General features: G+C 40.7%; 2 protein-coding genes and 1 long non-coding RNA gene across 15 annotated transcripts; 1 reads left to right on the top strand and 2 right to left on the bottom strand.

Annotated features, from left to right (window-relative positions):
• Nucleotides 1–35,253: 35,253 nt before the first annotated feature.
• LOC128140592 (uncharacterized) lies at nt 35,254–58,771 on the bottom strand. Its single transcript, XR_008234787.1, has 2 exons — nt 57,835–58,771; nt 35,254–35,473 (listed from the first exon to the last, which is right to left on the bottom strand). It is a non-coding gene; the product is annotated as an uncharacterized LOC128140592 (long non-coding RNA).
• A 70,854-nt stretch (nt 58,772–129,625) lies between these two features.
• Nucleotides 129,626–466,269, top strand: ARID1B (AT-rich interaction domain 1B). Of its 7 annotated transcripts, XM_052784648.1 has the most exons (22): nt 129,626–131,164; nt 162,156–162,350; nt 211,603–211,749; nt 232,609–232,719; nt 316,182–316,223; nt 363,871–364,114; nt 380,278–380,367; nt 396,514–396,693; nt 403,062–403,389; nt 421,463–421,608; nt 429,165–429,274; nt 430,022–430,180; nt 436,161–436,370; nt 439,805–440,009; nt 449,580–449,718; nt 451,069–451,241; nt 452,887–453,037; nt 454,056–454,172; nt 455,709–455,805; nt 459,089–459,878; nt 460,742–460,872; nt 463,160–466,269. In XM_052784648.1, the coding sequence occupies exons 1-22, from the start codon at nt 129,626–129,628 to the stop codon at nt 464,870–464,872; spliced, it is 7,017 nt and encodes a 2,338-aa protein (XP_052640608.1). In that variant the 3' UTR covers nt 464,873–466,269. The 7 variants fall into 7 exon arrangements, with proteins under 7 accessions (XP_052640608.1, XP_052640609.1, XP_052640610.1 ...); XM_052784649.1 differs by lacking the exon at nt 316,182–316,223 and having other exon boundaries at nt 421,463–421,614; XM_052784650.1 differs by lacking the exon at nt 380,278–380,367 and having other exon boundaries at nt 421,463–421,614.
• A 58,765-nt stretch (nt 466,270–525,034) lies between these two features.
• TMEM242 (transmembrane protein 242) lies at nt 525,035–555,510 on the bottom strand. 7 transcript variants are annotated; one of them, XR_008234786.1, is made up of 6 exons: nt 555,026–555,186; nt 546,564–546,664; nt 541,177–541,314; nt 539,892–539,961; nt 538,161–538,228; nt 526,410–526,491 (listed from the first exon to the last, which is right to left on the bottom strand). XR_008234786.1 is itself a non-coding variant. In XM_052784644.1 (5 exons), exons 1-4 carry the CDS (start codon nt 555,153–555,155, stop codon nt 539,925–539,927), a joined length of 417 nt encoding a protein of 138 aa, XP_052640604.1. In that variant the 5' UTR covers nt 555,156–555,186; the 3' UTR covers nt 525,035–526,491; nt 539,892–539,924. The 7 variants fall into 7 exon arrangements, 6 of the variants coding, with proteins under 6 accessions (XP_052640604.1, XP_052640602.1, XP_052640606.1 ...); XM_052784644.1 differs by lacking the exon at nt 538,161–538,228 and having other exon boundaries at nt 525,035–526,491; nt 541,166–541,314; XM_052784642.1 differs by lacking the exon at nt 538,161–538,228 and having other exon boundaries at nt 525,035–526,491.
• Nucleotides 555,511–576,716: the final 21,206 nt, after the last annotated feature.

Raw genomic sequence — 576,716 nt, 5'->3', positions numbered from 1 at the left:
GGTACCCCTGATTGAATTCTTGGCCCAAAATCACTTCCATGAGCATTTTGGGGAGAAATTATGCTCACAAACACATCTAAAACAACACAATCTCTCTCATTCATGTGCCCATCTCCTTCTGGTCTATTCTCCCAGTTTCCAATGAGGCTCTTTCTTCCTCATTTTGTTCAATAGAGAATGACCTATGTAGCCAACAATAAAATCAGATGGAAATGAAACTTATTGTTAATGATGTGGAGACCAAATTATTATTTAACTTTTAAATATGAACAATACTTGGCTCCAAATCTCATTTAATCTTCATGGATATCAATTATATTTTGTCATTTCTAGACCTGTGAAAATTTCATTTCTCCAAATGAGCTCAATAACTAACCCTCAGCCACTTTAAAAAAAAAAAACAACCCTTCTATTCTCAGATTTTTTCAATATAGATTATGAAAACATTAGTTCAATGGGATTTATATGGCCTATTTGACATTCTTTTCTCTTTAGTTGGATTTGAGATATTATTCAAAGCTGGGGCTCTTTCCAGATGCTAAAATATTTGTTCTCTGAATAAATCACCATATGTGTGAAAAGATCAGACATGGGTACATCTTTTATATAGTAACTGTTCGTTTACAATGCTATCAGTCTTGCATTATATTATTATTATTTTTGTCACAGTGTGCATTTCATTGCTGTGGATGTCACTGCAGTGTTTCAACGCAAAGAGATCTCTAGGAAAAGAATGCAAACATTTCTAAATCTTGTACATTCACCACCAAACACTTGGGAATGGGAATAGTGGAGAACAGTGAGCAGATCAGAGTCTTTGGGAGGGAGCTTACCTCTTGGAGGAGGTGCTCCATAGAAGGCTCTTTATCAGCCAGGCCCCATTTGCAAGGTGCATGGAAGAACAGCCTGCTTTAGGTGTCCATATTCCTGCTTAAAGGCTGGCACAAACTCTTGCAATGGTGGTAGACAAGACAACCTACAGCGTAAGGATTATACTCTACCCTGATGCAGCCTCTGGCATCAACAGAAAGACCTGCAGCCCTAATAGACCCAGGGCAGGTCTTAGTTGCCACCAACCCACCCTACCTTGCTCTGAGCAGTAAAAGAAATAGCCATCAGATGCCACGCAATAGCACTAGCCTCTGCAGTCTTGGTCCTTGCCGGTTCCTGGCCCTGGGTTTGCCTCCAGACGTTTGACTGGGATTGACTTCCCAGTGCAGCTGTAGAGCTGAATTCCCAGGCCTGAGTCCTGACACACACAGCCTGTTTTTAGGACTTTGCAGTGGCCCCAGCTGGTGCAGAGAGGTGATGACTGTTTTTTTCCATCCATGGTCTGAATGAGCAGCTCTGAGTGAATAGCCTGTGCAGCAGCTGTGCAGCCTGGGCCATCTCACAGGATGGGTTTTAATTTCCCCAGTCCCTCTTCATTCCACCCTCTTGGGTTTTATGTGGGTGGAGTTTTATTTCAGCCTACATGTCTAAATCTGTTGCCCAAGACATAGGTGCAACCTGAGCTCCTTCCTGTATTACGTGTTCAAATAGCTGACCGCAAACACAATAGGTTTTGCGGTGTTAAGGGCCACCTGTTGAAAGTGTTCAAAGGCACCCCATCCATTTGCATTCCCCACCGCCTGTTTTCCTGTCCGTGACTCAAGCATCTCTCTCTGAGCCACTCGCCCAGTGTGTCGGGCTGCAATCATTGCAGCACTGAACCAATTCAACATCTTGAAAAGCTAATTAACTTCATAAAAAATTCATATAGGCATGCAAATACTGTGGCCCAGATAAATAATTAACTGAACTCTTCCACACCAGCGCCAGCATGCTCCAAGGCTGCCCCCTCTTGCCAGGCCTGCTCAACAATTATTCAAGACATGGGATGTGGACCGCATTTGATGATTCTCTTCAAGGTGTAAACCTATGCGGCAGCTTAATAAACAACATACATTGCACAGTCAACATTGATTTACACATCTTCTGAAGAGATGATGCATGAAATGATCAGAAAAGTCAATAATGCAAGCAAAATGTATGGGCTTGAGATAAGTAACAGAAAACAAAATCAATGCCTTCCAGCTATTATCATCATGAAGTAGAGTTCATAATAGATAACATTAAGTTTGAACAAGTTACATCATTCCAATACCTGCAATCAGCTGTCACTTCTGACAATAATTGCCAGAATGGTATTCATATACGTATATGCTAGCTCTACCTCTGGTGCTAAATGCATTTAGCTGAACAATCAGGGCAAACAATCTGACGAGCCAGATATTTTATTATTCTGACATTAAGAAAAGGAGACTGCGGAGCCCATTAATCATGACCTGTATTGCTGTGTACATACAAATATTGCACTGAAGAAAGCCAAAAAGCTTGCTACAGACATACTGAAATAAGTACAGGAGGAAGATCTGAAGCAGTTGATGGGAATCACCCTATCACTAGCTCTGAGGGATAAAATTCAGCAGAAGGAGGCAGCTGACACTATCAGAGCACCTGAGCAACAACAACTCAGTCACACAGCACAGGCAACGAACAATACACCTCAACTTTGTATCTGGAGCTTTACATGGGACTTATCATATGGCTTTACATCAAGGATTTCTGATAGCCCCAGGATGCAATCAATAAGAAAGCAACATAAGAGAAAGCTCTGACCACTAAGGGCTTGTCAACTCACAGGGAAGCTATTGTGAACCACCACAGGAGGGTGTGAATTCAGAGTACAATGGCTCTGGCCATTTTGGAAGCAGATAGTCCAACACGGAGTAAAGTAAACTCGCACAAGGCAGTCAGAGGCTGGAAGACATTTCTATATAGAGAGCTAGAGTTTAACATCTATATCACAACAGCTCTCAAATCTACCTTGGAAAATATTTCTCACAGTTTTTCAGTAGCAGTTTGTGTAACCTATGCCACCAAGTAAAACCAGGAGGAGTTGCCTTTGCCATGCAGGAGAGGCTGCTAAACACAGTTTGGGCTATTTGTGGAAGCAATTGCCTCGTCTGCTGCACAGAGGGCTGTAATGACAAACAGACCCCCTTCCCTCCAACCAGGAGGATGATTTTGGTTTCAGCTATTCACAATCCAGCTTCAACCAATGGATAATTATTCAATGGCCATAAAAAAAACACTGGCAGTCTCAATCCAGCTCCTAACAGAGCTGTAAAATGCTCACAAAAACCACAACAAACAGTGATTGTGCCCTTTTGTGAGCAGCAAAGACACAGAGGGAGATGCGTTCCTCCTCCTTCCTACAAGGCAGGAGCAAAGGTAGAGCCTCGCCAGGAGGTGGTGGTGTGGGGAGTCTGTATCACCGTAACTGTATCTATATTTCTTTTCCTAGCATTGGGGAAAGAAAGGGAGAATAAAGATGTTGAGATGAAGGGAGCTCTGGGGCGACTGTGCCCTGAGTTGCAGTGAACGCAGTGTGTTGATGAATGATCACCCCAACAAATTCATTTTCTAATGGTTTTGATTTGACCCGCAGATGATGGTTTCAGCTGAGTTCTGTTTTGATTTTTCAGGGACCCATTCATCTCCCAAAACTAGAATCCAAGCTCATAAAGCACAAACCCACAGAAGCTAAAACCAATCAGTAGCTTCCCTGAATCCCTGCAAAGCCAAACCATTCAGTGCCACACTGCTCTGCCAATAATAGTAACAAGTAACACTACGCTCAGACTGTAATTTTTCATATCCAGTGTGCTGTTGTCATATGATTTACTGTGCTAGCACTGAGAGCCATTGCCCAAGCCCTGTCTCTGCACTCCTCCTGATTTACTTAAATCTTTTTACTTTTATCAGCCACAGGAAATGGGGACACTTACATGTAACAACTGACAATTTGAACAGAAAATACGGAGAAAAGCTGTGTAAAGCAAGTGGCTGAGATTATAGCTGTTGACTTCTAATATTATTTGACAGATGAGACTGCTGCAATTATCCTCTGCTCATGGGTTCCATTACTGGAACAAGAAACGCACAAAATAAGGGCAATTTCCCAAACAATATATAGGGCCACTTAACTTTGTCAAGAGCCATTTCTGCAAGTGAAGTCCTCCCTGGTTAAAGATACAAGGATAATGTGCTGGCAACTTCGCATGAGCATTTAGTGCATTCCACGTTAACTGCCTTTTCAGTTGTTCTTTTCCTGCTCTGTTTGAACCAAATAGGATATTATTTCTAAAGATATTTGTTTAAATAACATTGTACTTACTGCTGTTCCCTCTTCCAGGAGCCTTTTTTTTTCTTTAAAGAAGGCATTTCAGAAAGTTTGCGGCTCACAGGATCACTCTGGATTTTTGCCGTCCTGCATCCCCTACAAGATCCTGTCCCCATGCACCCTCCATCTCCCTGCACTGGGAGGGAAGGCACCAGCCCCCCACAAAGCTTCCCGCTTCCTCCTTCTCCCTCCCTCTCTTTGGATGCTCTGCTCCAGAGAGTTGCCCTGAGTCCCCCACTCCACCCTGCAGCCCCCACTGACCCCCTGCCCCGCCCAAACCTGCTGCCAACGTCCCCCTTTCCTCCGCTGGGCCCTGGACCCAGCTGGCACAGCTGGTGATGGGGAACACCCTGCAGCCGACATGGCCAAGCAGTTCCTCAGGAGCAAAACATTGTCATTTGGGGAAGGGGAATCTCTCATACAGGCCACTCTGTATGCCCAAAAGCGAGCAAATAGTACCCAATACACACATGTTGGTGCATAAGCAGATCTCAGAAGAAGGGTGCGGGTTCAAGGTTTCCCTAAAGTAATACACGGCAAAGACAATCGTGCTCTGAAGACTTCCTGTGCCAAATCTGGCCACTGTATCTAATAACTGGAGTGTGAAAGCAGGAACATTAGTCCTGCTTTAAGTTCAAACCTCCACACAACCTTAGCAACAGAGTCACTACTGACGTCTCCGTAACATATTTTTAAGGTTGCCCCATCGCTTTGACTTGTGGAGCTATTTATAGATCAAAAGGAGCTTCTTTCTCCAGGAAGAAAAAAAAAGCAATGAATTTTCTGAAAGCAAAGGTGAAAAAAAATGAGAATGAAAAAAAGAGGGAAAAACCTGTGGCAGAGGCAGTAGTTATTAATTCTTCCCTCCAATGTGATCTGTGCTGAACCATAGTGGGAGTGGATATTTTTCAGCAGCTTTTCCCAACCTCTCACACACACTCCAGTATCTTCTCTCAGATGCGCCTGGGACCTGGTGCTGCAGATCCAGGTGCAAGAAACCTCACAGGACATCACTTCACAACCACTTCAGGCTAAGCTCAAGTTCCTGATCCAGCTCAGCTGGTGCTGATCCCCGTCCTTGGAGGATGAAGGAGTTCATCAATTTGGGGAAGATTTTTTTTTTGTTTTGTCCTATTCAATGTAATTCTGAAAACTCTCATCCAGGAAACAGGCCTGGCTTTTCCTGAAGTATTACACTTGGTTTCTGCACTACTTTGTGGCAGTGAGTTCCATGGCTCAGCCAAGAGCAGAGTCACAGATGATGTGAGGAAAAACAGACCTTGACCACAGGCAGTAGTACACAGTTTCTCTCCATGTCCAACAGCGTGACCACTGAGGGAAGAGATCTGGTGAGGGGAAAAATGCCACCACCTTCCGAGCCCACCCTGGAGGAAGGGTCAGACCCCCCTTCCCCAGAACATATCCCTTGGCCTTCACCAAGACACTGCACCTGAAAGCATCTTTCAGGCTGTACATGTAAAATGCCCTCAGATGTCTGGGAGTAGGGTTACAGTAACTTTTGACACATTTCCATGAGATTTCCATTTCCGAGATTTATGTCAATATTACAGAAGAGAAAATGAATCCCAGAAGTCAATGGGAGAGAGAAGACAAGATGAGAGCATTCAAATGCCAAACTCACAGACCCCAGTATCCTCCAGATCATACCATTTTGCTGTTGTTAAAATTACTAACTCACAGCATCCAGAATGCAAAGACCAAAATACACGCTATTTATGAGGTTTTTGCCTTTTGCTTTCCTCCCTTCACTACACCATTACATTTTTCCAAGGGGCGAGGTGGCTCTTTCCTGGGAAGTGACCTTTGCTGGAGGGCAGGCAGATGGCAGCAGCCACAGACAAGCCCAGTTCTCCTCCTTGACCATGTGTCACTCAAAAGCCTTGAAGATCTCTGTACTGGAGACCCCAGGTCTCCTCCTGAATCTGGGTCACTGGCAGCACAAAGTCCTGCTGAAGGCACCCACGTGTGACGCAGACCCGCCAAGGACCATTCCTCATCCCAGCGACACAGGGATGGCCAAATCTGCACTGCATAATTACAACAATTTGGGCTTCAGGGTTTTTTTTATTATTATTTCCTGTTCAGCCCCTGCAGTCTTGGTCTCTTTAGCAAGGTTCTCCTCACAAAGGCAATCCCTGTACCAGAAAGCCTCAGATTTGCCCTCAGCTCTTCCATAGGCATTGATTAGGTGACTTTTTTCTTTTCCCCTTTTAAAAAAAAATCAAAAAAGGGACATGATTTAAAACTAAAATAGAACGAAGCACATTGTACAAAGGATTATTTCAAGTAATTCTCCTTGAAAGTGTAACAAAGGAATGTTTCCTGGGGATTAAATGGACTGTCAGGTAATCAGAAAAGTTGTTTTAGGTTTTCCTCAAGAAGAAAAGAAACATTTTGGATGGATTTTGTTTCTGGTGCTTTGTGACACTTTACAGCTTATTCCCTCATGTCACACCAGTTTATTTCATTATTCATAAACATGCTGAATGCCAAAATGATCTCAGAATCTATGTGGCTCTTACACGCTCAACCACTAAGCCCTTTTCTCCCCATCCCATTGCAAACGCAAGGACCCAGCCCTCTTGCTATCGATCCTTCCACGCGGATCCTTTTTTTAACCATTGCTCATCGTGCTACCCTGCTTTTTGTGGGGGTGGGACTCCTGGTATTTTACACACTGTGCAGGTCTGAGCCTTGAAGGAGAAATCACATTCACGAGAGACTGAATTTGTCCCTGCGGTTGAAGTGCAGAGAGCCAGCACCCAAGGAACCTTGCACGCATGCTGGTGCAGTCCTTATTCCTCTGCGAGGTACCTGGGGTGCTAACACCAAAGCCCACCCCCACCACCAGTCCCAGGATGCCTCCCAGGCCAGGTCTGGGCCCTCTCACCACATTTCTACCTTACTTGCTGCTGCAGGGGACAGGCTGCCCTTTCTCAGGGCCGAGGCACAAGCACCCATTTCCAGCACGGTAGGTCTCCCACCAGACAGCTGCGTGCTCCTGCCTGATCTGCTACAAAATTCATAGGGATGCTTTAAAATGGCCCAGGTCTTTCCTCCAGGCCCAGCACCAAAAGTCCCTAGAAGCAGCCACTCAGCTGTTCCAGCCCACATCCATACCTGCAAGCTCAGCCGTCTTCTCGCGCCCTTCCCAAAGCCTTCGAGGGACCAGGTGAGACAACCTGGGGCACAGACGTCCCCCACATCCACCACCCCACATCCAGCTCCACATCGATTTTACACCAAGTGGAAAGAGTCCCACCGCCTCTGCTTGCCCAGAGGCACCCAGCAGCGAAGGCGAGCACAGCAGCTGCAGCAGAGCCAGGCAGCCTGGACCGAAGGGAGGAGGTGTCAGAGATGCTCACCACCTCTGCAGGGAGGGATCCCCACCAGCTGGGGCATCCAGCCCCAGTTGCTACATTGGCCTGCAGCATCGACATCCTTTTGGACTACTCGGTGCTACCGGGTACCCAAGCAGCAAAAGACACCCACGCCCATCTGCGCCCAAGCAGGCAGTTTCTGCTGCCGCAGTCAATCTTTGCTGTTGAAAAGGGTTGGGAAATGGGGGTTTAGAAAACACTATGCCTGTGCCTGGAATGGGGGCAGGGATGGCCACCAGCACCGTGCTGGCTTTCCATGCAGCAGCACTGCCAGGCGTGACAAATCACAGCCTTGTTTTGTGGTGCCAACCCAGGAGTCGAGTATTGGTCCCTACGCCACAAACAGCCTCCACTTCCCGTAGGCTCACAGGACGTGGCTCTCCACATCATGCATTATGCTGAGCCTGCCCCAGTCTGGAACAATTGGTCCTTCACATGTGTCTTAATTTTATCTCTAAGTAAGAGAGAGGAAGATTTGATGCTGCTAATGGCCCTGGAAAATGATGATTTTTTTTTTTTAACTTTTTTAATCTGAGAACAGGGCTTTCTTTTCCATGAACTGCTTCTTTCCAAAAGAATTTTGATTCCAATTATTCAGACACCTGCTGGTGTCCCAGCAGCCCCCCTGGCAGCAGCGAACCCTCTTGGGCTGAGCAGCCGAAGGAAACAAAGCCCAGAACAATGTTTTACAGGAGAAACAGTACACACACCACAAAGCCAGAGAGCAGAGCAGCAAATGTGTTATTAGTCTGACATCACAAGGGTCTGCTTGTTTGTTTGCTTTCCGCTTTTATATCCCAATGCTCTCTCTTGCCGTGCCACATGTTGAATTTTTCTTGATTAAGTTGAGACTTTTATTATGCAGTGTCCCCAGAAGAATTACAGAGGGGAAGGAGAAAACCCAACTGCATATGGCAAAGGCAGTCAGATAGATACTGAATTCTTCCAGCTTGAAATGACAGGCAGTACAAATAAAGCTCTTTTGTACCTGCTTTAAGATGTAGCATGTACCAGCCCATCTCAGCGAATATACCATATCAGCAAATATATAATAGCCGAAAGCAGGATCAGAGATGCACAGCGAGGGAAATTTTAAAGCTGCCAGTGCAAGTTTCTTCAGATGCAATGTTTGTACAGTACCAAGCACCATGAGATGTCAATTCTGGCTGTGTATTAATAATAATAATAATTTCTTTATTTTTAATTATTGTTGTTGTTGTTATTATTATATTATGACAGCACCTCATAGGTCTCTCCAATTCTGTAACTTTAAAAATAATAGAGGCCACTGAAATCGTCCATGCTCCCCTCAGCTCCGTGCGCAATGAATGGGATCAACCCTCCTGGCCAGATCATTTGGGCTACATCTTTCAGCCTCATTTCCCTCCTCCAGTGAGGGCTGGGTTTTGTAAGAGAGAGACCAGCCTTGAGACGGCATCAAAGCCACTATGGTAGGATTTCCTCACTTGCAAATAGGCTTTAAGCAGACCTGTAAACTCTGTTGAAGTTTGCTTTATGGTGCCAGAGCAGCACATAACAGCTCTAGCATCTGGCCTCAGGGGCTCAATCAGTTCTGTATGAATACTCATATGATGCAGTTATCATCAGCAAAGCTCATAGCTAAGCGCCTTGCTACCAAGTCTCATGGCTTTGATTTAAGGAGCTCCCAGTAATCTGGGACACTACAATTAACATATTTAATAGAGCGACTAATGGGAAAGAAAGAACGGGGAAACCTGCATACTGCAGCTTATGCTGATGCTAGGGTGGGAAAGGAACAAAACCCAGAAGTTTTAAACTACAAAAAGGGCACAGGGAAACTGGTTAGTTTCTCCCTTTTGTTCTGCACAATGTCAGGAAAAAAAAGAATCACAGAAACTAATTAATAGTCAGTAATCTCAGACAGATTGATTTATCTTTTCAAAGGTAACATACAAGATTTAAACATTCACCTTGGGACACCTTGACAAGCCTGCTCATCAAAAGGCACGTGATCTGCACTTTCTGGACACCAAATCCTTCCAAAATGTCTCACATATAGTGGCACACAAAGGATACAGACATTTTAAATACATACCTCTGTTCCCTACCTGCAGGAGATCACAAACTCTGCAGCCTCGTTATTAAAAGAGTTAGGCAACAACTAAGGGTTCAATAAAGGCATCTGTAGTTGTTCCAGATAAGGAAATGGTAATGAAATGAATCTAGTTTATAAACAGGATATAAAGAAAAGTAGAAACAATCCACTAGTTATGAACAGACAACCTTATTGTAATTATGATAAATCAAACACAGCTCTTCCGGTCAGTTGGGGACGTACTGCACTGATTTCGCTTGGAAACCCAGACCAGCTTCAGCTGGCTTGGAGAAGCAGCCAACAGTTCATCTGATCAATGGCCAGGTAATAATAAAATATTACATACCATAATGCCGAGTTGCAGTATTACGGTGCTGTAACAATTGCCAGACAAAAACTCTAGCAAGATAGCCGTATGACTAAATACATATTTATCTTTTACAGTGTCTTTTACATGGTTGTTTAATTATCTCCAAACCAAGTATTCTAAACCCAAGAAATAGTTTTAAATGGTATTCAAATGGGTACCTAAATAACCTTAATTCTGCCTTGGTTTTACTGTATGCAGTATACCATGTAGCACATTCATTGCGTATGGTTATTATAGCCAGTAAACATAAAATTATGACAAAGTCACTGTAGCAGTTATGGTGCCAGATTAGATAAAATTACTCTTTGGGAAAGGTCTTCCAGCTTTCCAATATCATGTCTTCAGTTTATCCCCCACTGGAGAGTGAAGGCAAGCTGTCCTTAGAGAAAAGGTTAAGCCATGTTCAAATGACAAAGAGAAGCAGGGGTCGTTTTTGCTTAAAGCACTCTGGAGTTTTATTCCTTCTAGAAACAATAGAGGAGGGAAGTGATGTTGAGAGATGGCAAGTCTTTAAGGAATTTCCTCCAGCAGAACATGATTTTTCAGTGTTGGCAAGACACTATATTTGGCAAATAATGACACAAAATGGAAGATGATCATATTTCTTTAACAATGTAACCTACAGACAAGAGGGTTTTTTCCATCATTAAAATAGGTCCAACATTAGGTGCTTACAGAATCTGTTTATAATCAAGCCAGTTAATGGATTTACTTGTAAACTTGGACAATACATGAACTATTTAAAGGGTAAGGGTAGCATTCATCTGAGCTCACTTTAGCCATGTAAGAGTTAGGCACGTCGGTCAACTGGGCATCTGGACTCCCTCACGGAGGACAGAAAGAGCAGCTCAGCAGTAGGGAGCTGCTTTATTGGATGGGATAGGGGTCTCAGTCTCCAGACATGACCAATGTCCATATGCACACCTGTTTTTTAGCAACATTAGATGAATCCCATCCCTATTAATTAAGAGTGGATTATGATGTTTCCAATCCTTTGGCAGCAGCGTTGGTTAAGTTTTCATCCCTGCCCCCACCACCCCCACTCACCCCTGCCACCTCCCATCCCCAAGAAGGGTTGGTTACCCCTGTCCTTTGCACCAGCTCAGCTAACACAGAGAAATAAAATGATCTAGTTCCAAAGCAGCACTTTTATCCTATTATCCACCTATTTTTCTATGGAATTCCTGCTATAATTTATTTTTTCCTTAGCCATCTCATTGTCACCAGTCCTGGACACACCAGCAGTGGAACAGGCATGGCAGCAGAGGCAGCAGCCCCTTTTGTGGGGGCAGAGAGGGGTGGGAGAGGGTATTTTGCATCCACTGGTGAAGGATCCATAACATGGCTACGTGCAATACTCTACGCCACCTAGATTACAGAGCCACAGCATTGTCTTCACAGTGAGAGTAATTTGATCGGCCTCCTTCTTCAGTGCCTCCTTATCCCTCATCTTCAAGTACAAAATGCCTAAGAGAGGCAGCGCACAAAGACGCCTTGTCCAATCGGCCATCAATGAGACAAGCTGCCACAGTCCTCCGAGCTCCCCTGCACCATTCCTGTCTTCCCACTGCTCTTCATCACTTTTACAAGGCATACCATCTTCGGGCATCTCCCTCCATCCTCTATCAGATCGTCCCTAAAAGCCTAGGGGCCAGGACATGCACCTTCTTTAGCATTTCTGCATTGCTGCCTTGCTCTATCGCACACTTGGATTTGTGCTGTCCTCCAGGCCAGAGAAGCAGGCCTGCCACCAGTCCTTGCCTGGATGAGACAGTTCTCCTGTCAGCTGTGTGTGGTCTTGTCCCAGAAAATTTTTATCCTAAAAATTTAGTAGAAGAGAAAAATACCTCCTTGATACCCCACTGTTAACTTCAATAGAGTGACTCCAGGGATGAGCTGAATACACTGGAAGGGGAAAAACTTAAGCAAAGTAGAAAATAAATAAATAATTTCTCTACAGATATTTAGACACACACATACACATACAGTGAGATTTTACAACTTAATTTGCTTGTGAATGGCACTGAACTGATTCAGTGTAGTTGCTACAGTACAAGTCTCCCCTAAACAGTAACTCAGCACACAGAGAATTACGTTCATTCGTGCATCAACATTTTTGAGTTAAGATACTTCTTTTTTTCCTAAAATTGTTGATTAGGCCCCTTTCAAACTCAGTATCCACTGTCTGCGCCTTACATGAATCATGTTCAGCACAGGGCATTGCTGACGCTCTGTCACAAACAACCTAGGAAAAAAAGATCGGCATTTCAGTTTATTTTTCCTGCATCTTGTTAAAAAACGTACTAGGAATTTTGAAGAAACCTAATGCATAAATACATATTTTGTCTGATTCAATAACATATACAATTCAAATGACACCGCATTAGAAAACCGAGGGGCGGCTGTTATTCATCAACACTTTAAATATGAGCAATTTATTTCTTTACCTTGACATTATTCAGAGGGCCAAATCAGAAAATGATGTAACATCACTTAACCGCCTGCCCCACCTTCCCCCCAACAAGCAACCGGAAAGCTACTGACCGCTCTAACACAAAATGCTATTTCTCTAATCTTATCAACCATCACCTCTTCTGAGCAGTGAGGACAATAACAGATTGGTATTAGCAAACTCAGCCCTTCTCAGGCAGTTGGAGGCTTGCATATCTTAACTGATGTGCCTAATTAGATACAGCAGTGATTCAGTCTTCAGCTGCGGTTCTGTAGTTTTGCTTCCAGTGTGCATCAGTGTGCTTTGCATCACCCTGTGACTGAGGTGTTTACTCTTCATCACAATTGCTGTTATCTGTCAGAAGTGATACCAGACTGGTTTCCAAAGAATACCACTCCTTCGCTTATTTATTTGGAAGTACTTTCACCGGAAAGTGCAAGTTATCTTTGACTGAATGTTATTCTGGTGAAAGATAGTAGCCTGGAAATCTTGGTGTCTTCCAGCCCTGGACAGAAAAGCCTGCTGAGCTTTCCAGGGGTGTCAGGGAGGAGAGCTTTGGCATGTTATTCAGCCTCCATGCCCGCTCACTCTGCTTAGTGATGGGGAAAGCTCCATCACAATGGTCGTAGGCTTGTGAATTCTTACCTGCCATGAACTGGATGAGATCTTTTTTTTTTTTTTTAGGTGAAATGACTTCCAGTAGCTAGCAGTGTGAACTAGAGATGAACTGCTGCTCTGGAGGGGAAAAGGTCTGTATGTCATTAACCTCATCACCCTCTGTTGACATAACAGTAAGCAAAGAAACATATCCCAAAGAACAAAAAGACTCGATGCTCAGTGTTTTCTCAGGCTTTATCCTTAGTAGATTAGAACAGCAAGACTATTCTCCACCATGCTTCAAAAGTGTGAAAGCCATGGTAGATAACACATTATACTTCCAGATTTAAAATTACAACAGTCCATAGCTAAGAATCCAGGAGCCACATCTTCAGCTGGGTTAAAAAAGCACAGCTCTGCTGAAGTCAGAAGATGACACCTACTTATATCAGCAAAGGATATTGCTCCTCAATATCAAACCTTATTATCACTTCCACTTACCTGCCAACTGCTACATTTAGTGCTCTGTTTTCCGTTGCAACAGTAGACCCTTAAGGGAAGCTAGAAAATGCAACTCTTCATCAGTGATGTTTTCAACTCTAATAGGAGATGTACAAGGCCCTGAACTCAGCTCTTTGTGAATAAAAAGGCTTTAATTCATGTTTAAGGAAACAATTAGAGATCATCCAGAGCATATAAATTAATCTGATTTTCCTTTTCCTCTAGCAAGGCTATTATATATCTCTTTTCTTTTTCTTCCAGGTTGGCTTCTATTTTCTCTCAGGTGCAACTACAGTTTCCTAAGGCAATGAACTGAAAAAGAATCAGCAACACCTGGAGTTATCTGCACTTCTGCCAAATAAAATGAACATGTCTGAAGAAGGCAGTTTCTCAGAATGAAAAGGGAAGTGATGACTAATAAGGAAATGCAATTTACCAAAAATATCTTATTTACCCTTTTCTTAAATATATTGGCCTTGTAAGTCTCCTCCACCACCTAAAAGTCCTACTTGGATTATGCAGCAGTAAGATTTGTCCAGAAAGAACAATGTTTGGCAGTTTTGTTAGCTGTTTGGAGGTGAATGCAAGTTTACAGATCACTTGATAGTATCTGATAAACTGTAGACTTCCCATCTGAGTTAACTTCCCTCAATTCCTTTTTCATCAATAGAAAGAAACAAGCAAGGTAGGATTCATCACACTTTTAGGCAGACATCTAAAATAGCTCAGCTGAACTGCACCTTAAATGCAGCAGTTGCTCTCCTTTGACTGAAAAGGAAGCTGAGGACAACTAGCTCAGCCATGACATCTACATCTGTAGATGTCTAATGTTAAACGAGACAAGGGTCACCCCCCAAAGCTGTCTTGCAGAATCGTCCCCCCTTGCATTTCTCCCTATCTTAGCTCCTCCTTATTGTCACTGTCACCTTCCTGGAAAGGAGGGGACCATCATCCATGGACAAGAGAGGCTACTGTCTTCCTCTTTAGGAACTTTTCTTTGGGGTTCTTAATGAAGAGGTGATATGAGCATAAGCATTTACCTGTTACTTAGGCATATTCAGCTTAACTTTTTGTCCCTACTTCCAAGCCCTTACTCTTAGTCCTCTTTCCCATCTTGTTTCTTCTTGTCCCACCTTAAATCCCATTCTCTAGGAGCCCTCCTTATTCAAGTCCCCCCCAAAAAATCATTCCTACCCGGTTGGCTACATTAATCCTGACTTAATGTGCTCATAGCTCTGCCAAACAGTTACTGGAACCATTCAAGTGTGCACCTTCCTTAAACAGCAATTATGGGATCTTATCATGTACAAGTTGTCCTGTCCCGAGTTTCACTTATCACAGTGAATATGGGCTAGACTCATCCCTCCTAACTGTAAGTACTTGGATGAGACACCTAGGTGAGGTGGGTAGTCACTTGCATCAACAAAGCAACAGGCTCCACCTGAGGAGCTCTCAGATCTTGCACACTTTTAAGTGCCCCATGAAGATCCCCATTTCTTTCACTAGTTACATAAAAGGAGGCCTAAGTGGCAATATTCCTTATTTTGGGTTATCCATTAAGTGACAAAAGATAGGCAGGGTGAACCTGAGCTTGTATCTTTTCCTTTTATAGGAATACCTCTTAACATTTTTTTAATACTTGGAAAAAAGAAATACAAACAACTACAGAGGCACAGAATTTTTAGTTGTTTCAGGGCAATATATCTTCTCTGAAGCCTATTCTCACCCTAAGTTTGGTGATTCTTCAGCTGCTATTAATGTTAAGGGGAGTGCCGCATCCGACAAAATTAGGCCTGTTGACACTACTGATCAACCTCACCAATCATCAATGCAAAGAAGGAAAAAATGTAACAATGGGAAGGAAAAGGGCAATAAAGCCAAGCTTTATACCTTTACTAAAAGCCTCTAATATCATCCCTCTATTACTACAAAAGCCAAGGGATGTTGCAAATCTGGATATACTCTCTGGAGTGCAATTTGCTTTTCTTTGTTGCTGCTCATTCTGCTTGAAAGTAATCAAACCACAGCACTCTCCTCTCTTGGCCTTCAATACAAACAGGAAAGTGAGACAGTCCGGCATGAAACCACGAGCAGTGCCTTGAGCTGCCCCTCTCCTGCTAGCTACAGGGGCATGGGTGCTAAGAGCAGGGAAGGTCATCCCCAAAGGCAGAAGGGGTTCGGAGTGAGGTGGCAGGTCTTGGGGAGCAAGCCAAGGTCACCCTTTGGCAGCACCTCCCTAGGTGAGCAATAGAGCACATGTCAGTAACTGCCCCATCCCGGAGCAAATCTCTAGTCAGAATGAAGACAATTTTCCCCTTCAATTTTTTGTCATTTGAGGAATGCATAAGGAAATCACATGATCTGTTTAGCCTAATTCGCATAAACTTAGAGAAGCATGCGGCTTGAATTTTATAGCCTTTTCTTATCATTACTATTTTTCCTTCAAACCTCTGCATTTTTGGGGGCTCACGGAACAACAGCAAGGCCTGTCCTGCAGCTAATTTGAGGCCTGCCGATTCCCTGTGACTGCAAACAAAATCTGTAGCTTATTGGATAAAGTGTCTTCTTTGTATTTCAAAAATAGTCAGAACAAATCCAATTAAAAATGTTTCTTTTCTTTCAAATATTATATTGTTCTGAGCATTTCTGTGAAAGCAGGGAACCCTGGATTACATTCCTCTCCAGGGGATCCTAAATGTTTATACAAATCACAGTAGGCAGCATTGCAACACTTCCAACTTTTGCCACATGCACTTTGTCTAAACTCGAACTTGGTCAGAAATCTGTCAGACTGCAAACTGTAAAAAAGAGAAATGAAAGGAAACTGTCTTATTTTTGTTCCTTTTGAGGATGTAATTCTATTAACAGTTCTGTACGTCTTTTCCCCATCAATTTAATTACAGATTAATTAATTCTTAGCAGTTTTCTAAAGCCCAGCAAAATATCATCTGACCCAAAACATTTCACAGCAGGGAAAAAAGCCAAGTTAGATAAAGAGAAAATCCATCCTTTGGAAAAAATGGTGTTTAGATGAACAGGCAAGAGTAGAAAAAGATCAGCTCTCCCTTTCCCTCAGCAAACACATGTCGCTGCACGTCTCACTCATTAGATTTCACTTCTTTCAATTCCTGTGCATCATGCCCCAGACTGATCTTAACTACAAACTGGTGATACTATATCCAAGCACATTTTATGCTTTTCCTTGCTCAAAGATATCAGTGTCAAAGTGGTTGAGATACAGCCATGGCCATGGCTTTGCCATTGGCATCATGCCACAGTCACAGACCTCTTTTCAAACAGGCACACAAAGTCTGAATGTGCTTGGAGCTGCAACTCAGATAATGTAGCTTGTCTCTGAGGCAACTTGGTGAGAAATAGAGGGGTCTACATTAGAAACAAGCAAGCTCTGGCAAAGATTACATTTATTGTTGCCTGAGATAACCCTGGGAAAGGGTTGAGTTTGCACCCTTTTCTGTGAGCTTGTGTGTTGCTTCTACCAGGCAGGTTGGGACTGCCATCTGCTTACATTTATATTTTTATAGGGCCTTTTATCACAGGGTTCCCAAAGCACTTTACACACTTACACCTTGATTCTCTGTTGTAACAGGAGGTGAGTTTAAATTAAAATAATGTGCAGGTCGTAATGTAGGAATTGGGCTTTAGAGCCTCCTTTTTCACCTCTCAAGTGGGGTTGTTACAAAGCAGGTACAAAAAGCCAGAGCCAGGCATTTCAAGCCACAGTATGAAAATGAGGATATTTCTGAGAATGGAGAAAACGGAAGGACTTAGAAAAAAGGAAGCCATGTTTTGCATGCATAGCTGGTAAATCTCACAATGTAAAAGAGAAGCACATCTACGCTTTTGGACATTGATGTGCAGGGGGGTAACACGCTGCTTGCCATGAAGAAAAGGAAGCATGGCTCAAACAAGCACCTATTTCCTTGTCCTTACATACAGTTATTGGTGGATGATTACTTTATATAAGAGGGAAGCCCGAAGAAAGGAGAAGTCTCCTTATAGCTAAGAGCTGCCCCATTTCAGTGGGGGGGGAGCTGCAGTTCTCAGCTGTTGCAGAAGGTCATGGTGACAGGCCAGGAAAGGCACAAGATGTGACATGTCTGTCCTGCACACACAGCGGGGCGTGCGTGACATTGCCGTGCTGTCTTCCCAGGGAAGGGGAGAGAAGCTGAAGCAGCGTAGGAAGCCAAATGTGGGAAGCGCAGGAGCGGAGGACAGGAGTTCATCTTTGCAAGTACTTCCACAGGGTTAGCAAGTTAATTACCCGCACAGCACGGGCCCAACCACTGTGCCATGAAGCTTTTTTTATGAAATCTGCTTATTTCTGGACCCACTGATGCTAGTCCGACTGCCGCTAGCCAGGCCAAGCAGAGAGCATAGAGCTCCTCTGGGCACAGGTGAACACCCACATGGCTGACACTTGCAGCTGAGCCAGTCACCCTGGGATCCTTTACAGGTAATGCAGAGAAATGTTTTCCTTAGGGAAACACTTGCTCTCTTCCTGGAACTGATGGAAAATAGGACAAATTATTTGCACCCATCAAGTGCCTGTTTCACTCCACTCTGAAGTCAGGAGAAAGGACATTTCTCAGGCCCTTCACCCTGCAGAATAGGCCAGTGAGTCCTCTCTAGCAGACCAATTCCAAAAAGAAGCATTTTTTTCAACACAAAGACTTAAAAATAAAAAAATTTAAAACCCTGTGAAAATTAGAGCCGATCACATACAACTGGGTCTTCAAGATACACAGTCATGTGTATGCTCACTGCTAAGAAGCATAAGTAATCAGTTTACACCATGGCACACCAATTCAACTTCCCAGATCAAAGCACCTGATCTAGAGGGAAAGGCTGAGAAGCTAAAAAAGGGCTGGGAATAAGAGGTGAGAAGGCATGGGGCAAAGGACCAGGAGTGGCAAGGAGAGCAGTAGAAAAATAGTATCAGAGACTGAAAGAAAAAAAGCAGGAGCTGCAACGCTGGAGACCTGGTTCATTCCCGACCCCTTCCCTTTCCACTCTGAGTTAAATCTTTTCCCCATCCTCCCTGACCTTCACTTCTGCTCTTCCGTGGCTCACTTCATGCACCCATTGCAGCTCAGCTCACTCCTTCACCTGCACAGACTCATCACCACCCACAGAAAAATCCTCCAAACGTCAACCTGGGGTGCGTTCTGGAGCGAAGGGGGGGCCTGAAATAGCTCCCGCTGACACCCTGCTATTGCAGATAAATAACTTGGCACTCACTGGAGCCGGGACTGGAGTCCAAGTCCTCTGGCAGTTTTATGAAACTCTATCTGTTCCTTGCCTCTGCTTTTCAAAAAGTGCAGAAAATGAAATGGCTCGTTTCAGGGCAAATGACACAATGGTGCTAAACGGCATGATGTGTTTGTTTGTTTCATCCCAGGAGGGGAGGAGGAGGGAAGGAATGTATATTTGAGCTGATCCAAACCATTTTTGTTGTCGTTGTTTCTGCTAAACTAAAAAAAAAAAAAACCCACACAAAACCACCAATGGTTCGAACTGCCCTACACAAAAGAATTTTGAGAGGGAGAGAGACGAGACCCCATTTCTCTCTCAACACTTGTTTGACCCTCTGACACCGCAGCCTGGGAGGAACTCACTTACGAAACCCAGCATTCAGAAACAAATTTTAAAAAATAGCCCAAGCTGCCCTGCATTCAGGAGAAAAGCTGTTTATTTACTTTGCCTTCTCTTGCAGTGCCTGTGTGCTTGTGTCAGAGCGTGCTCTGAATTGCCCACTGACCTACATTCCCTGGGATGCGGAGCCATGCCTCTGTGCTCCAGGGCTCACTGGCTCCCCTCGCCCCAGCCCTGCGCTCCCTTTCCAGCGTTGCACCAGCTCTACCAGCAACGCTATGCATAAGTGGATAATGTCTCGGGCCACCGAAGCATGCTTTTAAATGGATAGCCAGCCAAGTGTATATTAATTAAACTTAAAAGTTCTATTTATTGCCAAACACAGGGGGATTACGCAGACAACAAGTGGCGGAAAGTACTCCAAAATGTTATCACCCCTTTAATTACTCTGCTATAGTTAGCCCAGCGAGCTGATGTATAATCAACACTGCTGTACGCGCTGTTTACAGCAAGCACTCAGGAGAAGCAAACTTCTTTCCTCACAGCCTCTCTGAGCAGCTGCGACATTTGGAGGTGCAGGAGGAACACAGAAGGCACCAAAGCACCCTTTTATTTATCTCCTCCCTGCAAGGCTGCTCGCCCCCAGCGCCCCGCCATGCTCACCAGCCCCGGGGGCCCCGCCGCCGGCCCATGCCACCCCCAGCAGCGCTTTCAGTCCATCACACCAAAGCTCCCATAGCGCCCAATGTGTAGTGAAATAACAGAGCTGCCATCGTGGAAGTTAATTACCATGGCACCACGCTTTGCTGCTGGCAGTTTTCAGAGCTGGGCATCTTAGGAGTTTGAATTTATTTTATGCTTTGGTGTTCTGCGTGCTTACAGCCCATGCATTTCACAGGCAAGCTGAGCAGTCAAGCGAAGAAGCCAGGCAGACCTGGACCCCCAAGAGGCTGATCCTGTTCCCCTGAGTCTGTCACCGAGACCAACCCCTTGATTTTGGCAAGATCCGCACTAGATCCAGCAATGTGATGACACTCGGTTCCTCTTAGGGCAGCTTGCAAGCCCTCACCAAAAGTGTATCTACTTTATTAAAAATGAAGATGAAAAAATCAGCAAAATATGGTAAAAATTTAATAGCTCAGTTTGAAATAGCCCTGCTCTCACTCACACATACAACACACAGAGTTAATAGCACTGACCTCTGTGCACCTCTGTTTCCCTATCTCCCAGCAGCGCTTTACAAGCAGTAGCATATTGCTGTCTCCTGCTACTCAACTTGGCTGCCTTCAGCACTGGCAGCTCATTTTCCTTCCCTGAATGCTCAGACCCCCAGTTCATTTCCAGGTGTTTTCACTGCAATAGTATGAAGAAGGGGACACATGCACCCATTAGCAAGCCAGCAAAAAGAAAACTTTTCATCCTCTTGCATTTTCATAGCTGATAGCAATCCAAACAGCAACATGCATTTTCCACATGACCCTGGGCCTATATTTCAAGAGTCATACCCACTCCCAAGTATACAAATTTCCCAATCTCGACAACCTGAACAATACGAGGAACTGCAGGTAAATGAAGTCACGGTAAGCATGGGAAACAGCTGAGTAAATTACATTACAGCACCACAAAGTCTGCCACCACTACCGCCCTTCTTACAAGCAGCCTGAGGCATGTTACACATTTAGTACCTCCACACTCATATATTTAGCAGCTCTTTGGACAGCACTCATGTTCAACCTTCACTAAAACAGCCCAACTCTGCCTTCCAGGACCTCAGAGTCTCCCTCACAAGGCCCAGCAAGCCACTCTTCTGCAGGGCAGAGTAAGGTGGGGGTATAAATGCCCCCAGCTTCACGCTTCCAGCTTCTTTGTAAGCAAGATAAGGTCTCTCTGACTGGCTACAAACATCACCTGGGTGATCACCTGCAAGCCTAGAGCTGCCAGAGCAGAGAGTACTTTGACCATTATTTCTCATCAGCAATACCACCTGTCATACTCTACCTCCAAAGGCTCTGATGCTCAGACGGAGACCAGGATGTCTAAGGACTTCAGGGTGATTCCAGAAAGTGGGGATTCAGCAGCTTTCCCATTCCACAAATAGAATAACACCAAAGCCTTTTGAAGCAAAGCTGGTCAGAAATTTTCTGACGAAAAAATACCAATTCATTCCTTCCCAAACGGTTGCTACTTTCCCAAACTCAGCCAACACCTCAGCTCTGGGGGAACCTCACTCCAGTTTTCAGAGCTGAGCCTCGGGACTTGGGATGCCATTTCAGCACTCAGGGTCTCCTTTCCCACAGAGCTGCCCTGGAGCCAGGGGTCTCGGAGCGGCTCAGGGGCAAGGCTGCATTCCACTGTCCTCTCTGTTCTACTGAGCTGCAGTAGAGCCTGCGGAGCTGCTGGGAATTTCTTCAGTCTGTCTTTGGTTTGCTTGCTTTAATACATACACGTTTCAAAACAATGGCATCTCTTTCAAACGGAAATCCCAATTTTTAGCCAGCTTTACACTCAGTGTCTATATTGACAATCTCTGGGCCAAAAGGTAAAATTTGTAAGCTTCCAAATTACTTTCAGACATATTAAAAATGCCCTAAGATGAATAGCTGGCAGATCAGCAAACTGAACAACCCCAAATTACACTGAAGTCCATGTGTATGCATGCATGTGCATGTACCACCTCACAAACTGACAGCAAATGTTCCCTGCCATAGGACCAGCATTGCATAAGTGGTATTAACATGCACAATTACTTTGTGTCTGCATCTGGCACAGCTTTTGCTGGACAGATGACTCATATTCATTCTGCTCTTAATTGCTGAGTCTTTTGAAGCAAATTCTTACGCTGTTCTTTCTTTCTGTAATGGGTAAAAGATTAATTTATTTGTATATGGCGGTATGTCTTCACATATCCCACTGCCAGGTGTTGCTACGAACCAGGTGGCAGTCCATCCTGTTCTGAATCTTGACTGTGTTTCACAGGTTTGCTAGGACTGTCATGAAGGCACTTTGAGATGCAGGAAGAAAGGCAGTTTGCCTTTTCCTTAGAGACCAGCAAACACAAGTGCTGCCCAAAGAGTTGCTATATACGTGAGCGGTGATGTACTAAATGTACTCACTTGTCTCAGGGTTGTCTGCAAAGAGAGTGGTGGTAATGGTGGATGTTATCAGCCTCAGGGTGTGAAGATGCAGATAGCCCCAGAAGACCTTCTTCAGACATTTAGAAAGAGATTTTGCTCACCGGGCACTGAGCCTGGCCAATATGCCAAAGACACCAGAAGGACTCTTTATGCCCCATGCAAGTCTTCTCCCAGGCACAGTCCCGGGACCTGCAGACCCCCACAGCTGAGCCCAGCCCTTCTGTGCATCGCTGTGGACTTACTCAGGCATATGGACATGCCCTTTAGGTCTGCAGCCCTCCTCCTTCCCCAGCAATCACTGCTCCTGCTGGCGTGTGGTTCCTTCACAACCCATTCCCTGCTTTTTGTGTCATCTTCCGCGCTGCTGCATCAGCTGTGGCACAGCAGCCAGCTCCTTGCAGAGCCACCCCCAGACTCTGGATGTCCCCCCTGTTCCTCAGGCCATTACAGAGCTGTCACCAACTGGACACTAAGTAGGGCAACATGTGAGTCACACGGTCCCCAGCGGTGATCCAGCAGTTCCTGTGTGAGTGGTGGGCACTCTACAATCCAAATACAAAAAAGTCTGGTATAAATATAACACACAGTAATGCTGTCACTGATTTGCAGGTAAAATAGCAAAAGCACAGCTCCACTTGTTTTGTAAGATTGAGGGGTGGCTTGAGATATGAATGAGTAGCTGTTTTATTTCTGGCTTCACCCCTAGGACCAATGCTCCCTGATATTGATATTTAAAGAAGTGCTTTCTTCAGCTACAATCCAGGGTGTGTGGTGTGGTGGGTTTTTTTTCCTATGCTGGCTTCAAACAAGCTGTGGGTGTCTGGGTGGGTGGGTTGAGTGACATATTAGTGAGGAAGCTTCCTCCCCTTTCAGAGCTACATGGAGAAGTCAGAAAGGCATCATTTGAAAAAGTGACAGGCAGATCATGTCGGACTATTGCTGACGAAAAAGGGTTTAAATCCATCAAGAATCTTCAATTTGGAACTGCACTGCTACAGAGAGCGGGGTGAAGTGAACTTCACTAACCTCTATAAATATTATCTGTCTTTTAATTTCAGATTTGCTCCTTGAAAAGCCTTTCAAAATGCACACTCCCTCCTTTCAGCTCCTGGCATCCAATCAAACTAGCTATCTGACAACAAGGAGCAGAGGAAGTCTGTCCTTCGTCTCCATTTAGAAGTGAAAGATTCCCCCTTTCCTCCCGCCCACCCCCCCACCCTGGCTCTGAAGGTCTTCCAATTATCTCCTTTACCTGCCGTATTAAAAAGTAAAGTATATGAGTTCCCAGAGATACAGAGACTGAGGACAAGCCACTGTGGCAAAGCCATGACATTAGAACAGATGGAAAACTTCTCAGGAACAAAATGTGCACAAAAAAATGGGTTCTGGCTTTGAAGTGTATATTCACGGTGGGTGCTTTCATGTCTTTTGAAAAGCCCTAGCTCAAATCTGACCTACTTAGGCAACATTCTTATTTATGTCTCCGACTAAGGAGCTGTATATTTAGCAAATGAGAGGAAATCATCCCCCTGTCATGTTTATAGATTGGAGCAAACTTTGCTGTTTAATTCTTCAACAGATTTGTCTCCATAAAAGTGGATGTAATTTAAACACTGTTAAAAAAATCAATAAATTCCAGAAACTTAGGATAAATGGAATCATAATTTCAAATATATATATAGATATTATATATGTACAGACATACATACAGAGAAAGAAAGAAAGAACATTTATTCAGTAGACTACAGTGAAACCATATTTATTTAACTGGTTCAAGAGTAATGGGTAAGGCTGAGCAAAGGTGGAGAGCAAATCGTAAGACTTTGCCATTTTAATTGATGCTAAATGCTAACAATATTCTGTAAGATACCGAGGAACAGAGAAAATCTTAACTCTTCATAGACTAGGTAGGCTTATCTGGACTAAAATGAAAAGAAATCTAAATGAAATTAAAAGATTCTTAAGTTCAAGAAATTGAAGCTGAAAGGCACCTCAGGAGGTCATCTAGTCCGTCTCCGTCTCCCAAAGGCAAGATGAATTAGACCCACGTTATTCTGGACTGATATCTGTCTAACCTCCAGGGGTGGACATTTGGTAAGCTTCCAAGCAGCCTATTTCCTCTTTTTGCAATTATGACTAGTAAAGGATCTTGCTGGCATCTAAGCTATGTCTCTCACCAGAGTTAAAGCCCGTTACCCCTTGTCCCAGTAGACAAAGAGGACAGATTATTTCTTTCTGCTTTTCAGTCACCTTTCAAGACTTATGTTCCTTCTCTCTTTTTTAGTTTAGGCAACCCCAATTTGTTCAATCTTCTCTCATGGATCATGTTTCGAGTTGATCACAAGCATGTCACCCTATTGAGTCACATTTCACGTGTAACCTCTTCTAAGATGATCCACCCCAAGACCCAGATCCTTCTCTTCGAGACAGCTGCTTAGCCAGTCATCTCCTACCCTTGCATTAATGCCATTGAGTGTTCCCACCTCAACAGAGGAGAGCCTTGCAGCCGTCCGCACCCCAGTCTGTCCAGGCCACTCCTCCGACTTCTCCAGGTTACTTTGCATTCTGAACCTGTTCTCCACCCGGCTGGCAGCCCGTCCCAGCTTGCAAACCAAACAAGAACCCTCTGCTTTCCACCATCCCACCCATTAATGAAAACACGGCATCACACTCTGGCGCAGCACAGATCTCGGAGCACTCGGCTCAAAATCCCCTCACAGTTTCAGTTAATCATTGGTAACTGCTCTCTGACTACAGCTTGCCAGCCAGCTGTGCGTTGACCTAAGATAATAGTTTCTTCTCATCCTGGTTTCTCCAGGTTGCTTATGACAATGTCTTGTAAAACAGTATCGAAAACCTTATTAAAATCAGGACACAGGACACTCACTGCTTTTCTCCTACCCACAAGGTCTGTTGCATTGTCTCAGAAGGAAAAGAGATTGGTTTTAGATTATTTGCTCCTGACAAATCCGCGCTGGCTGTTCTGCTCATGTCCTCGTTTTCTTCGAGGTGGTTACGATTGATTGTTTGATTGTTTGTGCCACGTATTGGCAGGTAGCTGACTTGACTATAAATTCCTGGATTCGGCTTTTTCTCCTTGTTATGGATAGAGACTATCTCTGCCCTTTTTCCATCCTCCAGAACCTCTCCTGTCCTCCACGACTTCTGGGGATAAACACTAAACTTTCTGGCATTGTTTCAGCCAGTTCTTTGTCTCTCTCTACCCTGGGTTGAATTTCATAAGACCCCATGAATTCAGAAACATTTAGTTTATCTCAGTATTTTCTAATTTAATTTTTCTCTACTGTAGCCTGACCTACTATCCTGTAGTCACTGGCTGTATTAAGCCTCCAGTCATAGTTGAGCTTATTAATGAACACTGATTGAGAAGCTGGTAACACTATTTATTTCAGATAACACTATTTATTTTGGAGGAATGATCTAGTCTTTCACAGCCTTTTTAGGCTAAACATTTCAGAAGTTCTCAGGTTGTTTCTCAGCTACCTGATGCTCAAAGGCCCCCTTAATCTCCTAAAGGGAAAGGGCTGCTTGGCATCTTACAAAACCAAGCCCGCAGTTGAGGTTCATACTTCGCCAGAAATGCGGTATTTCAAGACAACTGTGATTCTTCCTGATCAAAGCTGTTCTGAAAATACCACAAGAATAGTTACCTTGTTGCTGTTCCAGCTGAATGTAGAAGGGCCACAGTGTGCAGAAATGGAAGTCCATCTTCAAAAACCCTGCAAAACCCACGTTTTCAGTGAGAGCTCCAAACCCTTCTTCTGCAACCCAACAATCTGGCCTACCTTAAACTCTGCTTAACTCTCCCACCTCACCCTCCCAAGTCATAACATCATATTTATACTTGTCTCTTTAATACCTGTTTAGAGAACACCTACAAATCCACTGATGAAATTTAAAAACCCAAAAGATACACTCTCCCTTAAAATGGATTAAAACAGTGTCAGCCCCCTTGAAGTTAATGAATGAATACTATTCCTTAGAGCTGTTTTTATTCCTTCTGATATCCTAAATGATGCTGAAGCAGAAAGGGTGAAGTAACTGAAATCCAGATATGTTAGTTTCTGCTCCATTAGGAAAAGGAAAAATCAATTTGGCAAAACATAAAAGAAGAAAATCAATAGGAAAAGAAATTTTATTTTCAGCTGAGGACTAAGAATATATTACAAACAATGGTGAGTGAAAATTATTCATTGATTTGTATAACACCTTTTACAAGCCCAAAAAGTGCTCCAAAGAATTATAGATTATTTAAATCTAAGGATCACTTACCACCAAAATGCACCTATCTCTGGGGTGGAATGCAGCTGCTATGAAATTGCACTAGCAAACACTACGCCTCAGCTTTAGGGCACAAATGCTTTATCTGAAGATGCAACAAGGGAAGTTGAAAATGCAGAATGGAATTAACCAGGCTGGAATATGACTACACTGCAACTATATCGATTTCAGTTTAAGCTTAAACTCATGGAAGATAGTTCCATCAGCCCATTAAACAAACTTTGGCTCACAAAGTCCCTAAAATGCTCTTTGTCAGAAGCTGGGATAATATGCCAGAGGATGGGTCATTTTGTGTTTGCCCTATTCCTTCTGTTCTTTCCCTGGTCACTCAGAAACCTGATGACACCAGGCTAGGTGGACCTTTGGTCTGACCTAGCATAGCTGTTCGTAAGTCCTGAGCTAATATGCTGGGCTGTGAGCTACAGCGGCGCTGAAGCTAGCACACCCTTGCATCTGTTGACTCAACAGCAGGGCAGCCATCTCTGGCAGAAGGGCAGGTGGTGCAGCCGACAAGGCAGTCTTTTGTATTCTCCGGCATGAATCACCATACTCATCCGGAGGCTCACTAAATCCTCAATGTTAAGCACACATTAAGTTGTTTCAGGATATGGGCCACATTTATAGCACTGTCATTAGTAGCAAGGGCTCGCACTGCATAAAATTACACAAAGTACCTTTTGTACCTCAAGATGTACTTAGCAAGCAAACTCCTAGGGGCAGGGAATGTACAATCTTCTGTTTCTCTAAAGCACCTTATTCAATTACAGCAATATAAAAATGATTTATAACAATCTATTAAAAATACAACTCAAATGACTTATCACTCCTGGGGTCCTGGGAATATACTGTAGGATTTGCCATTTAATTGTAAATCAAATCCAGTGGCCAGTACCTCACGTTTTAGAGAAAGATGAAAACTAGCGATAGACCTCACCAATTGCAAGTGCAGCATGTCTTGGGTGATACAGTCTTGGGTAATCACCCAAGACGTGACTTGGGGGAAGAGGAAATGTAGAAGAAAGTGGCAGACATTTCTGCTCCCTGCAGTCTGTAACCCAGCCAGTTCTTCCACTGATCAGGAAGCTTCCACCACTCCAGGGGCTGCTGCAGGGCAGGTGGGCAGGCACACTGAAAACACTTGCCATCACTGCCATCTCCCAGGGTGTTTCTTTCTCCCTCAGCTTGCCCTAGAAAGGCTTCTTGGGAAGATTAAAGTCCAAAATAGCAGCAAGACAGAGTAAACAGCTTGCCAAAAAGGCCACAAGATGGGCTGGAAAGAAATCCACAGAGCATCTTGCACATGTAGTCCTGAGCAACCTGCATTGCAAGGACAACCCAGAGCCCTGGGGGACAGCTGAGGCTATGTGTGGGGTAGAAGCACAGCACCTGCTTCATCCTCTCCAGTTCAACAACCCAAGTCTACCTGTCCCTGTGCTGAGAAAGGCCAAGGAAATGTAATAAGAAAATCTCAAATTAGAAACCTGGCCCCTCTCTTCTCATCTTTAGAACAGCCAAGAGCTAGTACAGAAGTCTGCATCAGCATCAAAATCAAAACAGACATCATGTGCATCAGAGGCATGCTCCGTATCTGATAAAGATACTCCTAATTCGTACCATCAGCAGACAGGGATGGAAACTATTTGCACCCTGGAACTGCCTGTTGTTGATAAAGCACGTCGATAAAGCTGTATTCATAGGAACGCCCAGGCCAGGAACTGACCTATTTGGCCAACAAATTCTTTCCTTTGCTTTTCCTGACAGTCATATCTAGCAGCTCTTCTTGTAGGCTGATAAAGCTGTACCTTGAAAACAATGCCAGAGCAGATAAGGGAGGTTTACTCCTTCCTACAAAGCCACTGGGAGCTATCACAGAGCACAAGGTAGAAATCCACAATGCACAGCTAATCAGAGATGCCCTCACTAGCTAAGACTAGCCAAGAACACAATACTTAAAAAAAAAGTATTTTTAATTTTACTGTAATATTGAATAGAATTGATAGATATTTCTGCACACATAAAATGGCAGAGGCCTGTAGGAATACTAAATTCCTCTTTGTTTTCACACTTTCAGTCTACCGACCCTCAGCTTCATCTCTTGTTTCTGTCTTCCACTGCTCCTTCCCCCAGTTAATGAGCTTTGTCCCCATGGTTGGGACAACTTTTAAATTCTCCCTTCTCAAGGAAGATTCAAAGATAAAGGCAACTCCTAGCATAAAATATGTTTCTTGCGCAACAAAATGGGCAATGCATTGCTTCCTATGGGTGTCCTTGCCCAGTTCCCTAGGGATTAGCACACCACCAGTGGCAGGTGATGCTCCTCCCACACTCTGCTTTCCCCATAGGATTCCTGTGTAGATCCTCTAGCACCTAATACTGGCTTACACTGTACCTTCTCTTCAGTGAGGGCACACTCTCTTCTAAATAGCTGCCTTTTTTCAGAGAGCTTTGTCTCTTGAGACAACCTGCTCTTTGGTTATATTTGGCTGAAGCTGGCCAACTGCTCCAGAAGTCACTGAGAGGACAGCTACACACCTCACCTCACACACAGTGCAACACAGAAAAACAAACAGTGAATCCAGAATCTTCTGGTCTCTCACTCCCTATGAATCTCATGTTCAGCTTCGTTACAACCTCCTTCTGACAGGAATTGCCTTTATCTGTATTTTGTAAAGCTTTGAGCATATTGCCAGCACTTTAATAATAAAATATCATAGAGAACCATATATCTGAATATTATTATGCAGAAAATATGTGCATGTTCACACAGACAGCAGTGTATAAAAATATTGAATATGTAATTTAAGGCTGTATTTGTGTTTAAGTATGTAGGTCAAACATAGGGCAAAGTCTTTTCTATTACACACAAAACCTACAACTACACTGGACCGAAAGAAAGCACATAAACTCCTTTAATTCTGGATGCTAAAAGGTGCAAGTTCTAACTAGCGTTTGGATGGGTGATTTCCCCAGGGAACCCCAGGTGTCCTGGGCATGTGCCAAGCAGTTATTGCTGAGCACCGGGGTTGGGGTTCACCTCACCTAACCTTACCCATCTGTCTCTCTGTGGAGACACAGGCACCTCCAGAGGGTGATACCTGGGAGGATGGAATGAATCACCCTGCCCGAGTCTCACCACTGACTACAGAGGCGGCCCAGACTACTTGCTCAGATAACCGTGTAATTTCTGAATAACTACGGTTAGGTGAGATGAATGCCAAACTTGGTGAATATTAGCCCACAAAAACCAAGTGAGTGGGAAGACTTCACATCACGGCTGGATGGGAATAAGAAAGAGCAAACCATAAAGCCCAAGTTTTCAGCTTCTATGCAGAAGCAAGAACTGGTTTATAATACCCGGAAACTTCTGCAACTGCATGAAGGGGTCTTCATAAGAACCAAATAAATATGGCTAAGGCAACTAACATTAGCATTTTAAATACATTTGCTGACAATGAAAGTCTGGAGTATTCTCCATATAGCTCTCAGCTACTGGAAAATGGTGATTATTGCCAGAAAATAGCAGAAGAGCAATTTCTACTTCAGTACTGATTTGGGTAACTCCCTTTTAGCCACCACAAAAATCAGAATGAAGACCTAGCAGGTAAAAAACAAACAAATCCACACAACCTGAGCTGGACTCTGCAGCAGAAGGCTCTAATTGCTCTACCTCCCCCACATTTCAGGCACAAAGAGTAACACACACGACACACTGAGCAGTGGGTTTAAAAATTGCTAGTCATCCACTCATTTCTGCAGTTGAATTTGTTGGCTTTAGAGTAATTCTATTGGTTTACGAAGTTCTACTTCCCATTAGTGCTATTGACCATGAGATATTGTTAGCAGGGTTTTTGTGTGCTTTTTTTTTTTTTTACCTTCACTGGCTGGAACACAGCTTATCCCCATGTCCATTAAATATACATTTGAACAGCATTTCCACCTGCACTTTGTCACCTTGGGTTCTCAAGGGGTGTACCTCCACTTGGCTCTGAGCTCAAGGGCGCCCTTGATATCAGCTTGAGAGTGCCAACAGGCATGCTAATGCCCATTTGAAATAACTTTTCCTTTGCCTCAGATGTTTCCATGCTCTCAACGAATAAAAAGTCTCTGCTTCACTCCGTCTGCAGTGCTGTAGGACGACCTCACCTCATTCTGTCAGTAAGCTACAGTTGCTTTCAGGCACCTCCTAGACTTTGCTTCCCTTCCTGGAGCATGTCATCCCCCCCTACTTTAAGATCCAAGTTAGCAAAAGGCTGTGCGTGTATGATCTAAGCTTACCTTCTTGTAGGCACTCACCCCGCTGCTGTTAATACTGTATTTCTTTTCAAAATGTCCAAGTTCCTAGAAAATTAGAAGCACCCTGTAATTACAACCTGCCTCTGAACAAGAAAGAATGTAAACTGCAAAGAGGGAACAAAAAGCTGAATTTTCTGCAAATGAAACTTTGGCAGTAAAGATAATTTGTTCCTCTGCTGTCAGTAAGAGGTGTCTATATGGGTCACTGAAGAGGTTTTTCACTGGGAGTAAGTTAAATTCAGCATCTACCATCTTGTCCTGTGGGTGAAGCACGCTATCTCAAATACGCAATACAACCCAAACTGGGTGTCATCTTTTTTAAACTTTCTTTTTTTATGAATCACTTCCAAGTCTTGGGGGTAGGACATCACGACAGACAGTTCCTCAACAAAGAACTGACATGAGAACAAAAGCTATTCCTGAAGAGTTCCCAAAATAAAAGTGTGACAGATGAGTGAGGAAAAGTTGCATGGGTGTTTCTTCAAACAAGAACATGGTCAGAAAAGAGGTATCAGAAAATGTAGATTCATTAAAACCAAAATGCCTCACAAAATTGTCAGTTTTGCAGAAACGTTTTTTAGGGAAAAAAACACAAGAAGGCTCCAACACTCTGAATATGTCAGGTTTGGGCACCTTCAGAGCTAACAGTGTCAGTGTTTCATCTTAAAATGACTTCTTATTTTAAATATACTTGTATATTTTACATCCTAATACTGCATTGCATAGCAAAACCAGCACAGTTGAGTCAGAGTCAATCCTTCCTAGAACCCTCCTCCATCAGGAGGAATTTCAAAATTGGGACTTTCATTCTAAATTGAATCCAAGGTAAATTTCAAAATCTTGAAATCCTTTGGAAAACAGAATTTCCATTCCTTGCCCAGCACAGCTTTAAACCTCAGCCCTCTGTCAACAGCTAAGTCAAGCTTTGGGAGATGCTAGTGTCCTTCTGAAAAACGGTTCCTGCTCGGCTTCCCTTTTCAATGGCATCTGGTGAAGGCTACCTTGCCGTAAATCTAGACAAAAGCTGCCAAGCAGTTGTCCTGAAAAACTACAAATAGTTAAGTACTTGGCCATATTCTGGACCCTGGGCAATATCTTTCCATATAATTATTTCTGCTGTTGTCATTAGCTCTGGCACTCTCACTATTTATTACCGTAGGTATTTCGAGACTCATAAAAATGTGATCTTACTCAGGGCTTAAGCAACACATGAAATAAATCAGCAGCACTGAACATTGGCTGACACTGGATGAAACCTGGCTGGGAACAGCTGGATTGCTCTCTTGACTAAATATTTACAAAAGCCATGATTATATCACTGAGTGACACCGTGTGAATATAACAATTTATCAATCATCATGTTTAACTCAAATCCCTGCAGGAGGGGATGGCATTCTTACTTAACAATAAGTGTCTCCTGTATGCTAATTAAGTGAGTTACTTTGCAACTAAGGTTACTTCAGGGATATGTGGGCTTTTTAACTACCCATTTCCTAAGCACCGCTATTACTTCAGAGGCACAGAAAACCCAGAGTTCAGCTGGGCTGTCACTTGCACCGGTACCCATCCAGCAACACCACTGGAATTACTTGGGGCTCATGCTGGAGTGGGGACGAGCACAAACCAGTGCACAGAGTTTATTTTGTTCTTCACGCTCCCCCCGCTGTTCCCCTGCCCACTGCAGGGTGCCCATGGGCGGCGAGTACCGCAGCAGCTAGCCTGCCGTGTCCCCCCCCCAGCCACCGTGGGACCTGCTTCCCGCCAGCCCCAGCCAGTTTGGTCTCCTGCCCTTGCACGTCCTCTCCTGAGTAGCTGTTGGTGCTCGTGGAGCTGGCTGGCAGCCGCACGTCCAAGCTGAAACGCCCATGTCCCTAGGAAAGGCTTCCTGAATTTTCTCACCCTGCGCTCACCGGGTCGGGCACAGCTGAGTGTTCACCTGCCCTGAAACTGCCTGAAGTTTCACCTCGTTCCACGGGGCTCTACACCACCAAACCCAACCTCGCTGATAGCATCCACGTGAGTCTGCCTGAACAGAGCGTGCAGGACAACCTGCCTCCCTGCCAGCAGTGAATCACACTGTTTCCATCACAGCTGGTCAGCACTGACTGGGTAATCTTAAACCTGTACCTCCCGAAAAGGTCACTGGCTGCCGAATACAAGCCTACCTGCTGCAAGGAGAGAAGGGCTGGGACGTGAAGAGGCAAGCTTTGCCAAACTGTGGCATTGCCAAGGAACGAAAGGATCGGGTTCATACAGATTGGAGCAGCAAGCGGACCTGATCAGGGCATCGGGAGGAGAAGGTTTCCTTGCAGATAAAGCCAGCACATGTCACACTGATAGGAAATGCGTATTTGGGCACCAGAAACCACTACCACATGGCAGGAGCTTTTTATAAAATCTTCCACCTTCTGCTTCATGCCAGATTAACTCTCTTGCACCAGCAATGGCGTGAGCAGTTCAGCTACCTTCCTGTCTCCTTCAGATTACAGGGTTTAGCGCAATGCAAGAGAAAACACAAATCTTCCCTCTGCCAGTAGCACAGCACAGACATTTTAAAAAGTTTTTCTTCAAAATGTCACGCAGGTACATGGATAGTGCAGCAAGTTTGTGTGGATCCCGGGCTAACATTCAAAATGAACAAGTGGCATCCATGGCTTACCTCTGGAAACTACTTTTAAACCTCGTCTTTCTTTCCAGGAATCATTGTTCAAAAAGAAGAAAAAGTTTGGAGTGATGAAGTCTCTGCTCCCTTGAGAGCTTGAGAAGAAAGTTTCCCTCATACAGATCTTAGAGGTAGATTTTTCTTCCCATTTTGTACATGTTGAGAGTCTGCATAATAATTGCATTTTAGCCTTTGGAGCCCATCTGCCACCAAAGGGGAAATTTCACCTTCTTCTTTCTACCTACAGAGAGGTTTATAAATCTGTAAGCACACAGACATGGGAGCGCAGGACTTGGTCGCTCTTCCAGGAGCCCTTAATGGCTCAGACGATCACAGCGAGGGCTCTTTTCAGAAACACAGGGAGGGGGGAGAGAAGTTACGATAAATTTAGTTTTCTTTTGAAGTTAATAACCTCCTACAAAGGCTTTTGGTAAAACACAGGCACCTTAACATTTTTTTTTCCTTTCAAACAATTTTTTCTTCTATTTTTTCCTCAGATGGTAAAATCTGAGGAAACCTGTCTCTTCAGAAGTAACTGCTTTGTGTGAATGACATCAGCAGACCACGAGGTTACCACTGGTAAGTTGGCACCCTGAGGGGGATGAAATGAAATCTCTTATCAGCCTACTTGCTCCTCTTCTTTTCTACATTTGGTGCCTTTTGTAATATGCAAAGCAAAGGAAATGTTTTGCTCTCCTTGATTCCCCCCCCCCCTTTTTTTTTTCCTCTGGAGAAGGAACAATACATTTGACTGGTTTCTCCAAAGTCTCAGCTGCTGCTTCAGGTCTGTTTGGTACCTCATTCAGAGGTGAATGATTTAGACCCTCTCCTCTTTCTGCCTCACATCAGACCTTCTCTCACCCACCACTGGGTTCTCCAGACACTTGTTTCAGGCAGTCTGAAAACCCAAGGAAGCTTGGGTCCAAGGTCTTCCCAGGGGAACAAGACCTCAATAAATGCGGTTGATGTTAGCTTTTACAAACTCCTCCCACCACAGCAAAGGCACTGCTGTCTTGACTTCAAAACCATGGCAGATACAACCTCTTACCAGTTTCCCAGTGTGGATATCCTGTTGTAACTCACCTCCTTCAGGCCTCTCTCAGGTCAGAAAGTTTCAGAGGCAGAGACTGTTGGTGTGGAAGGGAGATGACAAGGAGGATACAATAGGTGAATGTATGGGAAAGTGGCTACAGCACAAGGAGACTCCCTTCCCTGTATATGGGATTTCCAATAGGTGGAGTCAGTATGGCTATTACCTACAAAAACAGGGGACTAACCTGAAAGGTGAAAGCTCCAAGGGAAGATGGCAAGAGGGAGGGACTAGGGTTTGTTGTAGGAGAACATCTGAAATGATGAACATGAACATACCGCAACTCACTTTGCCATGGAGGCATCTCGTTTACCAGCCATTAGCCCCAGGAAAGGAAATGGGAGGTAGGGACTTTCTGCATATGTTTTTAATAAGTCCTATGCACCCAGTAAATACATATTCTCCTGCCTCAATGCACCCAGCAAAGTCAAACAGCTTGTGAAAAGCAACAACCAGGAAGGGCTAAACAGCAATAAACATGAGAGTCCCTGGGATAAAAAAAAAAAAGACGTCTTTGCTGGAGACTGGCTGTCTGCATGCTAAAAACAGTTTAATCTTTCCTAAGCTAAGCTTAGGAACAAAAATGCTAAATCACTGCACGATCCTGAGTCTGGAGTACAGCAGGGAAGACTGGATGTCATCAGGAGGATTGCTCATATACTGTCACATGCAGCTCCTCAGCAGGTGAGGGAATATGTGGAAGCAGGGAGAGAATGCTACCCCGAGGTGAGGTGGAGGAGAACTTCCAAAAACCTGCAAGGGAAGATTAAAGGTTAAGAAGTGAAACTATACACACAGACCTCTAGTGCTTTTACAAACAACATGCTTTTATAAACTGTGTAAAAAAAAATGTGTATTTTCCTTTTTGAATAAAATAATAAGAACAATGCATATTTTCTTTCTGAAGAAGCTATTTCTGAGTCGCTACACCCAGTTGACACCGCTCAACACTTGCAGAGCAGAAGATGCCTGTATCCCCATGCATACTCCGAGAATACCCGGCAGTTCCCCCCAGGGAGAGGCACAGGAAGCCAGGCCTGGTTTAGGAGCCGTCAGCTGGCGAAGGACAAGAAAAGGTGTCAGCCACCTTGTAAGTGTGACAAGGGGAGGAAAGTGGGCCGAGAGGCAACCGGGTGACTTCAGCACATGACAGAGACATGATAGAAAGGCATGAGGGATGAGATAGTGAAGACTGTTTTTTGAAGGCTGACACAATTTAAAACAGAGTAAGTTTGGTCAAATGTTTATTATAGTCTCTCCAGGAACCTCCACTGTTCCTGTTTACTAATTTTAAGGGGATGGTATCTGCAGCTTCCAGTCAGAACCAAGGCTCCCCTGACACATGCATGACAAGAGGATGGGGCCCTGCCATGCATAGCATATAGAGAAGGAAGATAAATAGCGCACCAAGAATAGAGCAGCAGGATAAAACTCTCTACATGAGTTTTGGAGACTTTGAAAGTCCAAATTTGCTTTTGCAGGAAATTATTCTGTTCTAAAAACTTGCCTTCATTCCAAACAAAGCCAAATACCAAATTTGAAATTTCCCAAGCCAAAAAAAAAAACACTATAGTGTTGGTTACAAATATAACAACAAACTAAGAACATCTCAAATTGCATTCTGAAAAGTGTAAGTTTCGATTAATCCATGCATCCTGGCTCACCTGAGCAGTTCTATACACTATACACATACACACATCTGTAGTTTTTAAAAATATAAATAGACTTCCCCACCTGTCTCTCTGTTTTGTTGCAGCTGCGTCCTCTTTATGTTTCCCCAAGAAATCATGTTTTGACCAAGAAAAATACTCCCCCCCCGCAGGCAGCCTGCCTTGAGGCTGTAAAGAAACCCATGGACGCAACAGGAATGAAGCCAACAGCGTTCCAGAGACACTTTGGAGAGGGACATAGGACATACTCCTAAAACTTGGAATGTGCAACACTCACAAGTGCAGAATGTCAGCCTGCCCCTGGCAGGTTTTACCACTTCTGATGGCAACACGAAGGAGGACATGAAGGTGTGGGACTGATCTCCCCTAGCTGTCTGGAAGCCCAGGCAGCTAGAAGAGAGTCATGCAGGTTCTCTTTATACTCAGCGGAGAGCAAGCGATCCCTCCAGAGAGGGATTCATCCCTTCCTAAGACAGATAGCTAAGGCAGACGGGATGAATCACCCTCTGAAGGGGCTCTCTCTCCACAGAGAGAGTCCCCCCACCGCTGTAGAGGAGCCTCAGACCACGAGCCTGAATTTGATGCCTGTTACAAGCCAGTTGAGACGAATCCCTCCCGAAGTGACTCTTTCAAAGCAGTGTCAGTGTCATCTAAGAATGACCCAGCTCAGTCCTCTACTCCACCATGTGCTGTATCTTTCTGTCTCATTAGTTTATATCAGCCAGCAGAGAATGGGTTAGTTTACAGCTCTGGGAAGTGCAGTGCCTCTCTTAAAAAACTGCCGGTGCCAAAATTGCACCCCATTTTTGCAAGATTAATTATTAAGCTTTTTATTCTGGTTACTATATCATCAAGAAGTCATTTTCTGCCCCAAAACACTTCTCCACTGTTTAAACCTACAAGACAGCTTCCTTGTTTTAACTCCAAAGTTGTGCCCAACCTGCTGAGGTTTGAGTGTTAGTTTCACCATTTATTACTATATATCAAGCACTGGCAAATCTTTGTGGTAAGAAGTAAAATCACTCCCATTTTTCTCCTGTCGTTCCCTGTAAGTCTGTCACACATTAGGCTGGCAAAGGAACCAGGGTTACTATATTTCTTTACAGAGGTATGAGCTGCTAGGAATACATTAAATAACCCAACTTAATTTTACAAGTGCTGGTTGTATTCTTTGATATTTTCCACTTCAGGGACCATCTGGTTTCCTCAAGCCCAGTAAAGTAATTTCTTTTAATCTTCATGAATGCCAAAGGATTAAAAGATGAATTCAGAGATTTAGAGGCAGGTAACTGTAGTGGATACAGCACCAGAAAGCCTGTCTTCCACCGTGAGCCCTGCCAGTGAGCTGCTCTGTGGCCTTGAACAAATTACTTCACCTCTCTTGTACTTCTGTTTTCTTGTCAATATTTTTGTCTGCTTAAGTGTGTGGTTTCTGGGGCAACTCCTGTGGGTTTCTACAGTGCCTGCCAGTATAGGGTCCCAGCATCAAGCAGAGTGACACCGTAGTACAAAAATAAGGACAGAAAATTTGGGAAGTACAGAGATTTGAAAGGAAACTTCTGCAATATTTTTTTTAAACCTCTGATGCTACTGGGGTCTTCAGATCTCCAGGCTCTGAAGGTGTAGCAGTTTTTTAAAGGAGTAAGTGCCTGTCATAGATCATAACGGGGAAAAATGTAGTCATCTATGTTTTTATGACGGGCCTCTATTCTGCTTGGATTGGTTATGTTTAATAAATACCTGTGGAGCAGGTAATTTTAATAAATAAAAAAAGAGAGAAAGGGAGAAAGTGTCAGCATGAGGCTGGGTATGGAGTTATTGAGAACAGGAGTGTAAACATGTTGAGGAAATCCCCAGTGATCCAAAAGGGAATGCAAGTAGCTTTGCAAGCAGCAGAAGCAAGGTGGAATAATTGTACAGGGGTCTTAGCTTTGCAGAAAGATTTTCATTTTTCAAACTGTAAATCAAACCAAATTAAATCAAACCTACATTTCTATAGCACCTTTCATACTGGCCTCTCAAGGCACTTCACACAGAAGGCAAAGCCACTCAAGTGTTTATGAAGGCAGCAGGTCAGAAGAGCGTGCCTTGAGCACAGCAAGGTGTGAAGGCTGGAAGGGAGGCAGCACCAGCAGATGGCACGGGCTGAGGGGTGCCTGCGCTCACGGGGCCAGGCTCGGTGCTCCCACGCGGAGGGGAAAGCCAGGCGACACCAGGCGCAACGGGGCCACAGTGCGCAGACCGGCACATGAGGCGCAAGGCGCTCCTAAGCCATGCCACGTGTTCTCAGGGCCTTGTAAAAGACAAACTTGAGCAAGATGACAACAGAAGAGTTGGTTAACTGCTCCACAAGGACCAACACAGAGAGAGAGGAGAGGCATTTCATGCCTCCACCGTTCCTTATCTACAGGGTACAGCACTGGTGCAAGAAAAGGATGCCCTAAAATTGCACCAGCGTACGCAGCCTGGTGACTGCAGCCAGCAGCTCCTGGGCAGCAACCAGGTCTTGGGGCACAGGCTGCCCACCCGTACAGCCCACTTACCAGAAGCAGGAAACTCCCTGGCCCTTCCCTGGCATTGCCGCGGGAAAGGCAGCAGGCTGACGTGTCCCCTCAGCCGTATTCAGACACCAGGCCACCCACTGGACCAGGCAGGATGGAAACTCGTGTACAGCACCACCAGGGCCGTGACACCTTCAGCTGCCATGAAATAGCTCTCTTTGCACCAAGATAGGGAACAAAAAAGCTCTTGGGTGCAAAAGCTGCAAAACCACTGAAATCCTTTCACCAGTGACTCTAGGCAGGCTCACCTTTCTAAGGTAAATTTCATCTCTGCTAATCCTATTGGTTAATATTGAAATCAAACACAATACGGTATTTGATATGACAGTCTCCTTCTTATGAAGTCAGCTGCAGCATTTTTTATTTGCATATGATTTAATTACATTTTCATTCCAGGTCTTCCATTTTGTGTATTGTGGGCAAAAGCACATGAATTCTGTATGACTGCAATGCTGGGAGAGATTATAAAACTTAGAATAATGCTGCAATGTTAAGAAATAAGGAAAAGAAGTATTGCTGGTTTAGGAATGAGGCTTCAGGATGATGGGTAAACTGAATAAACAGCACAGTCCCATTACTGAAAGATACAGAGCAACATTTCAGCTGCCCATATAATTTTTAAGATAGCCACAGCCTTTTTCTGTAAGATACTATACCTTGTTTACAGGCTTGATCTAACCCAATACTTGAGGAGAAAAAGTTCAAAAAGAGCAGAACAGCAGGTCCCCTCAATTCCAGGCAACATGCAACTATGGCATTGCTGGACTTACTCTCTATGTTTCCAAGAGGTGGGCTGCGGGAATGGGGATATATCTCTGCCCTGCGTTCTCCAACATGCCTGTTTGCTCTGTAATGCTGCTGCTCCCAGATTAACAAGGCGCGTTGGAAATCATAAAGATGTTCCGCATAGTCAGAATGGAAAATACAATGTTCGTAATAAAAGGAAACAGCCGAGCAAACAGTTGGATTCTGTGCATCAGTGACCATTATTTGTGGTGGCTGGTTGTGAAAAGCATTAAGGCCTCTCAGGGCCAAACACTTGCTTATTAGCTGAAGGCACACACACAACATTCAAGTGCAAAGTAATATCCCAAGCCACTTGTAAATAGTAGCACATAATGTAGAATAACTTCACTCTTTGTCACACCATTTGTAGGCAAGTGGGAGCTTGATGGAACAGCTGCAAGAAAACCGTGGCAAGGAGAAGCCCCTAGGTTTTTTGCACATGTGGGGAAGGCTTTGTGCAGACTTGGGATACAAAATAGATTCCCAGACCCAGTCACTCATATCCTCAAATCCTGACATGAAGAGTTACTACTCAACTACATTTTTCTTTTAAAAAAAGGTCTGAACTTGTTTCATGACATACATGTTCCTCGTTTGTCTGCCACATTAGAAACTGTTAAGGGAGGGCAAACACTGCATTCTTATATATTCAGTTGATACAGTGGAATGGGCAATGGGAAACATTTCTGGTCTTCTAAGTGCAGAAGATTTTTTCTTGTTTCTGCATTTTGTTCCTAGCTGAGTTCATGATTTCACACCATTTACTGCCTTAGTTTACCCATCAGTAGGCTGGGTATAATCATAGCGCTCCTTCTTCATTCAGAATTCATGTTTTCACAGTGAGGTGAGACAAACAGAAGGTCCTTTATGAATGTAAAATATTGATTTTTTTTTTCCCCAGTTTGCACAAGGTCTAGAAAATTATATGGTAGCTAACATGCTCCTTGAACACAGCATAAACTTCCTTCTTTTCCTCTTTAGAAAGACAGAGATTTGCAGACAAAACCAATTCAAACAGGGCTGCCTGCCTATGAAGAATGGGGATGAAAAGCCAATTTTGGTTATTTTAGCATTAAAATGTTTCAGTCATGACAATCCTTGACTTACTGGTCATCGGTCAGCACCTGTTGGATGGCATGGCACAATTAAGATTTCTGTCTTTCTAAAATTTACAGGGAATACAGTGTCCCAGTTCCTTCATGATCACAAGGAATATTTGTCTCTATTATCCTAGGTAATAAGAAGGTAAGCTCATAATATGAATTCCCAAGTATTTATCCTTGAAAACAACTTTTTATTCATGCCAGAGCTTAAAATTATTTGAAGTCAGTGTTCCACTGTGCAAAGCCTTCAGTGTTAATGTTTCACTAGTGCTAGGTGCATTTCCTCCAATGTTGAAATTGTGAATACATGGAAACGGAAAAGCAGGCAACAGTTTTCTCTGGATTAGCCATTTCTATAATGCACATGAAGGCTTTAAAAAGTTCAAAAAGTTTAAAAATTTGGAAAACTGCTGCTTCCTCTGAGGAGAAGGAAAGAACTGATTAAGACATAAATATGGAACAATTCCAATTAATGATGTAGTTAAAAGATGTGAATAGCAGATTTGTAAGTGGTAAGTGGTTTTCTTCTTTGAAAGAAAACTCAGTCTCTTGTATTTTTTCAAGATCACATCAGTTTGTCTTGCCATTTTGAACACTTCACATTCCTTTTCTGGAGCTATAATTTTAGACTTCTATAGAGACAATATCAAGAAACTCCTCTTTTCATGCACACAGGCATTTCAACTGAGATATATTCACCAAGCAGATAAGTGGTAAACATAGGCAAGGCAGCACAGCCCTTTAATGCAAACATACACACACACACACAATGTTTCAATACAAAAGGTAAAGGAAATACTGACTTTACACACAGTTCATGCTCATTAACATTTGTGAGCTCTTTTTGCACGGTAACTGGAGGTAGGATCATAGCAAAGGGAGACATAACTAGTCTAGGCACTAAGAGAAGTGACTTTCCAACAGCATGAGGGGGTTATGCAAGCCCATCAAGGTCCTTATATGCATATTTGCATGGTTGAAGCCCATTCTCAAGGAGGCTTCACAGCTCTTGCTACCCAAACCAGCCAGAGAAATACTATAAATGTTTCAGATAAAGGCAGATAAAATCTCACATGTGTGGACAACAAGATCAGCAAGCTATGTACTTGTGCTTCATGAATAAACCACTGTAAATAATAAACTGACCTGTACTATGTAATTATCTCAACCTCTTTTTCCATGCAGTGATTTTGCCAGATGAAAGCAAATCAGAGGAACTGGATTTTCCCATAGATGCTTCAGTCTCATAACGAGGAATGATTAGTCCCATCTTTCTCTTTCCCTGCTTCTCACACCCCAGGACAGCTCTGTTTTTTACTCTAATGTTGGCAGAGGGGTGTGAGTAGTTGTTGTAATTCAATCATCAAGCTTTAGGACTGCTTCCCAAGGCTAAATGGAAGCCAAATCTCAAAGCTGCATGTGTCCTATGGCCTACTGGGATCTAAATACAACTAATTTCTTCTGGCTGAACTGTAATAACGAAGATTGTGAGTGCTCAGTGATAAAACTGGGGAGACCGTATTTAAGGCAATGGAAGTTATACCATGTGCAAAATCCTATTCCCCAGACCAAGATGGAAATGCTGTTGTTGAATGTCGCAAGGATAAGACAGAAGAAGAGTATAATTTATGCATTATAATTGAAATCAAGGAAGCATTTCCTGCTAATGCTGTCATGCCTGCTTTGCAAGACTAACCCTAATGACCAACAATTGTACTTTTTAATACAATTTCCGAAACAAGTGGTGGCTAGGGAATAGTCCCATTGGAACACACACCACACTTGCCTCCCCTACATTTCTTCATGTACAATTCACAGATGACTGCTTTGCAAGACTGTGGATGCACGACTTTTACTCTGGAAGAGTGAAGAGTCCCATAAAAGCATTTACTAACAGACTCTCTGGCAGGAAAATCCACCTCTGCAGCTCCAAGCCACGCTAAATTTTTTTAATCACCTAATGAAGAGTGTTTGCCTTTCACTGTGGGGAACGGACAGGCAGGTTTGGAAAAAAATAAGAACCAATCCAAATCATTGTCCACAAATGTGGCTGAAGTAAGCAGCCTGTGTCCTTCTAGTTTAAATAGGAAGCAGAGAAAAATTAATTATTTCTTTGTATTTCTGACCCAGCAAAAAGCCATAATAAGAAATACTCTAAGAAAACCATGCTGTCAAGATTTTCAGATCAAGGTTTACAGCTGCTTTTGCTCAAGGCTGAAGATGTTCAGGTGGCATATTTTCTTTGAGGATAATCACATGAAGTGCCAAAAACCATCACTATTTGCTGAAGGGATAAGAATGGTCACTTCTTACAAGTACTAGGCAGGGTAGCTTTAAGGAATTGGCTTATTCAGCTATAACCTGTACAAATCCTTAAATACCACAAAAATGAAGCAAAAATTCATGGAGAACAGGCTGAGACTTCCCATTCACCTTTCTAACACTTTTCAGCACACTACCAACACGACATTTTACCTACTGGCTGATGTTGGCTGCATTTGCCTGTGCTCAGACAAGCTCTCCTCTCCAGTACTAGGGCCAGTCTAAGGAGGTACATTTAGGCACAAAGACTACCATTGGTAAGATCCACATCCTCACATTTTCTTCCTTCTTATCATTTCAGCTTAGGCCTTTCTTGTTTCTCCAGCATAACTACTTATAGCAAGAATATTAGCAAATGATGTAGCAGTGATAAAAGCCATTGGTCATTAAAAAGAGGAGGCATCCTGGGTTTAAGCACTAATAAGAGGGCATTAGCACTATAATTACTGCCACATTAGGCCACATTAGTGCCACATCCGTATCTGTGCCAGCCAACTCTCAGAAACCCAAATCTTTTTTGTTAATTGTTTTTCATGATGCTTTTGTCTCTCATGTCTCTCCGACTGCAAGCCTGGCTAGTCGGGCTCTCCCCTCGCTCCAAGATCTTATATGGAGAAGTGTGTTGGCTCCCAGCAAAGAGAATGCACTGAACACACATGCACACACACAAAATCCTAAATCTTCCCTTGTTCTTATCTGCCTGAAAAACACACATGAAAGATTCATGGATACCTCCATACTAGTGTTGACATATCATAGAAAGCAATAAGACAGCTAAGAGAAATTAGCTTTTATGTAGCTGTGTCTGCCAAGACTAAAATCTTTTCTACCTCCAGTCACTAAGGGTCTTCCTAGAGTAAAATCCTTTTTGGATCCTAAACTAGAATGCTTTTGATTTTATTCAGTCTAGTATAAGATCCGCCTTGCTCCTGAATGTAAAGATACAGGATCAATAATTTCATCATAGCAATAATTTCTACTCTGTGTCAGATAGGAATTGTTGACAGATGATGCTCCATCTGTCACAGTATTTTACAGTAACAAGCCAAAACACAGCATAAAAAATATTGTAAACTGTACTGTTAGGAACCATTGCAACAGAGCATCCTGGGTTTTTTGTAAATAAAAGTTATTAGAATGAAAAGCCCCAGTTCAAAGCTTGGATCCTGAGACAGGTATAGCTATTTAGCATCTTTACACAAAGGGTTTGAAATCTAATAGTGCAAGGCACTATTTAAAGTAGATTTACATGGACAGACAACCACACGCCTGCTTTCCTCACACTTGGAACTGGGCAGTGGAAGCTAGATCCTATCCAGAAGCTGTGCTACCACCCTTGCACGGTGTCAAGCCCCAGCCACCACTCTAGTTATGTATTCATATTCCCCTGGATTAATGTTTAAATAGAGCAGTCACGTAATGGTCTCTGTCTACTTATTGCAGCATGCACAGGGCCACACGTGTTCAATGGGGTTAAGCCAACAAGTATGGGGGGGTAGGGATGACAGATGGTATGGAAACAGAGTAAACTTTGGGAGGGCCAGAGATGTGTGATCCCTGCTGGCACCCGCTAGCACTGCTAGCGAGGAGATCCTACAATTCTCACCTTATCCCTTTCTCCTCCTTTTTTTTTTTCTGGTGATAGCCAGAACAGATTCAGCATCTGGTTCTTCTGCAAGGGTACGCTCTTTAAAATGTATGCCTCTGTCTAACCTGAAAGTGTGGCCCATCCTTTAATTTCAGTCTCATTCAAGTTTCTAACCCCCACATGCTTCCCCTTCCTTCCCAGAACATCAGAAGGTTGAAGGCAGGAAAGATGGATGATCCTGCCCTTGAACCGGCACTCATTTTCCAAGTCAGCTTTCTATCACAGGCTCCCTGCTAAAGCTGTTTCCCACTAAAACACATAGACGTGGACAGAAACAAAACAAAGCGCCTGATGCAGTAGAACATACTGGAACATAATGCACAAATCAATGATCATTTCAAATTTAAAACTTCATGCAAGTCACACAAACCAGAACCACTCAGCTTTGCACAGTCCTCGATGCAGTGCTCTGTACAAAAAGAAAAAGAGCAAGACAGAAAGGGAAAAAAAACCCTACATAGAAAAATAAAAAATGACACCAAACTTGATTTATTTTCTGTATTTGCCGGTATATTCTGGGCTTAATTCGTCTTGTATCACAGCTGTTTTCCTCCTTTCCACCAAGCCCAGTCCAATGGCACAGCTTCCTCAATGTTTTCTCTGTGTTTGCTGGGTGAGCAAAGCCTTTTCATTTCACACATCATTTACAGCTCGCTGCTGTGATTTCAGAAAGTCAGTGGGCTTTTACCAAGCTAACAAGTGAGATAAACATTTTGTGTGTCTGCTAATTCTAAAAGTTCTGCAGATTTTCTGACAGTAGGTACCCTGAGCAGTCAGGGAAATTCAGTGGTTTCAATTCAATTTGCACCACATGGCAAACAAGTTTGCCCAGAAGTGAGTAAATAAATCAGGAAGAAAGGGAGGTAAATAAAGAACAGACTGTTTAAAGTCATATCCTATTCCTATAATGCAAGCCTAATTCCTCTCAACTTTCAATGTCTTTTACGTGCCTCACTAAATTTATTCACTCACTCCTGATTTGAACCAATAGATGAAAGGTAAAAATTTCTTTCTGTCTTTACTGACAGTGAGCCAAACCTAGACATCTTCTCCTGGTGTACGGGAATGACTGTTCACTCAGGGACAAATATTGGATAATGCATCCAGCTGCCCAGTGTGTCCAAGTCGAGCTTGTATTTTCAAGATCAGTAGACATGAAAGACACAAGAAACTGGATATCTAATCTGTACATATAGGATTTTATCTGGTACTCACCAAACTTAATGGAAGACTATTTATTTTAAAGGTGCAGAACCAGAGCCCTATATGAGTATATGTAAATTGGGCAACTATTTGTGCAAATAACAATATGATGTTACAAAGGTAAATTACAGATGCAAGTTAGGTGTGGTTTTTATATATGTACAGCTGTATGTCCAAAGCTTTTTAAAGTGTGGTTCTGTTCGAACAAAGAGAAACAGAAAATGCAAAACTAAACAGAAAAAGTGTGAATCTTTCCGGAGAGATTTTTTTCATGTGAGAAGACCCGAGTCCATTCTTCTGTGCAGCCAGAGATATGATCACTTACCGTCAATATACCACCTTATATTAAAACAACAACAACAAAAAAGGCATTAAAAAAAAAAGATGTAAAAATTTTGCTGCCTGGTTTGTTGTGGGTTTTTTGGTTTTGGGGTTTGGGTTTTTTTTTTTTCACATCACTAGTAGCACCCTCCTATGCACAGTGAGCTTTGGCACTGCAAAATTCTGGATTCTTAGAATGTCATCACCATCAAACCTCAAGATCAAAATTATTAAATGAAAGAATTACCTGTCTTATTTATTAACAAAAGGAGAAGAAAGGGAATGGTGAAGCATTTCAACCTCCAGGCCAGCAACAAGCAAGCAAAGGGCCTGATTCTGCTACTTTCATTTAACTGCATTTAATAGCATAATAAGGCATGATCATAGCTAGCAGAATTGGCAATAAAATGGCTATTCAAATTTAATCGGTATGGGAGAATAAGGACTAAAAAAAGGATGAGGGAAAAAATGGACGGATGCCTTCTATCTGGCATCGCAGTCCAGAGAGACTGGAAAGTGATGATTGTCTCATGTTCCTTATTTCACACAGCAATATGTTGTAAAGGGGATGGAACCAGTCACATATGTTCTGGGCCTGGCTGGGATGCGTCTGTTTTTTACGAGCATGAAAAGAATGTTTCTCCACATTAATAAGGACTTCAGGAAATACACAGCTACATCTTCCAAACCAAAGAAGAGAAAGCCAGAGTGAAGATGCAACCTTCTGAAGCAAAGTTATGCTTAAGGCAAAACCTCAAGAAATTGGAAGTGAGAGGCCCCCCAATAAACTTTAGCCTCGCATCCCCTTTGCCTTGGCAGTGCTCAGAGAAATACCCATATTGCTGAGGGAAATCTCTTGTATATACACCCCCAGGAAACTAAAGATCTAATTTAGGAAAATATTAAAAATCTCAGACCTTACATGTATGCCCAAATTTAAGCATGTGCTTAAATGTGTTCCTGAAAGATGCTCTAGTTGTGTAACTAACTCATTTATTTCAGCTATCATCAACCCTGAATAGCTAAAAATTGAACCATCAGCATTTTAGTTATATCACATCAGAGATAATTTTTAAGTTTGTCTTTTGAAGGATGCTGACTGCTGTATCTAAAACATCCAAGGTCTTTTCCTTTTGGAAAGAGGAAATGTAGCAGATCAGGCAGAAATGCACAGGGGTCTCTGAATATTTTTGCTACACATTGCTGTGCAAAACCAATTATTTCATAAATTTAAAAAAAAAATGCAAAGCAGGATATTTCAAACAGGAAACAACATAAGTAGCACTGGTTTTGAGAGAAATAATCATGTTATTATGGAATACTAATCCAAGTAAGCTTCTTTATATTCCAAAATATTGTTTTATACATGGCATTTTGTATTCCTTTTGGTGTGTCTTTTAAAAGGGACGCAGTATTTAGGAATTGAACTATTAGACCTCAGCAAGGCTGTTATCTCAGGAAGAGAAGGACTCATTGCAAGTACCTGAGAAAGACAACAAAACAGTGAAGTGAAAAATGCCTCCAGTGCCAAAGATATTTTTAAGATATCATTGAACAATGTTAGCAAAATTAACACTTGTAAGAAAGCAGAAAAGGAGCGACAAGCAGAGCTCAGGCAAATGCTAATTGGGGAGTTTTTCAAATTCCTGTTCAGAGAGGAAAAACAGTCTCCTGGGTAGAGCTCCCCCGGGATTTGGGAGGCAGGAGCTCTCTCCCCAGCCATCACCCCCTGCATCCCCAGGTGACCCTTTGCATTTAAAGCCAAGATGTTCCCTGATCTGCAGAACATGAGCCATGAACTTTGTGGAGCACTTTGAGATCTGCCATTGCAAAATTCTGTGTCAGGAAAAGGAATTCCAAAATCTGCAATTAGTTGTACACAAGGGTGTCGCATAAAACTGATCAGACATTTCTACCACCAGATTTTCTTTTGAAATCTGTTTAAAATTTAAGTGCGTAATAGTAAGACGCCTGAGCCTTGTCTCCCTTACAGCCTGGAACCAGCAGGAAGACCTTGTGGTGAATTATTGCCTCTGATTTTTCATTTTAGTGTATACCAAATTCCCCACATTTCAGTTGTTCTGAAGGCAAATATAATAATATTTTAAAATTGAAATTTATATGAAGCTTTTTCTCTCCAAATACTTCTCCGGGTATTCACAAGTCGCACCTCATTACACCTTCAGGAGGAAAATAACTGCAATGCCCATTAAAGAGGGCTGCACAAATATAAGAGAAGTCACTTGCCCATATTCCCCCAAATGGTGGCCAAGGCAAAAATGGCTTCCAAATCCCTGAAATTTCCAGTGAAACTATTTGCACAGTGGTACATGAAAAAGCTCTGTGTCTTAGGAAAAAAAAAGTCATTGTGGGTAAATTTGGGATTGCAGCTGTTAATAGAAGGTAAAAATAAATTACACAGGCCTTAATTTACACCATGCAGCTGCAGCTCACATCAGTGGAAGCCATCCACATACCTCGAGGACAGACTGATGCAAAACATCACACCTTCAAAAGCAGAGGAGCTGTTACTGGGCTTCTGGTATCCCAGCTGGGCACTTGTGAAAATGTTACCCATAACAACAATTCTGCTGATGTAATCCCTTCATGCCTTTTTTTTTTTTTTTAACGTGGGCACTTCAAACTTCAAGCAAAATGTACAGGTTAATTTTCCTTCCTTTTACTGGGATCTATGTTGGATAATTTCTGAGAGTTCATAGCAGGGCAGAGAGAGAGAAATGATAACTTTAAATTGCAGAAGAAACACTACATTTTATGTCTTAATGCGAATGTGGCCTAAATGGTGATACTTAGCTTTAGTGGAAAAGGTATTTTAAAGCTTGCCTACAAAAATACTCTGTCCCCTTTCCCTATGGTAGTCTCCTTCTCCCTCACATCTTTCCAGCTGCACTGAAGTTATGCATATTAGAACAAAGGTACCACACATTTCTGGATTGAAAATTAATGTGGTCCCTTTCTTACATGTTAATTGCCAGGAATGGGATCAGAAAGAAATACTGAGGTGAAGTCTAGATATAAGAGTGCTAACAATAAATATTCCTCAGGTCTTTTGGCCTCAGACATAAGATTAAATGTCCCTATAACTCTTGGCCTAATATCTCAGCCAAACCGATAGCTCTGACATAGGTTTACAGGCTTCTTTTTTAGTTTCTACTCTTTTTCACCACTCCTTAGACTTTGGGACTCTAAAATGGCCTTTGTTCCTGCTAGCAACATTCTCCCATCATCCAGATTAAGGATTCATGCACTTCCTTTACTGTAATGTGACTTTTTGTATCCACTATAACGTTCTGACAATCATGTACAGTTGCTGTAAAGGAGAAGAGATATTTTCCAATGTCTCTGTTCAATTATTAGTGTATCTGTAATGAACTATTCTGGTTTAATTGCAGAATTTGTCTCTGTTGTACTATGGACAAAATAAAACACAACAGAACATTAGTTTAAATAGCAAAACTGATGTTCACAGCAATATAAAAAAATATTCCAAAGCTGAGGGTGCTTTTCCAATTTGGTCCATCTGATGCGGTGATTCTTTTGAGAAGACCATTAGACTCATACACCTGATGCACAGAGGGCTTAACAAAAGAACAAACATGAACACTCACACATTCGAAAAAGGGTGGCGCACCTCTGAATTGCCACACAGCAAGTAACTCCACATCACAGGAAAATGTTTGAGGCAGAGTATTAGATGTTCAGCCATGGATGGATCAATCTTTATATCAAGTGATTTGGCAAAATCAAAAGAGGTATCTATCTGGGAGGTGGTACAATTTACATTTAGGGCAGCAGCATGGAGAGGCTAAAACTGCTGTATTCTCTTTGACTGCAGTGTACTCATCTTTCACCTTGAAGTGAAAAAGGCATCATTTATGCTTCCTTTTTTTTTTTTTTTCCTCAAATGCAGTTGCCACATTTGGGGACTAAATTTATTGTGAGTGACTTCAGCCTGATTTTTCAACACTGGTTGATTCAAGTCTCCCATGCCTTCAACAGTAGCTGTAGAGGAGCAAGTTTTGACTTTTACAGGACACAGGGTTGTGTACTTTTGTGTTGTGTACACTTTTACAGGGTTGGGCATACAATGCCAGTGGCAAATCCCATATTGCCCCATGTTGCTGATGTGCTTGGTAGGTAGTCTGGACAATATTCTACTTTCAATACACACACACACACATGCACACACACACTCACTTTCTGGTCCCCTCCAAATAACAAAACATTACGATTAAAGAATATACTAAACTGAGCAGAGAGAAAGGCTTTCGAAAACACTGCCTTAACTCTTCAGTGCACCTTTTGTTTGTAAAATGGCCATAATCATTGCATGATATTATCTAATTTTACCTAATGCCTCTCTCTACAATATCCTGTAAGACCCAGGGATGACAGGGCCTATAAAACTATATTGTTACCCATTTTTCCTATTAATGGAGCGCCACTTCTGTTTGTTTCCCGTCAGGAACCCTGCTGTACAATGTCATATATAATGCATTTCTATAGCATGCTGCTGAGCAGCTCTCTTCCACTGTCTCAGTCTCACTTTGGAAGGAACAACTTGCCAAGAACCGCTAAGACCTCCATACAAACAACCAGAAATTAAGGCTCCGCAGGGGAGCACATCGCTGCCTTACAGCAAGGAAATAAGAAGCGGGGCTATAGCCACCCGTGAACCGATCATCTTTTATCTGAGTTTAGTCAGCTATCCTCACAGCAGCTTTCCTACTTTTCCTATTCTTTAATTTCCATCCAGTAAAAGGGCTCCCACGGCTGAGGTGCAAGGACCTTGACACTCACATCCTGTTAGCACTGTATCACAAACCTTCAGAAGCACCACTGAGCATCTTGTTCTCCCACCACCACCAAAGCAGTAATGGTGTCACTCTTACATGCACCACCAGCTAAGGTTAAGTGTTATATCTGTTTAATATCTCACGTACTTTCTATCCAGGACTCTCCTCTGGTGTCGGGGGATGAACTAACTACTCACTTGTGTCTCCAATGTGTGTAAATTAGCATTTACATGATATAATTCCCCACCTGAACACACATTAAAGAGATACTTATTTCAAAGCCACTCTTACAGGACATTTATTGATTCATACCACACAAAGTCATCACCTCTCAGGGCAAGGGGATTTGATTTACACATGACCCTACGGCGCACAGGGAGAGGTCAAGCTGCCATGAGCTATGATCCTGCCCGAAATGTCCACGGATCTGGAGGAATGGTGCTAGCTGCTTCCTCTGAGCCCTGTGCCCACAGCTTGCTGCCAGGGAGGAGTGCAGTCAAGGTCACAGCAACACAGCCCTTTCAGGGCAATCCTTGCCATTGCCTTGAGGGAAATGTCTCTCTGCTCCTCCATCTAAGCAGTCTACCCCTTTCTGTGAGACACGAGTTTCCTGAACTTTGCTTTTCCAACTCAGCAACACAAGTTGCTGTACAGGTCAGTCATCACATGTCCCCCTTCAAGGAGAGAGTTTTAACAGTCCTCTCCTGACATCTTCTTTAATAAGCAGCCTGACAGGTTATGTGGCTTCCAGTCGTTTTATTGCTACGAGCTGGGTAAAAGCTAGTGGAAGATGGTGGGCGTAACATTTCATCCTTTCATTCAGAATAAATTCAGAGAAGCCATTAAGGTTCTTTATGAAGCCAGATGTTTGAAACAATAATGATCTCCACCCCAAACATAACTACATGCCATCTCCCAAAACAAAGACACATGTGGACAGAGAGGTTTCACAGGCAATTATGTTGTGAGGGATTGTGCGTGACAGAAACAGCAAGACCAGAAAAGCTGAGGAGGAAGACAAAAAAAGACCCTGTCTCTATTCTGACAAAACAGGAAAGAATAAGCAGCTGGATGAGCAGGGGCTGGGGCAGAGAGACCTGACCCTGTGTGTAAAGAGATTATCTCCTGCCTGATCCCCTGCGGGTTCAAGGGAGCAGTTCCTCGTGCATTCTTTGTCATAATACAAGATTTCATCAAGATCACCTGATTGCCTTATCTATCTCTTCTCCTAACAAAAGAGCGGCAGTACCCTGAACTTTGGCTAACTTCTCAGGTCAGATATGCATAACATCAAACCTAAAGGATTTTTAGTATATGTGCTCACACACACCATCTAATGAGTGAATTAAACTCAGATTGTATTTTGGGGGTTGGGGTTTTTTTAACCACTACACAAGCTGTGCAGACTTCACTGTCTCCCCAGCCCTGCACACACAGTTCAGAGGAAAAACCACCCAGCCCTGGAGGACACTGTAGTCCAAGATGGAAACTTGCTCAGTGTTTGGTGATCCTGGTAAATTTGCAGTCACAGTAACATTTTGCATTTTTCTCCACAAAAACAGTACGCACTTAATGGCTGCTCAGGTATAATAATGACTGTATTCCCTAGCCAGTAATAAGCAAAGGGTTAGTATTAATTTAACAGATATTCATGACAGCCACATACAAGATTTTAAGGGGAAAATGTGGAGGAAAGGGGAGAAAGGGGAATGGCCATTCTGCAAACATATACTGTATACTCTTCATAAATTAGTTGCTCTTATTTGCAGTACTTTTTTTAGCTGTTGGATGGATCCACTGCAATTCAAAGCCATCATATGACTGGTTTTATTCTGCCTCTTCTCACAGCTCAAAAGAGTGCAGTCTTAAGAAAGCAGTGCTTTGGACCACTTGTACTGATAACAGAAGAGAGAGCATGTCCCAGCTTTTGAGTGAACCACATACAACAACCACTGACAACCCTTCCCTCTATCTCACTGTGCTAGAGCAGCCAGCTTGCAAAACACTGTTCCTCTTCTTCGGCTGCCCCAAAGCATCACATATTTCCCAGCCCCTCTCCTACACCAGTCCTTCCTCCCCATATTAGCCATCACGCTCTGCCTCTCCACATCTCCTCCACTTTCTCCAAACAGCTCTTGCAAAGAGACAGAAGACTTTGCTCTTCTCCATTGGTTGTGAAAGCAGTGTCCACCATCTCAGACTCCACCCAGGAATAAACCTATAACCCTTTGTCGTCTTCCTCAGCCCTTAACTAAAGCTTCCCCTTCCCAAACACTGTTCCCTCCTGTGCCCTGCAGTTGTGTGTGCGCATCTCCCCACTCCGCTCGCTGGCTCCCTTCCGCGGCTTCCCCAGCTGCAGCGGGTTAAAAAGGAAGTATAAGATTTTGTCTGCAATTGATTTTAATTCTTTCCCTCGTGCTGCCCCTGCAGGCAATAGTTTGCCAGCCCAGCTGTGGCACTGAGCTCAATCAGTTCTCCCTCACGCACAGCCTTCCCTCAACAAGCTGTGACTGATCAGAGAGGGACAAATGCACACATACATTCATATTCATTTCTTTGCACGCTTTGGAGTTTTCTTACAGTATGACGCCTATCAGAAGAAAACATCTGCTTTGTTTGGTTTTTAAGGTAATCGTTTCCTCCGCAGCCCTGGAAATGCAAACACCTCGGTGCTTGGCCTACTGTGGGAGAGAGTGCCAGAGAGGGGCTCTGAACTGAAAGTGAAACGGATGAGAGCAGCTGAAGTGTTCAAGCAAAATGAAAATACAGAAAGCTTAAGAAAACAAAAAAATGATGTTAGTGGGGGAGCTGATGGATTCTTGAATACTTCTTCTGTTATAGGGCCCTAATGTGTTGCTTTAAGGAGCTGAATGGGAGGAAGAAATGTGAAATTTTCCTTTCCACCTCCAACCATCCAGGAGAGTCATGATGATATATGATGAATTTGGCTAGGGCTGGTGTCTCAGCCGCCTTCTCTCCCAGTGCATAACATTCCCCAAGTCCTCTCATGTTTCAAGTCACCTAACTCACCTAATTCACCCACCACAGTGCTAGACCATACCTGGTAAAACATCTAGCATGGCTTTTGGCCTGCAAGATCAACCGCAGTCACTCTCTGTTTACAATCGGAGCCTCTCATTTTGTGACCCCCACCCCATGCCAAATGTTCTGACTTGAAGATCCTTTCATCCTCTAGTAGCTGCATGCAAGGCCGAGCATCAGGAAGCAGGCTACAAGTTATGCGCTATAACTCAAAGGAGTGAGATATAGGGAACACAACAAAAAAGTCAGTGGTATTTAGCATACCTGATACATGAGATTTTACAGTGATATTTGATGTGATAACAGCTAGGTCTTCTCCACATAAGGGTTTCAGTAACAGTGAAACTGTACCAAGACCAGAAAAATGTAAGCCATAGGATAAACACACCTGCCATCTTGCAATAAAAAATGAAGTCTTGATTACATGAGCATTACCCATGACAGAAGGAAATGGAGGCTAATACAAGGTGAGAACTGCATGAATGAAATTCTGCTCTGTCCCAGAGTGAGTGTAAGTGCACAGCCATGGAGGACTTGTCAGTTGGGGACTAACCTGCAAGAGAGCAAAAACCAGGAAAGGTGCTCAGGAAACAGGTCCTGCAGTCCTCTGTGAAGCCAGGACTACAAGGACTGAACAGCAAGTCAAAGCCTGCACAACAAAACCATGTGAGAGCAGCTGAAGGATGCCATCAAAAAACTCTGGACAGATGCACAGATGTCCAGAATCCCCTACATATTCTGAAAACTGATGCACATAGCAAAAGAAAGTCAAGTGCCTGGTGATGCTGAAGAGAGGCAGCCAGAAAAGTGAGTGGAATAGCATAGAACTTCCTTTTTACAAATTGGACCGGTGGAGTGGTGCTGAACCTGCTTTGTAAAAAATGTAATCTCTGTAACCAGGTGGGGTAATGCTCTAACAAAAGCCTGTGTTCTGTAGGAACTGATGATGCTACCAGAAAATGCTGGTATGACAATCCACTATGTCCGAGGCCAGTCCAAGACTTGGTCTTATGGAAGCAAATCAAGGACATGGTTTTAGTATGGCCCTTATATTGACATCTAGCTTTACAAGTTGTTAAATGTTCTTATTTATTGTTGAAATAAGGAGAGATCATAGGAGTTCATGGTGCTCAGTGTGTGGCACAATAGGGTGTATACATTCTTTCAGTGCAAACGGTGATGTCTCCAAATAATAAATATGAACAAGTAAATAATTTTGCTACTTCATCTATTGATCTCATTTTAGAAAGGGGATCTCACGGAAGGATCCTGCTGGACACTCACCGATCACCATTATTAATGTGATGTACCTTATTCAGCAATTTGTCCAAACACTCTCAAGAACCTTAAGAGCTTTAAAAAAGGAAACAGACTTTAAGCCTTGTTATGTAGCAACTATAGTCATTTTGCTTTATTCCTTAGATCTTACTATTTGAGAGAGAAAAAATAAGAGACACTTTGGGGGAGGGACAGCAGAAATAACAATTTGCAAATCTTCTTGCTGAAATGAATTTAAATCACAAATGCTGACATTTTAGTGAAACTACACTTTTCCAGTAGAGGGAATGTAGAAAAAAGGAGGGCTGACCCTTCCTGTCTTGGATGATAAATATTAAATCTACTTGAACTCTAGTAATTTACATAAGTTGAAGCAACAAACAGAAAAGGGCTGGCTGAACCTAAAAGAACTGGAACATTTCTCAGTGCTCTGGGAGCCCTTTCTCATTTCAGTGTGGCTCAGCGTCCTTGGCTATATTTTCTAGCTTTCAGAAGATGAAATACTGAAGCTGTTCAGCATTTTGCTACGGTTGCAGAAGAACATGGGAAGAAGGCAAGTGAAATTACAGGAGCAGAGATGCCTTCTGTTATTATGCTTAAGTTCTACTGTCATTCACTCCAATTTCAAAGAGCAGCATTTGTAGCTAAAAGGAAAACTCACTCCAGCACTTAAACCCAATTAGAAATAAACAGAAAAATATTTGGGGGGAAATACACAATCTTTATCGGAGAAGCAATTGCCAGCCTTAACTGCAAATGGGGAAGACTGATAGGTGACCCCTCAAATAAATGGCCATAAACCTTTCAGCTGCTGGGAACAGTAATGACTGCCTGAATATGAATTAACTCTATTGCATGAAACTGAATTTCATGCCTGAGAATGAAAAGAGAATGTATGCTTAGTGTGTTTACCAATGAAGAAACTTCTCTAGCTATGAAGAACCACACAGCAAGATTATAATTATTAAAGCAGAGGACCCAGTAAGATGTGGAACAGTTGTCATTCCCACAGCAGTAATTTACCAGAGGGCACTCAAGAGCGTGAGTGTGTCCCTCAGCATTGGTCTCTGAAATAGGACACACAACATCCTGACATCTTCTGCTGAATGGTTCACAGGCAATTGGAGCATGGGGATGTATGTGTGCAAGGGAGGTAGCCGCTATGGGAGTATCAGCTTGGTATTCCTCAACTGTGGACTGGAAGGACTGGAATAGCAGTAGGTGGCTGGCAGGGTGAAGGAGTAAGTGGTTACCCCGTCCCTAGGCGAACTCTTCATTATCATTCTACATTCACAGTGTGCCATACAGCTCCTGCCTGCTACAAACACCAATCTTATTTATGACACATCATACAGCCCCTGCAGTAAGTGAGGTACTCTTGCCCTCAGTGTTTCATGAAAAACTGCCTTGCGCTGCATTAGCATGCAAAATGAATGAGGCGGGAGCCCAGCTCCAACACCTCCCCAAAATAATATGCGACAATCTAATTAAACTTTATTGTAACTATACAAGCGAGGAAACAGAATTAAGGCTGGGTAGGCAAGCTCAATTTTGTCATTTCCTTAGCCTTTGAGTGTTTGCAATTTGATAGTCTTGTCATGTAGGGTTTTTAATAGAATTTTGTGCATTTTTAGAAAATAAATTAAACTGTGAACTTCTACATGGTTCAGTTTCTGCTGGGCCAGCACACTAGACCAAGGCAAAAACTTGTGCAACCAACTGGGCAAATTCACTGCTTCCTTCCACGCTGGCTTTTCTATTTTAACTGTCTAGTGGAGGAGCTCACCTTTCTTCCTCAGTGCCTTATTGGTTAAAGAGAGAGAGATTTCCTAAGCTAGAAATGAGAGCATGGTACCAGTGTAGTTTGGTACCTAGAGAGCAGAGTCTGCATACACAGAAAACATGCTGTGACCACCAGCCAGTAACTATCAATTGCACCAGAAGAGCTGAGAGATACCTCAGAACCAAGCACCAATCCATCCCCACATCCATGTGAACTGTTAAAATTACGCAGTTGGAAGTGTCATTTTTTAAGAAATCTTTGTTCTTGTACCTATCTCAGCTTACACTTTCCAATTAAAAAATTGCTTCTGGGCTTGATATCAAATGCTTAAAATTGCAGCCAGAAACATAAGCAACTCAAAATAACCCCCTTAGAATGAAAACTCTTATACATCCTTCATAGTGGAGTACTCTGCCAATAAGATGCCTAAAAAGAGGGAGAGAAGCTCAGGGTGGGAGGGAAGGGAAGGGGAATTAGACCGAAAAGGAATGAAAGGGAATCCCACAGGGATCCAGCAGAAAAGCTCCAGACATTCTGGCGGTTCTAAGAGTTTGTTCCAGGTGGCAAAATAGACACTCACTCGAGGGGGGACTTTTGATGAAAAAGCACTGGGGACTTCAGGGCACGGGGCTTAGGAGACCTGCAGTAACTCTCTGAATCTCTGCTGTATTGTCTGCCACGGCATACGATTAGCTTCCTGTGCTGTAGTGCATTGTAAAGCACTTTATAAAGCAATGAATTACACAGCTGAAGTGGAGTAACCACATGCAAGCCAATACGACAACCATTATGCTCTCAGCAGCATCCCCCACGCAGCCACGAACATTTGCATTAGTGCCAATTAATCTGAGGTGGTACAAACTCAGCGAGGCATAGGATTCGTTCTTTGGTGTGAAGGAGGAAGGGAGGGGAGAAAAATATCCTTTTGTCTTCAGAGAGGAAACATCTGTAGGAGTTTTCAAGGGCTTCGGTGACTTTGTTTAGCGTGGCGCGGGGGAGCGTGCTACCGAGTACTTTGATCTCGCCAGCAGGTGACACTGCAGCAAGTGGGAGCAGCTACACCAAGTCTGAAGCGTTCCAGGGACAAGTCGCACATGTCTTTTACGCCTGTGACTCACAGTTGCCGAGAAGTGGGAACATGCAGCGCGGGCTCGTCTTTTGGTTTCAGCTTCTCGTTGTGTACTAATGTCTTCCTTTTCCCCTCGCTGCCCCCCGCCGCTGCTTTCAAACACCAGGGCGAAGCGCAGAGTCAGGAAGGGCGCCGAGCCCTTTAACCCTGCTGCACATGGAAACGCATATGACTAAAGCGACGCCAGGGAAAACCGTCCAAACAGCCCTACCCTCTCGCTGAAGTCAGCAGGAAAGCCATATCCTTTAACGTCAGTGCCTAATACCAAGAGGAGCCTACCAAGCACTAAACAGGGGGTTGCGCTTTTCCAGCTCCACGTTTCAACCAGCCATTCTGCACGAGAAAATTATGATGGCCTTTGTGAAACACGGGTTCTCCTGTGATGTGTTTTTTTTTAATCCTACGGTTAATACAAAAGAAAGCAGATTAAACACTTGAGAATTAGTAACATTTTCCTCTCTCATCTCTCTGTTGTGGCTGGAACTACCAGGAGGACTGACCCTACGTAACCCTGGGCTCTGGGACCTGTGTCACTAGGGGCTCGGGACGATCAACCTACTTCTCTGTGAAGCTCCAGTAACACTAAAAAAAAAATCTTCCTGCAGCTGGACATCCTATGCACAAAAATTCACAAGTGCTAACTTCCTGAGCAAGGCTTGCTCTGCAGATCCTGGTGAGGTCCACGGCTACTGTATACTGCTAAGGGCAGAACAAAGGGGCTCTTATTTTTTCAGTCAGTAGGCCCTCAGGTGCAAAGGGGATATAGGCAGAGCTGCCAAGTTTCGTTCAGCTCCCTGTGTGATATATTGATTTTGTAAATGGGTTAATGAACTGATTTACCACTTTCTAGACAATTTGCATGAAGCCTTCAGTTGTATTTCCCAGTCAAGACATCCTGCTCCAAACAGCAACAAGGATTTGTTCCCAAATCCTTGCTGCTGCGCATATGGGAAGCAAGAGTCCTTCTGAGAGAGTCTAAACGCTATTTGCAAGAGATGATGGGAGGCTGCAGGGCACTGGCAGGCGTAGGCGGGTACCCACATAGGGTTTAATGCCAGAAGCATTTGTAACAGCTTGCACTGTCAGTCCTGCCAATGCACGGCTGCTCTACTCCAGGTGTGTTTAGTACAGAGTGGGCACCTGGTGCTGGTACCTGGCACAGTGTGGCCAAAGTGAATACCCGTTGTCTTTTTGAAGCTCATGTGAATGTGTTAAAAACCAGTTGGAACATGTCAGCCCGTGACAGAGGTGCCAAAACCAGGGTGCTGGGCAAGAAGCATGGTCACATGCAGTCCCAAATGGCTCCACAAACGGCTGACAGCAACACAAGAATTCAAGGCTCAAAAAGTGTTTCTGAAGTGCTTCTACTTAAGCCAGTAAACCAAGGGATATGAATAGCCCTTCAATAACATTTTACACACATCTTTAGAAATTTCTTTATTTTTACTACTATCTGAAATAGAATGCTGTAGAGCATCAAAAGGATGCTCTCTTTGGAGAGCCAGAAGCAGTTTTAAATCTAATCACTTAAACAGAATACATTTGCAGCACTACACCCCCTCCTGTGTCCACTGCAAGCGCCCACGGTTTTATAATCACACCTTCCCATCGGTGTTGAGTCACACAGACAGGGCAAAATGACAAGGATGAAGAAACTCAAAGCTGACTTTGCAATGAAAGCAAACACCTAGCATAAACCAGTCGAGAACCCACATTTTTTCATCAGTTTCTTTGACTGGAAGCCCTTGGAGACATTATCTGTGATGACAATAGGTAAAAAGCCACATGTTGCCCCAAGCGTGACTCTTCTACCGAAGATGTTCCCTCATTGACTATGAGATACAGTGACGGACTTCAGACTGTTTAGCTTCCACAGTGCAGATGTTCCTTGCAATTTCTCATACATACACTGAAGTAGACAGGTGAGGTTATATATGCCAAAGATGTTACTTTATGTACATTAAACTATCAGTATTACAAAACTGCAGTGGAGATTGACTACCTTTCAAGGCCCAGAAAGAGAAAGAAAGGGGCAAACAGCAAAAGGGCCAAGCATTTTTTCTCTTCATCATTCCCACTTCCTATGTGAAAGACTCACTGGCAAAATTTGCTCCTAAATTGTGGTTTTTTGGAACAACACTCTCTAGTCACATAAGCAACACTTTATTTTTCCAAGTGCAGTTATTTAGTTTCTTCACATTTGAATTTTCATGTCACTTCTCTTCCTCTCTGTAGTTTTTGCTTTTTTAAACAGTGTGAACACGTTCTGTAATTATTGCTGACAGCCCAATGTTTAATGGTGTTGAGTGTCTTTTATGGCACAGTCAGACATTCGTTTGGGAGACAGCTGTCTCTGCTTAAAAAGTTGCTGCCCCTTAACTATTTATCGGTGCCCCCACGACTCAGACGTGGCAACTGTCCGTACCTGCCCCCACGACTCAGACGTGGCAACTCTCCGTACCTGCAAACGGTTGAAGCAAAGCCTGTTTCCCTCCACGTTGCAACAGCCTGGAAGAGCCCACGGATTCGGTTACTGCACCTCGGCAGAGGGGAGCAGGAACAAATAGCTGATCAAGCAGTAACTTGTTAAACCACCACAGCTGTTTCTCAAGCAAACATCCGATCGTGCCCTCAGAGGCAGCGCAGCGCATGCGGCGCTGGAAGGGAAGAGGTTCCCGAAGCCAGGAGATGCTGTGGGAACCGTCCCGCATTCCTCCCCTGCCCCAGCTGAAAGCCAACCGCTGCGCTGTGACCGCGGCTGCTCTGCACGCTCGCCCGCTCTGTCTCCGAGCCTCCTCCCAGCCTTCTGTCTTTTTTCCCTGCAAGCGCCAGAAGTACCATTGCGTACTTCAAGTGCAGCTGAACTTTTCTAGCCACTTTTATCTGCCGTTTCGCAGGCACACAGTCGATATGGCACGCTTCCCAGCTGTTTTCATAGAAGACTGGCCCGGGCAAGCACGGCTTTAGATAGCCTGGGTGTGACTGATTACCTGGTACACAAGTCAGGCGGTGATTTGATTGGCGCCAGTCCCAGGTAATGTGAAGTAACACAAACCTCATCTATCACCATGCAGTACTTACCAGGTGAACCTTCATGAAGAAAACCTGCCAGACCTGATAATACAGTATTACCCCCAATAATTACGCGATTTAATACAAGTGCCGATTACCCACCAGGGAAGGGGAGGGGCGAGGGCAATTGCAGCCATCTGTGTTTGCCTGAATGTTCCCATAAAAACGTTCTCAGCATACAGCATGCTCGTAAGCAGCAGTCTTGAAAGGGCGTCGGGAAACTATTCTATGGGGCAGTGCTGTGCCACTCCGTGTATTGTCAAACTACACTGCTGACACTGCCAAATTGTTTTGAGTATCTTGAGATTCTTGAACTATAGCAAAAGAGGAGATGTGGAGTGTGCGAGAGAAACAGTCTCTTCCTTTGCTGAACAGAAAAACCTAATCCCTTGCCGCAGTCTTTTATATTGCAACAAAAGCAACTAATACATTTTTGTGTTATCTGTTCCCTTGCTCTGCACTTCAGTGAAGTTAGTTTAGAGCAATTAGTGACTTTCCTGCACTGTCTGAAAGAGTAGGCACTTTCTAGTCCTCTTTCAGCTTACTTACCAGAATTATTTTTTTAATTAATTCCTCCATTGTATCAGCACAGTAGAAGACGGGCCTAATACTATCACCATTTGTAAGTCAGCATATTATTTTATACAATTTATACAATGCCCTAAGAAATGAAAGCATACCTGCTGACAGTATCCTATGCAAATGCTTTGCAGGATTTTCCTGTACCATTGAGGCCAAAAAGGACCACTGTGACCATCTTATCCAGTCTCACCTACCATACAGGTGTGGCTTGAGTAGAGCAAGTCTTGACCTAAACAGCTCTATTGACAGAGAACCACCGCATCCACTACCCTCCCTTAACATTGAAAAGGCGTTTCTTCCACGCAACCTGCAGGAGTAGAGGGAGTTCAGGAGCTATGTTTTCTACCCTGGAAGTGCTTTGTGCAAGATAGTCATTCTTGTGGTGATACAACAGACGAATACATCATGGCAACAGATTCCCCACTTCCCTCCACCTCCCATCACACTTGCCTCCAGCCTTGATCTGGGAAGTGTTAAATCCAAAAGTATTATAATGGGTTTCTTTGACACAACACTGATAAAAGTTTCATAGCGAAGGCAATATTCAGCTTTTAAGAAATTGCTCCTAAAATACAGAGGTGTAAAATTATGCTAGTTTCTTCTCATCTGGCTTTGAATCATCCCAGAGGGTTGTGTGGTGGAGATGGCATTTTGCTTTTAAATCTGCAGGATTTTTCCATTAAGTTCTATATAAGTTTTTCATCAGTTTGCTATAGCTAGAACCAAACTGCACAGCTTTCTTCCTTCTGAAGCAGGAAATGAATACTTTCATTTAATAAAATTGCCAAAGGAGATGCTAGGAAGTCCTCTTAAATATGGTAAAATGCCCTAATAACATATACATTTATAACTGATGTTCCATTGTGAAAATTAAGATTTGGAAACAAGGTCATTTTAGAAATAAAATCCAGCAAGTAGAACTCTGCAAGGAATAATCTTGAAAACCCCAACACCATGAAGTGCTCAGGGCAGGGACCCCATGCTTCTGCCGTAACAATTCTGTAGGTAGCATGTGGTGTATATTAGTACCACTCTCAGCTGTGCCTGGGCATTTAGGAGTATTATCACAATAAAAATCACCAGCACCATCACAGACCTTTCTAAAAGCCATGGGTTTCACAAAGGAAAAGCTAAAAAGCTCCACGGGTATTCAGTTTATTCAGCAGAACAGCTGATAACTGATCCTGCAGTCCTTATTCAGGAAAGAATCTAATTCCTAAGGGGAATTCAAGTGAGCTCCATTAGCTCAAATGCTCTTCACCAAATAACCAGTAGCCCCAGAAGACTGGAGACAGATAAAAATGTTTCTTCCTAAACCTAGTTGCAAAATGGAGCTGGCGGAAAATTTTCAAATGGAATTTCTACGAGGGCTTAAAATCAAAGGTATTTTTGTCTGAGTAGGACAGCAAAATCAGATCTCTAACAAGGCAAAGAGGCATAGCAACTTTGAAAGTATTATTATTATCTTTGTCTAAAAATCTCAGTATTGTTCAAGCCATTCCGCTTCCGCTATACGGGACTGCAGTTTCAGAAATTGCGTTTTGCTGGTCTTGGTGCCTGGTCCAGAAACTAAATACCATGCCAGAAACAATTAAGTTATAGACGTTTCTTACTGTGTTATATACAATATATTTCTGCAGTGTATGGAAAGATGACAGCAACAGTGTTGCAGGGCATTTAGGTTCATCAGTATGGTCGGCAAGCCAGCAAAAGGAGGCTAGAGTTCAAACCTGAAGATCTTGTGGTTAAAGCAGCACGCTTCCTGCTTTGCTGCTGTATCCACTCCTGCAATTCCCAGTCATGCAAGCACGCTGCTAATTTCACTGGCACTGACCAAATGGGCAAAGAGCGGTCTTTCCCAAAAAGTTGCAGGATTTAGCCAGAAAGCTGTTCTTCAGAGATTAAATGAACTATTTCTTTTTTTCCCAGTGCATCATCTTCAAAGTGCAAATTAGTAGCAAATAGTCATGTAGGCCAGTCAGAGATGGGAAAAATTCTCCAGACCTTACAAGGGTGTCAAGTGCAGTTCACAGAGAGCAAAATTAATGCCACTAGAGACAGCCAAAGTTCACCTATGAGCAATTCTCTGATGGGTGATTGCTTCTTCCATTTTGCTTTTACAAGCTTTAAGGTGCATAGGTAAAATAAGATCACAGAGTGACTGAGATGTTTTCATAAGCGTGGACAAAGAAAGCAATTTTAAATCTTTTCTGAGGTGTGTATAATTACAAGTGCATTTCAGATGTTGTTAATATGCTTAGGTGCTTAGGGAAAGCAATCTTATATGAAAGATAACCTTTTAATAGATCACTTTATTACAGCAGCACTCAGCTTCACCGCTATATTCAGGGTTGAGTTAGCCTCCCATGTTTTCTACAGGTTTATAACTAAGCTGTAAAAAAATCATTTGAATTGAATATTCATGCCAGCTCATAAAATTTCTATACTAATTGGCAAAAATACAAAACTGTTTAATCTTTTACAGATACAAATACTTACTAAGGAATTATAGAAGCTTTTTTATTTTTCTTTTTTGTTTCTTTTTTGGCAGTCACCTAACTTCATAACCATTTCTCTGTAAGAAATATATCTGGCAAATGATTAGCATGTATTGATTAGTTATTACACAGGAGAACTGTTATTGCAGAGATTTTTTTTTTTTTTTAAACTTAATCAAAGCTTGCATTAGACAACAGATTGCAAAAGCTCCAAAGGAACCATTAATAAAAGCTTTTTTAAAAAATTAAGTGAATTTAGTGCTTATGAAAGCAACTGATCAGTGGAGTTGGCCACAGCCAGTGATGCACAGACTTCCTATAAGGCTTTGCCAATACATTATGGTCCTGGACTAAGACTTTCTTACTATTTCAGTCATGAATCCTCTCTGAGCAGGCACTGCTGTTTGCCACAGACTTCATGGCATGTTCGTGATGTAGGACAAACCGTTTCTAGAATTACACTCCTAGCCTGGGAACCAACCCTGCTTACCTTAACAGTGCAGTAGTCCTACATGATGCCAGCAGACCAACTCACGTGATCTCAGTTTGGCTCTTAACTTTTAGCTATGACTTCAGCTATAGCTTGAAGCCAGTTTCAGGACAGTTTGGCAAGCATGCAGTACATCATGTGGATTTTCAGTGGTGCAGCTACAATACTTGATAATTCAGTTCTGCAGAAACACCCTGCTCACCTCCCTCTCCGCAGCAGTCTGTTTAAAATCAGTTCGGCTGCTGGCGCAGGTAAAGTAAGCAGGATTTCCTTCTCAAGTTCTCTACTTTCTGATGACACGGCTTGTCTTCTGTACTATGTGAGGGAAACAAAACCCTTAGGACTCTTATTGGAGCTCTTTAAAGCGTTTTAGGTTTTTACTTTCTCTTTTCTATTTGCATTGTGCATCAAGTATTTAAAAAAATAAGTCCCTGCTGATGATCTCCATTTCTGCACCTTTGTTTTGAAGACTTTAGTGAAGACCACCAAAATACTACCACTTAAACACTGGCTCCTGAACATACACATGCTTCCCCTGAGATAATATCTTAGGTTTCCATAAAAACAGCAGCATTACCTGCCTACACTCAAGTAAATTAAGGATGGTCATCTGCTTAATGGCAATAGTGCAGGGTGGGATAGATCTTGACCCCTTTGTTGCATGCATATGTTCTGCGTGTTCTGCATGGTCTCTTTTTCTTTTCCCCACTTCTAAGGTAAGGATGAGAGTAATGTTTCTCCACCTTCCAGAGCCATCGCCATGACTGATGCTGTAAAACACCATTGTGTGATGCACAGACACAACTACAGATACCAGGTAAGTATATAAGCACTTCACATAGACATTTTCTCCTAGTACCTTTTCAGCCAAGAACAAATAAGGCAGGTACAGCCCCTTGGGGCTTGTCTTTTTGGCTCCTTGCAAGTGTCCAAAAGAATCACTGCTGAGTAACTTCTTGGCTTCTTTACCTCAAGAAAAATATGCTTACATGTGTCAATACACAGACCTACCATACAGGAGGTCACACTAAGGCTTTTAACATGTATCATTAGTAGCATCGTAAAGTTTTCGTATGACTCGTGTAATATGTTAAATGGTACTCCAAAGGATCCAATACGTTCCACCAATACAAATTCACTTTTTACACAAAGGTTTGGCATGATTAATGATCTGTTATGGTCTATTGATTAAATATTACCTGTTACAGAATTGCTTAAATACATATTTACAAGATAAACTGGAACAGCTCACAGTCATTACGGTCTTTGTGGTAATTAATAGGAATGTTATGTAAATACACATTTAAGTGATTTATATAATAGGGCTCCAAATAAGCTGTTATAATCTATCATGCTGTAATGAATTAGCTCCTTTACTGTAGGTAGGTATCTGACCTCTACTGGAGTATGAAAGACCTGCTTATATGTCTCACTGCTCTTGCCTAGCTTCAACAGAAAACCATGCCTGAAAAAGCTGCTACTGGAGAACAAAGAGAGCAAAACCAAGTGTGTTAGATATGGCGGTAGTAGTAAAACAGGTCCTAAAAAGCTCTGTAGTCAGCTTGGCTAAGGAATGAATAAACACCACTTTGCCTCACCTGCACCAGCAACAGGCCCAGGAAGGCTGCAGGAAAGATTAAGCCCACAGGCAAAGAGCATGCTGCTTATGGAGAGGCTGCGTCTCCCTTAAGTGCCTTCCCTCCCCTACCCCAGAGCACAGCAGTCACATGGGAGCAGAGACACAAGAATGAACTTGACCTAAATCTTCTGAGGAGTGTGAGGACCATCAAACTGGACTGGACGTGGGAACTGACCTGGACCTAGGAACACGAGAGAAGCAAGTTGCTAGTACTCCATGGGGCATAGCTATGCTGCGGTCCCGACGCTCATAATGCCGAAGCATGGGGTAGTCTGCACCATTCTCCCTTAGCTAGTGCCTAATCCAGATACAAGTATCTTGCACAGTACTTCTCAGGAAGGGTAGGGGAGAAACCATTTTTGGACAGGGACTAAATACAGGGATTTTCAGTCCCCCCCAAAAAAAAGGAATTTGAGGAAATCATTAGACATCACAGAATAGCAGCTGGAATTAATTTTTAACTATAGGACTTGCCCTCAATTTGTGATTGTTACAGCTAATTGTCATTCTCTAGATTTTCAGTATGCCAGCAAAATATTAAGTTACTACTTCTAGTTTTGGAGTGTCTTCTTCACTTCAGTTTGGGAACAGTCTAACATGCAATGAGATGACTAAACCAGGCTCTCAGTTACACTCATGGCTTCTTAGGACCATCTTTTTCTTTGTTTTGTTCACAAAAGGAATAAAATAATTATCGATTCTAAGATTTCATATTATTAGTTTTAACACTTTCCCCTTCAAAATGTTCCCCCAACACATACTCCAGACAAAGCAGTCAAGCTTCCTCTGACCTCACAAAGTGTAGACAAAGACTCAATTCAGCTATTATTTACCTTGATGAGGCTATCTTTCATATGTTATTCGACTTACTGGGCAGCGACTGGAACAAAATCATGAACATGATTTCCTGATGGAAATTGGACTTGGAGGGTCATTAGACATTCTATGCAGCTACAGGTCTCACAGGCACAAGGAATGAAGCATAAGCATGTTTTGGCATAGCAGAGACACTGCCTCACCCCCAAGATAGTGAACCGAGGCAGTTCACCTGCACGATAATCTGGAAGAAGACCCTGAGAAGGCCCACGCGTCTTTGGGTGTGCGATGGAGCCCTGGTGCCCTTTCTGCCTAATGAGAAGAACGGAAAGATGAGTGGACATATGACTACATGCATCCACCAGCCACTGCCCACGCTGTGCTGTGAATGCAGGAGCGCAGAAGATGCCTGCTCTTGTCTTAGAGCTCCAGATGCAGCTCTTGGAGCAGCTCTGACAGAGATGAGGGTGGTCCTCCACACTGCCACTTCTGAACTCATCTGAGCTAACCCTGGTGGGGGCAGGTTTGAGCCCTCAGCTAGTAGGCAGGCACTAATGAAATCCATTAAACTGTCAACATTTAGGGAACACTGTTTTACAAAACCACTTAAACATACCACGCAACAGACAGCTGAATTAGGCCTGTCTGCCTGTGTGGAGTCAGAAAGAGCCATGTTACTCTTCAGGGGATTGAAAACTACTTTGCAGAGCAGAGCCCTGATTTTTTCATTTTATTTTTAGCAATTATTCAAATGTACCTAAAATGGACAAGTGTATTTTTACTTCTTTCATGGTAAAAAAAAAATAAAAATCCTGCTATCAAAGACAACCACCACCTTCCAAAAAGAAACAAAAACCCAAGACACTGGTACCAAATGGACTTTGAAGAGGTGATTTGAAAGCAGGGGGAGAGACACCAGCAAATAGGGTGAATGGCTGCGTGCCACTGGAGGTACACGGCAGGGTGTTTTAAGATGCATGGAACGAGGTCAGAGCCTATCGCAGGTAAAAGACCACAATGTAGCCAGCCGGTGTGCAGTGGAAGCGAACTCAGAAAAAAAATTAGGATCCCAGGCCCCCCAGGCCACCGGCAGCTGCTGTGCATGTGTGTGTATGTGCCACAGACTGACAGAAATGACAAACCGAGTCGTCGGAAAGAGGCCAGAGCAGCCCGAGTCACTCTGTAAGAAGCCCCGCGGGGTGAGCGGTGGTGAGCCACCAGCATGGGCTGCTGAAGGAGCAATCCAGCCACCTCCTGCTTTGCTGGAGGTGAGGGACTGCGCCTTGACCAGTAGGTCACTTTCAGTAGGAGATTTTCGAGGTGTGGGAAATGAGTTTGAGCATAAAGGAAAAAAAATGTGAAAAGAGTGGTCACCGTCTTTCCTGTTTCTGCCCAGCAATGACTGGATATATCAGATCCACTGTCTGAATATGTTAAGGGAAGTTGGTTTCCCAAAGGCTGTCTCTCTTGTGGTCCATCTTCTACTGGAAAAGATATGGGGTGCTTTTAAGGAGCTTCCGACAACTCCAGGAACATTTTGGAAAATATGCTGTATTTAGATAGATCTTTTTTTCTTGTGTTGTCCTGTTTCTGTCACTTCTCATTCATATAAACCTATATACCAATGGAAGATGTTTGGTTTTCTCCTGTATGGTTAATCTCATTACTGCTTATTCCTTGACCTGGAGCCATAGTTTCCCACCCTCCCCAAACTGGACTAGGGGAGTTTCATTTTCCTGAAAGGTTTTGGATTTGAATTGATACAGACAGAGGTGACTATTTAGACAAAGAACAGATATGATATAGAAAACACAAGGCAAACATCAGTGGAGTCATCATCCCCAAATAAATCTGTGTCCTGAGTAAGGATGACAAGGAAACATGCTCTCCTGTGATCAGGAACACTTGGTTTTCTGCAGTGAAGTTTTCAGGAGAGTGGCCATTTTGTGACACATACACATACACAAATGCGCTGACCATTACACATTGGCTTTAGGCTCCACACAAGAATGACAGCCATCAACTAGCAACAGCTGGTGGCCCAAGAGAAAGAAAGGTTTTATAGTCATTGCCAGTCTCAAAAAGCATTCAGTCTTACAAACCATAACTTCTGTGACATCGCTGTCATCTCCCCAGCAATGAATAGTGATGTCACAAGACAAGCATTAAAACTGCAGATGATACAAAATAAACAGTCAAAGCAGGTAAACGTCGAAAAAAACACACAACCAATTTTCATGCAAATTTCCCTAGTTATAACAAATGAAGGAAGGGGGAAAGCCAAAAAATAAATGATACATCTGCACAATTGGTTCTAAATAGAATGTTTTTCAAAGCTCACCAAGAGACATCACTGACTCTTTAACGTTTGCTTTCCCACTAATTTGTATCCTGTCAATTTACAAGCTATTTCAAACACCACCTTTATTTAATAAAAATGCAAAGCACAATGGGGGATTTATGTAAACAAGGTTGGCAAAATATCTTTGTAGGACATTCTGGAAGGAGTCAGGAAATGAATGAATTAATGAATGGACATTTTAATAGTTCAGTGTAACTGAGATATAGTCTAACCGAAACACTAGGCCTGACACTTTATTACCATATAAATATCCACAGAAGTGGACTTTGACAGAGTAAAACAGTCTCAAATCAACTCTCTGGTGGGAAGCCACATGCCTCCTAGACCTTTAAAAAAATTTGTTACAATGGCACTACTAATTATTATTATTCAACAGTAGCATCATAAACAAAATACTTTTCACTCAAAAATCATTAAGCATTTAACAGAAAGTATGGATCGTTATTCTTAGGGTATGAGTGGAAGATTACAGTCTAGGTTTTGAAAAGCATCTACTAATTTAAAATATCTTAGCCAAGTTAACGTTTAAAGCTAAAATGACCTAACTGGTCACAAGGCTTCTTGGAGTACAATAGAGAAAGAAGGAAAATTGGATTTTCTCCATGATGGATGAGTCTAGGAAAGCCCCATGGGAATTATTGCCTAGTGTTTTTCAAAAGATTTGCTTTTTGATTTCATGATGGTGGACAAAGGAAGGCTATTCAAAGAACCTGCTTCCGTTCTCTGCCTGGTTAAGCTGTCCACAAAACTACAGTGCCCCATTATTTGGGTCCCCAAACCAAGATTCTTGTGCTGGATTGAAGTCAGCCCCAGCTGACTTCAGTCAGCAGCCATTTCAACCAAAGAATCCCTTCTACAAATATATCACGGCCACACATGATGTTCTGGAGATATAAAATTGACAAAGGAACAATACTTTTATGTTACAGAGGTCAAAGGTACATTAAAAGTACATGAATGGGTGTATTATAGGCAATTTCAAGTGGTATTTAAAAAAAAAAAAACTTGTCGGACACGGTAGCAACTGATCAGTCATTTATAGAAATAGTTATTAGTCATTTACTAGCCCTTTAGTAACTTCATATGTGTAGAGTCCTAATATAAGCTGTAGTTTATGCAGCTTCAAATTTCAAAAAATGAACATCATAAATTCTGTTCCCAGCTCCGTATTTAATAAGCAAAAGGTCTCGTTTTCCAGATTGCTGAGTAGTCTGTAATTCTCTTCACTTCACTGGGAGCTGTTGTAGACTCAGCATTTTCCAACGCAGGCTAATTATTTAGTTGCCCAAACATGATACAAGAAAACTAACTCACAGCTAACTACTACAGAAGTAACTGTCTTGCACAAAAGTGGTTAAATCCTGGTTCTTCACAGGAGAAGGGAAACAAGAATCCCAGATCTCCAAGGGCAATGGGTATGTTCTAGGGTATTATCAAGACACAGGAGCTGGGTCAGCAAATAAATCAGCTGTTTTTATTGAGCTCTGTGTTGCCATAGCCAGACTAGTCCTTGCACCTGAACTAACTGAAAGCCACTTCAGGTGTCTCCATTCTGTTGCTGCCTGCCACCTCAGCAAACTCAGTGAGGGTGAGCTAGCACCCTGAAGGGCTGCTCTTCTCAAAGGGAACAGAAATGGGAGGCGACTTTACTCCCTCCCACATCAGCCACTGCTGCACAGGGAGTACATGACTTGACTTAACTGTTTAAAGACCACAGGGGATATTCTCGGTTTGCTCACCCCATCACACCTGTAAGCTGCCTTTCTCCTTCACAGAAAAAATACTTTCATATATAACCTCTATTACGCGTTTGTATGTCACTGATATTAGAAGGAAGAACTTGGCTCCTAAGCAGGAAAGAAGGCATTTCCAAGGGAGACTTTCCATAGCAAAATTATTGAAAGCCATGAAAGGACTGAAGAGGCCAAGTCTTAGTGGCCTTCAGGTTACTCTGAGACAGAGTCTCAAAAGAGCTCAAATCTCAGACACCAAAATAAAAGACAGGTTTCCAATAAAGCTCAGTATGCTGAGCCGATTTTAAAAATTCCTCATTTAATCCAGTGCTTGAATCAGAGTCCAGCTCGTTCTGAGAGATGATACCTATCAATCAAAGAATTCAGCATGTTAACTGCTTTGGATGATCTTCCAGGAACCTAGTTTCCTTCCCTTGTGCTACCATTTCTTCTGGCTTTAATGACAGACGGGTCATTTCTGGAGGAAGGAAATTCCTCAAAAGAATGGAAAGACTTTTTTTCCACCAAAATGTAGTCCCATCCATAAAGGTAGAAGATATCCCAAGCTGTGTCGCACATGGACCATCTGCCCAAACAGCACTGAAAAAAAATCCAGAACATGTTTAGTGGATGAGGGACACCCACTCTGCATTTGGGGAAAGAGAGACAGGGAGAGTTGAGACTGAATTAAACAAATGATCACATTATATTGCTTTACCTTACACCTAAAGTGTATGTTGCCTAAAAAATTCTGAAAATTCTCGCTGAAGCATACACAGAGTCAGTTTTAAAGTGCCCTTTAAAGTGGAAGCCGTCCTTAATGATCTTAAGGAAAACTAAGTACAGCAAAGTTCCAGATACTTTTCACAGACACAGGTATTTTGTTTCCTCATTTAGTGTCTATTTTAGCACTGAGAGGGCTGATTAAAGTGAGAAACTGTACAATTCCAGCAACAACTTCCATGATATCCAGTTTCCTGTCAGTATCTGAAAGAGCATTGGAGCACTTAGTCTGGACTGTTACTCTCTCACATGCTATCTCAGAAGACACAAAAGGAGTGCATAGAACAGAGTAGCTCAAATAACTGAGATTTTAGATATCTGTCAAAGTGGAGTACAGCTGACTTGAGACTGCTCAGGAGTATGGACAGCTGGCAAACAACATGTCAGGCTTTTAATATAGATACCCAGAAGAAGAGGGAGCCAGAACCACACAAGTCAAGTTCCACCAGCATTTACCTGTTTGCCTGTAAATGCATGAACCCTGCCACTACCACTGAACTGGGCCTCAGTGCCATCCTTGATTATAGTCAAGACCAACCCATAACCAACCATCATCTACAACATAAACATACATTCTTCTATAGGCATTGGTTCCCAAGCAAACATTAATTTATTCTGCATTCTGTCTGGCTTTGTCTGACTTTTATTTTTATTAAAGCTAACTGTGGTAGCTTTACCACAGTTTAGCTAATGGTTAACCAGACAGATGAAATCTCACTAACTGTTGTTGGACCGGCTCACTGAGACATGAGCAACTTCAGTGAAAGTACTGAGCCTTGAAGAAGACAGAGAAATGCCTTTCTGCCTAACTCTGATGATGGGGAGCCTCCCTTCCATGCTTTCCTGCCGCTAGACCCATGCTTGCTTTGTAAAGTTGACCAGTGATGACTGAGTATTAATAGGAAATCTCAGAAATCAGTTCATGTGTGTCCAAAGCCATGATGTAAACTTAGCTCTTCGTATAGGAAAAACTAGCAGCAAGCTCCATATTCAGACCCAGACAACTGGATTAGCTAGGTGCATTAAGCAAACAAGTACTAACCCAGTCTTAGTGTAATTATGCCTTCATCTGTTTTTCCCTTTTTTAGCTATCTGAAGTTATGCTTTTTTCTTTCTCTTTGTGAGAGGGAGCTACTCCAAGAAGGTTTGAAGCCTGATTCATCACCACTCTCCTGGCTTCAGTGGGGTCACGCCAGTGTAAAACTGGAGTAAATAAGTAGGAAGTCAGATTTTTGGATACTTGACTGCTTCCAAAAATTTTGGCTGTTTGGAGAAGACTGCCCATGAATGACTAGTGTAGGATTGCCATGATAAAGCTTTTTCATTACTATAACTTCATATACAGTACAAGCCCATTCTGTATTACATTTCATACCTGACACAACCCATAAAAACAAACTTTGTGAAGAATCCCTCTGGAATCTGAACCACAATTAAAACTGTAACTACCATGTGAAGATAACTAGGCCTGAATCCCAATCCATTAAAAAGAAATTTCAGAAATGTGTCTTGGGTTGGTCAAGCAAGTGGAAGAGAAAGGAAAAACAAGAAACCCTCAAAGGCAGACTAGCTCTGTAGCAATGAATAAAAGAGGATGGAGCTCAGCTCATCCTCAGTCACTAACCCAGGGTTTGAATAAAGGAGAAAGATGCCACATGGAAAAACAGGATATCAACTGACTGTTCTAGTTCCTCTGCCCTAACTGTATGTCCTAATGTGGTCACTCTCTACCCACACACTTCACTTTGAGCTACGTCATACAAAAGCGTTTTAATAGATGCTTAGAGAGAATCATTCTCCAGGAGATGTGCACAGTATGACCTTGGATAGGTCACTTGGTCCATAAGACTCAGCTTTCCACCCAGAAAATTGGGATAAGAGTATAATTTCCTTCAACTGATGAGTGGGTTTTTAGCTGCAAGCACTTTTGGGGCAGAAACCATTGCTTTGTAACATCCTAGCAAAATGGGGGCTCTACCAGCTACTGCCATACAAATGTCCATAGATATGAGTTTGAAAGAACTCATTTATGTTTGTGGTGACAGAACTGTCTGAACAGATAACTTGAGATGAATGTCCTTTGTGTCCATAGCTATCAATTTGCAAAACCAAGTCTAAATGATCCCACCTGTTCAAAACCAAACTCACTACTTTTGTTAGCCCGAGTTTTTTGTATCCTCACTGCCCTACAGGGTTCCAAATAAATTTTAGACCATTTTTTACTTAATTTGACTTTCAGTCTTTTTTTTTTTCCCTTAATGTACTTCACCAGTTTCCCATTGCTATTGCTGCTACGCAACCATTCACAACAAACTTGGGTGTCAAGAGAGCTGTTGGGCTTTACTTGTTGGGTTGCAGTGTCCCTTGGGCTTTGACAGAGCAAAATGTGCGTGCAGCCCTCAGAGTGATACCAAATGGGGACCTTGGCACTAAGGTTTTGACAAGTTACCTACTCTTGCTCAAGGCCTGCTATCTCTGTAAGTACACAGCACTGGAACTATGGAGGCTGTCACTTTCTTCCCCTGGGGAATCACCTGTACAATCAGAAGGAACATTTGCCATTACTGTTACTGTACCTACCAGAGTGTTGACACCCACCATATAACTCCAGAGGAAAAGAGAAAGAAAGAAAAAAGGAAAAAAAAAAAGGAGAAGGGAAGAAATCCCACTCTATGGACAACACAAAAGCTTGATGTTGGAACCTCAGAACCCAGGAACTGCTGAGCCATTAATTTCTCTGAAACGTCTCTGCCTTACAAAAAAACCCCATACTCCATACATATATAAAGTAAAATATTCCCTGCAAGCTTCCTAAAGGAAAGTTTCTTTTTTACTATGCCTCAACATGGTTTCTTTTGTAAAACCTACATTATAGCCTGAATTAAAAAAAAATTTAAAAAGAGAGAATGGCTTCGTTAGTTCAAAAAATACACAAGTTGTTGTCAGCAGCAGAAAAAAATGTTTGCATTCTTGACCTTTACAGAGGTAAGACAAAAACCAACTACTTTTTTATACTAATGGCATTCTGTGCCTGTCCTTTGTATATTTTCTTTTAAACTTGCCATTTTGCTGTTGCAGCTGGGCTTGTCAGTTTTCAGCATTAATGGGTTGTGATATGGTGTCAGGGGAAGTCAACAATCAATGTTGGAAAAAAGGGCTATCACTGCTGACACAGCCAAGGATGGAAACACAATGGCCTTCGTTTGGAGAGAAACAGAAGAAAAATCCTGAGTTACATCTTGCTTTGAAGATTAGTAGAGATTTAGCCCTCACTGACCAAGCTATCACTTTCACCCCTTCCTGCCACACCCTATCCTCCCATTGGCCTCTAACATTACTCCACATCTCACCCAAAAGATAGGTTTTCAGTTTAACGAAAAAAGCAAAACGTTTTATAACAAACATTTCAAAGGACCATGGTTCACATTTTTGTTTACAGCTGTTACAGTTATTAGCTTTTAAAAAGATGAGGGAAAAAAAAAAAAAGACTGGTCTGCACAGTGTATGCCTATGGAGCAGCATGGCAGAAAAAACATTTTGGATGCCTTTTCCACTGCCTCAGCATGAATCAGAGCAGTGCTGAGCCCCTCAGCTCCAGCTGAACTCAACACAAGCAATGGACACTCAGCAGCTGTTAAATCAGATGAACGGACAGAATTATGAAAGATAGACAGTGTTCAAAGGCATTCAACAAGAGTAATATCAGTATTATTTATTTCCTTAGCTTCATGTCAGAAAACCTGACTAGCTCTAAGGCTCTCAGAGTCCTAGAGAGACAGCGAGAGAGTATGATTATTTTAGTTTCCAGATGGGCAAACTGTGACAAGTACATTCTTTAAGATCACACCAGGATCTTACACACACAGACAAGAAATCAGCAGTCATCAGCATAAATATGTTACCAGACTTCATAGCTTCCTCCCCTCAAAACTGTCACTGTCCAGTGTCATTATGGATCTTTTAATATTAGTGGATAAAAGGCCAATCACAGATTTTCCTCTTCTTTTAATGAAAGAGACCGAGATTGATTTCAGAAAATTCAACATCTCCAAAGTAAACAGGACTAACTGAATCTTGCCTCTTCCAGGCCAAGAAATTAGCTTCTCAAAGATATTTAGCTATGCCTGACTCCACAGATAGCTCCAGAATATCTCTTCCAAATATAATTCCTTTTTCTAGCAAGTCATGGCCCTAAATGTGGACTCACATTTACTCTTCTCTTAATTCAAAATATAATTCTGGAATCACAGCCTAACCACCAAAAGCCGGTTGCACAGAGGGGTTTCTTTGGGGATGAGGACACTGCAGGGCCATAGCAAACAAAGCAAAATGAGGGGAAAGAATGGCTAAGAACAGAAACAGAAGGGAAACCAGCAGCAGTGAGACACCTGGGATGACAGTGGAAGGAATCAGGAGAAACCTCAGGAGATGCTGAGGTTTTTAGGGTGACTTGTCCCTATGGGAGGCATTTTTTTCTGCGGCTACTTTCTCCATCATTCATCAGACAAAAAGTAGAGCCGGGGAAGAAACAAAAAGGAACACATTTTTCATAGTGTTTCTCCTCATTCCTGCCTCTTGCACCTCCCTCCCGTCCACAACCCTTGCTGCCAAAACCTGCCTGACCATTAAATGTTGTTTGCAGGCAATCACAAGGTGCTAAATTCACAATGGCATTACTAAGCCATGCAGCTCTTAGAACATTCCTACTACAGCAGAGTTTTGACACCAGTCCTTAAATAACAGCAAAAAGCTGCTTCTCCAAAACACTTGTTGGCAACACATGTTTGTTTTGGCCAGCTGCTCCAGTGAAATACAGAGCAGCACCTGGGAACACGGCTACCACAGGAGATCCTACAGGATACAGTAGGCACTGAAAGCACCTCAAGAGTAATCGTGAAGGCCTTGTCTCTCCCTGGGCGTTACATTGCACCAGGAGAGCGGGGGCTTAAGGACCTGACCCCAAGCCCACTGAAGTGAATGAGTCTCTTCCCACTCCAGTGGGCTTTCAGTTGTGCTCCTTGAAGGAGAGGTGAAGAGAAAGTGACTTTAGAGGCAGTTTCAAGAACATGCTGTACTGTGTGATTTTTCATCATAAAAATACAGAAAATAAAAAAGAACTGATTCACATTCACAGAGTTTATTTTATCTACATAATGGAGACACAGCCAGTCTCTGACGTTCAAAGCTAGACGAAGTCTGCAGAGAAAAGAGGAGCGCATCATCATAAAACAAAGTGCTTAACAGATAACCAAAGTAAATAGGGGCAATAAGAGTAGTGTTTGCAAACATGAGCCTGAGAGAAGCAACAAAGCTTCACCCATCAGGATACAAGGGAAGGAAAATTATGACAACTTTAAAGTGCATAAATAAAAAAAAATATGAAGACTAGAGCCAGTTTTACATTCCAGGTTAATCAGCCAAAAGCAGCCATTTCTCTCGCCCTATCACTGTCTTACTTCATTATTGCTATCTATGGAAACACAGGGAAGGAGCATCAATCCCACCTGTGCTATGAAGGAAAAGGAGAAAAGGCCATGGAGCTAAATCCTATAAAACACTTTAAAAACTCAAATGCATCTCTTACAAAAATCTAATTGAAATTGACTTGAAGCTGAGTCCTGTGACCTGGATGGAAAAGGTGGTCGAAGGACTGTAAGCAGCAGGTAATGATGGGAGGTGATGTATTGAGCTGGTTTGCTGCAGGGGTATGGTTTTGGTCTGTTCTTATTTAATATCTCAATTAATGATCTGGAAAAGGAGGTAAATAGCACATTAATGAAATTCACAAATTACAATAAACCAGGAGGCTTGCAAACGTCAGAGAGAATAGCAATAATATAAATGGAAACTAACAAGTTTAGATACGTAGGCAGGCAATAAAATGAGATTCAACTTGGAAAAAATGTAGACTAATACACTGAGGAAAAATAATCAGAAACATGGATACTCCATGAGAAAGCAAAACCTGGAAAGCATCTGTGCAGAAAGATATATACAGGTGACAGTGAACAACAAATTGAATACAAGTTCTCAAGGAGTTATATCAGTTTAAAAGACCGATGCAATTTTGGGCTGCGTATGCAGGGGAATAATGTCAGAAGAGGAAAATTATTGTTTATGCATCTTGGAAGACTTTTGCTGAATACTGCATCCACTTCTAGACACCTCCATAGCAGAAGGATGCCAGCATACTGGAAAGGACTTCAGAGAAGAGCAACAAAACTGATTAGACAAGGAAGGGGATTGATTTATTAATCTAGGTGACAAGGGCAGAACAACAACTGTCTAGAAATATATGAAAGATGAACAGAGGGAATGGAGAGGAATTTCTTGGATGCTAACGTGCAGTGGTACAGCTGAATGTAATGGGATGAAACTAAGGAAGAACAAAATTTGGACAAAGTATCAGATAGTTTCTCAGAAATCGCGTGATTCAGTCTAGCAGGTAATTTTCAAATGGAGACTGAAAAGTCCCATCAAACAAAGCATTTGAAACTTGAGAGGGTGAAGCATTCAAAAGCACTCAAAAGCAAACTGTAGTGAACAATTGTGCAGCTGCAAGAAGTTGAGCTACCTGTCCTAAGAGGTAATTTCCGTGTTTAAACTCCCTGATTCTGTGACTGTCCCAATACATAGCCCCATTAGTGGGTTTGCTCTACTACTGGGTTCCCACATACAGTGGTATTTTTCAAGGGAATGCGTATCACATATGCTTCAGTCCTTGTCCGAAGTCTAATTGTAGAGTAAAAGCTAACTGACTGCATACAATGACTATTTGAAGTACTCAGAGACAAGCAGATGCGTGACCTGCTTTCATACAAAAAATATTTTTTTTCAGCAGACATGGGTTTTTAGTGACGTGATCCTTCAGTGTAAAGTTATTTTGTATATTCGAAGGAAAATGCGATTAAGTTATTTATTTGCTTATTCATGCCTACCGCCTTTTCCTTTTCACATTTTCTGTACTTCAACATCTTTATTCATTCTCATGTAACACACTGGAACTTGCCTAGTTAGAGTAGAGGTCTATTCATAGTGAAAAAGGAAGCTTTTAATGCTGAAGTGCATTGTAATGCTCCAAGACTCTGGTGTTAAAAGTAACAGGGGAAACAAAGATTGAAAGTAGTAAGTTAAGAAATACATAGATATCATTTTCCTTTCACAGAAAAATGTGACTTTATCAATACAGTGATCTCTGTGTGTGTATTTACATGTACATAATTTACCAAGTTTCCCATTTTTATGCCACCCAGGGGCATAAAAGGGACATAAAAAGGGGACTCCCTTTTATGAATGTCTACCTTGGTTTTTACAAAAACTGTTCCCACGGTCTTCCAAGGTGAACAAAGAGGTGAAAGGTTTTCAAAGTTTTCCTGTCCTTCTCACTTCCCCTAGGGGTGGTGGGAGAGCTGAGGAAGAAGGAAAGCTTATTGAGAAGAAAGCTCCTCTTTTTACTGTAATAAAAGGTGGCAATCTTATCATGTATAGATGCTCAAATGATGTATAGACAAAGGATGTTTGCAGTGAAGATTGCCATAGGCAAAACAGCAGATCTAATCAAAAGCTCTACACGCATGGATGTAGCCAGCCGGTGGGAAAGGAAAGCACTCGCAGCACAGAATCTGGAATTGCTCTTCTGTTTCTCCACAGCTTCCCCACCAGAGCACAGGAGAAACCAGGAGCCTTGGTATTTCAGACAGAGAGGTGCCTAGCCATCGCACTAACTCTATGACTGTGTCACAGAAAGCTATTAACATAATAGCAGTTTTACTTCTTTTGTTTTGCATGGAAGCACATGCTGCTAGCTACCTCCTATCAACAAAGCCAGTAGAATGAGGTGCTGTTTGTATGGAAAGTGCTGTAAAAATAGTTCTATTGTACAAAATAAATTACAGCCCAAACAAATATGTAAAAAAATATAATTAACCTTTAGAACACTGGCATTTTCAAAACTGTCAGACAGATGAATGTATCTATGTCCTCAGGCTCTCAAAGATTACTGAAAGTCAGGACACAAACCAAGAGAAGTAAAGCACTCAGCTAAGGCTACTGCAGAGTTCCTCCTTCGCCCCACTGTGAGTAATGTGCTAACCTAGGTGTCCCAGAATAGTCAGAGGTATTACACAATCTGCGTGCTCCATGATCTGAGAACAATGACTGAGAACAATGAAGCACAGCTAAATGTGTTAAGGTACTGTGGCAGACGCACCTCGGTATTTTTTCTATTAATTTTTGTTAATTTGCCTGGGGGAGGAGGGTGTTTTTATCTAGCAACACAGGCATTTTAAACTGTTCTCCTTTCTGGAACTGTCAAAGAAAAGACAGTCTGTAAGTCAACACATGAGTTTTTTGTTTGGTGGTTGCTTTTTTTTTCTGTATGCCTCTGTCTTATGCCCTTGCCTGCCTTCTCTATTTAGACTGTAAATTCCTTGGGTGACAGGACACAGTACCACAGTTTACGCGGTGCCAAGCACAGTGGGATCCAGTTTTTACAGGGCCATGAAGCAACGAGTAAATAATAATAATAATAATAACTTACCACACATCACTGTTGCAGAACCCTGCAGAAACCAAGGGCCAGAGACTCCAAGGGGGTAAACTAGCAGGAAGAAACCTGCACTGCACTCCTCTGCCTGATAGGTGATAGTATTTGATTGCAGACACCTCTCCTCCTCCCAGTGACCTCATTCCGAACATGTAACATAAAATGCATCCCTGGGCACAGACAGCAAAACTAACCCACCAGATCTACCTCGGCTCAACACGGCAGTAACTCCCATTCCTCCAGCCCTTCCAGCCCCTCCAGGTGTCAGCATGAAGAGCTGTGCTCTCTGCCCGATGCGAGACAGGCAACAGGATGTTTAATGGTCTACACTGCCGTCCAAGCCAGACACATGAGCTGAAACTCTGTCTCTCCACATGCAACTTGGATATCTGGCAAGTCTCAGTGAGACACGTTTTCCTCTTGGCCTCCCTTCCTTATTTCTAGGCCCAGTGTTCATATTCAAGGCAGCAGAAGAAGGCGGGGGACAGGGGGGGCACACCAAACAAAGGGCTGTAGCCTGCAGAGGCCCAACAAGACTGGAGGGAAACGAGGATCCATTCGCAGAAAATATAAAACCTGAGGAAATTTGCTTGTCTGCAGCATAAAAACATATTTGGAAGGGGTGACGGGGACTGACTAGCACTCAGTATCACTTCATCTGAGGCAGAGAAGGGACATCAGGCAGGGGGCTGGGAAGCAGCAACCAGCTGCCCCATATGGTCAGCTCTTGGTAGGCAATTTGATTTTCATTTTCTCTGCTGATTGTGCTCATCCCTGTGGTATCTGGATGGGAAAACAATGGTGGAGATAATAGAACAGGATTGCCCAGGGCATTTTTAAGGGCTTGAGAGCCATTCATTCATAGATCAAATCTAGGCCAGGATGGAAGCAGGTAATCTGCTGACTGTTTGTTGGCTTATATGAAATGTTCCAGTGGTATTTCACAAGTATCCACATAAAAAATGAATAATTCACAACTTTCTTAGCATTCTCAGCAGATAGCTCAGCCTCCGCAGCCTCTCAGGACTCCACAGCCTCTTAGTACTAATGACTTAGTTCTACAAATAAATTTAAGCACACAAGTCTATGCAGGTTCTGGGTGTAATTGTGGTCTATCCCCAAAATGGTTTGAGGCAGTGAAGAGTAAGGTAAGGTGTGGGAAAGATCCCGTGATTGTACCTGTTCTGAGAATAAAAGAAGCCCTTCATTCTCCTAGGCTATTAATCTGGTACCTTCCATGAGCACAAACCTAGAAGAGCTAATTTAGATACTTGACCTTCCGTTGTCTTCCATGTGTTTGCAGGATAATAAGTGACAACGGCAGCTCACTAGATCCCATAGTCTGTTGCATTTTGTCTTGCAGAAACAAGAGAATTTATTATTGTTGTCATCATTTTAAAATAAATGAATTACATCTAATAGGAGAAGAAATCCTCGTACTATTATGAAATAGTCTTCCTTAAGTTGTCATGTTATCTAACACTGCCTTTCCACCACTGTTCTCCAAAGACCACCAAAATAAAGATTAACTAATATATGGCTGAACACTTAGATAACAATCCAATTAAAAAAAATTCAGCCACTAAAGCAGGATTGGTAGACCCTTTTGGTGTCTCCTGCCAGATGCGAAGGGACATTATGCAAACTCATTGGTACCACCCACATATCTGTCAATGCCAAAGCTGGCTCTGGTACCTACGGTTCACCATCATTCCTCTAGAGAAAAAGTGATCTTACAATGACCAGATCTCACAGTGGAGTAAATAAATGCTTAATTAAAATGGAGGGAAATTATGACGAGTATTTGCTGGAACACCCAAAGATGTGCCCCAAAACATTTTTGTTTAAATAAACATTGGCCAAAAACTATAAAGATAGAAAAAGTGTTTCCCATTTCTTATTCAGGATGGAAATCATCATTGCTACTGCAATTCACCTATTGATAAGGATGTTCAAACACTACATGGTGAGACAACATGGCCTACATTTACCTAGGAGTCGGGAGACCTCTGTGGCCTTAAACAAACCATCCATGCTGTCTTTCTTCCCACTCTGTCTCCCCGTTTGAAAAGCTGTCTGATAACGAGTATCTGCATGAAGCTGGTACCATGGGTACAACAAAAGAAATAGTAACTCAACAAGAACCTTGAACTTATAGGAAGGTTTCCCATTTGGATAAAAACATGACCGCCGTGGGCCAGCAATGCCCTCTATGACAACAGTCAGTGTATACTCCTGCCAGGAATGTTCAGCCTTCCGGGTGGTGGCTTTTCTCCCTACTCTTCAACTGCAATCCCCATTTGTGCGTGTGTGTGTACACGAGCACAAGAATGGAAGAGAGGCCAGATTGTATTGTAATGTGCAGGGCGGGTGATTCAAGTCTTTGTGTAGGAAGTTGACTCACCTCCTTCTGAGGAAAAAAAATCTGCAACACAAATGTAATTCCCTCTTTTTCACATAAAGTCAGGCAATGTATACAGAACCTTCCAGCTTGGTATTTCCTAAACAGTGAAAACGTGCTTAGAAAGTTTAGCTGTAAAAACCTGTGACTGCAACAAAACAGGTTTGCCCCTCCGTGTCGGGTATCACAAATCCCTGTGGCTCGGCAGCAGGCAGGAAAAGGGGGGGAGGGGGTGCGACTGTTTTGAGCTTGTTTAATAATGCACTAGTAAACAGCTCGGGCACAGAAAGGCAGTGCGGTAAGAATCCGAGTTATCCTTTGGAGCCTACTGCTTTAAATTTGCGCGCTGTAGCTTGAAGCATTGCACAAACTCTTGGTCTGCTGACTGCCTCCCCGGAACACAAACACACGGGTGATTGGGAAAGCTGTTTTTCAGCTTGCCCTCCCTCGTTTCTGCCGGGCTGCTTTCGGTGTTTATTTATTTTTAAACAAGTCGTGTACATGGGGGGAAAAAAAAAAACCCACACAACCAAAAAACCACATAGCATTTTTAATCAACACCTATTTCCTTCCAGGACCCTATGATCCTCTATTGATTCCCATTAAAATGCTTTTCTTTTTCTTTGCCCCCTCTGCTGATCGAATTTCAGATCAGCCAGGATATGCAACTAACCTTCCGGCACAACTGAACCCAACTGACTCAGAGAGATCAAAAGGCTTGATGCCTTCATTAAAATTTAGCACAGCCCAAGCAGGATCTTTAATGCAAGATCTCCCTTTGCATTGCAATTAATGTGGGGGAGAGGAATTCTTATGTATTTTTATTTTTTGCAAATGCTCTTGCTTTTGATTTTCAAGGGGGGGGGGGGAAGAGAAGTGGTGGGAGGGAATGAGAACAAAAGAGGGATCTTTTTACCCAAGGATGACGTCAGTTTGATTTTACTGACAACTACTGATGCACGTGGAGCAATCGCTGGCAGATTCCCCCACCCCCTGCCTCCTGGCACTTCTCAGGGAAACAATATACCTCAGCAGCCCACAGCGCTTCCCTTTGCGAGCGGCGGGGCTCAAGACGGGACTCCGCCAACTCCGGGTCCCTTCGCCAGGGGCCGGAGCCGCCCGCTCCCCCCCGCCCCGCCGCCCCGGCCGCTGGCAGGGCGGGCCGCCAGCACCGGGGGGAGGGGGGCGGAACAGCCCACAGGCACCGAGCGGGGAGAAGGCTCCAACCCAGGAATGTTGTTCGTTACCGCTGCCTCCGAGGGGACGCGGGCAGAGAAAATAGTCCCCGGCTTCCGCGGGGTGCTCCTGCCCCCCCTCAGACCGCCGGAGGGACGGGGAACGCGAATGGGAAGGGGGGGGCCGGGGGGGCTCCGCGCGGCCGCGGCGGGGCGGGGCGGCGACCCTTGGGCCCCCGCCCGCGCGCCCACCGGGCGGCCCGCCTCCCGCCGCCGCGCTGCGGCCTGCCGCGGGGAGAGCGGCTCCACCGGCGGGGGGCCCGGCTGCGCGCAAAACCCGGCCTGGAGCTGCCCGGCGCACGGAGCGCCGCGCGGCGCCGGGACGCGCCGCTCCGGGCTCCCCCTCCGGCTTCCTCGGCGGCGTGAGGGGAGGGCGCCCGTTGCAGGGGAGAACGAGCCTCCGCCGGTGAAAAGCCGGCGCGTACCCTCCCACGGCCGGATCGCAACTTCAGAAGTCGCGGCTTAGTCGGGGCTGAGGCCTCTCCCGCGGAGCCCCTCATGGCGGGGCTCCCCGCTCCCTCACCGGCAGGCCTTCGCCTGTCTTCAGCACCCCTAAATGAGAAATGCTTTGTAGGTTCAGAGCCGGTTGGCGAGAAGGTTCAAGAAAGAGCAGAGGAATCTCTTACTGCATGCTGCCTAAAGGATCTGAGCAGGCCGCCCGTGGCTTGGGGGTGCTGGGTACCAAGGGCCGTGGCCCCCTGTTACACAGCCCACTTCCAGTATTACCCCACAGACCTTCGCTCGGGAGCAGGGGCCGAGGCAGTGCCTGCCCTTTCAAGCCTTGAACTCCCTTCCAAAAATGCACGCAAGTGTTCTCCTAAATGCCGTGAAACTCGCCCGAGCCTGCGAAGGCTGGGATCCTGCACAAACCGGCCTGTCGGTTCAACAGAGCTGAGTAGACCCGCATATGTTTTGCTTGCGTGACTTCATGTGCACCAGCCAAAAGCTGTCCATCTGATAGTCACCGCTATCGCTCGCCGTTACCTTTTCTGGGATTTCAGTGAAACGAGAAAGATTTTTTGTACGGATGTTACCCCTCCCTCAGCCATCTTCTTGCCTGTGCAATATGTTTCTGCCCTTACATATTAAATTTCATCCACTAATTGACAAGTACACATCTTACTTGGAGTTCTGCCCATTTTTGACATTGAGCATGTGGCTGTTTTTCAACAAGGTGTAGCTGTGGTTTACGCCGGTCTGCAATTTTTACTCATTTCATAAATGTACTTTTCAGAATACGGTGTTGTCAGCTCTCATGATTTTTTTGTGATGCTGACGTTCTCTCGTAGAAATTCTGTAAAGCTTCAGTTCCACAAGTCAAGTAAGAATTTTGGCTTTCATCTGAAAGGAAGAAAGTCTGTTTCTGGTCCTCTTATTTGCAGCAGAAACTTACGTTGTGTGCTTTAGCAGCTCTGGAACCAAAAGGAAAAGAAACATAAATGTATTATTATGACCATCATTGGTATTGTTTTATTTTAGCTCTCTTGATACTTGTGTCCCTGATTCTTTATAGCCTGGCAATACTTAATATGAGACAGGGATAAGTAGACTTGTGCAGCTTACACAAGCCCTAGTTTCTCTGCTTGGATGTCTCCAATATATTTTAAGGTGAGACAAATAAGCATTATTACTTACTGCTTACACTATATTTACACTTACAGCTGTGACACACACACAGAGTCATGGTGTTTTTCTCTGCAAAATCAAGGTGTGTATCTATTCTTGTGTTGCTTTGAGGGAGTGTAGTTATGGTAGCTGAGTATATGATTCTGTCTGGGTGATTACTTTTCTGTAAAAATAAGTCATTTATGATTTTTTACAGGTTAGTATCACAGAAGAATGCTGTGTTGTACTAGGAGAGAGGCCATTTTCTCTAGCTGTTTGTAGTATGCCGTAGCTTTTCAGTTTGCCATGGGAGAGAGCTTCAGGAGTTTTTCAGCCCCTTTTTTTCTCAGATATTTCCATGCAGAATCTACAAGTGGAAAAGATGATTGTTTACAGAGGTTTCCTTTGTCTTATCTTAGTTCTCCATCATCAACAGATAGCCTGTTATATCTTTCCATACCTATTAAGCAAATTTTCCCTTACTGTTTTTACCATGAGAACATTCATGTGTCTCTTAACAGTTTTGACTCCTCACCTTGTCACGGGCAGGCTAACAGTCCCCATCTACACACACTCATACGCATACTCTTCACCTTTCAGAAGATACTTGCCACGTGGTTTGAGAGGAGTGGCCATCCTTTCTCAGGGGGTCACAGTTTGGGGCAGCCATCCATTGACCGCCTGAATCTCTCTGTAGTTATATTCGTGTTTCCCACTCCCTTGTGCCCCCTTGTTTGGCTGGTTGCAACATCCACCTTAACACAGGCTCCAAGTTTTACGGCAGAACCAGAGGAAGGGGTAAGTTCGCTCCATTGCAACCATGGCAACACTTTCCAAAGGTGCAACCTACAGTCCTTGTGAGTCTTCCAGTTTTCCATGGCAGCCTTGTTTCTCAGAGGCTACGTCTACCCCAGGAATAAGCACACTGCAAAACACCCAAGTTGCTATTCAGTAAAATGCATGCTTACTGTGTACAAAACCAGCTGAGCTTTAAACAAGAGTGGACAGCTACATATAATGCTGTGAACTTCATTGAAGAATTGAGCAAAAGGGAGAGGTGAAGAGCGTTCATTTAGCTTCTGTTTCAGAAAGGGCCTGTCCTATTAAATCAGCCAAATTTTTAAAAAGCCAAAATCTCAGTTGTGTTCTCACTTATTGTTAAAGCAATGCAGAAAAAAAATACTCTTCAGTCTTTATGCTGCCTATTTCCTGAAGATATGTGATTCCTCTGAGGCCTCGCACTTGGACACCTGTGGACCTAGGGAGTTTAGGGGCAAACATTTTGGTTTGCTGTCCTGCTGTAGCAAGCCAAATTCTCAAATTTAGGGAGCTCCCAAATTTTGAGAATGTTCAGGTGTGACTTGAAAGTTGTCTTTGTATGCTTTAATTAGGGCTTATTATGTCATGCGTTCATATGAGAAATGTCAAGATTTGAAATAGTGCACACAGAAGGGTGGGACTAAAACATCATGAGCCAAAAATTACTTTGTGGAAGAGAGAGATGGAGAAGGAAAACAAACTTTTTATGGAACCTTATAGCCTATAATATTAAAGTCAATAGAAGAGCTCCCACTGCCTGCAGTGGCAGTGGATGTGGGGGCACTGATACCTGCAGTCAATGTGTAGCCTGAAATAATACTGGATTCAGCAGGAGCATGTTTTTTACAATGCCTGTGTAGATATTAACTTCCCAAATTCGAGATCTTGACCCATATTTCTGTTTTGAGTTTCTTCTGAGCTGAGCAATGGAAAGACACTAGACAGCCTGTCTTTCCTCTAATATGCATCATGCCTGGCTCGTGCAGCAGCACCATGCCACAGGTTTGTTCTGCAGGTACTACTGAGGTTTATCTGTCTTCAACCAAAGTTGTTTCTACTGGAATATTTCTTAATGGAAACACTTCTATCACGGTTAAGTCAGTAACAAGTTATTTGACCCAGAGCCTAAATTTTGAGCTAAACGTAGCAGGAACCCTTTAAACGTACTTTATCTCACTTGTTTGCAGCCCTTCAATGGGAGAGATTTCTTTTTCTCTCACTCAGAACTTGTAGATCCCCAGTTTGTTCGAGAGCAGGAGGTATCTTTCCAGCTGGAGAAGACAATGCCATTGCTGTCAAATTGACTGGGAGGACAGTTGTTCGTGTGCTCACACTGATTGTATGTGGGATGTCTCATTATACTGGGGGCAGTTTTGTTTGTTATTTTAAATTATAAAGGGGCTTAGTTTTCTTACTGTGTCCAGATACAACTCATTTGTCAATGTGATGCATTTTATTATCCTCATCAGCTCATTTTCTTTTCCTGAGAGGGAAAAAAGCTGAATCTTGTTTTACTTTATAAAAGCCAGGACTCTTTCTAATTAGCAGAACTTCTGTTTAGCCAGTGCTGTGAAAGGTGTCCTTTCCACTGTACATGTATGTGCTGAAGAACACATCTGGTACTCCAGTACTTTTTTCAGTAGCACCTTTTTGTCTAAGATGAAAAGGATCCACCCATAAGTCCTGGACCGACAGACATGCTCCTGAAGGAGAAATTACCCTTTCAAAGATATCCCCAGGAGCTGTATCCAACCACAGCATACTGTAGATGTTACATTTTTTTTACGCTGCAGCTTTGCCAATATTTGAATACAAGACATAATTCAGTGGGAGCATAAATAACTTCCATTCAGAGAGATGGATGCTGCGGTAGCAGGCCAAATGGCAAGCCTTGTCAGTGCCTGCATTTTCACTTTATCGACGACACAGCATAATATGATGCTCCTTATTTAAATCCTCCATGCAGATGCCATACTGGGTTGATTGACAAGCAATTGGATTTGATAATATGTATAACACTGTAGCATCCATTGATTCTTGGGGTAGTGTGGATGTGCATGTAGTGATCATGGGGTTATGATTCTCAGCGGTGGGAGATGAGTAAGTCTGTGGGTCACAATGTAAATTTAAGATGCCGAGGGGTGAACATTAACTTACATGCCAGTTTAGATTGTTATAATAATTCTTTATAGGGATGAAGCATGATTGGCTGTAAAAGAGTTGTCCTTGTACCTGAATTGTTTTAGAGCAGCAGAGCTTTATGCTGAGTTAACAGCATGCTGTTAAGAATCAGTACCAATGTAAACACAGAGAATGATGGCTTTATGTTGGCCGTTATGTCATGCAGTATTTCACAGTTGTTGAAATCATTTCATTTTCAACCAGGTTGCTTTGGCTTTGTCAGTCTATCAGCAAAGACTGAGAGAAGTGTAGCACTGAAAATGAAATGAAACTCCCAACTCTCCAGATAGGTAAGTGATGGCACTTCTTTTGAGCTGGAATTCTGTAACAGCGCTTACTAATTCCAGCTAATATAATACAAAGTCATCTGCTGTTTCACTTTTTTCTCTGAAGTTCATAGTTATATTGCTAAGCTTTTATATGAACTTATGCCACTCTTAAGTCAGAGGGAGCAAGGAAGGGAGGGAAATAAACTAAGGAAAAGAAAACAGGACACAGAGAAAGACTATAGTGAGATGAGAATTAGGAAGGAGAAATAGGAGACATTAGAAGAGCAAAAGATTAAGGCAGAAAGGGAACAGTGTATCATAGGAGAGGCAAGAACAAAACCAAAGGAAATGTTACAAGTGTAAAATAAAATAGGGGAAATTAATACAGAAGGTGGAAAAAAATAAGAAACATCTTTCATTTCTTGCAGGAATATTTTAGGCTCATCGGTAGCAATCCTAGTTGCTGCAAGTCACTGTGTTTGGCTCATACCTCAGAAATACACCTCTATATAATGAGTTTCCCACTTTCATTTTGGCACCTGGCTTGCTCTTGTATAGGACTAGGCCTCCAGAGGTCACTGAGGAGAATTGGTTTCTAATAAAGCTCCTCCATACCAGAGTTCAAAAGCTCTCCCACAATGTAGTGCACAATGAAAACTGACACCACCAAATGGCTTTAGTTTCCCTCTTCTCTTTTTTTTTCTTGATGTTATGCACTTTTTTTGGCATCTGCATATCTGACTTCAATTTTTCTGCTGAATATTGAGCATATGGCATGAAGAATTAAGCTATAACCAAATATATGTGTATATATATCAAAAACTACAGCGACATAGCTTTTTGTAAGGTGTTTTTTTCTAATTGTGTGAGAATAAGCAGATGTGAGACGCTTCCTCTATTATGAACATTTATATGAGCTGTGTGGTCAGAGGTGCTTAGCAGCGAATTTGGCTCAGGGCAAGGGAACAACAGCAGTAATGTGAGGGGTGATTTACTCCTGTTAACACTTTTCAGAATTGGCAATAAAATCAGTTCAGTGCTCTTAAGATGGGAAGGGCTGGATTTTAAGCAAAATATGGAAGCTATATTAACAACCTGAAAAGCGGTCAAGTGAAAAACTGTTTATCATTAATACTTTAAAAAATCCATATATGTATTTCCAACAAGTGAATGATAATGAGGGGGCTGCTCCCTTTTCCTAGAAATGATTAAGTTTTCTTTGCCTTTCTAGTTTGGCTGCTTTTAGGCTATTGCTTATGTAAAACAGAACACCTCCTAAGCCGTCATTTACTAAACAGAATCTCTAGCTTCTGAGCTCACACTACACAAGGAGGTCAATTGTATTCTGTGTGAGGAGCTTTAAACGTGAGCGTAATGGAAGGGGGATACTCACTGAAACAAAGACACACCTCCAGAAACAACAAAGACAGTAAGTTTGAGCTACTTAAATTTGAATTTTCATAGTTGAAAAGTAGAATTCAAACATGGAAAACAAATCAACTTTCATTAGCCCCACAGGTATTTATTTTAGCAATTTGTATTTTGCTCTTCTCCTTTCTTAGCAAACCAGTGTGGCAGAGTTTGTTGCACAGGGGAGGACAGTTCTGCTCTGAAATGACGGAATGCTTTTCTGAGACATCAGCTTCCAAAGGTGACAATCTGGGGGCACAGCAGGAATGCTGACTGCTCGGTCCTGAGTGCTCTTAAACAAGAGGGGATTCTCATAGCTGTGAGCTGTCAGTGATGAAGTCATGACCACATCCAGCTGTGCTATCAATAAGATAGGTTGCTCAGCTGCATGGCTGTACCTCTGACGTGAGCACATAGGCTGCATGGCATAGGTCTTAAGGGGTATCCAGTCTTTCAGGCACACTGGTAAATTTGTGCTTTGTTCCAAGGTGTGAGAATCTCATCTTCAGTCTGCAGAGCAACTCCATGCAAAAAGCAGCTGGTTTATTAGATGGTAGTATCCATCCACTGATATGTCATAAAGTAGGCAAATGCTGAAGTGTCTGTATACTGTATGTGGACAGAAGCAGTCTTCTGTCATAGCCATTAGCTGAGAGGAGGAACCAGCTCAGTCCCAGAAAATATAGACAAAAGTGTAAGTGCCATTCTTGCTCCTATAGGCACAGATAACTCATCTTGTCTGTCATATTAGAGCTGCTGAGAATAGCTACAGGCAAAGTGTTGCAATACAGGAATGACTCCAAGGAGTTACTGCAGTGGAGTTTGACCGACGCTGATACATTAGAGTTAGAAGTGCAAGGCCAAATGAGAGAAAATCCATGGACAGTAGCATATGAGACTGGACATAGTGTTAAACTGTTGGACATGGCTATTTGAATTATGGTAAATTATTCCCTGTGATCTGCATGTGGACATGGGGTTAGGACAGGAATCCCCAAGAATAAGTAGAGGTAGAGATAAAAAGGGCACAAATGGGGCAGTTCGCTTTCAGTCCTGTGCTTTGGGCGTTGGCGAAGATCCCAACTCATTCCAGCCTAATACATACAGGGTCATCACCAAACCCATGCACCAAGCACATTGAATTGCTGTGTGTTTATCCGACTGCGAGATGTGCGGAGCTCTGCCTACTGATTGAGGGCACAGGGACAGCAATAACTTGCTCTGGAGAACTTGTAAGAGCTTCCCTCTGTTTATAAGTGGTAAGAGTCATGTCACATACTCTGAGGCTACCCACCGGGCATTTGCCTGGCAGCCGTGTAGAATGTTGTAGTACTGTATGTCACAGCAGAGGACTACCTCCTTCAAGAAGGAGTGTCTTTTATGAATTTAGGCGTTGGGATGTGCGAGAAACATGCTTGGCTTAGTCAGGACAACTGGGCAGAGCAAAAGGAAAATCAGTAACTTTTTGCAGAAATTATGAGGTAATTGCCTTTTCTCTCTGGAACCAAGCATGGAAGTCCCTGGCAGACAGCAATACCTGAGAAAGCTTTATAGTGAAAAAGCATTCATATGTCTTCCTAAAAACAAAACAGCTGAAAAAAAGGATCAGCAAAAGATGCTTCTTCTAAGGAACTCTTCATACAAATTTGCTCTAGAATTAGACACTCAGAAGGCACCTAACATGGTTGTCCAGAACCCATCTAAGAGAGGGACAGGGGGCTGCCTGTTCTGTCCGTGGCAGAGGAGGGAATTGGGGCGCTCTCATGGTTTACTTGCAAACATCCAAAAGAGAGCCCTCCTTGTACTCTGTGGGGCTAGAGGCCCAGTTAGTTAGAGAATAAACGCAGTCAGTATTTTGAGTGGTGCTGTGTCACACAGAATATATTCTCCCTAGAGAGCTATGCCTGGTACCTGCATTGTTTTCCTCATTCATCATGCACCAGGCGTGCATTAGTGACAGCACCATAGGAAATTGTATTCTTCATGCTAAATTGCGTATATCTACCTGTCAGAAGCCCACATGTTGTCCCAATAAGGGCCAAAGCTTAAGTGCCTCTTAGTAGTCTGGTACAGAAGCGCACATTACACAACTACCCTCTGTGTTCAAACGAGCCAATACCTCGGATAGTAGCTGTTGCAAACCAGGATGGCAGCTGTCTGCGGATATAATCACCACTGAAGACATACTGCCAGGGCTTCTGTGTCCTGGTTGCACAGCTAAGGGCAGAGCACTCAAATATTTCTAAAGCTAGATATGCAAATGCCTCTGGAATGAAGCCTTTTACAGTTCTGCTCTCATTAACCTGATTTGCATATGTAAATGACCTCTTGCCACATGATAATGAGGTCTGCTCATGCAGAGATGTTCAGCATATAAGGAGAGGGTTTTCAGTGACAATTGGAGCATTTTGGCCAAAGCAGCTGATACAGGGACCAGACCAAGAAAGAGATAGAGGCAGGATCCAGGGACAACAGGACAAGGAAGCAGAAGGAAGCAAAAGAAAATCAAATACTGCAGATGCCTCTTCCAAATGCCAAGGGCATCTGCAGTTCTAGTGCCTTGTTGGAGCAATTTCATAGAGGAGCCTGTGAAATGAGAGCAGCTGGAGGACACTGACAATTGGGAAGTGACCTGTGGCATGGAGCTACCTGGAAGATAGCAGATATCTGGCTATCCAGGAATAACAAGTGCATGGTCTAGCATTCACTGGCTGGTTTAAAGCAGCCTTTTCCAGCTACTCCTGTGAACACCATCAGAGAGAATGGAGAGCTGGACACATGGCGGTGGGTCAGTCCTTCTTCAAGAGCAGTCTCCACTCTAACCATTTCTCTGTGAATACCTCCTTGCCACTGGCATACTCATCCAGAGGTGACATTTCTGACCACAATATGCTGCTTAGCTTCTCATCAGGGATATTTCATACCTATGCCTTGCTTAGTGTGTGTGGAGGCAAGACAAAATCCTTCCTAGGGTGCCCTCCTTGGATACCGTTCCACTTTTAGAAAAGAAATGACTGCTCATCTCCTGAGATACCTGTTTTCCTACTTTCCATGTTTAACTCTTGGTTCCCGATCCTGCTACAAAACACTCAGCTGCTGAGGATTTGCTGACTCAGACCTCTCCAAAACCTACCTGATCAAGCACCATTCTTTTCCAGTTCAGAAAAAAAGGAGTGATCAGTTCCACTCAGACTCACCCAGTTCTCTCAGGTAGGAATACAGCTTCAAAGGAGGAAACGGCTGTGGAGGCCAGGTCTTCTCAAAGCCAGCTAGGAGCCAGCATGGCTGGCAGTGAATATCTTCTATTGCCAACAACAACAACAAAAAAATTGTGGGCTAACTCAGGATTTGCCTGCATAAAAGCTCTTGTATGTCCAGTCAGTTGACTGATAGTTTGTATTGGTACTTTGGAAGTAGGATGTGGTTGGTCTCTTTTTGTCACTGGAAAAATAATAGTAGGCAGAATCAAATATCCAGGGCCCTGTTCATAGCTGGTAAGCAACCAAACTGAGGTTAAAAAAAAATGTAGTAGGGATGCACATCACAGTCAATAAACAAAAAGTTGTGTTCCTATCTTTGTGAGCTAGCCAAAGTTAGCTAAATTAAGTTAAAATAACAGCGAAGGCAAAGCAACTTGGATTTTGGATTAATCTAGGAAGTTGAATTCAAGCCTACAGAGGAAATTAGTTCATCTCATGACTACTTTTGGTTCACTCCCACTCGTACCGAAGGGAAGATAATGCATATGGCAGACAGAGAAACCTGACACACTTGTATTTCATTACCTGTCCACTGCTGACAGAAACATATGCAGTGTGACTACAAGTAATGGTTAACTTCAAAGCACTAAAAACTGATTGTTGAACATGCCCCATCCTTTCTGCACATCAGTAGGCAGTTCCTGGAGCAGCCACTGGCCCAAGCCCAACTCATCTGTGTTCCACCCCTCACAATGTGGTCATTACATGGAGAAACAATGGTGTAATCCCTCTCCATCTTGTCCACCAGCTTAAACCTGAGATTCAATCTTATTGTATTCGCACAGTCAGTACTGCATTTCCCAGTCAGTAAAATCATCCAGACTCATGACTGTCCCTTCCTAAAAAGCCTTCAGGTCTGGACCCTAATTTTCTAAGGTTGCATCCCAAAGCCATCTCAACGCTTAGTGCTCAGCTTTAACAAAAGCAACAGTCTTGCATATCTATGCTAATATTAATTTGTTTGGTGGCTGTAAGGAAAGAGTAATGTGCAGTCCCTACAAATGAGTAGTGTCTGAAGAGCATAGTCTGGGCCTGGTGGCTTATTCATATAAATAAATCAGAAGGATCTGGCAGAGCACACAGGGTCCTTTGAGTGTTTCTGTATAGCCTGTCTGAGCAGCAAGCCCTTAACCACACACTCAAACAACCTCTGGGAGCACTCAGTCAATTTGGGCAACTAACAACCTGTCCTAAAACTGAGCCTTCAAGCATTTGCCATTCAGAAAAGGCTGTCAGCCAACTAAGCCAAAAGCTCATGGAAATTCTCTGACTTATAAGGTGCCATCTTTAGAACACCTTTTGTTTAACTCTATTTTTAGTTGTTTAGTAGGCAGGGGTTTTTTTTTTCCTTGTTTGTAGGGACTTTAATCAGACAAGAGTTTTATGAGGCTATTCTGAGAGAAGGCATTTAATTAATTCCAGACCTTTTCTTCCTCCCTCTTTTGTTCAGCTTAGGTATACCATCTACATACCTGTCTATAACAACTGAGGTAAAAATCCTATGAGACTTCTAAGAAGCTTGGTTCATCTTTCATTAGATCACAGCAGAACTGAACCATATCCTCTCATTGTTAGACATTTTTTGAACTAGGCTTTTCCCAGTCTCACTGGGGTATGTATGTGAGCTGGAAAGCTTCACAATGCATTAAGATTTCATGAGGGCCTAATTCTGTTCTCTCTTACACCTCCCTGAATCTTCAGTGCACAGCGCTTCTGCTTCAGCATCACGTAACTCGGAATACTGTAAGGCTGTGAGTAGCCAAGCTCCACTGAATGGACCATCTAAAAATCAGCGTTCTAGCCACGCAATTTGTGTTTTTTATCTTGAACAGACAAAAGTTTAGTGTCATTACTTCATTCCCATTAGATAAGTGTTCTGGAGACAGGAAAGACATTTTGGCTTATAGTAAAAACTTTTCTTCCAAATGTGCTCTTCTCTTTGTTTTAGCAAAAAAACACAAAGGCAATTTGAGAGATCTTATTTTGTATTAAGTGGTCAATGTCTCTTCATTATTTTGGCAGGGCTGGGTTGCATCTGGTGCTTCTGTATGAAGTCATGCAAGAAGGCACAGAATTCTTCCATTCTTTGTCTGTCCTATGTCAGGAAATAATTGCAGACTTTGCTTTCATGGGAGGTACTAGCTCAGAACAGGACCTGGACATCTTGTAGACCTGGCATCAGCAGGGACTTTTGCTCAACATACCATTATTAGAAGCGTACACAAGACAAAAAATTATGTCATAGAATCAGTTCCCTGCCCCCACAAAGACCTGTGGGCACCTCAGTTTCTCCTATTCCTGTCTGTAGCATACAATTTAGTCACCAGAAGAATAAGTGCTGTGGTTTTAAGTAAAGCAGCTGATGAGAAACTGAGTAGATGGAGGAGTTTTAATTAAGTAATTAGACAAATAAGAGGGGAGAGGATTACATGATACAAAATGATGAATAGAATAGAAAAAATAGGTCAGGAATTTCTGTTCTCCCTATATCGTGACGCAAGAACAAAATGACATGCAATGAAGTTCAGAGGTGAAAAATTCAAAGCTAATGAGGGAATGGTGTCATATAACTGGTAATTATCTAGTGGAAGCCTTTCACTCCTGGAAGTCCCTGATGCCAAGAACTTATCAAGTTCAGCATTGAGACTAAACTATCCAGAATTATCATAGTTAGAGACAATAACAGCTTCACACAGCAAATCAAACCTTGCTTCTGGTTTTAACCCAGTCTTAACTGTGAAGGTGTACTCCTTCAGCTTTAACACCTTCCTTTGAGCTATCTGGTAATGGCCATCATCTGAGATAGATAGGTCATTGGAGCAGAGAGATCTGAGTCAGCGTGGTGATGCTTGTGCTCTTATGTCCATAGAAAAGTCTCCTTTGTATTTGGTCCGGGGTGCGGGACAAAGTCCCGTCCCAAGGACATTTACAGCCTAGGCTTGCTCTAAGAGCTACAGCCCCCTACAAATGAACATGGCAATGAACACAGTTTCTCTGCAGCCATAGGAGATATCGGGCTGGAGGAGGATTCACCCCCTGCAACAAATATCAGCATTCTCAGTGAGATTTTCAGAGGCATCCATGTTACCTGTCTTGGAAAATGGGCCATCTGTCTGCTGATCTTTAAGCCCCTGGCATCCTTCTCATGTCACCAGGAGCTCAAAGATCTGAGGCCTCATTATTGCTGCTGTTCCATCAGAGCAGATTTGCTGCAAATGCACATTTTTTCTGTACCTTACATATTATTCCAGACTTTCAAAGCCAACTCTCTCAAGCTGACCCATGTGTATTATGGTGCATTTAAATCTGATGTAAATCATAAATTTGCTGAGGACAAGCTGCTTTATATTTTCAATAAACTTTTGGTTCATGTTTTTTAAGTGTGCTTTAGAGTTTTACACACTTTCATCAAAACCAGATGATTTGATTATTTTCTGTATTCACAGTACACCATTGCTTTGCCTGCATGTTTACAGCAGCTATTAAAACAGATGAAAGTCATCATGTGCTTCAGAAGGATCAGGGTAATCACATCCACCAGTGAAACACATTAATTTTCAGCCCATTCCAGCAAGAGACGCAAGAAGAAAATCATCAAGGATCAAAACTATTGGATACAGTTGTATTACCTGGAGCACAGGAATGGAGGTCTCTTAGAGCCTGGTGGTATTCCTTGTGACTGAGGTGATGGCAGAGGCTGACTTCTTGTCATATTTGAACAAGAGCTACCTGATGAAACTGACAGCACCAATGTCAGTTCAACTGGCACTTAAATCCAGAGTTATTTCTATGTTCCTAAATAAATATATTTTCTTTCATCCTGGAGAGAACCTTCCAGGCTCTGCAACTCTGGGATTTACTTAAATGCACCTTCCTGACATGGGATGCTGAAATGCAGTTACACAGTAAAGTAATCTGCATTCTGTATTAATATAAAAACATATAGATCTAGCTTAATTGAGGATAATGCTAAAAAAAGCTTGAAGGAAAACAACTCAAGATAAACCACATCTTATTAAAATACATAAGTGTTGTTAAAAGACAATGCCAGACAGGGAAACAAACAGCAACACAAGATTAGAAGGACTGCAGCAATTTAAAGAGAGACTCTCGCAAGAATGGCAACTATTGGAGCTCTTCAACCTGATACAGGCATCCACAGGCACGTCTAAAGATGTTAGTTTAGCCTGCAGGGAGTCAGGCCCTGGTCTTACAGTGAAACAAATGTATGCACTGACTTCTTGGTACTTCAGCAACCAGTTATCTTCATTAAGTTTGTTCCTCCTGTGAAGCAAAAATAACAACTTTGGTTACTGTCTTCTGCAATATCACAGACTTTCACAGGAAAGAGCCATAGTTTACAAACTGAGTTGGGAAGGTATCCTGGCTAAGCACAACCGTACACATGGTGCGTCCCTGAATCCCACCTGGAAGATGCTAAATCCATGAGATCAGATTTTTTTGTGCAGCATCATTATAGAGACCAGATTTCAACCACTGCATATGCCAACTAGTTTTGCTCTCCACAGTGACTTTTTTTCCAAACTCTTTGACCACACATGCAGTTTGCGTAAGATGGTTTCCGGCAATTCATTTCATTTGCAAAGTTAAATATAACTTCATCACTGTAAAGTGATATCCTAAGTAAAATCCAGCCTGCTCTAGGAAAAAAGTAAAAGAAACCTGCTCTAGAAGAATAATCTGTGCTTTCTGAGAGGTTATGGCAACAAACAGGCAACAGAGTGGTAAACAGAGTGCGATGACCATCTTCTATAACTCTAAGGTGAATTTCTGCCTTTCTGTATCTTCCTGAGTACATATTTGGTGATAACAGCTCTGTAAAATATTTGTGATGTCTTTGCTTTGGGCATCACTGATATTACGCACATAGACAACCATCTGTACCTTTTATTTCACAAAAGGCTCAAAAAAGGTAGTGCCTCTGTTGTGAGCTGCATTATTGGTGAACAGAAGACTTCTCCAGCATTTCCATTTATGATTTCTAGTCCACATAGGATTCATTCATGCTTCCAATATACCTTGGGACTATGCCTAGCCCCAGAAGTTACTCCAGCTGATCAAAATATAGTTTCACAAAACAGTTGCTTATCTCTGTTTCTGTCAAGGAATAGGAAGCAATTAGCTCAGTTAAGTGATATGGAAAAGGCACTCTGACCTTCAGATTGTGGGACTTCGACGATGTCTTGGAAAAAGGATGCTTGGCAATGAGAAAAATGTATATGCATCTCAAAAAAATGTATTAACAATAAATTGAAAGACTTCACTAAAACATCCTTTTACAGTAGCTTTCTGTTGCTCTCTGCCAGTACAAAAATACAAATGCTTGTGCGCAAACAGGGGAAGGGAGAAATCACACTGCAATTTGGGGAGTTCAATTACTCATTCCAGTACATTGCATTCACAATTTTATCATGAAGTAATACAATTTTGTAGAATTTAATTCCTCACCAGTGTTTCAATGTCTTCAAATGAGATTCATCTACAAGAATGTATTTCTAGTTTCTAGGCATGTTTCAGGTAGATTTTGGAGTGAAGTAAAAAGGTGAAAATGTATTTTCTCTTGTTGACATGTAAGTGCAAAATCAGCTTTTCTCTCAAGCACTACAGAAAATCATGAACAACTCCAAATCTCATCGATGGCTATGGGCTGTCCATTTCAAGAAAAGCTGAAAAGAGGGAGATAGAAATGAGTGGGAGATAAATGTTTTATGTTGGTTTGGGTTTTATTTTATTGCTAGAAACTGCTGTCTCTTTACATTTTCTTCCCTGAAAAAGAGGTTGCGCTCAGTGGCTAAATCTGTTGTCTCAAGGGAGCACGCATTGCTACTGCAGCAGCAGAGGTGGAGGCAGCCCAAGCCCAGAGTCAGTCTCAGCCAGTATCAGCCTTTTTCGTAATATCAAGAACTCAGTTCCAACTTCTTCTTGTTTTATTGCTATCTTATAACAAGGAGAAGGGAAAAAATAAATGAAGTTACAAGAACTGAATGTTAAGGTATGATTAAGCATATAAAGCCAAGACAGAAAGAATTAATTACTTATTTAAAGATTTGCTCAGCTGTATGCAGCAGTGTTCATGCTAACTTCTTACACTATTTTAACCTTCTTTGCTCTGATTCCAGGTCTGTAGCTTTGGAGTTTCCATAGTATTTTGTTTTTCATTAGGTTGTGGTGACAACACCCATTTTTTCCTAGCACAGAAACTTCTATCAGTCTCAGTCCTTTAGTTTTGCCCTGTTGTCTTTTTCTTCTGCTCACCTTTCCTACCACTGTAGAAGCTTGGCAGGGCACTGGGTAGGTGATTTAGAGACAGCTCTGGGTTCTTCCATACTTCCTTTATTAAATGGAGCAAGATATTTAATTAGTTCATCATAACTGGCCTAGATGCAGCCTTCATCATTAGGTTTGTCAGCTGTCCACATATGGAGGGGTAGTCTAGTAGTATTGCTTCCAGGGTCTACAAGCCCACAGGCCATGTCCTATTATTCAGAGGCCTTATGTCTCTGTGCTGGTTCCCCTCTCTCGGTTCCCTTGGAGCTAGAATGTAAAGGCATCCACATTTTCCTCTGAACTTCCCTCAGAGGGGTATTTCCCAGTTGAGAAGAGCCCAAGAAACATAATATAGCCAGAGCTATATTATCTCCATGGAGCTCAAATACACAGAAGAAGACGGAAATCTGAAAAGTGCAGAGTCTGAGCAGGCACCCCAAAATGCAAAAGAAAACGTTAAGGTGAGTTGCAGAGACAGACTCTCCTGGAAACAGGCATGAAGTCAAATAATATAAGGAACTGGTAAGTGAATACAGCCCACCTCCCAGTCCGTAAGCATTTCATTTAGCTACAAATGCTGTGGCACCCAAGCAGAATATTATATGATACAAATAAAAGCCTAGCCTTTGTCCAGTAATGAACAAATGTTATCATTAGCTTAGTGTCATGTGTGCTTAGTGACACACAGTACACATGCATGAACACAGTCCCAGATCTGGAGACCTAAAAGTCTAGTAAAGTTTCAGACTTTTGGTTTAGACATTTCTGTGAGTGAGTTTAATTGAGAAGTCTTTCAGTCTTGTCTTTTTTTTTTTTTTTTTTTGGTGCTGGAGAATTATCTTGCATTTCATATTCTTATTGTGTTTTAGTAGTCAAACTTCCATTACTGGGTAGAACATTTAATTGGGAGAGTGGCTGAAGTGACAATACAGAATCTGGATTAAAAAAAAATTCCCACTAAGGACAGTGGGTAGAATGGGTGGGCAGGTCTAACAAACACTGACAGTCAGAACTCTGTATGCTGTCTCTTCTACCATTTATATTCATCACTCTCATAAAATGAGTCTAGCTAGCTGTGATGATAGTTGGGCAGCCCATCCCACAAGTATAGAAGTCACAGCTATTTAACAAGTGCATTTTCCAAGAGTCAGCACAGGGCTTGCATGGGTAAAGTGCAATCTATGTCACACATTCCTGCTAATGACCTAAAGGACTATGCTCTCACAGCAGAAGAAGGGAAAATTAATCTTCACCACAATTGTTCCATTTCTCAAACTTCTTTTCAGCAAAGATATAAATTGTGCCAAATATCTATCAGTTTTATGATGACAAGACCATCAAACTTGTTTCATTAAACACCCTCCCCCCTCTTACAACTGTCTAAACAAGATTTTTCCATTTAGTACCCTATCAATCCAGAGTTATGATTATTCAGTAACTGAGGGGATCTCTTGTATTTAAATATTAATGTTTGTGTAGTTATTAAAGTATTTGATGATTTGTCCAGGGGCACTGTAAAATTAAATATAGCATGTCATTTATGGTAATACAGAGGAGAATAATAAAAAATCTTTTTCATTCTGGTTTTCTGTCTGGCTCTGCATGTTACTTTTACTGCTTATTTGATGGTTTGGGGTATTGTGTGTTTTTAAACCTTTTTAAATGTAGGATTTCAGAGCATATTGTTAGGAGCATATAAAAGATTATCTCCCAAGTTATGACTTTGTGTTGCTGTGTATGAACTGCTGTCTGACAGTTATACTGCTAAAGGGGAAGGCAGTTTTCCAAAAAATACTTATCGTGGATTGGGTGTAGCAGTACAGTAAGCTCATAAATATTTTGGGAAGCTCACTTTGGTCCACACTGTATTTGCTTTCAGAAATCACCTCAGCCTACCGGCGCAGAAACGTTTATATGTAATTAGGCTTTTCAAGTTATATATATTTAAAGAACAGTATTTAGGCACTCCACTGTGACTCCCTCATGCTATAAAGAACAAAAGAGAGAGAGAGCAGGAGGGAGAGAGGCAGAGTAGCTTATTTGAGGCAAACACTTGACTGGCATTTGTATGTGTACAGGTGTGTAACTTCTTCATGGATAGGTTTTTGAGGTGGGATAATGGAAAAAAAGTGCCTAAGTTTGGCCCATTCTGCTAGGAAACATCTTTCTGCCCGTTTAAAAACAATAGTAGATAAAAATTACTTTCATAAGGTCACTCAGAGACAGAGCCAGGAATAGAAAGCAGGTCATATAAATCCAAGTCAGAGCACTTTCTATGAGACCAGAGTGGTATTTCCTGCTGAAAAAAATAAAATGAGTTAAAATCTTGAATGACCGCTTTTACTGCACAACAGAGGGGGTTTGACTGAGGTCTCCTTCAGCTTTTTCGTATAGGTCAGTGTAAAAAGATTCTGTGGCCAATGATGGACAGCTGTCACAGGATGCATCTCTTCTTGGTAAAAAGGTGTAGCAATCTAATATATTTAAAAAAAAATATGCCTGGCAGCCTGAATGAATATAATTACAGCAGAAGCACTTGCTATATTTAAGGTTGATTTATTATTTTCATTCTAAGCCTATTTTTAAAGCTAATCATAACTTTCTGTGTATATATGTATGTATGTGTGTAATGTGGCAAAATTACAGTAAAACAGCTTTGTTTATAAACTGCAAGCATGCAAAAGTCAGGACATTCACTTAGTGTTCTCAGTGCATCAATAATTCACCTGTCTTCTTAATACTCAGTACAGAGAACTGCTGTACTTCATGTTAACTGTGATGGTAAGATATTGAGTGCATTTTTTTTTCACTGGCTTAACTGGAAACACTTCACAGGAGGTTTGGGATCCTCATTATGTAACAGCAATTTAGCAAATTTTAATTAAGGATGTAGATGCATGTGAGACATCCGGATTATGGTTCCAATCCAAAGCCCACTGCAGGCAATGGAAAGACTCCCATCAAGTACATGAATTGCTTGATCAAAACCCAAATGCTTACACTGGAAATAACACACAAATTAGGGTTACTGGCTTTTTCAAAGGATAGATTAATCTGCACAGACCTCAGTGCTACCACAAAGAGGCTGCTTCCCATTTGAAATGGACTCATATATGTTTACATTACACCTTGGTATGCAATGTGGATATGCACAACTACCATGCCCAGGCTGTCTGAAGGGGCTGGAATGGCAATATGGCAAAGTATCTGTAGCCTCAGGAGTGGTGTGTGGAGAGCGCTTTACCATGAACAGTGAAGAATGGAGACCACATCGATCAGAGATGAATGTGGTATGTAAATCTTCACTCCTTCTCTGCGTTTCAACTGGGTCTTAAGGCACATATGCAAACACAGTGAGTGTTTTAGCTGAACACCAAGCAAGAGTGCAAGCCGCTTGTGCACAGGACTAAAACAGCTGCAAAGCACAGAACTGGGGTCCATGTCATGGAGGCCACAGAATGTCAGTGTTAGAAAGTTACAGGTTAGAATCTCCCGCAGAACAGCCAAGAAACACAGGGCTTTCATCGAAGAGTTTGAAAAACAGATTCTCTTACAGCCTTAGAACTGCAACAGCTTCTACCAAACAGCTCTATCAAAACACACCTGTCATCTTCTGTCTTGGCACTTCACTCCTGCCATCTCACTTCACTGTCACCGCATGCCTATCTATACCTTGCATTTCACTTCAGACCTAAATTCACTTCAGTTTCTCTCTTCAGGGCTTATCCCTGTCTCATCCATCATGATTTCATATGGTAAATGAGAATCTTTAGCTCTCAACTCATTTTCAACGAAGGTGAAATGCTTTTCATTCCATTATCTTATGAAGGTATTTTCCCCATGCCTCTACATCCACATGCGAAGAGGACCTTAAAAAAGTGTGCCTAGTCACTTTGTCATCCTCCTTCAAATCATTCTCTTACTCTCACTGTTGCAATGACTAAAAAATTATCTAAGAATGGTTGAACAGCTGGTGTGCTATGACCACCACTTCTTATAGTAATTGTAATCCTCTCACTGTAACCTCGTGATGTCTCTGTCTCTTTTTTGTATCCATCTGTTGTCTCACTGTATACTTGTGCTGCAAAATATCTGGGATAGGAACCAGCCTTTTTCATTCACACATTCAAATGAGCTTAGTGCCGTGCAGCCCAGTGTCCCCACCACCATTACTGCTGGGTTCCCTGAATGTTACCTCAAGCACAACTAAATGATAATGATAATTTTTTGAGAAAATGGATTAGAAGAGAATTGTACACACATAAGTGATATATCTACTCTGTTTTCATATAAGAAATGACTGATTTTAGGTGCATTTATGTCAGTGTATGATACTGAAGATATATAGAGATACAGGTCATATATCAGACCTCAGTGCATTGTTAAAAAGTTACTGGAAATTGGTGCACTGCGCACCATTATATACCTCTAATATAATTCTCCACCTCACAAGGATGTTGCAAGGATTAGTTAACAAACTAGTATTTATAAAGTGCTTTGGAGATTAAAAGAGCTATCTAAATGTGCATTTTTATTGTTATTATTAATAAACCATATTTATTCAAACTTGTCAGAATCACTAAATAGGCAAAATCTATGCTTTTTTTTTTTAATGTAACAATGGATTTCTCTGCATGCCAAGAAGGACTGTGTGATGTTTTATTTGGCAAAAATGTTTCTCCAGTAGTATGTCCCCCTCCTCCTGCTACTTACATGCATAAGAAATGGTCGGTAGGTGTTACTCAAACTTGACATCTTTCTCTTTGTAGCCTCTAGAAATATCACCATGACCAAAGGTTACCAAAGAAGTACTGTCTTCTCTGTTGTAATTAGAGCTGTACTAATCCCAAGTTGTGATTCAACAGGTACAGAACAGATTTGTTGTTTCAAGAACTAGGAATGGACAGGCAAAGAGTCATCATTCCACAGCCCATGCAGAGCAGTCATGAACAGCCTGCCTCTACAAGGTAACTCTCTCTGCAGTAATTTCAAGTTTAACCATGGGGGAATGACGGCATTGCAGCATGCATCATTCTCAGCGGAGGGTAGGTGATATAAAGTTAAACAGTACAATAAAACCAAAGCAAAACAATTTATAGCAAAGCATGTCCCATCTCCAGAAGGAATTGCCCCCTTTTGAGCCCTTTCCAGCTTCTGCCTCCTGCACTCTCTGCTGCCATGGTCCTGCAGCTTGACTCCCAGGAGGGTAACAGCAGGGCTCAGATGGATGTGTCCCAAAAGGGCAGTGACCCGTATGAGCTGCCCCTCTGCCTCTTCCATTCTGAAATCTGGTGTACAGGCGCGGGGAAGTTCTGTGTGAAGGACATGCTTTTCCTCATCAGCTGCATTTAAGCTCTAAACCTGGTACCCAGTTAAGTATCCTTGGTATTTCTGAAAAAGTACATTTGATCATGGTATGTTACTATGTAGCTGGGTAGCAGTTGGCATTCTGAGACCTAAGTTGTCTAGACTAAAGCTCAGTGATGAAAAAAGCTAATGGAAATAAAATATATTGATTAAAATGACATGGTTTGCCCTACCACCATATTATCATGACAGGAGCACTGTAGTAATTTCCATTCACAGACAGGACACACACATATACAGAGCCATATAGGAAGTTACAACACACATATTGGGTAGGAAGAAATGAGTTGATCAAACCAAATGTTGGAGTGAGGACAGATCAAATGATGCCACATGGAAAATTATGGTTTGGAATGAAAAAGTGGTCCATTTAACAGTACATAAAGTCTCTGTAATATGCATAAAATCAGCAACTAGCAGATGTTTTCTGACACAGTGCATCTGCATGAAGCTGAGGCGTATTCAGTTCCACTGTAGTAGCAATACACAGAGCAGATATAATGGCAGACCCTCCAGACAGATGAAGGCAGCCCTGCCCTTATTTAATAATAACAATAAATAATAACTTGTATTAATTAGCAATCAGGAATTTAATGATGGACTCAGATGCAATTGTGGAAGTCGTCATACAGAGGATGAAAGGAAAACCTATCATCCATTGGTAAAAGATAAGATGAGGAAAGAAATTTCATGACAGCTCCCTGTTTGATAAGATCTTGTTGAAAGTATCACCTTGGGGTTACAACTCTCCATTCACATTTTGTGGCCAAAGGCAACTTCTTTTAAATCTTGGGAAAATTTCTTCAGCCATTTTAAGTCTGCAGAAATGCAAATGAAAATATTTGTTCTTCTTTTAAAAATAATATTGCGCATATTATTTCATAGATGTGGCTGAGTTTTGGGAAAGTACCTGTCCTGAGTGTGACGGTTGATTTAAAAACTGATAGATCAAGGACATTTTTCTTTCCTGAGGTTACTTGTTAGCTGGGACCTAGAGGAGGAAAATACAGTATGGTCCTGTCTCAGCCTTCTCTGGTATCTTAAATAGCCATTCGTGCTTATCCATGACACAACATAGGCCACTCACAGTAGGCAGTGCAGGTCTTCACAATTTAATCTTTGTTCTTCAGTATTTTACCATAAGAAGTAATACTTAATGACTGAGAGACTTAAAATGTCAGAATTAATGCTTAACTGGTCATGATTACAATAACTGATAAAAATAAGGAAGTTCTTAATACTTTGAATTATTATTTCAGATCATCTGCATACTCAGGCAGAGGCTAACGTACCAGCGTGGTGGAGATTATCTTAGAGTCCTCCAGCACTTGTAACAAATTAATTTATTTCAAATCAACATGTGAAGTCTGAAGCCAATTGAACAAAGCACTGCAGTAACAGCCTGACTTGACCTGTTGAGAAGCACCCAGTCTTGGGCACAATGATATTGTGTCTTGGACACAATGATATTGTGTCTTGGACATGGTATGGCCATGTGTTTGTGGCTTCCAAGGATTGTATGCGTCAGGGAAGGAGACTTTAAAAGCTTCTGTCATGCAAAACACAGTTCTTGCACTACAGACTAGAGATCATGTATCTTCTGAAGCCACTATGTTTAAGGATTTTTAAGATTCTCAGCTATTTTTGTGGGACAGCTCAGAGAGAGTTAGGAATCTCTTCAGCCTGCACTAACATGACTTCTCAAATCACCTCTCTGAAACAACTGTCTGCAACAAGAGTGAGAGGTGTCAGTACAGAAAGCAGAAAGCTGAATATGGAAATATCTCCCTTTTGAAAACACTGGAACAGTCACAGATCTTCTTCCCATGAGACCACTTTTTGTCCAATAGACACAACAGCAATATAATACGATAAATAAACAAATGCAATGCTAAGTGTAAGATGTAAATGTGAAAAAAAAAAAGATGAAAAAGATGTACCTCTGTGCATAGTTGTTAAAGTACATTAGGTATCATGGAGGTAAGTTCGATATAGTTGCCTTAACAGATACCATGGATTAAGTTTTACCTGACAGTTTCAGAGCAACAAAGAGAGAGAAGCTTTTTATGGGGGACGCACACCCCAGAAAAGGTTGTCAGAGCTAACAGTGAAAAATGAGTATATGTAGAAAGCTCAGTTAAACTGAGCTTCCTACTAACTTGTTTCGGACAACAATCTCTCACTTCTCCAGCAGTGTCTGCAGTATTGCCACTGTTGCACTGGCTGCCAATTGCCAAGGACTTTGTTAATAGAAAATGGAATATTTTTTTTTACTCAGGACTCTTTATTCTTATTGAGTGTTATTTACCGTAGTGTTATTGAGAAGGTCTCATTGTCACCTGATCATATCTTTTCACAACCGATGAGATTACTGTCAGGGAGAAAGCTGCTCATTCCAAGCAACATTTGGTAATAAATTGATTACTGGCTGAATGCTGATACTTTACAAAAAGAGCAATCAATTAAATGTCTGCCATTGCTCAAAGAGTCTTACATTAGAAAGGCACGCAAAATAATCACTAAATGATTGCACATGGCGACTGGGCTGGACTGTGTGAAATCAACTTAGACACACACAGGAGTATAAAGTGTTTTTCACACACTTTGAAAGCCACAGTCTAAAAAGCAATGATTGTAGATGACCATGTATAATAACTGGATTGTGAAGAAGTATCTTGCTCAATCTCATTTTAAGCACGGCATACTCAGTACTGTTTACACTCACAGAGTAATAGTTATTTTTAACAATCACTGATGAGCTGAAACATCCCACCCCCCTATTTCACATTTAGTATTCCTTTTCGGCTCTATTGTTCCACTGCCTTCACAAATTCAGGAGGCCCCTGGGAGATGTCTTCCTTGTCCTGCGACCATGCCTGCGGGACCTGCTGCTGCTCCTTCCCTGGCACAAATTCCACTGTCATTAAGGAACATACACATGGAAATGCACCAGGATATGAACTCCACATCAAGAGAAATAAAGACGGTGTGAAAGATCTCTTTTCTTGCCCCTGCCTCCCTGTCTAAGCCATTGAGACCTCTGCTAATACAGTGCCTTCGCTCCTGGATCACAAAACAGTCTGTGAGACTGTCTGCCACCCCCCAGATCAGGAAGCTACAAGAAAGGTTCCCTGGTGAACATCCCAGGCATGGATCCAACTGCTGTATCAGGGCGGAAGAGGAAAGACCCATCTCTATCTGCTGCTGTGAGGATTCACCTGTTTGCACTTTTCTTCCCTTACTGGAAGAAAGACTGCAGAAAAATTCCTTCACCCTTCTTTTTTCTCCCTCTTTTACTCTGGAACTAGGTTGAGAACGTGGGTCTGGCTGGTGCAAGATGAGGCCTCCCAGTCCTCTCTAGCTCCGCAAGCATAAATTATCCAGGAGCAGTGGTCATCTGCTGCCAGAAGAGGTGACTGCTGAATGAGCCAGATTCACAATTGCTGCTCTGGCCACGGAACAGGTTCCATTCTGCATTCTTATTTTCAATTTATTACAGTTAATGTCCTTCCTTTTTTTTCCCATAATGAAAAATTAAGGATGTTTAGTTTTCTAAAAAGTGTCGTTGCCCAGTACTTGTGAGAAATGAAGCACTCCTCCCTAGAAATGGCAAAATCCATGCTGAGATGAGCTCTGGTTCATCATTGTCCAATGTTTAATTCTCCAATTTTAATACAACAGTGTAATTACCTTGAATTATTTTTTTACATTTTTGGGGAAAATTAGCTGGCTAACAGCAAGTCAGCTGAACAGGGGAAGTTACAGAAGGTCAGAGGGCTCACCAGTAAAAGGAGTAATGCAGAGTGCTTGTGGAGTGATGTGCAGGAGAGGCGGGGGGAGCACCTGTGGACTGTAGTGGTAATGGCTGCGGGAGAGGCAGGAAACTGAGGGAGGAAAGCTGAGAAGTTAGTTGCAGGGTTAGCAGGAGAGGATGGATTTGAACAGTCATTGAGTTGAAATGAGCACTCAAATACTAGGATGGGTCCTAGTAAAGCGTTTGAAGATAGAGAGTACATTCAATTTGTATACACAGCTGTTCCTAACATGCCTCTGAAAAGAGGCAAGAGCAGGGTCAAAAGGTTGATGCGGCTTTTCATAGAGTATAACTGTTTATTTTAGGCCCAGTTTCCAGAAGTGATTTAACACTCCATTTAAGTGCTAGTTTTTCAACTGTAAATGGAGACACACCATTCTCCAGGAAAAGCAAAATATCAACAAGCAAGGAACTCTAGCACAAGCTCTGATTAGCAAGAACAACCAGGAAGGCAAGGACAATGAGTCTAGTTTAAAGTTACCTGTAAAGACAGTTATGACAGAGCTGTACACATTCACAGTGAAGACAGAAGTAGAGATGAAGAACGAGGGCTAGTCCAAGAGGTATACTTGGAGAAATCTGGAATAATCTTTAAATGAGTGATGTATTATTGATCGTGAGTTCTGAGAGCACAACTGCAACTGTAATAGTAATTGTAATAGTATAGTTCCTTTCTTCCAAGCTTTTTTCTTCCAAATGTCCATATTATATATTATCCTGATATACTGGTAGAAACAGGGCATAAAGAGGCCAAGTGATTAATCTGGTATCATGTATGCCACTGATGGACCCAGACTTTGATCCCTGTACACAGGACTCCCAGTGTCCTCTTCTGTCTGTTTAGCTATACTGCCGCAACATGGCAAGAGGCACTGTCTCACAACCCACTGAATATATGCCACGAGAAGCTGTATACTTAAAATTCTGCGAATTTTTAGTTTCTTCCGTCTAGAAGAAAAGATACGCAGCAAGACTTTACTTCTGCTAGTTAAGGATTTCTTAAAAGTACCTGCCCTGGATCCAGGAAGTGCTGAAGCGGTAGGTGGTACTTTTCTCAGAAGGAGCTGAAAGTGCTACACAAGTCTCAGTGGCTCCAGCTGAAGCACAGTGATACAAAAACCATGTGGCACTTCCAGCTACTTGATGACAGATATTCTCTTGTGTTTGGTCATACACTTAAAATACATTTATTCTTAGGATTATGTCACTGAGCATGAGCTGCTTTCAGGCATTAGATCATACACCTGGTCCTTCCTCAAATGCTGTTTTAACCATTTGCTGAAAGCACCAGTTGAAAGGATGATTTGACTAAGTGACTAATTTGACTGAATGCCTATAACACAAACTATTTTTAAGCCATTTAAAGACCTTCGTCTGATAGACTTGGGCAAAAGCTGCATAAATTGTGGGTCAGCACAAAGCAGCAATTCACAGATGGGCCTCTGTAAAAAAAAAAAAATCACACTATTTTTGGAGGCATTTGCTCCTGTAAAGAGTCAAACTAGTACTATATTCTTTCCTTGCTCTCATGGATAAAAAAGGCAACATCTTCAAAAGTAAACACATAAAAAAAAAATAGGTAAGAAGAGGAGGTTTTCAAAGGCACAAATGGGATTTAGGTGCCTAAGTGGCCTTTATCGGGAATTTAATACTTGCATTCTCTGCTTTTTAACCACTATGCAAATAACACACACAGGCATCTGGATAAAAAGTTTGAGTGGTTCTAAGTAACAGCATTTCCTATGTACTCACTCATTACTGCTTTCTTTCACCCGAAATAAATGTCACCCCATTTTTAACTTAGGGTAGTCATATTCTGCTCTGCAAGGGGATATAAAATGCTATCAGTTCAGCATCTGCACTGATTTACACAGATGTTAATATCCAACAGCCAGTTGCCATTGACTCTCTTTGGTTTACATAACTGCAGGAGATACAGAGTAACAAAGAATCAGGCACTTGGTTTAAAAACAGGCACTCCATTTCTGGCAGCAGGCAGGATAGCAAGGCGGCCTTTAATTTGAGCCCTTGAGTGTATCCATGCAACATAAAGTACAAGCCTGAGAGGAACATGCTGATAGTTCTGCATTATGCCTAACAGCATGGAGATGCAACAACAAGGAAAATCAAAGTACATGCTCATTTTATTAGAGAACCTTCCCATTACAGCCAAATGAGGGTGCCATTTTGGGTAAGTTGGTCCAGCGTGCCCTTTCTGGACGGCCAGTTTCCATAGCAAGTGAGAAACTTCACTGCTTATATTGTGTATTATTTATACCATGGTTGTGCACAAAGGAATTCAGAATGGTTTTACATGCTTATATATGTAGTAATATCAAGTGACTGAAATGCAGAAATTCATTGTATCACAGAAAGATCAGAGAGTAAAATTTAAAAAGTGCCTATGTTTAGGGGCTAGACTGATGGATTTAGACAATATGGATTGTGAATTGATTGCAGAAAATTTCTATAAATTTATTAATGTCATCTACAGAAATAAACTTCCTTGCCCAAACTGTGCAGAGAAGAATAAACAGATGTATTTAGCTGAGAGTGATATTTATTCTTTTTGAGTTGTCCTACGTATTCAAAAGGTAGGGGATGTATCTTATATACCAGAAAAGCAGCTCTGGGGCAATTGCAGCTCTGTTTTTGTTCCATTGAATGCAAGCTACAGGGAGCCTTTATTTTTCTATTATTTCTCATTTTCAGAAACAATCTAGATTGAAAACAGTAGATTTTGTTCTTTGTGCAAGGGAAACATAGTAAAATCCAGGGCTAAGCAGACAGCTTAAAGAGCAGTGTTAGTTTCTGAAGTGACTGTTCCTCCCAAGCAAGAGACAGGAGAGAAAAAATTAGGTCTTGACAACACAATAAGTAGATTTCTAAAAGGTTTTTCCTTCCAGCTCAAATATTTTATGGAACTGGAGAAACATCAGGCTCCACTTGTAAAGAGAATAAAATAAGAGGATAATGGATACAACAGTAAGAAAGATTACTTTGAGACAGTGTCAGAAGAAAGACTTGAAACAAGGAGAAGCATCCCAGGTTAACCCATCCATTATTTTCAAGATTCCAGAAGCCCCCGGGTTAGGCAGTTACCCTGTACCGACAGTAAGTAGCAATATTAATTTACCAGTTTTATTGTTCACTCAAACCATTAATCACTACAAACAGCCCTCAAAAATATGGGGGATATAGAGAAACAGGAAAGGACAGAGATTGTCTCAATATACAAATGACTGCTTGTTGTTTACCTGGCACCCCAGGTCCTTGTTGTATCAGCTGCCTCAGAGAGTAAGTGGGCTTAGATTCTTGATGCAGTTGTACAAATTAGATTTTCGTTTGGTACTGTTTCCAGCTGAAAGCCTTTTCTTCGTTCTAGTGGTAGGAGACTTTCTTCCTATTAAATGCTTCAATGGTGGATTTAAATATTTAGAGGATCCACATTACAGGAGAACTGTCTGAAAGCATCACAAAGAAACCATTAGTTAAATCCATTAAGGATCTACTTAAGTGGAATTCCCTGCTGTTATCTACACGATAGCCACATAAAAAGACACTGCACAAACAAAATATTGGGGAAAATATTCCTCCTCACATACTGTATCTGTGAAAAATCCAGTCTTACTGCAGGATCCATTTTTTATTGTCTCAAGATTTCAGCTGGGAATTGATATTCTTTCAGCTGAATTAGAGTAGGGGGAACAATATGGCTCGGTTTCAGTTATGCTTTTGCCCCTCTCCTTTTCAAGTACACTCAGTTCAGACAAAACCTTTTGTTAGAGCAGAAGGTACGGGAACCCTCTTTGTTTTGGACACGGCATAAACCATCAAAGCTGTATTCACTGTGCAAGACACATCAGGAATATACAGAGTCTTTGTGTTGTCTATTTTTAAATGCATGTAAGTGGTAGCAGTATGGATAAGATGTTCTTTCCTCCAACTCCTAAAGAAAGGCACTTGAGCCATTTGAATTGTAAAACTTACACCATCTTTCAGGTTGCTCTTGTTTTTACAAAGGAGAAAAAGCTTGAACTCCATGCACTTGTTTTTCCATTCTCTACAATCATGGGTTTGATACACACCCAAGAAGGCAGTTATAGTCCTCAGAATCTTTCTGTTCTTCATCAGTTATGTAACTTTTCCTGTTTTTGAATGCTCAGGAATCTCTGATGTGATTTAGGCTTCTGGATAAGATGAAGGCACTACAGACAGTACATACAATGCATAAACATCCATATTGGTTGTAATATTTATATCCCTAATCTATCTGTAAATCAGCATATAGTGTCTCTGATCATTGATTTTCTCTCTGGCCCCCATTTTGAGTACATTTTATAAAACCCAGGAGAGAAAGCCCTGTTCTCTAGTCAGAGTAGTATAGAGCTCTTCTATAGATGTAGGAAATTTCTTTCTAAGACATAAACCAAAATATTTCTTTTCTATTGGAAAGTGAGATACTCAGAAGTCTTGGTTCATCCATACATGTAGATGTACCTACAGAGGACCACATAAAACCAGTAAGCCCACTTTTTGTTCCCAATTAGACTATATCTGAGAGTTCCAATATAAAAGAAAAAAAACACTTCGCAAATCTGTTACTTTAGGGGTCAGCAGCCTACAGGAGGGAAGGAACAGCACATGGGCATTTTATGAATGGCACAAAGCAAGGACAGAAGTGTGAGCCCTGGTGATTTGAGACAAGTGTCCATGACAGGCAGTGGCTCCCGGCTTCAGAAGTCTGGACACTGGAGGGGCTGTTGTGTCATGTCCTGTGAGGGAAGATACTATCATCAGGTAGCCAGGAGCCTCACGCCACTGTGAGCAGCAGCGTGTTCTAACATGCATGACACTCCTATGCACACACAGAACTACTACACTAGGATACAGTCCAGTGTCAAGTAGTATTGCAAACCCCAGGAATTACAAAATCAGAAGTCAGACCCCTTCCCCAGTCCAATATTATCCTAATTATGGGACTGAAAAGCAAACAATGGCTTTCTGGGTCTTCTGGCATTCCAGCCATTGAGGGGTATACTTCAGTAGCATTTCTAACCTTGTCACTACACACATGGAAACTTACTTTTTTTTTTTTTTAATTTAATATATTTAATTTAATATATTTAATTTCTCAAAAGACTGCAGAACACTGGGTTGCTATGAAAGCAGCACCTGTCAAGACTGGCATTGTAACTTTACAACTAACTTCATACAACACTGTCAACGTGGGACAACACTGCTCTGTGGAGCACTGGTATCATGACCTCTTCCTTGCCTGCTCCCAAGACCTGCATCAGGAAACAAACAACGCCCAGCAAATGGGAAATGGAGCAAAGATACACCACAGCCCTTCCAGATCTAGGGAGAAAATGGTTGCATTTTCACAGGGACGCACAATATTCTGAGAACACTTATAGATTAGTAAGGGTCTTGCATTCAAGGTATGATAAAACCAATACTCTTGTTTAATCCCTCTAATGATTTTCCATTGGTATTAGTAACCCTTTGAAAATTTCACTTCTGTGCTCTTTGTACCCAAATAAAAATTTTAAGTCTTTTGCTGTATTCTCCATTTATACTTCTTCAGAGTAACTGTGTGATTTATACTAACTCCTACTCCTACAAGTGTTTCTCTACAGACAATAGGTTTGCCAAGTCCCATGATGTGGAACTGAAATGGGCTATCTTTTAGAAAAACACTTACTTCTGAGTAGAACAAGAGGTGCATGCACAGGTACAGGGGAAAACGTTGCCCCCAAAACATCAACCCTGGAAGCCAGTGTTACCAGATCAGCCGGTGGCATAAGGCACTACACATCCCAGCAGATCTGGCTGCACCAGGCTGCCTGGCAGCGGCAGATGATCTGGCATAACACACTCCAAACATGAAAAGAAGGTAAACATCTAACACCCATGAAATGCTTTAGCTCTTATCTAGTCTGATTACAGTAGGACTGGCATGTGTCAGGAGAGAATGAATGAGGGACGGGGACAAGGGGGAGGAGCCGGTGGGGAGGCCCCTCCTAGCCCTTCCCACAGCCTGTGGTGCGCGACATGGCTGCCGCTCCCGGCAGGCACCGCGGCCCGTACCTCCGCGGGGCACGGGGCGCCACCAGGCCCGTCAGGCGGGCGGCCACAAGATGGCGCTCGGCAGAGCAGAGCCGCGCCGCGGCCGCGGCCGCCTGCCCCCTCAGGTCCTGTAGCTGGCACGGCAGTTGTTTCGATTAATTTGTTGTTTTTATAAAGTGTTCTGGGCAGTTGTATTGCGCTGGATCGAATGAATTTAAAGATGCATGCTTATTTACTTAGGATATAACTTAGGATTCCGTATAAATACTTCTTCACATATTAAGTGTATTATGACAATCTGGGATCTATGTTGTCCACACTCCCAAAATCTTTGTGTTAAAATGACATTTTTTGTGGAGCAAATTTGCAACACATGAGCCTAAGTGATACTTGAATTCACTGTTTCGGCCATGGTGGCTTTTTAATCTCCCTCTCGTATGCCAGCAAAAGCAAACACAGCTCTAGGCGAGCGGCCGTTTCACCTCTAAAAGAGACTCCTGCGAATGCCCCAGAACCTGTTCCCAGCCCCGGTGCCTTGGCGAGGGGCTGCGTAGTGCTTGCTCTCCAAGCCAGAGGCTGCCTGCCCAAGGAGTCGCCCGGTGCAGCCCTGCCAGGCATCTCCCGCTTTCATGCCAAAGCTTCGGCCCTGCCTGAGGCACACTGGAGTTCACGCTGGGCCCTTGAACAACCTCTGGCTCAGGGTGGGCTGTTGGTGCACACCTTGCCCCGCTCTCATCTGTGCTGGCCGAGCCGAGCTGAGCCAAGCCAAGCGGCATCTCCCTTCCCTGGGCTGGGTGAAGAAGGTCAGTGGCAGGCAGCAGCACCAAACACAACCAGCTGCAGGCCTCCATCACCACCACGGCTGGCTCCACACCAGCCTCTCCATGGGAGCGAATTAGGATATGTGCTGCTCCTGCCTCCACTGGCAGCTGAGCCCTTCTCCTTGTCTGTGTGGGCCCAAATCCCCTGGAAAGGGCAAGCAAGAACATGCAGTGACTGAAGTGAAGAGAGCGATTCACCGTTCCCCAGGCTCCTGTTCCTGGCTGTGTTCATCTCCTCGGGGTGCTCATGTGGTTTTGAACACCTCATGGAGAGGAACAGGCCACTTCAGTCTTCTCCGACCCTCCCATGTGCCACTGCCGTCCTTTCCAAGGCGCGAAGTGCAACCTTGGAGCAGAGGTTGTAATCTTTTTTCCATTCCTCTGCTTCTCCCAGCCTCTAGCTGTGCCTGCCCTGAGGTGTGCCTGCACCCCTCCCAGCTCCCTCATCTTCCCGCCTCACTGCCAGTCCTCCATGTTTTCCCAGGGGAGGAGTGAAAGGAAGCACCACACAGTCCTGTGTGGGATGTCTGCGCGCGCGTGTGAGACTAGCAGCTGCTGCAGCGGGGGTCAGAGCAAACGGGAGTGGTGGTGGGATGGGTGAAGGAAGAGTCAGAGCTGCGATGCTGGAAACGAGAACAAAAGCCCTGTGGTGGGTGAGCGCTGTGAACAGCACTGCAAGGCATGAATGGCACAACAGTGCAAGAGGGAGAGAGACAAGAAGCAGTTGGAGCAGCCAGGGCACTTTGCTTCCCCCAAACCCTCACCCCTAGCTCCCCACACGCACTCACTTGAAAACGCAATCCCAACAATGGTTTCCACAATCACCTCCAAATTGTTTCTGAATGCCCTGAGGTTCAGCCTATGAGTCCTGTTCCTCAGTGAGGAGAATGGCTGAGGTGTGAGTGGTACAGATGCACTGAAAGCTCTACCATGCAGCCAGTCGCCATTTTGACCAGAAGAAGCATTACTAAAGCTGCAGAAGCAGTGAAGGAGAAAAGCTGCACCAGAGTACTGGAAGGCTTCAAGAAGTTTATTGGGGGGGGGGGGGAAGTTTGGACATGGAACACTGCAAAACTTTATTAAGGTGGAGTAAAGGTTGATTAGTGGTCATGCCCTTCCAAAATATGCAGCACCTAGACATGAACTGTGAAAAGCAAGAATTGCACTATTGAGCACCAGCTCAGTGGAGACTGCATCTGCCAGGCTGATGCTAAAGCCGTGCACACCCATGTCCTAGGAACTCCCTGGAAATGGAGACCGTGAGCACTGCTGAATAAAGAGTAACACCCACACTTTGCAAGGCTTGAGAGTAGGTCACACAGTCTGATCAGGGCTGGCCCATCTGGCCTATACTTACAGACCAAAGTAGTGATATTCCCTCCTCGTTCCCTGCTCCTGGATGGAGTGCTAACTGTTATCACCCTTCACCCTTTCCCCTAGGGTCCTTTTCTGAGAGCTAGTTTACACCACAAAGAATTTTCCAGTATAGCTGTAATTACTAAAACCATGGGGTCAGCGCAATTTATTCCAGTGTCATTTTTGCCAGTATTGTTAAACCTTTGCTTCAAATGACAGAAACTGTTTTAGAAAAAGAAATTTTTCATTACTCACTGTTTATTCCACCTTAGTTCAGCCTGATCTTTTCACACTCCTCCCTGACAAAACTATTAGGCCAACACGTTTAGCCTGGACTTCTCCTGAAACTCTCCCTGCACTCTCCCCTTATTAAATGCTGTCATACGTGGTACCACAAAGCTGACAGTTGCCAGGGCCAGTTGCATGCCCTTTCTCCAGCAGCACCAACAAAATTGATTGGTTTAGGAATCATTCAGGGGAGTGCTTTGCTGTGAATACTAAAATCCTAAGCAGTTTAGTGTGGATGTATCTGTACTAACAAAATAGTATTTTCTGCTAGTAGAATAAAACCGTCTCCCACCACTGGCATAAAATATTATTAGTAAAAATACAGTTTTACTGGTTCAACTGCGTCTCTACCTGAGGCTTCTGTTGACACAGCTATGCCTGTCATGGCTGGCATCTCTTTACAGCTATGCTAGTAGATGTCAGTCGTGTAAATGTGATCTTGGTCTCTCAGAACACACGTTCACCTCTTTTCAGCTCACAGTGACAACTCCATCCCACAACTGCATTCAGTACAGTTACTCTTAAGACAGTAAATGCAAATGAAGATGCAAATACATGCTGTAATTCAAATCAGTGAAACAACATCCTATTCTGCTGTTCCTTCCTTACAGCTACTTAATGCAGATTCATAAAATTTAAGGTCAGAAGATACCTTTAGGTCATACAACCTGAAGTATAACACAGGTCAAGCAATTTTATGTAATTAACCCTCATGATTCACAGATGAGCAAGCACCTTCTAGAACCCATTTTTAAGTCAAAGATACCAAGTGAAGTCACCATTTTCCTTACTAGCTTATAACTTTTGCCTCACATTACTGAATCCAGAGCCATAATAAGATGTTTTGACCCCTGTGACGCCCTCTTCTGTGCGAGTACCTCTCCTTGGAGTTCTTCCTCTCTCTGATCCTTTCCTTGATCATTCTTTGACTCGTTCTAGCTGCATTCTTCAAGGTAACACTGTAATCCGTTTTCCAGCAGCAGACCTGCCATCACCCTTCCAGCACAGCATAAACCATCAGGTTGATGCACTAAGACGTATCCCCCCCCACCTTCTGGTGTCCTCTGCCGGGAGTGGGAGAACACCCTTGTGACAGAATCGTGCTCAGTGGGTACTGTCAGCTCTGTAAGCAGGGTTGAAATACCATCAGCTGGGTGGTGTATTTTTTTATTTTATATTTTCTGGTGGCCAAGTGTTTATACTGCACTGATCTCCATGCTCTGCAAAGGTAAAAAGCATGCCTGGGCAATAACAACTCTGCATTTGTTAGGTCTGGGGATATTTCACATATAGAAATCTTAGTAAGTTTATTCCAAAATACAGAGAGTAAGGGTTTTGACTGATGTATAGTTGTAGGTACAAAGGTACACTTCTTATTAAATTCATATTATTAAAGTCCTTACAAGAGAATCAGCCAAGCAGAAGATGACAAGCTTAAAAGAGATACCATTGTGATTACAGAAAGACAAGAAAAACAAACAAAATTCCTCCTTGCTTTCATTCTTTCTATCCCATAAAGTGTTTAGGAGTAGCTGGGTTTAACTATTCCTACCTGCACTGAAGTAATCAATAAAGGAACACCTTGTATAGAGAAGTGTGCATTTTCTGCAGTTATAGCTAAACAGAACAGATTTGAACAAATTCCTAAGGATCCACTTTCATTATTAAAGAAGAGTCTGAATTTTTAGCTCTGCAAATAACCAGCTGAATAGCCTGTAACTCGATTTTTATTAACATCCAGTTGTCTGTCACATACCTCAAAGTCCAAGTGTCCCTATGTATAGTGTTCCTGAGTACTTGACATCAGACAGCTGGCAATTTTCTCAATATGATGTATAACAAGTGACTTTATTGGGGTAATTTAGGACAGACCCTGTAGAACATGTAAAAGAGTTCTTGGCTGGGAGCTGTTTCTCCAAATCTATCTGAGAAATGGCTTGCAATCTTACTCATCTTCACAGGTGTTTGATGCCATTGATTTACAATTTTATATTGCAATTCTAACAGGTTAGCTGAAATAGAGCATACACGTATGAAGGACATTATTGAGTCCAATATCTCCAGCTCAAGAGAATGAGATAGTTCCCTTTCCCATTTAATCATAAATGTTTCTTTAGTGGGCAATAAAGAAAAAGCAATGGCTTTATACAATCACCCCACAATGTTCTGAGATTCATTGCTAAGGAATAAGATTTGCTCAGATAAAAAGGATTCTCTAATACAAGTAGATTTAGCATCAGACTGAATAAAGGAACTCCTGAACTGGAAGTAAAGAAGCAAAAAGGGAAGTCTAGCATGTTCCACCTTTGTTGTATTTCTAAGTGAAACATTAATTTGGTTTTACTGAAGGGTTGAGATAAATATTCCAAATAATTTAAATCAGTTGTTTCTGCAGTCTTTCGAGAAAATAGGAGCAAAATACACAATATACTTATGAAAAGAGGCAGATTACTTTTAAAGCTGGTATGGACATCACCCCAGGAACAGAGAACTTGGGTTCAGGTCTGGTCCATAAAAACTGCAGTTTTCACACCTGCCAACTCATGATCCCTCTATTTTCAAAACCTACCTAGAAAGTCAGTTCCCCTTAGCTGAGTAATGAGCTGGATTTATACATCTGTAACAGAACCCACCATACTCAAGAGGCTTGCATACTGCTTTTAATGATTCCCTTTCCTGCCCAAGTAAAGTTAGTAATAAGTCTTTTTAAACAGGATGAAGCAATGAATGGGGTGAAGTTCACAATAGTAAACTTCAAAACAGACATAAAATAGAGACCACCTAATTAATTTATACTGAACCAACCTAATTAATCAGCAGTGCTCTTCAAATACATGACTCCATTGAGCTGTGCAAATAAGATCCCTGTATAAAAATGATATGTATTGAAATTAAATTGGCAAAGTGTTTAGTACTGGCCTCACTTTGCTCCTGCTGAACTTTAATTCTCCTGTCACAAGGTACTTTGAAAATTCCCATTCAGTGGGACCAGCCCTTCAGTGAAGAGCAACAAGGACAAGATGATTTTGTTGATTTTACATTTCGTGGCCTTTCCTAGAAAGAGTGCAGTCCCTGATTTCTAGCTGGTGAGAATCACCATGGATAGCGGTTCCCAAATTAGGCTCGTTTCTTCTTGGACATATGCATAGTAAGTTTACACCCAGCACAGAATGGTGTGGCAATTTAAATTTAAATGTGGTTAAATGAAAACCACATTTGTCCAATCCTCTGGATGAGAAGACAACAGCTGTAACACAGCAAAAAGATATGCACACATTTCATTTTTTTATGAAGTCTGCTGAAAAGACAAAATCAAGATTAGAAAAATCTTAATAGTATTTGTATATTACTTTTTAAAAAAGAGGAAGAACCTGGTATTTTTCTGTTCACTTACAATTTTCCTAAAATCCACCAAGAGAGATTAAATATTAGGGATGGTCTGTTTGGAATGAAAAACAAATAGCAAAAAATTAATTAGTGTACAAAGCAAGCCTATTGTCAGTCCCTGAGTCTTTGCTGCCTCTGACTATAGCATCTGGATTTGTTAATGCAGATGACTCACATTGTTAAGTCTTTGTTAAATAACTAGATGATATTTTGGATTAATAAAATGGTTGTTCTAATTTTAATAACATTTCTTTTTAAATTTAAGCAAGAAGAAACAGATGTTTTAAACAGACCAATCCTCACCACATGGTAGCCGCTCAAGTCTGTCACTGAGTTTCATGGCTTAAGAGGAGCAAGGACTATATGAATTAGTAAGCGTTTCCAGGATCAGGCCCTAGACTAGTAATATACTGAGATTTTTTTAGAGCTGTATATCTTGAAGTAGTTTCTATCCAGGATATAAAAAAACCCTTCTCTTAGGTTAGTTTAGCTCTTAGCTTAGCTGAAGCAGGGAGCCAGCCATGGGGGATGCTTTTCTTGAGAAATACTTTGCCCTTGTAACGAGGATTTGATTGTGGCTTTGACAATCAGACATGTCGTGGCAGAGAGGATGTGAAAGTGAAGCACCCAAATGGCAGTTGGTGGGGACCTCCTGTTTGCTGAGGACAGGAGCAAGCTCAACACGTCCGTGGGGACCGTGTGTGTAACCGACAGCTACTGCACCCCTCAGGAGCGCAGCCTTCTCCTGTGCCAGCTACCTGGGAACAAAGCCATGGCTGCCCCTTCTCCAGATGGTGTATGGAGCATCTTCATCCAAGTTAACCTCTCCCTGAAAATCTAGAGATTGCAGGCATTTCAGCTGCCTCCTCACACACTTAGGCAAGAATCGCTAGCTCACTTTTGCAGCTTAGAGGCTCCGTTGAGCCACTCTATAAGCAAAGAGGATGGACCAGCAGTCGTAATACAAGCCTGGGACCCTGGAGACATACATACAGTTCAGCATATGCTTCACAAGTGTACATCCCCACGATGCAGTAATAGTAAAATGAATAAAAAATGGTAAACCCTATACCCTGGAGCTTTTACTACCCTAGGCCAGACATCAAAAAAAAAAAATGGATGAACTGTCTTCACTGACATGTAACTGTCTCTACATCACCATGACCAAAATCTAGGGCCTAAATGGATGGTCTCGCTCAGTACATAAGAAGTTGTACTTATTGAAGAGGTTACTGCCACCTACCAGTTGTTTATTGCCCCTCTGCTGGAGTCCGCTCTCTCCTCAGATCTGTTGGGTCACTTTATCCTAATCTTATTTAGGCAAATGGGTCTGAGCTAATGCAGATAGTTTCAATAGTAAGTCTGGTAACCTGGCTCATTTAATCTGAAAAGGGTTGGGGAACACACATACAAGCAACTGTACCAGCAGATGTTAGGAGCATTAATACCTGGCAGGGGTGATGCCGACAAAAAATGGAGATGATAACTTTTTTCACTGGCTCAGCTGGGCTTTGGACGTGAGCACCTGTTTATCATCTTAGGACATACATTTCTTTTGGCAGTAGTGCTGGCTAAACAGGTCATACTCATCTCCCCCTGCCTCCAAACCTCCTCTCTGGTCAAACAGTAAGAAGTGGGTAACAGCCTCGTGTGCTCTGCCCCTTCTCTTCCCCCTTCCTGTTATGCCAGCACTACTGGTCGGGCCGTTGGGTGAGTCAGTGCAAGGATCTGGATAAAAATATGTTTTCTTTCTCCCCCCCCCTTGGGTTACTGGCATACCATGCAGCTGCGCAGACCATTGCATCAGCACCCCCAAGGTCCACGCCAGGTGGTTATGGCAGTCACCTGGAGCTGCTGGAGCTGGCACTGCAGCTGAAAAGAAATGTTCATGCAGCCACGGCATTCCTTCCTTGTGCCTCATTTCCTTGACAGTGAAGTGGGAGTAACTGGACTTTTAAGTGTACAGGATTCCTTAAAGGATAAATACATCAAAGCAACAGCTCTCAGACTAGGAAGTTGACCCCTTGGGAAAGCACAGCATGTACCAGGTTGGGATGGAGAAGGGTCAGGAAAATTTCATCTGGCCTCTCCCACCTCTCTCCTCCCTCATCCTCTTCCAGCTTTTGCAGTTCCTCCCTCTCTTCCCTGAGAGCATTCACTCTGTGTCCCCTACCCAGAGGGACCGAAGGACATTGGCACTGGGGTGAACTTTGTTGGAACTTGGAAGGTAGGATTCATTTGGAGAGAAAGCAACAGTATGAGCGATACTTAGGAGTAATGCAGTATGACTATACCTTAGGAGGCTAAAGCAGCTGCAAGAATTTGGGCTTACCCAGAGAGCGAACGTGCATGTACGTGTAAAAGGGTGGGGAATGAAGATAAGGTGGGGGAAGGAGGGAATTACAAACTATTACAGCAAAGGAGAAAGGTGGGGCTCTGGCTAAAAGATTCAGAGCTGCTGTATTAGAGATTGTGAATGGTCAAATACTACAGAAATGGGTCAGAAATAGAGTGCATCAGGCAAAATCGTAATTTTGTCACCCTTGCAAATATTCAGAATTGCATATACATTGTAGTCATAGAAAAGAAATTCAGTTTGCAAAGGAAAAATATTGTGCCACCTCCTATTAAAATCCATGCATTTCTGGCTGTACATAAAAATATTCTACAGGCAAATTACTTTTCTTGGCGAAGACATGGAGGCCACAATAATCTGTTCCTAGAAACAGCAGTTGATAAATACTGCAGGCTACAGGTAATATTTGCATTGTGATATATAAAATGTGTAACTATACTGTGGAAAAAGTTTAGGAAAGAAAGCTAGGGCTTTTTTTCTCTTGGAAGATCCAGCGTGTTTACAGCTGAAGTACTGATCTCATTTATTTTATGAGTGTGAAAGCCGTGTATTGTCAGTTTAACTGTTTCTTCGATGTATCAGTCAACCCTGCATGCTACAACTGACGATAGAAAGGACCTCCAACCAACGTGTAGCTAACAGCAAATATTTCTTTTGGTTTCCCATGTGTCCCTTGCACACCAGCAAAGAAAAGACTTGTAAAAGGCAGGAGAATGGGAAAGAAACATTGGCAGAGAACTCTGTGATTACTGTTGTACTGAACCTCATTTAAGTTTTCTAATTTATAAATGAACAGGACCATAAATTTTTAATTCAAAGGAAGGCTGGCCTTTTCCTGAATTTCTCAAAAATGCAATGATGTTCTCAAACAACGACATAGAATCCAGAAATATTAGTGTAATTCATTTTAAAGGCTCAGATTTCACCAGTGGGTAAACCCAGAAATCAACAACCCCTACTATTACTGCCAAGTGGAAGATATTGTTTTGATTTAGAAAATTGGTTGGGCTGCTATCTCACCAAAGTACAGACTCAAGGGCTGTTTTTCCTAGAGGCCTCAGTCCACAGAAGCACTTAATCAGGGCTTAACTTTAAGGAAGTGAGTGATCTTATTGACTTCAATGGATGATTCGCATTTGTAAAATTGAGGTATTCAAACATTCTATTCAAGTGGTCTAAATCCAGCAAGGAAAAAATTGCTAATGTTGCATTTCCATAATAAAATCATGTATGACATTCTTGAGATGGAGATGGTGATGTTTTGAAGTCCTTTTGTTTACACATTGCCAGAAGAAATTGATTAAATTGCCCAGGATTAGTGGCTGCTAAAGAATGGATTTTAATTAAATGGTAGAATGTGTTGCTCTCTACATGTTTTAGGCCACAGCCTGGTGGCATAAACCGTGTTTTTTCGAAGTTCATTATGACCAGCTAAAATAAAATTATTACACTTACCTACAGGCTTTACACCTGACAGATTCTGGCTTATCAGCTGGATATCTACTGCAACAGTTTACATATTACATTTGTGACTGAAATGTAAATATTATGTAATAAAGAAAACACTACTATGTTATATTTATATGGTGACCGCATAAGGGTTCTTTTAAAAGCAAAATCCCATTACTATCGCTCCAAATACCACGCTAAAGCATAAAGCTAAAGCTCTGAGCTGGCTGCTTACTTTTCTGTGATCTGATTTATGCCTTATTGAAATCAATTAAAAGATTTGCACTGACTTCAGAATGATTTCGATTGGATGTTTAACTAGTAAAACAAGTGATAATTTAATAAAAGCCCACATACTTCTCTCTTTTTTCCTCATTAAATCTAATGCCAATCTAAAAGAAGGAAATTGAGAATTACAGTGAATTTGACAACTGTTTCATCGAACTGCACAGTGGATTTAAACATAAAGCAGAACAAGAACCCCAAAAAAAGGGGGTTTTTTGTACACAAGGATTTTTCAGACTCTTGTGGATACCCAAGTCAGATGCAACAGGCTCTTGAACCTCTGACTGGATTTTTACTTCACAAAAAAATTTAAAGATTTCTCCCAATACCTGTAAAATAACACCTCGGAGCTATTACAATATTGGTTTGCTTTCTGTCTCTCTCTTTAGTGTTACTCTTTGTGTGATTTAAAAGCTACTGCTCTGACCAAACGGAAGGATGGCTGCCTTACTGCTGGGAAAGGCACCTCACTTCCATGGGATCGAGCTACAGATGAGTGGCCTAGGGGGTCTGTACGGACATCGTAGCCAATGGAATAAACAAATTACTAACAGTAAGTTTAGAAAATTATGTTGTTTGTCCTGGAAAGGGATCCCAGAGCACCAGAGTTTATAATTTATCCAAAAAAAATCAAGAGAAAGAAACCATGCTTGGACAACATTGGTTTATAGAAAATAATTAAATTGAAGAAACAATGCAAATGGAAGTAAAGTTGACACTGCGCACATGCGATATCAAATATCAATGCAATCATTTTGCAGCAGATAATATGCATGGCAATTAGAGCCTTTTTACATTATATTATAATAAATTCATAATTCATGCATACAATGAGAGCTTTTGGAAAGGAGCGTTTGAATTTAACAAACACTACCACTCATCATCTGAGCAAAGATGGCAAAAGGAATTTCAACATTATTTGCGATCTAAAAAATTGAACCATCGTTGTTGCTTTGTGTTGTGCTTCCCTTGCACAGACTGCAGTGCCTTCTGTCTGCTTTAGGGTGTGGCATCTGCCATTGGGGAGGAAAAACTGGCATGTGTTGCCTTTTATAGCAGACTGATTTCATTGTGCTGAGGGCCTCTATTTTATAGCCTCTTAGTTCCAATCTTGTACCCGAGTTGCTGAAACAAATGGGAGGGAAAGGAGTTAGTATAAACTCTTCAGTTTAAAGCCTCATCCTTTTTTTCTTTCCCAGGGAAAACATTTCAAAGTAAATCTGTGTTAAACTTTGCGGGTTATTTTCCTGATCAGGAGGAGTTGCGGGGCATGTCAGGAAGTATTGCGATCTGCAGCCGAGGCGCTATCAGTACATCTTATCAGATTTTCGACATACATATTTTTGCTTAAATATAAGTGTCTTAAAGTATAAATACATAATTGATTTTATATTTTATTTTAGAGTACACATGTAAATAAATACACACAAGGAGACATCTATATTTATATTTGCATATGAAAGACTTCGAAAAATCAACTTATGTGGTTTAATGTGTATAATTAGTGTGCATTTGAATATAGAAAAGAAGAAAATCCAGGAGAAAATGTCAAAAAGGCTCACTAACAAAGATGTAGTATTCTCTTGGCAAAAGCTGATGAATGATTTGGCATGAATTCATCTTACAGTTCTGTTATTCTCTCTCCTACAAAGATGATATACCCCTTTCTAGCAGTTTGCATAGAATTGCAATTTGTTGTTGTTACCGGCTGTAATGACCCTTGGGTATGCACCTGATTCCCCCCACTAGAATTACTCACCATTTTTTTTCCCACTCTATGTTTTCCTACTAGCCATATAACATTTTTGCACTTGCAAAGAGTACCAAAAAAAAAAAAAAAGAGAGAGAGAGAAAAAGAGAAAAATACAATTGTAACAGAAGTATTAGCAAGGTGTACTTGACGAGCACGGAGACTTTGAAAACTAGCTCCATAATGGAAATCAGAATATTTCTGACTTTTCAGACAGAACTAAAATTAATAGACACTGGAATCACACTGTTCATGCATTTATCAATAATCTTTGCATGTAATTCAACATTATAGCATGAAGCTTCTGCTCTTTAATGTTTTCACAGTGGATTCAAAAAAGCCTACCTACTCATGACAGCATCTTTCTTGATGTGCTGCGTTTTGTCTCTACCATTATTATGGAATCTCCTATTTATCCATTTTGAAATTTGAAAACGTGCTTACCTTTAACAGAGTGCGTATTCATTTAAGACAGTGTGGTTTAGACCCTTACTATATTGAAAACGTTGACTAATATCCCAGTTTGCTATATTCATGGCCAAGTATTTGATCTCCCAAATGCTTTTATTAGTTGAACGTAGTGTGTGACTATTACCTTTTCTTATACTAGGGTATCATTTGTATTAAGCTAGTTACAAAAAAACCTTGAAACCGTTCTGAAAGATGGTTCAAAAATGTAGGTCATCGCCGGCAGCTTTCCATTTGGAGCAAGAGTTATTCAGATTACATATTTTGGGTTTTGTGTTACTATGTTTTCACGAGTGTCTTGTGTGTAGTGGAAATTACATTGTTTGGGGAAAAAATTACGAGACCGAAAATGCCTCACTCTCTGTGATCAAGTCCTGTTGATCTGTAAATAAGTACACAGAACATACTGAAAACAGCCCTATATATAAAAGCATCATCAGTGCAAATGACCAATGTGGACAACTGCAAAGATGCTACAGCTGCAGAATTTTAGGTTAAATTTTATAACCTCCTGCATGCACAATATAAATCTTCGGGGGGGGAGGGGAAAAAAAAAAGAAGTAGTCTTGTTTTTCCGTGACATAGCAAACGTTTCCCTGCCCTCGGACTACAACCAGACGCCTTTTGAGCACGACACGCGGGGCTGGGGGGCAGCGCGCGGTCCCCCACAGTTTGACCGATCCATCTGCTCCACCACATCTGGACACGGGGCACCGCGCTTGCGGCTGCCCCCTCGCCTCCCTCCTGGGCAGCGCCGCCGGCGGCACCCCCGGCCCCGCAGGGCCGGGGCCAGCCCCGGACAACCCGCCGCCCGCCCCCCCCCCCCCGCGGCGTTAGGCGGCCCGGGGCGCCCGCCTCGACCCTTCTCCTCGGAGCAACCCTCCCCCCCCCCCGGCCCCGCCTGAGTTCGGCGCCTGGCCGCCTCCCCCGCGGAGCCCGGAGGGTGCCTCGCGCCGGCCGCGACCCTCGGCGCGCGCAACGAGCGGGACCCGACTCCGAGCAGGGGCACCCGAGGGGGCCGCCCCCCCCCCCCCCCAGCCCGCCGCGCTGCTGCCAGCGGCGGGGAGCGGGAGCCGGGGCCGCGTGGAGTCCAGTCCGCGTTTTGCGAGTGCGCGGGAGCGATCGGGGCGGAGGGGGCGATGGCTGCCGGCGCTGGCTCGCTCGTTCGCTCATGCCATGCTGGGCCAGCGCGGCTCCGGCAGACGTGTGTTTACCCATATCCGGGTTAGAAAGGAAAGGAGGAAAAAAAAAAAAGTTTCATTTAAACCTGAACAAAAAAACTTTCAACATGAAATCACACAGCAGGAACAGGCACAGACCGTAAGGCGTTCTTACCATTTCTAATCTCAATCACGGACTCGGGGAGGGAAATTTCTGTAATTTGGTGCGTGCGGAGCGGTCCGCAGGGGATACTCCGGACTCAGTCAAGTCCCTTCCCCGGCCGCTTCAATTTCTGCCCCTCTCCCTCCCCCCACCGCTGCTCGCCCCCCTTTTTTGAGGGTGGGGGTCGATTTTTTTTCAGTTTTTGGTTTTTTGGTTTTTTTGGTAGTTACTATTATCAGCACTAATTTCTCCGGACTCGCAATGTTGCGATGATCATGGCCGCGCAAGTCGCAGCGGCTCCGGCGGGTGCGAACAACAGCAAGGGCAAAGCCCCGAGCCTGCCGGGCGGCCTGGGCCCGGAGCGGGGCGCGGGGGGGGCCGGGGCCGCCGCCGCGGGGGCTCCCGGGCCGGGCCCCGCGCTGGGGGTCGGAGAGGGGAGTCCGGCCGGCGGCAGTAGCAGCAGCAGCGTGAATAATGTAGATCACCATCTCCTCCACCACCACAGCGAGCCGCTGAACATGGCCAATAACGCGGCTCCCGCCGCTGCCGCCGGTAGCAACAACAACGCCAGCGGCGGCGGCGGCTCCTCCTCGGAGCCGGCTCTGAAGGAAGGTGGAAGCTCCTCGGCGTTATCTTCATCTTCTTCTTCTTCTTCCTCCTCCTCCTCCTCCTCCTCCAACCCGGGCTCGGCCATGGAGACGGGGCTGCTCCCCAACCACAAGCTGAAGAGCGTCGGAGGCGATCACCCCGCCGCGCCGCCCCACCACCACCATGCCCACCACCCGCATCACCATGCCCACCACCACCATGCCCACCACCCGCACCACCACCACCATGCACTACAGCAGCAGCTAAATCAATTCCCGCCGCCGCCGCCGCCGCAGCAGCCGCCGCCTCAGCACCATCCCGTGCAGAATAACAACAGCAGCCTCGGCGGCGGCGGCGGCAGCGGCAGCAACAACAACGGCGGTGGCGGTGGCGGCGCTGCTCAGCCCAGTGCAGACATGGAGCAGCAGCAACATGGAGGAAAAGACAGTGTTTTGGGCGCTCAGGCCGAGCCCCCCCAGCAGCCGCAGCAAATGCTGAATAAAGGCGCCGACGAGGAGGAGATGCCCGGCAAGATGGGCGAGCCCATCGGCGGCCGCTACGATCACCCCGGCTTGGGACCCCTGGGCGGACAGCAGCAGCCCCAGCAGCCGCCCCCGAGCGCTGGGAGCGGCGGCGGCGGCCTCGGCGGCGGCGGCGGGAGCGGGGGAGGCGGCGGCGGCCCCTCCGCGGTGGGTGTCTCGGAGTTCAATAGCTATTATGGCAACGCTGCCCCTACCCCTGCCAGCAGCGCTACGGCGAGCCGCGCCGGGCCTTGCTTTGATCAACATGGCGGACAACAAAGCCCCGGGATGGGGATAATGCACCCCACGGCGGCCCCCAACAGCATGGACCCCCTGCAAAACTCCCACGAAGGTTACCCCAACAGCCAGTACAACCACTACCCGGGCTACGGCCGCGGCCCCGGCGGCGGCGGCGGCGCGGGCGGCGGCGGCGGCGCGGGAGCCGTGGCGGCGGCGGCGGCGGCGGCCGCCGGGGCAGGCGGCGGCGGCTACGGGGGCTCCGCGGCGGGCTACGGGGTGCTGAGCTCGCCGCGGCAGCCGGGCGGCGGCATGATGATGGGCCCCGGCGGTGGGGCCGGCCTCGGCAAGGCTGCTGCCGGCGCGGCGGCGGCGGCCGGCGGCTTCGCGCGGTTCTCCGGCCAGAACCAGCACCCGTCCGGGGCCACCCCTACCTTGAACCAGCTGCTCACGTCCCCCAGCCCCATGATGCGGAGCTACGGCAGCAGCTACCCCGACTACAGCAGCCCCAGCGCCCCGCCGCCACCGCAGCCCCAGCCCCAGGCAGCGGCGGCCGCCCCGGGAAGCCAGCAGGCAGCAGCGGGCATGGGCATGGGCAAGGACTTGGGCGCCCAGTACGGAGCGGCAAACCCGGCCTGGGCAGCGGCACAACAAAGGAATCACCCGGCGATGAGCCCTGGGAACAGCGGGCAGGCCATCAGCAGGACCCAGGTAACCCCCCGCGCTCGATTCATGACGGCTCCCCGCCTCCGTGCCACTCGTGTCGGGGTCTTAGTTTCTTGATAATTCACTTTTTTTCTCTGCCCCCCCCCCCCTTTTTTTCCCCCTTTTTCTTTCTTTTTTTTTTTTTTTTCCCTCCGGGCCAGTTCTGCTCCTCGCTGCCTCCGTAGCGAGGGTGAGCAGCGCACAATGCGCGGCCCCGCTGGGGCTGGAGGCATCGGAGCGCGGCTTTCGCTGCCGAAATTAGGTTGTTCTCAGACCCAATTAATATTTTTTTTCCCCTCCACTTTGAAACAGCGACGGAGAGACGCAGGGCCCGGAGGACAGGCAGCTTGGGACGGGGGCGGGGGGGTGGATTTTGTAACCGGAGTGTCGGCCCCGGGGTTCTCCCGGGGGATAACGTCCATTATCTTTCACGGGGCTGGTTTTTTTTTTTTTTCTCTTCCTTTCTCTTTTTAACCTGTTAATTTTTTTTGGAGCAGAACCGAGTTGCGCCGTTGCACGCTCTTAGCAAATTAGTTTGTCACTGATGGAGTTACCGCAGTGGGGTCCGCGGAGCGCGGCCGGGCTCCTTGTTCTGTGGGAAGAGCGCGCGTGTGTCCGCGTGCGTGTGTGCGCGCGTGTGCCCGCGCCTCAGTCCGCGCGGCGCGGGCCGGGGCGCGTGGGGCGCCTCGGTCCGGTGACCTTAAGGGGGACTTGCCCATCCGCAGAAGCGCGCGTGGCTGCGCGCGCGCATAGCTACGTTTCTCTCCCCAAACACACGCGGAAATCCAAAACGGGGAGGGGGGGGAAACAAAAACCGGAAAAAAAAAAGAACGAAAAGAAGTCCATGGTGTCATCAAAGGGGCGCGGGCACCGTTCGGGCCGCCGCCCCCACCCGCACCCCCCTGCCCCAGCCCGGTAACTCCGCCGATCGATCGATCGATCGATCGATAGATGGGCGCGATGGTCGCGGGGCGGCGGGCCGTGGCGCGGCGCCTTTCCGGGGCGGGCGCGGCGGTGCGGTGCCGGGCGGTGCGGTGCGGGGAGCCGCCGGGCGGCCGGTCCCGAGGAGCGGCCGGGTCTCCTCCGCCAGGTTCGGAATTTGAATTGTGGAGGTAAACTGGCTGCAACCGTCTCCAGACAGCTGCCTCCGAGTTGACATCTAATCTGCCATCTGATTGGCTCCCCGCTCGCCATTGGGCACCTCGCGCCGCTGATGTAAATAGAAGTGCTGAGCGGCGCAGTCACAGAAACCCCCGCCACAAATAACACCCGGCAGTCGCGCCGGCGGGGCGAGGTGGCGCAGGCAGGCAGGCAGGCAGGCAGGCAGGCAGGCGGGCGGGCGCACACGCACGCACGGCCCCTGCATCGGCACTAGCCCTGCCGGCCACCGGCGCGGGGGGAAAGCCAGGGGCATCTCCCCCCCCCCCCCCCCCCCCTTCAGCTTGGTTACATGGCGCCGTTTTTCTGGGCATCGATTTATTTAACTTTTTTTAGATTTTTTAATTCTGTTAGCTAATTGGAGGCGGTGGGGAAGCATCTTGTAATAACAGTGCTTGGACGAGGATTCGGGATTGCAAGTCGCGCTAGTGACTCTAAAAACATTTTGTAACGTTGCAGCTTATGGATATTATGCAAGGGATTACATTTTTGTTTAAAAAAGATTTAATACAAATACTAACTTCTTTACATTTCTATTAGCTTGATACCTAACCTATGCATGCCTCTTAAAAGAATCTTGTTTGCATGTAGCTGCTGCAGACGAGAAAACGCCGTGTATGGTACAAAGAAGGGAAAAAGGAGCCGCTCTGTCAGAGGTTGCATTTGTTTCATCTCTGCAACGAATCCAGATATTCGGGGGGAAAATGTGCTTTTGCGTTTGAATTGTGGTTAGAATACTTCAAGAAGCATCGGGAGTTGTTGATCTCATTTTTCTGCACAAGTGTGAGATTAGGCTTGAATTCTCAGTAGGAAAGTGAATTGCGTTAAATGGGGTAGTGCATTAGAATTTTATGGGTTTCTTTTCCCTCCAACAAGATCTTTCTATTAAGAACTGTTAAATCTTTTAATAGCTTTTAACAATGAGGACTGGCAAGAACAAATGCAGGTGTATGCTTTTGGGGTCCTCAAACGGCTGGATCTTTCCATAAAGTAATGAACAGAACGTGGAGAAAACATCGCCTAATATTGTGAACGGTGTATTAATCCTGAGAAAATGATAATAGAAACCCTGGATGGGCTGGCTGTGTGTGTCTGCTTCCAACAGACCACTCATATCATGTTTTTTTCAGTTTTTATTCCATTTCCTCTCTATTTCTTCCAGGGAAATAAGATTTTTTTTGTGAGTGTTAATTTTTACCTTTTTTCATTTGCACTGGTAAAAGGGTCACTGGAAGCCATAAGGTAACGAGGCCTCATATGCGTAACCTTTCATAATTAATTTAAAAATATTTGCATTGTCTGCTTGCTTTTAAACACAGGTAGTTCAGAATTCGTGGCTTTAAAAGCCAGGAGAATCATTGACAGATAGATGTAGTACATGTTAGTTCAGAGTGCTGTTTCTTCACAGCAGAAATTGTTTAAAGTATTTTATTTTTATTGGAGGAGTGAGAGTAAATTCATCATGTCCTCAGTATGACCCTTAGAAATACTTCCTTATATTTATGGGTTTACGTCCTCTCTCACAGATTTCTTTTTTTTTTGTACTGTAAGAATTAGGATGCAACTTAGAAAGAGTAGTCTGGCAAGGGCACAATTTCTTTGCTTTTTTTATTATTTTTTTTTCCTCAAAATAATTGTCATAAAGGCAAGTCATCAGTGTTCTTTATATTACGATTTTTCCATCTAACCAGTAAGTAATTGAGATAAGAAATTTTCTTAGATTTTAAATTAATATTTTTTAATGTATAAAATAGGTTGTGTCAAATACAAAATACCGTTAGCTTACAGAACACAATTTTTTCTACATTGTTTTTTATTTTTAATTCCCATGTGTCAATCTCCATGTATGTTATATCATTAAGTAGAAAAATTGCTTTTTGAAAGAGAAAAATGGAATATTCAGTCCAGCATTTGAACAGAAGGCTTCTCTTTATTTTCTTTAATAATAATCTGTGTGTATACTCTATATACACACATTAGAATATACTCACTTGTCATGTGTCTTTGCAAAGCAGATGATGATTGGCCCCTGCGCTTATAAGAAACTATTGTGCTGCGAACAGAGAAGAAGGACCGTCAGTAGGCTACAACATCTGAGATACTTGTTCAGGAAATTCTTGCATCAGCATGGGTAATTTTTGTAATATGCAGAACTGTGGCGTCCCACTCTGAACTAACTTCTGTGTTTGTCCAGCCTGTTAAATTATTTAAGAAAATTTTGCTTCCATTTCATTTAATCACCTTACCTAGTTGTAAGATGAGATATAAGCTTGAAAAAGAGGCCTCTTGTTTCTGAAGAAACACACGTTTTCAAAGCAGGTGGATGTTGCTCATGCAGATACATTGATTTGATTGTGGAGGAGTTGTGTGATGCTAGTACAGTACCTTGTCATCCAGTTATTTTGATTATTGATTAATTCCTTGGCAGCATACAGATATTTAAGAGTCCTGAGGCTTCTTTTATTCTTTACTTCTGATTTGCACTGCAGTAGCTTAACACATTAGCTGGCCTCTGTGTGTGTGCTTTATATACATCTCTCTCCTTTGTGCACATGTGTAAGATTTACATACACCTACACACAAATAGAGAACCTGGGTCTTTTCACGAGTACCTGTATAGCAAAAGGTATACAGCTAGTGTTAGAAAAAAATCTGTTGAGCTGCTCTGAGTTTGTGTGTGTATCAGTTGTTTGTTTTGCAGTGGAGAAACTCGGAATATCCCTGATTCTGCAGCTCTTTTTATGCCAAATAGATTGCCCGTATTGGGAGTTCTGGCTAAGCCAGGGCTGCAGAATCATGTCCTGTGCCTGAAGGCCTTTAAACAGCTGTTAGTGTGGTGAATAGATTCTTGATGTCTCAATGGGAGAATAAAATATATTTTTCCCTGTGCATTTTCGAATAAACAGTTTAGTATTCACATAGCTTCTATTTAGAAGTAGAAAATAGCAATATTCTCAGTTAGTAGTATCTATATATATATTACGACCATATATTTGACACTTTGTGGTTTGGTGTTCAGTTATTGGTTTCTGTAGTAGCGCTTATGCCTACGCGTTGAACAGCAGGACCCTGTGTACGAGATACAATAAAGAAAGAGAGATGCAAACCTGTCCACTGTATTACTGCCTCCATCATGTAAGGATTCTACAACTAAGCAGTCGATTACGGTTGTCTTGGCATTCTGATCTGAATCTGTGGGGATGAAAACTAAGGCATTTAATCTGTTGCTAAATTTTCTAGTTACGTATGTAACATAAAATTTTTGAAATTACTAAGCACGGTCTCTTAGGTGATGCTGTTTCATTCTGAAATAACATCTTAGTTAAAACTAGATGAAATTCATGCAATGAAAACAAGTTTGAGTAGCTACTGATAGATCTTTCTGTTTCTTACTTTTGCGCCTCAAATATTTTGTCATAGGTATTTTGACATTCTCATTGTTAATGTGAGAATGGCAGTAGTTTATTTATCCTTATTCCTTAAGATTTTACCTGTGTCCTAACTAGTTACATTTCAGTACTTTCTCAAAATATGCCATTTATCGGGAGGCTTTGAAGATTCTCTGTGGATATGTAAAGTAGTATTGCCACACTCGCTGTGCATGCATGCTCAAGGCTGCAGAATTTCAGTAGCATGTGTTTGTGGTAGGCTAACTCGCTAGAATATATTTTAGAATTGTGATTATTAAGGTACTTGGGAAAAAAACTTTTTTCTTTCAATTTTGGGGCTATTTACATAGTGCTAAATACATGTTTTGGTAGGATTGAATGAGGACTTTAATTAAAATTAAATTAAAAGTATACCTTAGTGGTTTTCAAATTTGTTTTGAAAACTAGGAATAGGAAAGTGGTACTAAGCAGTGTTGTTTTTGTATTGCTTGGTGCTGGGAGAAGCAAATAAATGTAATACATGAAAATCTTGTGTAGCCAATCGTATTAGAGTAAAATTTATTTTAAAGAAGCCTTACCTGTTAATAAAGTTAAATATTATTTTTTAGTAAACCTGAAAGGTTTCTGTACATCCGATGTATGTTTTGCTATTCAGATCCTAAGGTTACCTTTTGAATTTTTTCTGTTATCCAGTCATACCTATTCACGCTCAGTTTTACACACAAATGCTAATGTGCCGGCACAGTGCTGCCATGTTTGTGTTGCAGGTGGGCCGGAGGATTTCTCTTGTTGTACTTCCAGTTCTGAGAGTGTGGCATCCAGTGGTCCACCAGGAACATGTCTGCTCCGGAAGGGCCAAACCCATCAAGGGTGGTGTTCCACTGCACTCAAGGAATTTTCAGGGATGAATGTATCCCAAGATATCTATGTAATTTGTGAACAGTGCATTTTAGGGAGGGTAGATGGCTAATTTGTACAGGATTACTTTTAACTACCTTTATTTTCTCAGTAGCAGTGTTCCAAGTACGTTTGATCTTTACGCTGTCTTTCTAGTGTGCCTTGCACTGGAGTAAGAGATGATTCTTCCTGTTGTACTGGGTGGGGAGACTGAGGCACGTAACATACACCTTCCTTCAGGCAGGCACACCTTGGCACAACTGAAAACAGAGGTCTCAGAAATAAATTGGGCCTTGGTGCTATAAACTTTAGCGTTTGAATAAATCCAGTCTTAACTGTGAACACATTCTGTTGCGGGAGAATGTAAGCTTTGCAGGCATCTATTCAGACAACTGAGAAGACGAATGATGGAACGAAATGAGGGATTTGTCTGCTGTGTCAGTATAGTTACCTTAAACTAAAGGCACCGTCATCTAAAATTCAAGTATTCCTTGCACTGTTTTATCATTATGTACTCAATGTCATCTATATAAAGTCACTGGATTTCTCATAGAAATTAAACTCTGAGGAAAATTGAGTTGAACAAGTGCCCAGGAGCTTAGCTGGTATTGCAGAACTTGCCATCTGATGAATATGATGTACAGAGCACAAGTATGTGCTGGGGGGGGTGCAGGGGTGCATGCACAGGCTTCCTTACTACTAAGTCAGGTTGTTTTATCTGGCAGATAAATTGTCTTCATTTCTAAAGTGAACAAATTTGATGCAGAAATCACAGCTGTTGTGTCTTGTTTAAAGATTGCTTTTCATATGGGAATTGTTCTTACTGCAAATAAAAAGTACCTTTTACCAAACTTTGTATTCCCTGTATAGGATGCTTACTTCATCTGAAGGCACCTGCAACTATTTAGAAAATTGCGTAACCTAAGATCATTATCCTGATGCTATTATCAAAATGTTTAATTTATGTTTATTAAAACCAATGTGAAATCTGTGTAAAAGTTTTCAGTGGGCATGATTTGAAAGGGTATTGATATATCATGCGTTTATATTCCACATATAGTGGAAATGTTAATCTCCTTATAAACTACCAAACCAAGTCATGAGACGGCTGAATTTCCGAATGGTTAGTGGCCAGTTTGTGGATATAAAACAGAGTTTGATGGTTCTGTAGTGTGTGTTAAGAATTGCTTTCAGTACAGAGCTATCAGTGTTTGATCTACTTGCATATTACTTCTCGCATTTGAGTCATGGTGGGTTTAGTAACTATGTCAGAAGGACTGAGCATGTGTAGAAGTATGTAATCTATTTATTAGTTTCCTTTCTCAGATTTCAAGAACTCTTAGTTAATCTTTTGCACCTGAACTTGCCCAATTGCCAAATGGTGTTCTGCATTTAAGAATTCACTGTTGTGCTCTGTTTGTCCCTCTGTGTTGTAGCCTTCTCAGACTTGAAAAGGTACTGAATTTAGGTTTGCAATCTGATAATTGTTTATGAAGTCATCCATCTGAGCAATAGACCCTCTGACACTTCCCTCTGTAGGGCTGTCACTGACCTCCCCCTGTCACCCCCATCAGTCTCTTTCTGACTATTGGGGGGTGGGTAAGGAATTTTCTGCTAATCCTTTTTCTGCCCCCCCCCCCCCCCCCCGAAATCAGATGTACATGGGATTTTTATTTGTTACTTATTTTCTTTAGTGTGTTTGCTAAAAAATAATAATCATGAGAATGGGAAAAACTCTTAATGTATAAGCCCCCCCCCCCTTTTTTTTTTAGGGGGTAGTGTTAGTTGTGTTACTAATAGGGTCTTGTAAGCTTCTGCTTTAAACTTACACACAGGATGTTTTTTTCCTTGAGAGACTTGTTTGGTATTTATTTTAGGTATCTACTTACTAAAAAAATAAATCTTTGGTAGCAAGGGTTTCTGTTGGATGTTAGTAAATTTTTTCACCTGTGTTAGTTACAAAATGGTTTTGATTCCACTAAGTTAACTGAATCAATTTATTTGCCCTTTAAAGACCATGTGGCCGGGTCCACTGTGAAGTTCTATTGTTTTAGCTATATAGTTAGGTTCAGGGAATTAATTGCATCCTTGACTGATAGCACTTGTGGCAAACCCCTTTGTATTTAGCTTACCACTGGGGTGGTAGTGTGTCTGCACTGGCAAAATAACAGCTTTTATAAGTAGCCTCTCCTGAGGGGTTTACAGGTATGGCTGTTGAGATAGATGTAACTTGCTGAGTTTTTCACAAGGTAGATAATTCCACAACGTGTTTTGGTCATGTTTTAAAAGCATGAAGTGATCTGTGTTGCATAGGAAAGAGAGGGCTGTCTTGCTATAGCACAGTCCCTGGTACAGCTGGCTTTCACAGAAGGACCTGAAGTTTGAGCATGGTTGTTTTTTGTTTGAGTAAAGAAAGAAAATTGGCTCAGAAAATCCCAAAAGGAGAGATCCTGTTTTAAAACATAATTGTAGTCACATGTGCCGTTCCCATTGTGGACATGTCTTAATTCACAGATTGACTGAAGTAGAATAGTGCCTTCTTTACGCAGGCAGTGAATTCAGCCATGGTAAGTAACTTATGTGACTTCAGGAAAACGGTATTAGTAGAAGATTGGTGCAGGAATTCTGGATAGCTGACTGCATGATCTAAAGGTAGCTGGTTTCACTGTTGGATACCTCGGTTTCCCTATGTTAAAATAAGGATAATGGTTGTCTTATTCAATTATCTGAGTTTGATGTGTGGTTTTAATTACAGTGTCATGCAGAATGAATAGGCAGCCTAAATACTTGCTATGTGTGAAGGTATCCGGTCTGCACTGTACCTTCTTCTCTGTTTGTTTGGATGAGATCTGAGACTAGGCATTCCCAACATTGATCATGTTACTTGGTTAGTTTGTCAGACTTACTTGTTTGTAAGCAAGATACTGAAACATCAGCTCTGAAAGTTTCGTTTGAAAGCACAAGGGCAGGATTTGTAGTTCTTAAATTTTATTCTTTTAAAGTTAAAAATAAAGATAAGGAGGTTTGTTTTGACAGCATCAAAGGAATATGCTGGTTTATTTGCAGCCTTTGATTTGGGTGGAATGTATGGAGTTCTGTATTTTTTTGTGTAGCAATTTATGTTGTGAATATTTTGGATATTCTGTTTATATGAAGTAGTATTGATGTTTTACTTTCAGGCATGATTTATGGGAAATAATTGTGCTTTTGTGCTTCTTATTTTTATTTTTTTTTAATTTCAGTGTTTCTTAGTTGCTTGAAATTCCCAAGTCAAGAAAAATGAGCATGTTCTTTAGAGCTGTTGTAGTTTTAAGATATTTACAGATGGCCATAGATAGAGGCTATTTAAAGAAATATTTCTGGAAAATTATGGGTGGGTGCCTTTGAGGCTGCTTTAGTTACGTACCAGCAATAGCAAAATAATTTTACTTGGCAGTTTTACTTATATGTGAAAGTCCTTCCTTCCTACAAACAGAAAGGTGGGTTTGTGCGAGGCAGGTTAACTTCACGGTGCCCTGCATTTAGTGGTCATGAAAAGCGCCAGAAATATATCGATAGCCGTTAGCTGGTTGTATTCCGTTTTCTGTAATTTGTTTCAAACTGAAGTTTTGCTTGATGGAGGAATTTCCAGCCTGCAGAAACGCTGACTGGCGGTCAAGTTTCCCCAGGGAGGAGAGGAGAGCGGGCTGGGTTCTGGGGCCGACTACAAACGTGGTATTTGTAGCGTCTGTAGAAGTTTCACACATGAAGCAAACTAGTTAGCTTGTATAGCATCACATGATCAAAATATTTTTCCCCTTGCCGCTGCCAGAAGCTATCTATTGCTTTTCAACAATCTCGCTCGTCGGGCAGCAGGCCAGGGTGTGCGAGGCGGCCCCTTACGTGAGCTGCTCCATTCTTCACCTCCCCGGCTGGAGTGCCCTGACCTTCACATATGGAGATTAGCCGTGTGCTCCCGCGATTGAAACTTGCTGCCTCAGGAAGAAAGGGCGGTTGTTTTTTGGTTTGGGTTTTTTGTTTTGGTTTTTTTTTTTCTCCTTTTTCTTCCTCGGGGAATTTGACAGCCATTCATCCCTGACCTGGGCAGAGGTAATGCAAGGAAAGGGGATTCACATGGCGTGGGGGCAGATAACGCCGGTGTGTGCGGGCAGCGCCGGTGCCTCACCTGCCCGAGGGAGGGAGCGGGGGGGGGGGGGCCGGCCCGGCCCGGCCCCGGCCGTGAGCTGCACGAGCGGAGAGGGAGAAGTTTGGGGAATGTTTTGTTTATTTAGAACGACGGTTCTTGGCTGCCTGTCACTTAGCTGCCTTTCGAAGAAGGTTTTCCCGTAATGATGTTATGCACGGTATTTCTAGCGGTTTTCTGTAAGTGACGCTTTTTTGCATTTAAAATTGTATTTTTGCTAGTAAAGAGATATTGTATTTGTTTGTCTTGTACGTTATATTTTGGTTTACAATGTATATTTTTTCTTTTAAATCCTGAAGCCAACCTGTGTCACCTGTGATAGTCCCCCCAACCGGGCACAAAACCGGTTTTGATGCTAACAAACTGTAGGAGCTACTACGTCAGTGACATTTTTGAGATTTTTAACTTTCTGTAGAATACTCTTTTTGTTGTTGAACATGTGGTATGCAAATACAGGGGAAAATAGTGCTACAAAGTATTTTGTTGTGGTTTTTTTTAAGTATTAAAAACACATTTTGCTTTTCTAATAAACCCCATAACCAGACCTTTTAATGTTTTGATATAAATAGCAATTACACTGAAATCCAACCACAACGAAAAAAACCCATTTAAAATCATTCAGAAGAAAAGTTCCCAACTTAATTGAGCTCTTCCTTTAAAGAGGAGGGGCTGATTGGGCAGCATCTGAAGCAAACTGTCTTATGTTTTAGAGTAGTCTTCTTGAAGTGCTCAATGTGTTGGCATAGTTGCCAACATTTAAAAATAAAGAAAAAGATTTTTCCAAGAATTAGCTAGGGACCTGAGGGCTACCACAGCCTAAGCTGTAGAGAGTTTTATGTGAATGCTGGTGACAATTGGAATGTTTTCTGGATGAATTGAGACCCTCAAAAAGTTTTAGATTCAGGTACATGGGTTGGTTGTCTCATATATTGGGATAGCATTTAGGGATGTGCTTGTTCACGAGGAACTTGCCAAATACAGTGCTTTGTGAATAAGCAGTGGAGAGGGATTGCCTGCCCCAGGAAGACTTTGCATAGCCCCCCCTTCCTCCTTTTAGTTCTTCATGGCTCATTTTAATAATAATGGTAATAATAATGATACCACCACACTTTGTTCTTGGGAGAAAGGTTGGGGGGGGGCTGAGTGAGCTGTTACTTTGCTAGAGTGTGGTTGGCAGTATGGTGGATGTGTTCCTCTACTTTTTCTGGGTATACTAACACTATTATGTGTCAGCTGTGTTGTGCGATATGGTTGCTCAAGGCTTTTCCTCTGCATTTTCTCCTGCAGGGAGTGAGAGATCTATTTGTGGATTATTTGGTTCTGTCTCACTTCTTTCCTTCCCAAAGTTATACTACTTTCTTTTATCCAAACATTGTCATATTTTTTTTCTCCTTTGTCTTGTGATGCTTCTTTTTCCTTCTTTAAATGTTATCTCCAAATTCCTATCTTTCTTGCTTTCCGAATCATTGGAGTGATGGAAAAGCCATCCTTATTGTCTTCTGCCATTTTACAGTTGCGAGAGAGTGAGTAGTGTGACCATATATCCAGAGGGAGAGTAGCTTTTGAGTGACCCTGGTACTCATACCTCCCTCTGACTTACATTTGCACCTCTCTGTCCTCCAAGGAATCTGTGCACAAAAGTTGTTGGGGAGAGAGTGACAGCAGGGAAAGTGCCTTTGCTAGCCAGCATCCTCTGTAGGCTCTTCTAGTGACCGGAGGTCAAGTTGCATTAAAAAAAAAAAAAAAAAAAGCCACCAAAACACCAACCAAGCAAGCCCCCAAATCCTGGCAAGACTTAGTGCTGGTTTTTTTTAGGTTCCTCTAATGCTGACCCTCTAAGTAATAGCTGTCTTAGAGAAGAGAGGGAAACAGACAAAGGAGACAAAACCAAGCTGGAATGTAAATATTGACGTGCACAGTTTCTTTACTTTTTACCAGGCATGGCAGCTGTAATTAAAAATTGCTCTTTCTATATTTGCTTAAAAGATATTTGAGACTATGTCAGCATGAAAATTGAAGTGTGGTATTGCTGTGTGTGTGGAAAGTGTAGAAAAGACAGGAACTGAGGAGAAGAAACACTCTGAGTGTAATTGTCTATGTTAAGTAGTAAGTGTGATGTGCTAGATGCAGTCTACACAATTTTGTAGTACCTGATAATTCATTTCGTAGATTTCTCTTCCTTTGAATTCTTCTCAGAAGATTGGGGGTGTGGAGAGAAGCAAGCTGCCAACGACGGTTGTTTGTTTTTCTACCGTGTCATATTTTCTTTGGGGGGTTGTAGCTTGTTACGATGGTGAATGAAGCCTGCTAAAAAGTTAGTTAAGGTTCCATTGTCCTAGGAAAATACCTTAGAAATTCAAAGAACAAAGGCCAATTTCTTCTTGCATGGTAGTCTCCAAATTCTATCCCTTTGCTTCTAAGGAGACCTAGATGTTTATCTGCAACAATCTTGTTCCTTAAAAAAAGTCTCAGATTTGCCTGTGATAGTTACTTGTCTTTTAGCTTTGAAAAAGCTGAGTCTGACTTACCCCATTTGTTCCTTCTCTCTACTGCTTTTTAACATTCAGTTTAAATTTTTTCTTTGCTTTGGCTTGATGCCTTCCTTGAAGAGATGGAGGAAGAAAGTAGGTGCGTTTTGTTAAAGGCTGCAGCTAATTACGGCATCATAACAGAAGGTTCAAATAATTATGGTTTCTGATGACATTTTTACTTTCTTGAAGTCCTTGAACTCGTGTATGGTTGTCTTCCTTGAGCAAGTTGTCTCAGCCAGGGTGCAAGGAATAGGTAGAAATGTAGTTTTTTCTCACCAGAAGTGGGGTTATATATCTTATCGTAGACCAAAGGAGGCAATGAACATGACTTTTTTTTTTTTTGTTCTTATTTTTTTGTCCCAGACATTTATCTGATACTGAGTATTCAGTAGCATGTTTTGTCTGTCATTTTTAGATTAATGCTTGGGAATAAGCAGGGTATATTTTTTTAAATCAAGGTCCTTCTTTAGACGTTCATCAGAAGATCCAAGTGGGTGTTCCTCAAAAAGGCAGCTTTTTATTCGTCTTGGCTTTTGAGGATCAGGGGCTGAAACAAAGAGCAAGTTAGCAGGAGAAAGGTTGTAACACCTAAGTGTATAGGAAAATATGTGTTGAGCTAAATGGGCATGTGCCTTTTCTGTAGATACCAAGCCAGAATTTCTTTGGGGAAAACTGAAGAAAACTTGAAAACCTAATTTGTTTATCTCTGCATTTTTCCATAGCCTTTTGTTACACTCCTTGGGCACTCTTTTATTGAGTTCTGTGTTGCTAAAAGGTCTTGCACCAAAGTGTGAGTCTAATGGTCATCTGAAGCTGATCTAAGACTTCACTTCTGCTGAAAAGACCAGTCCCACCCTTTTATCAGCTCCCTGCTGCTTCCCTTGTGTCATAACCTGAGTCGCATCAGCTCGCTGATTTGTCTGAAAACTAGTCCAGCCAAACCTGTGAATGGTTAGCTTTCAGCCAGATCATTGAGCTGATCTGACTTGCAGCACAATCTTTCCAGCACAGAGGTAAGGCAAGGGAGAGTGTGGTGAGTTCAGCTGAGGGTGGGGGTCAGGGTGGGACAGCCCCTTTTGGTGGTGGTACAGGCTTGTATCAGCTTAAACTCATCATGAGACTGCATCTTGAGTATAAAATTACTCTGTAAGTGATGACAGATATTTCTCAGTGTTTCTCTGGAGCATTGTTATCCCCCTCTTAAAAAGGAAAGAAGCCGAGGCAGAGGGTAAAAATGGTTTTTTTTGTTGTTTTGGTTTGGTTTTTTTTTTTGCCAAGATGATAATTATACAGAATGCACTGATTGCAGTGGCCAAATAAACCTTCAGTATCTTTGAAATACTAGATTTCAAGGGTGGGACTCATCTAGCCGTATGTATTGTAGGCATTTATACCTGATCTTTTCATCTTCGTGGGCCACTTCGTGGGCTTTTCATCTCTTCGGTGTAAAGAAATAGTAATTTCTTGGTGTGAATCATCTCATCCTAAAGTAGGCATGTAATGCAGGTCTAATGAATCATGGAATCATGCTCCTAAAGTTACATGTTTTTCCCCTTGCTCTAAAGAAGGTCTAAGCTGATAAGCTCAGGTGTTGATGTCGAAGGACAGGTGAAATTAATTCCTTCCACTATTTATAGTGTTTTCAGATCATACAGGCAAATGACTCCAGACTTCTGTTGGAGTTCCGGAGTGACCTTCCTCTTGTTATCTTGCTAACCCATTAGAACTAATGGTTTTAATACCCATTTCCTGTTAAGATTGATACATTTCTTTTTTGTTGTCCTTTTTTATAACACCTATTCAGAGTTTTTCCTGCTGTTGCTTTTCTTTTGATATGTTAAATTTTTGCCTGTAAGAACTGTCAGTGTTTCTTTTCAAGCATGTTTGCAGACACGAGGCATACTGGCAAATTTGAAAATATCAGGATGAATTTCCAGATCAGTTGACCTTAACGCTTAGGTACGCAATTTCCATACAGAGATGCAAGCTTTTGATTTGGAAATAGGGCAGCAGTTTTGTCGTGTAGATGCTGCTTCACAGTCCGTTGAAAACTCTTTGCCCGTTGATGGCACTTCAGCTGCGGCTAAGTGGGCACCTCTGGCAAGGAGCTGCCACTATGGTTCTCCTCCACGCCCAGCGCTGGTGTTCCCAGTGGCTTGGCAGCCCTCCCGCCGGTTGCTCCAGGGGGTCTGTCCGTGGGGTGTCACACAGGGCAGCAAACCTGATGAGCACTTTGGCAGGACTGAGGGGCTGCGCTGGGCATGGGGAGGAAGAAAGGGGCAGCCCAGTTGAGGGATCTCTGCCACCAAGGGAGCTGGTGTCTGTGGGAGCAAACAAGGCGTGTTCGGAGGGCTGCGGGTGTATTCCAAAACCAAAGTGACGAAACCCGATGTAATGCTGAGGGATTAAATTGTTCAAAAGTACAAAAGAAAACACAGGGATGCCTGTCCTGCAAAGAGCTCATTCTGGCAATGCAATTTTTTACAAAACGGTTAAGAGGAAACAACACATTTTGCAAAAGAGATTTACCGACATGTCCTGCAAAATGGTTAACGTAGTCCTTAATTACCTCTAGGGTCACTTAACCTTTCTTAGTAGAGTGTTTAAAATGCCCAAACTGAGGTATTATTGCTATTAATAATTTTGCTGACATCTTTGTGGCAGGGTGTCAGTGCTTTCCACTTTTTGGAGGCTGGCGTAACCGGTATTTCTGTTTGCTCCCTTTTTAAGGGATCTTTCTCACAAACAGTGACAATTTATTTGGCTTAAGCTTGGGTTTCTGAGCTCGGTATCCTCTGAAAAGTTCCTTGTTTTCAAAAGATTCTGAAGAGTCTTCTGTAGTTTTATAGTTTGTATATTTTTTTATGGTTCTCTTTTATAGTTTGAAGTTCAACTAGTGGCATGGTTTTTAGATGTACTTTTTTCCTCCCAGTTTGTATGAGGGGAGGAGGAGGACGCATGGCTTCCTCAAGGTTGAGTGAAATGTTTTAACTTCTATAGCAAATGAGGTGAGAATGAAATTGTCAGAAGGATAGAGACTAAATTATTGAAGCACTTGACTGTTTAAAGTAGCTGGGGATGTACTATAAAAGGTGTGAGTCTAACAGTCAAATGTGTAAACAGCACCTTATTCCTTCCTTGTACCTGATTTCTCACCACTTGCTTTATATGATGAGAGCCTAAATCAGTGTGGGAGATACTGCAGCCGTTCTCAAAGTGTTAGTTTATGATGCCTCCACCAGAAGAATAATCTATTACCATATAGGATAGCAGAGAGAAAAGCATTTTCAAGGAAGATTAATTGAAGTAATTCATCACTTTAAAATGAAGAAGGTTCATCAAACAAAAATAAAAGCTAAGTATTTTATGTGCCTCTATTGGAATTTGATAACCATTTGTTTTGCTAGAAAATATATGTGGACTGGGCACCTACTGCTTGTCTACACAAGGAAATTTAATGGTACAACTATGTGCTATAATTATATGCTATAATTATACTAATATAACTCCCTATGGAGACACTCTTATACCAGAATAAGAGTTTTCATGGTTTATCTTATTCTGCTTCCAAAGCATGTGAGCTTAAGTGGGAAAGGGTACTCTTATACTGGAGTAAGTTTCCACACTGAGCTAGTTATATTGGTATAATTATGCATTTTTTTCCTTCAGTGTAGACAAGTCCCTAGTGCCTTTTCAGCTTTGAACTTTAGTTAAGAATTTCTTGGTTGTGCTAAGTGTCTAAGCATTTTCATAGTATATTTTTATAATGGGACTTGGGTATTTAAACCAATTACTTAGGCCAATTAACAGCTTCCTGGGTTGTGGATAACAATAGGATATAAAAAGGGATCAAAATTTATGTTCCTAGCTGCTTGGATATATCTGCTTCCCCCCCCATGTGGTTTTACAAGTACGCAGTGTACAACGCAACAGGTGGAATAGTCTGTGGCTGTCTAATGAATTCTGTGTTGGACACTTTTTGTCTCCTGTTTCTCATTATTTCTCTAGTTCTCTTGTGCTATGGCTCTAATTGCATGCATCTCTATGGATCACAGAAAGAAGCTTCCTTGATGAAGTTGAAAAAAACATTTCCAAAAATGTTAATTGTTTGGAGAAATGCTGAAATTTATTGATCTTCACACAAGACAGTTAGGACCATAATTGACTTGCTAGGCACAAGTTGTACAAGGAGCAACTCAGATTGGATGCAGAGGGAGGGGAGGGTGCAGGTGCTCTTCTGGTATGTGATGCAGTCAGAGGAAGAGTGATGTTGTGTAGAAGATATGTTTGGTAGGGGTGATCTCTCTTGACTGATTCGGTCAGAAGTGGGTACCTAGAGAGGTATTTACATGGATGGTGCTTTGAAGTTGGCCACCTCCTCTGGTTCTCTTCTGCCCCTATCTCCTTTGCTGCTTAGAATACAGCGCGTCTCATCCTTACCTTCACACCTCCCCCAAAACAGGAATATATAAACATTTCTTTACTGTATTTTAGCAATTTCTGCAAATATCAACATAAATTCCCTAGAAACAGTTTTTAAGTATCTTTTTTACTTCTTATGAAAAGACTGGTTTGAAAACATACCTTTTTTTTGGTCCTCCTAATTTTCTTTTATCAATATTTCTAGTACATTTGTAGTGTTATAATGTCCATGTTGTCTCATTGTGCTAGAAATTGAGGATTATGACTTCAAATGAAAAGCAGATTGCAGAAACAGGAGACGTCTTAAAATAAAATAGAGATGATGTAATAACCTCCAAATCATAGAAGAACAAGGCTGGAAGGGACATTAGGAGGTCATTTAATCTATCCCTCTGCTCTGACACAGGATAAGACAGACCTAAACTATTCATGACAGATGTTGCTCTGTCCTGTAGTAGTAACAGACTGAGCAAAAAGAAATTATACATACGCTTCCCCCCGCCCCCAGCTTTGTGCAAGCTGAACTTGGCATAGAATTGGTGTGAGAGGATATGTGGATTCATACAGGATTATTTTGAGTATCTGAGTTGTTTCTGGTTTTTGGAAACTTAGTGGTTTCTGTCAAAATAGTCTAATGATGTTTGTGTAATTTTGAGTGTAATGGCCATTTCTGATTTTATCTGGTAGTCTTGTTTTTCAGGTGTATTTCTCCTGAAATGATTCTTTTATTGTTAGTTTTGTAACCAGTGTCTCGTCTTCTTGGGTATTGAGCAGTTTAGTTTAAAAAAGTGTAGCATTTCCTTTTCATACTTGACAGTATTTCTGGTGTATTATCAGTTTCAGTTTTCCCTTTTTTTTTTTCCCAATTTCTTTTTGTGTGAAAGAGCTGAGCAAAAAAACTAGGGGTAGGAGTGTAAAGGGAGAAGGGGAAGAATGTATTCAAGAAATCATAGTACTTGGCAGAAGAGCTGGGTTTAGTGAAATGCTGGGTTAGATGTGAAGTGAATAATGTGGCTTTAAGAAAACATCTTTTTTCGTTGAAGAATAAATAGAATGTACGTTTCAGAATTTTACACGTGATATCTGCAGCTCTTTAATCCTAAATTGAAGTTTGCAAATGAGTGTCAGATGAATAACATCTCTCTAAATTGAACAATACCTAAAATTGGAATTGCAGATACCCTGTTGCTAAAACGAGTCTTTGGGCTTGTTTGGCCTTTTAGTTATATATCAGCTGAGAAACATCTGTCTTTGCTGCTAAATGACCTCTTCTGACTAGGCCAAGTGATTTTGACAAAATGAACTGTCTTCAGCCCTCATCAGCTGCTGGAAGAGGCTGCTGTAAGTTGCCGCCTTGGAGAACGGAGAAAGATTAGATGTAAATATACTCAAATTGCTTTTGCCCTCAGAAATGGCTTACTCAGATGTACAGGAAAGATTCCCCATACCTGTACTGTTTCAGTGTTTATGAAGGCAGTCATTTCCTTTTCTTTCTTCCCATTTTCTGATTGTTAATTGTGTTCTAGATTGGTAATTTTAGGAAGTTGGGAATACTGTATTTTGGGTTGTGCCCAAAGGGGGCTCATTAATCCTGAATATCCTCTCTAACAAATAAAGGAGTTTTTCGAAGTGCTTTTAGGAAAGCTATGTTGGTGTCTTCACATGATGGCTGATGTGGGCTCTCTAAAGGACTGGGAAGTAAGAGGTGGGCATAGGAGTGGAAAGGATCCAAGAGTTTTCCAAGGCAGTCAGAATTTGAAAATAATGGTTTCTCCTTCTGAGAGGGGAGGAAATTCTGTGAATATGGCACAGTCAGGTTTCCTGTTAAATGATGTTTTTTGGATGAGAAATACTGAAGTGGATCAGCTTTCCTGCTTTCATATTTTTCAGACCAGATATGTCTCACATGTTGATTTTTAATTTAATTTTAAGTGGTGTGATATTAAAAGAAAATGATGTTCATATATTGAAAACACATGCCTTCTTTGTGTAGAAACTGTGAGTTCTGGAGAGTAGCTATACTAAACCCATGCACTTAATTCTGAATGTCCGGGATAATTTGTTGCAGAGGTATTCCTACCCATGATTAATCCTACTTCCCTATTTCTGCACCTATCCATGTGCATGTTGTATGCATGTGTTTCTTTGTGCTGAGATGCTCTAGGATGTTTCATAGTCTGCCAGTATTTATGAAAGAATTTGTCCCTTTTGTTGTGATTGCAAAAACAGCAGTGAAGACTTAGCATCTTTTGCCAGTTTTGAGTGAGAATTATGTGAAGGCACTAGGGTTAAACCCGAATTTGATCTGGTTTAAACCCAGGTCAAAATTTTTTCCTGAGTAAGCCATAGGGATCTTTGTATTAATATCCAGATATGTTTTTGGAGGTCTGTCCTATAGAGTTCTTTGGGAGTCATTCCCAAATCTCTGCAAATTTTTAAGTTTGTTTAAAACCTGTGGGTATTAGAGCTGATAATATTCTTAAATCAGTGGAGCTTTTAACTTTTTTTGCTACCATTATTTATTTTGCTTACAAGATAAGTTTGTATAAATACATATATATTGATCTAAAGAGCAGGGTTTTTTTCTTGCAGAAATTAATGTTTAAGGCTGAACAGATCCCTTAATACTTTGAGTTTTTGACTTGCTATGTGTGTCTTTTAGTATGGCTGCTCCATGCTAAGTACACTAATAGTTCTGGAATTACCCTGTTGCAGGGTGTTCTTGCCACCACCACCTCTAAAGGGAAATTTACATCTGCTGTAATATTTGTCCTTTTAATTCTAAAATCCAGATGAAGCATAATCCCAGGAGTGTTGTTTTGCTGTTGCAATGTAATCTTTTTCAGGTGATACATGATTTAGTTGGAAACAAATTAGCAGCTATGCATGCCTAAAGAAAGCAATTTAATAAACAAGATTTTTGTAAGACCTAATCAGAATTGTAAAATAATACTTGGGAATCAGTTACATTATACAAAAGAGCTGTTGTGAATGTAGGCATGTGTGTGAATTCATGGTTTCCAATCACATTGTTCTCTCAAGTAATACAAGGGCTTTGACCTTCAGTCTACTGTTTCTTCTAATTTATTACTTAATTATTAAAAATTTTCAATCAGTAATGAAAATTTCCACTCATATCTGTAGTTTGTTCTGGTGATTGGTTTTAATTTTTATTTTAACTACTGAAAAAAGCTATTTTCTAATGCTTTAAATCACCTGCTGCTGGTGAATTTTTGTTTTGCTCCTTCTCAGAAAGTTGGTTCCATGCTCCTGACAGTGTCTGTGTTGATGAGGAAGATCATTATAAATGCAAAATAATCACAGGCAGGTACTCACTAAAATTCTGTTGCTCCAGGTCCGCAATATGGGTTTCTAGCCCCAGATTCATTATCTCTATCTAGTTGACCCTTGGACTGAGCTGACACTGCTGGTATGTCTCTAACTGGGACAGTGGATCTTTATGGTGTTCAACCAACATGTTAAAGAGACCGGTATGGAACAATGGTAAAAAAAGATGAACCAATTACTTTCCAGGTAACTATTAATATTTTGCACTATTTACAACCAAGTTTTTTCAGCCTCTACAGGAAACAGTTTTAACGTAGAAAATATGTTACAAGAGAAGCAGTTTCTTGGCAGTTAAGAAGTGACAGGGCTTCTGTTAGAGCTGAGTTTGCCTTCCAATTATCCTGATCCTAAATATATCCTTTAGGAATTTTGCATATATTGGCTCTAGCTAGGGGCTTTCCCCTGTTTTCTTATTTAAGACCATTTCTTACCTAATTTAAAAAAAAAAAAAAAAGTTAGGGTTGGAAAGAGAAAATGCTAGATTAATGAGTAAGCTACCTGCTATGAGGCTAGAAACCAACAAATACAGAAAGTCAGTGCTTTACACTTCATTCTGACGTCCCAGTCTGCTATCACTTGGTGTGAGTAGGGTGAGTGATATTTCTCATTTTTCTGAGCTTCTTTTCTTCCTAGTGTGGCAGAGGAATACAACTCTTAAAACCCTTTGCCAACTGTTTCTCTGTGTGGCCAGAACTTTCTGAACTTCCCTTAGTTGTAATCTCACATTATGGCTATGAAAAAGGAAGACAACTAACTGCTTTTGTTTGCCTGGTGGAGTTTTCCTTTCTGTTATACTTTTATATCTCTTTATCCTGGTATCATATCTATTTTGTAAGTGGTTTTTGGTTTGTTTTTTTTCCTGATTTTATTCATCATGAACTCAGAGACCTGCAAAAAGAGAAGAAAAGTCTTCGTACCAAAGCAACTTCTGCTGTGTGCCTGGAAGAGAGTGGCAGGGCACTTTGCAGAAAGGAGTGGAAGGTAATCTTTGACAGAAGTCAGGGATGAGAGTAAGAGCAGGGGGGTGGGAAGGGAAGAGGGGCTGTGTTCTCTAGAGTTTTTGCTAGATTCTAGTGTTATCTGGACTCTAATTTATTCTGGAATTGCATTCTGGTGAGGTCCATTACAAATGCCAGCAGTAGGTATAATATAGTTTTTGAAGAGTTGTCATTTGCTCTTCTTGTAATAGTGTAATCTCAGAACATGGCCTAGAAATTTTAAATATGTTTCATTCAGGAGTACTTGATGAAATTGAGCGCATAATGTTGAATTTGAGAAGTTGAGGGGCTTATTTTTGGACTTATCTTAGAAATAGGTCATTTTCTCGAAGGCATTAATACTGTTCCAAGTGATCTAGCAGAAACTTAAGGTGTTTGTTTTTTTTTTAAAAGAAGATGTTTCCAGACACCTTTTTCCTTTTGAAGATAAGTTTCTGAAAGTTTAGAGTACCTTGTTACAGCCTACGATGCAATGTCTCCTTTTTAAAACCTTCTAGATTTCTTTTCCTTCCTAAGCCTACTCGTTTCTGACTCCTAGTCCTGTTTCTTGTTGATAATAACTGGCATCAGTCTCCCCAAAGTCTTCATGTCGTCTTCCTTGTTAAGAGTGCATATAATACTTCTTACTATGAGAGTGAAAACCCAGTCACAGAAAGGTGAAGTGTTGTGCTCATGTTTGCCTAGCAGGTCAGCTGCTGAGCCAGGAATAGAAGCCCTGTCTTATGACTCAGTGCCCTAACCGCTGGCCTGTGCCACCTCTCTGAAGCACTGGTCTTTTCCAAGAATGTAGTAGTGGTGGGGTATAGAAGTATCTACAGCAAGTATAGGAGCTTTGCTTCCAACTTCGGCAGGGCTGCGAGGCTTATACATAGCTTAAAACACTGGGCGAGAAAAAAAGCTTTCTAAAGGAGCTCCTAGATAAGTTCTGTAAAGTTATGGTTTGCTTTGCTCTGTTTAAAAACAACAAAAAAATCTAGTTGAAAATAGCTTTCCAGAAGGTTGTGGATGTGGAAAAAAAGTTATACATGTTTGAAAGTCAAACTCCACTCTACAAATAACCTTAAGAGCGGCCTGTGATTAAATCTTTTGTATATTCAACAACAAACTCATTTTATGCAACCACAACTATGATAAAATTGAATTAAATGAACCTGCCTCTAAGAAAAGAGACTGAATAGCTGAGTAGCGCATTATTCAATGAATGGAAAACGGGGAGGCTGGCTGAAACGGCTGGGAAATGGTTTTAGCATTCTACCGGACTAAAGAGCAATTCTGTGAAATCACTGTATTTGTTTCCCCCCTACCTCCCCGCCCTCAATTTTTAAATAGCAGTGCTCTTCATACTGTCAGAATTCAGTGTTGTGACACCCCTACTCAAAAGTTATGACAGCAGTGTAATGACAGCTACTGCCTCTTGAGAATCAATCAGGCAATTAATTTTGTAAATGAAATGCTGATTATACAAAGCTTCACATGAGAGGCCCAGTGATTAAAATCAATTTAACAAATTGTTTCAGGTGGGACTTGATTAATAATTTGCCATAAATGCTGAGGATATATGACCAGCATACCTTTTTGTGTGTGTGTGTTAATATAGAACTATATATAACGCTTGGAGTGGAAAAAATCTGCAGCTAACTGTACGTACTTCTGGCTTGTGACCTAGATGTGATTGGTTATACCTTTTTGTGGGTACACTTCTCCCCAGTGTCCATAATGTCACTTTCTCAGCTAGTGCTCTCTCCAGCAATTAAATACATCTAACTTTTTTAACTTTATTTTTACTGATAAAGCCAAGTAACTAAGAAAGTGTATTCAGATCTACTTGAATATTTATTAGGTTTAGGAAGATTTTTCTTCAAAATTTGAAGTGGGTGTGGGATTTCTCCCCCCCCCCCCCCCCTTCTTTCCCCTCCTTCTGTCACTTACTAGTTTTCAGGACTTTCTGTATTTTCCCCTCCTACTCCAGTACTTCTCTGCAGGGAGACTTCCTGCAGAGCTCCCCTCGTTCCATTCGAGGCTGCTCTCTGCTCCTTGCCTGACGGACACTATTTTTAGTACATCCTTTTCTGTCCATCTAACCCTGTGTTTGTGTAAGAGCTGTACAAAGTAGGTAAGGGAATTTTTTTCGAGTTCCAGATGGCAGCCATGCACAGTGAGTGAAGGTGTTTACTTGTCTAGGAAACTGAGAACCTCATTGCCAGACAAAATAGAAGTAACTGGTATTCTGGGTGGGGCTTTTCTTTTTCTAACTTACAGATTTCTGGGTTTATGAATGGAATTTCTCTTCCTTGTTGAGCCATAGTGTTGGCTACCGAGGAGGCCTTAGGGCTGTGAGACATCCTCTGGTGAATGTCGCCTGAGAACTTTAAGATACTATTTTCCCTTGCTATCTGCCTTGCTCTCCTGCCGTGCGTTACTATTTCGGTAGCAGAAATGGCAGACTGAGAACTCTGCCCATGTCTTGCATACTCCAGTGCCAAAGCTGTTGTATTGGTGCAAAACAACCCTACACGGACAGTTTTAAGTTCAGGTGCTGGACTGTGGAGGGAAGTAGCTAAAGCATGGTCATGATCTGGCAGCAAGTAGGAAAAGCAGCTGGAATCAATGACATGTTGTATGGTCGCAGATAGGTTTGCTAGAAGACATCTGTAAGAACCCCTACATTCTGCTGCACTAGTAATTACTGCTAACTTGCTGGGGAGCACTTTTGCTAGGAGAGTAGAGAGCTTCTGCATGCCTGAAGAAAGGTGGTCTCCTCTGTATGGAGCATCCAAGTTGGAGAAAACAAATTTAAAGACAGGAAGATAATTTCCAAGTACTCCTGGAAGAAGTTTGGAATTAGGAAAGTGGGTTACAGAAGAAGGCCGAGTGCTCAAGTCTGATGAGGACAGATGACACGCCTTCAGTTGACTTCAGAGCAATCAGGTTATTATCTGTATGTCTGTGGTTGGCAATGACAAAGGCAACTTGAAGGGCAGCAGTTCTGAGCTGTATAGCCCTGTGAACTTGTCAGAAACATAGGATTGTTTTGGCCATCAGGTGTGATAAATGTGTATAATTGCTTTGTGATGTTGTCTTAACCTTTGCATGCACTCGTAGTGGCAACTGAAGAGGTTGGTTGTGTATACTTCATTAAAAACAGGTTTCTTTTTTTTTTTTGCTATGTTTGTTGTGATTTGTTCTTTCAGTAGTCATTTAGGTTTATCTATCTACAAAATAATAACTAGAGAATGGCTGACTTACTGACCTTCCCATTTTCAGGTTGTGTTAAAAAGGACCCAGAAGAAAGCTGGAAAACAGGCATACATAGTCCTTCTCCCCCCCCCCCCCACCCCACAGAGACATTTGCTTGTATAATTATTTGTGAATGTTCTACTGGAGTAGTAGTTGATTTTTGGTGGGGCATAGCTTTGATTTTTCTCTTTCCCGTTTTTAATTACTTACTTTCTGGTTTGGGTGGGAAATTACCTTTCTGATGTCTCCCTGCAGCTGGAATCAGACAGTATGTGGTGCCTTTAAGACGAGGAAAATTGCTATTTTTGTTAAATCTCTGCTAGTATATGCTTCTTCATTCACTGGATTTTCCTTCAGCATAGGCTTATGTTGAACTTGTTTTGTTTTTGCTTATTCCTTGTTGTGTTTGTGCAACTGACTTTTTTAATTTAAATTTTAGTAAAGTACAGACAGTAGACTTCCTATTTAAATTAAAAAAGGAAGCATATTTGCCGGTCACCTCTCAGATTTTAATATTAATGTGGGTCAGAATTTAGTGCTGTACATCAATGCTTTTTTAATAGTTGTGTGCGTCTTTCTTAAATGGATATCTAAAACATATGTAACAAGAGTTGTGTTTTGATACTTATGCTTTTGTCGTGTAAAAACATTGGCTGAGGAGTCCTTGTACATGTTAGTACAAATGATGGCATTATCTAGGAATGGATTATCTTTTCCCCAGTTGCGTCCTCATGCCAGCTGTGTCATTGTATTGTAGCGAATACTTGTGATTATCTCTAGCGATAAATTTGTAACTTGGTGCCTGACCTAGAGCTGAAAGCTCCATGCCCATCTTTCTTGGAATGTCGGTAACTGATTGTCAGCTGTCTTTATTATGAGGTTTCAAGGCTTTGGTATTAATAAGCAGAAGCTTTGGCTGCAGATCAATGAATAAACAAAGAGTTATTGTATTCAGTAGCTTTAGGAGTTTGAGGGCAAGCCTGCTTGAGAGTGTTGAGTTCATGTTGTTTTGTTACAGGCACAAATGATGTAGCATTAGTTGTTGGGATGCGCCATGGCTTATAGTCCCTTTAAATTGTAGCATTTGCTGTTGTCAGCCAAACCAATGCTTCTTTCAGTTTTTTTGTTTAAACAGACAAAAAAAGCACACTTTCATTTGAAGAGTAGTTATATCTCATGTGAATACTCTTGTCTTGTAGTGAATTGCTCTGTCTGCCTTGTATAAGAGCTCTACCGTCACATCTGAATCCCACTGTGACCTTTGTAAAGTGTCTCCCACTCCTCCCTGCCTCGAGACTTCAGTGGTGGGGTTCTTTGTGGCATCTTGAAATGGATAAGTTATATTTTGGGACTGTGACCAGTGTTGTTCATATTCATAAATGTCTTTCAAATAAAGGTTTTGGTGTTAGAAATGAAACATTAATTGATAACTTGTTACATATGCATTATGTATACTATTACCACGAATGTCCCAAAAGGAAGAGCCGATACATCTTGGTCAGACTGCTGCTCAAGTTATTCCGGTGTACACCCTGCCTCAGATCTGAGCAGAGATAAGTTATCTGGGAAAACACTGGTTAAATGATGAGAGAAGATGGTAGTGTTTTTTTCTCTCACTTTAGAAAAGGTAAAATTGAATCTCCAGGTACTTCAGGGTGAGGTGATTTATTTGATTGTTTTGGCTAGGAGGAGAGCAGAAGTGGTGGTGATACTGAGTTTACAAGTGGGTATAGAATATTAATTTTTCCACTTCTGCTTGTAGCAGAAATACCGAGCTATGTGTTCTTTTACACAAAACATTGAAAAAAGCAGCAGGTAACAGAAGAAGGCTGTCAGTTACTACTTGTAGGCAGTATAGGCTTTTCTGTGTCCTATCTTAATGGTTGGACTGTCAATCTAAAGACTGGGAATGAAACCTTGGCCCTATTGAAATCATTAGCAAACCTTCTGTTCGGTGTTTTAATGCACTCACAAGGCACATAATAGGCAAGGACTCTGAAGAAATGCTCTGTTCTTGCAAAGCCTGATAGTACATGTGGAAATGAATCTGATACTGACACAAGATAGGCCCTGTAATGAAGGCGTTATAAATTATAATATTACTGTGGACTGAAGCAAAGAACAAGACTGAGGTATTTTGAGGAACTGCAGATCTATGCAAAGTTTAAATGAAATGCAGCAAGTTGAAGAGGAGGTGCAGAATCAGAAGCAAAAGGCGGAATCCATTCAGGCTTGCTTGGCAGAATATGGCAGTAAAAAATAGCATTAGCAAACGCGAGCTAAATTGGTAAAAAGGTAATACGTATATTGGGAGTAAAACAGCACTAGAGAAAAATTGGACCCTTCGTAAAGGAAGGGAAGGGAAACAAATGAATATTGATGACTGCAGTGATGCTAAAATAAAATTTAAAAAGTAATTAAAACTTTGCAATACAGAATGTAGTAGAATTAAGTTAAGGCATAGAAGATGTGAAAATATACACATCATCCATTCATAGTCATACATGCCTACTGGGTTTTAGAAGAATGTGCTGCAGTTAAAGCAATGCTGTCATTTTCAGTAAAAGTTAGAGAGCAAGTGTGGAGGGGTTGGTTGTTGAACCCTACAAGAAGGAGAGTTTGATACTTGTCAAAATCATCCTGTCACCCAAAACTTGTCTTTGAAAACTGTTGTAACCAATGTTAAAGAAAGTATTTGAACTTAATAAATGTTAAAGGAGCCTTCAGATAAGATAATAATACGTATTTCTCAACTAACAACTCCTTCTAAATAACTCTTCAAAATGTCATGGATGAAGGAAACTCTTGCTATAAAAATGAAATTGCAGTTTAAAAGAATGCTAAAGCTGAAAACTGTACATGTGTTAAAGTTGGAAAAAGTTATAATTAAACTTTTACTTCTACTGTATGGGACATGGTATTTGATGAGCAGCCGTTTTTTCTTTCTGTTCAGTGTATGGCTCCAGGTCTTTCTCACCGTATGCTGTTCTGAAGACAAAATTTGTTCTTTTGTTAGAGAGTTTTCGATGGTATTGATCATGGTCATATTAAATTCTAAAATCACCTCTCTGGTGAGGAGGTGGGGTTTTTTTGTTTGGGTTTTTTTTGAATTTTTACAGATGGGAAACTGAGGCATTGCTGTAGGAAGTTTGGGTGACCTGTTTATGATAGCTGTAGGTTAAATTTTCTGAAACATACTGCTTCTGAAAACACCTTCAAAGCACATCTCTCATCAAATTCAAAAGTAGTTGCAGTTGTAGATATGCAGCATTTCCTGCAATTTAAATCCCATGATTTCAAGTCAGGAAGTGAGGGATGCATTAAATTGGTAAATTTTGGAAATTTTTTGTTTTAGTGAAAAACTGGCAGATGCAGGGGTTGACTCCAGTTCCACCTGAGCAGCATACAGCTACCTTAATGGTAATACCATCTTCTGTTTCGTTCACTACCCATGTGGTAAGTGGAGCATTTGGTCCTACAGCACACAACAGCCCCATCACTGCACTGCTGTCGACTGATCCCTAGAGCAGGCCCATTCACTGCCTGTGAGGACAAAAGTGTGACCATGTATTTAAAGACTGGTAAGAGTCATATCTGTGAAGGAGACCCATAATGTTGCAAGGGCAAACTTAATTCCAACAGCTCTTAACTTCTGCAATAGTAATGTTTCTTAAACCTGGGGAAGAGCTAGGTATTTGGTGTTGGTTTGCCTTGCAGAAATATGTTGACAGCCACTGAGTCACTGGTAGATGTCTTTACCTTTAGCTGCGCTGCACAGACAGTTGGGATCTAATCTGAAGGGAGTCAGGAATAGCAGTGGTGAGTTGCCACCCTCTATAGGGACTGGCCAGTGCATGGGATGAGATATGCTTCCTCACTGGGTCTGTCTTCTCCAACCCTAAAGATAATCAGAGGACTCTACTGTTTGTTCTTTCCCCTGGATCTTGGAGGGAAGAGGGAACAGGCGGTGCTGACATCTAGGGTGGGTCCCTCTGGGTTGTCCCAGTAATTTGCCTAGGGATATTTACTGCTCTCTCAGGCTAGCCCTCTCGTATTCAGTATCTCCAGTCCTTGATCCTGAGGCCTGACTGGCAGTGTCCACAGGTATTTCTGAGTGTGCCCAGGTCCCTCGTTACCCATACCCCATGACCACAGCCCCCTCAGTTTCAGCAGTGTGTGGGTCACGTACCACTCCCGGTGACTAGAGTTCTGTCTCCACAGCTTTTTTAAACCCATTGTCCCTCTTTCTTTGTCTGGGAAATTCGAGGCTGCCTCCATACACCTTGTGACTCCTCTGGTGAAGTGCCACTCGTGCGCTCCCATTTCTTCCTCGCGTGCTCCTTGTGGTCTGGTGACGTTCGGGTGCTCTCTGTCGACAGGGGCACACACCTCGCCTTTCCCGAACATCTAATGTCACCCTGGCAAATTAAAATTCTCTGCCCCAAAGCGTGGTATTCAAGAGGTATTTTTAAGTGTTTTATGTAAGAACATAAACGATGTATTTTTCTGTGACCTCATTCTAAGACATAGCTGAACTGTTTCTGCTGAATTTTCCAGAGAATTTCAGCCTCAGGCATACATATGGCCTGGAAAATTTCAACCTAAATGGTTGAAGTTTGGCAAAGTTTATATGCACCTGAAAGTAGTATTAATAATGGAAAGTGTCAGGCTGTTTTAACTGTCTAGCTATCTGCATTGTTTATAATTATATTTAAGTATTGGATGCGGAACAGAAAATGTTATGCTCAGAATTAATAAAAATTGAGTTTGAGTAAAGGTTGTTATTGGAGTTGAGACCTGGAAATAATACCCTGAAGCAGAAGACAGTGGCGATGAACAGTGCTGTTAGGCTTCATGAGAATCTTGTGAAGGAAACTCAAGATTTGCTTTGAACAAGGATTTATATTTGAGAAGATGAATATGACAGGTGATGCACAGAATGAACATTAAAACACAGAAATAAACATAGATAAAATATCTTGGTCTGTAGGAGGAAATTTAAGTTGTTCCCTGGGACCCTATGAGAAGGAATCTCTAGTTCATCTGCTGAACCTTTGTGTTGTTTTTAGTTAAGTGTGGTAAGAGTGCATGATGGCCTAAAAAAAAAACAAAACCATTAAAAATATGAGATTGTTGTTATGGGTCAGGTGGCCTGAAGTGGTTGGGGAACCACTGATTTTGAAAAGTATGAAATATAAATAGTAAACTACCCAGGGACATTTAGTGGTGAAAAATAGAAACTTCTAATCTGGCCACAAAGAAGCCAAATAATAAAGGGAAAATTGCTGAGTAATACTCACCCAAAATTAGAAGTGAATGTGCAGTTGGCTGTGGTGGCAAAAAAGGGCAGTCGTCTTCTGAAGTGAATGGAGGTGTCGTGTGAGGAGGAGGAGGCGGCTATCATTTCCACCTCATCAGGTGTAGTGTGTCCACATTTGGAATACTTTATTTGGCTTGGGTGACATTCCTGGCAAATTGGTATTGGTAAGGGTGGGGAGAGCCAGTGAAAAAAGTGAGAAGTTTTGAGTTTTTTTACTTGCAGGAAGGAAAGAGTAAGAACAACATAGGATAGTTCATTAAGCATTGACTGCTTTGGAGGGTACATAGTTTGTGTGTATAAGGGGAAAAAAAGCCACAGTATGTTAATATTACAAACAGCAATAATGAGAAGAAACAGGAATGGGAGGGGGGGAAATGTAATTTATTGTCATACTATTACTTCAGAATATAATAGCCAGAAAGGACTTGTAGAAGCTGTGTTACGGAGGAGGCTTTAAAATGAAACTGGTCAACAGTACACTGTAGGAAAACATGTACAAAATGTGCTACAGGAAGGAATCCTGCTCCTGGCGGTGGGGTGGGCTGGCTGAATTAATAGGTCTTTTTCCTTGCGGGGGGGGTGTGGGGTGGGGCTAAGTCCCTTGCATGAAGACAAGTTTGTGATAGGCTTTTTAAAAGCTTTTTTTTCCCCCCTTTCTTCCATGAATATAACTGGCACTCGGGAATTAAAAAATGGATGTCGTATTAACAATACAGTGCTGCACTTGACAAAGTATGATATTTTTTCTGGTTCAGTTAGTCCTCAGTAATAAAACATGAGAGTAATACCACACAATGGTTGACACCTGTCCTGAAACTGTTACAGTGCTTGGTAAGTGCTGCCAAAAAGTCTAAAAATAAAACTTCCCTCCCTTGCCTCCCCTCCCCCTCCATCAGTGATTGCAGTTTGGATTTTCTGAGGTCTATTAAGGAGGCAAATAAACTTTCACGTAAAATGTGAGTTATGACTTGCCTTTTGATCTGGAAACTTATTAATGCACACAATAGCAATATGAAAGCGCTGAAATATAGCTTTGTGTGCATTGCACTTTTTGGAAAATTTCTTTCCACTTTCCCTTTTTTCAAGGTAAGAAAATAGATGTTTCGTCAAGTGGCTTGTCCACTACTTGTGCCTCTCTTGATAGACACAGTTTTATTTATGTTTAAACATTAAAGTCAGTGATGCTAATCAGTTTACAACAGTATACTTAATTATTTCTTAAGCTGAAATTTATTGGGCAGTTTTTTTCCTTTTTCTATAGGTAGGAGACAACCTGAAGTTTGTGTGCAAATTTTTTTTTTTTTTTAAATGCAGTGGAAGTCCCAAACTCACCATTCAAAAACTCATCTAATTGATATGAGAACCAGAGTATGGTACTTGCCCCGTTTGTATGTCAAGTCAGTATTTGATGTATAAAGCATTGAGAAAACACGTGTATAGTTTGCCTGTGGTAAGCGTGACTATTCTGACCTTTTTCCTTCCGTATCTTAAAGTATTTCTTTCTTTAACAACAGGGCAGTCCAATGGATCCAATGGTCATGAAGAGACCTCAGTTGTACGGCATGGGCAATAACCCTCACTCTCAGACGCAGCAGAGCAGCCCCTACCCGGGGCAGTCCTACGGCCCTCCTGGCCCCCAGCGCTATCCCGTGGGAATGCAGGGCCGAGCCCCGGCAGCCATGGGAGGAATGCAGTATCCACAGCAACAGGTTTGTGGAGGATTTTTCTGTGTTGCTTTGGTTTCCCTTCTCTTCCCTTCTGACACTGTGGTAATACAGAGGGTGCAAGGAAAAAAAAAAAAACAACCAAAACCATCAGAAATCGTTATTTCTCATGCAGAAGGAGGGTGAAGGACTGTTTTAAAAGTAAATATATTTTGTTGGCAGCGTGAATGTTTTCTGAAACCCCATACAGTCAGAAAAGAGTTTAGTTTGTTGCTGGTATCTTTTTGGAGAGAGAAGTATGTCAAAAGCCATTGGTTTTCTTTTTTTTTCCAGTTGACATCATTTAGACTTGTATATTTTTTTGGTTGCTTTGTTGTTTTGTTTTGTTTTTTTAAATTCTCTCTTTCTCTGGCTTAGATACCTTTAAATGTAGGATGAAAACCTAGAGCTGACATCAGTGCAGCAAGACTAGTGTTGTCCAGTGCGTACACAAGTATTACGTATTTATATCAGCTGTTTGTTTTTGTGGTGGTTTGTTGTTTTTTCTTCCCCCCTCTCTCCTTTTGGTAGGAGCCTGTAGCTTTTTCTATTTTTTTTTTTCCCTTTACCAACTCTTTAAAGTCAGGATTTTTTTTTTTTTTTTTTTATATCAGAGGACACAGAAATGTAAGAATCTCCTTTTATCTATTTGGATTTCACTGTTGATGGTGGCCTCTTCTGCCTTTTTTCCTACCGTTTTAAAGAAGGTCAATTCCAACCTTCATACCATATACTAAGGAAGATACAGTGGTTTTCTAGAGGAGGTGGATAAACCAAGGTTATTGAGAAGTTGTGTTTTACTAATTTGTTTGGTTTGGTTTTTTTTTAATTAGGAATGTGAGTATAGGCAATGGGAGCTCTATACTTTGTTGTGAGCACAACAGAGTAATAACTTGATCATTAATAGGAAAGAACATTTGTTTTGTGCACCTGACCAGTTGCAGATTAGCTTTCTTTTAATGTAATTTATTGTTAAAAACGACAATAAAAGAAAATTTTGGACTACTTGGCAGATGGGTGCCTGGCTAATTCTTGTTACCACCCATCCACCAGGACAGGATATTAATCAGGTGGTTAATTAAATAATAGTTTCAAATATAGTAGTTGGGTAAATAGTACCATTATCAACAGTCTTCATTTTTATTCTTTTCTGTTGTTAAATAGATGCTTACTTGTAAGGAAGAGACTGTTCAGTTTGGAAATATCAAACAATGTATTTGGTTGCTACATTCAGACAGCAAAGCATTTTGTCAGTCGTAAAAGGAGGAGAAATTGAAAAAAGGAGGCTTTATTTTTCTCTGTGTGGCTGTAGCCAAAATGAAGTTATTAAAACATATTTTTAATTTTAAAATGAGTTATTTTGTGTTATGTGGAGATGAGTGTTGAATTTTCACTTCATTTGCTAATTGCTTGATAATTGTAAATTACCCGTCAGCAGGCAGTGACCTGGCACAGTGATTGGCTGCTGGCCCTATCTGTCTTCTCACAGCATTAATATAATTGGCTGAGCAGCAGCACAGTTCTGAGCACTAATGCTCTTTGGGGAAAAAGTGAGAGGATAATTATGACATTGAATTTTTATTGAACGGACATCACCACCTAGGCATGATTTTGTTTTGGACAGCCTCCAAAGCTTCGTGTGTTTGGTTTGTGAACCTCTAATGATCTGAATCCAGTTCTTTTCATATTGCTCATATATTACCACCTTTCTACAAAGGATTAAAATGCAGGAATGCAGGTTTGTAAATTGAATTGCCAACTTACCAGCTGAGTGGTAAGTTGTCTTTGGCACAGGATGCCACAGTTTGATTCCTGGCTGGATTTTTACTCCTGTGACATGAATATTAAATAAGGAGAGCCTAGCTATGCTTGTTAAAATTGGCTGTGTAGCATGTACCTACTTCTAGATATAATATATACAAAATAAATAATATTGCTAGAAGTTTCAGAAGATGAATCTCAGCACTTTCTGGAAATTGGAGTCCTTTACAGTGTCACATTGAATTTTATCAAAAGCGCAAGGCACTTCCGAAAACTTGATTGGTTAAAAAATACTGGGGCTTAAACACATACAGAGCTCAGATTTAAGTATTGTGCAGAGAGAGCATTGGGTAGGTGGATTATGAGGGTGGAAGTGCCACACTGTAGGAAGAGTGGGAAACATCAATGGGAGAGTTTGTTCTTATTTGAAGTTATAGTCTGCTGTTGCCCAAAGATAGCCGAAGGTGTCAGTTCTGTTTCCTTGGATGAAATGAGCAGGCTTTTTGTTAGACTGTTAAGATTTTTGAATTTTGAAGAAGACCTTGAAATGTTAAGTCTGGCTCTTTGTCAGCAAGTGTTGTGGCTTGAGGTTAGAACTATGGGACTTGACAGATTTTAACTTGCAGGCTCTGCTGCAGGATGCTGCAAATGAAGAAATAAAGATGAAAAACAACACCCTAAAGATCCAGCTAAAATTAATGGAAATGGTAGAAATGAAGATAATTGCCTAGATGTAGGTAGCTGGTCTATGTCATATTGCAGCAGAGAGTAGTGTGTTCCAGCCTGCAGCCCAGAGGTGGAAGAGCTTGCTTGTGGGAAGGGAGGCCTCTGGCATAAGCAGTGAAAGATTAAAGAGGATAAAAAAGATGGAATGTTATCAGGTGCAGTCATTCTACGTATCTGCAGCATGGGTGTCAAGCCTAGCCTGCTAACCTGTTGAAAAAGTGATATCTACGTAATGCTGCAGATATTCTCTTACAACTGCTGTTTGGTCTAGGCATGCGTGATACCAAACAAGCAGGTGCAAATAAACCCCCAAATTTTCTTAACATTCTGTGTGGAAATCACAGAATGTTGAAGAGAGTACGGAAAGTATGGGCTATGTTCTGTGACATGGCTGCAAAGGATGCTGTGAAGAGAGAAACCAGACCTCCTAAGCATTTGAACTTAGAACTCATCTCTCGTGTTACAATGATGAGCCCCAGAACAAAACACTAAGCCTTATGTAAGGGGCAAAATTTGAAATGCAGACAATCTTTTTGTGTTACACACTAATATAACTAAAGATAAAGGGATTGAGATATATAGCAGGCATGTAGGAAAGAAAGGTAAAACTGTGATGAAGCTAATGGTGATCTGAGGTTTTCTCTTTCTTCTCCAACGCTTGACAACAGAGATCCAGATTTATCGTGTGAAGAGTTGCGACAAAATGCTAAGCAATTTGAAGAATGCTGCAGCGTTTTGTCAAATTTTAAGGGCACGTCCAGTTAACTCAGTGTGCGTTAAACATATAAAGCATTTGGACTGATTTGGGTAAATTTGTCTTAATGGGTTAGGAGATTAAAAATCAAATTATTCTGCACCTGTATAAAAGGGGCAGTATAAGAAAGGAAGGTGTTACTAAAAGACTCATATACTTAATTTATAGGGTTGCAGACTTGACAGTTTATGTCCCTTTTGTCAGTAGGCATAAATATGTATGGTGAATGAATTACAAAGAGATTTTTATGTTGTCAGGAAACTTTTGGGGTTTTGTCTCTTTCCTGTCCTCTTTCAGTGGGAGGGGAGGGGAACGAGGCAAGGGAAAGCTGGGAGCAAGATGACCTGTGTGTATGTTGTCAGCTTTCAACATGATTGAAACAAAAGTTGCAACAAGGCCAGTGTTTGCATCCCAAGGTTTTAAAATGCTGGTCTTGCATGTAAATCTTAATACTGCTATCTCATCATCTCATGTACTCTCTTTCCTGGTTTGCACAGGATGAATGTAATTTTAGAGTTATTAACACTCCTTACCCAGGACTTCAGGGAGATCGCAGTATGTATGTAAAAACAGAAAGCAGAAGAACGTACTTTCAGGTTTAACTTCCAGTTTCTAATCTCTTAGATATTTCTTGGAATTACAAAGTGATGATGTCAAAATTGAAAATCCTAACATCCAGGGATACTTAGCACCTGCAAACTTCAGGCTTGATTTTGCATTACATTTCACTATAGTGTGACTAATAAGATCTGATTATAAAGACAATAATTTCTTTTTCATTTAACTTCTTCCCCCCCACCACCCCTTTTGGACCTCAAGCAAACAAGTGATGATGCCCTAATCAGTTTCTGGCTTTGATTCAATTGCCCTGTCAAAGTGTTTCTGTGCTTTAGTGCTGTGTGCTGTAGGAAAGCCTTCTGCTACTTTGTAAAAATATTTTTGCTAAAACTAGAAATACCTCAGAGTACCTATTAAAAGAAGGTGGGTTTTTGTGGTTTGTTTTTTTTTTTCCTGCCATGGTGTTGCTTTTTCATGTTAATAGCATGTAATGCTTTAGTTTGTGCTGAATTCCATTAAGCTTGAAAATCAGCTCCTTGAAATACCCATGTATACCCTAATAACCCAGGTTTTGGAAGTTTTCAGCAAAGTCTGAAGGCTTGGATTTATGAATATGTTTGAAAGAATTGAATGGTGTGATGTGCCTGTTTAATCAGATGATCATTGCCTAATTGATTTTTTTAGGATGCATTAAAATTCCTTGTGTACTTGATGGACTGGAACAACAACTTACTGTGTAAATAGGATTGTGTTGCTATAATGCACAGTAAATTCTTTATGAAAGATAGGTGCGTGGATATGTACAATAGCTGTTCCTAATAGCTGTTTAAAATGGAGTTTTTCAGTACTTATTTCGTTTCAGTACTGAGCATGCAGTTGTCTTAATGTCTTGAGCCTGCTTGCAGCAAGTCAGTTATGAGGCTTGAGCCTCAGTCTATCCTTTCTGCCTTTTTTGCTGTAGAAATATTATAAGATGAAAGGGTGCTAATCATTTGTCCCTTTAACATTTTTTACATTCTTGATTTGCAAATCAAAAAATAAATATTCACAGAAACTTTTTTCCCTTATTTTAACGTACAGATTATTTTGAGGCTCAACGAAAATATGCTGTGTGGTTTGGTTTTTGGTTTTTTTTTTGTTTGTTTTTTTTTTTTTGAGTCTTATGTGGCAGGTTTCAACTTGGAGTAACTTTTTTTTAAAGGGGCAGAGAAGTTGTAAAACCTCTGGGAATGTGCAGCAAAGATTTATTGTAATGGAAACTGCAAGTCAACCAGAACTATAGCAGCACCAATGTGATTACCTCATTTAGGAAAGGGTTTACAATGCTCGTATTGGGTAATGTCCCGGATTGGAAATGTCAAATTTACGCCAAGGAAATCAATTGGCTGTTGGCTTGGCAAGTAGAGTTTTAAAGCTAGCAAACACCAATGTGTTTACTACTGGGTGGCTGGTTTTGTGTGTGTGTTACCTTCTGAAATCATTTTAATTCTAGAAGATTGAAGTATGCCAAGAAAGTGAGGCTTACTGTCATGTTTTGCTCTGAACCATTAACTTAAAATGTGGTGCATTCATACAGCGAATACTAGTTGAGTGATACGTTTGTTGTCTTCTGTGTGTATAATTGCCCTCACCAGCTAGAGAATATTGAATAGACTGCAGGTTTTTGTGGTCTTAAGCAGCTTTTAGCACAGTTGATGTTGGTATTGGTTAAGGGAGCAGACACAGAAAATAAGCAGCGTTTTCATTTCTTAGCTTATTTATTTTGCAAGAACAGAGAATGAATCAATATGATTGAATCTCAAAAACAACCAGCAGAGGACAAAACATCGAGATGTGTTGCTTTTTCAAAAAGATTGATAGACACACTTCATATGCACACATAAAAAGGGATTGTGAAGCTTTGATCAGCGTGTGCTTCAGAAGTATGTTTTTCCAGATTTTTGTTTGATTTACCTTGCGTTTTTTTTGGGGGGGGGGTATTTTTCTTTTGTTTGGAGAGTGTGTGTGTGTGTTTTATTTTGGGGTTTTGTTTGTTTTGTTTATTGTTTTGCTTTTTTCCCTGGGCATTTATTTGGACCTCTCACTAGTATATTATGGACCTTCTTAGTAATTCCTGGAAAGCAGAAAGGTTGAAACTCTTAAAGATGAATCTTTTCCCAGTTTCCTCTTCTATTAAAAACATGTAAATACTTTGAATTAAAATAATTCCACAGCAAAATTTTATTTGAATGATTTATCTGCCACCCTGTTGAACTGCTGTAAACTTCCAGCAAAAAAAAGGTCAATAAAGTAAGTAGAAGAAATACTTCCTGGAGAGTGTAAAGTTTGAATCCTTCCTCTTATGAATCAGAAAAAGGGATGAGAAGTCACAGCTATTTGTCTTCCTTGTAAGGTCATCTTTAAGAATGGATCTTTTGATAGCCAAGTGTTAATAATTGCAAAAAAAGTTGCTGCTCTTTGTCATGTAAAGAAATGGAATTTTTAAACTTCAGATTTGGGAAAAATGCTAAATACTGTGCTTGTGCAGACTGTAGGAGAATGTTTAGCGTGGTTCTTTCTTTTGGGTATACTAAGCCTCATTGACTAAATTGAAAAAAAGGCTGCTACTTTAGTTCATGGCAGGATAAGGCTTTATGTTGTATTGTCTCCTTTAGAATTATCCCTTCTATTGAGTGTAATTCACTCTATAGAGGGAGGTGAGCACAGATTACAGATAATCAAAGAATCAAATTTGACATAAGTTTGGCGTCTTTATGGTAGCTTAGCTCTTCATCTTAATGCTGGTCATCTGAGATTGTTTACTGAAGAAAATCCCCAAAGTAGCAGAATTGCATTATTATGGTAAATAGAAACATTTCAGTAGCTTCTATCATTTCTTTGAAACTGTGCGGAAAAAATGTAGGTTGAAAAGGAAAAAGAGCTGATCCTTCAGCTGGTGAGAGAAAGCTTGGAAATGAGACAGGGTCGACATTTTTATCTGTTCAATTACCATGTACTGATGTTCAGTAAATGCTAATTTTTACATCCATCCTGGAGTAAATGGCAGTCTACATTTGTATAGAAAGTGCGTAAGAATCATCAACATACTATGCCAAATAAAATGTATCTTTGTTACTGCTAAATGATTGTACTTCAGTTGGAATATTTAATAGCTGTAATCACATTTGTTATTCTGCTTGGGAAGTGGGGGCATGAGAGGAAAACATGCAAACCCTATGTGTTGGTGTTCTGAAAAAGGTTGCTGTTAGGGAAGCAGCAGTTACCTTGTTGAGAACTTGGTTTGCTAGCAGGTTTAGCTGTCAGTCTGTACTGGAGTTAGGCAGGAAATAGATTTGGGTGATCAGAAGTGGAGAACAGAGGGCTGTTTGCTTCACTAAGAAGATACAAAATCATTTACTTACAAACAGCTCATTTTACATGGCAGCAGGAGACATGAGTTTATTTACATTTGAAGTAAAATAAGCATTTTGCTTTAAGAAAAGGCTGCTGCATTACTCTATTCAACAGCTGCCACATGATGACTGTGCCAGGAGGGTTTTAAAGTATAGGTAAGAAATAATTAACTGTTACTCCTAATATTATAGTCAGTTTTCTGTTAAACAGTAGTTTTCTGTTAATAATATTCATCAAAGAATAATTGACACTTCAAAATACTGAAGTGACATCCAGACCCATCATGCACATGCACGTTAAGATTTTTGTAACCATACTTTCTGTAATGTCCCTGGGGGCCAACTTGGCATTTTTTTGGAAGTCTTGGTATACCAAGTTTCTCAGAAGATACTGTCAATTGTCTGTAAATTTGGACTTATTCAGAGGAAGCAAGGGAGGAAATTGAGTTTGCTTTTTTTAAAAAAGGGAGTGTGTTTCCCACAGCTGAAAATAGGGCTGAAGATAAGGAGGTGAAACCTGCCTGAAATCAGTGGGAAATTTGCTGTGACTTTAGTGGAGCTACAATTTCACTTGGGGGCCATGTTGTTGAGGTTGGGTGACTTTAGTTGACAGCAGCATAGGCAGAATCAGCCCTCTAAGTCAATTGAAGGGAATCTCAGAATGAGACAGGTCAGTACACTTAAGTTTGGTGACACTGGGACAGTCAGGTAGCTTTCTTCTTGGAACAATAGTCCTTTCAAGAAATATCTGATGTTTCAGTAGCTCAAGATTAGACTCCTGTTGCTACCAGCAGCTCTTTGGTTTTTTTTAAAACTAAGATTTGTGTTAGATTTAGTTTCAGCAAAACTTGAGTAAAAATTAGCTTTACAGTAGCATACTAAGTACTGCAAAAAATCAAAAGCATTTTCCACACCTTTTTATGAAGTCAGTGTTAAATGACATGGGTCCCATGCAGTATAATAAAATCTTGCTCAGCGACCTGCTTCAGTTTTGTATGTTTTATCACCTAAAACATTGAGACTTTGTGGGAGCAGATGAGTTATAAAATCTTTAAAAAACACCCAAATCTTCAATATGTTTAAGACTATTAACATTCTTTATAGGTCATTTTTTCTAAAACTTATGTTTGTTTATATATTGCATTGCTCCTTATAACTATACTAACTGGGCGCATATAAAGATCCTAATGTAAATACTTGAAGCGTTTGGTGTTTTGTTGTTTTTCAAGGTGGATGAAAGAAAGATTTAAGAACTTAAGGAATAACTTAAAACTACAGCTCATTTAATTTTTGTAGGCTTTTATTCTTCTGCTACCTTGTGTGACCCTGTTTTTGGGTGCTTCTCTGGTACTTGTACTTCTTATTCATTTCTTTGCCTAAAATTAGAACAAATGTGTCAAATGCTTGTATCCTTGCTGATAAGTATTTGATCTCTGAATCTTACAATGTCTTTTGGGGGTGGGGAAGAGGAGGAAGGAGAAAATCAGTGTCTGTTTTTTTTCTTTGTACACTCCATCCTTTTCCTCCTCTTCTGAACACTGTTTCTTAGGAATGCTTTTGTATTTGTGTGTTAAGAACAAGACACGTAACAGGTAATAAACAATTTATTGACTGGACAATATTAGAAAGCATATTTGAATCTTGCATTCAACTGCACCTTTCGAAAGTGAGTGGATTTGTCTTTGGTATATACTTCAAAGGGACAAGTTACACTTGCTGTTAGTTTGTTTCACAGAACAGTGATGAAGGGATTTCTGCATATTTCTTGGCAAACTGTAATACAACTTGTCGTTTGAGAAAAGAGTCCAATCAAAATAAACAAGGTTTATATAGCCACTTAGGGAAGATGTTGTTTTAATTATAGAAGTAACGTTAGTTATCTTGAGTCTATGTACATATGTGTGTTTCGCAGGCCATGTTGGCAAATACATGTTTTACAGGACAGGTTAGCGCAACCCCCTTGTTCTTTTCACAGGATTGTCTCTCTCAGTCCGAACTGTTTCGTGCTGTCCATGTGGTGCTCAGTAAAAACAAATATGTACGAGTTGGTGCAAAGAGCAGATAGAGCCTGTGTATGGAGGAAGCAGGCAGGGCTGCTCAGCACGGACCTCTGCTTGGAGCTCCTCCTGCCCCTTCTGAGTAACTCCACTGCTCACCTCTGCTGTCCCTCCTAACTCTCCCAGCTGGCAGTGCTGAAAAATTGGCATGTGCTTTGCTTTGACTCTTCCGCCATACTGGAGGACAGATGCAAATTGACTGGTTTGTGTTTTTTTCATTGGTTTCATTTTATTGCCGGTTGGCAAAGCTGAAGAAAATCGGAGGCCAAGATATCCCCCTGCAGATTTGGGAAGTGTGTACTTAATAGATTTATGGCCCTTTTACATTTGGAGAGTTGTTCTAGGGAAGAAACTATTATTTCTGAAATGAACCTTCAGTTCTGCAGAAAATGATACTTTAGACCTTGCGTTCACCAAGGAAAAAATTGTACCTGATGTTGGAGAGCAGGCAGGTGGGTTTTCAGTCCTCCAAGGTGATGCTGTGAGAAATCCCATGTATCCTTCTCAAATTGAAGATTGTTTTATGACCTGAGTGAATCTGTAGTCTTGAAGCAAGTAGTGAAGAGTAGATCAGTAGATGCCAAGACTGTGTAGGTACTTTGCCTTTCTTTTTTTATTTCATACATTACAAGAAAAATAATGTTTTCTAATATTGCTTTAGGCCTGTAACGCAGGGGTTACAAGAGGAGCATAACCACAAAAAGTAATTGAAGAATATCCAGGAAAAGATCAGATATACTTTGGGTGTAGGCTTTTCTTTCTTCTTTCTCTCTCGTGTTCTGTCATCCCATTTTTGTCTTTCACATGTAGAACTGACTAAAAATATGTTCCTATTCTTGGTGTGCATTAAGATCCTGTATAGCAGAATAAAAACCTGACTAAATATCAGAACCCTGTGTACGTGTGAGTTGCTGAGTTGCTGTGTTTTTACTGGAATTGCTTTAGACTCGCTTGCAGGAACTCTGAAACTTGTGCTTTCTGTAAAGCTGGCTTAAAAAAAAAAAGAAAAGATTTTTTTAGCCCAGAGGATAAAATTAGTTATTGTAATGAAACCTGGTTGTAAGGCAGTTGTTTATAAGAGTGTGGAAAGATGGACGCTGCGTGTAGTGTTCTGCTTAGTGGAGAAAACATGTTTTTACTTGAAAAGTATTTTTTATACATGGACCCGATCGTATGTATTCCACTTCCAGCCGTAAGCAGGAATGACTGTGTCCTGAATCCTTTCAGGTAATAAATTTAAGTGTCCTCAAGATTTTTATAAATATTTGCTGAAAGGAAGGACCACACACTTTGGCACTTGTTTATCCTGTAGTAATGAAATGCTGCAAAAGATAGCTTTTTTTTATTGCATTGTGTTTTTGTTGGGTACTTCTTACTGTCTCAGAGATGCAAAATTTCACAGATTATTTGGCATTTTCAGTATCATCTCTGAAAAAGGGGGCTGCAAAGTCTTAAATAATAGAGTTTGGTAAAAAGGCGTGGAAAGGAGCCTGGGACTAGTAGAGGAGCAGTATCAGCAGTGCTAGCACTGATTGTACAAGGAATGATCATGTACTTCCTGCATGTCAATAGAAATGCAGGAGAGCACCTTTCTTGACACAGGGGTTGCTGAAACATCAGTGCTGTCTCTTTTTTGTAATACCCCTGTGGATGTTTTTGCACAAAGTGGTATCTGTCAGAGCTTGAAATATTCTTGCACAGTTCCCTTTGAACAGGTAGCACAGGACAAGTTCTAGCACATAGCTGCTTGACATGGGGCCGCCTACCGTGGGGAAGGAATGCCTTGCTTACATACATCTGAGCTGATGAGCTAAGAACTTTGCCAGTCATTTTGCCAATTACATACTGGGCTGTAAATAATTACTGAACTTCCATTTTGAATCACAGCTTTTTTCTTATTGTTTCTTTTTTTCTTTTTTTTTCTCCCCCATTGAAGGGAGACAATAGCAGTGGGAAATACTGAGGATGCTATAACAGTTTGTGATTAGCCTGGAGATATTTTTACAGTGAATCTAACATAAATCTGCACCTTTTTATTGCTACGCTGTCTTTGGTTTTGGAATGCAATATTTGCTCTTCTTGTATTGCTTTCAGTAGTACTGTTCGTCTAGTAATGCATGTGGTGTGGAGTATGTCATATTACAATTGAAAACAAATATTGTGAATGGCTTACCTAAAGGATGCAATAAGAATACTAAGACTTAATATATTCCTTAAAGAGATGCCTTTTCTTTGTTATTTTCATATACTTGGCAAGAGATTTTAGCTGATATTTGAACAGTGGTTGAAAAAAGCGTAGTCTTGTTTTCACGCACTTGCTGGAGTTCTTTATCTACGCTGTTAACATCTTGTTTTGGAAGTGGAGATATTCAGACACTGGAATGTGATATGCTGTGAAAATCCCAATTGTGCTGAAAAAGGCAGAATGAATTGGGCGATAGGGCCCCTTGAAAGGATGTGAATTCACTTTTGTCCCATAATTTTTCCTGCGGTTGAAGGCAGTGTAAGTGCTTATTGGAGCAAGCAACATACAACATTATATTTGTGTGCAGATGCCTTGAGGGATTTTTCTTGTCTTTTTTTCCTTAGGATTCCCTGTCTTGGGGCAACTTTCTCTGTTTAGCTGCAGGTGAAATGAGCCTTGCAAATATATTTGTCAGCTGAGGCAGAGGTGTACATCTTTGCCCTTATTGCTACGTTAATATTGCTAGTTAAACTATTTGCTTATGGAAAAATAAGTGAATAATGGAAGCCTGAAACCTTGTTCTGGATAGAGGTGCTATGGATGCTTGGTCAGTCTTCTGTTTGTCCTCCCTTCTGGGTGGGGAAACTGTATTGCTGGGGGGCTCCCTTTGAAACCCTCTTTGTGTTCAGGAAGGCCACCACTAGCCGTTAGCTCTGCTGTTGGTTCACATGATATTTAGTGAAATTTGCCTAAGGTTGTGCTATTGATGTCAATTTTGCTCTTGCGGTTGCAGTTTCCAACTGGAGGCACAGGAGGCTTCCCATTCAGTGGGGAGCGCTGCCTTCACACGCAGTGGGAGAGGCTACCAGCCCTTCCTGTGGCGACCTGTCCCTTCGTGGTGTTAGAGGAAAACTGCAGTGGTTATGAGCTGATCTGTCTCAAAGGTCTCCTGTCTGCTTGTGAGACAGTAGAGGTAAACATAGTGACAGTAGGGCTGTGGAAAAATATCGACCTGTATTACAAAAAGTACATCTTGATGCAGCAGTCATTTGGATGGAGGTATGTTTTGATAACTGTTGAGAAAAAGAGTTACCATGTGAAAATAAGTGTGCACATGCAAATCTTAAAAATAATGTTGATGATCATTCTCCTGAATGAAGCTGGTGACGGTATGTGACTGACCACTGCGGTTTAGTGTCTTTGCCTGGACTTGACTCCTTGTCATACCTTCGGATACCCTGCACTACCACTAATTTAGAATATGATACTTCTTGAAACCATACTGCACATTGAAGCAGTGTCTTCTTTTTTTCTGATATAGAACAAAATGACAGACTATCTCAGAAATTTCAAAGTAGCAGAAATAAGTGGAGTAAATCCATGCTGTGGGATTGGAGGACTTTGGAGCTGTGATGCTTGAATTGCTCCACTGGCCAGAAAATACATCTTGACAGGCTTTTTCTGACCTAAAGAAAGGAAGGTATGGCTCATACTCTTGAGGCTGCTGAGACTCCCAGAAAATGATGACCAAGGGACATTTCCAAGTCTCAGAACTTTCCATGAGATAGAAGAAAACCCACCTTTTCCATTTAGTGCAAGAAACCCAGCACCCCCCTCTTCCCCTTCCCCTGTACCCCAGCCACGTTCAGCTGTCCTGTCAGTCAGCTTTGGTGGAAGAATTCACATCAGTAAGGTAGGGTTTTGATGCTAGTTGCCAGGAGGCAGAAGCTTTTTAAAAGCCTCTTTATCCAGTTGATGTGCTCAAAAAGCCTTCCTTCCTGATAAGCAGGACAGAAACAAAGATCCTGGAAGTGACCCACTGGTAGGGTGGGTGAATAATTCAGTGTAGAAAGCTGTTGGGGTTTTGGAGAAGCTGGTTATTGTCTGCGAAGGGAAGGGAGCATGTTCTTTGGCTGGGCTCCCTCTAGTAGCCAGAGAAGCGATTTGCTGGGGTTCACTTTGGCTTGGGTAGGTGGAAGAGCTCTGAGCGGGGGCAGTGGGGGTAAGATTACAGGAATATGTAAGCACACGTTGAAATTTAAATCATGGTTTTGTGAACAGAAGTGATCAAGGTACCCAGACATGACAGGAGGGAGGAAGAAAACCCCCAAACCTATTTAATTGCCTACACTCTAATGCTGGCAGCCAGGGTAATAAACAAGAGGAGCTGAAATTTCTCATTTACGATTATAAACTTCATGTACTTGGTATTACTTGAAATCTAGTGGGAAGGTTCACAGGATTGGAATGTTAAAATAAATGGTTATAACCTATTTAGAGAGAATTGAATGGGTAGAAGGGGAGGGAAAGTGGTACTCTGTATCAAGAGCAGTATTATGTATTTCTGAATCACTGAGTACTCAAAAGCAAATGATCTTAAATGCTTCTGAGTTACTGTCCTGGCAGAGAAGGCAGGAGGTGAGGGTACTAGCTAGTACCCGCTAGATACCACTGACATAAAGTAGAAGCAGGATGATGAGTCCTTTAAGAATGTTATTTGCACTGAGGAGGGGGCGGGGGGAACAGGGACTGAACACCTTTTGCTGCCAGTATTGAAACCCATATGAATTTCTGTTAAAAACTGTGTGTGTAAATGCAGGCGACAATTTGTCTGGAAAAGCATTGTATCTGATGCTTGAGTAATTCAGAGGCAGGTGAAGAACTGGTCACAGAAGTAAATTAGTGTTTTTAAGTTATAAGGACCATAGCTTGATTTAACTAAGTTGTATGCAGAGAATTGAGCTCGAATAAGCAACAACATAAAATCTATAACCATGGATGCGTATAGATTGATAGATATATTGTGTACACATACAAACATGTGTCTATTACTTTCAGAGGGACAGCAACACACAGATGGGAATGGTCATAAGCTAAATGGGTTTGGAGGATTTTTTTTCTACAGATGATGCTTGGAAATGGCTTTAAGGTTTTTTACTAAACAAATAATTGAGGAAAAACTTAATTCTCTCCTGCTGTTTGTCTTCAGCATATCTGTCAAAATTTTAGAACTAGAAGCTTCTTGAAGCTATTTCTTGTTTTGTATAATAAGGATCTTTTGAATGTGGATCAAGTTTATTTTAAAGTGGTTTCTTTAACTAACGAAGACCTGTTTTAAAAGGAGTCAAATTCCTTCAACTATAAATGACCACTAATTGTGAATTAAAAAAATGATACGGTAAGAAAGAAATGTTCTGTTTACCATTTTTCTAATGTAATAAGCATGTTAAATTTAGGAGCTGAAAAAATACTTGTCTAAGTACATAATTGCTTAAATAAGTGTGTGTGGACATTAAAATACATTTTTATGGCTAGCAAAAAGACTTGACAAGCGTAGTGCGAAAGCCAGAGCTAATAATAAGACAAAGCAGAATTGTTACCCATCAGTGAGACTAAACCTTTCTTTAAAATAATAACAAAAAAAAAAGCAAGACAAGATTAAAATACATTACTCGTACCAGGTTTTCCTGCTTGACAATTTAAATGAAGATAAGACCAGACTCATATACAATAGTTTGATTTGAATAAATCCACTGTAATCTAGGAACTAAAATGCAGGTCTCACTTACGGGATATCGCTTTCTTCTGGTAAAGCAGTGACAGAGAAAGCTTTGAAGGTCATGGTAGATAATCAGTTGAGTGCAAGTTCCTTGTGCAATCCTGCAGTTTAAAAGCATTAATATGATATTTGGCTGAGTAAAAGAAAGTGATACTGGAAAACTGAATCTGGTTTTTGGTCCCTCAAAATGGCTAGTGGAGATGGAGCTCAGATAAGAATTAGGATGGCTGCAGTGAACTGGAGAATGTGGTCCACATTGTGGAATGTGGAATGGTAAGAATTCCCAAGAACTGAATAACCTTTTAGGTTAAAAGGAGGTGATGCAGGTCTCTTGGCCTGAATCTGTGTATAACTGAATATGTGGAACAGAAATGTTAAAGAATAATTTTTCAGTTCAGTGTGCAGGTATACAGCATGGGCTATACTTTCACAGACAAGGAAAGCACATTGATTGGAGAACTTGTGGCCACATGTGGATGACATGTAAGGCTTGCAGTCTCCTTCAAGTATTGCAGAATATCTTCAAACAATCAAAATAACACTAAAAGATCTGAAAACTAACTTGGTCTTCAAAGTACAGAGTGACATGAATGTGAAATCACTTTCCTTCTGCATTATTGCAATCAGAGTATTTGTTTTTCTTTCTCCAGTGAATCTCATGTTCCAAGAATGTGGTCAATTTATTAAACCTGTAGTACATTGTTATGCCTTCAGAAACTAGGAACTTTAATTACTAAAAATAATGTAATGTTCTTAATTTTGCAAAAGTGAGTGCTTTTTGTGGAGACGGGTTCTTTACGCCTGAGATGTTTGCCATCAGGCAAGTTAATTTAAAATGCATGTAGAAGGTATGAAAACGCCTTCTGGAGATGGAAGGCATTCTTACTTCTTCTAAAACACCCCAGGTAAACCGTAAGAGTTCAGAAGACACAGAAATGCTATTTTGTATCTCGTTTGGAATCATGAGCAGGGTAATACCTGCATTCTCCAGAAAAAACTTACTTTCGAGACAGCAGCAAGCTGGCAGGCTGGTCTGTGGGCTGCCGTGGTCTCCGCAGCGTGGGCAAGTGTGGTTGCACTAACCAACCATAGATTGTGGGGAGGACTTCTGAACAGGAGACTCAGTGAATGGGGTACACACAGGTTTTTCTCCTGAATTTGACTTGGTCCAGTTCTGTAAAGCCCATTTAAACTGTGAAGCTCTTCTTTTTTTTTTTTTTTTTTTTAGCTGTTTTTTTTCTTTCCCAAATGTGTCCCACTGAAGATCAATGAGAGTTTCTCCAAGGAAGGAGGTCAGGCATGGACTTGTAGGTTTTACTGCGTTTGCATGAGGCACTTCTGGAGAATGATTTTTGCATTTTGTGTGTTGGTTAGCCATCTGTTTTGATTCTCACTATTTGTTGTGAAATCAAAAGTGTACAAATAAAGAAAAGCTTACCTTACCAAATGACTATGCAACAATGTGTGCAAGTGTGTGCATACTAAACACTCGTCTGTATCTGTTCTTCTCTGTCTTGGTGTGCTTTGGCAGTAAGGGTCTTAATACTGTTTGAGTAACAGTTTACTTTCCAAAATTGACCACAAGGAAGCAAGTTAAACAAATTCATAAAACTATACAGTAGATTAAGATGACTTAATCATATCAATTTAGTGTAGTTCTATTAATAGCTAATAAATGGCTTTATATTTTTTTTAATGCCTGGGAGCCGTGTTACAATATACTCAAGTTATTATTTCAAATAATAACCTCTAGTTCTTCTAGACAATGAATAGACAGTTATTACTAGTTTTTATATAAAATATAACTCTTCACTTTAGAACTTTCTGGGGTATTTCGGAGAATAAATTAAACTTAATACACAATTTGTTACAATTTTATATGTAAGTTTTGCTTTTAATAGTTCAGTCTTTGAGATTTCTGTAAACCTAATAAAAACGTAACTGTAGTTATATATTTATGACAATTTCATTTTTGTGTGCTTTTAGTAATGCATGTATACTACATACTAATGAGCAAATGAGATAACACATTAGAGTTGGAATATAGAAAGAGTCCTGATAATCAGGATGCTTGGGTACAAGTTTTGACTCTGCTAGTGAACTGTCATGCTAATTTGTTATAAAATGCATGATACTTGCAAATAAATGATAAAATACCTACCTGGTGCTGCATATTCAGTAGCGCTTTATCCACATAAAGTTTATTGAGCAGAAATTGTGTTCTTGCAAAATATGGAAGTGAAATCCAAGTTTTAAATGTGCTGGAGTTCTAGCATGCTTTGAACAAATACGCTCTTGCACATCAGGTGGAAACACTTGTGCTGTAGACACAGCAATTAACTGCTTTTATCTTGGCACTTAATTTGACACCCCCCACCCCCATTAATACAGTCTTGTCTTGAAATCCTTTCAGTCTCAATTGACGTCAGGTCAAAATGTGCCTTGTTGCCGTCATGAGAAACTGCCACCCTCCAGCACCAGGATTCTAGATTTGTTTTCAGAGTAGCTGGCATTTGCTGTATTGTATGTGAGTTCACGCTTAAGACATTAGTGTCGTAGGAGAAGGTCTGGAGATGAGCTGGCGAGGCCTTTAAAAACGAGGATGAGCAGGGGAAGCAGAAAACAAGAGACATACACAAGGGACGATACGGCCAATGCAGACAGTCAAGTAGATGTCAGCAGGAGTGTAGGACAGTGGGGTAACAAAACTGGTGTGACCACACCAGAGAGGAGCATTGCAGTGACTGTGACATGAACTGACAAGGGCGTGGATGGGATACGTAGCTATGCAGGCAGAGGAAATTGTTAATTTTAGGTGCTGTTGCTCTGGATGAAGCATCAGGGCTTTGGAATAATTAACGTCAGGATTATTGAGGTAAGAGTGCTCACTGGTTTGTTTAGGCACAATTAATTTTACTTTTTTTTTCCCCCCCGCTATTTACTGACATAGGATGTTACTGTAATCCTGGAAGATAGGTATACTGGAGTAGGCATGTATATTCGTGTAGCTTGTTGGAATAGTATCTGTAAAAGCAGTTTTAGAAGTTTTATTTAGTTAAGTGGGCAAACTATTTGTTTTTCTGTAAAAACACAGCAACTTAAGCATAAAATTTGTAGCAGCTTCCATTTAGTTGTCAGTGGTAGGTTGTCATTTACTCTCCTTTTAGAATAGGTGATAATCCTGAAAAGATGACCAGCAGAAAAACATCTTGGCCTACTGCATAGATGAGGAGAATTGGGAAAGGTGTGTGTGTGTCCCCTCCCACCAGCTGCTCTGGTGATTAGTAGATCCTTAAGAACAATTCACCATGTATTTCTGTCCTTTCTCTTCATCTGGTCCCAGTTTTGTTAAATTTTGTCTTTGACATAATACATATACACAAATATACATAGATATATTACAGATACACATACATATATATGGTGGTATATATTTTTCCATATCAGGAAACATCCTGACAGCATGGATTCCTGGGTAGTGGTAGGCACCACTCATAGTAATGGCACTGGCTGTTCTTGGCTCTGTCAGCCATAGTGATGCTTTAAATCTGGGATTTGCTATGACAATTAAATACAGACCATGTATAGCTCACAAATCCACCTCTGCCATGACCCCAGATATTGATTTATTTGATTGGACAGTTGGAAGACTATTCAGAATTATCTGTGGAGCAAGCAGCATTTTGAAACCAGTGTTTATTAATATTAAAATGATTTATTGCTTCTTATAGTCAAAATAATTTGGAGCTTGAGGGTGCATCTGACGTTGCATAAATCTCTAGGTGGTGGTGGGTGTTTGAACAAATTTTATGCAGTCTGCTTATTCTCTTAAAATTTTCAAAACAAGTATTCAAAAGCTGCCTCATTTGAAAGGGTAGAGTTTTCACAGCTTAGCGGGCTGCAGATTTAATACCAATGAACTTCAAAGCTTTTGCCAGGACGAGTGCATGCATCTTTGTATTGCTCCACAATTTGGTGGTTTAGCTTGGAAGTAAATTGTAAATATCAGATCTGAAGAAGGGCTTGTGTGACTGTAAATTTGTGTGGTGATGTTTTTTTTTCCCCAGCTACGTAGGTTAGTCTAGTAAGACATTCCCCCTACACACGCTTTGCTTTATTTATTCCATGTGTGCTGTTATTTGTTTATTTATGTATTTATTTTTAAGTATCGTTTGCATTCCGGTCTAAATGTGCTTGAAAATTACCATCTGCTCTCCTGCTATTTAGATAGGGCATGCTACAACTGAGGTGAAGAGCTGTCACATCAAATATTTTCATTCTAGCTTTCGCACCTTTGATACCAAGTTACATAATTGCAGCGCAGGACCATTTCCAGGGATTCCTTATTTTCTTTTTAACCCTCCCATCCCTCCCCCCAATCTTTACGGGATTTTTGCTGCCTTTTGAGAGTGTTTCCAGTGCGGATGCAAGTTTGTGGGTGCTAGGAGGTGAGGGTTCAGCCCCTCAAGAAGGGCCTCTTAGTTAAATGCTAAAATTTAGTAGAATAAGCAGGAGTAGAAAAACAGAATGTGCCTGTTTATGCTGTAAAATGTTTATATACAGATAAAACATTGTAGGGGTGAGTGGTTTGGGGTTTGGTTGGTTTTTTTTTTCCTTTTCGTTGTGTTTTTTTTTTTTCAATTTTCCACAATTCTTGTCTCTTCTCAAACAAAGTAAAATGTAACTGTGTCAATGATGTGCAGAATATATTTCCTGTAATGATGAGGTTTAATCTACTAGCATTTTGGTGGTGTTTTGTTTTGTTTTCTTGGGTTTGGTTAGTCTTTTAAGTTCAAGGAGTAGTGGAGGTGGAAACTACTCTCAAAATTAGATTATTATAAAAATGAACAGATCATCTGTATTCACGTTGACAGTCACTTTGGGTTGAATGGGAATAAACTGACAGAAGATGGTGTTTGGAAATGAAACGTGACAGGAAAGCAGTTAGCACAAACTGCCCAATAATTTCTCACAGTCAGGAAAAGAGCACTATTAGAGAGCGGGGGGGGGGTTGTACCAATAAAATAGCTGTAAGATAAATTAATGGTCTTACAGTACCAGGCAGTAAATTTGGTGCATGTCATCTGCCCCTTCCCTGCTGGTTAATTCAGTAACGGGGTGGGTACTCGCACAGGCACCAAATTGCAGGTGTTTGTATCTCCTGCGAGGTAGAGTTTGTCATCTGACTTGTTTTAACCCGCTGGGTCTCTGGTGGGACAAACCGCTGTTGGCCGCCTCCCAGGTAAGACCCCTTCTCCTCTCTGTGGGTGTGGCAGGCGGTTCCCCTGTGTTCCCTAAGCCATCTTCTCCTTGGCTTTTCCAGAGAGTGACAGTGGTCTTCTGTATGATGTGGGGTTTTTTTTTTGTTTTTTCTTCTGCTGCTGAAGTAATGGGTGCAATAAATGTAGTTACTTTTACATGATGGTTTGTGCATTCTTATGGCTTACATTGGAGGGATCTTTGCTTTCATTGGCAACTAGGTGCATCTTTTGTAGCACCATTGGACACCGTGGAGGCTTTGGTGGCAGGTTGGAGCTGGCAGAGCCTCTTGTGCTAATGTGGTGCGGGTGTCCCTCTGCTCCATCCATCAGTGCACCCCTTGACTCACCTGAGCTTGGGGTGTGGGATGGAGGAGCCAGGCAGTCAGACAGAGCTGAGGTCGTGAAGCTCAACCAAACCATATGATGGGGTTAAAACATTTCCCCCCAACCAACCCCCTTTTTTTTCCCCATTTAACCTTCTGGAAAAACCATGCACCAGAGATGTTTCAGCTGAAGTTGCACTCTCTGTTAGTCCTAACTAACATGTCGTATCAAACCCTGGTGTGGTAGCTGTGACCTCAGGCCTGGGAAGGATGCACATGTCTCGGATGGTATCATCTATATGTATGCGCGTGTGTGTGTGTGCAATGTGCATGCATGCATTCTTCTACAGCAGTAGATGAGACGTTTTCCCTGTCTGTAAAAGCTGCTCTGTGGCTGCAGAGCGCTGGACTGTGGGTGCAGCTGTAAACTCAGAGAGGAGAAACACAGGTTTGTCCTGGTTTGATCTTGTTTTCTGAGCCATGCCAGAAAGTTTTGTTCCTGCTCACAGGTGCCACTTCATTATTTGAGCTTGAGTTTTTTGTTTCTTCTGTTGGTCAGCTGAAGCATTTTGGGGGCTAGTGGAACCCAGTAACATACCCTTTTGCTCTGAGGTTACTGTTTCAGTACCACTTATGGCTGTTTTCAAAGCATTGCCAAATTCCGTTCCAAAAGCAGTTATGTATTTGCAGTATCACCTTGAGATTGTTCTTTTGCAGGAAACCAAAGATATTATTCGGCCTCTCTCAGTTGATTAATTCTGTATCTCTTTCTCTGCAAGAGGAGTAGAGCATGGGAAAAATACGTGCCCAGCCACTAAGAGCTGGGAACTGCCCAGCAGAGCTAGGTATATGTTTTCTTAAAAGTAATCTGCCTGCTCTTAGCAAGGACTCATGTACTTGTGGTAATTGAATGGGCTGTGGGGTACATCGGGAATTGTAGTTTTGCAGTGTTTTGTGCTCTGAAGATTAATAATCTTACAACCCTCTGAGGGAGATCGAGAAGATGTTCTCTGACAAATTGTTATCTTGTATTTCAGAAATGTGCTTTGAGCACTGAGCATGCCTTCAATTCATCCCTTCAGTTTTTACCTTGATATCCTTAGTAACGGCAATATTTTAAACATCTAAGCTTGTCTTTCTCCTTCATACCTCCTTGTTTTCTGCAACTGTTTTGAGTTGTTTTGGAGATGTTTCACTTACAAGGCAGTTGCATCTTTCAGAAAACTGTTCTTGGAATACAAAACTTAAGGAAAAAATATTAAAAATGTTATTGTTTGGTTTTGTAACCATCTTGACATGGAGGGCTCAAATTGAACAAATAAAATGTCAGCCTTTTATGTCTGAAGAGTGCTGGCAACATCCCAATAAGAGGGTTTTAAAGAATAATTTATATAGTCTCTAACTTTCAGATAATTTTTGGCTTTGCTCTGCCAGTGGTTTCAGCAAGCTTTTGTTATAAATTTGTTGAGTTTGTTAAATATGGGTTTTGGTTTAGCCACTGAAGTAAGTTGTTACTGAAGAGCTTAAGTAGGCTGAACACCCGAATCCAGTTAGTAGTAAGAAGGTGACCGTCTTTCTTCCTCATCCATTACCCCACTGCATTTACACCAGGGAGCTGCACAGGTTTTCATGGCTTACAGAAAAACTACAAATTCTTTATTGTTTCTGTGCTTTTAACACATACTTAAAAGTGGCTAGAAATACATACAAGTACTTAGAAAAATGTAACTTCAGGCTGGTTGGCTGAACCAAAAACTCTTGCTGCCTTATTTATTTTTCCTAACATCTTTCACATCCCTCAAGGCACGTTATGACTTTGAAAACCAGATTATATATGTGCATTGACTACCCAAGTGCTTAAAAAACTACAGTGTGCTAGACACGTTACAACATATTTGGAGGAAAGGAAATGGGAAAAATACTTAGCAAACTAAATCGGTAGGAGAAGATAAACAGGCAAAATGTAATTCTGTATAGGGAGAGTTCATTCCAAAGTGCTGAGAGTAAGTGGTGGGCTTCCTAGGTCTGTCATAGATTTGAACGGAAGATTTTAATATGCTGTCTCTACTGAGGTGATAGTATCTGTCAGCTTCATCAATATATTTTATATATCGTTATGAATTACTTAAGGTTTTCAGATAAAGGACTAATTACTAACAAAATTCAGTGAGGGTGTCTGTGTTAAGTATAGATGTGTATATATGTATTTAATGTGTCTTGGATATTGGAGTGATTTCTTTTTTTTTAGGCTTCTGAGATTTTCTCATGCTTTTCATGCTTTGCGTGATGCAAAATACAGCGTGCATCAATCACATCACTGTTACATGGCGTTTTGCTGGTGTTATAAATCTGAGTCAGAATCAGGGTGATACAGGAAACAGTTTCCTTAATTTTGGACAGTTTTCTGTTCCTTGCAGCACACTGGTTCAGTTTGGATCTCCTGCTTTCCCTGTGGATCAGTACAGTGCCTCGCTAATTTTAGTGAAGCTTAGCAGTGTTTCACTGAACAGACAGGAGACTTTCCTTTTTTTCTTGGGAAGGAGGGGAGGAGGTTTAGTTTTCTGCTGGTTTAGTGCACTGAAATGGCTCAGCTCAGGACCAGGCTGGTGCTGGCGCCATGTAAAAAAAGGAGGGAGTGTGTGCTGGGAGGATGGAGATAAGGGGTATCTCTGGCACTTGGCAGTTAGATGGGCTTGCTTTGCTGCATTGCCACAGTCAGGATAATTTGAAAATAAGCAGTGATTTGCTAGTTAAGGCTCATGTCCTTGAACAAGGCATCTTAGTGGCTGTGACTGGGTCCACTAAAGCTGTGTGGCGATACCTTGTGCTGTTCTGTCCAGTAGTTCCATTCTGGACCTAATAAATGTTTTAGAGATGGATAAGTTTCCATTATTTTCTTCTGGTTGTATAGAACAGCATTTTGTCAAGACGCTTTGTCTGACTTCTTCAACCAGATGTATTCAGAAGGATGATGACTGACTTAATAACTATTATAAAACACATTAGCATAGGATTTTTCTTCAAGAGTCCCATTTGTGAGAAGTAATGAGGTCACTGCACAAGAAGTTTTGGCTTTAATTTGGCACGTTTTGACAGCCTGTTAGAAAAGCATTGTTTAGGTAGGCAATCCTAATAGAGAGGCTAGTAAATCTTTTTTTTTGTGAAGAAAATGTGCTGTCAGTGCACTCTTACCCTGTGAACTTGGTCTCTGTGCAGGACATCCACTCACCAAAATGCTGTCTGCTCCATCCTGCTATTTGAGATTTTTTTTCTCCTTAGTTCTGGTAGAGAGAAGAACCTGGACAATGTTGTTCACAAAGGTAAATAACGAGTATAAACCCTAGCAGTTGGCCCTCTTGCTACTGTCTTTGTAGACATGTAGTGGCTTTTGTACATGGAAAAGAAAAATTGCAGAAGTCACTCTAATGACACAGATCTGCTACCAGCATATGATTGCTCCTCTGTGTATAACAGCAATAGGCAAACATAGAATAATTTCATTAAATTCATGTATCTATTAATTTTCTTATAATATGTTATATGCATTAGAATCTAAGTTCCTTAAGACTGTTTGGAAAGCTTAATTTTTTTCTTCACATTTCCTAAATAAGTCTTTAACAATGTAAACATCAGGCAGACTGTTATTTGACATGAATTTGTTGTCATATTCCAGATCTGCCTTGGATTGTGGCAGAATTTATTTCATAAAATCTCTTCCTACTTCTCATTTCTCTTTCTTTTTAAATGGCACCACATCAAATGTTGTCCAAAATCTGACTCACTGATGAAGTAAGTCTTCAAAAGAGACAGATGGAGAAAGCAAATGTTGTTAAAAATTTTGTCTGAAGTATTTGTGGCTGTGCTAATCGTCACTTTTTTATCATAATTGGTATACAGGGTTTGATTGTTTTGAAATTTATTTTTTGTTCTTCACTGTCTCTTAGGGGAGAGGTAGCATATAGTTGTACAGTGCTACTGTTTTGGCTATACTATAACCAATATGTTCTTATGGAGTTTCTCAGTTAAGCAATATAAAATGAGAGATTCTGTCTTGCAGGAGAATAGATTAATATTTTTTTTTTCCAAAGAGATTCTCTATTAGAATTTTCACTTTTTTTTTTTAAACTGCAGGCCTATATAATTGTTTACTGAAATTTGTGAATATCTTTAAACAAATGTAAAAAAGCTTAACTAAAGCATCTCATAGATGTACTCAGTGTAGTTTCTGTTAAATTCACAATACTGTGGGGAAAAATATGATTGAGATTTAAAGTGTGTGTGTGTGTGAAAGTGATAAGACTATTGTTCTTGTTGCAATTTGTTTATTAGTTTCTCCAAACTCTGTACAGATCTGTCTTATTCTATTGATTTTTAAAGGAAAGGCAGTAGGATTTTTCTTTCATCCATCCAGATAGTGTTTTCAATCAGGAATATTTCTCAACTGTGATGTCCTTTTCAATTATAAAATAGTATTCGCCTTTTATAGCTGAGTGTTAAATAAATTTAAAAATAGGATCAGCATGACTGAAATAAGATCTTTCTGTCAAGATTTATGTGTGTGCATACAGAAATACTACATTTCTGAGTATGGCAAATAATATGTCAAATCTGAGCCACAAAATAGGAATGTAGATGGATCCTTGCAGTGCATGTATTTTATTGTTACTTTCCCAGTGATTTCTCTTTCATGTAGATTGACATAAAGACAAATATGTACTTTCCTTTAGATATTAAACCCACTATCTCACCTGTGAGGGATTGTAAAATTATATCCCTTTAAAAGAGAATACATCAATCTACAAAAAATTGCATCTTCAAGACAAGATCTCTCTTATTTCTCTATTCCTAAGTGTATTCAGAAACAAAGGGAAAGCTACAAGATTTAAGTCAGTCTGAAGATTGCATCAAATGCTGGGAGTCCTCTAATTTTGCTATAAAGTTATGTAGTGTATTGACATTTTTTCACACTCTTCTTTCAGCATACAGTAAAGGGGCATTTGTTTTGTGAGCATCTGTTCACAAAGTTGTTTTTTTTTTTTTTAAAGGACCTACATCAAAGGATCTTACTGCAAATTTAAAAGGATGTAAAGGTTTCTATGGTACCATAAACAGTATAACAAATAATTTGTTGTAGAAGCAGCTTCTAAAAATTGGGTCTTTGGGGTGGGGAGAAATGTTTAATCTGCGGATATAGCTGGTAGCTCTTAATGGCAATTAGTAGCTATTGAAGTAAGAGTTTAGGCAGAACATTAATTAAAATAATCCCATCCAAGCCTTGCAATAATAGGCACTGACTGCCATCTATCCATGTGGGTTTTTTTAATCAGGTCTATCAAACTATCATTAATTTTCTGCCTAGCCTGTATTTTCAGTGCAGTTTTACATCCTAATACCTGAAACCTTCCTCCTTCTGGGTGAATGTCCAAGACTTATTTATCTTCCTACGGGACTTCAGTGTTCATCTCGTTGGCTGTGAAATCAGAAATACAGGGTATTTTTCCAAGTATACCCTTAATCTAGAAACAGCTTTATAACTGAATATTGCAGTTTATGATAAATGAAAAAATATTTTTGAAGTACAGGCATCATTGCCTTGTTAATGTGCTTCCCTCTGTCCACCCCCTCTCTGGTCATCATCTTTCTGTCACTCCATTAAGTACTGCTTGGTCATGAGTTGAAAAAGCACTGAAGATGGAGTGAGTGCAGTCCTGACTTTTTTGTGCCTTTGTTCAGCTAGATGAAGGATTAGGACAGCTGTTCATTTTTACAGCTATTCACAATGGTGGAGCCTTTGCCATTTCCATAATTTACACAAATTGGGTCAGGGAGTAGAAGGAGATGCAAGCGGTCAGATGTTGTCCTTAAAACTTGAAATTCTTCTGTTTTTCAAGTGTGCGCTGGTGAGTGTCAGATGAGCCGTATTTATTTATTGTAATACCTGTTTGGTCGGGAGTTCAGGTGATATTCATGCAGGGGCTTTGCTGCCCTGGGGTGGGAGAAGCAATAGCTTGTGAGGCTTTGTTCCCCTCAGAGCTTGGGGTTCAACTGAAATCTTGTCGTTGAATAACCCCTGAGCCGTGCAGCCCAAACATTAAGCATCAAGCTACTTTCTCACCTGAAAATATTGTCACCAGTGCTGTTCAAGTCTTTGGTGCCTTTGGTTTCAGAGTAATTTTGAAAGGGAGGATACCAGTTGATTTAGTGAAATCCTAACTCCATTTTCATTAACTTTGTGAGAATTATGTGTTCATTTTATTGATGTCTCATTGCTTATGTTCCAGAGAAACAGAGTTAGAAAAGGTCTGTCAATGTTTTGGAGCTCTGTAGATGGGGACAGCATTTTTCAATGTTAAAATTATCTTAACGTCCAAGACAGTCATGTTCCACTCTGACTCAGTTTAGTGTGTACCTGCCTACAGGTTTATGGACACTATATTAAACAACCTGTAATAAGATGTATAAATTTAACTGAGTATGCTTATCTTTGTGCTGTGTAAGTCTGTTGTAAGTCCATATTAATTTTATCTATATTAAGTGCTTATTAATCTTGAGTATTTCCACATTTTGCCTAGAGTAACATGGTATACTGCAATGCATTAGTTTGGATACCTCTAAGCTGTTGGAAAACGTGGTGAGTGTAGTTTTCTGCCAGGCAATGAATTTTTGTCATAGTTAAAGTATCTTTGAAAGAAAATTGATTACAAAAGAAATATTGGGGGGGGGGAGTTGAAAAGTTCTGCTTTTTTTTTTTTCAGAATAATGTTTTTCTTTTCAGTGGGTTTTTTTTTTTTCAGTTGTAAGTTAACTTGTATGTTCTTGGCAGTTGTAGTCAAATCTAAATATTCAAATTTTGTAACTTTTTCAGTTGTCTGTTTTGACAGACTTTGATTTCTTTTTTTTTTTTTTTCTGTGCATATGTGTAAAAATTGCTTTCATTCTGAGTTGAAAACTTCCAGAAACACTCTTAATAATTTCTGACATGGTTTGGTACTGTACTTTGTTTAAAAAAACCAAAATACCCCAAACTAAGCCTCAGGAGTTTTCACATCTCCGTATCAGGCATTGAAATATGCATCCATGTAATTAAAAATGTTAAGTTCTAAGAAGAGAGTGTTACTCACATTTCTTTTATTTTGATATGTCATAGACATAGATTCCTCCCCGCTGCACCCCGCCCGCCCTGTCCTGCACTTTTGCTGAGCTCTGAAGATCCTATTAATCTTCAGCCTTACCCTCCCTGTTTCCTAAGCTCCTGCATTTTTGAATTGGGAGTTCTGTCTCGGTTTGCCAACTTCCCTTAGCATGGTACAGTGGGGAGAGATAATGGCAAGGGGAGAGATGCTCTGCCTACGGCTTGGAGGGTTTCTCTCCATTAGCTGTGCTGCCTTCTTTTTCCTTGTCTGAGGGTGGGCTTTGATGGATCTCTTAATATGAGTATCATCTTCCAACACAGAGCATGGGAATGGATTAGCCTAGAGGGTATGAGAGTCGTTCTCTAAGATGGTATTTTAAGGAGGACATCACTGACAATTCTGCTTCATATCCACTTTTCTTGTGTTTTGCCAGCACTGTTCTGTGCATGTATTGGTAGCTTTGAAATAATTTTCTACTGTTAGATGTTAAAATAACTAAGGAATACATTTCATAGTCTTTGATTTCTTCATCTTACTCTTTCAGGTGGCATACTGCTTGCTTATATGAAGAACAATTAGGGAAATATTTAAATGGATTTGTTTGGGGTTTTTCCTGAGTCAGAGGGGCTTTCTTGTGGTATTTTGGTGTACATAGTCCTGAAATAGGTTCTTGGTAATTAACTACAAAAAAAGAAGGTGGGGGTATAGTAGTTGCATGTGTTCAATTGAAAGTCCTGCTGGAATATGAAGTTCTCAGGCAAAACAAATTCAGAAGTGAAAAGATACTGCTGGGATAAACCTTGGGGCAGAGCTTAATCTGTAATACAGTTTACTGGGATCTACTAGGTGATGCGTGTGGAGATATTGAAAAGAAATAAGAGGTGGCAGATAGTGGTGGTGTGCTGGAATTTTTAAGGAAAAAATTGGTTTTGTTGTTGTTTTTCCTAACAATTCTTTGTTGTCCTAAAAAGTATTTATTTTTTTCAGGAAGCAGACCAACATTTTGCCAGTAAAGTACAAATTCAGCCACCTAAAAAAATAAATTATGTATGATTAAGTAACTCCTAATAAAGATTATTATGGATTGCTGTTCTTGTTGAATAGTTATTTCTTGGTTGGGAAGAGATTGTTGCTGACTTCTGAGTTGCAGTAATTCATCAGGACCCTCAACCTAAACAGCTGTTTTGAATGGATGCCTAATGATAATCTTCCCTCCTGGTCATTTCAGTTTTATCCTTGGAGAATGTTGCAGATCCCAGTGAAGTCTCCCAAGTCTTCTGCATAGACACGACGATAGCAGTAGTACTGAAAGGGTAAAACAAACGAGAGCAGGAAAAATGCAGTACAAACAGAAGAGGATCGTGGTATTATAAAATAAATCTAAAGAGACCGTGTCTAGAGAGAGATCTGCAGAGTGAAAATAGAGCACAGAAAGACTGAGAAGAAAAATTCCCTTTAAGTCAGTGGAAGGCACCATCTCTCACCCACCCCGAGCTGTTAGGAGCTGTGGCTGGCTGGGTGCAGGCTGAGGGGCAGGGGTGAGGGGGCCCATTCCTTCTCACCCAGGAAGTTGCCTGTAAGCAGGCATGGCCTGTTAGGCAGCCCGAGTGCAGCTCTTTCTCTGCTTTTGCAAATCCTGCCGTGCAAGGGCAGTGTTCATTATACGCGATGGTGGTGAACTTCTTGACTTGTGTTTATTGACCAAAGCCTGAAAATTGCTAATGCAATTCCTCCGTCAGCTCCCCAAAGTCCGAACCTTTCCTGCGGGCAGGTGTTGTTGTGTGGCTCGTGCTCCTCCATCGCCTTGCACAGGGAGGGGACCGCTTGTGTCTTAGGCAGCGTTCGGTCATTTATGTGACTTGGGTTTGGTTTGTTCACAAAAGAGGATTTCAAAGGATGGTGAATTGCCAGTCAAAATCAGCCCCATGCTTTCTTGGTGCACGCTTGTCTGCAGTTCTTTGGGGGTTTTTATTTGGGTTTGTTGTTTTGTTTAGGTCCAAGTTGTTCAATATAATCTCTTTCCCCTTCAATGAGCCTGGCTGAAAGCACTTTTTTGTTATTATTACTGAGGTGTTTTACTGCAGTGGCAGTGGTGATTACAAGACTACTACGTTTTGGCTAACAAATGCAATAAATGTGATGAAAATCCCCCTGTGTTTTACATTTCACTGCATAACACATTTATATAACATGTTAAACACTTCTGTCTGAAGAACAGCTTTCCACAAAGGTAAAATGTATTTTCCGTGGCACTTTTTAGAATTACTGTGGGAAACGGTAATTCCTGCTTGTTTCTCTCTCCCCACATATCTAAGTCTACATTTCCTGGCGTTTTAAAAAAGACACGTTTTCTTATTTTCCTGCCACCCTTTGAAGTACAGTTTTTCAGCGTGTCTTTCAGTTTTATGAGGTGAGAGGCTGTTATCCAGAGGACACGGCTTTCCCGACGCCGGGGACCTGGCGGAGGCACAGGGCGGGAGCAGCCAGGTCCCTGCCGGAGCGCGCCGTTGCGTGAGCACTAATTTGGCTTTTTGTATTCTTGTCCTGTCTGTTTGTGGTATTTAATGCTCTAACATCTCTCTGGTTGGGTGAACCCATATGTCATTCAAATGGGAACCTGTGCCTTGCCATTGGCCTGACAGCCACTCAGCCATGGAGCACAATGATAAAATTATGAAAACTGTGTCTCTGCTCATTGGACCAGTGGAATTTACAAGCATTTCTCCTCGATGTGCCTAAACACTGTGTTGCCGTGCCTTGGCTCACACAGCAGATTTTTCTGGATTATAAGCCTTGTCAATAGTGTGAAAGCTTACTTGTGTCTCTTTTCCCCCTACCCTCTTTTTTTTTCCTCTTCCTTTATTTGTAGATGTGTGCTCCTCACAGACAAAATCAAAAGTCAGCTGCCTGCTTTGATGGTTACAAAAATAAATATTTTGTTTATATATTTTAAATAAAAGCAGAGATATTTTTATGATAAGGAACGTTTTGCTGCTGCTTGCTTCTGTCAATGTATTTAACAGTCAATATACGAAATGTTATTTATATGCAGATTCTGTTTACTTCAGCATTATTTATAAAGCAATACTGTGTGATGGTAAAGCCATGTCTGTAAAGTCATGTTTTTGCTTCATGTCTCCCTTTTTGCGGTATGGTGCACATTACAGATACATAATTCAAACATAAATATTTTTTGACATAAGGGAATAAAACTATTTTCAGCTCATGAAAAAACCCTGTTAGTATAAACTTGAAAAGCTCTTTCTCAAAATTACCACTGTCGAACTGATAGCACATTTTTGCTGTAGTGTAACCTTACTTTTTTGTGTGTGTTTGAAACGTCATAGTAATAATAAATTCACCTTATAAAAGTTAGTGAAATACACTTGCCGATACTTAGTAGCAAAACCAAACCCTGCAATCCAAATGTATCAGTAAGGTATAATTTTGCTGAAATAGCCTTGGCTTCTGTTTCTCTATATCTTGCCTGCTTTGTGTCCCTTGTTGGTTGAGTTTAGAAATCCAAGACAAGTTTCTCAGTAATTAAAATTATCAAGGTTCTCCTTCACTCTTATATTATCAGATAATTTGCTGCACTTTCCGCATATGAAGGATGAATTTACTGTTCAAGCCCAGAAAGAGTGTTGAATGTTTATTGCGGTATATATACTGAAATGTCAGAGAAAAATTCATTGCCAGGCTAATTATTGCTTGTTTCTTTGATAGTGAATTTGATAGTGCCTCTATATGTAATTTTTTCCCCTTTTTATTAACTGAATAAACTTAACAGTAGGAATAACATAAGCAAGGAATAGTCGGTGTAGTTGAAACTGGTTTTGGTTTTGCTTTTTTTTTTTTTAATAGAAATAGTCTGTTCTTATTTTATTGGAACTCCTTTGCTTTTGCAAAAGTAGAAGACGACACCTGAGAATGGCTAGCAGGAAAAATTGGTTCCTGATTAGTCTTCCAATTAATTGCAAATTTCTTGTGTCATAGCTTGTATAGTACCTCTCCTGACTATCATCATCAGACAAAAAGCTGATGGAGATCCTTTTAATCTGCCATGTTACAGAGCTTTTGCTGGGCTTTCTACTATTATCTTTGGGCTCTCTGGTAGTAGTGTAATGGTGGGGTTATCTTTCACATTCATGATCTATGAAAATTTTAAAACTGAAATCTTTATTATCTGTTTGCCAGCAAAATTACGTGCTGCTTTGTGAAATGCAGGCAAATCCATATTCCTTGCCCCAAGGATATTGCAGTATAAATCCCGCAGTTCATACGTTCATGTGTGCATCACTAGTTATGCTAGTAACATTGGTCCTGTTAAGCTCAGTGGCACTACTCGTATGATTAAAATTTAAAAATGCATAGCAGTTTGTAGAGTTGGAACCTGCATAACATGTAATGGAAATAAGGACGTGGGTGGGAAAGATGTATAGAAAAGGTTGAAGGTTTTGCTGAGTTTGTAGGGCTTCTTTGGAAATGTATGCATTTCAACTGGGACTAACTTCATGGTTTTATTTATAATATGAACTTTAATAAATTATAAGACCTATATAGCAAGTACTTTCAATTCATGTATTTCATGAATCCAACTGTAATGTGCTTTGTAGGGCTCTGCAAAGCACTGCACTACATTGTGTGTCTCCCCTGTTCATGTGCTGAATTTCTTTCCTATTCCTTTTATATTACTGCACTTGAGAGAGTTTTCACTTGCTAGTTGGAACAGAAGCTGAAGGGGATCTTTAGGAAAGCACAGTCAAGCAGACATAATAAATTTTGAAAGGCATAAAAACCTACCTCCCAATTGAGGGAGGTAAAGATTTACAATACATCATAGAAATACTTTTTTTTTTGATAGAGCAAAAATCTTCCGACTTTGCAAAGCTTTTCTTAGTGCAAGGCAGTGAAAGAGCCACTCGCAATGTAGCAACTTGTTTTCTTTTTCATTTGAAGATGAAATAAGAGTATTTTCAGATCTGTTACAGGCAGCAAAGTAGAAGAGGCAGTGCTTCTAAATAGGTGCTTGTCTAGGTGTTTTTCTCTGATGCACAGAACTGTTGCATTGGATGCTAATTATTTGATTACATGCCTTTTCTTGTGGAGAGACAGTGAGGTACACTGCACTGAATCAGCTTGTCTTTTCTCAAGGGAGAATGCTTCTCAATGAAATGCTTCCCAGGAAGAACAAACACTGGTGAAACAAACTAGCATTTAGTTAAAGATAGCATCTAGTAGTGTATGCTTTATGGAGGTTATAAAATCAGCTGGTTTTTAAGGGTCCTCAGTTGACAGCTTCCTTTAAAAAAATTCAAAAAAGCAAAACCCCTCAAAAAACACTAGTAACCCAAAATGTTAAAAAAAATATTTTCTAAACACTCCCAAATTTCCAGGCTAAACAGAACATCTATCTTTAAGTTTGAGAGACCGCTTCTTCTCTTAGATTGATAATTTAATGACATTCACCACATATCGGAACTGTTGAGAGAATTGGATTATAAAGATTTGTAGATTGCTTTTAACAACATAGACTATTAATTTATTTTACCTTTCTAACATTCCTGTTACTTTGAAATGTTTCTTTTTAAAGAGCTGTTATATTTTATCGTAAAGCATTCCTGCTTTCACTGCAAAACGGTATTTATTACTGCTTCTCCTCTAGGTGAAATGTGATGACATCATCTTTTCCCATATATTTTAAATGTAGTAAAAGGGATAGATTTTGCAAGCACACTGCTATATGTGAGCAGAGGAAGAGAACAGGTGGACATTAGAAGTGTTTTATAATGAGGTCTTATCCAAAAGAGACTTCCCTTACTGTAATTTAATATAGAAATTCACTTGTCTAAGTGAAAATTGCTAATTTCACCTTTTTAATCCCCAAGTAAGACTTTAAATGCTATTCCCTTCATTGATAATACATTTTTACAGACCTTCAAAGGTATTTGTGGCTACTGTATTTGTGTGGGTTGTTTGGCTATCGTTACTGTTTTGAATGTTGATCTTAGTTTTGAATCACAAATGCTTTGCAGCTTGCTTAGCTTACTGAGTTTCTTGAAACATTGTGATCTTGGTGAGTAAATAGTAGCACATGCCATCGTTCTTTATTTTATCTATTTTCTGTAAAATTAAGAGTCTAGATAATTTTAAACTGAGGGGATTTAGTTTATTTTTACCACTTGACATGAAAGAAAAGCTGAGTAGAAAGTGAAGGAGTAGACTGAAAAAGCACAGATTTTTTTTTTATTGTTGTTTGCTTTTAATTGGCAGTGCTCCTATTCTTCTTCCTTTCCTCTTCCCTGCTTGACCCCCACCCCCCAATTTCTGTGCTGAATATTTAAACTACAGGTCAGTTTGGCTCCATGTGTTGTTTAAAATACGCTGCAACTAAACAGCTAAATGGAACAACAGCATCAGCATAAAATGCAAAGACCATGTTAGGTCTGAGAGGGTGGAAATGTGCATAGTTTATCAATAAATACCCAAATCAAAGTGAGCTTATTCTATAGATGTATTTTTTTCATGGTGAACTAACAGTGTTTTTGAGCTGCAGTCCCCTTCTCATCACAGAGTAATGATCCCAGTTCGTGCTGTTCGTGTTTTCTCCTTCTCTTTCTTCTAACTCCCATAGCACAGCTTTTTCAATCCAGCATTCACTGCACATGTTCCAGTCATGAGGTTACAAAGCTGACATTGCAGTCTCAGCAGAGGTTATCTCTTTAAAATTCCCTAAAATTCCCCTTTGGCACATCCAGTTTGGCAGCTGGGTTTCTGTAGGAAACTGATGGAGCCGCCCCCTCCCCTTATGTCCTTTATAAAAATAGAAATCTATTAAACCTCTGGCCAGAAGGGCAGATGGGTAAGTACTCCCTCCAAAGCAGACAGTGCTGCTTTCTAAGCTTTTCTCCCTAGTTTTTTACTCTCCAAAAAATCAGATTTATATATTTCAGAGCTAACTAAATAGTGAAAATATCTGCTTTTAAAATTAAAATGCAACTTGCCTGTTGTTCTTCAGGACACGTGAACTCTCTGCTCTGGAGGGTATAGACAGCTGCTGAGAAATATTGACCTGTTGTTTGAAATATTTTAAATAGTTATGCAACTGCAAGTTCAGAAGCTTAGTTTAATCTTAGAAGCTCATGCCTGAACAATGCTGTAGCTGGTAAAGTACAACTTGGAGAAAAATTTGCCAAACCAAATGGGAGGCTTAAATACCTATCTACCAACATAGAAAAGTGATTACTGACCTAATGCTATTCAAGAGCTAATCTAAATGGGCATTGCCCACTTGCATTTTACGAAGTGGCTTTACCTTCATGCAAATAAAGTCCCTGAAATGCTTTCATTATTTGTTTCTGTTTCCTGCAAGAAAGGAGGAAAGTGAGAGAGAATTGCGTGTGCGTCCCCCTCCCCACATCACTGCTTTCTCCCTGGGTGTCATTCTGGGTGAGAGCTGCAATGACTGCTTTTCTGATTAAAGTGGGTTAAATTTTATGGCAGAATTTAGGTGTCTGAGGAGACCCAAAAAGCCAGTGTCCTCCCTGAAAGTCAAGGAGAGAAGCTCCTTTTGTAGCTTCATGTTGGGCAGCAGCTTTCTTGTGGCACCTGTATCGTACAGGGCTCTGTACGTCCTTTCTTCTGGAGAGCTGGAAGTTTTTGCCTTGTGTATGGGGTGCTTTTTTGGAGACTGAGAATTGTGAATTTAGATTCAACAGGGAGAGGAGAGCCCAGGAGAACAAAACACAGAGACACTGCAGTTCAACAGCAGCCAAATCCAACCCAACTGGTAGCTGCAGTGCCACTTCTCTGACGTTGCCTCTGGGTTATCTGACCACGTTGAGTTATTTCTGTGCGCTAAGTCAGTAGAAGGCTGTCCATTAACTTTCTGCTTTTTTAGTGTGGTAGAATGGCTCGGTACAGGATCAGAGCAGCTGTGGGAGAACTGACAGGTTGTGAGAAAGGAAAAGGCAGCAAGACTTCTGGAGCAGCAGTTAGATTGGCTCGGAGCTGTAGACCAGCTGTCTTGGTGCTCTAGCTTCTGGAACGTTATACAAAAGGTGGACAACCCCCATTGTGTCCTGCTGTCTTTCCAGAAGAGACAGTCCTGCTTTATGTGGTGCCTGCTGTCAGGAGACCCCTTCCTTCCCTAGCCCCTCAGTGTGGAGAAGTGGCCACTGGGAAGGTGTAAGGCAGGAACCCACTCTGCAGATTACATGAAGAGTTCAGGGGCATTTCTGTACGGAACACTTCCTGTAGAGCAGCTTTGGATGGCTCTTTCCTGAGAACTTGTGCTTTTTCCATCACCTTTGGAAAAGCTCAGTGCTCTGGCCCCTCTGGAAAGCTGCAACAGCAACTGCTATTTTGACTCACTCTGCCTGGTGCTTGCGATCTGTCTTTGAGGTCTGACCCCTGAACAGGCTCTTCTCATCTCTTTGTTGATGGTCAACAAGCAATGACTACATGCACCTGACACCTGATGCTAAATCCCATATGATTTGCACAGAGCATTGCATTTTCTTGCTGTAAGTTACAATGTATATTTTCTTGTTTGTATTGAGGAAAATCTTTGCTAGCATGGCCTGGCTATTTAACCACCTTTGAGTCAGCCTGAAGCCCTTTTCTTTGTATGTTGCTTTTTAATGCAATGAACTGTCTACCTTGTTACACTTACTATTTTTACCTTTCCTGACTTCCCCACCTCTTGCTTATTAAGAACTTGATAGTGTTTGTCATAGGAAACAACAAAAATAATTTTGTCCTTAGCCTCCTCTGTGTCCACTGGAGTTTGTTGGGGGGGGAACAAACAAAAAATGACCACTGTAAATTGTTCTAATAAACTAAACAATGCAAGAATCTGCAAGTTTATCACCAGTCCGGGTGAAAAAGCATAATGCATGATGTGAGCACTTGTAATCTATTTCAGTGCAAAGTTAGATGGGTTACCACAGATTTCCCTTCTCCACCACGTGTGTCGAGAAATTTATTTGCGTAACAAAAAAAATGTTGATGTTCACCTCCTGCAGCCCTTTTTGGAAAAGGCTGCTGTTTAGCAGTATTTTCTAAGGAGAAGTGAGAACGTGGAGGACTGAATATTCAAAGAGCGTGTGTGAGGATTTGCAACTACCTTGGGAGTGAAACGAGGGAAGCGTAGGGCCCTCACCTGTGTGGTGCAACATCTTTAATCACCCTTCTGAACAAGCTTAAGTCTGGGCCCTTTTGGTGCTTAACGCTATAAGACAAAGGCTACCTGGGATGCCTTTATTATGCAAAAGTAAAATGAACTATTCAGTTTCCTGCTTGTGTCTTACTTTTGGCAAAATGTGTTGCACCAGATAGGTCCCACCATTCTTTACAGTCTGGGTGTCTTGGAATAAAAACCCCGAAGTTGATTGGTTTCTTTGTTTTTAACTGAAAAATTTCCCTGTAATGCAGCTGTTTTGTCAAAAGACGCTCCTCTAGACTTTACAGTTTGGAGGTATTGAATGTTCCTGATGGATTCTTTAAAGTGTTTTAAAGTGCATAATTGGGGCACTTGAGCATAAAACTACAATTATACACTTGTGTGTTAATTTTGTGTACAGATAGATATTACTTCAGTCTGGCCATAAATGAGAAGGAAGCATTTTATTGTGAGTGTAAGAATTTTGTTTTGTGAATGCTTAAACAAAGTAGGTGTGCAGATTATAGCCCAAAACGACCAGGCTTGGGGGGCGAAGGGGTTTTAAGCTTTCTTGAAAGGTAAGGAGCGTGCATGGATATACCATAGATGCTTGGATGCTTTGAGAGAATAGTAGGTATTATAAAGATTAACTGATGGAGCACAATATTTGAGTTAAGATTAGTTGCAGTATTAATTAAAAATAGAATTCTACTAGGTTGGCAGAATGAATGAATGAATGAACTTGATGGTTGATACTTCATAGATTTTTAAGGGGGCTATTTTCAGTTAATCAAAACAGGTCATTTTTGATAAGTGATGTTTATGAGTATAAAGGTTCTTGTTTGGTTTTCTGTTCCGTTTTGAGGATAATGTTATGTGAATTGGATTATCTGTATTCAGATACTTACATTTAGCAGATGTTTCTAAGACTTACTTGTGGTAACTGATATGAGGAATAATTTACAATAATCATCTTATTTTGAGTATAATAAAACTGTAATTATTTAAGAAATTATGATGTGCTATATGGTTTCAGTCATGAATTTATAAGATTGATGTCTTTGATGTTTCTGTCAAGGTTCTTTTGAAGTTTTCCAGTGCTAAGTAATAGGTCAAATTAAATAATAGAAATGGAATAAATGGAATAAATCAAATATCTAAACTCTGTGACTACAAGGAGGGGTTTGAAAGTTTTCTTTTAAAAATACTTGCAGCAATATTTGAAGTCATAGCTGTATTACAGTTGTAAGATGTAGTGTTCGGACCGTTATGTAAGTACTCTTATTTAAGAGGTTGACTTGGTTTTTATCTGTTCCCAATAGAGAAAGGGAAAGAAAAGCCAGCACAGAAAAGTTTTACATCTTTCTCTCTCTCTCTTTTTTATTGCTGATGCTGTTTGGACAAACTCGTCTAAAGAGGAAGGGTTTTGGGTAGAGATTGCTTTGTATTTCTTCTTTTTCTAAGCAAGCATAAGTACTCCAGAGTGCCTATGTCAGTAGGAGTGTTGTTGTTGAGGGACCGTACCACAGGAATGGGATCCTGATCTTAGGCAGTTAATGCTGTGCTGCAAGATAATGAATTATGCCGGGCTGGTAGAGACATAATCAAATTTTCTTATCCAGTTGGTTCAGCCAGTCATTCTGTTTGCCTCAGGATTCCTTGCTGTGGGGAATTTTTAGTGTCCAGATGAAAAGTATGATTTTGATCCTGCTGTAGTAGAAGAAACTAGCAGAATTTGGACTGTACAAATGACTACATTTGTCACAGAAATTGCTGAACCTCAATGATAGCTGTGGGAGGTCATGCCTTCTTCTTTTGCGCGTTGACCTCCTATGCTGTGGACACTATTTGGGGATTGAAATCCATAATGAGAACACAAAGAGCTGTAAATCTGTTCTCCTGCTGCATGTGCATGGCAAGTTTTTCATGATTAGAAGTGTGATGTCCCTTAGAACAGTGAAGGACTGGAATTGGAGATGACTTGTGTGTAACGGTAACCTACTGTTCTGCTGTTCCAGAGTCAGGCCCAGGAGGCAATGCTGTGGGGGCTAACTCGAAAGTGGCAATCTCGTCAGAGGTGTCTGGGCCAAAACCAGAGGTTAAACACCAGAGGTTGGGTATGCCCCTTGGCTGTTAACTTTGTACTAAGACACTAAATTGAAGCGTGTTTAGAGCAGCTCCGCATTATTAAAGCACAGAATGGCTGAGGTTGGAAGGCACCTCTGGACATCATCTGGTCCAACCCCTCTGCTCAAGCAGGGACACCTAGAGCCGGCTGCCCAGGACTGCACCCAGGCAGCTTTTGAGTATCTCCAAGGATGGAGACTCCACAACCTCCCTGTGCAACCCGTGCCAGTACTCAGTCATCGTCACAGTAAAGAAGTGTTTCCTGATGTTCAGAGGGAACCTCCTGCGTTTCAGTGTTTGCCCACTGCCACTGGTCCTGTCACTGGGCACCACTGACAAGAGCCTGGCTCCGTCCTCTTTGCACCCTCCCTTCAGGTATTTATACACATTGATAAGATCCCCTCGAGCCTTCTCTGCTCCAGGCTGAACAGTCCCAGCTCTCTCATCCTTTCCTCGTATGTGAGGTGCACCAGCTCCTTAATCATCTTTGTGGCCCTTCGTTGAACTTTCTCCATATTCCGTGTCTCTTTTGTACTGGACAGCCCAGAACTGGACACAGCACTCCAGGTGTGGCCTCACCAGTGCTGAGCAGAGGGGAAGAATCACCTCCCTTGACCTGCTGGCAACGCTTTGTCTCATGCAGCCCAGAATACCATTAGCCCTCTTTGTGGGAAGGGTACACTGCTGGCTGATGTTCAACTTGGTGTCCATGAGGTCCTTTTCTGCCAAGCTGCTTTCCAGCTGGGTGGCCTCCACCATATCTTGGTGCCTGGAGTTGTTCCTCCCTGGGTGCAGGGTAGGAGTAAAGGAAGGAGAAGAAAAGCAGCTGTCGGGGAGAGAGGGTGTGCTCTGTGAAGGTCTATGAAGCCCAGTACTCTAGTGGAACTGAAGAAGTTTGCGTGGGAAGAGGAGAAAGGCATGGCTTGCTGAAGAGTACACAGCATCACTCCCTGTGGGAGATATTTTGTATTCTTCTCTTGCTATTTTTAAGAGGTACGGTGAAGGGCTCTGAACGATCTGAAATGATTTAGTTCGGAAAGCCATGGAACTTAGGAATGGTAAAGACAATATTCATCAAGATTGATATCTTGGGAGGAGAACTAGAAAGCGCCCTTCTTTCTTGAAAGCCACTGGAAGAAAGAAGGAAGACTCAAGGGTGTGCAAGATGTTGGGGAAGCAGTGGTAAATAGGGTGTGTGTGCATTCTGCCTTTTCTCACTACTGCAATTAAAGAGCAATGTTTGCATTTCCTCCAGCTACCAAGATTGTGTGCCAGAAGAAATGTATAGTGAAAGCTGTTTTGCAGAGGGATTTTTCAGTCTCCAATAGTTAAGAATTGGGAGTCTCTCTGTCTATAAATGCATAAAAATGGAGGATTACTCATGCAGTTAGATTACCTGCTATTCATACTCAACCCATACCTCTTATTTGTGTTCCCTGCTCTAGAAGGTTTGAACGGCACTGCAAAACTTGTCTGAAGAAAAATGCTTATCTGTATTTTCTTAACCATATTTTGTTTTAACCACCATTTGAGAAATAGTGGTCAAAACTGTTACCAGTTTCCTGGCAAATAAATGGCAAATACAGGATTTGGGGACCAAAGACTGTTGTATAGTCCATTCATAGATGCACAAGAAGTGCCCTGTCATAAATTACTTGTTATATGATTAAAAATCAGGTTAGATACAGGCTTTTGCATTTTTCTTTAATGGCTGGCATTTCATAGGTGGGTTTCATCCCACCAGTGCAGTGAGGGATGAGGTTTCCTACATGCTTTTTATTGAAGCACCAACCATTGGAGACAGTATAGGGATGAGGTGAAGCTCACATCGGTTGTGGCAGTTCTGATATGCTTTTTCTTACGTTGGTTTGTAAAATGGAAATCTATTACTTAAGCAGATTACATGATCCCTTTTAATTGTTTCGATCACCTTTAAAAAAAAAAAAGGCAGAGTATAAGAATAGATACCTTATCTGACTCATCACTTAAGTGTGTGTATATATATACACACACTTACTATGATTTCTCCCTATTCTTAATACAATATATCGATAGCTCTTCTGAAAAAAAATTCTGTTACAAATTTTCAGTCTTCTCTATGGTGTTGGTCTGAGGGAATGGATATAACAACATGGAAATCTCTTGCTAGATATTAATTGTATTTTCATCTCTTAGTTTGCAGAAAGGACCAAATGTTGCATTAGTTCAAACTGTAACGCACTGTACAAATCAAGACGTAGCAGGCTCTTGCGTAGGAAAAATTTCTTCCTATTGTTTCTAGACTCAGCTGTTTACCTATCCCTTGAAACTAATTTTAGCTCAACTAAAACATGCAAGTTTTTAATTTTTGTTTGTTTGCTGTTTTTAGGGGAAGGTGGGAGTGGGAGGTAGTTGTGATATTGGCATAGATTTAGCATTTACGGCAGAGGTAGTTTTCATCAATTTCTGACAAGGGATTCAAAGTGTTCTTTTTTGGAAGGAGAGATATTGCTTTTCCTTATAAATGATTGACTATTTTGTGGTAGTAGTCTTTATTTATTTGGCTCTTATCATGAAGAATAGCAAACTTATTCAAAATCTCAGTACATCAAAAATATGTCAATACATAAAACATAAGTACTATTCCATACTACAGTCTATGCAAAAAAACTATGTTAATAAGATGTGAAGGTTGCACAGCTAAGAAGTCAGAAAACATAAATGATAAGATTCTAGCAGCCACATTAACTGAGCCACATTTCACATCCTCTATATTTTATGAAATGCCTTTGACAACATAAATCAGAAAGAGAGGGTGCTATATATGTGCAACATGGCTCAGTTAATGTTGCTTTTGGAACCTTATCATCTATATTTTCTGACTGGAGAGTTTTTTAATCATGTAATCTTAGTAATTTTTTACATTCTATTTTTTTATGGTTTCTCTTTTTAAAAAAGAGAGGAAAATTGCCTGTACTAATAATGGTTTAGCTCATGTTGTTTTGATTTAAGCTACAGTAAAAGGCAGTATATAGAGAGCACCTCATGAAAGGTGCATATTTGATGCCATATACATTGCACTGACAACTGGTGTAATCATGCTGCTGTGCACTTCTTGAGGAAAAGGGGACTACAGGAATGTGCTTGAAGTCCTCTCCTTTCTGTCCTGCACGTTAACGGTAGTACAGGGTATGACTGCATTGCAGACTGCAGCGTATTGTAAAGATACTTGAGCTACCTTTTTACATGAACTGGCATGTGTACAAGAAGCAGTCTGTCTACGAGAGTGTGGATCTCCCTCTGACCTGATTCACCCTTCTACAGAGCACAGCAATTTAGCCTAGCACGGCTTTTGGTGTAGGCTCTTTCCAACATCTGAGCTAGTTTGCAGATCTGTGTACTGCACTGCAGTCTTCAACATAGACATATATTTAATGACTCTGCAAAATCTGCTACCTTGCAAGTTCTGGAATGGGGATGATTGTGCTGTGACACAGAAACATGCTTTTTATCCTTTCGCTTCCTTGCTTTGGGTCACAGGGTAGACCAGTATCAAGGCCCAGTGTTAATATTCTTAAAGGCTCTTAATAAGATTTTAAAGTTCATATTTCAATGTCAAGGCAAGCAGTCCAGGAAAGACAGTAACATAGGTGAACGTTATGACCAATGTATTGTCAAAAGGTCAAAGCTAAGTGATAAGTAATAGAATTTATGGAATGTATGAATAAAATGCCTTAGCATCAGGATTTCTGATATACCTCCGATTAATAGCCTTGGCATTAACACCCAGCTTTTTACTTGGTTTCCTTTTATAATTTCTTTTTTTTTTTTTTGTCATTCAGTGAGAAGGACTTTTAGCCTTCATTAACACTGTGTGTACACAAGCACGCTGGGGTTGGACATGGTGATTTGAGACAGAAGACCATGCTGCACTAACTATGATAAAATCTTCCACTGAATGTGTGCCAGAGGATTTCCTTATGCTATATAAGAATATTATATTTTTCTTCTTTCTGTAGTCCAGCTAAACGTACAGGTGAAGACCCGGGCTTGCATGAACTCGGAAGTTCTAGATAGGAAACAAGTTTTTTTTTTAAGTACGTGAAAGTCAGGGGGTTAGTTTTCCCTTATAACTTCTTATTCAAAAGTATGGAGAAATGCATGGTTTGAACGTTTGGGGAAAAACACTTCTGTTTTGGCAGAGGTCTAGCTTTGGAAATCTAAGACCGAAGCAGTAGATGTTTCAGAAAATCACAAGAGTTTTATTTGAAGGTTTGATGGGAACTGTGTGACAGCTTGCTTTATTACTGAAGTGACCACTGTAAAATTAAAAGAATTAGAATTAAATTTGGCTATAACATTTTGTTGACTGAAAGAATGTGCAATTTTACTCCTGGTGTGAAGTACCAGGTGGTGGGGGTTTTTTTCCTGGGAATCCCACTCACTATACATTTTGCATTCTAATTTCTATGTAATTAGTATTATAGTTGCTAGGAAAGCGGAATGTTACTGATGATTACATTGCTGAAGATGGTACTTGTTTCACAATGTTCAGGTCTGTTTCACTGTTTCTCAGCAAAGTGGGCCTTTGAATCAGGTAGTGTCACCCTTTCTTCTGACTGCCACCCCTGCCTCTGGAGTTCAGATTTTCTTCTCTCTAAGTAGGGCTTAATGCTAATGAGGCCAGACACACCCTTTTCCACCCATATTTTTATATTGTGACACTGTGGTTCAAGAGTTCTGAACTGTGCTGTTGCCTGCTACTGACATTATCCAGGGTCTGCCTTACTTTTTGGGCACCAAATAGATTGCAGGAAGAAGCAATGACGGATGTTGCCAGGACTCTTTCCATGTAGTGAGCCTATCAGGGTGACTGGCATGTTCGGGTGGGTCCCAAAGTGACTTGGCAGAGCTTTTTGTGATAGGGGACATGTAAAGTTTCTTCCATTATTGACTGGATCTAGCCATTAGGATGGCAGTAGCTGCATATTGCTGGTATTATTAGTGTACCTATGCTAACACTAATTCTGTTACATTTTAATTTTAAAAATTATTATAATGACTGTAATGCTGTCTAATGATCCTTCTCCTTTGTCATTAGTTATGGATTATGCATGCAAAAATTGCTTAAAACTTCCATTACTATCAAGGTATTACCTGGACAAAGAATGTCTGCCACAAGACCCCTTGTTCAAGCAAGAATTAAAGATAATGGGCTAAGTTATAGGTTTAATTGGATTTCTCCCACCTCTTCATTCTAGCTGTCAATTTTATTCCTCTTTTATTCTCATCCTTTCCTTGTTCATGTTCAGAGTGGTTTAATCACTGATGGTCAGTCATACTTCTCCCAAAATAATGCTTTGTACTGTGTGAGTCAGATAGGAGGCAAAGTAATTATTACAGTTTCTGTGCTTGCCTAGAAATAGATTCAAACTTGGGTCTATTCTCTCTTGAACTGTCCCAAGAATGTGTGTGTTACCACAGGCATGCTGAAGTTTCCCAAATTCTCATCTCCTGCGCTGTGTGGCCACAAAGAATGTGGGTGTAAGGGAGAAAGGGAGGGAGGGTTTACCTTATGAAGAATGAGGATGCTTGGGTCATTCAGTCCAAGTGTTGTAAGTAATTGGCTTCAGATTTGTTTTGTTCTGGGGAGATTTTAATTAAGCTTTTTCATATGCTGTTTAATAAACATTTGTCCATAAGCGATATCTTGTGATCCCCATCAGTAAAGCAGAAGGATTAATTTGCATGTTGTTTTTTTATTTATTTAAATAGCCACAGAAATTACACTGACTGTTCAGCTAAGGCAGTGGTGATGGCTCTCTGCACTAAAGAGTATAGTATCTGAAAGTACATGTAGCATCAGGATTATTGTTGGGGATTTGTGGGTTTGGGGTTTGCTTTGGTTTGGTTTTTTTTAACAGTTTGGATAGGGAGAATATAGAGGAAAATTCCAACATGAGCAACTGATACATAAGGTCAGAAGAAGAGCCCAGTACCCTTTTTTACACCAGTGTCTGGAAGCAGACTGCTAGGGAAAACATTTAAGAAATTGGAGCAGTCTCCCAGCTTTTGGCAATCAAGGTGTTACTGCCTCTTTGGGTTGCTTACATTTGTTACTTAGTACCTTGCAGACCAAATTTTCATTGCTTTCTCACAGGACACACACATGTGTTGCAAAGAGGTAGTTAGAACATAGGCATGGCTGTATCAGGTCAGATCAAGGGTTCATGCAACCCCATATCCTGCCTCCAGTGGGGGCTTTAATTAGACGCCTAGAGAAGAGTCAGAACAAAGCAAGCATGTGATACTTCCCCCAATAGTCTCCAAGCCTCCAGCTATTTTCAGTTCAGGGACTTCCTGAGCCAGATGTGGCTCTATAAATTTGGTAACCCTCAGAGGATATATCTTCTGTGAACTTGTCCAGTCTTTGCTTGAGCCCACATAAACTTTCAGCTTTCAAAACATCATTTGGCAAGGAATTTCAAACATCTGCTACCTCTGTAACTAGAGAACCTCTCTCGTTTTGAATTTTGCATCTACCAACTTCATTTCATATATTCTAATTGTTGTGTTGGATAAGATGGTTTTGTAGCTTTCTATCATATTCTTACTTCCTGGTGTCTTTTCAATACTCAGAAGGTTATAGCTTCCTTGTATGGGAACTGTTCCATATCTTCGATCATTCTTGTTGCTTTTCTGTGAACCTTTGTGTTTGACCCTTCCTAATAAATCCAAGAAGTTTGTAGAGAGGGATTTTCCTTTGCAAAAGCTGTGTTGATGTTTCCTAATTCTGATCTTCATTCTTATCTGTACTGATTTATCCAGAACAGTCATCAGTCCTTTATAGTCTTAAATTACTCAAATATCTGCTCCCCCCCCCCCCCCCCCCCCAAGCCATATTCCAATTCTGACCCACCAAGGCAACTCCCAAGTTAGAGGTTGTGTAATATCATTAGTAATTCAGCTTTTTCATTCTTGAATTTGTGTAGACCTCTCGGGTGATACTGTATGGTCTTGAGCATTTCTCACTGTTCATTTGTCAGTTTGTCCCATGAATAGTCCGTCAGATTCAGATGCATTCATTGAGTCCCTCACGAAGGAGCACTCCAGCATGGGAACCTCCCAAGATTTTTCCCCAGTGCGCACTAGTGCATAAAATTTGTTAAGCTTCTCTGTGATGGCCCTGTTTTCTCTGAATCTCCTTCTATACCTTGATCATCATTTGGCATTTCAGGCTCTCTGGCAGACCTCCTGCTCCTGATGTGTTTGAAGAAATGATTCATTACTCATTTGATTCCCTATCCTAGCTGTTCCTCCAGTTCTTTCTGGCCTGCCTTATTACATTTGAAGTGCCAGAGTTTACAGTCTTTTTTGTTTTCTTCATTTGGACTTGGTGTCGGCTTATTGAAGGATGCCTTTTTGCTTCTGGAAACCTGTGATGAGCCATGCTGATGTCCCTTCCCTCTTCTCAAGTCTTTCTTAATAGGTGGTGAATATTGGTTCTGTGCTTTCCATGTGGTTGTTGTTAAGCAGCTTTGATGCTGCCAGTCAGATTTTATTTCTCGTAGCTGGCTGTTAGAGCTTCATTTGAACAAGCTTTCTCTTTTTTATGTAGTTATATTTTTTGAAGTTAAGCACAACAGTAGTAGCTTCCTTGGTTTTCACTGCTCCTGTAGGGATGCTCAATTTAACTATGTTATAGTCACTGATGTGTAGTGGTTCTGCAGCTGTAGGACATAGAAGTAGATGATTCCTGCTGCTCAGGTCTGAGCCAAAGGCAGTGACTCCTCATGCAGGCTCCCTAACCAGCAGCTCCATGGAACCACCTTTGGCAGTTATCTGATAGCTTCAGTCTCTGCTTTGTAGTCCGCTTACTCAGTCTACATGGGAGGAGCTGAAATCTCCATCTATGCAATCTTGCACTATGCCTTTGCTGATCTCCCTCGGTGTGCTGTTGTCGGTGTTGCCATAGTCCGGCCATGCCTGGTGGTCCCAGCACTCACTCTTCCTGATCCGATCAAGCTCCAGACCTCTGCTGCTTGGTGAGGTGGAGTTTTGTTTTGATTTGTTTCTAAACTCTATGTAGCATATAATGTTACTTTATCATCAGCTGTCTTCCCAATGTATTTGTATCCTAGGATGATGGAAAATAGTGACCCACTAATTGTCTCCCTTCTACCAGATTTCTAATACGACTACTGCTAGTGCTTTTGTTTGAGGCTTGATGTTCCAGTGATCCAGTTTTTCTTCTACTCCCCTGCTTTTGTCTAGAAGGCAATGTATTGTTGGATTTTCTTCTTGCCATCCTATTTACTCTGTAGTCATCTGTGTGTCTGTTTCAGTTCTTTGATTCTTCTCAGCATCTTCACTTGATGACCCAGAATCTCTGTGTCTTCATTTGTCATAGCAATGCCATGCTTTTGAATCATGTGCTCTTCTAATCCCCTCTCTTCAGTTTAAAATTTCACTTTCTTGATCCTTAGGTACCAACAGCCTGGCTTCTGTGTTCAGGTGAGCTCCAGCCCTCCTGTATAAGTACCTTTATTCTAGAAATACTCTGGTTCCTGATGAATCTGATCTCTTGCTTTGTCACCATCCTGTCAACTGGGCATTCAGATTCTCTTTTTCTTCTTCTTTCCAGAAGCCCATATTTTGCTGTCAGGATGTCTGTCTTCCCTTTTCTTCTTACCACAACATAGGTTTCTCCTCAGCATTTCCTAGGAACCAGTCCAGGCTCTGTGACCTTTGCAGCTAATGGGCAAATCACCATGTGGTCTTCTGTCAGATCCCAGACTCCAGCTGTCTGTTTACCTGATGATATTCCAACACACCCTTTTTAGTTTGCATTAAAACTGCCTCATTTATGCATGAGCAGGGAGAGGGTATTTGTCAAAAACAGGTTACTCTGGTCACAGAAACATCTAACTGCCTGTGAAATGGTGGTGAAGGGAATGGAAGTGCAAGCGAAGGGAAGAAGTGCAGAAGTGGGGTTACAGTGCTGACCTTAGGAGTTAGCAAGAAGTAGGACTACCAACTTCTGGCAGAAGTAATAGAAGCAGATCAAGTTGTGATAGTAAAAACAACCTACACACTTTTTAAAATTTGACTTTATATTATTAATTATCGTCTAGCAAATATTACTATATTGTTGAATGAATGTAGTAAGTTAACTTTAGGTAGAACAGGTATGTGTTTACATGTTGAGTAAACAGATTTATCGGTGTATCAGAGACTCAGTAGGAACAATTCAGAGATCAAAGCATTTCAGATGTGCTTGGGTATCCAAGACATTTGCTTAGGGCAGGGATATGCAATGGGAGATCCATTCTAGAAGGGAGAAGTTCTATGTTGCATCTGTCATTCATCTGAAATGGTACTAAATACCAGTGTTTAGGGAAAAAACACAGGTACCTAAAATAGGGGCAATACAGACACAGTATCAGGAGCATGTTGAAAGTGTGCTCTTTCAAATATCTCAAGAAAATGTCAGTGTCTATTGATACAAGGCTTACAGAGTAAACTGATGCAGAAAATTCCTCTGACTCTATAATTGACTTGTTCTCAGTGTATGATATATGTGCTGATTTCTCTGTTGATAGGACCTGTAACAGGTTATTTTGTGTTGCACTGGTTTTTTGGTTTTATTTTTTTTTAAAAGATGTATCCTAGTAGGGGGGAAGAGACTTAGAGATTGAACTCAACAAAAACAAAATCTGCCAAGCCCCAAGTTTTTTTGTGTACGCAATGTACATGTGTACTTTGTGTACGTGTGTACGCAAAAGCTAAAAACCTGAGGGTTGTGGGCAAAACATTTCACAAGAATTAGTACTTTATTGTTAAAAAAAAAAAAGGCATTTCTCTTTCAATGTCTGTTTCAGAGTTGTGCCTTTTTTCCACAATTCTGGTTTTGGGTCAGCGCATTAGAATGATTCCTCTGTTGATTTGCCTCTGTAGTGTGCCTATGGAGAGCAAACATTTAGAATAACTGCTTCTGTATTTTAAGGCTGGGCATTATGGGTTCATGATGTTTAGAAGCATAGCATTTTCCTTAGAAGCTCTTCCTGAAAAGGGTAACTATACAGAGCACTTGGGCTTCTGCTCGGGCAAGAAGATCTAAGGGCTTGCATTAACTGCTGAGTGAAAGAGTAGGACTGTTGGGTCAGGTGTATAGCTGAGGATATCACTTCTGATCAGGTTGTCATACAGATGTGACATAGCTTGATTTCATGTCCTCCTGCCTCAACTCATGCATTTGCTTTGCTTGGCTCTTCCAACAGATACCGCCTCAGTATGGTCAGCAAGGTGTAAGTGGCTACTGCCAGCAGGGCCAGCAGCCGTACTACAACCAGCAGCCGCAGCCTCAGCATCTGCCACCCCAGGCACAATATCTGTCGCAGGCCCAGCAGAGGTACCAGGCTCAGCAGGTAAGCACTGTCCTCCACTACTGACAGTTGCCCTAGAGCTGGAAGTGTGAAAATGATCTGTGTGCAATGAACAAAACCTACCTGATCCCTTTTCAAGAGAAAAGTGTTAAAAGCAAAATAAAATAAACACAGAATAAGACAACATCCTTCTGAAAAGTCTTTGGGGAAATACACAGAAATACATCTGCACACACTTTCAGGCTTTATTTTATATCAGCTTTTTTTTGAGTAAAGCCAGTGTATATACCCTGGCAACTATTAATTCTGGTTTTGAAAAGAAGTAACAGTTTCTTGATCAGATGTCAGTGGAGGCTGGAGGTTTTCCTTGCTTTTGTTTTGTTTTCCCCTCACAAGACAGACGTTGCTGAGAGCTCCTGCATCTAACATGGTCACTACTGGTTTGTTTTTCACGTTACTTCATTTGAGGATAGATGAGTTCAAGGCATTTTGGAGCTGCTTTGTCAAGGGGCCTTCTTAAGAGATATTACAGCTATTAATCTGGATGTTGTCAGTTTGCATATCCAGTTAGTGAAACTGCATAATTCAATATCCATTGCTGTCCTTGAATTGTGCTTTTGAATTGTGTTAGCCATTGAAATTCATTTAAAGTGATTCTGTTTTTAACTAAGATCAGAAGTGGTAGTGTATGGGTCTGCTTCCCAGAGCTTGAGAAAACACCCGGATTTTAGATACTGAACAAAATGGATGTGCATAGCTGATGCAGCTGAATGTGTAGGCTCAGCTCTATCTGCAGTCTCAGCTCTGTTAATCACAGAGAGGTGATCTGGAAATGGAAGGATGAAACTAAAGCATGCTCAGTGTCCTGGGAAATCTAACAAAAGTGAGTTGCTCAAGACTGGGTATTAGTAGAAGCATCAGCACTTGCTGCAAATCACTGGGGAATTCTGTCAGGTGTGGTTGATTAACATTTTGGGATAATGCTGGTGCAATGTAGAAATCTTAGTTTGAAATAAAAATAGTGTGTAAAATAAACTAACAAAAGATGCCATAAGTAGCAATGATACAGGAGGCTCTCCTCTGATTTTAAAATAAAGCTATGATAATTTCACTGTGTAATTACATGTTAATTTTTCTTCATCTACATTTTAAAATTCCATTGAGAATCAACTTTTTTCATTAAAATGCTGGATGGTTTATGAAATAGAATTCTTAATTGTATCTGTGATATTCTTGTAAATGTCACCACTTTCCATCTTTTGGATTATATGTAGCTGTGACTTTAAAGATTGCAGTTGTGTCTTTAAATTTAATTTTCTCCCTTTTTACTTTGGCATTAAATGCTTGATTTCTCTATGACTTGAAAATACTGTTCATAAGCATCTTGGTAAACTCTTAGCAGATAAAGTCCTAGTAATACAGCCTATGAGACAGAAGAAACACAGCTGCTCCAATGTCTACATATCACAGTTTGTGAAACTGATTCCCCCCCGCCTTGGACACCTCATCATATTTTAAATACTGTCAGTTGAATGGATTGAGTATTTTAGTTTAAAAAATATACAAAACATACAAACTATACAGGACTTAAGAAATAACAAGATACTGATTTATCTGTTGATACATGTTCCAATCATCATTTGCTGTCACAGCCAGTAAAGTGAAGGCTTGTGCAATGAAATGAGCGGTACCATAGAAAAGGATAAAGGCAAAATGAGAGTAAAGCCTTCCATATGTTAGGGACTTAAGAGAACTGGGATGAAGAGAAAGGCAGGGACGGATTCACAAGTAGAAGATACCTGCCTCAATGTAGCCAAATTTTCTTCTTTGAGGATTTGAGGGTACATTGAAGGAGTGTCTAAATCCAGGCTCCAAGGGTGGTACAGGCATTTCAAGGTCAATAGGCATTTTTGCCTGAATCTGCAAATTTGGATGATGCATTAGGTCCTCGCCAACGCAGGCTTGCGGTTGGTAATCCTTTGTGTAAGAATTGCCACCTGAAATTCTTTGTGGTTTGTGAATGGCTGGTTGGTTATCCTGTTCTTCAGTAGTGGTCCGCCTCTTAAGTTTTGAACTCTGATCCCAGGTTCTGAATTATACAGGCTTTTCTTGGAGTATTTGTGTGTAGATGGGACTATCTCATATAAATAATGAGTCCTTCACACCTTGGGGCTTGCTCCTTTTCCCCATCTCCAGGTTGGTTCCATGGCTGCCCTTCCCCCTGTCTCAAGAAGGGTCATCAGGTGACCTCCTCTTTAATGTTTCCCTGTAAAACCTCACCACTGTGTTCTTTCCCATTTTTTGGGAACTGCTTATCTGGAAAACAAATTCCTAACACAAGAAGTTGAAGTCTATACTTCTGACACTTCAGCAACAGTGTTCCTTCTCTGCTGCTGATGCATAGTAGAGTTACTGTCAAGTGGTAACCAGTGTACCATACAAAAATTAATGCTAGGGTAACAGGAAAGTTGGGAGTATATGTCAAATTGTGCTGCTGAGACAAAAATTTTAAACTGTTCTTATTTAAGCATACATGTCTCTGCTTATATGAGACTGATTATCTTTTGAAAATAATTTAAAAACTAGGGTTTACTTGATTAAAATTTCAGCACAAGAAATAGGAGTAGGTATTCATATAGTTTTAGGATGTTTAAGGGTGGAGTTCACTGAATTTGATATATTGGGCAGCCTTATGAAGAGAAAGCCCAAGGGAGATCTTACTGCTGTTTACAGCTACCAAATGGGAGGATGTGAGACAGAACAGAGCCAAACTTATCTCAGAGGTGCACAATGGAAGAACAAGAGGCAGTGGGGACAGACTGGAACAAGGGAAGTTACAACTTGGTAAAAGGGAAAAAAACCCCCAACAAATTACCATAAGGGTTTTCAAACACAGGAAGGAGCCCAGACTGGGATCTCCATCCTTGGAGATGCTCAAAAGTCAGCTAGACAAGGCCCCCAACACCCTGTTCTCCGTAGACTTGCTTTGGACTGGAGGTTTGACTACATGGCCTCTCTCTGAAGGTCTCTTCGAACCTATGTGATTCTTTGTTGCTGTGATTTAATATTGGATTTACATATTCTACATAGAATTGTAAAATAAACTAGAAAATCATATAATACCTGTTGCACCAGTTGGTGTATCTTTCTTATTTCTACTCTTAAAAATACCAGTATGTCCTGTTTATATAATCCTGTCAATTAGAAAACTGAAGTGGTCTCTGTCATGCAATCTGTCATCCTTTGTCTGTCATCCTTAGTTTTGCTCTTTCTTTCCAGCTCACAAATGAATTTCCTCCATGTTTTCTGTATTCTTTATTACCCGTTTTTGTCTTTTTTTTATTGATTTTGTTGCTTTTACCACTCAGCATTGGTGCAAAGTCCTAGTTTTGAACGGTCACAACTTTGAGGAATGTATAAAGTCAATTGTTTCAGCATGTCGGCCTCAAGAACAGAAGCTGGCCTCTGAAGATGTTTTTGCCTCATGCTCGCTAGCCAGAATTATGGGAAAACTTTAGGCTACAAGTGTTTTTCCTGGAGAGCGTGGTTGGATCATGAAGCAAGAGAGGACCACTCTAAGAATACTGAAGTAGTTCATGGTAGCCCCAGCTGTGGATCAGGATGTTGTTATTCTGGTTGTTCTCCAAGCACGTAACAAAAAGGTGGTCTTTACCCCAAAGAGTTTACAGGCTATTCTGTACCTGATGGACTGGAAGCTGAACTTGCTTGTAGCAGGGGAGCAGCTGTGAGGGGAAGAAGTTTGATGTTCTGTTTTACAGTAAATAAGCCATCTCCCTGATTGCCACCTTTGTGATGTGAGTGATTGAACCGGTTTTACTGCAGGATGGATAAGAGATGCCAGGATGGATAAAGGGGGCTTCTCAGTAATTTGCTGCCTTCTCCCTACTGTATTTTCCTTATTTCCATTGTAGGTTTATGTCAGTCTAACTGTTTTGGAGATTATAACGCTGAAAGTAGTGTTTATTCTGGATGGATGATGGACTTTTTCTTGCCACCGGTTTCCTTTTATGTAAAACCCTGTAGTGTGATGTATCAGGTATTTTTATTATGGGAAGAAAACTGATACAAAATTTCATACAGATAATGTTTTATTTTTTGCTCTTTAGACATAATGTGAGCAAGCTTCTGCAGTCAGGTATAACTCTTAGTGTTGTGCGTTGGAATTGGTATTCGTCTTCATTTCTCATGTATTGTGGAAGTGTGAAGCCATTGCTCCTTTTCCTTGACTCACTTGACTTCAATATGCAATCTTATCCATAAAAGTAAACAGATAAAATAATTTCTGGGACTGTTCCAGTGACTTGTGACTTTCCATTCTTCTAATAAGCATAGAGGGGAAGGAGGAGAATGGGATTTATTTGAATGTTTGAACTGTAAGTTGTTTAGATCTTTGTTAAATTGATGGCATGGTCGGCAGAAAGGGAGTTTCATAAGAGGTGATTTGATAGTAATACTGGCATAGTTTACTATAGAGCCATATTGTAAGCCAGCATCAGTCATCCCCTCTTCATATCAGGAGCCTGCTGCGTAAAAACCATTAAAGGAAGAGCTTTGTTTTAAGCAAATTTATTGCAGTAGCAGATTCATTGATCATTAGGTATCGCCAGTAGATGTAGATACTGCTTTTGGTTTGTGTGTGGTTTTTTTTAACTTCTTTTTACCTTTACTGCTCTTTAAAAGAAAAAAGAGAAAGAAAGATGTGCTACACTACTACAGTGTTGCCCTTGGCAGGGTTTTTCATCTTGAAATGGCATATAAATGAATAAATGCTTCAGTTGTTTTTTCAGTTTTAAATCTTTTGCCATAAGTAGAAGTGATATTTTGCTCAAGAATGTAATGTAATTGCAAACTTAAACTGTCATCATTAAACATTATTTTGTTAAGATAGTGTGATGTATATTTTGGGTTATTATGCTTTCCAACTGGCTTTTAAACAGCCATGTTTATATATTTTCTTGTTTTATGTAGCATGTGTTCATATGTATCAAGATAGGATCGTGCCTTTGAGGTTTATTGTGTTATTTTATGAGTTGGGACCATATCGCTTTTTGACAGATGAAATGGATCTGCAAAATAATTATGGTCTCACTCTTAGTTAAACAAAAATAGTGATTTTATTCTGCACCTGCTGCTGTTATCCTGAAGTCATCCTTTGTTTTACATGTTCCTGGAAGCTTTCTCCTTGCAAGTTTCCAGAATAGAGTGGGATTATGTTGATCCTTTTTCTCACATGCATGCATGAGATTAAAAGGGGAAAAAAGTGTGGCAGATCCTTGAGGTGGGGCATGCGTGTGCACTTCTCTGGGGCATTGGTCCTTCTGGTTAACAGTGTGCGCCAAGAGGCTCTGTGTGTGTTTTTACATCATTCCCTTGTGGTTACTATGATTTTTTTTTTTTTTTCCTAAATGCCTTGAAGGAATAGTCAGGTAGTTCAGGCTCAGTCTTTAGTCTGTTTTTATTTAAAAGGAGAAAATGTTTTATAAACAAGCAAACAAACAAGACTCCCTCACCGTCAGGTTTTATTTAAATGTTCTAAAAGCTGGCCAAAACCTTGTTTTGCCCCGCCGTATAGTACCTTACCTACTGATAAGACCTACTGATCTTGGTGAGATTTTTTTCAACGCAAGTTGTTGTAGGACAAATAAAAATAGACTAACTAGTGGTTTTTTTCTGAGAGTGGGCCAGGGGGACGAATGCAATTCAGGCCAGTAAGAATTTGTGAATCATTTTGGTAGTCCCAAGTAGAATCCAAAGCGGAAAGCAGTGTGCGTGATGAGGTGGGAGGCGTCTCTGGTGACCCCTCGGTCAGTGTCTCTGGGCAGAGGGCTAGGGACCACTTACACTCCTGCAAGGGGCTGCGGCTTCTCTCCATTTCCCTGAACTAGGATCAATGGAGGCCATACATTTCAGGTTCCTGAACTGGTGACAATGGTTTGCACTAGTCTCAGTCGCAAGCCTGAGATGACGATGAGAATGTTCTTGCGCAGACATCTGTTTCTTATGTTGAGTCAGTGCAAGGTAGGACAGATAAAACATTACCCAATTTGAAACAGTCTTTGAAAATGTGAACAAAATGTGAAACTAATTAATCCGTTTTCATGTCCAAGCTGTATGACTGTCATGAAAACAGAACAAACTGTATTGTGGCAAAATGCATCAAATTATTAAAGTGATTTTGGTATAATGAGGATGAAGTCTTGTTTTTAAATTTGATATGAGCTGCTAAAGTTCTTTTAACAGTGTAATAAGCAGCATGTTAATTAACATTGTCAAGCTGTTTTGGGGTGTAACACTGTATGAAAATACTGTTGTTGTAAGTTAGGAATAGTTGTGTTACATGCAAATACCAGATTAATTAGTAAGTAATACAGATAGTCCTCGATGAGTCCAAATTTAAGCTTTATACCTCAACACAATTATTCTTTTTAATAAAATCTTCACTCTTAAGTTACTAGAATTAGCAGTCGACTGTACTGTAGTTCAGTCTCAAATCCTGCAGAATTTAATTTAAACTTCTTTAAGAAGTAACGTACAGCTGCCCACGGCTTAAAGTTGTAATAAAAATCATTTGTCCTTCTGTCCTCTTAACTTCTGTATCTGTAATCATCTACCACTAGATGAATGGTTGCACTTAATATTTGTTGTGTTATGAACCACGGGAAATCTGGGGAAGAACAAGCTTGTATGTTAATCTGACATTTGCTGCCAGGCATATAGGAAAGCATTCTTTGTGGAAGTTGGCTATTACAGTTATATGAGAACTCATAATCAAATTTAATGTTCAGAAGAGATTGTTGCCTGCCATCAGCAGTGGCTGACACCACTACTTGTGTACCGTAGATCCTTCATGGCTTCCGTCGTCTCAGCAGCAGAGGTGCTTAGTGCCCGGTGTATATTCACGCTGTCTTAAAATACTGGGCTTGTTTTTAGCTTAGAAGCAATTCTTTTCTTTCCAGGGTGAAGAGGTACAAGGGAGAAGTGATTCCTTTAAACCATTCACCCCCAAATTCATGGCACTAAGAACATTTGCTTCTGAAGTGCGCTTGTTGGTTGGCTTTTAGAAATCAGGGCTGCTTGTATGTAGTGTGCAGACACATGCCTAACAAGAAAGCACCTGGGTGAAAATTCTCATAAAGATATACGTACTTCTGTCAGCTTTTCCAGCCTCCTTTCTGTGGGACCTGAAATTAGGGACAAGGAAAAACAACAGTATAACTTTTTATGAAGGCATCCATTTTGGTATGTTGAACCTTTCTTTTGTTGTCAACCTACTTCAGAGTGCCCAGATAGATACCAAAAGGCAGAGTGCAGTCTTGACTTTTTGCATCTGTAATAAAGCTTGGCTGGGCTTGAGGGCGGAGGAGGGAAGGGGAGCAGGCTTTCAGCAGCTGGCTTCCAAACACACACCCCAACTTAAATACTAGCTTCTAGACAAGCCACCAGTGGCCAGCACCTCTGAAAGGCAGTTGTCACCTTACCTTGCTGAACACTGAAGTGATTTAAAAACAAACTGTTGAAATACTTAGGAACCGTACTGATCTTGTGCATAAAACTATTTTATCCTTCTTGAGCCTTTCTTAAGCACATGATGTTTTCAGGAAGGGCAAATGAGGTTTGAACCTGTGTAGGTTCAATGAACACTTAACTGATTGAAGTCTTTGCCAGTTAGATTTCTGCTTTTATAGAGTCTTATTTCATAATCATGATGCTGCTATAATAGCAAATAAGTATTAAGCATATGGCTGTTTATCTGTGTGGTGAAGGTTACTTACTCGTCTCAGGAGTTCAGTGAAACTGTGACTCCTGTTGTGCTACATCTTTTCCCAGTAGTGGGAATAGCTGATTATTGTCCAGTTGGGGAATGCTCTGTTTGCTCAGCATTGCTTATATCATTCCAGGAAATGTGTCAAAACCTTTCTCTTTTTCCCTCAGTGATTTATATCTGTATTTATAAGATTATAATAGGTGCTAGTTGGTCAGACTTCGAGAATGATCTTCCAGAGCCAAGTAGCTAGCAGGAATAGTCAGGCAGAAAAAACAAGGATAATTGTCTGTAAACTCACACCTGAGCACGAACACAAAATTGAGGGCATAGCATGGAGCAGCACTCAGAGCAGCACAGGCTTATTTTTGCTGAAGGCATGTTGACCAAACCCAAAAAACTACATTTAGATTTTGAGAAGACTGTCTTGACCCTGTTATTATAAAGCAAGCATTTACAGATATGGTGATCAATTTAGCCAAATAAAAATCAGCTCCAGCCTATTAAGTCTGAAGCCTTTAAAGTTAGCATGCATAACTACCCCTTACACATATCTGTCTTTGTAGTAACTTGGATTTGTTAAGTGATATTACTGGGAAAGGAGCAGTATTTTATCTTGCAAAGTGGTACTACTGCATATGTATAAAATGTAGCAAGCTTGTTTATACTTCGGTTTTATAATCTTCCAAAGGGCTGTTGGTGAAAGTATTTGTTTGCCTCTGTGTTGTCTTAACAATTGTATGGCACCCTCAGTTTAAAGTTCCCTCAAGTGTAGTTAAACATTTTCCCAGTCTGTTTGTTCTTTTGCTGTGTTCATCTATTAATGGTTTTCTGCCAAAAGTAGGCTTTTCTGTTTGCAGTTTGAAGGAGGAATTTTGAAGGTCGCCTTTCTTCTCCTGAGAAACCAGCAAGTGCACCTCTTCAGGCATCTGCTGCTGATGGGGGTTTGATGATAGCTGGCCGGATAGTCAGAGGAGATGGGTCAGAGCACACTGCAAACCTGTTTGGCAGGAATGTCCATGACCACCTGTACCTTGCTAGTTTTTAGCTTTTATTCCCGTGTTTTTGTATCATTCTAAACCACGTAGACATACCGCAGCTCTTGTGCTTGTAAGATGAGCAATGCAGAAAGGCCTGAGTCCTGATGATTTTTTTCATATACTAAAACGAAGTTAGCATACAATATAATAAAGAAACTCTGGAATAAGAGCCTCCTTTCAGCTAAATTGGAAAGAGAGAAAACTTAGTCTCTGGGGAAGAGGGAAGTCCTGTTTTACTCCTTTATTTTCAGGTGGTCAGTTACTTACATGCAATTAGTTTGTAGAATCAGCAGGCAATGTCCCATGTCCGTAACAAAAATCTCTGTAAAGCATTCTAGTGCAAAAGGTGGGGATGCCAAATCATTTTTTCAAACTAAAAACTTTGGTATGTATAAAGTAATTAATCCTGAAAGGAAACATTTTTCATCTCAACATAAAAAACTATGTAAAATCTATCATGGATTTAGTATGTTATGCTTAGAGAAAAGTCTTTTTAATGAGTTTAGAAATACAGTTAAGATACATGTGTTCAAATGTATTTCTCAAAGTTCTCAAATCAGTGGTTTGGCTTTGATCCACAAGGTGGTATTATTGTTGTTATGATGGTGGTGGTATTTAAAGTCTCTAAATTCTTATTTCTCTCTATTTAAATCACAGAAGGTTAATTAAAGCAGTTCTTTATTTTGCGATTGCTTGGGAATATTAACCTTGCAAAGCCTGCATTAAGTCAGCGAAGTGATAGAATTGCATTTGCTTTATAAAATAACTTTACAAGAGCAAAGACAAAGCCATTTATAGTTCAGTGCCATTAATTGCTTGGCATTTAGATATTAGTGTAGGAGTCAATTAATTAACTTGATAGTAAAACTATGGGAATGCAGGCTGATAAAACTATTTTGTTTCAGGAGATTAGGGATCATAACTATTGTTGCTCCCCTTACCACTCTCCTTATTACTCGATTTTCTTTTACTGTTATTCTGAGAGCAGAATTAATATCCCAGAAATAATTTTATCCCTACCTTTGAAATTTAGCAGTAAATTAAACAGAATAGCGAGTTTATCAAAAGATACCTGATCATGTAATAGTCATTTACTTTGATCCATTAATCTGATGGCTGTTCATAGACAAAGTTGTCTAAACAAATGTTTTAGAATATAAATGCACAAATCCTGTTTTAAGAAAATTTTTAAAATGCAAATAGTATAGTACTATGAATTAAGTGATAAGGTTGTAAAGTCTGAAAAGTACTAATAAATCTGAGTTGCAGGGTTTTTTTGTTTTCTGGGGTTTTTTCAGTTCTGTATGAGCAGTATATATTCCATTTCAGTGGTCTTGTAAATTACACCTCATGGCCAGTTGCAATATAGCAGTATTCTCTTATGGCCTTTAAATTAACACACATTTTTTTCCTCAGAGGTAAGGAAAATAAGTTTGTTAATATTTCCTGGCATAAAATTTACCACTGTATTTTTTTGGCTGCCCATATTTTCTTTAATAATTGAAGATGTTCAGTGTACATATATTTAGTTTTATTTTCTGTATTTTGAATTGGGATTTTGTTGTTGAGACGATGTATTATCTTGAATATAGGTCAGCATATATTTTATATTATCCTTTCCAGTATTTTCCGTTTACTGCATTTCTCCTACTGTAGTGGGATTTAGAATAGATTTTGGAGCATGCAGCTGAAATCTTAGTGTTTTAGTTGTTGCAGTCAGGTATGGACAACAAAGAATGAAATAGCAAAGTCAAAGTAAATAAGATACCACTTAAAAAACAAGTTTACCTTTTCATGTTGACAAAACTGCTTGGTGTTTTTATTGCAGGAGAGAGGAAAACAACTGCTGGTCTTGATGAGCTGTCCCTCGATAAATCAAGCTCTGCAAGAGCACAGCCTCTCTCTTCATGTCTTCCTCATGCTTTTCCCTGATTGCCAAGTACTCGCCCTGGGTATCTTCCACATGCATGTTTTTAGGTAGAAAATTAAATAACTACCTATATGTGTTTGGTTTTTGGGTGTCTGCGTACAGAATTCATAAAGATCGTGCTCCTTCACCCTCACAAAAAAGGAGAGGTTTATTGTTGCTTTATTACCTAGCAATCCTTTACCAACTTTTAATCAAAGTTACTGGTTTTTTTCATTGCTGTATTAAAGAGTAGTCAGTGGTCTGGTCTCAGACTTTTAAGTTTTCTTCACTTCTTTCACTTGTTCTCTACCCCATTACACCCTCCTCCCACCACTCCCAACACCAGCCCACTTGGGAATACTTTCTTTTGAAAAAATTGTGGTTGTGGTGATGGTAGTGAAGACTTTTCTACCTCAAAGATTAAAGAAATTGTTTGCTGCTGTTGGTTTAAAGTGTTGTATTGTGCAGACCATTGATTTGCTTCTGCTGGTGGGTGCTTCCTTCTGGAAATTATTGTTCTCTTTCCACTCCTTGGACTCAGTTATTTTTCCACGTGGTGGATGGATTCAAAGGTTGTTGCACAAGATACTCTGTGTCTTCACAGACTGCAGAGAAAGAGAGGATGGTAATGCAGCTAACTCTCTACTTCCAGTAGCCCCAAATGTAACACGCTAACCCTCTCACATACTGAAAAATTTAAGTTAACCAAAACAGTAGAGACCAGCTGAGAAAACCTTCTTTACCAAAATTATTACAGACTTCTTTGCACCTGAGCTTCAGTGAGCAACTGATGTCATCTACCTGGACTTGTGCACAACATCTTGTCTCTAAACTGGAGAGACATGGATTTGACGGATGGACCACTCAATGGCTAATGAAGTGGCTGGATGGTCACACTTGAAGAGTTGCAGTCAACATCTCAATGTCCAAGTGGAGAACAGTGATGAGTGGTGTACTCATGGGTTGGTTATTGGGACCAGTGCAGTTTAAGATCTTTGTCAGCGACATGGACAGTGGGATTGAGTGCACCACACCAAGCTGCATGGTGTGGTCAACACGCTGGAGGGAAGGGATTCCATCCAGAGGGACCTTGACAGGCTTGAGAGGTGGGCCCATGCGAACCTCATGAAGTTCAACAAGGCCAAGTGCAAGGTCCTGTACATGGTTCAGGGCAATACCAAGCACAAATACAGGCTGGGCGATGAGTGGATTGAGATTGAGAGCAGCACTAAGGAGAAGGACTTGGGGGTGTTGGTTGATGAAAAGCTCTACATGACCCCGCAATGTGAGCTTGCAGCCCAGAAAACCAACTGTATCCTGGGCTGTATCAAAAGAAGTGTAACTGCTTTCATGAGACCCCACCTGGAGTACTGTGTTCAGCTCTGGGGCCCCCAACATAAGAAGGATATGGACCTGCTGGAGCAAGTCCAGAGGAGGGCCACAAAGGTGATCAGAGGGTTGGAGCACCTCTCCTGTGAAGACAGGCTGAGAGAGTTGGGGTTGTTCAGCCTGGAGAAGAGAAGGCTTCAGGGAGACCTTATAGCAGCCTTCCAGTACCTAAAGGGGGCCTACAAGAAAGCTGGAGAGGGACTTTTTACAAGGGCGTGTAGTGAAAGGACAAGGGGTGATGGCTTTAAACTGAAAGAGGGTAGATTTAGATTAGATGTGAGGAAGAAGCTCTCCACTGTGAGGGTGGTGAGGCACTGGAACGGGTTGCCCAGAGAGGCTGTGGATGCCCCATCCCTGGCAGTGTTTAAGGCCAGGTTGGATGGGGCTTTGAGCAACCTGGTCTAGTGGAAGGTGTCCCTGCCTATAGCAGGGGGGTTGGAACTAGATGATCTTTAAGGTCGCTTCCAACCCAAACCATTCTATGATTCCTTCTCCTATGATTCTGCTGTTGATAAAATAGTAGATAAACCTCATTTCAATCATTTAAGAGACCTCCATGGTAGAGTATTAGGGAATAAGTTAACAGGTGTCAGTAGACTGTGATATAAATGTTGTCTATAACATAATACAGCTTTATATTGGGGGGGGGGACACGGACAAGGTAGCAAACAAACCCACAAAACAAACCTCACCATTCTGTTTTGTTGGGTTTTGGTTTTTTTATGCGACCTCAGTGAAGTTTTGGGTGTTGCTTGCAACCCTTCTTCACAGATTTACAGGTTTTCATGAGCCTTTAGATGAAGTCTTGGCTTATAGCTCGAAGCACAGTTACAAACGTGCCCGTAAGAAAACACTGAAGAAATGTTTCCTGGTCTCAAGTGAGGAAGTCTCATCCTTGGGTACCTAGCTCGATTAGCCTAGAGGTAGCAGCTGCTCTCGGTGCAGCTTTTCTCTTTATTCTGTAAGCTGGCTTCAGGCTTTCAGCTCTGCTGTAAGCTGCGGGCAGTGCTCTGACCTCGTTTCTGCCAGCCAGCCGTATGCTTGGGAGAGCTTCCTCGGCAGCAGCAGGCAGTCTGGGGCAGGCTGCTGCCCTCTGGGGCACAGAGCCCCCTCAGCTCCCTGCTTCTGTGGCAGCCGAGTTGAAAGAAATGGCATGTTTTAAATCCTGCCCTCTCCTGCGTTTTGTTGGGTTTAGCTCTTCCTTAGGGGTGCGGAGCTGTGTCTCAGTCCAGCTTTGTGTCTCGGGTTTGCTGAAGAGATGCGTTCCTCCCCAAGTTTTAGGAAGGACTAGTGTGGCAGGGGAGGATGCTGGATGACACAAAATCTGTAAGTCATTACATTAATGTGGTAGTCTGTCCCAAGTGACTATAAAGAATAGGACATGTAAAAATTGCCAGGGCTCTTTTTTTTTTTTTTTTTTTTTTTTTTTTTAAATATAGCTTTGTCAGTGAAAGGATGGGCAGGGAGAGGAAGGAGTGGGTGTAGAAAATGAAAGCGTGGCGGGACTGCCCAGTCTTGTAGGGTTTTTTTACGAAAAGTCCAACAAACTCTTTAAACATGGGAAAATTAATGGAAATATAATGCTCGTTTTACCCCTTATTTCCAAGTTACGTTTCTCAGATCACCTCTTCAGGTTCTCTCTCATCTCTTCATTCACACTGGAACTTTGCATCTGTAGAAAAAAACCTACCTTTTTTTGCCTGTAAATGAAGAACTGACAGCTGTTTATCAGGCTGTGCAATGTGCAACAGTCACATTTTAATACGAACATCAAACTCACCTATTTTTTTCATGTGGCATGTTACAAGTATGAGAGAAGAAAACTAGAAGAAATGTCTTGTTTCTGATTAAATCCACTATTGATATGCTCTGTGATCCATGGAATGCAATAGTGGCAGAAAGAGAATAGCAAGATAAGGGTTTCTGAGAATGATTTCATCTTGGAACTCTTCCTCCATCACTTGCTTAACGTGGCTCCTGGAGGCCATATAGATGAGACACATGTGAAAACGGACTAGAGCATTTAGGAAAAGAGACCCTTCTCTCTTGTTTGTTGGCTCAGATTACCCGATATGTGACTAGAAGCTATGCTGTCCAAACAATGTTCTTCCTGTAAGATGTGGGGGGCTTTTTTGACCTTATCTGCTTTTAAAATGCTTTCGGTGTATTCTGCAGGGGAAAACCTTCCGTAGTTAGGTAGTCTGAGTTTCTAATAAGTTCCTGACAGTTTTGATGGACTGAGCCTTAATAATATATTTGCTTACCTGAATTAACTATCTTTTGCATCAACTGCTGCCTGCTACGCAAAGTATATTTTTTCTTTTCCCCTCCCGTGTCTTAAGACTTAACTTGGTTGTCATTCTGTGATAATTGGGATCCTGAAGGGAGAAAATGGTGTTCCCATTGTAGGTGTTTTTTGGGTTTTTTTTGTTTTTTTTTAATTAGCTTAAAAAAGAGATCTAGGAAATAGTAAATTTTAGAATGAAACTGCAGGTATCTTGGAAGGGAAGGTATTAATATCATTGAAGAAGAAGATGAGATGTCTTACTGACAATGACTGGTCTACACCTGAGGCATCCAAACTGGCAAGTTTTCCAAATTTCTCCAGGTACATGGTAGGATTTTTCTCTGAGGAGTTAGGTGTGATTTCTGGATGAACTATCTCCTTTTGGAAAAGGAAAGGACTATTTTGCTTTGGCACTTCTCTGAAGCTCTTGATTTCCTCTAGTACCTGTAATGAAGACCAAGACTGAAATTAACCTGGTAAGGCGAAGTATCACCTTCGTTTCTGAGGGCACAATCCTGCCCTGGCTTGACTGCGGGGAAATGATAACCACCTGAAAGAAGAGCAGTCGCTGCTTGTCAGCCCCACTGGAAGCAACAATCAACAATAGCATCAGCATGTTGAGGTAGATGCCAGCCTGTTGCTTGCTGTACTTCAGGACATCTGCTTTCCTTGTCTCCATTCAGGTTTTCGTGGTGGTGCTGGTAGAGGGTTGGCTTGAAATGATTTATGTATTCTGGTTATGAGCAGGGTTTATTTACTTGATCACATAAACACAGACTAGCATGTTGAAGAGGATTACCAGACCGCATTGGTAATCCACCTCCGGTGGTTAGCACTCTCTTCTTTTTTGTTGTTGTAATAGATGCTGGGACCTACCAAACAATTTTTTTCCTGCAATCACCTGTTCCCTCTGTGCAGTAAGAGAGTTCTTTGCTGGTTTGGGCACAATGCTCTCCAGCTGCAAGATACCAATTTCCTTTTCTTTGAGGCTTTAGGGTTTTTTGTTTGTTTTGTTTTTTCTATTTCTGATTCATAAAATTCAGGACATATATATGCATTTCTTCTTGACCCAGGATCTTCTGCGGGAGTCCATCTATATCCTGCAGGATCTCTGCAGACCATCTGCCCAGGATTCAAGCAAACCTCTCTGCTCTTTTGTCCTTAGTAGATTGTTGCCCACAGGGCTGCATTCTGTTTGCTGCTTGCGTGAGACTCAGTGTTGCCTGTGCCCCTGGGCATAACATTTTTCCTGAGTGCAGCCTTACCTACAATATTCCTCTAACAGGTTGGCTGTCCTTTGTTGTCAGTTTTGTGCTGCCAGAGAGTGTACAGCTTGGGAGGTGACATGTTAGTTATTAGGTTGGGCTAGAAGTTGGCTGTATAGGAATACGTCACCATTCTGGTAAGTAAATTTTTTTTTTTATTGTAGCTTTTTACTGCAGAAGGTGGAAAGAGAGGAAATGTGTTGGTATGTATTTACCTACACAGAATGAACAGATGCTTGGCTAAGTGATAACAAGGAATGTCCTTCCATAGCCTGTAACATATCGCTTGCCTTCTTTCTGTTCCACAGTATCCCTTCAGAGATGAGTAAAATAATCTTGTATTGTAAGGCTGTATGCTCCTCTTGGCTGCTGCACTGGGTCCTGACTTCCATTCTCAAGTTGTCTCAGAAAAAAAAAAAAAAACCAAAACCCACATTTGCTTTCAATTTTGCTGTTGTCACATTGCTGTAGAATTCACTGCTCTCACACTTGAAGTCTTCTAAGGATCAACCAACTGAATCAAGAACATAAGCTAAAATAGTTTTTAATGAGTTTTTCAAATTGAAGTCTAGCATACTATTTTCCATAAATTATTTTCCTTGTATTTAACCATCATGGTACTTATCTTTGTGGGTGGTCATGTCATCCCTCTGAAATTTGCTGCAGTAGAAGTGGATGAAGCCTGAATGATATTTCTCACCCAGCCCTTCTTTAAATGTGGTTTCCCCCAAACATTAATGTTTTCACTATGCTTTCATTTTCCATTAAAAATAACTTAAACTATTTAATAACTAGATCTTATCTTCTTAGGTAGAACTTATAAAAAATGTGCATTTCATCTACATGGTTTCAAGCATTATCAGCACTATATTCATTCAGGTTTGCAGGGAACATGTAAATGTGGACAGACTTCCTTGTTTTGAACTAGGTCCAGCTAGGGAATGAACGCATGACACTAACTAGCCTTGCACATCAAAAGGGAAAAGGTTGTCTATCTGTGGCCTACTCTGAAGTGGTTGCAGTGCAGTTGACTTGGGCTGCAGTTTGGTGGCTGGTGGAGCTGGCCTTATGGCTGGTGCTGCCAGAGGAGGGAAGTTTACTTCCTCTCTTTGCTCACCCAACCCCTCCCGTAGGCCAGCTCTGCTCAGTAACCCATGATAAAGCTGGGGGGAGAGGGGTTACTTTTCTGGCAAGTTTTAAGTTGCACCATTTCACAAAGTGGTCTAATAAAGACCACTAACACAAACTAAGGGGTTGTGTGTCCAACTGCAACAGTTGTGGGAGGCAGGAACAAGGGGCTTTTGACTTTATTGCAGGCTGATACATTGGCTCACTTGGTCGCTTTAAACCTCTGTGTTAGTGAAATCCCACACCAGAATTAGAGACTTGAAAAGTTTGTAAGATGAGTACAGTAACAGCGAGTAAAAGGGAAGAAAATACCGTTTCCTCCCTTACTCCTCAGACTACACAAATCTTGAGCTCCATCCGTATACCACAATTTGCAGAGCAAGCTAAAAGTGTATGTGAATGGGAGGTAAATAACTAGTCCTGTCTCTGTGGATGATAAGCAATTGGTTGTTGTTATTATTACCCAAATAGAATAATTGTATGTGGATTGATTTCTGAACAGCTTACCCAATACATAGGTTTTAGGCTGTGTATATGTAGGCATAGTCCCTTTTTTTTTGTCTACCTGTTTCACAGTATAAATGTTTTTTGAAAAGTCTAAAAAGTCTAAACTTCAGCTATTTTGAGTATCATTTTGTGAGTTGCTGGTTATTTGTCCCTATGCCTTTTCTAAAATCTGATGGGGGGAAACCCTGCTTTTAGTTATTTTACAACTTTGTTGACAGTTTGTGCTATAACAGCTATGATATGATTGGGTTTATGCCAAGTTGGGAGGTTCTGAGTGGAAACTTGTAGCCTTCTGTTTATAAAAGCCTGGATTTCTTTCTTACACACATGCTCTTCTATGGGAGGAAGGATTTTCTGTGATTCATAAAAAAAATCATAAGCTTTGCTTTGAAAGCTGATGCCATTGATGGATGAAATATTGGGAGTCGAAATAAAAAAAAATCAGGGATCCCAGGAGAAGATTGAGCCCTAGTATCAACTGGGGACTCCTCAGCCATGACTGTATGTAGTGCAACACATGGTAACATGTTCCTCTTCGCCTTACGTTTCCTCTGTTCAGTCCCCAATAAATCCATTCCTAGATGCTAGAAAGAAAAATGACCTTTCAAAACTGAAAGTGAGAATTGCCAATTCCATGCATTTCTTCAGTGACGGACAATTTACCCTAATACTTCTGTCCTTATTTCTTATTTATCTCTTAATCTGTTGTATCTATTCTGTAATATGCTGTATGTTAACAAAGTTTCCTACTGCAGTACTGAAGAAAGGCAGTAGGGATTTTCTCTCCCGTTTTTCAGTGAAAATGATACTAAGCACTATTTTGGTTATGAAGCCAACCTCTTAGTGTAATATGCTATTATTTAATTGTCATTATGTTTAGTATATAAATGGACTGTTTTTATTGGACAACACATAGGTATAAACACATAAAATTATACACACAGCACCATGCATATTTCATCTGGGAGATTCCCATGCCTGCAACTTACTGAGAGTAAACTGATTCTTTCCTTCTCAAGAGCCGCTTTGCAAGTTTCCAGTGATCCAAGTATCTAAATGACTTTATGGAGAATATAAGAAAGAGTATGTGATCTCGTCCCATTTGGAGTGCACAGGTATCTGCATCATAACAAACACAGATGTCTGCAGTATTTGTTTCCAAACTTCATCTGGAATTGAGCAAATGGATTTGATTTTTCAGAAAGGAAAGCACAGTCAGAAAGGAAAGCATGATGAAAATGGTGCATTTAAAAAGACAAAGTGTGTCATGTCTGGGGTTTTTAATGTGCTCTTCAGTGTGTGGAAAGACATTTCATAGATAGTGTTCAAATACCCAGGTAAAAGTAAATTCCATTCGACATGCAGTATTTCTCAAGAGAAAGCGTGCTGTCTCTTCCCTCTCCTGCTCCGGTCCCCCTGGAAATTTCAGTAGGAAGTGAGGTTAAAATCTTGCAAACATGTGGGAAGAACCATGCTTGGTACTTTGTAAGGAATTAATGGCTCTTGATTTTTCAAAATATAAAACATGTTTTGCTTCCCAGAGAAATCCTGTAGGGTCTGTTTGGAAAAAGGAACAATTGTGTTTCTAAAATGACGTCTCCTAAATTGAATATTCCATTTATCCTTTTTCACCACTCTTGGTATTTCTGGGTGGTTTTTTGTTGTTGCTGTTTTAACAAGTGGTTCTTATTTAGTGTATTTTTTTAAGAATTAGGAAGAGGAGAGTCGAACGCTGAACTGGAAGTTGAAATCTGGGGTTGCTGGGTTTATTACAGATGCCCGTGCAGCGACAACCCCTAGCATGCATGTGCGTGAGTGTGTGTGTGTGCGTGCGCGTTTTTAAATAAAAAGGAAAGCAGAGGTTTGCTCATTTGTTTGCCTATTGTGAAGCTGTCCTGCACCTTTCTACTCCTTTGTACTGGGGTGAAGGCTGCTGAATGGAGGCCTTGTGCCATTTGTTGATTTTAAACCTCACTGTTAATCCACAGGAACCTGCTGGTGTGCGCAGCAGGAGAGCTGTGTGACAAGTGGAAATCTGGGAGGGGGGGAGTGTGGGGGGTCACAGGGGATAATAATCATTCAGCCATCAGCCTTTGTCACCCTTAAGCCTAATTGTTACCCTCTGCTGGTAACCACATTGAAGTGCTGGCCTTTTAAGTGTTTCTTGATTTTACTTGGCACAGGCTTAGGGATAGGATCGTTTATTGCTGGGTTTTCATCGTATTAGGTTTGCTGGGGTTTGTTTTATTAGCCCCGTTGAATTTTCTGCGTCCCTTAAAATAATTCGGGAGAGTCCAAAGTGGTGGAAGGCTCTGAATGGAAACAGTACGGTTGTTAACAAGTTTCCCTCTGTCAGGAGCTGGGCTAAAAAGAGAGACAGAAAGCTTTCCTGCTCTGCAAGCCAGCTGCCTTGCAGAGTCCGTGCCTGAGCAGTAACAGTTGATGCGGATGCGCGGCTGTCCGAGCAGCCCTTTCTAAGCAGCAGCAAGGTGATGTTCAGGCTACAGGGGGATGGGGCAGAGGACAGCTTCCCCTGCCCCTCCACACCAGGAGCGCGTGTGTGCTTTCAGGTACGTGTCAGAAGTGAAGGTGTGAGGGCGACTGAAGCAAATTGAACAGGTAGTAAACTCGGGAGGGGGAGAGGAGAATTAAAGCATTTAAAAACAACAAAGAAAAACCTTTAAGGTGAGATATATTTTCTAGCAGTTGGGAACTGGTTCTTCAACTTCCCCTGCCAGTTGCACATGCTGAAGTCAGTATTGTGCTTTCTGTTGTTTTCCTTGAAGTTAGTGTACAAGCTGCTATAGTAGCTAAAATGAAGCCTGAACCTAAGGCTTTGCAATGGGCAAGTATCTATACGTGTGAAGTAAGCTTGTGTCGCGGGCCGGGGGATGGCGTGGGGGAGGTTGTTTCGTTGCTCCCCCCGCCCTTGGGTGGTGGGTGTTGTGTTAGGCTATTACCTAAGACTGCTTGGGCTTGTGTAGGGAGGAAAATCCCCAGGTTGCTGGTACAGGCTTTGGAGCTGCTCTTGATCCAGTACACCATGCGACGTGCCTCCAGCAGATGCAGCCACTGCGTTGTGTACTACAACCTGATAGCCAGTGTTTGAAAGTTGTGCCAGTAGTAGTGATGGTAAATCCAGGGTCGTTACAGGAGTCTGATTACACAGCAGGATTACAATCTTATTTTCAAGTCCAGTCTTCCACCTGGCTCAGTACTTCATCAAAATGCTTGAGAATACATCTCAGAGCAGGATGAACGTTTTGAACACTTTGTGCTTGCTACTCTTTTACAGTAAAAGGGGGTCGTTTATTTAACAGGCTTGGTTTTCTGTGTTTCCCCATGTTCCAGTGGTATGATTCCCTGCTGCTTGTCATCATGCAGCTCTGCTCCCTGGATTTTTTTTACGAACAGTGCAGGACATAGTGGTACCTGTGTGGGCTTGATACTTCCATCAGGAAGGTTTAACTAGTAAAAACTTCTGATCAAAAAAACCATCAGCACTCAGCTGTTGTATTTTCACCCTTCTGTGATGCGGATTTAACTGTAATTACTGAGTAAGGTTAATAATTCTGCTACAATTGTTGTTGCAGGACATGTCTCAGGAAGGCTATGGAACCAGATCTCAACCCCCTATGGCCCCAGGAAAGCCTAACCATGAAGACTTGAATCTAATCCAGCAAGAAAGACCATCGAGCTTACCAGTAAGAAACTAATGTTTGTTTCAGTATTTTAAAATGAAAGCACTTTATGTACCATTTCATTGCATCTAGGATGAGCGGATATGAAATATTGAGAGAAGAAATATTAAACGAGGTTGATCACAAACTGTTTTTAAAAATATGATGAGAACAGACAGCTTGTATATGAGTGGACTTTGTTTAGGCTTGTTCTGGTTCAAAATAGCACTATTTATGCACATGCATGTTTTGTGCTTGTGCACATGTGTATTTGCATAGAGGAAATGGATTGATTTTTTTTAGCTTGAGGAATTCCATACTTGCACAAAACAATCTGGTGAGGAAGAGGCTTTTTTCTGTGCCCTTTTCAAAGGATTTCAGTAGATTCTGGTTTAGAATACTGCTACCAGGAGTTATTTGCTCCAAACCCTGAGCATCTGTAATGAGTTTGATGTGTTAATTCTGCTACTGTCTATTACTAGAGAAGTGTAGAAGTGGGAATGATAGTGATACTTGGGCTAAGTTGATCTCTTGCTTAGGACATTATTTCGGACTAACATTTCTTACTTTATCTGAGCTCTATGCATTCTGCTGGGGGGGAAACAGCCCAAATGAATATACTTTGCAAGGACACTGCAGCTACTTGCATTTTTGAAGGTCTTATTTCACTATAATGGACAAAGTACTCTTTAGCCTTGTCTCTGTGTGCCCCTCGTGGTTTGGAGATTTTCTTGTTTGTTGGTAGTAAAACAGCATGAATTTAAACCAACTACAATATGCTCAGCTTAAATGATGAAAACTTTTTATAAACTATGTAACCTCTGGCTTGGAATAATGTATAATAAACATATAGGATAGTTCCTGCAGTTCACTGGGTATGTATTCATTTGCAGTTAGCAGAGGGATCTCTCTGAAGAGTTTACCTTAACAAGACACCAAATGTATCTGTGAAATCTGGTAGTATGTTGTATATTTCACCTCTGGCACATGGCACTATTGCCAATCCCTAAAAATAGGGCAATAAACATCTTCACAGCATTTTAAAGTTATATCTTTGGCACCTAGGAGAGTGTATGTGCCACAAATTCTTTACATGACATTTGAGACATGCATGTCTTGAGAGAAGCTATGGAAACTGGTGTGAGAAGAGATATCTATTTGCTTTGGACCTAGTATTAATTTGACAGTTTTTCAGGAAGCCTGTTTTAAAAAGACTAATGTCTCTGAACAGATCTCAAAAATGAATGCTGGCAATTACCTTAAAAATAGTAGCTGCTGTGGACATTGAACTGTTTTGGCAGTAACTACCTACTTTAAAAAGCAGTGATATTAAAAGGGACTTTTTACCTCCCAGTTTTTCATGAACAGTGTTTATTAGGGTAGAGAGAAGTAAAGTTATTTATCAACTAATGTTCAATTAATTTGCCTGTGTTTTTTCTTAAACAATTGTCCTACTTTTAATCCATGCTCTGTCCTACCTCCATTGTCATGATATCTAAGCAGAGTATTGGGTATTATCTGTGTCCCTGAGTGTTTGGTATATTTAGTAGCTCATTATTCTAGGTATGAGTGAGCTGGTAGTATTAACAGTGAATGTTAACCATTTTGGCCACATAGCTTAAACTCTAAGTTGGTCCCAAATGCTGTTATTGAGACACTTCGTTACTGAAAAGCTTTAATAAATGACCAGAGAGCACTTAATATACTCAAAACCCCTGCTGTTTGGATATGGAGGGGAATGGGAGGTATTATAATTTTGTATTTTGTTTTGGTTTTGGCTTGGGGGTTTTTTTGTGGGTTTTTTTCTTTTGGTTTTCAAATTTAAAAACAACTGCAACCCTTCGTATGTGGTGACAAGGCTTTTTTTGATAGAGTGAGCAAACTCCCCATCATCTTGCATCCAAGGAAAATGTCTTCAAATTTAGGAAGAATCCTTACATTCAAAGTACGGTGAACATAAATGCTTTAATATAATTTGATTTGGGGTATGGATAGCTTTGTTTTTTCTCCGGAGCAGGAGAGTTCTGTATGCAGTTTTGGACTGCTTAGGAAAACCTGTGATCACTATCCCTTGTTTAGTATTCCTAGTTATAGTGTCATTTTGGGATACTAAATATGGCTTCTTAAGCTTGTTTTCAAGATAATGCTGTTCTTCAGGGTAGTAGTCAGTAAGTCATCTTTGTACAGTGAAGCTTGAAATGATAGCAGTGGTGTTACGCTTTTAATAACATTTGGTTATGTTTTGTTTCATGGTATTCTGGTATTTATACAATTTGCCCGTTATCTTTTTAGTTCTTAAGGGCATTGTGTAAAATCACAGCAGCTACATAGCAAGCTTATACAAGTGTCTCAAAACAACAAAAGAGATGTAATACTAAATGGTGTTCTCTGATGTGGCTTTGAAAAAAGAGTTTTCCTTTGATGGATTTGAAGAGGACCCGGCCGCTTTCTGCGGCACTGAATGCTGGCTTGTGTCATCCTTTGGGAGAGTTTTTTTCAGGTTTGTGTCACAGTAAGTGCAGCTAAACAGCTCAATAGTTGTTCCGTTTCCTTCACACATTGTATATAAAAGTCCTGGCATGAATGTTCCCATAAAGTTCAAAGCAGACAAATTTGTAATGTGGATTGGTAACAAATGGCTACAAACAAAATATGGCTTTATTAGCTACTTCTAATGGCCTGTCAGATTCTATACAATGCTTGCTTTCCTTCTCCTAACTGCTCTGATATCTGGAGGGTTTGACCTGTGGGTCTCTGGCCATGTGGAGTCACTGAGAGCCCAAATGAAAAGTTGCACAGAATAGTGCTCCGAGCACTTTTGTTGGGGTCACAATTAGAAGGAAATCTCAAGCTTTTGAGAAAACATGGGAGTTAGGTACTGTGTGAAGCAAAGGAAGTCATAAACAGAAACTGTTCCCCGTTAGAGAGGAGGAATAAAGAGGGAGAGGCCTGAATGAAATTGTCTGGAGAACAGCTACTACAGAGTATATTTAGCGAGACTTAAAGGATAATAGCAAAAGACACATTTCTGCTATTGTGAGACAGCTAGAGCAGACTTACAGGAAAAAGTTTCCAAATGATGTATCTGCAAATTTGTTGTTGTAGTAAAGGGGCTTGTGTCAGCAGTAGGCTGTGTGTGTGTCTATGAAGGCTAATCCTTTATTTTGTCTTTAATGAGTAATTTTGTTAATGTTCACATTGGATTGTGTTGATAGAATGAAGAGCAGAAAACTTAAATGAATTTAATTTTTTTTTATTGGCATGAGTATGAAAGTAATTTCAGATAGGCATTGGTGGTTTTGCTATTACTTTGTTTTGTTTTAATAAGGTCCTTTTTTGCCGAGTGTCAGGTGTGCTTGTTTGACGTGTGAGGTCAAATGGCCTATCCAAGGTTGCCATGCTTTTGAAACATGAGTTTCTGCTAACTTTTTCTTGTTGCAACGTACAGGTAAAGTTCTGTGGCTGCTTGAGCCATTGTAAGCGAGGGCGGCCGCAGTCCTGCCGTGTGCCCCACAGTGTGTTGGCTGTGCCGTCCCATCTCCTCCGCTGCCACTCCTGGGACTGGCCAGTGAATTTGACTTGGGCAATTGAACCAGCTGAGAAACAATCACTCTCTCTATTTCTGGGTTAGTTTTTGACTGAATCACTGTGTAATTGCATGGGCATCAGTGGTACCTCAGAAGAGGAGATGGGAATCAGAAGCTGTGATGGGAAGGGGGACAGTGGGGACTACAGCAGCTTTGATTTTAGCCACATCCTAAAAGACTGTATGATCTTGCTGGAAGAGTTTAAGATGCTGTCATCCTCTCAGCTGAGACATGGTGGCACAGCAGATCCCAGTGTTCACAGTTGGGCCCTGCAGCAGACACAGAGCCCCAGACAGACAGAAGACAGTTCACTTCTTTTTGTAAGGTAAGTTTTCTGCCAGTTCACATCCCTGAGCTGTTTAAAGCAGTTAGTGAGTGCAAGCCCCGAAGCTTGAGCGTGCATGGCTGGAGGCTGCAGGGGAGGTGGGTTTATGGTGGCCCTCAGCTGCATTGGTGTACACTGTAGGGAAATCGTGGCCTTAGTCTTATAACTTAGCTGAGGTTCATTTTGTGTTTACTGGAGGTCGTGCAGTGTTGAAGGGGGAGGGTTGTATCTGGGGTTGCAGGAGTCAGTGCTTTATTAGGTCACTCAGAATTCTGAGTTCATGGATTAATTCTGTGACATCACTTACCGGGCCTTTTCATGGAGGAAGAGCAATTTCTACGCAGAACAAAATAGTAGTCCACAATGGAGGTAGAATGCCGCTTGTATCTTGTGCAATGATGTTACCTGAGAAGTTTGCTTGTGGTTCTACAATGTCTAGAATACGAAGTAGCTTGGGAATTCATCTCGAACAACAGTGCTCCTGGAACAAATTACTTTAATGGCTGAAGTCTTAATAGAGGAGGAAAACAGTTTCCAGCATTACTTGAGAAACTGTGGTTGAGAGTTAGCAGGAGGTACCTCTTCTTTTCTCAGAGGTTAAACTGCTGGGATGAGGGACTCTGGTGACATTCGTACAGAGCTTAGTCCAGTAAGCCCTAATCGTGATCAGGGTTGTGGGCACTACCATAATGTAAATACTAAATACCACTGTAGCCCCTCTGGTAATGACAAATCAGTACTAAAGGAGAGGTAGAGCAGGAACCCTCTTTTTTTGTAATCCTTGTTTGATTCTTCGCTGGTAAGCAAATTAGAAAGCTTGATCTAAATTTAAGTGATATTTTAAAAATCTAGAATATTGCTTCTGATTTGAGAAAGAAGTGGGGGGGTGGAAATCTGTAAATGGATTCTTGGTAATTCTTGGGAGGCAAATGCAGTTGCTAGTTGATAGATGCATGTGTAGTATATGATAGCAATTCTGTCCTGTAGTTATTTGCCTCTATCCATGTCTCCATCTGAAAATAACTGTTTGGGAGTATGTTAAACCATGAACAAGAAGGAAATATGAGTATGTAATACTTGTAAATTAAATTTTCCATTGTTTTTACATCAAGTAGGATAAGACTGGTGTGCCTCTTTCCCACTTTCCTTTCTTTTTTCTGCAATGTTGTAAAATAACTGAATGATCTTGTTTTCCTTTGTTTGGGTCAAGAAATTTTAGCTGAAAATTGTTACTCTGTGAAAGAAGATTATTGACTCAACAAGCCTTCAATTTTCAGTGAATAACACTCCCACCCTCTAGCTTCAGGAACATGTGGTGCATGCATTCTATTTTGAAGTACAGACTGTAATTTAAAACTGAGGCAGTTTGATGCCCCACTGAACTTTGTTTAAGCCTGGAATAAAAGGAAAAAAGCTTCAACTTGCAAAGAAGTGACTAAGCTTTCTCAAAGGCTTTTCTTAGCCATTATGCAGAGAGTTGGAAAAAGTTGCTATTTTTTCCAAGTCATTTTAATTCTAGATCAAGTGCAGTTGCTAGTTTGTTGGGTTTTTTAACTTCTCGCCATTCCATGTAATAAACCTGTAGCTAGAACAAGTTTCATACAACACATAGGTGTGGAGTTACCAAATACATGTATTTCAGTGTGTTTCTGAGGTGAAAAACATGCTCTGTTGGTGCTGGTGTGCATACAGATTCTGTGTATGGCCTTGTGTTTGTGTCCTGGTGTCGGTCAGAATAGTGGGTCAAACCCAGTGCGAACCACTGCAGTGCCACTGACATTGGTTGTGTTATCGGGGGATGAACTTAGGCTTCATGTGTGTTGCTGAAAATCTTAGCCCACTCAGTGTTCATGCATGTTTTACATTTGACTTCAGTGAAGCCAGGATTTCATGTAGGTGATCAAACTGATTCATTCATCCAGTTTAAGTCCTGTTTTGGGGGAAAAGTACAATTAAAGTAGTGCAGAGCAGCCCTGGGCATATGTTGTCCATGTAGGGTTAAACTGAAACATTGAAACCAAAATTGTTGATTCTTGAATTAAGTATTATTGCTATTAAAATTAAAATATGTAATGTGAAGAGAAGGTCCTGTTGTTATTCGTTTGTGGTTTGTGCTTTAGAGGATTACTTGGTTTTGCTTGACAGATTGATCATATTTATTTAAAAAAAACAGTGTTGGGTTGTTATTGAAGTATAAAAACTAATTTCACTAAGTACTGTAAAAAAGCTACTTGGCTATTCCGTCACCTTTTCCATTTTCAAAATACTTTACCTTTGCAATGTTTACAACATCCCTGTAATAACACAATTACTAATTTAGGATCTAAGAAAATTTACAAATGCAAAAAGAAATATTTAGTCTGACCTCTACATGAAACTTATGTGGGAAACCTGCTAAGGGATTATAGATCCCAGTAGTGGTTAAGGTTGCAAAAACTTGTATTTAAATAGGCCAATGTTGCCCTAAGTGGAATATTAAAGTATTAGTAGCTTTTTTCCTGCAATGTTTTTTAAAGCCACGAGGAGTTGCGTCAGTGTACTTCATACCTCCAAATACCAGGACAGTACTGGTGTCAATTCAAGAATTAAAGAAACTAGATATAATTTGGGTGGTTGAAGCTTTCCTTCCCCCCCCGTTCCCCCCGTTCCCCCGGTTCCCTGTTCCTGCCCCCATAGCTGGGGCGACTGAACTGTGCTTGTGGTAGTCCCTGAACCACCAAAGCTTGCAGCTTGAAATGAGAGGCAAGCTGAAAGCCCCCAAGGTTACTTTAATATGCAAGGCTGTAAGCTGTAGTAGCATAGGTGCCTCTGCATGCGTGGCTCAGATGTACCTGCTGCAGGGGCAGAGTAACTGCACTAGCTGTCCTTTTAATCTGCCTAAATTTCCAAGTCAATGCCTTTAGGTTCTGCATTTGGGAATCTAACTCTAAAATGGTAGGGTTTTTTTTCATTTGGAGATTAATTTTTAGGTTTTAAAACATTTTACACAATGTGTGTACATATATATAGTGTGTATAAAAGCATGCATGTCTTATCTGCTTGGTTATTTGTAAATTTTGAGTTGATAGCATACTATAAATTCCAAAGCTTAATATATTCAGTGGTGCATGTCTTTGTTCATGCCTGTGTGAACATTGGGATTACGACACAAAGTAAGACAAAAGAGTATTACTCACTTGAATACCATTTCAGGAAGTACCTGAGACACTGTAAATGTTTTTTCTTTCTTTTATTTTTACCACAAGTATTCCTGTAAGATAGGAACTTTTTTTTCCCAGAATGACTACTTTACTTGTGCTCACCAACCGTTGTGAAGTGTGACCTCAGCTTCATAACCTTGACTAAACACAGTAACTCATTCTGACCAGCAACATCTGAAGCCTAGCAGTAGATGCCTTTTCTTTTTCTTCTACCATCCATTCCTGTTTGCTGGGAACATGTTGGCTTCTGGTGCTATTGTTGCAGCTTTCATGTTTAAAAAAAAAAAAAAAAAAAAAAAGTTACCAGTCTTTGATGTGAAGCTCACTTCTGAGTGGTCCTGGTCAGCTTGCTGTTTCTGTGTAAGCAGATGTTTGTGCAGTCACGGTCAATAGTGTTAAGATTAGGCCAGGTTTCACAGTGCTTTGTCTGATTGTTTATGGTGCATCCATAATTGCTGGGGATTTTAGGTACCATCACAGTGCAAATGGGAAGTGTTTGTAATGTGTTACTTGTAGTACTATGTTGGAATCCTGATAAAGTCAGTCCTGTAGTGTGTGAGACTATTCATGTTTTATTTTTTGAGGTTTGAAACAGGTTTTTAAATTTCTCACTAATGTGTTTTCTTGAAACCTAATGCCTTGTAATGCCTCTGAAACCTCCCTTCCTTTGCTGGAGCCATACATCTTAGATTCACAATGAAGTTTTCCCTTGAAGACAACAATTCATGGTGGCTTTTTATAGAATCTGTGCTATATTGTGCTGTATGTGAGAAGTGCTTCTGAAGTGTTACTTGTAAATAGGATTCCATTATCAATTTACCTTTAAAAAAAATTATATATATATATACACACACAAAATGAGGGGGGGTTCTGCATTTGTCTTTGGAAGGCACTATGCTTTAACTCACTGCATCAGTTTTCCTTAACATCATGCAGATTATTCTGTGCCATTTCCCACACAATTCCAAACACAGTTCTGCTCCTGAAGGACTTCATAAAGAGGGTCCTGTTTGAATCGGCAATGTAATTTGGGGGGGCTGAAGCATTGTAGTGTGGTGAAATCAAGATAAAAAAGCTGATAACATCAGGAAAATTCTTGATCTCTTTCCTTCCATGCAAACAGTTGCAATGACCCTTTTAATCATCTCAACCTGTGAAATGAGACTTACTGTGTTAAATGAGAATTAGAACCTGAATTTTGAGGCATATTGCATTAGTATAGGAAAATACACCATTCTGGATAATTTATTTCACATCATATTTAAATGGTGTGAATTTATGTGGTGTGGTGTTGGGGTTTGTTTTTTCCTCCCCCTTTCAAGGTGGAAATTCACTTAATAGTTTATCTTCCACCATACTATTGCAGTTATCATTTTGGGAAGTAATATAAAGATAAGCATACGTGAGAGTTTATATGTTTACATGTAGTAATACATTATGCATCAGTAAGCTTTAGTAAGGTTTGCTGAATACACAGTAGTGGACCTAGTTAAGAGAACAAAGCTTGTTTCATGCCATAGCATAAGGTATAGACTCACATGTACATTTACAGTATCACAAATTATGAATTTTGCCAACGTGTTTTGCACAAAAGGTAATGAAAGAGATCTAAAACATTATTAGTTTTGTTTCTTAAACTGCAAACTATACAATGGCCAGTGCTTGTTTTTGAAAAGTATGGAAGTAGAGGAACAAGAAGTGATCTGAGATTTTTAGACTCACTTGCTAAAATCAAAATAACTTAGTAAGATTATATAGGTAGATAAAATGGTTTATAGATTAAGTACAGACATTGGCCCTAGTGAACTAATCCATTATGGCACGGGATAAAACTTAATGCAAACTGTTATATTTTGGTTTTAGACTTTTATAGTGAACTGAAAGCCTTACTGGTTTTTCATATGATACTGCAGTGGAGATGGAAGAAAAACTCCAGATTATCTCTTTCCCTTATTTAATTTACAGACCATGTCAGGATTTTAATAATAGGGCTTAATGCAAGCTTCATAAAAAAACTTTTTTTCCCATCCTGTTTATTGTATCATTAAACACCTACATGAAAGTAGGAAAAAAGTAAGGTGGTTGGTTCAGTGCAATTTTTGGCACAGTTCTTCAGGATTTATTGAAACAAGCCTGTAAAATTTTAGAATCTGTGTTTGTTTGTTTGGGGTTTTTTTTTTTTTAATAAGTAACATCTCATAGTTGTGGCTTCATTTGGATTCTCTCATAGTCCATTTTCTTTTCATCTTCATTCCTTTCCTTTGTTTTGCTTGTGCCTTTAAAGAAGACTTAGGAAGACTGTGTATACACACCATTGGTGTTTTTAAATGACCACTAATTCTTCCTGCATGGCTCGTTAGACATTTTGCCCCGTTGGAAATCACAGTAAGAGCCTTTTTTGTTCCTATTCTGAGGTATGATGAAGTACAAGAATTTTTTTGGCTCTGGAAGTCTTTGGCTGCTTCTGGCCAGAGGGTTATTCCAGAGCTTAGACCACAGCTCGGTGTGAGAGGGGCCATTTAGGCTACCTACAGAGTTGTCTTTCTCCTCTGCAAAGAAACAGAGGTCAGATATCAGATTCTATGAAATGCTGAGAAATGTACTCATGCACATACTCATATATACTTACAAACATTTTAGCTCTTTAATTTTTGCTGGTTAGAACCAGTGATTTCTAGTGCCTGCTTTTTAATGCCTATATTCACAGTAGTACAGGTCAGATTGAAGTCAATCCTGTAAATCCTTTACCATATTTTTGCCAGAAAAACAAACTTTCCCCTCCTGTATAATATATATACTGTATATATTTTGATCACTTGACCTCCATTTCCATGGAGATGTGATCAGGGGGCTGTAGTCAGCTAGCCACGCAGGCTAAAAACTGTCTTTTGTCACTTAGAATGTGCAATGAAACTACAGATTTGAAGAGTAATTGAAGGACCTATAGACTGACACGTTTTTTTCCCCCACCACCCACAGCTATTAAAAATGTAACTTGGAAACAAAACGTGATCAGCTGTGCAAAGTGTTTTTAAAAAAATGTTCATTTAAAAGTAAAACCAAACAACAAAAACCACCCCTTCTTTAGTCTTTAACTTCTAAAATCTCTTTTCCAGCAATCTAAGACATTCTGTATACCCTTTTATGTATATTTGCATTTCCCACAGACTCCTGATTCGTGTGTGCATAGTTTTAGATGACATGGACTCAGTTTTGCCAAAAGATGAATTTTGTAGCGCACTGAACTCACACATTCATGATTAAACAAGTGCCGATCGGGCAGCTAATGCTCCTCCAAGTTCAGTCTGGGGTTAGTGTTTCAGGGTCATGCACAGGATCCAGCTCACGCTTGTGAGCAGCATGTACCTACCAGGGTGAGTGACAAAACCTAACAGCAAGTGCTGGCCCACGTTGCGCCTTGGACCAGGAGAATGTGGTTCAGGGACACAGCGTGGTGGCATGTGCTGCTGCTCTCCTCGCAGCGCCTGCAGCCCCGTCAGCTCAAGGGCTGACATGTAATCTTAGGCTGAAGCATGTGCATGGGTGGTGTATTCGTGTTTGCTGGCTAACTAGTATGCTTTGTACTGCTGTATTTGGGGTTTAGGTTTCTGAAGACTTCTGGGCTCTGTCAGGTGGGAAGGTGCCTTTCTGTTAAGGATACAGAAGCTCATGGTACTTCATGGCCGGGCAAGAGGGAAGCAAAATGTCTCGGTTCCTGCAGAACAGGGTTAGGTTTCCTTCAGACTAGGTAATAACCAAGTTGGGGATGTAAGGCCATTTAGATTATGTGTATCTCTCTGTATATAGTAACGTACTAAAATATACTTCAAGGCGTTGGGTTGTTCGAGGATCTGTCTTTCCTGCAGCTCCTCTGTCTCCTCTCCAAGGGGTTCCCAGGGTAACCCAACTTTAGTAAACCGAAAAGCAGTTTCGGTTTTTTATCTTGGTTTCAGCACATGGCTGTGATGCTGTAGGGAATGTGGCACCTAGAGAAGAACTGCACTCCCCCCTAAAGACTCGGTGAAGCAGATTTAAAAAACAAACGCACCCGAGCTTGAATTTGTGGCTTCCTGGGCAGCACACCGTACTACTGCTAGAGTACAAGGCCTGCTCTATAGATTGATTTATAAGTGGGCATTTTTGTCATGCTTAATAAGAGCATGTTGATGAGACAATGGCGTATAAGCTAAGTTAATGTCTGTTTTTTCTGCACTACTGTTACTCTTCATTGCCAGTATCCACACAGTGGCAAAACTTGAAAGTGAGCTTTCTCCTTCCCTGCAAGGGCTTTCTCCACTGAACCAATCTTCCAAGTATCCCGACTCTCTTCACGTAGGACGAAAAAATGAAGACGACTTGTTGTTGTTGTTGTTGTTGGAACGAGACTATAAAATTAAAAGCGTGTCGATTGAGGGAACTCGGGTTCTCCCTCCTGGCCGGGCGATGGGGCTCGGCCTTCCCGGCCGCCCGCTCCCCGCTCGCATCGGCGCCTGGCAGAAGCGGCGGTGGGAGCTCTGCGAGGCGGTTCAGCGAGGCCCCGGCAGCGATCATCCGGCTCCGCAGCCCCGCGGCCTTGACGGAGGGGAAGGGCGGTGGGCGCCGTTCCCGCTGTTGCCGCGCGCGAAGCGAAGGCGGACGGGCAGGGCCCCGCGCCCTGCGCCTTCCCTCAGGCCGGGGGCGGGGGTGCCCCGCCGGGGCCGGGCGGCGGTTCAGGCCGCCTCGAAACCGTCCTGGGCATTTTTACAATTGATCATCAGCTGACACCGCCCGGGCAGAAAGCTCTCACCGCTCCCTCTGGCTGCTGGAAGTCTGAAATTACATCTTTGTCTTTGAAGTCGGGCGCACTGTTAGCGTCGCCATGGCGACGGGGCGGGTAATGGCCTCCGCCGAGCGGAGGCTGGTATTTAGCGCTGAGCGCGGCCCCGCACAAGGCCTCGCTTTCCAGAGCGGTTACTGAACTGTCCCCTCTTAGAAAATGTTTAAAAATTGCGTTTTTACATGGCCTTACCAGATTAATAGTCATGGTTTATTTCGTTTTAACTGCAAGGATAAAAGCATTATTCCATTAAATGGGTAGCTTTTTTTCCCTCTCTCCTTTGGTTTATGCATTATTAACACAAGCTTTCCTGTTTTGCTTGTAACATTTTATATGCTCTTTCAAACATGTAGTCAGATTTGCTCTGTTGCTCTTTTATTTTTCAGGACTTAACCCTTTCTCTGCTTGATCTTGTCTTCAAAAACTTGGAGGCAAGCCTCTAGCAGTTCTGGTTGCTCCCATTTAATGTGTTTAAAAACAGAAAAAGGCTTTCTTTTTACCTTTTTTTTTTTTACTTTTTTTTTTGAAGAATCCTGCTTTTTTGAAGCATTCTACAAAGCGATGCAGATGGGTCTGTTCTTGTCATTTAAGTGAAGCAGATGCTGAAGTCAGCACGTGTGAGCCTTGATAGGGTTGTGAAGGGTTTGAATTGAGGAAGTATTTTGGTCTTGTGTTTTAATTCGTGTGCCCATCTTCTCTTCTGCCCTTAGTGTTGTCACCCCACTCTGTACATGTAGCGTTTTGTTGGCAGCCTTCAAAAGAGATGAACCTTGTGGTTGAAGGATCAGGGACCAAAAAATCCAGAACGATCCTGGGGACACAGTATTTACCCCCACTGCCTTCCTCATTAACATGAAGCCAGTGAAATACATCTGGACAAGTAGAAGTATTGTTATAAACACGAGCTGCAGGCTTTGTTTCACTTTTCCAGTGCTCTAAAATATAGCTTTCGTCTCTAGTAGGAGGCATATATCCAAGTGCAGTCAAGTGCTGTGGATACAGGGATTCAGTTGTCCCTGCCAACACAAATGGTGTCTCTATTAAAAACTTGGAGGCTGACAAGCAAACCTGGAATTCATAATTCCCCCCAATCTCCTCCCCCCCCCCCCCCTTTTTTTTTTAACTGTGAATTTGTTGTTACGGGGTGCTTACTGGCACCTCACTTTGTCTGTCTGTATCTATCACAGATCCTGCTCTCCTAAACGCTTCCAAGGACATCTCAGGAAAAGACAAATGTTCCTCAATTTTTGCCCTTTTTTTGTTGTGTAGTGATGTTCATGTAAATGGTACCTCTTGTGCGACGGACTTGCAGCTTCTGGAGAGTGGACTAAAACTTTGAGATTTATTTCACCTACCCAGCTGGACTCTAGATGTGCTCAGGTCTCTGAGCGGGGGAGGTTGAGTGTGCAGGGCACCTGCTCTCCCCCCATGTGTCCATCTTCAGCACTCAGTGTCTCAAAGCTCTGCATTTTTTCCTGTATGCAACTTTTCACCTGTGTGACTCCCGCAGACACCTTGGTAAATAGCACTGCTTCTAAAACTTGAGTGAAATACATTTCCTACCTCAGGGAGGCCCTGGGGTGGATGAAAGGTGGATAGTCAACCCAACTCCCTGACCACCTGAGACCACCATAAGGCCCATCTCTACTCTTGGCCAACAGCAGCTGCCGGCTGTGCTGCAGCCAAGCCTGGAGTTAGTGTGTGTAGTGTTGGTGAATGGGCAATAACATAACTTTTTAAAACAGTTTTTCTTTTATATATAAGGTTTTAAAAATTCTGTTTACATATTAAAAAAAAAAAAAGGCGGTTCTGGCAAATCTGCTCCAAGGGTGGATACAGTATTGTACAACTGCATATATTAAACAGGCTGGACTAGAGGTTTACTCTCATCTCATGGTTATGTGGATATAAACTTCATCCTTTGAGTTGCATTCCTCTTAAATCTGCAAATTCTGGGAAAATTGGACAAAACAGTTTACATTCCATTAATAAGAAATTACTAATTGCTTATAAAACAGGCATATCTATCTACACAGGGCTTTTTAAAGTTGCTGCTTAATCTTTTTTCTTTTTTAATCACTAAATAAACATGCCTCAGCAGTCAGTGCACGTGAAACCAAAACCTGGACGGACGTGGACAAAAAGCAAACACACTACACTAATTTTCATTAGCATATCCTATCTCCTAGAACATTTATTTTTTCATCTCCTTGTAAATTGATTTTTCATGTGGTTGTGACTGATATTTGAACTGTGTGTTTGTAGTAACTGACTTATGTAAAAGCCAGGTCTTGGATCTCCCAACATGAATATATTATGGAGGTGACCTAGTGGGTCCATAGTTAAGGTTGCACAGAGTTTTCACTTAAAACGATGTTTAAATCCCTTAATTAAACATTAAAACTCGTACAAATTCTCAAACATGGACTGTTTCAATAAAGAGGATAAACTTTAATTATTTAGGTACTCAATGTTCTTCTTAGCACTGTATTTGCAGAATTCAGAACAACCTAAAATTATTCCTTCCTCAGGTTTTTCCGGAGTTCCTGGTATTTTCACTTTCTCTGTTCTTTTTTAAATCTTTTGGCTAAGCCTTTCATTGCTGTAAGTTGTCATCTCTCTGTTGACTTCATAAAACTATGATAATTTACATAAAATAATTTAACTAAAACCAGTTCAGCTTTAATTATAATAATGCATGATACAGAAGAACATATAGAAGATAAAAGATGAGAAAGCTTGGTATATTGTATTACTTTTTGCCATGGGAGTCAAACAGTATATTGGTTATTTGCAGCTGATACCAGTCTTTGACACTAATGATTTGGAATGAGAAAAGACTAGAGAGCCTATTTGAAAGAGAAATGCTACACAGAAGCGAAATCCAGACTCACACTTAAACACCAGTAACAGCTCTTCTGTACAGGTGGTTATTTCCAAATCAGTCAATGAACAACAGCTACAGAAGTCCCAAATGGGCGTAAACTTCCCTCTACTTTTCTCCATCTCCTTATTCTTGGAGGACCCAATTCAAACTTTGTTGTAATCAGTCTTTTCACTGATTTCAGTGAGCTTTGGATTAGGCCGATTAATTCTTACGTTCATTCTACGCAGTTGTTACCCTGTTCCTCCATATTAATGTCTGTTTTCAGCCTTTTTCTTTGGACAGGGTCTGTAAATCTGTTGTATACAGCTGTGTATGCTGTACCTATAGTGACCAGCAAATACAGTTCTCCTTGGTAACACTTGCAGCCTTCTGCTGAGCTATAATCACATTCTTCAGCACAGGTGGAAGCCTTACTGAAAACAATGTATTTGCAAACCATACATAAATTAAGAAAAATTCCTTTAGAACCCAGTGTTACATGTAGAAGTAGTGTGTGTATTCAGACCCCTTAGCCTCCAGCATTTCTCTAACTAGCTGGAAATAGAGACAAAATGGAGGAAAAAACCCCACTACTCCTCATTAGCTTATGGTCTATGAAAAGTTGTTTTAAGTCTTTTAGGTCAGGATCTGTGTTTTCTCATTGTTTTCAGCTGACTGTCACTATGGTCACATATCCTTATTAGTTCAGGTCTCCTGTCCATTGAAGCACTGCAGCTAGTACTTTTTAATTATTTTTGAAAAAAATTCTTGTCCTCTTATCAGCAGCAGCTAGGGTCTACAAAAATACTTACTACTTGTATGAGAAAGCGTTTCAGAGTATGCTAGTTCTTGAATTTTGGAAGTCACAAGCACTATATCCTGAGATTGCATACCAATACCATAAAAACTCAAAATTACTTATTAATTTGAAGAATTGCTTATTGCTTTAGGCATTGGATGAAGAGCAAAATTCACAGGAAGTTCTCGTTGTCTTCAACGTATGAGTAGGTTCTTGAGCTCTTCCAGAGTAGGGATTGACATGTTGGAAGTGAAAAGGCTTGTTGCACTTGTACACTGCAAGGTTCATGTGGAAAGGCATGTGAACAGGAGCTACTGGGCCTGAAATGTTCCTTTGTTGGTGATGTTGCATTTTAGTGACTCTACTGTGTGTGTACTCGAGCAGTTTGAAACAAAGCATAGTGGGGAGGAATACATGAGAGCAGCTAGTAGTGAAATAATGTGGAGAGTCTAATTTGTATGGGTTGGAATCTTTGGCAATAGTACCATATTAGTAGTATTTCTATAATTTTGGGGGCTTGCTAGCCTGTGCAAATTCTCTTCATTCTTTTTGGGGGGGGGGGAACATTAAAAAACAGATCCAAGCACAGAATATACATTGTGACAACAAGGGGTTAAAGAGATGTAATTATGCATTCTTCAGTAAGTGTTCTGCAGTCAGCAATACAGCAAGGATTTTATAGAAGCTAAAAAAAAAAAAAAAATGACAGAGGGAGAATATGGAGAGAAGGTCAGATCCAAGGATTCTCCTAGGGTTTTCTCATTTTTGCTTTTACTTTGTGGCTTATTATACTGTCTCCTGGTAGAAACAGAAGAAAGCATTATGGTCTGTTGGTTCCTCCTACTGATAATGTACGCTTAATCCCTTTGCTTTATGGGAGTGGTAGAGGTGAATTTATGGATGTAGTTTTTGAAGGGAGTTCTGAGCCATCCCAGTGCTTGCCATGGTCCTTGTATATTCCCCAGCTCTTAGTTATTGCAAGTAGTGCATTGCAGCTCTGTGAACACTGAGCGTTTCAACAAACGCTGTTTCTCAGCTGTGGTTCACCCATTCTGTTTGGGAGGATTTGAATTCCCAGCAAATCCATCTACTGGAAATAGTTTGTTTTGCACCTTTTCAGGTGACTTGGAAGTTTTTGTACAGTCAGTATTTCAGGCTGACCTGACTGGTAAAGGTAAGCTTTCATCACTGCTGACTAAGCCTTTGAGGGACCAAGGGGAAAAAGTAGGGTTGGTTGTCCTCCCCCCCTCCATGATCATTGTGATGTTCTTCACAGGTGGAACAGGAGGTTGTGGAGTGTTTTGGAATAGTTGCACTAACAAAGCAGAGCATGTAAAATATGCAGGATATTTGGGATGTGGGCTACCCCCTTACTTCCACTCTGTGAGTTAGCCTGAGGTCTGACTTGCTGAGTTACTCAGTGCACCACCAGATCCTTCTTTTTTATTGAAATAATTTAATTTGCAGTTGGATTTCAACATAACAGCAAAGTATTTCTGGGAGGTGTTTGTGTGTTTGGTAATATGGTAGTCTGAAAGAGGTAGGGTTTTTCTTTTTCCCTTTTTCTTTCACATGATACAGTTTTCATTTTTTTCCCTGGGTGCTTTCCCTGTTTAATTATATGGAAAGAACTGCAGACAAGTAAATGAATGGGATTTCTTCCCTCATCCTTCCCTGAAAAAAAAGAAAAACCCCCAACACCTCCCCCCCCATCTCTTGTTTTGGGATAAAGATCCTTAGCTTTACCATTGACCTTAGGGGGACAGGCTCTTGTGATCCCCCCCGAGTGAGTTCGTCAGTTTACCTACTAGTACAGAGTTCCTTGCAATACGAACCTTTATGTTAAGTTAGTTAATTCCATGGGTCTTCTGAAATGCAGCATTAGGCAACAGTCTACCCCTAAGGACAACTGAAATCTTTCCTCTCACCCTCGTTAAACGCCAGTTTAAAGCTATTGATTTCCTTTCCATAGAAAAATAAAAGTTATCTCCCATCATGCTTCTCCTCTGTTTCTCTTAACTTTCTGTTTTCCTTGCGTCTTTATCATTTTAACTGTGCAAGATTCTGAAAGGATTGCTGCGAGGAGGAAGGATAGTCTGATAATTGTATTTCCTAAAGCTTTTGGCCTTTCAAGGTTTCTCTTACGGTAAGGTTGAACTGTGCCGATGACTTGGATTGAGACGACAGGGGAGTAGCGTGCAATACTTTATGCTTCCGATAGCTCTTTGTTGATCTAAGAGAGAGCACTTAGAGAGTGGTAGGTCATTTATGTGATTATGAAGAGCACTTGGTTCTCTCTTATTCAAGATGGAAAAATAATAGTTTTTGAATAAGAGGTCGCTGTCAAGATGACATTGAATGTGACTTCTCTTCCCTCTTCATTCCTTCCCCCACTAGAAGAAAAGCAGCACTGGAACTACTCAGATAGGGCTGGATTTTTCCAACTCCATGTGACTTTCTCTCTTCTTCTGTTCTTTGTTCATTTTATTCCTCACCATTTCCTCTGTGTGTAATGTTTATACTTCTTGATGGTGTCTGGATATTTATGGTAACTAGAAATTTAAAAATAAATGTTATGCATGTAAGGCTCTATGTGTTGTTTTAAGTCTTGTTTTTCCACTTTGCAGAATTAAGCTGTGAATGTGTTATGTGGTATCTGCTTGGGTGACAGATGTCCATTCCTGAATGATGCTGTGTTGCCTTTGTGCTTTATTTATGGAGTGATTTGCTTCTAAAATAATCTCTTAATCTTTTCCAAACTACATTTCTGTATGTGCTCTTTTTACATATGCCATCATTTAGGGTAATGGACTAAAAACTGAAATTACTCCTAAAAGCTTTGTTTCTAAAGCTAATAATAGTGATATAACACTGTCATTTTTGGTTTGATGTGTCCTTTCAGAACTAGGTTCAGTGTGTAGTTTGGTTTTGCTCTGGTGGGTTTTTTGTGTGTTTGTTTCCTGTAGCACTGCCATAATGAAATTGTATTTTAATTTCATTCACTTATCAAATGAAAAGACGACACTAATTTGTCTTTTTTTGTTAGGTTTGCTTTTATACCTCAGAAAAGGAGTCGTATCCCCAAATTAGGATGCTATTGCTCAGAGTACAGAACATAATAACCTATTTTATGAAAATAATTAACAGTTACTCTAGGGTTAATTTACTTAAACCAGTGTTGAACATCAGTAAACTCTATAGTTCATCATAAATTTCCTTTTAGTAAACTTTACCAAACGTGGTTTCAGCTTGGGGAAGTGCTGATTGGTGGAAGACCTTTTTAGATTCTCTTATTTGCAGTCTAAAATTAAGTCTGTATAAAGTGTGTCGAGATTTTTCCAGTGTTTGCCTGTTGACACATTGAAAATAAATCAGCTGGAATTTTGAAATGCTGATTTTTGGAAAACTGAAACTGTTTTGGAGCCCGTTTGGGGAAAAAGCACTGTAATATTTTGTTTGTTTTCTTTCTGAACTCTTATTTTACATAATCTTTTTTTTTTTTTTAATGTGAGTGTTATCAATTGAACAGTAATTTGAATTTCTGATTAAGATACCTCAAAGTTAAATAGCAAGTGCTGAGAACTTGCGTGAGTTATTGGTCAACCATCTGAAAATCACAGAAAATTGTGTGCAAGCCTGAAAAAGCACAGTGATGCCATTGAGCTTCGATTACCAGACTGTGGAAACTTCTGAAAGTTTGACTTCGCTTCTCTTAGAAAATAATCTCGCTTAACTTTAGTCTTGGATTTAGAATTTTTTGGACAGTAGTATTGCAAGGGTTTTTTTATTGCATATGAAAACTTAGCATCAGTCCTGAGTACAGATGATGAGTATTGAACAATAACCACTGAACAAAAGCTGTAGTTGGCTCTATCAACTGAACTCTTCCTGAGGGCACTTGCTGTGCTGTGGCCACTGAAGTCCGCAGTTATTCTGGAATTCTGCTCGATTCCTCTTAGGACCTTAGTTTACAGAAACTTGGCCTTGCTCCTTCAGTGGCTGCTCGAACTGTTTGATGCTGGAGTGGGACTGTATTAACATTCCAGTTTGTATCAGGAGCAGGCTTTTGAAGCAACTCTCTGGGTTGAGCCCTGTTACCATACTTTGATTCACGTTACCCAGCAGGCAAGGAGCAAGCTGGATTCCTTTTGGATGAAACGAAACTGAAAAATGTGCCCCAGGAGCCTGCCTAATGCACTCCAGCTGCTAATGGGTACTCGGTCCCTGGGCTAGCCTGAAGGACAGACTGCCTTTTGACGGGGGTACAGCTCGGGTGTTGGGTGCTCAGCACCAGGCTCTCCTGCCTGCGTCGGCTCCCGCAGGGCTGCACCGCTGGCTCTGGCAGGCGTAACCTTCCCTTCAATGCGAGATGCTGCTGGGCCGCATCTGGATGTTTTACATAAGGTCTGGATCCAAAGTCCTTTGAAGTCTTTGAATGACTTCCATTGACTTTAATAGGCTTTGTGTCAGGCCCTAATGATTTGGTTGTGATCTGAAAAGGGGTGTTCAGAGATTTTTCTATAATGAGAAAATGTTACCTTTTAAAGCACTGAGTTCAAATAGTCTGATCATTTCTCAGGTGGAAGTGAGCTTCTTGGTATCTCCTGGAATCCCTTTGTCCCTGTCAAAAAAAATGTCAGAAAATTAGTACTCGTTGCTCAAGTAAGGTCCAAGGTTGAAATTAGCAGAGGAGTTTTGGGTCATGGATTGAACTGCACTGACAAGCAGTGGAGAGATTTGCACAGTGCAACTGTCTGCGCTCTCAAAATTGTGCGGTAAGCCCCTCGTTCTCACCAACAGTCGCTTTGCTCACAGTTTTGAAGTAAAAAGGCAGGAGAGAGGAAGGAAAAGCTCAACTTAATGTTCATTCATACTAATATTATTCTGAGTGATGCCACAGGTCTAAACCCAGCACTAATTAAAAAATCTCAAGTTTGTTTTTAAAGGTGAGAATGCAATAGAAGGCATTTCACTGTCCTACTAATTGAATAACAAAACTACCAATTCTTTCAATTTCTGTGTATCTCACATGTTCCCCTTGAAATTTTCCCTCTCTTCCAGAAGAGTTTCTCGAATTATTTTTTTTGTATGCAATTACATTTTTTTTCTCATGTAAGGTGTTGTTTGATCACTATCCAGAAAAGCTTTCCTTTTCCCACTTCCTCTGAATCCTTTCATGTGGGGTAGGAAATCAACTTACTGCTTTAACAAATTAATGTGGACAGCTTGGATCTGTTGAACTTCTGCTTCTTTATTTACTGTATTATTTTGTTTACTTAGTCTTCATCTTCCCTAAATTACAAAAATCTGTACTCTTTTTTTTCTTTCCAAAACAGGTGTATACTATAATAATGATGTTTAAACAATCTAGCAACAAAGTGTAGCTCCATTTCATCGTTGGACGCAGGGATCTAGTAGAATGTGCATTTACAATTATATGTAATTGTGTGTGTCTTCCTGTAATGGTTTGTCTTAATATTTTTATTTGTACATGTGTATGGAAAAATTCCTCTGAATTTGCTCTGGGACTGATTTATCACAGTTATCCTTGTTTTACATCTGTGTAATTACTTCGAAATCATTGAACTTACGCCGATACAAAATTGCAGTAGTGGTGAATTAGGGTTGCGCTTTTGATGGTGCTTTTTATTCCGGTTGAAATAGTCTACCGATCCAGGTGAGGATGAAATGTTGTACTAAGCTGCGGGACGTTTCACTGATTGGGTTCATGCTGCTTATGTGTCAGCACTTCTGTTCTTAGGGAGCTCTATTTAATGCAGTTATTTCTGTGTGCCCTGGAAATGCAAAGGAGTGGGGCAAAAAGTTAAAATCAAAATTCCTTGGTTTTCTAGTATTTACACACCAGCTGTAGCCGAACAAAGTGATCCTGAGGGTCTCACACTGTATTTTTGGTAAAGGCATTATTCTGTCCTTCACCTTTGAGTGCATTAGCTTTAATAAAAGGAAAAAACCAGAGACCTTCTTTAGACTCTTCTCTTTTTTCCCATCTGCTTTGAAGCAATGAATTAGCTTGTTAAAAGGAAAGCATAGGCTGATGATACCAGAAGGTGGTTTGTGTTATCAGAAGGTGGAGGGTGCTGGTGGCATTCAGAATAAATAAATAAAATGCATGGGCAGGACACGCCTGTGGTTGTGTCTCCATCAGCCGTTCGCAATACCCACGTTCCTCTTGTCTCTGAAATCCAGATCTTGGAAGTGATGGAAGGAGACCAGCTGATAGTCTTCAAATAAGCCAGCCCCGCGTACCGTCCTTTTGTTTCATTTTCAAAAACTCCTCTATGGGAGGGAAGCAGTCGCAGAGCCTGCATGCTGTCATGCAGATCCAGAGGATGTTGTTTGATGCCGGGGCCTGGTGTTGCCATGGTCTCAGCTGTGTGGCTTATTCACTCATCCCGGGACCTCTGGCTTCCCTGGCTGGGAGTCATCAGGGTGCTCCCGGCCTGACACCAGGAGCCTGTGTGGCTGGAAGGGGTGCTGCGCCACCGCTGAATCAGCTTTTTCCCCCTTCCCTTCAAGATTAGGAAAGCAGGTGTTAAGTCTCATTTTGAGAATTTATTGTTATCTGTTGCTGATGCTTTAGAGACCACTCTGCTTACCCGCCTAATAGCCAAATGCAAGCTAATAGTCTGTACAGGCCATTGAAGCCTAAAATCCTGCTAATTCCTTCCTCTAATGAATAATCCCTGATCTCTGTATGTGCCTTGACTACAGAAGGGCTAATTATGGAATTCATTGTAAGGAAAATTTCGAACTCATGATTTCTGTGCCTGGGATTTGTAAATAAATAATGTGTCTGCATGTATACCATGTACAAAGTGTAACTTTCATATGTAAAGTTAAATATCCCTGAAAAAATTTAGTTAAAATAAATGGGATTGTAAAGCATTTCTTTTGCTCAGTGGATTAATCGCTCATAGTTTAGGGAATAGGTTGCCTGTTCTGTATGAAAGGTCGTTCATTTTAACCCTTAGGAGAGACATCGTAAGTTGTGCTGGTGAGTAAATTTGTTAATAGCTTTGAAGAAAGAAGCCTCTTCCCGCTGCAGAGCGGAAGGTGGGATTCTGCACTGGGTCCTGGGCGCCCCTGCACTGGGGCCTGGAGAGCCTCCTACTCTCCCCAGCAGGTAATTCAGAGAAAGCATTACCATTCCATGCTTGGAAATGTATGGGGATGGTAAATCTGGTTCTTTGGGTTTGAAGAATGCTTGTAAGAAGCAAGTCTAGTGATCTTTTCATTTCAAATTAAAAAAAAAAAAAAATCTAAGCAACTGAAGTATTGGGGTAGCGATGTTGCATAAATTATAATGAGCACCAGAGGACACAGAATGTGTTCATTCCCAAGCTGCATGATTATTTCGTGTTGTGAAGGGTTAGCTTTTCAATTGCAAAGCTTAATCACTTTTCAAATGAATATTTCATAACAGTTATTTTTTCATCAAATATACAACGGCATGCTTATTTTGTGCCTCATGTGGTAGACATTAGTTTTCAGCAGCTTTAAATTCCTTTTATTTCCCCTCATCTTCTATTCTTGTTTTCAGCCATGGATGGGCAAGAAAATATTTGTGAATGTTTCCTGATGAGTGGCTAATCTTGTGGCTGAGAGCTAGGAAGAGCCCAGAAGTTTTAGTAAAATTAGTCCCAAATTCTTAAACGTTCTGATTTATTTCATGCTGAGTGCAGCTTATGTGACTGATTTAAAATATTTTAAACTTAATTTAAAATGAAAACACAACTGTTGGAGACCTCTGCCACTACTAGTAAGCCCTGTTTAGTGATACAGCACAGCTGTAGTACTCTCTTACTACTTCTTGTTCCTGGATGATGAAAGTTATCATAAAAATGCAAGTGGTTGATTGCCCTTAGTACAGCTTCCTTTTGCTTAGAAGAGTTGGGCAAGGGGGTTCTATATAGTTGTGTATATACCACTATAGTGATCTGTATAGGTATTTGAGAATTGCCCTGGCTTAGGGCAAATTTTGGATAGCAGCAAGGTGCTGCGATTGCCCTGTTATATATCCTTCAGACCCTGCATTGGGGGAGTTTCTGTAGCACTGCTAAGTTGGCTCATGACTGCTTTCTGGATCTCTTGAGTGCTTTGGCAGATGGATGAAAGTTAAACTTGGAGGTTTTTAATTATACTAATGGGCCAAACTGGCTTGAAAATAGGAGAAATGCACAGCTGACCTTAGGGCACCCTCACTTCTTTTTCTGTTCTTTTATTCAAGAATTCCTTTGGTACTCACCTGTCCAGTCTGTTCAAAATTAACATGTATTTTTCTTTGAAGTATGCAATAAAAGAAATATTTATAAAAATATCAAATGTTGTTTTGACTAGACAGACTACTTATTTTGCTTGTCTAGTTATTTTGTTCTCATACTTTACAATATATTTCATAGTGCACTTTGAAGCCTACAGAATATAGTATTTGTCTTTTTTCCTTCAAAACAAAAATAATAAATCTCTAAAACTCATTTAATCACATATATCCAGACAAGATAGTCTGGAATTGAGAGTAGTGCAATGCATTGCACCTGCATCGACGTATACTGCAACCAGTGGTATGAATGTAAAAGCTGTACACAATTGCTGCTCTTTCTAGAAGGAGTATTTTAGGGGATTTTCCAGCCATATACTGGTCTATATTGGACAGTAATGTTCAAAATTGAAGCACGCTCAAATCTTTCAAATCTTGAGCAGGCTGTTTAATTGTAGATATATCAAAGAGTTATCTGTTGTGTTTGCCCTCTTTTCCTTTCGTGTGTAGCGATGCTGTATTTGCCGGGATGGCCTACATGTTTGTGTGTTTTTTAATCAAGTATAGGATCTATAAGCTCCTCACGACATAGTTGCTCTTGTCTTGTGTTCCTAAGTACAAGTCACCTTCTTCTGTCTTTTGTCCATGTTGTTGAAGTTGACTGTGGGACCATTTTAAAAAGTAGTCATTTTTTTTCTGTTGTTCAATTCGTGGTTAATATAGAAACCCAGGAGTAATTGGATACTTTCTGAACTGCATAAGGTCCATACTGTTAAACCTCATTATTATATGCCTGCTTAGAAATTTTTTTTCCTTCTCTCTCTGATTTACAGAGTATTTTATAACAGCCACTTCCCTTGTCTTCCTATACATGTAGGAAAAACAATATTTTATATGCTGAATCTACTTGTAATCTATAATTTTCTTCCTGTATGTTATGCCCTCTAGTTCTGTGGTTAATTTTTTTTCACTTTACGGTTATTTTTTAAATCTGTGATTGTCTGTACACTTAAAATGGTTTCTGAATGTGAAATACAGATATCACTCAGATGCCTCGAACACAAATATTTTTCCAGTCAAGCATATAGATATGTGATAAAGGCTTAGGAATTACTGACTCTCTCAACTTCTTGTTTTGTGGTTGGTGGTCATAAGCTGCAAGTCCATAATGCACCATTAGCGTGCACTGTCACATGGGGAATTCAGGTTTCTTCAGAATTTCAGGTTCTTTAGTGCATAAAACAATCTGCAGAAATAGTTGCCTTGCTGTTTGGAATTAGGGGTAGTGTTAGGTTGCTGCTGTTAGTTCTCTGATGATCTAAACAAAGTAGAGTTAATCTATATGACCTAAGAGGGAGGGAGCTGACCTCACAAACATCAGCGAATTTCTTCTCACAACAGTCCTGGGAGGTAGGAAGTTGTATTATTACTATCCCTGCTGAGTATCTACAGCACAGAAAGATTAATTGATTTGCCCAAGGTCATGGAGGAAGTGAGAGGCAGAGATGGAATTGCATCCAGATACTCTGCATCCCAGTCAGATGCCTTAATCACAAGACTGTAACGCCTTAATATTTGTGATTTTGTTTGCTTAACTAGGTGCTCTTCCTGTGGTGTCTTAAAAGCCTTATTTTGCCTTTTTACAATCCTTACCCAGTGTGCCTTTTGTTTCTAAATAGAAACTTTGTGAAAGGGATTTGTAGGGACTTCAGGTTTAAGTGCCATCTATTCTTTCATATATATTAATTCTAAGATTATAGATAGTTGTGCTTTGTTTCATTGAGTAAATCAGAATGCTAAAAATGCAATATAAGCAGATACATTGGGTTTTTTTTTTTAATTAATATACTTTTCCCCCAATGTTTTTGTGGAAGAGAATTCATCACAATAAAGGATTAAACTGTCAAAAGAATATTAGCTGTTAGTGGTGTGTTGATTCATTATATGCCTTTGTGTGTTTGGAGTCATTGTGCTCCACAGTGAGCAGGAGATGGGGCTGTCCAAGGGGAGCACCACAGTGACCATTAGCAGTTGATTAAAAGGAAAGTATATGCAGTGAGGAACTGCTCATAAATTATGTCCTTCCAGCTGGAGTTTATCTGCGTAAAAGGAGCTGCCAGCATCCTTATTTGTTCAGTTGGCATCTGAAAATGTGCACTTAGTAAAAAAACATTAGGTAGTAGTCTGTAATAAGTGTCTGCACACACTTGCCTTGTACATACTACAGGTACATGGACTGCTCATGGGGGGACTTCATCCCGCCATGAGCCCTGTGAGAGAGGAGGATGCCCCCGAGGTCTAACTGCTTGTAGGACCATACAGGAGGTTCTGTCTTTCCTGTCCAGACAGTGAATGATTTGGCTACAGGGAAATCTGCATTCAGTCTTTGGAGCTCGTGGTCAAAGTGGGTTTTCAATGACTAGCCCAAGGCACACACTTAATATATAGAGTGCCTTGATGTGGTGCCCTGCTTTGCCACAGACACGTTTGAACCTCAAAGACATCTCCTAGCTCTATAGATGTTAGAGAACAATAATGTCGAATGATTTTTTTTTTCCTTCATTCAGTATTTATATTCAGTTTCCCTTTACACTAAAAAGAAAGTACTGAAAAGTTACATGAAGTGAATTCAAGTCAAAGGTGTTTAACGTATGTGAAGGAAATGAAGCTTAGATTTCAAGCAGTGATCAATGAAGTATAGTATTGTATGATCATTACCGAGCAATAAAGCAGGAAAGGAATTATCACAAGGATGTATATGCCATTCATCATACCCTTTTAATACCTCTTTTTCTTGCTTGCTTTCTTTTTATTGTCTCCTGTGTTTTATATTCTTTGATCCTATATATGGGAACAAAGTTCCCTCCTCCTCTCTGACATTTTCACCTACTGTTATACAGTGCCAGCTTAGAAGAGTACTTCAGGGGAAGAAAGTCTATATACTCTGTGCTTTAAAACTTCTAATAGAATTAAAATACCTTATGCTTCAGGGTTTGTAAATTTTGTGAGAAATACTGCTATGTTGCGTTTATTCTGAGCGCTGTCAGAAAGTCAGTGGCTTTGCTGAAAAACAAACGTATTGAAAACTGGAATAAAACATCAGCATTGTATTTTTTGCTCTAGATTTGCTGTAAGTGAAAAATATCACAGTGTCAAAACATATTGTACCTTACTTGCTATGGGAGGACAACGGTGGGAGGCATCAGGGCTTCTTGAATTCCGTTTTCTTTGTGCCCTGTTCGGTGACCAAGATTGCCAAATGTTTATCCCTGTGTATCATACAAAAGTAATTAACTACCTGTGAGTAGTTGTGTATGTAAAGAAGCTTGAGAGCCTGAGATGAAAGAAGCAATGCTATAAATGTCCTCTTATGACCTCTCAGGCCAAACTTCCCCAAATTTTGGCACACTTTGCTCAGATCTGATGTTGGTGTTGTCCAGTGAAACTGGACATCAGTCCCTGAAGTGATACATCATGGCAATCCTTCTGCAGAGGCAGCGTGGTTAATAATAATAATATTAATAATTGATTTAGGGCTTGCAGCATAATCTTAAGACATGCAAACTGAAATGTAAATTATTAAAGTTTCTATTTGACAGTGAGCAAATGCACAGGACCATTCTCAGAAGGAAGGGTGACTCAGACGTATTCTTGAATTGATATATCAGGCATCAGTGACATCCTAAGATTTGACGACAGGTCTATTAAGGAGAAAAAATAGTAATTTATAATTTCTGGGATAAATTAGTACTTACTATTATACCCTAGAAGCTTTTTTTTTTTTGTGGTAAATAGCATTTAAAAGATATTTACAGCGTAATTTCAAATGAACAGAACTTTGAGGAATCTGCCTTGAAATGTTATTAATTAAGATGCAAAGAAATCTATCTCAGTGCACTGTGTAGATATTAATCAGCGTAGGTGGAAAATGGGAACATACATGATTAGTGATAGTATTTTACCTTCAAACCTTGAAAATGGCTTAAAATGAAACACTTTTAAATCCCTTGTCATCCCCAAACAATATAACACACCATTTTGACTCTCTAATTACCAAGCCTAATTTGTTAATTTCAAAGGGGAGCACAGCAGCCTATAAAGGCTTGCAGGAGTCTTTTGAAAAGAGCAGTGTAGTATAATTAAAATGATCAAGTGGATCTAATTCGGGGGGTGGGGGGAGGATGTCTTCTCTCGTAAGGTTACTTCAAATTGAATTGGAGTTGGCATATATAGCCTTTAATGAGGTAACATCCCCAGATAAAACATCTGACTTGCTGTTTATTTTAGTCTACGTTTATTTGCAGGCTTTTATAGTAAGAGAGCTCTGTCTAATGGTCCTACCAACCTGAGTGCTGCTTCCAGCATAGCAACTGGCCTGCTGCATGGCTTTGGGAGAGCATTACGCTCTCAATGGTGAAATTGGTTTATGTACGTTTCTGATGCATCCATCACTGTGACAATTATGCCTGAGAAAAAGCAAAATGCAGAAGTGATGCTCCTTGTATCCCTTTTCATGGGTAGGGGTGGTAAAAGCATTAAAGAGGACATTTCCTTCCACTGTTTACCTCAACATGGTAGCTGTGTTGTAGACAGAGTTAAGCTTCAGCTGGATTTTTGGACAGAATTTTCCTAGTAAATATTTTCCAGCCACATTTTTCTGGGCTAATACAGATGTGATTTCCCAGTGGACACTCATCTTCCAAAATGTTACTGTTCATTGAGGGGTTGATAGTGCCTGGCTGGGGGTGGGTTTTAGGGGTGGATCTGATTATTTGTTGGCTGTTTGCAGAGTGAGGGGGTATTGGTTAGTTTGGTTTAGTGTGTGTCATGTGCGCCCTCCCAGTTAATGAGTAAGCATCATTCTGGGCTTTAAGCTCCTGTATGAATATAGTTCTGTCTGTTCTGTGTTAAAAAGATAAATACCTAATCTGGGTAACTTCCTAATCAAAACACTTTAGATGGACTACAGTAGGAGGTTTCTTGTTTTGTTTTAACTCTTCTGGGTGTTTTATCTTATAAAGCCCTGTAATAATAAAGCCATATGAATCCTCAGCTTATTATTCATATTCCTCAGTGTGCTATAAAGGAGGCATTACGGAGCCTTGCATTTTAAAATAAAACGATCTGTGAAGGGGATGAGGTTTCTCTAGCAAAGAGCCTTGATGGTGAATGCACATGGCTCAGGACAGCAAGGAGAGGGAGGGAGTGGCTACCCTAGGGATGAAGTTTGGGGGGAGCAGCACAGCTCTCCTTTTGTTTCTGAGCAGACCTTTATGCTTACACCCCCACCCTGCTTTGGGCCATCTTCTGGTGGAGCAGGTAGGTTGTAATTAATATATACTTGAGCTTGGAGGAGACAGAAGCGTGTGCCTGACAGGTGCTTCCCTTCTTAGCTCAGTGGTGGTTTTGTATAGAAAGGCAGCACTAATTCTGTGACCAGTTGGTATCACCTGGGAGAGCAGAGGTTAATGTTTCAAAGGAGGATGAAAGGCTGTTTGTATGCAAGTGACATTGAAAGGAGATACTCATATTTTAATACCCATGGTCAAGGCCAGTGGGTTGTACTACTCGCACATGTTCCATTTTGGCTGGACCCCTTCTGAGCGCCAGTTGTCTGGACTGTGGAAACGTAGCAGAGGTCTACGTTAACAAGTACATTATAATGCTCCTCTCTTCCTTTTCTCATGTATGTAGTAAAACTTTTATAAAAGAAGGGGCCAGAAAGAGTTTGGTAATGATACATGGCCTCTTACCATAATCATCTTAGCAAGCCACTGTTCCCTGTGATGTCTAACACGATTGTAAACTAATACTGTATTTCTTATGCAGATTGGCAAAGCAGATCAGCAGAATTACCAGCATCTGTAAAGGTTTTAGAATTGTTCCTAATATTTTTTGTTTCTGTTGATCTTGAACAACGTTAGCAGCATTTGCAACAGAAAACAAATCAAGAGTAAGCATGAAAAGGAGCCCTCCTGCTTATGTGGTGGGTTTTTTTCCTTTCTTGGCTTGCTTTTATTGTATCTCACTCAAGAAAGACACAGTTAAAGAAACAGTGATTCTGTCTACAGCATTCTGAAATAATTACTTTCCCACTACTCAGTAAAAAGCTGAAATAGGTAGCGGCAGTAAAACAAAAGTAAGGGGGGAGAACACTAGTAAACATTTCTAATGTGCTAGTCCTGCATCCACCAACCATTTATTAGAGGCCTTTGATGTCCAATGTTCTCCAAATTATTTGCATAAAATCTTTGAAAACAAGCACAGTTGGACAGAGATAGAAAGCGCAAATTATGAAACAAAAGTATAAAATGTATCTGTATAATTCAATAGATACAATATTCAGTGGATTTATAATTCGGCTGTAGATCTATAATTCAGTACAATGTAGTTATTTTGTGCATTCTGTATTTTTTCATTTCTTGTGTGCAATTTGATGTAGGTAATAACAAGAATAATGTTCACAACTCTGCTTCTTAATGGTGTAAAGCCCGTACTTGTTGATGGGAAAAATGCCGTGTAAAACAAGTGGATTACGCTAACATTTGAAATCTTTTTTTTGGTTGTTTTTGTTTGGGGTTTTTTTTTTTGTTTCTTTAACATGTCTAGCAACTACTGAGCCAAGTATGTAGCAGCCTTTACCCTCCTAGGTCAGATTCCAGCAAAGCCGTGTTGCTTTTATAGCATAATGCCATACGGCAAACTGACTCAGCTTTAAGCACTGCATATGGTCCCGAGGGGAGAAATTACCCATCCAAATGACGGGTGGATGGCAGGCAGGCAAGTTAGGATGTAGCTGCAGTGTGCTCATATTCTGTTTCACTAGGGCTGCAAACATTCAAAATAGCTGCTTGCCGTATTTGAATTTGATCCTCATAACAGTAAGGAGCATGAGGGGATTGGAAATAAAGTAAGAACAATAGCTATTTCTCTTTACGCTGCTTCTGTAAAGTACTTCTGATACATTGAAGGGAATTAATGTCTTTTGGCATGGTTTATTTCATTTTCCAGAGTGGATCTGGTAAGTGAACGGGAATCAAACACAATTATAATAGCCCATTTCTCTTTCCTAAATAAAGTTTGGTATGTTCATATTAACTGATATGTCAGTAGTTGCTTAGTTCACATGAGTAAAAGTCAGTTTATAATAGCTAGGAATTTGACTTTATTTTCTCATACTGGAGGTTTTCTTGGGAACCTACAGTGGTAAAGAATCCTGGTTGGGTTTCAGTCCACTTTAAATGAGTAGGATAGTGGAAAGCGAATTTATACATTCTGTGCTTTGAAAGAAACAAGAAGTAAATATCAAGCACTAAATGAGGTGTTTCAAAACAGAGAGAACATTTTGGGGGGAAAACCAGCCATTTTGTTAATTTGACAATTCTGTAACATATACTGTAATTACTATGAAATTTGAGTAAAACCAATAATGTTGTTTGGTAAATTCATTAGCTAAAGTGCATTAGTGGTAGCTGCCCTGCAGTCTTGTAGTGCTCAAACACTGTCGCTCGTCCTACCTGTTCTTTGTTTTGGATTTTTTTAAATAACTGTTTGACCTTCTTACCTTACAATTATAATTGGGTGAGCTGACAAGGTGCTTGTTGGTTGTTGTCTAAAAGAAATTATGCTGCAGTGAGTGGCAGCGTCAGTGCAGTTGCTGAAGGACTGAGGCTGGAGTCGGGGTGTTCGGTAGAGGGCCGAGTGTTCAGTAGAGGGCCGAGACTTCAGGTGTGAAGAAGGCAGTCAAGTTCTTCCAGGAGGGCTGCTGAAATTTGAGGGATTTGGTAGTGGCACTGTGACTTGCTCTCCTCCATCTAATCTCGGTGGCTTTTCTCTCCCTGGCTGGTCCTCTGCAGTCATCTGCAGGCCAGGGTGCGGGAAGCCTGCTCCTCGGTGCTGGGGTCTGAGAGTCAGCGGCTTGCCAGCACCCCTGCTGAGGTGCACCCATGCCTTGTCCTTGCGGTAAACCTCATGAAGCTGTGAGAGAGATTGTGGCATGTTTCCTTCTGTCACAGGCATGACCAAGTCTTTCAAGTGATCTTTGATTTGAAGAGCAGTTTACTGAAGAATTGATATGCTGCTTTGTTTTGCTTGTGCGCATTTTAATTTCCTGCATATCCGGTCTTGATTTTTGTAACCAGGCATACTGATAAGTGAAACCTTTGGGTTCAGTTGCATGTATAGCAATGTCGACTCCTCCCAAAATCTTGGAAAGTGTAAACATGGTAGAGTACTCTCTATACTTTTTTAGGTTTTTAAGAATTTGTCTGGATGTGTGAGTAGTGTTGAAACGTTAAAGAATTTACATCACCTATTGAGGGACAGTATATAACATGCTATTCATACTGCCTTGGTTTTTTAACTAGAAAAACACTTTTTGCATTCCGTGTCTGGTATGATGTCAAATCCTAGAATTAACTGAGACTAAAGATATTTCCATTTCTAAAGATTTATGCTGAAACGAGAAATCTGTAGGTATTGTAGGGAATAACTCAGGTTTCAGTGCAAGCTGAACCATTGTCATCTTCATAGTCTTGAGTAAATAACTGAACCATCCTGGAAACTTTGCGAAGAAATAGATCTAATTGAAAAAATATTGTGCATTTGGGCCAGCTTTCTCAGTTTTCACTATTCATGAAGGTAGCAACCTTTTTCACAAATTTCATATGCTGTATTTCCAGTGAAATGAGCAAATTTCTGAAATAACACTGTCATATGCAAAATAGATTTTTTTTTTTAAATTAATCTATTCAGAGAAATGTTGTTTATTTTAATAAGCAGAATCTTCTAGTCACTGCAGTATCAAACCTAGGCTGTAATAATCATTCACCACCCTTTTTCCTGTCCCCAAGTTGCACACTTCTCTCACGGGCTTGTGGTAAATAGGTATATATTACTGTGACTGCAAAGTATTTAGATTCTCTTCACATCTGTTGTTGCATTGACCTCCTATATTATCTGTACCATTCTTTTGTGAAAAAATCGGTTCTCTAATTTCAGTATAGCACCAGCTTGAAGTAGTGTATTTTCTGCTTACTGAAGTAAGGCTAAAAGCTGATAAGAGAAGTCTTTAAAATCCTGTTTTAGACCGAGTACTAGATTATATGCTTGAAAGGAAGTGAATAGGTATCTTTTACTGATGACAACCAGGACAGATGGAATTCGCTTTTTAGGCTAACCTAGTTTTTCAGGTTGCTTTCAAAAAAGCACTGCACTTGCAACGATTCAAAGATACTTCTGACCAAATCCATGGAAAGGAAATTACTTGTATAAAAGGCACAACAATAAATGACTGTTTAAAAAAAAAAAAAAAGACAAAAAAAGAAAAAAAAAGGGAAAAAAAAGAGAAAAAGCTATTGGGTGTGGTTTTGTTTGTTGGGTTTTTTTTTTCTCCTTAATTTGATTTCATTTACTGCTTAAACCTGCCTCATTGGAACCTAAGAACATCTCTAGACTGTCCGGGGCTCTTGAGTATTTTATTTAAATTTTAGACAGATGGTGGAGAGAGAAGAGTGAGTCTTTCTATGTAAATTGCAGAATAAGATGGAGGAATTTGCTGGTTCTGGTTTAATACCTGCATTGAAAACCTGTATGTTTTGATTTCCAAGCATTTTAAAGTTCAATTGGCTTACTTAATATCCAGTACCGATGCTTTAATGTATTCGTAGAGTACTTGATGCCTGTACGTAGTGGTTACTATGAACACGGGGGGACTGGTAACTCCTTCCTCTTTCTTACTTTGATAGGAGGCTGGTAATTGTTAGACCTTTTCATTTGTGTGTTCCTATTTCCAGTCAGGACACACCTAATTGAGATTTTTTTGTGTGTGTGTTTGATTTACATACTTCCACATTTCTGAAAGTCTGGGTACTGTTAGCATTGCACAAAATGTATTTTCTATTTTTTGAACAGACGCTGCCATTTCTTTCTCGAAAGGGCTGGGGACTGTTTGGACTCCGAGTTCTACTGTGTGTCTGTCTTTTCCCTCATCGTTAGTGGGAGCTGGAAGAAGGCTATTAGTATCTCTGTACTATGGATACTTACTCCCTTTGACCTCTTCTAAGGCTGGTAATACTGTTTCAAAATCCAGCAAAACTGGTCTTTTTCAGGAAAGCTTGATATTAAGCTCATTCCTGAAGTGTCTTGCATAAGCAATAAAGCTAGGCTATTGTATGTTTTCAGGGCAGATCCATCCTGGAAAAGCACACCTCTGTCTACACATGTTCTGATGTCTTCTAATTGTCGCCTGACAATCCTGCATTGTGGTTGGGTCTGCCTGATTTCTACCCTCCCCTACTGTATGGTCCTTATCTTCACGGTGTTCACACCAACGCTGGACAATTGTGCTGCCAGGCCTCCATTAGATGATTTCTAGTATGTGCTACCTAGAGGATGGGATCTTGACCAGATTGCTTTGATGGTCAAGAGAATTAGGAGCCTGATAGTCTGGGCCTGGTGGTGGATTCACAAGAAAGTTCTTGTGCGTCTGTTCGTAGAGAGCTCATTTATTACCAATATTAGTAATTCCCTTTTGGACAGGCATTATGACTGTTCACTGAAACACAGGTATGCTTTTCTGCTCTCCTCCTCGTGAGCTTTCCGAGCTGGTGGCTCCTGTGAAGGCTTGGTACCTTTGTCTCAGTGTTATGGTGAGGAAGGCAGAATAGTGACTGCCTGACTTGAGTAACTGAGTTCTTTGCAACAGTCATGATACAATTCCTGAGAGAGGAATATACTTTTATGTAAAATGCTGCTCTTGCCAGTAGACTGATTGAAATTATACCTTGAAAGATACATTTCTGGTGCATATGGTTTACATTTAGCTGACCACAGCTTTCAGTTGGGGGGGCCAAAGAGCCGATTTGAGCTGAAGAATTATGTAGTGTCTTTTAAGCGTATTGGGAGTCTCTGCCTTGACATTCACAAGCTCAGTGCTGCTCAAAGGATCTTCCTCACCGTGAAGCAGGGATTGTGTGAACATCCTCTCTTGCTCAGCGGGTAGTAGTGCGTCTGTGCAAGTAAACCAAGCAGGGGTCTAAGAACATTGTTCCTAAATTGGGTTGCTTCTCTGCATTGAACAAATTTGAACCTTCCTGTTCCATGAAAAGGATCAATAACATCAAATTAGGTAATTGCCTCTTTTAAAACTTACCTGTTTAGATGGTAGCATGTTTGGAAGAGCCAACCCCCCCCAAACCTCCACACCCCAAAGACCAACAGGGAGGGGAAAGGGGACTGCTTACACAGTTGTAAGCAAGATGCCTATTTCCACTGGCAGTTTAAGTACCTTGGCTGTTGAACTTGTTTACGAATACAGAAAGGTGAAAAGGCCAGGACTGCTAGTAAAATCCCTTTCTATTGACCTCTTGAAAGAAGGGTATAGTAGGCACTGTTTGGTTTCAATCGAAAGACAGTCCTCCCATGCTGTGCCTTAATCCTAATGTGAAGAGCTCTGACACAATCCTGTGTGTGTAGGGCCCATAAGGCAAACTTACCTAGGACGCTGAAGCAGGGGGAAACCCAAACACCAAACCCAAACACCCCAAACCCTCCTTTTTACCATCTTTTGAGGATTAGGAAATACTAGAATTTATGTTATTTAAATAGATAGCTCTGTCAGTAGCACACAGGCTGCTGGGCCTCCCCTAATGTTGTTAACATAAAATACCTATCAGCTTCATCTACCTTACCTCCTGTAGGCTGAAAAAAGGGAGGATTTGTATTAAAAATAATAATAATAATAATAATAAAAAAAAACAAAACCAAAACCCCAGAGATGTTTCCACTGGTTGCTGTGTGTATATTCTATGAGCACTTGTTAGTGCTGACATTTCCCTATGTGAATATTTTATGTGGGTGTTGTACAGTGGCCAACACTAGACTTCGCTTTCCTGTAGTTGGTACGTTTTACCTGTTCTCCTCAAATTGTTATTTTTTTCTAAGATAGGAGAAGGAACAATACTGTTGATGGGTGCTCTGGCAGTTGGCTTTCCCGTGAAACTATGAAGGGTTGTAAGAGCTGAGTGTAATCCGTGTAGCTGCTTTGCTGTTCCCCGCCTCTGTATTTTTAGACTGTGGCGCTCTGTAAATTCCATCCAGGCAGTATCACTCAGACACAGGGCATGAAAAAAACTTCTTAACCAAATACATTTGTTTTTTTTTTTCAGAGTTCCGTTTCCATCCATGCAAGGACCTTTTTTTATGGTCAGCAAAACACTGTGAATTTGTGCTAATGCATGTTGTGCCTTTTGTGGTTCAAGATTTTAAGCTGTGCGGTATTTTTAGAGTGAAGAGGTGGACAAGAGCTTTGTCTCCTGTTCAAATAGAGAAGTTCAGCATATGGTTGTTGTGGTTCACTAGTTATAGATTTACCATAGAAAGAGGTAAGTAGGACTAGCAGATCAGTGCTAGCATTCTCTTAAATATTTTAAAAATAAATGACAAAAAGGAGGAAGAAATCTGAAATTTCTGAGTAGTTGCGACAATTTATATAAGGAAATTTAAACTTCAGAAATGTAAAGAAACACGTGCGTGTTTGCTAGAGACAATATAAACCCTAGAAGAAGCAGAAATAAATCTTTGAAGTGTAATTGCAAGGCAGTCTTCTCCCATTTAATTGATATTTAAATGTTGGCTAACGTGGATCTTTGCCATTTAACTGACATTAACGACCTTGGTTAACTTGGTTTTGAGCTTTTTATTTTATTACACTGGTTTGTTTGTTTTATGTTAATTTCACTTTAGTGCTTGGATCCTTGTAAAATACATTTTTTTTTTCTTTTCAAAAACAAACATCAAACATCCAGAATATCTGTTTTGTTTTAATATTTAAACATTTACACACATCTTGGGCATAATTGTATATGCATTTTATAGCATGAAAAAGCAAACCATATTGATTGTAAATCCTAAACATCTGCACTGCAAACCAAAACCATACTTTTTTGTGCACCTTGCTTTTTCTAAGTTTTTCTTCTCATCATACTTTAAATATTTCATTTTTATTAAGTAAATGTTGGCATTACTTTTGTCTTACCCCACACCTTTTTTTATTTTTATTTTATTCCTTTAAACCGTTTCTCTTTTCTCCCCATCTGTTCTCTGCATTGATAACTTGTTTGGAATAAACAAACCTTAAAACAGGCTTTTTGACCACAATTCTGTTGCTGCTATAGTCATGTAGGTGCAGTGAGTGGCGTGTGGCAGCTGAGGGGTTCTGCTGGAGCAGTGGCCTCTTCAGCACCCGTGTCCTCCCTGCTCCCGCATGCAGGCACGCCACCTTACCGTAAGGCATGAGGTTGCGATGGGTTTCCAAATCTGTAGTTACTGTCTGTGGACGCGCAGTCACCACTGGTACCTTGTGCTGTCACTGTAGCCCTGAACGGAGGGGGGTGAATGACTCCTGGTGCATAGCAACTTGTTCCCGCTGCCTGTGCTTTGCTTTCCAGGGCCGGGCACTGGAATTCAGTTAGGTGGCTTCTAATTGTCTTTGGAATAGGCAAAGAGAGAAGTGCTTTTTGCCTTGAACACAGTGCACCACCTGTACTGCATTAATGTCAATCAGCTGTTAATGACAGCGGCAGCTATACCATTGGCAAAAGGCTCCCCCCCCCCCCACAAGTCAGTATTCTAGTTTTTCTGTAAAGCAATCCATATGTTTACTTTTTCTGGTTTTAGCAAGCTTTGAGATTGTCACAGTATTTTAATCAGCTGGGAAAGTGTTCACTGCAAAGAAGGTGACTGCACATAAAGCTTCTTCCTGTCAGCAGCAACATTCTGCTGCCTCAGGACACCTGGATATGGTGCTCATTGTGCTGTCCAGTGGGAAGAAATGTTCCAAAATCTGCCAAGCAGAAGAACTAAACACAGCCTCATTTGTTTTCTCTCTGTCCAGTCATTGTCTTTTATCCATCAGTAACTTCAACTGTGGTTGAATTTCTGATTGTATATTTGCATTTTCCTTCAATCTTTTATGAACTTTTCTTCACCCAGGGCTTTAGGGTGGGTGGGGTGGGGTTTTTTGGGTGCTTGTATGTATGGATTCTTATATACAGCTGTAGTTACAAGGCACAGTGAATTTACAGTGAGAGAGAACTTCAGTGTGCTGCCACTGCTCATTTGTTGCACAGTTTTGGTTGTGATGGAACATCTGATGAACTTGCCACACAACAGAGCAGCTTTAGAGCTGCCTGAAGAAACTTCATTCTCTGTCATTTCTCTTCCTTTCCTCCTTGTGATCTTCCACAAGTTTGGTCTATTAAAATGACACAAAAAGCCTGTTTTGATCTATTTAGACACTCAAGCATGAGGACGTCATGTTTGGACATGTTGAACTGGCTGTTGTAGCAGAAGAGTGATGGAAACCAAGGACCACTGTAGGCAGCTAGATCATACAGGCCTTTTCATAGATTGCTTGAGCTCAGTCTTAAAATGGGTTGCCTTACCTGCCTGCACCTGCTCTGCTCAGTTTGGATAGCTGCGCCAGTATTTGCCCAAACCCACCTCTTTGGGTTTTTTGCTTTTCTTTCTATATATTTGTCTTTGAAGTAGACTATCTGCAGCCTTCACTGTGAGCTATTGTCTGTCAACACTAATTAGGCTTCTGCAACAAGTAGGAATTAGAGTGCATCTGGACTTTTGAGCATTTTAAGTGGTGCAACTGTGTTGGTCAACTCCGGATGTTTGATGTGTCAGTGGGTGAGAGCTATTGTATTTTTTGTTGTTCCTCTGTTCTTGTTTCCACACGAAAGGTGTGTGTTCCTCCTCTGTTGAATTTGTTGGCCATATTTGTTAGTGCTGCTGTCAGATTTAACTAGGTCAGTGTACTACAAATAAACATTACATGGTGTGAAATGTGGATGTACAGATACTTATTAAGTGTACTCCCGCACTTAATACCCCCTCTCCCCTCCCAAATCCCAAACAAAAACCCCAAACCCTTCCATTTGAAGTTACTTCCTTGGTAGTATTCATAAATTCCTTTGATATTCTCTATGTTGTAGAATTTAATAAGTGAATGACTGAGATCTACAGATGACATATTTCTTCATAAATCACTTAGACATGGGCACTGAATTCAGTCACATATCAGAAACTACATTTATAAATGACACATAGAATTCATAAATATGTTTATAAAACATGGGGTTCAGGCTTAACTGATGAAGTCCCACAAGTGTAAGTGGAATCCTCATCACTGTTTACCGTCTTTAACTGGTCTTTATCTGGTCTAGAGGGTTTTTTAAGTAATTAAGTCCTTAAAACAAGTTCCTTCCCTGAATAACGAAGAACAAAAGTGTCTTGAAAGCACCTGTATCTTTTTGTTTCCCGATACAGAAGTGTCCATGTTGCAGCAATGAAATAATGCAAAGTTTAGGGAGAATACCACCATTCAGGTTTTTTGGTTGGTTGGTTGTTTTTGTGATGAACACTTTTTTCTGTTGAAAACAATTTTTGAAAGACTATTTCTTTTTATAAATACAGTATTTTCAAATGCTGTTTACTTACACTTTAGATGCCTGTGTTTTTATTTATTTAAGTGTTGCTATTGATTTTAAACATACCATAAAGAATTTTGCTATTTCTGGTCTAAGACTTAGAGTTACAATAAATTCTTTACTCCTTTATCTTGATTTTATGCTTACTGGAAATCCTTAAAGAGAAATAGGTTTTATTTTTCAGGAGATACTTGGTAAGATTTTTGTATACATTTTGATGTAATTTGCTGAAGCAATATCCATTTGTCTTTAGAAGTAGGTACTGGCCACTTCTGCTTATGGAGTTGGACACTGCCTGAATAGATTTGTAGTCTTGTTTTCCATATATTGAAGACAGTTATTTAATTTTTGGAAAATGAATCATAAGAAAGCTGTCCTCAACATGTACTTATATTAGAGTACAAAACCCACTCTGTTTAAATGTAAATAAAATACCCAGTTTTGAGCTGGATGAATAATTTATAAACTATTCTAGACATCTTGACTCAATGAAAGTTGAAACAAGCTTCATTGCAGTACTTGTTACTAGCTTTCTTTTTTCTTAATGTTGTATTTTGACTTTTATGCACTAAATATGTTTTCAAGTTAAGGAAGTTGTGAATTTAGTTTGAAGCTACATTAACCGGTTTGGGACTATATTTTTGGGATCGCTGGCAGAAATCAAGAGTGCTGATGTAAACATGTCTTACAATGTTGATTTTGAGTTCTAATAGGAACTTACCTATGAAAATATAAATTAAAGTTGATACTCCCCACGGTGCACAAGTGTAACTTGTGTAAATAAAATTCTAGATACTTTGTTTGCTCAGAGATAGGCAGCTTTTTTGAGTTGCAAAATTCTTCTCCTACAGTGAAACAGCTTTAGACTTAGGTTGGAATATACTTTTATGTGACACCCCTTTCAAGAAGCAAGAGAGGGGGAAAATTGAGGCTTTTACATACCAGGCTGGCAAATTGTAGCATTTCTTTCTAAATATTGTTCACATTTGTGCTCACAGAAAAATAAGTGAATTGTAGACTCATGAGATGTAATATGAGAGAAACTATGTATATTGATATGTAGTGTCTGGTACAAAGCCCCTTGCAATGACTGCAAAGGCTGCCGTTGACTCTGCTGGGCTTTATCTGGCTATATAACAATCTGCTGAAAGAGTTTCTTTCTTAAATAGAAGCAATGTGATTCACTTTTTTTATACTGCTGTGCATAAGTGTAGCACATACTTCAGTGTGGCATACTCAACAGTAAAGTGGGGTGGTTTTTTTTTCTGGCAGTAATTAGGTATTTTCCTTTTTTAGACAATTTTCTATTTCTGAGATTTTAAAGGATTTTTAATTTTCATGAATACAAATTGCAACAATAAAAACTGTCAGTGTTTTTGGTCTTGTTGCAACCCTTTGCCGCAGATAAAACACCAAATAATTCTGGAGTCAGTGCATGCTTCATGACTTAAAAGTCAAATGGACGTTATCTGCCGTGTCTGAAACATGGAAGTTCCAGTTTCTGCTGGATCGAGTTGGGGTGTGCTGTTTTTTTCAATATCTATGACTTTTATATATGGATAGCCCAGGAGAAACTAAATTAGTTTTAATTCACCTCTACAGCTTATAGTCTCTTCTGTCTTTTGTGTGTCTCTTACTACAGTCCTGATGTATGTAGTTTTAACGCCAGCAGATAATTTGGTTCTGGTGGAAACAAGTGTCATCTGTTAGAAATCCTACCAACTGCAAATTCAAACAAACCCGAAGCATTTTACCACAAGTAGCTTCACTGCAGTAAACCAGCTCGCTCTTCCAAGGTGGCTCGCTTGATGTTGCTTAACCTAAGCAGCGTCCCAAACCAGGCGTGTGTATTTTTAAATGCGTGTTTGCCCGTCTTGCGTATTTTGTATCCGCTTTCGTGTTGGTGGGTGTGGGGTGAGCAGAAGGCTGGCACGATGGCCACTCAGGCTGTGGCAGGAGGTTTCTCCGATGGGCTCCCATCTGTCAGGGCTGCGCACTGATAAAGCTTGCGGCAGCTGGCTTCGCTCGCCGCTAATCCATTCATCCCGGCTGTGGATCAGAAGGTGGCCTGTCCCTTCCCGGAGGGCTGTGGACCTCGGAGGGTTGTCGTAGCCCCTGAGCGGTCCCACTGGACCTGCCGGCAAGGATAATGATAGGGCACACACAACTTGAGCGAGGGCCACGTGAGGCGGCTGTAGGGCATTGTGCTGGGGACAAAGCCGGTCGCTCTCCTCCTGACTGACCTGTTGTGCCTTCGTCAACAACAGTGTGTTCGCAGTTGAAGTGCTAGCTATGGGTGGGAGATCATTATTCATGTGTTACTTGGGAAGGAATTATGAAGTCCTGAAATGTTCTCCTGTGTGTTGTGCAACTCGGCGCACACAAACCGCCAAGCAGAGTTAGCCGCTCGGAACTCCAGATGGCACCGATGACTGTGAGAGACCACGGCTGTATGTGATCTTTTCCTACTGCTTTTTGGTGTAGGCATATTATTGCTGTTACAAATAATTTATGAGTATAGTGGTTATTTAAAACCATGTAGTAGGTTGCATTTCCTTCCCCTATCAAGGCTAGATAGCTTGTTAACTAACAAAAGTAGCGAGATAATTTCTGCCCTAAAAATTTACAGCCTTTTGTGCACAAAATCTGTCATTGAGCCTGGAAGGTCTGAGAGGAGGATTACTGAGAACGGGAGACGCAGCAGAAGATAAAAAGTTCAGAGAGAGAACAGGAATAGAAAGATGACAGGGGAGCGTATGCGTGGCAGAGCAGCGTAAGAGCTGAAACGCTGTAAAATGGGCCGGCAAGTAAGACCTTGTAGGTGAGGGATGTGAATCTTCAATCATCTGTTAGAAGTAGTAGTCTTTTCTTATATTAAAAAGAACCTGAATATTTTGGGATGCTTGTGAAACATGGGATGGCCGTGCATCTGAACAATAAAAATGAAAGGTGTAGGCAGGAGTAACTGGCTTGTCCCCTGTCGTGGTTCCCCAGTCAGTAGAAGCAGCACATCCTCAGCTACCGCATGTCTCTTGCAACTGCATCAATACATGTGTAGCCTTTCTATTTATTTGACTTCTCTAAAAAAAAAAAAAAACACCAAAAAAACAAAAACAAAAACCAACAAAAAACCCTAAATCCCAGAAGTCACAAGGTAATTAAGCAGCTCAGAAGAAATTGGTTTTATCCCACAAAAGAAGTGCCTGCGAGTTTAACAGAATCCCGATCTAATGATTGGCATCTGTTGCAGCAAACACCTTTGGGGCAGTCCAGAAGCAAAATGGACACACTGCTACTGCTTCATTTGATTCCCCAATTGATGGCTGACATGACCTTCAGTGTTTATGACATGTTAGAAGACGCCGAACATAGCAATTTGAACTGATGTGGAGGATGCAGCATAAACAAAACAAAAACTGCTCAGAGCTCTGTCACAGGCTTTTTACACCAAAGTTTTGGGGCAGAAAGTTGCAGAGGCTACAAGAAAAGCAATATCATATTTGAAACTGTCTTTATTTGAACTGAGAGGTGGCTCATCTTCACAGATGAATTGCTTTTAAAAGCATATTTAGATGAATACATATACAATAAGAGAGAATAAATGGATTTTGTTCTCCTTTTTTATGATGAGACCATTCTGCAGAAGGTGTACTTTAAATGAATCATTGTGTTGAAATCCTCAGAAAGGAAGACTCAATTGTAAAGAAAACATAAACAGAGCAAGCAATGCAAATTCTCAGAGCAGAAGCTTGGTTAGGAAAATCACATTCACAACTCAGTGGACTGGGCTCCATGGTTTTGTAGCTCTGTGATGAACCCTGGTTTGCTTCAAACATGAAAATCTATCTAAAGTAGCTACACTGCAGTGCAGGCTTACATGAGCAGTTGAACTCTGAATACCTTAAACACGCTGTGGAAACATGGGTAGATGAAACCGAATGTTAGATAAAATTGGATTTGGCATCGTAAATTTATATATACTTTTTAGGCCTGTACTATTTCTGTGGGATGCTGTTCTGTTTTGAATCTAATTTTAGTTTGGAGAACTCGTTTGATTTCCTTTTTCACATCCATATGTGCTCGTATGGTGAATTTATAGTCTTTTTACTAGGTTTTCATTATGTTAACTCTAATTATTATAGCACTATGGAAGCAGTGCCATAGTTCATACTGAGATACAAGTTCTTGCACTTAGTAAAATTATTTTTTGTTTTAGTTAAACATTCCAATATCAGGACTTAGGAGTTTAAAACAGTAACATTTCTGGGGGGTATGTAAAAGGATGCAAGATGAAGGCATGGTAAAATCTGGTGACAACAGAATTATTTTCTGGATGAATCAAATAATTTAGAATTTACTGAAATTTATTGAAAGTCACACCTAGCACTTAAATAGAATTTATATGAACATACTCTGCAGATGTTGAAAGGCACTATTTAAGTAATAAAGAAGTTTAAAGCCAACTGAAAATAGCATCCTAAAAGTACACATTATCCTGTTCCCTTTTAGTGATTTGATGGCTCTCAGTACATCTTCTTATACGTGTGTCTTTCCCGTTGGGCTTGTCCATGTGCCTTATTTGTCATTATCTTCTATCTTTAAGGTGAGACTGGAACAGGAGCAGCAGCTCTGACGGTGGCTTTTACTTAGATATCAATGCCAAGGATTAAATTTCAAGTGCTCTGTGAAATGCCGTGTTCTGCAGAGAGTCTGTTATGAAAAGTGCAGGATTTATACAAATACAGCTTGACAGTTACATGTTTCTCTAAAAATACTGGCTACTTTCTCCTTACTTCAGTTGTCTTCCTGGCTCAGTGGTATTCCCCTCTCCAAGGCATCAGCCGTTGGTGTGAAACGCTGTGTCCAAGACTCATAGATCTCTCTTGGAGAGATGACAGGAGACTGGAAGCGGCTTTCCCAGGAGCACATGGAAGAAGTTACTGGAGGTGGGGTTAGCACTGGGAGGGGATAGACACTGGGAAGCCGCGGGAAGAGAAGGGTTCAGGAGGAAGGCTGCTGGGGCAGACGAGAGAGGATGGGAATGTTTTGGGCTTTGATGAAGCCCAAAGGGCTGCTTGGGGAGAAGGGTTTGAGCCAAGATCCAGCAGCGGAAGTGTGTTTAGAAAAAGTGGAGGCTGAAAATGGAGGTGAGGACATGGAAAGGCATCGTGAAGCACGCTCACCGATCTTGCTGGTGAAGGAGAGATGGGAGATGAGGTATTAATTGATGAAGTTGTCAGGTAGTTTTATTGGTTTCCCATGTTGTGGAAGAATAAATTGCGTGTCTGTTGTTGAGGACTTCTGTACAATTACTTTCTAATATTGGGTAATTATTCTTCATGGTCTCTGGCCTCACAGATGTTTCTGCGAAACCTCTCCCGGCTGTGCTGTCACCAGTGCTTGCATCCATCCCAGAGCTTTTATTGAATTGTTTTGTGACGTGCCATAAGCTGGCCATGCGGCCTGGCAGTGGTCATGTTTGAGCACTGCCTGCCCCAGGATTCCCATCAAATGCAGTGTGATGAAGACTGATTTCAATGAGAAAATGACCACGTGTTTGCCATTTGCATCAAGGCAGAAGGTAGCATTTGTCACATGTTTTATAGTGGTATTTTGATGCTCCCATGTTTGTATGGGTCGTTTTTACAGTTAAACTCTGGGATATGCTAGAGATGAGCACTTGCATTTAATGCACTTCCGTGCCACCATGGCACTCTTTTTCTGGCCTTATAGTTGCTCCTTCCTCAGCAGTATATGAAAAAAAGTCTTTATCATCAGCTTGTCTTTTGCAATGAAGATGTAGGTGCAGAGAGATAAAACATAATTGCATAATTTGGTGGGCAGGCTTTGACCTGAGCTTAAAGGCTTAAAAGACTAGAAAAACCTACCTATTGCCATGTTTGTTTGCTTTTTAATTAAAAGTGTGTGAATGGAAGATGTATCCTATCCTGCTGCATAATTAACAAAATGTGTTTAACCTGAAATATAATAGACAACATAAATGGATGAACAGAAGCAGAAACAGCAAGTCTTGCAAGGAGGTCACCCAGGACTTAATGTTGCTTATTGATATTTAAAAGGAAACTGATACAGTAGAAATAGATTCAGTTTTTAGCCTGAGGCTGAAACACGGGTCTTTTTGCCATTCACAACTTTTTAGGAGGATCCATTTGTGTCTGTAGCATGCCTTTGAGGAAGGACAGACAGAGTGAAGTTGCATGTATCATTTTTATGTTACTTTTAAAAAAAAAAATTGTCTGTAGAAGTATAGGCAGCCATACTGTGTTCTGGAAATAATACTTGTAATTCAGGTTGCATGTTTCTAGGTTTGTTTAAAATACCTTCTTAGCTTGTCTTTCCCCATGCCTTTTTCTCTGCCGCCTTCTTACCTTTCCACCTGCCTTCCCACCCCTAACAAAAAGGGATAAAGGAGAAAGAAACCAAGGAAACACAGTTAATTTGCTAATGCTTGTACGTTCACTCTGAAATAAACATTATGACAAGGTCAGCAACACACACAGGCACACTCATTGATGATGGAATAGCTCTGCACATGGGACAGATGAGGAACCTTTAAATTATAATCACAGAAGATCATACAAGATCTGTTACTTGGTTCTGCTCATAGTGCATTGCGTTATCTCACTGCAAACAGGGACCTTCTTGCATTCGGTTCCCTGACTGGAAGGTCACGCCATTACTTAGGAACTTTTTCTCGCTTCCAGCTTAAGCGCAGCTATTATTGGGAGTTTTTAGCCATTTCTGCTTATGCCAGATTGCCCTTTCTCTTATTTAGCTGTCTTTCCTGTCATGTTTATCTTCTGACCATTTTAATTTAGGTAGTTTATTTTACTGTAACTTCTTTCATAGGTATGCTTTGTATGCTTCATCTGTAATAATGATGTACATAAAATACAGCAGTCTAATTTTTGTGCAGATTGGGAGTAGTGCTCTGTACAGTAATAGTTTTGGAAACCATCTGTAACACAACATCCAGTATTTCAGAACTTCTGACATCCTTTTTGCTGTCCTTGATTATTATGTTGTTATCTATAGCATCTGATTTCCAAACTGTTAGAATTTATTATACCTTGGGAAGTGATGTGGATTAAATGTGAATAAATACATTTTTATATATAATCTTCTCTCTTCCTGTGCAATGATACTGTGTAGTAAGAGCACACCAATTTTATCACTGGAGACTGAGTTTTTCTAGGAGCACATGCAGTGTCAGACTCATGGGTCCAGCACACCATTATCAGAAATTATTCTGTATGTGTTGTCTCCCCAAAACTTTTTTTTACCCGTTTGGTTATTTCATTAGAGTTACTTCACATAAACAGTAAATACCTTACTGATGCTAGGTTGCCCGACAGATAATTTTCGTACACTATGAAGTGTGTGAGATACCTAAACCAGGTGTTTCATGGAACTGAAGAGAAATAGCAGATTTAAATTTGTTCTGTATTTAGAAAAACTAAGCACCGTAATTCGCAAGTTCAAGTTCAGGATAGTGACCCTGGCTGCTCCGATTCTTGGCTTTTGAGGTAAAAGGCTGGTTCATCTCTTTTGATCTTGAGGTTTCTAGTTTCATACAGCTATCAGAACATCCTGCAAGTGCTTTCTTTGTCTTAGGGTAGGCAAGACCATTTCTAATTCCAAATTGTCTCCTTGTGTACTACAGCAAGCACCTTAACAAAGCTGTTCCTACCTCAGCGGAATTCACTATCTTCTTCACTTTATCTGAACAACTGCTTGATCAAAGAATCTTTACAGCCTTTTGGTAGCAGCATTTTATGCCTTAAGAGCTGGAGGTATAAAGATGGATGCCAAAAAGTAACAGGTTAGCTCCATCCAGGCTTTAAAGACGAATGTAAAGAATGTGGATTCAGTGGCTCAAAGGTCTTTGTGCAGCAGCATGGGTTTTAGATCATGTGTTGTTTGTCTTGGTGTCCTGACTTTTTTTTTCAATTGATATGGTTCTGTGCAGCCCTTCTAAACCATGTAGCTTCATAAACAGACGTAAAACCTAAAATCCTGGGTTTAGACCATTTCCTGATTTGTGAGGAATGGTTGGTTCCCTTAGTATGTGGAGACATCTCAGTTTATGGACAACTGGTTCATGTCCCAGCAAGAAAGTCTGTTCTTCAGGGCTGGACAGCCCTAACACTGGAAACCCTTCATGTCTGGCTGAGATTTGTTGTGACAGATACTTCATTTTTAACAAGGGAGCACATTTTGTCTGTGAGCACACAGGGCTGAGGGAGCAGAAGTTTCTTATCCCTGCCTGTGATGACAGGATCGCGTGGAAGGGAGAGGTATTTCTAGCTTATTTTTTAAATTATCTTGTTTGTGTGGTGATGGATAAACCCGCCTCCAGGTGCTCTCTTTCAATTCTCTTTGGCTTGACCTTCAATCCACAAGAATTGGTTTCTTCTTTCACCTTACTGCAAAGGTGATGTTCCTTTTGCAGTCGCCTTTTCCTGGAAGGTGGAAGAAATCCAGGACCTTAGTGCTGTCCTTCCCAGGCAGTGCTCTGGCTGGACAGGGTGCTCCTGTACCCCATTTGGAGTTTCTCTGCAAGGTGGTTTTTTAATTCCTCTTAAACCCAACTGTCAACCTGCATGTTTTTAGCCAAACCACTTGATTCCAGTGCCAAGGCCCCTCTTTGCATCCTCAACATCAAAAGGTTCGTTCTTCCTATAGTAATGATGCAGATCAGTCCCTAATGATATTTGTAGCAACTAATGAAAGGACAAGGAGCATAACCATATCTGTGGGGAGACTAAGTCTCTTATAAGTCTGTGTTAAAGTCTCTTGTAAGACTGTTGGGGTGGAGTTCCCTTCTGCCATCAGAGCATGCTCAAGCTAGTCCTCTGGCCTCACTGAGGACTATCACCATTCCTGATGTCCTTGAAGTACCCACCTGGAACTCTGTCCAAAAACCTCACGGAGCTCAGCTCCTGCTGGGTGTCACTCTGAGCACACAGGGCACTGCGGGAGGAAGGTCCTGCAGCAGTTCCTTACTGTCCTGGTTTCAGCTGGGATAGAGTTAACTGTCTTTCTAGGTCATTATTGCCAGTGAGTTGGCATAGGACGATGGCGCGCTCCGTACAAACTTACCTAAAAGATTCTGGGACCACTACCAGGTTTGTGAGTGTGCATGGGACTTATTCCTGGACCTCTCTGCATTTGCCCTTCATGAATGTAAACATGGGTTTGAAAACAGGTATTACTTATTGGTAACTGATGTTCTTTACCACATGCAGCCCACAGATGGTCGTTCACGGTTTGCATTCCTCATCCCCTCCCTCCCCTCTCCCGTGTGAAAGTCCTTGTGAAACTCCTGTCTTTGGGATAGTGCAGTTGGATTAAAAACTGGTGTGGCCCAGAGCATGCTCTGGCTTACGCACACAGGAGAGCAAGCATGTGGGAGGACCACTCTGGTATGCTGGACAGGTACTGGTACAGGGCAGTACTGAGTGGCAGTGTGTATCTGTACCTGCTGTGGGACTGTACCTATGAGCTGTGGATATCAAAGAACTGGAGTGGCAATATATAACCTTTCTTTTCCTCTTGAAATCTCTCTTTTTTGTCTCTCATTATCTTCAGTGAAGTTTTTCTGCATTTAGATTTTACATTCAGGCAAATCTGTCATCGGTTGTTAAAATGTTCAGTTGATTTTAAAACAAGGTTCTCTGCTGTTCAGAAACACACTATCCGATTTACTCCAACATGCCTAGCCATGTTTTTAAGCTTCGCTCATGTTCTTCTAAATGAAAATGTCACACTTCCTTTTCTAGTGAACTTGTGAAACTGGTCAAACTAGACTGACACAGCAGCATAATACTACATTTGCTAATTCTTTAGCTTTGTAGACAAAATGCAACCCTAACAATGCCTGTGTCTGGCTCAGGGTAGATTAAAGCATGTGCTTTCTTGTAGGATAAATGATGTGGAAATCCAACTCACCTTGATGTGTCCTCTCTGTCTTTTTCTTTCCCTCTTTTCTTCCCTCCCTCTCTTCTTTTTTCCGCTGCCCCCCATCTCTTTTGAAAATAGTGGAGACAAGTTCAAAGACATGAGACTTTCTTCCACCATGTGGAGTGAACAAGGAGTGATAGCTGGGGGAATGAAGAGAGAAAACCACAGCTTAAGTATTCACGTTGAGCTGACAGCTTTCTTTTCTCTGGGTTTTTGAGCCTGCAAAAGATGGGAGGAGATAGCCCATTTCGGGGAAAAAAATTCCTAGTATGGGTCACTGGAGACCCAGTGTACTCTGGATTAGTTTGGGATCTTCAGATTTGTTGCGTTCTTACTGATGGTATTTACACAGTTTTCCTTTCTGACTGCTTAACCCAGGAAGGTGAAGGTCAGAAGAGCAATTATCATCTGCAGCCCCCTCATTTCCCATTTATATGATAGAGCAGACCAATTCCTAGATTTCAAAAACTGATACTAACACATTCTCAAAAATATATATTTAATTTCTTGGTAAGCTGTTGTCTTCCACTCTCTCCAAGACACTTATTTAATGTACCTGCATGTTCCCCTTTGTCCTCTTCCACTCAGCAATACGTACCTTACGTGCACATTCGTGTAACACAGCAATAGGTTAGAAATAAGTGTCAGTGGTGCAATGAGAAAATAAGATGGCCTGTCTAATTGCAAATATCCTTTGTAAACTTAAGTATTTAGGAATGTCAAAAATTGCTTACTTAGCTGAAGTATGTATAAGTATAGAGATTAATGTTTATAATAATATAAAAATGGGAGAAGGGAAGGAGTAAAAAGCAATGTGCAGTTCTGAGGACAGACTCCAGAACAAGTTTCCAAGTGGAGCAGTAAATTTTCACACGTGGTGATCAAAATGGCAATGGCAGTGACACAACTTACTTTTAATTGCCCGATTCACAAACTGAAGAATGACCGTGAAAAGTATCTGCTAGGATTATGAAGCCTACTGTAGATGTATTCCTCTTGTAGATAAACAAGAAAAAAGGTAGGGTTTTGCCTAATGCCAGACTGCTTAAAAACCAAAGCAAACCAAAAAGGATGGGTAGATACGAAGTGTATTGAATGGCAAAACTGGTATATTTATATATTTAAAGTATATGCAAAAAATGCTCTGCCCCCCATTTTCACTTCAGGGTAATAGTAAATAAAAAAAAATCTCAAGCTTTCAATCCTGTGTTTTAGTTTATTAAAATTTATAAAAGCTAAATAGTGTTTCTTGCTGTTTGTTTCATGTTCCCAGGGCTGGCTTGTTTATCCCCAGGAAGAGGTGGGAGTGTCTCTTGGGATGCTAGCCGCACAGTCTGAGTCTGGGAACAAATTCATCTAACACAGCCCTCCTAAATTAAAAGAAGAGTTCCTGGTTGGTGGTTATGGAAATCTGTTTAGGTGAAGATATACCACAGAATCTAAATTTAATTTGGAAATTATTATGGGCAGGCGCGATAGGACTAATATTCAGGGTGTCTGACATTTCCTACTGTAAGAGCCTGTTTTAAGTTGCTTACAGATAGTTTTTAAACTGTTGAAAATTTCACAGAAACAGCTCAACTTTAAAAAAAAATGGGTTTAAAGAAAAATGTTTCTAGACATATTAAAAAAAACCCACGCCATGACCTCTTCTCTTCAAACAGACCTTGCAGTCCCATTGTTTTCAGCAGAATCTTTAAAATGAACTGCTGCTGCTCCTGGCGTGCATAGCCATAAATCTGCCCACGGTACCTACACCTGGCAGATCTGAGTTTGTAACGCCGCCTGCTCGGTCCAGGAGTGTAGCTAAATTCCTCAAAGAGCCTTTCAGCATCGCGCTCTCTCTCACCTGTGCTAGCAGCACCGGGCTGTGCCTGGCAATGGAGAAAGCAGGCTGCTCTGAAAGCAGAGGTGAGGCATAAGGCCTGAGCTGAGGATGTGGCACAGAGGGATCCTTAAAAGCTGCAGGAAGGGAGCAAAACCCCTTGTGGGGGTGAGAAGAGAGGATGACTGGCTGGAAGAAGGGGCAGAAGTAGGAGGAAGAAACTTGAGGTCTGATGAGGAGCCGCTCGGGAGGCTGGAGCTGTGCCATGGCAGGGCAGGAGTGAGCAGGAGATAAGCACTGGAGGTGATGCTGGTGCTAGGGAAAGGCAGTGAAGGCTGGACACAGAGAAAGAGGGGGGGGTGACACTGTGTGCGGGCAGGGGGACCGCAGGGCCTGGGTCCCCGGGGATGGGGACTGCAGGGAGAGCAGAGACTGGGAGCTGTAGAGATGGAAGTGCAGAAGGGAGGAGACTGACGCCTGGAGGTCTGCCGTGAGAGTAAGACCAAGAGCTTCACATGGGAAAGGTAGCAGGACTAGGACGTGAACAAATGGGAGGTGACGGGGAAAGAATACCACACCTGAGTTGACATCAGCAACCTCAATTTTCACATCTTAACTTTTGATCCTATTTTTGTGACCTATTATAATGTTTTAACATACAGGGCTCTGTGCGCAGGGGTGTTAAAAATATCTGACCTTGGAAGAACGTAGAATATCCTTACTGTGTGAGCATTTCTAAAAACACAGCCTGTATTTCATGAAGTACATACTTCAACATCCGTGACCTCCAGTGCTCATATCCTAATCAATCATGACACATCTTGAGATTTGTGTATTTTTTTTTTTAGAGGGAAGGGTTCATTTAAATAAGCTGACTTCAATCTGAAGTAAATATTTATGAAATTTTCCCTCATGAGAACTACACATCACTTTTATATTGCAGAACTTCAGTTTTGGTTCGCTGTTTCTGTGAAGGTGCTTCTAAACTGATGTAGAGGCTTAAGTTACAACAAACGAGGTTACCAAAAGACTTTTTGAAGGTGGGAAAGCTGGCTGTTGTTCAATGTGATTATTAGACTTATTGGTACTGTTTTCAAAGCTAGCTATGAATCTTAACTTGATAACATGTTTCTCCAGCTTTCAGTATGACTTTGGCACATAAAGAAATCTTTTGTAATAGAGGTAGGATTTCATGCAAGCTTTTTTCCCTTCCTTCCAAATGTTAATATAGCTCCTTTCACTTCTTAATAAAAATTTTAAATATCTTAAATATTCCACTGATAGGCTGTTATTCACAGTGGGAGCCAAATTAATCTGTGCTCCTAAAAGCTCATTGAAGCAAATACTTCTATCAGGAATGAATTTGGGCTCAAGGGTTAACTGCTGTCTCTGTTAACACCTGTTATATAAAGGGAGAAAAGTTGATCAGTTTTGACTACAGCCTTTTACATAGCAAGAAACTCTTTGCCTTTCAACAGACTTTTTTTTTTTTTTTTTTTTTAACCTTTAAAGTACCTGACTTTAAAGGGGATATCCAAATGTGTCTCTGTGGAGTCTTAAAACAGCCTTTGTGGAAGTATTTTGAGCAGTGCTAATAACAATGGTTTCTGGCAATTGCAAAATGGGATCTGACCAATTTTAGTAAAATAGTGGCACTAAACCCACCGAGCTTGCTTTTGAAATGGTGTTTCAGTTTCAACTGAGTTAAAGTGATGTTTTAAGAAACAGTTTTGCACCTTGCTGGAAATGATAGACAGCTGCTAGACGAGGTAATGATCTGTCTTCATGTTTGATGCCTTCTTTTATCAGTCTAAGGCTTTTCACTGAGTCAGATCTATTGATTAGCATTAGTTTACTTCTCAGGAAGCCTGCTTTGCATTGAAATATCATGGGCTTGGGATACTAAATGCATGCCAAGCAAGAGCTTGAACTCTGTCTAGTGCTGCCGTGTAAATTACATGTTTGCTGAGTGTTTAGCATGGGTAATAGCTTTGCAGCCCCCCAAAATGTTAAATGGGGTCATTTTTGTCTCCCAAGAACAAATATTGGGGGAGAAAATAATGGGGTCATATGGAAGATACCCTGCGCTTTGCTTTTGTGGAGTATAAGTTTATGGAGTTACAGTGTCAGTGGAACTCCAGACAGTTTGGGGTAAAATCTCTGCTTCACAGGAACTGGTGTGTCTATATTCAAAAGAATGATAATGGAAGAGTGGGAGGAGAAAGAAGATCTACATCATTACTATTAATGGAATTAACTTATCTCTTAAAAAAAAATAATAAAAGAACACACAGAAGCAAGTTGGGGAGACGGGAATTTGGTTGAATGCAGTGTTTTAATCTAAAATACTAGGGGGCTTGTTTTGTTTTTCCTATTTTGCTTGCAGGGTTCCAGGTGCGACACTCTAAATATATATGGTCACTTTGAAAGGAGAAGCTTAAATATAACGCTGCTCAGTAATTATGCTAACTGCATTGATGGAGGTTAGCAGAAAGCTAATTGTAACCTTGGGGAGGAGGAAAATAGTCTGGTTATATTGAACAGGATTTTTAACAACCCATTGTTTTATATTCATTTTAACTTGTTCAATATGTATTGAAAACCTAGAATTTTTCTAAAAGTTTCTGGAAATTTTATTGTTCTAAGGAGGACTGGAATGTAAACATTGATATTCAGTGATTTAATCTGATGCTTCATCTTTCACTTTATTGTAATTCTTGTGTATTTTTCGGACAGTTCATCCTCTTTACTCCCTTTCTGTGTTTTATCTAGCTTCTTTTCCAGACAAGTTTTTATACTTCACCATGCCATGATAAACATTAATAGATTGGGTCAATGCCTAATATCTACTTTCTGCACTACTTGTAAATAAGACATTAACGTTTTTCTAACATTTTAGTTTCTTTCATGTTATAAACACAGAACATATTTTGTTTAGTTGGTCATTGTAAGAGATTTACTTAAGATACACTGTAGGTGATACTGATTCCTTAAGATTTCTGGTACTGTCTGATTCCACCCCCTACTCCTCCAATCCCCAGGATTACAATTACAAACAATTCAGAACACAGGTTTAAAAAAAAGAAAAGGCAATTTATGGTAAAGGGATACTTAAAAATTACATGGCAGTATCCTATGTGTACAATCTTTCTTTTATGTGTTTGTACAATGTTTTAAGCCATTTCCAAGAACAACGCTGTATGCTGCACAAATGTGCAGTAATTGCTTTACAAAAAATGTTTGCTTCTGTTTAATACCTAATTTTAAATAATAAAGGACATCATGTTGTTTAGCTCAGAGATAATATAATCTGAGAAAGGTGGCCATTATCAAAATAGGGGAGAAATGAGGGGAGAGCATCTCATGATGATTCTTGAAAGAAGATGCATCCCTTTCTGTGTATCTGTAGAGGAAAATGAACTGCAAATGCTGAAATTTCCTAACAGTTTTAAAGTAGAGCTAATGTGTGGCATGCCTTGGCAAGCTGTATCTTGCCAATTTTTCTTCATCCCCTCAAGCATATGCCTTGCTTGCATAACCAGTTTTTTAGCCACATGGATTCAGTGTTCCACACTGCATGCAGGCTGTGCAAATTTATCACTAATACTAAAAGAACATTCATGTTGTTTTGAATAGCAAATTTGATCTAAAAAAAAAATCCTGGATATTACTTTAAAAAATAAAGAAGTGATCTGGTGAGCAGTGTGGATGTGCTGCTGTGTGTGTCACCCATCTCTGCATTCGTCAGCTCTGCACTCTCACAAAGAGAGAGATCTTTCCATTGTGGTAAAACTCCCTCCACATCTCAAACTACCCCTAAATGGTCTTTAGCTTGGCCAGAATACTGAAGGCCATATGGCCCTATAACATTTTGTTAATGCTCTTCCAAATCTCAGTAAAAGCCTTTCTTTCCAGCAATGCTAGTATCTTGCCTGAATAAAATTAAATTTTAGTTCCTTGAAAGAAAATGTTATCAGTCTCCTTAGCAGCTGTGAGAATTGTGCTATGCTGATTAGATGTGACACATAAAAGAAAAACTGCTCTAGCGAGTGGTATTTGTGATTCAGTAGGTGACACTTTTCTCTCTAAACCCATGCTGAATCAATGCCCCAGCAGTGTATCAGGGGACAGTATACCTTTTGCTAGCCCTGTCGTTCAGATGAGATGTAAAACCAAAGTCCTGGTCACTTGTAGTCGTGACAGGTTCCATAGTAAACTAAAACACAGGATAGGAGGTTGCCCCAGCTTCTGAGTTTGATTTATTGATGAATAAATGTAATGGAAAACGCACCATGACAGGTAGGTATGGTTCTTTTTCTTCCCCCTCCATGTTGTATGCAGTTACTCTGTGCTGCTAGACTCCAGGAGTTCCCACGATAGTACGCCTGGCAGTAGTGATGCATCATGCTGCTTCCGAGCAGCGTGTTGATAAATAAGCTATCCAATGCGTCCGGGAAGGGAACTGGGATTTTTGTGTCAAAGGAAGAGGCTGAACGGTTTACTTTGGGGTTGGACAGCGGTTGCCATTTTTATGGAGTCGAGAATGAAGGTTTTCTGCTCTTAAGCATCGAGAGTTCTAGGTGCCGCAACGAATTTTTCCTGTAATATTGCCTTTCACTTAAGTTCTTGCTATCTTCATCAGCAGAAAACTTGCATAAGAATTTAATGTGAGCCTACATTTTTAGCATTTATACGATTGTGAAGTATTAATAAAATGGTACATACAGAAACAGGAACTATTATGAAAATCCTTTCTCATGTAGTTACTTTAAAATTGATAATGGACTTTACATGAACTTAAAAATTTTCAGACCATTATATGGAGTGCCACAAAACTCTGTTTTGGGTTTGGTTTTTTTGCTGGAAAATGTTAAGTGTGAGAATGCTACTAGTTTTAAGAAATTCAGAAATTGTGTACTGAAGTACAGTTGGTAGTATTTGCAGAATGGCAAAAGAGAGCTGAATTATGTATTTTGTAGGAAGCTATTAATCTTCCTTGTGAATACCATATGCAAACAGGAATACTTCTAAAAATGAAGCAAAATGCACATACCATATAGTCAAGAGGGGAAGGCTAGTACGAATTCAAAATCTGTATAATAGCAAAAAGATTCTTGCAGAAAATTACATTCTCACATATTACAGCATTTGACTATCTCAAAGATTAAAGCTTACTTTGTTACATTTAATACAGAGCATATGTGACTTTAAGTATAAGTCTGTAAAAGTCTCTTTAGAAATGCAGTTTAGTACTGTCTCAAAGAATTTATCAGACTTTTACTTGAATTTCCAAGGATATTACTCCTTTCTCTCCCACAATTTGATCCCACTGGATTTCTTCTACCAGTGGAGGATGAGTGGACTCTTTATCCTGAATCCATCATTGGTTTTTTTGAGCTAGGCTCAAATCTGGTAAACAATACAAAAGGCACTTGCTGAGCTGCAATTTTTTTCTTTTTTTTTTTTTCTTTTAAATGCACTATTGCAGAGATGTAAGTGTAGTTACTAATGAAAAATTGAACATTAAAACAGAGTGAGCCGTGGTGAGTGAAGTGATCTCCCCCTGAGCTCTGGTTCCATAGTCATGGAGATTTTTCAGACGTATTTCTTATGTAACTTCTGAAAGTTGTTATAATAAAATTTTCAGATTTTGTCAAATCTGACTATAAGGGAGGCATGGAAAGAGGGAACAAGTGAAGGGGTAGGGGGAGGAGGAGGGAAAGAGGAGAGAGAAGGTGAATTATGCTTTCATGTGAACCAAAACAGACAGTTAATGGCTCTACCCATGCCCAAATTGAAGTTGTTCGTGCTTATTAAAATCTAAAAAGAGGAAAGAAGCAAAGTATGTTCTCTTCCTTCTTCCACCTGCACACACACTTGCATCTGAGTTTATTACCATGGTCACAGTATTGGTTGCTTCATAGTAAGTGACTGAATAAAAGCATGGTTGCTCTTCCCAGATCAATTTGAAGTCCTAAATTGCTGTCTAATTCTGAACAACATGCATGCAGTACCCACCCTCTTGTCCATGAGAATTACCATGTATTTCAGATGCAGCCAAGCTTCCCATCAGTTTAGTTAAAGCAGCTTGTGCAAATTTATCTAAACCAAGCGTGTGTAGAAGCGTGTGCATGTGTGAAAATGAAAAATCTTTTCTCTGAGCAGCTAATCCTCAGTGGTGGAGGACTAAGCACGGTTTCTGTTGTTTTTTTCTATGAAAAATAATCAGTGGTGTTTCCCTATAGGCCATTTTCCAAATGCTGGGGAAGAAAAGCAACATCATATTCCTTTCCCTACTGTCTCTTCTCTTCCAGTATTTTGTTATTGCTGCTGCTGCTGCTGTTGTTAACAAGTACAAATAACAATGTTACATTATTTGGCTGCCTTGGCTTTTTAGGAAATCTGCAAATTATGAATAATCTCTGTTCTTGAGCATTAAAAAATAAACAACAACAACAAAACCCAACCCAACAAAAAATCAAACCCCAAACAAGCAAATAAAACATTCAGCTTGGTTATCTGTTAATTGCTCTGGTTTTTTCACGGCCTGAAGAAGGCCCCAAGGCTAACATGCCACTTATGAGCTAACTTCTACTTGTAGTATGTGTCTTACAAGCCTGTCTCCCTATTCTCTTTTCATTTTCTTGGCTATTTGCTGATGCAACACAACTGTAGAGTTGACTTCTTTGGGGGCTGTTGTGTGGGAGATACCAAGGTCAGAACTTTTTTCTGGTTTTTTTATATATATATATATATTTTTTTTTTTTTTTTTAAGTTACGGGAGTAAGGAATTAAGCCTTCCAAAAAACTTTAATTTGTCTGATAAAGGACAAGTAGGTTTGGGTGTTTTTCTGTGATTTTTGGAACAGAGAGGCTGTAGAAGCCAAGGCATAGCAAGACAGTGATGTACGTCGACTCCTTTGTGTAGGATAGACAGAACTGAAGTTTAGATCCAAGCAGAGCACTCTCCTGAGCCCTCAGCCCAGCAAACAATGTGCCTTACCAGGACTGGTTCCATAGAAGTCGGTCTGTAGCAGCTGCAGGTAGAAGTCAAGTTAAATACTAGTACCATTTAGTCCTAAAGAATTGATTTAATTATTGCTGTACAACAAAAAGTGTAGAATAGGGCAGGTTTTCAGGCATAGAGATTGTCAGAATATTAAACTATTAGGGAAGTGTTGTTCTTTGGGACTTTGGGAAGAGTACTTAAAAAATTCAGAAGAGAGTTACTGCCAGCAAGTTTTCATTTATTAATTGCATATATTTACAGCTCAGATACCGTGGTTATGCTGTTAATTCCAAAGACAGAGCCATTCAGTAACCTGTCATTTTGCACCAAAAATATTTTTTGTCCTCTTCTGTTTGTGATTAAGCATATAACTTCTAATATATCCCTGTTTATGGGAATATATTTTCTAACAAATGCTGCTGAAAAGTGAGTATGAATGAGTTGCAGTCTTCCCTTAACCTTTTCTCTCTTTTTTTTCTTCCTTTCATTAATGGACTGTCCTACCAGGTGCTGTGTACTGGTCACTACGTGTACCAGCTGGGGAGCGTATGTGAAATGAAAATTGAGATGTTGATGACTTGAAGCAAACTGGTTCATGAGCAGAACCTTCCCTTCTCGTTTTACTCTTCTTCTAGATGCTTGTGTGAAAGCAGAGGAGGAAAAAATGAAATTTTCTTCACACTTCATTCAGTGAAACACTGTAACTGTGCAAGTACCATTGGGGGGAGGGAGGAGAAGAGAGAGAGTGTGTGTGCGTGTGCACGTGCATACACACACACAGGAGTAGAAAAATGGAAAATTCCGTGTCATCACATCTTACGAAGCTGTATTCCATTGCTTTAATACATACCAAAGCATAAAAGCAATGCCAGGTATTAAGAGACTTAATAACATTAATGTTTTGCATCTCACTTTGAAAAATACCACTTATTTTAAACGTAACAGCTTTTGTGAATAATTGTGAAAATTAGTTTTCCTGTCTTTATTGCTGAAAGCTGACTGGATTATATGATTTGGGGTCTTTTTGATTAGTTGGAAATATGCTTTTTCCTGTATTATGCAAACAAAATCTGTTTTTGCACAGATTTACATTAAGGCCATAACATACAAACTCTATAGAAAGCACAGTGTTTGTTTGCTGGTTTTTGTAAAATGCAGCAGATCTAGTGCAGCTGTCAATTTTTAATGCTGCGGAAGTGCAGTGTGGAGGTTCACTGTGTGCTGGGACACGCGCACTTTGCAGGCTACAGCTCGTTACTAAAGATGATTCTATCTCCGTTGTGGAACTCTGTGGATCTCGTTTTGCTCACTTGTGGTTTTGAGATTTTGCCTTTGTGACATGGAGGTCTGCATGGTTTTTCAGTAAGGTAACGTGGACTTACACAGTTGATACTGAGAGATGCAACACAAGTTTTTAGCCCTTGAAAAGTGGAGGTTTGTACATTATGTTAACTGAGGTCTGTTGAGGAGAACTACATGTATGTGTGTGTATGTATACATAAAGAAAGCTATTTTACCAATAACCTAACATTTGCTACCATTTGACTGAGCTCAGAATTTGCATTGAAACATGGGTGCAGCAAGGCTAGGGAACAAAATCCGGCCAGGCCAAATGGAGTTAATTCCTGTAATTGAGACTCAGAGCCTTGTATTCGTAATGTTAGTGTCAGCTGCCTTTCGTGAAGACAAGTAAATTATGTGCCCTGTAGAACAGAGATGATTTTCCACTGAAAGGTAGTTTGTGAGATCCAAAGCCAAATTTAATGTAAATCTCCCTCACCTTTGTAGTCCTCATCATCTTTCCCTGCCTAAAATACCCTCCAACTTGTGAAGTGCTTTGAACGGTAGTTTCTGTTAAAGAAATGCATTAAGAAATTATTTTTATATGCATATATATAGACACACACACAGATGCTAATGCTGTGGAGGTGAGAAGACATCTGCCTGATAGCTCTGAGCTGTCATAGTTGGATTTGAATTAACACCGTTTCTGTAGTAAGTTGTCTTGTGTTTTACTCCTGTTTTGAAGAGCTTGTCTTCATTATTAGCCCAAGAAGTCTGGCTGTATAGTCCAATAGTTACTTTACCCCTTTAAAATAGGATTAGATTGAAGTCATTGTCTTCATATTTAGCAGGCCTCCTTAAAGACAAGCAACCCAAGAAAGAGCCAGAGCAAGTTTTTTCTTCCTATTTAATTTGACCCATCAAATTAAAAAGTTATTGCAGTTACTCTTGATAAAAGTATAACTGGGATGGGGGAGGGAAGTTAAAATAAAATTAATCTTTGTGAACTGTTTGTGACTTCTTCTCCTATACAGCATCTCTCAATGGATAGGACTGATAAACCTATGCATTTTTTTTTCATTTTAAGATGTTAATGGCTTCAGTTTGTCTGAGGTTTTTTTTTTTTTCTCTGAAGAACATATTTTGTTAAGGAATGAAATACTGGCAGTCATTCCAAAATTTTGGTAATACTTTAAGAGGTATTTACCTTACCTTAGAAATAATGCTGAATTCAAATTTTGGGAAGTATCATGATTTAAACAGTCCAAGTAAATTGTATTTTGCACTTAGTTGGTTAGTGCATGTTTAACCAAGGTATTCCCATTCTTCCTCTGGTAAGGTAAGTGCGAATTAATCAATGTAACCAGTTTTAGTAGTCATTCATTCCTTCTCCTAAGGCAAAAGTTAAAATAGTTGTTTTATCTCAAATGTCAAAGTGACTTAACCTTTCAGACTGTGTTTTCCAAGACTGAAAGGCTGGCTTTTCAGTAAGAGGCTTCCTGGACACAGACTCTGTCCAACAAAGAGTGTAGTCTTCACACCCCTCCCCCTTCTTGGCATGTGTTTTGGGCTCTGTTAGCTTGTAATAGCAGCACCAAAGCCTCGGGGTGCCATTGTTGCTCTGGCCCAGCTCAGTAAGGGAAACAAGTGACAGGTGCAGGAACTGTGCTGCACCTGGAATCCTCTGCTTCCCAGCTAACGTCTGCACTGAAACAGGTCCCCTGCTCATAAAAGGTATTATTTTATATATGTGTGTGTATACATATCAATATCAGTATTTGGGTGGTTGGCTTATTAGGGACATATCTGAGGGAAGAATATTGAGTGCTTTAGGGCTCAAGTTCATGTTCTTGCATTCTGGGACCAAATGTGCATGTGCAGAAGTCCTATCTTGAGGTGCCATTTCAGAAACACCTGTGAAGTCTAGTCCCACTTATGTCTCTTCCAAAGCAACGTAGCATGCTGAAAGTAAACAAAAAGAGCCAAGTTAAGTTGTAGATATCTTTGCTGCAGGATGTTACAGATGCCAAAAAAGTACATGGGTTCAAAATAAAGATTGGACAAATTAGTGAAAGAAAACTCCATCAAATGGTATTTAGTACAAAGATGTGTGACCTCTGGTTCAGCATATCTTAAATTACAAATCACTGAAGATTGGGAATATATCTTAAATGGATGTATATAGCCAAATAAACCACATTTTTTAGCTTGGTGGGTGGCTGAACTTCTGAGTGAACCCATATGGAAGCACAGAAAGCCAGAAAATTTTATTTCCTCAGCAGTATCTGCAGAGGAACAAAACAAACATGACCCTGTTTCAGGTTGCTCTGCCCAGTATTCTGGATTACTTGCTTGAGCTGAAAAGTGGGCCTCTGCTAAGTTTGCTCAGGTTGCACTTGTTCTCCCTCTCTGCCTGGAACTCACAAGTAGAGATTTTCTCCATGCTAATTCTCCCCACCCTCTGGGGATCGTTGAAGGATCCATGCAGTCTCTTCTCTGGCTGAGGAGTAGGTCCTTCAGTGAAATGTCAGTATCAGCTTTACCTTCTGGATTACTTATCTGTTACAGCCAGTGTCCACCTACCCTCTCTGTTATTTTTACAAAGAAGCTGATAGTTGTCTTCATGCCTATATAATCTTGGCCAAGAGGAAAGGAGAGATCCAGGGCCTTGTGGTGGACCATTAATTAAGTACTTTTCAGGACAAGGTAACTTCTAGGACACGAGCTAAGTTTTCCCCTGAGGCCATGTCAGAACACCATTTGAATCTCCGCAGCTTATCTACTCACGTTCTCCTCTAAGGGCTTGAGGCTTCCTTTTGTGTCTTGCATGTTTTGTGATCAAGACCAAAAAAAAAAAAAAAAAATCTCTCTGGAGGACTCCCTCTGCTTTCTGGATCTGTGAATAGAAACTCTTAGTGCCTAGTGCTCTCAACACTGACTGTCACTAGTTAAGTGATGCTGTGAGGGTCAGTTAGGACAGTGGAAGGCATGTGATGACCCAGGCATGTTCCACCATAGCTTGGGCAATGCCAGTACATTTTCTCTCTCTCAAGTTTTTTTCAACCTATTACCGAGAGGGTTTTTTTCATATTTTTACCAAGCTGTGCACCTTGTTGGAGCCTGACTGATTGATGCTGGTTTGGGGAGAGCAGAGCTTCCATCTTCCATGGACTCTGGAATCCTCCTTTAGGTAAGTGGTATTTTGTGGGAAGTACAAATTGGAGCTTACATGGAGAGGCATTGAAAGGAGATGGAAAGGTTATTTACTTGTAGCCGTTCTGCCTCCAAGGTGTGTTATTCTGCTATATTTTCACAAACCATCCTGTTATCCCTGTCCTTGGAGTCCCTTAGAAAAAAATTTCTCAGGTTAGGAACGGAAGGGGAGGAGCACGTGCAATTGATTGTGTAGCTGCATGCAGGGGATGTGGAGGGGGTCATGTTTGTTTCCCTACTCTGCAGATACTGCTGAGAAAGTAAAATTCTTAGGCTTTCTGTGCTTGTATATGGTTTTGCTCATGATGAGAATGTACACATAGACGATATTTATACAAGAACAGTTACCTATAACTGTAAAATACAGTTAAAAACAATTATTGAAGAATTTTATGCTTGAACATTTTCAAATAAAAGCCATGTTTATGAAAGGTTGTGGGAAACCTAATGAAGGATATTTCATTCTGATGGAATAAATTAGCTTTGTTACAGGTTTCTTGTTTCAAAAATTGGTCCCATTGTGCTATGGAGCATGTAGAGCTCTGTTTGTAAATCTCTTGATGCATGGTAGAAGATGAGAACTTTGGTAGGTTGTTGAATCGCTAAGCTGAAACTTCTTTGGCTTTCCTCGTATTGATTTGGGTGCCTGGCTTTTGTACAGTATTAAAGCAATTCCAGTTTTCTAGTCCCTGAAAAAGACTCAGCTTCCTCAAATGACCGTGAATTCTCACTTTTGCCTGTATCTACCATAATAGGTTTCTTTCAGAGAAACCTTACTAGGGAGTTTGTATAGTCTATATAAGGATTTTCCTTGCATACAGTGGCTTGGTGTGATCAGCAAGTAAATTGTTTCTCTTTTGGGGGTGTTTCCTACCCCCATGTGAACAGTGGTGATGCCACCAGTTCAAACTAGGGAGAAAAAGGGAAATATCCAGGAGCAGTGGCAATTCATCTCAATGTTCTTCTCTAAAAGTGCCCAAGGTTGTATCTGCCTAACCTATCTACTGCTTGTTTGCTGGTCATTCATTACTAAGGAGTTTTAAGATACTTAAACTGAATTGTAAATAACCCATTTTGGTATTGTTCTCATGTTTCTTCTTTACCCATGACTTTATTGGAAGTACGTTTTCAATGTTCTGTATGGTGAAATAAGCATCTTAGGTTTTTTTCTTCAAGAATTGTTGTCCAGTCTGTTAGTTATTAGTTCCTCCACTAGAAGCAGCACCATGCCTTTCAGTTTTCTTCTGATATGGGTTGCATTTGGAGGACTGCGTTAACTGGCTTAGTCTCCTGTTTCAATCTTGCTTTATTAAGTTGATGATATTGGGACTGACACTCTGCTAATGACAATTTCATTTAGTGGTAAAAGGAAGGGAATGGAAGGCAGCACTCCTCTAATCATGCAGGGATTCATCTGGGCTGGCTCCTTTCACATGTTCTGTATTTTCATACATTTTAAGAGGATTGGACCAGTATGTCAAATATTTATGCATATATACCTTATTTTCCCTTTCAAGTGTTAGTTCTACAGTGTGGAAGGAGATGTGAAGAATTCCTATGGGGCAGTACAGGCTGTCTTAGAACTTTTTAAAAGCATTTCTCAGGGCTTTGTGATTGTGTGGGTTAAATGTTGCTATTGGATCTTGGAAGATTTGGAAGTAGAGATTTAGTTACCAACAAAGGAATTTTCTGGCTTTTCTAGAGTTTTGGAAAGCTCATTTTCAAGGAGTTGGGGTCACTTTCTGTTTAACAAGCCCTGAAAGGGATGGCATTTGGTTTTTTATGCTTTGTATCTCGTAATGGTCTTGTTGGCAGTTCTAGAAAATCATACATATGAAGCATTAGTGTTTTCATTTGAAAAGGTCGTAAGCCAATATAGTCTACATATTAGATGTTTGTTTTTTTCAAGTATAAACAGACCATTTGCTTTCTGTACATGAGCTATAGCTGCATGATTTTTCAATTGTTACTGCCCACATAGTACAAGACTGCAAAAAATATCTTCTGCTGTATTTGAAGTCACATCTGCTGCTTACAAGTCATTCTATCTGAACTTATACTTGTCCATATTAAAGTACTGATAAAGTGCAGGTGTTCTTTTCCAAAAGATGGTGGCCATTCATTTGTGGTTTTCCCCCCTACATTAGAGAAGCTTACTAGGTTTTTCTTCCTCTGTGTCTTTCAGTTCCTGAAGCCTTTTTTTTTTTTCCCTTTTCTTTTCTTCCTTCCTCCTGGCCCTTAACACTGACCATTAGTTGAGTTAGTTTTAGGGAGCCTGCAGAGGCATACAAAGTGACAGATCATCATTCCTATAGGGCTTCCCAAAGCTCTTATGCGGAAAGCAAGTACAGTGGGTGAGATTCTGCACTGTGCCTTTAAGGGCTTGTCATCAAAGAGCAGCATTCTTAGCAAGTTAACTACCATGAGGTAATATGATGAGGATGAGATAATTTGGGTTTTTCAAACAATTTAGCAGGTCAAGGTAACCCTTAGGTTCCTCTAAGGATTTCAAATTTTGTTAAATCATTTGAGAACTACACGATTGTGGCTAGAAATTTTACCTCATGTTGGCCATCCCGAACACAGTGCACAACTCGCCCTTGCTTGCCGCCTTCCCTGACTGCAGTAGGGCCGAGATAGGATTCCTGGAAGAAACCCATAAATTGTCTCCTGCAATCTATATGCCTAGGAGGCCTGCTATAACAAGAAGGAGCTCTAGTACTTTTAAAGCCACTGCAGTTGATTTCTCCCTACATAAAGGGCCTAGATCAAGCTAAAGGTATTACCTAATGATTACGCAGGGCACTGGGTTCACCTTTTTTTGGTGAACACAGCAGAAGGAGCGATTGTTGCTGCTGCCCTGTTTGGGGATAAGGCAGAGGCAGAAGCCTCTGGGAAGCCTGGCTGCCGGCTCCCCAGGCGTTTGACTTGGGAGTTGCTTCAGGGTTTTCATGGGAGGGTAGAGGGGAAGAGGAGATGAGGATGGAACAGGGACTGAATTTTTGTTTCTTGGATGATTTAAGAAAACGAAACAACAACAACAAAACCCTTCAGCCTCCACATTCCAGTGCTTGTAGGGGGGCATTTTTTAGCTCTTGTAAAATGGAGGGGGAGGGATGTGAGAATAATGATCCAAGTACCTACTACAGGTTCACAAACTAGAAGATGTATAAGAAGAATCCGAAGTTGTTTCCTAAAAGTTCCAGGTTTTGTAAAGCTTTTTTCCTTGTTTTGAGCCCAAACACAGGATTTTTGAGTGCTTCCGCTTGGTAAAACTGACTCCAGTTCTGGCAGAAGGCAAGAAACATGATTATTTTTGGCATTTCTTGAGAATCTTTTTTTCCTCTGTTTCTAATACAACTCTTTAGAGCCACCCCTGTGCCTCTCAAACTTAGAGAAAAGTTCATTTCAAATTGTGGGGAAAACAGCCCTTGTACAGTTAGAAATAACAGTTAAATTAGATTCAGTGTCGTATATATGCACATGCAGTCCTTACCCAGTTTGTCTCTTCTCCTCTTTAAAGCAGAGGTGATTTTTATTTTTCTTCAATTCCTTTGTGGGAAAATGTGTATTAAGTGTGATTAATATGGCCAAATGTTTTGGGTCAGTCCTGACAATTTGTAAATGTGGGCTTTGTTTTCTGTTTGGGTGGGAGTTTATATTAATTTTTTCCACAGCAATAACTGGAACCAATCTAAGTATCAGATTCAAATAGAGCTTTTTTAATGCAATTGTCATGTAGCTTCTGTAGCACCATTGCCCAATAAATGTATTTTCCCTTTCTAGTCTCTCCATATTTAATTGTGCCAGTATTTGGTTGTAACCACTTATCTTTTTGTTTCAGATACAACCAGAATTTTCAAACCTAGGTCAAATTTAGATATGCAATGGCCTAATTTTCAGAGATGTGAAATTAATTGAAAATGTGAGTGCTTATCATTTCTGAAAATTAGGCCAATTATTTCAGTGACTAAATATGAACATAGGTATCTAATAGTAGGCAATCCAGTTTGAAAAATTCGTAACATTGTCTTTTATATCTTGGAATCAATTCCTTGGTTGTCTACGGTGGTCTCAAGTGTTAAACCTCAGTGAAATTAATTTGTTATGGCATGCGCACAGGAAAATGTTTGGACATTTTAAAAATAAACAGCTACAAAGGATTGAAGTTTTATCTGACACTTTGCAGTATCAGAACAAAGAGCACAAATGTTTCGTTTGTCTCCCACCTTTGCCTGTTACAGTCAATTAGGACTTTATTTACCGAACTTAGCAGAAGTCTTTCCATGTGCCTTTTACCTGGGTCTCCGCTTTCTTCCAGTCCTTGCCGGAGCCGCCGTAGTCCCACCCTCTGTCCTCCCTCTCAATCTTTCATCTCTAGTTATTAGGGGGTTTTATCGGGGGCGGGTAGAGCAGGGGAGCTGAAGGGCTGTGCTCGTTTTTAGCTTGAACACTTGATCTTGCCTGGCGTGTCTTTGTTGGCTCCCGGTTCGCTCTACAGCCTTTTAAGTTTTAATTCATTTCCGTGTGTTTTCACGACGCAGGTAGCACAGGCCTTACCAAATCTAACGTGAAGGCGAACCTGTGTGTCGAAAGCCCCTTCGGGCGAGGGGGGTGCGTGTGTGTGTGTGTGTGGAAAAGGCGGCGGTGGCTGAGGGGGGCGGCGGTTTGCTGCCGCGCGGGCCCTTGCCTCCCCCGCGCGGGCCCCTGCCTCCCGCCGCCGCCGCTCGCCGAGCCGGCCTGGCCTGTCAGCGCCGGCGTTAATCGTTCACCGGCACGGGAATTTATCCGTTTGTGTTGGTTGCCAGGGCCGGGTTTTTGAAAAGGGACTCGGGAAACGTGAGGGAGAGAGAAGGACAACCCCCTGCTCAGATGCGCTCATCCCCTGCAAAATGTTATCGCGTTGGAAATCTGCCGTCGCTTTAAATAATTGGAGTGGTTTAAATTAAGCGTTTACCTTTCGAGGGGCCGGCCCCCTCAGAGGGCGGCGGGGAAGCATTAGGGGACGCCCGTGAAAGGGAAAAGCGTCAAAATCCGCCCCGCAGGACCGAAAAGTGCGAGGACTTAAGTTAAGCGGGGCTCCCCCCCCCCCCAAATTGGCAGGATTAAAAGGGATTTTTGGCAGACGATGTGAGGCACCCCTCGGCAGTTCTGAGCCCCCGCGCAAGAGCCGCGCGACTACAAGGTTGAATTAAAAAAAAAAAAAACGAAAAAACAAAACCCCAACAACCGACAGCGAGAGGGGGATTGCGACACAGAGAGCCGCCCTGGGAAAGCGAGACCCAGCCGCTTCCCGGCCTGCCCCGCGCGGCCCGGCCCGGCCCGGCCCGCCCCTCCCCCGCCGGCTCCGGAGGCTCCGCTGCGGCGCGGCGCGGCCTGGCCTCTCCTCTCCTCCCCCCGCCGTTCCCGCTCCCCCTCCCCCGCACGTAGGCGCTTGGAAAAAAAAAGAAAAAAAAAAAAAAAGCCCTTCCAGCCTGACTAGAAAATCAGCCTTGTTTCCTCAGAAACCGCAGCTGCTGCGAGCAGAAAACACGTCAGGCTGGCCCTCCAACACGCACAGATGTGCCTTTGTAAATCCACATAAATGCTGAGGAGGATTGCGTGCTGAGGGCAAACACCCTCCCCGCGGAGGACGGGGCCGAGGCAAATGGCAGGCGGCTTCTCCTTGCCGAAGGCGCCCCCCCCCCCCCCCTTCGGCTTTTAGTGACCCTTGTTTAATTCCTCAGAGTGGCTTAAAGAGCAGCGAAACCTGCAGGCTGCCTAAATACGGAAACTTGGAAACTCGTGGAGAGAAGGCCGCTCCTCGCAGGCCAGCCTCGCCCCTGCCTGCGGGGCTGAGCGCCTTTGGGAGGCCCGGGGGGTCTGCTCGGCCTTTGGGGCTTTTGTTTTTTATCTTTTCTTTCCTTAGGTCGTGTGTTAAAGGAATAGGCAGCAAAGATACTGATCTTATTTCTGAGAGGACTTGGAAAGTGGGAGAAACACGGAGGAGGGAGTTTCTGCTGACCTCGGAGAAAGCTTAAAATAAAACGTTGCATTAAAATTTACTGTAAGGCAAGGAGCGTTGTTTATCATGCCCTCGCCGGCTGTAACTCCACCCTCAACTGCTTTTTCTCTGTTTCCATCTCCCTCTTTTCTCCCGTCCTCTTTCCCCACACTCGCGCTCGCTCTCTTTTTAATATAACTTTTCAGGCTGGATGAGTTGCAACTCGTTCTGCGTAATTAAAATGAGTGGATGATGGTTGAAAAGGGATGGAAAATAAGGCCGGGGGGGGGAGCAGGAGGAGGAGGAGGGCGGCGGGAGGAAGCCGAGCGGGCTGGGCCGCTGCTGCTGAAGCAGACAAAAACAGGTCTGGTCGCGCGGCGGCGGGGGAGGGGCGCGCGGGCCGCCATTGGCGCGCGGCGGGGCGCGGGCGCAGCTGCGGGAGCGGGGCGCAGGGCGGCAGTTGCTGCGCCGGCAGGCCGCCGCCATTTGTTTGCCCGCCGCGGCCCGGTGCGGGCTCCGCCGCCCCGGCTGGCGGGAAAGCCCGCTCGGGGCCTTTCGGGGGCTTTTTTTTTTCTTTTTTTTTTTTTCTTTTTTCCTTTCCTTTTTATTTTCAGCCACGCACAAACGAGGCTCGCAGAGCGACACCCACCCGCCCACCCCCCCAAACCTGGTGTTGTTTACTTCCTTCTCTTAACAATGGCTTTACAGAATTGTTTTACATTATTTTGGTACTTCCTGCAAATCTGCCCGAGATGGCTTACTTGGAAAAACATTTCTTCCCTTTAACAAAATCCAGCATATCCCGGAGAGTACGAGTTACATGCAGAAAGACCTAACCTACTTTAGTACTTATTTTTATTTGACAGTTTAGTTAAGAGGTGGCCCAACTGACTTTTTTTTTTTTTTTAAATCCACTCTTCTAGGGTATGGTTTTAGGGGCAGAGCTACAGTTGTCCCTGTAGCCGCAGCAGCCCGTAATCTGTGATCTGCAATTTGGGTTGCTTTTCACTTGGCATATAATTCTGTTTATATTAATAAAAGGCAGCTGAGCGAGTGAGCATGTAACTGTTGGGGTTATCTCCGATGCACAGGACGGGCTTGTAGGGAACCGGGCAAGTGGAGGAGAGGACATAACTGCGTAGGCATACGCACGTATCTTTGTTGCTTTGGTGGGGAGAGGCTCTGAACTAGGATACTAATTAACAAATATTTGAGAAGACAAAAGTTGCATGTTTAAAACTTCAAATGCATCTGATTAGACTTGAAGCTAGGACCAATGTTTCTTACGCTTGTTTATTTTTATGGTAAGTAAAAATAAAGGATTTGACAGTGATTTGGTAGATGTTCAAGCAGTTCTTGATTTCAGGAAGCTATTGCTTCCTAGTACGGAAACAAGTGTTCAAATTGAGCTCTACCAAATACACCTTGGTTTTTTTTTTCTTTCAGAAAAGACAAATGCAAACTAAAAAAAAAAAAAAACCACCAAAAACCGGGACTCTCCTTGCCTCCCCATGTGCTGTACTTCGCCGCCCCCCCCCCCCCCCCCCCCCGCCCTTAATGAGTAGGAGGGACAGAAGTTCTGACAGGGCAGGTACTGATTAGTTGCTGTCAGTCTGCACAGATTAACACCTATTTTTAGGTTTTTGAACCTCTTGAGTAATACTAGTTAAATTGGCACACGTTAATAAGTTGGGGTCCACAGAGCCTCTTAACTGTTCACTGTGAAATTTGAATTAAAGAGACAGTCTCACTTTGTCAAAATGATGGAAAACGTTTATATACCAAACATTTACTGCATGTCCGTGTTTGTGTGCATGCATGTACACACACAGACCATACATAGGTCTGGAAAACAAAAATTGAAATTAATTACTTCGGGCATGTTAACACAAACACCTGCAAAGTCAGAGGATCTTTTCAGAATAAATCTGCAGTGTAATAGGTTCTGAAAGGAAGCATCTTCTCTCTTCACTTTTAATACAAATGTTGCATTTAAAAATAAAGCTTAATCTTTGTTTTTTCATGCGTTTTCTCCCTGTCCTCCCCCCATTATATCATTACACTGTTACACTGACACCCACTGGTAAAAGTTGATCTGAGATCATGGTTGTAAATGGAGCCTCTTGATGAAGGGATAGCTATTAGTCAGGAATAAAAAATAAAATGAGGACCAAAGAATAGCTTCTTCCCCTTCGTCCCCCTGAAAAAAAAAAGCCTTGCAATGTTCTTCTTTTTTTCTTCTTTTTTTTTTTTTTTGAGGACTTTGTGTGTGGATGCTCCAAACGTAAGAAGGGAGGCTGCAGTGTTTTTCTCTAAAAATGTAACAGCATAGAAACAACCGCATTAGAAGCAGTTTATTTCAAGGCATTTATATGTTTGGGGACAGACAGACAACAGGCTGGCACAGAGGAGAACAGGAGAAAGTAATTAGTATGTTAGTAACTGCTGTGTTTAACACTGTTTCCCAGGTAAAATAACTCGAAGAAAACCAGAAATAGCAGTCATAGAAACACATTTGTGTGGGCACTGACCTGATTGTATCAAAGCGGAAATGAATGCCAGCGCCGTGCAAGTCTTATTTAGTCTGTTTACCATTTAATTCAAAGTTGTCAGTGGTCTTGAAAGCCACTTGTGTTGGAGAAACAAGGCTTATTTTATTGAAATCTACCACGGCACCAAAATCTTGTTTGTGAGAGTGTCGTTCCATAGCCCTGCCTAGCACAAGAACAATACCACGCAATTACACTGTTTCAGGCTCTGAAATAGGCTTTCTTCCAAGACACCCTCCCCTTATATTATTAGACGTGTTCCTATTAATGAAATGATTGATTGAAAATCTTCCTGTGTTTATGTTGTTTGGGCAGCAGTAGCTTGGATTTCCCCTGTCTAGACTAAAATTGTATCCAGTGGAGATGCATGGGACATCTGTTTGTAAACTCAGAGTGAGACATAACAAATGAGCTGCAGCAAAACCTGTCCATGACTGGCTTCTGTATGAATACAGTGATATATTCTTTGTTTTAAGGGAGAAGGGGAGCCTCAATAGAAATAAATACAGAAACAAAATGGACTCCACAAAACATAAAAGTGTTGAAAAGACCTGCCAGGGCTGCACAGTTCAGAAATTAAAACTCTAGCCTTTCACCTTTGAGACTGTAGTTCAAGTCTTTCTTTACATTCTGAGTAAAATGAGCTTGAAATTAGTATAAAAAGCAGTCTCTGGGGTTGCCAGCTTACTGTTATAATTGGTGCAGATACCGGAATTGGAAAACAGGGTGAGTGCTGCGGTTTAGTTCTTCAGGAAAAGTTACAAGAAAAATCTCTAGTCAGGTGCCTGCTGTATCCGATTCTAGGCTAACCCATGCAATATATATGTGCATAAAGAAGAAATCTTTACAAAAATGGTCACTGAAGTCGGGGATTTATACAAGGTTCTCGTGCCTGAACGTGTACTGCTGCACTGAATATTACCTTGTATGCACACCATTGTCCAGAAGTGCTAAGTTTAGAAAACTGCACAAGGCTGTTAGCAATTGATTTGTTTTGCTGGTTTACTTTGAATAATAATAAAAGCATGAATAGGGGGCTTATTTTGAAATTGAGACAGGCTGAAAAAAATGCTAGCTTGTATCCTGTAATTATCCAGAAGCACCCGTGTAGACCCAGAATAAAACTCACAGTACAGGCATAAAGCACAGTGAAGAATCAGAGTTTGTGAGGAGTTGGCGTGTCAATAGCCTGCCACATCCTTTCTCCTCTCCTTTTTCCCTGAGTGCTGTTCTTGTTCTGTTTGCATGAAGAAACTGCAGCAAACAAATGAGAAAAGGGGAGGGGGAAGAACATTTATAGTTCATATTGCAGTATTCAAATAAAATACTAAAAATGCTATAAACAGTTTTATAGTAATTGTTTATGGACTCTAGAATTTTTAATATTCCAACATGTAATTGAATTTTGAAGCCAAGATTCTGCAATTAATCAGGCTTTTATAAGTGAGCCACTATTTGCTAGAAGTAACTTTGAGAAGAATTTGGACTTAATTTTTTTTGTTGTTGTTTATGCGTATAGCAAAAAAGTGAAATGCTGAAGTGGTCTGCAAAACCATATATTGTGCACGTGCTTGGGTGAGCAAAAGTCCCAATTTGTATAAGTAGTTCAACCATTTGAGAAACCTAATTGTTTGATTCCTGTATGCAAATTTGGGCTTTGTGCACGTGACTCATGGAACGTGTGTTTTTGGAGGACATGTTTTCAGGGCTTGTGTTCGCTTTTCTCTATTACAATGGACAGAGAACTCAAGTAAAATGGAAAAAACCACAAACACTTTGTCAGTTTATCTAGGCTTTTATTATTATGTGCCCTACTTAGGACTGAAGTGACTTGTAGGAATGTTTGTATTTTTGCCTACCCCACTGAAATGTTCGGTGTAAAGCTGGACTAGATTTGAGAGCCGCTTTTTCCTTCAGTTCTGAGGAAGTGTATTGCTGTTGTGAGCTGGAAGAGTGTGGAGGAGTTACGGCACTGACTGGAGCACTTGTTCTTTCTCAGTAAACTCTTAAATCCTGATACCAGAAGGGTCAAAAACTGGCCAGCTGTGACATCTGAATAATTTTTAAAGCAGTTAATCCAGTCAGAGTGTTTATCAATCTTTGTACCTCATGGGGAGGGGATGAGGACGCAGCCTAAAATAATTCAAGAGTAAAGCTCAGGTCATTGGCAAAAATCGTTTAATTCAGCTGAGTCTTGTTCCACAGATTTACCTTTTCAAGGTACAGTGTGAAATACAGAACATTACCCAGGGGATTCCTCCTGTGTGGCTATTTGGCAGGTGTGTTGATACTTTGTTGTGCAAAGCATCCCTTCCAAACCTGTGCTCTGGATCTGACAATGCCCAGATGTTGTCAGTATCAGCCACCCTCTGTATATGGCATGATACCGATACGGGAGAAGGGGATGTCAGGAAGAGCTTTGTATCTAGTTGGGAAGGTAGGGACTGGGTTCTGAGAGCCTGTTAGGTCCCTGCTGGCAATTGCCTAGGCCATTTCCCCACGTAATTTACAGTTGCTTGGGCCACCATGGTTCTATTGTTGATCAAGTCACACTGCTATGGCAACAACATTAATTTAGCTGAGTATGCAATATCAGACATGCATTTAGTATGTTTTAATTATCTTCAGAGAAATATGTTTCAGCTTTTTTTTTTTTTGTATAAAGGTGTAGGCTTTCCTTGCTTTTAATTGTTGCTCATCTTCTTTCTGATCTGTTCCGATTGGTTGGGGTTTTTTCCCATTGAAGATAAAAATGGTCATTTTTCTGTTAACCAGTTTTCTCAAAATCATGCTTTCGAAAGTCCCGATTCACCAGTCTTACGAGGGAGGGTGGAGACGGGGAGCATAGGTATAATAAAGAATTGGTTTCTTCTCCTGACTCAGAACTAGGTTGCGAGCAAGTAGAACCATATACAATCTAGAAAAAAGTTAATAAGAACATAAGCTGTACGTAGGGTAGGTCTTCTGGTGATAAATTTTGTCTTGGTGTGACTTTTTTGCTTATTGGTGTTTTATTCTCAAAACGTACCACTTAGATAAAGCAAAAGGAAAAATGAAACAGTCCTTGTAGGGCAGGAGTTGAAAGTACTGTGGAGATTGTGCTATATTACAAAAAGGTGCTCAAAAAAGTGGAGTTCTTTTCCTGTTATTTTTGAGATTCAGCTAGGTTGTGTAAGTTAACTCCATTAAAAGTAGGAATAAAGAACATAGTTTACAGTTGGAATTGGTTGTGAGACACAGTAAAGGTTTTGAAGTTAAAACCATGTTTCTGAAACGGAGTGCTCCCTACACTGTGTGCCTCCTCACCTAAAAAATCTTTTTAACCCACATACCCAAAATAATGTTGTCTAAGGTGCAGGAAGCTTTTTCTCCTGAGCACAATAGGAATATGTTGAATCTTTTGAAAACAGTTTCTGTTTTTCAAACACCTTTTCTTTTTCAGCATAGATAATTAACGCCGCCTTCACAGTGCTTGGTGCCCTTGATACATCTGTTACCTTTGACAGATCCTTTCTGTTTGCCACCTCTTCCTAACATGCTTCCAATATTTTCAGCACAAAATAGCTTAGGATCTTTGATGTTGCTTGTATACGAACTCAATTAAATAAGAAAGCTGCTGACAGAATGGTGTAGAGTTGAAACTTGAAGCTTTGTTTCTGTAAAGATTTTGTACTTGGTCACTTATCTTCAATTTTTGCTGCAAATTGTTTGACTTCTTTTAGGCAAGACTGTTAAGACGTGCAGTTTTAGCTAGAACTGTATTTGTTTTCACTTCTACAGGTGGTATGTGCAGTAATTATGTAGAGGGGTAGGAAAAGGGAGCTGGGGAGTACTCTGCAGTTGTAGTCTTAAACAGCAAAAAACCCTCCCCGCTGGTGAGGGTGGCTTTAAAACATGCCTTTCTGGAATATTTAAAAGCATTATGGCACTGCAGCTGTTCAGCACCACCCCCTACTTGCTGGTGGATGGCATCTTGTATTTATGGTAAACGACCCGACTTTGTCTGAAAAGGGCTATTAGGGGGTATTCAGGTGGCCCCTGGGGTTGCTGAGCTGTGGCAGTGGAAACCTCCAGCCCTGCGAGTAGACGGTGGTGGCATTTTAAGCCTTTTTGGTGTTTTCCATAGCAGGGTCCCTCTACAGCCTAACAGGGTGACAGCGCATAAAGGTGGCTGCTGGAGAGACCCTTTGCAGTGGACTTTGGTAGACAAGGTTCTACGATTCCCACTTTTGGAAGTAGGGAATTAAAATGAAATCATGATGTTGGAATAAGAGAGTAAGAAATATAAATGGATTAGAAAAGGTGCGGACACAATACCTAAATAAAAGGTTTACCATGGCAGTAATTGTTACTGCTTATGTCGCATGGTATAATGACAGTTTTTCAGGATTTCCCATATATTAGAATGCATGAGGATGAAAGGTTGGAATTCTGTTTTTATAGTATCTACCACTCTTTTCTTAAGGGGAATTAAATAGCGACTGCTCTGAAATTTCGGTCTAAGTACAACAATCATTTTGATCTCTCCATTGTCAAATAAATATCAAAAGCTAATTTTCAGTACAGCTACTCTGTTTCATGCAGCGTTCTGGTGTGGAAGAACTAATTGTACGTTACAAGCTTTACATATATATATGAAAAACAGTATGACAGAAAAATACAAAAGAATTTGAAGTATGAATATATGTTTACAGAGGGAAAATATGTATATATATCTCTCTTTTACCTGTTTCATCTCCTAATGACAAGAGCAGATGAACATGTTGCTGTCATGAATTTGCTGCTGATCAGCTGTTTATATGGTACCTACAGCGGAGTAAGTTATCACAGAATTGTAACGGATGGGAGCGTGCTCACAGATAGGTCTCATAGGTTCCCCTGCAGTGAGCGTGCCCTGAGCAGAGATGTACACAATCTCAAATGTCAATTTATCAGGGATTTGTAATGGTTGTTTCCTGGTGCAGACCTAAGTATGTTTGTACCTTTCTGTCTTTTTGAGCTTACAGGAATTGCCCCATTGCCCACAACATTTTTCTCCCGAGTAATTCTGTTGTAAGTATTGCATCTCACAAGGCTGATGGTTATTGCCTTTAGTTAGCTAATATTTAGAGTTTAATTTTTTTGCTTCTTAGGGATTGGCCTTGTTCCCAGGATTTTGCAAAATATTTGCAATGGGAGACTAAACCAGCAGGTTAGTTAATAGCATGTCCAAGAACGTGTGTTCGGCACAATGTTAAAGATATGAATGATTTTTTGTTGTTGTTGTTGTTGTAAATCAGGTTCCCCCAAAACATTGGCATTTAAGAAAAAGTTTAAAAATATGAGCAGGACAGATCTGTTCCACTAAATAGCTTTTAAGAACATGAGGCATCGTTGTGTTTTATCTCGAACACTGGCTGACTAAGTACAGAGCTGCTTCAGCGAGCTGTGTCCTTGAGCCACTGTGTTGTCTGTACCTGCTAATAAGGAGAATGAGGAGAATTAATAAGCGATTTGAGCTGCAGCGTAGTTTCTTGAAACATCTTTTAAAACTTTTTTAACACAAAGTAGCAGACAAAGTTATTCTATTGTTTAAAACAAGATCATTTTATTACTTAATTTGTATTTTTTGAGCTAAAAGTTGTGTCTTCAAAAATTAACACTGATCTTTATTATTGCTAGATCTGGTGAGCTAAGAGATAAATGACTCATACCACAAAGAACAAACAAAATAAATGAAAGGGAAAGTCTAAGAAAATGTGGATGCCAGATTTAATTAATAATTGCCCTGAATTGGGTCACATTGTATCCAGTTTTTACACAGGTCAAGCTGTGAGGAGGTGGCATTTACTTGACCGAAAGGCCTTGAGTAAGTAGTCTCAATGGACTTTGTGTAGAAAGTGAGGAAATCTCAGCTGATCTATCCTTAATTCATGAGATTTATACTGTGTGACTGCCATGCCTTTATTTCAGGCATAGATTCAGGGTCATAACAAAGGTGTGTCTTCGGTGTATTTGTTCAAGGATTGCCCAGGGAACGTGCCCAGTCCTCGCTTGCTACAGACTTGAAACCTAGCCTGAAGTACATGCATGATTGCCATTAAAAATAAACAAAACTGGTGGCAGGTAGCAGAGAAAAAGGGAAGGAAGGGTTGTCGCAGTTACCAAAGTTTATTCCTGCAGTTCTGCATGCATTAAAAGCTGTGTATGCCCTCAGTAAGACCTTGAAGAATTGCCAGAAACTAGTGTGGGTCATGTAGGTTTGTCCCTGCTCCAACAAGGACAACCATCTTCTACAATTGCTGAATCCTAAATTACTTTAAAAGGAAGGCAAAGGGAGGAGATAGCACAGCTAGTTAGGCTGGATTTTGTAAAGATATGAATGACTATAGCCATATTCATCTTTGAAATAAACTTTCTAAGGACTTTGAAAAATGCAGACTGGTTTAACTTCTTGTCACCTTAGTTTAAAAAAGACAGGTTCAGAACTGGTGGTGTGTGGGCGGTTAGGCTGATGGGAAGACCTTAAAAGCTGAGAATCTGTGCTAGAAAAGGATTATGAGGGTATATCTGCACCAAGCACTACAGCATCCTCCGTGTTTCACACTATCCAGGCTACTTCCTGGAGACAGCAAGACCGGTGTGTGGAAATAGTAGTTGGAATTACGTTTGCATTGCTCTGCACCCCGACTAATGAGTCCCATTTATAAGTTGGTGGGACTACAAAGCCTCCCCCAACCTGCTACAAAGCCCTCTCTAAGTCAGAGGGCAAACGTGGGTACAAGAGCAAACAGTTTGATTATGAACTAGGCAGTGTGATGCGGTTTCTCTTATCACGATTGAGCAAGAAGTGCACCCCAACGGCGAGAAGGTGATTTGACAGTAATTCAGGAGACAGCACCTGTATTTCCTCATTCTTTTTGAATTTTGTTATCACAGAGAAGAGAGTCCTTTCTGATCTGATTGATCTTTACTGAACAGGGAAAACAAAAGTATTGCAAAATGCAAGTATTAACATATACTTTTTTTTTTTTTTGAGCATATTTTGGAAGTGCCAGAGGCATGCCTTTTTAGTAAGCAGGCAGTTGGCAAAAACCCTCCAGGTATCATAGAAGCCCTGTGCTGTAATTTTCCTAGAATAATAACGTCAAACAAATGACAGTAGAAAGCCTATAAAATTTGCAGCCAGCTGGGCAAATTCTTGTGTGTGACCCACGGAAACTCTTAAGTGCCCGTGCAGAATATTTTGTCTTGATCAGAGCTGCTCCAGTCTACTGCGTTTCTTGCCAGAGTAGCTGTAACCCCCTCACCTGCCAGCTGCAAATAGCGGCTCCATTAGATGAACTCTGAGGAGCTCCGATCCAAGTCTGAGAGCAGCATTAAGTGTGTGTTGTATTGGGAGTTTTTGCCTGGGTAGTTAAATGTAGATCGATGATCCTTTTCAGTATTAGTGTTAACAAGATATTATATGGGAATTGGCATGCATCAGAAATTATTATTAGTGCTTATTTTCAAATTCCCCCCCAAAAAGATGGAGAGGGCTTCTGTGACCCATGTCTTTTGCAAGTAAGTTATTTTGTCCTTGCGTACTTGCTGCTTCATATTCTGTTATTTGGATAACAGTCTGGGTATTAAGCATAGCTGTAATTTCTCCTGTTAACGGTATTCCACTTCCCGTGGCTCTTACTCAGCTCCGTCTAATCCTATCTCAAACAAAATCTTGATGAGACAAGAAGGAGCTGGAGCAAGCTGAGGACCGAATCAATGCCGAGTATGGCTTTGGAGAAGACCAAATTATAATTCCTTGTGTCATCTGATCACTAGGTTGTACAACTCTGTTCCGAAAAGGTATTGTTCAGCATTGCTCCTCAAGGTTTTGACCTATGTCTCAACTTCTTTTCTTTTTGACAGGGAGGTAAAAATGACTTTGTGCATGATTTACTGTAAGTCTCTTGGTTGCAATGCAGTATTGTTTGCAAATTGGAGCTGTACGAGTCCTTTATTGAAAAGCAAAACAAAAATACTGAGTGAGTCTCATTACTTCTGACAAAAAAGAGACTCAGGACTACTCCCCAACTTGTTTCAGGGTGCCCCACACGTTACTCATCAGGAATCCTCCAGGCCGATGTGAGCACATTTATGAATTCTTTCATCTCGTAAAATAAAAAAACTATTAAACGCTATTCTATTCTACTGTTAAATTATAGAATACTCCATGAGGAGTAGTGGTCTTGCCCACAGCTGCCCATTTTAGAGACCATGTAGGTTGTGCAGGGAGGTGGGAAGTTCGTCTTGTCACGTGTTGGGAAGGACCCGCAGAGTTTCTTGGCACCATCCCGGCTAGTGCCGGGGGGCTGCGCTCAGACCTGTCCCTGGTCCCTGGAGCACCTCAGCCGGGGGCAGGCAGCAGGGAGCAGTCTCTGGGAGGGGCGAAGTGCCCAGGCAGGACCTGCGTCCTCCAGCTGTGGGGCACTCCTGCTTACACCACTAATTGCATCTCACGTAATTGATCTGCAGCGTATGATTAATACACACACTCTAGAATACTGCCCCATCACTTACCCCTTACCACTTACAGTAGCCTTCTAGCCTAGAATTGCAGGATACTGTAGTGTGGTTTGGGTTGGTTTATTAGAAGTGAAAAGGCTGCTTGATTCTTTAGATAAACTGGAAAAACCACCAATGAACAGTGATTAAAAGTTGCTTTTACATAGAAATAAAATATGGGGCAAACAAGCCTATTCAACTGTAACACTGTACTGTGAGGAGTGGAGAGCAGACTGAAGCAAAGATTTGGAGCAGTACCTAGGGGAAAGCTACTGTATATGATACAGATATATATACACATGAAATCAACAGTGCTTCATTTAAGAACCAAGTCTGCTTTTTTAATGATACAGTGAATTTTTCACTGTAAAAGAAAAACGCTCCCCTGCCCAAGGTAGTATATTCACATATGTAAAGTCAGAACAGACAACTATAATAGGAAATGTTTAACTGCCACAAATAAGTATATAATGAGAAGTTCTTAATTAATATCTGATTATCTTGAAGCAATAATGAATCTCTTGTTCATTTTTTTGTTTATTGGAATGGAAGTGATGTATTTTGAAGATGATTAAGAGAAAGATGGTACTTGCCTGATTCATAAGGAAGTTTTCTGTTCTCCTTGGGTAATGCGGGTGCTGACTGAAGTACACTCTCATTCCCACTAGAGGGGGGTCCTCTCAGCCTAGGTTGTAATGCATTTTGGCTTTTTTTTTTTTTTTTTGAAACTCAGCATGAAGAAAACCTCACATTGTCCCACATCTTGTTTCAGTGCGTTATATTGTGTATCTTACGGTGTCAGCAGTTACTTGTCTCCTACTGATCTTAACTGCCTTTTATACAAAGAGGTGAAAACCAAAATGAATGGATTAACACACTACTACACTGGTAAACACAGTAGTAACAAAGAATACGGAGGATGTTCTATTGCATCATCTGCAAGGTGAGGGTAAGTATTTATGACAGAAGTGATGTGATCACTCTTGGAAAAACAGAAGTGGCATTATCAGACCTGTTCAATAACATTGTTTAATTAGAATTATTATCTACACCAACAACTGCTCTCCGAACCATTTTATTGTCTCTGCGAGCCTTACATTTCTAAGCATAAAAGAAAGTATTTCGATATGTAAAAGAGACTAAGAGTATGTTGCATCAGCTTAAACTTCTGCTTTACTTTTTGATGTCAGTTTGTTCTTCTTCTCAGTTTCTTGGTAAAAAGGAGGAGGATTGAGTTTTGTAAATGTGCTGGTTGTTGTGCCACGTTAATTTGTGCGTTTTGAAGCTATGGCAGTCGCGAGCATTCTCTTGGCCCTGAGCGAGAAGGAGCTGAATTAGCACAACTCATTTGTTGACAATACCACTGTAGTCTACAGTGAAGGTGCCCGCATGGTGAGGTGGCCTCTCCGCAGATGAGGCGGAGTGCGGAGCCCAAACAAAGGAGGCTCTGCCCCATCTGTCCTGGGTCAGTGCAGGAGTTGCGTGCCATCCGCGGTGTGCTCCTGCAGCTGGGAGCCTTTGAGGGAGCGCAGGGCAGAGGGCAGGCAGCTCCGGGCAGGCTCGGTGGGGCCGTTAGCCCAGCTGGGACCACTCGGGAAGGGGAGGAGGAGGAAGGGACGGCAGGGCAAGGGAGGCAGGGTGGACTGGGGCTGGATTCAAGGCGGGAATCGGAGAGGGGCCCGGTGACACAGGGAAGGCTCCGGTTTTCCTAATGAATCTCTAGAACATAAGTGTAGCAGAGTAATAAACATTAATGGGTCTGGAGGTAGCATCTAGGGTATGTGACTGGCACAATTACAGGGTGGAGAAAACTGTGTGAGTTTTGAACAAGATTGTTCAAGTTCTGGGGTCTGTCTAGTTACAATAGCTGGATGTTGTGCCAAAACAGTAAGTCTAGTGAAAATGAGCATTCACAGTTTAGATGGGTACCGCATTAACCCTAACCGGACTGCTTCTGATACAGGAATGACTTTTTTCAGAAGCCACTTGAGCACCTGAGTAGGGCGTTGTATTGTGATAGGCAGTCATACTGTTATTTCCAATCCAGTGGCTGATTATTCTCTTTTTGGCCCTGGGCAAGTCACTTAACCCTCTGTCTGTTTCTTCATCTGTGAGATATATTATGGATATTTATCAGTCTCACCAGGACTGATTGTTTAATATTTATAAAGTGCCTAAAGGATTAGAAGCTTAATATAAGTGGCTAATACATATCATTTTAGATTGATTTTATTTACTTGGATTCTTTTTTTCTACCTCCTATTGAATGAGATGCTATTTTGCAGCCTTTTACTGACATTTCTGATCAGCTGGACAGGTCACAATTGGGTAACTTCAGGTTCATTTTCTTCTTTTATTCCTAGTTCCTATAAATGCTTTATCTCCTTCCCCCTTTTTTTTCCCTCCCTTTTTTAATTTAGAGATGAAGAGATACCATATGTTGCTAGATCATGGCATAAATATATTTAAGTGCTGCCATCATTGTTAGTTTATCAGCCTTTCCATTATAAACCCTCTTGTTCAGGGGTTTATAACTCTGGCATTATAACGTGCTTCAGGCTGAAACTTGACATCCATTTTTTCCCTCTTGATTTGCTTTAAATCCTTCACTCTTCTTAAGTTAAACTGGAGATTAGATACATTAGTTATAGTTATACTAGTTGTATAAATTATAATGCAGCAGTAGGCATTTTAAATAGGATGTAAATCAGAGAAACAGAGAATTTCCTAGTTGTTAAACTGTGAGCCTGGGAGTAGAAATCTGGAATTCCTTTCCTGAGTGTGTCCCTGGCTTGGCACATGACTGCTAAGAAATTATTTAACCTCTTTCTGCCTCACTCTTCTGTCTGTATATTGGGATGATGACATTTACTACTTCACTGGTGTATTGGGAAGCTTAATTAATTAGAATTCATAAAAGCACCGAGATTCTCCGGTGAAAGGTGCTGAAGTGTGAAGTATTTTTAAGGAGTCTAATGAAAAATCGGCATGCCTGCTTTTCTGCGTCTGTTGCCTGTTGTCCCAGATGAGCGCGTATCAACTCTTAGAGCTGTGCGGTCTGTGGCAACCAGCAAGGAGTTTGATTTGGAGCACCACTAGATGACCTAGCAGCTTGCTTTCCTCAAGCTTTCAAACAATCACTGTATCTTGCAGCTGGCTAGTCTCGTCCTTTGCCTGGGGAGTTTGTGTTCCCTGAATTCTGTGGTTTTCGAAGAATTTGCTGCGCTCAAGATGGGATAGGAGCCTGCAAGCAACACCTCTGCTGCAGTTTCCCACTAGTGCTGTTAGAACACTTGGTGCTGGTGCAGGAGTATGCAGCCTGGTTAGAAGATAATGGGAGGGGAAGAGTTCAGATATTTCCAGCCTTATTTTACAGGGAGTTGTCGTGGCAGATCGTTCTGGTTGTGCTCAGGCAGCTTTTTGGCGTAGCCAAAACTCCATATGGACAACAATGTTCCAGCTGTAATACAGTAAATTTTGGGACACTGACAGATACTCTTTACGTCATTTAGGTTGAGAAACCTTGTTTGTGTCATGAGGGATGCTTTCCGAGTTTCCTCTCTTAAGGGTTTCTGTTGTCAGCTGTTAGTTCAGCATGTCCTATCATATGTAGGCTTCCTAGGGTTGACCCAGACTGGCATCTTCGTTTACAGATCTCTTTGCCTGGACTGTGGTGCTGTGCTCAGGAGAGAGAGGTTCTTGGTGGTGGCTAAATTTGAAATTATCTTTCTCCTTATAATTTCAGGTTGAAGTCTTGGCCTCCGAGGATGCTACATTTGGACACAAGGTGTGTAGTTTGATGCAGTTTTGTTACATAGGTCCCATCAATTTAAATTGTTGGATATGATGTCACAGAAGATGACAATTTTCAGCCTGAGAATTGAGGATCCTGTGACTTGCATCCATCAATTCAGAAACTTTCCCTTATGTGTGGTGATCTGAGAATGACACACAGGCTGGTTTAATCCTGTTATTTGGTATAAAACCTGTGAGCAAATTTTACTTCCAGAAGCCTGTGTGGAAACATGGAACATTAGCTTTGTAGTAACTTTTAAGATTGGACTTGCCCAAATGCTGGATTTGTTCTTGTTCCATAGATTTGCAGCTCAAAAATTGTACTTGGTACCTGCTTTGCAGTCTGCTGACTGAGCCACTTTGTTCATGGTCCTTTTTCACAGTGCATCTCAAGTAGAAAGTAGTAACGTTGAACAGCTGCATCACCCTGTGTTCAATTGTAGATCAATGTATGGCACACAGTACGCATGTTGGAGAGACCACTTTAGGCCTGCTCTGCTAAATGGATGGGCTGTATCCTAGTTATTGCTGTTTGGCCAGTGAGCATTACGGTGACGACCATGGTTTTAATTAAGCACTAATAGCAGATGATTTTAAGCAGGGCAGATTGTGTGTAGGCTATATCTAGTTCGCTAGGAAGGGAGTGGATGGGGAGGGGAAGGAGGAGACTGCAGGAACAGTAGGTTAAATCATGACAGTGAAGAGTTTCCTGCTGCTGAAGGCCCACATGCTGTGATACTACTGCAGGTGAGAAAATAGCAGTGCTATTGCTATCAAGGTAAAAAAAAAAAAAACAAAAAAAAAAACACAAGAAAAGATGAAATAAGTTCTCCAGGTTTATATAGAGTACAATAAACAAAATTAACCAACAGAAAAAAAAGCTTTAAAAATACCTAAATATTCATGATGGCAGAATTTACATTGTGTCCGTATTGTACATTTTTATGTTGATATGTGATAAAGTGATTTAAATAAATTATTAAAAAACAAACAGAGCTACTCCAGTATTATTTGAAGTATTTAACATATGGCAGTCTACAGTATTTTCTGGTTTTTATTTAATACCCAGCATCCATACAGAATATTCATTGAATATTTAATAAACCTGGAGGGTCAGCTCTTGTGAACTCATCTCCATAATCCTTCAGACTAGGTGGGTAAACAGAAAAATTACTGAAGTTTATTATAGGCAATCACTCTCACAACTAAAATGCTGTAGAGGAGGCTTCTTATTTTTTCGTGGTTAGACTTGCAAGGTGTTTTTCAGTCTTGGAGTCATCTTGATGGACATCCTTTGAAACTCCTTTTTGTTACCAAAAGTTTTAAGAATTTTCTATTACTAAGCTTCAGTTTTACAAAACCAAATCAGTACTGTGACCAACTCTTAACATCATCCTCCAGAGTCCCAAGCAACTTTTCTGTAAGACTCAGCTTCAGAACCAACAGGGTCTTTTTACTCTCTTAAAATAGTAGCTTTACATTATATAGTGAACTATATATGTCTAGGAATGTCATGTAGTTTTTATCAATCAAGAAGAAAGGTGAATGTATCATTCCAAATTTGTTAATCCCGGAATTTATCTTAGCTATCTATTTAGGCATGCTGTGAAAGCACTTTATTTCCTCCTCTCCCTTAAGAAATGCTTCCTTTACTGTCTGTCTCAATGGTAAATAAATGTTAGTGTCTCTGTTTTATTAACAAATGAGTTGGTATGCCCACAGAGAATACCAATTTTTTTAACGAAAAATAATTTTACAAATCAGAAAAGAAGTTGGTATGGCGAATACCAGGTAACATAGTTGGGAAGGATGTAAGGTTAAGAGTTTGCACAATGTAATGCTTTCCTTGATACCATATTTTAGCCTGAATTTTCCTTAAGGTCTGGTGGAGGCTGTTGAGGGGGCTATCTTTACGGTTTTGGGTGTAGCATATGCCTCAGCTTGAAACATTGTAGGACCCCTCTGTATGCATAAGTAGAAGCATAATTTGCTGCAGGGGATGACTCTTCATTTGACTATATCCATTCCACCTATCCTTAGACCCTTACCGCTTAGTTTTAGGCTTGTTGACAGGCTGTGTTGTCTGTAGATACTAGAATACTGTTTTTTTAAAAAAAGGATATTTCTAGAGTGCTGAAAGAGCTTACAATGTTACCTGTTAGTCTTAAATTCTCCATGATTTTAGTCTCATAGTAAATATGCATACTGGCAGTGAATGGGGCTGTTTCCCAAGAAAATGCTCTGAATGAGACAGCAGAACATTGTTCAGCTTCACTGTAGTTGTCATCGGTGAAGTGAAGATCTCTGGTTGATGTAGTCTGCCCCTTGAATAGTTGAGTCTTTGATGATGATGATAAGCGTGTGTAGAAATCAGCTACAGGATGCTTTTGATGTAAGATATGCATATTGATTTGGACAAAATAATTCTTATTTTAGAAAAGAAAATTGAAACAAAAGCTGTTGTTTCACAGTGTCAAAATACCCAGGGAAGAGGCACCTTGAAGTACCAAATCTTATCTTTACTCTGTAAGCACAGAATGGGTGCAAATTGCAGACCATTAGCAATAGTCCTTCAAAATGTTCCCTCCACACCACCTTTTTAATAAGAAAACAGTTTTCCCAAAAGAAAGGTGGAATATAAGGCATTTATTGGAGTAAAAATTACATTTTAATATGAACTTTTTTCTTTCATTTTGTGCATATGTGAGCCCAGTACTCTTTAATGGACCACGAAAATGTAAGCAGTTTTTCAATCAGTTTAAATAAAAGTTGTTGTCTGATAAGTGTAGACATGCACAGATTTGACAGCATTGCTGTCCAAACCTTTCCTTTGGTTGAATAGTAGGAAACAAAACCATTCGGCTTTCTTTGCAACTAATTTTACAGGAGGAGGAAGCTGTTAGTGTGCTGTAACAGCTTTTTTGAAGATGGTACACGTGGTGTTCAGTTTAATTTACACATGGGTTTGTGTGTGTGTTTGTATGCATGTTTGTTTCTTAAAGAAAAAAAAAACCAAAACATCCAGCTTTTGACTGATCCTTCTGTTTCAATATTTAGAAGGGTTGTGATATATGCATAGTTGTATATGGAGAGATGTAGGGGAAATGACCATCTAGCAAATTACGAACAGCTGATAGGTGATCTGGGACAGACTTAACAGTTATGCCTGGTTCATTCAAATTCTGCTGAGTATAAACTTACATATATAATAAGTTTCTTCAAAACCGTAGTTGCCAAGAAACTAATGTAGAGTAAGAGTGAATAGATGCAGTGGTATCTGCCTGAGTCTGCAGTCAACACACAGGAATGTTTTTCAAAGCTGGAAACTCCTTCAGTCCCATTAATCTTATTAAAGCCTAATGGTGACATGTAAAATACTAAGAGTACCAATTTATTCTGTGTTTATTTTAGCTGGAATAGAAAGATATATTTTAGCAGATGGGACCAGTGTTCCCAGATGGTAGAGAAAATCAGGAGGGATACAAAGATGTGAAAAAGAAAGAAAAAAAGAGTAAGGTGCACAGAGCAGAAAAAAAAGGTAAAAGGTTTAACCATTTTGAATGATGCTGATTTAAACACTGAGGCAGTGAACAAATAAAAATAAGTGTCTGAGTTTTTTAAATCCTCCTAAGAGATTTAGATGCTCAATTTCCATTAGAACATTTTAATCCCTGAGGCAGAATTGAAAATCTTAGTCTGAAAGGTTGGTTATTATATAAAGATTCAACCCACAGTTTATTGTTGTAGGAGCCACATATTGGCATCAGTTGGAATTACGGTGTCGAATGTGGTGGCACATGCTCCATCCAGACAGGCTACAAATGGTGTCTGGCCCTGTCTAGAGAATGCAATGCTCAACTTTTTAAATATTTGTGCTTGGTTTACTCCCGTCTTCTTTCCCTCCCTTTCCCTAAGGCTTTTACTGTCAGCATCTACCTGACCCAAATAACGTAGGGTAGAGGAGGCTTCATTCAGTTAAGCAGGGTGAGATCACCTTGTTCATGTGTCTCAACCTGTCTGTGGACGGGTAAAGTGCCATAAGCTCTGTTTGCAGAGACGGCCTCAGAGCCCGCCTACCGCAGCTAGTGCCGAGGTGCAGTGATCCCAGCTTAGTGCAACATTAATATAAATAAGTTTGTTAATGGCAGTCCAGCAGCTACATGTCAGAAGGCTCACAACTTTGTGCAACAGGAAAAGAGACACTTATGTTCCCACAGTGGGGGAGCTCCACCAAGAACAGGACTCTCTTATTTGGTAGTGAGCTTTAATCCTTCCATTGTGTGTCGTTTTAAGCTGTGTTGTGATGTAATTGGCTTAATCATTACTATTATGTTGCTTTGCACAAGTTAAGATTGTAATTTGACATATGGAAATAAATGGCAACGGGATTAGTGATTTGCAGGTGTCATTTAAAAACGGGGCAGGGAAGAAAGCCTTTCATATTTTGCAAGCGGCGTGTTTGCTAATATACAGAGGCAGAATTAACTACACAACTGCATCTCACGCTGTCTTGCAGTAGGAGCGAGCTTCACCTGTTTGTTTCTGGGACTGTGCTGCTGGGGTTGAGGAAAGAGGATCTCATTCCCGATGGATGTGCTCAGTGTAGAAGTGATTTTACGTTTCCTTTGCAGAAGACAAATACAGGAGAAAAGCTTTCTCTTTGATCGAGAAATCAGCATAATGGAGACACAGCTCTGTTAAAGAAATGCAGCAAGGGTGGCATTACTGATGTGGCTGTGTCTTGTGTGGTGGAGCTTTCAGCATTATTCGTGGAACTAGCTGTATTTTTGTTTTGTGACACAGCATAAGGTGATGACCTTGTCTCCATAATTTAGTAACTCTAGAAGTTGAGAGAGTTTATTCCTAATTCTTTTTATGTATGCGTTGCTGGGATGCATTTTTTTAATGCTTTTTCTCTGATACAGGATACATGGTTTTAAGAATCAAATGTGCTTAGGACTAAAAAATCTGGTTTGCCTCCCAATCATGCTACTTTTACTTGCATTTATTAAGATATTTTTTTTTCTCTCCTCTACCTTGCAAATGCTGCTTTATTGCAACACTCAGCACACCACAGTGCATCTTCTGTAGCCCACTTGTTTTCATGGTCCCAGATAACAGAAGTTCAAATCCCGAGGGGAGATTTCAGCTACACAGTGTAGCTACGTGTCAGCTTCCTGGTTTGAAGCATAGGACACCAAAGAGAATAAATACATTTGGTGGCTGACTGTGAGTTATGACTGTGCAAATCTAGAAGGAAACTGTTGTTCTAGTGGTATCCGTAACACAGAAGCCTTCAGCTACGAGATGGAGTAGAGACGCTATTTGATAAAATTGAGAAAATGTATTCTCAAAAGATTTTTTCTTTTTTTTTTTTTTTTTTCGATTTGTATTAGCTTGATTGCAACAAAATAGTACGTGCTTATTGGAAAGAAGGAGAAAAGAAGCCATTGAAGGAGAAGAAAAAGTAGGCATTAAAAATTGTTTTCTTTTAATTCAGGCCTTGTTTAAGACCGCTTTCTTTTGTTGAAGACTCTAAGCAGCCTCTGCTTCTGCCATCTGGTGGTTGCTAATAAAAGTTGCATCTTCAAAGACAAATTAAATTGTTTTAAAGCCAATTAATCCTTTTCAGAAGAGGATGTTTTCAAGTGTCTGAATTATCTCTGTCTTGATATGTTGACACTTGGAGTGTCTATGTGTGTGCTTAGTATATGGGAAAATATAGAGAAATGAGTCCTCATTTACATCTGTCTGTGCACTGTTGACTTAGGTAGGAGTCTGGGGGTTGTAAATAAATTTTTGGATTTGTTTCAGCTTAGAAAAAATATGTGTTCACATTAGCCTCCATTAACTTCTGTTTCACTACCCAGAGCAGAGTTAGGATTACACATTTCCCCAGTTCTGTTGTTGTTGTTTTTGTTGTGCAGTTGTTTCACCTGAGGTGTTCAGATGACTAAGAGGATTTTCCAACCCTCTTTCTTTGAGTCATTTTTAAAGCTGTGTTTTAGGATTGCTGAAGTCTTCTGAGAGCCCTCTGCACTGGGTGTTTTCTAAGAGTAGAGAATGGCATTATAGCAGGGAGCAAGGTGCTCTTTTAGTATTCTTAGGGACTCTTTACAGATGTGTCAAAGTGTTTTGAAGTAGTTATGACTAAGTAGCAGCAACTTGAACATGTTTCTGCCTGGACCTATGTGTATCACTGCTATGTTATTCGCGACAATCCAAGAACAGGCAAAACCAAGCAATTGTGATCATGTTTTAGAAATCTAAGTAATCAATAGTTCTTAATGTCTGGTAAGTTTAGTCTCAATAAATATCTCTGTGGTTTGGGTTTTTTTTCCCAATTAGTTTTATAGAAATTAAGAGGCACACCAAAGAGATTTAGAGTCCTAAGTTCCTCTCCATCTATTGTACAGTCCCAGCTGTGGTCCAACTTTGTCCTGAGTGCTGCAGGCTGTAGAAGAGCGTATCTAACCACCTTGAATACGGAGGGTGAAGTCAGAACAAGAGTGCTGTATCCCATCAAAATCCATTCCAAACAGCACCCGCTTGTTGTCGTGCCCCACTCCTCACAGCTCACTCCTGCTTCCCATATAGAGAGGATCTTAAAGCTCTGTGGGAGGATGGAAAAAAAGTCAGAGCTTCTTAGAGGTCCTAATGCCTCCTTGTGCAGTGGAGGTGGATCTGGACAATTCCAAAACAATCTTGCATGAAGAAGGAGGGATGGAATGATACATAGAACAGGAAAAAAAAAAAAAGTCATATGTTAGCTGAGAACCCTCAGATGTGAGAAAGTTAAGACACGCTGGGTAAATGGTGTAGTAGCGGTTGGTTCTTTCCTCCTTGTGTCCTGTAGCCCACACTCCTGGACTGTAGTCTCAGGAAAGACAAGACAAGGTAAGGCTTTAGGAAGGAACTGTCTCCTGTGGCAGTGTCCCTGGGCAAGTACAGCATGTCTGGCTTTCTTGGATATTCCCTTGTTTCTTCTCTTGCCAGTGACCCAAACTAGTGATAAATACATGTTTAATGCTCCTTTTCAGCATGAAGCATCTCACGATGCTTGCAGAATAAAGACTGATGGCCTCAGGGTTAGACTTAGGCAGTCTGCATGGATATGTGGTAACATTTGTTTTACAAAGCTCCCCAGCGCTCTGTGGCAGGCTGGTGTGAGTGAGCACAGCTGGTGAACATGGTGCCCTCCTCAGCACCATTCAACAATGCTGTCGCGTGGTTTGCCTAGTGCCTTGCAATCCATTGGGATTAGCGCTAAAAACATGTAAACTGCTAGCTTTCTTCCTACATCGTCTCTACTTTATGGGAATATATGAACATGATGAACAGCCTTCAACTCCAATACTCCACAGTTTATGTTACCAAGGTGTGGATGGGGCCACACTTTGGGTTTTGATAAAAGTTTAAAGCTCCCACCGCCCTTCTGAGAGTACCAGGGGGCAGCAAGTGGTGTGCAGTTTTCAGAACCAGATCTGTATGCGATTCAAGGCAACCGTTTAGTTTTTGCTGAAGTGGTGTCTGTAAGTAAGAAGGCTTGGCAAGTGGTTTTGCTTTTCTGATTGATCTGTATCCCTCTTCAGTTGGTTATTTCTCCTACATTTCTGTGGCAATTTAGGTTGCCACTTTGTTGAAATTAACTTCTGCATCCTTGAACCACCCAGCTCATGTGGCAGCAGCACCAGCAGTCTGTACTTCCCCATGGTGCTTTTTTGAAGAGGTGGTCTGTAGTACGGTTTGCCCTTTCCAAACTCTGTAGAAGTGCCCCCAAAAGTGCCAAGTTTGGTACAGCTTTCGTGGTGGGAACATGGATCATGTTGAGGGTTTGACTGAACCCACCATTTCCCACCAGTCGCTACAATGCAGTGATAGAAGTTACCACCAAAAAAAAGAGAATTTATTTTCTCAGTCTTCCTTCTGTTCCTCTCTACATTTTTAACTGGTGTGCGCACTTGGGCGGCCAGAGTCTGGTGTGCCTGAGCTGGCTGCTGGTGCCCGGCTGGGCGTGCAGCCCGGGGTCCTCCCTCGCTCAGCTGCCTCCTCTTACCATGTAACTGGGGTGATGCTGGCCTGATAGCGGGTCCTTTACAGTTCTGTGTGGCCCCTTTGATTTATACTGCTGGTTTGAACTTTGAGGGAGTGTCAGATTTACCTAGAAGTCGTCTAACAATTGGAACACGATGTTTGCTTGTAAATACCTGCACATTTTAAATAAATGTTGAGGCAGGTGGTCTCTTTGTTTGGGGGTGGGAAGAGGGCACGACAGAGTATTTGCAAATAGTTTGCTGTTCCTTCTTGATTAGGAGAGCAGGTTAGACCAGATTTCTTTTTCTTCTGTAAATTGTACCTGATTGCACAACTGGTGGGACCAGAACTGCTCCCTCCAGCAACCAACCCCACCTTGCTACAGGAAGCACGATCCAATTCATATTGCAACTTAAAAAACAACAACAAAGAAACCACAGATACTTATTTTGTTTTGTTTAGTTTTTTTTTTTAACTACTGTTCATTTGTTTGCTTTTTTTGTATAGCATTCTTTTCTTAACAGCATGAAATACATGTACAGAAGAAGATTCAGATTTCTGCTATGTAGCTGCTTCCCCTGATTGTATAGTCGGCTTGTTAAAACTAATGCTAGGTTTGAAGAATAGAAATTGCAAAGAGGAACGTGAGAAAGTTGTTGGGTAAACAGATGTGATTTAGGTTTTCATTTTCCCTTTTTTTCCCTGAGACAAGGTCAGGTGTGTATCATGCTTTGGAGCTGTGCTTTGCTAGAAAAAGGGCTGTTGACATGCCACAGATTTCAAAGAGGAAAAATAATGACAATAATGCAGAATCTTGGGCTTTTTACTGAATGTACATTTCTTTTACAAAAAAAATACCATTTTGTAACTTTGAAGCTTCAATTATTCCATTGTTCGTTTTTTAAGAGTTTCTTCTTGTGAGACTGGGTTTTCTAATGAATTGGGATTTTGATGGATAATTTTATTGGATTAGAATGACACTGGGAAATCTTGTTTTTTGAGGTCATTTCTTTGATTTTCTTGGTGAGCAATTAATTATACAGGGTCTTAATATTTTCTTACATAGGAAGATCAAGATTACAGATGGTTTTGGCATGATTTTCATACTGTTGCAATGCTTTAAGTTGTTCAATATCGCATACATGTAAACTCTGGTGATATATTTCGAGTGTAACAATCGTTCTATGTGTTTTATGATTTTACTACTGAATCCTTGCTACTACCTGAAATAGAAAGCAGACGGATTTACAGTCTCTAGGAAAACTTGCCTTAACATTTTAATGTGAAGCAAAATAAGCATCATTCGTACTGTTCAATTTAATGTGACTGTTTTCATTCCACTGGCTGATTCCTCCCCCCCACCGCCCGCCCTTTATCAAGATCTGTTTGAATCTCTCCCAGCCTCCTGTGGAACTTCCTCACAGTGTTATTCCTTGTGTCAGAACTGATGTACTGATTACCTTGTAAATGTAATCTATATTTAGAGTGGTTTTACAACTTCAGCCCTTGTGCAAGGCCTGTGCTCTGATGGAGGGATGTACACCTTAAAAACACTTGCGGGAAGAGCAGTTAGAATACATACTAATTTAAAAATTAATACATGTATTTTGAGAAATGCGTGAACTGCTGCTTATGAAAGCAAGCGATGAAGTGAATCGTGGAACTGGCTTTTGTCACATCTAAGTAACTAAATATCATTATAGCACATATGATTGTGTGCAAAAGCTTTACAGTGATGTAGGTATGGCTGTTTATATGCTTATTAACTTGTAGTTTTTTAGTTGTGGTGTGTGCAGAATGCTGCCAAGGTCAAAGTTGTTAAGCTGCCCCAAATAGTACTGAGGGAAGAAATTATGTGAGCTAAAGCTTTCTTACTTTGTAAAAGTAAACTCTTTTTTACCAGTGGTGTTGTGGAAAAGGATCTTGAAGGAGAAATTTGGGGATGCTAGACTTGGAAATGGCATGAAATTAAGGAAATTAATTAGGATTAGAACTGGTGTCTTTGGTGGAACAAATGCTGAAGATGGTCAAGATACTCTTAGGATCCTGTGTGTTGCCTGGCTTAATTATACAGAGGTTTGAAAGTGAGGAGGAGAAGTTCAAACTTGATACAGTGAGCAAGGGAAAGCTAATGGAGCACATTAAAAATGCAAGCTGACCTAGATAGACTGTTGAATGGTGCCATGTGGTGTGCAGCTTTATATGGCAGGCTGCAGCGTCTTGTTGACCAGAATAAAGCTAAAAAGGCTGAAAATACTGCACTGTTTACAAATCCGAAGAAAAGATAGCAGAATTGGGCCATCCTGTTCTGTTTTACAGGTGATGTTAAGAAAAACAACACTATTAGAGCTTTTTCACTATCAAAGCAGCTATTGATTTCTGTTAAATGTATACAACATTTGTTTAAAAAAAAACCTACAGAAATTACTTCTGGGGAATGATCAATGTTCATGCCCCATCACAGCAAGTCTGTGTCTACTTTCTGCTCTCCTCTGTCTAAGCTACATGTACACAGAACCCTGGAAGATGGAAGAAAAATTAGTGTTATGTTAAGAGTTAGTTGATCAGAGCTAAATTCTTTATTTCTGGAATATGATGATATTCAGTATGGGAAAGGTTAGCAGAATCCAGCTGTTAATTTTACGGAACTTTTAATTCCAGATTAACTTTGAAGAACTATTTTAAGAGGTGTCAAAGTATGAGAAAATGTTAATATGATATTTTTCAGATAATGAATATTGAAATAACTTTTAGCTGCTGTTTGAAACTTGATGGAAAGTAATTTATTTTGGTATTGAGACAGTTTGAACTTGGAATGATTATCTTAGCTTATTTATAAATACCAAAAAAAGCTTACAGAGGAAATGTTGACTCCTCCCCCCGCTGCCCTTGCATCTGCCTTAGCGTCTGCTCAAACTGTATAAATGCAGGCATATATGATTGGGATATTACATATTTTTATAGGACTAGGAGGTTTAAAATTGATTTTTTTTCTAGGCCTGTAAGTTATAATGTGTTTTCAATTGGTACAATAATAATAAAAAAGGCTTGCATGTACCTGTGATGCATTTGATTCCTCCCTGCAGTGACTCATTGTGGATCTCTCTTACAGCTAAGTGCTTGTTCCTTGTGATCAGAGGAAAATGCTACACACCTTCTGCTTCGTGCCTATTAAATTCAAGTTTCTGTTGTAGGCAACATTACACAGCTATCTTTGAGAATTAAAGGGGAAAAAAATATCAAGAACAGTAACTGAAGTGAAAAATTGAAAAGCCACTTTGTTCCCCCTCAGACCTAATGTCAATTTTCAATGCATTTCTGCTTTCATGCTTGCCCCTTCCAAATTTACAAATTTTTCTTTCTTTAGTGACCATAATGGCAATTGCTCTTTTCTTTCTTCTGGAACCTAAATGATGGATCCCAACCTTTTTTAAACTTGTTATGTTAAACATAACGTATAGTTCCTTTATCCGGACCAGTATTTTGAGTTGAAGAAGGGATAATTTTCTCCAATTTTGTTATAATTTTCCCCCCTCACCTTTTTCATTCCCTGAGGGAATGGTCTGGAGAACAAAGTGTCTGTGTTCCTGGGAGCAGAAATAGATTGTTCCATTCATAATTTAGTGATCTATTTCTGTTTGGCAAAGTTAAGCACATGCTTAACTTCAGGTCTGTGATTAAATCTCACTGACTCCAGTACAACTTAAAGGCTTTGCAAAACTGTGGCTTTATTCCCATCTCACCATCGCACCATTCCTTCTGTCTCATTGCTCTTTTTTTTTCTCTCACCCCCCTCTCCCCCACCGTGCTGCAAGTTGACTGTGCTTAGTGTCAGCAGTTTATGTTCTGCATGTTTAATGAAGGCCATGGCTCAGCTCAGCATAGCCCTTCCCCTTACGCTAACAGAATTTTGATAAATGAGATTTCCTTGTGTGGAGAGCCGAGAAGGGGCTTTGATGGGAAAAGGCAGGGCGTGAAATCAGCAGGTGTCAGGGTGTGCAAATTATAGGCATTTTAAACCAAAAACAAAATAAAGAACTTGTTATGACTAACTGTCTTCAAAATATGTATCTTCCTATGAAGCACAAAAAAAGGATTTAGCAATATACTAGCAAAACAAAAGTAAATTTGGTAAGCAGTAATCTGAATCAACATATTTCTGCCTTCCTTTTTGCTCCGTATTCCCCATGCCTACCACCTCAATCGTCAGAAGTATGCTATATAAGGAATTGGATTACAATAATCATTGCTGAATTTAGCACCTGGAAATACATTTCAGTTGTGGTTTATATCCTGTGTTGATCTAAACCATTAGAAATTTTCTATTTTATGCCCACTCAAGTTATTGACTGCAATAGCATAACAGAGGGAACTAGTTGCACAGATTAAAAGAAACTGCCAGCAGATATTGCAAGAAACCTTTTCAACTAAGGTACATTTCTATGATCCTTCCTCTGTTTTCAGTTCTATTTTCATTTTTCTGATACTGCTCACTACATCCACCCCTGCCCCCTGCTCTTTCAGTCTTTCTCCTTCATGCAGATTTAGCTTGTTTAGTGACCAGTCTCCTACTCAGCCTATATTGCTGTGTAATTTGAAAAAATCTTTAGTGTGCTCGCATGTGCCAGTGAGGTATTGGATTTTTGAAATAACATCAAACTCTTCACTGGAGATTATAATCTGATACAAATGATTGAAGGCCAGAAATGGATACTGCAGACCTAAAACTGGAGCTATTTTATTACCTTATGTAATGTTTCATAAGAGTTTCTGCAGCTGTAGTGGATTAGAGATGAATTGTTTTTATTGGAGAGATGAAGAGAAAGGACAGTTGATATGGTTATAATAATTAATAAATAACACAGTTAATTACTGTGCTGGCTCTCCAGTATGTTCAAAGATGAATTTAAATCAATTTGTGTTCGCTTCTATTAAAATACTCAAAACTGTATTTTTATACACACGCACAAAAATATAAAGTGTATATACACAGAGCTGTGTATTTAAATATAGATGTATAATTTTATTTTTTTATGTATATTTAGTTACTTAGTTTTTTTCTATTTTTTTTGCAAGATTTTTGCATGGCTTGAAAGCGGGGATAATTGCAGATCTTGTAATTTTTTCATAAGTTGTTTCATACCATACCTGTGCGCTAAATCTTCCCATAATGCATACAAAGAGTTTCTCAGGATTATTCTGCTCGCCTCCAACCACCCTCCTTCCCTCCTATGAGCTGGGTGCCAGTTGGGCCCCTCCACAGACGGGAGAAGCTCAGGGTTGCACATGATCACCCACTGGCGTGTTCTGGTGTATAAATTTTCTCTTACAGAGGGTATATTTTTTCTTAATTATTAAGAAATACTCTTTATTCTAATTTCATCTTGTCCTAAATTTGTGTTTAAAAAAAAAAAAAATCTGACCATTGTTTCTTTCCTTCAGATGTTTTACAGCAAAACAACTGCAGTTGCACAGGCAGTGGCTTCCAACAATAGCTGTAGACCTTAGACTGTGTTGTACCTTCTCCATATTTTACAGTGTAACTTGTAATATACCCTTTTAAAATCCTGAATTCCAGTCTCTTAGCCCCCGTCGATCACAAAGAGTATTTACAGCCTTGTCTGGGAGATGCTGGTGACTGGGTGGCAGGCAGGCAGAATTCAAGATTCCTGTAAACTACAGCCAGAAAAGGCTCTTCCACAACATCTGATGAGGGCTTTTGGGCCATTGGGCAACTGTAATGACAGAAGCAATTAGTGTCGTTTCTCTTAGGTTTATTGTGTTCAAGGCAGAAGTGTTTGGAAAGGACACCGGAGGAGCTTGGTGCAGCCATAGTGCTCCTCTCTGTGGAAAACCAGTACTGACCTTAGGTGCTCCAGTACCTTCTGGGCCTTGGTGCATTTCATTTTTGTGTCAGAACGGCAGTCACAATTTTAAAGTTGAAATACAGGAATAAAAAAGTAGTGTGAACCACCTTATCATTAGGCATATGTGTACACAAATGCACATTAAAGCACAGGTCCAGTTGCTGTTTGAGAGATGCAAAACTATTTGATTGTAAATGACTTGCTCCATGACTCTTCCATTAGCTTTACCAGGGAGTCAGCCCTACTTGAAGTAACTAGTGGGCTCTTAGGATTCATTTCAGACACTTTTTTCTCATGGCAAGTGAGAGCTGGACTGAAAATCATCTGTAAGTTTGATGGGACTGTGCAGAGAAGCAAGTTGGTGCTCCATGGCAAGCGAGCAGGGCAGTGCAGGGCAGCCACCTGCTCATGCATCGGCAGCAGATCTGTCTGCAAGGGCCCATTACCACTGGAATTGATGGCAAAATAATTTTTCTACACCAGAGGTTTGATTTCAGTGGGATTGAGCTAGGACTTGAATATACACTAAAATACATCCTTCCTAGGAAGGCATGTGCCCTCATTTGTTTGGATGGTGCTAATAACATTTTGGGGTTACTGGAGAGATGTGCGTGGGTAATGTGCTACGATTGTCCCTCCATCAGATTTGAAATAAATGGTTTTAGTTAAACAAAGAAAACGTGTTAAAAGGGAAAAAGAGAACTATGTCCTTGCTGCATTTGAGAGTTAAACCCTGTTTGTTTAGCCTAAACCCCAGTAAGCGAGGCCAGCAAAGATTTCCTTTTGCTCACTGCCACTTACTTCCTTCAGACTACTGGGCAGAATGAAATCTTCAGTCCAGAAGAGAAGTGTTTCAAAAGTATGTAATACATTCTTTTTGCAGGAATTCCTAAAACACTAGTTTACCTTGTGAAATAATTACAGGTAATTATGAACAAGAGTTTATATGGTGTCACCTGGTTCCCTCCCCGCCCGCCCCCCCCCCAGCTGCAACTATTGCCACCGTTTCTCTGTGTTGATCTTTACTGCGAATATAAGTTTTACCAAACAGCATTGCTCACTAAGATTTGGAGATTAGTTATGATATTTTACTCTGATGTAGAGTAATTATACTCTAAACTATGGTGGGTATTGTAATTTGGAGATTGCATTCCATACATACCCTTCCATCATGTTCTGGCAAAGGCCGTCCTTGTGCTAAATCTGATAAAATATAAATTTCAAATCCCAAATGTGCACACGCATAAAAACCAACCATACCGAGGATGCCTGTCACTTCGTGCTGTTGGCCGGGATATCGGGTGGTTTACCTTTACGCCGTTAGAATTCAAATTATTATGTGATAAACCGCAGCATTAACCTTACCCCTGGAGGAGCGCTGGCTTCTCCGAGCACACCCTGCACTCTGTGGGCTGGGTGCCCCAGCTCTGTCGAGGCCAGGGTGCCCCACTGGGCAGTGTGCTCCTGCTTTACCTTAAATATGTCAACAGCCCTCATTTAGAGGGCTTTTTCAAATGCAGAGTTATGTGGAGCCTGAAGTCTCCCCAGAACTGGGGGCCACAGTGTGCAAAATCTGAAAGGAACTTCTGGTGAGGCCCAGATGATTGCTATGCTTCAGTAGAGGAGAAGGGTTAGCCTTCTGGTTTTTCCACTGGCACTTCTTTAAGGTAAAAAAAAAACCAAAACCCTATGAGGTCTGGACAGATCTCCAGATCTTTCTCCTGGTTAAAATTGTCTCTTCTTATTTTAGCCTTGCACTTCCAATTTTGCTCTGCAAAGTTATTTGAGTTCAGCATGTTCTAATTTAGAAGTGAAAGATGGGTTTTGCTACACTCAAATACATGCGATCATCGTAGCGCGGTCTGCTTGCATACTTCAGCAGACTCACACTGTCTCACTCCAGGGCTTTCTTCCCTGAAGGCTCATCTCTTCTCTGTGTTTTGATAAGGAGATGAAAGGTGCAGAGAAGGGCTGGTGTTGAATGGAAGTTCATTGTCTTGATCTGTGATTTATCCCCTTATCTAGATGTAGAATATCTTACGCCTAAATATTTTAGTAACTTAGAGGAAGGAACTGTGAAGTAATAAGTTTTTCTAAATTTAATTTTCCAAATGCCAACAAGCTCAGTACATTCTGGGACATGTGACCTCAAAGCACAGAGAGTTTGAGTGAGCTGCTCGACTATGTAAATTGATCAAACACCAGTCAGTAGATTGAAGTGTACATATTTGCATATGTACACTTGTATATGACACTTGGTCTAGAAGACAGTGGATTTGTTTTGCTGGAAAGGTGTTCAGTAGAACTGAATACAACCATTTTGACATCCAGACTAATCAGTTTTTAAGAGCAGGTTGCCTTGTTTCTATAATTGGTTTTGCCCCCTTGTCATTTTACTACTTAACCCCCAAAACAAAAAAACAAAAAAAACCCAAACCAAAACAAAACCAAAAAAAACCCCCAAAAACAGAAGCAAGAGGCACCCCCAAGTAACAGGAAATAAGGTTTGAATGCAATGTTATCGGTTAGTATTTCAAAGGTACAGCTCCCCACTGTACAGTAAAACTTGCGCTAGGAAGTGAAGTGGAAAAGCTAAGTTGGGTTTCTGTCAATTTTCAGATTTCTTTATGCATACACTCTGAATTTTCATGTTTTCATTGAGAAGATCTTGCAAAAGGCTTATGTATATAAAGTTCTGACTGTGTATTGATAGAGCTTTACATGCTCAACTGGAACTAACAAAATCAAAGATTCTGTATACCTTGGGTCCATTTTGTGCGTACCAGCAGTATGGATAGCAGTAATAGTAAACTCTTCAGTGAAAATAAAATAAGCCTGACATTGTCACTGTAGATTGTCCACAGCTCTGCTTGTGTCACCACTGAGCTGTAAGAAAGAGCATAAGAAATTTAGGAGGAGTATTGTGGGTGCCAGTCCTCAGAGTTTCAAAAGGGCTGCCCAAACTTCTGGTGCATGTCTCCATCCCAAAGGTGGCACCTGTCATAGCTGAGCAAAGAAGAAAAGCTCCCATTTTTAAGTCATGGCGCAACAATAGAAAGGCAATTTTTTAAAGTGATTTTTAAAAGTTGGTTTGATATTTGAAATATATTCAAAATCGGAATGTAGTGTTTCTGGGTTTCAAAATGCTTTACTTTGTAATAATTCCTATTTATGTTTCTTTAGTAAAATGCCATCAAGGAATTATTATTAAAGGGCTTACAAATGGTTTTTATTCTTACATACATATGATCTTGCAAATCAGAAGGAAAGCGATATTTTAAAACAGAAACTGTTTTAAAGGGGACCTATGTTAGCATTTTTGTTCTGTAGTTGTATATCATCATCCCTGACCTGACTAAAAAATACTTGTTAATATCTCGAATCAGTCTGCAAGGAAATTGTAAGGTAGCTGATGTGACGAGCAGGTGTCTAATTCCAAATTACTATTTGGACATTAGCCACATTTTGGGATATTTTTCAGGGAGAGAGTCATAAGCTGTTTTTAATAATTCCACTTAGAGAGAACACTCTTTGTGACCGTTCTCTGAATTCAGTTACTTTATTAATTTGTCTCATTTCTTTAACTTTGTCTATAGAAGAAAACCATGGAGATTTTGCTAACCTGTCTTTAAGATGATGTAAGTTATTTAATAATGTGGATTTTGAAAGTCCTTGATAACCAAAGATTACATCATTTCCTTGATATCATACGTATACTAAGAAATGAAATAAGCACATGTGCCTGCTTTCGTTCGTGCACATATTGCAAGGGAGTGAGAATGGCTATGTGTAGAACTGATTGCTTTCCATATATTTAGAGTAATTCTTGTGATAAAGGGAGCTCTAAGCCCATTGTTGAGACCATGTATGTTTTTCTTACAATCTTCCAAGCAGTAACTAAAATGCAGAGTTACACCCTCTAATAAGAACTCAAAACAACTATATTTTCTCTTGGATGGAAAATGGTGTTACTCTGCAGACACTTGTATCCCTATGTTGTAGGTGTGGTTGTGCTAAAAGATCCATGGAAAAAATGAGGCATCGTTCCCATTAATGGTAGAATCTAGATAGCATACAAAGTCTTTTAAATTAAAAGAGGTTCCCGTTGTTCCAACCTTCCTCTCAGATTTGAGGATTTGGGGGCTGGAACATAATGCATATTTTCCCCACTCTACCCCCACCCCCCAAGAAAGAAGGAAGAGGGAAATGGGAAAACAACAGTCTAGGGAAGACATTTATCCTCCCAGCTTTGTCTTGGTGCTTCTGTTTCGCTCTAGAAAAGTAGTGACTGAGTGTTGCTATGACGTTACATCTATGCAATTTATCAAAGCTTATGGGATTTTTACTTAGGTTACAGAAGGCTCATTAGTCGTCAAGTCAATTGAACATAGGTCGTAATTATTACACTATTAGAGAGTTCTTGAAAAAGATAAATAAATGTTAGGGCTGTAAGATCTGTTGAAATAAAAGTGTTTTAATAAAAACGTCAGGTTTTTAACATTCCTCAAGTTCTACAAAACAAATGCAAACCTGACTTTCAAGTAAATTATAGTGCTACAACGATGATAAAAGTTCGGCGATAAAGGGATACTGCTGCCTAACTTGTTAAAGGTAAACCAGCGCAGCTGTGAAGGAAGGGACTGTATTTCTGTCTGTTTCTCTGGGACTGTCCTTTGTGAGGACATGAAGAGTTTGCATCAGTGAGAGAATTGCTGTGTGACTAAACCTTGCAAATCTGCATGCTTTCAATAGTCTTTAAGTTCTAATTTGAGTAGTAGGTTATGGTTCCCTATAACCACTTACTCCAGAGTATACACCTTCCCATCAGTTCTTGGATTTATGTTGTGTGCCTTTTCTGCAGACTGTTCTTTTGCATTCAAACACCATGGTAATGTCCACTACCAGCAGAATAATGTTCAGAGAAGCAAAGGCTAATTTACAGAATTCTCCCTTATCGCTGTAGAGCTGAGGTTGGTGATATACTCACGCTTCCCACCCCACCCCCTGCTTTTTTCTCTGACTACAATGTATAGTTTATGTGTCTCTATTTTTATAGTTTGGCAGACAGGCATTGTCCAAGAGTATGAGAATGTGTCTCATAATGTGCAAGGCAGCTGCAGCACGTCACATTTGCACTTTCTAAACATCAACACAGAAATTCCTTTGCTGGATAGAAATTTGCATGCAGCTTGAAGGCATTAAAATACTGCATCTCTAGGAAATCTTGGTGGAACTTGATCCATTTGTTGCTTACAGAATCGTGGTCATGGATGAAAGAAAATGTTTCTGAAATTCAGTTGTTCCAAATAATAAAGATTTTGAAATTTCTTTTTAAGCTGTTTTTTGTTCCAGATGTTGATGGAGGGGTTTTGTATAGCTTGTTCTCCTTCCATCTGAAGTTCTGGGACCTTGTCTTTAACAGCTACTGTTTGGAGAGCCTTTCATATTCCCTGTGGAAATTGCTTATTTGCACAGGATTTTGGATGTTGTTATTAGATGAATTATCCTTTTTTCAAAAATATGAACTGCAATATGTCTCTGGATGTGCCATCAAGTAGGTAATATGCAAAACTTAGGCTACGGTTTTGATGATACTCTGTGATGAGCCTGCTTTTTATTTGCTTCCTCAGATCAGCCAAAATTGGTAATGGTATAACATAATGTTGTAGAATTTGGGTAGTGTGATTTTAAGGATCATCTCTACATTCTTTAGATTAGGTGCCTACCAAGAGGTGCTTTGACAGATGTTACTGCAGAAGGTGTTAACTACCCCTAACTACTTACCAGAAGCTACCAACCTTATAACAAATGGGAGTATACTGCAGTAGTCCAGACAATCACAGATCGTAGTTTAAAACATGGATTCAGTTTGAGTTTGAGCATCTGGGTGTAAGTTTACATTCTCTTACCATGATTTTTCTTTAAAAGCAGCAAAGCAGTGAGGTAGAGAGGTGGAACAGCCCTAACGTGCCCCAGCAAGGTCTGTTAGAATTGGGCTGTAAAAGCTCTTGGTCCCTGTAGGTGAAGCAAATTAACAAGGCTGCTTGCACCTCAAAATACCTCACCAGTTCTTGAGAAGGCTTTCTATCGCAGGCTGCCAAATCCTTCGGGTTTTGGCTTTGCCAGACGTATCCATTGAGAAATTAGGGGGACTTGCGTACTTCTGCAAAATTGGATTTGGTCTTAGCCTGCTTCTTCACAGAGAAGTTGTTAATTTCATAAAGCTAGATGTTGGTGTTTGGAGAACAGAAAGATAAAAAGGAAGAACAAAAGAAGAGCAGATGCATTTCTTAGCACAGGGCGATTGAAGGGCACTGTTGGCGAGGCTTGTTCAGTGACGCTATGCTTCCCTTATATTGCAAAAATGAAGAATCCTTTTCTCAATAGCTATTGAACACTTTTTATGAGCAGTACATACACTGCAGAAAGAAAAGCAATGTCTATAGGGCTTTATAAAGGTTCCTGTAACAGCATCTAACTTAGTGGTTTTTTCAACATAACCTGTTATGACCTCGCTGACTGGCCTTCATTCATTTTGCTGGGATTTATACAGAACAGGCGGAGTGAAATCAGCAATTGCAGGAGAGAAATTAAAAAAACAGCTTGCTTTTTTTTTTTAAGTCTTTCTATCGGTTCAAAGCCAAGATTTAAAGCCAATTTTTAATGGCTTTTTTTTTTCATGTTGATTGGCTTCTCCCCAAGTCACATCGTTTTCGGTGAATCTGTTGAGAGTAACACAGTGCCTGACATTATAAGGGGTAATAAGTTGGAATCTGGAAAGAGTCCTCCATCTATTTGTATGAAGTAAGCAGGCTTGGAAGGCAATGCAACAGAGTAACACTGGGATTTGAAAAACAGTGAAAATTTTATTTGTGTAGCTACTCTATACTTTTTTTTTTTAAGCATAAGTGAGAATCAGAAACGACTTAAGATAAAAGGAGTTGGAAGGGTACAGTTGGTATGCCTTTTGCTCTGCGGCTCTTAGCAGAAGAGAGAGGCTTTGGCCCTGGGAAGCTCCTCAGTGGCACAGAAGAAAGAAGCAGCATGAAAAGCTGAATAATTGCCACGTCTTTGTGGACACTCAGCTCCGTTGAGGGGAAGGAAACACAGATTATCCACCGGCATTTCCAGTGTCAAACAGCCTCAACCCTCACTTTCCCCTTCTCACTTTTGCTGTGGCAGCAGCAGCAGCTTGTGTGTAGAAGGAAGGTGTAGATCAGTAGCGTAGGTCTTCAGGAAGGCGTGAGGTAAGGAAGATATTTGTCTTTGTCCTATAAATACACAAGCTTTCGCTCTTCCCTCCTTGGCTTTGCAACAGTGGTTTAATACCTCATAGCTGCACAGTGCTGGCACACAGAGCTATATGATGAGACATTATACAAGATGAATTTAATAAAAAAAAGTCCATATCTTGTTCAGCTCCATTTTGGGAACCGAGGATGGGAAGATCACCACTGATTAAATATATCTGGTGTAACTCTGTCGATGACAAAGAAATTACACTGGGGTAGAAATTTGGAAGTGTTTTAGAAAACAGTTATTGGAGAGAAGAGATTAGGAAGCAGATGAAACATTAAAAGCTGTTTTAAAATGATAATGTGTTCTAGCTAAAATAGTAAGTAAGGTCTCAACCATTTAGTACAACGAGGTGAAAGCAACCCCCTCCCTTTAGACTGAAACAGGTACATAGCTTGCCTAAACTTTGTTTCCAGAAAAACTTAATTTTCCTCATTTTGTGCTATTTAACCTTATAGTGGGTAGAACTTGTGGTTGTGCATAATCCTAACCAAACAGCAGGAACACACTGCACTGATAGTGTGGTTATATGTCTAACTGCCCTTTTTCTTTAGTAGCATTTAATTCACTCTTTGGGGCTGAACTGGTAAGTATGCACAACCCAAGTCTGCTGCCACTGATGACGACAGCACAAATTTAGTACATCTCACTTAGAATTTCAAAGAAGATAATTTGGCTGTTGGATTTCAGAAGACTTTCCCCACGTCTGTAATACATTTGAAAATTTCAACTGTGCTGAAGTAGTATTGCAGAAAATTTTCTTTTAAATGCATACCCTGATTTCCCAGGGCACTTTTCAGTGCCCTCAACTTCCTGCTGTTGAGATCATCCCAGACTGCATAGAGCTGAATGCATTCTGGCCCCATAGGGTAAGCAGATCCCAGGAGCACACATAGGCCTGGGATAGTCCCACCACCATCCACGAGTAGCCTCTCCATCGGAGCACAGCTCTGAATCCCAGAGAAGGGAGGTCTCAGAGCAGGTAGCTCACCTGAGATTAATCCCGCACCACTGGTTTGAGAGCTGCTGTGAGAGCGCGCATCCAGGAGCCTGTTAGTCTTAAGTTGGTGTAATGGCCATGGAGAATTTCTGTTGATACTCTCATTTGCTCAGATTGAGCACAGGAGACAGCAACCTGATGTTAATTTACTTGTGTTTCTTTGTTTAACAAACGAAACATTTGTTTTATGTTCAAATGTATGTGTAGGATTTTAATCTAGATGTGTTAAACAGACAACAAATAAAAATTATGCTTCGTGGGCATCTCACTAGTGTTGAAAAAACAGAAGGCTAATGTCTGCAGTAAGCAGCACCATCTAAAGCAGTACCTAACTGTGTTAGATCTCGTAAATCCTTTATACTTAAAGGAAAAGAAATTCTGCTTGCTCTAACATGAAATGTAAAACTTTCTACCTCAAGCAACAAACCCATCTGTCAAAGCTAGTCTGTAAAGCAGAGCCCCACTGGATGATCTGAAGGGCAGAAAACAGCCGTGCAATATTCCAAGCTTGCATTTGTTAGCAAAGAGTCTTTGGGTAATATTTATCAATGCGCGTGGTCTTCCTTTAAGAAAACCAAATCGAGTTGCATGTGTATGTGCTGAGAAGTTTAGCCCCAAAGAACAAGTTTGAAAAGGCAGAAGGAAATGGAGACCTGCCAAGCTTGTTGGCTGGAGTCATGGACAAGAGCAAGGCCTGTCTGAACTGCCACTCAGTTTTTATTCTGCGAGTTTGCAGGGTTGGTGATTAGAGTGGCTTTCGCCCAATTATGCTGTGATTATTCCACTGCACTGTAATTGACTGGGGAGATATGCTAATACCTGTCATTTGGGATGATAAAAGATGAGCGGAGGACGCAATGCATTATTTAGCTGGCTGTGTGATAGATGAGGGATGCGCAGAGTGCTTTAATTGCTGAGAAGAGAGGTTAAGCTGAACGAACGGATGAATTAGAAATGAGGTTTTTTTATGGCTTGTGGAAAAGTGAAATAAAGGGAAATGTGCTTTAAAACTGTAGCAGCAGATAGAAGCAAACACAACAAGATGAGGTCTTTTAGGCAGCTTACTTTCTTAATTTAAATATATAAGACAAAACATGGTTTAGTGTTCAGTAAACAACAGTAACAATAATGATAAGAAATGCTTGGTGAGTTCATATCCTTGCCAAAAAAATTGTTGTAAAAGGAACTGGTGATATTTGGTGACTTGGAACGTTTTCAATTTCTGTTGCAGTTCAGACCTTTAAAACCTCATTTCTAAGGGCTGTGGTACCACTGCTGAGTAGTTTGCTTTGTGTGCATATGTCAGATATAGATTTACATAAATAATATCACGCACACATATACATATATACACACACACACAAAATCTCTTGAGTATATGTTATACAGTTAATAAGTGCACAGAGAGAGAAGTGAGGTAAAATGAATATTCATAACGGTTGGAGGAGTCTAGCAATACAATTAGCAAGAGTATACAAATAACTCACAAGTGACAAAGCTCTTAGCCTTTGGGTGGGAAGGTCATTAGAAACTGTATCTTCTTTTTTAAAAAAATTACCTAGTGAAAAACAATGAAGGCGACTAGTAATTTTCCTGTTGTGTCATTCTTTGCATTTACATGAGCCTTTGCCTGTGGTTTAGAAAAATATTTGGAGTCTGTTCTGTGAAGGCATGTGTGGGGTAGGTTTTGGGGAAGGACTTCCAATTTGCAGTTAGGAAAATAAGGTATCTGTCTGTATTGCGACCAAACCTTTATGAAATGCAGGAAATGATGTCCAGTGTGGTTGAGTTGTCCCCGAACCTAACTGCTGGGAGGCTCTTACTTGTCCGTTGCAGTACCTTTTTTTTCCAGAAGATACTGGCTCTTGAGCTGTTATTATTGAATGATAATGGATTTGTCTGGAATATCATGCCTTGTGAGCTGGATGCCAGCTTGGGACGGATGCGGTACTCTGCTGCTGAAGTAGAGTCTGCAGGGCCCGGTCGCTCCCCCAGATATAATTGTCACCTTGTTCTTCCTGCCATTCACCAAAATTTCTTTATGGCTGCTTTTCATTATTTTAGTCGGGGACTGGCAACTTATTTTACAGCTGCGCAGCCCATTGTTAACTTAATTTTTTTTTTCTTTAGTTAGTTTTAAAAGAGCAGTTTATAAGGCAGTTTGCTGTTTTTATGGAGCGATTTTTATTGCTATGTGCTGGTTAATATAATTTTTGTAAAATGACCACTTGGATTTTGAAATGTGAGTGCTTCTGGTTGCACCTTGGCTTCTTTCCTTTAGTTGAATGGATGCAGCTCGCAGAAAAGCTGTGCATCTTTGAAGAAAAAAGCAGTAAAATGCTCTAAAGTTATTGTTTTAGGGAGTGTTATGTAGAAAAATCTAACTTTTAAAAATCCCTTATTAACCATTTTTAAAGATGTTATCAGAGAAAGTTTATTCTACATGACTTAGTTTGTAATAACCTATTTAATGTAAAAAAAGTGCCTTTTGCCATCCAGAGAGAGAGACCCAGGCAGTTTTGCTTCTTGGGGTGGGATACCCCAGACGTCAGCCAGCGTTTGGGAGCATGGCTGATGCTTGTCACACTGCTGGGGTCTTTAACATCTGTGCAGAGCCAATGGGAGATAACATTGTAATAGCATGGTCTAACATAGTACAAGCTGGGGTCCTGCACATGGCATCTGCTTGGGATCTGGTAACTTCTGACATGACAAATACACCCCCCCCCCCCCCCCCCCCCCCCCAATCCTTCTGTGGTTTTTGTGGTTCGTGGCCTTTTACAGTTTTCTCTCGCTCTCTGGATTGTGATGGACCCCTGCAATTAGGAAGGGAATGGGGCCCAGCCCGGCTTGTTTGCAGGTAGCGTTAGCACTCTGGGAAATGATCTTATCCACCTGTGTGTTTGCAGTCAGCTATTCATCTGCTTCCGTGTATGTACGTGTAAATACAATGAGGATAAGGCTACTTTTTTTAGTCTTTTCTAGTCCAAATTCCCTGCAAAGTGCTATTTTCACTATTATGCCATGTACAAAGCATCCAATGACTTTCAGCATGTTGTAACTATGAAATCAGCATGCAGTTTAGACGATTTTCTTACTCTTTGAACAATACATTTTAACTTACCCAGGAAAATAAAAATCGCTTATGATACAACAGCGAAGTATTACTGAGAGTGAGCCATTTTTCAGTACCCAGCTTTACCAATTAAAAGATTTGTCATAATTTTATGTATTGTGTCTGTATATATGTGTGTGTATGTTTACATAAACAGGTAAATATGTGTAAATACATGTGTAACACATGTAAAATTCGTGTGTTACATGAACACAGAATCCATACAGTTAATTTCTATATCACATTGTGATGCAAATGCCTATTTATCAGAGAATTTCAGCTTATTAGGCTGTGCCCTAAGAAGTACCGACAATAGGTACAGGTGGGAAGATTAACTTAAAACAAAAAACAATATACCTGAACTAAACACCTTTCTTATGAGCAGCTGAAATGAATTACGGGAAGGAGTAGAGTGTTAGTTCATAGTAGTTATCTTTGTTATTTTTTGTTTAATACATTGTTAGGTCAATTGGAAAATATTAGTCCTCAATTGTCACTTGGCTTAGTGGTGTTTCTCTACATGTAAGTATCTATAATTTAGATTCCAAGGCAAAAATAACTTTATTTTGTTACTGATAAAAGATGAAACATATTTGACTGACATTGTTGGAAATAAGTGATAAGAAACTTTAACAGATCTATCAATCAAAACAGCAGTTTTATTTCTTGTATTATTAGCTCCTGAGGCTTTGCTGCAGCGTGTGAGCAGTAATTTCTTACCGTAGGCTTTTCTTACTGTGCACTTGATGTACTTCTGGGGTGGGCAGTGAAAACTGTACATTTTATTTTGTTTTCAGTGGTTCAGTCATAAGGTTTTGATGATCTCAGCTTGTTCCTTTAGTAGTTATGTCTGGGTATGATGTAAGGAATCTTGGAAACCCACTAAGGCAATAGGAAACAAAGGTCAGGAAAGAACGGAGTAATTTTTTAGACTTAAAAACATTGGGAGTGGGAGGGGGGCAGAACTGCTCTTATAATGCTTTATGAAAGCAAATCAACAACAAATCTTGAGAATTTCAAAGCATCCTTTCCTTTTCATAGTTTTCCATCCGGGCTCTATATACATTTTGCAGTGCTGCTCTAGGGTCTGTTTGTGAAGTGCATTCCGGATTATGTGAGTGATGCTTTTGGTGGTTTTTGATCCCTAGATCAATCCCAGTGATGGGAGTTTATTGCAGCCTCCAGTGGGTGAAACACGGGACAAGGCAGCAGAAGCTCTTTTGATAGTGCCTAGGTAGTTCGTTAGAAGAGTTAGAAGTGTCATCCAAAAGAAGCTATTTGGGAACCACGGAGTGCGGTACTGGGGAGAGCACTTCCCTTGACTCATGTGGCACAAACATGGGCCTGGTGTAGATTTTTATTCAGAAAGAGAGAGGGAATTCCTCCCCCACCCCATTTTTATCAAATAATTTTAAACAGCATTGGCCCAGAGCCCTCCAACTTTGAATTTCAAATTATTCAGCCATATGAAAATGAATAGACACTGCTATGTCTAAAGCCAGGCACATGATTCCAGGGCTTTGATTTGGACAGAATCCTCTGTGTTCATGTAACTTTATGTAAATACGCACACACATACATACACAATATACACACAGTAAGAGTTTTCTTATCCCCAGTGGAAAAAGGCTTTTTGTGTTTCCTGAAAGAAAAAACTAGTGTAAAGTATAAGAAGCTAAGCCCAAGATTTGGGATAGAGATGTTATTCTGAATTGATAAGAACATCTGTGAGTTAGAAAGAAATGTATAGGGAGAATAAAAAATAACCATTTGTTTCCAGCTAAGAGTACCATTTAAAAATTTGGAATTTAGAGGACGATCTAGTGTCTTTCTATCCAGTGAGAACGCTAAATTGTGAGTGGCTTTGCTTTATACTTTTAAAAAAAAATTTATTTGTTGTTCTGTGTTAAACATATTTCAAAGATTACTAAGTGATTTGATATTTACCGAATAATGCCCATGAGCAGTAGTTGCTGGGTCATGATACAAAGTTAGCATTTTGGTGGGAGATTGAAGGGGAGTATGACCAGCATTGTATTTTCAGCTTCAAAAAGATGTTCCAGCAATTCTAAGCAGACGGGCTGGGGAGCAGAAAATGTTGCTGTTCGGAGGTCTGAAATTTTGATTTCTCATTTATTTTAAATGTTTCAAAGGTAATAAAACACTTTCAAGGAGTCTAAATCAGATGTAATGAATTTGATTTTAGGGGGAAGGGAATTTATTTCTGTGGTTGTTGCTTAATCAACATCTACTCTGCCACTTCACATCAGCTTCTGTCCTTTCCAAGTGAATTAGTTCTTTGGGCAGCACGTTAAGAGGAAGTGTATTGTTCTTGGCAGGGCACTTGAATTTCTAATTACCAGATTCCTGCCTTAATTGCAATTACCTGGACACCCAGGCAGGGTGAACTTTTGGAAAAGAATGTAATTAGTGTAGAAGAAACCTCGCTGCCAACTGCTTGTCTGGATATCTACACTAGGCAGAACCTTGATAAGTTCACATCTCTACAGTCAAGCTATCAATCCATTGAGATGCTGCCCAAATGTTATGCAAGTCTGTTGCAATGTGTATGATTATTGTATGGTCTTAGACCCAGTGTGACGCTGAAGACAGCTATTGGCTTTTCTGTTCCCACCTGAATTTAGGGAGGGAGAAGGACTGCTGTGAGAGAAATGTCTTCGGTTTTCATAGGTGCTCACCAATACAGCGTTCATCAGATGCAGAATTTGTTTAAATAAATGGCAACAGTAAATTGTGGTCTGTGTGAGATAAATGAGGTGCACACAGAGTAATTTAATTCAAGTAAAAATAAACAAATTAGATCATTTCTTTCCAATAATGTTTGTAGTGAGCCATTCTTTGCATACAACTACAAAAGCAAAATGTTGCCAGCGCAGAAGAAATCATGCAAAACCACACTTTTGAGCAGAGGTGGAGCCATAGTGAGGGTAGTTGTGAATACAAGTTGTACCATATCCTGATCATAAGCTGAAATCAGTTGGCTTAGGGGCCTCTGGAAAGGTTTGCTGCATCAGGCTTTTATTGTCAGCTCCCTTGTGTTGACTCACAGGAAAATTAAATGTAATTGATGAAAAATAAGGGAAAAGAAATTAAAGACTTACTACAAAAAAAATTACTGAAAACCATCTTTCTGTAATTGCATACTTTCAGTAATTCAGGTTTGAAATAAGGTTGCTGATGAGGAAATACAAAAACCTCTGTGTTAAAACAATTTTTGTACTGGGGCTTGAGTGCTTTGGGGGGCTTTGTTTCTTTCCTTGAACCCTCTTAATGAAGAAAACCAAAACAGAGAAATATTGTGATTGATCCCTATGAGGTCAGGGATGGACAGACTTTGTCTCCATGGTGGTAGCCAGTTGTAGCGTACCAGTGTCACTTATTGATGGACTGAAAATAAGAGAAGCTCTCAGATAAGTGCCTTCTGTTTGTACAGAGAGAGTTATAAAACTGCTTTGTTCTTTCAAAAACACAGTTAAGAGCGCTTCAAATGAGCTGCTCAAATGCTAGGCTTCCCGAGCTCACTTAATGGTGAAAGGGTTGTGGTGTAAAACTTTTCCAGTTGCTTTGAAATAATGCAGGGGTAGAGGAGATGAAGGAGGTGGGCTGATGAAGCCTTCGTGAATAGTTAACTGGTTTAAATTCAATTACTGGGGTGTTCAAGTCGTTAACAAGTACATCAATATGGTTTTTATTAACAAAAGTTTTCATGTCACATATGGTGTGGTTGGCAGCAAGAACTTATTCTCAGCCAGCCTGATTGCATAGACAAACGGTGTTCAATCAGATCGCAGGGGTTGTTGCCCATCCCTCACTTTTGCCAAAATAGAAGTGAGAATACTAAAGGCTTCAGGAGGTAATTCACGAGATTCAAGGTCAGCAAGCTTGATGGACTCGATAATGGGGGTTTTACATAGCTTTTAAATTTTGAATTTGTGAAGAAAAGGTGCTTTAAAAGGTTTGGCTATCACAGTGTTTTCTTTACCATTTTTTCTCTCTGCTCCCTGTTTAAATTTGGCTGTTCTCAGTCTTACTGATGATACTCTTCTCCCCACACACACACATTTATTGTTGGAGAAAGTCACATTAGAAAGGTTTTGGTTTTTTTTTTTCTTTCTCTCTGTTTTATCCAGAATATAGATTTATATGCCTCTTGTGCTGGAAAATAATACACACATATTAGTATTGGGCAGAATATTGGAGAGAGAGAGTGATACTTGTGCATACAGGCAATCAAAAGTTTCAGAGACAAGGTACGATTTTCAGGTGCTGATTTTGAAACACTATGAAGAAGTCCCTTCTTTTCAGGCTTCTTGAACTCTTGGAAAATTAGAGTATTTTTACAGGATCTCAATCACTATTAATTTTGAGATGCCTTGGCAAGAGACATGATAACAAACATATTTTGAATGTCAGATAAGCAGTTTTTCCCTGTCCTTTGAAAATGGTTAGGGAAGGGAAACCTAGATGTATTAAAAGCATAATACAAGAAGAAGATAATTTGTCACAGTAGGATTTCTTCCGTTTTTTAATTTTCGTGGTCTTATGACCGTAGCAGAGAAAGAGTTGCATGTGTGGATGTAGCCACCCTCCTTAGTTGTTACAACTAACCTGAATTCGCTAGATGAGAGCTCAGTGACCACTAGCCATGGCTTCTGAAGACTAGCATCAGCCGAGTTGTTAACATGGCCTTGCCTGGTCGCTTCATGCAGGAAAGCGGAGACCTTCATAAGAGTTACTTTTAGCATTCTTGTATTATTTTTTTTTAATTTGCATGTTTGCTGGGAATAAGGGGCATAATTCTTTTTTCCCGTCCATCTTTCACTAGGAACAAGCACAGGGTATCTTTTGTTTTCTTCAGTGTTCATATTTTCATGCCCTTACTGCATCTCCTTCTGTACTACTAAATATACTTCCTCGCACTTTTCTTTCCAAAAAAGCACGTAGTGCATTTCATTGTTGAGGACCACTGGAAAAAAAGAGGAAATTTGCAGCTGCTTTAATATATGCCTGGCAATGGGTCGATGGAAGAGCAGTACTTGTAACTGGTAATTTTGCTGTTCCCTGTAAAGGTAAATTAAGGCACAGACTCCAAAAAGTAAAAGTGGGTCAGGATAATCTTTTACTTCTTAGTTACAGTAGGTCCTAATATTTCTGGTTAAGAGTCATGATGCATATAATATTAAAAGTACTAAGATGTACCAAAATCTTGCTTGGAATCAAATAGTGAATCCCTTCGGCTTCCCAGTTGCTCAGAGTGAGCGAAAGGCTATCTCTCTGAGGATGGATGAGGACTGTTTGTCCTAGGATCTAGAGCCACAGAATGGTTTGGGTTGGAAGGGACCTTAAAGATGATCTAGTTCCAACCCCCCTGCTAGGGGAGGGGGACACCTTCCACTAGACCAGGTTGTTCAAAGCCCCATCCAACCTCACCATGAACACTTCCAGGGATGGGACATCCACAACCTCTCTGGGCAACCTGTTCCAGTGTCTCACCACCTTCATAGTAAAGAACTTCTTCCTTTTGTCTAATCTAAATCTACCCTCTTTCAGTTTAAAGCCGTTACCCCTTGTCCTGTCAAGGATGATTGCTAGTTCTGCACCTAGGCTAGAATACATCTCTTAACATATGTATCTGTGTGCTGCTAACGTGAACAGAGTAGACATTATGATTTGCACTTTGCTTCCTTTTATTTTGAATTCAAAGGCCATCCCTAATTGATGGAGGTTTCCTTTATGATGCACTTATTTTCAAATCCATCATGCAGTGCTTGTGCTGCCCCTTGCCTTCGTGGATGCGCTGGTCTTTGACCCAGAACTGGTAAATGAACCCTGCAGGGAAATCATTAGAGAATTGGAACGGTTGCGGTGGAGGGACCAAGGGTCAAACCATTACCTCCCTGTAGGACCGTCAACTTAAATTGGACTTCTTGCTTTTCGGAAGCAGGTCAAGTGTCAGGGACGGCTGAAGTGGTCAGGTACAAACTGATACAGATCATGGACACAGTTTGGGGTTTTCAGCTTAAAAAATTAAGGCTAGGCAGGATGGATTTAGTCTAACGACACCTTCTCTGTTTCTGTCCTCTTTTCTCCCTTTAAAAAGCAAAATTAAAATCCTGAGAAGTGAACGGGAGCCAACACTCTGACATTAACGTGCTATTTGTGATCTTTTGGCACATTCATAATTTTTTAGAGTAGTTGGTTCAACCTTTTTAGTCTTTCCTTGCAGTTTTCTTTGATTGAAAAATAACAAATGATATTTTGTAACAAGAAAATACCTCCATAATTCTTATGAGAAATATACCTCATGCTCTTTTTTCCCTTCCTCAACTGTTCTTTGCATAATTTTTTCACACTCTTAAAAAATGTAAAATGACCTTTTTCAGACTGTATAAAATAAATATTTCCTGCTCCTAGAGGAAAAACTCCACAGTGGTGCATCTATGCCAATGAAATATACTACTGAATATGAGAAAGTATTTAATGATTTAATTAGAAATCTGAAGCCCTTGAAACATTTTATAATATTTTATATAATTCCAAGTGTGTAAGCATGTGAAATAAGTTTAAGATATCAAAAATGCCAAAAAGCCATAGGTGTCCTGCTACTGAAATATGACCACAAACACTGAAGAACAAAACAGATTGTACTAAAAAAAAACAGAAGAAAAAAAGAGATGAGTCTTTGAAACCTGAAGTTCTTTTCACTGCGACTTCAAAGTGCTGCAGAGACCCCTTTAGAAACGTACTTCTCCTCGGCTCCATCCACCACTGTTCATAGCACACAGCACCTAGTAGATTTAAGTCACTTTCTGACTTGTGTAATGAATTCTTCCCTTCTGAAATAATTAACGAGACGCAAGAATTAATACAAGTGCATGTTTGAGTGAGTGGGCTGAAACCCAGCTCTTCTTTTGGAATCGGTAGCAGAGGAGTATTTCTACAGAGTAAATGTGTTTTGATCAGGGAGGATAAATTAATTGCAACATGTCTGATAGGTAAATGTTTTTAAAATGATAATAAGAAAAAAACATGTAACTACTACTTTGACTAGGGTATCCTACTCTCAGAAATACCCATACTTGAGATCCACAAGTCAAGAAGACATGGAGATATCAGAAGTCAACATGAAACTATTCACCATCTCCAGCTGCAGAGGGACAGATCATGCGAGGAGAACTGTGCTAGATCGCAGATGGCCTACTTCATGGCTTGCGATTCACAAAGCAGGCTGTCTTCCCAGTTTGGTTCTCTTATATCTTGCTCTGTGGGTAAGGAGGAATAAAAATGTTAGGTTTCGTGCATTTATCCTTTGAATATAGTTTATTATGGGCCTTTTTTTTCCTCCCTGCCCCCACCCTAGTTTACACATTTGTTTTCTGGAGGGTTCTTGTAATTGTGATGATTTGTTGGTAAGAAGGAAGAGAGAAAATCTGACCGAGTAAGAGAGAAATTGTATTTTATCAGACAAAAATTCCCTTTCTGCGGGGTGTCCAGTGGGTTTGCGTGCCGCCTGCGGCAAGGACGTCATCTTTTGAGGCTGCGCAGCCCTGACCATGCTGGCAGCAGATAACCTGCTCGTTTGTGGATGAGGCTCTCGGGCCCCGCTATGCTGAGCTCCTCGCTGCCAGCAGCGCTGTGGGTCTCTGCCCCACAGCTGGACATGCAGGTGCGCGGCAGCAGGTTGGCAGGGTTGGCGAAGGAGCCGCCTGCCGAGGTGGCGCCAGTGCAGGTGCTGGAGGCCCAAAGCAAGATGGTGGGGAGTCGGGGAAACTCGGCACAGGGAAGAGGCTAGAAACAGAGAAGCATCTCCATTTCTGTGCTTCCAGAGGGGATTACAGCCTGCCGCATGCCCTGATGGCACCTTGCCTGCTGAGAGAGGGAGACTGAGGAACTGACCAGCTGGAAACTGTTATCCTTTACTCCAGCTCCTTCCACTTCCAGCAGCTCTTTCCTCTCAAGCAGGCTGGAGCCGAGGGGCACAGCATTGCTGGTGTGCAGAAAGCAAGCGGCTTCCCTAGCACCTTCGGTGTTGTGTCTGGTAGAGGCCAGCTTAATAGGGTCAGCAGTTCGGAGAACGGCTGCGTTCATACCGGCTGGTGGAAGGGAGAGGCTGCTGTCCTCCTCTCGGGCTGGGCTGTGTTGAGGAGGCCCGCACAGCACGGCCCCCGGCCCGCTGCCTGAAGTGCAAAGCTAGCCTGAGCACGGAGGCAAAAGGGAGCGGGCTGGCAGCCTCTAAAAGCTAAATAGGGAGATTTTTCATTCACAACGGCTGTTCCAGCAACTCCTGATGTTGATAATGATGAATGGTGTGTAATGAAGGGCTGCGCAGCTGAGAGAAACAGTTCTTTGAACATGGTTTTTCCGCTGTAGCGCATCAGGACTAACAACCCGACTTCCTTTGATAGCAGGTGATGGGATAGGAAGCAAACTGGAAGGAAAATGATTTTCCCGAGCTTCTCACAGAAAGCATACAAGGCACCAGGGCCTTTGCCTGTCAGTCATGCAATCTGCTTTAAAAGGTGAGAATTGGAGATAGCACAGATTATAGCAACGATAACGTTGGTCACATTTTAGCCCACTAGAAAGACAGACAAAACTGTTTAACGTACCAGTACTTCAGTGTTCAGTACAGCTCACAGGAGGGAGCAGTGTTTGGGGTTTTTTTGGCAGGTGAGTAATCGTGTTCTCCACTACCTCTCTCATGTTGGAAGGGATGGTGACCAAGCAGTGTTCTTCGCACTGCTGGGCATCCCCTGGTATCCCCTGTATAACATAAGGCTTGTTATTTTACTTAATTTTAATTTAATGGTGGTGTTTCCAAGGTCATGAACATTTGAGCTTTCTTCACGTCTTTACATATTTTTATTCCAGAGTAATAAATAGAAAATAAAAATACTCTAGAGATAGCATTGCTGATCTCTACATTTCCCCTAATATTCTTAAAAACACTACATATGCAACTTGAAATCATTATACACTACATGATAGTATTAATTTATTTAAACTGCATCTGGTTTTACACAGAGCTCACTTGTCACTCATTTTCGTAGGTATGAATATAGATAGATAGGGGGGTATGTGTATGGGAGAGGTAAGGTGTTTTCACTTGGCCGTTTGTTAACTTCTGACAGGAGATGAAGGACGAGCAGTTGAGATCTTAAGAACTTTTCCCTCCCTTCTTGGCATATTTGTACCCCTAGAGTTACCGGTACTGCTTTCTCTCTGTTCAAAATTCAGTAAAAAAAGAAAGTTAACACTAAATGTCATTTTATAATTGCAATAATGATCACACAGCTGTGCTTTCCTAGTTGTATAATGCATGTCAGGATCAGTTTAGGAGCTCAGCCTCATTTCCTGCCCAGATGTAATTCTGGTGACCATTATTACAGTAGGAAGGCTCCCCTCATTCATTATGACCACAGCCTGACGGAGGCCTGCGCAGTGTAATGGAAGGCAGCATAGAAGGATGTTGCAGCTCTGGGTTAGCTGCATGTAAGCTTTTGGCCAGTGCAGGAAGCACGCGTGGGTGCTTATGGACAGGGAGGCTGCAGACAGCACAAGCTGCTCATGCGCATGTGCCCCTGTGTGCATAAAAAATAATAATAAAATATAACTTAGGTGTGCCTGTCTTTCTTAAGAAAAGTTGTCTTTATTTATGAGCATGTGAAATTCTGAGGAGGAGCTCTTACACTTAAATGAACCTGTGAGCAGCCCATAGAAAAGCAAGTGCCTGCAGCGCTAATAATGAGAACTGACAAGGCGATCCTGCTGTGTTTATTTATGACCTTCTGCCTTTGTTAGCTCTTGTGAGAAATTCCTCTCTAACCATAACAATATTGCTAGAGCTTGGCACTGCGCTGAGGAATCCTACGGCGCCCTGAGGCTGCTCACTGGCACGGGTACAGCTTGCAACAGATTGGCATGGTTGTTGAAATTTTCATATGTTTTTCCCTTTATTTATTTCTTCACTTAATTCATAAGGCTGTTTGTTCCTTTGGTATGTTTGTTTGTTCTGACAAGCACCCTTCAGAAGTATTTTCGGACTTTTTGAAGATCCCAACTTACTGATTTGCTTTTTTTTCCTCTTTTTCGGTGGTCTGTCTAACGAGTAACTCAAAGGATGAAATGAGCTTTGGTTTGATTGTTCCATCAGGTAGATCTTCTTAGAAGTTGTGCGATAGGTAGGGTTTTTCTTAAAGAAAGACAACAGTGTATAAAAACTGGCCTTATTTGTAGTATTCGGTGTAGAAGACTGCAAACGGGGGACTGGGACAAGTGGTCAGGCAACACTGCAGCAAAGCAGCAACGACCTTACAAGCCATGCAGCAAAACTTTCATCAGGTTAAGAACCATATTTTTCTCGAGCTGTAGCTCTTGCAAACCGTGCCTTGACGCAGGTGGCTGTTTTCCCATCTTTCTACCACACACATTGCTCAGAAGACCTCTTGGCCCTGCTCCCTAAGCTGTGTTATGTAGCTCAGACACAGATTTGAAGGCTGGAGAATTAGCAATAGGTAGGGCTGCACCTGAAGGTCTGTCAGGGCTGAAGTCTCTCTTTGCTTCATCTTGCAAGGACCAGGATGCAGCCATTGACAAGCACTTCAGTTCCTCAGGCTGCTGCATGTCACGTGGGGTTTCCACGGGGGAACAGCACCAGCAGGAGAGGACGGCAAAGGATCACTGCCTTACAAGATCCTGGCAGACCCTTTTTCAAAGAAGTTTCCAGCTGCAGCCCTTTTTTTCCACCTCTGTCATGTTACCTGATGTTTTTTCGCACCACGTATGAACACACTCGAAATTCAGTGCAACTAGAATAGAGATCAGTGGGGAAAAAAGCTCTCTTTTACTCTGCTTCCAAATGTTTCATAGAAGTGGCTTCCAAACGCACAGTCTCTGTGGGCTGTGGTACTGCAGTGGTGCTTGCTGGAGGGAGCCACAGCAGGGACATAGCTTGGCAAGTGTTGGGGAAGGACAGTTGGCACCTCGGGTGAAGGGCTGGGTGGAGCGCCATCGTACAAGAGGGCAGATGGGAGCGCCCTGCTCAGGAAGGCACCACTAAATGTCTACCCGTTGTGGTCCATGGAGCAGCAGCCGCGTTTTTGCTGATCACAACTGCTGTATGCTAAACATCCTACCCATGCTTTTTTAGAATTTTTTCAGAGCATTTTTATTAGCATAACATTGAATTGGTAGTTCTGTGCAATACCAACCTCCTCCCTTCAAGTCATGGAAAATTTTGGAGGAACAAGGTACTGAAAACTTTATCTAAAAGATCTCGGGACTCCCTTTCTTCTCTATGATAAGAAAAAGCTGCCACTTTGAAGCATGGTCAGGCACTCAAAAACTCACAAAAAGCTGGCTTTCGCAATTTGCCATGGATCTCTTTCCTTTCTATGATATATGAATTAAAGAACAGTAGTAACTGGTATATTGCTTTTTTTGTAGATTGCATAGTCTACATGGTTTAACACTTCCATAGTGACTCTTCCACATTTCTCCTCATTTGTTGGTTTTCTGGAGCGCACCTAAAATTATGAACCTGTTGGATAAATATTATCTTAATGCACTCAACGATCAGGACAACCATGTCATTACCTTAGCCTCAAGATACCTCTTCCCACTCCAAAAGCAAAGTTTGTAAGCTGTGGCGGGGACAGCATGCTTAGCAGTAGACAGGGGAGGGTATTGGCCCTTGACAATTTTTTCTTAAAGCTTAATTGAAGCACTACAAGTTATCCTTCCTACTAGGGTAATCATGACATTATTTCAAAAGAAATCTGAGGCAGAGACACTTTTCTAGGATTTCAAAAGCCTTTTGAACTTTATATAGAGGTTTGTGAAGTGTGAGTTCTACACAAGTCTGTTAAAGTTGTATCATCTCAAAATACCGCATTCCCTTGCCGCTCAATTATTTTGCACAATAGCATGCCCAACCAGCACTGAATTACTGTGAGGAGATGTGAATTCCAGAACTTGGGGTGGTGAGGGAGTCTGGTTCTAGCTGGCATGTGCGAGAAACAATCTGAAAGTTTATTTTCTGCTTTATTGCCGTCTTGGATTTCATTTCCCAACCTTTTCCCAGGTTACTGGAAAATGAAGAGGTGGGAAGGGTTGAGTGAACAGTTCTTGAAGTGTAATTGTTTGGTTTTGCTGCTGTGGCTCGTAAACCTCAGAAAGGAGTAAGCAGTTTGTGTGCATGGGGGGGGGGGTGGAGCAAAGCAGAGTCAGAGTGATCACAGCCCCATTCGTTTGTGCTTTACTGGTTATCAGACTACGTGCCACTGGGGTCGCCTTGGGCTCAGAAAAAGGAAAGAGAAACAAAGAGGGAGGAGGATGAGAGATTCTTGCGTGATGCTGAGAGAATGAGACTGGAGTGGCAAATTAAGCTGAATTTACTGCAGTAAACACTATGACACTCATTTCTGCCTGATACCCTAATATAACGCTGCATATGCAGTTTGTTGCAGTTTTGCTAAATAAGAATTAATTAATTAATTAATATTGTTCTCTGAGGCAAGTCACCTTATTCAGTTCCTTAAAAAGGAAGCCTTTCTAACATTTATTGCTCTTTTTGGTGTATATGTTTTTCTGCTCCTTTCAGCTTCTGATTCAAGAGGAAGCGATGGGAAGTTACTGGCACACCTGCGTTTTTGAAGTTTAAGATGTATCTGTGGCTTATTTATCATCTCATTGAATTGTGGTATTTGGTTACAGGGTGTTGTGGGAGAGAGAAGAAAGAGACACAGTATGATGCATGCACAAGCCCTAAGCTAATGAAGAACTATGTTTTGTAGATCCTTATTCCCACAGTAAGCTGCTGGGACATCCTTTTTATCAAACCATAACTCTACAAAGGGTATTAATATGCAAAAAAAAAAAAAAAAGGCAAGTGCTGTAGATGAAGAGCTTTTAAACCTTGAGCATACAGGTGTATAGGTTCATCAGTTGTTTAATCCCTTTATCGTGGTCCACACATAGGTAGCCTATGGCTATCGGAACAACTCACTTGTTATCAACTTGCCTAATTTACTGTGGGATGAAAAGATCTGCTTTCAGTGATCGGTGGGCAATTGATTGTTGGACCAACACTTTTTCTGTTCTCTCAACTGCAGTCTCCAAATCAGATAGTATTGTAGGTCCAAACTTTTTAACAGCATGGCTAATGCCTTCTGAATGCAATGTGGGATAGTCTGAGAAGCACATGTGGAAAGATGTTGATTTATAATTGCAAAACAGATGTGTTGTGACTCAGGCTATGTCTGTAGTAGTAAACAGTAAGGTACATCAGGCTGTGTGAGGTTGTGTGGTCATGTTAAAAGAGCTTCTGCTACGTGAGCTACCCTGCATAGACCTGTTGAGAATCTCTGCACTGCCATCACATGTGGGCATACTGCAGGATAGACATGGTGTGAATTTTACCACATTTCATGTTATGGTATTCTGAAGTGGTGTTTGCTCCTTTTTGCTTGAGCCACACCTGCAAAATCTCAGGTTTTTGAAGATGTAGTCTCAAGGTAGATGGCCTATGTCCAACTGCATGTGCTGCAAGTTTCTCGAAGTATGGTAGCCAGAGTAAATGGAAAAGGAGTAAGCAGTAATTTCTAATGTGTATTGCTGCTGCTCCTGCTAAAATTTTACATCTCTTTCAGATCTACTCACCCATATGTTCTTTTGGTAATGTCTCGTTCTTTCTCATGCTTTTGCTCAAATCCATGTTTGTCTTTCTTGTGATTCAGTACTCCTCTCCTTGCTTACTTGGTCTGATTTCTTTCTACATCAGCTGTGAAAGTAGAACAAGTAGGTAATGGGAGGGGGAATAGCAGGCACACGGTGTTTTCCTTGTGGCTTTGTGAGGATGGGTTCAACATGGCCAGGAGCACAGCTAGGAAAGCAGGCTGGGTTGGCAAGCAGGGGAGTAGCCCAGTGGCTCTTCAAAGTCAAAGCTTGCTGCAGAGAGGGAGAAGGATAGTGATGCCCAAAATAACAAGCTCCAGAGAGCCTGAAAGTTTCTAGATAAGTGCATGTTTTCCTTCAGTCAGCTTCGTCTCTGTTTTATCCTGCCAGTTTAGTCTGTCGTCTCCCTGGGGAGGTAGCTGTAGGCTTACATGATCTAGAAAATGGTTGTAATCCAAACAGATACAAAAGAAGGAAGTTGTTATGTCTCACCTCATTGTTCTTTATATGAAAAAAACCTTAAGTTTAACAGAAGGGATTTCATGTTTGGGGATCGTTAAGATTGGCACTGAGGAAACTATGGATGGGAACTAGTGTAAGTAGAACTAAATTTTAGTAGGTTGCCATTATGCAAACACAACTTTTCTTTCTTCTTCATAGGGGCAATTTGTTGTGGTTTTCATTGATTTGGTTGTTTTAAATGTTGATGATTTATTGATGATAAGTAGCTGATGCTGTAGCTACAAGAATTGTTGGCTGAGAATTTTTCTTTGCTACAATACTGAAGAAACAAATGGCTCCTAAGGGTTTGTTGCTTTTTGGTTTTAGATTTTATTTCCAGAAATTCTACATGCTAAGCATTCTGCTTCAGAGATAAACAGTGAAGTTCATATCTTGAGAGATGCTGTGTTACTGTTTTTCTGTTTTGGAGATTTACTGTTTATTTTTATATTAGAAAGTATTGTTGTCAGACAAGCTGTGTGTCTTACCTGTTTACAGTCCTTGTTAGACTTTGTCAATTTGTTTTGATAGCACATGGGTCATTAGTATTTACTGTTTCATACACGGGGGTCGATGTTTGTAAACTAGTGACTTTTTTTATGCCATTAGATTTCTTGATGCAGCTGGAGACCTCAGGAGCCCCCTTTTCGTTAACTGTCAGGGAGCTGCAGACCCGGTAATGAGTGGCACTCAGTACAGGCAGGGAGGTGTGCTGTTGTCTGGGCTTTCATCTGGTGCCTCAAAGCTACGGTGTTAGTTTTGAATTTCTAATTGCCCTAAGTTGTTTTTGCTGTAAACCTCTTGTCTGGACAAGCAAATAAGATCCCATCATGGATCAGTGTAGGCACAGAAGTGTGACTATATCCATCATAGCAACGTCTTCTCATCCTCTGTCATGACAGATACAGGCATATCATGTTCTGTTCTTGGACACCTGTATCCACAGGTCAACAATTTTTATTTTTAGTTAAGGTTGTCTTACAAACACGGATCCTTTGCTTGTTAAACAAATGTAGTAAGAAATGATTCTTTCTTTAAATGAACTGGGAATTGAATGCTACAGTAGGGTGCCATATTCAGCAGAACAAAATCATATTCCTCTTTAGGGTGGCAGTCCTGCCTAGGCAGCTGGGAAGGCCGGTTGCATCTCTTGACCCTCGCAGGCTGTGCTGTCTCAGTGGTGTTCACTGTCCATGAAAGCACAAGCCTGCAGGCACGTGTGCAAGGAGGTGTGCCTTCAGCCACAGCCTTTCCTGCGCAGTCTGCATAGTCCTAACAGCTCAGGTCCTTAATATGAGATCTGAGCCAGTGACACTCTGCACCAACTCATCATGTACACTTTGGTGTTCATATTGTAGGACCAGGAGTTACCTAAAAAAGGAGAAGGCAGAGGCGGGGAAGGTATGACTATTTGTTTGGTTCTGACTTTGCAGCGAGTCCACTTAAGGTGCCTTATATTTGGCAGATGAAACATACCCATTAATTGAGTGTTTGGAGAAAAACCCAAGTCAGTTAAAGTCAGCAGCAAAATTCATACCAGCTTTAGTGAACCTGTTTAAAAAACAAAAAAGCAAACCTTCCTTTGCTTTTTCCCCACTCTCAGCAGGTATTTACTTATTAGGACTAACACTTTTCTTAGAATGTTTTCTGTGCTCTTTTCATCAGGGGGATTTTTTAAGACTGGGAATGAATTTCATACCCAAATTACGAGTAAGAACTGTCCAAAACAGTCATTTGCTTAGCGATTAGGTAGTAAGCTGTGACTTGAGTCTGTTTTTCCAAGTTGGCTTTTTGTAGATAATTTCTGGAAGACTGATGTAATTCCAGGATCCCATAGGTTGAAAAGATGGCAGGTAGAGCACTGGCAGTGCATTGTGTGCTTATGCTTTTTCTTGGTTGCTTGAGTGAGTATAGGGCTTTTGGGAACAAGATTTTGCATCCTCAGGGACTTCCCTGTATAACTTCTCAGAGAAAGTATTTGATACTGATGGGAGTCCTTGCAACACAGTTCAGTAACTTGAGTTATTTTGGGAAGCACGTGAGTTCTGCAGAATGAAGGGTATGTGTTTCCTCAGCAAGTGGTGCTTTGTCACTAAATTTAGTGGAAGAAGTTAGTGGTTTTATCATATACTGAGAATTTCCTTCATCTAGAGTGTTGCATGAATAGTTTACCAGATAGAGGTTAAAGTTAAAAGTTTGGTTAAAAACACTAAAATATCTAGTAAGTGGAATAAAGCAAGACTGACAAGTACCATGACTAACTAAAAAGTACTTCTACCCAACTATTGTCAAAGTTTGGGTTTGTCTTGCAAGTAAGTTTTTAGCATGAAACAAATCCTTCTTAAAATAGCATGTTTTGAGGTAGAATTGTGCCCATCAATAAAAATTGAGCTTTTTCTTCAAGGAGGTGTTTGAAATGGAAGTGATCTTGTCTACTTTTCCTTCCTCAAACACTGAATTAACAGGATTCAGAGAATGAACCTTGTTTTCTGTCCCCGAATTAATTTCAGTAAGGGGTGTAAAAGGCACTTTCGGCAAAAAAATGTAACAGCAGCCTTGCAGGCTCCTGTTAAAGAAGAATTTTTTAGGGATGTGCATTAGGTATGTTTGGTGTGCTTAGTTGAGGGTCGCAATGTAGCTAGCATGGAAGGAAGACACCCATGAAGAGGGTCGCAGCCTTTGAAAATGGAAGGATTTTCCTTGTGGTCCCCATCGTTGCTGTGCCCATGTGTTTTACTGGTTGCGCAGGCGATGGGAGGCTGTTAGCTCGCTCACTGCTCGACAATGTGACCAGCAGGGCCTTTGGAAGACTTCTTGAAACATGCTATTATAGGCTGCTTTGTGATGAAAAGAGGTCTTACAAATATCTTGAAATTTAAATAGAGCTATTGTGGGTTTTCCCTTTGTGTGCGTATGTGTGTTTGTCAGCCAAATAATTTGTTCAAAGTTAATCTCAATTACAGAGCATATTGTTCATAATCCCCCATGGCTCCAAAACAATAGCAGAGTGTATGTCTGCTTGAATATATATTTACATACTTACATGTAAAATATGTTTGTGTGTATATATAATTTTACTTCTAAAGCGGTGATTCGTGTTAAGGAGATGGATATTTCATGCAGGATCCTGCCTTTTGAGCAGCACCATCCTCCATCCTAATAAAAATACTGCAGGAAGGCCTGAATGAAGTGAGCAGGGCTTTGATCCTGCAGCCAGTCGGTTGCTGCAGTTCCCTATGCGTAGCGCTGGGATTCATGCTAGCAAAACGGATGGTAGGGTAGAGTCTGGGATTTTCAGCTTCTTGGAGACCGGGAGGTTTTGTGTGTGTTTAATTTTAATATCTACAGAATACCTCTGCTTTTCTTCTACTCCCTGAGTATAAAGGAACCGATAGGCAGTAGTTGGGAAGTTTAAATAAATCCCGGGTTGTATATGCTCTGCACAATCCCTGCAAGAGATCCCCTAACTACAGTACCTGTCAGTGAATGTAGGGTGTAATTTAGCGGCATAGGAGCTCAGTTAGGAAGGTGCTCCACACTTTCCCTTCTTACTGATGTCAGAGAAGGTGTTCATCATTTTTTAGCTGTAAGTATTTAGCAAGGGATCCCTTCAGTAAAATCTTGGCTTATGTCTACTGAGACACTCTTGAGCAAAACTAGCAACTGCATGAAGTGTTTGTGGTGTAAATTTTTGCTCCGTGGTTAATGCTCTAATCCTGTCATACTCCTGTGTGTAAAATTGTTGTGGTGTTACTGAGTTGCTGTAGTTTCCTTTTTGCTCTTTATTGGATCTAGGTGTATTCCTTGAGTAAGTTAACGTTATTATATTATATATGGGTGTTTGTATTTTTTTTTCCTTGTGCTCTCTTTGTAAGTAACTTTGGGTTTCCTGGCTCTATATAAGCAGTTTACTTATTTCTATCCCTTGCTGGCTGCATTGCAATAGTAAATTGGTGTGCTGTTTAAAGAGTATCCCTCCTGTCAGTCTGATAAGATCGCACCACCAGGAAGGCATAACATTATAATCCTAAGCACAATGTGATGCTGTTCATTTTAGTTCTTGTACTTGTCAGAGGGACAAGAATAAAGGTTGTGCATGGGTGGAAGGTGAGGCTAGAAGTGAAGATAGTTGGAGATAAAACACTTTGCTAAAAGAGATAAATCCTGCACAGGGACATTTCAGTTTGTAATCAAGGTATTATCTGGAAATGAACTTTGAAAGCTGGCTGGGATGTCCTGAATAATACAGGATGTAAAGCTGACATAGAGAATACAGAACTGTGATAGGGATTTGTGACGGGGGGAACAATTATTTTGTCCTTCATTTTTTCTTAGATTTGGTGCCACATTTGAAAATATAGTCATACCAATACCATAGACAAGAATAATAAGATTACTCTACAAGAAACAGATCTACAAGAAACAAGACATTTCTGGTAATTCTAGACTTGCTACATTTTACTGGAAGAAACGAGTGCTTTCCAGAAAAAGCCTCTGAAAAGAGGCAAAATTTAAGGCATGCCTTAGGGTACGGGGACTTCAGCCCCTTAAAAGCATCCCAGCAATTACCTAACCTGCCAACTTTCCAACAAGATAAATGGAAGCACTGTAGCTTGAAGGTGCCTTGGTTTGAATGAGATGCAGTAAGTAAGGTCTCTCTGTTCTTTACAGGCATCATAGATCTGATAGTACTTATAAAAGAATAGAGTTGGTGCCCTGCTGACTAAATTGTCCTCTAGAGGAGTATTAGTTACAGAGCTTCTTTGTTAACTAGGCTGTATGCTCAAACCACTGTGAATTTCTCTTATTAGTAGGCTTTTTAATAGCTTTACCTATGGATATGCTAAGTAAATGCAAGTATAGCCATGTAATTTATGTATATAATGTGTATGTGTACAGTATTTTATATACAAATAAATGTTTGTGATGTGGAAATTGCACATGACTTCATTACTGTTCTGTTAAACCAAGGTAAAAGCAAGCATTAAAATACTGATAATAGGAGAACTGGAAGTCGACTTCTGCTCTTTCTGTCCAGGTGCTTCACATAAAGTCTTTCTTCTCCTTCTCTTCAATTTCCCAATTAGGTTTTGTGGATAACAGAGGTGTTTCTAAAGCCTTTGTATGCTGGAAGTTTCCCAGTTGCTTGCCTACTCAGGCTTTCTACCTTAGAAGACTAGGTGAGGCCACAAAGCGTATGTTAAACAAAAAAAATACAAAGTAATGATCTGCAAACCACCCTGCGCAGAACAGCTGATATTTCTCATTTTAGCCTGCTGTAACACAAGGTAAAGGTTGTGTAGCACAGCCCAGGCATCTAGATAGGCAACAGCCTTTCGTGCATCCTGAGAGCAACCTCATTATCAGCTTTCTTGATGGGTCTGATGAATGAATGCTACCGTAGCATCTTCGGCAGATGAGTCAATTGCAAAGTTCCCCAGCCCAGGGAGGAAATGTCAGTGCTTACACCGAGTGCACATGGGGAGCGCAAGGCACCGTGGGTGTGCTGAGCCCACCTGGCTGCTCCCTCTGCATGTACTGGGGGAGGGTGGTGTGGATTCGCTCTTTAAATAGACTGGCATCATGCAAGCTTTCCTCTTTCCCGCTTTTGTGAAGGAGTTGCATCAGGTTGATAGGAAATCCCTGGAAGGCAGGCAGTTGAGGCAATGCCTGGGACTCGTCAGTCACTCCACCCCCATGGGAGGCTGGAGAAGTCAGATGTAACCTGATGGGAGAAGTGAACTTCATTCCTGTCCCCAAGTTCTTCCCTGCACGCACGCTCAGCAAGCTGGGGAGATGCTGTGGGGAGCGGTCAGGTTTTGCTTTGGTGTCTGAACAGCAGCTAATTTCATCACGGGCAGTGCATACTGCTTCATGGCTTTTTGTTATTTTGACGTGTTTGTTTTTCAAGTACTTTGTGGCTTGCTGAAATAAATGAAAGCTTTAATCCACACACCCTTTTTTAAATCTTTGTTACTCTAAACAGAAAACCCTGTGTTTTCTATATCTTCTATCAGTCAGGTGCCTGTCTGGTTTTTTACGCAGAATTTGTATTCCCTTAGAATAGGCTCTATTCTGCTACATTCGGCTTTCAGGAGTTTATTATATGCTTTTCAGCAGCATTTGTTTTATCAGCACTTCCTGCAGCATTTGTTACACATCACAACAGCAGCGATTTGATTCCATTTAGAAGAATAACATATTATGTATGGAAAAGCAGTAATTGCTTACCTGTTTGCCAAATACATTCTACTGTGAAAAATCTCTAGCGTTGCTCTATACAGTATCAAACAGTGTTATTTCTTGTTTACATTTTCTACAGTTAGTAGTTTTGAAAAAGAAACAATGAAAATAGTTTATTGCCCATTTCACAATCAAATTTCCGTTTGTAGGGATTTGGAATTCTACTCTTGAGTGAATACAGACTCCACACATAGATTCAAGTTTCAAACTTAATTTTTGCTTTTCATATGCCTAATGAAATACACATACAATTTCGTGCTTGTCAGACAAAGCAAAATTAACCTGTAGTAAGAGTTGTGCTTGAAGTATTTGTGGAAATTCATTGGAAATAAGGTCTGCAAGGTGTCCTGCAGAGAGCTAAGTCAGGTGGGTTGTATTTACTACCTTTACGCACTAGGAGGAATAACATGTAGCATTCTAGGTGGCTTCTAATGAATGTTATTGGTGTTTAAACTGTTAATCCTACACTTTCCATGCCTTGGAAGACTGACTGTCTGTTAGGAGAGACTGGCTGTGAGCTTCCCTCGTAACAGAGGTAGTCAGCATCGGGCAGGACCCTTACTCTAAGTACACCACTTTGCATTTCATCCAAGTTCTGTAATTTCTAAAAATAATTTTAATTTTTGTTATGAAAACTAGGCAGCAGTAAGGCTTTGCTGCCTAAGCAAAGATCAGGCAGAGCCCAGTTCTTTTTGTGCTACTCAGATGACAGGTCCTGTTGTGTACGGTGCAAGCACTTGCGTGAGCCAGACAAGTGAAGTCAGTATCAGCCAAAGTAAAACACACTGTCATTCCAGTTATTGGAAGCCTCAAAGGTCATTTAATGACCTGTTTTATATGTGAGGTAGCTCTCTGCCTCTTGTTTGTGCCTTAATTTGCTGATAAAATGGTAATGTGCTCCTTAACTTGTGCCTTGCCAATAGTCATGGAAGCATAGCTATCTTTGCGCTTTTCAGTTTGTATGAGATTTTTCTGTGATGCTTAGGAATTAACATTTTTGCTGACAGTTAAGGGGCATGCACTTGCTTTGTCACAGCATTCTTGGTTTTTCATACCTGATTTTACAACGATTTAAAAAAACAAATGACTCCCACAGATCCAAAGACCAGTATAACTCCGTGTTACATCTTTAGGGAATATGGCCAGATATTCGTAGTTAGAATTCAGATGTGCTTTGACCTATGGAGGTAATTTCTTATTGAAACTGTAGCAGTTACGAACTGAAGTGAAGCAACTGTTCAGCAGTGTATTCAAATGAAATTGAAGAGAAACTGAGTTGTACACTGGTATTTGATGGAAATAGAGAAGTAGCCTTCCTTGCTCCTAGGTGGCCAGCGGGTCCTGTGCTGCTGCTGAGGGTAGGGTTTCTTCTGTCTCTTCTGCAAGGTGAAGGAGCTGCATGCGAGTGTTAGAAGGGCTGCCTATTTTACACCCTTCTTCTCTCGTTTTGGTGATGGTTTAAAGAGTGAAGTATATAAGCTATGATCGTAACGGTAGCAAACCCCAAAATGAATACTGTGTGAAAATGAAACTGATGTATCATTTTCATTAGTTTTAGTATGCTCAGGCAGAATTTGTGGGATTAATTTTGAAAGCTTAATCCAGATGGAAAAGGTTAAATTCAATGTTGAGTGAATTCGGTTCCAATTCATTTGTTGCCCTTGCTTGTTCTTTTCATCGAAAGAATTAGAGACTAAGCAGAGAATTGTACATACTCTCCTCGTTTTCTGCCATCATTTAAGTACATGAACCAACGTTAAAGACAACCTCTCAGTTATCTGCTGCAATAAGTAAACAAATGGACCTCATCACCATGCCAGCTCTTGAGTCCTGTGGCCTGAATATTAGTTCATACGACTACTTAAGTTCTTTTTTCCTTTTTCCTCAGGATTTATCTGGATCCATTGACGACTTGCCGACTGGAACCGAAGCCACCCTGAGCTCAGCTGTTAGCGCATCAGGCTCTACAAGCAGCCAAGGAGAGCAGAGCAACCCTGCACAGTCTCCGTTCTCCCCTCATGCTTCTCCACATCTCTCTGGCATCCCTGGGGGCCCATCACCTTCCCCTGTAGGCTCTCCTGTTGGAAGCAACCAGTCGAGATCTGGTCCCATTTCTCCAGCAAGTATTCCAGGTAAGTTTGTTCCAACAAACAGAATTAACCCAATAGACAGATTTATTAAATAAATAAATACTTCTGTATTCCAAATGCATTTATTTTCTGAGAATCCTGCATTTTCAGGGCCTTTTTCTGCAAAAAATGCATAGTTAAAGCAGGGGTAAATTCCACCTAAACTTCAGCTGCCAAGCCATCGGAATGCTCAAACACAATGTGTTTGAGAAGTGTCTTTATCAACGACCAATGTGAATACCCGATCATAATTTTTGTATTCGGTTTGTGTGTCATCTATCTGTCACATATTTCTCTCTATTATTTCCAGGGTCCCTTTTTTTGTTTTGCTGTGTGTTTTTCTTGGTTTTGGCTCTTGGACTTGTATGGTGGTTTCAGACACACAGGATGAGGCAGAGATTTGCCAACCCTGTATTGTGATAATGTAATTTTGGACATGAGTACAGAATACTGTATGAGCTATTTCTTAATATTTGCAAAGGTCAACAAGTTACTAGGAATCCAGCCCCACCAGTAATAATTGAAATGCCAGTGGCATGCTTGCCACTTGCACTCTTGTGCCACATAGAGTATGACACACAGTCATTCATGTACATTTAGAAATTTCTGGAAATCTGTTGAGATACTCAGAAGAAAAAAAGGCATGCATTAATTCCAGTTCTTACCTTGCCCCCACCCATCTGGCATGTCATTTGCAGGGGGTCAGGCAGCAATGTGTTTCAGATGAGTTTATTCTCTTTCTGATGCTCAAGTTTTTGATTGTTTTCTGACATTTTGAGTACTAGGGGAATTCCTAAGAGTAGGAGAGTGCTGACATTGCCCCAGGGACAATACCAGTTGCTGACAGAACCCCCAAAAAATCAGCATGGAGCTCAGTTAAAAGAAACAAAAGCAGTGACGCCTTTTCATTAAATGTGCTGTAAACCAAATGCAGGTTAAAATTCAGTGAGAAGTGTGCGTTTCAGTATTCAATACAAAGGTATCTGTGTAAAATGTATGTGCTTGTTTGTATACAGAGGTTAAATTAGACAAGCAAAGGGGAGTAAGCTCAGTGCACGCAGGCATGTTGTGTACTAAATGTGGCCCAAACATGTTGAGTCCCAATGCCGCTGCGCGCCCTGCAGTTAAGTCTTCCCTCTCCAGCCACTCTGATCAGCAGCACGTGCTCAGGAGGGGCAGGAATAGCGGGGACAGCAGTAGGACTGGAGTATTTGCATTATGTGCAGTATGCTAGCTTTGTATTAGCAGCTATTTCCCAGTATGTGGTGCAGAAGCCTGTCCCTATTGTTGAGTGAAGCCAGATAGTCCACCTAGCTGGAAAGGTAACATTTTCCCACAGTCAGATTCAGGCAAGTGAATGGATTGGCATTTTAGCAGTCTGATTGCTGAATAGGGAAAGAACATTGTGACTTTGAAAATAGCTTTATTGTAGCGATGATAGGTAAGGATGGGAACCAGACAGTGTGTAGGGGAAAGTAATAACTTTTATGAAACCAATTGATTCCTGCGGGGTAAAAATAGAAGGGATGTAGGCCCAAAGGTCAGGGTCAGAGTTGCTTCATCACTTCAGCTGAGCCCAAAGCTCATTTTTGTGACTGACCTAGTGAAAAGTATTGTCTCTTCATACAAACCATGCCACCGTTTTGCATAGTGGTTTTCTGGTCTGCTGCAGTAACACAAAAGCAACTCTTCCTCAGGAAGGATTTTTATGAATGGTGCTAAATTAAAATTGCCCACCGCTGTTTCCCCGGCGTGGGCGAGCTCCTGGTCTCTGCAGCTCTTTTGCTAAAGGTGAACTCCCAGGTGTGAGCTGATGCAGCACTCTCCGGGGGGAGCCAGGCAGCTGTGGTAGCGTTGCTGCTGTTGCTGCTGCTGCATTTCTCAAGCTCCAAAATGACACGAGCAAGGCTGCTATTTAAAACCCTGTGACTAGTGGGATGCTGCTGGGTGCTGGGGCTTTCAAGCCTTATGAATTAGACTGTGCTTTCATCTAAGTGTATTCCCACCATTGTGCTTCATTACTAGGACTTTGGTAGCTTTTTTTATCAGCCATATTCATGAGACCCTATGAAAAAGTAACACAGAGCTTGTTTTCGTTTCTGTGGCTGTTTGCAGCATTGAGGTTGTGGCTGGTTTTAAACATAGAATATGTAGTACAGCATCTCGCCTTTAATAATTTTGTTCACTGCTATTTTCCTCTCTGTTCTCACCCTACCCTTGTTTGTTCTGACCTCATTCCTCTCCTATTACCTCCTGCGATGTTGTGCCACAGCTTCTCCATGTGACATAGATTGGCTCTTTCAATCATTCTCTCTCCAGCAAGTCATTGTAAAATGAGCAGCTGTTGTGTTGCTGATAGCTATGGCTAGGGAAAGCCAAAATGTTGCAGGGGGTTCTTGGTGGGAAGGCTGTTAAAATAAAGGTGTTGCTTTCCCAGGGTTTACTGGAAGAGAAGCATCCTTTTCCCAGTGCCTCCTTCCTTGCAACAAAATTGAAGACTAATTTAACATCAAAAGGGCAGACAAACAAACAGCCCCCTATTAAACCTCCCAAATGGCTGATTTTCTTCCACTGCCTGTTTAAGCTGCCTCCCCACCCCACTGCAAGCCTGCCACCCTGCATTGCTTTCTGCTGCATGCCACGAATTTCGCGGGAATGGACTGGCACAGGCAGCACTGACATTGGCACATCCCTAGCTCAGTGGGCATTTCCTTCCTGTGCTCTCTGAAATGCTGGACGGATATTTTGTGTGGTAAGTGGCACACACATATACAGCCTTTGTTTCCATTTGCATTACTGGAGTAGACCAGGGAGATTAACCCTTAACAGCAGAAAAAGCAACTTTGATGGGTTTTGTTCAGAAAGATGGTTTTGTCTCAAAATGGTAACACTTCTCGTTCAGACGCACATTCATTACAGGACTGAAATCCTACTCTTTTATGATTTTTAGGGATTCAAAATGGCATTCTGATTTCCTGTTAAGTGGATCGTTATTCTGCTTTGCCAGAAATCCTGATCTCTTTATTTTGTAGCCATCTCCATAATTAGCGTACGTGTTCTTCCAAAGAATGAGATGTGATGCCCTGTACTGCTTTGGGTCTTGAACTGTGCCTGATTCAACCCTAAACCATTAGTGGAAGCTGACGCAGCACATCATCAAAATGCACTGCTGTTGCCAGAAGATTTAGTGGCTGTTAATTTCAGTTTTCTCTTTTTTTTTTTCTTTCCCTCCTGCTCCAACCATTCCAGTTTACTAACAAAGCAAAAATGTAAATAAGCTAAACTACCCTTTCTCCCTCCCCATCCCCAATTTTGATCTCGGTGGCCAAAGGCTTTTGTCAGCTCTTTCTCCCTTGCGGTGTAAGCAGCAAAAATTTTTAATATTAGGAGTTCTGTGTAAGATTGCTGATAGGCCAGGAATCCCTTAACCCATGATGGACAAGCAGATTTTGTATGAGTTAAGAGATTCTATTATTTTTAAACCTCTGCAGCAATTTTTATCTGTATAAAAGAGAAGGGTACGCTATGCTAATAATGAATAGCAAATGCTGTCTTTAGAAATACATAAAAGCATTTTTTTCACATAGATCAGTATTTTGACTTGTGCTTTTAATACGTTACATTTACTTTCTGAACAAGCAAGCTTATTTTCACTCTGGTAAGGATCAACTGCATTGTTGTTTTTATTACAATTGTATTGATGTCTTCTTTCACCAAGGAGCTTGGATACAGCTGGACTGATAATTTTCAGGAAGAAATCCCTGTGTGAATAGTCTCACTTCGGAATGTTCTTGCCAGTCATCTTAATTTATGCTAACCAGTGGTCAGCACCCTCCTCTGATTAAAAAGACCCAGATTTTTAATTCTGATAATTATATGAGTCAATGTATGTGTTCCATTCAGTGATCAACTCTACTCTCTGCAAACCTGGAGGTCTTCCCCTCCTGTATTGATCAGCTAGCTAGCTTGAAATCCAGGACTTGTCAGAATTACAGCTAGCACTCCAGGCAAAAAAGCAGCAAGAGGGGAATGGGATGCCCAGAGAGAGCTGTAACAGGAAATCTTGCCTTGGTGTGCATGTTAGTCAACGTGTGGATAGACTAGAGTGACTAAAATGCTGAGAGAAGAAAAAAATGAGCACTAGTCTATCATAGTCCAAAAGGACATTTTAGTGCAAAAATCTGAATAGGAGTGATGCTTTCTTTCATGCCTTATAAAAGGAGAAGCCCAAAAGTTGAACTGTTTCCAGAAGTGGCTGCAGTAAGACAAGCCAATCACACAGATCTTGTTTTAAACAAGAATTTGGAAAAACCTTTTGCTTGGGATTGAGCTATTCCACATGCTTACTCCATTGACCACCACTACTGGTATGTTATACAGCATGGACTCTTTTCAAACATTATTTGAGGGGGAGAAGACTACCATATGAAAGTGAATTTGTAGTACTCTCCTAAAATAGTTGCAAAACAAGAAAGGGGATTATATCCTTGTAAAATGGATATGATCCCCCCGTCTAGAAAGATTATTTTAACACATCTATCAATATTTCCCCCTTGGCTTCTGTGGAGGCAAAAATCTTGCAACAGCTTGTTGCAAGGAAGATGCATGCTGTTCATTGGCATCCAGACCAGAAAAAACAAAACACAAGATGCCATTGACGTAGCTATGTTCTTAATCACTGCTAGTGCACAAAACATGTATTCAGCAGTTTTGCAAATCTAGAATGCTTACAAATGAAATATGTGAATGTTTCACATAGCAGTAGTTTAAAACCCTTTCTTTTGAAGGGTTTGAACAACATTCAGAGTTTTTCTGTCTTTTGAAAAGAGGAGAAATAAGCAAATTGTAAGGTGCTCGAGGCATTGTTTCTAGCCGATGGAGCATCTAACCTGTGATACCTATTAGAATTCAGCCCAGGTCACAACTGATGAATAATCTGTTGTCTCAAGGCTTTGTGAAATAACTAGTCTCAAGCTAGTTTCTTGAGGAGAGCCCGTGCTACAAAAGGCACTATCAAAACTGCTATCATACTCGCAGTCTGGCCAGAGAGATCAGGGAGGTGTCCTTCTCTGCAGAGGTAGTCTTCCCAGAACAGGTGCAGAAGGTGAAACGAGACCGAGACATGCTGTTCAAGTTCCTCCTGTTGGGTTTTCCTGACAGCAGAGGGTTTCATATTCCAGTACCATCAACCTGCTGGTTTTCATCAGCCCTAAGTTAAGCATCAGATAGAAAAACAATAAATCACCAAAATCAGCATGGCCTGGGTGTTTATTTTTTAGGGGTAGTTTTGGGGTTTTAGTTTTAAGTGTTTTCAGTTGCTTAATATCTGGTTTATCAACATTTATATATCTCTGTCCCACATTGCAGTTTCAGTTTTTAATTGCTGTGTAAGACAGTGACGAACATTTCTGCCCCATGGACTGAACATCCTGCAGGGTCTGGGGAGCATGGCACTGAGGGTCGTCGAGGACCCTACAAAGGCTTCATGTAAACCTCCCCCAGATGGCCAGATCTGTAGCGCTTACATCCCCATAGCTGTGCTCTGCCCCATACCTGGTTTATCCTCTTCGTTGATTCCTGCCAGGCCTGTTTTCACTGACCTGGCAATTGCTGAACGGTCAGCGCGGCGGGGCATCTGCTGCTGTGCATGCCGTGGCAGCACATGTACAGCAGGCCACTTCTTGTAGCTCTGTGAGTCATTGGTAGCCCCGTGCTGGTACAGATCCACCTAGAGCATGATGGCTGTTGAAATCCAATTAAAATCTTTGCATAATTGTGCATGTGCTGTGGTTCACATAGCAAAATTCAAATATACTTAACCACAGCCGCCAAGATTTGACAGGTATGTTTGTTTTTAGTTTTAGATGTATACTTTAAGGCCGTCATTGGACAATTATTGTTTACATTTAATTATTAACCTGTGCATTTCTTTCTAACTTTTTTTGCTCCACCCACTTCTGGTTTTGTCAAGAAATTTAACAGAGTGTGTATTTGGTTTTTGAATGTTTGGGGTTTTTTATTCTATCATTATTTAGCTACACATAGATTCTCTTTCCTTCTTTGTGTTGCCAAACAGGGTATTAATTTGTGTATTATCATAAATTAAAAGGTTGTCTTTCACTCCCTTGCCCTTTGCAATACTAAGCAGTGATTGATGAGCAAATGAGAAAAGTCTCTCATGGTTCCATCAGTATGTTTTTGTTGTTGTTGGCAGATGGTTGTTATACCTAGATAAAATACAGCATAGATGTCATAAGTAGTTTGGTTTCCATGATGGGATAGGCTGTTGCAGTTTTCAGTTTTTCAGTGGACTGTGTATCACTGCCATTAGAGATACTTAAAGCGGCCGTCATGCTTCATAGTTAGCGTCAGACTTGACTAGACGGATACGTGGTGTGTCCCTCCTTAAAAGAAGGAACCTAACAATTGCAAATATAGCTTGAATTAATTCTGGGCCAGCTAGAAAATAGCCATTTAGCCTCGAAAGAAAAACATTTTCACTACCTCCAGGTAATAATTTTTTTAAAAATTAATGAAAAGCAAGATATTATCTCTCCTCCTTAGGGACAAAATTCATGCAGGTTGAGCTGTGGCTTGAAAGATTCGAACAGCCCTTTGACAGCATCACTCCGTAGGTAGATATGGAAGTCAAATTGCAAAGTGGGTTTTTAGAAAGCAAACACAAAAGAACAACTCACTCCAGCGGCGAGCTTTTCTGTTTGTTTCCCATCTCCAGATAAGAGGGGACTCAAATTATTGTGATGTGTTGATTGATTACAGCCGTTAAGTTTCTTAGTAATCAGTTTCATCACTTATGCTCAATTCACGCTTGCACCTTTGATTTCTCTTCCACAACAGGGTGATGTGGGTTGTCGTTGACTAATGAAGAACAGAATTGGTTTCGGCGTGAGACAAACGGAATGCCGACACCAATCCCAAAATGCATTAATCTTTAATAATCCACATCTGCATGTTTATAAATTATATAACCAGGGGTTGCTAACGTTGATACTCCCCCTTCCAAACAGAAGCTGACATAGAAGTTGGCGTTTGCAAACTGCATGAGAGGCACATGGCCACTCATGGTGTGTGTGACCTTGCCGAGGGAGCTCGCCGGATGAAAGTTCTCAGTTGATTAAAAATACATGAAGAATTGCTCTGCTTCTGCACCGGTCTTTGGAGCTTATCATTGTTGGGCAAGATGAAATATGGCATGATAGATCTTGTCTTCAGGAAGATCAGACCCACCAAATGGTTTTTGGAAGTGGGTTTGCCTCAAGGTGCTTTTATCCTTTATGCATTCAACTTGCCCTTTTCTTCCCTGTCCCTGAGAACCATTGAGACCAGGGCTGTGTAATATGCAATATAACGCAATAAGAAAAACTAGATTATCTAAGAGTTTGTTCCTTTTGAGGATAGTATTAATTAGAGCACATAGATTTTACTACTAAAGTGCCCATTAATCTCAGGCAATGGACTAGTATGAGAAGTAGCAGGCACAACTAGCAAAATAGTTCATTGCCACATATCAGCACTGCTCCAAAATCTACCTGCTTGCCCGAACTTGAGAGAGTCGGGAGGAGCAGGGAGGAGTGAAACTCCGTCGCTGCTGGTCTTTTGAGTTAATGCCGTCTGATGATGAATATTTATTCTGAGCAATTCTTAGTGTAGCTGGATCAAGGGAAAAGAAATACGGATAAGAAACAGCCATTTCAGTTCACATTCACCCTTTCTTTGGTATCTTGCATGTTTTCACACTGCAAATATTATAAATGAAAGTTGATACATGTTTTTGTTAGAATTTGGCAATGTTAAAATTAGCAGTTAAGGTTTTTATTAGGTGGCAAATACTAGAAGTGCATGTCTGCTACATTTGTTGTGCTTCTCAGGCTCTTAAAAACAGTAGACACAATGAAGAACAGCTTAGAGAAAAACTCTCCTCATACTTATAAATGCCATCTAGAGCACTGATAATGAAAAAGTCTTCCTTTTGGAACTTGGATTAACTCCCTAAATGGAATTCTGAAGTTTTAAGTTTCAGGTGTGTAGCAGGGTAGGTTTCATTTCTGGAAGGAAGAAAATTGCTCAATACAAGGAAGAAATACTACCCTGTCCTTTGTTAGGAGCTTTTAGATATTTAGCACTTGCATCAATTAGAATTTTATATTCTGGTTAGTTGACATTTTATAAAGAAGTTGAGAGTGGTTTTTCTCTAGCCAAAGCATATGCTTTTTGCATTAACAAACATGTAATGTCATGTCCCAAGTAATTACGAATTACTAAATCCATGCAACCCTTTGCAGTCTTCTACTTCAGTCTAAATGCAAGAAAACCTGTCATTTTTATGAAAGGCTTAAAAGGGCAGAGTAAAAAAATACAGTATGATTACAGGGTTTGGATTGTTACCTAAAGAACATAGACACTTTTTTTCAATGGTTTGCACAAATTTAAGATTTACAAAATCTAAAAGCAATTCAGTGGCCCCGTATAGGTGTGAGAGAAAGCGCGGGGCAAGCTGTGGCCGCAGCCTCTCCCAACCGCTCTCATCCCAATTCACACCATCGCTTTGGAGAGATGCGGTGACACAGAGCGCAAAACACATGGAGGGGCGGTTAAATGAGGCTTTAGAGGGGAAAAAAAAAATTAAGTCAGTGGCTGAGCTTTGAAGAGGTCTGTCTAGTGCAGAGCAGCGAGCGAGTGGGGAAGAAAGGAGTAGTAAGCGCCTCATCTAATCTTTCTCCTGGGGACCCAGGTGGACAAATTGGCAACCCTGTTCACAGGCCCCCCCCCCCCCCTCCCCCCCTTTGTAGCGTAAGAACTGCTAATCGGATCCATGCTGCTGCAACTGTGGTTAGTTATTAACAGAATAAAAGCAGATTTCTTCAAAAGAACGGGTTGGGGAAAACGGCTATACAAAATCGCAAGGTTGTTAGAATCTTAAATGCACAGCAGTTGGTTTTTCCCTATTCTGAATTAGGCAGTGAATACGGCCTTTCATCTGTCACTGTGCCCGTTTCTTCAGAAGGCAGCCAAACATTAAGCTTCTCAAACAAAACAAACAAAAAAAAATTGTTTGAAAGAGGAAAAATATTGGGGAGCAGGAAGAATAAGAAAACGAGAAGGAGAAATCAGGTTTTGTCTTTATTAATTTGGCCTGGTGAGAGAAATACGAGCTTGCCTGCTCTATTCAGTTCCTGTGTGCAAGCCGCTGTGAGCCACCATTTCTGAATGCGCAGATTAAAAAAGATTTAACTGGTTGCTATCCTAGGCTGCACCATTCTGGATCGACCTCCAGCAGAAATACCCTGGGCTGGGAACTCTACTGAGCTTAATGGAAATAATGCATTAAATGAATGCGGAGTTAGGCAGAGGTGAAAGCAGAAAGAATTTCATCCCCCCAAATGAAACTTGTCATAACTGTAAAGTGAAATTAAGAGGTTTGGGGTGGGTGTTTTTGAGGCTAGAGAAGCAGTGATCCCTAGATTTAGACTGACTTGTGCCTTTGCTTATATAAATAAATAAATGATGCATCCTTAATTTTGAGGAGATCTAGTGCCTTCCTGGTTTGCAGCAGGATTTTGAAATTTGTTGGAGAGGAATAGTCCTGGGGCAGACAGGTGCTTGCTGTGGCCTACTGGAAATCCATTCAGGCGAGTCACAGCCTTTTGAAGATTTCCATTGCCAGCTTGCTTTGGGCTTGTTGCCAAAACCTCAGGAAAAAATGCTGTGGTGCTGTGGTGCTTCACTTCAGTCCAAACGCAGAGGTGACTTCGGGAGGGGGCGTGGATGAAACAGACCCTCTTGCAATGGCTGCTGCTGCTCTCCATTCCTCTCCCAAGCAAAGTGAGCTTTGGCCTTGGGAGGCAATATGTTTGCTTTCCTGCGCCTTGCCATTCAGCCTGTTGTCAGTTTAGGCAGTACTAACAATTATTTCACTTTATACTCCTGAGTATTTGTTAAAAGTCTTCATACCTTACTCAGAGGTTACACAACCTGGGATTAAAACTTGGATATCTTTTTAAAAAGTCCATAATATAATGAATTATTCTGTAATGAGGGCAACATTCGGATGGTGTTCCATAAGTAATACCTTGGAACTACATGCTGAATAATGGGGATGAAACAAAATATTGAATAGCTACCTCATCCTGTCAGTGTCAACTTTGCTTTGAATTAAATGCTATATTATGTCAAGCAAGTAGCTTCTGGTCATGAAATTAAGATGTTTATGATATTGCATGTGTGCAGAGAAAAGTCAGAGCTAGGGTTCTGCGGGCCACCTTAGCTCAGTGTTGCATTTTTTAATGGTGATTTGAGAGCAATTTAGCACTTAGGTTACAGTGACATCTCTGGAACTTGCTCACAACCTGGTCCTTCATATGGTAAATGTAACACAAATATGAAAAAGAAGATGGAGTGTAACTTTCAAGGATTAGTAGTCTGAATGTTATATACTTTCATGAGAAGAGAAGTGGTTTTTTACCTTTTGTTGATTTTACATGGATTGTGAGTGATACTTGTGTGCGTTAGGGAATCTTGTGTCTTTGGAGCATGATGGATTTGTTTTAAGAGCTAATATGGAAAATCAGGGCCAGGCCCAACAACAATCTTGATAACTTTTTGTAATGTGGAGCATCCATAAGTCTGGCTTAAGTTGATAATCTTCATGTTTACAGATGCTTTGCATTGCTCCGGCGGAACAAATCAGCCACTTGTGATCTTGCCTTCAGCAACCCACACAGCCAGCCACCGAAAGCATCCCAAGGCGGGAGGGCTCTGGGCTTGGTCCCGAGCTCCCGGGTCGGAGAGGTGGAAGTTGTCTCAGTGAGCAGGTGGCAGTGGATTAACAGTGTTGCTGTCACTTGCAAGGGGTTATTAGCTTCAGCATGGTGCTGAGCAGAGCCAGAAGGCTTCGTTCGAGCATGCTTGACTCTGTGTATCCCTCCCCAGAATGGTTCAGCGGGGCCATGGCTGCTGTATCTGAAAGGGTCCTCATGCTGCTGGCCTTTTAAAGCATCTGTGCTTAGGTTACTGTATAGATACGAGGAAGGTTTTAATATTTTGCATGTCTTAATTTGGGGGGATATGCAGGCAATCCTTGCTTTTTACTGGGATTAATAAGTCCTTTAAAAAATACTGTTGGTACAACAGGAAGCTTAGCTGCAATGGATAAATTCAGGAAGAAAATAATCTTTATTCTTAAGGGGTCATAGGCTTTGTAAGATGAAAGAGATAACTGTCGTGGTTTAACCCCAGCCAGCAACTAACTCACAAACCACGTGACCCGTTTCTCTTTATGCTACCCATAGAAAAATTTCTTCCCTTTGAGGTCATTTGCACCTCACTTTAAATTTCCTGAAAAGCTCATTTAAAACAGTCCCATATAGAAACCTATTTATGATCTTTCATTTCTGATGTAGGGATCCAACACCCAGAATGTCCCTTCCGGTCTGTGAGCCTTTACTGTCACATCGACTGTGTGATATAATCCCGTTATTTTATCAGATTCCATCTTAATCACTAGGTGTCCTGGACCTCATTATTCCTAAAAGGAAGTCGTTTCGAATTCCAGTAATGGTTTATCATTCTAAACATTGTGCTCTTTTTTCTCCCTGATATTTAGCCACAAATATATTTTTAAAGAGAAGTCACAAAATCACAGCTTTAGTTTTTGCCATGCTAAGTAATACTTGCTCTTTCAGCCTCCTGTCATGTCATGCTGGTAGCTTGTTCTTGGTTCCCATTCCAGTTAGCATTAGGCTTTCTGGTTTTGTCTGTGTGAAGGCTCACCAGTTACACATCAGCAGTGGTGTTATGTTTCCTTACCTCTACTGGAAACAATTCTCCTAATTCATCCTAATAATAAATTTGTTTGATTCAGGGTGACATCAAATGGTTAGTTATAACCATTTGTAGGTCAACAAATACGGTCAGATTCTCCTTCCTTTTCTTCTCCCATTTCTAACTGATAACCCTACAGCTCTTCAGTTAGAAAAGGCCTGTTTCCGGTCTTTGAGTATAAATGTTTGCATTTTTGTTGCTCCAACCCAAAACATGGTCCAGTTTCTTAGATAGTATTTTGATCATCTTCTGTATTGATGAAGATTCCCTACTTTGTAATCAGCTAATGTCATTAATCCAGTCCTAGCTCTTAATTCCTAAATTAGATTGAGAATTGTCCTAAAGACAACCCACAAGATCTTTAACTTATGCCTTTCCTCCAGCCTAATGTTCCCCTTTCAACACAGGCTGTGATCAGTCCCCCACTCCTCCTGTTTCCTCACCCATCTTAAAATTCCTGTGCTGTTATCCCTCCTTCCCTCCTAAACTAGTAATTTCTCAGGGTGAACCTGTTATCACTGAAGTGCTTTCTTGATTCAATTGTTCAGGCACAATTCTGCGAGGTATTGTCCAGCTGGTACAGGGTACCACTGCTGAGCATCCTCCAGTGTCATTACAGTGACGGGAGCAGAGAGCCCTCAGCATGTTTCAAAACGTTACTGATTTGGGCCATAATTCATTGTAAGGACCCCTCCTCAGCAGGATATCAGAGGTCTGCTCTTTCTTGCTATGTTGGCTCTAAGGAATTGACTTTTTACACTTTAACTGCAGATTTCATGGCTGTAGTCATAATGCAATCACCATTTAGTACTTTTCTCAATCCGTCTTTTCCAAAGGTACAGTGCAGTCTCTCCTGACTGTATTTCAAGCATAGATTTTCAAAGTCTCATGCAAAATACTTAAAAGCATTTCTAACATAATTTAAAAAATAAAAAACCAGCTTACAACTGTGCTATTAAGCATTTTTAAATTCTCTCACCTCTTCAGTTGACTTTAGGAGGTTTTTTTGGTTTTTTTTTAATAGCAGGCATGATATTAGGCAGGCTGCTGGTTTTGGTAGTTTTAACAAATTTTACAAGATAGCTATATAGATTTAAATACTATTTTGCTCCTCTGTTAAATCCAGGTGAAAGAACTAGCGTGGCAGTATCTATCCTTTTAGCATGCATTATTGTATTTGCTGTAATTTTGCATAATAAAAATGTTGCAAAACATCCGTAGTATTCGCTTTGCTTAAGTTTTGGCACATGGAGTATCTCACCAATGTGTCAACAATACTATACAAAACATGGGAAGAGGTCATCCCTGTTTAAACTTCCATCTATGTATTATTGGGTCAAAAGAGGCAGTAGTCTGTCAGTGGACAAAATTGTTCCTTTTTTTTTTCCTCTCTTTAATAGCTGTAGAATGTATGTTTAAAAAGAAAAGAGGTTGTTTTTCTTTTGTAGAAGTTTTCCTTCCCTAATAAAATTCAAAAGTCTGTTCATGTATTATTTAAAGTGTCTTCCAAGAATCCCAACTACCATACCGGTTGAAAGGATTAATATCATTTAAAGGAAAGAAATGGAAAATCTTTAAGGTCATTTCTTTTCATGACAAAGAAACTTAAAAAGCATGGCAGACAGGATCTTCAAAGGTTTTTAAAGTCCTGTCATCAGCTCCCAATCAATAGGAGTTAGATACCCAAATTAAGAGTTCAGTTCAAGTCTTCAAAGGTATTTGGGTGCTTAGCCTCCTTTTACCTTTCAGATCACTTCTAAGGATAAGGACTGAAAACATTTTGGTGTGATACTTTCATGTTGGGCACCTGGCTAATTTGTAGCACCCACTGATAATTAGCATAATGGCCACTTCTCTTGCGAGTTTGTTACTTGTTAGAATATGTGTAGAGTTGGTCTTGTTTATGAAATTGTTTTCCTTTGTGAAACAAATTTTGCTTTAAAGTTTTTTAAATACAGGAAAAAATCAGAAGTAAACTTTAAAAAGTGAACTAATAAAATAATGTTTGCAGAGGCTGATAATTTCAATGAATTTGCAGAACTGAGTCTGTATTCCCTAAGGACACAGATGAAAATGATTTATTTGTAACATGTCGTACACGCACTGTTCTAAGCTTTGACTTTCCCAGTCGATGCTTGCACATCTGCCTGTGCAGAATAAGGCTCCTGCCAGATAACTGAAGTTATTATCAATGTAAAAAATTAAAGACCATATATAAATGTATTCAAAATATGTTGCCTAGCATAGATTTTCCATGCACTATTAATATCTCTCAGAGTTTGCCAAGCCTCCACCTAAAGGGGGATCGCACTGGGAGCTGTGTGGTGCAGTCAGGACTACCCCTGCCTTTATTATTATGGGGTTTTTTAAGTATTTGTAAAAATCTTAGATGGTTCAGATCTGCTTGAAGTATTCCGTCTGATAGAGGTGCCTCGGGCATATACAGTGGAAGTGGCAGTGCCCCATGTTAACATGGAATTGCTGTTTGTTTACAGTCTTGAGTCACTGAATCCTTCCTGTCAAGCAGAAAGCATTCATTATAATGCAGGCACTTACTGTCTCCACAGCCCGCTCTTGAGTGACATCAAAACATAAGCTGGAATATTATTGTCATATGCCTTAGAGTTCATGAATGGGCCGTGTATCCCAAGGCCTTGGGCGCTGAGCGGCATGTTTGGTCTTTTGGAGGAGCAATCCTGCCTCTAGTCCAGCATTTGCATCTCTGAGACAGTTGTCACAGCTGCTCCTGGTAATGTTAACTGTCATGTTTTTTAGTGCAAATGCACCTCATCTGAATAGCTAGGCTGTGGTTACACTCCACATTTTATGGATTTTCTTTTTGTTCTTTATTAATCTGGCCTTTCTTTAGAGTTGGTGCTGAAAGCCAGTTATTGAGGCTGGGAAGTGGACAGGGCAGAGCAGACACATTTGCTTTCCTGCGTTTACGTCCAACTTGGGGCCCTTCATCACTCCAAAGAAAGAGCAGCCCCTGCTGCCCGCCCCATCAGCCCAGCTCCCAGTGCCAGGACTGGCCGCGGGATTCTCGCTCCTGCCACTGCACAGGGGCGGCTGCTGAGCGGGAGGAAATGAGTCTCAGCAGGCACAAATCTATTGCCTGTGTTTTTATTCTTTCCATTCCTTTCAAACGGAAAACAATCTGAGCAGTTTTGGAGGATGAGGGATATAAATCTGTCTCCTGCTATTTATACCGTGCTTGTCTCTATAGTGTCTAAATGCTTAAAGTATGTATTTGCTGCCTAACCTGAGGTGGTCTTAAAGCTGCTTGGGCTGTCAAGAGCAGGCGTGTCTCAGACCAGCAGTGGAGAGGAGACCCAGGAGATGTCCAAATCTCATTCTTACTGCCGCTCAGGCTGTGGCAGGTTGCCTGTTAGGCATGAGGCTGTTGGGGTGTTGTGCAGTGGGAGGGTGGTAGCATGGATCTCCCTGCTTGACACAGTGTCAAACGGTGACCCAGAGGAGTGACTTGCATCACTGCAATAAGCACCTGCTTTACTATTCAGTAGTACCGAAAGGGAGCATTTCATGTCCTGAGCCTCACAGACAGCACTGTGAGTGCTCTTCTTCTTTGGGTGGGTAGACAGCAGTGGATAAACTGTGTGGGTGTCTTTTGAATGAGGCCATAAAAAATGGGTCTGTCTGTTCTGGATGGATATTTTAATAAGCAAGTATCTTCCCTGTGCTTTTATTTGAATAATAAGATACCCCTTTTCTCTCTGATCTCTTTCAAACATGCTTCACTTTCATCACGTGCACCTACATATTATTCTTTATTCCCATATTCTACGTGGACATTCAAATAATATTAAAACCACTGATTCCTTGAAATACTTTTTAAACTGTTGTTGTTAGTCATTTTTGTATTGACTGAATTTTTCATCGGTAATATTGTTGGCAGCAGTCCATGTCTGCCTGGCTGGAGGCCAGTTTAAGCTCGGCAGGATGAGCCCTATTGTTCAGCAGACTTGGATTTTGTTAAACTCTCTAACAGAAATATGTGTCAGGAGATTTGCAGCTATAAATTGGATCGTGTCGGTGAGGTTGGGAAGTCGCTCAATACGAAATTGAACATTTCACCATGCCTGTTGCTAAATATGTTTATGCATGTTTCTTCCATGGGTTTCAAAAAAAAAGGAAAAAGAAGAAAAAAAAACTGAAAAAAGCTAGACCTGTTGAGCTCTGTCTTTACCTTATACAGCTGGTACTTTCTTTGATGTTGAGTGGTTGAAAAATGCAGCAAGGCTTGGTTTTGTGCATTGCAATGTTAAAAGCAAGTCTGTTTTCCCTTTTTTCTCTGTGTGTTACAGGCAGTCAGATGCCACCGCAGCCTCCTGGCAGCCAGTCAGAATCCAGCTCCCACCCTGCCTTGAGCCAGTCACCAATGCCACAGGACCGAGGTTTGTTAGGTGTTGGGGCTTTTTTAGTTGGTGCCAAATGCAGCCTTTATTTTAAGTTGCACATTAGCAATGTGAGATTTCCTGGTATTTCTTTTCTTTTCCCAGGGAAAATAATGACAGTTCCCATTGTAAAAGGCTCGGAGGGTTTCCTTCTCTGGGGAAAGAGCAACTGAATAGCAGGTTTTACCAAAATATAATTGGAAACAAGGCTTTCTCAAAATACAGTGAATGCCCAGGGTGTAGAGGCAGTTTGCTGTAAATACTTAAGTCATGTCCTAGAGAATTCAACTTTTTGTTGTCTATCTTAGAATTAAAATGTCTAGAAATAGTGGTAGCTACGAGCACTGCAGTTTTGCTACAGTTCTTAAAATTCTTATCTGCTGTTTTTGCATGGACACGATAGCTAGTCCTCTAGCCAGTTCTAGAACAAAAATATCTTTAAATATAAAGGGAAATCAACTATTTAGGTCAAATGGTTCAAAGATTTGGAAATCTTGCAAGGGAAAACCTTGCAGGCAACAGCACTTTTCTAAAAGAGTGCTTCCTAGCAAGTGCTCACAAAAATAAACAGAGGGGTTTTTTTCTTAATGTTACCATTTATAAACTTTAAGCCCTTTTCCTTTCGCCTTCCTCACTAGCTCATGGAAGATAGTTGTCACAGCTTTGTTGCATGGCCATACATAGGATCACCTGCTGTAAACTGGGCATCCTGTCCATGCGGTGGTTAACATGTGCCAGCGACAAGCTTGCAAAACAGACACATGGTAACTGTGATAAACATGGAGTTATTTATGAAATGCCCCTCCTAAAATGTCTTGCTACCAGAAATATTCCAAGTAGCACCATATGGGGATACCATAAATACTAGAAGTTTTCTCACAGTGAAACAAGTTGAACTCACAGAATGACAAATTTCTGGGATAGCATCCAGGAGGAACTAAGAGGACTCACAAAGAAGAGGAGAGAGTCTTAATTTTTGCTTTTTTTTCTGTGTTGGATGTCCCCTCCTCCAGGAATGCTGATTAATGAGAACATGAAACACAGAATTCCACACTCAACTCATTTGTTTTGTTTCCTTTTCAGTCATTCTTTATACACAGTTGTTAGTGCAGGGACTTATTTTCCCCTTAAAAATTTTTAGAATAATGTACATGCTTGGTGAAAAAAGAATGGCCTCACTACCCAGTAAAAATATATGATGCTTTGTGGGATGAATGTTAAAAAGCAGTGGGAATGGATCACATTGAGGCTTTGAAGACCCAAGCATCTCAAAGTTGTGTGCATTTCCTGGCACAACTGGGTCTTGGCACAAATTGTTACACTGCCCAGTAATAATTATTTCTGCATTGTGTGTTCTTCACCTAGCTTTTGGGGACGAGTTAGGTAGGTCTGACAGAGCTGGAAGGGTCAAACCTTTCCATTGCTGCTGTAGAACAGAACTGGGCGTCACTGTATGGTCAAGATAGGCAGAGGGGTATTCAAAAGTAAACCAGAGAAGACAGCTGCCATAACTGGGAAGTCAAAAAAAGTAAATAACAGTGAGAGAAATAAAATTTACAGATTGATTTAGTCTGGTTCTTCCTCTGTGCGGGGGGGGGGGGGTGGGTATTGTGGGTATGTTCTTAGAGAAAATGTGTTTGGGAATGTTGCAATTTTTGCACTCTTCATATGCAAAATCTGGTGTAATATGCATGATCCTTGTGACCCGGCTTGTACAAGAAGTCCATTCGTTTCATGCAGCAGATACGAAATTTGTAACTAGCTAGGTCATATTGATTTTGCAGAACATGTTCTCCAAAGCTTCTCTAAAGTCTGTGCTATACGCGCATAAACATGCGTGCATTCCCTTTTGCGCCCTATCATTGATTAGAGACTCCTTTGAAATGGAAAACTTCACCTTTTAAAAAGGCTGTTACTTTAGTTGATTCCTTTGCTTGCTTGAACTGGTTTCCACCGAACTTGAAGAAAGGAAGGAGGGGGAGTGATGGGGACTCAAAGGGAAGGTGCTTGTCATTTACTGATAAAAACCTGAGCAGAAAATCGTTGCTGCTAAGGACACCTGATCCATAGGCATCTGTTACAGTAATTTAAACTCTTGGCTTACTGATATACTTTCTCCCAAAAAAGAAAAGAAAGAAAAAAGAAAATGAAAACAAAAAACCCAGAGACCCTCAATAGGATAAGGTAATGTTGTTTGTTTTAGCACTTTGTATAACGTTTCTTTCCTTGTTTAGAGAGAGAATTGAATGAACAAAGACTACTAATCATTTCTTGAGCAGAATCCCCTGCTCTCAAAACTTGAAAAAAATGTTAATTACCAGATACTGTGAAGCTTGATTGACAGGTGGAGTCTGAGCTGTAGCACTTCTGGATGCTAAACCACTACCTTGAACCATTAAGTTTACACTTACTTTATTATGAAAGTATTTGATTATATTTTACCCCACTTTCCGTAGTTACTCAGCACCCAGCTAGGATTTTTATATTTGCCTACCTAAGACTATACAACCCCGGTCATACAGTGCAGCATGAAGCAATGAGCATATGTGTACATATACATTCTGTGTGTCGAAGGAGGGGAGTGGTAGCACACATGCGTATGCGTAGGAATTTCTTGGGGGATTGGATTTTTTGTGCTCTTCAGCTTGCTTTTTATAATAAGCATAAAAATGCTTACTTTTTAAAAATAATTTGAAAATTTTTCATGTCTTGCTCAAGCTGTAGGACATTTGTACTTGTGTCAGCGTAAATGGAGCGTGCTATTCTAGGCAGCCCACTTCTGTTCTTATCCCAGAATCAGTAACTGGCCAGTGTTGTTTGATGCCCAATCAATGAAACTTTTTCAGTTCTACCAACAGACATTCTCTACCAGGCAATAAGAAATTACATGTACTTTTATGTGCATAACCTAAGTCTCGGCTTACATGTCTTTGAAAGTACTGGGACTTGAAGTAAGTCCCAATGGACTGCAGGAGCTGGAGAGCTCTGGAGACAGAGGGAGCAGGCTATGCAGGACTGCGGTCAGAATTCTCTCAGAGAAGCAGGAGTGGCCATGGCCACTCACCTACACGTACATTTAACTGCGGCTGAATCCCAGCAATGACCATTACTTGGGGATACCACATGAAGATGTAGTCACAGCTAATTAAGCTAGTCATTGAAACTTGCTATGCTTTTGGGGGGAGGGGGGATGCATGTTTTGCTCTTTGTTTCTGATATACCTACTCCAGACTTTCCTTTACTATTATCAAAAGTAAGGTTTTGATTTTTCATGTTTATTGAAGTCAGAGCTTTTTATAAACTTCAGTTACATCAGCTCCCAGAGGTAGGGCAGCAGTGATACCACAGCTGTCATAACCATTTGGCAAATAATTGAGGTACACAGCCACTTGAGTTCCCTGTATTCAGTGGTATCTACTTACCTCATCTGTTGTTTGGGTTTTGGAAGCTGCACTTTGAGGATATGCTTAGTACCCAGAACTGCTCAGTGGGTTAGAAGTTATTTGTATGGATCAAATAGAAACCCAGCATATCCAAACTGACCCCCTAAATCAGTTTCCTGAAGCTGCAGCTTGAAAAAGAAGCCTTCCACCCTGGCCATTAGCTTATACTCCCACTCTTACTTTTGTAACCTAACAGAGATGTCTGTCTGTGTATATGAATACTCACCTATGCAAACACTAATAGGAGAATATGTATCACAATAATGTTGAAATAGGTACTTTGACCCCTGCAGAAATGAATAGTTCCTTACCTAATTTTGAAAAAGCTTAGAAAATTTACCTACTTTTAAGCAGTATTTTTCATGCTTATGCAGTTGGATATGTACATGTCAGGTTTCAGTCTTATATTAAAATAGTGAATGGGGAGCTCCTGAAAACCATTGAATTTAATGGAAACAGTTAATGACTTCACATTATTACTCTAGCATGCACTCTCATAATGGGGATACTTAAAGAAGCCTTATTTATTAGTGCAAATGTATATGGGTCAGAATTAATTTTTAAAAAATCTTTAATTGTTTTCCCCTTATAATTTTCACAGCGGTACGTAGTTAAATATTCATGATAATGCTGATGATATGCTAAAGGTCTGAAATAGATCTGGAGTCTCAAAATCAACACAGGTTATTTAACCCTTTTCATCTGATGCACCATTGGGGACTTGCTCAGTGAAATCCCAGAGTACTGGAATAATTAGAAGATAGTAATGAGGATTTAATTAGTCCTTGAGATATGCTGAAATAGGACCACTGAGAACTTTTCTGTTTGGACATGGATTGCAAGCAGAATTGATGCCGTTGCAGCTGCTGTGATGTGCTGGAAAATGTATTCCATTGCTGCAGGCAGTTTCATGGCACCATTCTGTGCCTGTCAGATCTATGTGGAAAGTGCCCGGAGTCAGCACCTCCAAAATTGTTGAATAGTAGCCTTCCTCTTCTCCGTCACCTCCTCCCAGTACCTTTTCTTTTTTCTTTAATGTCATTCTTTCCATTCTAGCTTTATTTCTTTCCATTGTTGACATGATCCAGCTTTTGAGGGTTGTTGTACAGTTGTATGCTCTATTAAAAACATATCACAGACAGGGACAGGGAGTAAGAAACGGCAGGCTTGTAGGAGTACAGGTGTTATACTAAGCAAAATTTGGATCTTTTTGACACAACTGCTTGTAAGCTTTATCCTCAGATCTAGTCCTTATTTAGTATTAGATCTTCACAGAAGTGGTATTTATCAGTAGCTGCAATGTAGTAAATTTAAATAGCTTTTTTGGCAGCCAAGATGTTATCCAGCAAGAGGTAGTAACAGATGGGATGTGATCAGGCATTTTGATGTTCTCTTTGTGCTTCCCTATAAACACTAAGTAGCAACTGAATTCCTGTAACTACAATTTCCTAATTTGCCCATTAGATTTCATATAGGTATTTTTCTTTCTTTTAACTGTTTTCTGGGCATGCTTATTTGTGCACACTCATCACATAAATTCCACAGAAAATTCATGTATTTTCTTCTAACAAAATATATATGTTTTTGCTTGCATGGAAGACACAGAATACCAATCGGGTGTTTTGCACCTACAATTCCTGATCAGATTTATGGCTTAATACTGACATTTGATGATAGAGATTCTTTTCCCTGAAATCTATTTTCTTCTTAAAAAAAGAAACTAGAAGGAAGAAAATAGATCAAAGAATTCTTACTGTAACAACAAAGATACTGTAGTTTGCTTTTAGGTCTTAAAAAGACTTTTTCCCTGAGAATATATCTTTTGCTCTTATTTGGGGATTTGGGATCTATTCAGAGCACTGAGGAGCGAGAGAATAAAATGATTCTTGTCATTAAAATTCTTCTGCTTGCCATGTTAACGATGACACCCCTTAAGGTTAAATCAGACTTGGTAATAAGTTTACTTGATGTAGACTGAAGTGTTTCAGGCTCTTAAAGAAAGATGCTTGAGACATGCACTGAGTGCAAAGCCACAGGTATGTTTGAGTGCCTCTTCTGCACATAGTATTCTCCAAGTGGGTCAGCACGGAGGAGTTGAGCTCCAGCTGGTACACAGGAACACCATGCCAGACTGGGAGGAAATCTTCATGCCCAGAAAACTGGGGTTAGAGGAATTGTGCCTCAACAGCCAGAAAAGTGCATCTTGTAAGGAGGAGAAGCAGGTTTTAGTTGAAACTGTCACACTGGCTGTGTAAGACATTTTTTTTTTCATCTCAAGTCACGTGAAGAAATAGGAACGTGATGCATAGGAACATACAGAGCTGATCTGTATGTGAAAGCAGAGCCATGTGCTAAACTTCTTTGGTAACTCAAAAAGTTACATTAGTTTCTCAATTTAGTGAGCACAAAATTTATCAAGTCTTTAAAAAGGATCAGGCTGTCATTGTTTTTTACCACTGTATTTTTAATTTGATTGTTAAAGTGGAAGTGAAGTGCACTGAAATGTAGTGTTGGTCTGATGAGCAGGTTTTTTAAGTGTATACACACTGTTTTTCTTTGCTATTTTAATTGCAATAGCACCCAAGACCCTCATTTTTCTACCTGTTTGTATTGTGCTAAATGATGTAGCAATGCACAGCAAAAAAGCTTGCAATATGTCTACTTTGATTAGTAATCAAGATCTTTGGGATAAAAGGTTACTGGTTTTCATTCTGAGCTGTGGAAGTGAATAGTTTTGTGTCTGTCTGTCTCTCAAGCATTGCAGGAAGACCTACTTTTCTTGCCTGAAAGTATTAGAAACTATGTTACTCTGCCAAACCAGGTTAATTCTTAAAGAAATCAGTTGCCCTTTCAGGATGGTGGTTTCAGACTATCTTTGGATTTCAGACATGTACCAGCCAGTCTCAGCTTTAGGTTGATCTGCTTAGTTATGGCCTACGCTAAATATACAGCAGTATTGGCCATCTGCAAGAAGAACCAGAGGAGGAAAGGATATGATTTACATGTGATAAGCCATGCTGGGAGAGAGCAAAACTGCAGAAGTAGGATTTGAAGTAGATAATAATATCTCTACAGTCAAAACCCAGAGTGAGGTCTCCCAAGTAAATTTTGTATACTAGCAGCTGGTCATTGCTTTCTTCTTGCTGATGTTAAATCTTGTTATAGTTGGGGATGAATCTTTATTTCATTTTTTAAACTAAATTGGGGATTTTCTTTTTGAAATTAGGGAGCAGAATTGAATTATTCTGAGAGAGTTTATATAGTTGCCAGCAGAGAGACTTCTCAATAGAAAAGTTTCCACTGACTTCATTAGGCAGCCATCAGATTCCCTGCCTCTGGGCTCAGGGAGCGAGATAAGCCACAAGCAGTCACTGATGAAGAACTTGACAAAGTGACAGTCGATGTTCCTGTCACCAGGCTCAATGTAAAGTTACTGGCTATAATCCCTGTCCCTGGGACAGCTTCCCATCATGGCCTATAAACTGGGAGCCGCCTGTGGTCTGCCTGTTCAACAGCACCATCATTTCCAGGACACTCAGCTCCCTCAGTACCTAAGTTAATCTTTTTATGAAGCTTCTCTAAAAGTAAAGAGCTTCTGATCTAAGACCCTTTATGGCTTTTTAAGTTAATATATAGGGCAGTGAGCTGAAATCTATATAATGTATATATTAACAGTTAACACTGGATAGTTCCTTCCATCCCAAAGGATCCCAAAAGGCTGCAGAATAAACACTCATCAGGGAACAGCTGCAAATCAGGGAAGGGAAAAATCAGTCAAATCATAAATCATGGTATAATAAGACCGAGACAAAGGCATTTTGGGACTGAGGACAACACACTGATTTTGTATTTTTGAAAAAATATTATTATTTATTTTACATGTGTGCAAGACAGAAAAGACACATTGTATGTATTAGTCTTGTCCACAAAATCCCTATATATCTTATGGTATTCAATATATCTACTTCACGAAAAGGAAGATCTGAGTTGATCCATGGAACCTTTGAACAGGAGTCTCCAGGGAGGGAAAATTTTTCAAACCTGAAATTTAGACCATTAAGCCTGCAGGCCTTGCACATTACACATTGAAAAATGCTGTTCCTTCTTTGCTCTCCTCCGTGATTTTCATAAGTATGCATGTTATTAAGGAAACTTGGACAAATGTTGATTGTATAAAGCAGATGGACTCCTCACATTTTTCATGTTGCTGCTCAGATTAATTCCAGCAGCCCAAGCTACCTACTGAAATTGAGCATTTGCTTTGGGGGCAATTGGGAGGGCAGGATGGGGTGCTTTTGTGCTGCAGTTCACTGTTATCCTGATTTTCCAAACACGATAGTAAAAATATCTTGTGTAAGGTATGTTACAGTAACAAATAGTGTAAAATGCTGGATGAACAATAGTTTTTTTGTTCTGTCTGTGCATCAGTATCTCCACAAATGTCCTTCCTTCTCTGCCCTCAGCATAGCACTTAAAATTTACATCAGAGGGCATTACGCAAGGTTTTCATTAGGAAAGGTTGGATATTTCTTCCCCAGCTACCATCTGGGTAATCTGTCTGATCCTTCCCCAGATTCTAATTTATCAATGATAGATTATATGAATTTCAAGGCTAGGCAGTAGCAGAGGGAGGTTTAGGGGTGGGAAAAATTTAAACATTATTGCATGCTATACATAGACCGGGTTTTGTAATATCAGAGAGAGAAGCAGAGGAGATTCAGCCAGTTAACCTAATAGCACAGCTGGTAAAACACTAGGGGGTCTGGGTTAAAACCTTAGCTAGGTCATTAGTTTCCATCTTCCCCAAAGCTATTCACATTTGAAGAGAAGCAGTCAGACAAATAAACAGTGAGAAGACTGTAAGATAGATATTACAGCATAATAAGAAAATACTTCTAAAGAAAAATAAAACCAGTCCAGCACTTCTTAAACAGAACATTGATCCTTTTGTGGTAAGGAGAAATACTGCAGTGATCTTTGCAGGAAGCTGCAGTTTTGCTGAGGTGATGTTTTCCCTAACTGCTGTTTCACATAAGCAAAGAAACATCCTTTGCTGAAAGGGTGTGAAGAAATGTGGTGGTTGTTCTACAGATATTAGCAGATGCCAATGTGAAAATAAATTGTCCAGGTACCAAAGGGAAACCATGTCACTGTTACTCTGGCCCAGAGAACTTCAGATGTTTTTAGTGGCACCATGATGGCCTTGGGGAAGATGACATGGTTTTATGTGGGCTGAAAAAAGAGCTCAATGTAGAAATTAGATTCTGCACCCCCCCCCCCCCCCGGTCGTTAATGGGGGAACAATAAAGAAATTTCTCCTAAAATCTCTTTGGGACTTTTTAAAAAAATAGATTGTGATTGGAGAAAGAAATGGATTTTTTTTTTTTTTTTTTTAGCTTTTTTATGAGTAAAAAACTTATTATCAAGAAGATTATTAGCCTTCTTGTTAGAAGCTAAAGAAAAAGCCTCTTAATTTGTCCTATGTCAGTGGTCTCAGTACATTTTTTTTAATGCTGCTACCCTTCAGCCGCCCAAGTTGCTTGTCAGCAGAAGTGTTCACTCAGTACCAGGGTTATTAGCAAAGATCTGGTATATTCAATACCAGAGTATTGCCCATGTCAGTGCTGCTGCTTGGGACACTACTAACAGGTTCATACCAGAGCCATCCAAAGATACTGTATTGGTGCAGAGCTGTAACTTAGCTGTGCTAAATATGGATTGGAATCTTGTTTGCCGTCTGTTTGTGAATGTATTTTATTTATTTGAATTTTTTTTTTAACCTGCCTATTAATTGGACAGGAATATTGAGAATTAGTATTTGCATCACCTAAATGAGGTTGACACTGCAAGCTGATCTACTCATGCTCACCAACCCATCACCTTCCAGTGTATATTACTAAGTCAGATGTTCCATGTATGACAAATGTAGGTTTCATATGTGCTGTCACCAGTCCAGCTGGGCACGTTTTAGTAAGGCTTGCTTCTGGAAAGTGAGAATAAGAGCTGAGGTATCTTGAATGTAAAGAAATCTTCTGCCTGCTTGCTCTAGAGGCCAGTTTTCTTATGCCACCTGCAGGGTTTCACCTGATTTACTTGGGTTGTATTCTGGTACATGGGTCAAACCTTCCCCAGTTTCTTCATTGCTGTTATTTGTTTAGACTTGTATAAAATTTTTGTCGTCTTAGATTTTTTCCAGTGTCTAAATCTCTCTCACCGTGTCCTTTTTAATGTGTATTTTAAGTAGCACCTTAGGGAGGTACCATGCCATTCTTTGCCAGTGACAGTAAGTAGTTTACGGCCAGGTAGCACTGGCCCCCCATAAGCAATGGCACAACAGTATTTTAATAGCTCCTACAGTCTGTAAGCCACTCACCTCCCGGTTTGACCACACCATTTGAAGATGTTTGTTCCAGTAGCATTGACAGTCTGTGCAGACAACCTGGTTGCATATTTAGGGTCCTGGTATCTCAGGCTTATGTGAGAGTAACCAACTCTTTCAATTACTAAAACACTTCATTAATGTGTGAATCTTGTCGTGTTGGATGTTTCCTTGCAGTGCTCTGAGGTGCTGACTGTGGACATGTTTAGCTGGGCAAAAACCCAGACATGGTTCACCAGTCCAAAGACTTCCTGAGCTGTCCTTGCCATCTGAGGCAGGTGGGCTAGGGAGAACGTCAGTCTAACTGTGATCTTCCTGAGCATCCTGCTGTGCTAGCAGGTTGCCAAATTTTATTATGTCCACTGTACAGAATATTGTTTTTCATTTGTTTAGCTTTACCCTGGCACTCCTGTCTCAGTGTTGTTTACCCACGGACGAGCTACATTTGGGAGTCGCTGCTTTAGATCTGTCTCAATTCTGTTGTATTCTCTGGTGAAACTCCTGAGATAGTGAATACAACCCAAATGGTTGTCTGAGGAAGGAAAGTCTGCCAAAAACTGTGTCATGGGTGTGCAAACATTTGCTCTTTTTTTCTCAAGGGTACTGGCCAGTGTCTTGCTAACATACCAAGCATTGGAAATTTGTGTGATTCTCCCCACACGCAAGTTCTTCCTTTATAGGTAGTGGAAAATATCTCTTTTCACATATTTAATTTTTTTGAGCTGATTTGTAAGTAGAGAATTTTACGTTATTTTTCTCAAATTATTTGATGATTAGTGAATGCATTTAATCTGTTTCTGCTTTTCTCTTTCCATGGTTTTCAGAGTAATAAGCCTGTCTGGCCCCTTCTTTAGCCTCTGCCCTTGAACGAGGGGAACTTCCTTATTCCTTACTCAGAAAGGTTCCTCAGTTGTTTTGGTCCCATGCTTTGTCACTAAGCATGCCTCTCTAGAAAGAGCAATAGCCTGATGTATTTTTTCTTACATAAGTTCTTTTTCACAAGGTATCGTCACAAGTTGTTTCTTTCCTCATTTTTTATTTATCAAATGTGTAATTTAATAATGATCTGCTGTTGGCATAAACACCAAAGTTTTCCTGAGCTTCAAATGAGGAAGTTCCACTTGTTTTCAGGTTTAATTCATTCATGAAAATTGATGCACTACTCCTGGTTAAATCAAAAGACCTCTCATTGACCGTGGGTTAAGTGTGTGCCAGTACAGTTGCTGTCCATCAGCTGACAGGCAATAACTTGTTACTTTGCAGTCACTTCCTTTGTGTTTGAGCTCCTGCTTTCCTGGAAAGTTTTTTTCATATTCAAGCCAAGACTTTAAAAAATCAAAAGAATCCATTTCAGATTTTACAACCACACCCAGCACATTCAGTGGGTGTTTTTCATGGTTAGTGCTAAGGAGATAGTATTCAACAAACAGATGATTTTGTATTCGTCAGTGTACAAATGTAATTAAGACAACCTTAGTGCATAATTTCCTGAAGCTTTAGTAGTTTACTGTTGTTTATCTGTTTTATTTATACATATGCATAAGGGAAAAACAAGATTTTAAATGTTTTTACAAAGGCATAATAAATGTTATTAGCTATATGATATATATTACCAGATGTTAGTACTGTATAGGACAACAGAAGCTTCATTTTTGTCTTTTCCTTTATCAAAGGAGCAGAAACACTTCTATCATAAGCATTACCATTTTATATTTTTTCTCTATATTTTGCTAAAAAGAAAGAAGAAAAATACATTGTTACCTGACCATTTTTAAACCTTGTATGTATGTTCTATTTGAACATGCAAACATATTTTATTATAGTTATGGTATGCTACTTGTTAATAGTATGTCACTGTTTCATTTAGAACTACAAAAATGCAAAGATAACTCTACAACTTTAAATTGGGTTTTAATAAAGACAACCATTCTTTAGGTACATAAGTGTAGTATAAAAAAATAACTGAAAAGGAAGAGAATACTTCTGGCAGGCTTGCTTTATTCAGCTGTTCCTGAAATAGCTTAGTTTGCCAAAATCCACTGAAGTGTTTTTTCAGTAAGTAATCTCTTGTTGTGATGGCAAGTAAAACATCATCTGTACCTCTTTTATCACTAATATTAAGGGAAGGGAGTAGATTTGTTCACTGATGAGCATGTTGCCATTGCAATTTTTAAAGTCTTAACTCATAGCTGTTTCCTAGCCGTTTATTTAAAAGACAGAAAACCCCACCTTGTTGTCACGGAGCTTGACATGTCACATGCAGTCTGGCTGTTTAATCACTCCACCGCCTTTACGCCAGTGCAGCTCTAATGTAATCCTACTTCCCTTCTTTACAAAAGCAAACTTTATCTTAGATCTAATTTTCTGGAAAGAAAATTTATTTCTTTTTGTATCAGTTATAAAATGAAGTTGAACACTAGGGAAAATACGTGTAAGTAAGGAAAAATGAATGTATGCCAGCTGCCTCCCTTTCATTTCTGATAAGATTTCTAAAATTGATGTTGTTTTCTCTTTATGATGCAAAAATGTTAACGTGTTGACCAGGAACCCCTTTTCTCTCTAAGACATCTGAGCTTTCTGCAAATACTTGAAACACTTCAAACTCATGCACTGATCTCTGAACATTCACTGGGCTCTCATGGAGGTAGATGAGGATAGACTCCTCTTTGTTGTAATAGAATCCAGATCGCAGTAAGGACCTGATCCTGACTTCTTCTCCACATCGCATTTATAGCTGAAATGAATCCTCTGCTCTCTGGAAGGAAGTCAGAGCGTGTCCTATTCTAAGGCCGTGCTTCAATGTACTGTGCAGACAATGATAGAAGATAAGACAACACAGATATTCTTCCTGAATTTCAGGCTTCCTTAATTCTTTACCTGTCCATGCTCAAGAGAAGATAGCAAAGCCAAGCTCATTTGAGAGGGATCTCACACCCTCTGGGATGATGAAATGTCAAAAGCTGTTAAGGAGTCTGTTCCGTTCTTGCGTTAATCAGCATCTCTGTAAACTAAGGCCAGAGCATGAGTTTGAGTAGTATCACACAGTTATCTCTGCTGTTGAATTACTGGTTCCCACAGCGTGGTTTTGGCCAATGCCTGTGAGCACTCCCTGAGCCACAGCCCAGGGCATGGATAAGGCAGCACAAGGGACGGCACACAGGAGTCATACAGATAAGACTACCAGGATTGAGTGGGAAGGTTTAGCTGGAGGGACAGGAGCGTGCTACACTGCTCTCCAGGCCAAGGAGTGGTCCTGGCTTGTTTTATTTATGACTGTACACATAGCCACACAGTCCACTGCACAGCATCAGAAATGGATTAGGAGAAGTTTCCTGAAGAAGAGGTCATTTGAGTGGAAGCATTTATTTCATTTATTACTCTAGTCCCTTCAGGAGCCTTTCTGACAACAGCAGAACTGGCTAAAACTGATGTTCTCTGTGTTCTCCATTAGACATTAGTCCATGTTTTCCGTTAGATTCAACAACCAGCAGTCCCTCTGCATCACTACTGGAAATCACTACAACCCGTACAAACGATAGTTTTTCAACGTGTTATCCATCCTTGTGGTGTTAAGAAAAGTACTGCCTGCGATAATAACTGGGATGAAAAACCTTCATCACAAGCACAATGTTTGGAAAGTTACCTCATATAGATTAAAAGGCCCACAGTGAACAGAAAACCCTCACTTCTGTACTAGATACAGGAGTAACTTTACAATCTTTATAATAAAAAACTTAGTATGACCCGTACAAAATTTTTCATTTAAATGGATCCCACGAGTGTGATACATATGGTGTATGTGTGTCAGGAATGCAAGCATTTATTTCATACAGACATGCGATTGTATTAGGTTTCTAAATTAGTTACAGCACTGTCATCAGAAGACATAGGCTTTGTAATAAGATTTGTGCGCAGAGGGGAACTATTCTAAAAATCGAGGGGTCCATTTCAAAATAAAGCTAAGTGGAGAAGGCCATATGAGCTTTCTTTTGCAGCAGTGTGGAGTTTTCCAACCAGTACAGACCAGTTTCCAAGCCTCAATTTTGTCCTCAGTTATTTGCCATGCTGCATGCCAGCGCATGTGGTTCGGCTTCCCCCAGAGTGGGTGCCAGGCTCTGACTTTGCAGTTCAGGTGTGATCAAATCCCATGTCTTGGGACTTGCACAAAGATCAGGAACACTCTGTGCATATTTTGCCAAACCTTGCAGTTGTTAGAGTTTTAGCATGTTATGGGTTAAGCTGTTCATAGCATGAAAGAACTGGGCACAAGGGGGTGCAAGCTCATCTCAGCTCCTGGTTTTTCTCCTTATGACCTGCTGCGGCATTGAGCTTGTTGCCTCTCTGACAGGGTTTTTAGTGGATGTATAAGTATGCTATATAGCAAAGGTTTTTGGAGGGCTCAAAAACTGTTTACATGTGCTTGGACTCAAAGCCTGATCTCTGACAAAGTACACACCACCTTTCATTTCTACATCGCAGATACTGTCCCCTTTCATACAGCGCTTTGTCACCACTGTACATACGGGGAGGCCGACCCACAGGAAGGTGGGATGGTCTTTCACCCGGTGTCACCTACCATGTCAGTAACAGCAGCGCTAGGATGAGAAACTTACTCTTTTGACTTCAAGACGTGCTTGTTGGGGCTGTGGTCCCCATAGAGAGGCCCCTGAGGTGCCTGGTTGTGGGAGCCATAGCACCTCAATGTTTGCAGTTACGAGTTTGATCACATGTCTATATGTGGCTCAGAAAAAATGACCTCTCTTCATTAATCAGGCATTGAGCATTTGGTCTGTGTGATGTTTGATGCTAACCAGTGGGAGGACACCCTGGCCCTTTGGGAGAGTCATCCTTCTGCCACCACTACCTCCTCCTGTCACCCGTTTCTGTCTGTCTTCGCAACTTGTCTTTGCCTCTCTCTCACATCTTCTCTTTTTTTTTTTCCTTTTTCTGATCTTCCCTTCAGCAGCTTCCAGTTGTCCACTCACTGTCAGGGGGTTTCGCTCTTCCCTTTCTGCTCTTCCCTCCCTCATGTAAGGAAAGGTGTAATTAATGTTGCCAGGTGAGGTGTCTCTTGGCTTTCAACTTCACACCTCCCCACACACACCACTAAAATTAATGGAGGGGAGTGGAAACAGGCACCTTTCATAAATAATGCTTCAAAGCACAGATGCCTAAACTAGTTGCAGGATGGGTCGAAATGCAGACTTGCTCGTGCATGTTTGCCCAATGGGCAGCAGCACACCATGTCTCCCGCCTCACCAGGCATGGGTGAGCTGCCAGCGGCCTCGTGGGCTGCCGGTGGCAGCAGGGCAAACTCTGTCCTTCGGTACGCTCACATTTTGCCTTGCAGAGAAATGTGAAGATTAAACTTAATATGCAAGCAGAACAGAAAAGAAAGCGCATTTCCTCCCCCAAATAAGAAAAAAGCCTTGCTGTCTCCTCAGCACGCCCTCTTCAACATTGAAAGCAGCACTAAAACCTTTCAGGCTAAAATGTTAGAAAACCAGCATCCCTGCATAGACTTTTCATGGGCAGGATTGCAGGATTTTTCCCAGTTCATGAAAACTTAAAAAACCCTGCCACAAAACCCTCTTCTTCTCCTATTTAATAAGCTTAGTTCTGTTCCTTTATATGAAGCTTCTAGATTTTATAGCATTTCACTAGGTCTCTTGCTGCAGCTTTTGAACCTTAAATTAAATTGAGATTCACAAATACATTTACAAAAGGGAAAAAGGAGAGAATGCAATAGAGGTGTGCTGGGGACAGACCAGAAGAAGGACCTAGAGTACAAATACATATCAAAATGTCTTTTTTTTCTGGCTGGTATGACTAGTCTTCACATAAAAGGAAGTTTTACCTCTGGAGAGTTTGTGGGCAATAGGAGTATTTACAGTGGATTTCTATATGCTGAAGTTATACATCTTGGTAGGAACATATAATTTTGGAAGTTATGATACTCCCACCATAACTCATCGGGCAAATTCCCTACTACTTACTAGGTAATGCAGATAACTGCCTTTAATTTTTTTTCCAAAAGGTTGTTTTAATTTTAAAATCAGCAGCCATTTGTAACTAAGCAGGACTGCCCTGTCTTTCTTTTACAAGTAAAAGTTTTTGAGCCTTGTATACAGGTTTTGATTGTTGAGACAGCTTTGCTGACTTGGACATGCGTTTGTTTCTGTTCGTATGAACAATAGCATCCTTCTGGGAATCTTTAGTCTGAAAATAACTAAAGAGGGTTGGGCTTTTTAATGTCAAAGATTTCTTAAATAAAGAACAGTTACCCGAATACTAACTTCTGCTTTGGCACTTTTTTCCCTTTAGGTTTTATGGCAGGCATACAGAGGAACCCCCAAATGTCACAGTATGGACCTCAGCAAACTGGACCTTCCATGTCACCACACCCCTCACCTGGAGGCCAAGTGCATCCTGGAATCAGCAGCTTTCAGCAGAGTAATTCAAGTGGTACTTACGGGCCTCAGATGAGCCAGTATGGACCACAAGGTAAAAGGCTTGCTGGTAATACATTTGGTAATTTTTATATATATATATATATTTACAAAATATATACATTACCGTGTATGTAGGTAGGTATGTGATTTCTTAAAGACCAAACAAAACAAAAAAAACCCCACACAACACCCTCTGCAAAAAAAAAAAAAAAATTCAACAAACAGAACTGTCATCCAGAGGTGGAGCTGCACCTTATGGAAGAAGCTGCTTCTGTTATTAGCACCTTTCTCTGTATAAAAACAGTGACCTTAAATTGGGCAAGGAAACGATGGATCGGTTGCATTGTCAGGGCCATTGTCTAGGAGCCCAAGCATGTCATCTCTGCAATGAGGCTGCGTTTGACCAAGCATGGAATAAGGGTCACAACACTGATCCCAAAATAGGACTGCTTTTCTTAGATTAAAACCCAAGGCCAATCTGAAATTGCGTGGTGACTGTGAGGGTTAAAGTCTTCTAACGAGCATAATAATACATCATCTACTGTGGGAATATAATATCGAGCTCTAATGCATACAGTTTGTGAATCTTAACTAACCCTTCAGATTGAGAGACAGTTCCTTTTATTTTGCTTGTTTGACAGAATTTTTGGAGGACTAAACCAAAAATAGAATACACAATTTCTGTCCCTGGACAACCTTGAATTTGTCTATTGTTTTGCCTTTAATGGATAACCTTTATAAAGTATGCATCTGTTTAGGAGTTTAATGAAGTTGAAGTCAAGCCACAGAATATATAAGGGGCAGTATTTTCTTTAGAGGTACATAAAGAAGCTTTTCTATTTCAGCACTTCCTGCTGTTGCTTTCTTGCTTAAAATCCTCAAAAAGGACTGGAGCCAGTGATGTGAAATTCAGTAAGGGCTCGATGGCTTGCCCATGCTAGCAAGTATGGTTATTTTAGTCTCCAGAGTTTCTGAGAACTAGCGCTGATGTTTGTTTGCAGGGAGCCTTGCTGCCCTGCGCAATGTTCCTTTCTGTTTCATCTCTGGGTAGCATTTGTTGTAGTGTTCTAAGCATAGGGCTACAAGCCAAGATTTCCCAGTTTCTAATTTTGGTTCTGCCTTTTACACCATCTTTCAAGTTAGGCAAGTAGATTCATTTCTCTGCTTCGCTTTTCTTAACTGTAAAATGGGGCTGGTAATGCCTTATAGCCATGTGTGAAGATTAATTACCCAACTCCAGTTGACTGGTGCTTTCCTTTTATTTGGAAAGCATTTTGTGGCCATAAAATGCTGTCCAAGTGCTTATTTTTATCTGCACAGTGAGCAACTAGCTTAACTGGTAAAAATCCAGTGGATTTATGATGTGCTATCCTGACTTCCAGCTGTACTGCTGCTGCTGAGATTCCAAACCATGGGAATAGTGGGTGTCAAGTGCAGTAAAACATTAGCCATCCACACTGATTGAGTGGAAAGGTTTTTGTACTAAATCAATGCATTTAAGTAACACGCCGAATACTACTTTCTTTTTTCCTCGAGTTCAGCAGTTCTTTTCCTCCCTCTGTAGATGAAAGTGCCTATGTAATGATTTTATGGGTCGTGGTCAGGAAGAAATGGCTATTAAAAAGTGAACTTGAGGGGCAGGAAGAAAATGAACATCATTGTCATTAACAGGCCATTTCAGAAAGGTCTGGCGAACAGTGTGATGGATGAAAAGCGTGTTCTTCTGCTAGCTCTTGGAGAGTACCAGTGATCCTGTGCACTGGTCATCATAAAATTAGGGCCCTGCAGACTTTCAGCTCTACAGGTAACAATTAGAGTAGAAGAATACTATGTTTTCACCAGGCTAATGTGAGCATTAATAAAATCCAGGAATGAAGATGGTGATATTTCAAAGTCATGTATTTACCTGGATTTAAGTTTTTAATAGCATTTTTCATTTTTAATGAAAGTAATCTGTAATTGCAACTCTTAACATATGCTCTTAAAATGCACAACTATATGCCAGCAATGATGAATATATAATAATGTTACCCCATTTGCCTTTTATTGCCAAAATAACAAATACATTAAAAATTACCTGGGTTGCAACTAAGTTCTTAAATTATTAAGCTAAAATAATTCTCAAGGATTTTATTTGCTTTCTGCATTTTGTTCACGTAGGCCTTTAAACATAGGCTGAGTTTGACAGGACTACTTTTATTTTTATATATGTGTCAAAGCATTCTGGGACATTAAGCTTTTAGTTTGAATGCTATATTTCACTATGTGCTGTCCTGAAAACCGTTACTCAAAGCTAGTGTCCTTTCTCTGCAGTGGAATTGCTCACCATAGTGAAGACTAAACCAGTAAGTTTTGGTTGGAGGAATTAGCCCCCAGTTCATGAGAGCAGAATGATCCATTTCATGCATAGGGTTGGGGTTGATTTATTTGGTTTTCATGTGTTTACATGATACTTAGATCTATAATAAGAGTAGAATATATTTTCCCAGGAAGCAGTTCTGTACTGGGGACCTAGTCCAATCCTCTGAAACCATTTCCTACAAAAATAAAAAATGGCTTTGGCTCCACACTTCTGTGTGTCTGTGATACAACATAGGAGCATGCGGTACAGAACGTTAGTTTTAATTTTGTATTAAATCTCAGCATTTTCCTGTCCACAGGAATAAAAAAAAGCAGAGTGAGAATGGAAGTTGTTACTGAAAGAAACAGTCTCTTTTGTTTATATTTGGACAACATCTAGCTTGGGGGCTAATGAAGCTCTGGTCTATGACCCAAGCATCAAACTGCTGCCACAGCAAAATGTCCCTTAAATGCACTCTGGGGAGCAGTCGGATGCTGTAGTCAGTTGGGTCTTTTAAGACTGGGGCAGAGAAAAAAATTCCTGTGGATCAGTAAAACGTGTCAGAAATGCATCCCATCTCCCTGACTTTTCCTACTCAGTTCAGCAGTAAAATTGTTCTGTTTGGGTGTAACAGAGAGAAAACACTACTTGAATATGTTTGAACCACAACCCCAGAACTTCACAGTACGTTAAACCCCCTTTTGTTCATGGTGAAGTAATATGAATTGAGTATTTGTGCTTTGTAACCTTTACTGTTGGACTCATTTCACAAAAGCACTTTGCTGTCTAGCTCCCACTGATTTTAATCCTAGATTTTAATTAAAGTGGTAGCATCTTAAGGATGAGATGCCCTAAGTATCTCCAGAGTCTGGACCTCTGAATCCAGAGCTACATATGCAACAGCCTGTGGAGTTAAGACTTAAATATCAACTGTATCTACTGAAGTCCCCTAGGTAAAATAGTTTCATAGGAATTCAGAACAATACATTTAAATCATCTGTACAAGAAAAACTTGATGGTTAAGTGCACGTGTAAAAAATTCTAAAATTATTTTAAGATACTATTTTTAATACTGTGAGTCTGACCTATGTCTCTAAAGCAGAGAGCAAAACTAACAGGTAGTTCTCAAATTTCCTTCTTTTCAGCTTGCCTAGAAATGGCAAGATATCAGAGCACTTTGTTCAGCAAACCTGGACAAAGTGGACCAGAGTTTCAGCAGTAAGTATGAACATCTGTCTTTGGCAGGTTGTTAGTAGGCTTTTTTATATTTTATCTTCATAACACTTCTTTTTTTCTTCCTGATTCCAGTTACTGCTTTGGTTTTTCTCATGCATTTGAGATGTCATCTCTCTGGGTACAATTCTACTCTGCCGAGGGGGAGTTGGAATCAAAAATCCCTCGGATATGAAGGGGAGGAGTTGTTCAGTAGTATTGTACAGCCGCTGTTGCCAGGCTGGTACCCACTTGAAAAGTGTGGGCTCTTGGACTTGGCTGCCTGACACGTCCAGCTGATGTGGGCTGGCCTAGCATCTGCTGCATTCATTGTGTTTAATGCTGCATCCATCTGTTTTCTGTCAAAGCCACTGCCAACAAATTACTAATCTATTAGAGAAACATGGAAATAAGATTGCACTCCTCATTCCTGGCAATTCCTCTTGTATTTTGTTTGGCTTTTATTTTGACTTTTTTTTTTGTGGTCTGGGAAAGGTATAAGAATAGCTAGTACTTGAGGTGTTGAGGAAATGCTGGGGGGTGGCGGGGGACACAACATGGAAAAAACATTGAAACTTGTTTTCCTTACTGAAAAGATACCATTTTGCTGTGCTTTTGGATGTGTATCCCTGGAGATGAATGATTAGGAGCTATTTTAACTGAGCCGCATATTTTTATGGAGAAGATTCCACTGTGTTTTCTGTGTTGTACTTACGCTGGAGAAGCCAAAGCATGAAAGAAGAGATTTTTTTGTCCCAATTCAAAATAGCATCGAAACAGCAATAGTATTTAGCATTGGTGTTTGCTCTTCCAAGCATGCTGCTGAACCGTACTTTGTAGACCCTAACTGACAAAACAAATTGGCTTTATGTAAATTGGACTGACAGTAGCTCCCAGTGATTATGGATATCAGGTCTGCTAGTCTACATAGGGAATTTGCTTCACTTTGGGAAGCAGTGTTACTAATAGCATGTATATAAAATGTGTTAACTGGCTGTGCGTGATCTTTGAGTGCACATGTACACCATCTTGCTGCGTTACATTTTTCTTGCACAAAACAGCTGGAAAACCAGAGTTTTGTGTTACACCTTTAACACTAAGCAGAAACTAGTGAACCCTTCAGTTTGTGGTCACATACGTTGGATTAGAAGTGTGGTGTGAACAGGTCTCAGCAACCAAAACTGTGGCTAGGGGCAATAGGTTGCTGAACAGAAAATAGTCAGGCGCCAGCGGCCGAGCCTAAAGGAGGAGGAGAAGTGACAGTGCAGTCTGAAGTCAGCATAAAGCTGAATCTGGAGCCTTTCATCTCTGTTGAACTACATATTGGGGATCCTTCTGTGAAGACCCTCAGGCAGAAACTTGGTTTCCAAAACAGAAGAGAATTGTTGCTCCATTTCCTTGGGAAGCGTAGGTCTCACGCGTTCTTGCTGAGGAGAACTTGTTGCAGAGTGAGTCAGTTACTGGGTGGGGAGGAGGGGAGGATTAGCCAAAGCACAGCAGCAGGAGTGTATGAATTAATTGTGTGTGCATTCAAATGACGGATGAATATATTTATTTTAAATATAAACAGGAGTTGTATGCCACCAACTCCTCTGCCTGGTAGTTGAGGCCCGAGGAGAGATGTGGCTGATCTCCATGTTCAGAGGAAGAGTCCAAGGACTGCTGCCTTTGAACGAGCGTGGGAATATCTGAGAGTAGTCAGGAAACTCTGCTCTGTGGCATCCCACAGGGAGGGAACGGGTCATGTTTCCACTAATCTGGATGAGATGGAAACAAAGACAAGTCAGAACTGATGACTGAAGTAGTGTAATGTGATCCGTTTCCTAAAATACTTTTCCATCATATCTTTACCTTTTTTTTTCTCTTTCTCATGCTGCTTGGGTTTGGTTCTGTAACACCGAATGCTGTACACTTGCTTTTTCTTAAGCTTTCAACACGATAGGAAAATCGGCACTGAAATGAGTTAAGCTGCTGCAAGCGGAGCAGTTTGCTCCAGTGACAACGTAGATTGGGGTCAGCCAGGTTTTCATGCCATCCTTCAACAGGCACCTGTTTATATTAGCATCTTTGTACTATTGCTGATTACTCTTGTAATACTAGTTTTCCCAGAGGAGGTGTGCTGTAAGCTACCACCCCTTCTGCTGGCATAGCCAAACTTTGAACTTACCAGGAAGGCAGGTTAGGATGGGAGGGAGCGGGAATGTTTCTTGGGGCCCAGCAGCCGTCCTCCTGGTCTGTGCCAAAGCACCTCTGACGCAAATGAGCAGAACAGTTAGGAGCAAGAAGCCGGTGAGAGTAGCCTGTTGCTGAAATTGCAGAAGGATGAAGAATGAGAACATGAAATTACAAAAATAAGATTCTCCTTTGAGCTTATGTAATGGGTTTCTTGCATGCCACATATCTCTCTACTGCATAAGGTGGTTTTGTACTGTGTGCTATGTTGTTAACCCTCTGGAGGCTGTGCTTTTCTGGATTTGCTGTTATCCCATGACGTATATTAGGCAGGAAATGTTTGAGGGTACATGAAAATCAGGTTCATAGGATCATTCAGGTTGGAATGGTGCTCAGGAGTTGTTCTTGGCTGACCTTGTATTCAAATCAGGGTCAGATAAAAGATCAGGGCAGGTTACTCGTGGCTTTGTCCAACTGGGTCTTGAAAAGCTCCAAGGAGGGATTCAAAACAACCTCTTTGGGCAGCTTGTTCCACTGCTTGTCTGTCCTCACAGTGAAAAAGTTGTTCTGACTTTGAGGCCAGCATGGTTCACTTCAGTTCACATGTGTGAGTTCTGCAGCTGATAACTTCCTATATAGGAACATTTGCACAAAAGTTTTATGTTTTTCTCTGTGCTTTTTATCATTTTGTTCAGGTAACTACTCCAGACCACCAACGTACAGCGGCGTGCCCAACACAAGTTACAGTGGCCCAGGACCCGGCATGGGTATAAATGCCAACAGTCAGATGCATGGACAGGGGCCAAGCCAGCCTTGTGGTACCATGCCCCTGGGACGAATGCCATCAGCTGGGATGCAGAGCAGACCATTTCCTGGAAACATGAGCAGTATGACCCCCAATTCTCCTGGCATGTCTCAGCAGGGCGGCCCCGGGATGGGCCCACCCATGCCAACTGTGAACCGTAAGGCACAGGAGGCGGCTGCTGCAGTGATGCAGGCTGCTGCAAACTCCGCTCAGAGCAGGTATGCTTCCAGGTGAAAGGAGTTTAAATGAGTAGGAATGTTTTTCTTGTCATTTCTGAAGCAACGGCACTGTATAAGTGTATGCATATGCATTTATACATGTTCTGTCTTTGTCCTTATCTCTGGGAGGAGATGGTGTGTGGGAAGAATAGTTTTCCTTCAATGTAAGGGGAAAGCATGCTACTGTGTGTTTGAATTATCCTCTCAAAAAGCAGCGGTGACAATGGAGATGATGGCCACTTCCAGTTTGGTTCTTGGCACTGTAGGCTTTAGGAAAACCCACAGGGTTGCAGTGACATTAGGAGTCGAAAACAAACCCTCTGCAACTTTAAATTGATTAGCTGGATATATGTTTTTTGTCTCCGGTAGAGAGAGGGCCAACATGTCCTTGGCAGCTTGCCCCTGCCAGAGAGTAAGGAAACTTATGAAGCTGCCCATCAACTCTTGCATTTACTGCCCACGTTGTGAGCAGCAGTGCTGATGGCAGTTCTTTTCTATGGGATGTTCTTGTTCCTAGGCAGGCATGCAGAGCAGGAGAGGAGGGCAGGCTGAGGGGAGCAGCTGGAGGGGAAAGGCAGGAGGAGGCACAGAAGCAATTTGTAGTTATCTGGAGTTGATAACTGCCACTTACGCATCCGTAAGAGAGAACCTGCAAACAGGATTTTAGAGGTTGGAGCCATCATCGGTCATCTTGTCTCCCCTTCCGGCAGCATAGCTGCATGTTGCCGTTTGTGCATGGATTTTGGCAAAGGCACTTTTCTGTCTGTGGTTATTCTTAAGATGCCTCAATACTTGCAATGAAATCATATTTTCTGGGAAACTTTTCAGATTAATTTCCACATTTCCCTACACTCAAATAACTCCTGGTGTATTTGTTATCTTTTTCTATTACAAGAAGTTCCATTACATTTGAGAATTACACAAAACTGGTTGCACTGTTCTGGTGAGCGTGTGTGTGTGTGTGTATTAAGCATCTTGCATTTATTTATGCATATGCATACACAGGTGCACATAGATGCATACAGGTATTTATCATTGAAGACTGGTGTTTGTGGACACTAGAGTTGCTCTAATTCCAAGACACAATGTAAAACGAGAAATAGGAAGCTAATGTGTCCCTGTATCTGTTGCTTTCTTGTTTTGTGAGTTCGGAAGGCAGGTGGCTTCTAGTGATGAGCAATAGCAAACTTTTAAAACAATAACAGTAAATTTAGTGTACTTCATGTTCTTGTTCAGTAAAATAGAACCACACTCCCTTAAAATAGACTACTCCAGCAGGTATCTGTGAACCAGCAGTCTCTTGCTTGTGTTGGTTGTCTTAACAGACCTGTCTAGTAGGATTTACAAAACTCTGCTTCTGTGTCTGGTTTGGGCTATAAGCTGATAGGTCAGGCACAAAGGAATAAATGGGCCATCACTGCAGCTGCAAGAACACTTTCTTTATAATCATGTAATGAAAGGAAAAACTCATATTTGTTGGTCTATACAGCAAGAAAAGACTTTGTGTTAAGCAGAAAGTATCTGGCTGTGATTCAGCTTACACTTTGGGCATAGTGTGTGGTGTTTGATCAAAAACTAGGTTAAATGATTACCACTCTGATCTCACACCTTCCTCCCAAGTCAGTTTTGTAAAACTGCTTTTGGTTTCCAGCTTTGCCTGGGTAAAACTGCACCATTTCAGAGCCTTTCCATCACATACTGCCCATTCCAGTGATCCAGCACCTGTGGAAGGGCTGAGCAGTCATCTAATCTCTATTGCAAATACTGGCAAAAGGGCTATTTATAAACTGCAAATTGAACGAAACCGGTCACACCCCTCTGATGCCAGGGGGTTGCAAGCACACTGTTTTTCTCTTTGATCTCAAGGCAGTTATAGGGGAGAAAGGGTAATGGCTATTCCTGCAAGTCCTCCATACTTGCATATGGAAGGAATGTACCTGACAGTGATTCCTATTTGTGATTCAGAGCAAATCCAAAGAGGCTGTTCTTTTGTTCTGCTTTAGGCCACCATACATTAGGTTGCCTGCTTATCCCAGCCAGTCTGGGGCTGGTGGATGCCCCGTGTTTTCTTCACAGCACCCCAACCATGGCAACGCTCAGGCTCCCTTGATGCACCAGCCTGACCAGTATGGGTAGGTAGCAATGTAAACTGGACTTGCTGTGGGACCTTGGCAATTTTTTAAATGTTTATGAACATGACATCTGGCTGCTGAAGGAATATAAAAATCATGTGAAAGATATAAAAATGCCTGCATTGTAGAGGGGATTTTAGTTTTTCGTTTTCTTTTTACTAACACCACTGTGACAGTACAATGAAAATCTGCATGTCACTTGCTCACACAGCTGCATGTCTTTTGGCATGGCTCTGTATCCTTGCGCCTGAGAGGGAAATGAAGAACCTCATCACTGAGAAGGAATGAGATCCCTCCTCCTCCTCCTGACCCAGGCATTGTTGGTGTTCCTGTCTCACAGCACTGCTGTGCAACCCCGTTTTCTTGACTTGGTGGTGGTACTGTCATTGCTGCCTGGGCAGTGAGCTGCAGCCCCTGAAGTATGATCCCCTTCTGATAGGTGGTGTACTGCAGGAGTGATGACACATTTTCTTAATGGGATTTTCAAGAAAGTTTTATTACCCTGTAGTTGAGCGTGCATCTGCTTGAAAAATTTCAGTTAGTCGCTAGAACAATTTTTAGGAGCACTAAGTATCCAGTGCAAAACATTCACCTGAAATGCAGCTACTGTTTTCTCACCACAGTCCTTCACACTGTGATTTCTGTAACCATAGCATAAATTACAGCACTGGGAGAAAGCAGCTACACTGGCTCCCAGCCTGTTGCTCCCTCACGACAACGTCCAGCTTCACCTGAGATTCCAGTTTCATGGACTTCCTTGCTGTCATGTTATTTCAGTTGTTACCACCGTAGGAAATCTATAATACCCAAATTACTGCTGCTTTCACGGTTATTAACAAGTTTTCATTACCAGTTTTCTGTAGCTGCTTTAGGTTTTTTGGTTTTTTTCCTTAATAACATCATGTATGGGCATATGAAAAAGTACAGAGCAAAACAAAGAATTAGAACATGAGTCTACTGGTTCTCCTGTTCAAAAAGCAAAAATTAGTGCAATGGGAGAGCACTCACACCATACTATTTTGTCTAACTGGAAAGACATCTACTGTTACATGCCAAAGTGCATGAATATTGTCCAACCTTTTTCTTTGAAAGTCTTGAGTTTATAAGATTCAGCTGTGGGGTTCAAAAACTGTTGGATTTTTATTACTATAAAACACACCCCTCTGTGTAGGATTAAGAAGAAAATGAAATGGTTGTGTCAGAGTCATGGTTGCACAGCAGTATTTCTGTACAAGTTGGTTGTGATCCCCTTCAAGGTCAACTTGTTGAATCAGTAGCCAAGTATCAATAGGGGAGAGAAATTTATCTTGAGCTGTTAATCCACAGGATCTATCCTTTACCAGCTCAGGAGTCTCATTTAGATATAGAAAGCTGGTTTGCCTCTGCCTTGCCAAACCACACTAAGCAGCTGTGTAAAATGAATTTAAATGGCACGCATCAGAATAAAATCACTTCCACTGGGGCAGAAAATCAATGTTCGTTAACCAGGGTTGGATGATCAAGATCTGAGTGTCAGCCAGTTATACCTAGATATCATCCTCAGTGCGGACCACCACCCTTTTAATTACAGAAGATAAAATCATATAAATAAAAATGGTGGCTGTGGAAGATACTGTGGAAGTTTACACCATTTGAATTAGCCTTTGACCTCACCTTGAGGCCTACTCTATGTTAAGCTTCTATTAATTTCTACAGCTGCATAATACCTTCCCTGTAACCTAAAATCTTAAGATGTGCTAGTCTGTCTTGTGCACGCAGGCCAGTATTTCCCAAATGATATCTAGCATGTCAGGCTAAAGGAAGGAAACGTGTTTTTAAGACCTCTTCACTGAACTGGCAGTGTCTGTGGTTTGACACTACCCAGGATGTTTAAGCTTGGTCTGGATAACAGTTTACAGCAGGCAATGCTAAATAACTCTCTAATACCCTCTACAGTAATTCCCCTTATTTTCAGGAAGACAGTGTGAAGGAACTGCAAAACAGTGTTTTCCTTTTTATATCTGTCTTGGTCTCAGCACACCCATTGACGGGTAAGGACTGTATGTTGAAGACCTGATATATCCACTGAACTCCACGGAAAGACTTTTCATAACTTAGGTTGGCACTGCCTGAGACCTCAAGAGCTGGTTCTGCTGCTGGAGGTTAGAACCCAGCGGAGGCCTCTGAGGACCAGGTGGCTCCAAAAAATAAAGTCTTTTATCACACTGTAGTTCTTACAACAATACATGTATTTATAGTGATAAATAAGTATTTATGTGTGTACAGACCTGCAACACACATAAAGTAAGCCTTCAGTAAAAGCAAACAAATTCAAGCAAATGAGACAGCATTTTCCCTGTTGATGTGAAAGGCAGCAAATTTAGCCGGTATCTTCTAGTACCAGCCAATTTTGAGTTCCTCAGTTTGTAGATGCCCAACTTGAAGCTTTTCAGGACTGTGTGTTCACTGTCTATGAGCTTTTGTTTCCTACGGTAAGTGCCCAATACACACTTTTGAAAATTGATTATTAGGTTGACACCTGAAGTCAACAGACGTTTTTGGAGCTAGATGCTTGTCATCATCATTTTCAGCATCTCTCGTGCTAGCAGTGAGTGTCATTCTGAGCATGTCGTCTTAGCAGTTGAAAGTGTGACTATAGTATATGGAAAGGTAAAAATGTAGTTGCAAAATAGCTGGCTTACATACTGTTAGCAGTGCGGCTTTAGGAAGATGTAATTCAGTACTAGCTGGCTGTAAAATACACATCCAACTGGATGCTAAAATGAGCCTCTTGCTGGTGCAACTAATTACTATAAAATGAGTTTTGATGTGCCTACATGAGGAGCAGTCCTATCTCTGAAAGCAGCATCTTTGACCTCAGTGTACTGTACCTTAATATGATTCTCGGGATTGCGTGTTGCAATTTTGTAAATTAAAGCAATTTTTTTTATAGATTGAATGAATTTAGAATTCAGTGTCATTGATTTTAGAGGATACAATTTAGACATAGTAGTTTATTAAACTGAGGAATTGAGATCCAGTTTAGCTATTTGCAACCTCTGGCCATTTTAAATCCTGGTCATTGGGTTGCTAAATTGAGGTGGATATTTACATTATCGTCTGCTGCTCCCTGTGCCACCTGAGAAATGGTGTTCAGTCTGTATAGTAATGTGTGGTGTTGCATTGTTTTGACATACTTTTAGGCACTCTAGAATGTAGTTCTTGTTCTAAACTGCTTAGCAGCTGGTTAGATACTACAGCCTCATCGTGGTGAGGTGAGAAGAATTTAGGTAAGTTTTCATTCAGTCCTAAAACTGATCTATAAAAGCTGCACTGATATGAGAGAATTTCTGTTGTACAGAGAAACAGTTACAATTAGTGTTGAGTTTAAAATGTGCATTCTATATGTCATTTTTTTAGTCCGTGTGTGTGTATACATGTACATGCATACTTGCGCACATACGGGCAGACTAACCTTCCATCAGCATTTCTCTCCTGCTATGTATGTATAATTCATATTCCGTGTCGCTGGTGCCAGCAAAGCACTTTTTCCGTATTATTTTCTCCAACAGCAGGGTAATGCAGCACTGCTGATGGACTAGAAGGTACTGGTGAGGAAATATAGTAATGGACATGGTGCATTAAAATGTCAAAAGGAAAAAGAACGAGGCGGAAATGGGGAATAAATTTTTTAAAAAGAATAATAATATAAATAAAAACCAGAACTCTTGTAGGTGTTTTACATCCTAGAGCCTGTCAATTTCTATGCAGTAGTTTCCAGTCTGGCCCTTTTGATCTTGAAACTTGGGTTTAAAATTCTAATTGTGATTTTTAAAGCTGCGGTTATGTAGCAGGAAGACTTGAAGTGCTACAGTAAAACTTACTGTCTTTAATCCCTGGCGAGAGTATATATTTTCCATTGTTTTCCCTTTTCCCCTTAAGCTTGGAGGTGCTGTTCTTCTCTGCTGGGAAGTGCAGTGGAGTGCAGGAAGGTTAAGTACTCATTCAAGTTTCTTTGCTTATTCAAACCAGGCTACTTCTAGATGAAAGGCTGCCAACTGTGAAATCCCCAAAGTAAACTAGGCTAAGATAGGACTGGTAGCCATAATTGGAGCCAGTGCTGGGGTAGTTATCTGTTGCCTTTGAAATAAGCCCCTAGCAGAAAGGCTCTTTCTGCCAGGTCTTTTATTTAACATTCAGTCACAGGGAAGGAGTTACTCCTGTTCAAATTCAGGCCATTCACAATTCTCCAGTCTCAAAGTGTCTGGTCATTTCCCCTCTAACCCACTCCTCTGAACACTCCCAGACTTCAGATTTCCTTTAGGGGTCCTGATGGCTCACTCTGAAATGAGCCCCACTTTGCTTTCTGTTAGTGCTGTTTGAATATCCAGGCAGTACATTTCAGTCCATGAAACTACATTTGGCTTCCAAAATAAAAAAAAGTCCATGTATAGTTTCAGCTGGGTGAAGTGGTATTGCTTCTTGGTCTAAATGACTGTATAGTGTTTCTGTGAACTCCGAATAGCTGCTGTGCTTGCTCCACCTGAGGCTGGCAGCGTTTCAGTAACAGGTAGAATATTTTCTGTCTATGCCAAGTTTCTGTGTGATTTGCGGGGTTAAAGTCCAAATATTAATGCTTACTGTAACTGTAATTTCTAAGGGAGCTATTAAACAGTATTGACTGTTTTTCTTCAAAAGGACCCATGCTTCTTCCCTCTTCATGAGAAATAGTCATTTATATCAAGCTGATTTTTTTATTCTTTCTTTTTTTGAAAGGGCACTTCCTTTCGTCATGTTTTGCTTTTCAAAGCAGAACCATATATGGCTTTTTTCTACAGTGTATTAGGAGGGGTGAAGTATAACTTAGCTTGTATGTATTTATTATAGTAAAGGGAGAGCTGGAAATCACACTTTTGTGATTTTTTTTTAATTTTTTTTTTAATGGAGATGCATTTTGTAGATCAGCTCAAAATTGCTGATAAAATCATGTAAGGATTGGAAGAAACTGTACATGCTGAGCTAACCAAAGCCTTTCCTTTTGGACGACTAAGAGAAATACATTTTTATCTGGAATTTTGTTTTGCTAAAAGGTAAATCCATCATTTTGGAGCCCTGGATGTCACCATGCTGCAGAGCTCATGCAGGCAACCAGTGATTTGGGGAGGCATTTTTTCTTTTTTGGTTACTCATCAATCAAGTAGACTGCTGAATGCTGTTCATGCCATTAGAGATTAACCACAGACCTCAAGAGTCCTCCTCCTTCAGAGAGTAACCATTCTTAAATTGTGAAAGCAGGAGTATGTTGGGAAGGAAGGGTGATTTTCAGAGTCACGAGTGAGAATTTTCATTCATCTTAGAGACGCTTCTAATTTGATTATTATTGTGTCAGGTTTATTTTGGCTTGATTTGGTTATTTAGGAGAGCTGTTGCCCTCTGTAGAAGTACTAATTATTTTGAAACAAAATTGCAGTGTAGGACTCTGTGTAGTTTATTAACATTCTGCCTCAGAGTAGGATGTTATGTAGAGATTCCGTACCTGAAAAGGTGATCTTTAGGGCATTAAGAATGCAGTACTTCATTAATTGTTATTGTATAAAAGTAAAGAATAAGGGAGGACTTTATATTGAGTGGCAAGAAGTGTTTCAGATGAAGAAACTGCATTTTCACACTGTCTGTCTTTTTGCCTATTAGCCAGAAGATCTACTAGTTTAAATCACAGCATTAGTCAGGGGAAAAAAAAAAAACAAACAAAAAAACCCCCCAAAACAACCAGGAGAATAGCCATCTGTTTAATGGGACTCATGAAGAAAGCTAATTCCGTGACTGCTGTGTGGTTTGGCACATACATTGTAAAAGTACAAGACTGTGATTGAACAGCCTAAGATTTTTGTGACAGAAAGGGAGAGACATAAAAAACAGCAAGAGAGTTTCAGGTTTTAGAGCAGATTTAAGGTTTTACATTGTTTTACAATGGTGATAGTTGAGAGAAAATTAAAACTTTTTTTTTTTTTTTAGCAATGCTGCCTGGGGAAATATGAGTGGGAAGAGCCCTTCACTTTATTGATGGAGTTCAGATGGGAGCATCAGTTCTAACTGGACATATAAGTAACCTTATAAGAATCATATTCAATAATAACATAACAGCAGTAAGATTTTTTTAATGATGGCCAGCAGTCTCACTAACACATTAAATACCTGTTGCAGTTGTCACAGTAGGTTTCGGGCATCTTCAGAGCCAAAGATGAAGAAAAGAGCCAGCTGAAACCACACTGACATATGCATCACATTGCTCTTGTGAAACTGTCTGGAGTGCCAAAGTGCCGAGACTGATGGTAATAGTGGTAGTAATAATATTGATAAACGTATAACAGCTCCAAGCTATTGGGCAAAGATAGGTAAGTGAAAATGTGTCTGTTGGGAAATCCCTTTGGAGAACTTCCTCGCCATGCTGCTGCACATGCACGGCTGCATTCAGTGTGCTGTCAGCCAGATGACATTTTACTATGAAAAGATACACTGAAGAGCTGGCATGAAACGATCAGGATTTTATTAGATTTTCAGTTGGTTGCCAGCACAGTGAGCTCTGTGGAGCTGCAGTGGTGCTCAAAACCGGTGCAAGGACATGACTGAACATGGTAAGAACGTGGTGAGAGATAGCAGGAGGTCCGCATCCCCAGGTGGAAGAGGAGGGAGCTCAGAGGTCGAGCCTCTCCTGAGGCAGTGCCCACCAGAGGAAATTGAATTAGTGAAACACGCAGTGTCTTTAGCTTCCTGCAGCTTTTTAGCACCACGCTTTGGTGACCTCCTGGCTGTTCATGTGCTGGGAACAGACTCTTACCCACTTTCAAGTAATCATTCTGGGAGAGAGTTCATAGGGCCTTCCGACTTTTTAATAGAGCTATTTATAAACATGCACAAAAATAGAAGGTGCATAGTGAGAGAGTCATATGAGTCATTCCCATTTTGATATCGAGTGACACTGGGCTAAATCATCCTTCTTGGCATTCTGGTTCAGATTGACTGCATCATGCCATACAGGGCAAATGTCTTTTTTTGCTACAAACCCAATTCATGCATGCTCCTGCTTGCCAGACAGTTTACAGCAGCCCTCTTTTACCCATCACACACTCCACTTGGGCTAAGAAATGTATCTCCTCAGTGCTCAGTTACTATGTCTGATGGGGACAGTGTGCAAGCAGCTGCTGTTTAAATCCACGTTATCAGGAAGGTAGGCAGGGGTCACTAAGAGCGGAGCTTTGGTGGGATTACAAGCCATTTGACTTGGCCCGCTTTTCCGTAGTCCCATGTTTTCTGTCACACAGCATTATATTATATTGTACTTACCCAGTACAGGTTGCACTGAGTACAGAGGACTTAGTTCGTTCTTATACAAATAAATTCAAATATGGAGGTCTTTCTGCATTTGTAAGAGTGCTGCACAATAAAGACATTTCAGGGAATCCCTGTGGGTTTGAAGACTGGTGACCAAATGCTGTGGTCACCATGAAATTCAGACCAAAAAAACTTTATTTAACACAAAAGGAGCTTTATAAAAACAAAATTAAATAGCTGCAACCTAAAAAACAAACAAGCAAACAAAAAAACCAAACCCAAAAACCAACAACAAAAAAATCAAACAAAAAACCCCTACAGTATTTCACTAAATATCCTTCATGTTTTTCAGTCACACACCCTTATATCATTAGGATCAAGTGAAGTTAAGGATTTATTTTTCTGCATGCTTGTGCTATGTTTTCCTCACTGTATTCAACTACTTTATTATTCTTCTGGCCATATTTTAGACCGTTATTAATCTTGGTTCTCTTCCTCAGTTTTTGTTATCTGTAAAATGGGGTAGGGAGATTTATTCTGATCTCAGCATGCATTCATGGTAGTGTAGTTGTGTTGTTACTAGCATCAATACTCATGAATTACACATGCCTCTTAAGTTGCTCTTCCAGTGTTTAATGTGATGTGACGCTCCTGTGTTTTATTGGGCTTTAGATGACTACCAAGTAGGTAGCCCGTCAGGCAGATGTTTTCACTGGAAAAAATGGTGAATGTGATGACAATAGCATGTAACCAAACAATAAGTTTTTGTGGCTGCTTTTCTGAGGGGCTGAGCATTGAATCAGCCTAGTAGGAACAACTAATTTTTAAATTTCTTCTCTCTCCTTTGTTGTTTCTTAGTGGAATACAAGTGACGGTGATGATGCTAAAAGCACAAGTATTTGCGTAATCAGAAGAAAAAGAATGTATTTAGAAAGGCTATTTCTGTTATTCTTCCAAAAAGTATCTCACACAATAATCTTTAGATCAGCCAGACAAAGAAAACAGGCAATGTGCTCGGTCAGACTGCAGTGGATTACAAGGTGATGTGCACTATCACATAATTATAATGCTAGAAAATTATTTCCCATTTTAGCATTGCCATTTAGGCCCGGTTGCTGGGGAGAATAGTTCGGTGTTGGTTCTGTGTGCCTGATGTCAGCAGACACACACACACATGCACACTGGTACAAATCTGGATGCTTTTTCATTTATGTTTCCTAGCGTTTTGTCAGTGTCAGTGCATTTCAGAGCTTTGGCCTTCCCTTTTCACACATGCACACACACACAAGTATAAAATTTTCTTTTTCCTTCTAACCTGACAAATGGAAAAAAATCTCGTGGCAGACCTAACACCTGTCATGTCACCAGCTTTCGCGGTTGCTTTTTAAAAACTTTGTTACTGCGAGTGGCGAGCTTCCCCACTGAACAGAGGAGGAAATGTAAATCCAGGTTAGTACACTTACAGTAGCAACTAACAAGAAGGGGATACTTAGCTTTCAGATAGAGTGATGTTAAATTTGTTTATTTACATGGGAACTGCCTTTAATGCCGTTTTATAGCTGCTCAAGCCAATATTCAGATTTCATGTGTCTTGGCCTTTGCTAACAGTGCTGACTCACCGATGAACTTCCAGTCAGAGCAAAGTAAGCAATTTTGGGGTTTATTTTATCTGTGCTCTCATCTCCCTCCTCCAGTTCTCCCATATCCCCTGATGACAGAAACGGTTTCACTTCTCCAAGGAAGCCCATGATGTAGCAAGAAGGAAAATCCGTAACCAAAGAGCATATGTATCTGCATGCACGTGTTTATGTGTAAATTCTCCAGGGAGAAGGCATTCATGGGTCTCACTCCTGAATTACTCTCATTATAATAACCCATTTGGTGTCAAAGTATGACAGATTATAAGCGCTTAAGGCTAGTCCCAGCTCAAGACAGATTTAAATAAAGTACTTCTGGTTATTGTGCAGGTCAGTGTGTTTAAATAACAACCCCCCAAATCATACTTTGACATTTAAAAGAGAGAGGAAATATTGTCATGCTGCAGACCTGGCACAGATAAGCACAGGGCAATTTGGTCAGTACACTGTGATTTGTGAGCGCAGCCTAACGCAGTCATTTTCACAGTTTGTAATCAAGTAGCCACCTTAGCAGTATGTCAGCATTAAAAAAAAAAATGTTCCTTTTAAAATGTTTACACAAATTACTCCCCTGAGGTGCTGCAGTGCATTCGCTGCAAAACTGATGTAGGTTAAAGATATGGAGCAGAAATGGCAAACTTCCATGAGCTTATGGGCCTTTTTTTTTTTTTTGCCAGCCAATTGCTCAGGTAGCCAGGTTGCGGTACCAGGATAATTTTTCAGGTCCAGTGCCTAGGGCAGGATAACTGGGAGAAATCCCTGTGTTATGTGAGTGCTGTGGGAACTGTCAGGAAGCACAGTGCAGAGGTGCCTAAATAATAATTGGTGTAAGCTTGCGGCCACCAGGATGTGTGAGGTGTGACTCAGTGGCAGCTCTTCCCTACCTGGGCTGTGTGCCCCATCCCAACTCCCATCCTTGCAGCACTGCTCCTTCGTCATCACCCTGCTGTGCCACGCTGCTGGACTGGAGCTCACCCAGCTCCTGGCTGGGGTGGCTGCCTCAGAGCCTGGCCCTGCCTCACGGCAGAGTGTGTGAGCAGAGGGGCTGGAGGAAGGCACATCTCTGGTAGCACCCTGCTTTTGAGGCTCCCCTGTGAATCCCTCCCTCCCTTCAGGCAGATCTGGCTGAGAGGCTCCATGTTTGTGCTGGAGGGACCTTCCCTCTGTTTACCCTGGTAGCGGGAGTAGCGGCTCTGCATGTTCCTTCCTGCTCCTGCTCCTGTTTCATCTCCCTTCTCCAGAGCATCCGTCATCCTCCTGGCCCTAAAAATCTTTGGCATCTAGTGAGGATGCTCCCAACCCTTGTTGTTCATTCTTCATACTCTCCCCTCCATTTCCATGTTTTCTGCCCCAAACTCTCCTCACCTCCAGCCCTTCTAGACTCTCCACCTCTGAACCCTTCTTCTGTTTCCTACATGTTTCTGTGCTTGACTCACCCCTGTGCTCAGGCTGCCACAGGGTTCATTACAGAAGCTGGATCATTTTTTCTGACTGCGTGAAAGGCTTTGCTCCAATGTTACAGGTTTAGATCGAGAGGAGAGCACAGAGTGCCAGATGCATGCCAGAAATTCCACAGAAAGTTGTAGAACTTGGGATCCCTCTGCACACAGCAAAAATAGTTGGGAAGTTGGGATCTCTCTGCACACAGCAAAAACCTGACCTTTGACATGTTTCCGTATGAAAAGTTGTGTCTTCATTTTTTGTCCTGCTGGGAAGCATAATCCACTTTTATCATTGTCCATAGCTAAACCACACCTACCTCTGAACTCAGTTTTGTAATTAGTTCAAATTTGTTCAAATCTGAGGAAGACGACAGTAAAAACCTTCATCAGATGGCAACACTGAGGAAGAACTAAATCACATACCATCAAATATTAAATGCAAGGGCTGCAGAGTGAGTTCTGTGTACCAGTTGGAGACAACACACTAACCTACTGGTGATTTCAGGTCCAATTAAAGGAAGACATCTCAGTATAAGAGACACTGCTCAGCAGCTGTGATCACTCATGTGCTCCTTTGTACTGTCAGTGCCCTTCTTCCTTACAATTTCTTTGTTCTGCTTTTTAACAATGACCAGATCTCACATGTCATCTTCTCTCTTCAAATACACAGACTTTTGCATTAGCTCAGTAGACACAATTAGATCTGATGCTACTTGTTTTGTAGAGGAAAGAGATTAAGTGCAGATTAAGCTTCGGGTAAATTGCAAGTGAAGGAAACCAAAAAAGCAGAACAGCACCTTCTTAAAAGGGAATGTTTTGAATTTGACCGGTTGTATTTTGGACCCAATAGTACACCAGACTATCAACAGCACAATCTAGGATCATAGGGTCATTCAGGCTGGAAGGAACCTCAGGAGGTCTCTGGTCCAACCTCCTCCTCAGCAGGCTTAGCTGAGAGCTCAGGGCTTTATCCAGTTGGGTCTTGAAAACTCCAAGAACAGAGATTGCACAGCCTTTCTGGGCCAGCAGATCTAGTGCTTGACTGTTTTCACTGTGAAAAGGGTTTCCTTACGTCCAGTCTGAACTTCCTATGTCTTAACTCTTGCCCGTTGTGTCTCATCCTCCCACCACGCCCCACTGTGAAGAGCCCGGCTTCATCTTCTTGCTGACCTCCCTTTACGTGCTGGGGGGCTGCTGTCAGGTTCCTCTCGAAAGCTGTCTCTGCCCCAGGCTGAACTAGCCCTTGTCCTTCAGCCCCTCCAAGAGTGAGTGCTCAAGCCCTGACCATCTAAGGGCTCGTCTGCTAAACTCGCTCCAGTTTATCATCATCTTTCCTTTACTGCAGGATCCAAAACTGGACATGATACTCTAGATGGAGTCTAATGAGTGCCAAGTAAGGAGGGGATGATCAGTTCCCTCCATCTCCTGGCTCTGCTCCTGGTCACACAGCCCAGGATGTTGTTGGCCCTCTTTGCTGCCAGGGCACTCTGCTGGCTCATGCTCAGCTCCCTGTCTGCCAAGATGCCCAGGGGCTTTTCAGCAAAGCTGCTCCCCCCCCGAGTCAAGCCCCAGCCAGCACCGCTGCAGGGGGCTCGTCCTTCCCAGGTGCAGGACCTTGCACTTGTCCCTGTTGACTTTCATAAGGTTCCTGTCAGCACATTCCTCCAGCCTGTCTAGGTCCCCCTGGGTGGCAGCCCTTTCCTCGAGCGTAACAACTGGCTCTGGCATTATGCAAGTGCTGTGAATTACTAAATTGTCAACAGAGTAAATAAACCACAGAAAGCAAGCAGATTCCCCCCTTCTCATTTTTAATCTCTTCCATTTGCTGAATACTTGGACATCTACTTGTAGCAGTAGAGCAGAAAAAAGAAATGTGTAGGCTTAAGCATAGTGATTAAATTGATAGCATAATCCTAAATTTGTATTGGCCCAGCTGCTTTTTCTTGTAAATGGGGAAAAATATGTGATCAGGGATCACAGTATTGGAAGAGTTAGAGTTGGAAAATATCTTGACAGGTCATCTAGTTCATATGTAATGCAGGATTCCTCCGACCAGTACATTTTCTAATGTGTTGTCTGTGTGCAGAAGTGTCAGGTACTGGGGTTTTCTTCATTCCCGTGGAGGGTAACTGCATCTCATCATGAAGACATTTTTTCATTATACTCAACATAAGTGTTTCTTTTCTTATATTTCTTCCTATTATTACTAATTATCACTTGTGTCATCCTTAAGCAACCCAGCCATTGGTGTTTATGTGGTAAATATTGTAAAACTGTATACTTAACTGGGTTTGTTCTGCTATAGAATTCATAGCTGGTCAGTTGAATTTTTGCCATTAGATGTCACTACGTGTACAGCAGACTGTTTCTGAAAGACTTGATTTTTATTTAGCCTCCCGGAAAAATGGAGGAGGGAATTGGGAAATGTAGGAGAGAGTCTGGTAATACACTTTGAGATAACTACTTCTTAAATACTATGTTGGATATGCCTTTACTAAAAGCAGCACAGAAGGAAACATAAGATTTTTGACTTAACTCCAACAACCAACAGATGATGCTGTGACCTTAAGCATATACAAATATGTTTAGCAGCTGCTGTGTAACATATTTATAAGTGTTTAGTGACCTGGAGGTTAATCAAAATGAGTTTGGTGATCTCAGCTCAGTTCTTAATGGACTCCACTTCATATTATAGCACTGATGCAGCACAATTTGTCACAGTCGGCAGTCCTTACTCAAAGGAGGCCCACTGTGGAGTGAGAATTAAAGGCTGAAGTAATACCTGATTATTTCTCCCTAAAGAAACTTTCCATTCCAAGCCATCATACAGCAGAATAATACGCAGAGGAGCTCTGTGCTACGCACTGCACCCAATCTCAGGATAAAATAACGTTTGCTCTTACAGGATGGCACCTTTCAGTGTTACTGAAGCAGCTCACGTGTGCTGCGGTCAGTGCTTTGATAGGGGACCAGGGAAGGACAAAGTTCTTCCAGGGGTGGTGCTGAGTCTTTTCATTTGCTGGGCTCTTTCCAGAGTTTGAGAGCCGTGTCTGTTCCAAGTACGGCATTACATGGGAGGATGAAAGGGAAAGGTATTGCCTTGCCAGATGAAATTTCGGAATTAGGTTCTGCCATTCAGGTCTGCCTTTCTGGGTACAGAAGCAATTTATTTAGACCTCAGTTGTTTTCTTGCTGTCCTGGCCAAAGCTAGTATATTCCTTTTATTTAATTTCCACTCCCCGTCTAAACTGGAAATAGTTTCCTACTTCTTGATTTAAAGCTGTTGTACAGTAGTACGCTTTCATGAGCTACAATTGAGATTGATGTCCATAGTGGGTAACATGAAATAGGTTGTACCTCAATTTGAGACAATGAACAGCCCCACAGCTTAGGAGATATACATGCTATAGGAAGTAATAGTATTGAAATATTAGTTGGTAAGGACCAATTTCAGCTTACCTGCAAGGTGCCTATCTCCTGGGTATTTTTAAAGCAAAAGAAGGACATTGGAGAGATAGATACCTTTAGAGACTTCTGCCTTTCCCAGAATCCCAGCCTTGCTCCATAAAAGAACCTTTCAAAATCTATTACTTCTTTTTTAAAGCGTAAAAATGCACTTGCACATTTTCTCCATCTTCACTAGTAACTTTACCCAGTAACGGAAAGGATCTCGCTTATCCAGCATAGAAAGAACTTTTCAGTTAACTGCATTTGTTGAAATATAGCAATTTTCAGCTAAAAAGGGGGGGTAGGGGTGTTTAAGATACAGTATTTACATAAGAAAAGCTTGATTGTGTGACTGAAATCTTTTAAAGTTGTTGCCAAATGGTCCTGCTCTTCTCTTTTCCTTTTGTAATTTTCCCTTGGAGCATTGCACTGCTGTGCATTTTAAATCTTTTCCCTCCACTACTCATTGCAAGCTTCATCAGGGAAATGACATTGTATGGCAGTTGTCTCCTTCATATCAAAAGAAAGCCTTTGCCTCTTTGCAAGAGTGAAGAAAAGTTTGTATTCAGAGAGCAAAGGACAAAACTGACTTGGAAAAAGATGCTTTATTTAGATAACATGTTCTCTTTTCCTGTGAAGAAATTCACAATGTGTCAAGAAAAATTAGGCCAAATAGTGCTTTAATGGTCTTCCTCCTGTACCTCCTAAAAAAGAATCCATTTCTACCAATTGCGTTAAGATTCTGCCATGAGTTTGGAGAAGACAAGAAGCCACTGAAGTTATTCAGGGTTGTTAGTTTGGGGGTTGTCTGTTTTGTTTGAATACTGTATAATAATGAAAAGTAGAATTTATACCAAAACTCCATCTTGCTACCAGGACATGCATCTTTCCTTGCCTGTAGGATAAAATTAAATGCTTTGCTTTTTGTGAGGAAAAAAAAGCTGACAGGTACCAAAGCTATGTAAAGGGATTGTTGCTTGCTTTCTTGTCTCCTTTATTTGGAAAAACAGAATAAATTTACAGAGGGTACATTGAAGAAACAGGTCTGAGTTTTGTATTTTCCTATGTAGGCTATGAATATACAAGTAAGTATATTTTTTGCATGTGTTTTTGTTTATATATATTATTTTATATGTGTAAGTCTATATCCATAAACATATCATAATATGTGCAGTCTTCAGCTATACCAAGAAAAGGTAGATAATTATGGATTAAAAGAATGAAAGGTTATTTTTGAAGTTGGATCAGGCATTACATCAGGTTGTTCTGCTTACTGGGATTGGATTATTTTCTTCCTTGTGCCTCAGTTTATCTGTAGAATTTGATAAATCAAGTACAAAGCGTACTTAGATACTTTTTAGAACTTCAAAGTAGATAAGGTTTAGCCTTCAATAATATTTGGTCAGACCTTCACATCTGAAGATGTGGAGAATTAGGTAAGGGCTTAATTTAGGGCAGTTTTTGAGACAAACTTTAAGTCTCAGTTATGAAAGCATTATACAGATATGTGATTAATCTTCAAAACCAAATAGTTCTGCTGAGGTTTCTTGTTTCAACAAAGTGTAGTGCATACGTGATTGTTCGAAAGATTGGACATAGATGGCATGTACAAAAGGTGAACATTGTATTCAATGCAATAACATCAGATACAGAAATCTGAAACAGATTGTATGGTACCCATTTTTCTTCTGGTCATTTCACCGTTTTTTAAGCTATGACAGGTAGGGATTTCTATTACATGGTCAAAATGCAATTCACTGGAATTTTTTTATGCCAACACTAGGTTCTAATTTTTACTCCTGATCACGTTGCTGTCTACTCATAGGACAAATAATATGGGTTGTATTTTTCTGCTGATTGGTTGTGACGTATAAAGACACTGTATACAACTCTTGAAATTTTTGTTCAGTCCAGTTCTGTCTCAGATATATGGTAACTAATTCAGGCCTAATTCAAAGCTCCCCATGTAGGTAAAATGAACTAATTGCGTCCCTTCACCTTAGCTATTGGCAAACAATAGGAGATGTACTCTGTGACAAACCACAGCATCTTCAGCAATGAGATACATAATGAGACATCGTGTGTGTGCTCTTTCTTCTCGTAGGCAAGGCAATTTTCCTGCCATGAATCAGAGCGGTATTATGGGATCCAGCTCCCCCTACACTCAGCCGATGAACAACACCTCTGGCTTGATGAACCCTCAGGGTCCTGCTTACAGCATGGCACCTAACATGGTGAACAGTTCAGCAGGTAATGGTGGGTAACCTTTCAGCAGTGGCCTTCCTCCAAAAATCTGCTTAACGGTACCAGCCCGGGGCTGGTGGCAGGGGGATAGTCGTCTTCATTTGATTCACCCCTGTTGGGTGGTTTGGAGTGATTCATAACTAGGCTAAGGTATTTGCATTTTTTTTGTATAGTAACTCACACATTTTTCATTAAGTCCTTTTGCACAGCATGTAGATGAGTACAATGTTTTGAACAGTTCCAGCAACACTCGGACCCAGTTTGACATAGGTGTTGACTAGCAAGTATATGTATATTTGTGTGTATGTGTCTGCAAGAGAGGGAAGGAGAAAAACCTCATCTTTCAAGAGGCTGCTGTTGCTTTTCAGTGTCTTATTTCCTAAGATTGCAATTTCAGATATTTAATGTGGTACTAGTTTAAAAAAGATGTGCACCTGCTCTGACTTGAAGATGCTGTAAGTTGAACACTTAAAATAATTACTCTGTTCTGAAAACATAGGCCATATTTACTGTTTCCAAAATTCATATAACCATATATAGGGTTTCTTCATTTACTTATTTAAATATCACTATATGAAATTTAATCATAGCTTCCTTTTGCAAAAAAACCCCACATATTGAATGTAGCTGCTGGGTTTATCCTTCATATCATGACTTGTGAATTTAGAATTATTTGCAGCTTTGTGCGTGACTATGAAGACAGGGGAACGTAGTTCTGTGCAAATGTGTTTTACAGTCCATATTCAGCTTGAACTCCTAACAATTCTCTTCCATCAAGATAATACTTCAGTAAAGATCCATTCTTTGATTGGGGTGGGTTTGGATGGAGTTTCAATGACCCTTAAGTGGATCCTCCCAAATACTTATTCCAGTCATGGAGTTTCTGTGCATGCTTTACTGATTACATTAGCCCTTTTTGAAATGTTGGGGGTTTTGAAGTTTTTCTGAAAGCTGGATAGGTTGTGCTAAGGTGATTTAATGTTGTTTCTTAGTTGGGTTTGTTTCTACTTTTGTTTTTTTCTTTAGAGATGCCTTACTACTTAAATTGTATCTTACCAAGAGCCTGCATTTTGGTATCTTCCTCTCTGCCCTGTTTAGCCTGTTTTGTTCCTTCATCCTTTGCCTCCTTCCCTGTCTTTCCTCCCTGTTAATTTTATATGTCCTTGCTTCCTGGGCAGCAAATGGCCACTGTGAGATTCTAGTGTCTAGTATGTCCAGAGGGTTCCTTTCCTCTACATCGGAGCTCGTGGGACACTTAACAGTGTCTTATTTTTCAAGAATGTTATGTTACATTTTTGGTTAGCAGAAGAAACAGAAAGGAAGCTGTTAATCAGTAAGATTTTTTTTAAAAAAAGAAAACAAGGTGTTTTCCAGTGCTGGCTTGGAAGCCATTGGTTAGTCCAGACAGCACACTTCACCATCTGGATGAAGAGGGAAAAGCTATTGAAAAGACCATTAGATAATAGCTTGCTTTTCCCCCACCAGAGCTGTCCCAGGTAATATTATGTTTTGTTTTTGTAGTTATGTGTTTTGTCTGGCTTGCTGAAATAAAATTACTTCTGAGCATTGAAACTGTGCTATAAATTCTGTTTTGCTATTAGCAGAAGTAATTTTTCCCCTTTTTCCTTTGGCCCCCAGAGCTGCAAAAATAACCAACAGCAAACAGATGGCAGAGTGCCCTGCCTAAGAAGATTTATGTATTCCTAAGGAATAACCAGTTTAAAGGAAGATTCACGGAGGTTTTTTTGTTCAGATAATTCAGCCATTCGTTATTTCATACAGTGGAAATCTGTTCAATGCAAGGCCATTTATCCTAGCAGTCTTTTGTATGGGGTAGTCATACTCTTTTTATTGTGTTATGCATTCTGAGATATTGGATTTTTAATAATTTAAACATTTATCAGGGTTTTTTCTGCCAGTGCGTTTGTGAGGTTTTCTTTTGTTCCAGTTTTATTAATTCAAAGATTACCCAATGGAAAGTAAGTATGAGATGAACTAGAGGAGTTCAGTGCATCTCTTTTCCTCTGTGTGTGAGCAGACATGCATCTAGATTGCTTTATGCAGCCAGCCTCCAAGAGCACACAGACAGTGTTGGTAGGCAGGGGCAGGGAGGAACAAAAAGAGAAAGTTAGGTGTGAATCTACTGCTAGGGGCATATGCGGTGGGAATGCTGCATTTCCCCCTATCCTGACTCATCCTTCTGCTTGGGTCAAAGAAATGAAGGGCTGAGCTTAAGACAAGTGTAAATACAGTACTTAAGATTATAATGTCTTGAGCTGGGGGAGCACTTCAGGGCCAGCTCTGGCCCTGCATTTGATGAGGTGGAGAACTTGCAGGTGATACCTACTTACGGCCTTGAAAATGGCATTTTCTGTGACACAAAGACCAGTTCAGCTATCTTGTTCTTGAGCCTTTTTCCCCACTGGTGTAAAGTCACATGTCTGTTGGATAAGCCAGGGTTCAGTCAATCTGTAGGGCCAAAAACAAATGCAACTGAGTGGCTGCTGATGGAGTGAAGTGTGGGCATTAGTTAACTTGCTCACGTGCACTGAGCATGAACAACTGTGGTTTCAGGTAGAGGCCAATGAAAATCTAAGGTAAGCAATAGGGAGAAGTTGGTTTCTTAGTTGTCCAGGTTTTGGAGAGTGCAGTTGCATTGCCTGTTTTGAGGGAGGAAGGTAGGTTTTGGTTATATTCACTTTAATCAAATGCACTTTTAGGTTTTGCTCTAAAATAGAGCAAGATTGCTGATGCTGATGGAATTGTTTTCATATGGTTTTAGAGCTTCAGTACAGCTAGGTATAACACTGGTTTTGCCACACGTTTTATTAGTATTTATAACTCCTTATTACCAGTTGATCCTTTTTTTGTCTTTAGGTTTTTTTAGTTAATGTCTCAATAGAAAGGAAAATCATGTTGCAGTTCTGCACAGTGACTGTGGATCAAACAACAGGTCACCAGCTTCTGCTGATGTAGAGCAGTTTGGGAACACAGAAATTATGAGATCAAAGACGACAGATCCTTTTGATAGAGTATCCCATCCATAACAATAACAAAAGCATCAACAAAAAGTGCCAGAGTCCCTTCACAATTGTGGAACAAACTGCCATTCAGAAAAATTGTATAACCTCCACTGTCCTTTTGTTATATGAGTTCACATTTCCCATACATATTTAGATTTTTTTCCCCTATTTTTTAAATTCAGGCTTTAAAAATATATATAATAAAAGGAAACTTAGAAAACCCAACATAAATAATAATTTCATGCTGTAAGCCTTGTTAATTCTAGTGAAAATTATCTTTAAAAGGAAGTAATATGGAGTTTGGATCTCACAGATTTCCATATTGTGCTTGCACAGAAACTGGCACTCATGATCTCTGCTGCCTCTGGAGGTGAACAAAACAATAAAAAAGCATTAATCTCCTTACTGCCACAAGGATCCTTTCCTAATTTCACTACCTCTGTCCTACTGAAACCTTCCATTTTCTGGGTATTACTATTCCCAGCGAATTTTTATTGTAATACTTGACATAAAACATGAAATTCTAGGAAAAGTTATTTGCACTAAAGGAATTAAAAGGAAGCTCTTAAAAATAACATTAAAAATAGATACAGCACCTTTTCATATACATTACATATATTTGACTTTGTATTTATCTGGATGAACCTCTGACAGAGAAAACAATTGTATTTATGAATGTGAAGCTTTTTTTAGAAATCTTAATTGGTTTTCTCTGCTTTGCAGCTTGGTTACATTTTTCTGAAAAATGGAAACCTCCATTTATTTCACAATTTTTTTGCTCTAACGCATATCTTCGTATAAGCTGTTATATAATGCACATTTCAATAAACTTTCTGGAGGATGTCAGCAGTTGGTAACAGCTGAAGTATTCTATCACCTCTGCTCCAAACAAGCGATGACCATGATCCAATGGTCATTGTGTGACTGTAAAGCAAGCCAGCTTCTGGCGTAGAGATGCCTATGTCCCAAACCACGTGTACTTGTCATCCTTCAGAGGAGACTTGGTAGGCAGAAAGGAGGTGTGGCGCTGAGGTCCTTGGTGGCCCACTCATCCCTTCCAGATAAGGTGCCCGAGTGCCCTGGGCTGTGCTCTTCCTGTCATTCGTGGCAGGACATTAGCTAATGCTGTTGTCTCTCTCCCGTTTTTCCCGTGGGCATAAAAGCAGTGGGGATCCTCTTGGCAACTCCACGAGTCACAAATTCGCTGCTTTTTCTTCTTTTTTGGGGGGAGGGAGAGTACTAGGGGTGGAAGGGAGGGGAGGAAGGAATGTCTTACAGAGGATGTAATATTCTGTTTTGTAGAGTGTGATTTGTTATTGCACTAGCAATAAAGAAAAAAACAACGTTTGTGTATTGCTGCTCCTACAGTATTTCATCATCTTCTGGGACTGATAGAGCAGCCTTTAGCAAAAAAGAATACTTTGCTGCAGTTTTACTCATGTCAATATCTGCTTTTGAGTACATTAAATTCAGTGTGGAATAGTTAATTCAGGACCTTGACCCATACTTGCTTTTTGAAATCATTCTAGCTCTTAAATTCTTATAATAAGCCAGAGGCTAGTACTTGAAACCTATTCACAGTACGCTACAACACTTTTTGAGTCAAGATTTCCCTGTTATCCTCCTCTCTAAAATGTTTTATCCTTTGGTCTGCACTTCACACGCAGAATTATTAGTACCTGTGTAGAAAGAGACCGTGTCTTATTTTAGCAGTTTTGTGACAATAACAGTATTTCACTGCTCAGAAAGGGTCAAAACAATGTTCTCACTGTACCATTTTGCTAAAAAAAGTGAAGGAATGTCTGTTTGCAAATCGCTGGAGAGTACGTTTGCAAGAAGTTATGAAACAGCATTTCAACAGTGGATAGAAAAGTAGCTGTGGAAACATCTTAAGTAAAAGCTGTAGGGAAACTAGACAACCTTGCAATTTGCTAGTAAAATCCTTGCAGTTCTCTTCTAGGTAGAAAGAAAAGATGTAGATAAAGTAAATAATTTAGAACAAAAAGTAAAATAGAATTTGGGAAACTTTATTATTTTTTTCCATAATTGTCTCCCAACTCCTGATAGTTATATTTGCTTATGGCAGCAAAAAATATTCAAAAGCCAAAATGACTCGGTATTTTTACATTTCTAAACATGATTAATACAGTCAGAGTATGTGTGGTAATTTGCAGACTAGAGTTACTTGCCCTTTACATGAGGTGTTAACTTAAACCTCTCTGGAAAAGGGATTTTATAAAGGAATTCTGATGGAAACAGGACTATCAGGAGTGGGCACAATTATTTTATTCTTTGTAACAGAAATACGATGTGCCAACCTAGATAACAGTGAGATATCAGCAGAGGATTTAGCCATGCAGGATTCTGGTGAAGAAGCATGATTGTTAACTTTGCTTTGTTTGACCTCTCTAAAATTGCTTTAGAGGGGAAGGGTCATCTTTGGTTGCTTTGAAACTAAAGCTAAGACTTATTTTTTAGCGCTTTCACAGTATGAAATGTGTTAACTGTTAAAATAGATTTTGTATAACAGTTCTGCATCCCAGTTTGAAACCAGACTGTGACATACATTTGACCATTTTGTACATATATTTTTTAAAAAATCTCTAAAAGAAAAATAACTTTTTTTTTAACTGCGGAATTCAAAACTAAAATGCCTAAGGCTGCCGTCCTTCACTTCATAATGGTCACAAGCTGCCCCAACTCCTCAAACAGAGGGTAAGGGCAGAATGCATACAAATCAAATGCTTAGTGGATGCTGGCTTCCCAGTGTCATATTGCTTGGCTGTTTTGTTGAGGTTTCACACACATACATAAAAATAACAGCATTTTTAGCTGATCCCAATAGATTTTTCTCTGCAGCTGCATCACTTGAAAAAGGCTTTTTGTTCCAATTCTTGAAGTCTTAAGTATTGCAAGTAATTTTTTTATTTTTTTTTAAATCTCAATTATGATTTATGTGTTGTGATGACTTTAAGAGCTTGATTGGGCTACAAATGTGCTTTGAAAAAACAAGAAAATGTGCCCATGAAAAACACCGCCAGTTCAAAGCCGAATATTGAGCATACAGTTGTAAACTCACATGGCACGTGGCTGGGTAGGGTTTTTTGGCAGACCCATAGTCTCAACCTGCAGTGATGCTAAAGATATTAGCAAATTAGCACTGCAAAGCTTGCCAGCGTATTCGCCAGAGTCCTGCTCATGCTCTCACTGCTGTAATTAAAACTAATTATTTTCTAAAACATAGTAATACATGAATATGTGCAATAATCATTTTGTAGTGGGCAATCTGTGAAGTATTTTTAAAGCTTCTTTTCCCCCTCCTATCTTTGGCTTGCTATGCAGTGTGCCTGCTGCCTAGTGCAAGCCAGCATTGTCATTTTGCAGAGAGGCACGCTAGTCTGGTAATGATCAGATTTATTTTTATTTTTTTTAACAGTGATGCTTTGCCGATTCTTAAATTTGTAAGTTTGGGATATGTATTTTTTCCTTTTTATTGCCTTGTAGGTTATTCTATGCTGTTTTTCTTATCTCAGATCTTTCTTTGAAAGAAAGGCATGAGGGGGAGAAAAAAAGGAGAGGAAGGGAAGATTAAAAAAATTCTATTCTGTGATAAGGTAATCTAGTCTTTCACAAATGCTCTGCACATGGTTTTCTGCAGGGAAGGAATCACCTGTTGTTTTGCTGTTGTTCTCTGGTTATTTGCATTGATTCAGTGTCATGGCACCTCCTAGCATCTGCTCTGCCCAGTATTTTCTGCCTATTTATCTGAATGTTTTTTCCTGCATCTTTCTAGAAATCCAGGAACCCAGCAGCTCTGCAGCAATAATACCATACTTAGCACTTGCATCTTCAAATAAAAAAACCTCCTTAAACTCCTCGCACCCCTGGGAAGCAACTGCATGCCATTATCAGAGAAAGACATTTGTGCGTTCGTTATAGTCCCACCTCATTTTGGCAGGAGGGGAAGAAGTTGAGTGCTGGTTCTCCAACAGAGTGGAGTTTACAGCTTGTAATTCTGTAGCTAAGGCTCACAGTGGCTGAGCCCTTCGTACTGAAGTCGGTGGGGGCAGGAATTATCTGCTGGACACCAACCTTAATACAGACCTAATTGGGAAATTCAGCCTTTTTCTCGGATTCAACACTGCAAGCAAAATGCACATCATTTTCATTTACATTTGTCTGTTGCTAAAGGGAAGGTGCAGTAGTTAGTAAAATAGACTGTTGTTCTGTTAAAATGCAGTGGTCAAATGGGGAGACAGTTGAAGACCACCAGCAGCATGAAGAATTAATTTTACTCTGTAAAGTGGTGGTGGTCATTGTTGTTGTTGTTGCATGGTGCTTGTATGCTCCCCTCGTTCGTTCTCTTTTATTTCCTCACTTCAACTGAAGAGGTTTCCAGGTTTCCGGACACTAGAATAACAGGACAGAGGTGGGATAACCTCTGCTTCACGTGGCACCACAGTCTTGCAGCAGGAAGCGTGTTTTTTCCTACAAAGCCAAACATAGTCATGCTTAACTGTTTCTCCTGTTTTCGATTAGCACCTATGGGTCTTGCAGATATGATGACACCTGGTGAGTCCAAACTACCCCTTCCTCTCAAAGCAGATGGTAAAGAAGAAGGACCCCCCCAACCCGAGAGCAAGTCAAAGGTATTTACCACCTCCGCACGTGGTGTTGGTTCAGCCCGCAGAAGTCTGCTGTGTTGTCCTTCATCTTCTGGTTTTGGCCTACCCACTTCTGTTCTTTCCTGCATGCCTTTCCATTCACGTGCAATCTCTTTGTTTGTTTCTTTTATTTTATTTTTTTTTCTTTTTTCCTTCATTGTGTGGATCTGAAAGTTACTAGTTCTTACGGCATTTTAACTTGCGGGGGCAAAGCAACCCAAGCCAAAAGTTGCGTGGGGATTCGGCTGTGCCAGGTGGGTGGGAAAGAAGGGTCTTGCCTGGTTTCAATACTTGCAGCCATTTTTCTCTGCCTTCAGTTATAGCTTCCTGTTTTGGCCGCCTCAGCAGCAGCAACATACTTTAATATTTTGCTTTCCTGCCTTATTTGATAAAATAAGGTGAACAGCTTGTTTTTTTTCTTTCTTTCATAAGGGGAAACCCATGCTTAGCATTCCATGTGAGCTTGAAATAAGCATGGTGGCTTAGTGACTTTAGCCAAGCATCCAGCAAACTTTCCAAATTATACTAATTAACAATGTTGTTTTAATACCTCTTTTATATATATATAAATATATTTATATATGTGTGTGTTTTCTGTATGTGTCTCTCTGTTTATATATATTTTATATATAAAAATTGGTCAGTCTGTTAAACTGGATGTATTTTTTTTGTTTTTAATAAAGTTTGCCCTGCCTTTGTCATATTTTTTTTTTTTTTATTCCTCTACCACAGGATAGCTACAGCTCTCAGGGTATTTCTCAGCCCCCAACCCCAGGCAACCTGCCAGTCCCTTCCCCAATGTCCCCAAGCTCTGCTAGCATCTCCTCATTTCATGGAGATGAAAGTGATAGCATTAGCAGCCCAGGCTGGCCAAAGACTCCATCAAGCCCTGTAAGTGGCTCTGGTTTTTTTGGTTTTTGTTTATTTTTTTGTAATTAATTATATTTTAATGCTTGCTTGTTTGTTTTGTAAATTCCTTTTCTTCATTATTTATCCACTAAACAGTTTTCTTTCTTTATAACACTGGGTACAAATTCTGCTCTCGGACACATGACTGTAAGTTCCACTGCCTGGCTTCAGTGGAGCCTGAGCATGGTTATCCAAGGGCAAAATTTGTCCCAACAGTACTTTGAAATAAGAAAGAGTAAAATTGCGTGCATCATGCAAGTGTGCTGTCTGGTAATACAGCAGTTGTTGTGAAGAAAACATCCTTCCTGTAATGCATCAGCTTCCAAGCATGCCAACTGTGTTGTTAAGGACGATTCCACTTCTGTTCCTGGGCCCAAACTCCTTCACACAACTGACTTCACTCTGGTTGCTGTACTTGTCTTTGCTAGGATTATTTAGGAAAAAAACAAAACAAAATGAGAAATCTTCTCCCCTATTGAAACTAATATCCATCAAATTTTAAATTGTAGACTCAGCACCAGCAAAAAGCTGCCGTGTATATTTTTGAAACATTTTTAATTTTGAATTGTGTATTTGGAAATACAATCATTAGGTTTTCAGGGCACAGTCTAAAACAAAATTGTTTCTGATTTGCTTCATTCAGTTATTTTGAGGTGACCCAGATTGTGGGTAGAAAAAAACCTGATGCATGTATGTTTTTAGAAAACTATTTTTTAGATGAATAATGTTTAGTCATTCTCATGCAGGTTGTAAAGAAAAACCTGAGAGAGATGTGTGGAGCTAAAAATTAATTTCATCATATATATGTCTCTGTATATACACATAGAAAAATCTATATACAAATACAGAAGAGAGAATGCAGACATAAGCTGATATGGCCTATGGGGAGCAAATGCCCACTTGGTCATTTTTGGCTTGTTTTTTTGAATTAGAAAAATACATATTGTTCCTCTTTTCTTTCTTTTTACCAAAAGTAATAATGATCATAATTTGTCTGTAGAAAAATACTGAAATATATTATTGTGAGGCATATAAAGGGGTTTTATCCAATGTTAATGTGCACTTAAATTAGCAACAATTCTTTGATAACAACTTAATTTTCACAAAGTGATACGTTGAAGAGTATGTCTCGGGGCAAACAGAGGAAGGCCAATTGGAGGGAAAAAGGTGCACCCATCCAAAAACCAGACATCCAGTGAATCCCCTGAGCAAAGGGGCAGCATGGCATGAAATGCACCACCTTAATGTTTTGATGTTTATTTGGCAGCAACTTTGAGTCTCAGAAGGCAGCTGGTGTTACTTGTTCCCACAAAGTCTCATCTTTTTCTTAACAGCATTTCTGAAAGCGTGGTACCAAAAACTTTGTTAGTTTTCTTTGTAGTAATGTGTAGTAATGTTTTGGGTATTGCTTGTTCGGGCGGTTTTCTGGAGGAAAGCAAGAGAGTTATTGCACAGGCTGTCTAACACATCGAGTTCTTCCTCTACAAGGCTACCAAATGATAATGCATTCCTGAGCTCATTGCATAAACTGCGTAACAAATCCTAGAGTCATCGTGAACATATGTGGAGTTTTTTCCATGTAAATATGCCAAAGTATAGTGTTGGAAAAAGTAAATGGAGAAAGTTTGTGCTTTCAGTTTCTTCTGAATGCCCTTCTGTCCAAATGCTGCTGCCTCTTTAGCTTCAGTTAGCTTCTTGGTACACAGATACGGATAAATACAGTGCTTTGGAATCATAGAAAAATAAGTGCTGTAAATTAGCTGATGCCTTTTTACCTATGAAGACCAGCATATTGGATAACTTCATTGACTTAACAGCAGCCTGACCTAGACTGCAATGATTGATTGCAGGCATTCTGTTACACTTGAAAACAGCCTGAATTTGTTCATTAAATCCCGAAACTGCTTCATGTGCTACAACTTCTCCATTCCAACAGAGGATAAAAGCAAGGGTGAATGGTATGTGATTCATTTCACAGTATCCCTGTGATCCTACTAAGTGGATCCTCTCTTTCAGCAGTTTTATGTGGAAGTGAGGCATGAGAAAATGTGGAGAAGGAATTCTTGAACATTATGTTTTGAGGGCTCTTCGGGTACATCAGTAAAAGGACACTTCTGCTATGCTAATTTTGCACATAGTGTACATCCCTGACAGTGGCAAGGTGGCTTTAAAATTCAAAGAGAAATATCAAGTGTGGGTGTGAACTATGCAGGGTCGCTGCAACATGAATAAAAGAGTAGGTTATGAAAAACCCATAAAACGCTGCTCCCTGTCCATAGGTACCCATGAACATGACAGTGCATATGCCTGAATAGTACTGTATCTCCTTGGTGCTAGCTGTGAGGGGTCTGCAGATTCCTTCAGGAAGAAATCTTGACAGAGGATTGTGTCCTGCAAAAGCCCCTGCCAGAGACAGGACTTCGGCAGTTTTTGCTGCCTGTGTATGCACACTCTGTTCTGTAGTAAAATAGGTCTATGTAATAAGTGTAATATTGGGAAATTCTTTATTGAAGTGGGGGAAGTGAATGGTAGATAGTTCTATAAATATAGATGCTTAAAGATACATACAGAAACAACTACCTACTGCCTTAATGTGAAAAGTACTCCTACAGAAATTTGTGTTGCTCTGAAGGATTCTGCAGACTCACCGTACAAGGGTCTATACATAATACAGTTTGAATAGGTGGTAGGTGTATTGAAAATAAAGTATGGGGTTCGACAGATTTAATATGGGAATTGGCTTTGGTATCCACATACTTTGGTGGGTTTTTTTTTAAATCAGCCATTTAAACATGGCCAGTCATAACCTGTAGAAGAGTGCTGGGGATTGAAGGCAGAGCAGGATGAAACTAAATCGGTAAAGGTATGTGCCCAGGCTTGCACTAGCATTCTTTTATCACCAAAATTATCAACAAGCTTCACAGAAGAAAAGCTCATGATCTGTATTCTTCTAGCATTGCCTAGCATGCTCTCATTTTAGTTAACAATCTGCTAATGGGATCATTTTGTAATAAACCCTTATTTTCTGAGAGTTAACATTTACCTATAGGCAAATTCAGGCTTCCAGCTGAACCTGCCCATGTGGAACTGAAGTTTGTTTGTGTGTAGACTAGCTTGCACACATCTGTCATTTTTATATGTTTACATTTATAAAAATAGAGAAGAGAAAAAGATCTTTACTCTTGAGAAATCACATTCTTCCCTCCAGTGTATTCTTCTAAAGTTAACATTTCATTTTAGAAGAAAATTGCACCCGTTTTACGAAGCATGACAACCTGAAAGCTCACACAGTAAGAAACACTTCTTACCTTCTGTAAGCCGTGAAAAATTTTCAGATTATACTGTCATTCTAGAGCCTGCTGCCACACTGCTGAAAAGCAGCATCATTTGAGATGTACAGTAGAAAAACCCAGAATGAAAAATCCTTAACTGTTTCCATTCTGCTCTGAATCTCATTTGAAAAAGAGAATCTTACCATATAAAAATGAAAACGTAAAACTGGTAAATCTGAACATTCTTAATCGTGGACTGTCATAAAAGTGAAATAGAAACTATTTTGTTGCCTCATATGTTAGAATATAAGCACATTCAAAATTTGCTGGGTAAAAGCTGAAATTTCCCACCTTTTTTATTAAAGTTCTGCAGCATCATAAGTGTCAGATTAATATTAATGCTGATGAGCAGTAGAGTAACTTTGTTCTTACTGCAGCTAGTAGTGGGGTAGCTCCAGTTTATTCAGCTGTTCAAGCCTATGTGAACATATATCTGTTCTCACTACAAAATCAAATTAGTAGCAACATGACTTGCCTACTTCCCTCTTTCCACCCACCTTCCACAGAGATCTTTGATAAAGTATATTTGTTGAAAAGAGTTAAACTGATTTTCTTGAACATCCAGATACATAGCAAGTGATGCTTTGAGTAGACAGGTTGCCATTACAGAATCAGTTTGTGCTTTGATTGCATAATCTGCAGGACTCATGTCAAAGTACTTTCCTGCCAGCCGCTTAGTATTAGTAAAACAAATTCAGCCTTGACACTCTGACTTCAGTAGGAGTTGTAACACAACTGAATCTGGCTCAAGTAAATTCAGGAGTGCACCTCATTTCTAAGTAAGAAAGGTAGGACTACTGTGAAGAAGTTAGAGTATTGGGAAGCAAGGCAGAAAACTGTACAGAAGGCTATTTATTTAATTAAAAATGAATATCCATTCACTGGAAAGAGCAGCAATGGCTCATGGAACTGCTGGGTCACCCCCCTTGGCTTCACATCTCTTTTCTCCTGACTCTCCCCCAGTGTTGCCAAGTTTCAGCTAATGGCTGGAGGGAGATACAGAGCCTGTCATATTTTCCAGGCTAATGTGCAAGATGAATGGTGGCAATGCTTTTAAAATCATTGGCAGTTGTATGTGGCCCCACTGCATCTTTTGTGGTGTTGAGCGCCAGTCCTCACCAGCGCTAAGTGGGGACATGGACAAAGTGGGTGGTTCTCTAGCATCCGTGAGGTACAGCTAGGGTCTTCTTCAGAGATGTTCTACTAGAAGTAAGTTCCCGTTTACTTCAGAATAGTGCTGTCTCCTGTTCAAAGTAAGGAAAAGGCAGAGGAGAGAAAGAATGATTGATTAGATGAGTTTAAAGAAGTGTCTGCTGCAATCAACAACAAAGTTTAGGATTTTACTATACAGACATAAAGGATATGTTTCCCTTCATGTATTTGGCTCCTTTCCCAAAGCTTTATATCAGTCTTTTTCTCTTGTATTTAACTCTGAACCGCTCCCATCTTCCACTGCTGAGCAAATCACCTTCTGCAAGCAGGAGGGTCTTCCTGCAGTAGCAGCAGCCCCTCTCTGCTGTCAGATCGGAGGCAGCTCAGATAGGGTGTAGTCCATCCACACATGGCACAAAGCCCAGCTCACAGGGTTATATTGCACAGAAAAGATATGGTGAGAAGTTACAGCTTGTGTAGCAGCCTCAGTGCTTTCTGCCGTCTCCATGTAGAGGAGAAAAAGGGCATCAGGATAACATGAGCTTTAATTAGCTATAAAGCCCAAATAGCAGCAGGAAAATGGGTTCACACCTGCATTTCTGCCACATGAGAAAGAATTCTGCTCTTTCCACCTCTTTCGCTTCTCCTGGTGGTGGTTCAGCTCTGATTGCTGTGCATCTGTGGTTTTCCCTGGTCATAATACACATTCTCTTTGCAAGGCAGGACATGTGAGATGGCCGTCTTCTGTCCTCTTTCAAGGGAGGAGAGTAGTAGCTACTCATAAGCATTATTGGCTTGGGCAGCTAGTTGGCAGTTCACGAAGAGTATTGCCTCCAATCTTCTTGTACTGTAGGCACTCTTGCTCATCTTGCTTTTTGGCCAGCAGTGGTGTGACGAGGTAGTAAAGCATAACCATTTGTGTCTCTCTGAAGAGAGTGCTACTTCTCCGTGTACTAGTTTGCCATGATTCACGCTTTAGGCTACTTTTGTGCAATTCCTGTTCTGGAGGAACACTTGGTTTTCTAGCCCCTCTTTGAGGGCAAAGAGGAGAGGGTTGATTTGGTTTGTTCTTAGGATTATGTAAACTTGTGTGGGACAAACTTGCTTTTAATTTTACCCAAATCATTGCTTGCAAAGCACTTTGAGATAAGTGGATGAGAAGCACTATGTGAGAGCTACCTCTTCTTCAAATGACATGAGGCAACATCAGAAACTTTGCCTTCTGGGATCCAAAGTTCAGATCGGTGAAAGAAACATGAAAATGGGGAGTTTGGGCCCTTTATTTAAAAAGCTGAATTTTCCGTATATGGACAGAATGTACTGTTTGTGCCTGAACTAGTAGCCTTCATTCCTGACTGTTGTGTGATAGCTTTAGTTTGTTTGACATCTTCTCTTTTTCAATGTTGTGAGTTTCTTACTTTCTTTTCCCTCCCCCTCCCACCCTTCCCCCAACTCTTTTTTTTCTTCTTGCGATTTAGAAATCAAGTTCCTCTACCACAACCGGAGAGAAGATCACTAAAGTCTATGAGCTAGGAAATGAGCCGGAGCGCAAGGTGTGGGTAGATCGGTACCTCACGTTCATGGAGGAGAGGGGCACGCCCGTGGCCAGTCTGCCAGCTGTGGGCAAGAAGCCCCTGGACCTGTTCAGGCTCTATGTCTGCGTCAAAGAGATTGGAGGTTTAGCACAGGTGAGAAGTGCTTGAAAGTGAACCTTTTGAAAAGGCATTACACATTTTTTTTCTAGAGTGTTTCCCGCTGGTTACACCATTACATTTTCAGTCCTGACAACTTTGTGGAAGAAAATAGAATTTTGTGCTTTAATATCTATCTGGAGCTCATCTGGGGCTGCGTAATTGCCCTAAAACACTAGAGTTTGAATCAAAATTGACCATTGCTATAGACAGATGAAATTGTTACCTGTTCAGGGGAATCCATTAATGCCACTAAGAGAAGAAAAGAGGAAAGCGCCATCAAAGTTACGAGTAAGAAACAGATGATAGAGCTGAAAGGAAAAGAAGATTTTGAAATCCATCCTTCCCAGATAGGGATACTGCCTCTAGGACAAATCAATTCATCTCTGCAGAGAAGTGGCAGATATATTCTTGAAACACAGTCCTTCGTCCCAAACCTTTCATCTCTGAGTGTTTATGTACAGTACATTTGTTTCTTAGACACCGACTGTGCTTTCCCTGTGTTTGGAAAGTGCTTACAGGATATTTTGGGTTGCCTCACAAACATTATAATTACAAGGAAAAGGTGAATTACTTAATTGAGATGAAGGAAAATGAAAACAGGAAGAGCTGAGAATTAAAAAAATCACAGATGGGAGAGAGAGAAGCTTTGGTTTGTGTTCTCACCATTTAGCTGGAAGTTTTGCAAAGGGGTGTTTGGAAATTACTTGTGAGTTCTGTAAGACTGACCACCACAGAGTAAAACTAAATGTTTCATTGTCTAGCACCATCAAAAGGGAAAGCAGGAGAAAATGGTCAGTATTTGCAGCCTTAGATATGGTATTCAAAGTCATCTGTCCTTGCCTGATGCTTTTACAAAGCATACCTTGCATCTAGGGGATCACTCTGGCTAGGTGCTAGAAGCTACTGTGAAGTGCTGAGACCCGTAATTTCTGTGGATTTAAGAACGTTGGTGGATGTTCAGTGTTTTGCAAGATGAGGTCTAAAACATAGCTGTGTAGATAAATATGTATATGCAATATTTAAGATAAAATAGATAATATTTGATATTTAAATAGATACAATTTTACACTAATTACAAAATCTGAACTCAAAAATATGGCAAACAAATTAGATCCTCAGAAAGAGAGCACATTTTAATAATTGATGTGGTTAGTTCAAGAAAGATGTCCAACATAATTAGTACCATTTTCAATGCTATTTTTAATAGTACACCTCACAACATAGGATTTGACTACTGAATTAGATCATTGGCCATTCAAGTCCAGAGATTTTAGCTATTTCTGTTATGAAAGGAAAGCAGAGAAACCTAATATAGTTCACCTTGCCAGTTGTTAAATGCTGTATATGGGTAAGAGATGTTATCCTGACATTTTTAGTGATCAGCTCATGCCCCCCAGCATCATAAAGATTTGATTACTTTTAGCTCAGAAACTTTATTACAGGTAAATCGTATCATGCAGCTGCCTCTGCCTCATACAGTATGATTGTGCCCATAGTATGACTCTTAGCATCAAAAATTAAGCAAGATGGGGGGCAGATGGGATATTCTAGAGAGTCATTCACGTTTGCTTATTATGGAAATTTATTTTGGGACACTCAGTGTTGATTTGCAGTGACAGACATACATTGCCAAAGAACAGATGCTGTTCACTTAGACTGATTTTTGAAAGAGCTTGAGTTACAAATATGTGTGCTTCAGTACTGGTAAAAATTGACACTTAAAATAAAGGCTCCTGGTTTTGCTAGTGTGCCCACATGAATGATCACCGTGTTTATCTCTTTGGGGCTACTGAGAGGTGCGGAGCTTTGCTTGCTGAGGTTTATTTAAGTGCATCTGGGTGATGCTCTCCTAAAAAGCTGTTGCTCCAATTGCTGCACTCCACATCCCATGATTCTGCCCGGAGAGTGGCAAGGAGTGGAGCTGTGCAGCGGCAGTGCATAATTCTCTGTCTGAATAGTTGCAGCTGATGGGGTCCCAACATGAACAGGATAGCGGTTGGCAGTCTTCTTTTAAATGCCAATATACTGGGCATTTAGGCATGAATGTTTCTGTTTGCATTATGCAATGTGTTCCTTACGCACCACTTAGCTGTAAGTCAGTAGGCACAAAGGGCTGTGTAACTGGATTTCAAGCCTCGGCAGGGGCAGTTTATGAAAATCTCATCTCCTTTAACTCCTGGGTTCTTGCAGGATGTACCAGAGAAATAAAAACACTTAGCATAGCCATGCCAACCTGCTTGCTATTATTGCTATCCTCAAAAGATCTTTGCTGACTTGCAGCAGTTATGGTGTTACTAAACACTGAGAGAAACTTAAATGTTTCTTTTGCTGTCACGCAGGCTTAGGAACAATATGGCTAGTGATAACCTTTGTAGCTATACAAGCTAAATTGGAGTCATTAAAATCTCAGGCCTCAGGGCAAATAGCAGTCATCATGGAATCAGGATTGTTCCCCAACAAAAGCTGAGATGCTCAGCCATTTAAAGCCGGTTTATTTCACTGCTGCCTCACCTCCTTGGATCATACCTAGCAGTTGCACAACTGGTTGAATGAACTTTTGGGTATCAGGTATTACAGCAAAAATACTGGCTGCTGTGAGTGGTACAGCTGAGCAAGCCAGTGGCATCATCCAGGATGACAAATGAACTTCACTGTTATTACAGATCAGCTGTGTTTGAGGAACTCATGAACAGAGTCTTTAAATATTCTCAGCCTTACACTGCAAACAAGACTCACAGTGGAGTTGTGCAGTCAGCACTGTAATGCAGAGTATTGCTGGACTAGCCCTGTGTGTTTGAAGTCTGCCTTAATTAATTAAGGGCCCTCGCTTCACTCTGCCTCTCATCTAGCCGAAGGATCATTGATCTGTCCCTGCAAGACGCCCTAAAGTGAAAGGACTTGAACCAGGGATTATGGGCTGAACTGTTTGACAGCTGGTGGCTATTTTGGAGGAAAAATTATTTTTCATATCAGTGCTCAAACACTTAAATTGCAGAATAACGCTGTTACTGCTTTCTAAATCAGTTTTTAGAAGCTGCCTTTTAATTAGAATGGGGTGGGTGTGGGTGGGTGTCAGAGAGGGGGAGAATGAGCATGAATTTGCTTGGAGATGGATTGCTAACTGAAGAAGATAGGCCCTGGAAGAGTGCAAGGCATTTAAAAAATGCACCATGCAGAAGACTCTCCACAAGCAAAGCTTTTTATGTAGCTATCAGCAGGTTCCTTAATGGTTTTATAACTGTAAATGCTGTCTATGCATTACTGCGTGTGGGAGTAATGAGTATTAGTTAAAAGAGGAAAATGAAAAAAGTAAACCAAGACATTAAGTGGGGTTTTTTCTTCTTTTTTTTTTTTTTTTCCTTTTTTGTCTCCTGACTTAACCAAACCACTTTGCTGCAAACCAATGATTCTGCCATTTATTTTGCTAGGTTAATAAAAACAAGAAGTGGCGTGAGCTGGCAACCACCTTGAACGTTGGCACTTCGAGCAGCGCAGCCAGCTCCCTGAAAAAACAATACATTCAGTACCTGTTTGCCTTCGAGTGCAAGATTGAGCGAGGGGAGGAGCCCCCTCCAGAAGTCTTCAGCACCGGAGATACTAAGAAACAACCTAAGATTCAGCCGCCATCTCCTGGTAAGTCAAAAAAACTGCAGCCTCTTACACAACCATTTTTTGAATGCAAAAGATACTAGGTTGCAGTTTATATATTTAGAAGCAGGTCTTGCTAATGCTGGACAAGCGGCAGGGATAAGTATGTTATTGGCATCTTGTTTTCAAACTTGGAGCTAGCTCCTGAGTCAAGTCAGATTTAACTCTGAAGGGCCATCCGCAGTCATGTGTCTAGTTTGTCATTGCTCACTAACATATAAAGATGTGTGTGCCAGCATACCCTTAATATTCAGTTACACTGGCACAGTAAAAAAAATAGCATTCTGCACAGATGTTCTTGCGCGGTAAGACAGGAGGCAGCTGGTACTAAAAGGAGCGTCCGTTTGTCTAAAGATCAGATTCTGGTACTTGCACTTTCCTTGCTATGACTCTGAAGCTGTGTTTTCAACACAACTGTTGGTCAGTAAAGCTTCAGTTGGAGTCAGGATGGCAGATGCTGGACTGATCAGTGGTCTCAGATGGTTGCTCTGATACAGCTCATGTTGAATGGGTGGCAGATGGAGAGAGTTGAGAGTATGGTGTATCCTCACTGCCAGACCTCATAGTTTGGAGGCACGCTCTGTTCTTTTGTTGCTAATCCTGTATGTCAGATAAGTCATTAGCATCACTGTCTTTATTCTCTCGTCTGAAAAACTGGAACTGGAATTGCTTTATTTTGGCTGTTCTTCTTGCATGTACGGTGTGGTATTTGAAACCACACTTTTGTTTCTAAATTCATTTAACTTAAGACTCTCAAGATTTGATAGTCTTGATTGATATTCAAGGCAGGGAAATTCTTAAGTAGAAACATGTTAAGTACATAGGAAGAGGTGCGTAGTATTAGTCTATTATGTTGACTTCTGGACTACCCATGGAAGAGGAAAAAATTCCTGTGATTTGCTGATTAGGCTTTTCTGACCAACAAAATAATTTGACAAAAGGTGTGAACTACCTTCACAATTACTATTAGGCAGATCATCTCCTGTTATTGCTAGCAGAATGTAATTCCTGGAATGTTTACAGCAGTTTCCTGCATTAGAAGGCAGTTTTAGGAAAGTATTAAATAACTTAATTTCTGTTAGTGCAGTTCACTGGCTGGAAATGGGAAGTGGCAAGTCAGGGACCCAGCAAGCTCTGCAAGCAGTTTGCAGGCTGCATGGCTCCAGTATCCTATCATGGATACTAGAAAATTGCAAAGACCTTTACAATCATATAATACAGTTCTGGCCTTTACAAGATCATTTCTTATGATAGCACTTTGTCAGTATAGAAAAGATAACGGCAATAAGGCTTAAATCTTTCTCAGCCTGATGCATTCATTATAAGGATTTGGGGGAGTGTTTGGTTAAAATCCTCCTAGGTACATCTCTCTGTGTAATAGCTTAAATATTTCCTCCACCTTGTTAACACCTAGGATTATCGGGTACCCCAACGCTGACTATTTAATAGAGAAGATAACTAGGTTACTTTGCAATACAAGTTTAGAAGATGCAGAAAAATGTTTGGTACTAGAAGTGAAGCCTGTAGTCCAAATGTTTATCTGTCTGAAATGAGCATAGAGTGTCCTGAATGTGCACTACTGCAAAAAATGTTGGACATGCCTGTCACCTCCTGAGAAAGCTGAAACTGTTAAGACTTGTTAAGGAGGATGAAGAGGAGATTCATCTGTTTCTAAAACTAAACAGCAGTACTAAAAATGAAAGAGTATTTTGCTTTGCTCTCTCCTCCCTTACCCCCTCTCCCTCTAACACTGCTCTCAGTAGTTGGTTCAGGGATGATCACCGTAAATTGGCTGAATTTTGAGATGAAGACTCGTTATTTAAATACATAAACCTGAAAGAAAGGAATAGAAATGTCAGATGTACCACTTTCACAGGGTCCTTTTGCATCATGACACTACAGATGAAAATGGCAAAGTCCAAGTTTAAATTTGTCATAACATTCAAGCAATCTGTCTGTGAGGAGAACTGAAACTATTTTTCTAAAATAAAAACACAGCAGGACATAGAGACTAGAAGAGGAGAAAGCAAGCAAAGATCTTAAGGTTTGTTTTGTTGGCAAGAAAAGAGCTTGTGTCACTGAATGGGACTGCACTTCTGTATGGAGAAAGGCTTTCCCAGTGTGTATCAGCTTTAGTACATGAAATCCCGCTGAGGTATAGATGCTGCGGAGAGTACAAGCCTGTTCTCTTTAATAGTCAGCTTTTTTTCTTGCTCCTTTTCCTTTAGTATATACCAACATTAACATTTTAACTGCACAAAAGAAGTAGAGTTGTAGATGCACTTCAGATAATCTGTTACTCTCTGGCATTCAGAGGGAACAGGAGCCCAATAGAACAAGAAACAGTAGCCTCCAAAGGTCCTTGCTTTAACCGTTAGCCTCTGTTGTGCAGTTAGCTCAGTGTAGGCAGAGCCACTTTGAAGCCAAATCCATTTTCAGAGAACTAGTTAAAGTATTAGGGCTGAAGTTAATTCTGATAAAAAAGTAGGGGGACTTGTCTCAGAGGGGAGGGTGTTGTATTTTGTCCAATTCTAACCAGCTGATGCTATGAAATAAGAGTCTTGAGAGTTTAAAAATCAGATGATCTTCATAAAACTTTTAAAACTAAATATTTCAGTTGCTCATAAGAATAGATAGGGACTGGCAGCCTTCTTGGCAGCCAGAGAAGAATTCAGTTCCTATGTAGATGCAGCTCCCAGGCAGATGTTATGCAAGTTGGGAGCAGGCTGAAGTGCAGTTTAGAGCAGCTCAGTTCTTGCAGGTGTCTCACATCCAAGGGGTGATTATGTGACTGCCTCACAGATGACCTTTAGAATGCAGTCTTAGAGGGAATGCTAGGAAACACAGTGCAGCAACCATAGCAAGGAGATTCCTATAGAAGAAGCTGGTCAGGGAAAGGGTGCAATGTAAGTCAAATTTATGGGACTGCGAGGCAGTGGTCTGGGTTCATGTGTTAGTCCATTTGCTTGTAGTGCTGTATTTGGGATTCTCCCATCACTTCTGGTTTTTACAACATCATTAATAAGGTAAATGGTATGTAAAAGAGTGAATAATTTAGTGCTATGTCCAGTGCAATTCAGGACAGCATCAGCAATTATAAAAAGTTGAAAAAAGGAGTGTGAGCAGAGCAGCAAAGCGACAGGCTGATTGGCTTTGTTCAGCAGAGGTTTGCACAGTAGCCAAGGTGTTAGGGGTAGGATTAGCTGCCTATTTTAATAAATGTTCTGGCTTCATATCACTGTCAGGGTCTCTTCTGTTCTTTCATAAAACTTCCAGGGAGAGGTGGGGGCCTGGATGTGTTTTAGTGTGGCTTGCACTGCTCTGAGGCTGTGCAAGTTGGAGACATGCTTGTGGTAGGCTGAGGCCTTTGCATCACAGCTTAAATCTGTCTGGGTCAGGTAATGCCATCAGCAGTGAAGACCAGCAGCAGATGCCTAATAACAGGCTAGCTGTTAGAGGACCCCTTTTGGCCTTATATCCTGATCGTTGGGTCTGTGCCAAGGTCCATGTCAACTGTTGACTGCTCTTTTGCTGTGTAGAAAATCCCTTTTAGAGAGAGAGTCATTGTAGGTCTTCATAAGCATCCTTCAGGACCCCAGTGCTTTTCAGAAGTGGCTGCAAAGACAAAACGCTCTTCCTGTCGTGTGTGTTTGATGATTTTGTGTATATTTTGGTCAAAACTCGTGGCAAGTTCTAAACTGAAAAGAATTCTGGGGGCCATTATTCTAAGCACTAATGGGTGCTGGAGAGAAAATTGCAAAAGAGCATCAGCATGAAGGAGTTATATTCCTTTGCTGTACTCTGGCACTGTAAATTCTTAGATGCAGTATGTGGTTATGTATGCATGACTCTCAAAATTACAAACTTGAGCATTTATCCTATACTGAATGAACAGGATGGCCACAGTGGTACAGCCAAGGATGCTCCTGAGTAACACACAGCAGCTGGCCCTGATGTCAATGGAGATTTCATTACAGCAGACCTGGAAAATTGCACGCCTGTGTTGGAAAGAGGGAGTGAGAGCGTGCCAAGAGTGTGTTCCCTGCGTTTCCTTGGCAGCAGAGAAACAAGACTTGGGGAGGGGGATGGCGGGGGGGACGCGACACAGCACCACACGACACAGCCATTCAGTGAGTGCGTCTGTAACCAAACCCATCAGTCTCTGCTGGCGGGTGGCTGACTGAAGTGCTATTATTAGCAGGCAGGTGATGTCATGGAGCGTGTCATGAGGCCAGCCAGGGAATCCCCACGGAAGACGGATGGGCGAGGGGTCGGGAGGGGTGGACGGGGGGGACAGGCAGAGGTGCCCCCGTGCCTGCACCCCTGCCCACCCAGGGGGGCCCTGCCGCAGCCAGCGGCCCCCAGCCCGGCCTAACTGGGGCACTGGGTTCGTGCTGTGTAAATTATCTTCCCAGCGTGGCGGCTGGCTGTTCGTTCTGAAGTATGTGAATGTACTTAACCTTCAGTAACCTTTCCATTGTTTACTTTAGAGTATACATTTGTAGCTTCTGGCAAAAAGTAGGGATATCCTAGAGAGCATGTCAGACCTCATATTAATGGAGTTTCAAGAGGTTGAGTTCTTCTTTCTTTTTTTTTTTTTTTTTTTTTTTCCTGAAGGGAAAAAATTTCTGGCAAGAGAAAGATTTTTTTTATTTTTTTTTTTTTAAACTGCATATTTCTCTTCTGGTGAATAAAGGATCTTTCCTGAAAGCAGTACTCACCACCATGCAGGCTTTGCAAGGGAAAAGCCATACTGGTGCTATAATTCCATGGTGCCAAGAATAATACGTGCCATTGAGTGAACTGTGGAAGAGTTTGTAGGACCTCACCTTCTCACTAACAAAGATGTTCATTTTATTTCATTTTGGATTAATTTTCTATTGTTAAAAGCATATTCTTACAAATCTGTTATGACACTTGAAAGACAAGCATTGCTGAGATGTGGATGTGAGATGAAGCATTCAGTAGCTATGTACACACAGGTTTTTTCCTGGACATCCCCAAGACAGCTGCAGAATCATGTAAGCAGAGATTACCTATTCTAAAAGAACATTGTTGTTTGTCTTCCTCCTTAGTTCTCTGTTTAATACTGAAGCTTATGAAGCACTTTAAAAGATAGGGTTTCTATTTCAGGATGTCCACAATCAAAATTAACATCTACCATAATAAAAACCATGCAAGGATAGATGTAAAAATTTCAGAGAGCAGCTTAGCAAATGTAAAAGTTAAGGTGAAACATGAAGAAGGAATACTGTGCTTTCTTATGAAGAGGGTTGTTTTCACATTCTTTAACTACAAAACATTGCTAATAGCAATGTGTGTAGAATGTACATATGAAAGAACATAACTAGTTTTCATTTAACGTGTATGCATGCAGGCACCTGTGTGCAAATGCTACATCCAAAAACTGTTTGAAGTGTATTGCTTTGATGCAAAGTCAAGTGCTCAAAGGTTAGGAAATGCCAAAAGTGAGATATAATCTTTGCAACCTTAATTATGTTTCCTTGTGCATATACAGTTCAATACACTCTTAATTACGTAGTCACATTGAAATTTTTTCCATGAAATGTCTGTGTCATTTGGTGCACGGAATGAACAGTGCTCAGTGAATGAGGAGCTATTCAGTATTTTGTGTTATCCTCACTTTTCAGTACACAGCCCTTACTTGTGCCACGGTTTTCAACCAGACTCAAACAGAGGGTTATAAATTTACTCCTTGGTTTTTCTCATCTTCACTGCAACTGTATTTTGAGGTCTTTAAAAAGTATTAATCAGCCTTTGCAATACGCATCTGAGAGGGAAGGTAGTATGATTCCCATTCTACAAAAGAGGAACTGGGCTACCAAAAAATTTACAACATGAGTATCTGATAATTCTGGGTACTAAGTTTTGCCATGTATAGCCCTTTATATTATCTCATCTGTTGCCCTACATGTTCTGCCCAGCTGGAAAACAGCGTCTCTAAACAGACTCTCTGAGAAAAGGAACACACATCTAAGAACCTCTTGTGCAAAATTTAGTTTCACTCACATGCCAGGTATTGGACTCTGCGCAGTATTGAACTCTCTGTCTCTATCCAGCCACTTATGGTTCTTTCCCTGTACTTTAACTCTCATTAGGTGCATTTTCTGGGCTTTCTTGGTGTTCCCTGTTGTGTAGTACCATGTCCATGCAACTTCAGACTTCTCAGATTCTAATCTGATCTCAGCAGAATCCGTATATCCTTTCCATGTTCCCAGTCCCCTTGTCAGTCTCCTTCTATTCTCCTTTTCTGTTAATGGTCAGAAACCCTATTACCTTGCCTGTGCTTGCCAATCTCCAGTTGTAACCATGAGAGCTTGTGTGCCATGGCTTCCTGGCTGTAGGTTCTCGTGCTCAGCTCCATATTCAAGACTGCCCAGATCAACCCAGGAGCTGAATTACAGTGAGAATCCTGCTCACCCCCATCCTGAAACAAGTACAAACAGGAACTTCAGAAAACCAAGCAGTGAATGTATAGCAAGCTAATAATCTCTACATATAAACAGTTATTTTTCACAAATTTATTTGACCAAATCGGAATAAACACTGGAACAGCAAGAGTACTTTCCCTGTCACAGGCATGTCCCCAACATTACCACCAAGTCTCTTCTTCAAACAATGAAGGGACCACTGTTGCTGTGTATGAAAAAGGTGACCAAATATATACTTGGCTTGGAAGACTCATAGAAAAGTATTTCTCTTTTGGGGACAACAGAAGAGGACCATGTATTTTTGAAAGCACATTCTTAAAAAAAGCTGGCCAGTTACAGCTGAAAATTTCCAAAACAAAATTAGCTTGAGGGGAATATCCATCAGGAGGGCTTCCCGATGATTGACTGAAGCTTGGCAAAGGTACTGAAAACCACATCCTACAAGAGAAAGTTAAGTTGCTTAAAAAATTGTACCTGCTCTACCAACAGGAACAATTAAGAGTAAATACTTATTTTTTCTCAAAGAATGTGCTATTTAAATTGACTCTGTTACTAAAATATAGATGAACTATTCAGTGGCCTGTGAGTGTATGACATAGAAATAATTGTCTTTGCAGTTGCTTGTAGGTCATATCCACACTTGGGCTCTTCTTGGTAGCTGATGACCTAATCCAGAGATTGAAACACTTGCAGTCCCTATTCTGCAGAAGCGTCCCTGACCCAATGGAGATCAAGAACAAAGCCTATTAACAAAGCAGTACCAGAAACTTTGCACTTTTCAAGATAGCATTTGCCTTCCAATTTTTCAGCTGTTTATAAGCAGTCATTTAGAAAGAGGTGGGGGAAAAATAGCCAACCCTATAACCACCACCCAGCAGATAGAAATTTTACTTGTAGCTTCTCAGTTGGCTATCTTCTTTTTGCTTTTAAAACTTTCCTTATCTAAGACGATTATATAAACCACATTGTTATTCATAATAAAGATTCTATATTCATGCAGCCCATAAATACTGAAAAAATAGTTTACTTATTTTCTTTAGGTTTACTTTAGATATGAATTAAGTTCTTGCTCAGGTAGGATAGGGAAGAACTTAATTGCTGCTTAATAGCCCACCATATGAGAAATATGCAGGGTTAGGCAATATCATGTTTTACAGTAAGTATATGGGTACACTAAGATGTTTACCTGCATGGTTCTAATACAACAAGATGGTATGTGACAATGTGTGGCTTAACTCAGAAATGCTTTCAAGCTTTTTAGAAGTAATCTAGAATTGTGTTTAAAGCTCAAGGGCAGGAGAATGATCCTGGCTCACTCAGGGGTCATATATACAAAGGGCTTGTTTTATGTGAACATGATGATTTTTTTTATTATCACATGAATTTGTTTTTATTATAGCACTAAAGCCTTCAGTCAACTGTAGCATTAGTTGTTGCAAATGTTATTGTTGTTACTGTATTAATGCAATCAGAGAGCTTTTCTTAAACTGCTTTCAAACTTCATTACTATGTGAGCATAATCCAAACATGCTGCAAAAAGCTGAGGACAAGAACAATGTAGTCTCCACAATGTGGATTTTACATATGCACTTGCTACTGAGACTGATTTCCAGATAGTGGAACATGTGTTACAGATGTAAATGAAACACATATAAAAAAGGTGTTCTTCAGTTAAAAACAAGCTCTGCCTGTCAAGATGATGAGTGTTCTAGGATTCCAAGTCAATTATAAACTACTCTCTCTTTCACATGCAGAAGAAAAGCCCATACTGCTTGTTCCAATTTTCCCTCTAGCAGTAATTTATAAAGTTTTGTTAATTGGTTGTTGAACATAGATAGTGAGGCACTATAAAATGCTTACATGACAGTTCATGAAAAAGAAGGACCTCTCAAGCCAAAGCCATATCTTTCTGAGTTTATTAGATTGTAAATTTTTTCTTTGGTATTTTTTTTTCCCAATTGCATCTAAAGATTTGAATCCTACAGGTTATCCTCAGGTAGAATTTCTGCTGCAAGGCCAGTCAGATCCAAGGCTTAGATGTTGTTACTAGTTCCCACTTAGCACCTTCTAAATCAGAAAACTACTACGTCAGATCTTTGGGGTTGGCGAGTATTTCTCCTCAGTAGTCATATGAAAATAGTAACTTCAGTGTCTACTTCAAAAGACTGGTCTGGATGTATTTTATCATTAGCTTATATGATGTATTCATTTAATGCCCTTATTGCTGCTCAGTCTCATTGGAATAGAACAGTACACGCTTTTCTACGCTTGTTGTCATACCAAGAATATAGCTATTTACCATGATTAAGGAGGACAGTAGTGCAGGTACTCTATCACTTTCTGGGATCTCAACATAGAAATTTTTGCAGATCAAATAGATACTTTGCAGAATTGACCTGGTCTTGTTATATATGCTCTACAATGACCCTAACTACATTTTGATAAGATGGCCATTGCTACTTTTACAGTTTATTAGGAGTCTTATCTATAGCCTCCTGTTCAAATTCTGCTTTCAGTGGTCCCTTTCTTCTTATGCCAGATTGTCTTTTGCATTTCTTAAAGACAATCTTTTGCCATGCTGTCTCAAAGATGGCATAGGGTTGCAGTGTGCCACTAATCATTTGCTATGTTTCACCATGGAAATGTCTGCCTTTTAGTGGTAAATGAAATTATGAATTTATATTAATATAGCAGTTTAAATTTGTGAGGAAAAGCTTCTGGCTGAAATTTGCCTTATGAATGTATGTGTTGTGATAGTGATTATATAAAGAAGCTGTGCCAAAGAACAACCTTCATTTACTCTGTTGTAAACTATAGACAATTAACTTTGTATCTCTGCCCTCTGATTTAAATGATCCTTCATCTAGATGATCTCTATTCATGTTGCTTCAGGCAGCAGATTAAATTCATGGTTCTAGGAAAGATGATGGCTATTACTGCACAGCATATCCTGATCTCAGAGGAATTGGGATATATAGTTATACTGAGATGCATGGTATAAGCAGGCTTATGGGGGAAAGAACCAGTTTCTCTCCATGATTATTATTTCCAAGGAATTTGGCTGCTACCTTTTAATATTTCCTTTTTTCTTTTCATTTCCCAGCTAATTCTGGTTCCTTGCAAGGCCCACAGACTCCACAGTCTACTGGTAGTAATTCCATGACAGAAGTGCCAGGCGATTTGAAGCCCCCAACACCAGCGTCAACACCTCATGGACAGATGACACCTATGCAGGGTGGCAGGTATGAAAAGGGCTTTGCTTCATGTTTTGTTGGGCTGTGTAGTTCTACAACAGTTTAAGCCAGTCTTTCCCAACTGCTCGGGCACTCATCTGATTCTGTGGTGAACTGGTCAGAGCTTTAAAAGCAGCAGAAAATTATTTCTTTTTGGAGGGGAGAGAAAGAAAGGGAGGAAGGAGTAGGAGCTGCATTAGCTTTCTAAACACCAGAGAAGGATCAGACAAGCACCAGTGCAAAGGGGGCCGTGTGAATATATGAAGAGTGGAGAGGAAGGTGGAACCCAGCAGCACCAACTTTGAACCACAACCTTCCTTTCCTTGCTTACCCTGTCCTCCTCTGGTGTACAGGTCCAGACATTCATACTCAGGAGGGAGGAATGTGTGTTTTAAGGTGTTACTTAAATTCAAATTATAAAAATTATATAATAACAGTGGTTGAGATGGCAGAGGATTCAACTGGATGGACCAAGAGATCCCTTTCAGTTCTACGTCCTGTAAGTCACACAGACCAGCTTAATCTGAAGTGAAGCCTTCTCACCATTCATTAAGGATCCTTAGCCCACTGAAGTCCGGCAAAAAAAGTTCTTGTTGACTTCAGCAGGAATGTAGCTGAGCTCTGAACTATGTGGAGTCACTCTGAACTTAACATGCTTAGGTTCTTTTTTTCCTCCATCTGTAATACTGCAGAAGGGATAACAGGAACCTTTTTTAATCATCTTTAATTCAGATTGAGTTTTCTTTCACTACGTAGAAAATTTTCTTTTGTGTTAAGAATAAATCTGATAGTTATCAGGGAAACTCCATTTTCAAAGCCAAATTTTTAAGGGCTTTAGAATAAAGCTGGCTGCAGCCATAAAGCTTAGTGCCTCTCCATAACAATAAATGGTATTTGGGAGGTAAATCAAGTGTTGCTCTTTAGTCTTTCCTCTGGTAGGAGAGCAATGGGGTGCTTGGTAAATTTGAAAGGTAATAAATATGAAACTGATAAAAAGTAATACTGTTTTGACACAGCATATAATTAACCTGTGGAGCTCACTGCCTTGGGGTAGTGAGGCAAACAGCTTAGTGAAATTTCAGAAAGGTTTAGACTTTTATATGAGTAATAAGAACACACGCAGTTGAATTAGATTAAAAATCCTAATCTTTAAGGTAAGTAGCCAGATAGGCTTGGGAAAAAAAGGGGTGGATTTTTTTAATGACTGTCCATTGTGAAAGTTTTTTGCATCTTCCTCAGATGTATCATGCACTGATCACTGCCACAGTATCATGAGCTAGGTGTATTATAGTCCAGTCTGTTTTCACAATTCTTATGAATACACGATGATGTTAATGCCTCCTTTTTCTCATCTGCTAGAAACAGCGCAGTTAGTGTGCATGATCCCTTTTCTGATGTAAGTGATTCAGCATTCCCAAAGCGAAACTCCATGACGCCAAATGCACCATACCAGCAGGGAATAAACATGCCAGATATGATGGGAAGGATGCCATATGAGCCGAATAAAGATCCTTTTGGTGGAATGAGAAAAGGTATTTTCTTTGTGGGAGCTTAAGTGTTCTTCCCTACTTCTATGTAATGAAGATGTTCTAGTCATCACAATGAGCTTTTTAACTTTGCTGATTTTGCCATTGGTAAAATGGTGTCCTTGTACCAAAAAGAGAGCTGCAGTGCAATTGTGTTTCATTCTGGTCTGGTCATATTTTCCCCTCTCAGAGTCACGCTGTTTATTTTACTTAACAGAATGCTAAAAATGCTTGTAGAAATACATTTCAGGAAATGGCATAAATTCATAGGGTTAGATTTTGTGCAATGCCTTATGTTTCTTAAAGGTGGTTAGCTACTCTGCAAATCAGATGCTGGACTTCAGTGTTAGAATGTGAAGGGGTGAAGCAACATGCCTGGTTGTAGTAGGGCTGAACTGGGAATTCACTGTGCGGAACTGACGAGGTCTCCTAATGCTCTCAGTCTACACATTTTTCAGAGTAGGAAAGCTTAGGTGTTTTTCTCACTTGGACAGCCCCTGACAAAACGTGATAAACACACTCAAAGTTGATTTAGTTTTAGAAAGCAAAAATTAAAATTAATGTCAAACCTGACTCTTGTCCTTTTGTGCACTTAACCTACAGGTGGTTTTGTGGATATTGTAAAATGTGCCTAAAATGGATCAATCTTGCATGCCTCATCTATAGGAAAGTGGGAGGAAAGAACACAAGCAGGGCACACAATGGCTGCACAGAGAAGAGCAGATGAAATTAAGAAAGTGGAAAGGGAGCTAAAGGGAAGAATGGGAAGAAAAGGTCCAGAAATCAGGGGAAGAAACATATGTGATGAAGTGGGGAGATGCTTTAAAAGACATAGTCAATCTATCATCTGATGTGTTTTTTAAACTTTCCCTTTAAATCCTTTTGCCTGGACTGTGGACACTAGCATAACACAGCTGGAGGAAGGGAAAAACCCTCTCTGCCTTAGATTCACTTTAGGTTTTATATCCATCTGAAATTAGGAAGTGGTTTATTGAACTTTATCGTACATTTCACATTTATCCTGTCAAAACAAACAGAAGTGTCTCTGTTCAGTATCTACTATAAGGGACTAAAGGATAGTGTCTCTTCCTCTATTTGCTTGGGGAATTATATCCAGTAATAGTGGTCAATGTGCCTTTTCTTGGACCTGTAGGATATGCCCATCCTGCTCGAGAAGTTAATCAGGATACAGTATCCTTTCCATAACTAAATTATGGTATACATGCGTGTATGAGGGCTTTATGGGAAAAGGAAGAACCTGATTCTGACAGCTTTGTAATCCAAACTAGATTTGCTTTCATCTGTTTTGCAAGATATATGTTTGCATTCATATGTAGCATTGTTTGGAGTGAAAAGAACAAGAGCAAGTTCGTCTTCAGCTATGAAGACCACAGGGAAGAAGCTGCCTGATGAGCTCAGTTCCATAGGACGAGATTACTGCCCTCACTTGCAGCTCCTTAATATTATAACCATCATCTTGGTAGTGGTGCTGCTTCATGTGTTTTCATCAGACCTTGGAGAGCTTGTCAGACACCAGCTAATTCTCCTTGGCGGTGTTAGGGATCTGAACATTAGTTTAAAATACATCATTTGATAGAAAGATATCTTCAAACACCCAGAATAATATGTTCAATTTGCCTTACTGTTGCAGTGCCTGGAAGCAATGAGCCTTTCATGACCCCTGGACAAATGCCTAACAGTGGAATACAAGACATGTATAACCAGAGTCCATCTGGAGCAATGTCCAACATGAGCATGAGCCAGCGACAGCAGTTCTCTTATGGAAGTGGCTATGACAGGAGGTGAGTCAATCTTCAGGAAAAAGTAAAGCCCGTTAGTGAAAATGATCCTGTCTCTCCCCTTCTCATTTTCCTGTTGCACCTTGCAGAGAACATAGCAGCCTACGTTTCCTACAGCATCTTACTAAATCACTGGGAGTCAAACCACTGGTAATGACTGAGTATAGCTGTTCACAGAAATTAATAAGGAGGAATTGTCACACCTTAGAAGTCATTCAAGCTGCAGCAGATCAGCACATGGGTGTGTTTGACAGCTGCCTTGAGCTGGCTGCTGGGCTGGGCTGGGCTGGGCTGTGATGGCATAAAGTAGCACTTGAGTTAGTTAGTCTTCTGGACATGTTTTCACCTAACAGTTATTGGTGGGCTTTTTATGGAAAACAAAATGCACAGCCTAAATATGTCTGGTTTGCGGTCTGTTAGTGAATTGCCTTTGGAGAGTCTGGAGTCTGTTGTCTGAGCTGTAGGGGCACCACTCTTGCAGTGTGTCCGTCGGGACCCTCTTAAGTTTGTCTTTCAGTGAAGTACACAAAATAAATTTGGTCCTCTTTTGTTTATCCCAGGAAAGGCTTTGGGGGAAAAAAAAAAATCAGTAAAATCACTGCTGTCTAAGCATTGGTATAGCAAGCAGAATGGTTTGGGAATGTTTGGATTATATTAAGTAAGTAGTCTGGTAGGTTTTGCAGCTCTGGGTGTATTCCTACTCTTACCTTCACTAGGCTGTGTACTTTAGCTTCACTTTTTGTTTCCTGATGGTAGCCAAAGTAGTGCAGTGTGGGTCTTTTAAGTGTAACGGCAGAGTAGTTTTCAGTCAGTAATTTGAAGTAGTAGATGTGTAGAGTAACACAAGTACGATCATGTTGTTCAACCACATTGCTGGGGAGTCAGTGAGAGTAAGGGTTCTGGTGGAAGGTGGTAAGTCCAGAGAATGTTTTCTTTAAGGGGTGTGTTTTGTTTTATTTTGTTGGCAATTTTGGAGAATAAGTGCTTTTTACAGAATGAGGTTTCCTTTGTCATTTTTTAGGTCGGATCATGGGCTGGGTCCTGAAGGCAGTATGGCACCACCTGGTCAAAGCAACATGGTGCCTTCAAACAGTGACCCAAGCATGTACTCTCCTAATCGTTACCCTGGCCAGCAAAGGTGAACACTGATTTCTCTGTTTGTAATATCTGCAATAACCAGCTAATGAGTGCTAGCAGCCTCTGTGAGAGCACATAGACAGAACATGTGGCCTCTTGGTGTGTTACTTCTGTTTTGTCTGTTCTTACTTAGGCTTTTACCGTTGGTTCAGTTTCTTGGGGGGTGGAGGCTTGGGTGAATCAGTTGACGTTTTGTAGCCATAGAATCAGAGATCTTAGAAAAGGAGTAAAAATCCTACCTTGCGTATCTCCCTGCCAACACTGAACTAGAACATATTTTATAAGCCCAAGTTCTCTGGAGCAGCATTAAATGACAGCAGTTCTGAAAGCTTCTACAACTTCACCTGGCTTGTGGTTATCCTGTGGTTAATAAATTGAACATTTAGAAAGTGTTCCCTTATGTATAACATGCATGTACCTTTGCTCAGTTTTATCTTACTGCACGTACCATCTTGGACAACTGTGGACAACTCCCATCAGTTACATTGTTCCTTTAACTGGCATTAGGTAATTTCTCTCCATCCACGTCATAACTTTAGGACATACTGAGCAGCTATTGCTTTCACTCGGGTCAACTCTCAAAAAAATGTGAGTTTTCTATGCTTTTGGAAAAATTAGGTCCCATTAGTTCTTTTAACATGTCAGGTTCCTCCATTTCTCTGACTCCCCCTGATATATTACTTCCATAATTATATTCAAATTGTAGACTTGTTCTCGCTGGTAGTGTACAGAGAGGAATTACTGACATATTGGTCTGCAATACAGTGTTATTTATCAATCTTAATGCTTTCCAAGTACTTCATTTCAGCAACCTAAATGTCATTCAGATGTGCTAAAAATATTGCAGTTGCACTGTAGTGCTCCTCAGAGGTCTTAAAGGCCACAGGTAAGTTTCCAAGTGCAATGCAGCTCTGCCTCTTATGTGTATGCTTCATTATGTAGCTTTAATTAAAAATTACATGAACATTAGCAAAATTATGAGTACTGTTTTTACTCATTAATGATGTATTTAAGTGTTACATATTGTAATGAAATTTGTACTCACTTTCTATCACTATCATCAGACTAAAATCATTATTTCACTTTAAATCGGCAGTTAACTATTGACTATATTCTCAAATAATCCAGAAAGTAGCGTGCTTGGAGACTGACTTGTTAAAACACAGGAATTTTGACTTGCAACCTTTGAGCTGTACATCAGATACTTTTCCACCTAAGATGGATTCCCAGCGGCTGCAGCTGCCTTTCTTACCTCTTTGCTGACCATACCCTGTTCCCATTCCTGACTGCTACCTCTAAATCTCTCTGTTGCATCTTCACTGCTCCTCCTTTCTTCTCTCTGCTTTATCTCCTTCCTTCCGCTGCCAGCTCCAGCAGAGCTTACTACATCAGGCTCAGGACCATACCACACTGTACCTTCACCTTGTTTCCAAATGGCAAATATCTTCAGGGTGCAAGATCATCAGAGTACTTTGCTTTTCCTGGTGACTTGGAACTTCTAGTAGCTCTAAGTGTTTATTTGGATGCTTCATTTTAGGCATGAACCATATGGGCAGCAGTATCCAGGACAAGGACCTCCCTCAGGACAGCCACCATATGGAGGACATCAACCTGGAATGTATCCACAGCAGCAGGTAGGAGAGGGGAAAACAGCTATATTCATAACATTTGTTTAATAAAAGCCACCCCAAAATTTTGTATACATTCAAAAATTTGTTTATACGATATGTGTCTTTTGGCACAGAGGAGCACTGTAGTTCTGGTCAAAATCACAGCCCATATGCATAAGCAGTGTATGTGCAGCTATAGGAAAACGTGTTCATTATACTGGAAGAGTGTAAATTTTAACAGATGTTCTGTGGCTTTAGACGCATACCAAGTGATTGTCCCAAGTTAATAACCAGTAGACTTGGAAAGTATAATTCGTAGGCTAGTAAAGTGGTCCTGCCTCAATTCCAGAAACAAATAGGAAAGCTGCTTGGCTGGCAGGCTGAAGGGCCTGAACTTAATGTCACGCAGCCAAGTGAACCCAACAGAAGACTGGAACAAAGTAAAACGTGCAGCACTCTGAACTATTTAGAATGCTGTGGTGGGTCATATTGAGATACCTATCTTTAATATAAATCAGATGGCATATTCCCCACATGTTACCTCTAGTAATAATATGGTACAAATCCATAAGAGAGAACATTATTAGTGTTAAAAATTAGCTTAAACATTTGTACATTCCAGTCTCCCTAACTGTGTAATAACTTTGAAAATACAAATTATATTAATTACAAAGATTTTTTTTTTTTGTTAGGTGTATCATTAATACCTTGTGGGCAAAATCCCATCTTACAAGTCAATAGCAAAAATCCACTGACTTCAACAGGATCAGAATTTCATCCTGCATGTTATTAATTCATTTCTAGTCATAAAATAATTAAAGTTGAAGTTAGCTTCCAAAATGGAAAGCATTTCCTTATAATACAAAAATTAAAATGTAGGCTAGTTTTCAGCCAATTTCAGATAGTCCTTTTCAGTCTGGGATAGTTTTACTAAGAGATTCCCTGGGGGGGAACTTAAAAGAGGAGATCTTAGGTTGCACTGTACTGAAAATGTATATAAATTTCAATTTCAGAATTTCTTCCTTATCTCTTTGGTTCATAACATCTCTAAAATAGCATAATCAAAAAACCATTTTGTTGTTCTTTATGATGAGCATATGCTAGCAGTCTAGGTGATTTAGTGGGGAAATTGCAAAGATATGTAACAGAACAGTTTGTGATATTCCATGCTAATGTATGCAGGGAATATATTAACTACACGTTCATTTAAGCAAGGAGACAGCTAGAATTTGTAAAAATACATTTGGCCCTGTCCTTCGTGCTGTTTATGTGCTTTGTACAATGACTCTTGAATGCAAAATGCATTAATGCAAAAAAGCAGTGAAGAATGAAGGGCAAGGATCCTGGCTGGCCTCAGCCTCTCCCTCTCCCTCCCAGAGGATTCTACTTCTCCATTTAGCTAGATATTAGGTTGCCACTAGCTTATTTTCAATTTCCTAAATCTCACTCTATAGTGGTACAGGAAGAATGTGAAAGATGGCCCTTTCGAAGCTTTATCTACAACCTGAAGGCTAGGGAATGACCTGGGAAGGAGGTGCTTGGAGCATGAACTCCTGGGGCTAATGAAGAACTTTGAGCCAGGTCTTTCAATTCCTGTACAAATGCTCGTACCCTGAGAGCTATTATGCATCAGGTGACATGTATTGGTGTCTTTTTGTCTTCTGTGAGGTCTCAGAATTCCACATCCCCGGTGGAGAGAGACACATTGTGCAGCCTCAGTCTCCTGCCAAACCTTTACACAAGAGGGGGAGTTCAGGTGCATCACTGTCCTCAGCATTGGGTACCATTAGGCATGCTGCCACTACATATACAAGAGCACTGAACTGCTTTTAAAAAGCCATGTGCTTCAATCCCAAGTGCCTACTTTAAGTGCTCTGAGTCACTGTGGCAAAACAAATACCACCTTTTTAGGTGTGGCAACTGCCAAGTCAGTTCTTAATGTATAAATTGGCCCCAGGGATGGAATTTACTACAGCAAGTAGTTTATGTAAGGCTGAAAATAGGTATTTCTCAGATAGCCAGACAGCTCTATAGCAAGTTTAAAAAAAAAAAAAAACAACACTTTCATGCAATACAGTAGTTGTGGTTTTATGTGCACCAAAGTTGGAAGATGAGTTTATGAATCCCAGGGCTGTTTTAACTGACCTGTATTGAATATATACAGAATTGTATCTGATCTTAACTCTAGTACATTAGTATACATTGTGCAGTGTGAATGAGCTACAGTTTCCGGGGGAGCTGTAACTTTGAATTTGCCATAGATCATATATTCAAAAATCACCCATTTAATTCACATTTTTTGCTTCAGAGCTCTCAGTGTGGTTTGAACTGTGGAACAAACTCCCACAGGAACTAAGGACCGCTGCAAACCTTACCACCTTCCCCTCAAACTGCAACATGTCTTTTTTTGTTCTGCCATCTTAAACATAAATACATACAAGCTTGTATGATTTAAAAACAACTTGGCTCCCCCCAAGGTAAAACAGCTTACCTCACACAACATTCCCCACTTGAGAGGGTGAGAAACAAAGAGGGGAAAAAAACATAGGTGGCAGCTGTTAGTTACATTGCTTAATTCATTACTGATCAGCAGGGTAAGAACCTGCATAAACTAGAACAGAATGTTTGCATGAGACCATTTGCTGTAATAATCTCACAGTAAATTAAACGTGTTTAGGATGATTTGGGAAGAGGGATGGTTGCCCAAACAGGACCATGTTCCTGGGAATTACACAGAGTAGCAAATGCAGCAGAATGTGTTCTCCTACTAATAAATTTACTGTGTGTAGCCCAGGCCCTATCATAAGATTCAGTGTTTCAGACGTGTGCTTGCAGCATATCTTGTTATTTTAAGAGTTTATTCAGTGCTTGTCTCTTGAAAAGATTGACTGAGTGGGTTTGAATTTTTTTAAGATTTTTCTTCTTAGTAGAGTAAGCATAAAAAAGAAGCAAAAATATTTTAGTTGGTGAGGACCGTTGCCTTTTCATGCATGTCTGAAATGACCAGTGGAATTTAATCTGACAGATAGGAGAGGAAAGTGAAAGGGAGAAAATGAGAACAAGCATGAGAAAATGTAGCCCAAGGGTAAGCTTCCTTTTAGTATTAAGTTATAAGTGCAGCAAAACAGAGGCTTGAAAAGAAAGCACTGGATCAAGCCTAACCACAGCACTGCATGCCTGACTCTGGAATCAGCACGGTCCCTCTAGAATTAAGCACCTTCAGCTTCTTAAATGAGCTTTCAGCCAATATATTTGTATTGTGCATGGAGTAAAAGTGACGCATCTTCTTTCCAAAATTTTTTTTCAGAACTACAAGAGACACATGGATGGCATGTATGGGCCTCCAGCAAAACGCCATGAAGGGGATATGTATAACATGCAGTATGGCAACCAGCAACAGGAAATGTATAACCAGTACAGCAACGCTTACACGGGGCCTGACAGGAGGCCCATGCAGGGACAGTATCCATATCCGTATAACAGAGAGAGGATGCAGGGCCCAGGACAAATGCAGCAGCATGGAATACCTCCTCAGATGATTGGAGGCCCCATGCAGTCATCCTCCTCCAGCGAAGGTCCTCAGCAGAACATGTGGCCAACACGAAATGATATGCCTTATCCTTACCAGAATAGGCAAGGTCCAGGAGGCCCTGCACAGGCCCCACCGTATCCAGGGATGAATCGCACTGATGATATGATGGTACCTGACCAGAGGATAAACCATGAGAGTCAGTGGCCTTCTCATGTCAACCAACGTCAGCCTTCTTATATGTCATCCTCAGCCTCCATGCAGCCTATCACTAGACCTCCTCAGTCATCCTACCAGACACCACCCTCTATGCCAAACCACATCTCTAGAGCTCCAAGTCCAGCATCCTTCCAGCGCTCTTTGGAAAACCGTATGTCTCCAAGCAAGTCTCCTTTCTTACCCTCCATGAAGATGCAAAAGGTTATACCCACAGTTCCAGTGTCACAGGTCACAGGACCTCCACCCCAACCACCACCGATTAGGCGAGAAATTACCTTCCCCCCAGGCTCTGTAGAAGCATCCCAACCAGTCTTAAAACCAAGACGAAAGATTACCTCAAAAGATATTGGTAAGCCTCAAAACAAAAGCCAAGTAGTGAAATAGGTTGGGAGAAAGGGACTTTGAGTTTGATTTTCTTTTACATGTTAAGACTGTTTTGACAAAGCGTTAACTTTGGTAACTATAATGGGATTGTCTTCAATAAAAGTGTAATAACATATGCATCAGTGAGGATGATAGGTAAAACTCATCCCAGACAATCTGACATGAAATGAAAGCCGTATTTTATATGGAGACCTGAGGTCTCCAGGAATGCATTAAAAATGAAGCTTGCCTCAGATTTCCAAATGATATGTGTTAAAAGGTCCTTCAGAATGCCTGTTAAATCACCAATACAACATTTAGCTGAGAAAAGCTTTCTGTGTTCTTGTTCCATGGAAACTCATGCTGTTCTGCTGTGTAGTTAGAATCTCTGCCTCCCTTGAATGGCCCATTTATTCATTCCATATTACTTGTCATGTTTGTTTCTCCCCACTATGCTTTCCCAAGCATCATCTTATCTTGAATTCCTGTTACATTTCATACATTCAAGTTCTCATACTTCAAGTTCCCACACTCCTGACAGAGTATTCTACCTTTATTTACTGATGATTTCGTTTAGTCAAATTCTCTAAGTTCGTACGATTATTTTGGTTTCAGCAAAATCAGGAAGAATGGCTCTGTTAAGATATTCGCCAGTATTAAGGCTGAGCAGCAGTTACAGAAAAACTCAACAGGACTAAGTGGTGAAAGCAGGGTCTTAACCAGTGTTTCAGTAACTATTTCATTTCAATTCTGCATCCTCAGAATGTCAGAGTTTAATCTTTCAGAACTCATTAATGGTATCCAAGGATGCACTAATACTGTTTTATTTCTCCTCCTTTCTTTCTCCAGTAACTCCTGAGGCCTGGAGAGTGATGATGTCTCTTAAATCTGGTCTTTTGGCTGAAAGTACCTGGGCGCTAGACACTATTAATATTCTTCTGTATGATGACAGCACTGTTGCTACTTTCAACCTCTCTCAGGTAGGTGGGAAAGCAGTACACTTCTCAACTTTCCAAGGAAAGAATACTGAAATAAGATACCTACAAAAATGCTGAAGTCCTTTAAAATTGATTATAATTAACATAAATTTTAATATTGCAAAACTTCCCTTTTTTAAGTTGGTAACATTGAGCAACAAGAGATAGCTGTAGGTCAAATAGGGGAAATAACAAGCCTGAGAGACGGGTATCTCTTGTAGAAAGGAGCATGTAGGAATATAAGAATTCTAGCATGGACAGAAGACTAATGTGTAAATTCACACTCATGATAGTACAACGACAATCCCAGAAAACAGCAATATGTTAGTAGTCTTGCTTAACTCGTGTTTCCATAAAAGGCTTTGCTAAACGATACTAAATTGATTTGAGGCTCTATTCTGGTGACTGCTTGTCTTATTCAGTAGTTCCATACCAGGTTGTGGGATTTTTTTTTAACTGCTTATTTTCTGTTTGGTTTCTTCTTCCAGAAAATTAAATAAATAAAATAAATTAGAGGGTAGCTTTACATTAAATGTAAGGAGGAAGTTCTTTACTGTGAGGGTGGTGAGGCACTGGAACACGTTGCCCAGGGAGGCTGCGGACGCCCCATACCTGGCAGTGTTCAAGGCCAGGCTGCATGGGGCTTTGAGCAACCTGGTCTAGTGGAAGGTGTCCCTGCCCATGGCAGGGGGGTTGGAACTAGACGATCTTTAAGGTCCCTTCCAACCCAAACCATCCTACGATTCTATGACAATTCTATAAATGAAGTTTGCACAGAAATAGCAGGTTGACAATTTTAAGGCTAAAATGCACTGTCTGTCTACAGGATGCAAGTAACACAGGATTTAACAGTGTGTGCTTTTGCCTCACTACCTCCCAGCATTTTTCAGCCCTGTTCTAATTATTGGCCTGTTAGGTGGTAGTAATAAATGGCATGCTGATAATGCACATCATCTAAAATTTGTACAAATTAAATATTCAGTTTCTCTGCTCCATTCATTCCTTGGTTACTAATAGTGTAACTCATCATTTTTTAAATATAATGACCTTTTTTTTAAAATACAGACACAAATGGTACATTTCATCCCACCTAACTTTAGATCTAGTGATATCTATAGCATGATTCATCTCATCCTGAAGTAGAGATCTAAAATAGGTCACATGAATCATACCCTAGAAATGGCCTGTAAAAGACCATTGATTATAAAAGGAATCTAGACAGTTAGGTTAGGTTTGTAACTGTTGTGGGTGTTTGAAGTTAAGTGAGGTGAATCTCCTCTGAATTCTATTAGAAATTGCATTAATGCACCCTGTGCAAGTTGCACTGAATACCAGGCTTATTTAAAATATGTATTTTTTTTGTTACTTTTGCTTTGGACTCTATTTCCAATGGCAGTCAGGACTCCGTATAATGACTGATAATTCCTGCAGTTCATAAGCATCAGTTTGTTCTTAATTCTTCGAGGGTTTGGCAATCATAAGAGAATACAGAACGGACAAAAGGATACATTTTGCTGAAAACCTATTAGCCCACAATAAAAAAAAAAAACATTAAAAGCGAGACAATCAAGCTGAATACATCATAACAGCAAAGACTTTTTAATAATACAGCCACTGAGGGCAAATTAATACCAAGTCCAACTACTGCCTTTCCATAAGAAAGTGATTACAAGTTAATTAGGAGGATTAAACCTAAATGAAAACTGTTTCTGAAGGGTGACTTATAGCACCAGGCTCCAATAACAATTTTTAAATATTGCCAGGCAAAAATGGAACTATTTCAATAGAGATGGGGTATTAATCTAGGATGTCAGTACCTAGACCCTGAACTGCAGATTCCTGCAGGACAGTTGGGTTTAGAGACTGAGAGACAAAGGAAGAGAGGAAGAATTGTAAACTTTAGGCATCTAATAAAAGTACAAATCAGAAAAACTGAGTTAGGAACTTCAGTACTCTGTACAGAAAACGAAGAATACTAGACACTTCCAAGGGGATAGAACAGCTAGGCTAGATGTCTACTGTAGCTTAAAGGAGACATATGAATAAAGTTCTGTACTTCTCATAGCTGTTACAGTTTAAGCAAATGGAGCTGTGATAGTTTGACATTATATCCTGTTTGGACAGACGCTAGAAGAATTTCCTTTGATTAATTTGTGCCATGCAGGGTCTAGCCACAAGTCCACAGCAGGAGAAGGGAAATATTCACAGATGTATACTTCAGTGTTCCTCATAAAATCCCATGCAGACAAAAATATTTATCTGATTTTTATGTTCTTTCTTCTCCCCTCAGTTGTCTGGATTTCTTGAGCTTTTAGTAGAATATTTTAGAAAATGCCTGATTGACATTTTTGGAATCCTTATGGAATATGAAGTGGGAGATCCAGGCCACAAAGCACTTGATCACAAAGCAGCCAAGAAAGATGATAGCCAGTCCTTGGCAGAGGATACTGGAAAAGAGGAGAACGACGAATGTATTGACTATTTTGATGAAGAAGAGGAGGAGGGGGAGGATGAAAAGGTAGAAGGAGAAGAAAAGAGCATTGTTTTTTCCACTCCTGGTGCCATTGCTGATCCAAGTGAGAGGCCAAAACAAGCCAGTAAATTTGACAAGCTGCCAATAAAGATTGTAAAGAAAAATAATCTATTTGTTGTTGACCGATCTGACAAACTTGGACGCGTTCAGGAATTTGATAGTGGACTTCTCCACTGGCAGCTTGGTGGTGGTGACACAACTGAGCATATCCAGACTCACTTTGAAAGCAAGATGGAGATTCCTCCGCGCAGGAAAGCCCCTCCTCCCTTGAACTCTCCAAGCAAAAAGAAGGACCTTGAGGGGAAAGGTGAATCTGAGGAACAGCAAGAAAAAAGTATCACAGCAACCATTGATGATGTCCTCTCAGCTCGGCCAGGAGCATTGCCTGAAGACTCAAACTCTGGTTCCCAAACAGAAAGCAGTAAATTTCCCTTTGGGATCCATCAAGCCAAAAGCCACCGGAATATTAAACTGCTAGAGGATGAGCCAAGGAGCCGAGATGAGACTCCTCTATGCACCATAACTCACTGGCAAGACTCCTTGGCCAAACGCTGCATCTGTGTGTCAAATATCGTCCGTAGCTTGTCTTTTGTGCCTGGCAATGACACCGAAATGTCCAAACATCCAGGCTTGGTGCTGATCCTGGGAAAGTTGATCCTTCTTCACCATGAGCATCCAGAAAGAAAGCGAGCACCGCAGACTTACGAGAAAGAGGAAGAGGAGGACAAAGGGGTGGCCTGCAGCAAGGATGAGTGGTGGTGGGACTGCCTCGAGGTCTTGAGGGATAATACATTGGTCACATTAGCCAACATTTCTGGGCAGCTAGACTTGTCTGCTTACACAGAAAGCATCTGTTTGCCAATTTTGGATGGCTTGCTGCACTGGATGGTGTGCCCGTCTGCAGAGGCACAGGATCCTTTTCCAACCGTGGGGCCCAATTCGGTTCTTTCGCCTCAGAGACTTGTGCTGGAGACCCTGTGTAAGCTCAGTATCCAGGACAATAATGTGGACCTTATCTTGGCCACCCCCCCATTCAGTCGTCAGGAGAAACTCTATGCTACTTTAGTTAGGTACGTTGGGGACCGCAAAAACCCGGTCTGCCGAGAAATGTCCATGGCGCTCTTATCGAACCTTGCCCAGGGGGACACATTAGCAGCAAGGGCAATAGCTGTGCAGAAGGGAAGCATCGGAAACTTGATAAGCTTCCTGGAGGATGGGGTCACTATGGCCCAGTACCAGCAGAGCCAGCATAACCTCATGCACATGCAGCCTCCACCTCTGGAGCCACCTAGCGTAGACATGATGTGCAGGGCAGCCAAGGCCTTGCTGGCCATGGCTAGAGTGGACGAGAACCGCTCAGAGTTCCTTTTGCACGAGGGTCGTTTGCTGGATATCTCAATATCTGCTGTCCTGAACTCTCTGGTTGCATCTGTCATCTGCGATGTACTTTTTCAGATTGGGCAGTTATGACATAAGTGAGAAGCCAAGCATGTGTGAGTGGAGATTAGAGGGTCACATATAACTGGCTGTTTTCTGTTCTTGTTTATCCAACGTAGGAAGAAGGAAAAAAAAAAAAGAATCTTTGCTCCTCTGCCCCATTCACTATTTACCAATTGGGAATTAAAGAAATTATTAATTTGAACAGTTATGAAATTAATATTTGCTGTCTATGTGTATAAGTACATCTTTTTATTTTATTTTTTTTAACCAAAGTTGCTGTCTAGTACATTCAAAGGTCACACTTTTTTTTTTTTTTCCATAGATTATCCTTTTCAATGTTCTTTTCCATGTTTGTATTGCATATTTTTTGGGAAGCGAACTAGTGACTTTTTAAAAAAAATGTTATGGCAAACCATTGTATGACGGAAAAAAAATCTCACCACTTTGAAACAAAAAGGTGAAAAATAACCAACATACCAAGTTCCTGTGTGTTTTATTTTTTCAAATAAGGAAAAAATAAAAAAAAAAACTTGTATACCATCACCCAAAGCTCTGTGCAATAGAAGATTCTAGTGATGTAGGTGTAGGGGATCAAGGAGGGTGTCAGTCAGTAGTCAAAATACAAAACGATACTGGTTTCTCCTCAGGAGAAATGGTTACATTAGGCTAGGAGCAAAACAAAACAAAAAAGTCAAGTTAGTTAAAAGATTTTTAAACAAAACCTGATAATAAACATCAATTGCTTCCTCACCAGAACTGTCTTGTCTACATCTGGTTTTTTTGACCTTCCACAGTGACAGTTCTTCACAATTCCTTTAATCATTTTTTAAAATATTTTTTTATTGCCTAAGGGCCGTGATGTATATAGAAGTTGTACATTAAACATACCCTCATTTTTTTTTTTTTTTTTAGTACAAAGTTTTTAGTTTCTTTTTCATGATGTGGTATCTACAAAGTGATAGTAGGATTATTTTTTCTTTCATTTGGGCCATATCTCCAAAAAATAATAAAAAAAAAAGAAAAAAGAGAAAACCCAACACAGAAAACCAACAACTGAGGGTAATGTACAAGTTTCTGTATGTATAAAGTCATGCTCTATTTCGGGAGAGCAGCCGATCACAATTTGCTTTATAAATCAAGGTGTGGAAATGGTTACGTATGGATTGATTTAAGAAAATGGTTACCAGTCTACAGACAAAAAAAATATATACAGGAAAAAAAAAAAAAGGAAGAAACACAACTTCAAAGATTTTTCAGTGACAAGAATCTGCATTTGTATTTCAAGATAATGTAGTTAAAAAAGAAAAAACTTGATGTAAATTCCTCCTTTTCCTCTGGCTTAATGAATTTCATTTATTCAGTATAAAATCTTTATATGTTCCACATGTTAAGAATAAATGTACATTAAATCTTGTTAAGCACTGTGATGGGTGTTCTTGAATAATGTTCTAGTTGCAGTGTGGGGTATCGGAAAGCAAACTAATTACAAGAAAGAGCAATAATGATTATTCTCTTTCCCCTACTTTATTATTATGACCTTCAAAAATATTACGCTATTGTATTGCAGCAACTTGCTCTCCTTTTAGAAAAGCGTTCCTCACATCACAGAGAAGTGTTTTTCATTATTATTTATAAAACCACGGAGCCTCAAAGGGGAAGACATGGCTGGTAAATGATAGTTCTGACTATGCAGGTATCCAGTCTCCGTGCTGTGTTTGGGGGACTGAAGATGGATGTTAGAAGTGACAAAAGATTTTGTTAAAGCAATAACCAACTTGAAGAAATTGATCTGTACTGACTACCTGTAATTCTCTCTGTTGGTTAAAGGTGCAAATACCCCAGTGATGTGGGTATTTAGAATAAACACCCACCCACTTCTCGATACTGTATGTGTCATTCCATACTTACATGGCCTCTCATCCTGGGAGTCCCCCATTAAAGTGGATCAGGCTTTAATAGAGCACATCCATCGTTATAATTGGTGGGAGATGGCCATTTCAGTTTCAGGAATTATCTGGTTTCAGATACATGCACTCTCACCTGGTGATATCTTGTTGCTGAATATTGTTCAAGCACTAATTTTTGCTATTTCATCTTGGATCATTGACTTTGTTAGTGTGATCATAAAAAGCTAATAATAATCAATTTCCCTGGAATTGCCACATAATTACACTGTTAGTGGATATCCTCCTCCCCTCTCCAGTAACAATACAGAGGTACTTGAAAATTACAACCCCCTTTGGCATACTGCCCATCTTGTTCATATAGATTGCTACACCATTAATACATGTAAGAAAATTTCAGAGACAGGTAAAGTACATAGAATTATAAGCCACGTTTGAAACGTGACTCCCTAGTGTCATGAAAAGTAATTTCTCCTAGCTTTTCTTATTCTGTAATCTCTCCACTCCCACATCCCCTGCTGCAGTGGTCTGTCTTTCTTTCTCTTGCATATTGCTGCATTCAGAAATACATGGTGAATTATAACCCACTTGTAACTCTTCATCACAGAAGGAGGCGTATTTCAGAGATTATTTTTTACAGCTTAATACTGGGCAGTGTGGAAATAGTATCCCCTGCTAAACTTATTTCTTACTAACATTTTACTGCTTGATACTACTCCATGGATACAAGCAAGCTGTTAAATAAACCCTCTGTTGAGCAATACTCACCCCTTTCTGGTGACAAGAAAGGATGTCTGTTCTCTTTTCTCCTCACCGTTCAGACCCAGAGTCCTCTGGGGGAAACTACACCTGTGGCAAAACACTCTGAGCTGTCAGAGGCAGCACTTTAATGTTATTCAGGACTGCTCCGAGCCTGGTTAAACAACATGGGGAGGGTGGGGGGAGCGGAAAAACCCAGCTAGCCAGCCAGCCACATAATGTCCATATGTATGTAACATTGCTGCCACTTTTCCAGCTGGGCCAAGAACTAGCTAGGGAACTGGAAAAGTGGAAGGGAAAGGTTAATAATACAGATTCTGCCTGAACATGATTTTATGCTGTTACAGTAGGAGTAAATGATCTAAATTGCTGGTTAGTACTACAGCACATTTATCAGAAGAAAAGTGAAGCGTAAGAACTCCAATTCTCTCTGTTGTCTACGTATGATTTCACCTCTCCAACAGTGTTCTCTTAAGCCTTTGGAGAAGACCTGCTCGTGGGACTTGTGAACTTAGCATGTTCTGACTTAACCCTGAACAAGTTTGAGTTGCTGTTGGTATTGTTCCTACAAGAGGTATTTTGGTTTTCAGTTTAAAAAAAAAATTCCACATTTTTGTGCTGATGTGATCACAGATACTCTGTAGTGAAGCTCAGACTGGTACCAACAAGGAGGTGCAATATTTGAAATTCTAAAACTGCAATGAGTTATATAGGGGAAAGCAGCCAATCGGTATTTTTGATTATTGCCTAACACAAGTATTCAACTAATACATATATCGATAACCTACCTGTTTCTTTGGTAGGCCCAAGCAGCTAATTGCTTATAGATTGAAAGAGCAGCAATGAGTTGTATGGAGTCCCTGAATCTTACCAACCTTTAGAATCACTTCAGGAATTAAAAGATGCCTAGCCCCTTTGGCAGGAAGAAATGGTTTTGTTTCTTGTTAACAAAATCTCCTACGCTATCCTTTAAAAAAAAAAACCACACAACCACAAACCAAAAAAACACCAGCACACACATGAAAACATCCTGCTCAGAAACACTGCATTTTCAGCTACTCGAAGGATGCAGAAGAAAAATTCATCCACATGCTTAAAAGCCTCTGCACTATTTCTTCCATCTCCTTTTGCTGCTTTACACCACAATCAGTGAACTCTCTGCTATACATCACTACTGTGAGACCATTATCTTTTTGGCCTGGATACATCCAGAAGAAAGATTTACTTAGGGAAATATTGTAGCAAAAGCACCTGCTTGTCTTCCACATTAATGATTCCTATACAACACATTTACAGCACAATGCAGGGTACACCTCTAATTTTACAAATAATATGAAAACACATCTTAGTAATAAAGAATCAAGTGTAGCTTGATGTAGCACTTCCATTGAAAAAAGATCCAGCCATTGCAGGGGCTAGGTTCATTTCAGCCAGTGTTTTAACCCATATCATTGTGCTTCACTCTCATTCTGAAGCTGCTGTTCAATGTTATTTAGTAGAAAAGAAAAAAATCACTGTCATCTCCTCTGTTTCTCCCTGTACAAGAGGAAGCGTTGTAAGCACCCGTAATGCAGATGCCCAAGCTGACTTGAAACTGAGCTCAGGCGGCACACAGCTAGTTCACCCTTTCAAGAAGCTGTGTGTAGGTTCCTTACTCCGCAAGTAGTAGTACTGGTGTACCTAAGAAATAATACACACCTATTGCCCAAACACTGTAATAACACTATCGCTATCACAGAAGTCAGTCTTTTCTGTTTTAAATAGGAGCACAGTCTCAAATTTTGAGATGAGTGTTCTCCAGAGTGGGATGATGACTTCTATTTTTATCACCATTGACCTGGTAATATCAAATGTGTGGAAACCACACTCGCACACAAAACCACAAAGAGGTCCGTGCTGCAAAAGCTTATTTTCTGAGTCATGAACAAGTAATTGCAGGTGGAGACAGACAGGAAAAAATGGAAACAAAAGTAACAGTAAACTGAAAACACAGGTACCACTCTTGTAGCAGAGTGGAATTATGAAGATCTATAACACGGCCCCATACCACCTGCAAATTTAATTTTCCTCAGGATAATTACTGAAATTTCTGGGGGCTCCCCCCTTCTGTTTTCTCATTATGAAATCTTACACTTCCCGTGCCCAATTCCTTTCCCTCCATCCCTCACAAAGATTTTTTTTTTTAAGGATTATTGAGTCTGAAGAAAGGATAGAGAAAAGTACTGAGGGAGGAAGGGGAGAAAAGACACGGCCATTTGGAGAAATGGAGGCCGAACACAAAGACAGAGCTGAAAGAAAAGTGTCCTATGTCCCTGCTGCATTGCTCTATTTTTACATTTGAGTCATTCCAAAGAAATGAATAATTAAACCAAGCTAGGGGAATTTGGCATTTCATTGGTGGTTGGTATAAAGAAAAAGGAACTAAAAAGAGATTTTAGAAGGTAGAGGGAGAAAGGGAAGGGAAGGCAAAGGAAAAGTTGAGCCTCCACATGCAGACTGTTAAATTCAATTTTTACTTAATTACATTTACCTTTCAAGTCCCAAGACAGCAGGAATGGGGAAGGATTAATATTGTCTTCATTGTTAATTTCACCCCCAGTTGTTTATTTGTGCACTGTCAGAAATGGGTTTTCAAAGTCTGGCCTTCCTTGCTGTGACTGTCAGTAGCTGTGGGTACAGGAGACACCTGCTCTGGACTGCATACCAAATCCAGCTGTTTACATGCCTAAATGGCTTGATTTGTTAGAGTAAGTAACTGGAAGCACAAAAGTCTAAAATGTATTTCATTTCAATGCTGTTGTACAGTGTAAAAAACTGTAGGTTATACTTCACATTGTTTTTAACTGGCCAAAACTAATGAGGTGAAGGAGCAAGATCCTCATCCAATGCCTTCAACAGAGCTACATTTTACCCTGCATTTGTTAATTTACTTGGTCTGTCATTACTTAGTATATACTGCATTTCCATTAATTAAGGATAGTTATTTACATTGAAAGGGTGATGGGGTGGAATTGTCTAGCTAGCAGAGCAAATCCCTAATGACTCAGGCATCTCTGCAATGTTTATCCAGGTCTGCAAAGAGACTCCTGAAGGACAAACATTCCGACTTTTGCTCCACTATGGAGTATTTTTAAAAGGCAAGGTTATATATTGCCATGCCAGGAGAAAGATATATGATTATCTAACATGAAAAACTGTTAGACCCATGCTAGAAAAAGCTTACAGTACTCCATGATGCAATTCTACTTTACATGTAGCAATTTGCTTATCAGTTCTACACATACATCTGCAACTGAGAAGAACAAAGAAAAATAACTAAATCTAGTACATGTTTTACTGTCAAATTATAACAAAAAAACTGCAAAGTCAACTATTAAATCTCTTTTTCTCTAAGAGAATTTGAAAAGAAACAATGTTCCACTGGTTGTGTCACCACCACTAAAGCTTACAATGGACCCCTTATAGAAGATGCTTTTTTTTTCTTTTTTAATATGAAAGATGAAGCTCTGAATGAAACACAGCAACAGAGGAATATTGAGATTTAAGCACAAGGCTTCATCAGCAAAATTAGCACTAAACATTTTATATGCAGTTAGGGAAGACAGACTTGTAACAACAAGTTATTGGTTATCAATATTCTCTACCCACCTAAAAAAGTGTATTTCCCTGTATTTCCATCCATTTTATAGAGTCATGCATGTTTCACTGGCATATCTCATAACATAGCGCAGGAGAAGTTGTTGTTCTCTTTTGTTCTTTTTTTTTCTTTCCTAATATTTACTTCCTAGGCCTCTCGTGTTGCTTCCTTCCTTTCCCCTATGCATTAGTACCAAATACAGAGTCCTGATTTTTTAAATAACTGAATAGCCTGGGTTTTGTCTATCATTGATACCTTTTAGTATACAGAAGGATTTCTTCATTGTGCTGGATTTTATTCCCAGTTCTTAAGACAGCAGCATCTCCTGAAGGTTCTTATCCTGCAGGGAAAAGTGACTACAATGGGCTCCTGGCCTTAACAGTGTGGAGGTGGCTGAGATTTGTGAAGGAGAGGCAAAGAAGAGAAAAAGGCTTCGAGTTACACATTTGGCATTTCCACACCTCTTCAAAAGATAGGCACGTTACTTATGGTAAGCATAAATAACCAACCTTTCCAGTCAGCAGCTATAACCTCCTCAGCTTTTCTATTATATAGGGTCTTTTGAGTAAAGAGAGTTTTCTTTAGATATCAATAAAACTGCCTGTTTAAAAGCACTTAGATGCATGACCAGTGTACCCTGTGAAAATAACATTATGGCCTCCATAACATCAGCTCAGCCACAGCTCATTCTGTAGCTCAAGTGGCTCATGCATATTTATCAGCCTAGCATATGCCAACCTTCCACAACATACGTATCTTGTCTAGGAAAGGCAACTCACAGAACCAAAACACTGAGTAGTGGACCATCAGCTGAGATATATTTTGTTCCTTATGTATGGCATAAGGAAGAACATATACCAATATATAACATGTATGTACAGGTCATATCCATTAAACACCATATTTTTAACAGGAGGCTATTAAGCCGATTTCATTGGCTTATTTTATCTTCAACTGCAGCTAGGTACGTTCTTCTGGCTGTGGCCTTACCTGAGGAGGTTACCATTCCTCCCAGAAGTTATTACCTCCCTGCAAACACGACAGCACTACTGCTAGCGGTACTCTTTCTAACCTAGTCTAGGCAAAGTGGGTTAAGCACTTAATGTATTCAGATGTTTAGTTTGCTTGTTTTTCCACCCAGAACATGTTGACAACTGCTATGACTGTACACTCACAGTTATTCACCCATTACACTACCGACAATGATTTGTTGCTAGCTGCAAACTCTCCGGGAGCCAGTTGATTTGATCTACGTCCCAGGACATCCCAAAACCTAGTGTAAGAGAGCGCCAACATGCATTGGACCTTCAACTTGACAGCACAAAGCGCAGCATAGCTTCTTGCCCCAGGTACAGGCAGAGGACGTGGCACTAGAGTGATAAACTCATGCTGAAAGGGTACTACAAAATATACTGATAAATCATTATCTAAGGAGATTGCACAACTCCTATTAAATTCCTCTAATAGGCAGTTTAATCTGCACTGTTTTGCTAGGTTTTTAATGTCTGGACCTGCTATTTGTGAAACTATACCTTCTACTATAAGAACAGAAGAAAGGCTTTTCATTTCCCTTCTGTCTTGGGCAGGGGGGCAGCCAGCAGGCAATCGATCTGTCACACAGGTGTTGCAGCACCCAAAGGCCACACATGGGGTTTCGGACAGCAGTGCCATCACTGAGCAGGCATGGAAGGAAGCCCATAATCCCCTAATTTGTACGAGTTTGACATTTCCTCTCCATAAGCAGCACTCTTTTTGCCTCGAGACTGAAAGCGGCGGTGGAGTTTGGGGGTAGAGTCGTTCCCAGCTTTCAATTTTTAATTATTTAGTAGCCAATGCGGTGGGAGATGACAAGGGTACATGGAAAGAAACACCCATAGCTCCTCCAGGTTGAGTCCCCGGAGCGCCAGTCTCCCTCCTCCCATGGCACGCCAGACTCTTCATGTCCCTGAAGTTTCCCTCCCTCCACACGGAACCCGCCCCGCTGCGAGGGCCACAGCTCTGCAAGGAGGCCGCCCCGCCGCTCTGACTGACCTGCCGCTTCCCGCCCTTTCCGAGGGGCTGCCCTCAGGCCGCCCCACCCCGCGGCAGTTGGAGCCCGCCTTCGAGAACCTTCTCGGCCGTCCCGTCAGCAGCGGCCTCGAGCCGGTTGGGGGGGGGAAGCTGGTGTAGGCGAGCCGCCATCCCACAGGCAGCCCTTCTGCACCCAGGACAGCATTTCACTTTGAGGTTGCTGCTTAGGGAGCCCCTGCTTCCTGCAGCACAGGGTGCGTTTTCCCCAAAGCCTACATTTCAGTTGCGCTCAAACACATAATTCAATTATCATAAGCTTAAATTTCTTGTTTAAAATGGCACTTAGGTTTAATGCTTTTTCAATAGTTCTTTGTCATTTAAAATCAATTCATAAAACTCTTTACACGTACTATTTAAATTCACTTTAATTCAAAGCCCTAGCACAATCAATATTTAGCAGGTTTCTGCGATCTGTCCAAGTCTATTTACATAGGGAAAGCACTGCCTGCGCTGCCAAGGTCGAGGCGGGAGCGGCCATCACGAGCTGCGGGTCTCCTCTGTACCGGTGGGGAGCGCCAGGTTCTGCCAGCACCCACCGCCGAGCTTCCCAGTCCACAAGTATCATGCGACCCTTATCCACCTTATTAATAAAGTGTCATCAGTTGACTAGTATCGGTGTTTTCCTGAAAAGTCAATCTTATTTTTTCCCCCACTGAGAACAGAATCAAGTTAAGGTAATTTTTGTTTGGTGCACTCAAAACAGAGAGGTGGGTGTAAAAGCCTATGTATATCTTTGAATTCATTTTTTTTTCCCTTTCACTAGGATGTGTTTATATGAGAGCTCTATTTATGACCCAAGCTTTTGTCATCAGTCTTTGATAACCCAGCAATTAACATACTATGTCAAACTTAAGCACATACAAGATCAGCTTGTCTTAATTTAAAAAAATTCTTATAGCTGATATTGAAAGAAATACGAGTAGTAGTCATTCACTGAAAGAACCACTTTATCATCCTTAAACTATTAAAAATTGCAATCCTCACCTCATGTTTATAAGTATCTGGTAATATGTAATATTTTAAGACCCTTTCAGTGGCGTGGTGATATATTATAGACACACCCTTTCATCTTCATGGGATCAAAAGTTGAAAAAATATCTTCCATTCCAAAATTCTTTGGCTGATAAAGTAACTGATAACATTTATTATGCAACACTCAAGATCAAACAACGATTTTGCTATAGTGAATTGTGAAGAGTGCAAGCAGAACAATCATCTAATAAATTTTCATTTTCTAATGAGTTTGTAGGCAGCAGTGTTTACTAGCATTAGTATCAGCATTATCAGCTGTAGATAAGTCAAAGTTAAAAATGCATGATATTACTGTATCTTCACGTTTTTTGAACAATCTTTTTGCAATTTCAGTGCTGTTTTGAAAATAATCAAATAAATAATGACCCATGCCCCCTTTAACTGTATAGCAACAAAGTGTTGCAGTATTTTGATATTTCTATGGTTCAAGGCATCTGGTAGCCACAGACTAAGATATCAAGCACACCTTGATTTTTTTTTTTTTTTACTAGAATGAAAAAAACATAGTCACAGCAGCATACCACAGATGGTAGAAAATTTCTAAGAAAATTATAGACATTTTCTAAGTAAATAGATAAAAACTGTTGTTATTTTAAACAACAGTGTCTGTAAGACTCTTAGATCTAAGACTAGATGAAAAAGCAGACTGACTGCTTGCTATCTGAACTTCTTCCGCAACAACTTAATTTGAGAGATCAGAAGCTGCTATGGATCAGTCTTCACATCTCACATCGAAGTTCTGCTTGGATGTTCCCTTCCAGCCACAAGGCTCTGTATTGACTGGCCTGCCTTATAATGCTCTTTGCAAGGCATTAAAAGGTTTGCAGCACTCTGAGCCTCTCCCCAACTCTTCTTTTCTCAAACCTGAAAGAAGGTTGAGGAGAGTTTAAAGGAATACGGAGCACAAGCTGGTCTGTGGCTTGGCAGCTGCTAATAACTACAGCTGTGTTTGCTCTTACAATGCTACTTCCATTGTTAAGTTACATGTGTTAACTTAAACCATCCTTGCAAGTGGCATCACTTGTGGGTTCTTTGGACTTTGAATTGGATAACACATCCTTCACATTAAAAGAACTTCTGTATTTCATGAATTCATCATGAAGTAAGAGAAGGCTGAATCAATAAAACATGCACAGCAATAGTAAGCAGGAATAACTGAGTTTTCAGTACAGAAATTTCAGTAACTGAGATTTTCATAACTTGAAGTGAGATTTCTATGATTCTAACTTTATTTCCCATATTCCAGAGAGTATTTTTAAATTTTGAAGAAAGCTTTGTATAAAGGTAGGAGGTTGTTTTGTTAAGACACAGGTTGCAAGGTAATTTGTAATTTTGAAACACTGGTAAGTAAAACTACATTGCTTCAGTGCTGAATAGTAATAGGTAACTTGTCTATAACACAGTACTAACTGATAGTACAATAGAAAAAGATAGGAAATTAATCAAAATAACCTATGTCATTTTATCAAAACTAAATATTTCAAAGGTATTAAACAAAACAGTAAATTCAACTGGTTGGTTCTGAATTTTTCCCCTAATAAAAATACATTTGAAAGCAGTAACCTTTTGCAAAACTTCTTAATTGCAGTGAAGGTTCAGTCCCCAATTGAGAAAACACAAGCCTTCATCCAGAAAAAAGCACATTGACTAGCTCTCAGCAGGGACAGGAATAACAGAAGGAGATAAAGGACAGCATGCTCAAGAAGCTTACCGAAACCCCTGCCATCGGTACTCCCTAAACAACGATAATTGCTACTTCAAGCAAAGAAAAGGCAAACAAACATTACAATACTCTCCATAAAACTAAGTACACTATTGCCAAGGCATCTCCATTTTTCTAGGAGCTCCTCATCAGCTGTATGAATTGTACAAGTCATGTTAGCATAGCAGTAGGTAACCAGCCATACCTTTTCTTCACCTAGTTACAGCCTTAGGGAATTCAGAGCTTTACAGTTCCCTGCTGGCAAAGGCTCTTTGTTGTATTGGCACATTAACTCAGTTCTAGCCTACCGTATATTTTAGTCTAGCTGACAACATTCATATGGCCATAAGATCAATCAATAGCCTCTGATTCTACCAAAGTTGTGCTAAAATATGCAACATGCCATTACAAAGCTTCTGATTTGCCTCTGCCTTTTAAGTAGGCTGTAGGAACTCACCTTCACAGTCAAAGGTTGTGTAAAAACTTCCACACACCCATCTCCCGCACTGGTCTGGAAGCTTCTGCAAGACAGTTTGTTCACATGCAGCTCTGAGGCTGTAACCTGGGGCAGGTGGCTGGCTGCTCCCCACCGCCTGGGCACCTGCAGCAGGTGAAGCACATTGGGGCAAACTAGCACAGCCCCTGGGTGGGCTGAGCAGGGTCAGCGGGGGGGGGGGGGGGGGGGGTGGATGATGCTCTCCTGGCTAGCAGGGAGGGCCCAGCACAGCAGTGAGACTGGGTGCAGCCAGGGGTCCACTAACAGAAAGAAATGCTCCCAAAGGATGGAGGGGTGCTGGGCAGAACCTCTGGCTGCACAGGAGACCATGGAAAACTGGTGGACTGAAGCAAAGGTGTACATGCTTTTCCTGCACTGCTCTTCTCCTAAAAGGGCTGTCCCACAAAGGCCCAGGGGACACAGGAGAGACACTTACTAACACTTTTTATTAAATCTATCTCACCTGGCAGATCAGGGGTTTTGAGAGGTTAGCCTCTTTAATTTGAATGAAACTTCTCCCATAGTAAATCTATGTTTTTCAAAGAAACAGAAATTATCTGGAGGTACAGAATGGGGCCTGGAAATGATGAAGATCAAAAAAGTAACATTGTGATAGGTTGTTGCAGACTTAAGAGCCAGCGCAGGACAGCCTCACGCACGTACTGAAGTCATATAACCGTAAGCAGAATGTAAACATATTTTTAAAGCATATGATGATATGCTTAAAGGACTTCCTGAATTTTTGTATCGCACAGAAACTTAACCAAAAAAAATCTTCCTAGCATTTTTGTGCCAACTTTCTGCCCACAGGTAACAGCCATGGCCACTGAACACCTCTAGATACCCTGGCTTCAGAAACTATTTTCCTATTTTCTGAAGCTAGTTTTAAATGATGTAACATGATGAAACAGCAAAGTTATGTCAGTATGGGTTTTTTGCATTTTTTTCAATTGCTGTTTCTGTTCTTTTTGCAGTCTTTTTAGAGTAGCTATATCAAAAGTGTAGAAAGTAGCACTCAGTGTGGATTGCTTGCTTCTGGCTTCTTCTATTTTATTTTTCATTGAAATTCGAATGAACACAGCCTTCATTTGATAAGATACTTGCCATACAAAATAATACTAAAACAATGTCGGGGAAAAAATCTTTTGAACCTCAACAGAGGGGTGAGAACTTGGTGTTATTTTTGTCTTTGGTTTGAAAAAAATCTGTTTATAAAAGAGAAAGGAACGTCAAAGGAAACTTCAGTCCAACTGGGTTTCTTTTCTTTACACCATAAAAATTAAGTTTTCAAACACTTTTTGTTCTCATCTGAGTAATACATTACATTTGTTTAAATAAATAAATGTATAAATAATAAACATTTTGTAAATCTTCTTCTGAAATAGTGATACTGAAACAAACTCTTTGAAGTGTGGATAGTTCCCCCCCATGGCCTCCTCCCCCTAAATCTTCTTCAGATCTTGTAGAACGCTTTGCTGATTCCCCAGAGGCACTTTTGGTCCATTGAAAATTCTAGCTAAAGTAAAGCAAGATGCTTAAATGTTTTAACTGAGTTTTTGGGGTAGCGCTAAATTAAAACTGTACCTCTTTCAGTTTCCCAGACTTTCACTGCTCTGTTATTTAAGCTTCAAAGTTCAATTCACTGAAGAACTATTCATAGTTTATAGCTTAGCTGAGGATCTCTTTTCCTTATTTGGGTTTTAGTTCTCAGGCAAGTGGAAGAAACATGTTTTGAGCAGAGTGTACGTGCATGTATTGTTTGTGAAAAACACCCTGAGGCAAGATATTCAAGCCTGACTGTTAGGTTAGTGGGCTTCTGCTTTGGAAAGCTCACCTGGAGACATCTGAAAGGTGCTTAACACTTTTGGAAGGTCAACCGCTTTAAAACATTACCTATTTGGTATCTAAAAAGCTTTATGAAAATCTTGCCTTCCTGGGGATCTAGTCCCAGTATTTATCTGCAGAACAGAGTCTCATCATAAACATTTCTGTGTTTACCAATAAGCATACTTCGGTCGCAGTACTGAAGAGTCAATCTATGGATTAAAAGAGAATTCTTGCATCTTTGTTTTTCCTAGATTTCCTGAAACCATTGGCAGTGTGACAACGGGGGACTGGGGCATGGAGGAGGAAGGAGGTTATGAGATGCGAACTCCTGTTGTTCAGGAACTAGGTTCCAATCATAAAGTTCTCGATTCTTGCGAGTAGGGCAGATGCCTGCGTAAAGCCCCATTTAAGTTAATGGGATTCTCCATCGGTCGATGAACCTGCATTTGTATATCAATATCATAGGATCAGAGTCTGACATTTCTCCTGGAGAAAAGGAGTCGAGTCACTCTGTAGTGCTAATGCTTTCTAGTCACTGCTATCTAAGCCTAATTTGATCAAAGTAGCGGAAAAATATACTTTGGGCTATTAAACCTCCTCAGCTACCCAGGCCCAATAACCTGTGCTTTCTCGCATTCGTGCAAATATCAGCAAGCTGAGCTTTACTTTTTGCTGGATTAGAAATAATTAAAAAAGAGCAAGAAAATTATTTTTATTTAAAAGTGTCAATTTAGGAAGGCTTTTAAAAATAGTGTTTATAGCAAAGAGCAAATGCATAGCATGTTAGCATTACTGATTGGTTTAAAACATTGAGTACAATAATCCATTATTTTAATTAGTTTTCCAAATTGCTGGCAAAAATAACAGAGAAATGCTGTCTGTGGAGAGGTAAATGCTTCCTTGTAATTGTTTTGGATTTTGCTCTAACCTTTAATGAATTTATTCTTGTAATGACAAGAACATTATTTTTATTCCCGCACTTACATTAGGGAAGTTCACATGAAAGAATGAGGCATCTGGGAACTCAGCAGAGTTTTGCTTTGACAAATGACCTCATTGACCATGCTGACAAACACCGACTGTACTGACAAATGACCAAACCACAGATGTTCATGTTGCATACATCTCTGATTTAAGCCACCACTACCTACCAACTGCCTGTTGCTGCCCTTTCCCTGCAGCTCTGCTGGGGAACTGTTTGTGTGAGCTCTGCCTCAGCTGCTTCAAAAAAACCAAGCCAGGAAAACTCACACTGCATGTTTCAATGGGTTACACTAGCTTGGCTGATTTTGCCTGAATCAGATGACCTAAACTCTCACACAAACTGCTGCAGCAGCAGCAGAATGGCAGTGATCCTTCCAGATTAGGTAGTTGACATACACTGCCAGCCTTGGTGACCACAGTGTGTCATGACAGAGAAATTCACTCCCACCTGTTTGTTCTACTGACCTTCCCCTCCCTTCCCAGGTAACATTTAAATACCATTTACACTGCCTGCTTCCCTGAGGCAGAAACTCTCAAAACTGGGGGCCGTGCACTCTTTTTGCAAAGAAGTAGTGATTTGCTCACTTTTTATTTCCAGTGAATGCATTCAATGTGAAGGCAACACTGTATGAAATACTGTCCTAACAATTCTTTTAAGCATTTGCTAGTGGTTGCCACAGGAATAGAGACCTGCCAAAGTTATACCTGCTGAGAGTGCAGTGTAACAGTAGGTTACCTCATGCCTTCCCACAGATTGTGTGCATATACACTCTATATATACATCCTGCAGCCATATTTCATCAGGTGGGTGGGCAGGATTTTTCTGAAGGGGACACAGGGGTCCAGGTAGCTTAGAGAGGAAGGAGGCCTGAGTGAGAGAAGTTTCTGCATCACCTCTGGAAGCAGAAAAATGAATCATGAAAGGGGCACTGAGTCAGCCGAGGTGGGAAGTGGAAGGAGCAGTGAGTGTGCACCAGTATTTTGATCTGAGAGGACATTCCCATTCCTAAAACACGTCTTCGGTATACCACCACATCATATGCATTTATGGAGCACCGTACAGCACTCGTACTTTCTCTGAATATCGATCCTTTGATCCACCGAGCAGACTTACCTAATGTGTGGGGTAACAGAAGACGAGAGAGAATGTGATACTGTGCAAGCTCATGCTCTCCAGCAGCAGTACACGACTTCCTTTCCTGTTCTGTGACTGGAGGCACCAGATGCATCACCCTTACAAACCACACTGCCTTCACACATGTCTTGAAAGATGTGAGAAAGGAGGCAGAACATGTGAAAGTGAGTGACAGAGGGAGGTCAATCCCTGGGACTCCCTTTTCGTAATAATATGGGCTTCATTTTGAAAGTGTCCATAAGCAAGGAATACTTTGCTCTGAAAATAAACAAATTCTGAAAGTGCCTTGTGCTATGCAAAATGATAGCGTAACTAACATTGGTCTTAATGCAAATTCACTGAAATCTTTGCTAAGTTTCCCAATGGCTGCTTTGCAATGAAACAAATGGTACCAGGAAAAGTCTTGATTTCATTTGTGCATTCACATAAGCACCAAATGAAAGCCAGCTATTCCATGGATTTTCTCAGTTTAAATATAGTGTTGTGATTTTAGGGTTTAAAATTATTTTTTTTAATGCCTTCCCAAAAATTACAAATTTTCATTGGTAAGTAGCACTTTCATATTAAAGAAAATGTTGGTTTGGATATAAATGTTACCCTGCAGGTTTCAGAGAAGCTGCTGAGTTTTGGGGCAGGGGGGAGGGAGAAGAGAGAGACAACTGCTCTCTGGGAGAAGGGGAGAGTAGACTTACAGTACTGGAGAAGGGACATGGCTAATATGGCTAGGGAGAAATGGATAGGAAAATACTGTGTGCATGAGAGAGACATCTGTTTAATGTTGGTCCTGTTGGGTTTGCCCTGTGTTAAATCTCTGGAGCAATGGCTTTTTCCCATGCTGTTTAGTGCAAGGTCAATGATTATTAAAGCTCTGTGTCAATGATTTTCCTGCTTACTCCCCCACTCTCACCTCAGTTGCTGCTCTCTGAACTCTGTTCTACTCCAGCCTCCTGCCTACCCTGTTTATCCAGCTCATGTTTTAATGCCTGTAGGTGATTCCTGCCCTTCACAGATGGTATGGAGACAGTAACATTTTTCTTTCCCAATCTTGCTTATTCATGACTTTGCTCAGGCTTTCTGACAATGCTTCAGAATGAACAGTAATAGTACAGTTCATTACAAGTCTTGAAAACAAAGCATGTCAGAAATTAAATCAATGCAAATAGTCTTTCTGTGGGAATAACTCTTCTCACCTCAAAGCAATTTTCAGCCTTTCTTTGTATTTATTGATTTTTTTTTTCCTTCCACCGTTACTTTGCCCTGTCATAATGCCCTGTTATTCTTGTACTGTGTTTTGACCTAATTTAGGACAATATTCTGAGAGTCTGAATACAGATATTCAGGTGTGGTACCAAAGAGTAGAGCTTATTCCTGAGACTACTTATTGCAATGTGTTATAGAGTGCACAGCATGAAAATAAATCTTGCTTTGCTTCTTACAAACTGTGTCAGTATTAGAGGTTTGCAGTACTGCAATTACTTCAGTGCAGCATTAATTTCTCTCATATTCCAGGTCCTACAGGATCAAGGGGCAAGGATGCATGTCTTGTTACTGGATAGTAAAATGCCATGCACATATTGGGTAGGTATAAATAATAGATGACAACCCTTCCATGACTTTTTCCCACACTAACGAGGACTGGTCTATATCTATGGTCATGTGTGTCGTCTTTGGTCTCCTTATGGTGACAGAACAACTCATCTTTTTGGTTCACTAACCTTAATAATATGCAAGGAGACATTTGGAAACGTAAGTGCATTTCTAAGCATACATAGCATGTCATTACTCTGAAATTGATTTCACAGAGCATCCATAATATGTGGTATCACAAATGCTCCGTTGAGACAGAGTGTTAGAAGAGAAAGGTTTTGCATTGACATTAATTTGAGGAGAAATGAGAGTCACAGGAATGGAAGAGTAATAAGAAAACAAGAGGATGAGCTTAGAGACTGTAAATAGAGAAGCCTTGTAAAAGGCTAGAGGGACAAGATAGTCCTTCTTTCTCATGTGAAGGAATAATCTGAAAACATCCTTTAGACCTTTAGATATCATCAAACACACAGACAGTACTCAATAGGAAACTGGAATTTGCTTGTTAGCATTACACACATTTGCTACTTTTCCTTTGAAGAAGCTCCAGAAAAGCTCTGATGGCAACCACTGTCTGTTCTAAGGCATTTAGCAAGGGAAGGTCATGTCACTTCCAGACAGTTCCTGGTTCAGTACCCCCTGAGCATGAAGAAATTAAATACTGTCTGTAAGGATGTGTGGCTCCTGTTGCTTCATTTGCACACTGCTCAGGTCTCAAATCTATTAACACAGCTCCAGGAAATCTTGAATTTCAAATGTCTGACTGCACTGAGATTTGCACTTGACTAATCAAGTCAAACATTGTCTGCTAATCAAATTTACAGGTATGAACCTGTCAGCATGTGGGGATAGGCCACGTAAACATGCAAAGAGATTCAGATAGCTGCCCAGCAGTATCTGAAATTACAACCTGACCAAGAGAGCTGAGTACTGGACTCTTAGGCTTCAAGCACACTGATACAGGAATTGAATGAATTATCCATATTTTCTTCCACATACTGCACTTCTGATAACTGATACTTTAAAAATTCTGTTCCTTGAAAAAAAAAATCTTCAAGTAGTCCATATTCTTAGATAATCTGTACTTCCAAGTAATACGCCCAAAGTCAGAGGCAAAAGGAAAGAATTATTGCCAAAGGAGGAAGAGGTTATGGGGGATCAAAAATGGAGATGCTATTAAAGAAGAGGCACTCTGGAATAAACTTCCCCTTGTGCTGTTTACACATAGACACATTACCTACATAGATACTGACTAGGGTTCAGGGATTTTACAGATAACCTGGGAGTTATATGTGTGACAGTATGATAACTAGTTTCCATCAAGATATTTCTATGTTTTACTTGCTATAGCTTCTTTTTCTAGCTGCACCTCATAAAACCAAGAGTTTTCTGCAAACAGAACTCATTTTAGTTATGTGCTTTGGTCACTTAATTGGAGTTTGGCCTAACGATGATGCAATCATGCCAAAAAAAGTTACTGTAAAACTTTGAAAACAAATCAAGGCATATTTACCTTAAAATACTTACAGAGGCATCCATAAATGGTGTATAGCATCATACCCCAATCCAGACTCCGTCTATAGTTGCCTTTGATCATAGCATATGATCAAACATGTATGTTTTAATAACTACATGTTATTAAATATTTCATATGTAGTCTGGGGGACAATGTTGCCTTCCTGCTCCACATGTGTCACAAGTTAATGCTTTAGGATGCTGATCTAAGGGGAGTAACAGAAATGTACTTCAGTCTGTAAGGCATTGAAAAGTGCCCCCATCTATGAGCAAAATTATTAGATGTGGTTCTGAGTAAAATGCATTTCTAGAAAATGTTCCTGAATGTAGCTGTGATTCTGCTAGACAGACAAACCTCACAGGTGAGATAGGATAAAAGACACCTCCTCCGTATTTACCAAAGGTGCAAAGGGTTTAACTATTCTATGCCTACATAGAATAGCATGGCCCATAGTCTACCATGTTTTACTTTATTCTTTCATTCACTATAAAGTTGCTTTTCCCGCAGTAAAAAGGAGTTCTTACTCTTAGAACTGATGACAATATTTAAATAGTGAATTCTTCCCACACAGGCTATCAGCAGTCCAGGAAGCTAACCACATGTAGAGGCAAGTGCCTGCCAGCATAAAGATCAAGAGATAAAGATGGACACTGGTCAAAATACATTCCCTTTGCATTCCCTCGTCAAGTCTAGTTTACTACTGGCAGAGGCTGCAGTAGAACGCGACTACCCTTTGCACATAATCTACGGGAATGTTATTCTACTGCAAACTCCAAAATCTGAACAATACTATTTTCAAGAACAGCTTAAACAGAGCCCATGCTTTGCTCTGTGACAACCTTTTATGGAGCTTTTTTATGTAAAGAATTTAGTCTGCTAAGAGAAGAGACATTTCAGTATCTCCTCCAGGAAAATTATAGATTACAAGTTTAATTGGGAAAGATTGACTATAAACTGATCCCAAGAATTATTATGACTAATTACGTTTCTCCTTTCGTAATTAACAAACTCAAATATTTTATACATTAGGTGTTTGCCCTTAGTTCCAATGAAAAAATATAATGTTTTCTGGGGACAAGAATAAAAATTGTATTTAAAGGCACTAATACAGTCTGATACCACAGTTAATACTATTTATTATGTAATTATTTGATAGACATTGGTAAGTATAATTTTTTTATGGTTGGGGAAGTTTGTGGAAAATGGAGATTGATACTGCCTACTTCATATTTCTCCATAGCATTGGGGCAGAGCTAAGAAAACCTTATTTCTTTTCAGTACATAAATCATACAGAATGCATGTTCACTGCTTTTTCCAGTTTCTGACATGATGGGGGAGAGACCTATATAAATTTGTGGATAATAATGAGTTTTTAATTTAAAGCATATCTGTCTAATACAGAAAAGATGTGACACATTTTGAATATTCATAGCCAATCATGCCCTGCCTTCTAGATTATGCATCTCAATTAATTTAGTAACGTTACAAAAGTGGTGAGGGCTTGATTTGACCTGTGATGGCCAAACAATCCCCATTAAAAGAGCTTAGTAATAAGACATGGCTAATTTATGATCAATAATTCCTATGGACACTCTTAAAATAATGCTTTGTAGAAGTGTTTAGCTTGACTGTATTAACTGTAATTACAGCTGGCTAAAATTCTTTAAGGGCTAAAACTTCCTTACAGTATCTTTCCTTTATGTTTGGGGGTGGGGGGGGTTAATGCTCAGTAATGAGATTGTTTGGGGTTTTGCATTTTTTTTCCAGCAATCCACTCCCAGTTTGCACAGATTCCCATTTCTTTTCTGAAAAGAGAATTCACTAGATATAAATTCCCCACAGCTAGTTTTCCTCTTGAGGCTGTGAAGACGAAGGCACAGTCATTCCCAGAATATGTGTTGCCAGTTTCAAAAAGTCTTTTCTGCTTATTTAGAAGGGGAGATAGAAAAGAAGAAACATGAAATATACTGAAGGTGAATATAAAATCCAGAGTACCTGCTACCTGAACCAACGTATGACACTGAACAACTGTCCTTGCTTCACTAGTTTACTGTAAACAGCTGAATGTTATAGTTTTAACTGCACAAACTGGAAATGCTAAGCAAAGTGAAACCCTGTGCGACTTGGACCTTGGCTGGAATCATGGTGTCATCACCTAGAACTCCTTCACTGATTTTACAATAGCATTTTTTTTTTTTTTTTAAGCTGTAGCTTTTAGCATCAGATAGTCAGCTTTCTTTTTAAAAGTCAACTTTTTAATCTTGCAGTTGTTGAAAGAACATGAAAACAGAATCCCTACTTTAGTAAAATTCTTATCTCAAATTATTATTATTTTTTTAACCTAATAATGTGTGATGCAGTCTTATAGTTTCTTGGAACCCAACTGGATATTTTTGTTTGTTTGTTTGCTATTTTGCTTTGCTTTTTTTTGTTGTTCATTTGCTGTTTGATAGTTCAATCGAGTGGAAATAATCTTGTTAATTTAGTGAATTTAAACAAATCGGCCAAGCAGCGGGAGAGCAGAATGAGTACTTGTAGTTTTATCTTAGAATTTTTCTAACTATTAATAAATCTGACATCAGCACAAACTTACAATTTAACTCAAGCAGTGTATTTACTGACAGTCTCCATCCCTGCAAGGAGCCTTCACCCCTTTACAAAAGCTAAGAGGTGGAAAAGCCTGAGAAGAGCAAAAAACCATTCACAAACCCATAGGCTAGGGTATATGATTGTGAGCAAGTGGGGAGCATGGAGGTGCACATCACAGATGGATGTACACATTATCCTATGGAGCTGCTAGTCTGGTCCTTCCCTAGTGCTGGGCAGTTAACTGTGATCTAGGCTGTTCCGTATGTCTGTGTGTGAATATCACGTGTCACTGACTCCCATGATACAAAGGTGACAGCGTGCTACCCCTACCTAACTAGCAGATAAAGAAAAATGACAGGAGTGAGCAAATGTGCAAAATGACTTCCAAATGAGAAATAACTACACTAGGATGATTCTGTCTGGGGAAGCAATGACTGAAGATGGTGACAATCCAAGTCTGTGAACCTGTGAGAGACACAGGGAAGTGAGCAAGGAATTGTTGCTTTTTCCAATCCAAGAAATAGGTGCTGCTAGTGGAACTAGCAAATGGGTGGTTGAAAGCAACAACAAGAGACACTTTTTAACAAAATGTTATAATTTGGATCTCCTCCTCATGTAGAAGTCAGAAGTTTATATGAGTTCCAAAAGCAATTAGCTAGATTCCTACAAGAGGAGTTTGTGCTGCTACCTCTGGCTTTAAAAGTACCTGTGTTCTTATATTGTGCTCTAGGCATCGGCTGTTAAGAGACAGCATTGCATGCTAGACAGATTTCTGCTATGTTCTCTCAGCGCTGCTCCTCTTAAGCTGCAATTGTAGCCTGCAGTTCAGATACATGATTGCAGCGTGATGGTAACTACAACCTCACAGGGTTTGACATAGGCTGCCGAGCCCATCAGGGATCCTGCATAATATTTGGCAGCTGAAAGCTCTTATCTACAGGGGTTGCAGTTAAGCCTCTGAATTGTAGTGCGCCCTAGCGAATTCAACAGGCAAGTTCGGGCAGATCTAGCCAAGGACAGTAGAGCTGGCCTACTCCTCCGCCAGTGGCTGTAGCCACTGTAGCCAGGGCAGCAGAACAGCATGCGTGACTGCATCTCAGCCAGCAAAATCCACAGCTTGCCACTCTAGCACAAACCTCCAGTAACAACACTGAGATGGGCTGAAGCATGACCATGCATTGCGTTCTGCAGTAATCCACGGCAGAGAGGTAAATCCAAACACTGGGAATAGCATCCTAAATTGCTGCAGCTAGATTATCAGACTTCATCTGTCACCTCCCTTAAATGCATGACCTTGGAAGAGCGCTTGTTATAGAAAAAGATCATTACTGATGCAGAGTTTCAGTGTTGCTTGTGCTGTGGCTTATGAAGTTTTGACTGCTCCAGGAAAAGGGCTAAGTCTTCAGATGGTACAGATTCATTTTTGTTGTTTTTCATAGGGTGCTGACTTACCTTTAAGTAACATACTGCTTTTCTTCATACATTCCTATCCTCCACAGGGAAGAATGTGGAACTGCTTTTTCCAAAACTGGGTGTATTTAAAACTACCCACTGACCCTCTTGCACTTACAGACCAGCCATGGTTTTCTTTACCACATGATACCTGGGAGCAGGCTATTAACGACTGCAGATTGTACTGTAAGCAGCATGTTTGCTTTCAGTTCCCTTGCACTTCATCAGTTTTCATCTGATTCTTGTGAGAATCTGTAATGTAAAAATTCACTTGGTTGATTTTTAACCTTATGAGCTGATATCTCATTGGAGAGATAAAGAATGCCAGACCCTCACTACAAAACCTACTGTATATCTTTCTATCCAGAATGATACCAGTTTGTTGTGACACAGATTTCAGAAGAGTCTTGAAGTTAATAAACCTTTTAAATACATTTTAGTAGCCATATTACAGGCTCAACATCTGTGAGAAGACAGGTTATTAAGGGAAAGACTTACCTGGCTGAGCACCAAAACATTCTTAGACATGTACAATGCAAACAAGACTCTTTCATGTGTTTTTTTCCAAGAAAGACAGTAATTGCTCAGCTAATCATATTTGTGATTCTTAAACTATCCGGGGGGGGTGGGGGGGTAGAAAGCTCTTGTCATCTCTGCACAAAGCCAAACATCCACATTTCCTGATTTGTCAGTCTCCCTGTTTCAGAACCCAAGCCATCAGTTGAGTGCATCACCTTGGGCAACTCCTTCAATCCCACCTTCCTGCATCCCAAATGAGTATAATAGTAACCTACCCACAGGATACACAGTCAATCCATGCAAATGTGTTATTACCTGCTCAGTATTTATTTTATTATTGTAAAAGAGATGACATTAAATTTACGGTGCTTGGTGATAATTTGTGCAACCAATTAAAAACAGGGGTGGGTTGTACTGCTTTTTTAAATGCTTAATCAGTCACACAAATGCTACCTCCATTCATGAAAGCAAATGCTAAAATAAATAGCTTCTGATAATTTATGTTTTAAAATAATAAAAAACCCAAAGAAGTTAAGTGTCAACCTAATGTTAACTTTGAGTATAAAACAGTTTGTTGAAACCAGGAAGCAATTAAAACATACTGTTTTATAGAGTTCTTTATAGCAAGATAGTTTTTATAGGTCTACGTCTGCTTTTTTTGGAGGGTGAGCCACAGTTCAGTTTTGCCCAGGAAATAACAAATGGTATTAAGAACACATCAAAAGTGCAGCTGTTTTCAGGAGGTAAGTATGTGGTGGTGTTTTTTGGAGGGAAGAGGGAATGAATAAATCCAGCATGCAAAGCTTGCCTGTACTAATTCATGAAGGAAGGGACTGCTTTGCTTTCAGGGTCTTCAATGTGCTCCAGTATATACATACTTCTTGTGCATACAGGCTCATCCAAGGTGTCCTTCTTGCACAGAGGGTAGGGTTTTGAAGTACTGCCCTGTCTCAAAGCTAGGCTCTCACCCTTGTTACCTGGTGTTTAAGAGATGTGCTTTTCTTTAATATTAAAAAATTAAATAATTGTCAGCTGTGCTTCTCAGGAGATACATAAGAATAATGATAAATCTGATTATGCTAATAAATATGAAACTCACACATAACAGCAGGCCAGATATAATTCCTTTTTATTTTTCCCCTTTAACACATATCTGTTATCTATGTGGGGAGCCAGTGTTTTCTATGAATTTATACTTTTGGTGTATGCTTTACTTGATGGGACTGCTGCAGGAACAAAAGGGCTTTGAAATGAAATCATATATGGTATTGTAGCTGGATACAATTTTGCTGTGCTGGAAAGTGTCAGTGGCTGCTGTCAAGTAAGCCTGTGATCTCTAGGCCATGGCAGCTCTAGCTAAAGGTGTGCAAAACACCCCTAATTCTGGCTAAAGGGAAGGCTTGATTAAGCCCCTTTATACAAATGAAATAGCTGGAAAGAGCAGAAGTTCCCTTCACTAGCAAAAAGCTTCATGTTAGGGCCTGATTCAAATTTAGGCTGCGTGTCATGAGTTCTCCAACTACAGGTAGACATGTGGGGTGCTTGTTTGGCTTTAATAGGGAACAGAAGAAAGAAGGCTTTCTGGGGCACAGAACAGACTGGGAAGACAAACTTGGCAATTGTGAGTGTGCATATCACCTAGGTTTGTTCTGTGTTTGGAGATACTGGGTTGCATGTGTTTTCAATAACTCAGTAAAACTGCATCAGAGAACAGACCTGATTGCATCACTCCTTTTAACAAATGTGTTTCTTGGTTTCCTTTCACTGCCAGCACTAACACGTCCCTTGAGCCAAACAGCATATGCAAATGGAAGAGCTCATTTATAAATTTTCAGACAATTAAAGAGTGTATCTGAATAATTTGTGTTAAAATTCATTAGAAATGTGTCTGGTGCTAGCAATTAGTCACTTAATATGAGATTTTGGGGGAGCCCCTCATAATCTTCACACAGAGTATCATAGGCTTTCCACACTTTCCCTGAAATTAAAGCTTACTGAGTACAGTGCATTGTTCATATTTGAGACCCTTAGCAGAGAAAATATGGGAGGAAAAGTGTCTTATTTGTTGGTGTACACTTCTAAAGTTTCCTCCCACAGAGGCTGGCACATCATATCCATAACAAAAATTGATCCTCTCTCAAAATCATTTCCATCTCCTAGTTTTTTTTCAATGGGACAGACACCTACCCAAACACTCAGAATGACTTTTCCAAAATTATGGTGATCACCCACTTTTCTCCATGGGATGTGGATAACAGTCCTTCCTAACAAAGGCCAGTCACTGTCCCCATTTGCTCCTTGTTGATGTTTCTCTCCAGCATATGGTGTCAAATGCACTGTTATCCTTCCTGGAGACAACTTTACTTTGCTCCCACTGGTTTGGGGGGGGGGGGGGGGGGGGGGGCGGATCAAATAGGGTGACCAGAAAGAGAAATAGGAGGCAGTAGTCATTCTGAAAACATCTTTTGGAAAGAAAGCATTTCTTCTTAAGCTTTCCTGTATAGAAGAACTTACGGAGATGAAAACCCCAAACTAGGACACCAAAATTATCCTAGTTTCTTCCACAGTGACAACCTAAATAAGGAATAAAAGAAACAACTCTTAAAATCTTTCTTTAAAAAAAAAATCACATATTCTGATTCAATCCTATGTCTTTAATATACATTATACTTTATCAGCGGTATGTACCGTCAGGCTTGATTCTTTCTTACTACATTGATTGGGAATTATTTTATATTTTTCATTTAAAAGTTCTATGTTAGACAATGCAGCCCTATGCTATTAGATATTGCTATTTACATTTGTTCCCTAGGTACATTAAATCAAAGAGATGCCTCATTTTCATTTATGCCACCATTTCTTCCTACTTCTTTTCTTAGCAGATTGTTGTCATACTGTCACGACCCGGGCTGGACAGAGCAGGGAGTCGTGTTGAGTTCGGAATTCCCTCGGGCTAAATTAAGGTGAAACGACACCAAACGATCAGTTAAACATTTTATTCATGGCAGAAGCAACCTGAACTTGGGAGGCGTTAACAGCAGATGGCGGGATTTCTCTCAACAGGAACTGCCATGAAACTACCTCCGTGACCCGTGTAACCCGCGGTAACCACATACACCATTTCGGGGAAGAGGGGGATCCCTCCCGCTGGGTCTGGAGGTTCCGAGCAGACCCCCTTGCTTTCTAGACTCCTTCTCAGAGAGGAGCCCGGGGAGGGGGGGGGCTAGATCCGCTCCTGGTCCCAGGCTTGGTCAACGGTTTACGTCTAAAGGGATGAGGTGTGGGTGTTACGGAAAAGGAAAGAGGGAGCAAGAGAGAGAAAACGGAAAAGGGAAGGATGTCACCGGTCCTGGCTCCAGCGTTGCTCCCGCCGGCCGAGAGGTCCCGCTCCGGCGGGCACGCGCACCCGGGGCTTCAGTTCGCGCCCTTACCCCTCCTTCGGGCGGGCACTCGAACTCATCAGGCTAATTAGGTGCCATGCGCGGTTTGTGCTTTCTGAACCTTCGGGAAATGGGTCGGCGGGCTTGGGGGTCGTTCGGGGAGTAACTTCCCCTTCTCCGCAGACATGACCGCGGTTTGATCTTTGCCCGTGCAGGGTGAGCTGCTCCCCTTCCCCTGGCTGATGTCTGGGCTGATGGGCTGCTTCTCGCCTGGGGTTCCTTGCTGGGCAGGGTTCCTTGTTAGGCAGAGTTCGTTGTTGAGCAGAACTTGCCCCACTACAATGTTTGAGGCATTGACTCTTCCAGTCTCTCACACATACCCAGACCTGCAAAGAATGGGGTCACGCGTGGACCTTAGTCAAGGCTACTGTGAATTTCTGTAGAGGCATTCAGATAAAATTAGTAACAGTAGAGCAAATTATGTAGTAAAGTTTACTGAGCAACTGAATCTTCTTCCTACATTTGTTCTCAAAAGTAGTCCAATTGTTATGGAACAGGATACATCGAAAGCCCTGTATAGTAAACACTCTTTTTCATTATTTTGTTTCACACTTGAGGTAACTAGATCTAAATTAAACCATTTTATGATGACACTCATTTTCATTTCTTTTCCCAGACTGAAGGACAGGCTTCATCCATTATCACCATGACTTTTTTTTAAGAAATGCCGATTTTGGAATTCCACACATCCATTATTTAAAATTATAAGCATGGAAAACCATTAATGTCAGTTTCTTGACTTTCTGGAATACACTTTTTGCAGCCAGCTCAGATATGTTAAAGCAGAATCTAAATATGTGACTTTAAATGGCTGCCCCTATCCTGCCCCAAAAAACTCCCCAAACAGCAGACAGTGAGGTTGTCAAAACCTGTTAGAAGACTTGTTCCTTCTAATTTCTGTAATTCCTAATCTATGATAACCTAACATTACCAAGCTAACGATGTAAACTAAATCTTGCCAACTGACTTGTAAATGAAACAGATGCTACCATTCTCCATCTCACAGGGACTACTCTTTAACCCACAGCAATAGGAAGGCAGAGGACAGTAAGAGCAGAGTAAACTGGAGTCCGGCTGTTTGCAATGAATCGTCCCCAGCACAGGCCACAAAGACTGAACAGGTGTCAGCATAACCTGTTATCCCCATAAGCTCCCTTCACTTCTCCTTAACAAATTCACTCTGTCAAATGAGAATGAAGGACAAAAATCAAAGCAAAATGAAAAATCAGGACAACCGAAAGGAAGAGAAAGAGTATTAGAAAGAAAAGGACTGTAATGGAAAAGACCAAGTATATGGATTAAAGCAGGTGTGGTAGAAAAATTTTTTCTAAACATGTAAAGTAGTAAGAGGTAGTTAAGTATGACCAATGAAAATTTTTCTACTTTTAAATGTAAGTATTAGTTCTTAACGGACTGAAGGCATTTTTCAAACATGAAGGAGAAGAATGACCTTTTACAGCCTACTGGCATAACACTGCTAATGGCTGGCTTGTCCTAAGAATGTGTTCCATTGATTTTAATGGCATTACTCAGATGAAAAGGTTTATATAAATGAATGCAGGTTTGCATATCTGAGTCTCAAAGTAGAAAAGAACATAATGAGACAAACAATGAAGCAAGTTAACAAGCATTATAAAATATTTTACGTTAATATTTTTTCCCTAATCTCATATTGCAAGGGTAAGAAAGGAATCATCTGCTCTGCTAGAAATCTCAAATATCCTTTTCTTAAAACAACAAGTATGCTGCTATTTAGATTAAAGACTTTTCATACAAGCCAGAGGATTCAATGATTCATTCATCTCGAGGATTTTGGAAAATATTTGTTTGCTTCTTAGATTTTGTATTCCAACCTTTCATTTCATTGTCTTTCTGTTTTAATTCCCAACCTAGTTAAATAAAATAATTAAAATATGTTTGTATATATTTTAATAACAGCTACAAACATTTTTTTTTCTTGTAAGAAAATATTGTCCCTGACATCCTTCTTATGGGAACACAGAGCAAAGGAGAAATTACAACAGCTATAAATCAGTTTTGTTGGTTTTGATAATTTAATACATTTTTCACGGGTTGCTCTCTCTGTTTGGCATCCTCATAACCACTCAGTTGGCATGCAGCTTTGCAATCAATCTCATCTCTTTCCTCCGCCCTCTCTTCCTTCCCAGTATCATATACTTAAAAGGAGTTTAGACTCCAAGAAGTGTTTTGCCAGGTGTACTAATCCAAAGACTCTTCTTTTAATCCCTGACATTCACATGATCCCAATTCTGCAGATTAAAAATTATTTCATTCTTTTATTGTACGGACAGAGCAATGAATATTATTGTAGGGTTAGTAACTCTAAGTGGCTATGCTGATGAGCTAACTTAATCCTTCGGAAGGGGATAATAGGGTAATAAAGCACAAAGGAATAATCTCAGTCGTGTGTCTCTGGTATTCTGACAATCGCACCCTGTCCTAAAGCAGTTTCATGCAAAGCCACCAAAGGAAAAATGACAGTAGTCGTCAACTGCACAGATGAGGGAAATGTCCATGGCTGTGTCAGTCATTTTAATGAGTCACAGGAGGAGGTAAAGTGGAGGAACGAATTAAAAACAACAGTATTTTTCTCCCTTCCCCCCCAACAGAAGAAAGCGAGAATAGTTGCAATTTCATTTGCTTTTAAAGCGCAGCACTTGGGTAATAAACGTCCCCTGCAAATGTGCTGAGCAAACACCTCCGCATTCATCAATATGCGGGAGCTGTTTATTGCCTCATAAACTTGGAAGCAAGTGATATTGTCTCTTAAATCAATGGCTGCGTGGACATCCTGGGCACTGTAGGAGAACAGTACATCCAGACAATGCTGATACTTAAATTAATGGTTCTAGTAATGACTGAAAGGTGCTTCGTCACTACTAAAAAAGTTAGACATAGATTAAAAGTATGCCTAGAACACAATGTATATATGTTGTGATAGGGATGCCTGTATGTGTGTGTCTCATTATAGTTTTTATTACTTTGGCCTAAAAACTTACTACTCCAGGCAGTTTTGATTTACGTGTGGGTTGGGCTGCCAGTACTAATAGGGTCAAACTTGGTTTAAGCCTAGTTTATGCACAAACCCAGTTTCTGAATCTATGGGGAATATGACTTGGCTTGTGAAGCTGTGTTAGCTTTATCAATTTCAAACTGGATTAAAGAGCCAATAATAATCTGAATTCCATGGCATCCACTATCTGAAAATGATTTATAAACGCTACAGAATTAGCTGACATCGCACTGTAAGCTTCTCATCTGCAGTGTCTCAAGCTGATTCTGTATCTGAAAAGAAGAGAATACACAGCTGGAAGGCATTGCTCCTGGTCTGTAACTGTTAGCGTTCGGGGTAGGAAGTCAGTGTAGGAGAAGCTGTGACAAGGATCAAGGAAGGGCTGACTGATCAAAGACTGTGTTTTGCTTTCTGCATACTTGCAGTGTCTATATTGCAACAAGAAGGACTAGTTGCTTCCTGAGCAACCGTAACTTAAATAACAGCAGTGAAATGCAGTGGAATGTGAATTAGACTTCCATGTAAACTAGCCATCTGACTATATGCCATAGGTCCCAGGCACATGTGAGTAGCTTATGTTGTCGTTCATGCTGTTGAGGGAAACTAATTTAGCAGTAGTATCGGTACATTTACACTTGCTGCTGTCACATCTTCTCAAGGCAATCATCCATGCTGCTAGAGTATCCCCTCTTTTGCAGAGGAACAGCACAAAGGTAGTGAAGGAAAAAATATTCCTTCTCAGCTCCTTCTCATCTTTTACCCCAGAATGACTTCCAAATACTAATGAAGTACTAACACTACACTGTAGTGGATGTTTCCCATCTGCAGCTTGTTCCAGGCAGATCCTACCTTATGTATCTAAAGGGAGAACAGTAGTCTATTTGAAATCCTTTATACATATTTATTTCTGGAGTATTTTGTCCCAATAAGTTGCATTTCTGAAGAACCTATGCACGTATTTAGTGCCAGAAGTTTCACTTCTGCAAGCAACAATATACTGCTGATGATGTCCCAGGAGAGTGCTGTATAAACTCTTTACCAAGCCTATGTACAATTCTGATTTTAATCTTTAACTTCAAGTTCTCTTTGAACTAGCCATGTCCATTGGAGCATTAGAATTGTTTTCTGATTAGCAAAACTGTTTCTTTTGTTCAGGTAACATAAGACCTGAGTCGGCTTTCTTCAAACTATGCAAAGCAAAAACCTGTTCTCATTAAGTGAAACCATTAGCTGCAAAAGGTAAACATTTTGCTAAACTTCAGGACTCTCATAATATAACACCTTAAAAATAAAATAAAACTGTAATTTCTGGGTAAAGTCCACAGTAGCCCAATTCAGATTTCAGATTTTTTTTAATGGCATCATTACTAGCATTCAAGCAGTGCTCAGAAAGAGTGTAAACCAGCTGAATAGCCTTGTACCACTGTCTTCCATATTGTTAAGAGGTAATAGTGAGCAGAAAATTAAGCATGCATATGTAACGTAACACAGCTGAAATGAAGTGTAGCAAAATTTCAGGCTGCATGTGCAAAAGCTGTGCATCACTGAGCCCTGTCTTGATAGCCCTCTCTGTGTAGTTCTGTTGTAGCCTGGCTAGAATACCAGGTATGTGTTTGATTGAGCATGTTGCTAGAGTGCAGCTGATAAACTGAAGCAAATCCAGAGAAGGAGAACAGGAAGATGAACTAGCCTGGAAAAAATAACACAGTCAAGTGTATGCAACTTAGTGAAAGAGTAACTGAGATGGAATGTAACAAGTTGTAAATGTGTATAGGATGTAAATGCTAAGGAGAAAGAAAAATTAACTTATTGTAAAGCAAAGACAAAATCAAGAAAAAGACATTAGGAATAATGGAGTATGCTCCGAGAAGGAGTAGCGGAAGACCTATCCATTGGGAATTTAAACTAGTTTTGATAAGACAATAGAAAATTAATATCAAATACTGTTCTCTGTTACCAGGATTTGGTTTTGGTGATGTAACAGCTTCTCCCTCTTGCTGCCTCTCAGGGAATGAAATTAGTGCCTTATTAGTGGTTTCTCACCACAGAGAAGAAAATAATAAATTTCTATTGCCTAGTGAAGCAGCAGTCTAATATTTGTATTTCTGCTTGGAGAAGCATTGCAAGATTTTTAACAGGTGAAATACAGCTTTTCACATGAGAAGAGCTGCCCGTGCTGTTGCCTGCTCATCCTGGAGACGGTGGTCTTCAGGCAGACTTCTGGTGTGGCACCCTTGAAATACAGAAGATGAGTGCTATAAATGCTGAATATTTAAGAAGTACGTAAGTTTCATACTTTTTTGAAAACAAAATATATTTTATAGCTACAAAGTAAACAGGTGCAAAGCTATCACGATATTGAGCCAGGTTCCCAAGCACAAACACAGAATACCTCTCTTTCCGAAGACACATCCTGAGCCTCGCTCTTTCCTGTCACGGCCCTCAGTTCAGCCCACTTGGTAGCAACAACCTCTGCTTTACCTGCAATGGCTCTAACTGAGTCCTTTTCACCTCATCTGCAGCCCCTGACAATTTTGATCCTCATCTGTTCCTTTTACAGTCGTATCTGGATATGCTTTCTCCTCTGCTCTTTCAGCCCTGGTCCTTTCATGATCTTGCTCTACCTGTAGTTTCTCTCTCACTCCTGCCCTAATATTCATCAGCTTTCTATGTTTTCTCCTCTCGTGCTTTTTTTAAACCATGTAAACTAGACACATTCACACAGCATTCAGTCAGCTCCCTTTTAATTGGAAACTAGCTGCACATTGCCCCACAGAAGTTAAGTGGATATACTGCCTTTGACTTCAGTGAGGCCAGGATTTCAGGCTTACACTTCTCACATTTCTTGACTCTCAAAAGCAGGAAACTATGAAGTCCCTAGGCAGTACAAATACAGTGATTCATGCCATGCAAACTGTTGCCTGGTTATAAGACTATTACTTGCTTGGCTTTTCAGTACGACCAGAATGCTTTGGCAGGCTTTCTGCTAAGGTTAACGGAAGTTAGATAAATAAGGGCTTGGTGCACTTAGATACTTTATCATTCCATAATGTGTCTCACTACTTCTGTGTATTCAGCCAGAAGAATGTTGGCCATGTTCCTGTCTCATTTCTAACTGCTGGCAAGCTAACTGTAATCAAGGTATTCCTTTTAACTGGATTGATTTAAGGCTAAAAGGAGTTCTCTATTACTTGCAGCTTCAGGTCCTTCAAAAATGAGGGAACATTGAACTTGAACTTGGGAATAAAAGTAGTAGCACTGTAGTTTTTCCCCCACTACCCTTATTTTCCATTCTTTTTCCATGTTCTTTGTGGAAACCTTCCCTCCTCTTCTTTTCATAATTGTTACACTACCTTGTTCTTCCTCATGCTTGAAGGCTTTGTGACATTCAGCCCTTTTCTCTTCATACTTGATGCCTGATTTCTCCTTTCTCTGAATAGAGTCAATAGATGGTCGGTATAAAAATTGAAAAAGAGTGGTTGTAAATTAATCAGAGAAGGAGGAGAAAGAGAGCATAAAACAAAAGTGGTTGAGAACACCCAAAGAAAGAGGAATAAAAATAACATCTAAAGAAAGAAAACAAAGAGGAAAAGAAACAAAAAAAGGAAGAAGAAGCAATAGGAGTGGGGACTGTGATCAAAGTTTATATAGAAGTGGTCAAACTTTATGCAAATGGAAAACAAACCCTGGAAAATGTAGGAAAATCATGAAGCCCCCTTACTGGGCAAAAGAAATGGGGCAGGAGGAAAGAAAGAAAGAGGTAAGGTAATCAAAGTTCAAAGTTGTTTCATTGCATTGTGTTTCAGAATTTGATGGAAAATTTACAGACACAAGATCCATACAAGATAATAGGCATGTATAAAATCATAAAAGATTTAATTATTATTTATGCAAACCACACATATAATTTTGTCCCTGATTCAACACAGCACTCAAGCACTGGCTTAATTCCCATGAAGTCAAGCAAAACTAAGTATTTTACTCAAAATGAGCCTAAACTCCTCCCAGATTACTCAAGATGTGTCAGTTGAATACCCTGCACTGAGGGTTCAGGATTTGCCTTGTTCAAACACAAGAGCCATCTCAAATCTTCTCAGTGATTTTAGCAAAATAAGTAAACAGGAAAGGGCTTGAAGGAAAAGGTGGAGCTGGGCTGGATAGTGGAGGGTACAACTTGCTGCTCATGTAGGCCCACAGGGGGTGAAGTTACTCTTTCCTTTTTCCTCCCAGCAGCACCTTTTACTCCAGTGTCTCTTTGGTGGCCAGTCTTGCTGTCCAAAGCTTTGACACAGTCAAAGTAGACAGTATTTTACTGCTCTACGGTGTGCCCAGCCATCTGCTGCAATAGGCCAGCCCTATGCAGTGCTACTGCCTTGGTTTCCTGTGTGCTCCCATCCAGCTTTTGTTCCACGAGCCAACAGAGCAGCTGTGCACCAGGTCTGACAGTCCCAGGGAGCACTTACTGCACTAACACAGAACTGAAGTTTACTAGATCCTTATTCAGCTGAGCAATAACACAGCACTGAGTTTCATTTTCATCCATACCAGTTCTAGTCCTTTCTCCACCCAACAACCTACTGGGGACGTCACCGCCCAGTATTCCATCTCTGCATGCTCTGGGTCTATCATACAGAGACCAACCAATAAACTATTTGCTATCCACAGTTATTCTGCACTTGAAGTCATATTCAACATTTCAGGAATTAGTCTGATACCTGGTTTATGATTTGGTTTTTCAGGCTGGGTCGAGCAGAGCTGGGAGCTGGTTTTGGCAGAGATGAAGTCACAATCACAATGGAAGTGAATAAATGGAATTCCATCTATTTATAGCTAAAAAAAAAGACACCAAATAAGGGATTCCACAGGACAGTTCATGCACTAATCCTCACATACACCTCAGCACAAGCGTTGCTAAGAAATTTGTAAATTAATCACATAATATAAAGTCCTGGTTACCACCTGGTCACCCAGTGTTCACATCAACACCCATAGGAGTTGAGGGTCACTCTGTACTCTGAATATCAAGTCAGTATTTTTTTCCTATTGCCAGGTGAAATAAGGGTGTCAATTTTACCACTAGCCAACTACTCGGAAAAACTGTCGTTGTCTTGGACATCTACAGATCAGGAGCTTTCACTTTCAATTGAGCAGAAAGGAAGTTTTTCAATTGGCAGCAAGAGATATAAGAAATCTTCTAATAAAGATTTCACTTCTCAATGAAATAGGCATCCATGCAGGGAGGAACCAGGTTGAAGGTATACAGGCAGTAGATAAATCCTCCAGCTCCACTTTCCTTATCCCATCTCTGTAGCACAATGCATTGAGTTGTCATCTGCCATTTGTGTATTCATTCTAATTCTTTCTGCCTTGTTATTCTGTCAATTTCTTAATCTATTTACACTGACTTTATTTTCAGTGTGTCTATTGTGACAGCAAATCCTAGAATTGCCTTGGGTGTTGTCTGAAAATGGCCATTATCAAATCATAATGCCTACCCAGATGAGGAACTGTAAAGGCCCTAGGCATCAGTAGGAGTCCTTAACAGCTGCCTGCAGTTTAGACCTGCATATCAATTTCCACCTTGGAGGATCTGCTGCAGTATTATAGGGTGAATAGGCACTGTGTGTATTAAAATTTGGATTAGTGGCTCAACCAAAACGTTCACTTTCCCTCCCTCTCTCTCTTTCTCTCTCTCTCTCTTTTTTCACATTAATAAACTTGCTATCTCCATCTTTTGTTGGTAAACTATATAAAAATGCAAATGATCCAGAATCCAATTAATTTCTGGAAGGTTGCAGCTGTTTTGGGCCCTATTCACAAAGACATGTGGTGTGCGGGCGTGCGTGTGTGTGTGTGTGCATGTGTATGCATCTGATTGCTAAGAAAATCAGGCCTTATTATTGAAGCCTTGACTCTCAAAATTTGAGCTATTGTTCATTGCCAGTGCTGATGCAAACAGATAATTTCCAAATTGTATTCCACGTTTATTAAAGTGGTAGAAAATGTGGCTAATTTCAGACAAAGCTGAGAAAAGGTGGAGCTTGAGAGCTGAAATAGGAGATCTGGGAAATCTGTTTCTATCACAACAAAGAAAAGTTTATCTAATATCTCAAAAAGCATTAATTACTGTGAGGCGCAGGCGAACACATTGTGGATTTCTTCATTGGTTTTGTCATTCTTCATTGCTTTATTCTACTACTGTGAGTTGTTTGGCTTCATTTTGTGTTTTGGGTTTTTTTGCTTATATCTAATGTGTAGCTATGAAATTGAGGCCATCCTGGGAATATTTTTCATTACTCTAGCTCAGGCTTCAAACAGAAGTTTATCTAGGCCAGTTTGAAGCAATGTATGTAATTGTTCCCGTCATTGGTTGACCCTGGGCAAGACACTCAGGACTGATTCTTTAATCTATATTTTTATATAAAGGTGCTCCATTCATGGCTGCCCAGTTTACACCTGCAGCTGGAACCACAAACATCAAAGCACACAAAACTAACAACATTGTGAGCACATAGGTCTTGATCTCCTGTGTATCTGCTCCCCCACATTAACATGTCATCCATGAGCAACAAAATCAACAGTGTCTCATTTTCTATGCTATTTATGTCTTCATATGCTCCTGTTTGCCTTCTCTACTGTCTAATATAGGTTAAGCATATTTCTGTCAGTGGGATATTAGTAATCTGTCTCCCCTACCTAATGAACTTCAAAGGAGCTTAATATCCATGAGACCTCTTCCCCTGTGCCCTTCTATCTATTTGTTTGAGTTGGCCAACAGTTCAAAATTTATGCAAGTGAAGGGAGCCAGGGCTAACGACAGCATGATCATATACGAGGCTGAAAAGGGGACATTTTTCTTAGTCATAAATAATCTGGGAATCTTATTTCATTTATTCTTAAAACAAGGTTTTGGTATTTTTCTATAACAGTCACTAAAGAAGCACAGATGCTGCTGACAAGGAAAGGTGAAGTTATAAATATAATATGATAATATGTCATTTTTATTGTGCTATAAGCATTTGGTGAAATTGTAGCCATCATGGAAGTCCTACATTTAAGGCACATAGTAGCCTATCAGACATATGTAAGAACAAGCCCTCCTCAGTTTATTATAGTCAGCAGTTTCAGCAGTGAGTGCATACAAGGCTAAATTCAGCCTTGTGCAGAGAGCTCGTGTTGGGTCAGAGCACCATATAAATCCCACTTGATCTCTAAAAATAGAATTCCAAAGTGGAATTTAAAGCCCTGTGATAGCATCTGGTTCAGACAAGAATTTAACAAAGAGGAGACAATTTTTGCCAAAGTTGTGATACCCTCTCTAAATACAGTCTCGCAAGTGTCGATCCACAGAGGCAGCAACCAGGCCAGGTTCACCAAGCATGGCTATTCACTGAATAATGTGCTGAGGTGTCTTGATTAATAAGAATAGGCTCCTCTATGGGCAATAAGCTGAAGGCTGATCTCTTGCCTGGGAAAGAGCCAAAGTTTTTGATCAGATAACTGGGGGTTTAAGTTTAATATTTTACAGGGAGAGCTTTTCTTCTTTTGGCTTTGTTGTAACTGATAATGCACAGAGATAATGCATATTGGGAGCACTGATAACAGAAAGAATAAGCAGATCTATAGCAAGAAAAATAGGAGAGAGGCTCCCATCTCAAGCACTGTTCTGGAAAGACTGGGAGGAGAGATAGAATCGATAAGGTTATGTGTGGATCAGCTGTAACTGCTTGTCTTGCTGCCAAAGCAACATTTGATGTTAGAGCCTTGCAGGTGAGCTTACCATTACAGGGCAAAATCAGTGTGGCAGACACTGGGTGTAGTCCTTGTGTAGGATATGTTATTTCCACTATATATGTAGCAGTCTCTTTGAATAAAGAGTAGTAAGGGTTCAGGCAATATCTTCATTCAGAAGCCCTGAGAAAGCACCAAAGAGTTCCCAGAGTAACAGCTCTGGTAGAGACACGAGGACAGAGAGCAAACTCCTCTGCTGCTTGCCACAGTCCAGAGCACAGAAATTATATCACAAAATTGTACAATATATATAAGGTCTTAAAACTGAGAGGGTCCTTGCATGCAAAGAAGGAGAATTTAGAAGAGTGTAAGTAACAGCTCCACCTGGTGATGCCGTCTTTATAGCAATGTATTTAAGACTCTTTTATATAGTCCCCCCCCATCTTCTTTCAAATTTAGATCCTTTTCTTCTTTCCCAGTTGGCTTCATTATCTGAAATCATTCAGATTTCATTATAGTGAACAAAGTATAAATATTTCTTCAAGGTAGCGACTACACTGGAAGATTATGGGATAGTCTGGCAAATTGTCCCAGATCACTAGATAAGGTGATCTCTGTCATAATTCATTTGAGAGTAGAAGGAGGAAAAATGTCTCTCTCTGGTATAAGAAATGTCCTGTTAAAGTAATCAAAGAAAATAAAGAGATTGATTCATGTGCATTAAGAAATACATGAAGCTATATAATTTTCTTAAAGGGCCTACTTCTGCAAAGTGTGCATTGCCTTCTGCCAGCTACTAGTTATGCTTAATCTGTATTGACATAAAGTTTGAGATACCCGCCATTTGGCTGAATTGTATAACATGCGTGTTATTCATTCCCTCATCTGTCCTCCCTCATCTTAGTCAGTCAACCACATTTTGAAAATCCCACATGTGGCAATCTGTTAGAATAGTGTGAGATCATATTAAAAGCCATTACTAGTAAGACCAAAGGCCCATCTAGCTCAGTACCTGTCTCTGCATGATACTTGCTCTTGCTGCTCTCCCAGACTCCAGCTATGTTAATCCTGAACAGCTGTAGTGTCTGTATGTTTGGTAATTCTCGGTAGAAGATTGATCTACTTGTCTAGTTTCCCCTTTTAGTCCATGCATCCACAGCATCATCAGGCAATGATTTTCACAGGTCTACCACCTATTGTACAAAAAAGCACTTGTGTTTGTTTTGAACGTGGTTCTTATCTTCATTTGATGTTCCCTAGTTCTCATGTGGGAAGGGCCAAGTTCCATCCTCTTTGTTGTGTTCATGATTTCTCAGACTTCTGTTATATTCTTATAAGTCATCCTTTTTCCAGGATAAAGTGCGCTAGCATCTCCTGTTGTAGTTGCTGAGTAGCTTTTCTTAATATGAAGGCTCCTCTGCACTTTGATCATCTTCATTGCTTTCCTCTGAAACTTTCTGTTTTACCTATATCCTTTTTGAAAGAAGGGGTCCAGACAGTATTTGGCACACAGTATTCAATATGGGGTTGAGTGATGGTTTTCTGTAGCAGCACAGTGGCGTTCTGTTTTGTTCTCCATTTATTTCCTAATGTTTTCTAACATTTGACTTGCCTTCTTGACTGCTATTAAACATCAGGTTGACATTTTCATAGGACTATCTATCATAACCCCAGATCTGTCTCCTAAGTAGTAATGATCAACTCCATCATATTAATATCTGGAGTTAGAATTGTTTTTCCCACATGCATTGCTTTCCATTTATCTACAGTGAATTTAATTTGTCATTTAATTGCCCAGCTACTCAGACTCATAAGGTTCCTCAGTAGGGTTTTTTTGGTCACTGTTTGTCTTTGCTATCTTGAATAACTCTGTATCATCACCGAACTTCCTGAATTCCCTACTCACCCACTTTCACAAATCACTTATGAATACATTGACTATCCCAGGTGCCAGCTCAGATCCCACTGGAACTCCAAGGGTGGAACACACTGCATTGCAAAAACTATCCATTCATTTTCCTCTCTGTGTCCTATCCTTTAAACAGTTACCTATCCTGCAGGGACCTTTCCCTTTATCCCATCACTGCTCAGCTTTCTTAAAAACCTTTTGTGAAGGAATTTTTAGAAGACCTTTGGAAATCCAAGTAGATTATGTCAACTGAATTAACACCATTCACATACAGGTTGATCTCTTTAGAGAACTCTAGTAAATTTGGAAGACAAGACTCTCCATAATAAAAGCCATGTTGACTTTCCCAAGTGGATTAAAGTTATTACCTGTTCTTTCTTAGGCTATTACTAATGTAATAAGTAGACAAATATGGTGTATTCAGAGTTATTCCAACAAATATTTCCTTAAACTTTATCTCAGAGGTGTTTATTTGGATGGTTAGGCAGGAGGGCTAGTAATACATTACTTGGTGTATATGCTTTTTCCATGTTGAACCCAGTACTCTACTATCTTATGGACACCACAAAGATGGATATTCTAGTCAGGGTGACGGAACTACAGGTATCTACTATAGCACTCACTGCTTGGGGGCATGTGCATTGGTGATCCCACGTCAGAGTTGCATGCATCCCTGCACACCAAGAAGATTAAGGCATCTCAAATGACTTAGTGACTTCCGTTACCACTCAGTTTAGCAATAGGACAGTGGTGCAAAAGGTGATGTAAAAATCTACCTAAAAAGGTCGTTTGTAATCCATGCACCCCAAGTGTTATGCTAAATATTTCTGAGTATTAAGCACTGTCACTTTATCTATTTACTTTTTCCATTTTGCGTAATGCAGCAATAACCTATTGATTTGTCATGATATAAGTTTAGCACTAAGATTAAGTCCTCTCTGTTAAATCTACCATCATTTTATTCAGCCTAGTAGAAAGGACATAGGAATAGTGAAAAATACCAAGAAAAAAAATACAGTTTGGAGGGTTAGGTCTTTTTTTCTGTGTGTCTGCACCCTATTAATGTGCCATCTGCTGCTAGGACATAGATTCATTTACCATTACAGTGTTCTAACATGATTACCTTTTTTTCCCCTGAAAAGCCACAAAGGGGCTAAATACAGATTTACTTAAAATTCTAGGGAAAGAGGCGGTCCTTGCCCTAGACAGAATTGTTCTCTGGATGTTGAGAGCATTACCACTAGCATTAAATGTAATTTACTTTATCTGATGACAGTTTGCTGAACTTAAGTTTTAATAGGATCAGGACATAGATGGTAAGTGGAGAGAAGAGAAAAGCATTGTGGGTGGAATTCATCCCACCCCATTACCCCTTCCTTAACTAAGAACAAATTGAGCACAAAGAAGATATTACGCCATCTCCAGGAGGTGGGCCAAGTTAGAGGGCATCAGCACATCCAGTCTCCAGGCTGGAACAGAGTCTGACACCCTGCTGTGTTTCCCCAGGTGGGTTGTTGCCCTGCTGTAGTACAGTTGTGAACTCATTACTCAGATATACGCTTCTCTCCTCTCTATTCACCATTGCATTCCTAATTACCCTCTAGTTTATGATAGCTAGTACAGGCTCATGTAGTTGCTCAGGGTACCTGTTCTGTAAGCCATCCACCCTCTACACAGCAGAACCTTTTTTTTTTATGTCTCATACTATCATGGGCAAATTTCATAGTATGATAAAGCCCTTCACCAATCAAAGCATCTAGTGTTAGAGGAGAAATTGGTTTCTCATTCAGAGTTATGGGACTATTATGACCTCCCACATTACTGCTGGTTCATTTGCAATCAGCTTTTTCATTATCTTTCAGCTACACCGGACCAGAATTATGTTAATTGCCCATTAACTACAGTTGGGTGATTCATTTATTCTTTTAATTTAGAGTATCGAAAATGGATCTAACCTCTATTTTGCTTTTAAAACTTTCTGATACAATCTCTGCCATTACTGAGGTGAAAGTAAAAACAAGATGTCAATAAAGCCATGTCCTTCCCTGGGTACAGAGCCTTCATGGACAGCATGAGATCCTGTATTTCTTGCAAGATATTTTGCAAAGAATGACAAACAAGTTTATCAGAAGAGTTAATTTCTTTTTCTCTCTTTTTCTGCTGCACTAGATTTTTCTGCATGTATAATGGAATGTCTTAATTTTGTTTTTCACTTTGTTATTTCTGCCTCTTAAAGAGGTTTGTGCTTCAAGGTTTAAATCATCCTCTTCCTAGCAAAAATTTGGATAAACCTTTTACGTGGCAAGCTTATCAAACATCTGTGGAGTTTTCTGCAGTTAGGATGTATAGCCAGTCTCACCCAGCATACCAATTCCAACATTGTTTTTTCCTTTGAATTGTTGGGATTCTTGATCTTTGTATTCATTCACAGGGGTGTGGGGAGGTAATTGAATATTTATCTTTCAAATGTTTTCTCCTTGAATGGCTCAGAACTGTGGACTGGGAGCATACTTATCTCTATTATCTATAACAGATTGTATATTAACTTAATTTTTCCCCTGTAGCAACATGTAGGTGTTTGTGATAATTGTTGAAGGTAGAGTTCTCAGTGGAAGTGTCACTGCAGTCCTACAAATACTTCAGTATAACTTTACCGAAGTGAATTAGCCTAGTCTATATGACTCCAGCACTTATAGGAATGAATGTATCACTTAAAAGGATGAACATATTAATCCTTAGTTAATTGTAGACCCTGAAAGAAGAACTTTCTACATTTTCCCAATTTCTACTATCATAATAATATCTAGGAACCTTATCCAAGGATCCAGATATCACTTTACCTGATGCTGTATAGGTTAGTAAGAAAGAAAACACGCTAAGCCTCTGAGAGCTTATACTCCAAGTGTGATAACACAAAGGAGGTGACAGAATAGGTGAAGTGGTTTGGGAACAGGAGGAGCACAAGGCAAGACAGGGTGTTTGTACCCTGTGCACTGGAATGTAGCTGAGAGGGCTCTGGGGTGGGGAACCCCAGAGCATCTAAAAAGAAGGATAAAGAACAGGCTGCAAGTAGGTTTGAGGGAAGCCAGGTGTCAGTGTGGGATGGAGTCATTAGGGCAGCTGGAAAGCCTGGGGAAGTATAAGAAACATTGAATTGCAGCAGCAGGAGGAAAAGGAAGGTCACATTGGATCACACAGGTGTTCAGTGTAGGCAGGGCAAGATTTTAATTGTTTTTTTTATTGGACCAAATCAGATGAGTGTTTGGGGGTGCAGGTGCACCTGCAGGTTTCAAAAAGCTGACATTTGAGCATGTCAATTTTTCTGTTTCTTTAACTGGAGTTCTTGTGCAAGGAAAAATAAGAAGTAAAAGGAGGAAGCACTGGAGTATGAAAGAAGCAAATAAGCAGTGTTTTACTTTATTATTCCTGGGGGATTTAAAATTACTTAGATTATTAGATTACAAATACTATACACTTAAAATGTAATCATTTTCAACAGAAAAATGCAATGAAATGGATGTGGCTTTTTGAGTTACATAGATATATGTATTTATGAAGAATAGCTAAATTTCATAATATATGAAGTCGATCTTTGTCTTCCTTTTTCTTGCCATCCTTTTTCTTTCCTCCCCTATTTAGTACTTTGCTTTATTCTCTCTTTTTCTTTCTGCGTGTTTTTGTTGCCCATCTTTCTTTAGTGTCTGTTTTCTTTTCAGTTAACTTCTAATTTCCCCTTTCTATACATCCTCGGGCCCTGGCTTTGCAAATCCTTCTACAGGACTGTTCACATTGAAATCAACAGTATTTTTATCAGATGAAAACAGTTAGTGTTGCAGGATTATGAGCAAAATATCGCTGACTCACTATTAAACCCTACTTTTTCAACAGAATTTAGTGGGCATTGTTGATGGTTGGACTCGATGATCTTAAAGGTCTTTTCCAACCTAAATGATTCTATGATTCTATGATTCTATAATTAACAGAATTGTTTTTTTTTCTCAGAGAAATATTTGCAAATAAATTAGAAGTGTGTAGACCTTTGTTTTTCTGAACACTGAAGGGTTGCCTACACAGGTAATTGAATTTTTGAGGGGTTTTCGTATCAATATCTTCTTTATCAAAAACCTACAGAGCAGAAATATATTTTATGCTATACTCTCATTTCCACAGGTTGCATGTTTTATCGCGATTTTGCAGTGTGGTGAAAACCACAAGATCAGTAAATCTGATAGTCTGTGTCACAAAACCATACATCAAATTCACACATTTTTTTCTCTGCTCAGTCAGCATCTACCTGTTACCATGAATTACATCTATGAAAATCAGGTGTGTCTCACATAGTTATGGGTGTACTGTAGAAGTCCGGAGGTTAATTCAGCATCTTAAAATATGGCTGTTGCTTCCAGCAGTCCCTTTAACTTCTGTTTACATAGTATCCCTTCCCAAACTCTTTCCTGATTGCCTAATCACAGTTGTCATCTTCTTGGAGAGGATAGCAGCCTTGCAAATTAATCATCTCTGTATTGCGACTGGAACATCCAAGCCACTTGTCTGTCTTCCAGCATCTTTATAGGGGATGGCACCACCCTGTTCTTAAAGTTAAGCAGTATCATGTTGTAAAGACATAAATTCAGACAAAGGGACAGCTAGAAGCTAGAAGGAAGGAATACCACAGATAAGCAGAGTAGTTCCAGTGTGGCTCAGCCTCTCAACGTGGGCAAATTTCTTGCAGGTACCCTATATTAATGCAACTAGATTAGGTTACTTAAAGAATGAAACTACAAAGATAAAAAATGGAAAAAAATAGGCTCCAAGAATCACACTAATTTAGCTGCTTTTGCATGGATAGATTGTTTTCCCACTCCACTTTAAAAAAGCCAAGGGCCTAGAAGTACTTAATAAAGCTGCTCAGGTGCATGTCTGCTGGAACACTCATTGTCTCATTGATTTTATATACACACAGATACACATAAACGTGTGTTCAACACCTTCTGAATTGAGGTCCCACTCCCTGATTGGGATTGACTGATTTAGCCATTCCTAAACTGTCTATATTTAATCATCACAGTAATCAATGTTATAATACCATCTGTGTTGTAAAATATGCAGAATGCAAGGTATGGAGAGAGTTCAAGACAACTTTGCTTCTGGAATCTCAATTATTTCATTGCTGATAATTTTCATTTAAATAAGTAATCTTAAATCTTGACTTAACGTTTTTAATATACTGCTTTTCCATATTTTATTAAGTGTTCAGGACGGGATGATTAGTTCACTTACCTATGAACTAATAAGAAGAGACAAGGCTGAGATTCCCAGGTTTTATAAAAGATGCAGCAGAAAGCACTAGTTAGAGGTGCAATCATTTTTCCATATACAAATGCTACCCTCTGCTGGACAACTGGTACGTTACAGCTTAATTATCTTCAGCATTACTCCTCTAACTTCTCCCGGGCTAACTGGAGTTGACAATGGTATGGATTTACTGTCCTGATTCACACTTTTGCTTGTTCTGAATACCAGCTACAGTGTTTCCCTGGCTGCCCTCCCCCTGGAAGGTATGACATCTGAGAGGTATCTCTGACTTCTTTGCAAGGCTTTAAGAACAAAGCAAGACGTGGGTACCTCTCATGCAGGTTTCTGCAGTCCAAGTGCACTGCTCTTTTCCTCTGCTGCTGAGGGGCTTGGTAATGGGAAGTTTAGTTACTTGTCTGCAAACACAGAAGGCTACTGGCACATAGCTGTTGGATGAATAAAGCATACCAGACTGTTTTAAAAACCTCAGATTAAATTTGGTCCTGTAGCTGGATAACATGGCTGCCTGAGTTTTGTCCTGACAAGGAAGGCTACCCTGTGCCTGCAAGAAGAACTGCTACATGGCAGTGACACTGCACATAGCCCTTCTTACCTTCATCTCAGCCCTGCACCATCAGAAGAAGCTGATCCAAATGCTGACTTTCCTGCATCTTTCTTTGCTTGGATGGAAAGGATCTGCTTGGATCTAATTCCACTTCTAGTTTCCATTCTTTCCCTTAAGTCTATCCCCAGTCTGTCTTCTTGGCAGCCTACCGTTTTCAGGTGACTATCTAGTTCAGGAGGAAAATGAGCTGAGTGGACTTTTGTATAAGATTAGTACCAGCCATTGGGATTTCTAGTTCTGACATCCAAAGATTTCACTGTCCCTGAATTAAGTTTAAGCAAGATGACTTTTTAGTCATAGTTTAGAGGGTAAGAATAGAATAGAGCCCTGAGAGAATGCAACGCAATGCAATCAACATGCCAAAGAACCAAAAGAAAGTGTAATTTATGCCAATTTGCACTACCTTGACAGATAAGCCCAGCAGAATATATTAACAAATGATACTTCTACAGGTTTCTGGTGCCATCTGCTATAATTTAATGTATAATCATGCCTTTAGTACAGAATACTAAAGGATGGTTTAAAAACCTATAGAACGTATCTCAGAATTACAGTAATTTATATTGATCCCAATTATGCCTCATAAAGCTCTGTTGATTTTTTTCCTTTCTTTCTTAAAGTGTAGGCTGTTTTCATAAAGGAACATTTGATTCTGGTTTGCAGACTTCATAAGCAGAAGGGCTTATATCATAATCAGTCATATTTATCCCACTGCTGCAATATGTATTCCTCATACTGAGCAGAAATAAAGCAGAATATTTACTGTATGAAGACATTACTTGTAAAGGTACAAAATTCAGTTTCACATTTTGTGGCAAGCACAGAGCAGCCAGTTTTCTTGCAGGACCCAGATCTGATTTTGAATCAGCCTGTGCTATTTTAGAGTTTACCTCAGAGCCCATATGAAGCTTGTCATTTTAAAATGACATAAAATATGGAGGTTTTTTATTCTTGGAGTTTTAAATAAAACCTGATGGGGCTTAAACCACAGGAAAAATGTGCTCTATCATCATGAGAAATGGAATTATTTCTACTTCCCCTTATAGCTTCACTTTATTGGTTTTAAATGTTCTTGTTGTTATCTTTGTCAAAGTTTTTGTTTTCCTTTGATTTATATCAAAGTATTGGAAAATAAGTACTTGCACCTTTCCAAAATTACTAGCGCATGCAAAGAATCAGTAGATCCGAAAACTTTGAGTGATTGCTTTTAAGATATAAAAGAACTTTTTTAGGCCTTTCAGCTGTAACTTGAACAAATTATTGTGAACATTTTATAGTATCTTGAGCTGCAGTAAATTTTGATCCCTATTATTTATCTCCAAAGCAAGAAAATAAAACAATATATTATAAAACTTCGTTGCCAACTGCATAAAGATATTCTGGAACCTCAAGTATGCCTTGGGTAAACAAATATATTCCACAATACCTTCAAAATTTAGAAACATGGAGTTGATTGATGCAAAAATAAACAGTAATAGACAGGCTACATTAAGACATGGCAATATAATGTGATCAAGAGTGAAGAAGTGTTTTTAACAAAATGTTAGAGGAAATCAGAAAAGGAAAACCTTTTTTTTTTTTGGTGTTCCATTTTTGTTTTTAATGCATTCTGAGAAAAAAATGGCAGAAATGTTACCCAAAAGTGTAGTTCTGTGTGTGTTTGCTATGGATATATTCATAGCATTTTAGCACAGGTATTTGTTTTCATGTCTAACTTGAAAACAAACACATGAAAAGTTTCTTTTAAACTCCTAGGCAATACACATTAGCATTAAAGTCAGACCAGTTTATACCAGTAGAGGATCTTATCTGGCCTATAGTATCCTCCTGCTGCATTATTTTTCATTGTTAAAATATCTTTTCAAGCAGTATTTTTAGTGAAAGAAAATAAATGCATTGATACAGAACAGGCCTTAGGAAGTAACTAAACAAAGTCACATTTCAGAACAAATGGGTGAAAGGTAGCTATGAATACATTTAGCCTGGAAATCAGAAGACAGCTCCCAGTTGTAAGCGAATCCCTGATTTATGAAGTGGCGAATCTAACATGGTCCTTGCAATCACAGTCTTGAGAACCCAGGAGGTCTCTTCCACGGCTGTGTTCCTAGAAATAAGGTGTGTATTTGTAGTGAGAGCAGGTGACTGTAAATGGCCATGAAATCTCATTGAGGGAAAGATGGTTCTAACATTTAATCCTGGCACAGTATTTCTTAACCTCTCCCTCCCTGTGGTTTTCCATACCAAACCCCTCCTCTTAGTAGAACGAGATTAGAACAACCTTCAGGCATCTGTGGATCTTGATACCCAGTCTTAAAACCACAGCTCAGGCCATTGAATTGTGATATACACACCATAGCATCTGACAGTGCTAATGGAGTAAGTCCTCATTACAGAAGTTTCTTTAATTAAAGGGAATTGAAGGTTCTGCTCCTAATGCTCACTTCCTGAACACCAATGGGTGGAAAAAGCAGATTTCCGAGAGTTGCCTAGAATGGCCGTCCTGTGACCCTGAGATACGTCTCCTACTTCCCCTGGATTTCCTGTTCCCCCTGAATCTTGGTAGCATGGTTGGGACCCAGATTTGGATACTTGTCTACCAGCTTTCCTTTTTCATCTTTTAAAGTACAAAACCTGCAGGATTATGATCAAACCAACTGTTGAGCTAACTTTTTGGTTTTGGAAGGTACTGGAAGAGACATCCCCAGGTATGACACAGAATAATGTCTTGTCCCATAACCAGATCAGCTGTAAAACCTTGATCTGGATATTCATTTCCTCCTGTGGCACATTTTACAGCAGCTGCAAGATATAAAAAAGATGGAGTCAGTCTTTATAATGTCTTTCTTTTTCCCCATCTGCATTCTAGCAGATTTGAGCAGGTCTAAAGGTCACTCTGCATGTAGCCACAGTAGCTTTTTAAAAACCTCTGAATGCTAATCCAGCTCTGAACTGCTTTGCATTTGCATATTTGCTTAATCAGAAGTGTGTAAGGTCAGCACGGGAGCTTCATTAGGATATTCATGGCTAAAATTGCTCTCCTCATCACTTCTCTTAGAGTGTTCAGCCAAGCTCTGCACAGGTTGCAGACCTCCCTCATGCCCCTGCTGGGAGTGGCAGTGGGGATAAAAATGGATCCAGAAATAAGTGGGGAGGCTGGAACCCTCCAGCAAGTAGGGAGGCAGAGGGAGCTTGTATCATGCCAATCATGTTTTAGGCTGTGCTATTTTAGCTATTGAGAAAATCAAAACAAAGTCTATTTGAGAAAGCAGAAGGACAAAGCTGCAAAGATAAGGAAGCTAAGAGATGCAGTTGGCTGGGAGCAAGTTGCTTTGAAGAAACCTTAATTGTTAGACAGCCACAATGGAAGAATGCAGTGCCTCTGGGGCTGGGTTCAAATTTATCCCCTGGAATATGCTTTCCAAGGAGGCAGTACTCTTCAGAAATCTGCAGCACTGCCTAATAACTGACTCCCACTCGCGTAGCTGTGCTGTTGAATATACCAGTGTCTCTGACCAGGCAGTGCTGCGTGAAACAGTAACCTCCGCACATCTTTCTTTTTAGTGTGTTGGTGGGTCTTCAAGAACAGGTAGTGTCCTTAGTCTAGTCATCTCTCACATTTACCTGCTCCTTTTCTAAAGAGTTTTATCTTACTGGGGTCTTCATTTAATCTATATTCTCTACCCATTGCAAACATCAATTTCTTCTTTCCTCTGCTGTTTCTACCTCTATTTCTTCTACCAGCCATTGATACAAAGCCTAACAGTATAATTATTTTATAAAATAGAAGAGAATTTAGAGGTGGGGAAGAGAAAATGCTAACATATATTAGAGGAAACAGGTACATGCCTATTTTAGACAACTTAAACTTCATGACTATCAGGAAGCTATTGTGCTGCAATATGTGCCATACAAATGTTTGACCTTTCTTACCTCTACCTGTCATATGGGAGGCATGCATCCTTTATGTTCATTTGGCTGGCAGGATGCAAAATAGCATTCTGTGATACTTCCCTTACTTGTTTTGCTATTAATCACGCACATTGACTTCTCTTATACAACACAAAATAGCTGAAAAACTCTATTTCAGTCCAAGTGCAAGGAGTATCAGATATATCCCGTGCTCAAATTTTTCCTTAACATGTGAACAGAAAACCCATTTCTTTTGTGACATCTAGGATTTATAGTAAAGCTAGTTAAGGCTTTCAACTTTATATTTCAGGATGAATAGGGACTCCAGGGATTACAGCCATTGCCCATTAAGGATAACTGCAAAGGCTGTTTTGTGAGGATGTCTGAATACTGTTTTCTCAGAGTAGGGAGTCATCAATAGCTTTCCATACAATTTTAAGAGGATGTTACAGATGCTGTGAAGGCAATATAAGAAAACTTGTAGTTCTAAGAGTATAAAGCCCATTAGTAGAGTTGAGAGGAATTACAAAACATACATGTAGAAATACTGAACATCTGCTAAGGATGAGAAGGCTTTTTAAATGGAAAGTGGAATAATGCTAACAGATGGCCAGCAGAACAATAAAAAAAAAGCAAAAGTTAATTCCAAACATTGTGTTACAAGATGAGATTCTGGTGTTCATTACATAATATTCTGGTCATTTATTTTGCAAGATTTTATAAAAATTAACTGTTGTACCTCTGCCATTATCATGTCTTTCCCATTCCTTGCCATTCACCCTTCTTCTAAAGTTTTATGTTTCAGTGGACCAAGCTTTGCCTGTCTTTCGCTGAGATTTCATTGACTGTGAAAGTTTTGGCAAAAAGTGATTAAAGCCTGCAGAATTTAGCTCAATGTGAAAGTAACCATGCAGAACTGTAATGGCTTTTCCTGTTCATTAATGTCATGATTTTTACGATCAAAGGCTCCAGATCTATCTTCACTGAGATCGTGGTTTGGTTGGCATTTCATTGCTGCTCAAAAATAGTCCCCATCCCTTCCCTACCTTGTGCACTGTGCCAGCACAAGCTGAGGAACTGTGATGCATGAGGTCAGGGAACCAGAGCAGCTGGGAAATAATCCTGTTGGGAGAAATTGCCTTTCAGCTTGAATGTGTTCCTGATTTGCACTGTCACTCAGCTGCACAACGGATGCCGCTAGCTCAGCTGAGATGATGGCAAAGAATGTGACTTGCAGGAAGAGGAGACTTACGGGCTACTTTCTCCTGCAGCAGTATCCCCTTAAACAAATGCCCCATTAAAGCCTCAAGTGAAGCTAGCAGGAGTTTTAATAGGAATAAGCAAATGGTTCAAGTTTGGCACATCGCTAGAGACAGGACATAAGCAGAACTAATACATCTCACATCCCCCAGTACTCGGCACTGGTGTCCTGGTTTCGGCTGGGATAGAGTTAATTTTCTTTCTAGTAGCTGGTATAGTGTTATGTTTTGGATTTAGCATGAGAATAATGTTGTTAACCCACTGATGTTTTCAGTTGTTGCTAAGTAGTATTTATACTAAAAGTCAAGGATTTTTCAGCTTCTCATGCCCAGCTGCACTTCAAATACTGTGTTCAGTTTTGGACCCCTCACTACAGGAAAGACATTGAGGTGCTGGAACGTGTCCAAAGAAGAGCAACAAAGCTGGTGAGGGGTCTGGAGGACAAGTCTTATGAGTAGCAGCTGAGGGAACTGGGGTTGTTTAGCCTGGAGAAAAGGAGGCTCAGGGGAGACCTTATTGCTCTTTACAACTACATGAAAGGAGGATGTACTGAGGTGGGTGCTGGTCTCTTCTCCCAAGTAACAAGTGATAGGATGAGAGGAAATGGCCTCAAGCTGCAGCAGGGGAGGTTTAGATTGGATATTAGGAAAAATTTCTTTACTGAAAGGGTTGTCAGGCATTGGAACAGGCTGCCCAGGGAAGTGGTTGGGGCACCATCCCTGGAGGTATTTAGAAGACGTGTAGATGTGGCGCTTAGGGACATGGTGTAGTGGTGGACTTGGCAATGTTAGGTTAATGGTTGGACTCAATGATCTTAAAGGTCCTTTCCAACCTAAATGATTCTATGATTCTATAATTCCATTCTAACCTAAACCGTATCTTTTGTCAGAGTCTAAACTTGGAAGCAATCTGTTTTCTTAACAACATTTGAATTGACACATAATAGGAAATAATCATCATTCTTGAGAGATTTTTGCCCCTGAAAATATTTGGGCTGAAGCTTTTGCAGTTTGTGTGATTTTTGCCATTATTGTACTCAGACTGCTTTTGTCATTCAGCCTTGAATTTGAACAGCCAAATACTAGCTCTGAATACTACCTCCTCACTATCTGAGCACTGCCTCACCTACCTGTGAGTAGGGGCAAGTTCTCCACATCTGACCAATGAGGCAGACTGCATGAGTTGTTTTTCGTATAACAGGGTCTAGATTTATGAACCTTTAGTTTTTGATAAACTGTTACTTTATCATGATGAATTAACAAAGAAAAGCTTTAGAAAATCTGAAGCATAATTTTTTTCCCTTAGTTTCTTTGACTATAAAGACGTATTCTTACCATGTGATTCAGGGATCTCTGGTGATGAACAAGACATGATGAAACATTGCAAAAAACTGCATACATCCATGATTAAGTAAGCAAACATATAAAAACTGAAATTCTACTGTTGGTTCAAATTTTTTGATAGTTGGCTTTAGATTAAAAACACTTTGGTTTCACTCACACAAGATGGTCCCTAGATTCTTTCAGAGGCAATGTGGGCCTCTATATTAAGAAAGTGTGGGCAATACAGCAATAAGCTGCTTGTGTAATAAAGGATTTTTTCAGGAACATGTCATTACTTTAATGGTAATAGAGCTTACAACAGCTAAGGATCTGGCAGCTCACGAAGTATTCTGTCTGTCTAGAGCTCAGCAAGGAAGACAGTTCTGAAATAGAAATCTTTTGATCTTAAAATGACAAGATCTGAATAGTAAAACCCCCTCTCATAAGAAACACAGGCTGTAATTATGGCACATCTATTATTTAAAATGTTCTTGAAAATTCACATAAAAGCTGTTCAAAACAAAGTAAAGCATTAGGTCAGGAAGTGGTCTGTAATACTGGGAATACTTTTTAAAATAAATTTCTGCCTTCTTTACTCAAGCAAGTGTTTGCTGGCAGTAATTGCCATGCAATATATAAAATCGTGGAATCATAGAATGGTTTGGGTTGGAAGGGACCTTAAAGATCATCTAGTTCCAACCCCCCTGTCACGGGCAGGGACACCTTCCACTAGACCAGGTTGCTCAAAGCCCCATCCAACCTGGCCTTGAACACTTCCAGGGATGGGGCATCTACTACCAATCTCGGCAACCTGTTCCAGTGTCTCACCACCCACACAGTAAAGAACTTCTTCCTTACATCTAATCTAAATCTACCCTCTTTCAGTTTAAAGCCATTACCCCTTGTCCTATCATTTGGTACAAATGGGTTGATTCTTTCCCTGTAAAAATAGATTCTAATTTATTCTATTTTGTTTTCTAATTTATTCTATTTTGTTTTCAAGAAGACCCTGTACATGCATGTGCAAAGTGTCTGATGAGGCTCAAGCCTTTCCCTTCCTGTACAGTCTCCTCTCTGGACAGCTGAGCTGTATTTGTGCCTGATGGCTATCAAAACTGGCAGAGTCACTGTTAACATGTTAGCCACAGCTATTATAAACAAAATTCTGCAATGTAACCATCTGACAGCAGACATCAAATAACCTAGGAAAACAAGTGAGCTGGAGCTTAGTCATATTTGATAATTAATGTGTGATGGTTTCCAACCAACATTAATTTAGCGATGGAGTAAACATATGGAATAATGCTTAATCTTACATCAAAGGCAAATATTGAATACATTAGGATACATTATCTCTACTCTTTCTGGAGTACATTATGTTCTATTAAGATGTGATCTTCCGAATTTCTGCCTGGGCTTCTCTGAGAATTTGTGTGATGGCTCACAAATGTGTCCCCCAGTGCCCTCCTCTCTAACACTCGTCTAATTCAGCTATCATTTTTTTGTTTCAGATGAAGCATTAACACTCATTATCTGTCAGTGGAATAAAAAAGGAAAACAAAACAAAACCAAAAAGACCCAACACCACTTTTTTTTTAGATGAAACATCTTTTCCGGGTGACACTTCTGATGTTATCAGTAGGAAAAGCCTTCAAAGAAAACGGGTATCAAGCCTGAAACATTACATAATGCTGAGTTGAAAGACAAAGTGTTTTCTGGAATTTTAATTTTTTTTAAGCAGCTGCCTTTAAGTGAACACAGCCATCACTGTTATAAAATATTCAAAGCTCATACATATCAAACAGAGACACAGTTACTAGGGCAAACAATCTCACATATCTGTTAAACAAACCCTTGGAATTTTTCCTGAGCCCACTCTAGGTCCTTGCAATGCCTCTAGTTTTAATTGATTTTTATCCAGTATCCATTTGTTCTCTTTTTTTTGTGGCAATTTTCAACTTTCCAGGACCCTGCCAGCTTTGTCGGGGAGCAGGTCAGTACACAGTCATGGGAGCCAGAGATTAAAAGACTTCTCCATGTTAGGTCATTTAAAAGACTTCTCCATGTTAGGCCATTAGCCATTCCAGTTGCTGTACCGTAGCTCATTTTCCCATTCCTAATTGATCACTTCATTGATCAGACCTAAGCCTTAGCTTTGAAACACAGTAGAGAGTGCAACTACCTGAAGGTCTTCAAGGGTGCCTGCAATTTTCAGACAGTTGGGGACTCCGTTAATCAAAGATTCTGGCTAATGGAGAGAGAAGAGCTGTTTCAGCCGGGTTCCCTAAGGCCAGGATTTTCAAGAGAGATCTGGAGAAGGAACAGAAATGTGTGCACAAAATTTTCTGTGCCAAAGTCTGGTGGGGTACCAGTGCGTGTTTAGAGGAGATACAGAAGCCCCTGTCCTGAAGACAGCTGGCGTAACTGAGAGCAGAGAACACCTGCTGAGCCATCCCCAGGATTAGGGGCTGTTGCACCCAGGAGTTTGAAGTCGTTCACAAAAGGCTGTTCTGCCAGCTGTGATCAGATTCTTTCCTCTGTTCCCCACCATATCTGCCTTAACATGTACTGTCTGTCTTGCAGGGTCTTGAAGGGTAGAGGAGCCTTGGGGTGTTTGCCACGTGGAAAGCTGAGGAGACCCGAAGCGTGAGATGGGCACAGGGCTGGAGCAGCCTGCCCAGTCAGTCCTCTCCCACACACCTCTGTGTGAACCAAGGATTCCGTTGTTACACCGTGCACGTGTGCGTGCATGCTCATGTGTGCAGAAACTGCCGGCGTCTTCTGTCTTTTCCTCTTAGAATCCTTCACAGGGCAACAGCCTTCAGGGATGCAGACAGTCTCAAATGGACCACAGGTAGTGGCTAACTGGGATTGAGACAGTGACCAGGACTGAGGTAACGTGCTGACAGGCTGTCCTTGTAGTTTCATGAGTCCCTTAAAGATGCCTCTCCTTCCAGGTTAGTTAAACGTGCCACTAAAAACTGAGGTCTTTACTATTTTCCCTGATATTATAGATCCTGCCAAATAACGTGTTCTTCTGTATTTGCTAATTATTACCCTACTGCCTGTTAATATACATCATGCTATGGGTCATCATCTACTCTTGAAGACTGGTTTTCAGTGGTGTGCACATTGTGGTACAGAGGATAAGATACTTCCCTTTGAAGGCAGTTCATAAATCTTATTTGGGCTTCTTCATGATGAAAGGCACTATAGATATATAAGAGATCAAAGCTGTGTAAAGATCAGTGGTATTTGTTTGCATGAGGTTTCTCTTTCTGTTCCTTCTGAGGATTTTGAGCTTCAAAGTTTCAGCTTTAAAGAAACTCAAAAACCAAAAGAAAACCCTAGCAAAACCCACCATGTTACAGCTGGTTTGAGGTCAGGCCAGCCAAGGGCCATGGGATTCTGACACAGACTCAAAGGCTCCTCTCCAACTTTTCTTCTATCTGCCAGCAAAAGCTGGTGCAGAGAAAATTTTTGGTCTTTCCTAATGACGGTGAGAACCCAGAGCAGTAAGTTTTGGAGAGAAAGAATGGTGCTTAACACCAAAGAGGGGAAAACAGCTTAACTGGAAACATAAGTGTTTCTGTTGTGACTTGTCAGTCTGCTAGCAAAGTTATCATTTGTGAGTATACAGTAGCAATTGGCCTAAAAAATCAGATTAATTTATTATATAGCTTGTGGTGTATTTTTTAAGGTGCACTTTATTTTTCACTTATATGTTTAAATATTGAGAATTTCAATGTATGGTTCTGCAGATGTCTGTAGGAGTTGGGAACAGAAATCCAGTACCTTCATTGAAAAGCATTGGCTGCAAGTAATACTGGTTTTGACTGCATTGTACTTTAATATCAGATTAGTGTTTAGCATCAAGTAAGTCATCCCTGATATGTGAGCTTTTATTTTTCAACAGGATCACTGCAGAAAATTTTCATTACTTCATAGCGTGTTCTTATAAATGACATCAAAATAAACTCGTGACCCATAAAAATAGCTTTCTATATTAGAGCCACACTATAGTCACACAGAATATACAGATGTATTACATAATGTAGTAAGCCAAAATTAAAAAAAAAAAAAAAAAAGGCAGGTGACCCTGTGTGCCCAAGCTGAAAATACTTCTTCTTTAAAGGGCTGTATTATCTGGCTATCCATCATCAGGAAAGCTCTTGCTGTGAGCATCCAAAATCCACACAACTAAAACCACTTGTCTTTTTTTTCCCCATTCTTTTTAAAGAAAAAAGGATCTAAATGAAAGGAGAAGGAGAAGTAATAAAGAACTGGCATGGATCTATGTGCATCTCTGTAGAACAATGGGGTATGAAGGCTATGAGCTAGGCCCAGATATTTGAGTGAATCCCAGGCTTTCTGCATATTACCTACACACTACTCTTGAGATAAGTCATATCAAATAATAAATAAGCTGTGTAGCCAAGCAGAGTAGAGAACAATAACCTGTCCAGTACACTTTATCAACGTAAAGTCATAGTCCAACAGCCAAGGGGAAGAATAGGAATCAGGAATTGAGTTTGATCAGTTGCTATTGCTTGCAAGAACTCCAGAGGCCTTACAGAAGAGACAAATGTAAATTAAGTCCAGTGGCACAGGATAAAAAGAAGTTCAGTCTTGAGGTGAAAATGTTTCATTTGGGGAGAATATAGGAAATGTTTCTGTACTGGAAGAATGCAACCAACCATGAAAGTAAACATTCCCATTCTGAATTATTTGCTCTATATTTTAGTAAGGCAAAAAACCATACAAAGAGCAAAGCAGAAAGCATAAAATTTGAAATAGGTCTTCATATCCCAGGAGGCTGTCCTAGGGTGTATCCCACACAGGAGGCATCCCTCTCAACTGTCAAAGCTGTCCCCCTTTATGTTAATTATTCTTGAACTTTACCCTTTCCTATCCCAAGTGAATAGGTTGACCACTAAATTGTCATGTCAGCTTCTCAGGTTTTTTTCTTTCATTCTCTCCAGTGTAATAACCATTGTAGTATTTACATTAAATGAAACAGCTTCAGCAGGAGCTAATTAGGCAGACGGTGTTCCTGCATGTTCCTCAACCCTACATATGTAATAGCATTTCAGTTTGGGGAACTTTCCTGTGATTGAGAAGAGTGGGTTTCAAATTCCTACTGCCTGTCAGGTTGCATGGCTTTTAAAACTGTCACCCCAGTTTAGTATCTTAGCCATTGGATATTAAGTTAAATAGAAGAAAACAAATGTCTGTTACATTTTGTCCAATGGCTGTACAAACCTCTCTCGCTCTCTACGCATATATGCATCCACATGCATGTGCGTGCACGCACACACACGCACACAGATATTCATGTACCGGCCCTGCTTTCAACAAACAACTCATTCAGCTTCATGAAGGGGATCCCACCAGCTTCGGGTTGTGCTGCAGAGCCGATGGCGCTGACCCCTTAAACTCTTTGGAGCGACAGCAACTGCTGTGTCTCCTCCCCTGGGAGAGGAAAGCCGTATGCCGGCAGGTGAAGGCCGGCTAGCTAGAGTGAGGGCTAGCGGTCGCAGGGGAAGAATTGTGCCCAAACCCAAATTGTTAACTACCTCCTCCCTGCTCTGCTGATGATCAGAACGACACATCAGACTGGAAGGAGAGCAGGATCCCCAGTTGTCAGGCTGATGAATAACTGAACCGGTTCTCTTGAAGCCCCAATTAACCCCAAAACCTCTTTCATAGAAACAAGTGTTCAACCAAATAGAACTGATGATTTCTGGACATGGAGGCTTAAAAATTTCTCTTAGACTTTCTGCACGACAGTCTACAAAAGCCAGTTTGTTCCCTTCCAGAATTTCAGGATTAGTCCGCAAATATCCTTGACTAAAGTCTTGGCAAATAGTTTTATTTAGATGTGAAAGGAAAAATAACTTGTCTTGTTCACTCCATTCCAAGTTTCTAGTGCTCAGCACCCATGAAATGGATTGCTTATGGGGAGATAATGTCCTTCTTGTGTCTTCCAAAGTCTGTGACAAATGTCTTCCTGGTTAATAGGTTGATTAAAACTGTATATGCTCCGGAAGATAAATATGATTATTTATCATACTTGCCCAAGATAATGACAGTAAAGAAGACAAGGTTGAAATTCTGTATGATTTCCTCTCTTCCACATCCAGGGACATTCAGCACACAATACACAGATGGTATGCCACATAAAGCATCGCATTAACTGTTAAACATTTTTTTCTTCCCATTAACTAATTTAACAATATGCCCCTGCTATTAAAGAAATAGACAAATTACAGAAAACTTCTGTCAGCTTAATCCCGATGGCTAAAATAGGCCATTTGCCGAGATGGGATTGTTTTCTGGCCTATCAGGTTCAAAACCTCTAGAAATTCGGCAGCCACCAGCCCAGACTCTCGCAGTGTTGATTCAGCTCTTCATCCTTAATTGAGTTTCAGGCATGTAACTCTCCGGAGATTTTTGAATGACAGCTACTCTGCTCTGCATGTATGTTAGGTGACCTGAATTTTCTAAAATGATGAGCGTGGTTTAAGTCAGCAGATGCTGTAGGTGATAAAACTCACAGCAAAAGCCCCTGAGACTTTTTTGCCAGAGTGGGCAGTGAACCAAATTAAACAAGCATTTCTAGCTTGTTATCATTTGCCACCTTCTACAGCAAAGACACTCTTGCTGACCTTGGGGCTGGTGGTGCTGTGGAGGCTCCCTTAGTAAGCAGGAGAATGGTGGAGCAGCCTGCCCATCACTGTTCCTCGCACAGTCATCTGCCATACCGATCTCTTTTCAACACCATTTTCCTATATCTCTTTTTGCTTCTAAGCAACATAGCAGTATGGAGGGAGCTCATGTATTATGAAGTACTAGCCTACAGGCTAGTTTTAGGAACACACATGGCCTCCATTATTCCTATAACTCAATGTGACCAGAGAGTTGGTGAAGAATCAGCGTAAATGAAACACTGAGGCCAGCTGAAAAGTGACTTGAAACAACTTGAAACTCACTGCAGCTGTGCTACATTACCCAATTTGAATAGCAGTGTTGCAAACATCCCCTTATTTTAGCGTAACTTTTTGCACAGGAAAAGTTGATAATGAAAATAAACTTCCTCTTCCATGGTTTATTCTTACACTCCCTTGATGCAGAAAGAGTGTAAGCAATTTTTTTAAATAAAAGAGAAAGCAATTAGAGAGCCACTGGTCCCACCAACTTTTCTTGTGCCAGTGTCTCTTTCCAGTATTTAAGTCTTGAAACTTTATATTTTTGATGTATGTTGTTTGTTGTTGGGTTTTGCTTGATTTTGTTTGCTCAGTTGCAATAACTGCATACGTTATGGTATCTAGCTGGTGTATTGGTGTACTAGGTACTTTTCGCCTCTATTTGTTCAGGGTTTTGTTGTGGTTTCCAGTAACTTTTTGCCAAATATTTTCATAAAGAGAAAAAATGAACTATCAATCACAAAACCAGCAGAACGTTCACCAAGTGACAAGAGCTGCGCAGTGCAATAAAGAAAATCCAAGATCTCCCACGTTTTTCATGTGGATTGACACTTGATTTACTTTTACATTATCCTTGCACTCTTCTACACAAACCTTTATCTAGAGAAAACCTATTTCCAGCCAAAAGCACAGAATAAAGCTTGGAAGAAGATGATCTATGAATTCCTCTCTCTTTGGAAGATGTTTTATGTTCAGCCTTATACCTCAACATGGATTTACTTGATCACTCTGTACTTGCCCTCTAAGTGTGATTTCACTGTAAAGATTTCTGTCTGTATATTTCACTATGCTAGGATTTTTTTAAGAGCATCATCTGGTATGTCCATATAACTGGATACCTCCAGATTTAATTCATCCTATCTGTCATAAGGGAATTTTTTTTTCTAGTACAGTTACACTGATCCAATGGCTAACCATTACCAGAAGGGACAGCTCTCTTGTGCCAGGACTAGCACTTGTCTAACTCTCAGAGCTCTAAAGTGCTAGAAAACCACTAATTTTCCTTCCAGTTTCTCCTGAACTGTGTTCTCATGCAGCCACTGTGCTGATGGGAGGTAAGCAAGGGTAGAGCGGCTCTTTTCAGACACAGCCAGCAGGTAGGTCAGGTCAGATGCTCTGTACAATTTCAGGAACAGCCATTCTTTCAGTAGAGTGCAAGTCACCCTCTGACCAGTCCTGTCTTTCTCCATTGACTGTGCAGGGAACTTGGGATGATTGATTCAGGTGAGTTACTTAATCCAATTAAAGACAAATGACCTGAATCCCACCTTAGAAACTAAAGGTAAGCAACCTTAAGGACATCATGTGATTTGCATTTATTTAGTTCAGTTTAGTACTTGACCAGTTTTAATGACATGGCTACTTGTTAAGCTTGGTAACTAGCACTAATATGCGTAAGCATAGGCAATACAGGTATCACCATGCACACAAACTAACAGAAATACGAAAATAGTACCATTTTTCATGTGCGTATGATGGCAGTATTCACCACAATTTATTTAATATTGGATTACAAGCATCAAGCTATGGAAAAGATGTCAACTATTACGCTTCAATTGCTTTAAAGATACTATTTTAGTGCTGTCATGTTTCATAGGAAAACCATACTTCTCTATTATTCATCTGACATTTAAAGCTTTTTTTTATGTTCTTTCCTTGAAATATAAAGACTTAATCACAAAAGACAGGTTTTAAGAGGACTTTATTAAATCTGACAACTGACTAATTGGACTGTGTGCAATTAATAAAAAAATCTGATAATTGAGCATTCAACAAAGGATTGTTCACTGATAGCTTTTTTTTTTTTTTTTTTTTTTACTTCTGGATTTTTACAGATCTACAGTTCTGCAAATATAATGTTTGAGTAAGGCATTATTCTTCCTAGTTTACGCCCACACTTCACGAGATTACTGCAGTGTGGGAAATGTCACATTGCTTCTTCTGGTAGAAGAGCCACAGGAACTACTGAAATACAAAAAAACTAGCCCTGCCCATACACTTCCTTAGCTGAATATATTCATGTAGGACAGACTGGGTGTCTCACTATTTTATACCTTTTTCACTTACAACTTAAATGGCTATACAAATATAGTAGAGACACTTATGCAAACTCTCAGATTCACTATTGTGGGATCTAATAAAAAAAGCTAATACTGAGAAAACAGTGCACTTTGTAGAGATCTCTTCTGATGCTCTACAGAGGAGCCCAGTAGGTCACTACTTCCATATGTGATGTTTTAAACTTTCCCTTCAGACATATAAAAATAGTTTGGTTTAGATACTTTCTCTTGCAAATTTAAATATCTCCTTTATTTTTAGAAGAGTGCACTGTATGCTTTACCTTCAGGCTCAGTAACAGATCTGTCACAATTGACTTGATGGTTACATTCCTAATGGGACATGTAAATGTCACTGAAAGTACTGTTCTTTGTTTTCTAGAGAAATTTCCTAAAATTCCTCTTAAGATGCAGGATGGGATAAAAGTTCATTGCCGTTTTGTCCTTATATTTACTACTGAAGATCAGGTTCTTCTTTAAGTCTTCATAAAATAGAGTCGTCTTTCAAGCTGGATCCAACTTATCTTAGAGGGTTCATTTCCTCACAAATCAACTATACCAAGCACGCTGAAAAGTACAATATAAATTGTTTTGCTTTGTTTTGTTTTGAATTCCCTTGCTGCTAGATGTTAACTGGCATCCCCGGGTTCAGTGAACTCAGTCAGTAACTTGCTCAATCTGAGTTTTCTTCTCTATTTTTCGGATGGGACACTTCTGCTACTTCCACTCCTGTTCTTGCTGAAAAAGACACTTCCAAATGGCTCTGTGTCTTTCACTTGGATTTAAGTAGGTCTTCCCATTCAACAGTGGACTCACTATTTTTAGGAATTGCTGGAAACATTGATTGCATTTTAGTTTGGAATTCTTTCATCTATAAAAGAGATTAAGAAATGAAATCAGTTAACTGTTGGTAAGGAGCAAATAAAGTAGCACCATGAACCCCAAGCTTATTCCACAAAGTAAGCTGTGTGAGGTAAAGAAGAGGTGAAAAGACTTTAAAAATAACAGAAAATTAAGACTTTCCCTCTGATTATGCCGGTTTAATTAACAAAGCGAAAAAAATTATGGAGGGACCCACAACAATCCCCCCTTCTAAAGCACCACACTGGGATGCCTAATTTGGAACACTTGCCTGAATGATTCACTACTGTTATATGAACTACTATATATACACACACCCATTTAAAATGTTTTTGTTTAGAGGAAAATTACCTCCATAGAATGTGCCCATACTTTGACTGCAGTGCCTTTTTCTACACTTGTAATGGATTAAAGGCCCAATAGGTCTGTTCAAGGATTTTAAAACAAGGATAAAAAAAAAAAATACTGGTCAGCTCTGACAATTTAGGTTTATCCCACAATATGGATACAGGTGACAAAACAAAGTCTTGTTCAAATTTAAACATTAGTATAAATACACTATATATAGGACTAAGCGTTTCTTTCACTGTTTTTAAATTAAAATGCTGTGAAAGAGGAAGTTTGCTAGTTTTATATTCTGTATATCAATACATTAATACCAATTGCCAAATCTGTATTTATGATAATCGTTTTATCACCAATGTCTGATTCAATAGACGTGGCAGTCCAAAACTAAAATTTAATTTCTATAAAAATCACTTCTGCTTGAAGATAATACTTAGATTTAGCGGGTTTCTTTCTTCCAAAATTTTTACATACATTTTTACATGTAATATATTTTTAAAGCATAGGCATAGAAAAAATCAAATCAGTGAAAATCCTGTTACACAAACAGCAGGATGTACAGGGGAAGTTTTGGACTGGCATTTTTAGGAAGCTCTACAGAATCTATGACATTCACGCAGAGAAGACAGGATGTGGTATTCAAGTACTGGATGCAATGACCTCTTGAAGACCAAATGCTGTCTCAGGCAGTATGTCCCATGGAGAAGGTCCAGGAAATCTAGATATTCTGAACACACACACAGGCACCTTCTTTAATATCCCTGTATTTTGTGTGCTATGGGTCATCGTTTTTTTTACAAATACCTTTGGGCCATTTTCTGTTCAAGTCCTTCTACCTATGAATAATTCTGACAAAGAACTGATACTTCTTTAGAGAGATGTTGCTGGAATGCAATTATTCAAGTTAGAGCTGATACAAAGAATGAAACAATTTACAAAGAAATTACCAATCCTTTACTAAGACAATAACAAACTATGATGGATGAAAGCATTTTAGAACTCAAGTTTTTGTGTAAAAATGCCTGGGTACTGCTAATCAAATAAAAATACATGCTATATAAAGTAGGAGGAAAATTCAGAGCCAAATTATCCTTTTTGTTTTATCTGGATTGTGTGCTTATGTAAAAACTAATTCACTGCCTGCTTTATATTTTATTCTGATCAGATAGCTGTTTTGATTAATTATTTGTTCTTGGTTTTTAAAAATCTTGGCAAGGACCCACAATTGTTCCTAAACTAATATTTTTGTTTCTTATTTAAAAATGAAAAGCTCTCATAGACAGCTAATATTTTCAAGAATAACACCACTATCAGAGCTGATGCAGAGAACAGCCCAAATTACATTCAACAATTGCTGACAATTAAATACCAGTATTTACAGTAGGAAATGCTTTAGGAGCTTTGGCTTAGCTGTTTTTTCCAGTCCTCTGTAATTAAGTTATCCCAGGTCTCTGATGTGCAGAAAGAATTCAATTTATTTAACATTTTTTACTTCCTAAAGAGTGAACCAACTCTTCTACTCTTTCATCTCAGTCTAAGTATTATCTGGGTGTTTGGTAACACAGGAATGGTCAGATCCTAACCTGATGTAAACTACTCTAGCTCACTTGGCATAATTGGAAATTTTATACCAGCTTATGATCTGGTGCAATGTAGATTTTTTGGCTGTTTCTAAACTCAGACTTGTAAATTTCTTTTAGTGTCAAATTTAAATGACACACTGAGAAGCCCTACAGGACACTTCTGTTACTCCACTGAAGACACACAAAACCAAAGGAAAACTAAAAGCAATTATATAATAAACCTCCAAAAAGAGGACGATGGGTGGGGGAGCCATTCAGAAAACTACAGTGCTTCCTCACTCTAACAGCTACCTTATAATTACTAACATGCCAAACCCTAACCCTCGAATACAAAAACCAATCTTGTCTGGGAAATAAAACACTATAGTTCTGTTCTGAAAGAAAAAAGGTATTTATTTAGAAAGCACTAAAACACTGCTAGCAGCTGCAGATTTAAGAATACTCAGATTTTTCTCTCCTCAGAATGCTAATTTATGTTCTGCAGGAAATAGCAACTCATTTCCTGGAAAAGCAATTTTTCCTTAACACCAAACCTGAAATATTCACCATCTTTCTTTTGCTTTTAAGACTCCCTGAGAAAGTTCTTCAGCGTTGTCTTCTCAGATTTTGATGCTTATTTGTAAAACCTCTTTGCAAGTGATGCCAGACTCAACATCTCATTTACCACTTCCTCTCTTGCCAGCATCTATGCCCTTTTCCACAAGACCCCTCTGCACAAAAATAGTTTTTCATTGCAATTCACAACTTTGACCATGTTTTATATTTTTCCACAAACTTTCTTCCTTTGTGATTCCTGGACAGCGAGCTATTTTAATAAATCATAATGCCAAGCTGACCACCACCACCATGCATTCTCAATGTTATGCTTTAGGTTGTCAGCTATTTAAGAAAATTACCTACAGTGACTGGCATGGGCCTCACTAATACACAAGGTCTTCACTTCACGGTATGTCTAAATGGGGCCAATTTCTTCACAGTACAAATGTCACAGCTACCAACTCTTACTAGAAGATTTCATTTCTATACAATTTAAAAGATACCACACCCTATTATTTCTCTCCACAAGAGTTTTTGAGTTCTCACTAATAATACATTAAGCAACGTAATTAGTACTAGTCACAGACTTCTATTTTCCTCGTCTCCCTCTCCTCCCAGCAAGAAAGTGCAGTACAGTATTTCATTAGGGCTTTGATCTGGACTTCTAAGGCATCTCCCCTTTCTCTTCTGTTCCACTAATAACACCAGCTTCTGAGTTTCTTCCTCCATTTCCACATTTGTGCTTGTCGCTATCCTGAATGTACTTCCAAATGCTAGCCACTGTCCTCCCTGCATTCTGAGCTCCTCTAAAGCTCACTTGCCACACTGCCTAAAAGCATGGAGAAGACTTTGAAAAATAACTGTTCTCTGATGTAATGGAACCAGTGTATACACACATAAATAACCATGGAAACTGCATCCCAAAGTTCCTATCCCTTCTCTCCCAGTGACAATGTCTGCCTGCTTACGAACGGCTCTAGTATCAAATTTTAGGCCATGACTTCTTTCAGTCAGAGACTATCAGCTCAATATCCTGGGCCTTGACTGGCCAAACCCTATTTAATATATTTAGGACTAAATTTGGCCTCCAAAGTAACTCTGACTGGCCTCGGGGTTGTTCTTGCTTGCATTTGGTTGACAGTATCATACCAGGCCCATTGGAACTTCAGATGATCCTTGTAGTGAAGGTAAAATTTGTTCACTAAACATGTAAATTAGCTGTCCTTCAACAAATTGGGCTTACCGGTGTCCAGTCACCTCCTGCAGTGTGCTCAGCTTCTTGTGATGATAAATCTAGCTTTATGTTCTATTAATATGGCACACTTGAGGTGCAAGGATTGGGACCTTGTCTTTACCTGCTTTACCTCTCAGGGGACAAGCACACTTCTTGATGAGGGAAATGCTACAATTAGGAATCTGTGTCTTGCCTTGCCTTTTTTTTTCAGTAGGCATACCAGTCGGGAGGTCTCTTCTCCCCTCTCCCTTCCTGGAAATCTTCTCCTGTATTTCCTCCAGATTCCACAATACACATGCCAGTGGTCCCAAATCAAAAGACATTAATTTAATTATGAAAGCCAATGTGCTATATGCTAAGTACTGGAATGTTTTGAAATAATTCACTGAAATGGCTGCCTCTTTATTATTGTCAGCCACACTGACACTGGGGTACTCGGTTCAACTGTGATAATGTCTTCAATTAATACTGCAGTAAACCGAGCACTAAAAGCTGATTGTATTTTACCTCTTTCTGCTGCCATCAGTATCACAGGCCACTCTCTCAGCTGCTGCTTCTGAACCTAGCAGTACATGAGTGACTTGTAACACATTTCTTGATTTAACATTCCAGCATGCTCCATTCCTGGAGGCAACTCTGAAGTGAATTTCACTCAAGTGAATTTTATTTTTTTTATCACAGATATTGCAAAGCTTGACGCTGTTCTTTCTTGCCAAATAAATTACAGTAACTGTTCCACCTCTGACTGTCAGGCTTCTTTCTAAAAGGGTATCATCTACCTTACTGCATTAAATAATCTGTAATAGCTACAGATCACTGTTATTTTCTTATCTTAACCTAATGATCCTGCCTCAGGTGGCAAAAATATGGGGACCTAAAAGCATCTTCCATTTAATAATCTCTTTTTAATGTACATCGTTGACAGAATGTCACGCAAAAATTGGGCTAGCACTATTACTGAGAGCACTTACGTGGCCATTCATACTAAAATGAATGGAAGAGAGGCTAAAAGAGTCTATTTGAATCCTAGAATGAAAGTTTTACGAAGAAATGTTCTCTTTAATGTCTGACATCCATAATAGGCCAACCTAGATTCTAGGAATTATTAGTTTCCTATTTTAGTACTCATACCAGTAAGAACTGCTTACATTAGCTTCCAAGTGAAATGAGGTTAGATGCCCTGAACCGGAATATCGACTGGCAGCAGAATACAGTATGTACATGCCCTATGTTCTCCTCAGCCACCTTCCATTTCACGAGGGATGAAGATGAGATGGGCTGCCCTGGACTTAAAAGCATCAGAGAGGATTGTTCTTGCCACCTTTTCCCAAATCTTAAAATGATTGCTGTCGCCCCTGTTAGCAAACCATTACCAAGGTCCGCCCAGAGAAATAGCAAGCTATTTGTCGAAAACAGCAAGAACTGAGCCCTTACAGTGCTCAAAGAGCAGAGCAGACAGCCTGCTGGCTGAAGGCAATTCTCCGATTCTTAGTGTAAAATGGGGCACTCACTGCGGGTCACCCTGTGCCAGTTTGCACCCTGACCTCTAAAATAAGCATGGAAAATATAGTCCTGGTTCATATTCTTAGAACCTACACTTCATTGGCAAAGCCATTATGAATGTTCGGATTATTCAGAACTACACGTCTATGAAAATGGCCCTCAGAGGGTCAATCCTGGTAGTATACATCCTAATATTTAACTATCTTACATTGTACTGTCATAGTACACTGTTCACAACCTGTTTGCTGATTCCAGTGTTTCAGGCTTGCATAGAGAAAAGCAGCAGCAGAATTTTCTTAAACCATCTAGAGAAGTCAAGAGCTCATATTAACCCCCTGTCCCATGCTTAACCTTATGCAGTGTTGAGTACTCTCTTTGAAATCAGAGGGTCATTTACCATGCCTAAAATTAAACACACACATAGACATGTCTTTCCAGAAACTTATCCCTATAAATACTGTGTAATTGGGTAAAACATGTCCTGTGCTTTTTAGAAGAAAAATAACATGAAAATAACCTAAGTGAACTTTATAGGGAGAGGGGGAGAGGATCGTCACTGCTTAGAACAAAGCTCTCACACTTCCCAAACCATTACACATATGTAGTAGCCTCCCACAGCTACTACATATTCTGTCTCAAATTACTGGTGAACTACTGAGAGCTGTCAAGTCACAAGGGTCAGGCCGTCTCTTTTCCAATGACTGGGTCACATGAAGAGAGAAAACGCGTGAAATACCTTCCTCATGTTACTTCTCCAAGTGTGCAGCAGCCATGTTACTCATTCATACATGGATGCATTTCACAAATGGGAAGATAGGTGATCTGCATCACAAACGTGTTTTACTAGCCCCACTTTGTCTGGTTTAATTTCTGTGCGAATGTCACTTAGCTCCCAAAAGTGGGATTATTAACTGGTAGCCTGAAAGTATCTTTCTATACATCTATCATAAAAGGAAGAAGATGCCATTCCAGTAGAAAAGCCTAAAGAAAACAAAACTGTTCTAGTTTAAGGTTAGATTATTTTGAATACAAAAAAAAGGAAGTGATTAGCTAATTATGATCAATGGGAAAGACAGCTATTAATTATATACACCAAGACAGTAATTTTGTAAACCACAATCTGGAAAAAAAAAAAAAAAAGTAACTTCCTGAGGTTCACAGATACAGGAGTATCCTTTAAAATTTTATACATTTCCATGTTGATCTTTCTGAAATAAAATACAACAGACTTAAGTCTTTGTAGTATATGATATCTCAAAGTAGATGAAGTCAGTGTCTCATTCTCATGCCTGTTCTCATTGATTTCAGCGATGCTGCATCAGGCTTCAAAATAAAAGTAATGGTACAAAGTTTGGATTATACCATCTTGTTGCAAAATGCTTTCATGCCATGCAGAAAAATGGAGTGAAACACTTTTGAAATCACTGAGGAACATGACATTTATTTCTGCAGAATCTTACTTTCAAATCTGGGTGCCTGGAAAGGACATCCACATGATTAGTCTATTATGGTGTATTAGTCATTGCTCCTTAGTCACCCTGGGCAATTTGAAAAATTAATATTGAAGTAATTTAAAATTTAAAATAGGTTAAATATCTAAATGTATAAAGGAAGTTGGTTAATGGATGCAAAATCTCAGGATGAGTGTCCCAACTCTGTAAGCTCTTCTGTGCTGTAATTTGGATTTCTGAATTAAATTAAAAACATGAATTGTCTGCAAATAGGCAGCTCCTGAAAAGGGCAACCTGAGTAATTTTTTTCCTCCATATGTCCAGGAATTCACGATACATATCACCCACAAGTGAGATTCATGGCTGGGAAAAGAGCCAGCACAAAACCAAAACTCTTCAGTGACGCATAAGCCTCGATGCCATGACCGGGGCTGAATTCCACGCAGGAAACCTGCCAGAGCCAGTGTGACACCCAGAGCCAGGCAGGGACAGCTGGGTGCCTCTAGGCAAGCAGAGCAGCCAGGGTCTTGGACCAGAGAACAGTAACACAAGCATGGCCATACCACCACGCTTAACGAAGCACAGGAAGATCCCATGGGACCAAGACGTAGCATGAGTAATTCGCACTTATCAGATATGCTTTTATTCAGATTTTAGTTGTACACGTATAGTTCAGTTACATACAGCCGAGAAGCGGATCAACCCACTTGTGCACTTACAGTGACGTGGAACTGCTCCACAGAGGCAATTTCAGACCACAGGCTGAACGCGGTTTTATTCTTTCTAGCTGCTTAAGAGGCTGGTGGCAGCTAACAGCTACAAGTCTTTCCCAAGACACAGCAGAATAATTCCTAAAGACAGCTACAGTTACAGTCTTCCCATATTCTTGAAATACTTACTTACAGCTGTCCCTATTCATAAAACAGATGTAGCAGCTTTCCAGCAGGAAAACTACGATCTTATTCCTTGAATAAGCATTCTGCCTTCCCAAGTATACAGTGAAGTTCATAGGTTACTTTTTCTTTTCTTTACTTCTCGGATAAAATGAAAGCAGTACATATCTGTGGAGGCAAGTCTTCTCCACACCTAACTAATTAGGCAATGTAAGCAGCACAGAAAAACCTTTTATAAACAGGAGGAGGAAGTGTTAACTTGTACTAGTACTCCATCTTCTTTCTAAGAGCTTGAATTTAAATAAGTATTGAGGAAATGAAAGAATGTTAAAAAACTGGGCAGATATGATTTATATTGAAATACATGATCATGAAATAGCAAGGAAAAGATATGTTTTTATTATGCAATCAAACATAAGCATGATAAGGAATAGAAACTTCACGAGTAATACTTAGGTGAGGATTAAATACAACTGTAATTAAAAATTAATAACAACGAAAAATCTAAGAATTACTCTAGAATGATTCTAGGAGATATAATACTTTTATGGCAACATTTGCTCCTTTATGGAACAGCATAAAAATTCAGCCACTGCAATATGCCTGTACTTGGTAGAGATCTATAGGTCTTAGTACTATTTACAGATGCCAAACCCAGTATTTTTTGAAGACTATGTCTCCGTGTTCTCATTTTATTTTGTAAATTAATCCATCCTTAAAGCCAATACTTCTTTGTATTTATACTGTACCTATGACTACAGTCTCACAAAATTATATCAAATACCTCTCAGAATAAGCAGTGGGATGTTATTATTTTTATACCTGAAATGGTGATTTAGAGGTTAGATTTCCCATAGAGAAAAGCAACCCACCTAGGAAATGTCTTTACCAACAAAACCATGGCAAGCATATACTCCCTATATTGCTTTTAATTGTTTTAGATGTCTCTTTACAGCTGTGCAATTGTTTTAGACTGTTAATATCTTAAAGGTTAAGATCAATGAAAAACAGGATATTTCATTAGGAGTCACCATAAAAATGATAAACTAATATTTTATAACTATATTAGTCACAAATTGCTAGGCAATTCTTCTCACTATTTTTCCAGCTTTCCATGGAACAGATGTGGAAGCAACAATCAGAATCTCACAAACCTACATATGAATCATCCTGGCCCTTTTCCTATGGGAGAAAGAATGCTTTTATTTCTGAGGATATAAAACCTAATTTATTGAGGGCATGAAGAGCAAAAGGGCTTTTAAAGCATAATTTATATTGTTTGTTAATTGTTGCATGCTTCAGTCTACAAGGGCTGAGGGTATTGTTCTGCTTTTAAAAGACGGCTCATAATTGCTGACAGTTTAAAAAAAAAAAGAAAAAAAAAGAACATCAGGCATTCATAGGTGTGTTTTAATACCTGTCAAGTATTCTATAACTGCAAGTTTAATTAAAAATAAAAACCTGCTTATTGAAAACAAGGGTTTACAACTCAACTGTAACTTCTAGAAAATTGTGAAACATTTTTCCAAGCAACAAAAAAGTTTGATGGATCATAACACTTGTAGAATAGGTAAATAAAATAAGAAAGGTTTAATTTTTGCAAACTTCCATGAAAATACTTGTTTATGACAACTGCAACAACAATAGCTTTAAGATAATTTTGAATTTTTTACTTAGCAAAAATTTTTACTGAGTGAAACACCATTTATTCTTCAATAGAAAATTTAAAACTTCACTGTGCATTTCATATGGAGAATGCTGAAATAAGATGTTTCAACTACTATCCAACTTTAAAAAAATTTAAATGATAAATTGGCCAAACACATTCTTTTGTACAAAATTTATTTCAATACCTCTGTGTTTTGCATCAGAGAAGAGCCAGTCCACTGCACCAGGAGTGGGCAGCTACAGGGTTCTGAGGTTGCAAGCTCAAAACCCTGTAAGATAATGCCATGGAAGATAATGCCATGATGTGGAAGTTGTTAAATAGCAAATATACTTGTTAAAAAAGGTGGTGCCATTTTGTTTCAAGCCAGATGTCAATTATTAAGCACACGTCCTTCTGTTTTGTAAAGTGCCTCAGAGAGGAAGGCTGTGGGTGTGTCTGGCTGAGCCCTGAGTTCAGATCAGTTGTCGTCTTTGGAAGCAAGTCTCCCAGTTGTCCGTGCTTACTGGGCCTGAGTTTGTGTACTGCTGAACAGCCTCAAAACACATGAACTGGGTTTCTTTAGGGTGACGCAAAAATGAAGAAGCATTCTAGGAGTGCACCTAACATAATCCAACTGCAAATAGGCATTCAAGCCATGGGGCAAGGCCAGAGTCAGTCCAAATTTTAAAAATCCCCTGGAATGGTTGTAGATACCAGGTCCTCAGTCTCCATTTGCTTCACTGTCCCAATGCTGCTGGTTGATGATACTTGCTAATATAGACAGAGCTTCTATGCCTGGAGACAATCAAAGGTAGACTGACTTCAAGTATTTTCCTAAGAGACTGCAGGAAGCAAGTTAAAAAAGCCTGACTATTACTGACAGCTGGTTATTTTCTGGTACAATATAAAACTACATAACCACCATCTCCTAGGTTCTGAAAATGAAGATTTCTCTTTTACATTATTGAAAAGTAGAGCTTAAACCATTAGCAAACCAAGTCCTCAATGATCCATCACTTCTCCATTTAGGAATAAGAGTTGACTGGAATTTAGTAGGGTTTATTACTTACCAGCCTGTCCCCAGATTACAACAGTTACCGCAGTGGTAACTGCAGTCAGGGGATATTAACAACCCAACCTGAGACAGCGTACAGTCTTTTACTTCCCTTACCAAGATATAAAGATCAGTTACTTACTATCACCCCTGGGTTTTCACACTGGCATAAAAAGCAGCAGACTGTAAAGCTACAGGGACCCACCTTTAACATTAAGGCCATTTAAGAGCTGGAAGCAGGCACTGTCACAGCACTGTTTTAAGAACCAATAAACTGCAAAGATTAAATAAAAATCTAGTATCACCAAAGCTGGTGCATCATCTCAGTGTCTGGAACATATCTCAGCAATGACTTGCTTCTATGGCAAACACAGGCTGTCTCAGAAGGTGTAAGGACGAAGCATCCTGAACCATGGCTTCAGTTTCCTTCCACGACACAAACTGCTGAGCAATCACGACGCTGCTTCAGAATGATGGATGGACACAGATTAATTACAGCAATTATAACTCAGCAAGGAAGTATTGTGTTAGTTTGCTCTTGTCGTTTCATCTCTGACTTTCTAAGTGATGACAAGATAATTTAAACAGCCACAAAGCTTAGAGTAATACTTATTTTTATCACTCACTCACTGTCCCGTTGATAATTTATGCTCGTAGGAAACATCCCCGAACATTAAAAATCATAGCACTTTGGCAACGATACCAAGTGAAACCACTCCTCTGGGCTCTAACTGACGGCAACACCATTTGCCACTACTGCATCCCTTGTTTAAAAACGCGGGTCGTTATAAAACGATGAAAACCGCTCATTCCGCCGGTGCGAAAAACAAAACGGGCTTTTTCCCGCCGGCGCCCCGCCCCTGCTGCTGTTCCCGCCGGCGCCAGCAGGTGTCGCTGCGGCGCAGCAGCGTCTCCCCGGCCCGGCCCGGCCCGGCCCCGCCCCGCGGGAAATAATGCACCGGCGCGTGGCGGCGGGGGATAATAGCACAGACCCCCCCCCCCCCCCCCCGCCCGGAAACCCGCAGAAATCGGAGCAGCACCTTGCTGGTTTAGTTCTACCCTTTCAGGTGTGCGGGAGATGCTCACCACCTCTTCCTGCAGACACAAGTACGATCGCAACGGGTTTAGGGCAGGTAACACTGACGTAAGGAGTAGGACAACTCGGTCACGCCAATTGAGTAGTCCATCGCTTCAAACCAGTGCGTGGCTAACGTGAGCAGAGGTCAAAGCACAAATAGCACTGAGCACGTCCTTTGCTGCACTTCTCCAAATTCACCAACGAGCTTTGATCTCCTCCTCCTGTAGAGCCAGCCCAAGCTCTGGTGAGCACGAACTTCAGCCGTCTCCTCGGTCTGGCCAGTCAGGAGTGGAACTGCTCAACAGCTTTCCTGGCCAGGCCAGCTACGCTTTGAGATCTCCTAGCGCCGCTACTCCTTTCGGTGTGATTCCTGCCAACCCATCCTGTCTGATTTTCCGCTGTGGCTTCTTGTACTTGACTCCTGGAGATGGCACGAGGCATTCAACAACACTTAGCAACTCAGTCATACTTGACTCGGAACTCCCCTCCCAACTCTGCAAGTGAAGGTCAGTCCTTTATTCACCAAGATCCCACCAAGACAGTCACAGGGGCAGAGCTGGCAATGGATTTCAGAAAGCACTGGAGTTAATGTACTCCTACACGTGACAGAAGGAGCCTTCCTGTTTGCTAAATGAAACATCTGCAGTGCCTACAATCAGAATTTTATTACCCTTAACAATTTAATATCAAGAGAAGCAATTTAATATCAAGAGACTATATTAGCTGTCAGTAATGTTATCAATATTACCAGTGGCTCTTAAACAAATGAAGCTGCTGCCCAGCAGGGCCAGATCACTAATTAGCAGGTCCCAAAGGCAGCCGGTTACTGTTAAAGTCAGTAAGGCTTAGAGGCTGGGCAGAACCTCTTCTTTTCTTTGTCCAGCTGCCAAAGCTTTCTGTACTAAGTTCACACAGATTCCTGGCATCAATATGAGTCAAGTCTTCCCTCAGGTCACATACAGTATAGCACTTTCACAGGCTAAAGTCTGCCTTAAGTTCATAGCTTTCAAATCTTGGTATCTGATGCTAGGTTTGAAATTGTATCTCGAACCTCCGCAGGTATTGGGAACCTGCACGTACTACAGAGCAACTGAACCAGCAGCACTCAACCACCTCGAAGACTCAAGACATTTTTATTCAGGTAAATCTGTAAGAGCCTCTTTTTAAAATGTTTAACTGAAATCAAAATGTTCATTTGAAAATGTTGAGCTTAGTGTAAAATCTACGATGTCTTCCATGGTCTGAACAGTTTATGTGGAAAGAAACTTTATTTCACTCAGTGATGATTTCAGTAAATAGTTTCCCACAAATAAGTGTCAACAACAATCAAAAACCAAAGATGACTTACTCCAGAAATATATTTTTAATGCTAATGAACCTCTTCTCTTTGGTCAGAATATTTCACTTTTAACATACTTCTGCTTTTGTACCTCCTGCAATTTTAAACATATATATATTTGATTTTAATAGATATATAGTAAAACAGGAAAAAGAAACGTGTGACAGGAAATTTACAAATTGCTAATTTTTGATTCTGCAGTAATGAGTAGCACTATTGTACGTGTTTCCTTTCTGCAGTGGGAATTTAAGTCTAGAGTGAATGCAATAAATATGGCAGTGGTGAGCAGAGAGAGTGCTGCTCAAAATCACGTGCAGATAGTCTCTTGACAGAATCTGCTTCCTTCAGTGTCTGCAGTTCTCACTATGCACTACAGCGCAACGTAAGCACTCCAGAACAGAAACCAATACCAACAGGTATTTGCAAGAGCCTCTTAAAATACAGTTTCCCCACCTCCTTTCAACACTAACACAACACAAAATATAATAAGGTGCAGCTTTCTGACTAGGAATGCTCAACAAGTCTCTAAAATGCCCTGCAATGTGGTGTATGCTTCTGACACAAGAGCCACTGCTGCCAGGTAGCCAGGAGCCCCACCAGACTCTAACATATCCTGGGGCTCGGCCATCTCAAGCTTTTGTGGATATTGACTGTCAGGCAGTCTCAAGGAAAGCAGCCTCACAGGGAAACCAGTCAACTGTGGGTCTAGGCCAGTACTTCTCAAGGAGGTAAAAATTAAGCTTACCTAGAAACAGTTAATGTAAATTGCAGACTAGGGTCAGATTCTGCTGTCCTTTGGCAGGATCAGAAGTACTCTGACGGAACGAAAATAAGAATCAGCAGCATAGTGTGAAATGAATCCTTTTGGCTGATGATATAACTGACAGTAAACTGAGCAGACTGTTGTAGCTCAGCATGCAGAGAGTATAAACTGGTAGTCCCACTCTTCCTCCCCCTTCTGCCATTCCACCACAGCCTCACAAGGAGGACTTGAGTTTAAACAAAATGCATTGTAGCTGCCTCCTATGTCCTGCTATGCTTTTTTGGTATACTGCCTTCCTTTACTGGCTCCTATTGACAATCAGCATTGGAAACTAAGGAACGAGGCATTGTGTAGTGCTGCATGTTGGGACCCAAATCATGACCTACAGGATACATCAGCAGAGTAGACAAGAAGTGAGAATTTGAATACAGATATTAATGAGAACAGTACTGGGATGAAGTAGTATCTTCTCCTTTTTAGTTTTGGGAGATCCTTTGCTGAATATATAAATAATTTGCCATGGAAGGTAAAGGAAGTCTATTCATTCCTAGTCCTAAACAGGATGCAGACAGTTCTGCCAAACTTACAGCTGCAGGGGACTCTTAAGTCATGACTCATTACTAGGGGCAAAAAAAAAAATGTTTACACGAACTTTAGTGTTCACGCTCAACACTGTGAAACACTGGAACATAAGCAATTTACTGAAGATAGCCTTAGCCTCTTGGGACATACAGATGCTTCCCAAGTTTCTTTGCCTTGACATGGTATGTCATGGACCACCATTCTACTGTACGTCAAACTCAAATCTTCTGCCCTCTTGCCCCTTCCAGAAACACACTAGAAAGCAAGCCAGTTTCCTCCCAGTTTTTATGTCCCCAGTGTCCTGATGCAAAAAATGGAACTTGGACAAATAAACAGATTGCTCTAAAGATAGGATTCAGGGGGTAGCCTTCAATTCAATAAGCGAAGTATATAGAAAGTTTGCAGCTACTATTTTAGTCTCTAAATTAGAACACTGGCTCTTTTGTGAAGAATCTGAAACATCTGTGTAAATAAACATAAGCAGGACAAAACTGTTCCTCCCACAACATCCCATTTTTTTGCAGATATAAGAATGCCTTCCCTGTGTGTACACACTCTGGTTATTCACTCTACATGTGGTGAATGAAGGTATAACTCCTAGGCTGAAGTAGTATAGAGATATCACCCCAAGATGCATTACCCAAGGAAAAATATGGTATTTGAGGGGATCATACTTGCTACTCACACTGTGCACACCCAGAGCCTTCCAGATGGCAAAACTGAGCAATCCAACTCCGCACCACGCATAGAGTGAGCCCCATCCTAGGGCTCGTAAGGCCAGTGATGAACCACTCTCTGGTAATGCACCTGTGGCAGTAATCCCCTAGAACCAAAAATAAAGTGATCAAGACAAAGTGAAGAATAATTGGAAAAAAATATGAACTAAAAAGGTTAACTTAGTGATCTAGAATTTTTCCTGACTTGCCAGCTGTACTAGTGTGGCCACAGAAACTGTTATGGCTGCCAGCAGACCCAAAGATCCAAGCAAGGGGATGGATGAGCTGCCTTCCCACCAGAAGTGGCTTTCATGGTTGCTAGTACCACCTGGGGATGGTTGTTATTACCCAGAAATGCTGAAGTCAACTGTTACGTGGGCACAAGAATCCGACACTCAGTTATTCCACCAGTCAAAATACAAAAGTGAATCAAAACCAGTCACAAGCCCTTATGCAAGTGACATCAGAATATAATCACTGTATGTCATTGATTTTGGTACTTCTTCTTGGGGAGTACAGATGGGGAGCAGCCATTGGCCTAGAGGTCTTTATCTGTGCTCCTGAAACAGCAAATGAGGAAACTGGAGGAACCTGAGTAGCTTTCAGCTTGACACAGAGAGGGTGTAACAGTGACTGAGAGACTGATTTCGAGGGGCTGCAACTCTGAAGGAGCTCTGGAAACTATTTAGGAGAATTTTGTAAAGAGTGAACAACGCTGAACCCATCCTCCTGCAGAGTTCACCAAGTGGCAACATAGAAAATGCTCTGCAGTCTCCATACTTCTCATTTTTGTCAGAAATGAGAGTAGGTGGTTTTAACCACTTGTTAAGATACTGCTGTGTAAAAGTGTGCCATGAGATGTGTCCCGAAAACAAACACTCATTTGGAAAAGCCACTTCAGGCCAAGAAGAATAGAGCCTCAGCCATGATGGGGTCCCAAGCAAGATGAAACCTTCTCTGCCACAGCACATAAATGCACACTGCAGCTACCAAGGGCATAAGCCACACGCTGGCTGACATCAATCAATTTGCACTGCACGTTCACCATTAGCCAGCCATTCTCATCTCACAATGCCCATTTTACTGTACTTATTTCGTACAGGACAGCTTCAGTCTGTGTAGCCCGCAACAGCAGTAGGACAGACATAATCCTCTTGCTCATAGTGGTAAATGTCAGCAAGAGGGTTTGGCTTTTTTCCCCCAAAGGATTACTGTTCAATTCTTCACATAAAAACATAGATTTCAGATGGTAACTGTTAAAGACTGGCACCTACAGTCCTTACAGAACTAAACAGTCCTACTTACTTACTGGGTATCTCGGGGAAAAAAACACAATTATTGCTTAAAGGTAAACATAAATGAGAGTGCAGGCACACAAATATACTCAATAAAGAACTATTTCATTTATAGTCTAAAATACTGAAAAGTGAAATTAACTTGCAGAATGATCCAAAAAATTTTCCTCCAAAACATGCCAAAGAGCTGCACTTTTCTATCATCACAAAAAGTGGGGAAAAAAATCTTTTGTATTCTTGCTTTAAAAATAATTATTTTTTTTTTTTAATGGTTCTCTTTCTTCTTTGATATAATTAAAAATATGTAGCGTCTATCACTGTGGTATTTGGTCAATGAAATAGCACCAGTAGTTTTTTTTCCTCTTGGCTTTCTATTTATTGAAATGTTAAAATGATCCTCAGACAGTCCTCAGCATTAACACTTTTCCTTAGGATTTAGCTGTAGGCACAGTTACCCAAGGACAAACACACACTTGCAAAGGACACAAGCAAAATGTATCTTGATCCTTATTTATTCTGATTTGGACATCCCAAAGTGGAAGCTGTTAACAAAACAATGCTCTGTAAGCATACACATACATGCACAGAGACAGAAACAACAGAGATCTCTAGTCGCACTGTTATACCAGGTCCTATTTTTAACTTACCACAGCTAATGAACTTTCCTAACTCTTTCAGTAGAGACTGCTATGAGTAGATTTAAAATGCTGATGATTATTTCTGACATTTTTCCTGCTTCCATAGTCTAACCATATACAACAACAGGCAGAAGAATCTCTCCCATTTGGAAGATGGGAAATGAATGGACAAAAATATCCTCTACTCAGAATCTTTAAATAGGAGTCATTATCTGTGAAAATTGCTGGCAAAACCCCCCCACCACCACCCGAATGGTATTTAAATGCTTGATTGCTCCAGAAAAAAAGGGTAAATGGTAACAATTGATTTGGTTTTACTGACAGCAGTCAAACAGCGTTCAGTCAGAGGCTGATTCCTTGGGGTGTTAAGTACACAGATAAGGATTTCTGTAAACAGTTTGTTATATGATTATCAGGTATGCTGTTCAGAGCATCAAGAAAGCTGATTAATGAAATGCTAAAAAAATTTAAAAGACAACAGTAGCATGGGAGAAAAAGATGTCACCAACAAAAGAACATTTTTAAGAGAACTGAGTTTTATTCACAAGCCTGCTATTCTATGCACAGATTGTCTTCTCTTCATTACCGCTCCTGTATTTTTTTTAAAAAAGGAACTCTTTAATTAAAAAAAAAAAAGCTATTAAACAATACTTGAGTCTTTCTAAAAAACAGGCCAGGAAAATATAGGGCAGAATTAGCTGATTTGGTTACCAAAATATATGCTGCTTTTTTTTTTTTTCTGGAGGATATAAGCAGGAAGTGGGAGAAGGAGAAATTACATTGTTTTTTTCAGACACAGGCCTCAATCCTGTAACTATCCCCTTGTGGATAACAGTATGTCTGAAAGGAAGCAGTGCCTAAAATAAATGGCGTGTTCAACTGTTTTGGTTGATTGTATTCAGCATGTTCACTGTTCTGTATGATCTAACTCATTGTAAAATAAAACACCTGGCTAAATGCTGGTAAAACTGAACACTTATCACAAGGAGTCTGCTGCATCTGAACATTTAATTTTAACACCACCACCACCCCCCCCCCCAATAATTTCTTAACCGAAGGTCTCTCCAGTGGTTCATTGCTAAACAGGATTATGCAATCTCAGTTTCGAGTCAATTTGTGTGCCGGTCCTACAAATGCTTACATCCACTTTACTTCACTATCACGGAGGAGGTACAGTAGGTGCAATTTAAACTTTATCTCTTCCCAGTAACGCTGATGCTACTCTACAAGAGTAGGGTCTCACACTGTTGCTTCCTGGAAGCCTGAATGCAGTCACGAAGCCATGTTGCTGTGATGCCACAGCTTCCCCTCTAAATTGCTATTTTTCTCTCCCATAAAACTATTTAAATCTGTCCCAGGCTGCATTCTGTTTGCTTCCTGTTTCTACCTGACCTGCATGCTGTCACTTCACTGACACAAAAACTGGCACAAGCCAGCAAAGATGCCGGAAGATTAGGTCTTGCATTTCTTCCCAACATTGATCATCAATTCTCATTCCTTTGGACTTTCCCCCAAGCTTGTGCCAGCACAGTCACTGCAGTCATGCAGTGAACGGGATCAGAAGACTGACTTGGACTAAAACTAATGCAGGAAATAAAAAAAAAACAAACATAGAATTAACCAGTACCATCTCACCAACCCAGTAGCACAAGTGTTGGTGCCTTTACAGGCACAGGAATGAATTGCCAGAAACTAAGGGCTGGTAGGATTACTTCTTTCAACAGCAATGCTGGCTGATTTTGCTTAAAGTACCTGTCAAACTATGGCCAAACCTTAACATGGATAAAAATAACATTTAGGCATTGAACATCCAAGAAGGATGCAATCATCTGTAGTTATTCATAGTTGCGTTTTTGTTATTATACATGATGTGTTATTAAAAATGACTTGCAGTAACTATAAATTTAAGAATGCTACTGCAAAACTGTTTACCTCGTTGGTACCTCAGAGAGCCTCTATAGACAGTTAAGTCATTTTCAAAGTTTAGCCTTCCCTTTTGAAATTGCTCACCTACAAGTACCTTGACAAAAAAGCATCTTTCTACACTTTTCAGTATTTAAGTTGAGAGGCCCAGGAATCACAGATTTTTGCTAGCAAACTGGTATTTGCATGGATAGTAGCACATACAGGTTTTCAGCAAAAATCGAAATGGTATCTATCACTTGGTGCCATTTCCAGCATATATATTCTCAGATGTCAATGTAATGTCACTCTTGATAACAGGACAGCTCAGACAGCCAAAAATACATGTGAGCTGGAAAAAATGCAAAGTTCAAGAAAAAGGAAGTTTTAAAAAAAAATTATGTTAAAAAAAAGAAAGAGAAAACTTCCTTATTGTAATATAGTTCTATAGCTTGTGAAATAACTTCTCATGGAGTTTTCTATTTTGTCTATTTCAGAAAAGAAACCCATGTTTATTGTTGCTGAAAAGGCAATGGAAGAGTTATGCCACAGCAGAGGAAAACAGGATGGCAAAGGAAGGAACTCACGCTCTTTGACCACAAAAGGAGACTGTGAGTGATCAGATAAAAAGGCTCTGATAGAAACTGCAATGAAAGTATTTTTTTTCTCTTGATATGCATTGTTATTGAATTAACATTTTAAAAATAAGCACAACTGATCAGTTCTCAGCTCCCTAAAAACATCTGTAATATATGTTGTATTTTTAGGCCTCGGTGGAGACAAGACTGATCAATTTTAAGGGCCTATTTTTTACATTTTTGGCAGTAACAAAGCATTAGTGAGGAAAAAAGCATTCTTCAATTAAATATGCTGTATTTCAGATTAGTATAATTGCTAACTTTGCAGTTTTCTTCTATCTACAGAACGCTCAGGTGGATCCTGTTAGTAACTGCACGAGATCAGATTATTTTTGGCCATTAGATCCCATAGTACCAAGCCACTACTCACTCTCATCAGTCCCCTTACATGGTGGGAAGAGAGCGGAGAGCTTAACATTTTTACTAAATGATTCCACTTACGTATTCCACAGCTTACGGGCTTTCTACCTCCTCATTCCCATCCCTACTGCAGTTACCTCACTTCCCAATTCACTATAGCACTGTGGGACTGCATGGTGAACTGGATCACTGAGGTGATACAGGGTCATGACTGAAGTGTGTTCACATCACAGAATCAAACCAGACCATCAGTTATATTCCATTATATAGCAGTAGTATGATTCCAGCAAACAGTGTAAGCTTTATGTATTTTAACTAATCTCAAGTACTAAAGTATTTAGCAGTGCCAACTCTGAACTGATTTTTAAATTAATCCTACCTCTCTTGACTTCAGCTAAGTCTAGTACTCTTGCCATCAACTTCATAAAGCCAAACTCCACATATATCAACATTTCTAAAAAGCATTTGATGCATCCTTATTTCCTGCGTATCACAATTGGAAAAGAGTTTAAAAGGAACAAACCTTACTGAACCAGTCTGGGTTCTTCTTTTTTGTCATGGCAAGTGTGGTGCCAAAACCTGCTATCATTCCTGCTGTAGCAACAGTACCTAGAAAAATTCCACCTGTCAAGAAAAGTTTAAGAAATAAAAATTAAGATTTTGTTTCTTAAGGGGAGACAAAAAAACCCCCAAACCACAAAACCAAACCTGTTTTGAAAACAAAACCTGAAAAATTAAGATCTGTCAGCACATACAGAAGGGAAAGGCACAGTTGTCTACATTATTTACATTAACTCAATATGGCAAGAAAGCAAGAAAGAATATTTTGAAATAGAGCATTTTTAAAATTAATGGCAAGTGTATATATTTTCAACCCACAAACACGCACACAAAAATCATTCAAACCCCAGGATGCCTCTTCACAGTACTTCAAAATTTCTCTCTCACTTCAGAGCCAGGCTACTAAAATCGTCTTGTTCTATGGCTACACCTCACCCTTCTCCAAAAGGAAGATGCAATTATTTTTGTTGCATCAATGGTTGTTTCAAATGGCCACCTGAAAATCCACCAGTACCTCTGAAGACCATTCTGTTACATTTTAAAAGAAGTCAAATCTGATTACAACTGAAATATTAGGAATATAGAGTTGTGGGGTGTAACCATAGTAGATAAAGAACTTAAAGAATGTGCAGTACTGTACTTTTAGCTGATTATTGTTGGCTTGTATTTTCTTTCAAGAAGCCAAGAAGATTCGCTTCTTGAAAACTCCCTACCTTTCCCATTTTGATAACAAACTGAAAGACCAATCATTGAAAAGGTTGGATTTCAAAAGAGAACATAGTATACATTTTTATGCAAACTAATATAGATAGTGATGAGAATCATACTGCGCAGAATCAGCTAAAGGAGGTCAAGAAGCGGACAAGTGAGGAAGACTATGAAAGACCACCAGAGGGCTTCTGAAGACCACCAGAGACCTTTGCTGCACCTGCGTGAAGAGACATATACATATGCTAATGATTTACTGGAAAGTTGATGATTATGTATAACATTTCCCAGAAACTTAATGAATATGTATAACAGGTGTGTATTTAACTGTATCGTTAGACAAGACAGGTGCACACGATAGGTGGAGCGATCCCCCGTGTGCCCAGCGCTGCAATAAAGGAGTGCCTGCTTCTTAACTTCTCATTGCTGTTAAGGAGTTTTATTCCGGATTTCGGCAACAGTTTTGGCGACCCAGATGGGACCTTGCGAGTGAGACTGGACGAGATCGAGTGGTGATCGAACTCCAGCCGGCACCGAGGGATTCTCGGGGGGGAACCATCGCTCTCGACTCGCAAAGCTCCTCGCAACGTTCCCTGGAGAAAGGGTAAGGCACTTCTTCTCTGGAATCTGTTCGGATAGCCTGCCCGTAAGGCGCGGCGAAAGCTTCGCAGGGTTGGGGCTCAGAGGGTACCCGTCTGTGGAGAAGCCTAGGCGTCTGCCCGTAAGTCATAAGCGAAAGCTATTGCTGGGTTGGACATCTGTGTATCTGGGATAAGTCTACCCGTAAGTCATAAGCGAAAGCTATTGCTGGGTTGGACATCTGTGTATCTGAGACAATTGTCATTTGCATTTATTTGGTATTTGATACTTGGTATTTGATATTTGGTATTTGATATTTGATATTTGGTATTTGGTATTTGATATTTGATATTTGGTTATTAATATTTGGAACTTTGATAATTGATATTTGATGTATTTGGTAATTGATATATAAGCATAATGGCATTAGCCAAATTATTTAAGAGTAAGAAAGAGTATGGGAAATATAACCACTGATGAAAAGATACCAAAAACATCACCATTGGGATGTTTATTGGCACATTGGAGTGAATTACATGATGATTTACGTAAAAGTCAAATGATTGAATATTGCAATCATTGGTGGCCTTTGTATGTTTTGGAAGATCAAGAAAAATGGCCAACAAATGGAACTTTAAGTTATAATACTATATTACAGTTAATGTTATTTTGTAGGAGAGAGGGTAAATGGAGTAAAGTGCCATATGTGGATCTGTTTTTTTATTTGAGGCAGAAAACGGATTGGCAAAAAAAAAAAAAAAAATACAAGTTAATTAGTCGAGACAATTTAGTGATAACATTAACTTCAGAAAATAAGAAAACTAAGAGTTGTTGTTCAGCTTGTGATATTAGAAAAAGATACATTAAATGTATGGTACCAAAAGAAGATAAAATGGAACTAGAATTAGAAATAACCCCACCAAGGGAGGAGCAGGATCTCTCTCCCTCACATTCACGGGAAAGGAGTATTGAGTCAGGGAGAATAATTTATTGGATAGTACTGAAAAACAGATGGTAATAAAACTGGAAAAACACAAGCAGAGGCAACACTTATGAATGGAATGCTTTCTGGAACTTTGGAACAGAGTTTTCCTTCGAGAGATCCCCAGTGGGATCCAAATGACCCTGTACACAGGAGAAGGTTAACTCGATATCAAAAATAGGTATTGTATGAAATAAAACATGCAATGCCGAAAGCTTTGAATTGGTCTAAATTATATGAAATAAATCAAGATAAAAATAAATCTCTCTCTGTGTTTTTGGAAAAATTGAAGGAAACCACTAAAAATATACTGATTTGAAATTGGAGACAGAAGCAGAACAACAATTGGCTTCGATTTTTTTTATGAAGCAGTCAACACCTGATATAAGGCAAAAAGTCCAAAAATTGGAAGGAGAGGATTCAAGAAATTTAAATAAAATGTTAGAAACAGCATGGAAAGTCTATAATAATTAAGAGAAGAAAGAAAAAACAAAAAAAAAAAAAAGAAAAAAAAGATCAGAGACAGTAGATTAATAGCTGTCTTAACAGGGAATGCAGCAAGAGGAAGAAGACGAGCTCGGGGAAGAGGAAGTTTTAGAAACTTTGGTAACTGGGAACCTAATACACCCCTCGGAATGAATCAGTGTGCATATTATAAGGAAGATGGAGATTGGAAAAGGGATTGCCCCAAAAGGCAAATAAGTCAACAAGAGGCTACAAAAATGATGACTTTAAATGAATGAAAGAGACCGGAGGGGAACCCAGCTGAACCTCTGGTTACAATTAAGCTGGGAAATGATAAAGTTGAATTTTTAGTTGATACGGGAGCAGTATATTCTGTTTTGAATACTTACAAAGGGAAATTGGAAAATAAAACAGCGAACATAATTGGAGCGACTGGGAAACAGGAAAATAGACCATTCTTTCAACCCCTTGATTTAAAATTTGGAAATAAAACAATTACACATGAATTTTTGTATGTACCAGAATGTCCGATACCCCTGTTGGGTCGAGATTTGTTATCCAAATTGAATACACAGATAGCTTTTGAGGGAGAAGAAATTCTTTAAAAGATACCAGAATCAAAGACAGGAGAAATATTGATGATACAGGAGAAGGTTAAGATTCAGGAGATGCCACAAGAAGTTGATGATGCTGTGATCCCTACAGTTTGAAACACAGAGATACCTGGAAAATCTAAAATGACACAACCTGTAAAAGTAGAACTGAAGGAAAATGTGAAACCAGTGAAATTAAAACAGTATCCAGTTAAACCTGAGGCTAGATTGAGAATCAAGAAATTAATTGATAAATTTTTGGAATATGGAATCTTAGAGGAGTGTGAATCTGAATATAATACTCCAATTTTACCAGTGAAAAAGCCATCAGGAGAATATAGATTAGTACAGGATCTGAGGGCAATAAATCAGATAGTGAAAGACATACATCCTGTAGTGGCCAATCCATATACACTTTTAACAACTCTAGGGGAGAATCACCAGTGGTTTACAGTGCTTGATTTAAAAGATGCTTTCTTTTGTATACCCCTGGAAGAAGGAAGTCGAAAAATTATTTGCTTTCGAGTGGGAAAATCCAAAAACAGGACGAAAAACACAATTGACATGGACAAGATTGCCACAAGGATTCAAGAACAGTCCAACAATTTTTGAGAACCAATTAGCAAAAGAACTTGAGATGTGGAAACGAGATGGTCCCAAACCTGGACATTTACTCCTACAGTATGTAGACGACATATTGATAACAACAGAGGAGAGACCAGCGTGTATAAAGGTAACAATTGATCTTTTAAACTTTTTGGGGTTAAGCGGATACAAAGTCTCTAGAACTAAGGCCCATATACCAAAACAGACTGTGATATATCTGGGTTTTGAAATCTCACAAGGGCAAAGACAGTTGGGAACAGACCGCAAAGAAACAATTTGCAGTATCCCGGAGCCGAGAAATACCCACGAATTGAGAACCTTCTTGGGAATGACTGGGTGGTGTCGGCTATGGATAATGAACTATAGTCTGTTGACTAAACCTTTATATGAAGCTCTTAAAGGTCCACCATTTGAATGGGGTCCAGATCAGCAGAGAGCTTTCAAGAATCTAAAACAGGCCCTGATGACAGCACCAGCCCTGGGACTTCCGGATCTGACTAAAGACTTCCAGTTATTTGTACATGAGAAACAACACCTTGCACTGGGAGTGCTGACTCAGAAGATGGGAAGTTGGAAGTGACCGGTTGGATACTTTTCCAAACAATTAGACTTTGTAAGTAAAGGCTGACCTGCTTGTTTGAGAGCAGTAGCAGCCACTGTGATGATAATACAGGAGGCCCGAAAATTGACTTTGGGAAGGATGATGGTGGTATATGTACCACATATGGTGATATCAGTGTTAGAACAAAAGGGGGACCATTGACTCTCCCCAAACAGAATGATGAAATATCAGGTAATTTTGATGGAGCAAGATGATGTACTTTTAAAACCACTAATTTGACTAATCCTGCAGTCTTTTTAAGTTCTATACAGGAAGAAGGACAACTGGAACATGATTGCCTGACTACCATTGAGTGTGTATATTCCAGTCAAGAGGATCTGAAGGATGTACCTATGGACAATCCAGACTGGGAATTGTACACAGATGGTAGCAGCTTTGTTGAAAATGGAATCCGCTATGCAGGATATACGGTAACAACTGAAAAATCAGTTATAGAAGCCAATGCTTTACCAAACACAGCTTCAGCTCAGAAGGCTGAACTAGTGGCTTTGACAAGGGCTCTAGAATTGAGTGAAGAAAAGAAAGTGAATATTTGGACTGATTCGAAATATGCATTTGGCGTGGTCCATGTCCATGGGATTTTATGGAAGGAAAGAGGACTATTATCCTCTCAGGGGTCCAACATTAAATATAAAGAGGAGATTTTACATTTACTACAAGCAGTTCGGAAACCAACTGCAGTAACAATCATGCACTGTAAAACACATCAATCAGGGAATATAAAAGAGATTGTAGGGAACAGATTAACAGATAAATCAGCTAAGGAAACAGCCAAAAGGAATACCTTACAAATGGCATTAATTCTTACAAAAACTATTGTAATACCAAAGGAAAAAACCTAAATATTCAGAAGAGGATGAGAAATTGGGAAGATTATTAAATGCAAGGAAAAATTTGAAAGAATGGTCAGTGACATACAATTTTACTAAGATTGTAAGATGTGACTTTTCCTATTCGGCCCCGGTCACGTCTCACCAACTTTTGCAATCTAACTACATGTTGATTCATGAATTACTACCTATACCCATCGGAATGAATCTCGCTTTGGTAAAACAGTTACTACAACACAAGGATCTAGTTGAGATTTTAGAAAAAATTAGGGAAAATGGACAAAAAAACCCCCCTTAATAACTGTTCATAACAATGTGAAAGAAATACACCGAATTTTTGAAAGAGTGCAAAAAGATGTAGAACATAAATGGTGGGACACACTTTTCGGATGGTCACCTACTGCTACAGGCATCCTGAACAAGTTGTGTCACCCCATCGTGGTTCTTTTGATATTGGTTTTGATCAGTTTGACTCTGTCAGCAATATTATATATCCTAACTTGGAGAATGATGAATCGGCTAACACGTTTGACTCGTGAAACTTCTTTTAATCACATGATCGTCCAAGCTGTTGCAAAACAACAAAATGAACAAAGAAACCCAGAACCTCCTCCAATATATAGTAACTGATCAGTAGAATTATAGTGAAAGTATTGAAGTGATTTTCAAAACTTTCAAAGGGGGGAAATGTTACATTTTAAAAGAAGTCAAATCTGATTACAACTGAAATATTAGGAATATAGAGTTGTGGGGTGTAACCATAGTAGATAAAGAACTTAAAGAATGTGCAGTACTGTACTTTTAGCTGATTATTGTTGGCTTGTATTTTCTTTCAAGAAGCCAAGAAGATTCGCTTCTTGAAAACTCCCTACCTTTCCCATTTTGATAACAAACTGAAAGACCAATCATTGAAAAGGTTGGATTTCAAAAGAGAACATAGTATACATTTTTATGCAAACTAATATAGATAGTGATGAGAATCATACTGCGCAGAATCAGCTAAAGGAGGTCAAGAAGCGGACAAGTGAGGAAGACTATGAAAGACCACCAGAGGGCTTCTGAAGACCACCAGAGACCTTTGCTGCACCTGCGTGAAGAGACATATACATATGCTAATGATTTACTGGAAAGTTGATGATTATGTATAACATTTCCCAGAAACTTAATGAATATGTATAACAGGTGTGTATTTAACTGTATCGTTAGACAAGACAGGTGCACACGATAGGTGGAGCGATCCCCCGTGTGCCCAGCGCTGCAATAAAGGAGTGCCTGCTTCTTAACTTCTCATTGCTGTTAAGGAGTTTTATTCCGGATTTCGGCAACAATTCCATAAGCAACACTTGCTCTTCAGCTTTCTTCTTTTATATTCTAATGCTCTGTTTAAAAAAAGAAAATGACACTAGCAGGAAGCTTTCCCAAGGTAGAAAGCATTCCTCACTTCCAGTTCTTTCAGAGTGTTTCCAAAGACACTTGGGGTTCCTTGATCCCTTCTAGTTCTTGCATCAAAGGCACACGTAGCCATATGCACCCACTTTTAAGAAAAAGGCTTGTTACAAAGACTGAGTGCACTGTACAAAACCATCTGATTCATATTAAAAATAAAACATTTCAGGGGGTTACAAGTTCTTCCTTTGCAACTATTGATACCCACAGCCTGTTTTCCCTTTCCTAATACCAGTTCAGTAATTAAAAAACTGGCCTGAATAGGAAGTAAGAAGCAAAGCGTGTTTATGTTGGGTCTCACTTCTTAAAAATTAATTATCCTACGATTGTGATGAAAGTGCTTGCTGTACTCGTGTCAACGAAATCCGTGAAGTACCTCTTGCGCCTGGCAGCAGGAAGACCTCACACACTGTCCGCACTTTGCACGCCCACTGCACTTTACATTTCAAGGTCTACTAACCAACATTTCCCCGATTTCAGATATAACGACCGGTCTTAAATTAACTTCTCCTCAAAGAGGACGAGATCGATGCGCAGCCTCCTCCGGAGGGGCAGGGACGCATTGCAAGGGGTAGGCAAAGCGTGCGGCACCAGGGAACGGTGCCCCTACGTCAGCACGCTCACAGACACGTTACTCCCAGGTGCCTGCCGCGGGGTACATCCACCTGGCCGCGGTCCGCCCGCCTTCCCCCGCCGTTCCCCGGCCGGCCGCCGCCGCGCTGGGCCGGGGCGGTCTGGGCCGGTCAGCGCAGGGAGCTCCGGCCTCCGCTCCGCCAGGGGGCGCGGGCAGCCCGGGCACCCACAGGGAGCGGCCGCTCGGCGAGCTCCGGCAGCCGCCGCTGCGCCCGTGACGGCGCAGACGCTTGGCTCTGCTGCGAGGCCGGGCTCTCCCCTCGCCTCCGCCCCGCCGGCTGGGATTCAGCGCGGGAGAGCTGCGGCTTTTGCTACGGAAACTTCGCTTTAAGGAATCCGCGGCGCGCTCTCCAACCCGTACGAGCTGCCTCTTTCCCCACGGCTCCTACCCCCTTGGGGCGTCCCGGCAGGGCTAGGCGCGGACCCCCGCCCGCCGCCGCTCGCAGCCCCGCAGGGCTGAGCTCCCGCAAGCCCCCGCCGCGGTCCTCCCGCCTCGGCCCGGGGCGAGGGACGGAGGCGGCTCCCCTCCCTCCCCTCGGTGGCTGCCGCCCTCGGCCCGCCTCGGGCCCCCCGCATCCCGCCCAGCAGCGCCGGGGCGGCCCGCGCCGTGCCTCGTAGCCCCGTTTCCCGTCCCTGTACCGGCGGCGGGTGGCTGCGGGGCGGCAGGCGTCGCCGCCGCCGCTGAAGGGGAGGGAAAAGGCGGGCGGCCTTGTAGGGGCTTCCTCGCTGCCTCCGGAAGCCTGGGCCAAGGCCATCCCCAAACACCTCGGCTCCTCCCCGGGGACGGGACAGCGGGGCAAGACCTCGGGCTACGGCAAGGGGGGCACGGAAACGCCTTCCTCCCGGGCGCCGGCCGCCGCCTCCGCCGTCCCGGCGGCGGCCACGGGCCTCCCGCGGCCGCCGTTGCTCGTCCCTGACCCGTGCAGGCAAGGGAGGGGAGGGGAGGAAGGCTTTCTGCACCTTTGATTAAGAAGAGCTTGTCCTGGGACGCCGCAGGGCTCCCGGCCCCCCGGGGCAGGGGCAGACTGCGCCCGGGGTCCAGCGGAGGCGCTACCCCTTCCCGGGCGTCCGCGCCGGCAGCCGCCCCCATGGCCCAGGGCGCCGGAGGAGGAGGTGGCGGCGGCGGGCTGCAACCCGGAAGGAAACGGAGCTGGGCCGGGACACGCAGCCGCCCTTCGTCCTCCTCCTCCTCGGCCGCGCAGCCGGGCGGGGAGAGCCCGCCACCCCGAGGGGCTTGGCCGGCCGCTGCCGCCCCGCAGCGAGGCCGGAGGAGGGCGGGGGAGCTGGGGCGCGCTGACCCGAGGAGTGGCTTACCGGGGGCTGAGGCAACCGCCGCTCGCCCGTGAGGTGACTGGGGGCGGTCGGCGCCGGCGGCAGCCGGTACCGCGGTGGCCCGAGGCCGGGGGGCGGGCGTGCCTCGGTAAAGGACGTCCCCGAGCACTGGAGGTTTTTGCTCAGCCGCTGTTTTCTTGGTGTGCCGCTGCCCGCCGCCCCCTCGGTAACCGGCTGTCGTCGGAGGGCGCGTTCAGTGTCCCCGAGAGCCCACATCGCGAGGGGGGAAAACTGGCAGAAGTTGTCGAAGCCTCTTTTAAATTGAGTATTTTGTAGCGGGCTCATAAGGGCTTTTTTGTTTTAAGTCTGTGGGACAGATGATGTCATGGACTTTACTAAATGAAACGGGAAAAGTCTGTCTTCCCATGATTTTAACTAAGCTGTATCTTGACGAATGGTGTTGCTCTCGAGTACATCTTTTTGTTCAAAATTAATCATTCTCCCAAGTTACATAAATAGTTCTTCATATACATCTAAATTCTGTCTGAGTGAAATCATAAAGTAACACTACGAGAACTGTATGTTTCTGTCTTCTTTCACGCCTGCGCCATGGTAATTCTCAGTTGCTGTTGCTGATGGATATAAATCGCTGTACAATTATCGATCACTCTATTGAATGTGTACCTTTATCAAACGGTATACTAACTTAACAGGATTCAGTACGGGCAGGTAAAGTATGTTTTTATTTATAACAGTACATGAACAGCAAGCAAAGAATGTAAATAAATCGAAAACAAGTGTTTCTTCTCCAGCTTCCTTCTTTGTATCTTTTCATCATCATTTATAGTCTGTATCTAAGGGTCTAATTATAGGGGGTTTTGGTTGCTAGGCAAAAATTTAGTATTTTGGGAAACTTCCTGTTCACGGTACTTCTGAAAACCAATCCAAAGCTGTTTCCTAATGGTCCATGTACTGTGTCAGTTAAACAAAATTTTACACAGTTAAGAAGCAGTTATTGCAAAAGGAGACATTATCTCTGCTGTATAGCTGACCCGTCATCACTAACTCCATTTTTCTAATCTGAACAGCACCTAAATGACTTACAGTCTTCTTCCCACCTTTGGAAAAAGCACCCCAAAATCCTGTGTGTGTTTTGGAATGGCATTAGATTTTGCCACAAATAATAATAAAATCTCCTGGAAAAGCTTAGAAAAGGTGGTCTTAGAAAAACTGCACAGTGACAATATTAAAAGAGGAAATTACTTTTTATTTTGTCTTTGTGCTGAAGTGTATATGATTATATAAAGTATTTAAATGTTATTAGTGTGCATAAAACTAAAACAGCAGCACGCATGTCATTTTGATTGTAAATTGTGTCAAGATCACCATTGCATCTGCTAGAAGAATCCTTGAACTGTGAGAGATAATAACCTATTTTTTGTGTCTTTGATGATAAAATCCTAGATTTTTTTCTCAGGATAGATTATTGAGTTCACATCAATCAAGACATCACTTTCTTTCAAATCTTCTCCAGAACTAGGAAGAAAGAGAAGAGAAAAGGTATAATGATGTTATTTAATCCTGGCTTGAATAATGCCAAGAATCTACCTTTAAGAGAGTCAGAAAAGATCTGTCTCTATTAATCATTCACAGAGACTTAAAGTAGGGCATAAAACCGATAAAATCCACTCTGTCCTACTGAATAACTTAAAATTCTTAGTGTTGTAAAATAAATTGTCCTGCTTTAAAACAACAGAGATGTTCAGCAGAATTGCATCCATTTAGCTTACAATATTAATCTCTTCTGTTATATAATTGAATATAAGATAATGCTTTCTCTCCTCTTACGTATACCTCACCCAAGAGCCTTGCATTTCCTGTCATTATTCCTTCTCTCACTGTTGTGGTACACATGCAAGTGTACTCATCTATATATGGCTACTCAGAATTAACCAGTTATCTTTTTCTAAAATTCAGTTATGTTTTTCTAAAAGTGGACACATTTTTGTTTGAAAGACAGATTTTAATTGTTCTTGGATCAAATATCCAAATCTTCGTAAAATGAGGGCATGAAAATGTATATGCAAATAAGTAGGTTATATAAGTGATAGCAGAGTTGAAAAATACATTACTTTTATTCATTTAATTTGACCACAGGTCTGAGCTCTCGTAGCTTTGAATTTGGACAAAGCACCAGTAATTGCTTGTCCAGGTTCAGGCACTGTGGTCATGTTTACTTTCTGTCAAGGTCTACAATAGCCAGGATGCTCTGAGTTTGTGGATGGTGGGCTTCCTTCTGTGGTCTTCCTGTTTTATTACAAAAAATGTGGTGAGCCAAAAGCAGACAGTGAGAGGCAACCAAAGTTTTCAGCTCCACCTGTGATTCTGAAGTTATGGTTAGGATTTCTACACCGACCCCTGGGTTTTAGTGAAAAATTGGTAATACAGTGCCTCTCTCACGGAATTTCATTAAGAATGTACAGTATTGGTGAGGGCGAAGTGTGGAAACAGAATAAGGAAGAGCATAAGGAAGAAAAGAAATTTAAGAAAAAAATGAAAGAAACAGGTTTGCATAAATATATTCCCTAAGAGATTTTTATAATCTTTGTGAATGCATGGTATTTCTGCCGATAAGCAGCTCTATCAAGAAATAACAGCATGGTGTGCAAACTTCTTAGCATAATGCTGCAAAATATTTCAGTGTTGGCCTGTGTTTCTCTGGCTCCCCTTCCTTCTCTGTGCAGGACTGCACAGTGATACCTGGCCATCTCCACTGAAGGCAAGTTTCACTTGAGGACCAAGCTTGAAATCTAGGTCTTCAGAGGAGAAAAAGCTAGTTTATAAGCTGGCTGGGACATAACCAATGCAGTAATTTGATACATTCACTAAATCGTCTGACTGATTTTATATATCCAAAACAGTCTTGAGTGCCACTGCAAAAAAAGTTGGCAGCTGAGGCACAGAATTCTGCTTGGAGTTTGAAAATCCAATTCAAATCATAGAGAAGGTTGATTTGAATACAGGTTAAACTGACATGTTTGGTAACAGAACTGGATTATGTAAAAGTATTTGGGAGAGAGCCAAACACTGGTTTTGGAAAGAGAGAAAATGCAGCAGTTGGGCTACTCTCTGGCTCTCAGGAGAGCTGAGCTTTGCTCTCTGCCTGGCTCACCGGGCTCATTTCCTGTGTTTATGAAAGCTTAGATATTCCTGAAAGCACCATGCAGCCTCAATGCTGTGTACAGACAGGCATGAAGAAACCGGTTACGTATTTCCAAACAATTTTCTGGTCAATTGGACAAGAAATGAAAGCATTCAGCAGCTATGATTGGGTTTCTGCAGGAACCTCTTTTTACAGTAAGCTGGTTACCGTTGTGCATCTCTTAAAAAGCTGATGACTGAAATTCCCATGCTGAGAGTAAGTCCTCAGGTCTTTTGTCTCATATCGCAGAAAAAATCTGGTCACTGAGTAATAATTTATAGACTTTAACCACAGAAATACTGACAAAGTAAGTGCTCATTTGTCAAATGTAAGAACAACTATAAGAGCCTTGCATTGAAGAATCAAAAGACACTTTAAAAATATCAGTTGAGCTAGCTTCATAGATTTATGGGAGGGGTATTTTTCTATTTGGTGAAGATGAAATCAATCAGTTTGCACAAAGTTCTGCTGTAGTTCTTTGGTAAAATCAGCAGCTGAGAGGCTGGACCTCCAGATTCCCGGTCACCTCCCCCAGCCCCAGAGCTACCTTTCTAAGCTGCAGCTTACTTCTGCAGAAGATGAAACGCTTCTTTTTTAATTTCACTTTTACATTTCGTTAATCGGCAGGGCATATCAGGCGTAGCTTTGGACAAGACTGAGTGTGCCGGCATGCTGCACTGACACCACAGTGGCACTGCTTTTATGGCCAGAGCCTGGCCACATTTCAGTAAATGGCAAAAGTCCCATTGGCAATATGGCCAGATTTTCAGTTATAAATCCCAAATTAGCACTCATGGATGATGACATTATGGCTGGACAGAAGCGCGCTACAAATTTCAGCGCTGATGATAACAAATATCAAGGCTGTTATATGCCTTGAACAGCATTTACTTGGCACTGCAGAGATGAGAACACTTACGGAGGGTTTTCTTGCATATGCATGTATCTACTTGTTTTCTATTCTTATCCTTTACTAAATTATATGTTTTATTACCTGCTCAGTGTTTTAAGATATTCTGTCTCTGCAAGTAAAATACGCCTATATCTCTTTGGCTCTGCCCACATTAACTAGAGAGGCAAATCATAGATCCCGTCCCAATCCCTGTGGTATTACCACTGTCTTTACAGACCTAGCAAATATGTTTATGAGCTCTTTTTTATTTTTTACTGGGTACCATGTCTTTAATGGTCTCAGTATGTATTTCATTATAGAATAGTACTCTATAAACTTTTAATAGTTACTTTGCTGTACCATATTAGAAAACCCTTTAACATGGTCCAGAAAAAAATGTATTTCTGACTGAATTAAAAAAAGAAAGAGCAAAAATTAATTATAATTTCCACGGTGTCATTAGAGCATGGCCTGGTACTTGAAGCTCAGCCACTGTGCCTGGATGCTGCTACCTGAGGTAGCAGCGGTGGTCCTGCACTACCAGTTAGATCGACTGGTTCTGCCTGGTGACAGCCTGGAAGTAGGATTTTCTACAGAGAAAATCTGCTCCTGGCCCACACGGCCAGAATTGGAAATTTCCAAAATTATGGTTGGCAGGGCAGAGGAGTCCTCTTGGTGACAGTCCAATACGTAGAGTTGTCCATCCTGTGTGTTCCCTGCTGTGGGCTCCATGAGATGACTTCTTTGTCCATTGCTCAAACAGGTCCCCATGAGGACAGTCAGGCTCAGATCAGGCTGCCTGGAGAGGTTGTGCAGTCTCCTTTTGAGGAGGTTTTCAAGAGGATAAAGCTCAGAGTGAGCTGGTCTGAGCTCACAGCTGAGCCTGCTTTGGGAAGGAGATTGGACTGAGACCTTCTGAGCTCCTGTCCAGCCTGGGTGACTTGGGACGTGTGGGTCGGCTCCCCCACAAATTAGTTAGTGGGCAAGGGTACTTCAAGCTTGGCTCACTTGCACCTGGCTCTGTGGTAACACCATGTGCCACGGTGGCTGCAGGGCAGGAGGGACATGCTGCTGGCACGGGCTGCCGCTGGGCAGCAGAAGTCCCTCAGATGCCATGTTCAGAGGCTGCTCCGTTGGGCGGTCCCATGGGAGGGCTGCTACGCCCATCCCATGCCACTGGCTGTCCTCCTGTGGCCGGTGACACTGGTTTGGGGGCTCTTGGCAGTGGCACATGCTGCAGAGCACCTGGCAGAGGAAAGGAATTGGACTAGCATTTCATTTATCGTGGGGAGGTGGCCAGTATAAACTTGACTTGTGTAGTAGTACATCACCTGCTGAGAAATCCAACGGTAAAATTAATTGGCTTGAATACAAGATATATACTCTCCTAATCGGCTTCAGTGCAATTATATCCAAAGGCCCTTTTTGCGGTCGTTCACAGAGCTTAATTGCTATAGTTTAATATTACAATTAAAAAAGGCCTGGAAGGAGAGCTGAATATTAGGCTCCTGATGAATGATAATTATCACTTTGTGTAGATGGATGGAAAACATTGCTAATTAAATTATTCTTGTAACATAAATTAATAGTGTGATCTGGATAAAGTACTTCTGATTTCATATCTAGACTATTTCTAAAAGCACCAAGTTTGTGCCAGAATTTCTGTTGGCAGGTCAAATTGTCTTTTAAAAATACCTGACTTTTCAGTCAATTTAGCAGCTTATCATAGGCTTCTGCAGCGAAGATGTTCGGCAATGATGGAAAGATTCAAATGTTGCATGGAGAATAAAACAAAATAAAATAAAATAAAACTGTGCAACTAGCATAATCTCTTAGTTCTACGAGCATGGGAGATTCACAGTCTAAATGACAGGGATTCATAGCATAACTGTCACACGTTTTCTCCTGTGTTAATTTCATCTCCATCTGAGGATTTTTGCAAGACACAAACTATTAAGGTAACGCTCTGAAAACAGGAAAGCTCATTAGCAGCTCTAGGGAAGGGAGTGAGATGGGCAAGGAAGCTGCAGGTCATTAAGGTTTGAAAGAGAAGGAAGTGTGAAAGTTTTGAGAAGAATTACTCGACACGCATTCTGTCTGTACTCTGTAAAAATCCAATGATTTTTGTATACTGTGCATTTCTTTCTCATTAGTGAGACCTGCAATGAATAAAGTAAACAGGCAAATGTAAAGGTCTCAGCTGAAAGCGTCAGACAGCATTTCAAGAAGTGGATTATAGATAATCATGCTAAGATGACCGGTAGCTTCATGGCCTAATACATGTAGCTGACACATTAGGTGTTGACAGCAGCCCTTTCCAACAGGCCTCATTAGACATTCGTTTTAAATTTCTAGAGCAATTGTCCATGACTCCAACAGGGTATTTTTGAAGGGCATAAAGTGGGAGATAGATGGCCACTTTCTGTCAGAAGATAATGGGAATTTTGTGTCAAGGCACTCTCTGCATATGGAAGACTGTCCCTGAGATTTTCTGCATGCATGCCCTCTTGTGTATGCAGTACATTAGCACTTACTGTATATATAAAAATTTGGCACTACTGTATCTCTCTAAACATTGCATTAATCCATCTGTCTGTCACCATGGTAACAAGGCTCCCTATTGATGACTGAAGAAGAGCTGAACCATTAAAACTAAATGTACACGGTTAAAAAAAAAGTGAGTAAGCTCACTTGGTGTAGCACTACAGAGACACAAGTGGTTGAAAATGGGCTAATTAATATTTTCTATGCATTATTTTTATTCATGGTTATAGATCAGAAATAAAGCCTATTGCTAAAATGACTCTTAAATCTGGTCTTTGCTTCTTCACATCTATTTATTACATATTCTGCTGAACTCGATATTAAAAGAAGTGCATTTTTTCAGAAGTTTACATGTTCCATGGTATATATTTGTCCTGGAGGGTGGAAAGATGAAATGAATATCTTAAGGATACCAAGTACAAAGCAGATTAGAAATGTTGCTGAATATTTTACTGCACATGTTCTCTCGCTCGCTCGCTTCCACGCTTGTAACATTGCCAAAATAAAATCAGTAAAGTGCACACATTCATTAAAAGATCAATGTCTAATTGAGCACTGTTAGTTAGTTGGACCCAAGATTTTTTGAGAAGCACAATGTTGTGGAAACTCTGACATGAATCACTGAACTTCATAAATCATTCTTGGACAATGAATTTCCATTTTTTATTACACTGGCGCCATGCATGCTATTAATGGTAGACTCGTTTCTATAATTCCGTTAGGCTATAAAGAGGTCTTTGGTTTTAGAGCAGAAATAAAGCTTCAAACTAACTGCTGACATCTCATCTGCTTCTGTGTTCATTGGATGGTGCTTTTTGTTCTCTAGAAAAATGCCATGTATTTTCTTGACCCTTTGCAGAGTTTCTTTTCCAAGCTTCTTTGCTTTGCTCACAAGGTTAACACTTGTAACAGCTACAAAGTGGATAAAATGAGGGACCAGAGGAAGAAACAGCAATACTGTGTTTCAGAATGCTTTGCTGCATTCACTGAGCTGAAGTATGATTATGCTTTTTTATGTCAGGATTTACAACTCTCTGATATCTGATTTAAACTATGGCCCTGATCTTATTATAAGCCCTTGAGTCAGGAGGTAGCTCACAAGGGCGTTTTATCAGCCCCATGGAAGGCTGGCTGGTTGGAAGGTCAGATGGGGGCAGTGCTCTGTCTCTCTGTGCACAGTGGGGTGGAGTTTGTACATGTGCACCAATGTTGGGCAGATGTGTATTAGGCAGATATTATTAAATCTGATGTCCTAGTGAGCAAACAGGGATGGTTTGCCCAGTTACAGGGTAGATGAACCCCTGGAGGACCTGGAAGGTCAGCTGTACCCACTTGGTAGGACAAGGAGGCACAGATGCTACCAACCAGCCTAGGGTTTCTGATTCACAGCTGACATTTAAAATGCTTTCAGCTCAGCGAGATGCTAGAGGAACTTGCAGGTGTGGAGGAAAGCAACCAAGCCTTCCCTCCAATAAAGGTGATCCCTTGAACTGATAGAAAAGAGTACTCCTGTCCAATAGGAAGCAGACGGGCAAGAAAGAATTAACAACTGACAAGAGTCCTCCTAGTTTTGTCTTTGACAGAAAATAAAAGACTAATTCTGAACTTTATAAATGCCAGGGTTGTGGCATGTATTGCCCTGCGCGGACAGAGACATGACAACATGATCTGACCGCAAATGCTTTTGGGGGTATAAAAGTGGCACTTGGCCATGCAGATGATGGCCACCTGTGATGTATGTTGTGATCTAATTTGTCTTTGTTCCAGGCAGTACGTTACCTCCACCACTGGATCCAGCAGGCCTTCCAAGACAGTGGCAGCCACAAGCACAATTTCTGAGTGTTCCTCTAGTGAGCTAAGCTTTCTAAGATTTTAAGGAGATGTTTGTTGATCAATACAATTCATTCTGCTTTCCCAAATGTTAAAACAATGTTGTATGTTCCCCAATACAGTGAATTGCAGATAATTTATTATATAAAGAATCTTACAGTGCAATCAAATGGCATTCCTCGGGATGGGAGGAACTTTGCTTTTTACTTACAAAATTATACATTTTAGTAACTATTTAATTAAAATACAAAAGATTGTGTTAAAATTCAAAATTTAAAAGCCTTACCTATTAACAATGATTATTCCCATTCTAACTCAATACTGAAAAGAGAATATCTAAAAAAAAAGTATTCTTATTTTCATGATTTTTAGAAATTTCTCTTTGATTTTTTTAAATTGAATTTTGCAAGATCTGGACAAGATCCTTTGTCGCTCCAGAGAATTCCTTTCTCTCTTGAAAACTCAATCTTCTAAAAATTTCCTTTTCTTCAAAACATGCTATTGTAATAAAAACTTGGTTCGAATTCTCGCCTAGCACAAGAAAATTACTTCCTTGCCAGCTGCATTTCTGTCTTTGAGCTATGTAGTACCTATGTCCTCCCACTCCAGACAGGAGAAATTTGAGTATCCATGGAGGGCATGCTTCCGCACTCTCCATACATTTGGCTGCTATTCATATAAGATGGAGTGTGTTCAACGCTGTTTCAGTTCTCAACCACTCAACAGACACAAAGCTTTTAATGAGCAAAGATTTTATTCAAACAACACAGTTTTGGGCCAGCTAGGATTCTTGCTACAGTACTCCTATGTTTCCAGCTGTCTCATGTTGATGTTCTCACCCAAAGTTTAATTTCATCCATACACTGTGTGAATTGTACTCCATAGGCACATGGAAGCATCTTAGGTGCATTTCAGATAGATGTTCAGCCTGTCAGCTGCTAAGGATATCTGTGGTCTGTTCCTACCTGGAAGAGAAGCCTTTGCTTTCACAGTATCTTCCAATACTGCAAACAGCATGTTCCAGGCAGGTGCCATTTTCCAAAGATCTTCCTTCTTCTCTCCTCTCTGACTTTGCGGTGATATGAAAAGCTCTGAGCCACACTGAGGATTCAAAAGACCATTGGTTATCGTACCCTCCCATCACTGCAAAAACCTGTTTCCTGCACTTGGTGATAAATTCATGGGAAATCCCTGAATCACCCTGTTCTCTTTCACTTTCTCTACTGAAACTGAGGAAGATGCGGGCAAGATGCCTGCATGCAGCAGTACAAGGTTCTTGATCTGCTTGCTGCCCAAAGCAGGCTGACAAGCTGTGATAGGCAAGTGCTATGAAGGAGGTAGTGGGTGTTGGTGGAGATGGGAGGTGCACCAGCATCTCACCCACTAGCAGGGTCAGAGTGCTTTATTACTGGAATGACAAGTTCTTCAAAAGCTGTTCAGGCACCTTCTGAGTTTCACCCCTGTTAAAACCTCATCCACGGAGGAGCCACATACCCTGTCAGCCCATCAAACAACATAACCAGCCCAAGCAACTTCCAGCCTGAGTACCCCTTATTCATGGTGGCTGAATGCAGTGCTTCTCCACTGAAATGGTCTGCATAGCAACACTAGATGAAGCCTCAACATGTAAGCACTTGGTTCTATTTAATTTGAGGGGTTAATTATAGCGAACTCTTCTACTTATGACAAATATTTTTACATACACATCTACATGTATTTTATGGCATGTTTTTATTTAAAGTTTTCTGCTTGCCATCTATTTTGAGTAAGGGCTTGGAAGGGAAGTATTTCCTTCCCTCATCTCAGCTCCACAGCTGGCCTCCTGGAGGGACGGTGGGGAATGTGGGCTGCCTCTGTCTGGAGGGGACACAGGGCAGGCAGCAAAGCAGCAAGATACTGTCAATCTGCCTGAGAGAGCTTGGGTTTTGTTCTTGTGCGAGCCTTTCACGGCACAGGCCTGACCACTGACCTTTGCAAAGGGCATTCCTCAGCCTGCCAGGGGAGGAGCCAGAGGCAGGGGAGGAGCTAAGCTTATTAGGTGTTAAGAAGATGGAGAGTTGTATGCTTTGGTTAGGTTGGTGGAGAGGAGAGGTAAGCTGGTGCTTTTCATGACTTTGGAAGGAGGTGGAAAAAGGAAGTGGGGGGATTGGGGTTTTTGGGGGGTCTTTTTGTATAAAAAGGAAAGAAACTCTTGCTTTTGTCTTCTTGAGGAGGTACAGAGGAAGGAAGGAAGGAAGGAAATTAGTGCTTTTTTTTTTTGGCCATGTATGGAGAAAAACATTCTGCCCTATGAGCACTGGCTGGAATGAACATTCATTACACTAGTGCCTTTCTCACCCTACAGACCCAGGTGGTGCTTGTGAGGCTGTGCTGTTGCTAACACACATTTGCGTACCATCCCAGGGCTCAGGATTGCTTGGAGGCAGCGGTAGTGCTGAGATGGATATAGATACCCTGAAAGACATAATCTTACAGGGCTAATCCACATTGAAGGGTTCAGCAAACTCCTCATACAGAGATGGTGTGAGATGCATCCAGCCATAGGGATTCTCACAGAACATGGGAAATTAGCATCCCCTGTATCCTGGCAGTCCATCCATGTGGTCAGCAAGTTGAGTGCACACTCCCTCCCAACCCTGTATGTGTCCAGCTTGGCTGGGTGTGGGCACTTCATCCAAGATTAAAAAGCTGCAAGGCCTGAAATAAGCACAGGTTCTCCAGCTTTGCAGAAGCCAAGGTTCTGCACAGGAGGAGAGCGAGCCAGCTACCCACTCTGGAAGAGTGGAGAGTTGATGATGACTGGTATTTTTTCTCTTGGTGTAGTTGTAAGAACTGTGTAGACACAGCCTGTGGGAATGTGAATCCTGTCTTTTGTTCCCTGCAATGGGGGAGTCCACACTAGGAAAAGAGCTGACAATATTTTCAGTGTTGCTGAAGAAGATTATATGGGGGATACAGGCTGTGGAGAATGGCTTTGAAGATCTTGAATGTAAACAGACCCACCTTGGATTTGCTGAAGCTAATCTGTACCAGATGCCTCCTAAACATGCATGGGTGCCCAGAATGCTAGTTAGTGCTGAATGGCAGGTGCTAACTCTGAGACAGGCATCTCGCATGTGGCTTCCTGTGGCCAAGAATTCTTGATTATCTACTGCTCGTCCCAAATACAGACCATAACATGGTGCCACAGGGAATGTTAGTCTCCAAGATGCAAAACATCTTAAGTTATGAAGTATTGGTTATTGAAAAAAAATTGGTCCTTGGAAAAAAAAGAAAAAAAACTATTTTATGTAAGTCTAGAAGTTTCTGCAAGGTGTTGAGATGTGACATCTAGAGATGGCTTACCTGGCCCAGGCAGGCTCAGGAGAGGCCCAAGATGCTGTCTTGATTTCTTGAGCTGTTGCATAAGGAGCAGGTACAGTGGCAGCTGCAGGAAGCAAAATAACAGCAGGTAGGGTGTGTTTGCAGTGTAGGCTTTGCAAAGGTTACTGATGTGTGCTAGGCTTATTCTGAGCAACATGTTGTGGTTAGGTATTGTGGTTGGAGCAGGCAGTTGTTGAGCGTTGTTGTCATGGTTTAAGCCCAGCTGGCAACAAAGCACCACGAAGCTGCTCACTCACTCATCCCCTGCCCCCGGTGGGATGGGGGAGAGAAAATATAATGAAAAGCTCGTGGGCTGACACAAGGACAGGGAGGGATCACTTACCACTTATGGTCTCGGGCAAAAACCAGACTCGACCTGGGGAAAAAAACAAAATCAATTTAATTTGTTAGCAATCAAATCAGAGCAGGATAATAAGAAGTAAAACCAAATTCTAAAACACCTTTCCCCCACCCCTCCCTCCTTCCTGGGCTCAACTCCACTCTCAATTTTCTCCACCTCCTCCCCCTCCAGCAGCACAGGGGGATGAGGAATGGGGGTTGCGGTCAGTTCGTCACAGTTGTCTCTGCCGTTCCTTCCTCAGGTGGAGGACTCCTCACTCTTCCCCTGCTCCAGTGTGGGGTCCCTCCCACAGGAGACAGTCCTCCATGAACTTCTCCAACATGAGTCCTTCCCACAGGCTGCAGTCCTTCACAAACTGCTCCAGTGTGGGTCCTTTCTGCAGGCTGCAGTCCTTCAGGCACAGACTGCTCCAGCGTGGGCTTTCTCACAGAGTCATGGCCATCTCTGGGGGCATCCACCTGCTCTGGTGTGGGGTCCTCCATGGGCTGCAGGTGGATATCTGCTCCACCGTTCACCTCCATGGGCTGCAGGTGGACAGCCTGCCTCACCATGGTCTTCCCCATGGGCTGCAGGGGAATCTCTGCTCTGACACCTGGAGCACCTCCTCCCCTTCCTTCTTCACTGACCTGGGTGTCTGCAGAGGTGTTTCTCTCACATCCCACTCCCCTCTCTACTGCAGGTTTCCCCTCTTAACTATGTTCTCCCAGAGGTGCTACCGCCATCACTGATGGGCTCAGCCTTGGCCAGAGGCGGGTCTGACTTGGAGCCGGGGAAGCTTCTAGCAGCTTCTCACAGGAGCCACCCCTGCAGCCCCTCCCCTGCTACCAAAACCCCGCCACACAAACCCAATGCAGTTATGTATAATGCATAATAGACAGGGCTGTGGTATGCAGATAAAAAAAGCATGGGGTGATTTTGCAGTAAAATATGCTTCTCTGAGTGTGAAGAAAGGATGATGCTAGTCCCCTAGGAAAGCCCTAGCTTTGACCTGCACGCCAAAAGCTAGTCTGAGCCAGTTGGTCTGGATGAGAATCACAAAAAATGGAAGTTAAATTCTTATAAATCCCCAAGAGCCACCCCTTCATGCCACCAGTAATTTGCTTTTTCTTAGCATTTCTCTGTGGAGGAATCCTTCCTAGTTGCAGTTATCTTCAGAAGTGGAAAAATGCAAGTTTTTACAGATGATTTCCCATTATAAGATGTTCCTTCTGAGTAAGGTGTCCCTAAAAATCCACCTGCAGTTTCTCCCCTGGGCAGTGAGTGCCAGACTTTTCCCCTCTTGATGTCCTCTGCCGCTACTCAGCTCTGAGCAGCCACCTGAAGCCTCAGCCATCAACTTTACCAAGTATTCACCGTCCCTGAGGCATCCAGGGCTGATGATCTTTGCGTGAAGTACTCAGACTCCTCGCTATGGGTATTTGGAGACCTCGTTCTTCTACATGTAACCCCACTTGGTAAATTTCCACATGGAAATATTTATGTTTGTATCTCAAAGTTAAAAGGGGAGTCTACTTACTAGTAACTGAAGCTCTTCAAGCTCAGATATTCACACAAACATTCCCCTCCTGTCCTCTTTCCTTCTGATGTTACTGGTCACTTGGGGCTCTGTGGCTGCGAAGCAACTGAATTAGGATGGTCCACTTCACATGCTCGGAGCTGGAGGGAAGGCAGGCTGAATGTGCCCTGCTATAGTCAAAGTGAAAAGATTTCTCCAATGTTTGCTTACACATACCTGTGATACAAATAAATATGTGGATTTCACATTGGGAGGAGCTCTGGTTACTGCTAAACGCTCTCATTATCTTTACATTAAATCTGAGTTTAAATAGTTCTCCCAACTTCATTTCTTTCTGAAGTTAAGATTTTTTTCCATTATATTCCTGCTAGTATTCTGTACCTACACTCCTTTCAATCAAAACGTACCAATTCATAATACCTCCAAGACTAATCTTTGCATATTATTTATTGCATGAATAATTTTCTTTAGAATTCTGAATGGTCTTCCTGGATTTGCTGGTTACAGTTTTATTGGTTTAAGATGTGATTATACTGCAGACTGCCGTTTGCTCATCAGAATTCATTTATATGAATGCTAGTAGATGAGTATAAATTAATTCTACAAAAATTCAGATTTATAAACTTATTCTCCTATTTTGGTGTAAAAAGTGTACGTTCTAAAGCCTTTACAAGTCACCCTCAGAATCTTGGCCAATACCTTCTCTTAACCATACAAATAATGCCGTACCTTTTCTTATAAGAAATTCTTATATTTTTTGAAGAATAATTATTGGTTAAAATAATTAATGGCTAATAATCTTACAGGAAAAATAGAAATGTCTTATGAGGCCCGTTTGGGCACATTTGAGTAAGACAAACTTCTGAGAACTCTTAAAAGTGAGCCATTACATTGATTGCAATATGAAATACGCATTTATTAAGTGAAAAGCACATTTCCATCAGAAGATGTTGCATCAACTAGTAGTAGAAGTAATTGCTAAAACTCTTGTGCCATAAACACATAACTACTCAGGCACAAGCTTCTGAACAGAGCAAAGCCCATTCATTTAAGTGTTCACAGAAATATGCGAATGGTAACTATAGTAAATAAATGAACAAAAATAGCGGAAAAATGTTTTTGTTTTATGCCTCTGACCACATTTGTGTATGATTAGTATCACATTTCTGTTGATTGTCAGACTTCCTTTCCCTACTGCAGTGTTGTCAGCCATATGACTCATGAGTCATATCTAGTCCTTTGTATGCAGAGCTCATTGAATATTCAGATTCTACAGAGTATAAATTATCAAGTAAATGAAATAATTTTTTTATCCTGTTTGCTGGGGGCGAAGGGAAGGAAAGGAAGCCAGGCTTTCCAAATTTGAAATTAATTCAGTCCTTGCAGTGCTGCACCCCTGAATCTGTCATGGCTTATTGTCCTGAAAACAATAGCTCTGAGAGGTGTAAGATGATCTGTTCTCCCTTATTCTTTTTGCTCATTGTTTTATGGTAGGAAGGTGGGAAAGAGGGGTGGGTATGAAACCCAGGACCAACATTGCTATTTGCTGAAAGAAAGTATATGCAGTGGGGGAGGGCAGGCCTAGAAGAGACACAAACCCAAGTTGAAGGCAGGGAAAGGAGTATGGGAAAGAAAAGAAAGGAACAAGAGAAAAGCAATGATATAATACTAAATCTTCCCTGTTAATGATGCTGAATTGTGACAATGAAGCATCAAAGAGATTTTTCAAAAGCAGTTCGCTCCATTTTGAGACGGTCTAGTTAAGTGTTTAATGACGCAGATAGCCCCCCTCTGGGATTTATAGAAGTCTCTAATTGTCTAATTCCTCCAGGAAAACTATTATGTATTTTGTGTTAATCCATATAACACACATGATGGATGTGTTCCACTGACAGCAATGCGTGGTTCTGCTGTAAATGCTAAGTGCGTAGTCCAAAACAGTGAAACAGCCCACGACTATAATTATAAAGAAGGCTTTTCTCAAAATGAGCATCACGCTCCTGCATGAGCTGGATGGAATCACTCTCTTGCACTCTACTGCAGAGCACTACTTTCCCACAGTACTATAAGCAGCTGTTTGCTGAGGCAGTGGAGAAGAGAAAGGAAGAGGCAGCCAGGAAGCATACACAGAGGGGGGCAAAAAAGCTTGTATATGACATAAAATGGAGCATATTTGCAGTTTTTCTTTTGTCAACCAGGAGTCCAGTCCCTTCTAAAGCCCCAAGTAGGAAACAGAAGGAAAAAAAGAAACACCTGTAAAAGCGATATCCTTTTACACAGGAGATATTAAAGTACTCTATCTCAAAACGTTTTTACTATTTTAATTCGTTAATTAAAATAATTGCAGTTGACAGCATTCCTTTAATTACATGACCATTTGTAGGTGTGTATTTTATTATTTTTTGTTTTGTTTCCTATGGGAACAGACTTATGCAGTTGTTTAAAGTGTCAGTCAGGCTTTCCTTCTCTACCCAGAGGAAGACTTTGGAACTTGCTCGGCTGAATAGGAAAGAGTAGAAGTTTCACATATAATTAAATTCTTGAAAGTTTCCTGAAAATCAATGGAAGAAAGACAAATTCATGCCAGCGCTGTGGAAAGGACTTGGTCATTATGTACTACCATCCTAAGCAAGTCACAATGAGATGGCTTGAGTTTATCTAACAGGCTACCAGTACCAGAGGCAAAGGTCCTGCTCTCCCTTCCTTTTCTGTCTTTAAGCTGTGTGTTGTCTCCTCTCACTTTTTGCCAGCTCTTGCACCTATGGGATGCCTCCATGACCACATCTGGTTGAACCTGAAGTTCAGTGGCAGCCTAGACCAATCTAACTGCTGCCTACAGTCCCAACTCTCTGTCTTTTTATTTTATATCTATTTAAATATATATTATATATATTTATAAAGAGGAAAACTCTTTCCTTTTTCACTTCCCTTTCCCCGGGCAATATGTTCCTGCCCCTCCCTTGCACCAGTCCTGGATGCTTTGACATGTCCTTTGCTGAGTCATTTCAGCATGATAAAGTGGCAGAAAATTAACTCAGTGAAAAAAAAAGTGAATAGTTTTCTATCTGCTGATACTTTTGTACCAGGACAGCTCAGCAAAACATCCGATGAGCAGTGGAGAGACTGCAAGGGAGAGGGTGGAAGGGTCTGAGTAGAGGAGAGGACAGGACAACTGCTACCCTTCACTGCTAGTTTAGGAGCAGGAAAAGGGGGAGAGAGGGAGACCTTCCTCCCTTTGTGCCAGTGAGCTGCTAGCTCTCCTCAGCCGCTCACCCATCTTATATCACTTCACTTTTTGTCATTTGGTGGCAGCCAGCTGGCCCCCGGTCTACGTATGTGCAGCTCCCAGTTAGCCACAGTATGCGATTCTCTTGTCACGTGTGGAGTGTCATGTGGACCATGGGGGAAAGCGAGGTTATTGTGACAGGGAAAGGAGATCCAGCTCCATCTCATCCACTGCTCACACAGATGCTTGTTTTAATATTAATTGTGCTGAACACAAAAAATGAGGCCTGGCTCAATAGTAAGCAGCTTAGCAATGGAGACACCTAGAAATCGGAAAGCAGATGTGCTGTGAAGAGTACAGACGGGTATGACCCATGATCATATGTTTATTTCTCTGAAGTGCTAGGTTCATTTCCTGTATGAATTGTAAAAAAAAGAAAAGAAAAAGTGGTTTTAAAGAGGAAGTTTACTGAAGAAAAAGTACTGGTTTGGTGAACTGGGATTAGGATAAAGCTGTATGAACCGTGTTAATCAAGAATCAGTAATGTGGATGCCTGACCTTCACTAAATATACAGAAATTTCTGTATAGTACCGACCAATTAAATGATACTGTTCTGCATCAAGCAATGATGAATACAACGTTCTTCACAGGGAAGCAAAACATCAAACTGTAATTCACTCCACTGTTTGAGCAGTGTACTGTAGTAATACATGATGTAAGACTGAGGAAAATCATTTCCTGGCTCCAATGAGGGAACATTTGATGCGGTCCAAGGCTGATAACACTGGAAAATTTGGGTTTTTTCCCCCTCATGTAACTGTCCTATCCTGGCCCTTTCTTTTGGTTGTTCTGTGTCAGCTTCCTGGAATGAAAGACTTTTTTCCTTCCTTCACTCAAATTAGAGCAAGAAAGAAATGTTAAACAGGGTTAAAATACCACACTGATGACCTTGTGCAATGCTCGTGTTTATTTTTTCAGTTTAAATTGTAAGATTTTGAGGCAGTCTCCCTTTAGCTTTGGAAGCAGTCATTCATCAGGGAAGCATGGCCAATTCTGAAAACTTCCGGATTTTAATTGCATTTTTAAGGAGAATTCTTGTTTTGTTCTGCTGGAATAAATTAAAATATCCATAGATTCTGACTTCTATCCAAAGCAATGAAGCTATGTGGTAAGAAGCCAAAGTTAGAAGTTGAAAAACTATAACAATATTCCAGACTCCGTATGATTAAGCCATTTCAGATTTTTAAATTATAAACAACTGTGTTTCTAATGCTTCAAAACAGAAAAAAAGCCACCCCAATCAAGAGAGATGGCTTTAACATGCAGTGGATAAATGTAAATAGAAAATTGATTCTGGTGTCCAGAGCTTGCCATGAAAAAGCTTTCTTACCTCCTCTTGCCTGCTTAACTCACCTACTGCAGAGAAGTAGCATATGTTACACTTTGTTGGAAGGCTGTACAATAAATGACTAGTCACCTCGGTCTTTCAAAAGCAAGATTTAAGAGACACTTAAAAGCTTTTTGGACCTGCTTAAGTTGATCACATTGTAATGAAAACCTCTCTTTATTTTTTTGATTCCTTAGAGAGTGATTCTGATGTGCATTCTCACTCTCTCTTCCTGCCAACTTTTATGAAATGTAATATTTCTAGTTTACCCAAAATCTTTTTCAAGAAAATTAAGTCCTTTCACAAAATGAATAGTTGGTGTTGGTATTGGTAAGACTCTAAAATGATGGCTCACTGTCCAAGCAGTGGTACAGGGAGAGGTAACTTCTGAAAAACAGCAGAGAAAAAGGAGAAAAATATTTGGTCAGGAAAACAGGTACATTGTAGAAAACTCTTAGCATTATGTGCTCTTGACATTGTAAACTGGCATGTATGATGTACTGTAGTATTCAGCAAGTCTGGACCTGCAAGGCTACTTCCAGTGTCTCGCATGACAATGGTATCATCACTACTTTGAAATTTTTTTTCAAAACTTATTTTTCAAAATTCATTTTTCAAAATTCATTGTGAAAGATGTGGAAAATGTGCCTAGAAAAAGTGTCCATGGCAGTGCCTAGCTTTCTTTCCACCTGTAAGAATATCAGAAGATACTTCAGTTCAATATCTGTCACTTCATCCTCCTTTTTGGTTGGAAGTAAAAAGCAATTGGTTTGGCAATGTGGAGTACAGATATCTCATGTCCAAAATGCTACAGTTTGCTAGTTTGTGTTTATTTAATCACTTAAATACTTTGTCTGATAATGCTTCCAGCATAGTCAAGCAGATTCTGCCATGAAGCATGGTAACAGATGTTCTGTACATGTAAGGTAACGTGTCATCTCAGCGAATTAGCTTCCCTGTTGTTTTAGGGCTTGCCCTTATGACACCTCCACACTGCAGACAGGGTAAGAGAGAGCAGCTTTCAGTGGCAACAGCTCTTTCATTAGCATTTCCCTAACAAAAAGATAGTCTGTCTTTTTTCTTAAACTAAGTAATGTTGCTACAACATATTCATCTATTGCACGAGATCAACCTGAGTTACAAATAAGAAAGAGTACCTACTGTAACACGATCCTACAAAGTTTTATGAAGAAAGAGTATTTGTTCTATCATCTACTGTGTTTAAGATTTAATCTGTTCAGTGCCTCAAACTGATATTCATTAATGTTGTGAATAAACAATAACAAATGCTTTCAAGAATAATGTTGAATTGTGTGAAATATTAGCTGTATAAAGTCTTTTTTGTAGGGGAGTTTTCAAACTGTTTTAAAAACAACTCCAAAGAGGTATTGATAGTGTGTTCATAATGTCTGCAAAAGGACATCAATAATATTCTAAATTCCAATGCAATACTGGTACTGATTAGGGACCAGAACAGGCTGTTGTGAAAAGTACAATGTGTGGCACTGGATGATCCTGTTAGAATCAAAGTTGATTCACTATTGAAAGTAAAAGTGTGTTCGTTCTCTGAATTTGACTTTTAGAATTATTTTTCCAGGCACTCCTCAAATTCTTTTATGTATTTCTCTCAGTTAATATGGCTGAAGTTCACTTCCCAACCGTAACGTCTTAAAACCCCAGGGAAGGACAGTGGAATGAGACAGCAGCTTGAACGAGGTGCTGGTATTGTTTACAAATGTTTTGCTTCTGAAGAATGTTTCTGAAATTAGCCTGAGTGCTACCTGTGAAGATAAGCCAACAATGACATTTTTACATAAACTGTTTGCTCTATTTGCGAATGTCTAAAATATTTCATGATCTCAGGAGAGAATAGTGCCATTTGACATCATAGTCATTAATATCGTCAAAGCACTGAAGACAGATCTCCAGCAATATGCTACTAAAACCTGATGAAGACTAAAAATGCTTGTCAGTGAACCACAAAATTTCTGTCAGCAGCCTTTTGCTGGCATATATTGATGCTGTATTCATGAAGATAGAAAGAAAAGTTATTAGCTGTTTATAAAGAACATTTCAAAGAATAAAAAATGCTGTGATATCTAAGTTATGAGATAGCAGACAAACTGTTGACAACAGGCACTACAGGAGCACAATGAGATGGGAAGGAATAATGCAGCAGCATCAATTACATGTGGGGAAAAAGGATGTCAATGCATTTGCATGTGAGATGATATCAGAAACTGGTTTTACATCCTGCTGCCCACTTGCCAAAGGACTACTCCTTTACACCTTGCAGAAGGAGACACCTATCCATATTCTTCCCATGTGGCATTACCATTTCCAAAATGATTCTTGTGTATCAATAAACGGATCGTAGACTCACCAGGAGAGTATCTACTAGGCTACTCTGTGTAATTTGCTTGCCAGAGTAATTAATTTCCTCCAAGGAAGGGGGAGCATCCAGTGCTGGTCAGTCTATTCCATGGTTCCTTTGTTATCAGGCATTGTTTATGGATAAAGAATTAGCTTATTGTATTAAAGGGATAAATATTCCATTCTAAAATTAGAAATGGGATTATGAAAACAGAAAACACATTGCCTATGTATGAGAACTCAGCTGCATCCTCGTGCTGTGTTTTTGGTGTCTCTCCTAGGACAACATTCAACCATGAGAGATGTGGGCTGATTGTAACATACCTCAACTTTTTCCAGAAGTTTGTTCAGTATACTTTTGGGTTTTTTGAACTGAGGATTGATTCCTACCACATGTCCCAAACTAGTCCATTGTCTGTAGGTTACACAGCTCCACCAGTAAGTTGCAAACCTTTGTAAAAGATGCATCAAAGTGAAACCCTTGTTAGCACTGTGCATGCCCACTTATTTCTAGCAGTTCATAGAATCACAGAATCATAAAATCATTTAGGTTGGAGAAAACCTTTAAGATCGAGTTCAACTGTAAACCTAACACTGCCAAGTCCACCACTACACCATGTCCCTAAGTGCCATGTCTACATGTCTTTTAAGTACCTCCAAGGACGGTGACTCAACCACTTCCCT

Source organism: Harpia harpyja, chromosome 4, assembly GCF_026419915.1.
Source record: "Harpia harpyja isolate bHarHar1 chromosome 4, bHarHar1 primary haplotype, whole genome shotgun sequence".
Lineage (NCBI taxonomy): Eukaryota > Metazoa > Chordata > Aves > Accipitriformes > Accipitridae > Harpia > Harpia harpyja.
This window is presented reverse-complemented; position numbering and strand designations above follow the sequence as displayed.

Excerpts from the sequence above, each read along its gene's own strand:
- ARID1B (XM_052784648.1), top strand. The coding sequence starts at position 129,626 with ATGGCCAATAACGCGGCTCCCGCCGCTGCCGCCGGTAGCAACAACAAC. Across the intron at positions 232,720-316,181 it reads AAAGACCATCGAGCTTACCA|GTTGAAGTCTTGGCCTCCGA; the intron begins GTAAGAAACTAA and ends TTATAATTTCAG. Across the intron at positions 453,038-454,055 it reads GGAAGTGGCTATGACAGGAG|GTCGGATCATGGGCTGGGTC; the intron begins GTGAGTCAATCT and ends GTCATTTTTTAG.
- TMEM242 (XM_052784641.1), bottom strand. The coding sequence starts at position 555,155 with ATGGGGGCGGCTGCCGGCGCGGACGCCCGGGAAGGGGTAGCGCCTCCG. Across the intron at positions 541,315-546,563 it reads ACCCAGACTGGTTCAGTAAG|GGGATTACTGCCACAGGTGC; the intron begins GTTTGTTCCTTT and ends TTTTGGTTCTAG. Across the intron at positions 526,492-541,176 it reads AGGCTCTGGGTGTGCACAGT|ATGAAAGAATTCCAAACTAA; the intron begins GTGAGTAGCAAG and ends TCTCTTTTATAG.